The following is a 576716-nucleotide window of genomic DNA, read 5'->3' as shown; positions in this document are numbered from 1 at the left end:
GCCTCCGAGGAGCCAGAGCGCAGAGACCGGGTACCGGGAGCCCGAGGCTGTGGGGAGCTGCAAGCCCCATAGCAGAACCGGAGGGCACAGAACTACATGTGTATTGCCCAAATTAAGCCTGTGGTACAGCAGCATTCTGGAGCCTGTAGTTACCGTGCAGAGACCCCAGAAGGAACGACTCAAGCTGCCTATCATACAGGTACCTGTCCCAGGACAGGGGAAAGAACAAAGACCTTGTTAAGACACTTCAGGCAGCTAGGGACTTATAGCGAGCGCAAAGTGGAAGGCTCCCAACCTGACTTGCTAAGGGCATTTCTCTTGTTTCTGGGCTGCCTGGACTCCTTATGCACCTGTTGCCGGTACCCTGGACTGAGGCCTATTACATCTTCAGTAAACCAGGTAAAGACTGCTGTGCTGTGTCCATTACTCATTGACCGGTATACACCATAATCGCCATACACCTTAGGAGCCCTGGGAACCCCGCTTCACCTGTGGGAAGCGTCACCATCATTGCTGCAACAACATCCCCCAGAGGACCCCTTTAGAGCAGTGTCGGTCCCCACTGACCAAACACCACAGGTGGCGTCATGACAAACTTTATAGAAAAACCCTTTAAAGACCGTTCCCCTTTTACAGTGAGTCCCAGGGCCACGGACTGGGTCGCAGCCACCATGACATCCCCTTTAATAGCTACTGGACCCAATGCCGAGTACCCCGCTGCCCTGGTGAGCGACTCATATCTATTCCCCGTCCTGTAATAACATCCCCAATCCTGTTACAATGCCCCCATCTCTGCCTCTTCCTGTAATAATATCCTTCATCTGGACCCCATCCCGTAGTAATATTCTCAATGCTTTAATAATGTCCTCCATCTTTGCCCCTATCCTGTAATAATTTCCCACATCTTAGTCCCTTCCAGTAATATTATCCCCGATCTTGGCCCCTTCCTATAATAATGTCCTCTGTCATGACCATCATACTATAATAATGACCTCCATCCTGGCCCCTTCCTGCACTAATGTCCCTTTTCCTGGCCCTGATTCTGTAAAAATCCCCCCTGTTCTGTGATTTCAGAAATCCTGAAATAATGTCCACCATTTTGTGATAATGTTCCCTATCCTGTAATAATGTCTCTCATCCTGGCACACTTCTTCAACATATTACACAAAAAAATATCATCTGTCCTCACTCACACTGCGTGCAACGTCCTCTTGTAGCACCCAGGAGTCCAGTTGCCACAATGGCATTGCCTTCCTCACAGGGGGGTGATGTCATGCCTGGAAGTAAGGAAGGATCCCCTTAGCAGGTAACACAAACATACAAGACCTTCCTGACTCCAGACTAGAAGAGAGAGCTCTAAATCCGGTTTCAGGGGAACTTCCCTATAAGTTGTGGTCTGGAGACGGGTTTAGGGAGTTGAGTGTGAGACAGTAAAAGGAGAGGAAGCATGTGAGGAGAGAGACTGGGAGTTGAGCTGTGACTGAGCTCTCCCCAGGATTAAGCGCAAACTAAATCAGACACCGGAGTACGTGGTTGCACGGGTACTAAAGGCCCAGCAACTAGAATCGGAGGGCAGGAGATTGCAGGTCTCCTGGCCCATCTGACACCTGGAGGCACCACAGCAGGTCAGGAGCCTGGGGCTGACAGTGAGAAGACTGTGCCCATGAAAGGTTCATGCTGTCATCCATACGGATTAGGAGTAAGAGACACTGAGAGGAACTTGTGTAAAGCTTCAGGCAGCAAGAGACAGAGAATACAGCGAAAAAGGAAGGCCTCCGATCCCACCTGGCTAGGTGGATCCCAAGTTACTCCCAGGCTGCTCGGACCTCATCAACACCTGTAATCTGTGCCCCAGTCTGCAACTGCAATTCACCAGTAAAAGGTAAAGGAAACTGCAACCACAATTATTTCCTGTACCCTCAGTCCTGCACCCCACTGTCTATCATCCCTTACCAACTGCCCTAGGGCCCCGCTCCACCTTTGGGGAGCAGAACCATCTTTGCTGCGTTACCATCTGCCCCAGTGGTCCCTTTAAGCAGCGTCGGCCATCCTGGCTGAACACCACAGGTGGCTTCAAGAATTATCCTCTATAGACTTTATATTCAACTTCCCTTCATTATTTTTGTTGGACACCCAGGGCCACAAACCGGGTCAAGTACCGCCGGACCTGGCCCGAGTACCCCACCGCCCTAGTGGGTGCGCCACTCTTCCTTCTCATTAGCTGGTGCATGGGGGAAAGTGAAGACGGGACAGTGCATGGCAGTGACATGCCGATGTCAGCTCCTGACCTTGAAGGCACATTCAGCTGAAAACAGCACTGTCATTGGCAGGCCCTCTGACTCCACAAGCGTGGTTGGGGTGGTACCCTGTGCATCGGCAATTGCTATGGTACTGATTGTGCTTTTCACATCAATGGTAATCAAGTTTGTGAAGTTGTAGCATAAAGACAGATGTATCGTACAATGCAGAGACAGTCATGTTTCCTGCCAATCCTCAATGTTCCATGGTTGCTCTTAGATCTTCCGCTCTGAAATATTTATAGCCCAGAGGATCACTATGTTAATGAGATAGAAAATGTCTTAGAGGACACTTGGCATTAAACAACTACACAGAATCTCTTGGAGTTTAGTTAAAGGAATTTTTTTAGTGAGGAATAACCTCATTTTTCTGGATGACAGATAATTTAAGTACCGACAAACTGTTAATAGTAATTTATGATTCAATTTCTCTGCTTCCTCTTCTGTCGTCTTATTGGAAAGAAGCTTTAGAGAAAATGTGTAATTAGTAAATTACCTATTGACTAAATTAGAATTTTTTTTGTTACGTATAATTTTTTTTTTTTAAAGTTTTGTCAGTTTTTTTTCATATCACGATCTTTATTCAAAAACAAAATAAATAATGTTGCAATTTTCATACTGGCCACTAGGATTTATTTGTACTGTTCTTCCAGGAAGTTTTTTCAGAAGTTTCATGACCTTGGTATAGTCAAAGGCGCTCTCTGGGAATACTAATACCCCTTAATCCAACTAATTGTTGATACCCCTATTTAACAAAAACCCACCGTTCACCCGCCCCCCATTACCAATTAATGACAGAGACATAATTTTGTTGGAATAGTATAGGCCACAGCAGCCTCTTTTATTAAACATCAAACATTAACAATAAATGTAAAAAGCATTAACATTCTTTAAAACTAGGAGAAGTCCTTGGAGCCCCCAAGAATCTGGTGATTTAATAACCCATAACGTGAACAACAACTTAACCAATGTTTTACTCCCAGCCGTTGTAACCCTGGCTCGGGAGCACCAAAAACCCACAAGAGGGTTCACTGTTCACGGTACTAATCTGGAGATCCGACCACCCCTGCCGGAACTCCCCACCACCATTCACCAGATCCGAAACCAATTAATTCCAAACGGGGGGAGCCATATGCCAATGGACCCCCCAAACCAATTTTCACCAACTCCAAGGACTCCCCCCAGCCGCCAAGGCCACAATGACCCAAACTTAAAATAACATGAAATATTCCTATAACTACCCGCTCACCAAGCGATGTAACTCCCAGAGAGACAAAAAATTAGGGCGGGAGGGATGCTTCTGCTAAGGTGAGCGGGAACTGACCAGCCCCCGCCCCCTACCCCTTACAATATCCCCTGCCACTAGCCCACCCCCACCCTTCTAATTAGCCTAAAGACGCCCACCCCCTCCTCTCCTAACCCCTGTCATGTAGGCCTTCACTTAGCCGCGGGGGGGGAGGGGGCGGCTCGCTCCGGCCTGTCCTTGACCTTGGTATAGTCGAAGGCGCTCTCTGGGAATACTAATACCCCTTAATCCAACTAATTGTTGATACCCCTATTTAACAAAAACCCACCGTTCACCCGCCCCCCATTACCAATTAATGACAGAGACATCATTTTGTTGGAATAGTATAGGCCACAGCAGCCTCTTTTATTAAACATCAAACATTAACAATAAATGTAAAAAGCATTAACATTCTTTAAAACTAGGAGAAGTCCTTGGAGCCCCCAAGAATCTGGTGATTTAATAACCCATAACGTGAACAACAACTTAACCAATGTTTTACTCCCAGCCGTTGTAACCCTGGCTCGGGAGCACCAAAAACCCACAAAAGGGTTCACTGTTCACGGTACTAATCTGGAGATCCGACCACCCCTGCCGGAACTCCCCACCACCATTCACCAGTTCCGAAACCAATTAATTCCAAATGGGGGGAGCCATATGCCAATGGACCCCCCAAACCAATTTTCACCAACTCCAAGGACTCCCCCAAGCCGCCACAACGAAAGGCCTTTGACCACCTTAAAGGCCCGAGACCCCACCAAAACGAAAAGCTATGGCCCTTTCAATACCCTCCTGAAGACCCAGAGTCCAAAAATCCATGCCCACGGCATTCAAATGAACACCGTCAGCCAACCAATATTCCCCTTCACTTTTTTCCAATTCGAAGTGCCTCACCGCCACGCCCCCATTCCGAGACATGAAGGCGGACACTGCCCTATTCACTTTTATCCTGGCCTTGTCGATTTTTTCTAGAGATCTCATATGCTTCCACCGTTTGCGTGGAACAATGTCAGACCAAACAATGGTCAAACCAGGGTACAATACCCATAACCTCAAGCAATCCTGCTTTATGTCCTTTACCAACTCACGAAAAGGCCGGGCCCCCAAATCGTTACCCCCAACATGTAAAACCAACACATCCGGGGCTCTGTCCAAACTCACGCCGTTGTGAATTTCGCGCAACACTCGGTTCCATGTCATACCCCGAAAACCGAGCTACCGGATCACTGCCACGCCTCGATCAAAACCGAGCTGTCTGCCCTCCGTCCGCACATCGGCCCGCAGCGCTCCCCAATGGACATAAGAGTGACCGAAAATCCACACCAGTAATGACTGGTGACCTGGAAAACAAAAACACAAAACTCAAAATAAAACCCACACCATAGCAGAACCTTCAACAACACTCTTACATGTCCCCATCAACCAACCCCTGTGGGTGTACATAACTGCGAAACCTGCTTGATCGCCACCTGCCTATCCGCCGAATGGCGGGACCCCCGAGACCCCCAAGTGCAGCCTCAGTCGCGGCCCCTATCCGAAAAGAATGGGGGGCAAAACAGGCCCCATCTAGACCCAATAACGCAATTGCTCTTTTAAAAACCGCTGTGAATTGGTAACGAGACAAACAAGAACCATCCTGATGGCACAATAATGATCGATCCCGCCTAAGCTGAAGGCCCCAGTACCGGCGCAGACAAGCAACAGGACACATAGCCAAACCCTCAACTGAACCCAACAAGATCCTGCTACCCCGGCCCTCTTGATCCGATTTTGATCGCCGTAACCACAGTTCCACGTGACCGTCAGACAAAAACACATCCCTGGCTAAAATTCCCCCCGACACCTGTGTACTAGGCGACACTAACTCGCCCACTCGAAAAGCCCCGAAAAAGGCTAAGGAAAAAGCCAGCCGAAATAAACAAAGCTCCAAAACCGAAAAACATAAAGATGACAACACCTCGCCCAACTTCTCTAAAACCTTAAAGGAAACTGGCCGCCTAGAATCCTTTTTTTCCGGCCTCCGCCTGAAACCCTTCACTGCTCTCTGCACCAGAAAAGACTTGGTACTATCGCAGAGGCCCCGCAATTTAAAACCAAAGGCCAAAGCCGCCAAGACTCTTGACACTTTAGAAGATGACCATCCAACCGATGCCCCGCGACTCAACCATGACAGCAGGACCCCCACCTGATCTTCCTGACTTGACCCACTATGTGCGGCCAAAAACAAGTCCTCCCACTCCCTCCAAATCACCTGATAAGCCTCCCAAGTTCTGGGAGCCAACGACGCCTTAATCAACGCCTCAGCGTCCCGGATACCACTAGCCAAAGTTCCGCAGGGCACTCCAACCCGACCGCTTGAGCCTCCGGAGCCAAAGACCGAAAACGATCGAACTGTAAACGAGAAAGAGAGTCAGCGATGGAATTACAAACTCCCGGCACATGCGACGCCGTTACGTGTGCATTCAGAGACAAACACAACAACACCAATTGCCTTAACACACGCACCACCGGGGGCGATGACGCGGACAAGCTGTTAATCGCACAAACCACCCCCAAGTTATCACAGTGAAAACGAACTCGCCTATTTCGAAAAATCCCCTGCCACAAATGTACCGCTACCAAAATAGGAAAAATTTCCAACAACACAATGTTACGAACCAGACCGGAGGAAATCCAACTCGCTGGCCATTTTGACGCACACCATTGACCTTGAAAGTAGGCTCCGAAACCAGACCCACCGGCTGCATCGGTAAATAACTCCAACGGCTCATTGTCAATCACGCTCTCGATAAACAAGGACCTGCCATTATACGTCTTCAAAAACTCACTCCAAACCGCCAAATCCTCCTTGTGTTCAGACGACAACCGTATGAAATGGTGAGGAGCCTTAACTCCCGCAGTCGCACTAGCCAATCTCCTGGAAAAAACTCTGCCCATCGGCATGACACGACAAGCGAAATTGAGTTTTCCTAGCAATGATTGCAACTCTCGCAAAGGCAGCTTGCGCAGGCGACCAACCCGCCACACCTCATCACGAAGGCCTGTCACTTTGTCTTCCGGCAACCGAAACTCCCACTGAACTGTATCAATGACGATACCTAAAAAACACAAACACGTGCTCGGGCCCTCCGTCTTACCTGGGGCCAGCGGAACGCCAAAACGGAAAGCCACCCATTCTATTGCACTCAAAATCCTAGAACAACAGTCAGACCCGGCCGGGCCAACACATAAAAAATCGTCTAAGTAGTGCAAAATCGAATCACAACCAGAAACTTCTCGAACTACCCATTCCAAAAAGGAACTAAAAGCCTCAAACAGGGCACAAGATAACGAACAACCCATGGGTAAACACCTATTGACAAAAAATTGATCCTCCCAAAAACAACCAAGAAGTCTAACGCTAGACGGATGAACTGGCAACAGGCGAAAAGCGGATTCTATGTCCGTCTTGGCAAGCAGAGCACCTTTTCCGCATTTTTGTACCCAAACAGCCGCCTCATCAAACGATGCATACACCACCGAACACAGCTCTGGATCAATGCCGTCATTCACCGATCTCCCCTTGGGGTACGACAAGTGCTGAATCAGGCGAAATTTTCCCTTCTCTTTTTTAGGGACTACACCCAAGGGGGAGACGACTAAATCTTCAAATGGAGCCTGTGCAAACGGGCCCGCCATGCGACCCAGCGCCACCTCCTTACGTAATTTTTCAGAAACCACATCAGCATGCAACAAGGCTGAACGCAAATTTTTTCTAACCAAGGGGACCGCAAAGGAAGGAGCCGGAATAACAAAACCTTCCGTAAAGCCTGACAACAATAAGGCCGCCTTTTCCCTATCCGGGTATCTATTTAGATAAGGGGCCATCCTTTCCACCTTCACCGGTGTCTCCCCCATAAGAATTAACTGAACCTGACTTTGCCTTGCCTTTTTTAAAACATTTTGCGGCTCCGTGGGAGGTACCACTGCAGTGGGAACACAAGTGCTTAAATTTACAATTGACTCCAAATTTGCACTGTCCCTCATTAAATTGCCAGCAGACGCCCAATTTCTGTCCGCCTGCCTGTCCCGCATTACCTGAGGTACTCGCAGCGCCTGGCTGTGAACCATGAAAGGGGGTACCGAACTTGTACTGCGCCATTACGCGCAACCAAAGACCAATATCTTTTTGGTCCCATCTGATGGCTGGCCGAACAGCTTTCCTCTGTCTGAACTGCTCGTCATACCTAAGCCAAGCCTGACCGCCATACACCCTGTGAGACTCACTAATGGAATCCATATAACAAAATAAACCCGAGCAATTCTCGGGCGCCGTCTCACCAATAACACTGGCCAGGATAGCGAAAGCCTGAAGCCAATTGGCGAAAGTCTGAGGAATTAAACGCCACCGCCGTTTTTCCTCCTCCTCTTTTTTCGAATCATCCTTCTTCCCCTTATCAATGTTAAATTTTTCCAGCGGGAGCAGTGAAAAAATTTCCACATATTCATCTTTGCTTATCTTTTCTCTAACCTCTTTTTTCAGATGCGCCCCCAACGGGCCCTCAAAACACACATACACCTCTAATGGATCCTACACTCCTTCTCTTTCTCCGTCTGCACTGAGATGGAAACCGGTTCCGAGACCTCGACCTGCACCGCCGCTGCATTAACCGGGCCCGCCTGCTGACCAGACCACGCCCCCAAAAACCCCTGCGGACCTACGCCGCCATCCAATCTCGCCAACAATGTCTGCACGCCAGCTAAAAGCTCCCGGACCCCCGCCGCTTCGCCGCCGCCTGCCAAACCCGCCGCAGCTAAACTGCTAAGCGCTCCCTGACCACCACCAACTGCAGGCAAACTCGCATCAGAATGACACAAACGAGACACAGACGAATACTCACCGGGCTGCAAGGGGTCTGTGGTCCCTCCAGCCGGAGTGCTGGTATCCTGACGTCCGCGAACCACCCAGTCCGCCAACGAACCGTCCACCGGTGAACCTTGATGCTGGCTATCCGAACCGCTGCTCTGGAACGTCGTCGGTACCTGCGGCACCAGATCCGGGCCCCAGCTGGCAGAGGCCGTCCGCGCTGGTGAATAAGGGGCCCGCTGTCCGCTGCCCGCCACGCTCCTTGCTGCCACAGGAGACTGCCCAGGCCTCAGCCCTGGAGCAGGGAGACCCCCTGCCGCCGCTGCAGGGGCCGGCCCGGCGCCGTCCAGCCTCGGGCCGCCCGCTCCTCCGGCCACTACCGCTCCTCCAGACCCGGTCGCTGTTGCTGAGGCAGGCCGCGCGGCAGGCACATCACCGCCGCGGCCTCCCGAAGCCCTAGGCCCCATGCGTTGTCCGGCGCGTCTAGGCCCCGCCCCCACCACGCCACGAGGTGAGGGCCTAGCCACCGCCGCTGTGCCCCGTCCGGCTGTCGGATTCCTCCCAGGCCGGGGCCTGCTCGCCGCTGCTCTTACCGGTGCCCGGCCTGGAGGGTCCCGGGAGGGGCTCCTGCGCCTGCGGGGGGCACGTGGTCCAGAATCCGGCGACAGCCGCTCGGGGGGCCGTGTCTGCCGAGCTCGCCGTTCCAAAGGGGGGACCGCAGATGAAGATCCACCTCCGCCGCCATCCATGAAGTGAGCCACCTGCGCTTCCAGCCAACCCGGAGGGCGAGAAGCTGCAGCCGCCCTCAGGCTCTCCAGAACGGCGTCCACGCTGGCCATGCTTCTGCTAAGGTGAGCGGGAACTGACCAGCCCCCGCCCCCTACCCCTTACAATATCCCCTGCCACTAGCCCACCCCCACCCTTCTAATTAGCCTAAAGACGCCCACCCCCTCCTCTCCTAACCCCTGTCATGTAGGCCTTCACTTAGCCGCGGGGGGGTGAGGGGGCGGCTCGCTCCGGCCTGTCCTTTATCATCACAGGCAGGATTACATTAGCAGCTAACACCCATATACACAGCTGATAATACAGGCTGTGACAGTGATCGCAGCCCCTGCCACCTGCTCTGATGATTCTCAAACAAAATGCCACCCCATATGATGTAGAGGAAAAAAGTACAAGAGCTGATAGCTAGTGTAGTTAGGGAATGGTGGGGAATTTTTAATGCAAGCATATTAGAAATTATTTTCGATTACAGCATCAAATAGATAGGGGTTAAGATTAAAAGTTCTTTAACCTGTGGACCACTCCTTTAAGGCCTCATTCAGATGTCCATTTTCCTATACGTATTCTAATAATGTTCTTCACAGAACACAAATTTATTATATTCTTTGGGGCTGTTAACATATTTTTTTTGCAGACCGCGCATCTGCACTACAAAATAATTACGACTCTAAGTCAATTTTTGATCATATGAATAGCAGTGATAATAAGTTAAAAGCATAAACGCCCAGACTGGATCCACCATAGCAATAAATGCATTGTAAAAATATTTTCTTTACCCAAGAAAAGATGTTGGTGATATCCACGCTCAGGGTCGGACTGGGGTGCCTGGGGCCCACCAGGGGAATGGACTCTAGTGGCCCACCCTACAGCTATATGCAAATATCTGGCATCAGCGGTAAAACACCGGCGGTTGCTGCACATCTACCGTGTGCCCCAATAACTGAGATGTATAATTACGGTAGTTTACATTAATGGAGTTCTTTGGTTAAAACAAGTTATCACCCATCCATGGGCTCCACAAGATAGGTGATCGCTTAGGTCCGACCATTAGAAATTGCACCGATCGGAAGAATGGGGAAGTTTTATCCCTTACAGGACACTTTTATTCCTATTTTAAAATGCAGCAGCAGGTGGGATATCGGACAGCAGCTCCATTCATTCTCTTTGGGGCTTCCAGAAAAAAAACAAGATCAGCCACAGAGTGAATGAATGGATCAGTGATCTAGTCGGACATGTCACTCCAGTCTAATGGGGACAAAACGTTCCACATTTTGCTGAATATGTCCAAGCAGTCAGATCCCCACCAATCAATACGTTATCACTTATCCTGTGGAGAGGTGATTACTTTTTTCCACAGGATACCCCCTCTTAGTGCATCTCCGCCGCTGTGTACAAAGCATTAAAACTCTAATGGAAATAAAGAATATTCTCCTAATTATTATCAGAGAAAACAAATGACCTCCATGCACAACACAATCCACTATACCAAGACCAATAATACCACATACAGGAAGAAATACCACCACACCATGACCAGACCACATAGTGACCGAATAATACTACATACAAGGGACAAAAACTGCCACACCATGACCAGATCACATATTACCATCACATAGTGACCACCAAATAATATGATAAATTAGGGCAGCACGGTTCAGAGATTAGCACTGCAACCTTGCAGCCCTGGGGTCCTGGGTTCAAATCCCACCAAGGACAACATCTGCAAGGAGTTTGTATTTTCTCCCCGTGTTTGCGTGGGTTTCCTCCAGGTACTCTGGTTTCCTCCCACATTTACAAAGACATACTGCTAGGGAATCTATATTTTGAGCCCCATCGGGGACAGTGGCAATAATGTCTGTAAAGCACTGTGAAATTAATAGCGCTATATAAATGAGTAAAACTAAATAAAAATAAATATTACCAGCATATAGGAACCAAATGATACCACATACAAGAAGAAATACTGCCACGCCGTGACCAGACCACAAATTACCAACACATAGTGCCCAAATACTACAATATTGATTATGAATACAAACCACAATATTAACAACACTGTTATTACAACCAGTGACAATATACACAGTACCTCTGTATATAGTGTCAGTGTACAGGTAATACAGTGATCACGGGTAACATTATACACAGGAGATCTGTATATAGTGTCAGTGTACAGGTATTACAGTGACCACCAGTGACATTATACACAGAAACTCTGTATATAGTGTATAGTGTACATGTAATACAGTGATCACCAGTGACATTATACACAGGAGCTCTGTATATAGTGTCAGTGTACAGGTAATACAGTGACCACCAATTACATTATCCACAGGAGCTCTATATATAGTGTCAGTGTACAGGTAATACAGTGATCACTGGTGACATTATACACAGGGGCTCTGTATAAAGTGTCAGTGTACAGGTAATACAGTGATCACCAGTGTCATTATACACAGGAGCTCTGTATATAGTGTCAGTGTAAAGGTAATACATTGATTACCAGTGACATTATACACAGGAGCTCTGTATATGGTATATAGTGTACAGGTAATACAGTGATTACCAGTGACATTATACACAGGAGCTCTGTATATAGTGTCAATGTACAGGTAATACAGTGATCACCAATGACATTATACACAGGGGCTCTGTATATAGTGTATAGTGTACAGGTAATACAGGGATCACCAGTGACATTATTCACAAGAGCTCTGTAAATAGTGTCAGTATACACATAATACAGTGATCATCAGTGACATTATATAAAGGAGCTCTGTTCACAGTATACAGTACAGTATATAGTATAAGTGTACAAGCAACACACTGACTCACCGGTGACATCTGTAGTTGAAGTCTTTTTTCTTCATCCAATGACCGCCATTGCTTCTTCCAGCAAAGACTCGTCTCTGCAGAAAATAACACAGTTAGCTATAGCTGATCACTTCCAGAGCACATTCCCCACTATTTTCCTCGACTTCTATAATATGTCAGATGAAGAAAAAAAAGACATAGTGCCACCCTGCACAGTAGCAGGACCCCCTTTTGTTCTCCCCACGGAAGACAGTAACCTCAAAAGTAAATTACAGCAGTAATAATGTCCCCTGATTGGCCCTTACAGTAATTATGTCACCATTTGCCACCATAAACCAATAATGTATGTTCCTCATCCTGACCTCAATACAGTAATTATGTCATCCCTTTATTTAATATGGTGCCAGATCCTTGACCCCTTTATTTAATGTCTTCATCTTGGACCCCAATGTCCACCTTAATAAGGTCCCTATCCTGGGCCCCTTCCAGTAATAATGTCCTCATCCTGGGCACCTTTATTTAATGTACCCTCCCTGGGCCCCTATGTCCGTCCCTATGGCCACTACCTTGCCCAACTACAGAGGGGGGATTCTTCTCACCTTCTTGCGATCCCCAGCATCCTGTTGTGGCTTCATATTCGACGTGGTCGTTACAATGGCTGCCGACTGCAGCTGTGACAGGGCGCTCTGCTCTGTGACAGGTCGCGCGCTGATTTCACATAGCAGTAACATTGAAAGGCCGCCGGCCTATCAAAGGCTGCAGGAGTCATTTAAAGGGAACCTGTCACCCCGTTTTTTCAAAATGATATAAAAATAGCGCTAAATAGGGGCAGAGCTGTGCTTTAAATTAGTGTATTTTTTGAGCCTTTATTCCCAACCTATGCTGCCGAAATACCTTTGTAAAGTCGCCGTTTTGGGCTGTCACTCACGCTGGTCTGGTCATATGGGCGTGGTGACAGCGCTGTTTCTCCTCCAGATCTCCGTTGGTGGCGTAGTGGTGTGCATCACGGCGGCCATTTTCCTGAAGCCGAGTTCGCATCTCGGCTTCAGGAAAATGGCCGCCGCGATCTCGATCTGCGCACGCGCGGCTTCCTGCGGCCATTTTCCTGAAGCCTCGGGAAGCCGAGAAGTACCATCTGCGCACGCGCGGCCTCACAAAGATGGCCGCGCCCACCAATAAACCGCGGAATAGCGCAGATCACGCTTTTTTCCTTCACCTGCGCACTGGGCAAGCGCACACCACTACGCCACCAACGGAGATCTGGGGGAGAAACAGCGCTGTCACCACGACCATATGACCTGACCAGCGTGAGTGACAGCTCAAAACGGCGACTTTACAAAGGTATTTCGGCAGCATAGGTGGGGAATAAAGGCTCCAAAATACACTAATTTAAAGCACAGCTCTGCCCCTATTTAGCGCTATTTTTATATCATCTTGAAAAAACGGGGTGACAGGTTCCCTTTAACAAAACTGCTATGTGACTTCAACACATGGCCTGTCACCGAGCAGAGTGCCCTGTCACAGCTGCAGCCGGCATTCATCTTGATGTGCGTTGTCGCCAGGGTCAGCTCCAGGTTTTCTTGGGCCTCGGGCGAAAGAGTATCAGTGGGCCCCTAACACATGCCACGATTCCTGATGCACAGATAAAAAAACAGATATAGTACAATATATAGGCACCACATAGTGCGCCATACAGTATTATGGTCAACACATAGTGCTCCATACAGTATTACGGGCACCTCATAGTATCAGAAAAAACACAAGAAAAAAGATATGCACAAACTGGGATCAACCATAAACAATCAATTTTATTTTAACATATCATTACAAAAGAAGGCAATAAACAGGACACACAATTTAAAAACATTTAAAAACCAAACGGACCAACCCTCATCCCCCAGGACTTAATAATGAGGATCAATGTACACAAAATATGCAGATGGCACACAGGACATGAAATCGAATTGCAGGTTCACATAATCACAAATAGTCACAGTAAAAATCCTCAATGCCCCGTGCTGCCACCCGGCTAGACCCCTACTATTACAGATCCAAAATACGATCCGCAATCCCCAATGAAGGAGCAGGCATGAGATAAATGTGCATAAATATCACCACAATCAATAGAATACTGCACCACATATAAACACACCTGCTACACACCTTAATACTGACAACCCATATGATACATCACCCAGTATAGGGTCGGATCCTAATCACTGCAGAGCCAATCCCTTAATAGCCAGGGTATCTAAATACACTCTGAAGGTTTGCCAGAAAAGCAAGCACACAAATGCGTGTACCCCTTAGAAGGGCTGGAATATGTGAGGGGATAGCCGAAAAAAGAAGGTCCAAGAGGGGGATGATGGCCCCACGCGTATCGGCGCTACTAAGGCGTCTTCGTCAGGGGAAGGTTGTAGAAACTGTGTCCCACATATGCCCTTTAAATATACAGCATAGCAAAACAAGATAAATTTCACCTGTGAGGCTGTAGTGGCGTTCTAGTAGATTACTGGCATGTGGCAAACAGGCTGGCTTCCGGTCATGCGCATACGAGTTTAACCAGTGAGCAACGATGCTCACATCGCTTAGTGGTGAGACACCGCGCAGGCGCTATGTTCTCCAGGGGAACACTACGTTGTCTTTGAAAAAATGTGTAGATAAGAGTGAATGCGCAAGCGCCGAAGTAGTAACCGCAGAGGCACCTCAGGCATGCGCAATCCAACTCAAAGGCGTATACACTGGTATGGATCATCAACTCTGTTCCACCCCACATGCGCTGTGCTGCTAGAAAAGATAAACACCACAAGGTCCATGATGTGAAACAAGGATTTGTGCGCAAGCGCCAGAGTAGTCAAGGAAATGACGCTCAAAATGTGCACACTGACTATTCCAATTATACACAGTGATACAGGTAGTCAAAAGGCAAAACTAGGACACACTCTGTTGTCTATAGGGCACCTCATAGTCCTTCATACAGTATTATTGCCCCCATATAATGCTCCTCCATACAGTACAGCAACCACATAGTCCGCCATACAGTATTATGGGCAACCACATAGTCCGCCATACAGTATTATGGGCAACCACATAATCCGCCATACAGTATTATGGGCAACCACATAGTCCGCCATACAGTATTATTGGCTCCATATAATGCTCCTCCATACAGTATTATTGGGCCCATATAATGCTCCTCCATACAGTATTTTTGGCCCCATATAATGCTCCTCCATACAGTATTATTGGCCCCATATAATGCTCCTCCATGCAGTATTATGGGCACCTCATAGTCCTCCATACAGTATTATGGGCAACCACATAGTGCTCCATACAGTATTATGGGCACCACATAGTCCGCCATACAGTATTATGGGCAACCACATAGTCCGCCAGACCGCCATACAGTATTATTGGCCCCATATAATGCTCCTCCATACAGTATTTTTGGCCCCACATAATGCTCCTCCATAGAGTATTATTGGCCCCATATAATGCTCCTCCACACAGTATTATGGGCACCTCATAGTCCTCCATACAGTATTATGGCCAAACTCATAGTCCTCCATAAAGTATTATGGGCCCCATATAATGCTCCTCCATACAGCACATCATGGGCCCCCTGCTCCTACATTCAGTATTGTGGGCCCCATGCTCCTCCATACAGTATTATGGGCCCCCTGCTCATTCACACAGTATTATGCCCCCCTGCTCCTCCATACAGTATCATGGGAGCCCACTCCTCCACACAGTATTATGGGACCCCAGTGCTCCTCCACACAGTATTATGGGACCCCGCTCCTCCATACAGTTTCATGGGAGCCCACTCCTCCACACAGTATCATGGGCCCCCTGCTCCTCCACACAGTATTATGGGACCCCAGTGCTCCTCCACACAATATTATGCCACCCCGCTCCTCCACATAGTATTATGCCACCCCGCTCCTCCATACAGTATTATGGGCCCCCCGCTCTAGGCCGTGCCTCTGACCACATCTATTTCACAGCTAGTCACACCCATATCCACACCCCAACCACACCCATTTAGTACTGCTGATCACACTGTTTCATAAACAATAATTATAAACAAAAAAATATGGCCACACAGTGCTCCATACTGTATAACGACCCCACATGATGCTCAATACTGTATAATGGCCACACGTGATGCTGCGTACAGTATAATGGCCACACAGTGCTCTATACTGTATAATGGCCACAGTGCTCCATACTGTATAATGGCCCCACATGATGCTTAATACTGTATAATGGCCACACAGTGCTCTATACTGTAAAATGGCCACCCATGATGCTCCATACTGTATAATGGCCACACATGATGCTACATACTGTATAATGGCCACACATGATGCTCAATACTGTATAATGGCCACACATGATGCTCAATACTGTATAATGGCCACACAGTGCATCATACTGTATAATGACCACACAGTGCTCCATACTGTATAATGACCACACAGTGCTCTATACTGTATAATGGCCACACATGATGCTCCATACTGTATAATGACTACACAGTGCTCTATACTGCATAATGGCCACACATGATGCTCAATACTGTATAATGGTCACACATGATGCTCAATACTGTATAATGGCTACACAGTGCTCAATATTGTATAATGGGCACACATGATGCTCAATACTGTATAATGACCCCACATGATGCTTAATACTGTATAATGACCACACATGATGATCTATACTGTATGATGACCCCACATGATGCTCAATACTGTATAATGACCCCACATGATGTTCCATACTGTATAATGGTCACACATGATGCTCCATACTGTATAATGCCCCCCTCTCATCTTGTTTGCATGGCTCATCTCCCCCCTCCCATCTTGTATTAATGGCTCATCCCCCCTCCTGTATGCATGGCTCATCTCCCCTCTCCCATCCTGTGTGCATGGCTCATCTCACCCCCCATCCTGTATGCATGGTTCATCTCCCCCTCCCATCCTGTGTGAGTGGCTCATCTCACCCCCCCCTCCCATCCTGTGTGAGTGGCTCATCTCACCCCCCTCCCATCTTGTAAGCATGGCTCACCTCCCCCCTCCCATCCTGTATGCATGGCTCATCTCCCCCCTCCCATCCTGTATGCATGGCTCATCTCAACCCCCATTCTGTGTGCATGGATCATCTCACCACCCATCCTGTGTGCATGGCTCATCTCCCCCTCCCTGTATGCATGGGTGGCTCATCTTCCCCCCTTCCTGTATGCGTAGCTCATCTCCCTCCCTGTATGCATGGGTGGCTCTGACTCATCTCCCCCTTCCCTGTATGCATGGCTCATCGGCTCCCATCTTGCATGGCTCATCTCCTCCCCCCTGCCCCCCTCCATGCATGGTTTATTGGCTCCCCGCCGCTCCCACTTTGTATGGCTCATCTCTCCTCTCCCCCTGGCCCCCTCCATGCATGGCTCTTCGGCTCGGCTCCCCACCGCTCCTATCTTGCATCATGGCTCATCTCTCCCCCCTGGCCCCCTCCATGCATGGCTCATCGGCTCCCCGCCACTCCCATCTTGTATGGCTCGGCTCCCCATCCTCCTTCATCCTCATCCTCCCTCCGTCCTCCCTGGCTGGCTGTCATACCCACCTTTTCTACACCGCGCAGAAAAGAATCCTCCAGCTCCACCTCTGTCCCGACTCCCGGCGCAGCACCTTCTGCCTGCATGACTGGTCACGTGGTACCGCTCATTAAGGTCATGAATATGCATCCATATTCAACACCTTAATGAGCGGTACCACGTGACCGCTTACACAGGATGAGCTGCAGTCGCTGAGACCAGACCAGGCATCGCTGGAGTAGGTGAGTATGAATCATACTGTATGATGTCTTCAAGGAGGCAAGCAAGCAGGCGGGCGCACGGGAGGGGGGTTTAAGGTGACCCCGGCCGGACTTTGAAAAAAAAAAAACTTGCTCAGGTGCCGCCTTCCCCCCGCCCCCCCCCGGATCCTGCCACCCTAGGCACGTGCCCTCACGTGCCTAGTGGCAAATATGGCCCTGACCTTCAGTGGAAGTAAACAACAGCACAGAACCTGACATCTTTGAATTCTGTGTTTTAACCTATACCTCATGCTGTGCTGAGATTACATAGCAAAAACTTGCTGACAGATTCCCTTTAACTAGAGCACCCATTATACTACAGTATGTTGCACTTGAAGATTTAGAAAAATCAAGTACTAAACAGTAAAATCGATAAGATAGATAGAAAATATAAAAAACAGTGGCACAACTTTTTGCTTTCTTTGAATTTTGGAGTGCTGCCGATTTTTTTTCTATTTTATTGGCACGTGGACTTGAATGAAGTCCTTGGATCTGCACATTTCTCTAATATGAGGACGAGGCGGCTACAGTTTTTCATTTTTTAGATAAGATAGATTGACAGTCCGATCAATATGTTCACTAAAGACCTCATATTTGTAAATATAGTATTGCAGTAATGCAAATTTCCATGCAAATAATGTTTCTGCATATTTTAGCACTTGAGCACTAAAGCTGGGTAGACAGATACAAGTGATTCTCACTAAATTAGAATATCAACAAAAAGTTAATTTATTTCAGTTCTTCGATGCAAAAGTGAAACTCATGTATTATATAGAGTTATTACAAACAGAATGATCTTTTTCAAGTGTTTATTTCTGTTAATGTTGATGATTATGGCTTACAGCCAATGAGAACCCAAAAGTCGTTATCTCAGTATATTAGAATACCTTATAACACCAGCTTGAAAAAATGATTTTAAAATCTGAAATGTTGGCCTACTGAAATGTTCAGTAAATGCACTCAATACTTGGTCAGGGCTCCTTTTGCATCAATTACTGCATCAATGTGGCATGGCATGGAGGAGATCAGCCGGTGGCACCGCTGAGGTGTTATGAAAGCCCAGGTTACTTTGATAGCAGCCTTCAGCTCGTCTGCATTGTTGGGTCTGGTGTCTCTCATCTTCCTCTTGACAAAACCCTATGGGGTTAAGGTCAGGTGAGTTTGCTGCCAATGAAGCACAGTGATACTGTTGTTTATAAACCAGGTATTGGTACTTTTGGCAGTGTGGACAGGTGCCAAGTCCTGCTGGAGAATGAAATGTCCATCTCCAAAAAGCTTGCCTGCAGAGGGAAGCATGAAGTGCTCTAACATTTCCTGATAGATTTCGCGCTGATTTTGGTCTTGATAAAACACAGTGGACCTATAGCACTACGTGACATGGCTCCCCAAACCATCACTGATTGTGGAAACTTCACACTAGACCTCAAGCAGCTTGGATTGTGGCCTCTCCACTCTTCCTCCAGACTCTGGGACCTTGATTTCCAAATGAAATGCAAAATTTACTTTAATCTGGAAACACCTTGGACCACTGAGCAACAGTCCAGTTTTATTTCGTCTTGACCCAGGTAAGATGCTTCTGGCGTTGTCTATTGGTCATGAGTGGCTTGACACAAGGAACGTGACTCTTGTAGCCCATGTACTACATATGTCTGTGTGTGGTGGCTCTTGAAGCATTGACTCCAGCAGCAGTCCACTCCTTGTGAATCTCACCCAAATTTTTGAATGGCCTTTTTTTAACAATCCATTCAAGGCTGCGGTTATCCCGGTTGCTTGTGCACCTTTTTCTACCACACCTTTTCCTTCCACTCAACTTTCCATTAATATGCTTGGATACAGCACTCTGTGAACAGCCAGCTTCTTTAACAATGATCTTTTGAGGCTTACCCTCCTTGTGGAGTGTGTCAATGACAATGACTGCCTTCTGGACATCTGTCAAGTCAGCAGTCTTCCCCGTGATTGTGGAGCTTCTGAAACTGACTAAGGGACCTTTTCAAACTTTTAGAAAGCCTTTGCAGGTATTTTTTGTTAAAGGGACACTGTCACCTGAATTTGGAGGGAACAATCTTCAGCCATAGATGTGGGGTTTTTGGGTGTTTGATTCACCCTTTCCTTACCCGCTGGCTGCAATATTGGATTGAAGTTCATTCTCTGTCCTCCATAGTACACACCTGTGCAAGTCAAGATTTCCTTGTGCAGGCATGTACTACGGAGGACAGAGAATGAACTTCAATCCAATATTGCAGCCAGCATGCAGCCAGCGGGTAAGGAAAGGGTGAATCAAACACCCAAAAACCCCGCCTCCATGGCTGAAGATTGTTCCCTCCAAATTCAGGTGACAGAGTCCCTTTAATTATTCTATTTTACTGAGATAATGACTTTTGAGTTGTCATTGGCCATAAGCCATGATCATCAACATTAACAGAAATAAACACATGAAATACATCACTCTGTTTGTAACGACTCTATATGATATATGAGTTTCACTTTTTGTATTGAAGAACTGAAATAAATTAACTTTTTGATGATATTCTAAATTAGTGAGAAGCACTTGTAGATAGACAGGCAAACATAAGAACAGATAAGAACAGGGAGATGAGAACAGGTTACTCCTGTGGTAGATTGTGAGAAAAACAGAGCCTTATGGAAAAAGTGTTTCTAATTATAAGGGTGCCACTGTTTTTGTGCTTATTTCTCACGTGTTTTTGTATTATTACAACCTATTGTGAAAACCCCTCTATCACATCTCCAAAAGTGGCAAAGTGAAGACGTTTTCTCACATCTGCAGATATTCCTAATGCACCCAAAATGTCTCACAGGTGTGCAGGCGTCCTGTTCTTCCCTGCAGTGTCTCATTGTGTGGGAGTTTTTCCTGTAGATCTATAGCAATATCCATTTAAGGTAGCAGTATGCACTGAAAGTAAACTACTTCTTTCCTATGTATCCTTGTTGGACTGTATTTTTGCCTTTTATTGGATAAAAATATTTCTATTCCAAGAATAAATTTTTCGGGTGTTTTAATTTCTCTGGGAATTTAGGGTATGTTCACACGTTCAGGATTTCCATCCTTTTTTTTTCCTGACTGTTTTTTAAAAAACTGCAGCTCTTGGCAGAAAACGCAGGTCCTTTTTTTGGTCCTTTTTTGGTCCGTTTTTGATGCGTTTTTTGATGCGTTTTTTGATGCGTTTTTTTGATGCAGTTTTCTAGCCAGAGTCTGTGTGTTTTCTAGGAATTTTTTTAGGGTTAAAATGGCTGAAAATACCCTAACCCTACCCCTAACCCTAACCCTACCCCTAACCCTAACCCTACCCCTAACCCTACCCCTACCCCTATTCTAACCTTAGTGAAAAAAAAAAAAAAAAAAAATTCTTTATTTTTTTTATTGTCCCTACCTATGGGGGTGACAAAGGGGGGGGGGTGTCATTTACTATTTTTTTATTTTGATCACTGAGATAGGTTATATCTCAGTGATCAAAATGCACTTTGGAACGAATCTGCCGGCCGGCAGATTCGGCGGGCGCACTGCGCATGCGCCCGCCATATCTGCCGGCCGGCAGATTCGGCGGGCGCACTGCGCATGCGCCCGCCATTTTGCAAGATGGCGGCGCCCAGGGAGAAGACGGCCGGACGGACACCGGGACGCCGGGTGAGTATAAGGGGGGGAGATTAGGGCACGGGGGGGGCATCAGAGCACTGGGGGGGGGCATCGGAGCACTGGGGGGGGGCATCGGAGCACGGGGGGGCGGGATCGGAGCACGGGGGGGGCAGCCACACTCCGCCCACGCACTTCCGCCCGCTCCCCGCACTTCCTGCTGCAGCGGTTCTGCACATCAAACCGCAGTAAAACCCGCAGATATATTTTTGATCTGCGGGTTTTACTGCGGTTTGGACCTCACAATGGAGGTCTATGGGTGCAGAACCGCTGCGGCTCCGGAAAGAGAATTGACATGCTCCTTCTTTTTTCCGGGAGCTATTCAGCGCGTCTTTTTTTTTACAATTTCCGGACCATGTGCACAGTGTGTCCTGTTTTCCATAGGGTACAGTGTACTGTACCCTGCATGGAAAACAGCCGCGGAACCGCAGCGGCAAAACCGCCGCGGTTCCGCGGTAAAAAACGCACTGTGTGAACATGGCCTTAGAGTGTGTGAGACCGAATTGAACTTGCTGTGCTAGTTGCTGATTTTTGTAAATGAATAGAAAAATATTTAGAATTGAGAGTCCTCAGTGGTTGATACCTTTTAATGGCTAACTGAAAAGATGGTAACAAATTGCAAGCTTTCGAGACTACTCAGGTCTCTTCATCAGGCACAGACTAAAGCAAATTCTGAAGAATCACATATTTATACATAAAACACAGCACAGAACTGTCATTATGGGAGAGTGATAAGTGATAAACAGTTGTGTCCATAAATATTGGAAAGTTCCTAGATTAGGAGTGAATGTTTTGTTGTCCTCTGATTGGGGTCTGGTTCTGTTGTGATGACCCCACATAGTCTGAAGTGCCAATTCCATAATTGATGTAAAAAGACATAAATCCATGCAACACATTCATTCATGCACTAAATGTGTCAAAGATCGTCATAAGTACTCCTAGATTCTCCTGTCTCTCTGAGATTTGAAGCTACCTTTTAATACAAGTAATTTCAGGTCCATGGTGCTATGATCAGGCATACAAAAATGTTTGGCCACAGGTAGATCCATTCTTTTATCTTTTATTGTATGGCGGTGAGAATTTATCCTTGTTCTCAGTTTTTGCCCTGTCTCCCCAACATACAGACCCCCAGTTGGACATTTAGTACAAATAATTAAGTACACCACATTAGATGTGATGCAGCTGAAGGTACCTGGGATCTTGTAGTCCTGATGTGAATCGGGGATCTTTATCTTTTCCGTGCTCATTATAAATGGACAGGATTTACATTTTTTCTGGTTGCAAGGAAAGGTACCTGCAGCTGTTGGAGAGGACAGTGAGCTTCTGACAATGATGCTTCTTAGATTTTGGGGCTGCCTAAAACACAGTAGTGGGGGGTCTGGAAAAATGGATTGCAAGCGGCATCTTTTTGTAGTAAAGGTTGTAATTTCCGTGCAGCTCCCCTTAGCACCTCCAGATTTGGATTGTAGGTGAGTACTAGAGGCACCCGGTTATTTTCTTCTTTAGCTTTGTAATGTAGCAGGTGATTCCTTGATATTCTGGTGGCTCTTGTGATCTGGTTTTCAATTGTTCTTGGATGGTAGCCCTGATTAAAAAAGGTCTTTCTGAGGTGATCAAGATTTTCATCCCTATCCATGGGGTTGGAACATATACGACTGTATCTGATGACTTGGCTGTAGACAATAGAGTTTATGTGTTTTTTTAATAGAAACTGTCCCATTTAAGGTATGTTGCACGGTCGATTGGCTTCTGATACAGGGATGTCTCTATTTTTCTATTATTGTTCTGCAGCTTAATGATGGTGTCCAAAAAGATAATTTAAGTACAGGAGTAGTTGAGTGTCAAGTTGATGGTAGGATGAAATTGATTAAACTGTTCATGGAACGTCTTTAGCTGTGGCTCAGACTCCGTCCAGATGATTAAAATGTCATCAATGTAGCGGTAGTACGCCAGAGGCCTGATGGGACATGAGGACAAAAAGTTGCTTTCAAACTTGGCCATGAAAAGATTTGTATATTGTGGGGCCATTTTACTTCCCATTGCTGTGCCAGTCTCCTGTAGATAGAACTTGTTGTCAAATTCAAAGTAATTGTGGGTGAGGATGAATTTTACAAGTTTCACCACAGAATCCGCATCAGTCCTTGTGTTTTCCAGGAAGACTTTGCAGGCATGTAATCCATCCTGGTGTGGGATATTAGAGAACAAAGATTCCACATCCATGGTGGCCAGGATGGTTCCTTCTGGTAGAGGACCTATTGTTTATTAATTGCTCCTAATCTAGGAACGTTCCAATATTTATGGACACAACTGTTTATCACTTATCACTCTCCCATAATGACAGTTCTGTGCTGTGTTGTGCATAAATATGTGATTCTTCAGAATTTGCTTAAGGGTACCGTCACACAGTGCAATTTTGATCGCTACGACGGCACGATTCGTGACGTTCGAGCGATATAGTTACGATATCGCAGTGTCTGACACGCTACTGCGATCAGGGACCCCGCTGAGAATCGTACGTCGTAGCAGATCGTTTGAAACTTTCTTTCGTCGTCTAGTGTCCCGCTGTGGCGGCATGATCGCATGGTGTAACATATATCGTATACGATGTGCGCATAGTAACCAACGGCTTCTACATCGCACATATGTCATGAAATTATCGCTCCAGCGTCGTAGATTGCAAAGTGTGACAGCAGTCTACGACGCTGGAGCGATATTGTTACGATGCTGGAGCGTCACGGATCGTACCGTTGTAGCGATGAAAATTGCACTGTGTGACGGTACCCTTAGTCTGTGCCTGATGAAGAGACCTGAGTAGTCTCGAAAGCTTGCAATTTGTTACCATCTTTTCAGTTAGCCATTAAAAGGTATCAACCACTGAGGACTCTCAATTCTTAATATTTTTCTGTCTACTGGCTAACACGGTACCAAGATATTTATCTTTCCTGTATGTAAATGAACAGATATTCCAAATGCTCCATAGACATCTCTATTGGTGCACAGGTCAGCCAAACACTCATGATGTGTGTCCAGTGTCCACAAATACCAGATACTTTCTGAAATAGAGACAGACCGCAGAAGGAAAACATCACTTCTTCAGTGCGGTCTAACAGTGGCATCCCGATTTATGAGTGTGGAGTCATCCACAACCCCCTGCCCTTATGGAAACATTGTGGGATGTGTGGAAATCTGTTTGCTGAACACTTTGTGGTTTTTCTTTAACCCAGCTAAGCAGATTTGGTGAGTTTTAGAAATGAAATGAGTGTAAATATGTTCTATTCTTTCCATGCAAAACAAGTTATTACAGAAGATGAGAAACACAATCAGTGACAACAACATCCCAACACCATCCTTTATTAGGATTAGAAGATCTTCATCTTCCACCTTCTATACCTATCTAAAGAAAAGGTCATTGGGACCATTAAGGTAGTTCACTCTTTTTGATATTTGGATCTTTTCGACAAATCTCAAAATATATTCATGAACTTCATAAGAACAAAGGACTTGCAGAACTGGTATCTTTTTCCTTAACAAATTGTTTTGCAGCCTCAAAATTCAAACATTGATGCTTCTGGGCTTCAATACAAAATCTGAAGAAACCCCTAATCTATCATGTGTCATTTATATTATTGATACCTTTTTATATGGTGGAGGGTCCTCTCTGCACCCTCTATAATCACTCCTTTTTAGTTTGTTCTATATATGTTCTTTAAACAGTTGGTCATGCAGAAGAAAAGCTTATGGAAAAATGGCCCTAGGATCTAAACTTTGAAGAGACCCAAGTAAACGAGATAGACAAAAGACACAAATGCATGTTTAGACTTGGTTATGTTATAACGATCTTCAACCCCTATAATTATTTGGCCACAGTCATATACTCAATTACTAGAGAGGAAATAGGGAATGTGTTGGTGCATTACTAGGCAAATTTTCCCATGAGATCCCCTAGAATGATTGAGTAGTCCTTTCAGTTGTAGTGATGGCTGCAGCATTGGTTGTTGTCACCTATTTTTCCCTATATAATACAGTATATAACTATGAAATAACAGAATAAAATGTCAAATACAGGATGACTCTTGGACACATTTTTAGTGTTTTGTTTTCGGAAGGAAATGAAAGTGAGAAAAGACAGAAAAAAAAAGAGAATAAGACTTTTCGTGTTTTGGAGCCGTGTTCTAGAACTGAACGGTTGACCTGTTCAGCTGTTTATGATTCATGATCCAAAACCTCTTGCGACCCTTGTACTTTTTTTGCACAGTCCTCTGGAGTTTCATAAAAGAGGTTATTTACAACCCCCCTCTACACTTCTGCTTCATGCAGCTGTGCTCCGTGATTTGCTTTCCTGTTTTCATTATTAAGTCATAGATGTAACGCTTGCAAAATGAGAATCTTTGTTGCTATTCTGATACTTGATTTTATTAACATATGTTTATTAGGGTGAGTATCATGTGTCTGTCGGGAGCATTTCACACATCACCTAAACAGTCCATTGCTCAAGACAGTGGTGAGATCATAGAGGCGTAAATCTGTTCACGGGTCCAAGTCAAGGGTCACATTCATCAAACTGTTAATATGATTTTGGAAAAAGAAGAAGCAAGAATTAAGATTTTTCTAAGATTGGACAACTCCTTTAACCCCTTTTCGACATCGGGCATAATAGTATGCCCACATCGGACTCCCTCCCCTGTATCATGTGCCTGGAAAGGTATGGGCTCAACGCTGGACTCCTCGCCTTTCCGAGCGCATGGCAGCTGATCTATACAGCTGACATGTGCCCGCAACAGCCGCGGGTGGAATCGCGATCCACTTGCGACTGTTAACTAGTTAAATGCTGCTGTCAATCTCTGACAGCAGTATTTAACTCATGCTTAAAAGGTAGCGCATCATAAATCCTGCCCATCGGTGACCCCATCACATGATTGCGGGTCAACAATGGGTCGGCATGATAACCAGAGGTCTGAAGCTGACCTCTATGGTTGTCTTTGCCAGATTGCTATGGCTCACAAAAAATAAGCCCTCACCCAAACCCAGATCATGAAAAATGGAGATGCTACGGGTCTCAGAAAATGATGTATTTTTTTAAACAAACTTTGACATTTCTTTGGAAAGAACCTAGACATGTTTAGTGTCTATGAACTCGTAATGACCTGGAGAATCATAATGGCAGGTCAGTTTTATCATTTAGTGAACATGATAAAAAAAGCTACTGTGGAATTGCACATTTTGTGCAATTTCACCACACCTGGAGGATTTATTTTCCCATTATCCAGGACAAGATATGTTAAAACCAATGGTGTTGTTCAAAAGTACAACTTGTCCATCAAAAAACAAGCCCTCACATGGCCATATTGACTGAAAAATAAAAAAGTTATGGCTCTGGGAAGAAGGGGAGCAAAAAACGAAAATGAAAAACCTGAAATACCCCTGGTCGCTAAGGGGTAAAGAAAGAGGGTAGCTGAGATATATGCAAAACAGGGAGATGGGTAGTTGCACTGAACTGCTCAGTCATGTCAATGGCTGCCCAGATTCCCTGTGCTTGGTTTGAAGAGTTATTTTGTGGTGACACGATTCCCTTTAAGTATAGAAAGACTTAACAGAACTATGTGAATATCGACTGATGGTTAAGAGTGTAATCACAGTCACAGACCGCTCTTTCCGACAATTCTGTGGTTTCCTGTGATGTCAGGTCAACAGATTTCTGGACTTCTCTGATGTCTGGTTGTGACTGCCGATGTCATGCTGATTGACAGCTCCCCACTGCCTAACTGTGGGAAGTTGGCTGTCAATCAGCATGATGTCTGCAGTCACGCTAAATCGACAGTGCAGAGTGGAAGAGGAAGAGCTGCTCTATTGATGTGAAGAGGTAGCGGTCTCTAATCACTCTGATCCAGTACCAGGCAGAACAGGAAGGAAATTAGCAACTATTTGCCCGTTACTTCTCAGCCCCCATGAAAAAAAATAGTTCCACATAAACCCTTTAATTTTTTTAAATCACCTGAATTCAGTTAGTACCTCATCCAATGTCTTTATATAGCTTATTTGAGTGTTTCATGCTGTGTAGTGCTCTTGCCTCTACAAACAAGAGGGTTATTGTACAGATACAATGCAGCCCTGTTGTACTGCTGTATTGTAGCTTACTTTTCTTTAAATACTACTATTTCTTATTATTTCTTATAAAATTTTGTATTTAATCCCAAACGATAGGCAGTATTTATAAAATATGCAATAGATTTTACAAATGGAACGAACAACACAGCATATACAGATACATAAAATAAAATGGATAAAACCAAAGAAACTTACCACACGGATCATAGTTATGATTCGGCCTAGTGAAGGAGTGCACTTCATTTGAAGAACGTCCAGTGGACGGAAATAATGCATACATCGAAGTGTGTCTTTCTTCAAGAGCATAGATCATAATGCGCCTTGATATTTTATCAGCACCTGAGTTGCACCCACACAGCCCCCTTGATGACCTCATGAGGCCCGGGTTCTGAGATGTCCTCAACCCCTCTGAATTTTATGTACTGTAATTCCCAACTTAAGTGATAATGATAACGTCACTCCTGATGATCGCAGAAATTCAAAATTGTCACCATATTTTTTATCGGGATTTGACCTTGCCCAGAGATCAAACATGACATGGCTGTTGTCTGTTATCTGGCCACTGTGGATTTGGGGCTTATAATCAGGTGTTATGGTTATGAAAAAACATGCATCTTCTTCCCTGATTAGCCCTGAAGCTGAAAATTTATGTCCCTATTGGATCTATACGGACTCCCATATTTCTAAAGTTCTTTTGGAGACATACATCTAGGTCAATATATGGTATTTACCTCTCAGGAAACAGCAGTGCCACCTGAATTCAAGATGCATTTCCTGTGGATAATGCCCCTTCCATTTTGCTATCTATGTGTAAACTCAAGTACCTTTGTTCCAACTCTCTGAAAAGACCTTTTCCTGTCTTAAGTATTTGTTCAATCTATAACTATTTGTCCATGCACAATAAACATCCTCATTCAGTCACCTGTGCACTACTAGGGTCTTTCACTTCAAAAAGGGTCTGCCTGCATTTTAATTAAGATTGTCACTTCAAACTATACCCAACTTCCTACTCCTTTATGTTAATTGTGCTAGTCTGAGCCTAGGGAGGGCAGCACGATGGCCCAGTGGATAGCACTGCAGCCTTGCAGCGCTGGAGTCCTAGGTTTAAATCCCACCAAGGACAACTCTGCAAGGAGTTTGTATGTTCTCCCCGTGTTTGCGTGGGTTTCCTCCGGGTACTCCGGTTTCCTCCCACATCCAAAATCAGCTTTTGAATGGATACGTAAATGAGACTGAAGATCTGAAACCTCTGTCACTCCAATTCTGTTCAACGGCCCAGCATCACATCCTCCTCCTTTACCGTGTGACTTCAAGCAAAGAAACTATTAATCAAGCAAAAGGAGGTAGAGTGAGGGGGGTCTATTGCAGGAGTGACCGGGGCTTGGGAAGAGCTTCAGAGAGCACTTTAGCCTCATTTACATATCCATTCAAACACTGATTTCTTAGTTATGGCAGATCAGACTGGCCATGTAAAGGTATTACTGGATTTGTCTTTAAAACAGTGACATGCACAAATAAATAGTTTGGGAGGCTGAAATCCTGCTGACAGATTCTCTTGAAAGCGTTTTTCACAGGCCTGTCCAGTTTATACTCGCCATAAAATGCAAAACATAATTACATAGAACGTAAGATGGAAACCATTCTGCACAGCCTCGTTATTTCTGCTTGTTAATTTGCACTTTCTGGCCCGCGAGTGCTTGATCTGTCATTGAATACAAGTCACAATTCAGTCGCATGATCCTGTTAATATTAAGTATGCAAAGCGCTGAACTGCTCTGCTTGTTAACTTGACCCCACTTAATGGCTGACAGCTGGAGAGCATGTTCGCATCAGAAAATATGTTTCTAGGAAATCCATTAAAAGACAAGTGAGACGTATTAAAAACACTTATAGGTCATAAGCTGCTTTTCTTAAGTGCGAGTATCTATGGAGGCGCACACTCTCACAGACAAGGTATAGAGTCAAACACAAGTATGAAAATAGTATTTTATTGGCACTGTATTCACTCATGGAAGCAGAGAACTAGCAGCCCCCAAGTACCTCGTACCATTTATGATACTGATGTCCACTTATCTTATGGAGGTACCTATGGGCCCCCTCAGGCCCAAATGCCTAGGTGTGACTGGTACCTCCTCCATCCATATAGCTACTCCTCTGATGTAAAATGCTTTGAAAAGTCCGAAAACTTTTGCACTAAAATGTTGTGACTTTTCAAAGCATTTTACACCAGTTTAGAGCAGAGCTTGGCAAATTCAGCAAAAGTGTTGCTGTTTGATATGCCACATATACTAATCCATTCATTGACTGGAGAACTGGAAAAATCATTAAAGAAGCCCTCTGATCAAAGTTTTTATCCTATTAATATATTGCAATAATCATATTATATAGCACTGTGTACTAACAATTGCTCATTTTGTCTTTCTACCCAGTTAATTCTTCTCTTTTCCATTAGGTCTATGACATCAAGTGATTAAAGGGCCACTGTCACCCCCACCAGCTGTTATAAACTAAAAGAGCCACCTTGTGCAGCAGTAATGCTGCATTCTAACAAGGTGGCTCTTTTAGTTTTTGGTGCATGTATTCCCAAAATAAAGCGTTTTATAACTTCTCCAAAATACCTGTCTCTCGCCAGGGAGGCAGGTCCTCACCCCCCTGCTTGAACCGCCACATTGCCGTCACTCAAATCTTCAGGGGCTCCGTGCGCCGCCCCCTCCGCTCTGTTTTCGCATGAAATCCGGCGCCTGCGCTGTGTAGTACTGTCTCGTGCATGCGCAGTAAGCTCTGGCCATCTGACGTCCCAGCAAGGCTTGCAGACTGCGCCTGTGCGGCCAACCACCTGGGTAATCCCAGCTTCGCAGTGTGTTAAGCATTATGCACAGTGCGGGGCTGGGATTCCTGGGCATGCGCACTGCGTGTGTCAGCCACTCACCCAGGTCCCCCGCTGACACACGCAGTGCGCATGCCCAGGAATCCCAGCCCCGCACTCTGCATAATGCATAACACACTGCGGGGCAGGGATTACCAAGGTGGGTGGCCGCACTGGCCACACAGGCGCAGTCTGCAAGCCTGGCTGGGATGTCAGATGGCCAGAGCTGACTGCGCCTGCACGAGACAGTACTACACAGCGCAGGTGCCGGATTTCATGTGAAAACAGCACGGAGGGGGTGGTGCCCGGAGCCCCTGAAGATTTGAGTGACGGCAATGTGGCGGTTCAAGCAGGGGGGTGAGGACCTGCCTCCCTGGCGAAAGACAGGTATTTTGGAGAAGTAATAAAACGCTTTATTTTGGGAATACATGCACCAAAAACTAAAAGCGCCACCTTGTTAGAATGCAGCATTACTGCTGCACAAGGTGGTTCTTTTAGTTTATAACGGCTGGAGGGGGTAACATAGTAACATAGTTAGTAAGGCCGAAAAAAGACATTTGTCCATCCAGTTCAGCCTATATTCCATCATAATAAATACCCAGATCTACGTCCTTCTACAGAACCTAATAATTGTATGATACAATATTGTTCTGCTCCAGGAAGACATCCAGGCCTCTCTTGAACCCCTCGACTGAGTTCGCCATCACCACCTCCTCAGGCAAGCAATTCCAGATTCTCACTGCCCTAACAGTAAAGAATCCTCTTCTATGTTGGTGGAAAAACCTTCTCTCCTCCAGACGCAAAGAATGCCCCCTTGTGCCCGTCACCTTCCTTGGTATAAACAGATCCTCAGCGAGATATTTGTATTGTCCCCTTATATACTTATACATGGTTATTAGATCGCCCCTCAGTCGTCTTTTTTCTAGACTAAATAATCCTAATTTCGCTAATCTATCTGGGTATTGTAGTTCTCCCATCCCCTTTATTAATTTTGTTGCCCTCCTTTGTACTCTCTCTAGTTCCATTATATCCTTCCTGAGCACCGGTGCCCAAAACTGGACACAGTACTCCATGTGCGGTCTAACTAGGGATTTGTACAGAGGCAGTATAATGCTCTCATCATGTGTATCCAGACCTCTTTTAATGCACCCCATGATCCTGTTTGCCTTGGCAGCTGCTGCCTGGCACTGGCTGCTCCAGGTAAGTTTATCATTAACTAGGATCCCCAAGTCCTTCTCCCTGTCAGATTTACCCAGTGGTTTCCCGTTCAGTGTGTAATGGTGATATTGGCCCTTTAGAAACAGGCTAGTTGAATCCTTCTAAGCTCTATGTAGAAACAGGAAGGCTACTTCCTTGCATGAGTCATCATTTAAAAACTGCAATTCTACCTCACTGTAAAGTCCTTGGCAGCCCAGCTCTACCACCTCTTAAACTTCTTACCCAGTTTCTCTGGTCCTCCCCCTGCCAGAAACTTTGAAATGATGGTAGAATTGTAGTTCTAATGATGACTTATGAAGGGAAAAGAGACTTTCTGTTTCTACAAAGAGGTTAGAAGGATTCAGTTAGTCTGTTTTAATCACATAATGTCATAGACCTAATGGAAAAGAGAAGCATTAACTGGGCAAGAGGGAAAATGAGCAATTGTAAGTACACAGTGCCATATATGATGACTACAATATATAAAAGGGATAAACGTTTTGATGGGGGGTGTTTCTTTAAAAAAAATTGGTGCATCATACTCTTGCAAGCCCTTCACGAGGACAGGCATGCCCAGCTACAGTCTCAATGAATCGGCCCCTGAATGCTTTCATATAGAATCAGAGACAGAGGGAAGAACGATATGTACCTATAGAATTCTATAGGCGCTGTATAGTGTGTCAGTATCACACAGATCTGACATGTGCATGAGCCCTACAAGGAGTAGTGCTATTATTACATTCATATAAAAAAACAAGTTTACTTTCTCAATTATTGACTTTACAGCCATGAATCAATAACCTTCTTTTCTACATTTATACTTCTTTTTAAACAAAATGCCTGCCATCTTCATCATCTCAAGCCTTTGTTTCACAATGTGCTTTAATGGAATTTTTTATTAAATTAACTTTGCAAAATACAGAATGGACTTTTAATGTGCTTGAGTGCGTAAACAAAAAATAATCTTATCTAGATGGGAAATGGCTTCTGCACATGCACCTGTGCAATCATGGACTGTGTGACAAGCACTTATTATTCGTAGGGCTTTTAGAAGCTAAATTGATGCTCGACAGGTATACAGCAGCTGGCGTTCTTCTTTTCTGTATTTCTTTTTTAGGTTTGGGAAAATAAAAAAAGAACAGATAAGTGATGGTAGAACCTGAAGTGAATTTTTAGGTCTATCTTAATACAATTTAAAGGGAACCTGTCACCCTCAAAATCGATGGTGAGGTAAGCTCACCATCATCAGAGGCTTATCTACAGCATTCTGTAATGCTGTAGATAAGCCCCCAATGTAACCTGAAAGAGGAGAAAAAGACGTTAGATTATACTCTCCCAGGGGCGGTCCCGCTGCGGTCTGGTCAAATGGGTGTCTCAGGTCCGGAACAGCACCTCCCATCTTCATTCCATGACGTCCTCTTCTGATCTTCACGCCGTGGCTCTGCCGCAGGCGTACTTTGTCTGCCCTGTTGAGGGCAGAGCATAGTACTGCAGTGCGCAGGTGCCGGAAAGGTCAAAGAGGCTCGGCGCCTGCGCACTGCAGTACTTTGCTCTGTCCTCAACAGGGCAGACAAAGTACGCCTGCGCCGGAGCTGCGGCGTGAAGACCAGAAGAGGACGTCATGAAATGAAGATGGGAGGCGCTGTTCCGGACCTGAGACACCCATCGGAGCAGGACCGCCCCTGGGTGAGTATAATCTAACCTCTTTTTCTCCTCTTTCAGGATACATCGGCGGCTTATCTACAGCATTACGGAATGCTGTAGATAAGCCCCTGATGACGGTGACCTTACCTCACCATCGATTTTGGGGTGACAGGTTCCCTTTAAACATTGGGGTAAAAAAAAAAAGCTGCAGTGTCACAAGTTGACCGCTAGAGGTGCTGTAGAGAAAAGGCCAAACAAATGAATTATTTTGTTTTTCCTTCCATGTCTTGTGTTTTGTTTAATATTTTAATACTCTCTTGCTGATGTTCCATTTATCTTCTCCATCAGGCGAAACTCTTTCCCCTAAGCCGAATAAATAAGACCCCACAGACCTGACATATTAAGGAGTCACCTTTTTTAACTGTATTGAATATTATTTACTCTGATTAGTGTGTTACTCCACTTAATAAACAGTCACCTTCCTGTATTAAAGGTTTTAGTAATAGGAGTCTATGAGCAATATATAGGGTGAAGAGCCGGACTGGGACTAAAATTCAGCCCTGGCATTTGAAGGTACACACCCACTTGTCACATGGTGACTGTATAGTATCTTTGTACACTTGTAGGTTACAAGAAGTGAGGGGAGTGTAACACGACTATATAACATATAATCCCAGCTGTATCCAGCATTACAGCTCAGTCCTATTTTTGGCTTTTAGTTGCAATACCAAGAAAAGCTGCTACTTTACCTACATAACTGGATCTCATAGATAATGAAGGGATGAGACGACCAAAGGCTATGGAACCTCATTCTGATGCTCCATAAACTTTGCCTACAGCCACTTTTGGTTCCGCTGCGCAGCACGAGACCCGGTGACTCTGAAGAGCGGTGACATCAGTAACATCACCGCTCTTCAGATATTCCGGGTCTTGCGCTGAGCTCTGTGACTGTGAAGAGCAGTATAGTTACTACCGTCACCGCTCTTCAGAGTCGCTGGGTCTCGCCAGGTCTGGTCTAGTAGTGGAGGTGTCTGATAGACTCCTTTCCATTACTTACACCAGGGATTGATAGCAGCTGACATTACGCAGCTGACATCAACCCTAAAAATCATTACAGATACCAGAATTAAATGCTCTGGCGGCTGGGAAAGCAGTAGAGTTAGCGCTATTCCCAGGCACCGGTTGCTAACTACAGCTGTCATCTTTCTTGCCTCATCTCCCTGCGAAGCATTTCTGCTGTATTTACATGCGCTGATCTCAGGCCGCTAAACGAGTGTGATCGACAATACTGAAGTCGTTCGCTTGTTTCCCGGCCTCTTTATACCAACTGAGAAAGAATGAAGGGAGCAGAACCATCACAATTAGATCAATCTGTCCCCATACAGTATCATGTTATCAGCAGCACATCTACAGTTTAGACCGGTGATGTGCTGCTGAGAACAAGGATTTCTGTTCCCGCATAAACAATCCAATCACTCGATGAATAGGTAGCATTTTGCTTGTCAGTATAATACACCCCATAGTCCTCCATATATTATAATGTGCACCTCAGTCCTCCATATAGTATAATACACTCCCCATAGTCCTCCATATAGTATAATACAGCACCCCATAGAATGTAATACAGCCCTCCATAGAATATAATACAACCCACCTCCCCATAGAATATAATACAGCCCTCATAGAATATAATGTAGCCCCAGAGAATGTAATACAGCCCCCCATAGATTTTAATACAGCCCCCTATAGAATGTAATACAGCCCTCTCACATAGAATGTAATACAGCCCTCCCCCATAGAATGTAATGCAAACCCCCATAGAATGTAATGCAGCCAGGCCCCATAGAATGTAATGCAGCCAGTCCGGCCCTGATAGGGTGGCACATAGACTGGCCTATATTTGAGAATGGCAAAAATGTTGTATGTTGCTAGAAATTTATGGTAAAAAGATCCAACTTTTTTGGGGAAAAATGTTTGGTTGCCCCCTTATCTGCTTTTTAAGTTTCTCTGCTAGCATATTTCTTTAAATGCTCTGTGTATTTTAACCCCGCTTGTAGGGGCTGTCTCATAAAAGACATTTATGACATATCTCATCTGCTAAAAAAGATGACATCACTATTATAAATACTATTAAGGACTAGGACCTTCAATTTAGGGTCTTTTCACACTGCATTCAGGCACACCCATTCAGTGGCTCTCTCGAGGCATACATCCGAAATCCCAGCAAAACTGGATTTGGATGCGGCCATATACTATAATGGTTCCAACAGAAAGTATGTGCGCTCTGTCATGCATCATTTTCAGGTGTGCATGCCTACTGCAGAAGGACACCCAGAAGAAGTCAACTATGTCTTGAGTGTCCGCCTCCAGTAGGCTATCATGCACTAAGTGCAACACAAAGGGATAAGGGGGAGGGGGGCCCAACACTAGGGAAACAAGGAGTGGAGACCCCCTAGGCAGATCTAACTTCACCCTGTCTTCCCTAAGAGACCCTAATAGGTTCCGCCCCTATCGCCAAGCAGGATACCTAGTCCCCTGTCAGACCCTAGCGGTAAGCCCTGCTTAGGGAAGGAAGGGGTGAACGCTGGTCGAACCCCACTAACACTTACACAGCTAGGATACACAAAACAAGGTGAACACTTAGTTTGAGTAGCCTCAGAGAGAAACACGGTCATCCTTTAAACTCCAAAGAGGACGCTAACCGACTGCTGCAGCTCCAAGCCTCAATAGGGAAGAGCAAATGGAAAATAACACTGTACTGTAAACACCCAGATCCAGGTGGCACCATTAAGGCCAGGTGAGCTGGCCATTAGTCTGCAGGGCCAACTGCTGAGACCTTCTTCAGCCACATGCAGTGCGACTGTCTGCAGCTTCTGACACACCTGTGGCAGTGGCATACACGCCTGAAAATGATGCACGACAGGGTGCATGCTCAATCTGTCGGCACCATTAGAGTACATGGCCCCATAGGCACATCGCCCGAAACCCATTTTGCATGGCGTTCGGACATAAGCCCCGACAGAGCCACTGAATGAAGTGTGAAAGCATCCTTTTGTCTCTGGTTGCCACTTCTCGCACTTTTCCTTGCACCTAGTATAGGGCTTTACACAGCAGGGGGTGATAATGTGGTAAGGAGAAATTTTCTTCAAGGGTAGGAAGAATATGCACGACATATTACTAAACATACACAAAGTATTGACATTGCTGAACATTTTAGGCAATATTGTTACCATCTACTCAGGACTCTTATTTTCATTTTGAAGCACATTGTAAATGATCACAATTCAAATGAATGAGCCCCATGTAATACATTTAATAATATCAGCTCAATACGGATTCCAACTTTAGATCTGCACCCATCTCCCATTCCGGCTGGTGTCCAATCACCGGAGATCGAAAAGAAGTTGGCGCAAGCAGGCTTGGATTTTCCCACAGGAGAATAGGTGAATCTCCCGGTAGGCAGGAGTGTAATATTTGTATACAGCTGAATATTGGGTTCCCAGACTCAGTGTTACTGGTGGGCACTTGGCACCGCAGTCCAACGATAGGTGCACGGGACAGCGCTCTCCATTCATTATGATGGGAGTTCCGAACAGACAAAAGTATTTGCTGAGCTTTCCCATTGGCTGAAAATGCATATCTGCTGGGCTACACTGCCTTCACTGTGTCTTAAATAACATATCTGCCCAGTTAACTTCCTATCAAAGCCTAGTGGTATCCCAGCCATGCAACAGTCCAAAATGGCAAAATTTTCAGATTAAGTTTAAAAAATGTCGATCTCAAGAAATTGACTTTTTTATTTCAATTTTTTGCTTTCTAGGTGGCAGGACAAGAAGGAACCTTGCTTGCCCAGGAAAAGGATCATGACAAGGCTCTAAATTATTTAACCCTAGCTATCCTAGCCAGCAATAATAACCCCAAATACCTCCGCCGGCGTGCTTCCTGCCTTCTTCATTTAGGAGACTACCACAATGCAGTCACAGACATGGACAAGGCCATCCAGAGGCACGGAGCTAATGACCTGAGGACACAAGTGGAGGACTTCTGCTGTAAGGGACACCTACTGTTACTGCAGGGGGAGGATGAAGATACCTGTAGGCAGTACATGAAGGCTCTGAGCCTGGACAGTTCATTCGCATTGTCGGCCATTAGCATTTCCCCAGGGAAGCCTCGGCTTGCAGAAATATTTTGTCGCGTATCACATAAATATCATGAGCAGAAGATTTTGGAGGAGTCGTGGAAAGTGACTGAATGTGGATTGTTAATAGATGAAACCAATCAGGAGATGAGGAAACTCAAAGCCAAAATTAAAAGAGACGCGTCAGGATGTATTGTTCATTAGTGAAAAAGTATAACAATTACAACTCAAGATGAATAGAGAAATTATCTAATGAATATTGTCTATAGGGGCAGTAGTGTGCAATGGTGTAACAAATATGTTCAACGTGGTTGGTAAGGGCAATATAACCTATAATTTGGTTTGATAACCAACTTACTCCTCCAAAAAACATGAGTGGTCACCAGCTATAGAAATGTAGAGGTAGCGGTTATACCCAGGTCCTGGTAGTAAGGGGAACTCAAAGGCTCCTCTAATAACAAAAGATGACCTCACCATTGTAAATGCAAACAAGGCCCCATGGCTTTAAGGCCTGCCTCTTGTTGTAATTTCTGAAACTTCTCAGCAGGGGGCAATGATGAGCAAAGGAGAAATATTCCATGGTGGGTAGAATATGCAAAACATGTAACTATGCATATGGTAAGTCAATAAATATCTCAATGATTCATTTTGGAGCAAGTCATAAATGGTCACAATTCAAATAAATGAGTCCCATATAATACATTTGATCATATCAGATTATTACCAGGGTGGCTTCCAATTGAGACAACCCTAATAAAGCAGATCTGGCAGCAAAATATATAATATTAACTTCATGCTTAACTAAAAAGACATATTTCACCTCATGAGACTGGTAAACTTACTTTTAAAATCCATATTGGGAATGGCTGTAAATCATAATATTGAAAAGCCTTGCAGTAGAGTAAGAGAGCTCAAGTGTATTCAGTCTTGACTCAGCCTGACTGACAGCTGCAGCTTTTACTGGGCAGAGTGAGATTTCAGCAGGGAGGAGGGACAGTGAGAAGCTGTCAGTCGTTGACTTTTTAACTTTTTTAAAGGATTATATGGCCATTCTGAAATATATTTTCAAAGCAAGTACAGAAGCCTAATGGAGTCCAAGAGATGTGTTATATATTGTTGTAATTTCTGGCAACAGCTGCTTTAACTTTCTCAGATGTTCACTGTTCCTAATAAAACGTTCAAGTAAAAGACACAAAGTTTGTTGAGACTCCTACTAACAGCTGAGCTAAGATGACTTAATGCCGGACAGTTAGGGTTCATTGGGGTTAATCTGTATATGGCTTCCCACCATGGTTTCCTGACATGTCACTGACAGAAGATTATTTTTTAAATGCCTGGTCCATAAATCTGAGGCCCTATTTCCCATTTTAAACAATGAGAGACAGTTTTTAAGCTGTTTTCACATGGAAATCCAAGTGAGAAGAATTAATTGTAAATATACACTTACGTTTCCTAAATCAAGTACCGTATATCTACAGTTGAAACCAGAAGTTTCCATACACTATATAAAAAGACACATCTGCATGTTTTTCTCAACATCTGACATGAAATCAGAATAAACTTTTCCCATTTTAGGTCAATTAGGATTACCATAATTATTAATATTTGCCAAATGCCAGAATATGGAGAGAGAAAGAATGTTTTAAGGCATTTTCATTACTTACTGCAAAATCAAAAGTTTACATACACTATGATTACTATGTCTTTAAAGGGAACCTGTCACCCCGTTTTTTCAGTAGGAGATAAAAATACCGTTAAATAGGGCCTGAGCTGTGCTTTACAATAGGGTATTTTTTGTCCCCTGATTCCCTACCTATGCTGCCGAAATACCTTACAAAAGTGGCCGAACTCGGCTTCAGGAAAATGGCCGCCGCGATGTCCATCTGCGCACGCGCGGCATCCCGCGGCCATTTTCCTGAAGCCCCGGGAAGCAGGAGACTCCATCTGCGCACGCGCGGCCTCAGGAAGATGGCCGCGCCCACCGAGAAACCGCTGAATAGCGGTGAGCGCGCTCTTTTTCTACAGCTGCGCAGTGCATTCGGCACTTGCGCATGCGAGAAGCACTACGCCACCAACGGGAACATAAGCAAGATGTGGGGGAGAAACAGCGCTGTGTCCATGCCCATCTGACCTGACCAACCTGATTGACAGGCGAAAAAGGTCACTTTTGTAAGGTATTTCGGCAGCATAGGTAGGGAATCAGGGGACAAAAAATACCCTATTGTAAAGCACAGCTCAGGCCCTATTTAACAGTATTTTTATCTCCTACTGAAAAAACGGGGTGACAGGTTTCCTTTAAACATTTGTGGACCGCCCATATGATGATGTCATGTGTTTGGAAGCTTCTGATAGTTTTTTTTTTTGTAACATCTGAGTTAATTGGAGGCATACCTGTGGATGTATTTTAATGCACACCTGAAACACTCTGCTTCTTTGTGTAACATCATGGGAAAGTCTCAAGAAATCAGCCAAGGTATCAGGAAGAGAAGCATCATGTTGTGGGGTTGTTTTGCTGCAGGAGGGACTGGTGCACTTCACAAAATAGATGACATCATGAGAAAAGAAGATTATGCGGCAATACTGAAGCAACATCTCAGGACATCAGGCTGGAATTTAAAGCTTGGGCAGAAATGAGTCTTCCAAATAGACAATGACCCCAAGCATACTACCAAAAGAGTAACAAAGTGGCTTAAGGATAATAAAATCAATAATTTGGAGCGGCCATCACAAAGCCCTGATCTCAATCCTATTGAAAATTTATGGGCAAAGCTGAAAAGGCCGGTGCGAGCAAGGTGACCTACAAACCTGAATCAGTTACACCAGTTTTGTCAGGAGGAATGGGCCCAAATTCTGAACAACTATTCTGAGAAGCTTGTGGAAGGATATTCCAAACGTCTGACCCAAGTCATTCAGTTTATGGTCAGTGGTACCAAATGCTAATGAAATGTATGAAAACATTGCAGTAAGTAATAAAAATTCCTTAAACCATTTTCTCTCTCTCTTTCATTATTCTGGCATTTGGCGAATATTAACCCCTTAAGCCCCAAGGGTGGTTTGCACGTTAATGAATGGGCCAATTTTTACAATTCTGACCACTGTCAGACTAAAAGATGCTTTTTATTGCAAAAAATAGTTTTTCATCTCCACATTTTGAGAGCAATAATTTTGCCATATTTTGGTCCACAGAGTCTTCTGAGGTCTTGACATTTTTATTGGCAACATTTTTGGGCACGTGACATTTTTTGATCGCTTTTTATTCCGATTTTTGTGAGGCAGAATGACCAAAAAACAGCTATTCATGAATTTCTTTTTGGGGGGGCGTTTATACCGTTCCACGTTTGGTAAAACTGATAAAGCAGTTTTATTCTTCGGGTCAGTACGATTACAGCGATACCTCATTTATATTTTTTTATGTTTTGGCGCTTTTATACGATAGAAACTATTTTATAGAAAAAATAATTATTTTTGCATCGTTTTATTCTGAGGACTATAACTTTTTTATTTTTTTGCTGATGATGCTGTATGGCAGCTCTTTTTTGCGGGATAAGACGATGTTTTCAGCGGTACCATGGTTATTTATATCCATCTATTTGATCATGTGTTATACCACTTTTTGTTCGGCTGTATGATAATAAAGCGTTGTTTTTTGCCTCGTTTTTTTTTTACCGTGTTCACTGAAGGGGTTAACTAGCGGGACAGTTTTATAGGTGCGGTCATTACGGACGCAGCAATGCTAAATATGTGTACTTTTATTGTTTTTTTAATTAGATAAAGAAATGTATTTATGGGAACAATATATATTTTTTTCTTTATGAATTGTTTTTTTTTTTACACATCTGAATATTTTTTTTTTACTTTACATCATTGCCCCGGGGATGAAGGGGGGCATCATGTTATAGGGTCAGATCGCTGATCTGACACTTTGCACAGCACTGTGTCAGATCAGTGATCTGACATGCAGTGCTGCAGGCTTACCAGAGCTTCCTCTGAGCAGGCGCTGGTAAGCCACCTCCCTGCAGGACCCAGATGCAGCCTCGTGGCCATTTTGGATCTGGGGCCTGCAGGGAAAAGAAGGTAGGAGACCCTCAGAGCAACGCGATCTCATGGCGTTGCTCCGAGGGTCTCAGGGAATCCCGCAGGGAGCCCCCTCCCTGTGCGATGCTTCCCTATGCTGCCGGAACACTGCGATCATGTTTGATCGCAGTGTGCCGGGGGTTAATGTAACAGGGGCGGTCCGTGACCACTCCTGGCACATAGTGCCGTATGTCCGCTGCGATAGTCAGCTGACACCCGAACACGATCGGCCACGCTTGCCCCGTGAGCATGGCCAATCGCATATGACGTACTATCCCATCACTGGGAATTAAGTCCCAGGTCACCTCGACGGGATAGTACGTCATATGGGATTAAGGGGTTAATTATGGTAATCCTAATTGACCTAAAATGGGAAAGGTTTATTGTGATTTCAAGTCACATGTTGAGAAAAACACGCATGTGTCTTTTTATATAGTGTATGGAAACTTCTAGTTTCTAATGCAATAGCACGTTCCCAAAGTAAACTCTCCGAAGACTTTGAAAAAAAAAATAGGAGATGTTGAGAAATTTCAATAGAATAGTGAGTGAAGTAAAATACAGGCTAGATAGCTCAGGATCAGTATAATATAAGCAATATATTTACAAGGTAACTCAAGTTTTATACATTTATTTATCTAGTCCATATGTTAACTGTGAAATTGTATCCAATGATAAACAAACCCTTTAATTTCATATACTTCTTTAAAGTGGTGGTCTGGGAATAATTTTGTTGATGGGCTGCAGAAGTGACGTAATGGTTACAGCACAGTGTAGACTGGACAAGTTTCTGACCCCATTGATTGGCTACAGTTGTCATGTGCTATGTAGTAATTGTTAAGGCTCCCGGGTGTAACTACTGCTGGGAGGCTACTCGCCGCAGTAAGGGAGCCCAGAGCAGAACGGCAGAGAACTCACCAGGTGGCAAACAGGACCTGAGCCATGTGACAGAGGGGGAGTGGCCAGGGGCAGAGCCAGGCACCAGGGTGCAAAGGAGACAAACGGCGCCAGAGTGAAGTCAAATGTGCCAATGTCAATAACCAGGGGACAAGCGAGGTATTGGAGGGTGAGACAGAAGGATAGTCAGGTGGAAGCCGAAGGTCAGAAATCTGAGTAGATCAAACAGACTTGATCAAGCACGGAGAGCAAACAAACAACAAAGTATCCACACACACCAGGGGTCAGGCACACAGACATAACGAAAGTATAACTGACAGAGAATCCTAGTCCAGCATGGGTATAAATATCCCTCCCAGATCCAAAAGGAGGCCACAACAATTAACCTTGAGAGGGCAGGGCATTAACCCTGTCAAAACCATGACGTAATGATGTCACCACTGCAACCTGTCGACTAAGGCCAGAGCTGCAGCAGAGAGGCATCGCTGGACATTGGGAGTTGAGCATTGGTGTTTTTGTTATTTATTACATCTGCAAACATATAATAAAAAATACATATATTTCCGCACAACCCCTTTAGAATTTCCCCCAGGTTATTAATCGTAATCAATGTTTAGCTAAATGTGTAGTATATATTCTGAGGGTTATGGACTTGTTTCAAGCCATAATTTTCTGCAATCACATAGCATAGGTGCAGTCTTGGGTCTTTTTGGAGAAAATTGTATTTAATGGTGAGTCCATAGTAACCTTAGTAGTTCACCGGGGCACCAACAATTAATTAATTACCCCTATTCTCTTTTACATGACAGGAAATTGTTAAAACTGGTCATTTAAATCTGTAGCACCCCTTTAACACCGAATGTGTTAGAGTTTATAAGAATGTACCATATTGGATGTAATATATACATGTACACAAAACTGTGGCAGATTACAACCTGCAGAGTAAAATGTAAAAAAAATAAAATATGAATATGCATTAATTTAAACTGTAATCTGTGTTAATAATTAGAAAGGCATTTTCCAATAATCAGGTGAATCTTGGAAAATCTTTTTAAGGTGCTCCCTTTAGGAAGACTGTTCACCCTTGTGGCCTGAATATTCCCCCTGAAACTTGTCATGTGACCATTGCAGGAACTCAGGGCATCATAGGGGCTAGTCCTGGCATGATTCTGTAGACCCAACATCACGAGACAATGCTATGATTGACTACGGTAGTCATGTGACATAAAAAATCTCTAAGAACATAATACTCTTACCCAGCTTTCAACACTGAGGGCCGGTCCATGGGGGCAACAGACAGCTGTGATAGTGGTGGTTTAGCAGCAGAGAGAGCATTGAGCTGTAATGTTAAAAATAGTCTTTATTGATTTGAAAAAAAGGTATTCTTCCAACAAGGAGGGTTTTTTATTTTCAAATTTTACCTTGATTTTGTAAAACTCATTTAGTTTGTGCATTCCAGTTCAGTAATTCTCTACCTTGGGAGAGGAAAAGTAGATCTAGCACCAAAGTTTGTGATGAAACATTCTTCCACAAATTCAGGATTCAAAGCAGCCACAGTGACAAACTCACAAGACGATTATATGAAGGACGGAGAACATGCTCTAGTCAACGGATAACGAGCCTTAATCATGGTCCTAAAGTCCCTGCCATGTCTCAAAATATAATTGACAACTGTTCAGTGAAGATTTCTTGTGTTCAGAAGCTCAGCTGTCCTTGTTGGCCACTTCTTACATAATGGAAAGATGTTATTAAGAAAGAAAATCATGTATCGTTGGTAAGGGTGTGTGGCGCCTCAGGGTCCTGGTCGTCACAGTAATGTCGCTTTCCTCACGGGGCGAGTGATGCTACGTTTGGAGGCAAGAAAGGATAACTGTAACCAGGTACTACAAACATGGAACACATTCACACTCCAGGGGGAGTTTTGATCCTACTTACTAGGTGACTCCCCATATAAATATAACTGGTAGTCTGCAGAGAGAGTTAGTGAGTTCCAGACAGCAGTCTGAGGAGGACAGAGGGTTTACGGAGCTGTGCCACAGTGCTACAGCTCCTGGAAAGAGACATTTAGAAAGCAGAATTGATTGCAGTGAGCATGCAGGAGAGGAAGCACAGGAGAGGATACCAGAGGGAGACCAGCAAGCTTGCTTGCGTTTCAGGCATGCGCACGCGCTGATTTCACATTGTCACGTGATCGGATGCGATTACTATTTATACCGGACTGAGATCTTGATTAAGTCACGCCCCCTGAGGAAGCGGTAATAATTGAACGCGAAACGCGTGTTGGGGTACGTGATCAGGATCCAGACGGGACCTTCACTACATATGGGTAATTAACCTTCCCCCTTATTTTATCTGTTGCACTTTTTTGTACACAGGTTTTTGGCGACTTTATTAGCACTACCTATGTGCTTATACTATTGAGCTGTGCCGCCATATATCGGCAGATACCAATATTCAGATGTTGGCAGCATATTCACGTTATATTTATCTAAATTGGTAATGCCTGTTACTGTCCCGGACTGGGTTTTTGGGTCATTTTCCGTATCTATGGATGTAGTCACAATCTATTAAATATCTACTATATGGTTTTATTGTTATGCTATATGTGAAAACTACAATTTTTCAATAAACTATATGATTTTGTTTACTTTTTGGACATTTTTGACTCATGGTTCTCTTGCTTGGTAGAATCACAAATAACTTGTGGAAAGGTGTGACAATGTTTTTGTTATAGAGATAACAGGGTAGAGTGGACTTTCTATATGCCCAGCTGAATTTGACACAATTAAAAAGATCTCAGGTTTCAGAGTCCATCTGATGCCTTCCACAGGACGACCACAATATTTTTGGTATGAAGCAGTGAGTGTTTATGGGCTCCTTCATGTTCCCCTGTGTAAATATGACAGCAATCAGCCAACAAAGGTAAAAAATAATTTGTTGTCCACTAATCAGATTGTTTATGTGGCCTAAAGGTCAATGTTGTCGGCAGCAAATCTTTTGGTATAAATACAAATGTGCTGCCAGCAATATACAAACTGTATGATGTTGAAGGATCTAAAATGAGCTCTAATTGATTTGTTATCGACAAGTAGTACTAGATTTGCGCACAGATCGGGCTGTAAATCCACTTTATAGTATCAATTTTTAAATATTGGCACACTCATTTTAACTCCTTATCTATATCAGGCCTACATTTAAGCCGATGTCTGACTCCCTCCCTCCCCAACGACATTTAAATCATGCTTCCGGCAATTGGGCTGGAAATACGCACACTGGTGACCCCTGTCACGTGATCGTGGGTCGCCAGTGTGTCAGCATGACAACCTGAGGTCTCCAAGAGACCTCTATGGTTGTCTGTGCTGACTTGCTGTGAGCGCCACCCAGTGGCTCCCTCCGCCTCCGCTGCACTGTTGATGATGCATACGCGATGACATCATCATCATATGCACTAGCATGTACATGCCTCACTTGCCAAGAGGACAGCAGAAATGGAGCTACGCCTGCAGGGGGATCGTCTGAGAGGTAAGTATGAAAAACTTTTTTATTTATATTTTTTAATGAAATTAATTAAATGAGTATAGGGAGGGGGAAGCAAATGAGGATGAATTTATATTGGAGGATTAGGTACAGTAAATGATGATGAATTGAGACTGGGGTGGTGGTGACAGAAAATAATGATTAATTGGGCCTGGGGGATAGCAAATGATTATGAATTGAGACTGGGGGATAAGGTATAGCAAATAATGATTAACTGAAACTGGATGGGTGGGCGACAGCAAATGATTATGAATTGAGATTGGAGGATAGGGTACAGCAAATAATGATTAATTGAGACTGGGGGTGGGGTACACTAAATAATGAATTGAGACAGGAAAATAAGGTACAGAAAATGATGAATTGAGACTGGGAGATGGGGTACAGCAAATAAATATGAATTAAGACTGGTTGATGAGGGAATAGCAAATGGTGATGATTTGAGGGTGGGGAAAAGCAAACGATGAATTGAGGGAGAGGGAGAGCAAATTATGAATTTAAGTGAGTCCTATTACTGTACTTAGCAGCACTATGTCGCTTTTTCCCAACTCTAGCGTAATGTAGAAGTTGGGGGAAAAGTGGGTAATATGCGCTGGGTGTGGTGGTCTAGATAGCTGTGTGTTATTTTCTGCAGAAATGAGTCCTGGCCAGATGAAGTGATGGTGGTCTGCTTTGGATGAAGAAAACCAAAGATGAAGGACTTCAAGTAGAGACGTTACTGGGAAGTCAGTGTGTTACCTGTAGGGCCCGGCCACAAAAGTCTATCTTGTTTTGGTGGCTTAAATTTTGGGGGGCTAATTCAAAAGCTGATGGCTATGTATGTGATATGGCGTTCGATGAGAACTGTTGATGTGTGATTGGTGAGGATGTGCTGCTGAAGTGGTGTTTTTCCAAGAGTGGGTTGTGGGACAGTGAAAAATTTGAGAGGTGGAGGCGGAGCTGGGGTGGATCCTTGGAGGATTCTCAAGGGGGCCTGAAAGTTATAGGGCCCTGAAATTCCTCATGGCAGCCCTGACTATTTGTCAATTGTCATATGTTGGTAAGGTGTTAAGGGGTATAGCTGGGACTTTGAAGAAAAATATTTTTTTCGCCAGCACAGAGTGGTCACAGACCACTCCTCTCAGCGATTCAGCTGCGTCTGATGACATCACATCAACAGAGCGACGGCTTTGTTTCTAGGTTGCTCTGTCAAAAGGACGTGACTTCTGACGTCATGCTGATTAACAACTTTCTCCCCCTCTTAACAAATTGGGAGCCATCTACCAATCAGCATAACATTGGCAGAAGACCCACCCTGTCAACAGAGAAGAGTGGAAAAGAAACCCCTACTCTGTTGAAGTAACATCAGCAGATGCAGCTGAATTACCGGCAGGAGCAGTCTGTGACCGCTCTGTGCAGGTGAAGGACGAAGCCAGACACAGCAGGGAGGTAGTTAGAAACTATCTGCTTGTTCACGCTTAGGCAACTTGTTTTTTACACAGTCCCAGATATCCCCTTTCATAAAGGCTATGGTATTTTGCACTGTGTACAGGAGCCCTGTCGTGTCCCAAGGGTCTTCAGCATGTCAACCCAACGAGGGGGGCCCGGGGTGCATGGGACAGCATAATTACCACTTCTTACACTTTCAATGCCACAGTCAAAAATTGACAATGACATTTAAGGGATTATTAGCATCATTAAATATTGGGTCAAAAGTAACAAAAATGTATCGGTTTACCTATTTGACCCTGCTCCATTTCCCTGTTGTCTATCTCGTGTTGCTCTTTTTGATCTAACCCAATCGTTCCCCACAGGGATGATGTCACCCTAAATGAAGGTAATGTAATTATTTTTAGAAATGTGATTGAAATATGCAATTCCCAAAGCAGCGTACAATCCCTTTCATCTCTGTCCTTGAAATTACAACAATATTCAGTTCACCTCATCTCGCTATTTCGTATCCAGGGTGTCCATGCAGAATTTAAAAAAAAATTCTATTCTGGGACTGGTAATAAATTGTGCTTTATCTCTGTGTATGAGGGTGAATGGTTTTAACTGATCTCAACTGGTGATACTTGGAATTACCCATGAGGAGGCTTGGAGGGACTGATTAGCATTAGGCAATTTCAAGGCTCTGTAGAGACACTGTCCTTGCGTACACAAGGTCACTTTTAATAAATTGCAATTGGCATAACCATCTGTCTCATTAGATACTTGTTCTGTTATCATAGTGCTTCGTGCAGTCTTAGAGAGAAGTCTACTGGTATCTGCATTCAAAAATGACATTTCGGTTCTCCAGTCGACTTCCAAAATATGCCAAAGTTTTGACACAATGAGTCACGAGGCTTTGCTTTTTTCATCTTCCCTTTTGTTCTTTGGATCATTATAGTAATATTATTAAACATTATTGAGACATTACAAATAATATAGAGGATTCGAATCGTGACTGTTCTTTGTTATCAATTATATAAGACAAAACCAGTGAAGCAAAGTCACCTTATGATTAACGCTCTTACAATGTGCAATGCCTCAGAGTTTTCCAATAAAATACTATTTTTCTAAATTAAAGATTGCAGGTTTGGTGTTTTGAAGCTGGCCGTGGTCTCCATTTCTTTGACTTCACGAAGCGGACAATTTCTGATTTTGCGTTTTTTTTTCTTCATCTTATTCCCTAATCTAGAGCAACACTTTTTTATTTTTCTGTCCACATACACATATGCAGGGCCGTTTTTTGCAAGACGAGTTGTACTTTTGCCACATATCGTACAAGTGTGGGATAAATTGTGAAAAAAAAATCACAATTCTGACATTTGTTTTTTTGGAATTGCTTTCATGTTGTACATAGTGTGTGGAAAAAAAGACCTCATAGTATCATTCTGATTACAGTAATACCTAATATTTCTAGTTTTTTAAAATTAATTTAGTGGTAAAAAAAAAAATCAGAAGAGTGAAAAAAAAATGTTAAGGTTGCGTCGCCATTTTCATTTTTCGGTCAATCAACCTATGTTTCAGCGTCTGACGACGACAGACGCCAAAACGCGCATCGGGGCAGGGAGCATCCCCGGGACTCTGGACATACAGACACAAGGTAATTTACTGGGTGGCCATCAAATGTATTTACTTTACTCTAGTGATGGATGCATACATATGCTTTGAGACAATTGGTCCCATTCCAGCCCCCTTGTATGATTATTTTTGTGCATCTCACATTAACTCCTAAAGTGCCTGCACACATCTCTATACTTACTTTCTTTTTGATTAGCTCTTATGATACTTGCATTTCTGTGGCATAATGACCATTTGATTGGATTTTCTTGACAACTATACTATGATATGATGTTTTTGCCACATTGTATGGAGTTCAAATAATCATTGTCCCCTATGTTGCCCTTTCTTTGGTATTTTCTCACCCCTCCTTGTGGTATATGTATCCTTGAATACATATTTTTCTTTATTTTTCTTTATTTGAATATTGGATATGTGTTCGGGTTCTTTTTCACAGTTAGTTTGTTCTATTTCCGAGTTGTCCATTCGCATTGTCTATTGGTGCACTTAGTACATTATTTGGTATTTTGGATTTTTCTATTTATTTATTTAATTATTTTTTTTCTTATGTGCACTTTGCCTTGGAATTTTGTATTCAGCTTATAGTTGCAGGGCAAGACCATGTTTTTATTGTTACTTTACACTGTACTTAGTCCCTTTAGGAGACTATAACCTGTGATCATCTGATTTCTTATGCTATATCCAGCAATACCACAGTATTGCTGTATATTGTACATTTTATGGTCGCCTTTGAAGCCAAGCCACAGGCTGAATTTCAAGGGATCATGGTAATGACAATCACAGAAGTCTTCAATAGATCCCCTGCTATCACGAACGCATTGATGGGCGCATGCAGGGGTGAACCTAGCCTCTCTGCTGCCTGAGGCGAACTGCAAAATGGGGCCCCCCCTCCCCCCCGTCGTAAAATCAGCACAAATAAATCTGGTTTACTCTTTACTAGCATTACCTGCCGCACATGTACAATACATACACTTTTAAATAGGAATATATTTAGGAAATAGGAAAGATTTTTAACCCCTTTATCCCATATGACGTACTATCCCGTCGAGGTGCCCTGGGACTTAATTCCCAGTGACGGGATAGTACGTCATATGCGATCGGCCGCGCTCACGGGGGGAGCGCGGCCGATCGCGGCCGGGTGTCAGCTGCCTATCGCAGCTGACATCCGGCACTATGTGCCAGGAGCGGTCACGGACCGCCCCTGGCACATTAACCCCCGGCACACCGCGATCAAAGATGATCGCGATGTGCCGGCGGTGCAGGGAAGCACCGCGCAGGGAGGGGGCTCCCTGCGGGCTTCCCTGAGACCCCCGCAGCAACGCAATGTGATCGCGTTGCTGCGAGGGTCTTACCTCCCTCCCTGCATCTTCCAGGCCCGGATCCAAGATGGCCGCGGATCCGGGTCCTGCAGGGACGGAGGTGGCTTCACAGAAGCCTGCTCAGAGCAGGCACTGTGAAGCAGCCTGCACTTCTATCAGATCGGTGATCTGACAGAGTGCTGTGCACACTGTCAGATCACTGATCTGTGATGTCCCCCCCGGGGCAAAGTAAAAAAGTTAAAAAATTTCCAAATGTGTAAAAAAAAATAAAAAAAAATATTCCAAAATAATGAAAAAAAAAAAATATTATTCCCATAAATACATTTCTTTATCTAAATAAAAAAAAAAAAAAAACAATAAAAGTCCTAAAAGACCTATAAAACTGGCCCACTAGTTAACCCCTTCAGTAAACACCGTAAGAAAAAAAAAAAAAAACGAGGCAAAAAACAACGCTTTATTATCATACCACCGAACAAAAAGTGGAATAACACGTGATCAAAAAGACAGATATAAATAACCATGGTACCGCTGAAAGCGTCATCTTGTCCCGCAAAAAACGAGCTGCCATACATCATGATCAGCAAAAAAATAAAAAAGTTATAGTCCTCAGAATAAAGCGATGCAAAAATAATTATTTTTTCTATAAAATAGTTTTTATCGTATAAAAGCGCCAAAACGTAAAAAGATAATATAAATGAGCTATCGCTGTAATCGTACTGACCCAAAGAATAAAACTGCTTTATCAATTTTACCAAACGTGGAACGGTATAAACGCCTCCCTCAAAAGAAATTCATGAATAGCTGGTTTTTGGTCATTCTGCCTCACAAAAATCGGAATAAAAAGCGATCAAAAAATGTGCCATGCCCAAAAATGTTACCAATAAAAACGTCAACTCGTCCCGCAAAAAACAAGACCTCACATGACTCTGTGGACCAAAATATGGAAAATTTATAGCTCTCAAAATGTGGTAACGCAAAAAATATTTTTTGCAATAAAAAGCGTCTTTCAGTGTGTGACGGCTGCCAATCATAAAAATCCGCTAAAAAACCCGCTATAAAAGTAAATCAAACCCCCCTTATCACCCCCTTCGTTAGGGAAAAATTGAAAAAAAAATGTATTTATTTCCATTTTCCCATTAGGGCTAGGGTTAGGGCTAGGTCTAGGGTTAGGGTTGAGGCTAGGGTTAGGGTTAGGGTTAGGGCTAGGGTTAGGGTTGGGGCTAGGGTTAGGGTTAGGTCTAGGGTTAGGGCTAGAGTTAGGGTTGGGGCTAGGGTTAGGGTTAGGGCTAGGGTTAGGGCTAGGCTTAGGGCTAGGGTTGGGGCTAGGGTTAAGGCTACCGTTAGGGTAGGGGCTAAAGTTAGGGTTAGGGTTAGGGCTAAAGTTACGATTAGGGTTTAGATTACATTTACAGTTGGGAATAGGGTTGGGATTGGGGTTAGGGGTGTGTCAGGGTTAGAGGTGTGGTTAGGGTTACTGTTGGGATTAGGGTTAGGGGTGTTTTTGGTTTAGGGTTTCAGTTATAATTGGGAGGTTTCCACTGTTTAGGCACATCAGGGGCTCTCCAAACGCGACATGGCGTCCGATCTCAATTCCAGCCAATTCTGCGTTGAAAAAGTAAAACAGTGCTCCTTCCCTTCCGAGCTCTCCCGTGTGCCCAAACAGGGGTTTACTCCAGCATATGGGGTATCAGCGTACTCAGGACAAATAGGACAACAACCTTTGGGGTCCAATTTCTCCTGTTACCCTTGGGAAAATACAAAACTGGGGGCTAAAAAATAATTTTTGTGGGAAAAAAAAAGATTTTTTATTTTCATGGCTCTGCGTTATAAACTGTAGTGAAACACTTGGGGGTTCAAAGTTCTTACAACACATCTAGATAAGTTCCTTGGGGGGTCTAGTTTCCAAAATGGGGTCACTTGTGGGGGGCTTCTACTGTTTAGGTACATTAGGTGCTCTGCAAACGCAATGTGACGCCTGCAGACCATTCCATCTAAGTCTGCATTCCAAATGGCGCTCCTTCCCTTCCGAGCCCTTCCATGCGTCCAAACGGTGGTTCCCCCCCACATATGGGGTATCAGCGCACTCAGGACAAATTGGAAAACAACTTTTGGGGTCCAATTTCTCCTGCTACCCTCGGGAAAATACAAAACTGGGGGCTAAAAAAATAATTTTTGTCGGAAAAAATTTTTGTTTTATTTTTATGGCTCTGCATTATGAACTTCTGTGAAGCCCTTGGTGGGTCAAAGCGCTCAAAACACATCTAGATAAGTTCCTTAGGGGGTCTACTTTCCAAAATGGTGTCACTTGTGGGGGGTTTCAATGTTTAGGCACATCAGTGGCTCTCCAAACGCAACATGGGGTCCTATCTCAATTCCTGTCAATTTTGCATTGAAAAGTCAAACGGCGCTACTTCCCTTCCGAGCTCTCCCATGCGCCCAAACAGTGGTTTACCCCCACATATGGGGTATCAGCGTACTTAGGACAAATTGTACAACAACTTTTGGGGTCCAATTTCTTGTCTTACCCTTGGGAAAATAAAAAATTGGGGGTGAAAATATAATTTTTGTGAAAAAATATGATTTTTTATTTTTACGGATCTGCATTATAAACTTCTGTGAAGCACTTGGTGGGTCAAAGTGCTCACCACACCTCTAGATAAGTTCCTTAGGGGGTCTACTTTCCAAAATGGTGTCACTTGTGGGGGGTTTCAATGTTTAGGCACATCAGTGGCTCTCCAAACGCAACATGGCGTCCCATCTCAATTCCTGTCAATTTTGCATTGAAAAGTCAAATGGCGCTCCTTCCCTTCCGAGGTCTCCCATGCGCCCAATCAGTGGTTTATCCCCACATATGGGGTATCAGCGTACTCCGGACAAATTGTACAACAACTTTTCGGGTCCATTTACTCCAGTTACCCTTGGTAAAATAAAACAAATTGGAGCTGAAGTAAATTTTTTGTGAAAAAAAGTTAAATGTTCATTTTTATTTAAACATTCCAAAAATTCCTGTGAAGCACCAGAAGGGTTAATAAACTTCTTGAATATGGTTTTGAGCACCTTGAGGGGTGCAGTTTTTAGAATGGTGTCACACTTGGGTATTTTCTATCATATAGACCCCTCAAAATGACTTCAAATGAGATGTGGTCGCTAAAAAAAAATGGTGTTGTAAAAATGAGAAATTGCTGGTCAACTTTTAACCCTTATAACTCCCTAACAAAAAAAAATGTTGGTTCCAAAATTGTGCTGATGTAAAGTAGACATGTGGGAAATGTTACTTATTAAGTATTTTGTGTGACATATCTCTTTGATTTAATTGCATAAAAATTCAAAGTTGGAAAATTGCGAAATTTTCAAAATTTTCACCAAATTTCCGTTTTTTTCACAAATAAACGCAGGTAATATCAAATAAATTTTACCACTTTCATGAAGTACAATATGTCCCGAGAAAACAATGTCAGAATCACTGGGATCCGTTGAAGCATTCCAGAGTTATAACCTCATAAAGTGACAGTGGTCAGAATTGTAAAAATTGGCCCGGTCATTAACGTGCAAACCACCCTTGGGGCTTAAGGGGTTAAGCCTCCACCACGATAAGGAAACTCTTTTGGCCCAGCTCTACTCTACTCTAACATATTAAACATTTGTTAAAATATCCAATACAATTTAGGTATATTTTTATTTTTCAATTTTTAAAATGATCAATAATATCACATACAGGGGACAAATATCACCGCACCCTGACCAAACCATATATTACCACCACATAGGGACCTATAATACCACATACAAAGGAACAACTCCACCATACCATGTCCAGACAACATATTAACACCACATAGAGAACTATAAAACCATATACAAGGAACAAATACCACCACATCATATCCAGACACGATATTACCACCTTAGTGACCGAATAATACCACATACAAGGAACAAATACCACCACACCAGGACCAGATCACATTTTACCACCACATGGTGACCGAATAATACCACATACAAGGGACAACTACCACCACACCATAAACAGACCACATATTACCACCACATACAAGGAACAAATAACGCCACACCATAGCCGGAAAACATATTACAACCACATAGTGACTGAATACTATAATACTGATCATTAACAAAAAAAACACAATACTAATATCACCTTAAGTGCCATTATACACAGGAGATCTGTACTTAGTATGCAATGTCTGTGTACAGGTAATATAGTGATCACCAGTGATGTTATACACAGGAGCTCTGTATACAGTGTCAGTGTACAAGTTATATAGTGATCACCGGTGACATTATACACAGGAGCTATGTATATAGTGTATAGTGTACAGGTAATACAGTGATCACCAGTGACATTATACACAGGAGCTCTGCATACAATGTCAGTGTGCAGGTAATACAGTGATCACCGGTGACATTATACACAGGAGCTCTGTATATAGTGTATAGTGTACAGGTAATACAGTGATCACCAGTGACATACACAGGAGCTCTGTATATAGTGTCAGTGTACAGGTAATATAGTGATCACCAGTGACATTATTCACAGGAGCTCTGCATACAATGTCAGTGTGCAGGTAATACAGTGATCACCGGTGACATTATACACAGGAGTTCTGTATATAGTGTCAATGTACAGGTAATACAGTGATCACCAGTGACATTATACACAGGAGCTATGTATACAGTGTCAGTGTACAGGTAATACTGTGATCACTGGTGACATTATACACAGGAGCTCTGTATATAATATATAGGTAATACAGTGATCACCGATGACATTATACACCAGACTGCTGTATATAATATGCAGTGTATAGTGTGCGTGTATATGTAATACACTAACTCACCAGTGACATCTCTAGGTGAAGTCCTCCATCTTCGCTTTTAATCTTCATCCAGCACAGACCGCCATCACGTCTTCCAGCCAGGGCTCATCTCTGCAGGAAATAACAAAAGTTCTCTAGAGCACCGCTTCCAAAACACATTACTTAATTTTATCCCAAATTCTAAACTACACCAGATGAAGAAAAAATGTGACAGTGTTGCTCTGCACATTAACAGGACCGCCTTCTCCATTTAAAACAGTACCCTCAAAAAAAGGTGCATATTAAAACTTATCCTTTATTACGTAAAATTGTAAAAAGCGAAATTAAACAAAAACAAAGGGGTACCACAGTGAAGGAAGTGCTCTATAACCAATGAATAGAAAAAGGGGGGGGGTTGTTAAAAAGGTACCACTGGCATCTCAGATCCCCAATATTAATCTAACCTGATAGCAAAATGACTATAGTTGTTATAGGGACAGGAAGAACAGAGAGAAAGAAAGAAAGGAGAGAGAAAGTAAGAACAGAGAGAGAGAGAAAGAAAGAGGGGAAATAAAGAAAGGACAGAGAGAGAAAGAAAGAACAGAGAGAGAGAAAGGAAGAACAGAGAGAAAGAAAGAGGGGAAAGAAAAAAACAGAGAGAGAGAAAGGGGAAAGAAAGTACAGAGAGAGAGAAAGAAAGAACAGAGAGAGAAAGAAAGAACAGAGAGGGAAAGAAAGAACAGAGAGAGAAAGAAACAGAGAGAAAGAAAGATTCTATAAAGATACTACAGCAGCCCAGCTCCCATTGTAATGCTCACCTGAGCCTCCAAATGCAGGACATATCATGATCCACTCACATGGCCGGCATCCCCGCTGTCCGCGCTGTCGGAGGACACGGTAATGGATCTGAAGCATTCCCTGAAGTGCCTCCATGGTTTCGTCACAATCTCCTCCCAAAATTACTCATTTCCGGTCAGCTTCCAGCACGTCACTTCTGGTGGAACGTCACGTGCGAGTTTTAAAGTGCTCCTCGGGGCTCCTGTGTGCACGGGAAAAGCAAGTTCCCGGCCGGGACAGTGGGGCAGACTCTCAAAATCGGGACTGTCCCGCTCTATCCAGGACAGTTGGGAGGTATGAAATTTGCTCATCACCATTCACCAACTTCGTACATGCATAGCTCCACACACCTCATACACACATTTCCGCTTTGTATGCCTCGTACATACACAGCTCCGCTCTGTACACCTCGTGCACACACACGGCTCCACTCAGTACACATACGGCTCTGCTCCGTACACCTTGTACACACGCGACTCCGCTTTGTACACACGTGTCTCCGCTCTGTACACCTCATACACACGCGGCTCCACTCCGTACACCTCGTACACACACGGCTCCGCTCCGTACAGACACGGCTCTGCTCTGTACACCTCGTAGACACACGGCTCTGCTCTGTACATCTCGTACACACATGGCTCCGCTCCGTACACCTCGTACACGTGGCTCCGCTCCATACACACGCGGCTCTGCTCCGTACACCTCATACACATGCGGCTCCACTTCGTACATCTCGTACACACGCGGCTCCGCTCCATACACCTTGTGCACACACGGCTCTGCTCCATACACCTTGTACACACACAGCTCCGCTCCGTACACCTCATACACACACGGCTCCGCTCCATATACCTCGTAGACACATGGCTCCGCTCCATACACATGCGGCTTCGCTCTGCACAGCTTGGACACACACGGCTCTGCTACATCCATGCTGTAAACCCCTCCTGACCCCAAACTTCACCTCATCCAGCCCCAAGACAACCAGCACAGCAGAGTCCTGCATACACGGAGGCACCTGATCATGTGACCGCTGACTCCTCCCCTCCTGTGACCTCATCACAGGTCCTGTGTGCACAGTACAGCCTTTTATGAGCAGCCCAAACAGATGCAGGAGAGGAGCAACTTCTGCTTCAGGACCTGTGATGATGTCACGACCTGTGATGATGTCACGATCACGTGACCGGTCACCTGAAACTGAATCTGCCGCTCCCTCTCTCCATTGAAGGCAGTGCCGCTTGAGGCAAAGCACTCAACTTGCCACATGGTAGCAACGCCCCTAGGTGCATGGAATGATGCACCACCATGCTGAAATCTGTCAAGTGCCGCTGTCAAACAGGTTATCAATTGCATGTGGCGCAACCACAATTATTAGAGGCAGGTCCTGGCTGTAACACGCAACCTTCATCTGCCATTTAGAAAAAGTTATAATGAGGTAAAATACCCTGATTAGTAAGCAAGCTTGCAAATTTAATGAAAACAATTTTACATGATCTCAAATTGCAATGGATGGAGAAACAGGCTAACCCAAGGAATTGTTCAAAAAATATATTTAAGCACATATAAGGTGAAATATATACAACAATTAAGGATAAGGTGCAAGTGCATTATGCTTATATTGACTCGTAAATTGAGTATCAAATCTACCAAAGTGCCATAAATAAACCCAATAGTAGCATAAAATATATAGCCTAAAGTAGCTACAAACCATCCTGGAGACAAAGATAAATATCAAAAAGATGCACAGAACAAGAGTATAGACTCCAAAAAGAGCTGCATGATGAATTAAGTTAGAGAGGGGAAAAGTAACTCCACGCGTATCGCTGCAAAAAGATGCAGCTTCCTCAGGGGCAATAATATCATACGGTATCATGATCTCTGTGAGAGCAGGAGACAATGATGACGGCTAACTTTAACAGCCGGCCGGATCAAGGGAACAGCGCAAACTGTACCGCTTGTTCCCAGGCGCTGGTACGTGTCACGCTGATGACACACAGATGCCATCAGTGTGTCATCAGTATGCGGCACGTATTTTGTCCATGCTGCGCAAAAAAAACTGTCATGCCTGAAGATTTTTCACTCGGACACACAGTCACTGTGAAAAACCTGACATATGTGCTCCAGCATTGAATACAATAGGTGTGCGTATGTCCGTATTTGCGGTCCTTAAAACACGGACCGCATATGACCATACAAAATGGACATGTGAAGAAGGCGTAGGAGTTAAAGTGTGAAGGCATGGGTCCTCCTCGGACCTGATAGGTGACATAGCTAAGGTAAAGCCTGCACATGGGAGCCCTTTTAAGTCCTTTCAGGTTTTCACTATCAGTGCGCCATTATAGGAATACTCAAGCAACACAGTATAGAGATTGTGAATCAATTTCACCTGTTTTGGTGCAAATTAAAGTGGTTAAAAGTGTGCTGGAGAGGCAACAGCAAGACAACACTCAAAAATGTAATAGTTTTGCAGGTGGTGATGGTGGCCACAGACCTGTCCCCTTTCTTTACCCTTCCTGACTGATTCTTCTCCACTTTTACATTTTACAAATGTCCTTCTCATTACTGGTAGTATGAATCGATACCTGCAGCCTTTTCAGATTGCACGGGTAGTTCAGCTCCTCTGCGATGGTAGAGCAATATGATTGGGGCAGCACAGTGGCTCAGTGGATAGCATTGCAGCGCTGGGGTCCTGGGTTCAAATCCCACCAGGGACAACATCTGCAATGAGTTTGTATGTTCTCCCCATGTTTGCGTGGGTTTCCTCCCACATTCCAAAGATATACTGATAGGGAATTTAACCCCTTTCTGCCATTGGACGTAATATTCCGTCCATGTGGGATGGGCCTTAATTCCCAAGGACGGAATATTACGTCCAGCGCGATCGGCCGCGCTCACGGGGGGAGCGCGGCCGATCGTGGCTGGGTGTCAGCTGCTTATCGCAGCTGACATCCGGCACTATGTGCCAGGAGCGGTCACGGACCGCCCCCGACACATTAACCCCGGCACACCGCGATCAAAGATGATCGCGGTGTGCCGGCGGTGCAGGGAAGCATCGCGCAGGGAGGGGGCTCCCTGCGGGCTTCCCTGAGACCCCCGCAGCAACGCGATGTGATCGCGTTGCTCCGGGGGTCTTCTACCTTCCTCCCTGCAGCAAGTCCCGGATCCAAGATGGCCGCGTATCCGGGTCCTGCAGGGAGGGAGGTGGCTTACCAAGTGCCTGCTCAGAGCAGGCACTTGGTAACGCTGCAGCACTCTGAGACAGATCGGTGATCTGTCAGAGTGCTGTGCTAACTGACAGATCACCGATCTGTATTGTCCCCCCCTGGGACAAAGTAAAAAAAGTTTAAAAAAAATTTTTCCAAGTGTGTAAAAAAAAAAAAAAAAAATCCTAAATAATGAAAAAAAAAATATTATTCCCATAAATACATTTCTTTATCTAAATAAAATTAAAAAAAACAATAAAAGTACACATATTTAGTATTGACGCGTCCGTAACAACCCGACCTATAAAGCTGTCCCACTAGTTAACCCCTTCAGTAAACACCGTAAGAAAAAAAAGAAAAAACGAGGCAAAAAATAACGCTTTATTATCATACTGCCGAACAAAAAGTGGAATAACACGCGATCAAAAAGACGGATATAAATAACATGGTACCTCTGAAAGCGTCATCTTGTCCCGCAAAAAACGAGCCGCCATACAGCAACATCAGCAAAAAAATAAAAAAGTTATAGTCCTCATAATAAAGCGATGCAAAAAAAATTATTTTTTTTATAAAATAGTTTTTATCGTATAAAAGCGCCAAAACATAAAAAAATGATATAAATGAGGTGTCGCTGTAATCGTACTGACCCGAAGAATAAAACTGCTTCATCAATTTTACCAAACGCGGAACGGTATAAACGCCTCCCCCAAAAGAAATTCATGAATAGCTGGTTTTTAGTCATTCTGCCTCACAAAAATCGGAATAAAAAGCGATCAAAAAATGACACGTGCCCGATAATGTTACCAATAAAAACGTCAACTCGTCCCGCAAAAAACAAGACCTCACATGACTCTGTGGACTCAAATATGGAATAATTATAGCTCTCAAAATGTGGTAACGCAAAAAATATTTTTTGCAATAAAAATCGTCTTTCATTGTGTGACGGCTGCCAATCATAAAAATCCGCTAAAAAACCCGCTATAAAAGTAAATCAAACCCCCCTTCATCACCCCCTTAGTTAGGGAAAAATTTAAAAAATGTATTTATTTCCATTTTCCCATTAGGGCTAGGGTTAGGGTTAGGGCTAGGGTTAGGGCTAGGGTTAGGGCTAGGGTTAGGGTTAGGGCTAGGATTAGGGTTAGGGCTAGGGTTAGGGCTAGGGTTAGGGTTAGGGTTAGGGTTAGGGCTAGGGTTAGGGCTAGGGTTAGGGTTAGGGTTAGGGTTAGGGCTAGGGTTAGAGTTGGGGCTAGGTTTAGGGTTAGGGCTAGAGTTAGGGTTGGGGCTAGGGTTGGGGCTAGGGTTGGGGCTAGGGTTAGGGTTAAGGCTACAGTTAGGGTTGGGGCTAAAGTTAGGGTTAGGGTTTGGATTACATTTGCGGTTGGGATTAGGATTAGGGGTGTGTCTGGGTTAGAGGTGTGGTTAGGGTTACCATTGGGATTAGGGTTAGGGGTGTGTTTGGATTAGGGTTTCAGTTATAATTGGGGGGTTTCCACTGTTTAGACATATCAGGGGCTCTCCTAACGCGACATGGCGACCGATCTCAATTCCATCCAATTCTGCATTGAAAAAGTAAAACAGTGCTCCTTCCCTTCCGAGCTCTCCCGTGTGCCCAAACAGGAGTTTACACCAACATATGGGGTATCAGCGTACTCAGGACAAATTGGACAACAACTTTTGGGGTCCAATTTCTCCTGTTACCCTTGGAAAAATACAAAACTGGGGGCTAAAAAATAATTTTTGTGGGAAAAAAGAGATTTTTTTATTTTCACGGCTCTGCGTTATAAACTATAGTGAAACACTTGGGAGCTCAAAGTTCTCACAACACATCTAGATAAGTTCGTGGGGGGTCTAGTTTCCAATATGGGGTCACTTGTGGGGGGTTTCTACTGTTTAGGTATATTAGGGGCTCTGCAAACGCAATGTGACGCCTGCAGACCATTCCATCTAAGTCTGCATTCCAAATGGCGCTCCTTCCCTTCCGAGCCCTCCCATGCGCCCAAACGCTGGTTCCCCCCCACATATGGGGTATCAACGCACTCAGGACAAATTGGACAACAACTTTTGGGGTCCAATTTCTCCTTTTACCCTCGAGAAAATACAAAACTGGGGGCTAAAAAATTATTTTGAGGGGAAATTTTTTTTTTTATTTTCACGGCTCTGCGTTATAAACTGTAGTGAAATACTTGGGGGCTCAAAGTTCTCACAACACATCTAGATAAGTTCCTTGGGGGGTCTAGTTTCCAATATGGGGTCACTTGTGAGGGGTTTCTACTGTTTAGGTACATTAGGGGCTCTGCAAACACAATGTGACGCCTGCAGACCATTCCATCTAAGTCTGTATTCCAAATGGCGCTCCTTCCCTTCCGAGCCCTCCACTGCGCCCAAACGCTGGTTCTCCCCCACATATAGGGTATCAGCGCACTCAGGACAAATTGCACAACAACTTTTGGGGTCCAATTTCTCCTGTTACCCTCGGGAAAATACAAAACTGGGGGCTAAAAAATTATTTTTTGGGAAAAATTTTTTGTTTTATTTTTACGGCTCTGCATTATAAACTTCTGTGAAGCTCTTATTGGGTCAAAGTGCTCACCACACATCTAGATAAGTTCCTTAGGGGGTCTGCTTTTCAAAATTGTGTCACTTGTGGGGGGTTTCAATGTTTAGGCACATCAGTGGCTCTCCAAACGCAACATGGCGTCCCATCTCAATTCCTGTCAATTTTGCATTGAAAGGTGAAACGGCGCTCCTTCCCTTCCGAGCTCTGCCATGCGCCCAAACAATGGTTTACCCCCACATATGGGGTATCAGCGTACTCAGGACAAATTGTGCCACAACTTTTGTGGTCCAATTTCTTCTCTTACCATTGGGAAAATAAAAAATTGGGGGCGAAAATATAATTTTTGTGAAAACAAATGATTTTTTATTTTTACGGTTCTGCATTATAAACTTCTGTGAAGCACTTGGTGGGTCAAAGTGCTCACCACACCTCTAGATAAGTTCCTTAGGGGGTCTACTTTCCAAAATGGTGTCACTTGTGGGGGGTTTCAATGTTTAGGCACATCAGTGGCTCTCCAAACGCAACATGGCGTCCCATCTCAATTCCTGTCAATTTTGCATTGAAAGGTCAAACGGCGCTCCTTCCCTTCCGAGCTCTCCCATGCGCCCAAACAGTGGTTTACCCCAACATATGTGGTATCAGAGTACTCAGGACAAACTGTGCAACAACTTTTGTGGTCCAATTTCTTCTCTTACCATTGGGAAAATAAAAAATTGGGGGCGAAAAGATAATTTTTGTGAAAAAAAAAGATTTTTTATTTTTACGGTTCTGCATTATAAACTTCTGTGAAGCACTTGGTTGGTCAAAGTGCTCTAGATAAGTTATTTAGGGGGTCTACTTTCCAAAATGGTGTCACTTGTGGGGGGTTTCAATGTTTAGGCAATCAGGGGCTCTCCAAACGCAACATGGCGTCCCATCTCAGTTCCAGTCAATTTTGCATTGAAAAGTCAAATGGCGCTCCTTCTCTTCCGAGCTCTGCCATGCGCCCAAACTGTGGGTAACCCCCAAATATGGAGTATCAGCGTACTCAGGACAAATTGTACAACAACGTTTGGGGTCCATTTTCTCCTGTAACCCTTGGTAAAATAAAAGAAATTGGAGCTGAAGTAAATTTTTTGTGAAAACAAGTTAAATGTTAATTTTTATTTAAACATTCCAAAAATTCCTGTGAAGCACCTGAAGGGTTAATAAACTTCTTGAATGTGGTTTTGAGAACCTGGAGGGGTGCAGTTTTTAGAATGGTGTCACACTTGGGTATTTTCTATCATATAGACCCCTCAAAATGACTTCAAATGAGACGTGGTCCCTAAAATAAAATGGTGTTGTAAAAATGAGAAATTGCTGGTCAACTTTTAACCCTTATAACTCCCTAACAAAAAAAAATTTGGTTCCAAAATTGTGCTGATGTAAAGTAGACACGTGTGAAATGTTACTTATTAAGTATTTTGTGTGACATATCTCTGTGATTTAATTGCATAAAAATTCAAAGTTGGAAAATTGTGAAATTTTCAAAATTTTCGCCAAATTTTCGCTTTTTTCACAAATAAACGCAGGTAATATCAAAGAAATGTTACCACTATCATGAAGTACAATACGTCACGAGAAAACAATGTCAGAATCACCGGGATCCATTGAAGCATTCCAGAGTTATAACCTCATAAAGGGACAGTGGTCAGAATTGTAAAAATTGGCCCGGTCCATAACGTGCAAACCACCCTTGGGGGTAAAGGGGTTAAAGTCCAAATAGAAAACAGAAGCAAATGCCAAAAGGTAAAATACAACAATTTTATTATCACAAAAGACTAAAATAGTACACAACCAAGTAAAAGATGGATGCAATACAAATAAGACTTCCCAATCACATAGTACACTCACAGGTAATAATATATCAAAATGAGCAGCTTATTCCTCAGATACTCTCTACACATCCAATCATGGCCTTTTTATGATAACTAGATTAAGCTACATTTCAAGCTGAAATTATATCTAGTGATATATATGTATTTATGCTAAAAGGATAATCAATATGTAGTACACATAAAGTGCTAGATCATCTAATTGCCCATAATAGACTAATGTCAGTATATTACATCTCAATTCCACATGGATAACAGCCTAATCAGGTCGTACACCACTATTTTCATTTATATGTATATGTCATCTCATGGATACCTATGGTATTTAGCACATTGGTGCGCTAGAGGCGTTTACCCTTAGGGCATTGGGATAGCACAAGTAGGTGGTATACCACTATCTCCATATATATACATGCCCCTTTATACTGACACCTAAGGGCGTTCAAGGTGCCTAAGTACATTGTTACACTCATGACTCATGTCAATGTGGCATTTTCTTTATATGATGGGACCTATGTATTGTATATCTAAAGCACTATGCACTTTACTTGGATTTGATTAATTGGGATTTACATTGAGTAAACAGCGGTGAACATCAGTAAAGTTATCCATGTGGAATTGAGATGTAATATACTGACATTAGTCTATTATGGGCAATTAGATGACCTAGCACTTTATGTGTACTACATATTGATTGTCCTTTTGGCAGTTTCAAGGGGTCAAAAAAAAATTGCCAGTATGGGGCCCTGAAATTCTTAGTGACAGCACTGCATAGTCAGGAGTGTCCTTCCCATTCACTGAGAAACGTATTTAACGGCACAGTTTCTCTCATTCTGCCTGACCCAAATCTATCTGATTGTTTCAGGGCAGCTACCAGCAAATCACTAAAGCTGCACATATGCTAAGGCTCCTTACTATCTGAAAGACCTTTTAGGTGATGCGATCAGTCACAGACCTGGAAGGAAGCTCAAAATGTGGTAGTGTAAATACACTTTGTGTGTGTGTATATTGATGTAGCTCAACTTTGTGTGTTGATGTAGCTGAGCTGTGTGCAAGCTGATGTAACTGAGCTTTGTGCGTATTTATCCAATGTCACGCTGCAGCAATGCAGGTATGTGCAGACTTCACTAGGGGGAGTGGGTGAGAGAAAAAGAGGTTGCAGCTCAAGGTGGCGACAGAGCATGGTCAAAACGAGCCAAGACAGTAACTGTCAGTAAGCATAGAGTTTAAAGGGGAAAACAGAACTCATAGTCAAATACAAGCCGAGGGTTAGAACCAGCCAGGAGCAAAGATACCGGAGACGTGAGACAGAGAATGGAGTCAGAGTATGCCAGTAGGTCAAAAGCTGGAAAGACGTGTGGTAGCAAAGACGGGAGACAGGAGACAAAGTCAGAGTTCAAGCCGAGTCAAACATGGAGGGGATACACACCAGAGTCACACTGGGTCAGGTACAGGAGACAGATCAGACACTGGTAAGGATTAGGAAGGTCAGAGTCAAAATGAACACTCGGGTTTAGCAGTCTCAGCAAGCCCAAAATTATCTCTTGCACGAGCTGCCAGCAAGAACACCAAGAAATAGCCACTCCCAAATCAAAGAGAGGCATAAATAATTAACCACACAATGACCAGGCCGGAGTAGGAGCAACAGAAATCAAACTCCAACCCGGATTATGACAGTACCCTCCTCTCAAGGGGGGCCACCAGACCCCCAAGTTTCCTAGGATAGTGGGTGTGAAAGGCCCGGACCAATTCATCTGCATGGACTGACCACGCCGGAACTCAGGACCGGTCCTCAGGATGGTAACCCTTCAAATGAATAAGATACTGTATTGAACAACGGACCATGGGGGAGTCTACAATCTGTTCCACCTCAAATTCATTCTGGCCTTCCACCGACACCGGTGGTGGAGGAGAAGGAGACCACCCGAGAAAGAACCCAACGGTTTCACATGTGGGGAATCCGGAAAGACGGAGGAAGACGTAAATGAAAGGATACCATGTTGACCACCTCCATAATCTCGTAAGGGCCAATGAACTTAAGCCCCAACTTAGCTGAAGGAATTTTGAGCTTTACATTCCGGGTAGACAACCATACCTTATCCCCAACTCAGAATACAAGCCCTACAGATTGTTTTTTGTCAGCAAAGAATTTATATTTACCCTGAGCCCCGACAATATTCTTCTGAACTTCCTGCCACATCTCCCCCAACCGTTGAACTGCAAAATCAGCCCCAGGAAATCCCTAATCCAGTCAGGAAAATTCTCCAAAATGAGGGTGAAAGCCATAGTTACAAAAAAAGGGGAGGTACTTGTGGACTGATTAAACTATTAAAAGGAGGAAGATTGCTGATAAAATCCATGGACAGATGGGCCCATGGTCTATAAGGAATTGGCAATGGCACCAATTCCCCGGCTGGCCAATTATGCGAGTTCTTTGCACAGACCCATACACAACAGGAGGACACAAATCTAACCACATATGAGGCCAATGAGGACCACCAAAACAACCCAGCAATCGCTCTACAGGTGGCCGCAATCCCAGGGTGCCCACTCAAAACCGAATCATGAAACTCCCGGAGAACCCTGAGATGAAGTTGAACATCTACGAAGAGCTTACCCACAGGCATAGACAGAGGAGCCAGAGACTGGGCCTCATGAATCTCTTGCTCCAACACCGAGGAAACCCCAGCTACCACCACACCGTGCTGAAGAATGGAGGAAAGAGTCTCAGGAGGTGACATCAGGTCCAGACTACGAGACAAGGCATCAGCCTTAATGTTTTTAAAACATGTCCGAAAGGTGATAGAGAACTGAAACCAAGAGAAAAAAAAGTGACGATCTTGCCTGTCTCAGAGTCAGTCTTTTAGCCAACTCAATATAAGCCAGATTCTTATGGTCCATAATTACAGTGATTTTATGCACAGCCCCCTCTAATAAATGCCGCTCCATTCTTCAAAAGCCAATTTAGTGGCCAACAATTCTCGATTTCAAAAATCATAATTCCTTTCTGTGGGAGAGAATTTCCTAGAGAAGAAAGCACAGGGTTTTAAGTTGGTTAGAGGGGCAGGCCCCTGGGACAACACAGCCCCCACCCCCACCTCAGAGGTGTGCACCTCTACAAAAAATGGTACTGATGGATCTGGTTGAATCAAACCATGGGCGGACATGAAACATTTTTTTAATACCGAAAAGGCCGCTATAGCAGGAGCCGGCCAATTCTTAACATCAGACCCTTCCTGAGTTAAATCTGTGAGGGGTTTGACAATCTGCGAAAACCCCTTTATAAATTTTTGATCATAATTTGCAAATCCTAAGAAACGCTGGAGACCCTTAAGATCTTTAGGTTGCACCCAATCAACAATGGCCTGAACCTTTCTAGGGTCCCTACAAAGCCCCTCAGCAGACAAGATAAACCCCAGAAAGGACAATTCCTGAACAACAAATAAACATTTCTCAGGTTTAGCAAAAAGATAGTTCTCCCAGAGCCTCTGAAAAACCGCATGAAGAAGACCTATGTGATCCTGCTTATCCACTGAGTACACCAGAATATTATCGAGATAGACTACCATAAAGCACCCAATGAAGTCAGAGAAGACATGATTGATAAAATTTTGGAAAACTGTTTGCGCATTATTCAGACCAAAAGGATAACCAAATTCTCAAACGGTCCCTCTGAGGTGAGAAAAGCAATTTTCCACTCATCCCCCTCACATATACGGATAAGATTGTATGCCCCCCGGAGGTCTAATTTAGAAAACCACTTGGCCCAAGAGAGTTGGTTATACAAATCAGGGATAAGCGGTAGAGGATAAGTGTTCCTCACAGTAATCTTATTTAGCTCTCGGAAATTGAGGCATGGGTGCAGACCACCATCTTTTTGTTAACAAAAAATAACACAGCTGCCACAGGTGATACAGAGAGGCGAATGTGCCCTTTACGAAGACTCTCGGTCTCGGAGATGTATTCTTTCATGGCAGATCTCTCAGGACCAGATAGATTGTATAAACGGACCTTGGGCAATTTAGCATTAGAAACTAGGTCTATAGTACAATCAAATGGGTGGTGTGGTGGTAAAGCCTCAGCGTCCTTCTCCGAGAACATATCCTAAAAGTCTCTCTTGTACTCCGGAATACCCTTGAGACTGACTGATGACACAGACACAGAAATAAGGCAACATTTAGAACAATTAGGTCCCCACTTTACAATATCCTGGGACCCCAGTCAATAACTGGCTTATATAGTTGCAACCATGGAAAACCTAACACCAGTCCGACCGGGAGATTGTCCAGGACAAAGCATGACATACGCTCCTGGTGTAAGGCTCCCTCCTTGAGGGTAAACTCCTAAGAGATGAAATTAACCCCATACTTTGAGAGAGGTGAAGAGTCGATAGCCACAAGTTTAATGGGAGTCTCCAACCAAACTGTCCCTAACTTACAGGTGGCAACCAGTTTGGAGTCAATCAGGTTCATGGAGGACCCTCAGTCCACAAAAGCCGAGGTAGCAAAAACACAGTCCATAACTGTAAGTTCCACTTTCAACAATATCTTTGAAAATGAAGAAAACAGTACCTGGAATCTATTCACAGACACTCTTTCAGGGGCGGTCGGAGGACAGATAGGTACATGGTCTATCAGGAATTGGCCCACGACTGCGGACCTTCCCTAAGTAAAGATATAACTATCCCCACCCACTGATTCTCATCCCCTGAAGATCAAGGTCTAAGGGAAAATAATAGTTTGCAACTCTCCTTGAACATGTGGAATTTTTCCTTCTCACCAGAGAAGGTGTCAGGTAGTTTAACAGAGGGCTCAGTAGAGTGCAGAGAAACATCAGTCATCTCACCTGACTTACTGACAGAGGAAGAGGAAACACTCCAGACTATCTTAAATGTCTCTGCAAGCTCTCTCTGCACCTGCTGCTGAGAGGTAGTCAAGGTCCTGTGCTCCATGGATAATGTCTGCATTATCTGTGTCAGGTTCGTTATTTGATCCACCAAGGTATGCAGCGGATCCATGACCAGAGAAAAAAAAGTGCAAAATCTCGCTCAAATGTTTTTGGTCAGTGGTATTGTCACACTGCAGCAATGCAGGTATGTGCAGACTCCACTAGGGGAAGTGGGTGAGAGAAAAAGAAGTCACACTTGCCGCACCGCAGCACAGTGCACGCTGCATCGCTCCACCAGATGGCGACAGAAAGTGGTCAAAACTAGCCAAGTCAGTAACGTCAGTAAGCATAGAGTTTAAAGGGGAAAACAGAACTCATGGTCAAATACAAGCTGAGGGTCAGAACCAGCCAGGAGCAAAGATACCGGAGACGTGAGACAGAGAACGGAGTCATAGTAAGCCAGTAGGTCAAAAGCCGGACAGACGTGTGGTAGCAAAGACGGGAGACAGGAGATAAAATTAGAGTTCAAAGCAAGTCAAACAAGGAGGGGATACACACCAGAGTCACACTAGGTCAGTTACAGGAGACAGGTCAGACATTGGTAAGGAAGGGCAGAGGCAAAAGGATCACTGGGGTTTAATAGGTTAGCAGCCCCAGCAAGCCCAAAACTGTCACTGACACAAGCTGCCAGCATTAAGCACCAAGAAATAGCCACTCCCAAATCAAAGAGAGGCAGAAATAGCTAACCCCACCATGACCGGGCTGGATTAGGAGAAACAGAAACAAACTCTGACCCAGGTCATGACATCTGAGTTGTGGCTTTATGTAGCAGAGCTGTGTGTGTAAGTAGCGGAGCTATTTGTGTGTGTATGTAACAGAGATGAGTATGCATGTATCAACGCTGTTGTCACATTGGTGGGTGTGGACCCACTGCACCACGAAAAGGGGAGAACCTAGAAGGGTGTAACTAAGTAACCACCTGGTTCTTCACTAGAGCCCCTGATTGTATCGTTAGACTTGAGCCGCAGGTGGTCTCCAAGTACCACCCCAGGACAGACCTCAGAATCGCAGCATCTGACCCTAAGGGGATGGGAATGAAGGTCTGGACTTGGAGTAGCTGGTAGGGCAGGTACAGAATCACGGCTGAACAGTTTGGAGCTAGTTCAGATGGAGACTAGCTCCGATGACTATCGGACAGACTTAGGGTCCAAGCAGGACTGGATGGCAGATTCAGACAGGATTGACTCGGAGTTTTGGTACTGATTTTTTAGACGCGACAGGTTCAGAGATAGGTTTCAGATACAAACAGGATGGGTTCAGGAACAGGGACCTGACAGCAGATTTAGCAGCTTGAAAACTTAATAAGCACTAATGTTGCCCAGGCACCTCCCTACATGGGAAGGTACATTAAATACTTAGTGCTTCCCAGCTACTGGCTAGGGACACATCAGGAGTGCGCATGCTACCCTTTTAAGACCTGGGGAGCGTGTGCTGCCTGGAAACCTGCATGGCATGAGTAGTCCCTAGGACACAAGAGGTGCAGAGAGAGCTGGAGGGGAGGAGGCAGCTGGACGGCCGAGGTGGTATGTCTGCATCCCTGTTAGGGGGGCGGGGAAAACAATGTGCAAGGATGCTTGAAACTCAGTGTGAGGGCTACCACATACAATTACGGCTCCCAAACAAAATGAAAGCCCTCACAGCCCCCCCCACTCAGAATGAGGGCCCACACATCACCTCACACAGTCTGGGAGCCCTCATAGCCCACCATTCAGTATGGGAGCCTCCACATCAACCCTCTCAGTATGGGAGCCCACACAGCCCCCCACACAGTATGATTGCCCACACAGCTCATTACACTGTATAAAGGCCCCCACAGTCCGTCATACAATATAATGGTCCTCACATCTCCCCACTCAGTATAATGGTCCCCACAGCCCACCACTTAAATTCTCCTTCAGCCCCTCACACATATGAGGGCCATCAGAGCCCCCTACACAGAATGGCAAATCTCAACTGTTCCCAACTCAATATGGGGAACCTCACATTCCCCCACAGCCATACACTCTGTATAATTGGCCCCTGTGATATTCGAGGAGTCCGGTTGACACAGTGGTATTGCCTCCCTCACAGGGGATGATGTCATGCCTGGAAGCAAGGAGGGATTCCCTTACCAGGTAACATCAGCATACAACACAGTTTCCTACTCCAGACCAGAAGGGGGAGCTTTAACACCTGATTTCAGGGGAGCTTCCCTATAAGTTCTGGCCTGGAGGCGGAGTTAGTCTAGTTGGAGTCTGAGAGAGGAGAAGAAAAAGCAAGGAGAACTTGGTGAGTGGAGCTGCAACCAAGCTCATCCCAGAATTGAGAGCCAGAAACTGGACTCCGGAGTCCGTTGCACGGGTACTAAAGTCCTGGCAGCTAAATCCGGAGGGCAGGAGACTGCCGGTCTCCTGGCCCCATCTAACACCCAGAGACACAGCAGCATACCAGAGCCCGGAGTCGCCACGAGGGAGTGACACCTTTAACACCCTTAAGCTCCCTGCCATGTGGGTAATGTTCCATTTAATCAACAGACGGTGAGATGGACTTGAGGAGAGCATAAAGCAACAAGGACCCAGAGAACAGTGCAGTAGTAAGGCCTCCAATGCCACCTGTCTAGGTGGATTCTGAATTGCTTCCAGGTTGCCCGGATCTCCATTACCACCTATTACCTGTGCCCTGGACTTCACCTTCAACCAGGGATTAAAGGTAAAGAAAGCTGCAGCCCTTGTGTCCTCTATTCATTTCCCGCACCCTCATTCTTGCACCCCAACATCCACGATCCCTTACAAACTATTCCGGTAGCCCTAGGGCCCTGCTTCACCTGTGGGGAGCAGAACCATCTCAGCTGCGACACCATCAGCCCCCAGCGGTCTCCTTAAGCAGCGTTGGCCACCCATTGCTGAACACCACAGATGGCGTCACGTTAAATACCCTACAAACTTTCCCTCATAATTTTTATTGCGCACCCAGGGCCACGGACCAGGTCACTGGTGCCGTGACCACCCCCTTAAGAACCGTCCAACCAGGTTCCAAGTTCCCCATGCAGAGGCGTAGCTAGAGCTTTTGCCGCCTGGGGCTGTTCCCGAGTTTGGGCCCCCCCCCCGGCTCAATACACACAAAGGTTACCAAAAATGGTTTTCCTGTTTTGTAGAACTTAAACTGGGCCTAATGGTGTCACCCCCACATGCCACACCTGTGACTTAATACCACCACACCATGACCAGGCCACATAGTGACCGAATAATACTACATACAAGGGACAAATACCACCGCACCATTTCCAGACCACATATTACCACCACATAGTGACTGAATACTACAATACTGATCAGTAATAAAAAAAAAACCACAATACTATCACCATAAGTGCCAGTATTCACAGGAGATCTGTACTTAGTATGCAGTGTCTGTGTAGAGGTAATACAGAGATCACTGGTGACATTGTACATAGGACCTCTATATAGTATACAGTGTATAGTGTCAGTGTATAGGTAACACTGACTCACCAGTGACGTCTCTAGGTGAAGTCCTTCATCTTTCATCCAGCACAGACCGCCATCACTTCTTCCAGCCAGGACTCGTTTCTGCAGGAAATAACAGTTATCTCGAGCTCCGCTTGCAGAACACATTACTTAATTTTTCACAACTTCTACATTACATCACATGAAGAAAAAAAGGTGATATAGTGTCACTCTGCACAGTAACAGGCCTGCCCCCCATTTAAAACAGTATACTCAAAAAATAAAATAAATACATCACTGCAGTAATAATATCCCTTAATTATCCCCTATGGTAACACTATTCCCCACCCTGGCCCCGTTTATCTCATTCCTGGCTCCAGCCATATGTTCTCGCATCCTGCCCTCATGAGTATCCATTCTACCCCATATGATCTCCCCATCCTGCCCCACCAGCCTCCATCGTATCCGTCCTGCCCCATGATCCAATCCTGCCCCGTGTCTCCAATCATGCCCCGTATCTACATTCTGCACATGCCTCAAGTCCTGCCCCCAGTGTGTCCAGCATATTACCCCCATGTTGTCCAGCAATCTGCCCCAGTGTGTCCAGCATATTACCCCCATGTTGTCCAGCAATCTGCCCCAGTGTGTCCAGCATATTACCCCCAGTGTGTCCAGCAATCTGCCCCAGTATGTCCAGCACTGCCCCCAGTGTGTCCAGCAATCTCCCCCAGTGTCCAGCCTTTCCCCAGTGTGTCCAGCAGTCTGCCCCAGTGTGTCCAGCATATTACCCCCAGTGTCCAGCATTGCCCCAGTGTGTCCAGCATATTACCCCCAGTGTGTCCAGCAATCTGCCCCAGTGTCCAGCATTGCCCCAGTGTGTCCAGAAGTCTGCCCCAGGGTCTCCAGCATTGCCTCAATGTGTCCAGAAATCTGCCCCAGGGTCTCCAGTATTGCCCCAGTGTGTCCAGCAATCTGCCCCATGGTCTCCTGTATTGCTCCAGTGTGTCCAGCATTCTGCCCCATGGTCTCCAGTATTGCCCTGGTGTGTCCAGCAATCTGCCCCATGGTCTCCTGCATTGCCCCAGTGTGTCCAGCATTCTGCCCCATGGTCTCCAGTAATCTGCCCCATGGTCTCCAGCATTGCCCCGGTGTGTCCAGCAATCTGCCCCATGGTCTCAAGTATTGCCCCAGTATGTCCAGAAGTCTGCCCCAGGGTCTCCAGCATTGCCTCAATGTGTCCTGAAATCTGCCCCATGGTCTCCAGTATTCAGTGTGTCCAGCAATCTGCCCCATAGTCTCCTGTATTGCCCCAGTGTGTCCAGCATTCTGCCCCATGGTCTCCAGTATTGCCCCAGTGTGTCCAGCATTCTGCCCCATGGTCTCCAGTATTGCCCCAGTGTGTCCAGCAATCTGCCCCATGGTCTCCAGTATTGCCCCAGTATGTCCAGAAGTCTGCCCCAGGGTCTCCAGCATTGCCTCAATGTGTCCTGAAATCTGCCCCATGGTCTCCAGTATTCAGTGTGTCCAGCAATCTGCCCCATAGTCTCCTGTACTGCCCCAGTGTGTCCAGCATTCTGCCAAATGGTCTCCAGTATTGCCCCAGTGTGTCCAGCATTCTGCCCCATGGTCTCCAGTATTGCCCCAGTGTGTCCAGCAATCTGCCCCATAGTCTCCTGTATTGCCCCAGTGTGTCCAGCAATCTGCCCCATAGTCTCCTGTATTGCCCCAGTGTGTCCAGCAATCTGCCCCATGGTCTCCTGTATTGCCCCAGTGTGTCCAGCAATCTGCCCCATAGTCTCCTGTACTGCCCCAGTGTGTCCAGCATTCTGCCCCATGGTCTCCAGTATTGCCCCAGTGTGTCCAGCATTCTGCCCCATGGTCTCCAGTATTGCCCCAGTGTGTCCAGCATTCTGCCCCATGGTCTCCAGTATTGCCCCAGTGTGTCCAGCATTCTGCCCCATGGTCTCCTGTATTGCCCCAGTGTGTCCAGCAATCTGCCCCATAGTCTCCTGTACTGCCCCAGTGTGTCCAGCATTCTGCCCCATGGTCTCCAGTATTGCCCCAGTGTGTCCAGCATTCTGCCCCATGGTCTCCAGTATTGCCCCAGTGTGTCCAGCAATCTGCCCCATAGTCTCCTGTACTGCCCCAGTGTGTCCAGCATTCTGCCCCATGGTCTCCAGTACTGCCCCAGTGTGTCCAGCAATCTGCCCCATGGTCTCCTGTACTGCCCCAGTGTGTCCAGCATTCTGCCCCATGGTCTCCAGTATTGCCCCAGTGTGTCCAGCAATCTGCCCCATGGTCTCCTGTACTGCCCCAGTGTGTCCAGCAATCTGCCCCATGGTCTCCTGTACTGCCCCAGTGTGTCCAGCAATCTGCCCCATAGTCTCCTGTACTGCCCCAGTGTGTCCAGCATTCTGCCCCATGGTCTCCAGTACTGCCCCAGTGTGTCCAGCAATCTGCCCCATGGTCTCCAGTATTGCCCCAGTGTGTCCAGCATTGCCCCAGCCCCAGACAGTCAGACATAAAGAAAAAAAAAAAAAAGTAAAATCCTCACCTCTCCCGTTCCTAGCGCAGGTCCGGTGCAGTCAGCGTCTCTCCGGCTCTGCGACGCTCAGGACAGAGAGGCAGAGCGGCGCGCACAGTAGTGACGTCATCGCACCCTCTGCTCTGAGACATCGCAGAGTCAGAGGACGCTGTAGCTGCCGGCGCCGCAGGAACCAGGAGAGGTGAGTATTAGAGCGGGGGGCGGGGGCGGGGGCGGGGCCCGGTGGTGGGGGGAGCTGGCCCTGGTCGTGGCGGCGGACGGCGCCGCCCGAAGATTTAAAGGGGCGTCTTTTTTTTTTTTTTTTTCTCCTGCAGCGCCGGCCGCCCCCCGCATTGTGCCGCCCGGGGCGGACCGCCCCCCCCGCACCCCCCTTCCTACGCCACTGTCCCCATGACCCTAGCGGGCATCGCACCCCCACTAGAACCCCACTCAGTAATGGCTCTCACCAGCCCCCTGCTCAGTGTAAGAGACCACTTAGTATGAGGGCCCCCTGCACACCTCCACTTAGTATAAGGGCTCGCGCAGCTTCCAACACAGTATGATGGCCCCTGCAACCCCTCACTTAGTAAGATGCCCCATAAGTACTCACATTAAAAAAACAACAACAAACACTACTTACTGTACCTCACCTTGCTCCCCCTGTGCCCTGCTGGAGTCTGCAATATAGAGGCGCAATGTAGTGACATTGTTGCACTTGCAGTGCACAGTCTAAGAGCCTTTGGCTGCCTGATCCACAATTCTATTCAATGCTATCTGTGTCCTGACGATTAACTTTAGTCCCATACTGTCTTGTGACTTTGCGAGAGCTGACTTTTTTATAACTTGGTGGCATCGACATTGGATATTTGCATTAGAGCTTGAGTTTAATTTTTTTTGTGAATAATTGCTTAGTATCCTTGGTGATAATGAAAAAGAATGTGCCATGAGCTGGATGTTATGGTGCAGGGAGAGGATGTGTGCAGAGACAGAAGTGTTTTAGGTCATATGGAAAGAAGAAAGTGCATCCGATTGCAATCTAGATCCAATCTCTCAGTCTTCTACAATCCAGCGCATGAGGATTGTTGCGAGGGTCAGTTCACATAATATTTCTTTTCAGGCGAGCAAAACTGATGAGTAGCGTTGAGCGACTTTTACTTTTTTAGGGTCGAGTCGAGTTTTGCGAAACCCGACTATCTCTAAAGTCAAGTCGAGTGAAATCGGCCGATTATGGCGAAAAGTCGGGGATCGACCGAAACACGAAACCCAATGCAAAGTCAATGGGAATTTTTAAATTTTGTTTTATTTTTATTTTTTTCTCTTTCTCTCTCTCTCTCTTTCTCTCTCTCTCTCTCTCTCTCCCCTCCCCTCCGTCCCTGAACAGAAAAGCTGGTGTTACACATTGCAAATCGCTACAGCGCACAAGCGACAAGATGACGATGGACGCCCCTAAGACCTATGTCATCACTCTGCCCACGCTCCTTCATTGGCTGAAAAAATGTCGCCAAGCGCGTCATACGAAACGTGACTTTGGCGCGAAAGTCGCGTACTGCATGACCGACCCCACACAGGGATCGGGTCGGGTTTCATGAAACCCGACTTTGCCAAAAGTCGGCGACTTTTGAAAATGAACGATCCGTTTCGCTCAACCCTACTGATGAGGCTTTCGGAGTAAAGCGCTTCAGGAAAAGCTGGCTTTTTTAAAAACTCATGAAGCATTTTTTTGCTTGTTTTTAAGCATTCAGTGATGCAGTGTGTAAGCGGTTTTTGTTGGTGTTTATGTAAGAATTTTGCAGGAGATTTCTTTTAAATGTTTTGGAGTGAGTTGTGGGCTTTTTTTAAGGCCATTAAGCAATGAGTAAAACGTAAGTATTTTTTTAGGTGAAAATGCTCACAAAACGCTCCAAACGTCGTCCGGGCATCTTCTGTGAGTTTATTACTTCTATTGTAAGCTATGAAGATCTTCCAAGCAGAAATTGCTTGAAGAATGGACTTACTTCTTTAATCCACTTGGTGTTTTTGGAAATCTGAAGCGGTTAAAAAAGCGCATAAAACCCTGAACTTATGAACAGCTAGACGTTTTACATATACAAGTGCTTCTCACTAAATTAGAATCTCATCAAAATATTAATTTATTTCAGTTCTTCAATACAAAAAGTGAAACTCATATATTATATAGAGTCATTACAAACAGAGTGATCTATTTCAAGTGTTCATTTCTGTTAATGTTGATGATTATGGCTTACAGCCATTTAAAACCCAATGCACTCAATACTTGGTCGGGGCTCCTTTTGCATGGAAGCCTAGGTTGCTTTGATAGCAGCCTTCAGCTTGTCTGCATTGTTGGGTCTGGAGCCTACTGAAACAGACTAAAGGACCTTTTTAATGTTGATGACTATGGCTTAAAGCCAATAAAAACCCAAACGTCATTATCTCAGTAAATTAAAATAATTAACAAAAAACCCATGCAAATGCTTCCTGCGCGTTTGAAAAGGTCCCCTAGTCTGTTTCAGTAGGCTCCACAATCATGGGGAAGACTGCTGACTTGACAGATATCAAGAAGGCAGTCATTGACACACTCAACAAGGAGGGTGAGCCACAAAAGGTCATTGCTAAAGAAGCTGGCTGTTCACAGAGTGCTGTATCCAAGCATATTAATGGAAAGTTGAGTGGAAGGAAAAAGTGTGGTAGAAAAAGGTGCACAAGATACCGGGATAACCACAGCCTTTAAAGGATTGATAAGAAAAATGTCATTCAATAATTTGGAGTAGATTCAGTGGACTGCTGCTGAAGTCATTTCTTCAAGAGCCACCACACATAAACATATCCAGGACATGGGCTTCAAGTGTCGCATTCCTTGTGTCAAGCCACTCATGACCAATAGACAATGCCAGAAGAATCTTACTTGGGCCAAGGAGAAAAAAGAACTGGACTGTTGCTCAGTGGTCCAAGGTATTGTTTTCAGATGAAAGTAAATTTTGCATTTCATTTGGCAATCAAGGTACCTGAGTCTGGAGGAAGAGTGGAGAGGCCACAATCCAAGCTGCTTGAGGTCTAGTGTGAAGGTTCCACAATCAGTGATGGTTTGGGGAGCCATGTCATCTGCTGCTGTAGGTCCACTGTGTTTTATCAAGATCAAAGTCAGCGCAGCCATCTACCAGGAAATTTTAGAGCCCTTCATGCTTCCCTCTGCAGACAAGCTTTCTGGAGATGGGAATGCCATTCTCCAGCAGGACTTGGCACCTGTCCACACTGCCAAAAGTACCAATACTTGGTTTAAAAACAACAGTTTCACTGTGTTTCATTAGCCAGCAAACTTGCCTAACCTTAACCCCATAGAGAATCTATGGGGCATTGTCAAGAGGCAGATGAGAGACACCAGACCCAACAATGCAGATGAGCTGAAGGCTGCTTTCAAAGCAACCTGGGCTTCCATAACAGCTCAGCAGTGCCACAGGCTGATCACCTCCATGCCAAGTCGCATTGATGCAGTAATTGATGCAAAAGAATCCCTGAGCAAGTACTGAGTGAATTTACTGAACATACATTTCAGTAGGACAACATTTTGGATTTTAAAATCATTTTTCAAGCTGGTGTTTTAAAGTATTCTAATTTATTGAGATAATGACTTTTGGGTTTTCATTTGCTTTAAGCGAGTGTACCCCAAGTCCGTTCCTCAAGAGCCACCAACAGGTCATGTTTTGAGGATCTCCTTAGTATTGCACAGGTGATAATTGCATCACCTGGACAAGCAATCATTCAATGACCTGTGCAATACTAAGGAAATCCTCAAAACATGACCTGTTGGTGGCTCTTGAGGAACGGAGTTGGGGAACACTGCTGTAAGCCATAATTATCAACATTAACAGAAATAAACGCTTAAAATAGATCACTCTGTTTGTAATGACCCTATATAACATGTGTTTCACTTTTTGTATTGAAGAACTGAAATAAACTTTCTTTTTGATGATATTCTAATTTAGTGAGAAGCACTTGTAAATGAATAGGGAAATTCTTTAGAGCATTTTCCGAGTGCTTTTTGGGTGGTTTTCAGAGCAGACCCCTTCCAAACTTGTTGGAAAGAAAACATTGTGTGAACATACCCTGAAGTATGAATGAAGACGCAGTGACACTTTGCTCATAACATAACATTATTAATGCATGGAAAAAGTCCTGTACAACCAAAATATCAACATTTCTTCAACCAAAATATCAACATTTCTGGATATCAATATTGGTGGCCTGAACCTCAGGGATGGCTGTAAGGGGATCACAGTTGGTGGATCATACTGTCATACTGTGTTGGGATCACCATACATTGATGGAGGAGTAGAGTTGTGCATATGGACAAATTCATGGTGGAGCTAACATGCACTGTTTGTGTGGCACTTTTGTTGGCATTGTATTTTATGAGTGCAATAAAATGGGAATCTCGGGCCACAGTAGGAGGAAAAGTACCTTTTAAGTGCTGGAAAATTGTAAGATATGCTCTCCTATGACCCCTTTTGAATATTATTATTTTTTTATTGTTGTTGGAGAGGGGGAGCAATTCCAATTACTATTGGACCCCATGATTTCTATGTAAGCCTTTGGGTGCAGGGTTCTGTTTTAGATTTTGCACTTGGGGCCAGGAAGCTTCATCCCTACCTATTTCTACCTCCTGTGATATCATCACATAATATCTGTATAGACCGCATCGACAAATAATTGATTAATATAGTGACTTGGCATGATTAATTAACTAAAGAATGAGTCTGATATGACAGCCCTTATATTTTTATTTTTTTTCATATTTCTAGTGCAGTAATGCAGTTCAAATTTTGTTTTTCAAGTTTGTATGTTCTAGCGCTGCAGTGTGCTGCCTTATTTACTTAACTATATACGAGTTGGCGACTCTGGGTTCAGCACCTGTTCACACTGTGTCTATGTTTGGATGTGCCGGTCAGGTTTTTGAAATGTATTCTCTAGCCTTCTGATCGTGCACTCCGCCTCCTAGCTTCAGGTGTTTTAATTACAGCAGGTCCAATACCCCTCCACAGAGAGAGAATTTTAGTCTAGTAAGAGGTTTTCACATGTACCCATTCAGATGGAGACGTTTATTCTCAGCGAGGTAAGGCAAGTTTAGGACCTGGTATAAGAGAGATGCCTCCACGGGGCTACCAGGTACACATAAAATTGGCCATTTTTATGCGCTAAAAGCTCTCATTTTTCATATTTCTAGTGCAGTAATGCAGTTCAAATTTCGTTTTTCAAGTTTGTATGTTCTAGCGCTACAGTGTGCTGCCTTATTTACTTAACTATATACGAGTTGGCGACTCTAGGTTCAGCACCTGTTCACACTGAGTCTATATTTGGATGTGCCGGTCAGGTTTTTGAAATGTATTCTCTAGCCTTCTGATCGTGCACTCCGCCTCCTAGCTTCAGGTGTTTTAATTACAGCAGGTCCAATACCCCTCCACAGAGAGAGAGAATTTTAGTCTAAGAAGAGGTTTCACATGTACCCATTCAGATGGAGACGTTTATTCTCAGCGAGGTAGGTCAAGCGTAGGACCTGGTATAGGAGAGATGCCGTTAAGAGGCTACCAGGTACACATAAAATTGGCCATTTTTATGCGCTAAAAGCTCTCATTTTTCATATTTCTAGTGTAGTAATGCAGTTCAAGTTTCGTGTTTTCAAGTTTGCATGTTTTAGCGCTGCAGTGTGCTGCCCTATTTACTTAACTATATACGAGTTGGCGACTCTGGGTTCAGCACCTGTTCACACTTAGTCTATGTTTGGATGTGCAGGTCAGGTTTTTGAAATGTATTTTAATTACAGCAGGTCCAATACCCCTCCACAGAGAGAGAGAATTTTAGTCTAGTAAGAGGTTTTCACATGTACCCATTCAGATGGAGACGTTTATTCTCAGTGAGATAAGGCAAGTTTAGGACCTGGTATAAGAGAGATGCCTCCACAGGGCTACCAGGTACACATAAAATTGGCCATTTTTATGCGCTAAAAGCTCTTATTTTTCATATTTCTAGTGCAGTAATGCAGTTCAAATTTCATTTTTCAAGTTTATATGTTCTAGCGCTGCAGCGTGCTGCCTTATTTACTTAACTATATACGAGTTGGCGACTCTAGGTTCAGCACCTGTTCACACTGAGTCTATGTTTGGATGTGCCTGTCAGGTTTTTGAAATGTATTCTCTAGCCTTCTGATCGTGCACTCCGCCTCCTAGCTTCAGGTGTTTTAATTACAGCAGGTCCAATACCCCTCCACAGATAGAGAATTTTAGTCTAGTGAGAGGTTTTCACATGTACCCATTCAGATGGAGACGTTTATTCTCAGCGAGGTAAGGCAAGTTTAGGACCTGGTATAAGAGAGATGCCGTAACGGGGCTACCAGGTACACATAAAATTGGCCATTTTTATGCGCTAAAAGCTCTCATTTTTCATATTTCTAGTGCAGTAATGCAGTTCAAATTTCGTTTTTCAAGTTTGTATGTTCTAGCGCTGCAGTGTGCTGCCTTATTTACTTAACTATATACGAGTTGGCGACTCTGGGTTCAGCACCTGTTCACACTGAGTCTATGTTTGGATGTGCCGGTCAGGTTTTTGAAATGTATTCTCTAGCCTTCTGATCGTGCACTCCGCCTCCTAGCTTCAGGTGTTTTAATTACAGCAAGTCCAATAACCCTCCACAGAGAGAGAATTTTAGTCTAGTAAGAGATTTTCACATGTACCCATTCAGATGGAGACGTTTATTCTCAGCGAGGTAAGGCAAGTTTAGGACCTGGTATAAGAGAGATGCCTCCACGGGGCTACCAGGTACACATAAAATTGGCCATTTTTATGCGCTAAAAGCTCTCATTTTTCATATTTCTAGTGCAGTAATGCAGTTCAAATTTCGTTTTCAAGTTTGTATGTTTTAGCGCTGCAGTGTGCTGCCTTATTTACTTAACTATATACGAGTTGGCGACTCTAGGTTCAGTACCTGTTCACACTGAGTCTATGTTTGGATGTGCCGGTCAGGTTTTTGAAATGTATTCTCTAGCCTTCTGATCGTGCACTCCGCCTCCTAGCTTCAGGTGTTTTAATTACACCAGGTCCAATACCCCTCCACAGAGAGAGAATTTTAGTCTAGTAAGAGGTTTTCACATGTACCCATTCAGATGGAGACGTTTATTCTCAGCGAGGTAAGGCAAGTTTAGGACCTGGTATAAGAGAGATGCCGTAACGGGGCTACCAGGTACACATAAAATTGGCCATTATTATGCGCTAAAAGCTCTCTTTTTTCATATTTCTAGTGCAGTAATGCAGTTCAAATTTCATTTTTCAAGTTTGTATGTTCTAGCGCTGCAGTGTGCTGCCTTATTTACTTAACTATATACAATATGGCGACTCTAAGTTCACCACCTGTTCACACTGAGTCTATGTTTGGATGTGCAGGTCAGGCTTTTGAAATGTATTCTCTAGCCTTCTGATCGCGCCCTCCGCCTCTGTTATGACCTGGTGGCTAAAACGCAACATGGAACGAGCTCTGTGAAGGTGGTATCTCTACTGACCGCAGTCCCTAATCCTAACAACACAACTAGAAATAGCCGTGGGATGTTCCTGACACTCCCTAGACACCTCGTCACAGCCTAAGATATAACTACCCCTAAAGAAGGAAATGGAAAGCTATCTTGCCTCAGAGAAACCCCCAAAAGGAAAGACAGCCCCCCACAAATATTGACTGTGAAAGGAGAGGGAAATGACGAACACAGAAATGAAATTAGAATTCAGCAAAGGGAGGCCAATACTAAACTAAATAGACAGAGAGCAAAGGATACTGTGCGGTCAGTATTAAAAACTACAAAATCCACGCAGAGTTTACAAAAATGAACTCCACACCGACTCACGGTGTGGAGGGGCAAATCTGCTTTCCCAGAGCTTCCAGCTAGCCTGAATAAGACATAATGACAAGCTGGACAAAAAGAGACAAAATGCAAAGCAATAGAGTCCAAACAAATAGACAAACAAAACTAGCAAAACTTATCTTTTGCAGACAAGGACTGGCCATATGAGAAATCCAAGGGAAGAATCAAATCCAACCAAGAACATTGACAGCAGGCATGGACCAAAGCCCAGAGCAGGTCAAAATAACAAACCCAGGCAAGGCGATTAGTGAAGGCAGCTGTTACAGCTACCTAACAGAGCAGCAGTTCCACTCGAAACCACCAGAGGGAGCCCAAGGGCAGAACCTGCATAAACACCATTAGCGACCACAGGAGGGAGCTCCAGAACGGAACTCACAACAGTACCCCCCCCCTTGAGGAGGGGTCACCGAACCCTCAGGGCTCCCAGGCCGATCAGGACGAGCCAAATAGTAAGCATGAACCAAATCGGGAGCATGAACATCGGAGGCAACAACCCAAGAATTATCCTCCTGGCCATAACCCTTCCACTTGACCAGATACTGAAGCTTCCGCCTCGAAAAACGAGAATCCAAAATCTTCTCTACCACATATTCCAATTCCCCCTCAACCAACACCAAAGCAGGAGGATCAACGGAGGGAACCATAGGTACCACATATCTCCGCAACAAGGATCTATGGAACACATTATGAATGGAAAAGGAAGCTGGAAGGGCCAAACGAAAAGACACTGGATTGATAATTTCAGAAATCTTATAAGGCCCAATAAAGCGAGGCTTGAACTTAGGGGAAGAAACCTTCATAGGAACATGACGAGAAGACAACCAGACCAAATCCCCAACACGAAGCCGGGGACCAACACACCGACGACGGTTAGCCAAACGCTGAGCCTTCTCCTGAGACAACGTCAAATTGTCCACCACATGAGTCCAAATTTGCTGCAACCTGTCCACCACGGAATCCACACCAGGACAGTCAGAAGGCTCAAGCTGCCCTGAAGAAAAATGACGATGAAACCAAGGTTACAAAAAAAAGGCGAAACCAAGGTAGCCGAACTAGCCCGATTATTAAGGGCAAACTCGGCCAACGGCAAAAAGGTCACCCAATCATCCTGATCAGCAGACACGAAGCATCTCAAATAGGTTTCCAAGGTCTGATTGGTTCGCTCCCTTTGGCCATTTGTCTGAGGATGGAATGCAGAAGAAAAAGACAAATCAATGCCCATTCTAGCACAAAAGGACCGCCAAAACCTAGAAACGAACTGGGAACCTCTGTCAGACACAATATTCTCCGGAATACCATGCAAACGAACCACATGCTGAAAAAATAATGGAACCAAATCAGAAGAGGAAGGCAACTTAGGCAACGGCACCAAATGGACCATCTTAGAAAACCGATCACAAACCACCCAGATGACAGACATCTTCTGAGAAACAGGAAGATCAGAAATAAAATCCATGGAAATATGCGTCCAGGGCCTCTCAGGAATAGGCAAAGGCAAAAGCAACCCGCTGGCACGGGAACAGCAAGGCTTAGCCCGAGCACAGGTCCCACAGGACTGCACAAACGAACGCACATCCCGCGACAAGGAAGGCCACCAAACGGACCTAGCCACCAAATCTCTGGTACCGAAAATCCCAGGGTGACCAGCCAACACGAACAATGAACCTCAGAAATTACCCTACTAGTCCATCTATCAGGAACAAACAATTTCCCCACAGGACAGCGGTCAGGCTTATCAGCCTGAAACTCCTGAAGTACCCGCCGTAAATCAGGGGAGATGGCAGAAAGAATCACCCCCTCCTTGAGGATCCCAGCCAGCTCAAGAACTCCCGGAGAATCAGGCAAAAAACTCCTAGAAAGGGCATCAGCCTTCACATTCTTAGATCCAGGAATATACGAGACCACAAAATCAAAATGTGAGAAAAACAAAGACCACCGAGCCTGTCTAGGATTCAACCGCTTAGCAGACTCGAGGTAAATCAGATTCTTGTGATCAGTCAAGACCACCATGCGATGCTTGGCTCCCTCAAGCCAATGTCGCCACTCCTCAAATGCCCACTTCATAGCCAACAACTCCCGATTGCCGACATCATAATTACGCTCAGAAGGAGAAAACTTTCTGGAGAAGAAGGCACATGGTTTCATCAAAGAGCCATCAGAATTTCTCTGAGACAAAACGGCCCCTGCCCCAATCTCAGAAGCATCAACCTCAACCTGAAAAGGAGAGAAACATCTGGCTGACGCAACACAGGGGCAGAAGTAAAACGACGTTTAAGCTCCTGAAAGGCCTCAACAGCCGCAGAGGACCAATTCACCACATCAGCGCCCTTACTCGTCAAATCGGTCAGAGGCTTCACCACACTAGAAAAATTAGCAATAAAGCGACGATAAAAATTGGCAAAGCCCAAAAATTTCTAAAGGCTCTTTACAGATGTAGGTTGAGTCCAATCATGAATGGCCTGGACTTTAACAGGGTCCATTTCAATAGCCGAGGGAGAAAAAATGAAACCCAAAAAAGAAACTCTCTGAACTCCAAAGAGGCACTTAGACCCCTTCACAAACAACGCATTAGCACGAAGGACCTGAAACACCATCCTAACCTGCTTCACATGAGACTCCCAATAATCGGAGAAAACCAAAATATCATCCAAATACACAATCATAAATTTATCCAGATAATTCCGGAAGATATCATGCATAAAGGACTGAAATACCGATGGAGCATTAGAGAGCCCGAATGGCATCACAAGATATTCAAAATGGCCTTCAGGCGTATTAAATGCTGTTTTCCATTCATCACCTTGTTTAATACGCACAAGATTATACGCCCCTCGAAGGCCGATTTTAGTAAACCAACTAGCACCCTTAATCCGAGCAAACAAATCAGAAAGCAAAGGTAAAGGATACTGGAATTTGACAGTGATCTTATTGAGAAGGCGATAATCTATACAGGGTCTCAAGGAGCCATCCTTCTTGGCAACAAAAAAAAATCCCGCTCCCAACGGTGACGAAGACGGGCGAATATGCCCTTTCTCCAAGGACTCCTTTACATAACTTCGCATAGCGGCATGCTCTGGCACAGACAGATTGAAAAGTCGGCCCTTAGGGAACTTACAGCCAGGAATCAAATTAATGGCACAATCGCAGTCCCTATGAGGAGGCAGGGAACTGGACTTGGGCTCATCAAATACATCCTGGAAATCCGACAAAAACTCAGGAACTTCAGAAGAAGGGGACGAGGAAATGGACATCAAAGGAATATCAATATGTATCCCCTGACAACCCCAACCAGTCACAGACATAGATTCCAATCCAGCACCGGATAATGTACCTGTAACCATGGAAAACACAGCACAACAACATCATGCAAATTATGCAACACCAAAAAACGAATATTTTCCTGATGTGCTGGAACCATGCACATGGTTAACTGTGTCCAGTACTGAGGTCTATTCTTGGCCAATGGAGTAGCATCAACCCCCCTTAAGGGAATAGGACTCTGCAAAGGTTCCAAGGAAAAACCACAGCGCCTGGCAAACTCTAATTCCATTAAGTTCAGGGCAGCTCCAGAATCCACAAATGCCATAACAGAGAAGGACGACAATGAGCAAATCAGGGTAACAGACAAGAGAAATTTAGGCTGCACAGTACTAATGGTAACAGACCCAGGGACCCTCCTAGTACGCTTATGGCAATCAGAAATAGCATGAGCTGAATCACCACAGTAAAAACACAGGCCATTCTGACATCTGAATTTCTGCCTTTCTGCTCTAGTCAAAATCCTATCACATTGCATAGGCTCAGAACTTCGCTCAGAGGACACTGCCATATGGTGCACCGCCTTGCGCTCACGCAAGCGCCGATCAATCTGAATGGCTAGAGACATAGATTCGCTCAAACCGGTAGGCGTAGGAAAGCCCACCATAACATCTTTAAGGGTTTCAGAAAGACCTTTTCTGAAAATAGCAGCCAGAGCCTCTTCATTCCATTTAGTGAGCACAGACCATTTTCTAAATTTCTGGCAGTATAACTCTGCCGCTTCCTGACCCTGACACAGGGCCAACAGTGTTTTCTCAGCATGCTCTACAAAATGTATCTACATTCAATAATGCCGGATTCCCTGTTTCAAGAGCAAATGCCCAGTCTTGAGGATCATCACGCAGTAAGGATATGATGATTTTCACTTGCTGAATGGGATCACCAGAAGAACGGGGTTTCAAAGCAAAAAACAATTTGCAGCTATTTTTATAGTTCAAAAACTTGGATCTGTCCCCAAAAAACAAATCAGGAGTAGGAATTCTAGGCTCTAGAGCCGGAGTCTGAACAATATAATCTTAGATACTCTGGACTCTTGCAGCAAGTTGATCCACACGAGAAAACAAACCCTGAACCTCCATACCAGAGCCTACATCCAGCACCACCCAGATATCAAGAGGGAAAAAAAGACAGAACAGAGCACAGAAAAAAAAATGGTTCAGAACTCTTTTTTTTTTCCTTCTTTTGAGATGCATTCAATTCATTCTGGGCCTGCTGTACTGGTATGACCTGGTGGTTAAGAGGCCACAGTGAAATGACCTGGTGGCTAAAACGCAACATGGAACGAGCTCTTAGAAGGTGGTATCTCTACTGACTGCAGTCCCTAATCCTAACAACACAACTAGAAATACCCGTGGGATGTTCCTGACACTCCCTAGACACCTCGTCACAGCCTAAGATATAACTACCCCTAAAGAAGGAAATAGAAAGCTATCTTGCCTCAGAGAAAACCCCCAAAAGGAAAGATAGCCCCCCACAAATATTGACTGTGAAAGGAGAGGGAAATGACAAACACAGAAATGAAATTAGAATTCAGCAAAGGGAGGCCAATACTAAACTAGATAGACAGAGAGCAAAGGATACTGTGCGGTCAGTATTAAAAACTACAAAATCCACGCAGAGTTTACAAAAATGAACTCCACACCGACTCACAGTGTGGAGGGGCAAATCTGCTTTCCCAGAGCTTCCAGCTAGCCTGAATAAGACATAATGACAAGCTGGACAAAAAGAGACAAAATGCAAAGCAATAGAGTCCAAACAAATGGACAAACAAAACTAGCAAAACTTATCTTTTGCAGACAAGGACTGGCCATATGAGAAATCCAAGGGAAGAATCAAATCCAACCAAGAACATTGACAGCAGTCATGGACCAAAGCCCAGAGCAGGTCAAAATAACAAACCCAGGCAAGGCGATTAGTGAAGGCAGCTGTTACAGCTACCTAACAGAGCAGCAGTTCCACTCGAAACCACCAGAGGGAGCCCAAGGGCAGAACCCGCAAAAACACCATTAGCAACCACAGGAGGGAGCTCAAGGACGGAACTCACAACACGCTTCCTAGCTTCAGGTGTTTTAATTACAGCAGGTCCAATACCCCTCCACAGAGAGAGAATTTTAGTCTAGTAAGAGGTTTTCACATGTACCCATTCAGATGGAGACGTTTATTCTCAGCGAGGTAAGGCAAGTTTAGGACCTGGTATAAGAGAGATGCCGTAACGGGGCTACCAGGTACACATAAAATTGGCCATTTTTATGCGCTAAAAGCTCTCATTTTTCATATTTCTAGTGCAGTAATGCAGTTCAAATTTCGTTTTTCAAGTTTGTATGTTCTAGCGCTGCAGTGTGCTGCCTTATTTACTTAACTATATACGAGTTGGCGACTCTAGGTTCAGCACCTGTTCACACTGAGTCTATGTTTGGATGTGCCGGTCAGGTTTTTGAAATGTATTCTCTAACCTTCTGATCGTGCACTCCGCCTCCTAGCTTCAGGTGTTTTAATTACAGCAGGTCCAATACCCCTCCACAGAGAGAGAATTTTAGTCTAGTAAGAGGTTTTCACATGTACCCATTCAGATGGAGACGTTCATTCTCAGCGAGGTAAGGCAAGTTTAGGACCTGGTATAAGAGAGATGCCGTAACGGGGCTACCAGGTACACATAAAATTGGCCATTTTTATGCGTTAAAAGCTCTCATTTTTCATATTTCTAGTGCAGTAATGCAGTTCAAATTTCATTTTTCAAGTTTATATGTTCTAGCGCTGCAGTGTGCTGCCTTATTTACTTAACTATATACGAGTTGGCGACTCTAGGTTCAGCACCTGTTCACACTGAGTCTATGTTTGGATGTGCCTGTCAGGTTTTTGAAATGTATTCTCTAGCCTTCTGATCGTGCACTCCGCCTCCTAGCTTCAGGTGTTTTAATTACAGCAGGTCCAATACCCCTCCACAGAGAGAGAATTTTAGTCTAGTAAGAGGTTTTCACATGTACCCATTCAGATGGAGACGTTTATTCTCAGCGAGGTAAGGCAAGTTTAGGACCTGGTATAAGAGAGATGCTGTAACGGGGCTACCAGGTACACATAAAATTGGCCATTTTTATGCGCTAAAAGCTCTCATTTTTCATATTTCTAGTGCAGTAATGCAGTTCAAATTTCGTTTTTCAAGTTTGTATGTTCTAGCGCTGCAGCGTGCTGCCTTATTTACTTAACTATATACGAGTTGGCGACTCTAGGTTCAGCACCTGTTCACACTGAGTCTATGTTTGGATGTGCCGGTCAGGTTTTTGAAATATATTCTCTAGCCTTCTGATCGTGCACTCCGCCTCCTAGCTTCAGGTGTTTTAATTACAGCAGGTCCAATACCCCTCCACAGAGAGAGAATTTTAGTCTAGTAAGAGGTTTTCACATGTACCCATTCAGATGGAGACGTTTATTCTCAGCGAGGTAAGGCAAGTTTAGGACCTGGTATAAGAGAGATGCCATAACGGGGCTACCAGGTACACATAAAATTGGCCATTTTTATGCGCTAAAAGCTCTTATTTTTCATATTTCTAGTGCAGTAATGCAGTTCAAATTTCATTTTTCAAGTTTGTATGCTCTAGCGCTGCAGTGTGCTGCCTTATTTACTTAGCCCTTATTTTTATGGCCATCTTATGTAACTATGTGGCTAAGGCTACGCTCATATTTGCGTTGTTGGGCGCAGTGTCGTCAACGGATACCGACGCATGCGTCATGCGCCCCTATCTTAAACATTGGGGGAGCATGGACATGCGCTGGTATGCGTTGTAATACGTTTTACGACGCATGCGTCATATTGACGCACAGACATGGCGCAGATGACGCTACTTGTAGCGTTTTCCCTGCGCCAAAATTCCAGAACTTTACTATTTTATGACAACGCATGCGTCACAAAACGCTGCGTTGTGTATATGCGTTGTGGGTTGCGTCGACGACGCTGCGTCCAACAACACAAATGTGAACGTAGTCTAAGACAGTCTCCGCAGCCCTTTTTGTCCTGAATAAAGGCAACTAGGTTAGATTTGAGAATATGTGTCAAGTGGTTGTGACTTCTCCTCTTGGAGTGGGGGCAAGAAGCACAGGAGAACTCTCCTTTAAGGGTAGAGTGAGTATGTGCCCCATCGGGCCGCATGACGGGAAAGATGTTAATTAATAATCCATAGAGCAGATCCTACCGTGTTAGTAACAGCAGAGCTGCTGTGGATCTGATGCAGCATAGGTATATAACGGCAGGCAACGAAGAGAGCTGTATTGGATCAGCGGGAGTTAATGTAACGATAACCTTGGTAGTGTATTACCAGTGCCGACAATTCATTGGGTAATCTCAGACACCTGAGTGTGCTGAGATTGCAAGACCAAGAGCCGACAAAAAAATGTAGAGAGTGAAAAGGAAGGTTTATAGTCTGAGCACTTTGTGGAAAAGCATCTTGCCGGGTAAAGCAATTTCTCGTAAGCTGCTGTACACATCAGCCATTGGTTCCAGCAGAACATGTAAATAGCACAGGTGAATTTTTGTTCCTCGGCTCCGTACTTGCCGGCGACTGCAGAGAAATTCTTCATATTATACAGGTGAGAGGACATTATATGGTACTCGGAATAATTAGAAAATGATGCTGTGATTGTATATTCAAAAGGGCTTTAGGTATTTTTCCTTTTTATTTTACTTAAAAATTTATGCATATATTTTTCATTTATTTTCAATTTTATTGTAAAAAAAAAAATATGTATATATTTTTTATTTTATTTTCATTTTTATTATTTAAAAAAAATAAACATTTTACAGTTTTGGTTTGAATTCCTTTTCAATATTAAAATGGAATCAATTTGCCTATATTTAAAATTTATATTTTAAATTAATATTTTTAATTACTGTCACTTTTACTGTTCTGAATACAAAAAAAAATACCCCCCTTCATTTCTTTATCTAAATGCTTTGTATTTGGCATCGTCTTTGCGACCCTTTTTAAGTTTTCATGATCCTATTAAAAATGTATGTATTCAACCATTTGATTAAATTTTAATACACGTCTCTATCAGAAGTTGCAGTCAGACAAGCATATTGTGGCAAGCAAGCTTTTATCATAATTTTGCACATTTTTATTAATAGTACACATTAATTTTCTGTTTAATTAACGCATATATTTTCGACAGACATCTTATTTTATGTAGCTACAGTCTATGCAGATATGTCTGAACGGGAATATTTGTGCTATGATCAATCTCTCCTTTGGCTATGATAAAGCAAGGTTTATTTTTATCTATGATTTGTCTGGCATTTTATGTTAACATGACCAGAAATTTTTTTTTGCAATATGTTAGTTAAAAAGGCAGCAAAACAAAATCACAAATACATTGATAGTAACGTTTCTTTCTACTTCTCTGAAAAGTGGATAGGGCTTAACGAGTAAGTGTCGTTTAAGTGTTTATCTCATGAATAGTGTTGAGCATTCCGATACCGCAAGTATCGGGTATCGGCCGATATTTGCGGTATCGGAATTCCGATACCGAGTTCCGATATTTTTGCAATATCGGGAATCGGTATCGGGAAGAGGAATAATGTGTAAAATAAAGAATAAAAATAAAAAATATTGATATACTCACCCTCAGACGCGCCCTGGTTGTAACCGCTGCAACCGCCATGCTTCCCTTCCTAAGAATGAGCGCGTGAAGGACCTGCGATGACGTCGTGGCTTGTGATTGGTCGCGTGAGCGGTCACATGAGCGGTCATGCGACCAATCACAAGCCGCGACGTCATCGAAGGTCCTTCACGCGCTCATTCTTAGGAAGGGAAGCATGGCAGTTGCAGCGGTTACAACCAGGGCGCATCCGAGGGTGAATATATCAATATTTTTTATTTTTATTCTTTATTTTACACATAAATATGGATCCCAGGGCCTGAAGGAGAGTTTCCTCTCCTTCAGACCCTGGGAACCATTACAGGATACATTCCGATATTTGTGTCCCATTGACTTGTATTGGTATTGGATATCGGTATCAGCGATATCCGATATTTTTCGGATATCGGCCGATACAATCCGATACCGATACTTTCAAATATCGGAAGGTATCGCTCAACACTACTCATGAATCAATAAAACACGTGAGAATAAGAAACTTTGTGATATATCGTATCAGAGAAATCTGCTTCTTTCTCCTCCTGGACTGATCATTAATTTTCAAAATACTCAATTCACAGGTAAAATTTGTTTTCAGTGAATACAGATTACTACATTACTGACATAGGAAATGGCAGTTGGTGCAAATAAGATTCTATGTAGGCAGAAGTAGGGAGAGGGAGGAGTTATGTCTCTAGCTCCTCCCTCCTCCTCTCCTCTGCCCCTCTAGAAAGAACTTAAGGAAACACTCCTCCCATCAAAGTTTTTATGCTCTAAATATATTGCAGTTATATTCTTTAGCACAGTATACTTACTATTGCTAATTTTTCCTTTCTACCAGTTAATTCTTCTCTTTTATCTACTCTTTGTAGAAATAGGGAGTCTCTTGTCCTTCCATAAATCATTCTCCTATTCAACTCTTGTCCCAGCTGTTCTGCTCCTTCCCCTGCCAGGGACTTTTGCAGTGACTCATAACTTGTGCAGAGAAAATTGACCTTCTTTTATACATAGAGCTTAGAAGTATTCAGCTAGTCAGTTTTTAATCACATGATGTCATAGATCTAATTGAAAAGAGAAGAATTAATGGTAGAAGGACAGAATGAGCAATTGTAAGTACACAGTGATGTATAATATGATGATTGCAATATATTAATAGGAAACACATTTTGAAAGCTTCAGCTGTCACCGCTTGCAGTCAGATCTGTACACAATACATGATAGAAAAAGAGAAGCTGAGCTGAAAGATATATGGGTTTGTGGGAAAAGATTTAATATAACTTGTATTTTTTCATTGAAATCCTTGGGTGTATGAGTCCAGTGGGTGGTCCTACTAGTGACTGACAGCTATCTCTACATCCATAGTTTAGTCACCTGTCAGGGCAGTGGGGTACTCGGCACCGGATCCGGTCACACTTAAAGGGAATGTTACGGTGGCTGCGACCCGGTCCGTGGCCCTGGGCACCCAATTAAAAAAGGAAAGGTCTTTTAAGGGGAATTGTAAAGTTTGTGTTCATGATGCCACCTGTGGTTCTCGGTCAGAGGGGACCAACGCTGCTGAAAGGGGTCCTCTGGGGTAATGTTGTTGCAGCAATATGGTGATGCTTCCCACAGGTTAAGCAGGGTCCCCATGGCCCTCAAGGTGTATGGGCAAGGATGGTGTATGCCGGCAAATAAGTGGATGACACAAAGTTGTAAAGTCTTTACCTAGTTTACTGACAGTAGCAGTCCACAGTCCAGGACACCAGGAACAGGTGATGGTTTGGCTCGGCCGGCCTGGAGGTAATCATGAATCCCTCTCCCAGGTGAGGTTCATAAGCCTTCCTAATCGTGCTAGTGAGCGAAGTCCCTGCTCCATGTAGCTGCTGGCAAAGTCCTCTCTCTCCTGTCCTGGGACAGTTACCTATATGATGGGCAACTTGAGCCATTTTATAGGGTCTCTGTCATGATTTGGGCTCTTCAGGTGCTGCTTCACCTTCAGGTGTTGGGTGGGCAAATCACATACAGTTCTATGCCCTCTGGTTCTGCTGTGTGTCTAGGAGTACACCACAGCCTCGGGCTCCCGGTGCCCAGTTCCTGCGTTTCAGTTCTGAGGGTGCCCAGTCAAAGTTCCCCTCCGAGCCCCTTTGCTTCTCCACTGTGCTCCTATCCTCAGTAGCTCCACCTCTACCAACCCCTTGGGTTCACTTCCTTCCCTGGAGCTGCAGCTCAGAGCTGACTGCACAGTTCCGCTGTCTGCTCTCCTTGGTCTCCCTGGACCAACTGCCTAACTCCTCCTCCAGACCAGAACACTTAAAGGTTGGGAAACTCCCCTGAATCCAGGTTCAGAGCTCCCCTTTCTGGCCTGGATTTGGAATGTGTTGAATGTGGGTGTATTACCAGGTAAAGAGAATCCTTCTTGCCTCCAAGCATGATATCACCCTCACTGAACAGAAGGCAACATCACTGTAACAACCAGTTACCTGTGGTGTTACACTCCCCCCGTTAACTCCAGTACTCCCGTAATGGGAAAAGAAAAGCAACAGTATAGGTTAAAGACATAAAATGATTTTAGACATGCATGTCAACAGGTTAACTGGTAAAAACTTAAGCATCCCTTTATGGGAGGAATGCTTTTTTGAATGTTGCATAACATGAACTTTACATAAGTGCACACAGGTATAAAGTGCAAAATTGAAATACCAAGGCATATTGACTAGTCCTGGTCTCCGCTACACCATGCTGTTTCGCTTCGGGTCTGTAAAAACAAGCAAAACCAAACAGGGTCCTACTCATGCTGCCAGCATGTGGTAAAACCAATAAAGGGCACCTGAACAGGTGCCAACTATTTACAAGTAGGTTCTCAGGTAATTATTGTTCATTACCCTATTGTCCTTTGACTGGAAAGAAAACATCAACACAGCATAATCAAACATAATAAACATTTTCAAGCAGGTAAATGTCTCTCTACTTGTCCTTCCAGGGGAGGTCCTGGTGCACACAGCTTCTTGACTGGGGAAGTCCTTTGGTGTTTGTCACAACTGGTGACTCCATAGAAAACTGTCCATCATCAGAGGTCTGTGTTGCCTGGGTTTGCGTTCCGTTTTCAGTGGCTACACGGGTATGAATATGCTGTCCTAGGCACCTTTTTACATGTAGGGCGTAGTATCTCCTCTCTCCATGGTCCCGGGTAAAGGTCACTTTGTCTCCTGGGTGCAAGTCACGGTCAGGGTGTCCTCTTAGGAGATGTGACTCAACGTCTGTTTACAAACAGCGGTTTACAAACAGTTCAATATGTGCTCCATGTTCTTTAATAAATCCCCATCCTCTGTCCAAATTAAAGGTTACAACAGTTCCTGTTCTTATTGGTCTTCTACCCACTGGGTTACAGTTAAAGGATCTGGCTTTAACTAGCACATTGCATTCCTCCCCATCTAGTTCTGCATTGTCTCTCCTCTGTGAACAGTTTTAATACCTGTTGTCTGCAATACTCTTCCTTTTCTGTTATCCTTACACTATTAGCTGCTGTCTGAGCCTCTATTGGGAATCCCATCAGATCAGTTTCAGGGTGCCTCCATTGTATAGTCTCTTTTGGCCTGCAATCCTTCAGGGGCAATGGTTCAGGTACCATTGGGTCAGTTAAATCATTTCTCAAGTCTGTCATGTGGTCCCTGGTTACTGTAACGGTGACTATCTAGCCAGGTGTTAAGGTTGGTGAAGGTTCTAGGGCTCCCACCAGGGTGTCTTCAGCTACCAGGGCAGTTTGCGTACCTTGCCAGTGCCAGTGTCCTTCTCTGCCTCATCTGGGGTCAGGATCGCTGGCTGAAGGGCCTGGTGCTGCGGTATTGTTGTCTCCTCCAGCAGCGTCTCGCTTTCCGGCTCCACTGGGGTCAAGGGCTCAGGCTCCGGGTCTGTCATCGGCGCCGCCATCTTTTTCAGCAGTGCCACCCTTTCTGGCTCTGCTGGAGTTGTGAGCACTGGTGGTGAGGTCTGAGGCTGTGCATTCGTCATCCTCCGGATCAGGGACTCCTTCCATGCGGCCACCGTTGTCATTTGGGTGCGCAGGAGTCGTTCGGCCAGCTCCTCCATCTCCGTGCCAAGGAGCTCCGATCTAAGGTAATCTTCTGGTCTGGGGTTTCTTGTTGCTGTGGACCGGGGACATCTCTCCTGGTGTCAGCAGGTCATAGCGGCCCTCCACTCCTGTCTGCCATTGCTTCTTCTGGGTAGCGTGCAGCTATGCTGCGGCCACGCTTTCCCGCGTCTTGCTCTTTTCTCCTTCGTGGGTGGTCTCTTCCCCATTTTCCCACTGGCCATCTCCGGGGGCGAATCCTCCTGGTGATGAACATGTTTTGGTGGCATTAAAGTCTCTGTAGGGGGTGGATCCAGCTTTCGCACCGGTTCTTGAACTCCACCCATGGCAACACATCTTCCTCCTTTATCAGCCTCGTGGTGCAACAATGGCAGCCATCAAACAGTTTCACACAGTCCATTATAGTCCATGGCGCACAGGACCCATTTCAATGGGTCGGTCCATCCTGTTTGTGACTCCAGAAATTGAGTTGCCCGTCAGGGCAGTGGGGTACTTAAGTGCGGTCGCACTTAAAGGGGATGTCACAGTGGCTGCAACCCGGTCCGTGGCCCTGGGCGCCCAATTAAAAGGGAAAAGGTCTCTGTCATGACCCGGGCTCTTCAGGTGCTGCTTCACCTTCAGGTGTGGTGTGGGCAAATCACATACTGTTCTATGCCCTCTGGTTCTGCCATGTGTCCTGGAGTACGCCACAGCATCGGGCTCCCGATGCCTGATTCCTGTGCTTCGGCTCTGAGGGTGCCCGGTCACAGTTCCCCTCCAAGCCCCTTTCCTTCTCAACTGTGCTCCCCTCCTCAGTAGCTCCATCACTTCCAACCCCTCACGTTCACTTCCTTCCCTGGAGCTGCAGCTCAGACCTGGCTGCACGACTCCGCTGTCTGCTCTCCTTGGTCTTCCTGGACCAACTGCCTAACTCCTCCTCCAGACCAGAACACTTAAAGCTCAGGAAGCACCCCTGAATTCGGGTTCAGAGCTCCACCTTCTAGCCTGGATTCGGAATGTGTTGAATGTGGGTGCGTTACCTGGTAAAGAGAATCCTTCTTGCCTCCAAGCATGATATCGCCCTCCCCGAAAGGAAAGCAACATCACAGTAACAACTGGTTACCTGGGGTGTTACATTTTCATACAGGAAAATCTGTCAATCACTGAGTAGGAGCGCCCCCTCTACTCATATACTATAAATACCAGAGATTTCACTGAATAAAAGAATAAAAATTAATAATAAATTTCCTAAAACCGATCCCACGAACATATATATCAATCTCATCAGCTCCTCTTGCTCTATAATATCCTGTCTACAGGTCAGATACAATTTTAACAGCAGGTTCCTTTTAATATATAGGAGATAGCTACCATGAATGCTTTGTTGTATTGTGTTTGTACTAGTTAGTTTTTAGAATGTTATTTTCTCCATTAACATATTGTGTGACCAGTTTTACAGCAGTGGTTTGGTTCTGCTCTGTTCTAGAGATCCATTAACCCCATGCACTATGACAGCTGCAGCATGGCTGATGCACAGCACCCCTGGCAAATCTATAGCTTTAAATCTAATCCTTCATCTAAATAGGAATGACAGAAATCTCCATAAACCAATATAAAATTGGAATAATTAAGTGGAAAAGTAATAGTTGGAGTTAAATGAAAATGAGAAAAGACAATATATTTCTTCTTCAGAAATTCATAATACATTTTAATATAATCTAAATAAGGCAAGCCTATTATTAGCTTAAGGCTTTCAGCCATTAACCTGCCATGAAATAGGATGAATGTGAAAGGTGTGATTTATGTAATTCACACGACTATTATTTTTCCATGGGTGTGATCACTGAGATGGCAAGAAATGGCAAGGTCACATATCACAGATTTCTAAAATGTATAGAATATGTAGTATAAGGGAAAATAAAGAAATGGTATACCTATATAAAATACACTCATGGTTTAAGAGTATATGCACACATTATCTTTTTGAGGTGGGACCGCTTCGAAACCCAACTGAAGAAGTGCCCTAAAAATGTTCAAAATAATGAAAAAATGCATCTCTATGTAAAAACAACTGTCCATAGGCAAAGCAAGGGGTTCAGGTCATGGGGGTGAAATATCGATTTGGCCCCTAATCAGTAGCCCTGATTACAACTATGGTGGGGAAAATATGGTGACATGTAATGGTAGATAGCAGTCTTATAGACCATAAATGTTATGGCTGGCAATCAGGCAACACAGCGTGCAGTAATCAGCGCACATACAGAGATCTGGCAATAACCAAAAACAATAGGACAAGCTCTGAGACGTGGAATCTCTGTAGACTGCAGTACCTGATCCATCCTCACACAACTATAAGCAGCAGTGGATTGCGCCTATAACTACCTATGCAACTCGGCACTGCCTGAGGAGCTGACTAGCCTGAAGATAGAAATACAAGCCTGACCTACCTCAGAGAAACACCCCAAAGGAATAGGCAGCCCCCCACATACAATGACCGTTAGCAAGATGAAAAGACAAACGCAGGAATGAAATAGATTCAGCAAAGTGAGGCCCGATATTCTAGACAGAGCGAGGATAGCAAAGAGAACTATGCAGTCTACAAAAAACCCCAAAACGAAAACCACGCAAAGGGGCAAAAAGACCCACCGTGCCGAACTAACAGCACGGCGGTGCACCCCTTTGCTTCTCAGAGCTTCCAGCAAAAGTTAAATAGCAAGCTGGACAGAAAAAACAGAAAACAAACTAGAAGCACTTATCTAGCAGAGCAGCAGGCCCAAGGAAAGATGCAGTAGCTCAGATCCAACACTGGAACATTGACAAGGAGCAAGGAAGACAGACTCAGGTGGAGCTAAATAGCAAGGCAGCCAACGAGCTCACCAAAACACCTGAGGGAGGAAGCCCAGAGACTGCAATACCACTTGTGACCACAGAAGTGAACTCAGCCACAGAATTCACAACAGTACCCCCCCTTGAGGAGGGGTCACCGAACCCTCACCAGAACCCCCAGGCCGACCAGGATGAGCCACATGAAAGGCACGAACAAGATCTGGGGCATGGACATCAGAGGCAAAAACCCAGGAATTATCTTCCTGAGCATAACCCTTCCATTTGACCAGATACTGGAGTTTCCGTCTAGAGACACGAGAATCCAAAATCTTCTCCACAATATACTCCAATTCCCCCTCCACCAAAACAGGGGCAGGAGGCTCCACAGATGGAACCATAGGTGCCACGTATCTCCTCAACAACGACCTATGGAATACATTATGTATGGAAAAGGAGTCTGGGAGGGTCAGACGAAAAGACACCGGATTGAGAATCTCAGAAATCCTATACGGACCAATAAAACGAGGTTTAAATTTATGAGAGGAAACCTTCATAGGAATATGACGAGAAGATAACCAAACCAGATCCCCAACACGAAGTCGGGGTCCCACACGGCGTCTGCGATTAGCGAAAAGCTGAGCCTTCTCCTGGGACAAGGTCAAATTGTCCACCACCTGAGTCCAGATCTGCTGCAACCTGTCCACCACAGAATCCACACCAGGACAGTCCGAAGACTCAACCTGTCCTGAAGAGAAACGAGGATGGAACCCAGAATTGCAGAAAAATGGAGAGACCAAGGTAGCCGAGCTGGCCCGATTATTAAGGGCGAACTCAGCCAACGGCAAAAATGACACCCAATCATCCTGGTCAGCGGAAACAAAACATCTCAGATATGTTTCCAAGGTCTGATTGGTTCGTTCGGTCTGGCCATTAGTCTGAGGATGGAAGGCCGAGGAGAAAGATAGGTCAATGCCCATCCTACCACAAAAGGCTCGCCAGAACCTCGAGACAAACTGGGAACCTCTGTCAGAAACAATATTCTCAGGAATGCCATGTAAACGAACCACATGCTGGAAGAACAAAGGCACCAAATCAGAGGAGGAAGGCAATTTAACCAAGGGCACCAGATGGACCATTTTAGAAAAGCGATCACAGACCACCCAAATGACCGACATTTTTTGAGAAACGGGAAGGTCAGAAATGAAATCCATCGAAATATGTGTCCAAGGCCTCTTCGGGACCGGCAAGGGCAAAAGCAACCCACTGGCACGTGAACAGCAGGGCTTAGCCCTAGCACAAATTCCACAGGACTGCACAAAAGCACGCACATCCCGTGACAGAGATGGCCACCAGAAGGATCTAGCAACCAACTCCCTGGTACCAAAGATTCCTGGATGACCGGCCAGCACCGAACAATGAAGTTCAGAGATAACTTTACTAGTCCACCTATCAGGGACGAACAGTTTCTCGGCCGGACAACGATCAGGTTTATTAGCCTGAAATTTCTGCAACACTCTCCGCAAATCAGGGGAGATGGCAGACACAATGACTCCTTCCTTGAGGATACTCGCCGGCTCAGATAACCCCGGAGAGTCGGGCACAAAACTCCTAGACAGAGCATCCGCCTTCACATTTTTAGAGCCCGGAAGGTATGAAACCACAAAATCAAAACGAGCAAAAAATAACGACCAACGGGCCTGTCTAGGATTCAAGCGCTTGGCAGACTCAAGATAAGTAAGGTTCTTATGATCAGTCAAAACCACCACGCGATGCTTAGCACCCTCAAGCCAATGACGCCACTCCTCGAATGCCCACTTCATGGCCAGCAACTCTCGGTTGCCCACATCATAATTACGCTCAGCAGCAGAAAATTTCCTGGAAAAGAAAGCACATGGTTTGAACACTGAGCAACCAGAACCTCTCTGTGACAAAACCGCCCCTGCACCAATCTCAGAAGCATCAACCTCGACCTGGAACGGAAGAGAAACATCAGGTTGACACAACACAGGGGCACAGCAAAAACGACGCTTCAACTCCTGAAAAGCTTCCACGGCAGCAGAAGACCAATTAACCAAATCAGCACCCTTCTTGGTCAAATCGGTCAATGGTCTGGCAATGCTAGAAAAATTACAGATGAAGCGACGATAAAAATTAGCAAAGCCCAGGAATTTCTGCAGACTTTTTAGAGATGTCGGCTGAGTCCAATCCTGGATGGCCTGAACCTTAACCGGATCCATCTCGATAGTAGAAGGGGAAAAGATGAACCCCAAAAATGAAACTTTCTGCACACCGAAGAGACACTTTGATCCCTTCACGAACAAGGAATTAGCACGCAGTACCTGGAAAACCATTCTGACTTGCTTCACATGAGACTCCCAATCATCAGAGAAGATCAAAATGTCATCCAAGTAAACAATCAAGAATTTATCCAGATACTCACGGAAAATGTCATGCATAAAAGACTGAAAAACAGATGGAGCATTGGCAAGTCCAAACGGCATCACCAGATACTCAAAATGACCCTCGGGCGTATTAAATGCCGTTTTCCATTCATCTCCTTGCCTGATTCTCACCAGATTATACGCACCACGAAGATCTATCTTGGTGAACCAACTAGCCCCCTTAATCCGAGCAAACAAGTCAGAAATCAATGGCAAGGGATACTGAAACTTAACAGTGATCTTATTAAGAAGGCGGTAATCAATACACGGTCTTAGCGAACCATCCTTCTTGGCTACAAAAAAGAACCCTGCTCCCAATGGTGACGACGATGGGCGAATATGTCCCTTCTCCAGGGACTCCTTCACATAACTGCGCATAGCGGTGTGTTCAGGTACGGACAAATTAAATAAACGACCCTTAGGGAATTTACTACCAGGAATCAAATCGATAGCACAATCACAATTCCTATGCGGAGGTAGGGCATCAGACTTGGACTCTTCAAATACATCCTGAAAGTCCGACAAGAACTCTGGGATGTCAGAAGGAATGGATGACGAAATAGACAAAAATGGAACATCACCATGTACTCCCTGACAACCCCAGCTGGTTACCGACATAGAGTTCCAATCCAATACTGGATTATGGGTTTGTAGCCATGGCAACCCCAACACGACCACATCATGCAAATTATGCAGTACCAGAAAGCGAATAACTTCCTGATGTGCAGGAGCCATGCACATGGTCAGCTGGGCCCAGTACTGAGGCTTATTCTTGGCCAAAGGTGTAGCATCAATTCCTCTCAACGGAATAGGACACCGCAAAGGCTCCAAGAAAAATCCACAACGTTTAGCATAATCCAAATCCATCAGATTCAGGGCAGCGCCTGAATCCACAAACGCCATGACAGAATACGATGACAAAGAGCACATTAAGGTAATGGACAAAAGGAATTTGGACTGTACAGTACCAATAACGGCAGAGCTATCGAACCGCCTAGTGCGTTTAGGACAATTAGAAATAGCATGAGTAGAATCACCACAATAGAAACACAGTCTGTTCAGACGTCTGTGTTCTTGCCGTTCTACTTTAGTCATAGTCCTGTCGCACTGCATAGGCTCAGGTTTACTCTCAGACAATACCGCCAGATGGTGCACAGATTTACGCTCGCGCAAGCGACGACCGATCTGAATGGCCAAGGACATGGACTCATTCAAACCAGCAGGCATAGGAAATCCCACCATTACATCCTTAAGAGCTTCAGAGAGACCCTTTCTGAACAAAGCCGCTAGTGCAGATTCATTCCACAGAGTGAGTACTGACCACTTTCTAAATTTCTGACAATATACTTCTATATCATCCTGACCCTGGCATAAAGCCAGCAGATTTTTCTCAGCCTGATCCACTGAATTAGGCTCATCGTAAAGCAATCCGAGCGCCAGGAAAAACGCATCGACACTACTCAATGCAGGGTCTCCTGGCGCAAGAGAAAACGCCCAGTCCTGTGGGTCGCCGCGCAAAAAAGAAATAATAATCAAAACCTGTTGAATAGGATTACCAGAAGAATGAGGTTTCAAGGCCAAAAATAGCTTACAATTATTTCTGAAGCTCAGGAACTTAGTTCTGTCACCAAAAAACAAATCAGGAATCGGAATTCTTGGTTCTAGCATCGATTTCTGATCAATAGTATCTTGAATCTTTTGTACATTTACAACGAGATTATCCATTGAGGAGCACAGAGCCTGAATATCCATGTCCACAGCTGTGTCCTGAAGCACTCTAATGTCTAGGGGAAAAAAAAGACTGAAGACAGAGCTAAGAAAAAAAAATGATGTCAGGATTTCTTTTTTCCCTCTATTGGGAATCATTGGTGTGACTCCTTGTACTGTTATGGCTGGCAATCAGGCAACACAGCGTGCAGTAATCAGCGCACATACAGAGATCTGGCAATAACCAAAAACAATAGGACAAGCTCTGAGACGTGGAATCTCTGTAGACTGCAGTACCTGATCCATCCTCACACAACTATAAGCAGCAGTGGATTGCGCCTATAACTACATATGCAACTCGGCACTGCCTGAGGAGCTGACTAGCCTGAAGATAGAAATACAAGCCTGACCTACCTCAGAGAAACACCCCAAAGGAATAGGCAGCCCCCCACATACAATGACCGTTAGCAAGATGAAAAGACAAACGCAGGAATGAAATAGATTCAGCAAAGTGAGGCCCGATATTCTAGACAGAGCGAGGATAGCAAAGAGAACTATGCAGTCTACAAAAAACCCCAAAACGAAAACCACGCAAAGGGGCAAAAAGACCCACCGTGCCGAACTAACAGCACGGCGGTGCACCCCTTTGCTTCTCAGAGCTTCCAGCAAAAGTTAAATAGCAAGCTGGACAGAAAAAACAGAAAACAAACTAGAAGCACTTATCTAGCAGAGCAGCAGGCCCAAGGAAAGATGCAGTAGCTCAGATCCAACACTGGAACATTGACAAGGAGCAAGGAAGACAGACTCAGGTGGAGCTAAATAGCAAGGCAGCCAACGAGCTCACCAAAACACCTGAGGGAGGAAGCCCAGAGACTGCAATACCACTTGTGACCACAGAAGTGAACTCAGCCACAGAATTCACAACACATAAAACAGTTATAGATGGTGACTTACAGCTGATGTTCTTTCTGATGGGGTCGTTCACTTTTCCCGTCTTTTCCATCTGGCCCAGACCAACATGACAACTTCTCCATCCAGGACTTATCTACAGAAATTACAACAAATAGACATTTGACTTTTCACATCTCCAGCACTGTCCCCATCTATTCCCAACCTGCACAAACTCCCCATCCTACTGATAACACAATACTGAGCTTCGTTTGCCGTTTGTGTCCCTATTACTGCACCTACTGTTTGGTACTATAACAGCACTCCTCTTAGTGCCCCACATAATAATGCCCACTTCTGGGCCCTCACATAATGATACCGACTACTGTGCCCCTTGGATAGAGGTAATGCCTGTAAGACTATAAGAATGGAGCATAGTTATCTATTCTGTACTGCAAGCTAAATTGGATGTCGCATAAGATACCTAAGGCGGCCACTTAGTCTTCAGAAAGCATCAGAAAGTGGTTGCATGACTGTGCGTTGACCCACATGTCCATCTGCAGGTGATCCATTATAGCAACATAGCATGAGCCACATAGCAAAAGTTTTAATTGGGCCCATCACCTGAAAAAAGTATATATATATATATTTGGTAGGCGCTCCCAAATTTTATAAACCAGGAGAAGGACATACATCGTGGCCGTTACACAGTGATTATTTTTCTATTGAAACCTCTTAGCGTTCTCACCAGTGATACCCCTTTTATGATCATTATAAATTATGATGCTCCATAAATGCTCTCACCCACACACACACACTGAGTATAGTGTGACCACAGGGACCTGCTCACAGTTTCACCCTACACATGCAGTATAGAGCATGATTACTCCACCAACACGGTATAATTCTCCAACAGCATGATCCACCTAAAGAGCCCCCCCCCATAGTTTAGACTATAACTCCCCCCCATACACAGTACAAAGTATGATGACCTGTTAGTATGATTCCCACAAAGCTCCCTAGTCAGTATGAAGCCCCCCATAGCCTCCTACGAAGTATGAAGAACCTTACAGCTCCCTACACAGAATGAGGGCACCCACAGTCCACAACTCATTATGGGGCCACCACACATCCCCAACTTAATATGAGAGCTTTCTCAATTTCCAACTCAATATGGGGTCTCTCACAGTCCTCCACAGCCTGTATTATGGACCTCACCATTTCATCACTCAGTATAATGCTTCCGCCAGCAACCCACTCAGTTTAATGCTCCCCCTGCTCCTCACTTAGTATTATGGCCCTCAGCAGTCCCACACCTGGTATAATTGCCCCCACCAGCTTCACATGCAGCAAGTTTGGCCCCCACCAGCCCCACATTCAGTATGATGGCCACCTTAAATACTGATGTTAAAGGTTAAAAAAAAAACATTACTCACCTCGACGCATTCCCCCAGTGCGCTGCTTTGGTCTGTGCAGTGTGAGAACTGAGGCTTCAGCACAGCATGTGCGATATAGTGGTATCATCGTGCCTGCAGTGCACGGACTATCAGACTCACAGGTGCAGGCTGAACAGTGGATCATGATCATGAGTCTGACTGAAACCAGGAAAGATCTTTGAACAAATTAACATGTATGAAACAACATGTATGCAAGTACCTGGATAAGAATGAAGTGATTAACCAAAGTCAGCATGGGTTTGTAACTAATAAGTCATGTCAGACTAACCTAATTTCCTTCTATGACAGAGAACACCTAATAAATCCCTTAGGGGGCCATGAAGTAATACATATACAAAACAAAAAAAAACAACTTCACACAAGGCAAATGTCACGACTCACGAATAAATATATATCTTTATTTGAAAACTATAATATAAAAATTCACAGCAGATACCACAAGTACAAGAAAAACGGTGGGATGCCACCGAAACAACTCCCCTAATTCCTACTTAATGGAGCAGCTAGATAACTGCAGGACAGAAAAAGCCCTAGATGTGAAAAACAGGGCCAATTAGTGCAAATATGCATTCATATAAATAATAAATATACTCAAGTGAAAAACATAATATAGTAGAGACCCTGTATACGCACAGCAAGGTTGAAAAATAATACTGTCAGCGGCTTATATATACAACATAATTATTAGAACATAAGGCGTAGTTACCATAGGGGAGTGTACAGAGGACCCACCACACCCGACGCGCGTTTTGCAAGAAATGCTTCGTCCAGGGGTGGTTGGGCACTGGCCAGTTGAAGTATATATATAAATAGCAACCAATGATAGAGACCATAGCTAATAGAACCCTCCCTGTCTCCTGTAAGAACAATCAACGATTGGATATCAGGCGTTATGATAGCGAGAGCCGCGTTAGTTACAGACATCCAGTGTCAGTGAAGCCGGAAGAAGATGATCCATTTCCGGGTAAGTAAACCCACACATGTGCACATACCTATTTGTGTTCATAAGGCCAAAACGCCTATTGTGTATACACAGAAGCGCGGCCGATGACATAGTGTCACCGTGACGTATGGAGCGCCGCCCACTATGCACACCCACCGCTTAGCAAACGAAGACGTACAGCACAAAAAGTAAATATGATGTCAGCGGTTGTTGTTGGCAATAATTTTTTAAAACTCCAAGTAAAAAAAACAAAAAGAAAGAATTTTTTTTTTAAAAAAACGGAACATAACCGAAACACAAGACAATCCCAAGAATATATGTAAAAATACTGTCCTATTGAAAGGAAGTGAAAAATAGGGGGTTGATTACACAAGTAGACCTAAAACAATTGTATAATAATATGCGTATGTGTATGGAAATACATGCACAGACGCATATATATCTATATATATATACTAGCTATTGAACCCGTTCTACGCCCGGGTGGCGAGCATTTATGTATAAGGTATATGGTCTCCATCATGTGCTGCTGCCATCCTGCGCCCGTTCTGTCATGTGCTGCTGCCATCCTGCGCCCGTTCTGTCATGTGCTGCTGCCATCCTGCGCCCGTTCTGTCATGAGCTGCTGCCATCCTGCGCCCGTTCTGTCATGCGCTGCTGCCATCCTGCGCCCGTTCTGTCATGCGCTGCTGCCATCCTGCGCCCGTTCTGTCATGCGCTGCTACCATCCTGCGCCCGTTCTGTCATGCGCTGCTGCCATCCTGCGCCTGTTCTGTCACGTGCTGCTCCCATCCTGCGCCCGTTCTGTCATGTGCTGCTCCCATCCTGCGCCCCCGTTCTGTCATGTGCTGCTGCCATCCTGCGCCCGTTCTGTCATGTGCTGCTCCCATCCTGCTGCCATCCTGCGCCCGTTATGTCATGTGTTATGTTTGCTAATGACAGGTGTTATGAAGGCAATCCAGAAACACAGTGTGCTTAGCGATCAGAGCGCACACAGTGATCTGACAAATACCCAAAAATACAAGAACGAGCTCTGAGACGTGGAAACTCTGTAGACTGCACACCTGATCCTATCCTAAACACAACTAAAAGCGGCTGTGGATTGCGCCTAACAACTACCTAGGCAACTCGGCACAGCCTAAGAAACTAGCTAGCCTGAAGATAGAAAAATAGGCCTGACTTGCCCCAGAGAAATTCCCCAAAGGAAAAGGCAGCCCCCCACATATAATGACTGTGAGTAAGATGAAAAGACAAAACGTAGGGATGAAATAGATTCAGCAAAGTGGGGCCCGATATTCTAGGACAGAGCGAGGACAGTAAAGCGAACTTTGCAGTCTACAAAAAACCCTAAAGCAAAACCACGCAAAGGGGGCAAAAAAAACCCACCGTGCCGAACTAACGGCACGGCGGTACACCCTTTGCGTCTCAGAGCTTCCAGCAAAACAAAAGACAAGCTGGACAGAAAAAAAGCAACAAAAAAAAGCAAAAAGCACATAGCTATACAGAGCAGCAGGTCACAGGAACAATCAGGAGAAGCTCAGATCCAACACTGAAACATTGACAAGGAGCAAGGATAGCAGCATCAGGCGGAGTTAAGTAATGAAGCAGTTAACGAGCTCACCAGAACACCTGAGGGAGGAAGCTCAGAAGCTGCAGTACCACTTGTGACCACAGGAGTGAATTCAGCCACAGAATTCACAACAGTACCCCCCCCTTGAGGAGGGGTCACCGAACCCTCACCAGAGCCCCCAGGCCGACCAGGATGAGCCGCATGAAAGGCACGAACAATATCGGAAGCATGAACATCAGAGGCAAAAACCCAGGAATTATCTTCCTGAGCATAACCCTTCCATTTAACCAGATACTGGAGTTTCTGTCTAGAAACACGAGAATCCAAAATCTTCTCCACAATATACTCCAATTCCCCCTCCACCAAAACCGGGGCAGGAGGCTCAACAGATGGAACCATAGGTGCCACGTATCTCCGCAACAACGACCTATGGAATACATTATGTATGGAAAAGGAGTCTGGGAGGGTCAAACGAAAAGACACAGGATTGAGAACCTCAGAAATCCTATACAGACCAATAAAACGAGGTTTAAATTTAGGAGAGGAAACCTTCATAGGAATATGACGAGAAGATAACCAAACCATATCCCCAACACGAAGTCGGGGACCCACACGGCGTCTACGATTAGCGAAAAGTTGAGCTTTCTCCTGGGACAAGATCAAATTGTCCACTACCTGAGTCCAGATCTGCTGCAACCTATCCACCACAGAATCCACACCAGGACAGTCCGAAGACTCAACCTGTCCTGAAGAGAAACGAGGATGGAACCCAGAATTGCAAAAAAATGGAGAAACCAAGGTAGCCGAGCTGGCCCGATTATTAAGGGCGAACTCAGCCAACGGCAAAAAGGACACCCAATCATCCTGGTCTGCAGAAACAAAACATCTCAGATATGTTTCCAAGGTCTGATTGGTTCGTTCGGTCTGGCCATTAGTCTGAGGATGGAAAGCCGAGGAAAAGGATAGGTCAATGCCCATCCTACCACAAAAGGCTCGCCAAAACCTTGAAACAAACTGGGAACCTCTGTCAGAAACAATATTCTCAGGAATGCCATGCAACCGAACCACATGCTGAAAGAACAAAGGTACCAAATCAGAGGAGGAAGGCAATTTAGCCAAGGGCACCAGATGGACCATTTTAGAAAAGCGATCAAAGACCACCCAAATGACTGACATCTTTTGAGAAACGGGAAGGTCAGAAATGAAATCCATCGAAATATGTGTCCAAGGCCTCTTTGGGACCGGCAAGGGCAAAAGCAACCCACTGGCACGAGAACAGCAGGGCTTAGCCCTAGCACAAATCCCACAGGACTGCACAAAAGTACGTACATCCCGTGACAGAGATGGCCACCAGAAGGATCTAGCCACTAACTCTCTGGTACCAAAGATTCCAGGATGACCAGCCAACACCGAACAATGAAGTTCAGAGATAAGTTTATTAGTCCACCTATCAGGGACGAACAGTTTCTCTGCTGGACAACGATCAGGTTTATTCGCCTGAAATTTTTGCAGCACCCGCCGCAAATCAGGGGAGATGGCAGACACAATGACTCCTTCCTTGAGGATAACCGCTGGCTCAGATAAACCCGGAGAGTCGGGCACAAAACTCCTAGACAGAGCATCCGCCTTCACATTTTTAGAGCCCGGAAGGTACGAAATCACAAAGTCGAAGCGGGCAAAAAATAACGACCAACGGGCCTGTCTAGGATTCAAGCGCTTGGCAGACTCGAGATAAGTCAAGTTCTTATGATCAGTCAATACCACCACGCGATGCTTAGCTCCTTCAAGCCAATGACGCCACTCCTCGAATGCCCACTTCATGGCCAGCAACTCTCGATTGCCCACATCATAATTACGCTCAGCGGGCGAAAACTTCCTGGAAAAGAAAGCACATGGTTTCATCACTGAGCAATCAGAACCTCTCTGTGACAAAACCGCCCCTGCTCCAATCTCAGAAGCATCAACCTCGACCTGGAACGGAAGAGAAACATCTGGCTGACACAACACAGGGGCAGAACAAAAACGACGCTTCAACTCCTGAAAAGCTTCCACAGCAGCAGAAGACCAATTAACCAAATCAGCACCCTTCTTGGTCAAATCGGTCAATGGTTTGGCAATGCTAGAAAAATTACAGATGAAGCGATGATAAAAATTAGCAAAGCCCAGGAACTTTTGCAGACTTTTCAGAGATGTCGGCTGAATCCAATCCTGGATGGCTTGGACCTTAACTGGATCCATCTCGATAGTAGAAGGGGTAAAGATGAAACCCAAAAATGAAACTTTCTGCACACCGAAGAGACACTTTGATCCCTTCACAAACAAAGAGTTAGCACGCAGGACCTGAAAAACCATTCTGACCTGCTTCACATGAGACTCCCAATCATCTGAGAAGATCAAAATGTCATCCAAGTAAACAATCAGGAATTTATCCAGATACTCACGGAAGATGTCATGCATAAAAGACTGAAACACAGATGGAGCATTGGCAAGTCCGAACGGCATCACTAGATACTCAAAATGACCCTCGGGCGTATTGAATGCAGTTTTCCATTCATCTCCTTGCCTGATTCTCACCAGATTATACGCACCACGAAGATCTATCTTAGTGAACCAACTAGCCCCCTTAATCCGAGCAAACAAGTCAGATAACAATGGCAAGGGATACTGAAATTTAACAGTGATCTTATTAAGAAGGCGGTAATCAATACACGGTCTCAGCGAACCATCCTTCTTGGCTACAAAGAAGAACCCTGCTCCCAGTGGTGATGACGATGGGCGAATATGTCCCTTCTCCAGGGATTCCTTCACATAACTGCGCATAGCGGCGTGTTCGGGCACGGATAAATTAAATAATCGACCTTTAGGGAATTTACTACCAGGAATCAAATTGATAGCACAATCACAATCCCTATGCGGAGGTAGAGCATCGGACTTGGGCTCTTCAAATACATCCTGATAATCAGACAAGAACTCTGGGACCTCAGAAGGGGTGGATGACGAAATCGACAAAAATGGAACATCACCATGTACCCCTGACAACCCCAGCTGGATACCGACATGGAATTCCAATCCAATACTGGATTATGGGTTTGTAGCCATGGCAACCCCAACACGACCACATCATGCAGATTATGCAACACCAGAAAGCGAATAACTTCCTGATGTGCAGGAGCCATGCACATGGTCAGCTGGGCCCAGTATTGAGGTTTATTCTTGGCCAAAGGTGTAGCATCAATTCCTCTCAATGGAATAGGACACCGCAAAGGCTCCAAGAAAAACCCACAACGTTTAGCATAATCCAAATCCATCAGATTCAGGGCAGCGCCCGAATCCACAAACGCCATGACAGAAAACAACGACAAAGAGCATATCAAGGTAATGGACAGAAGGAATTTGGACTGTACAGTACCAATGACGGCAGACCTAGCGGACCGCTTAGTGCGCTTAGGACAATCAGAAATAGCATGAGTGGAATCACCACAGTAGAAACACAGACCATTCAGACGTCTGTATTCCTGCCGTTCAACTCTAGTCATAGTCCTATCGCACTGCATAGGCTCAGGTTTAACCTCAGGCAGTACCGCCAAATGGTGCACAGATTTACGCTTGCGCAAGCGTCGACCGATCTGAATGGCCAAAGACAAAGACTCATTCAAACCAGCAGGCATAGGAAATCCCACCATGACATCCTTAAGAGCCTCAGAGAGACCCTTTCTGAACAAAGCTGCCAGCGCAGATTCATTCCACTGAGTGAGTACTGACCATTTCCTAAATTTCTGACAATATACTTCTATATCATCCTGACCCTGGCACAAAGCCAGCAAATTTTTCTCAGCCTGATCCACTGAATTAGGCTCATCGTACAGCAATCCGAGCGCCAGGAAAAACGCATCGACACTACTCAATGCAGGGTCTCCTGGCGCAAGAGAAAATGCCCAGTCTTGAGGGTCGCCGCGCAAAAAAGAAATAATAATCAAAACCTGTTGAATAGGATTACCAGAAGAATGAGGTTTCAAGGCCAGAAATAGCTTACAATTATTTTTGAAACTTAGAAACTTAGTTCTATCTCCAAAAAACAAATCAGGAATAGGAATTCTTGGTTCTAACATAGATTTCTGATCAATAGTATCTTGAATTTTTTGTACATTTATAACGAGATTATCCATTGAAGAGCACAGACCCTGAATATCCATGTCCACACCTGTGTCCAGAATCACCCAAATGTCTAGGGGAAAAAAAAAAAAGTGAACACAGAGCAGAGAAAAAAAAAATGATGTCAGAACTTTTTCTTTCCCTCTATTGAGAATCATTAGTTTGGCTCCTTGTACTGTTATGTTTGCTAATGACAGGTGTTATGAAGGCAATCCAGAAACACAGTGTGCTTAGCGATCAGAGCGCACACAGTGATCTGACAAATACCCAAAAATACAAGAACGAGCTCTGAGATGTGGAAACTCTGTAGACTGCACACCTGATCCTATCCTAAACACAACTAAAAGCGGCTGTGGATTGCGCCTAACAACTACCTAGGCAACTCGGCACAGCCTAAGAAACTAGCTAGCCTGAAGATAGAAAAATAGGCCTGACTTGCCCCAGAGAAATTCCCCAAAGGAAAAGGCAGCCCCCCACATATAATGACTGTGAGTAAGATGAAAAGACAAAACGTAGGGATGAAATAGATTCAGCAAAGTGGGGCCCGATATTCTAGGACAGAGCGAGGACAGTAAAGCGAACTTTGCAGTCTACAAAAAACCCTAAAGCAAAACCACGCAAAGGGGGCAAAAAAAACCCACCGTGCCGAACTAACGGCACGGCGGTACACCCTTTGCGTCTCAGAGCTTCCAGCAAAACAAAAGACAAGCTGGACAGAAAAAAAGCAACAAAAAAAAGCAAAAAGCACATAGCTATACAGAGCAGCAGGTCACAGGAACAATCAGGAGAAGCTCAGATCCAACACTGAAAAATTGACAAGGAGCAAGGATAGCAGCATCAGGCGGAGTTAAGTAATGAAGCAGTTAACGAGCTCACCAGAACACCTGAGGGAGGAAGCTCAGAAGCTGCAGTACCACTTGTGACCACAGGAGTGAATTCAGCCACAGAATTCACAACAGTCATGCGCTGCTGCCATCCTGCGCCCGTTCTGTCATGTGCTGCTGCCATCCTGCGCCCGTTCTGTCATGTGCTGCTGCCATCCTGCGCCCGTTCTGTCATGCGCTGCTGCCATCCTGCACCCGTTCTGTCATGTGCTGCTCCTATCCTGCTGCCATCCTGCGCCCGTTCTGTCATGTGCTGCTGCCATCCTGCGCCCGTTCTGTCATGTGCTGCTGCCATCCTGCGCCCGTTCTGTCATGCGCTGCTGCCATCCTGCGCCCGTTTTGTCATGTGCTGCTGCCATCCTGCGCCCGTTCTGTCATGTGCTGCTCCCATCCTGCGCCCCCGTTCTGTCATGCGCAGCTGCCATCCTGCGCCCGTTCTGTCATGTGCTGCTCCCATCCTGCGCCCGTTATGTCATGCGCTGCTGCCATCCTGCGCCCGTTCTGTCATGTGCTGCTGCCATCCTGCGCCCGTTCTGTCATGTGCTGCTGCCATCCTGCGCCACTATTGTATTATATGCCCCCGTATGCTGCTGCCATATAAAAAAAAAAAAATACCATACTCACCTATCATCCGGCTCCACTGCAGGTGTGTCTTCAATAAAATGGCGCCGGAAAGCGTGGACTGCGCAGGCGCCGATTCCGGCAGCAGGAATCGGTGCCTGCGCAGTACGCGCTTTCCGGCGCCATTTTATTGAAGACACTGCCGGAAAGCGCGTACTGCGCAGGCGCCGATTCCGGCACCAGAAGGAGAAAGAGAATGGCGGCGGAAATGCCGTAAGTAACAAATGGCTGTGGCATGAAGTGCCACAGCCTCATGGCACAGCAATTTGTTACTTACGCCAGTTCCGGCGCCATTGTCTTGCTTCTCCTGGTGCCGGAATCGGCGCCTGCGCAGTACGCGCTTTCCGGCGCCATTTTATTGAAGACACTGCCGGAAAGCGCGTACTGCGCAGGCGCCGATTCCAGCACCAGGAGGAGAAAGAGAATGGCGGCGGAAATGCCGTAAGTAACAAATGGCTGTGGCATGAAGTGCCACAGCCTCATGGCATAGCAATTTGTTACTAACGCCAGTTCCGGCGCCATTGTCTTGCTTCTCCTGGTGCCGGAATCGGCGCCTGCGCAGTACGCGCTTTCCGGCGCCATTTTATTGAAGACACTGCAGTGTGTCTTCAATAAAATGGCGCCGGAAAGCGCGTACTGCGCAGGCGCCGATTCCAGCACCAGGAGGAGAAAGACAATGGCGCCGGAACTGGCGTAAGTAAAAACTTTCTGTGCCGGGCGCACATACGGCGCCCCCGTGCTCCCGACCCCCTGCTCTCGGCGGCATCTCCCCGTACTCCCGACCCCCTGGTCTCGGCGGCATCTACCCGTACTCCCGACCCCCTGCTCTCGGCGGCATCTATAATGTAACGCTGGGAGCGTCGCGCCTGCGCAGTCTATTAAGGCTTCGGACAGAGTGACGCTCCCAGCGTTATATTATAGATATATATATAGTGGAAAAGTGCCTATGCTGTACAAAGTGGATGCTTTCCTGAAATGGAAAGTACTTGCAAGCAGCATAATACAAAGAATAGCAGGTTTACCCAGAATCCTTTGCAGTAGGCGGAGCTATGCAAATCATCTCTTTCCACCCCAGTCTAATCCACAGCGCTTGGAATCGCCAAGCGTGCAATGCTGCGGATTAGTTTCTAAATTTACACAGCCAACCAATTCCTACCTGTGGACACATGTTTCGGGCTTTAGGCCCTCATCAGCACATGGCTGGAATTGGTTGGCTGTATGGAGTGGGGCTCGGTGAGCAAGCGATACATACATGCTAGCCACCTTAGGGAGAGACCCAAGTTGGGCTAAATGTAGCGGGATGAAAGAGACCGAAAAGCCCTCTACTTAAAGGAAATACATAGTGGATGCTTTCCTGAAACGAAAAATACTTGCAAGCAGCATAATACAAAGAATAGCAGGTTTACCCAGAATCCTTTGCAGTAGGCGGAGCTATGCAAATCATCTCTTTCCACCCCAGTCTAATCCACAGTGCTTGGAATCGCCAAGCGTGCAATGCTGCGGATTAGTTTCTAAATTTACACAGCCAACCAATTCCTACCTGTGGACACGTGTTTTGGGCTTTAGGCCCTCATCAGATAGCATAATACAAAGAATAGCAGGTTTACCCAGAATCCTTTGAAGTAGGCGGAGCTATGCAAATCATCTCTTTCCACCCCAGTCTAATCCACAGCGCTTGGAATCGCCTAAAGGGCCTAAAGCTCAAAACACGTGTCCACAGGTAGGAATTGGTTGGCTGTGTAAATTTAGAAACTAATCCGCAGCATTGCACGCTTGGCGATTCCAAGCGCTGTGGATTAGACTGGGGTGGAAAGAGATGATTTGCATAGCTCCGCCTACTGCAAAGGATTCTGGGTAAACCTGCTATTCTTTGTATTATGCTGCTTGCAAGTACTTTCCGTTTCAGGAAAGCATCCACTATGTATTTCCTTTAAGTAGAGGGCTTTTCGGTCTCTTTCGTCCCGCTACATTTAGCCCAACTTGGGTCTCTCCCTAAGGTGGCTAGCATGTATGTATGCTGTATAAAGACAGCAACAATAAATAAATTGCAAAAAGTGTAAAATATGTATAAATGCTAATACTAGCATAATATGGTGATAATTTAGTTACAAGCTAAACTAGAAAGAGGATAATAAAAATTCTGCTTGCATAATACAGGTCCTTCTCAAAAAATTAGCATATAGTGTTAAATTTCATTATTTACCATAATGTAATGATTACAATTAAACTTTCATATATTATAGATTCATTATCCACCAACTGAAATTTGTCAGGTCTTTTATTGTTTTAATACTGATGATTTTGGCATACAACTCCTGATAACCCAAAAAACCTGTCTCAATAAATTAGCATATCAAGAAAAGGTTCTCTAAACGACCTATTACCCTAATCTTCTGAGTCAACTAATTAACTCTAAACACATGCAAAAGATACCTGAGGCTTTTATAAACTCCCTGCCTGGTTCATTACTCAAAACCCCCATCATGGGTAAGACTAGCGACCTGACAGATGTCAAGAAGGCCATCATTGACACCCTCAAGCAAGAGGGTAAGACCCAGAAAGAAATTTCTCAACAAATAGGCTGTTCCCAGAGTGCTGTATCAAGGCACCTCAATGGTAAGTCTGTTGGAAGGAAACAATGTGGCAGAAAACGCTGTACAACGAGAAGAGGAGACCGGACCCTGAGGAAGATTGTGGAGAAGGACCGATTCCAGACCTTGGGGAACCTGAGGAAGCAGTGGACTGAGTCTGGTGTGGAAACATCCAGAGCCACCGTGCACAGGCGTGTGCAGGAAATGGGCTACAGGTGCCGCATTCCCCAGGTAAAGCCACTTTTGAGCTACAGAGAAGCAGCACTGGACTGTTGCTAAGTGGTCCCAAGTACTTTTTTCTGATGAAAGCAAATTTTGCATGTCATTCGGAAATCAAGGTGCCAGAGTCTGGAGGAAGACTGGGGAGAAGGAAATGCCAAAATGCCTGAAGTCCAGTGTCAAGTACCCACAGTCAGTGATGGTGTGGGTTGCCATGTCAGCTGCTGGTGTTGGTCCACTGTGTTTCATCAAGGGCAGGGTCAATGCAGCTAGCTATCAGGAGATTTTGGAGCACTTCATGCTTCCATCGGCTGAAATGCTTTATGGAGATGAAGATTTCATTTTTTAGCACGACCTGGCACCTGCTCACAGTGCCAAAACCACTGGTAAATGGTTTACTGACCATGGTATTACTGTGCTCAATTGGCCTGCCAACTCTCCTGACCTGAACCCCATAGAGAATCTGTGGGATATTGTGAAGAGAAAGTTGAGAGACGCAAGACCCAACACTCTGGATGAGCTTAAGGCCGCTATTGAAGCATCCTGGGCCTCCATAACATCTCAGCAGTGTCACAGGCTGATTGCCTCCATGCCACGCCGCATTGAAGCAGTCATTTCTGCCAAAGGATTCCCGACCAAGTATTGAGTGCATAACTGAACATTATTATTTGTTGTTTTTTTTGTTTGTTATTAAAAAAACACTTTTATTTGATTGGATGGGTGAAATATGCTAATTTATTGAGACAGGTTTTTTGGGTTATCAGGAGTTGTATGCCAAAATCATCAGTATTAAAACAATAAAAGACCTGACAGATTTCAGTTGGTGGATAATGAATCTATAATATATGAAAGTTTAATTGTAATCATTACATTATGGTAAATAATGAAATTTAACACTATATGCTAATTTTTTGAGAAGGACCTGTATAGACTAAATATGCCGTAGAAAAGATTATCCAAATAACCCACAAAAATATATCAAAACACATATCAGAACATGTATATAGTGAATAGGGTGAAAAACTGTATGGAGAAAGTCGCATAACAGTATTACAAATTCAAAAGGATACATATATCATTTATATTAAAAAGAAACAATACCCGTATATCCATTCATAAAAAAACAACTATATCATAAATTGGCATATACATAAAAATTAACATGTAATGTATGTGAAATATCACGGCATCCAATACAGATAAAAAATCTTCATAAGTAGATGTTCCTATATTCAGACGTCCTTTCCTTAGTAGTTATGTATCCAGCCAGTGATGCAAAAGTGGGAACAAGAGTAAAGTCCATAACAAATAGGCTCTATCAAAAAATACATATAAATAAAAAATCTATAAGAAATAAAAGACCAAATATAAAAAACCAACATACAGTGACAGAAAAACAGTGTTGAAATAAAATAAAAAATAGATAAAAAAAATTGAGAAAAAAATACATATATATGCATATAGATGATATATAGACATGTATCTAAATCAAGTATAAAGTAGTCACAATTTGTATGGAGAACCCAATCATGTCATTAGAAAGGAGACAAAGTTGTTATGGTCATTAAGGCCAAAGGATGTAATGGTATCTAGTCTATAAATCCATTTTGCCTCCCTTTGTGCTAGCAGCCTCTTCCAGTTACCCCCTCTTGTACCCATGAAAACTCTGTCAATATCCTTCTATGACAGAATCAATGACTGGGTGGATCAGGGAAATGCTGTAGATATAGCTTATTTTGGCTTCAGCAAAGCATTTGACAAAGTATCTCACACCATTCTTATTGAAAAAATGACTTGAAAAAGTTTGGAATGGAAAAGGCAAATGTTAGGTGGATTCATAACTGGCTTAGTGATCGGACCCAAAGAGTGGTCGTAAATTGCTGCACATCCAGTTGGAAGAATGTCTCAAGGGGAGTACCACAGGGTTCAGTCCTGGGCCCTGTATTGTTCAACATCTTTATCAGTGATTTAGATGAAGGAATTGAGGGTACACTGATTAAACTTGCTGATGACACAAAGCTAGGAGGGATAGTTAATACTAGAGAAGAGAGAGAGAGAATTCAAAAAGATATAAATAAACTGGAGCAGTGGGCAGAAACTAACAGGATGGTTTTTAACAAGGAAAAATGCAAAGTACTACATCTGGGCAATGAAAATGAAAAAGGCATATAAAGAATGAGAGGAATAGAGCTAAGCAACAAGACATGTGAAAAAGACTTGGATATACTAATAGATCACAGACTGAACATGAGTCAACAGTGTGATGCAGCAGCAAAAAAGGCAAATGCAATTCTGGGATGCATTAACAGAAGCATACAGTCTAGATCACGCAAAGTCATTATTGCCCTCTACTCCTCTTTGGTCAGACCTCAGCTGGAATACTGTGTCCAGTTTTGGGCACCACATTTTAAAAAAGACATCAACAAACTGGAGCAAGTTCAGAGAAGAACGTCCAGAATGGTGACTGGTCTGCAAACCATGTCCTATAAGGAACGGTTGCAGGATTTGGGAATGTTTAGCTTGCAAAAAAGAAGACTTAGAGGTAGAGTTGAGCGACCTTGACCTTTTTAGAGTCGAGCCGGGTTTTGCGAAACCCGACTATGTCCAAAGTCGGGTCGAGTGAAATCGGCCGATTATGACGTAAAGTCGGGATCGACCGAAACACGAAACCCAATGCAAGTCAATGGGGCAGCATAGTCGGCAGTGAGTGGGGGCCAGGAAAACACCTAGAGTGCCCATTTTAATGTCAAAACCATCCATTCTTCTTAATGAAGCTTGTCAAGCGTAATTTACCTTAAAATAATTGGAAGGCATTTGAAATTGGGGGTGATTTGGCTAAAGTTGTGGGGGGTAGGGCTGGTTCAAGTAATTAGTGGGCCCAGTAAATCTGGACCACGTCACGGCAGTGGAGCAGGGAGAGGTAAGTATTTCAACTTTGCAAGTGCTGTGATCCTGAGCAAGCAGGGGGGGGCCCACTCGTTGGCATTGGCACTGGCACAGGGCCCCTCAAAGTACAGCGGTGTGTTTGCACGGCGGGGGCGCCTCCCACCGGCAGCAACACTTTTGCGTACTATGAGAGGCCCTGTGCCAGTGACGTCGCCAACTAGTATTCCTCCCCCCACCTGATGAAGGAACCTGCACTTTCATCTGCACCTTCCTCTTTGTCCCCGTGTAAGGTGGTATGGTATGCGGGAAGAGCAACCTGACTTTCAGCAGGGTCACAATGTTGTTGTGTAGCGTGCACGGGGAATGTTGCGTTATGGGTCAATGTACCAGCAGACTCATCTATCACTGGCTGGGCAATGGGCACGATGAAGTGGAAACACAGATATAGGCCCAAAGAAGAAAGTGGGCTAAATGCAGTTCAAAATTGGTAACACAGGAATAACCAGGGGGCATTGCAGTGGAGGACAACTGGAATGAGAGGCTGACACAGAGAGTAGGGCCAAATCAGTAAGTAGTCGAAATGCAGTTCAAAATTGGCAACCGTAGTAAACAGGCGGCACAGCTTTGTTCAGTGGAGGAGAACAGCAAGGAGTGGCAGACACCGATAGTAGGCCCCAACCCAACTAGTAGGCCAAATGCAGTCTAACATTAACAACTACTTAACGAGAGGCTGAAAATGGAATTTCAGGACAGGAAACCAGGAGAACAGCAAGGAGTGGCAGACACCGATAGTAGGCCCCAAACCAACTAGTACGCCAAATGCAGTTGTTCCATTTAACCACAATTTAATGAGAGCCTGAAGATAGAAGCTCAGGAAAGGCAACCTGGGGAACACCTTGGAGTGTAACACACCATCTCTCTCCACCCCATACCCATTTTGTAGGCCTAATGCTGTGTACTTTTCTACAACTACTAAACGAGAGTCGGAAGACCGAAGCAATGGCAAGGAAACCTGGGGAACACCTTGGAGTGTAACACACCATCTCTCTCCACCCCATACCCAATTTGTAGGCCTAATGCAGCCTACTTTCCGACACCTACTAAACGAGAGCATGAAGATCGAAGCTCAGGAAAGGCAACCTGGGGAACACCTTGGAGTGTAACACACCATCTCTCTCCACCCCATACCCATTTTTTAGGCCTAATGCAGTGTACTTTTCTACAACTACTAAACGAGAGTCGGAAGACCGAAGCAATGGCAAGGAAACCTGGGGAACACCTTGGAGTGTAACACACCATCTCTCTCCACCCCATTCCCCATTTTTTAGGCCTAATGCAGCCTACTTTCCGACACCTACTAAACGAGAGCATGAAGATCGAAGCTCAGGAAAGGCAACCTGGGGAACACCTTGGAGTGTAACACACCATCTCTCTCCACCCCATACCCATTTTGTAGGCCTAATGCTGTGTACTTTTCTACAACTACTAAACGAGAGTCGGAAGACCGAAGCAATGGCAAGGAAACCTGGGGAACACCTTGGAGTGTAACACACCATCTCTCTCCACCCCATACCCAATTTGTAGGCCTAATGCAGCCTACTTTCCGACACCTACTAAACGAGAGCATGAAGATCGAAGCTCAGGAAAGGCAACCTGGTGAAAACCTTGGAGTGTAACACAACCTGTCTCTACACCCCATACACAATTAGTAGGCCTAATGCAGCGTAGTTTCCAACAGCTACTAAACGAGAGCCGGAAGATCGAAGCTCAGGAAAGGCAACCTGGGGAACACCTTGGAGTGTAACACAACCTCTCTCTACACCACGGAAGGGCTGATTCTTAGGAAGGAAGGCTGTTGTAAATAAGCATTGCGCGTCCGAGGGTGATTATATTCTTATTCGGTATCTACTCACCCTCGGACGCGCCATGCTTCTTGATTTGTAATTAATGTTTATTTGCAATGTGCTTTTGACTTACTCAATTATTTTTTTAATTATTGATTTTATTAAATTAATAGTTTAACATCTTATTGGAAATAATTTAAAGGAGACGCGACAGGACAACACTCGGTGGATGCCATATCTGTGTTAACAACTCCAAAAAACTTTCAGTTAACTTCTTGCAGGAGAAAGAAATTGTAGCTGTTGGACCTTTGTAGTACAGTTCCAGATATTTGTTGTGTGTTTGTTTTGATTGTTAAAATGTCTGCATTTGAGATCTCAACACGATCTTATTTTTTATAATCAAATTAATTTTTTAAATATTTTATTAGGTTGGTTCAAGGGGTACACGGGCCGCAGTAGACAGGTCAGTGGAGGCCTAGTGGAAGGAGGGACCACAGACAGGCATCGAAGGCCTAAAATAATAACACATGGCTGTAGGCAATTTTAAATTGGTTCCAGGGGTACACGGGCAGCAGTGCCCTGGTCAGTGTAGTAGTAGTTGAAAGAATGGACCGCAGACAGGCATCGAAGGCCTAAAATAAAAAAATTGGGCTGGCTGTAGGCAATTTTAAATTGGTTCCAGGGGTACACGGGCAGCAGTGGTGTGGTCAGTGGAGGCCTAGTGGAAGGAGTGACCGCAGACAGGCATCGAAGGCCTAAAATATTAACACATGGCTGTAGTCAATTTTAAATTGGTTCCAGGGGTACTTGGGCAGCAGTGCCCTGGTCAGTGTAGTAGTAGTTGAACGAATGGACCGCAGACAGGCATCGAAGGCCTAAAATAAAAAAATTGGGCTGGCTGTAGGCAATTTTAAATTGGTTCCAGGGGTACACGGGCAGCAGTGGTGTGGTCAGTGGAGGCCTAGTGGAAGGAGTGACCGCAGACAGGCATCGAAGGCCTAAAATAATCACACATGGCTGTAGGCAATTTTAAATTGGTTCCAGGGGTACACGGGCAGCAGTGGTGTGGTCAGTGGAGGCCTAGTGGAAGGAGTGACCGCAGACAGGCATCGAAGGCCTAAAATAATAACACATGGCTGTAGGCAATTTTAAATTGGTTCCAGGGGTACACGGGCAGCAGTGGTGTGGTCAGTGGAGGCCTAGTGGAAGGAGTGACCGCAGACAGGCATCGAAGGCCTAAAATAATAACACATGGCTGTAGGCAATTTTAAATTGGTTCCAGGGGTACACGGGCAGCAGTGCCCTGGTCAGTGTAATAGTAGTTGAAAGAATGGACCGCAGACAGGCATCGAAGGCCTAAAATAAAAAAATTGGGCTGGCTGTAGGCAATTTTAAATTGGTTCCAGGGGTACACGGGCAGCAGTGATGTGGTCAGTGGAGGCCTAGTGGAAGGAGTGACCGCAGACAGGCATCGAAGGCCTAAAATAATAACACATGGCTGTAGGCAATTTTAAATTGGTTCCAGGGTTACACGGGCAGCAGTGGTGTGGTCAGTGGAGGCCTAGTGGAAGGAGTGACCGCAGACAGGCATCGAAGGCCTAAAATAATCACACATGGCTGTAGGCAATTTTAAATTGGTTCCAGGGGTACACGGGCAGCAGTGGTGTGGTCAGTGGAGGCCTAGTGGAAGGAGTGACCACAGACAGGCATCGAAGGCCTAAAATATTAACACATGGCTGTAGTCAATTTTAAATTGGTTCCAGGGGTACTTGGGCAGCAGTGCCCTGGTCAGTGTAGTAGTAGTTGAAAGAATGGACCGCAGACAGGCATCGAAGGCCTAAAATAAAAAAATTGGGCTGGCTGTAGGCAATTTTAAATTGGTTCCATGGGTACACGGGCAGCAGTGGTGTGGTCAGTGGAGGCCTAGTGGAAGGAGTGACCGCAGACAGGCATCGAAGGCCTAAAATAATAACACATGGCTGTAGGCAATTTTAAATTGGTTCCAGGGGTACTTGGGCAGCAGTGCCCTGGTCAGTGTAGTAGTAGTTGAAAGAATGGACCGCAGACAGGCATCGAAGGCCTAAAATAAAAAAATTGGGCTGGCTGTAGGCAATTTTGAATTGGTTCCAGGGGTACACGGGCAGCAGTGGTGTGGTCAGTGGAGGCCTAGTGGAAGGAGTGACCGCAGACAGGCATCGAAGGCCTAAAATAATCACACATGGCTGTAGGCAATTTTAAATTGGTTCCAGGGGTACACGGGCAGCAGTGGTGTGGTCAGTGGAGGCCTAGTGGAAGGAGTGACCACAGACAGGCATCGAAGGCCTAAAATATTAACACATGGCTGTAGGCAATTTTAAATTGGTTCCAGGGGTACACGGGCAGCAGTGGTGTGGTCAGTGGAGGCCTAGTGGAAGGAGTGACCACAGACAGGCATCGAAGGCCTAAAATATTAACACATGGCTGTAGTCAATTTTAAATTGGTTCCAGGGGTACTTGGGCAGCAGTGCCCTGGTCAGTGTAGTAGTAGTTGAAAGAATGGACCGCAGACAGGCATCGAAGGCCTAAAATAAAAAAATTGGGCTGGCTGTAGGCAATTTTAAATTGGTTCCAGGGGTACACGGGCAGCAGTGGTGTGGTCAGTGGAGGCCTAGTGGAAGGAGTGACCGCAGACAGGCATCGAAGGCCTAAAATAATAACACATGGCTGTAGGCAATTTTAAATTGGTTCCAGGGGTACTTGGGCAGCAGTGCCCTGGTCAGTGTAGTAGTAGTTGAAAGAATGGACCGCAGACAGGCATCGAAGGCCTAAAATAAAAAAATTGGGCTGGCTGTAGGCAATTTTAAATTGGTTCCAGGGGTACACGGGCAGCAGTGGTGTGGTCAGTGGAGGACTAGTGGAAGGAGTGACCGCAGACAGGCATCGAAGGCCTAAAATAATAAAACATGGCTGTAGGCAATTTTAAATTGGTTCCAGGGGTACACGGGCAGCAGTGGTCTGGTCAGTGGAAGTCTAGTGGAAGGAGTGACCGCAGACAGGCTTCGAAGGCCTAACATAACAAACTTGGGCTGGCTGTAGGCACTTTTAAATTGGTTCCAGGGGTACATGGGCAGCAGTGTATGGTCAGTGGAAGTCTAGTGGAAGGAGTGACCGCAGACAGGCTTCGAAGGCCTAACATAACAAACTTGGGCTGGCTGTAGGCACTTTTAAATTGGTTCCAGGGGTACACGGGCAGCAGTGGTCTGGTCAGTGGAAGTCTAGTGGAAGGAGTGACCGCAGACAGGCTTCCAAGGCCTAACATAACAAACTTGGGCTGGCTGTAGGCACTTTTAAATTGGTTCCAGGGGTACACGGGCAGCAGTGGTCTGGTCAGTGGAAGTCTAGTGGAAGGAGTGACCGCAGACAGGCTTCGAAGGCCTAACATAACAAACTTGGGCTGGCTGTAGGCACTTTTAAATTGGTTCCAGGGGTACACGGGCAGCAGTGGTCTGGTCAGTGGAAGTCTAGTGGAAGGAGTGACCGCAGACAGGCTTCCAAGGCCTAACATAACAAACTTGGGCTGGCTGTAGGCACTTTTAAATTGGTTCCAGGGGTACACGGGCAGCAGTGGTCTGGTCAGTGGAAGTCTAGTGGAAGGAGTGACGGCAGACAGTCTTCGAAGGCCTAACATAACAAAATTGGGCTGACTATAGGCACTTTTAAATTGGTTCCAGGGTAACACGGCCAGCAGTGGCCTGGTCAGTGTAGTAGTTGTAGAAAGAAGGGACCGCAGACAGGCTTCGAAGGCCTAACATAACAAAAATGTCAAAACAATGGTATTGTCAGTGCCAGGCATTGAAGGATGTCAGCGCCTAGACTACACATTGGTGAAGCTGTGAGAGATAATTTTGCTAGTGGTAGAGCACTGTTTGAGCTGGGGGGGGAACTGGCTTGTGGCCGGCGGTACAGGCACAGGGCCCCTCATATTACAACGGTGTGTCTGACGTTGGGTGCGCACCACCACCGCCAGAGACACTTTATTGTACTATGAGGGACCCAGTGGCAGTGCCGTCGACCAAAAGCGGCCACACCCACCTCTTCAGACAAACAGCACTCTCAAGGGTCCAAGCGCAAAGTGGCGATAGCACGGCCCCGTGTGGGGAGTTTGGCCATTTCGTGAGGTGGAAACAGGTCGTATGCTGGACAATCAGGTGAAGAAAATTACGAGATTGGAAAAGTCATTCAGAATAGTCCACAGGCAAGACCTTTTCATAGGAAAGCTAGGTGTCAGCCGGGCAGGGTGGGGCAAAAGATTTTGAAATCCAGTTGTGGTTCATTTTAATGAAGGTTAGATCATCTACATTTTGGGTAGCCAGACGAGTCCTTTTTTCTGTTAGTATTGAACCTGCAGCACTGAATACTCTTTCTGATAGGACACTAGCTGCCGGGCAAGCAAGCTCCTGCAATGCATATTCTGCCAATTCTGGCCAGGTGTCTAATTTGGATGCCCAGTAATCAAATGGGAATGACGGTTGAGGGAGAACGTCGATAAGGGATGAAAAATAGTTTGTAACCATACTGGACAAATGTTGTCTCCTGTCACTTTGAATTGATGCTGCAGTACCTGTCCTGTCTGCGGTCATAGAAAAATCACTCCACAACCTGGTCAGAAAACCCCTCTGGCCAACGCCACCTCTGATTTCTGCCCCTCTAACACCTCTGGTCTGCTGGCCCCTGGAGCTCGTGTGAGAACGATCACGGGCGCTGTGTGCAGGGAATGCCAGAAGCAAACGGTCAACAAGAGTTGATTGTTTTGTTGCTAATATTAGTTCCAAGTTCTCATGTGGCATAATATTTTGCAATTTGCCTTTATAGCGAGGATCAAGGAGGCAGGCCAACCAGTAATCGTCATCGTTCATCATTTTTGTAATGCGTGTGTCCCTTTTGAGGATACGCAAGGCATAATCCGCCATGTGGGCCAAAGTTCCCGTTGTCAAATCTGCGGTTGTGCTTGGTTGAGGGGCAGTTGCAGGCAAATCTACGTCACTTGTGTCCCTCAAAAAACCAGAACCCGGCCTTGCCACGCCACCAATTTCCCGTGCCCCCGGGAAAGCTTCCTCATTAAAAATATACTCATCCCCATCATCCTCCTCATCCTCCACCTCCTCTTCGCCCGGTACCTCGTCATGTACACTGCCCTGACCAGACAATCGCTGACTGTCATCAAGGCTTTCCTCTTCCTCTGGTGCAGACGCCTGATCCTTTATGTGCGTCAAACTTTGCATCAGCAGACGCATTAGGGGGATGCTCATGCTTATTATGGCGTTGTCTGCACTAACCAGCCGTGTGCATTCCTCAAAACACTGAAGGACTTGACACATGTCTTGAATCTTCGACCACTGCACACCTGACAACTCCATGTCTGCCATCCTACTGCCTGCCCGTGTATGTGTATCCTCCCACAAAAACATAACAGCCCGCCTCTGTTCGCACAGTCTCTGAAGCATGTGCAGTGTTGAGTTCCACCTTGTTGCAACGTCTATGATTAGGCGATGCTGGGGAAGGTTCAAAGAACGCTGATAGGTCTGCATACGGCTGGAGTGTACAGGCGAACGGCGGATATGTGCGCAAAGTCCACGCACTTTGAGGAGCAGGTCGGATAACCCCGGATAACTTTTCAGGAAGCACTGCACCACCAGGTTTAAGGTGTGAGCCAGGCAAGGAATGTGTTTCAGTTGGGAAAGGGAGATGGCAGCCATGAAATTCCTTCCGTTATCACTCACTACCTTGCCTGCCTCAAGATCTACAGTGCCCAGCCACGACTGCGTTTCTTGCTGCAAGAACTCGGACAGAACTTCCGCGGTGTGTCTATTGTCGCCCAAACACTTCATAGCCAATACAGCCTGCTGACGTATGCCAGTAGCTGCCCCATAATGGGAGACCTGGTGTGCAACTGTGGCAGGTGCGGATGGAGTGTTTGTGCGACTGCGGTCTGTGGACGAGCTCTTGCTTCTGCAGGAGGACGAGGAGGAGGAGGAGGAGGAGGGGGTGCGAACGGCTACAGACAACTGTTTACTAGACCGTGGGCTAGGCAGAACTGTCCCAAACTTGCTGTCCCCTGTGGACCCTGAATCCACCACATTTACCCAGTGTGCCGTGATGGACACGTAACGTCCCTGGCCATGCCTACTGGTCCATGCATCTGTTGTCAGGTGCACCTTTGTGCTCACAGATTGCCTGAGTGCATGGACGATGCGCTCTTTAACATGCTGGTGGAGGGCTGGGATGGCTTTTCTGGAAAAAAAGTGTCGACTGGGTAGCTCGTAGCGTGGTACAGCGTAGTCCATCAGGTCTTTGAAAGCTTCGCTTTCAACTAACCGGTAGGGCATCATCTCTAACGAGATTAGTCTAGCTATGTGGGCGTTCAAACCCTGTGTACGCGGATGCGAGGCTAAGTACTTCCTTTTTCTAACCATAGTCTCATGTAGGGTGAGCTGGACTGGAGAGATGGAGATCGTGGAACTAGCGGGGGTGCCGGTGGACATGGCAGACTGAGAGACGGTGGGAGATGGTATTGTTGCCGCCGGTGCCCTAGATGCAGTGTTTCCTACTACGAAACTGGTGATTCCCTGACCCTGACTGCTTTGGCCTGGCAAAGATACCTGCACAGATACAGCAGGTGGTGCGCTAAATGGTGGTCCTACACTGCCGGAAGGGATGTTGCGTTGATGACTAGCTTCATTGGCCGAGGGTGCAACAACCTTAAGGGACGTTTGGTAGTTAGTCCAAGCTTTCAAATGCATGGTGGTTAAATGTCTATGCATGCAACTAGTATTGAGACTTTTCAGATTCTGACCTCTGCTTAAGGAAGTAGAACATTTTTGACAGATGACTTTGCGCTGATCAATTGGATGTTGTTTAAAAAAATGCCAGACTGCACTCTTTCTAGCATCGGATACCTTTTCAGGCATTGCAGACTGAGCTTTAACCGGATGGCCACGCTGTCCTCCACCAGGTTTTGGCTTTGCCACGCGTTTTGGGCAAGATACGGGCCCGGCAGATGGAACCTGTGGCGATGTTGATGCCTGCTGCGGCCCCTCCTCCTCCTCTGCTTCAGAACTGCTGCCGCCTGCACCCTGTTCCCCCAATGGCTGCCAATCGGGGTCAAGAACTGGGTCATCTAATAACTCTTCTTGTACCTCCTGCGCAACTTCGTCTGTGTCACCGTGTCGTTCGGTGGTATAGCGTTCGTGATGGGGCAACATAGTCTCATCAGGGTCTGATTCTTGATCAGCACCCTGCGAGGGCAATGTTGTGGTCTGAGTCAAAGGACCAGCATAGTAGTCTGGCTGTGGCTGTGCGTCAGTGCACTCCATGTCAGATTCAATTTGTAATGGGCATGGACTGTTAACTGCTTCACTTTCTAAGCCAGGGACGGTATGTGTAAAGAGCTCCATGGAGTAACCCGTTGTGTCGCCTGCTGCATTCTTCTCTGTTGTTGTTTTTGCTGAAGAGGACAAGGAAGTGACTTGTCCCTGACCGTGAACATCCACTAACGACGCGCTGCTTTTACTTTTACCAGTTTCACGAGAGGAGGCAAAAGAGCTAGAGGCTGAGTCAGCAAGATAAGCCAAAACTTGCTCTTGCTGCTCCGGCTTTAAAAGCGGTTTTCCTAATCCCAGAAAAGGGAGCGTTCGAGGCCTTGTGTAGCCGGACGACGAACCTGGCTTCACAGCTCCAGACTTAGGTGCAATATTTTTTTCCCCACGACCACCTGATGCTCCACCACTACCACTACCCTCATTACCAGCTGACAATGAACGCCCCCGGCCACGACCTCTTCCACTAGACTTCCTCATTGTTTTAAAAACGTAACCAAACTAACGTTATTTGTTGCAGTCACACAACTTACACGGTGAGCTATAACTTCAGTATGATTTAGCTACCCCTTTACAGGTTGGTGAGACCACAGCGAAAATCAGGCCCAATGTTACACACTCTTTTTTTGGTGGCTGCAAATTAGAGAGATGCCCCACACGCAGGACTGTCACTGAAGCACAAATGTTAATATTAATGTCACACTATTATTTTTTTTTTTTTTTTTTTTTTTTCAGGAACACTTTAGAAACCCCCCCCAAAAAAAAACATTGATTTTTGCAGGGAGAATTTAGAAAACAAATGTAACAAACTATATGCTTTCTATGGGCCACTGAGTGAGAGATGACGCACACAGGAATCAGGAGTGGCACACAAGCCCAGAGGCCAATATTTTTCTACCAATGATTGATGGAGTTATTTTCTCTGGTAGATTTTGGAACACAAATCAAGGAAAAAAAATATAGGCTTTCTATGGACCACAATTGGAGAGAGAGAGAGAGAGAGAGAGATGGCACACCCAGGAGTCAAGACTGGCACACAAGCAGAAAGGCCAATATTAATCTCCCACTGTTTTTTTTTTTTTTTTTTTTTTTTTTCAGGGAGACTTTAGAAAAAAAAATAATAAAAAAAATATGATTTTATCAGGAAGAATTTAGAAACCAAATAAAATAAAATGATTTTTTCAGGGAGAATTTATAAAACAAATAAAACCAAAAATAGGCGTTCTATGGCCCACTGACTGAGAGATGACGCACCCAGGAGTCAAGACTGGCACACAAGCAGAAAGGCCAATATTAATCTCCCACTGTTTTTTTTTTTTTTTTTTTTTTTTTCAGGGAGACTTTAGAAAAAAAAAAAATAAAAAAAATATGATTTTATCAGGAAGAATTTAGAAACCAAATAAAATAAAATGATTTTTTCAGGGAGAATTTATAAAACAAATAAAACCAAAAATAGGCGTTCTATGGCCCACTGACTGAGAGATGACGCACACAGGAATCAGGAGTGGCACACAAGCCCAGAGGCCAATATTTTTCTACCAATGATTGATGGAGTTATTTTCTCTGGTAGATTTTGGAACCCAAATCAAGGAAAAAAAATATAGGCTTTCTATGGACCACAATTGGAGAGAGAGAGAGAGAGAGAGAGAGAGAGAGATGGCACACCCAGGAGTCAAGACTGGCACACAAGCAGAAAGGCCAATATTAATCTCCCACTGTTTTTTTTGGTTGATTTTTTTTTTTTTTTTTTCAGGGAGACTTTAGAAAAAAAAATAATAAAAAAAATATGATTTTATCAGGAAGAATTTAGAAACCAAATAAAATAAAATGATTTTTTCAGGGAGAATTTATAAAACAAATAAAACCAAAAATAGGCGTTCTATGGCCCACTGACTGAGAGATGACGCACACAGGAATCAGGAGTGGCACACAAGCCCAGAGGCCAATATTTTTCTACCAATGATTGATGGAGTTATTTTCTCTGGTAGATTTTGGAACCCAAATCAAGGAAAAAAAATATAGGCTTTCTATGGACCACAATTGGAGAGAGAGAGAGAGAGAGAGAGAGAGAGAGAGAGAGAGAGATGGCACACCCAGGAGTCAAGACTGGCACACAAGCAGAAAGGCCAATATTAATCTCCCACTGTTTTTTTTGGTTGTTTTTTTTTTTTTTTTTTCAGGGAGACTTTAGAAAAAAAAATAATAAAAAAAATATGATTTTATCAGGAAGAATTTAGAAACCAAATAAAATAAAATGATTTTTTCAGGGAGAATTTATAAAACAAATAAAACCAAAAATAGGCGTTCTATGGCCCACTGACTGAGAGATGACGCACACAGGAATCAGGAGTGGCACACAAGCCCAGAGGCCAATATTTTTCTACCAATGATTGATGGAGTTATTTTCTCTGGTAGATTTTGGAACCCAAATCAAGGAAAAAAAATATAGGCTTTCTATGGACCACAATTGGAGAGAGAGAGAGAGAGAGAGAGAGAGAGATGGCACACCCAGGAGTCAAGACTGGCACACAAGCAGAAAGGCCAATATTAATCTCCCACTGTTTTTTTTGGTTGTTTTTTTTTTTTTTTTTTCAGGGAGACTTTAGAAAAAAAAATAATAAAAAAAATATGATTTTATCAGGAAGAATTTAGAAACCAAATAAAATAAAATGATTTTTTCAGGGAGAATTTATAAAACAAATAAAACCAAAAATAGGCGTTCTATGGCCCACTGACTGAGAGATGACGCACCCAGGAGTCAAGACTGGCACACAAGCAGAAAGGCCAATATTAATCTCCCACTGTTTTTTTTTTTTTTTTCAGGGAGACTTTAGAAAAAAAAATAATAAAAAAAATATGATTTTGTCAGGAAGAATTTAGAAACCAAATAAAATAAAATGATTTTTTCAGGGAGAATTTAGAAAACAAATAAAACCAAAAATAGGCGTTCTATGGCCCACTGACTAAGAGAGAGAGAGAGAGATGGAACGCTTAGTACTGGCACACAAGCCCAAAGGGCAATATTAATCTCCCTTTTTTTTTCCAGGGAGAATTTCTAAAACCCCCCAAAAAAAAAAAATAGGCTTTCTATGGCCCACTATTTGTGAGAGAGATGGGACGCTCAGGACTGGCACAGATGGCACGCTCAGGACTGGCACAGAAGCCCAGAGGCCAATATTAATCTCCCTTTTTTTCTGGGAGAATTTATAAAACCAAAAAAATATTTAAATAGGCTTTCTATGGCCCACTATTTGTGAGAGAGATGGCACGCTCAGGACTGGCACAGATGGCACGCTCACAACTGGCACACAAGCCCAGAGGCCAATATTAATCTCCCTTTTTTCAGGGAAAATTTATAAAACCAAAAAAAAAATTAAATAGGCTTTCTATGGCCCACTATTTGTGAGAGAGATGGCACGCTCAGGACTGGCACAGATGGCACGCTCACAACTGGCACACAAGCCCAGAGGCCAATATTAATCTCCCTTTTTTCAGGGAAAATTTATAAAACAAAAAAAAAAAATTAAATAGGCTTTCTATGGCCCACTATTTGTGAGAGAGATGGCACGCTCAGGACTGGCACAGATGGCACGCTCACAACTGGCACACAAGCCCAGAGGCCAATATTAATCTCCCTTTTTTCAGGGAAAATTTATAAAACCAAAAAAAAAATTAAATAGGCTTTCTATGGCCCACTATTTGTGAGAGAGATGGCACGCTCAGGACTGGCACAGATGGCACGCTCACAACTGGCACACAAGCCCAGAGGCCAATATTAATCTCCCTTTTTTCAGGGAAAATTTATAAAACAAAAAAAAAAAATTAAATAGGCTTTCTATGGCCCACTATTTGTGAGAGAGATGGCACGCTCACAACTGGCACACAAGCCCAGAGGCCAATATTAATCTCCCTTTTTTCAGGGAGAATTTATAAAACCAAAAAAAAAATTAAATAGGCTTTCTATGGCCCACTATTTGTGAGAGAGATGGCACGCTCAGGGCTGGCACAGATGGCACGCTCAGGACTGGCACACAAGCCCAGAGGCCAATATTAATCTCCCTTTTTTTCAGGGAGAATTTATAAAACCCCAAAAAAAATAAAATAGGCTTTCTATGGCCCACTATTTGTGAGAGAGATGGCACACTCAGGACTGGCACACAAGCCCAAAGGCCAATATTAATCTCCCACTGTATTTTTATCAGGGAGAATTTATACACCCCACAAAAAAAAATACAGAAAAATGAAAAGGCTTTCTATGGCCCACTATGTGAGAGAGATGGCACACACAGGGATGGCACTCTAGCAGAAATGCCAAATTGCCAATCTTAATCTCCCACCAAAAAAAAAAAAAAAAAAAACACAGGGAATGTCCTACAATTACTATCTCCCTGCCTGCAGTAATCTCAGCCAGGTATGGCAGGCAGCTACTATCTCCCTGCCTGCAGTAATCTCAGCCAGGTATGGCAGGCAGCAATAAGGAGTGGACTGATGCACAAATGAAATAAAAAGTGTGGACAAACAAAAAAGATAGCTGTGCAGAAAGGAAGGAACAAGAGGATTTGTGCTTTGAAAAAAGCAGTTGGTTTGCACAGCGGCGTACACACAGCAATGCAGCTATCAGGGAGCCTTCTAGGGCAGCCCAATGAGCTACAGCGCTGAGGGGAAAAAAAAAAAAAAAAAACTTCCACTGTCCCTGCACACCGAGGGTGGTGTTGGACAGTGCAAATCGCTGCAGCACAAGCGGTTTTGTGGTTAATGGACCCTGCCTAACGCTATCCCTGCTTCTGACGAAGCGGCAGCAACCTCTCCCTAAGCTCAGATCAGCAGCAGTAAGATGGCGGTCGGCGGGAACGCCTCTTTATAGCCCCTGTGACGTCGCAGACAGCAAGCCAATCACTGCAATGCCCTTCTCTAAGATGGTGGGGACCAGGACCTATGTCATCACGCTGCCCACACTCTGCGTTTACCTTCATTGGCTGAGAAATGGCGCTTTTCGCGTCATTGAAACGCGACTTTGGCGCGAAAGTCGCGTACCGCATGGCCGACCCCGCACAGGGGTCGGATCGGGTTTCATGAAACCCCGACTTAGCCAAAAGTCGGCGACTTTTGAAAATGTTCGACCCGTTTCGCTCAACCCTACTTAGAGGAGACTTAATAGCGGTCTACAAATATCTCAAGGGCTGTCACATTGTAGAAGGATCATCTTTATTCTCACTTGCACAAGGAAAGACAAGAAGCAATTGGGTGAAACTGAATGGGAGGAGACACAGATTAGATATTAGAAAAAACTTTTTGACAGTTAGGGTAATCAATGAGTGGAACAGGCTGCCACAAGAGGTGGTGAGTTCTCCTTCTATCGAAGTTTTCAAACAGAGGCTGAACAGACACCTGTCTGGGATGATTTAGTGAATCTTGCTTTGAGCAGAGGGTTGGACCAGATGACCCAGGAGGTCCCTTCCAACTCTAACATTCTATGATTCTATGAAATAGCAAAAACTTGCTGACAGATTCCCTTTAAATGTGCAGGAAAGTACATTTGTAAACCTGCTAAATCTTAACATTGCACCTGCTAGCAGGGTAGCCAAATATCATAATGAGCCAATTTATTAAACAGGTTTTGCAGAATTGTAACATAAAACTGTTTGAAATGATGCAAAATGTTTTCATAACTCATAGATGTGAAAAATGTTGTGAATTTTGGCAGCACTTGCCAACTCCAACATCCATTTATAAGTAGGTGGAGCTTCAAGGAGGGGCGGGGGGAGATTGCCCGAACATAGCCGCAAAATTCAGTATAATTTATAAAAAAAAGTGCATAAATTTTAATGGTACAGGACGGAAGCTGAAAGATGCACAAAATTCAGTGGCGCACGCCTCTTAGTAAATTTGGTAAATCTTAATCAAGCTCTGCTTTCATCCAGACCGACATACAAACAAAAGGTTTGATAAATCAGGGCTTAAGCTTTAAAAATCTTCGAGATGCCAGCAGAGCTGCATCTTCGCTGGCATCTTTGTGATCATTTTTATGGCACCAGTGTCTTAGCTGTATACTTTCCAGTATATAGAGCGAGGATTTCCAAATGGAGAGTGAACATGCTACTTCTTTTAATCGCTTCAAAGTTCCTCGACCTTTGAAGTTCTGATCTCTTTGCAAAAACTGCATCAGGACCCCCTGCTGGTTATATATCATACCAATACCTCCATCATCTTTTAATGAAAAGTTTCTGAAAATTAGCTGTTGTTTATTTTTTATGTTAAAAGTTTTTTTTTCCATATCACAATCTACTATATAAAGCTAAATGTGTGTATGTGTGTGTGTGTGTGTATGTCCGGGATTGGCATCTGCACCGTAGCAGCTACAGCCACAAAATTTTGCACAGTCACACGTCTGGACCCTTAGAGCGTCATAGGCTACGTTGTGAGGTGAAATTTTAACCCCGCGCTTTCCAATTCACTAAACAATTTTTCCCCTATCTACATAATGGGGAAAAAGTGAAAGGAAAAGTGTTGGAGGCGTCGCAGCTACAGCCACAAAATTTTGCACAGTCACACGTCTGGACCCCGAGAGCGTCATAGACTATGTTGTGAGGTAAAATTTTAACCCTGCGCTTTCCAATTCACCAAACAATTTTGCCCCTATCTACATAATGGGGAAAAGTGAAAGGAAAAGTGTTGGAGGCAAATTGACAGCTGCCAGATGTGAACAAGGGGGACTTAAAGAATGAGAGCGATGGCGCAAAAGAGTATATACCGTACAGTTGCTAAGGTGGGGCCCCGACATGAGATACTCACCACACACGGGGATATGAACACACACACAAAATGCGTCACACACTACCACGTGCTTGAACACATATACCACCCTCAGCACACATTTCACCACACATACACCAACCTCGCCACATAAAAGTCGAAACACAAAAGTCGCCGCTCAAAACTCGCCACGCGCAAAACTCGCCACATGCAAAAACTAGGCTCACACACTCGCCACAAGTGCAAAACTCACCTCATGGAAAACTCGCCACATGCAAAACTTGCACTCGTGGAGAAATTGCCACATGCACAAAAGTTGCAACACATGCAAAAGTTGCCTCATACTAAACTTGCACATACTCAAAAGGCACCACACATAAAACTCGCCACGCGCAAAACTCATCATGCGCAAAACTTGGTGCACACAACTTGCTACACTAACCTGTCACATGCAACTCGACACATAAAAAGTTGCTACACGCATGTTGCTACACAAAACTCATCTCACAAAAGTCGCTACATGCATGTCGCCACACGCAACTCAACACACACAACTTGACAAACGAAACTCGCCCTAAAACACACACAAGTTTGGTATTATCCTTCAAAAATCAAAATCTGATTAACAAGCAGACAAACTACAAGAGCAACAAATGTACCATATAGGAAATACGGCAGCTGTCAGTCACATGACCTGTCTATTATGTGTATGTGTGAGCTAATATATACTGCCAGGGAGAGGGCTTCCTGTTGGCTGGGGATTTATCAGGCTGCCAATTTAGCTTACAAATACTGAGGTAAAATACTGAGCAAATAGCATGTGAACGAGGTCTAATACAGGAGGAGATGACACACAGGTATGTATTATATACAGGGGAGATGACACACAGATATATACTATATACAGGACAGATGACGCACAGGTATATACTATATAGAGGAGGAGATGACATACAGGTACATACTATATACAGGAGGAGATGACATACAGGTATATACTATATACAGAAGGAGATGACACACAGGTATATACTATACACAGGAGCAGATGACCTACAGGTATATACTATATACAGGAGAAGATGACATACAGGTATATGCTATATATAGAAGATGACATACAGGGGAGATGACACAGGTATATCCTATATACAGGAGGAGATGACATACAGGTATATACTATATATAGGAGGAGATGACATACAGGTATATACTATATACAGGGGAGATGACACACAGCAGGTATATACTATATACAGGGGAGATGACATACAGGTATATACTATATACAGGAGATGACATACAGGTGTATACTATATATAAGGGAGATGACAAACATGTATATACTGAGGTGAAAATGAGAGGTGTGAGGTGAAAATGAAAAGGTGTGAGTGCAAAATGAGAGGAGTGAGGGAAAATAGTGGAGTGATCGGAAAATGACAGATGTGAGGTCGAAATGACAAGTGTTAGGGGGGAATGAGAGGAGTGAGGGAGAAAATGAGAGATGTGAGGGGGAAAATGAAAGATGTGATTGGGAAAATGAGAGGCGTGATGGGAAAATAAGAGAAGTGAGGTGCTATAACTAATCATAGATATTTACTATGCCCAGGCAACGCCGGGCTCTTCAGCTAGTCTTCAATAAAAATAAAACTTACCGTATTTACTCGTGAATAAGCCAAGTTTTTCAGCACTTTTTTTGTGCTGAAAATTCCCCCTTGGCTTATACACAAGTCATTGTCCCAGAAAGACGGAGGGGGAGGGGGAGCAGTGGAACAGCGGGTCACAAGGCAGGAGTCGGTGGCTGTGGCTAAAGCCTGTGCCTGCTGTTAAAGAGAAATTAATATCCATTGCGCTGGCAGTGAATATTCATTTCTTTTATAGCGCACACAGTTACTGCCGCAGCCACCGGCTTCTAGCACACATCCTACTTACCTTCCCTGCGCACCCTCGCTGCATCTCGTTTGTTGCGGCACCAGCAGTTCTTTCAGCCGAGCGATCACGTGGCTCTGCTAATTAAGGTTATGAATATTCACGCCTCTCCACTCCCATAGGCGTGGAGTGAATATTCAATGCCTTAATGAACTGGGCCACGTGATCGCCCGACTGGAGAGGTAAGTACGATGTGTTTTTTTTGCAGGAACCATGCATACAAGGATAGGGGATAACTAACCATGTATACAAGGATAGGTGATAAGGAGCCATGCATACAAGGACAGGGATGTGGAGCCATGCATACAAGGACAGGAATGGGGAGCCATGCATACAAGGACAGGGGACAATGCATACCTGGCTTATACTCGAGTCAATACGTTTTTCCTGTTTTTCGTAGCAAAATTAGGTGCCTCGGCTTATACTCGGGTCAACTTATAATTGAGTATATAAGGTAAATCTTGCAATTTTGTGGCTTTTTAGACTCTTTACTTCCTGTTGTTTCAGGAAAAACATATGTAAATTTATCACAATGGTCAAAGCCTGAGATTATCTTTTTGTATTGAAGATTCTTATGAGCCTGTGGAAAGTTCATTGTTAAGGTAGGAGGAAAGGAGTCGACTATTGTGATTGGTGGGTCCTCTGTTATCTGCTGTGTATAGAGGTGTTACCTATCATTGTTATCCTGCCTCTGCTGATATGGAGCCTGTTGAAAACTCTTCTTGAAAGGACAGAAAATATGGATCCAGAAAAGCCCCAATGTCCAGCATGAAAATTGCAAGTTTCCTAATTTCTTCTTTTTAAATAAAGAACATCTTACAAAAAAATGTAACCAATAGGTCATTTTCTAATGACCGCTCCCCTTTAAATCACATTGTAGAAGAGTCGGATGGTATAAAGCTGTGCTGAATCTTTCGGGCATGCATATCTGTACAGAACATGTTACAGGAAAGAAATATATATTGGCACCGTGTTAGCCAGTGGATAGAAAAAATATTTAGAATTGAGAGTCCTCAGTGGTTGATACCTTTTAATGGCTAACTGAAAAGATGGTAACAAATTGCAAGCTTTCGAGACTACACAGGTCTCTTCATCAGGCAAAGACTAAAACAAATTCTGAAGAATCACATATTTATGCACAACATAGTATAGGAAAAAAAAAAAAAGGGGGAAAAAAACCATGGATAAGCCAGGTGACATGAAGCAGAATTACCATGGGTGATAAACAGTTACGTCCATAAATATTGGGCCAATTCTTAGATAAGGATTGTTTTATTGTCCTGTGATTAGGGTCTCTGTTGTAATGACCCTTCATGGTCTGAGGGGCAAGTTCCTTAGTTGATGTAAAAAGACATAAATCCATGTGACACATTCATTCCATCAGTGAGCGTGTCAAAGGTCGTCATCAGTTTATATTCCCAGACTCTCCTGTCTCCCCCACATACAGACCCCCAGTTGGACATTTAGTACATATAATTAGGTACACCACATTTGGAGTGACGCAGCTGAAAGTACCTGGGATCTTGTAGTCCTGATGTGAGTTGGGAATCTTTATCTTGTCCGTGGTCATAATAAATGGACAGGTTTTACATTTTTTCTGATTGCAAGGAAAGGTTCCTGCAGCTGTTGGAGAGGACAGGGAGCTCTTGACAATGATGCTTCTTAGATTTGGGGGCTGCCTAAAACACAGTAGTGGGGGGTCTGGAAAAATGGATTGTAAGCGGGCATCTTTTTGCAGTAAAGGTTGCAATTTCCGTGCAGCTCCCCTTAGCACCTCCAGATTTGGATTGTAGGTAACCACTAGAGGTACCCGGTAATTTTCTTCTTTAGCTTTGTAATGTAGCAGGTGATTCCTTGATATTCTGGTGGCTCTTGTGATCTGATTTTCAATTGTTCTTGGATGGTAGCCCTGATTCAAAAAGATCTTTCTGAGGCGACCAAGGTGTTCATCCCTATCCATGGAGTTGGAACAAATACGATTATTGTCTACAGCCAAGCCATCAGATACAGAGTTTTTTATGTCTTTTGGATGGAAACTGTCCCATTTAAGGTATGTTGGGCGGTCGATTGGCTTCTGATACAGGGATGTCTCTATTTTATTGTTCTGCAGCTTAATGATGGTGTCCAAAAAGTTAATTTCAGTGCAGAAGTAGTTGAGTGTCAAGTTGATGGTAGGATGAAATTGATTAAACTGTTCATGGCTCAGACTCCGTCCAGATGATTAAAATGTCATCAATGTAGCGGTAGTACGCCAGAGGCCTGATGGGGCATGAGGACAAAAAGTCGCTTTCAAGCTTGGCCATGAAAAGATTTGCATACTGTGGGGCCATTTTACTTCCCATTGCTGTGCCAGTCTCCTGTAGATAGATCTTCTTGTCAAACTCAAAGTAATTGTGGGTGAGGATGAATTTTATAGGTTTCACCACAGAATTTGCATCAGTCCCTGCGTTTTCCAGGAAGAATTTGCAGGCATTTAATCCATCCTGGTGTGGGATATTGGAGTACAAAGATTCCACATTCATGGTGGCCAGGATGGCTCCTTCTGGTAGAGGACCTATTGCTGATAGTTTATTTAATAGGTCAGTTGTGTCCTGAATGAAGCTGGGTGTATCTTTTACCAGGGGTTTAAGAATACCCTCTACCCATCCAGATACCTGCTCAGTAAGGGTGCCCACACACGAAATTATTGGTCTTCCTGGGTTTCCAGATTTGTGGATTTTGGGAAGCATGTAGAATGTCCCTGTTCTTGGACTTTCTGGTATCAGGTCATTGGTTCTTATGGATTCGTCGGGCAGACAAGATACCAACTTGTTTAGTTCCTTGTAATAATCCTGTGTAGGATCCGACTCCAATTTTTTGTAGTAGCGTGTGTCCATAAGTTGTCTGTTTGCTTCCCTCATATAGTCTGATGTGTTCATCATGACTATTGCACCGCCCTTGTCAGCAGGTTTGATGATGATTTCTTTGCTGGTTTTCAGAGACTGTATGGCCTTTCTCTCCTGGGCACTGATGTTGGATGCTTGTCTCCTGTTAGTATCTATGATGGTGGATTTTATCAAATATCTGAAGGAGTCTATATAGTTATCCAAATGAGGATTGCGTCCAGGTGGAGGTGTCCACTCTGACCTCTTCTTTGTTGTTAGGATCCCTTTTCCTTCCGTCCAGGTGGGTCCTGAATCTTCTGCATCACTGAAATATTCCCTCAGGCGCAGTCTCCTGAAAAAATGTTCCATATCACTGCAGAGTTCAGTTTTATCCAGGGCCTTAGTGGGACAAAATGAGAGTCCTCTGGAAAGCATGGCCAGCTCCACTTTGTTGGGTTTATAATCTGAGAGATTAATGACACAGTTCCAGTGTGCCTGGAATGGAGTGGTTGTCCAAGTTGTCAGATTTTGGCTTTTTGTATCTGTTTGCATAGAGTCCTGAATTGAGGCGCAATCTGTGCAGTTTCTTTTCCTTGTTATGAATTAGATGGGTCCATAGTTTGTTGTAATATTGTTGTAATTTTTGCTCTGCGTCTTCTGTAAGTGTTTTCCTCAGAGTTTCAAATTGCCCTTGGACTTTACTCTTTATGCTGTAGCAGACATGCAAAAGATGATTCCTTAATCTCTCAGAAGTCCTGTGACACAGGTTCTGTGCATAATGGATATTGTAGGTATGAAGAATTGGGTTTGTAATCCAGAGTCCTTTAGGAATCAGATTCTCCTTTTTGCATTTAGATAGGAAAAAAATGTCGCTGTCCATTTGTGCACGTTTCTTCAGAAGTGGTTTTAGTTCCATAAGGATGCGGTACATTCTGGTATCCTCCATTTTGATACAGGATCACAAGAGCCACCAGAATATCAAGGAATCACCTGCTACATTACAAAGCTAAAGAAGAAAATTACCGGGTACCTCTAGTGGTTACCTACAATCCAAATCTGGAGGTGCTAAGGGGAGCTGCACGGAAATTGCAACCTTTACTGCAAAAAGATGCCCGCTTACAATCCATTTTTCCAGACCCCCCACTACTGTTTTAGGCAGCTACCAAATCTAAGAAGCATCATTGTCAAGAGCTTCCTGTCCTCTCCAACAGCTGCAGGAACCTTTCCTTGCAACCAGAAAAAATGTAAAACCTGTCCATTTATAATGACCACGGACAAGATAAAGATCCCCAATTCACATCAGGACTACAAGATCCCAGGTACTTTCAGCTGCGTCACTCCAAATGTGGTGTACCTAATTATATGTACTAAATGTCCAACTGGGGGTCTGTATGTGGGGGAGACAGGGCAGAAGCTTAGAACAAGAATGAACTCCCATCGCCATACAATAAGAGAAAAAAGAATGGATCTACCTGTGGCAATACATTTCTGTCTCCCAAATCATAACATTATGGACATGAAATTACTTGTATTGAAAGGAAACTTCAAATCGCAGAAAGACAGGAGAGTCTGGGAATATAAACTGATGACGACCTTTGACACGCTCACTGATGGAATGAATGTGTCACATGGATTTATGTCTTTTTACATCAACTAAGGAACTTGCCCCTCAGACTATGAGGGGTCATCACAACAGAGACCCTAATCACAGGACAATAAAACAATCCTTATCTAAGAATTGGCCCAATATTTATGGACGTAACTGTTTATCACCCATGGTAATTCTGTTTCATGTCACCTGGCTTATCCATGGTTTTTTTCCCCCCCTTTTTTTTTTTCCCTATACTATGTTGTGCATAAATATGTGATTCTTCAGAATTTGTTTTAGTCTTTGCCTGATGAAGAGACCTGTGTAGTCTCGAAAGCTTGCAATTTGTTACCATCTTTTCATTTAGCCATTAAAAGGTATCAACCACTGAGGACTCTCAATTCTAAATATTTTTCAGAACATGTTAACATCTCTGGCAGTAAAAATAGCCCTTTAATAGTATTGTCCTACAACATTAAACTCATTACAGAAAGAGCAATCGGTATAAAACTGTTTTCATCTAAACTGCTCGAATAACCACTTAATAATACAATAAAAATAATAACACAAGATCTATGAATGCAGTCTCAATCTCTATCACAAGAGCCATGGATACATAAAAGGGAGACGTCTGCCCACTGCATTTTGTATCTGTCAGTACGGTTACCTGTCTGTCTGTTCTAAGAATAAGCAGAGATGGACGATGAAAAGAGCTTTGTGTCCGTACACAATGGTGTAATTCTGTGCTGCTACATATGATACACTAGCTGAAAAATATTCCAGGAAACACACCAAAATGAGTTCTGCCCTGCAGAACACACCAGTTCATGCTGCCCTTACGTGTCTGAAAACATTTTCACTTACCTTAGCCTGAAATCTTGCTTTTCGTCATTGCATTAGAAGCAGGGGCCGGTTGGCAAGTTTCAGTCTGGGGGGCAAGCACACATCACTGGTCCATGCATAGTGACCCATCAGTACCCAGTTTACCGCTAGCTTCCTTATAAAATTAGAAAAGGTAACTGTTTTCAAAAGACGAGACTGTACATATTGTTTTCATGTAGAGATTATTGTATTTTTTGGCTGCAGAAATCATGAATCTGCATGTGCAGACACCGTTTTTTTTCTGGCAGATTGCGCCTGGCACTAGGAATGAGCAGATCCATGGATGTTCGGGTTCAACCAAATTTTTGCCCAGAGTTCAGTTCAGCTACCAAACCCTACCCAAACTTGAACTCAAACCCCCATAGAAGTCAATGGTGACTTGAACTTTGGTGCTGTAAAATAAATGTAGGACAAGGGGGTCTCTCTCTCTTTCTACCAGAACTCCGAAAACTAAAAGGGAGTTTTGGGAGAAGTCTGTGGGCCCAGTTCCATTCCAGGGTCTTGCAAAGGGACATTTTAAAGAATGAGATCTCCTTAACCGGGTGCCTGGAAGGTATAATGACTCTATCCCTATAAAGGGTGCAATCCCTCCGGTGTTGCTGGATGATCAAATCTGTCTGGGGGGTTCCCTGGGTTCATAAAGTTACTCGGATTGTTACCACAGATGCAAGCCCCAGGGGGTGGGGTGCTCATCTAGAGTGGGATTTAGTCCAGTTAATTCTGGCTATGAGTGAAAGAACACGTTCATCAAATGCAAAAGAACTATTAAGGTACCGTTACATTTAAAAATTTACCAACGATCACGACCAGCGATACGACCTGGCCGTGATCGTTGGTAAGTTGTTGTGTGGTCGCTGGAGAGCTGTCACACAGACAGCTCTCCAGCGACCAACGATGCCGAAGTCCCCGGGTGACCAGAGTAAACATTGGGTTACTAAGCGCAGGGCCGCGCTTAGTAACCCGATATTTACCATAGTTACCATTGTAAAAGTAAAAAAAAAAAAACACTACATACTTACATTCCTGTCGCGTCCCCCAGCGTCAGCATCCCTGAAAGCACTGGTCGGAAAGCAGAGCGGTTACGTCACCGCTGTGCTCTGCTTTACGGCCGGCCGCCGCTGACACTGGGGGACGCAGGGAAGCTGATGCTGAAGGACGTGACAGGAATGTAAGTATGTAGTGTTTTTTTTTTTACTTTTGCAATGGTAACCAGGGTAAACATCGGGTTACTAAGCGCGGCCCTGAGCTTAGTAACCCGATGTTTACCCTGGTTACCAGTGAAGACATCGCTGAATCGGCGTCACACACGCCGATTCAGCGATGTCAGCGGGAAGTCCAGCGACGAAATAAAGTCCTGATCATTCCCCAGCGACCAACGATCTCCCAGCAGGGGCCTGATCATTGGTCTCTGTCACGCATAACGATTTTGTTAACGATATCGTTGCTACGTCACAAAAAGCAACGATATCGTTAACGATATCGTTATGTGTGATGGTACCTTTAGTGGTTGAGCGAGAAGTAAGTAAATTCCTTGTCTCCTTACAGAGTCAACATGTCAGGATCCTCTCCGACAATCAAGTGTAAGTGGCTTACATAAATTGACAGTGGGTAACTCGGTACAAACGATCACTTGTTCCAGCTAGCAGAGGGTCATCTCCAAGTGGTTGATGCTTTCCTGGTGTAAGGAGGAGAGCCAGCCTCGGCATGCCTTGTCCGTGACGAGTCCGGAACTATGAGTGCTGTCACCCAAGTTGCAGGGGGGAGAGTTTAGTGTCCCAGACAGACCTTTGAACTTGAGATCAGGGGACGTGAAAGGTATAAGAGGGGGACAGTGCACGGGAACGAGAGCTCGGTTGGCGGGAAACTGTAGTGTGTGGAGGCAGAGTGAGAGCCTTCCCGTACTGTTCAGTCAGGACAGAGTAGGCTCAAGCCAGAGAGGCCTACGGAGACTTACCGGGGACTCTAGGAAGATACTTCTCCTGAGATCCCTGACATCCACTCCCGCAGTGTCACTGAATGTGAGTGAGCCCTCCCCATGACCAGACCTCAGGGGGTGCAGTTCAAGTCTCTACATCCTGGCCGTGAACCGAGTGTGACCATTGAACGTATGCGCTCCTGCTTGCATTAATGTTGTGCCAACACTTAAAAAGAAAGGACTGTCATCTCTCCAGCATGACCCATCTTGGAACCAGGACCCGCGAAAGGACATCCCAGGACCCCCGACGACACCGGAACCCATGACCCATCTCAGACCACTACGACGCCAGATTCTTCAAGCGTTTAGGCCGGAATGCCACCTCTATCTTCACCGAGACTGATCCTCATCCACGCCGGAATGATAAGTTTGATATCTTTGAACTTTCCTCAATCCGTCATTGCCCCTGCTATACCTACGTCCACCAGACACAGTTTTATTATCTTTTTCCCCCTCATTTACTCTCTCCCTGTGTGGATGTAACGCTGTTTCATTAAATTCCTCTGTTAACCATTGTTCTGCCTCTGACCATTACTGTATCCTGATACCTGCTCACACTGGTTCCATGGGATTTCAGCCTGTCATATGCCTTTCCTTCAGTAGCCCTGGTTGCACAAGTTATAGGAAAGATCAGGGATGACAGGGCAAGGATTGAGTTAATTGCTCAATTTGGTCCAGAAGACCATGATTCTCATGGCTAAGAATGTTTGTGTCCAATCCATGGGTTTTTCCAGAGATCCTGAATCTCCTTTCTCAAGGGCCAGTGTACCATCCACAAGCAGCCAACCTCCACTTGACGGTGTGGAATTTGATTGGCCGCTGCTAAAGGAAAGAGGGTTTTCTCCTATTCTCATGTCCACCCTGCTTCAGAGTAAGCAGGCTATCACAATCAGAATATATGTGTAACAACTCTGCTGGCATCACGGCATGGCCTCACATCTCTCACACAATTTTACCCACTGCTCCAGGCCATGATGTGGTTTCTGTTTCATGCCAGCTCCATGTTCTGTGTCTCTGCTCTCTGCATGCCTCATGGCTATGTGTATAGGGGGCCGGCGCCTGAACTCTCTGGTTCTTATAGGAATCAGGTGCATCTGTCTAATCAGTTCCTGACCAATTACCAAGAGGCCTCCTGTATATAGTGCAGCTCCACCCAGTGGTCTGGGCCTGTGCAATGTGTTAGCTCAGTTTGTTTCTTGCTTCTGAGTTTGCCAGGTCTTGCTCTGAGTTACTCCCTCTCTGGAGGCTTTTCTCTGTGCTATTGCCTTGATCTTGTAGTCCGCCCTCCAGGAGGCAGTATATCCTGGTCCCTGAGTCTTTGTCCCTGTGTCTTGTTCCATTGCCTTGTCTGTACTTTGTCTTTTCTCGGTCTCCTTGTCTTTGGCTTCCTTCCCTGCTTTGTCTTTCCTTGTGTTCTCAGTCTGCTTACACTCCGCACTCTTGCGGCTCTGCACTCAGACCTTGCTTCGCACTCTCTGGCTTTGTCCTGTGTTTCTGCTCTTGGCTCCGCCTCCAGCGTCTTGCTTTTGGCTCCGCCTCCAGCGTCTCCGCTCTTGGCTCCGCCTCCAGCGTCTCTGCTCTTGGCTCCGCCTCCAGCATCTCCGCTCTTGGCTCTGCCTCCAGCGTCTCCGCCCTTGGCTCCGCCTCTAGCGGCTCCGCCCTTGGCTCTGCCTTCTCCTTCTCTTCTCTTTGCTCCACCTTCTACTCGTACTCAGCCTCCTGCGTTTCTGTTCTTGGTTCTAGCTCTTGTGCTTTCGCTCTGCATCCGCTCTTGCGGTCTTTCTCTACTTGTTACTTAGTCCTCCTGTCTGAACAGGTTCCAACCTGTTTCACATACCTGCTTGCAGACCGGTCCCTACCGGTTCTTCCTATGTTCCAGCCGTACCCGCCTGCCTACCAGAGAGCCAGCCGTGTCCGCCTGCCCGCCAGTGTCTCTGTTGTACTCGTCTGCCTGCCTGTGTCCCAGCCGTGCCCGCCTGTCAGCCAGAGTGCCAGCCATGCCCGCTCCGTTCCTTAGTGGGATCAGCAGCCACAGCCAGACATCACCCTGGAGTGGCACCTGGTAGCTTCCTATTGCACAAGTCTGACCTCACCATCAGAGGCTCCAGCGAACACCTAGGAAGCTACTTAGTTACGCCCCTTCCAGGGAAGTTTGGTCTGTGGTCCAGTGGGGCCACACCCCCGTATGCTCGCGCCAACCAGTCTGGGTGCGAGCGTGACAATATGAGAGAAAGTATAGAACACACCATTGAAATCATGCTCTTGTGTTCCCTATGTGTTACAAAGTGTTTTTTTTAGATTCTGTTTTTTTTTTTTTTTTTATCCTCTTTAGGATCTAGGGTCGAGGATGAGGTGCCAATGGGAAGTATCTTGGATTTTTTTTTAAAAGGGTCTCGATTTAGATCTATCCGTCAGTAACCGAAAAGTCCAGGTAGCGGCACTCAAGGCTATGTACAGTTGTGGTTTGGCTAGTAATTATTGGGTCTCACGGTTTAATAAAGCATCATCAAGATCTAGGCCCATGTTTAAGGAAAAATTAGCCCCATGGGATTTGAATTTGGTCCTAGTAGTCTTATCAGATGTACCATTTGAGCCCTTAGAATCTGCACCCCTTAAGACTCTTTCACTTAAGATAGCCCCATTGGTAGCATTAACATCTGCCAGAAGGTTCAATGATATTCTAGTTCTTTCTATAGCTCCACCTTTTTCTCAAAGTATAGATGACAGAGTAATATTTAAGCTAGATCCATAAGACCTTCCTAAAGTAGCATCTCAATTTCATAGACTGCAAGAGGTAGTCCTTGATTCCTTTCTTCTTTTTGTTCTAATCTAGATAACCAGAAGGAGCAAAAATTTCATACTTTGGATGTTAGATGTGTAGTCAGATACCTGTCCGCTATGGAAAACTGGAGAAAGGATAGTTCATTGTTCATGTCCTTCCAGGGGTCTGGAAAAGTACTTAAAGCATAAAAACTCACAATTGCCAGGTGGAGTAGAGATGGGACGACACCTGGATGTTCGGGTCCGCCAGGTTTGGCCAAACAGTTACACTTCAATGGAGGGCCCAAACATCCAGTGTTAGCCATGCTGTCATGTGCATGACAGCGCGGCAAACACTGCTTCTGATCGATGATAAAATCATCACCATCGGTCAGATACCCATGCATCCCGTCTGTCAAAAAACAGAGTGAGCGCGCAGCTGTGATCAGAGGTATGAACTCTACTTAGCAGTGAGAGGAGGATTGGCTGATGGGAGAATTCATCAGCTGGTGCCTGCGCTGTAAATAGCTAAAAAAAACAACAATGTGGGTTCCCCTGTATTATTGATAACTAGACAGTTAAAACTCACAGCTGGGGTTGCAACCTTCAACTTTCAACCTGAATGACGGAGAGGTTAGGGATATTGTTGTTTTTTTATTTTTGTTTTATTACAGAAGACAAGGGATTCAGTGAAATTAGATGTTATGCGAGTATAACTGTGTTTGTTATTTTTAAATAAAAAAGTAAAAGTGTGTTTTGTTTTATTTCAGATAAAATATTTTATTCTAACTGTGTCATTATTTTTAATATGCAGTGTATATTATAGTCAGCCACCAATTTTGCAAGTTCTCTCACTTAAAAAGATGAGAGAGGCCTGTAATTGACATCACAGGTAGACCACAACTATGAGAGTCAAAATTGAGAAAACAAATCCAGAAAATCACCTTGTCTGATTTGTCAAGATTTTTTTGGCAAATTATGGTAGAAAATAAGTATTTGGTCATTAACAAAAGTTCATCACAATATTTTGTTATATATCCTTTTTTGGCAATGACAGAGGTCAAACATTTTCTGTAAGTCTTCACAAGGTTGGCACACACTGTTGGAGATATGTTGGCCCATTCCCCCATTCAGACCTCCTCTAGAGCAGCGATGTTTTGGGCCTGTCGCTGGGCAATACAGACTTTCAATTCCCTCCAAAGGTTTTCTATGAGGTTGAGATCTGGAGACTGGCTAAGCCACTTCAGGACCTTCATATGCTTCTTGCGAAGCGACTCCTTCGTTGCCCTGGCACTGTGCTTGGAATCATTATCATGCTGAAAGACCCATCCATGTTTCATCTTCAGTGCCCTTGCTGATGGAAAGAGGTTTGCACTCAAAATCTCACAATACATGGCCCCATTCATTTTTTCATGTACATGGATTAGTAATCCTGTTCCCTTTACAGGTAAGCAGCCCCAAAGCATGATGTTGCTACCCCAGTGCTTCACAGTAGGTATGGTGTTTTTTGGATGCAACTCTGCATTTTGTCTCCTCCAAACACGACAAGTTTTGTTTCTACCAAACTGTTCTGCTTTGGTTTCATCAACCATATGACATTCTCCCAATACTCTTCTGGATAATTCAAATGCTCTCTAGCAAACTTCAGACAGGCCCAGACATGTACTGGTTTAAGCAGGGGGACACGTTGGGAACTGCAGGATCTGAGTCCCTGGCGGCATAGTGTGTTACTGATGGTAGCCTTTGTTACGGTGGTCCCAGCTCAATGCAGGTCATTCGCTTGGTCCCCCCGTGTGGTTCTGGGATTTTTGCTCACTGTTCTTGTGATGCTGTTCTTTGCTCACTGTTCTTGTGTTCTTTTGACCCCACGGGGTTAATCTTGCCTGGAGCCCCAGATTGAGGGAGATTATCAGTGGTCTTATATGTCTTCCATTTTCTTATTATTGCTCCCACAGTTGATTTCATCACACCAAGCTGCTTGCCTATTGCAGATTAAGTCTTCCCAGCCTGGTGCGGGGCTACAATTTTGTTCCTGGTGTCCTTCGACAGCTCTTTGGTCTTCACCAAAGTGGATTTTGGAGTGTGACTGTTTGAGGTTGTGGACAGGTGTCTTTTATAGTGATAACAAGTTCAAACAGGTGCCATTACTTCAGGTAATGAGTGGAGGACAGAGGAGTCTCTTAAAGAAAAAGTTACAGGTCTGTGAGAGCCAGAAATCTTGCATGTTTTTAGGTGATCAAATACTTATTTTCTACAATAATTTACAAAAAAAATTGCCAAATCAGACAAGGCGATTTTCTTGATCAATTTTGACTCTCATAGTTGTGGTCTACCTATGATGTCAATTACGGACCTCTCTCATCTTTTTAAGTGAGAGAACTTGCACAATTGGTGGCTGACAAAATACTTTTTTCCCCACTGTAACTATAAGATTAGTAATGGATGGGTGTCTTATAGACGCCTCTTCATTAGTAATCTGTGGGGTTAATGTCACCTGACAACACAAAAGTGACATCAACCCCACAAATATGAACTCCACTTGCCACCAGTACAGGGCAAGTGGGAAGACACGGGCAAAAAGCCAGAACTGGCACATCTAATAGATGCACCTTGTCTGGACAGCTGCAGGCTTCTATTTTTTGGCTGGGGGCAATATCTGTAGCCCCTTGCAAGCCTGAGAATGCCAGCCCTCAGCTGTTTGCTTTACCTTGGCTGGTTATCAGAACTGGGGGGGTTCCACGCCATATTTTTTTAATTATTTATTTAAATAATTAACAAATATGGTGTGGAGACCCCTTTATTTTTCATATCCAGCCTTGCTGAAGCTGACAGCTGAGGGTTGCAACCCGCAGCTGTCAGTTTTGCCTTGCTGGCTATCAAAAATATGCTGTATTTTTTTGCAATTATTTATTTACAGCACAAGTGACGGCTGGTGAATGCTCCCAACACCCACCGCCTGCTCTCACTGCTATTAGCAGCAGCAGGCATCGGCTGATGGGAGCAGTAGTCCCATCAGTCGACTGTCTCTGGCCTCTCCTTGGATAACCTGGCTGTGTCTGACAACCAGCTCCTCGCTCCTTCAGCTGCATGATCTTAAGCAATTGCTATACTATGCAGTGATGTGTTTTTGAACATCACTGCAGAGTATAATATGGGTTGCCCAGTCGTTTACAGTCTATGAACAGTCCAGAAGTAGCTAATGCACATAAAAGCATCAGTAAGGTAGCACAATATTTTTTGCTAAATAAATCTGACATCAATATCAGTTAGAAATGGTGTCCTTGCTAGTCATAAGAGACTCTTCTGAGTTTTTAAATTTGCTGTGCAATCTTTTTTATGAATGGGGACTATGTTTTATTTTAATTAAAACATAAATTTACACCAACTTCAGATATTTAGCTGTACCTGTATCTCTCAAATGTGTGTGCCACAAGTCAATTTTTCTTTTACATCAGTGCCTGGTTTGTTTTTGGATGTGTACATACCTAGCATTGTTTATCGCATCAATTTTTTAATCAGGGGTTTGAATTTTGACTAGAATCACAACACAGTGGTTGGACTGAACATTGGCTCTCCCAAACCAAGCATGACAGCTAAATAGAAGTAAATGCCATGACACTTGGATCGGGAGAGTCGAAGGCCAGTCTGAGCATTGCGTTGGGATCCTTGTCTGAGTTATATGACAGCTTGACTGTTCCCTAAGAGGGATCATTTTTTTAACTGTTTTTAAATAAAAATGTAATTGTGCTGTTATTAAATGGGCTGTTAGTTACAACCCGTAACCATCTGTCTCTGTGGTAAGGTCATTTTGACATTACTACAAGTGTTTTTGTGTTAAATAGCTTGAAATGAGTTGGAAAAAGTCCTAGGAGACCTCACAGCACTTCACATGTCTCTTTAGGGCAATTGGAGGCTTTGCAGTTGTTAAGTCGCTCTGTCAGTGGTCACCTAGTAGTTCTAAAAATTTGTACCACAGACATACTTAGCACAAACTAATCTGTTTACTAGATACCATGGTTTTCTTCTACCCTCAATCCCCTGTACATGGATTTGGATTTACACAAGTAGCCCGGGGTTGGAGCCATGGAGTCAGCTACTGTCCGATAGTGTATGCTTGCAGTCAAGTAGCTGAGTCAAAACAAGGATGGCGCTCTAGGTAAAAAATGAAAAGACAAAGGAATAGTCAGAAAACAGGTTACAGTCAGAGAAACAGAAAAATCAGCAAGCTAAGCAGGAGCTGAGGGCACAGGACTGAACCAGAGAAATTGAACTTTTAACTGGTAATGGGAGTCAGAGATTCACAAGTTTAAATAGAAGACAGTCTCATCCAGATCTGACAGAAAGGAGCAATCTAAACAGCCAGGAGACAGAGGGAGTGTCACGCTCCCGCCCAGACTGGTTGGCGCGGGCGTGCGGGGGTGTGGCCCCACTGGACTACAGACCAAACTTTCCGGGAAGGGGCGTAACTAAGTAGCTTCCTAGGTGTTCGCTGGAGAATCTGATGATGAGGTCAGACTTGTGCAATAGGAAGCTACCCGGTACCATTCCAGGGTGGTGTCTGGCTGTGGCTGCTGATCCCACCGGGGAACGGAACATAGACAGGCAAGCGGGCACAGCTGGGACACAGGCAGACAGACGGTACAACAGACACTGGCAGGCAGGCGGGCATGGCTGGGACACAGGCAGACAGACGGTACAACAGAGACACTGGCAGGCAGGCGGGCACGGCTGGCTCTCTGGTAGGCAGGCAGGTACGGCTGGCTCTCTGGCAGACAGACGGGCACAGCTGGGACACAGGCAGACAGACGGTACAACAGAGACACTGGCAGGCAGGCGGGCACGGCTGGGACACAGGCAGACAGACAGTACAACAGAGACACTGGCAGGCAGGCGGGCACGGCTGGCTCTCTGGTAGGCAGGCAGGTACGGCTGGCTCTCTAGCAGCACAGGCGGACAAGGCTGGTACACTGGAAGAACCGGTAGGAATCGGTCTGCAGACAGGTATGTAAAACAGGTAAGAACCTGTTCAGACAGGAGGACTTAAGAAAAGGTAGAGGAAAACCGCAAGCGCAGATGCAGAGCGAAAGCACAGGAGTTAGAGCCAATAACAGAGATGCTGGAGGCGGAGCCAAAAGCAGGAGGCAGAGCCAAGTGCAGAAACGCAGGAGGCTGTGCCAAGAGCTGGAGGCGGAGGCAAGTGCAGAAATGCAGGAGGTGGAGCCAAGAGCTGGAGGTGGAGCCAAGTGCAGAAACGCAGGAGGCGGAGCCAAGAGCTGGAGGCAGAACCAAGTGCAGAAACGCAGGATGCGGAGCCAAGAGCACGAGAAGTAGAGTGGAGCCAGGTAGAACCGCAAGGAGCGGAGCCACAGAGCGAAGCCACAGAGTGCAGAGCAAGGTCAGAGCGAAGCCACAGAGTGCAGAGCCACGTAAGAGTGCAGAGCAAAGTTACTGAGACCAGAGCTAGAGCTAAGCCACAGAGTGCAGAGCTGAGTGCAGAGCAAGATACAGAGTGCAGAGCTGAGTGCAGAGCAACATACAGAGTGCAGAGCTGAGAGCAAATCCACAGAGTGCAGAGCAAGGTAACAGAATGTAGAGCAAGGAGCAAAGCAAGGTCGCAGAGAGCGGAGCCGAAAGCGGAGCAAAGCAAGACACAGAGAACTCACAGCAGGGGAAGGAAATCAAGACAGGGATATAAACAAACACAGAAACAGGACTAGACAAAGACAGAGTCAGGAACGAGACAAGGCACAGAGACATGGACACAAGCCAGGGTACGACGCCCCTCTGGGTGGAGGACATAGGCCAGGGTACGACGCCCCTCTGGGTGGAGGACATAGGCCAGGGTACGAAGCCCCGCTGGGTGGCTACACAAGGACATAGGCCAGGGTACTAAGCCCCACTGGGTGGCTACACAGGACACAGACAAGGGTACAATGCCCCCCTGGGTGGTGGAACACAAGAGTCACAGAGACATGGCCTGGCACTTCAGCAGCTAAGACCTGACTGAAGGAGTAAGTTCCACAGGCCCCACCAATGGGTGGGGATGTCATAAATACAGGAAGCCTCATGGCGATTGGCCAGGGACACCTTAGCAAGGTGCACACAGTCTCTATAAGAAACAGGAGTTGCTGGCGCCGCCCCCTATGCACACAGACAGAGCATGCACAGAGCAAACAGCAGACATGAGGCACACAGCATGGAGCTGGCAGCAGAGAGAAGTCACTACAAGGCCCAGAGAAGTAAGTGAGTTTGAGTGTAAAGCAGGTGGGGGATGTGAGGCCATGCAGTGATGCCAGCAGGGTTGTTACAGGGAGCAGGTACTGGCCTGGATGTTACAGCAGTATTGTGAATACATTTGCTGTAAATTAAATTTTTGGGAAACATTACTTGATAATCTTAGCAAATTAAAATTTCAAAATATTAGTTAATCTCCAGGAGTAACCCCACCTCAATGACTCGCAGTGCCCTTCTCTCCTAAAAGGAATAGGAAGTGGAAAAGAGTACAAGGACTGGAGCCTCTCATCATCTTATAGGGGATGCTGTGATGGGAATCATTGACTTTAATTTTCTATGAGATTGACTCACACATGTATAAAAATCCCAAAGGACTACATTCTTGAAGAATATTTTAGCATTAAAATATCACTGCCAACATTGTGTTTGGACTTTTTTAAACACTCAACTACAATACTTAATGGTCTTAAAGTCTCTGGTTGCGTCTACCATCTACTTTACTCCAAGGCGTTCTCACTCTCATATTGCTATGGTGTGGCTTTTGTAAATCACCTGTTTGAACTTCTGTTAAGGCTAATGACTTTGGAATGGTTCTTTATTTTTTGGGTGCAGCACAAAAGACATGATGTCTCATTAATCAGTCACCCTTATACTCAATTTGTGCAAAATTATTCCTAAGCTTAGATTCAGTACAATATTTAATTTTAAATTGTCAATGGGGATTGAAAAGCCGACAATTCAGCGAAACAAAATACGTACGGTAATATGTCTACCAATTTTGTAAGGATCTTTGAAGAACTTTTGAGGAGCTAAGAAAACTTTTCAGTTGACAAAAACACAAACCGATAAAAATATTAAGTTAGGCAATAATCTAAAATGTATTTGTGGATACATGTAGACACATACAGAGGACTGGGAGGTTGAAAGGGTATATTTTCCAGATTTCTAACCAGTATTTTTAGAAATGCCAAAAGTCCAAACTCAATGGTAAGACAAAGTTGCCAACCAATTCTTTCCTTTTTTTGCCTCTTAAAAACTAATTAAAAAATATAGTACAGCCAACAATTTTATTAGAGAAATATTCAAAACCATGATGAATCAGAAGTATCATATGTCATATACCGTATGGCTAAAGCTCAGCATCTATAATATAACGCTGGGAGCGTCACTCTGTCCAAAGCCTTTATAGACTGCGCAAGCGCAAGCGCCGGCGCAGTCTGGCCCCCACAGAGTGACACTCCCAGGAGATCGCGGTATGCGTAAACACTGAACGCACACCGCAGTCTCCAACAGAGAAGCAGGGACCGCCAAGAGGGTAAGTATCGGCTATATTCACCTGGCCCTGTTCCACCGCTGCGCGCCGCCATCTTCCGGGTCCTCTGCCTGTGATGTACAGTTCAGAGAGGGCGATGACGCGCTTAATGCGTGCTGCCCTCTGACTGACCAGTCACAGCCAGAGGAGCCGGAAGATGGCGGCGCGCAGCGGTGGAACGGGGCCAGGTGAATATAGCAAGTGCTGGGGGGCCTGAACTAGCGGCGATACTGGCACCTGACCCCCACAGCGCGCCGGTGTCCCCACCTGCTCAGCCCCCCAGCACTTGGCACGCAGCGACGATAGGGGAGTATGGTATTTTTTTTTTCATATAATGCAGCAGCATACAGGGCATATACCATGGAGCATCTTATGGGGCCATAAACCATAATGGAGCAGTGTACAGGGGCATATAATATGGAGCATCTTATGGGGGTCATCAACCATAATGGAGCAGTGTACGGGGCATATACAATGGAGCATCTTATGGGGCCATAAACCATAATGGAGCAGTGTACGGGGGCATACACTATGGAGCATCTTATGGGGCCCATAAACCATAATGGAGCAGTGTACAGGGGCATACACACTGGAGCGTCTTATGGGGGCCATCAACCATAAATGAGCAGTGTACGGGGGCATACACTATGGAGCATCTTATGGGGGCCATAAACCATAATGGAGCAGTGTATGGGGGCATACACACTGGAGCATCTTATGGGGCCATAAACCATAATGGAGCAGTGTACGGGGCATATACAATGGAGCATCTTATGGGGCCATTATCCATAATGGAGCAGTGTACTGGGGCATATACCATGGAGCATCTTATGGGGCCATAAACCATAATGGAGCAGTGTACGGGGGCATATACCATGGAGCATCTTATGGGGGCCATAAACCATAATGGAGCAGTGTACGGGGGCATATACCATGGAGCATCTTATGGGGGCCATAAACCTTTATGGAACAGTGTATGGGGACATATACTGTGGAGCATCTTATGGGGGCCATGAACCTTTATGGAGCAGTGTGCGGGGCATATACTATGGAGCATCTTATGGGGGCCATAAACCTTCATGGAGCAGCCTATGGGGCATATGGATGGGAGCAGCAAATTAAAGAACGGTGGCGCAGGATGGGAGCAGCACATGTCAGAATGGAGGCGCAGGATGGGTGCAGCACATGTCAGAATGGAGGCGCAGGATGGGAGCAGCACATGACAGGATGGGGACGCAGGATGGGTGCAGCACATGACAGGATAGGGGCGCAGGATGGGAGCAGCACATGACAGGATAGGGGCGCAGGATGGGTGCAGCACATGACAGGATGGGGGCGGAGGATGGGTGCAGCACATGACAGAATGGGGGTGCAGGATGGGAGCAGCACATGACAGGATGGGGACGCAGGATGAAGAAGCACATGACAGGATGGGGGCGCAGGATGGAGCAGCACATGACAGGATGGGGGCGCAGGATGGAGCAGCACATGACAGGATGGGGGCGCAGGATGGGTGCAGCACATGACAGGATGGGGGCGCAGGATGGGTGCAGCACATGACAGAATGGGGGCGCAGGATGGAGCAGCACATACCAGGATGGAGACCATATACCAATATAAATGCTCGCCACCTGGGCGTAGAACGGGTTCAATAGCTAGTAGTGATATAACGACATCAGCAGCATTAGCGACATGTAACATGATCATAGTAAAAGCCAAGATACCTGCACCACATTCTGCAGCTCTCAAAAATTTAACAAATCAAAATAATTTATTTTTACAAACACAGGAAAAAATTATGTTTTTAGTGATTGTCCAGAAATGTTCAGATCTTGCTGTGTCAATATTTGCTAGCCATAAGACTTTATCCTTTTAAATGCCATCTTTACATTTGAACAAATTTATGATAGCTAAAAACAGACCAAACATCTCCACTCTTAGTGGCTCTGAGTGGCTTACGTAACGCTTTCATAGGTCAAGTATATATACCTTGGTTTTGTACTCTTCAGTTTCTATAGAGAGAGTTTGCACAACTATTTTTTTAAGCACACTTCTAATTGTGAGTCTGAAATTTTATCTGCTGTGCACTTTTGGGCTTGTTTGCTAGGTGTTGACTAAAGCATGAAGAAACTTGTTCAGTTTCATTGTAAGACATAATCTTCTCGTTTCATAAGTCAACAGAAGGACAATAAACATAAAAAGAATACAGTCACAAGTTTACTGAAGGATATGAAGCTTTGTCTTAGAAACGATATCATATTTATCATTATGAAGAATCTTACGTCAGAGAGATAAGGTCTTTGTTTTTGAGAGTCATCAGTTTGGCTGTAGAGGACAACTGTTGGGTTGCATTCAAGATATTCTTTATTGTGTAGAGTATCCATATCTGCCTACACAAAAATGGAGGAAGCAAAAGCAATCAGTCAAGTTGTTAAGCCACCAAACACTTTAGCAAGGTGTTGGCCAAGGACGGGTTTGACTGATAGTTCAAACACAGGACTCTACTAAGTTATCATGTGCTCTCTATGAGAGAGCTGCTGCTAGACATGTCTGATGGTGGCTTATCTCACGGAGAACAAAAGAAATGTCAGTCCGGAATCAGACATGCTGGGTCCCTAAATCGCTGAAAATCATCTGTCAGGACTAGATTAGACTATTGGTTGAAACAGTCAATATCACATTTACTACAAGTGGTTATATGCTTCTTCATAGCAGGCAATATTAGTAGTTGTATTCTTTTACACAGAAGCAGTATTATTGTACATAGGAGCAATATTATAGTAGTTATATTTTTGTATGTAAGGGGCAGTATTATAGTAGTTATATTCTTGTACATATGGAGCAGAATTATAGTAATTATATTCTTGTTCATAGGGAGCAGTATTATAGTAGTTATTTTCTTGTACATAGGGGCAGTATTATAGTAGTTATATTCTTGTACATAGGAGCAGTATTATAGTAGTTATATTCTTGTACATTGGGAGCAGTATTATAGTAGTTATGTTCTTGTACACACGGGCAGTATTATAGTAGTTATATTCTTGAACATAGCGGCAGTATTATAGTAGTTATGTTTTAGTACATAAGGGGGCAGCATTATAGTAGTTATATTCTTGTACATAGGAGCAGTAATATAATAGTTATATTCTTGTACATAGGGGCAGTATTATAGTACCGCACATACTCGAGTATAAGCTGACCCGTGTATAAGCCGACCCCCCTAATTTTGACACAAAAAACTGGCAAAGCTTATTGACTCGAGTATAAGCCTAGGGTGGAAAATGCAGCAGCTACCGGTAAATGTCAAAAATAAAAATACATACCAATAAAAGTAAAATTAATTGAGACATCAGTAGGTTAAGTGTTTTTGAATATCCATATTGACTCAGGAGCCCCATATAATGCTCCATACAGTTCATGATGGGCCCCATAAGATGCTCCATTCAAAATACGCCCCATATAATGCTCCATATTAAAATATGCCCCATATAATGCTGCACAAAGGTTAATAATGGCCCCAGAAGATACTCCATAGAAACATTTGCCCCATACAATGCTGCATAAAGGTTGATGGCCCCATAAGATGCTCCACACATTATGGCCCCATAAAATGCTCCACACATTATGCCCCATGAGATACTCCACACATTATGCCCCATAAGATGCTCCACACATTATGGCCCCATAAGATGCTCCACACATTATGCCCCATAAGATGCTCCATACATTATGGCCCCATAAGATGCTCCATACATTATGCCCCATAATATGCTCCACACATTATGGCCCCATAAGATGCTCCACACATTATGGCCCCATAAGATGCTCACCACATTATACCCCATAAGATGCTACACACATTATGCCCCATAAGATGCTCCACACATTATGGCCCCATAAGATGCTCCATACATTATGCCCCATAATATTCTCCACACATTATGGCCCCATAAGATGCTCCACAGATTATGCCCCATTAGATGCTCCTCACATTATGCCCCATAAGATGCTCCACACATTATGCCCCATGAAATGCTCCATACATTATGGCCCCATAAGATGCTCCACACATTATGCCCCATAAAATGCTCCACACATTATGCCCCATGAGATACTCCACACATTATGCCCCATAAGATGCTCCACACATTATGGCCCCATAAGATGCTCCACACATTATGCCCCATAAGATGCTCCATACATTATGGCCCCATAAGATGCTCCATACATTATGCCCCATAATATACTCCACACATTATGGCCCCATAAGATGCTCCACACATTATGGCCCCATAAGATGCTCACCACATTATACCCCATAGGATGCTACACACATTATGCCCCATAAGATGCTCCACACATTATGTCCCCATAAGATGCTCCATACATTATGCCCCATAATATGCTCCACACATTATGGCCCCATAAGACGCTCCACAGATTATGCCCCATTAGATGCTCCTCACATTATGCCCCATAAGATGCTCCACACATTATGCCCCATGAAATGCTCCATACATTATGGCCCCATAAGATGCTCCACACATTATGCCCCATAAGATGCTCTGCACATTATGCCCCATGAGATACTCCACACATTATGCCCCATAAGATGCTCCACACTTTATGGCCCCATAAGATGCTCTACACATTATGCCCCATAAGATGCTCCATACATTATTGCCCCATAAGATGCTCCATACATTATGCCCCATAATATGCTCCACACATTATGGCCCCATAAGATGCTCCACACATTATGCCCCATAAGATGCTCCTCACATTATGGCCCCATAAGATGCTCCACACATTATGGCCCCATGAGATGCTCCATACATTATGGCCCCGTGAGATGCTCCATACATTATGGCCCCATGAGATGCTTCATACATTATGGCCCCATAAGATGCTCCACACATTATGGCCCCATAAGATGCTCCACACATTATGGCCCCATAAGATGCTCCACACATTGTGGCCCCATATCATGCTCCATACATTGTGGCCCCGTGAGATGCTCCATACATTGTGGCCCCATACGATGCTCCATACATTGTAACCCCATAAGATGTTCCATACATTGTGACCCCATAAGATGCTCCACACATTTGCCCCATATGCTGTTGCTGCGATTAAAATAAAAAAAATCACATACTCACCTCTCTTCGCTCAGGCCCCCGGCACTTGCGATAGTCACCTTCCTCGTTCCACCATTGCACGCTGCTCTGTCTTCCATCCTCTGCACTGACTGTTCAGGCAGAGGGTGGCGCGCACACTAATCGCGTTATCGTGCCTTTTGACCTGAACAGTAAGTGCAGAGGATGGAAGACAGAGCAGCACGCAACGGTGGAACGAGGAAGGTGACTATCGCGCAATGCTCACCTCCCCCGATATACTCACCTGCTCCCGGAACATTCCTTGGCAGCGTCTCACTGTCAGATGGTCTCCGGGAGCCGGTGTAATCTTCCTGTGTTCTGCGGTCACGTACCGCTCATTACAGTAATGAATATGCATACATATTCATTACTTTAATGAGCGGTACCACGTGACTGCTGAACACAGGAAGAGCTGCCCGGAGACCATCGGACATGCAGGGACAGCGCCAGGAGCAGGTGAGTATGTCACCGCACCGCACCCTGTTGTGAATTCTGTTGTCGGGCTCCCTCCTGTGGTCATGAATGGTACTTCGGCTGGTTCTGTCCGTGGACTTCCTCTGGTGGGTGTTTCTGAGTTTCCTTCCTCAGGTGACGAGGTTAATTCGTTAGCTGGCTGCTCTATTTAACTCCACTTAGATCTTTGCTCCATGCCACCTGTCAATGTTCCAGTATTGGTCTAGTTCACTCCTGGATCGTTCTTGTGACCTGTCTTCCCAGCAGAAGCTAAGTTCCAGTTTGTATTTCTTTGGTTTGCTATTTTTCTGTCCAGCTCGCTATTTGTATTGTTGTTTTGCTTGCTGGAAGCTCTGGGACGCAGAGGGAGCGCCTCCGCACCGTGAGTCGGTGCGGAGGGTCTTTTTTGCGCCCTCTGCGTGGTCTTTTTGTAGGTTTTTGTGCTGACCGCAAAGTAACCTTTCCTATCCTCGGTCTGTTCAGTAAGTCGGGCCTCACTTTGCTAAATCTATTTCATCTCTGTGTTTGTATTTTCATCTATACTCACAGTCATTATATGTGGGGGGCTGCCTTTTCCTTTGGGGAATTTCTCTGAGGCAAGGTAGGCTTTATTTTTCTATCTTCAGGGCTAGCTAGTTCCTTAGGCTGTGCCGAGTTGCAAAGGGAGCGTTAGGCGCAATCCACGGCTATTTCTAGTGTGTTTGATAGGATTAGGGATTGCGGTCAGCAGAGTTCCCACGTCCCAGAGCTCGTCCTTTATTGTCAGAAGCTATCAGGTCGTTCCGTGTGCTCTTGACCACCAGGTCCATTGTTGTCCTGACCACCAGGTCATAACAGTACAGGTGGACCAAAGTACTAATGCATCTCAATAGAGGGATAAGAGAAGTTCTGAGACCATTTTTTTTTCTTTGCAGTGTGTTTTGTCTCTCTCTTCCCCTTTACCTCTGGGTGGTTCAGGACACTGGTGTAAACATGGACATTCAAGGTCTGTCCTCTTGGATGGATAATCTCACTACAAGGGTACAAAACATTGAAGATTTTGTGGTTCAGAATCCAATGTCAGAGCCTAGGATTCCAATTCCTGATTTGTTTTTTGGTGATAGATCTAAGTTCTTGAATTTCAAAAATAATTGTAAATTGTTTCTTGCCTTGAAACCTCGCTCCTCAGGTGACCCTGTTCAACAAGTAAAGATCATTATTTCTTTGTTACGTGGTGACCCTCAAGACTGGGCATTTTCCCTTGCGCCAGGAGATCCGGCGTTGCGTGATGTTGATGCGTTTTTCCTGGCGCTTGGATTGCTTTATGACGAACCTAATTCAGTGGATCAGGCAGAGAAAATCTTGCTGGCTCTGTGTCAGGGTCAGGATGAAGCGGAGATATATTGTCAGAAGTTTAGAAAGTGGTCTGTGCTCACTCAGTGGAATGAATGTGCCCTGGCAGCAATCTTCAGAAAGGGTCTCTCTGAAGCCCTTAAGGATGTCATGGTGGGGTTTCCCATGTCTGCTGGTCTGAATGAGTCTATGTCCTTGGCCATTCAGATCGATCGACGCTTGCGTGAGCGTAAAGCTGTGCACCATTTGGCGGTACTATCTGAGCATGGGCCTGAGCCTATGCAATGTGATAGGACTTTGACCAGAGCTGAACGGCAAGAACACAGACGTCGGAATGGGCTATGTTTTTACTGTGGTGATTCCACTCATGCTATCTCCGATTGTCCTAAGCGCACTAAGCGGTTCGCTAGGTCTGCCACCATTGGTATGGTACAGTCTAAATTTCTATTGTCTGTTACTCTGATTTGCTCTTTGTCATCCTATTCTGTTATGGCATTTGTGGATTCAGGCGCTGCCCTGAATTTGATGGACTTGGAGTATGCTAGGCGCTGTGGTTTTTTCTTGGAGCCCTTGCAGTATCCTATTCCATTGAGAGGAATTGATGCTACACCTTTGGCCAAGAATAAGCCTCAGTACTGGACCCAATTGACCATGTGCATGGCTCCTGCACATCAGGAGGATATCCGCTTTCTGGTGTTGCATAATCTGCATGATGTGGTCGTTTTGGGGTTGCCATGGCTACAGGTTCATAATCCAGTATTGGACTGGAAATCTATGTCTTTGTCCAGCTGGGGTTGCCAGGGGGTACATGGTGATTTTCCATTTTTGTCTATTTCGTCTTCCACTCCTTCTGAAGTTCCAGAGTTTTTGTTGGATTATCGGGATGTATTTGATGAGCCCAAAGCCAGTGCCCTACCTCCTCATAGGGATTGCAATTGTGCAATTAATTTGATTCCTGGTAGTAAGTTTTCTAAGGGCCGATTGTTCAATTTATCTGTGCCAGAACACGCCGCTATGCGGAGTTATATAAAGGAATCCTTGGAGAAAGGCCATATTCGCCCGTCGTCATCACCGTTAGGAGCAGGGTTCTTTTTTGTGGCCAAGAAGGATGGTTCTTTGAGACCTTGTATTGATTACCGCCTTCTTAATAAAATTACAGTCAAATTTCAGTATCCTTTGCCGTTGCTGTCTGATTTGTTTGCTCGTATTAAAGGGGCTAGTTGGTTCACCAAGATAGATCTTCGAGGGGCGTATAATCTTGTGCGTATTAAACAAGGCGATGAACGGAAAACAGCATTTAATACGCCCGAGGGCCATTTTGAGTACCTGGTTACCATTCGGGCTTTCCAATGCTCCATCAGTATTTCAGTCCTTTATGCATGATATCTTCCGAGAGTACCTGGATAACTTCCTGATTGTGTATTTGGATGATATTTTGGTCTTTTCGGATGATTGGGAGTCTCATGTGAAGCAGGTCAGAATGGTGTTCCAGGTCCTTCGTGCGAATTCCTTGTTTGTGAAGGGGTCAAAGTGTCTCTTTGGAGTTCAGAAGGTTTCATTTTTGGGGTTCATTTTTTCCCCTTCTACTATCGAGATGGACCCTGTTAAAGTCCAGGCCATTTACGATTCGACTCAGCCGACATCTGTGAAGAGCCTGCAAAAGTTCCTGGGCTTTGCTAATTTTTATCGGCGCTTCATCGCTAATTTTTCTACTGTTGCTAAACCGTTGACTGATTTGACCAAGAAGGGTGCTGATGTGGTCAATTGGTCTTCTGCAGCTGTAGAGGCTTTTCAGGAGTTGAAGCGTCGTTTTTCTTCTGCCCCTGTGTTGTGCCAGCCAGATGTTTCGCTTCCGTTTCAGGTTGAGGTTGATGCTTCTGAGATTGGAGCAGGGGCTGTTTTGTCGCAAAAAAGTTCTGATGGCTCGGTGATAAAGCCATGTGCTTCCTTTTCTAGAAAGTTTTCACCTGCTGAGCGTAACTATGATGTTGGTAATCGTGAGTTGTTGGCCATGAAGTGGGCATTCGAGGAGTGGCGTCATTGGCTGGAAGGAGCCAAGCATCGCGTGGTGGTCTTGACAGATCACAAGAATTTGACTTATCTTGAGTCTGCCAAACGGTTGAATCCGAGACAGGCTCGATGGTCGTTATTTTTCTCCCGTTTTGATTTTGTGGCTTCGTACCTTCCGGGCTCTAAGAATGTGAAGGCTGATGCCCTGTCAAGGAGTTTTGTGCCTGACTCTCCGGGTGTTCCTGAGCCGGCGGGTATTCTCAAAGAGGGGGTAATTTTGTCTGCCATCTCCCCTGATTTGCGGCGGGTGCTGCAAAAATTTCAGGCTGATAGACCTGACCGTTGCCCAGCGGAGAAACTGTTTGTCCCTGATAGATGGACTAGTAGAGTTATCTCTGAGATTCATTGTTCAGTGTTGGCTGGGCATCCTGGAATCTTTGGTACCAGAGATTTGGTGGCTAGATCCTTCTGGTGGCCGTCTTTGTCACGGGATGTGCGTTCTTTTGTGCAGTCCTGTGGGACTTGTGCTCGGGCTAAGCCCTGCTGTTCTCGTGCCAGTGGGTTGCTTTTGCCCTTGCCGGTCCCGAAGAGGCCCTGGACTCATATTTCTATGGATTTTATTTCGGATCTCCCCGTCTCTCAAAAGATGTCGGTCATTTGGGTGGTTTGTGATCGCTTTTCTAAGATGGTCCATTTGGTACCTTTGTCTAAATTGCCTTCCTCCTCTGATTTGGTGCCATTATTTTTCCAGCATGTGGTTCGTTTACATGGTATCCCGGAGAACATCGTTTCTGACAGAAGTTCCCAGTTTGTTTCGAGGTTTTGGTGATCCTTTTGTGCTAGGATGGGCATTGATTTGTCTTTCTCCTCGGCTTTCCATCCTCAGACAAATGGCCAAACCGAACGAACTAATCAAACTTTGGAAACATATCTGAGATGCTTTGTTTCTGCTGATCAGGATGATTGGGTGTCCTTTTTGCCGTTGGCTGAGTTCGCCCTTAATAATCGGGCCAGCTCGGCTACTTTGGTTTCGCCGTTTTTCTGCATTTCTGGTTTCCATCCTCGTTTCTCTTCAGGGCAGGTTGAGTCTTCGGACTGTCCTGGTGTAGATACTGTGGTGGATAGGTTGCAGCAGATTTGGACTCATGTAGTGGACAATTTGACATTGTCCCAGGAGAAGCCTCAACGTTTCGCTAACCGCCGGCACTGTGTGGGTCCCCGACTTCGTGTTGGGGATTTGGTTTGGTTGTCGTCTCGTTATGTTCCTCTCCTAAGTTTAAGCCTCGTTTCATTGGTCCGTATAAGATTTCTGAGGTTATCAATCCTGTGTCATTTCGTTTGGCCCTTCCTGCTTCTTTTGCCATCCATAATGTGTTCCATAGGTCGTTATTGCGGAGATACGTGGCGCCTGTGGTTCCATCCGTTGATCCTCCTGCCCCGGTGTTGGTTGAGGGGGAGTTGGAGTATGTGGTGGAGAAGATTTTAGATTCTCGTGTTTCGAGACAGAAACTCCAGTACCTGGTCAAGTGGAAGGGGTATGGTCAGGAAGATAATTCCTGGGTTTTTGCCTCTGATGTTCATGCTGCCGATCTGGTTCGTGACTTTCATTTGGCTCATCCTGGTCAGCCTGGGGGCTCTGGTGACGGTTCGGTGACCCCTCCTCAAGGGGGGGTACTGTTGTGAATTCTGTTGTCGGGCTCCCTCCTGTGGTCATGAATGGTACTTCGGCTGGTTCTGTCCATGGACTTCCTCTGTTGGGTGTTTCTGAGTTTCCTTCCTCAGGTGACGAGGTTAATTCGTTAGCTGGCTGCTCTATTTAACTCCACTTAGATCTTTGCTCCATGCCACCTGTCAATGTTCCAGTATTGGTCTAGTTCACTCCTGGATCGTTCTTGTGACCTGTCTTCCCAGCAGAAGCTAAGTTCCAGCTTGCATTTCTTTGGTTTGCTATTTTTCTCTCCAGCTCGCTATTTGTATTGTTGTTTTGCTTGCTGGAAGCTCTGGGACGCAGAGGGAGCACCTCCGCACCTTGAGTCGGTGCGGAGGGTCTTTTTTGCGCCCTCTGCGTGGTCTTTTTGTAGGTTTTTGTGCTGACCGCAAAGTAACCTTTCCTATCCTCGGTCTGTTCAGTAAGTCGGGCCTCACTTTGCTAAATCTATTTCATCTCTGTGTTTGTATTTTCATCTATACTCACAGTCATTATATGTGGGGGGCTGCCTTTTCCTTTGGGGAATTTCTCTGAGGCAAGGTAGGCTTTATTTTTCTATCTTCAGGGCTAGCTAGTTCCTTAGGCTGTGCCGAGTTGCATAGGGAGCGTTAGGCGCAATCCACGGCTATATCTAGTGTGTTTGATAGGATTAGGGATTGCGGTCAGCAGAGTTCCCACGTCCCAGAGCTCGTCCTTTATTGTCAGAAACTATCAGGTCGTTCCGTGTGCTCTTGACCACCAGGTCCATTGTTGTCCTGACCACCAGGTCATAACAGCTCCCCCACTGGCCCCCTCACTGACAATGACTCGATTATAATCTGAGAGGGTCACTTTCAGCCTAAAAAAGTGGGCTGAAAATCTCGGCTTATACTCGAGTATATACGGTAGTTATATTCTTGTACTTAGGGAACAGTATTATAGTATTTATTTTCTTGTACACAAGGGCAATATTATAGTAGTTATATTTTTGTACATAGGTTCAGTATTAAATAGTTATATTCTTGTACATAGTAGCAATAATATATTAGTTATGTTCTTGTACATATGGACAGTATTATAGTAGTTATATTCTTGCACATAGGAGGTAGTATTATAGTAGTTATATTCTTGTACATAGGGGCAGTATTATACTACATTCTTGTACATAGGAGCACTATTAGGGTAGTTATATTCTTGTACATAGGGGCAGTTTTAGAGTAGTTATATTCTTGTACATAGGAGCAATATTATAGTAGTTATATTCTTGTACATAGGAGGCAGTATTATAGTAGTTATATTCTTGTACATATTGAGCAGTATTACAGTAGTTATATTCTTGTACATGGGGCAGTTTTATAGTAGTTATATTCTTGTACATAGGAGCAATATTATAGCAGTTATACTCTTGTACACAGGAGGCAGTATTATAGTAGTTATATTCTTGTACATATGGAGCAGTATTACAGTAGTTATATTCTTGTACATAGGAGGCAGTATTATATTAGTTATTTCTTGTGCATAGGGGCAGTATTATAGTAGTTATATTCTTGTACATATGGGGCAGTATAATATTAGTTATATTCTTGTACATGTCGACAGTATTATAGTAGTTATATTCTTGTACATATGGAGCAGTATTACAGTAGTTATATTCTTGTACATAGGAGGCAATATTATAGTAGTTATATTCTTGTACACAGGAGGCAGTATTATAGTAGTTATGTTCTTGTACATATTGAGCAGTATTACAGTAGTTATATTCTTGTACATAGGAGGCAGTATTATATTAGTTATTTCTTGTGCATAGGGGCAGTATTATAGTAGTTATATTCTTGTACATATGGGGCAGTATAATATTAGTTATATTCTTGTACATATCGACAGTATTATAGTAGTTATATTCTTGTACATAGGTGCAGTATTATAGTAGTTATATTCTTGTACATAGGAGGCAGTAGTATAGTAGTTATATTCTTGTACATAGGGGCAGTATTATAGTATATTCTTGTACATATCAGCACTATTATAGTAGTTACATTGTTGTACATAGGGGCAATATTATATCAGTTATATTCTTGTACACAGGATGCAGTATTATAGTAGTTATATTCTTGTACATACGGGGCAGTATTATAGTAGTTATATTCTTGTACATAGGAGCAATATTATAGTAGTTATATTCTTGTACATAGGAGCAATATTACAGCAGTTATATTCTTGTACACAGGATGCAGTATTATAGTAGTTATATTCTTGTACATACGGGGCAGTATTATAGTAGTTATATTCTTGTACATAGGAGCAGTATTATAGTAGTTATATCCTTGTACATAGGAGCAATATTACAGCAGTTATATTCTTGTACACAGGAGGCAGTATTATAGTAGCTATATTCTTGCACATACAGGGCAGTATTATAGTAGTTATATTCTTGTTCATAGGGGTAGAATTATAGTAGTTATAATCTTGTACATACGGGGCAATATTATAGTAGTTATATTCTTGTACATACGGGGCAATATTATAGCAGTTATATTCTTGTACATAGGGGCAGTATTATAGTATATTCTTGTACATATCAGCACTATTATAGTAGTTACATTGTTGTACATAGGGGCAATATTATATCAGTTATATTCTTGTACACAGGATGCAGTATTATAGTAGTTATATTCTTTTACATACGGGGCAGTATTATAGTAGTTATATTCTTGTACATAGGAGCAGTATTATAGTAGTTATATCCTTGTACATAGGAGCAATATTACAGCAGTTATATTCTTGTACACAGGAGGCAGTATTATAGTAGCTATATTCTTGCACATACAGGGCAGTATTATAGTAGTTATATTCTTGTTCATAGGGGTAGAATTATAGTAGTTATATTCTTGTACATACGGGGCAATATTATAGTAGTTATATTCTTGTACATACGGGGCAATATTATAGCAGTTATATTCTTGTACATAGGGGCAGTATTATAGTAGTTATATTCTTGTACATACAGGGCAGTATTATAGTAGTTATATTCTTGTACATTGAGGTAGTATTATAGTAGTTATATTCTTGTACAAAGGAGCAGTATTATAGTAGTTATAATCTTGTACATACGGGCAATATTATAGTAGTTATATTCTTGTGCATAGGGGGAGTATTATAGTAGTTATATTCTTGTACATGGGGCAGTATTATAGTAGTTATATTCTTGTACATACGGGGCAATATTATAGTAGTTATATTCTTCTACATAGGGGCAGTATTATAGTAGTTATATTCTTGTACACAGGATGCAGTATTATAGTAGTTATATTCTTGTACATACGGGGCAGTATTATAGTAGTTATATTCTTGTACATAGGAGCAATATTATAGTAGTTATATCCTTGTACATAGAAGCATTAATAATAACAACAGATAATAAAGGGGACTGATTAGAAACTCTGTAGCAAGTTTTCCTGCACTCAGAGACAATGGGTGGACTGACAATTTAGTCATCAGGGTAGGTGTAGGAGGGCTATAGTTAGAGGGGGCATGCATTTATTTTTGAACCTTAGATAAGTCTAATGTGGGTAAAGGCCCGGGTAAGTTATCACAAACTTTGCATTGAGCTTCATAACATAAAAGCAAAAAAATATAAATCCGTTTCCATTGCAAAGGAAATAACTGAGAAAGAATTAGCTGAGCAGAATCTTTCCGGGTAGGGGGTTAATTTTTCTATTAATTTGAGCAATAAGTTTGTAAAAATCATAACTGTTAAGTGACATAACGAAATCTCCATCTCCATCAGTGAACCACTTAATGTATACATCTGGTAATTGGCAGTAATTGCTGCAGATGTCTAGGGAAAATCACACAAGATAAGCAGCTAAAGCTCAGTGAAAGCATAAAGAGGAGGGAGACGTTTCTCTTCTGATAAACAGCTTGAGAGGCAGGGGAACAGCACAGTGCCAGAACTGAGAAAGCACAAGGTCGTGCTAAACAGCAATTCTTCCAATGAAAAGCAGAAAATTGACTAAAGACAAATCTTCTCGGCTGGAGAACTGTCTAAATGACAAATTATCCTATTTCCCTTGACCATATGAATGTTGCATAGGAACTAAAGGATTGATGGCTCCTGATGATTGGTACCTGAATTACTGCATAGCTATAGAATATAGAAAATGTACACCGCAGAAAATAAGGTCTTAAATACGACCGCCGTGGACGATAAGCAAAGTTATTATGAAGAGATAGTCTTTTAAAGGGAAACCATATTTCTTTGAAGTCAGCCATGTTGGAGGTCCTTCACGCTATTGTCTATATGGATGGCAGTTGCAATGAATTGGTCTAACACGTGAAAGTTTTCAGCTACCATAAACTAAACTATAGCAGTGAGTGGTCACCACCATCTTCCTAACGCTAGTACCCATGGTGGATTTCTGTCTATCATGTCTCCTGCAGCACTGTTGTTCTATCATTACACAGTTGGGGAGCAGATCCTGCACATACTGTTTGTCAGAAATGTGATCATTGATTAGCCATTCTGATAGTAAAGGAGTTTAGTGAGCACTGCTGCCCTCTCACTTTTTCCAGATGCATGTGATTTGTCCGAAGGTGGGGAGAGTAATGTCAGTGCTCATTGGCCGCAGGGATAGCGTGACATAACAAAGTCACATGATCCCCGGATGAATCAGTACAGATAACTCGGATATGGCGACGCCACCGGAGGGAAGTATAAATGTAATTATTTTACGGTGACCCAAAGAACACTATCCCCACTGTCAAGCATGGAAGTGGAAACATTATGTTTTGGGGGTGTTTGTCTGCGAAGGCCACAGGACTACTTCAAAGCATCAATGGGAGAATGGATGGAGCCATGTACCGTAAAATCCTGAGTGACAACCTCCTTCCCTCCACCAGGAATTAAAAATGGGTCGTGGCTGGGTCTTCCAGCAAGACAATGACCCAAAAATTACAGCCAAGGCAAGAAAGGAATGGCTCAAAAAGAAGCACATTAAGATCATGGTTTGGCCTCGCCAGTCTCCAGACCTTAATCCCATAGAAAACTTATGGAGGGAGATGAATCTCAGAGTTGCCAAGCGACAGCCTAAAAATCTTAATGATTTAGAGACGATCTGCAAAGAGGAGTGGACCAAAATTCTTCCTGAAATGTGCGCGAACCTCATCATCAACTACAAAAAAAGTCTGACTGCTGTGCTTGACAACAAGGGTTTTGCCACCAAGTATTAAGTCTTGTTTGCCAGAGGGATCAAATACTTATTTCTCACTGCAAAATGCTAATACATTTATATAATTTATACAATGTGATTTTCTGGAGTTTATTTTTGATATTCTATCTCTCACTGTTAAAATTAACCTACCCTTAAAATTATAGACTGTTCATGTATTTGTCAGTGGGCAAACGTACAAAATCAGTAAGGGAGCAAATACTTATTTCCCCCACTGTAAATGAATGAGTAGCAAAATATACCAAATAATGTAAAATTCAACACAAAAGTCACCTAGGATCAAAGTCTTGATAGTGGAAAGGGTAAAGGACCATGAATGTGGATACATGATTTACAAGTATTGTACATCCTGTACATCTCATTTGCATTTCTTGCTGATATATTTATTTTACACATAACTTTATATCCATTTCTCTTATTGAGTTTAGTTTTATGTATTCTATACCTTATTTTTTGAAGGTTGTCACTTCTTGTGGGTTACTCCATTTTGTTAGACAAGTAATTCAGACCATATACTATGTAGTTCACAATATTAGTATGTGAATGGCAGGGGATAGTGTGATAGTGTGGTTTTATGTACTTTTTAAATCTTTTTTGTGGGAGTCTGTTTTTTTATATATATTTTGATTCTTTGTATTACTGTCATGATCCAGTCCTGAGTTTGTTTTCTGCTATTCTCTCTCTCAACTGGTCATGCAGGGGTTAACCCCTCTGCCTCGTTTTGGAGCTGGCTGGGCTTTTTCAGTCCTCTGCCGTCTTCTGGCCTGCGTCAGTGATAGTTCATGGTTCCAGGCTAAAGCAGCTGACCCGTATACCCTGGTGATCCTTCTACCTCTGACTTCCCGTATTTGTGTGAGACCCGTTCCCTATCCCTGACTTAGTGTTCGTCTGGTGGTTTTTCTTACAGTGTATGACTCGGCCTGATCTCTGAACCCTGCCTCTTGCTTTCCGTCTCTCATACCTCACTCACCGACTGGCTTTGACTTCTGGCTTACTCCGACTTTGTCTTATATCTCACATTTTCGATACCATGCTCCCGTTTGGCTCTGACTTCTCTTCTGGCTTGCCTCTGACTTCATACATTGTTGTGACCTCTGGTACTTCTGCTCCTGACAGTTTCTGACTCTGCTCATCTGACCACTCTTTTGTTACCTGTGACACCTGTGTGGCTGCTCAGTGTTGCTACGCTGTGAGTGTGCAACCTCTCTTCCCTCACCAGCACACCCTGGTGGAGTTTGCGCTAAACTGCACTGCAGCCACATCACAATTACTTTACTTTTTGGGCATGCCATTTTTTAAATTATTTTTTTCCTATGCCTTGCTATTAATGCTCATGGTCAATTATTGAGGCTGTGCACCCATGATTTTCATAAGTATTAATGAAATATGCACTGGAGCAACATGCACCAATTCATTAAAATGCAAACTTTTCAGTTTCCATTCACCAGCCTGAGAAATTAATTCCGTTTAGAGACTGATGAACATTTGTATTTCTGTGATTTACGTGACTTTTATAATATATATGTGATGACACAGCATTTAATCTTAATTATCCAGATGTGAATTCAGTAGGCCAGGAGATATACGTGATTATCTTTATATTGACTTTTGAATTTATGTGTCTTTCTTTGGTTGGTCAAGAACCACAAACTATTGTTCGAAATAGCTAGAATGTGACTGGATTTGCTGTTTGCTGCAAGCTGATTGTCTGCTATCTTTGAGGGATAGGAACAAAAAGTAATGGAACAATAGATGTTTTCCAATATGTTGATTATCCATTGAATAAGTCAAGCTAGTTTGTTGACCTGCAAAGCAGAGAAGGATGAACTATGCAATACTCCCCTTTTCGTTATATATCGCTGCTCTGGTCTCCTCAGCTGGTCTTCTGAAGCATCGCACATCTCAGCATAGAGGATGTCATGTAGTGACTTCATTGCGCTGACTCTCTCTCCTTCATTATTGCTTTCAACTGCATTAGCAAATGCTGATACAGTTGAACTTGTGGGGAGAGGAGTCCAACGCTGGCACTGGGCCTTCCGGCTCAGGGGTTCCATAGCGGCAGTGCAGGCAGATCGTGTCTCCTTACTCTTCCGCAGAGTTTAACTGTATACGCTGATACAATTAAAAGTAGTATAGGTCCAGATCGACCCCTCAAAGTGCAGGGCCTAAGGTGGCCACACCTTCTGCCTCCCAGTAGCTATGCTACTGCCTCCCCGGTAATAGCATACTTGTGCCACATGGTGAGTGGCACTAAAATTATAACTAAAATGTCATATTTTTCATGAGGAAAAACAAGATTTGCTGTTTTTCTCCATACTCCTTCAGAGATGAAAAAATAAATAAAAGTTAATCCAAAATCTACATGTGTCATAAAACTGTGCAAATTACCATGTTATTCGCCAAAGTTAAATGAATGGTGTAGGGGTCTTAACACAGATTTTTCTAGTGGTGCTCACGACGAGTCATACCTACTGTGTTTGGACCAATCAGGTCTAAAACATGTTGCAGTGGATATTTTTTTTATGCCTTTTTTATTTTTCCACTGTTGTGTTCAACTATTGTTGTACCTTTTATTATTATTATTATTATTATTATTTATTATTTATTATTATAGCGCCATTTATTCTATGGCACTTTACATGTGAGGAGGGGTATATATAGTAAAAAACAAGTACAGTAATCTTAACAATACAAGTCACGACTGGTACAGGAGGAGAGAGGACCCTGCCCGCGAAGGCTCACAATCGGCATTTTATACTACTGGATCAATAAAGCAATTCTTTTAAGATGTGTCGGCTATCGGTTGGACTGTACCTACTAGTGCACTGGTTTTCAAAGTATAGAAACTAGTCAATTTTTTTAGATCGCATCCCTTTAAGTATCCCGTTATGTCCCGAATTTACCTTGCAAACATGTTATATAACCCCCATAAACCAACAGCATAATAAATACGGCTTGTACTCTGAAATTTCAGAACCTGGCGCTGTACCTAAAAATTGCCTGTGTTTCAGCTCTGAGTATAATTTCCCCAGCTGGAGCCATTGCAGAGCTCTAAGTCTTTCTACTGGCAGAAATTACTACTTCTAGCGTTCAGTACAGTACAAGATGTGGCTTAACATTGGCAACATTTGTCAGGAAGAAAGAATCTTTGAACTTGAGAAATTACAATATTAAAGAATTACATTGGAGAAACAGTATGAGAAGTTGATGGTTTTTCTAAAAATATTTATTACTGTGATTTCTGGGACAGTTATAATTTGTGGGACAGTAGGAATAACCGCTGATCGAGGCATTTAATGAAATTCTGGAGATATATAGAATTTTCAAAAGAGTTTCACCTTTAACATAAAATAGTATCTGTCAAATAAATGTAGGTTACTCAGTGCATAGTATTCATTTATAGGCACCTGTGGAAAATGGTATTGTAAAATAGATGTTCCTTGTATCAGAAAAAGATATATCCATAGGAAAATAATTCTGAAATATATTGCAGTTTTTACATTGGTCCTAGGAGCACACACATTAGGCTGATATGTCCTGTTTTATGTCAGGTCAGCTTTCAGCATAATGTTGTGTACACACAGAAGCAACAGTTAATTTTATTATCATTATTGGGTAGGGTCAGCAGAGTCATCTGATATCATGATTGGGCAAGGTCACCGGAGTTATCTCAAAATCATTAAAGTACAGAGTCAGCATTGTCATCTTATTATCATTAGTGGGAATAATCAGCAGAGTCATCTCATCATTAGTGGGCATAGTCAGCAGAGTCATCTCATCATCATTAGTGGGCATAGTGAGCAGAGTCATCTCATCATCATTAGTGGGCATAGTCAGCAGAGTAATCTCATCATTAATGGGCATGGTCAGCAGAGTCATCTCATCATTAGTGGACAGGGTTACCAGAGTCATCTCATCATTAGTGGGTGTAGTCAGTAGAATTGTCTCATTTGAGTAATTTCATTAATTGAGTCATTTCTTTATCGTTAGTGGGTAGGGTCAGCAGAGTGATTAATTCTTCGTTATTGGGCATATTATAATATTGCAGGAAAATGCGAGCATTGTGATATGATTATCATTATTGTGCAGTGTCAGTGGAATCATTGCATTATCATTCATGGGCAGGGTTAGTAGTCATCTCATTTGTTAAAGAGCAGATTCGGTAGAGTCATCTCAATGTAATTATGTAACAGGGTCAGTAGAGTCTTCTCATTACCATTAGACAGTGGTGTCAGTAGAGTCATCTCATTATTATAAGTTACCAGGATCAGCAGAGTCATCTCGCTATCATTAGTGGGCTGGGTCAGCAGAGTCATCTCATAATTATTATTGGGCAGAGATTTATGAGAAATGGCAGCATTATTCAAGGCCTAGATAAGACAGAATGATAGAAATGTATACTATATAAATATATATGGCACTGTATACAGCTGCCTGCCACTCTTTATTTTATCTCTTACTTTTTAATCACAGTACTAATGTAATTTGCTGCTTCTGTATGTGGTATTAATGGTTACGGCATATTTCCCAACTGTCTTGAATTTTCAGAATCTATCCTGGCAAATTTGTGGGGTCCCTAACCAAAATGGGGCAAGGTTTAAGTAAGCCGTATCCAAAATTTTGTAGTTCTGGAGTGGAGTTTGAGCGTTTTGGCCATTGAAATCACCTTCTCTCTCAGATAATGCTGATTCCTCACTTTTGGGTATAAAGAACACTCCCCAGATAACATTGTCTCTCCAATGATATCACCAATCAGCTTCTGACAACTCAGTCATCATGCGTTCTGGTTGCTGTCAACGCTCCTCATTTTGTATCTTCAGTCGTCTCATCCGTTCTTATCCCCTGAAGTGATTCGATATCACAGTAGATAGTAAAACAAGCTGCTTTTTTTAACCAGCCTGTGGTGTAACATATTTGGCCACTAGATGTCAGAACATTTCAAAAATGACATCCTTCATAATTAGCTTCTATATCTATAATGATGGCAAAATAAAAAATAAAACAAATGGACAAAAATTATGAAAACACATTCTAACAAACAGTATTTAAAATATTGAGGGCTATGTCCCTTTTTAGGAAGAAGTTACAGGAAATATTTCCAGAATTGTTTCTGTGGAAAACCACAGACTCGTGATTGCGTTATTACACATCCTTTAAGGCTATGAGACTTTTTTACTGAATTGAATGAGTAAATAAAAGAAAACAAAGGGGAAGTTTGCAATCTTACAATTCATTTAGCTACAATGCAACACTGGGCTGCTGCAGAGGCTTAGCAAAAAGGTTAAAACATGTTTGTCAAGGAGAACACCGGAGAGATCACACAGATCTCATCGCTGCCACCAGTTTGCCAGGGAAAGTAACTGCTGCCTGCAATTTACTGACAACTGATGGACAAGGCCACGACTGCTACTAGGCCGTTTATTGGGGAGCTCACAGTGAGAGTATAGTATATACATCTTCAAATCCAATGTATGGAATGTGTATATACACTGCTCAAAAAAATAGGGAACAATTAAACAACAGAATATAACACCAAGTAAATCAAACTTCTGTGAAATCAAACTGTCCACTTAGGAAGCAACACTGACAATCAATTTCACATGCTGTTGTGCAAATGGAATAGACAACAGATGTAAATTATTGGCAATTATCAAGACACACTCAATAAAGGAGTGATTCTGCAGGTGGGGACCACAGACCACATCTCAGTACCGATGCTTTCTGGCTGATGTTTTGGTCAATTTTGAATGTTGGTTGTGCTTTCACACTCGTGGTAGCATGAGACGGACTCTACAACCCACACAAGTGGCTCAGGTAGTGTAGCTCATCCAGAAAGGCACATCAATGTGAGCTGTGGCAAGAATGTTTGCTGTGTCTGTCAGCATAGTGTCCAGAGGCTGGAGGCGCTACCAGGAGATAGGCCAGTACACCAGGAGATGTGGAGGGGGCCATAGGAGGGCAACAACCCAGCAGCAGGAGCACTACCTCAGCCTTTGTGCAAGGAGGAACAGGAGAAGCACTGCCAGAGCCCTGCAAACTGACCTCCAGCAGGCCACAAATGTACAAGTGTCTGCACAAACGGTTAGAAACTGACTCCATGAGGATGGTCTGAGTGCCCTACGTCCACAGAAGGGGTTGTGCTCACAGCCCAACCCCATGCAGGACACTTGGCATTTGCCACAGAACACCTCGATTGGCAAATTCACCACTGGCGCCCTGTGCTTTTCACAGATGAAAGCAGGTTCACACTGAGCACATGTTACAGACATGACAGAGTCTGGAGACACCATGGAGAGTGATCTGCTGCCTGTAACATCCTTCAGCATGACCAGTTTGGCAGTGGGTCAGTAATGGTGTGGGGTGGCACAGGGGCAGAAGAAAAACGACGCTTTAACTCTTGAAAAGCTTCCACAGCAGTAGAAGACCAATTGACCACATCAGCACCCTTCTTGGTCAAATCGGTCAATGGTTTAGCAATACTAGAAAAATTACAGATGAAGCGACGATAAAAATTAGCAAAGCCAAGGAACTTTTGCAGACTCTTCAGAGATGTCGGCTGAGTCCAATCATAAATGGCCTGGACCTTAACAGGGTCCATCTCGATGGTAGAAGGGGAAAAATGAACCCCAAAAATGAAACCTTCTGAACACCAAAGAGACACTTTGATCCCTTCACAAACAAAGAATTAGCACGCAGGACCTGGAACACCATTCTGACCTGCTTCACATGAGACTCACAATCATCCGAGAAGACCAAAATATCATCCAAGTATACAATCAAGAATTTATCCAGGTACTCTCGGAAGATGTCATGCATAAAGGACTGAAATACTGATGGAGCATTGGCAAGTCCGAATGGCATAACCAGGTACTCAAAATAGCCCTCGGGCATATTAAATGCAGTTTTCCATTCATCGCCGCGTTTAATACGCACAAGAGTATATGCACCACGAAGATCTATCTTGGTGAACCAACTAGCCCCCTTAATCCGAGCAAACAAATCAGATAACAGCGGCAAGGGGTACTGAAATTTGACCGTGATTTTATTTAGAAGGCGGTAATCAATACAAGGTCTCAGCGAACCATCCTTCTTGGCCACAAAAAAGAACCCTGCTCCCAATGGCGATGACGACGGTCGAATATGACCCTTCTCCAAGGATTCTTTTACGTAACTCCGCATAGCAGCGTGCTCAGGTACAGATAAATTAAACAGTCGACCCTTAGGAAACTTACTACCAGGAATCAACTCGATAGCACAATCACAATCCCTATGCGGAGGTAGGGCATTGGACTTGGGCTCATCGAATACATCCCGGTAATCAGACAAGAACTCTGGGACCTCAGAAGGGGTGGATGACGAGATAGACAGAAATGGAACATCACCATGTACCCCCTGACAACCCTAGCTGGACACAGACATTGATTTCCAATCTAATACTGGGTTATGGACTTGTAGCCATGGCAACCCCAACACGACCACATCATGCAGATTCTGCAACACCAGAAAGCGAATATCCTCCTGGTGCGCAGGAGCCCTGCACATGGTCAGCTGGGTCCAATACTGAGGCTTATTCTTGGCCAAAGGCGTAGCATCAATTCCTCTCAATGGAATAAGACACTGCAAGGGCTCCAAGACAAACCCACAGCGCCTAGCAAATTCCAAGTCCATCAAATTCATGGCAGCGCCTGAATCCACAAATGCCATGACAGAATAGGAAGACAAAGAGCAGATCAAAGTAACGGACAAAAGAAATTTAGACTGTACCGTACCAATGGTGGCAGACTTAGCGAACCGCTTAGTGCGCTTAGGACAATCGGAGATAGCATGAGTGGAATCACCACAGTAGAAACACAGCCCATTCTGTCGCGGGATGTGCGTTCTTTTGTGCAGTCCTGTGGGATTTGTGCTCGGGCTAAGCCCTGCTGTTCTCGTGCCAGTGGGTTGCTTTTGCCCTTGCCGATCCCGAAGAGGCCTTGGACACATATCTCTATGGATTTTATTTCGGATCTCCCCGTCTCTCAAAAAATGTCGGTCATTTGGGTAGTTTGTGATCGCTTCTCTAAGATGATCCATTTGGTACCCTTGTCTAAATTACCTTCCTCCTCTGATTTGGTGCCATTGTTCTTCCAGCATGTGGTTCGTTTACATGGCATTCCAGAGAACATCGTTTCTGACAGAGGTTCCCAGTTTGTTTCGAGGTTTTGGCGAGCCTTTTGTGCTAGGATGGGCATTGATTTGTCATTTTCCTCGGCTTTCCATCCTCAGACTAATGGCCAGACTGAACGAACCAATCAGACCTTGGAAACATATCTGAGATGTTTTGTTTCTGCTGATCAGGATAATTGGGTGTCCTTTTTGCCGTTGGCTGAGTTCGCTCTTAATAATCGGGCCAGCTCAGCTACCTTGGTTTCACCGTTTTTCTGCAATTCTGGGTTCCATCCTCGTTTCTCTTCAGGGCAGGTTGAGTCTTCGGACTGTCCTGGTGTGGATACTGTGGTGGACAGGTTGCAGCGGATTTGGACTCATGTAGTGGACAATTTGACCTTGTCCCAGGAGAAGGCTCAACGTTTCGCTAATCGCAGACGCTGTGTGGGTCCCCGACTTCGTGTTGGGGATTTGGTTTGGTTGTCATCTCGTTATATTCCTATGAAGGTTTCCTCTCCTAAGTTTAAGCCTCGTTTCATTGGTCCGTATAGGATTTCTGAGGTTCTTAATCCTGTGTCTTTTCGTTTGACCCTTCCAGATTCTTTTTCCATCCATAACGTATTCCATAAATCATTGTTGCGGAGATACGTGGCGCCTGTGGTTCCATCTGTTGATCCTCCTGCCCCGCTTTTGGTGGAGGGGGAGTTTGTTGTGAATTCTGTGGCAGAGCTCCCTCCTGTGGTCAAAAGTGGTACTTCGGCTGATTCTCTCTGTGAGCTTCCGTTGGTGGAGGAAAGTGGTACTGCGGCTTCTGAGTTTCCTTCCTCAGGTGATGTGGTGAAGTCGTTAGGTGCTGCTCTATTTAACTCCACCTAGTGCTTTGATCCTGGCCTCCACTCAATGTTCTAATATTGGACCTGTTTCCTCCTGGATCGTTCCTGTGGCCTGCTGCTCTGCATAGCTAAGTTCCGCTTTGCTATTTTGTTTGCTGTTTTTTCTGTCCAGCTTGTCTATTTGTTTTTTCCTGCTTGCTGGAAGCTCTGGGACGCAGAGGGTGTACCTCCGTGCCGTTAGTTCGGTACGGAGGGTCTTTTTGCCCCCTTTGCGTGGTTTTTGTAGGGTTTTGTGTTGACCGCAAAGTTACCTTTCCTATCCTCGCTCTGTTCAGAAAGTCGGGCCTCACTTTGCTAAATCTATTTCATCTCTACGTTTGTCTTTTCATCTTAACTCACAGTCATTATATGTGGGGGCTGCCTTTTCCTTTGGGGTATTTCTCTGAGGTAAGGTAGGCTTATTTTCTATCTTCAGGCTAGCTAGTTTCTCAGGCTGTGCCGAGTTGCATAGGGAGCGTTAGGCGCAATCCACGGCTGCCTCTAGTATGGTTGGAGAGGATTAGGGATTGCGGTCAGCAGAGTTCCCACGTCTCAGAGCTCGTTCTATGTTTTTGGGTTATTGTCAGGTCACTGTATGTGCTCTGACCTCTATGTCCATTGTGGTACTGAATTACCTTATCATAACAGGAGTTGGAGTATATAGTGGAGAAGATTTGGGATTCTCGTGTTTCGAGACGGAAACTCCAGTATCTGGTTAAGTGGAAGGGTTATGATCAGGAAGATAATTCCTGGGTCTTTGCCTCTGATGTCCATGCTGCCGATCTTGTTCGTGCCTTTCATATGGCTCATCCTGGTCGGCCTGGGGGCTCTGGTGAGGGTTCGGTGACCCCTCACCAAGGGGGGGGGTACTGTTGTGAATTCTGTGATCAAGTTCCCTCCTGTGGTCACGAGTGGTACTGCGGCTTCTGAGTTTCCTTCCTCAGGTGATGAGGTTAAGTCGTTAGGTGCTGCTCTATTTAACTCCACCTGGTGTTTTGATCCTGGCCTCCAGTCAATGTTCTAGTATTGGTCTTGCTTCCTCCTGGATCGTTCCTGTGGCCTGTCTGCTCAGCATAAGCTAAGTTCTGCTTGTGTTACTTTTGTTGCTATATTTCTGTCCAGCTTGCTTTTTTGGTTTTGCTTGCTTGCTGGAAGCTCTGAGACGCAGAGGGAGCACCTCCGTACCGTTAGTCGGTGCGGAGGGTCTTTTTGCCCCTCTGCGTGGTTGTTTGTAGGTTTTTGTGTTGACCGCAAAGCTATCTTTCCTATCCTCGGTCTATTCAGTAAGTCGGGCCTCACTTTGCTAAATCTATTTCATCTCTGTGTTTGTATTTTCATCTTAACTCACAGTCATTATATGTGGGGGGCTGCCTTTTCCTTTGGGGAATTTCTCTGAGGCAAGGTAGGCTTATTTTTCTATCTTCAGGACTAGCTAGTTTCTCAGGCTGTGCCGAGTTGCATAGGGAGCGTTAGGCGCAATCCACGGCTACCTCTAGTGTGGTTTGATAGGTTTAGGAATTGCGGTCAGCAGAGTTTCCACGTCTCAGAGCTCGTCCTATGTTTTGTGGTTTTTGTCAGGTCACTTGTGTGCTCTGAACTTCAAGGTCCATTGTGGTTCTGAATTACCTATTCATAACAGGTTCTGTGTCTGTATGGAGCTGTATCTCTTGACTTTCATTTTTTTTGATTTTCATCAATTTCCACTTCTTTTTTATCAGATGTTCCTGCAGTTACATCACTGTTGTTTCTCTCATTTTTCGTTTCCAGTGATGTCATTATGACATCATTTAGATCTTCAATGAATAGTACACTGTTGCTTACTGTGATTCTGTCTGTCTTGGGATCTAGGATTCTGCATCCTTTGCAATTGTCACTATATCCGACAAATATTCCTTCAGTGGCTCTGTTTTGAAGTTAGTTTGGATGGAGCATTTTTCTTCTGGAATAAACACAAAACTTTTCAACTAAAAACTCTTAAAGGATTCACACATGCTTTCTTACCTTGCCACAGTTCATATGGGGATTTTTTGTTTTCTTGAAAAAAGTCTGTTTTGCAGATGAGTAGCTGTCATTGCTGCTTCACCCCAGTATTTCTCTGGTAGTTTGGAGTCTGTTAGCATACATCTTATCATTTAATTCAGAGTTCTGTTCTGTTCAGGTGCATATGGAACAGTCTTTTGATGCTCTATTTCATTCTGCCTTAAGTAGTTTCCTATTTGGTGTCCTGTAAATTCACCTTAATTATCACTTCTGATGATGATTGGCTTCCTCTGAAACTTGTTATTTGACTTAGTCACATAGTCTTCTAAGTTTTCAAAAACTTCACTTTTGTTCTTTATCAAGTACATGACTGTGTATGTTGAGTAGTCATCTATGAAGGTCACCATGTATACATTACCTCCTGATGTGGTCACTTTCATGGGTCCACATACATCAGTGTGTACCAAGTCAAGTGGTCTTGTGCTTTTTGTCTCAGTCTCTTTAGGTATAGATACTATTGTAGTTTTAGATTTTATACAGCATTCACATTTTACGGTAATTGAGCAATTAGATATCAATAGGTCTTTTGTCAAATTCTTCTTTTGTAACACCATTATACTCTTAGGATATCTATGTCCTAGACGTCTATGCCACATATGAACACAATTCTTGTGATCATGTGTACATAACTTCATATGTTCCTTTAATGTGTCAAGATGACATAATTGTTCACCTGCTTTGACATAAGGTAATAATTAATCTCCCACTAGGATTGTACAATTATCATCTTTGAATTTTACAGTAAGTCCTTTAGTTGTCAGATGCTTTACGGATAATAATCCTCCTTCTAGTCCTGGAACACATAACACATCCTTTACTTATGCCCAAATCTATCAGGACAGATTAGCATTCCTAGTCCAATACCTTCTACGGTTATTTTACTCCCATTTGCAAGATAAATTGCTTCCTTCTAATCTTCATCAAGTTCAGTAAAGAAGCTTTTATCCCTAGTCATGTGACTTGTTGCTCCTGAGTCAATAAACCAGCCTGACTATGACTCTTTATCAGTTACTTTAAATGTACCATTCCAGTTATCTGCATGTGGGTTAGAAATTGTGCTTTTTACTTTCTGTTTATTCTCCTTTTGGTGTAATTTCTGTTGTTCTGCTTTTCATATAGTACAGTCTTTCTTTAAATGTCCCTTTTTCTTCCATCTGAAACATTCTCTTTTCTCTGTATTATGGGGCTTCTTGTCTGTCGCTTTAAAAGAATTTATATGGCTCTCCTTAACCCCTTTCTGACATTAGACATACTATCCCGTTGAGGTGGGGTGGGCCCATATGCCCACCGACGGGATAGTACGTCATATGCGATCGCCCATGCTCACGGGGGGAGCGTGGCCGATTGCGGCCGGGTGTCAGCTGACTATTGCAGCTGACATCTGGCACTATGTGCTAAGAGCAGTCATGGACCGCCCCGGCACATTAACCCCCGGCACACTGCGATCAAACATGATCGCAGTGTTCTGGCGGTATAGGGAAGCATCGCACAGGGAGGGGGCTCCCTGCGTGCTTCCCTGAGACCCCCGGAGCAACACGTTGTGATTGCATTGCTGCAAGGGTATCTTACCACCTCCCTGCAGCAGGCATGGTTCCAAAATGGCCGCAGGGCTGCATCCGGGTCCTGCAGGGAGGTGGCTTACCAGCGCCAGCTCAGAGCAAGCGCTGGTAAGCCTGCAGGAGTGCATGTCAGATCGCTGATCTGACACAGTGCACAGTAAAGTGTCAGATCAGCGATCTTACACTATAACATGATGTCCCCCCTCGGGCAATGTTACAGTGTAAAAAAAAATATTCACATGTGTAAAAAAATTTAAAAAAAAATCCCTAAAAAAAATATATATATTGTTCCTATAAATACATTTCTTTATCTAAATAAAAAAAACAATAAAAGTACACATATTTAGTATCGTCGCGTCCGTAACGACCCGACCTATAAAACTGTCCCACTAGTTAACCCCTTCAGTGAACATCGTAAAAAAAAACGAGGCAAAAAATAATGCTTTATTATCATACTGCCAAACAAAAAGTGAATATATATCACAGTGCACCCGTACAATAAAAAATATATTTATCACAGTCTAACTGCTGCACATTTCTATTATGGGTGCCGTAATGTGTTAAAATCGTGTGTCTTCATATAACTGCACTTCCACACTTCATTTGTTATACAATCTAATCGTTGCCATACATTGGCATATCACCATATTGTGTTGTCGGTGGTAGCTCTACGGAGGCACTGTTTGGATGTTGTGTGATATAGACATCCATTATCAGCTATATGCTGTCTTTTCAATAATTTTTTATTATATATATATATATAAGCATTTACACGGTTGTGCAACAGCATTATACAGAAAAAAAGTTTTTTTCTTTTTATTTTTGCACTTGGTCACTTTAATTGCAGTATTGCACATGGTTGTCTTTTTGTGTAAAGTGATTTTTGTTTTTTTTGCACTCTTTTAGTTATAGTATTTTTTTGTGCAGCCCACTTTGAATATAATCCTGGTAATTTTTTTGGGGGTGCCATTGCTGTAAAGAGAGATATATACAGCCTTTTATATCCTGTCACTACGCGTCATTATTTATTATTGGATTAGTGTTGTTTTTAAAATACATATATATTTATTTCCTTGATTGTTGTGTAATCATAGGCATTTCATGAATAAAGCCATATTTTTCCTACGCCTTTGTATAATTTCTCGGTACAGTGGTCTGTGTGGCATTGCGTTTGCTTTTTAGCAAACAAAAAGTGGAATAACACGCGATTAAAAAGATGGATATAAATAAACATGGTACCGCTGAAAGCATCATCTTGTCCCGCAAAAAATGAGCTGCCAAACAGCGTCATCAAAGAAAAAAGAAAAAAGTTATGGTCCTCAGAATAAAGCGATGCAAAAATAATTATTTTTTCTACAAAATATTTTTTATCGTATAAAAGCGCCAAAACATAAAATATGATATAAATGAGGTATCGCTGTAATCATACTGACCCGAAGAATAAAACTTCTTTATCCATTTTACCAAATGCGGAACGGTATAAACGCCCCCCCCAAAAGAAATTCATGAATAGCTGGTTTTTGGTCATTCTGCCGCACAAAAATCAGAAAAAAAGCGATAAAAAAAGTCACGTGCCCGATCATGTTACCAATAAAAACGTCATCTCATCCCGCAAAAAACAAGACCTCACATGACTCTGTGTACCCAAATCTAGAAAAATTATAGCTCTCAAAATGTGGTAACGCAAAAAATATTTTTTGCAATAAAAGCATCTTTTAGTGTGTGACAGCTGCCAATCATAAAAATCTGCTAAAAAAACCCGCTATAAAAGTAAATCAACCCCCCCTTCATCACCCCCTTAGTCAGGGAAAAATTAAACAATTAAAAAATGTATTAGGGTTAGTGTTAGTTTAGGGCTAGGGTTAGGGTTACAGTTAGGGTTAGGGTTGGGGCTAGGGTTAAGGCTACAGTTAGAGTTGGGGCTAAAGTTAGTGTTAGGGTTTGGATTACATTTACGGTTGGGAATAGGATTGGTATTAGAGCTAGGGGTATGTCAGGTTTAAGGGTGTGGTTAGGGTTACCATTGGGATTAGTGTTAGGGGTGTGTTTGGATTAGGGTTTCAGTTATAATTGGGGGGTTTCCACTGTTTAGGCACATCAGGGGCTCTCCAAATGGGACATGGCATCTGATCTCAATTCCAGCCAATTCTGCGTTGAAAAGTAAAATAGTGCTCCTTCCCTTCCGAGCTCTCCCGTGCTCCCAAACAGGGGTTTACCCCAACATATGGGGTATCAGCGTACTCAGGACACATTGGACAACCACTTTTGGGGTCAAATTTCTCCTGTTACCCTTGGGAAAATACAAAACTGGGGGGCTAAAATATAATATTTTGTGGAAAAAAAGATTTTTTATTTTCACGGCTCTGCATTACAAACTGTAGTGAAACACTTGGGGGTTCAAAGTTCTCACAACACATCTAGATAAATTCCTTGCTGGGTCTAGTTTCCAATATGGGGACACTTGTGGGGGGTTTCTACTGTTTAGGTACATTAGGGGCTCTGCAAACGCAATGTGACGCCTGCAGACCAATCCATCTAAGTCTGCATTCCAAATGACGCTCCTTCCCTTCCGAGCTGTGCCATGCGCTCAAACGGTGGTTCTCCCCCACATATGGGGTTTCAGCATATTCAGGACAAATTGGACAACACCTTTTGGGGTCCAATTTCAACTGATACCCTTGGAAAAATACAAAACTGGGGGCTAAAAAATAATTTTTGTTGGAAAAAAAAGAATTTTTATTTTCACGGCTCTGCGTTATAAACTGTATTGAAACACTTAGGGGTTCATAGCTCTCACAACACATCTAGATAAGTTCCTTGGGGGGTCTACTTTCCAAAATGGTCTCACTTGTGGGGGGTTTCAATGTTTAGGCACATCAGTTGCTCTCTAAACGCAACATGGCGTCCCTTATCAATTCCAGTCAATTTTGCATTGAAAAGTTAAATGGCGCTCCTTCCCTTCCGAGCTCTCCCATGCGCCCAAACAGTGGTTTACCCACACATATGGGGTACAAGCGTACTTAGAACAAATTGTACAACAACTTTTGAGGTCCAATTTCTTGTCTTACACTTGGAAAAATAAAAAATTGAAGGCAAAAAATCATTTTTCTGAAAAAACATGATTTTTTATTTTTACGGCTCTGCATTATAAACTTCTGTGAAGCACTTGGTGGGTCAAAGTGCTCACCACACATCTAGATAAGTTCCTTAGGGGGTCTACTTTACAAAATCGTGTTACTTGTTGGGGGTTTCGATGTTTAGGCACATCAGTGGCTCTCCAAACGCAACATGGCGTCCCATCTCAATTCCTGTCAATTTTGCATTGAAACGTCAAATGGCGCTCCTTCCTTTCCGAGCTCTCCCATGCGCCCAAACAGTGGTTTACCCACACATATAGGGTATCAGTGTACTCAAGACAAATTGTACAACAACTTTTGGGGTCCAATTTCTTCTGTTACCCTTGGGAAATTAAAAAATTGGGGGCGAAAATATCATTTTTGTTAAAAAATATGGTTTTTTATTTTTACGGCTCTGCATTATAAACTTCTGTGAATCGCTTAATGGGTCAAAGTGCTCACCACACATCTAGATAAGTTCCTTAGCGGGTCTACTTTCCAAAATGGTGTCAGTTGTGGGGGGTTTCAATGATTAGGCACATCAGGGGCTTTCCAAACGCAACATGGCGTCCCATCTCAATTCCAGTCAATTTTGCATTGAAAAGTCAAATGGCACTCCTTCGCTTCCGAGCTCTGTCATGCGCCCAAACAGTGGTTTACCCCCACATATGGGGCATCGGCGTACTCAGGACAAATTGTACAACAACTTTTGGGGTCCATTTTCTCCTGTTACCCTTGGTAAAATAAAACAAATTGGAGCTGAAGTAAATTTTTTGTGAAAAAAAGTTAAATGTTCGTTTTTATTTAAACATTCCAAAAATTCCTGTGAAGCACCAGAAGGGTTAATAAACTTCTTGAATATGGTTTTGAGCACCTTGAGGGGTGCAGTTTTTAGAATGGTGTCACACTTGGGTATTTTCTATCATGTAGACCCCTCAAAATGACTTCAAATGAGATGTAGTCCCTAAAAAAAAATGGTGTTGTGAAAATGAGAAATTGCTGGTCAACTTTTAACCCTTATAACTCCCTAACAAAAAAAAATTTTGGTTCCAAAATTGTGCTGATGTAAAGTAGACATGTGGGAAATGTTACTTATTAAGTATTTTGTGTGACATATCTCTGTGATTTAATTGCATAAAAATTCAAAGTTGGAAAGTTGCGAAATTTTCACCAAATTTCCGTTTTTTTCACAAATAAACGCAGGTACTATCAAAGAATTTTTACCACTATCATGAAGTACAGTATGTCACGAGAAAACAATGTCATAATACCAGGATCCATTGAAGCATTCAAGAGTTATAACCTCATAAAGGGACAGTGGTCAGAATTGTAAAAATTGGCCCGGTCATTAACGTGCAAACCACCCTTGGGGGTAAAGGGGTTAATGTCTTCACCGACTGATCTCAGCTGTATTACTACCTCCATCATCCAGTTTATATGCTCCTGCATGTCTTTCTTTGCACTTAATCTCATCTTGTAAAGTTTTCTTAGCAGGAATAGTTTGTGATTTAAGCTGGATCTTTCATGTAGCTTTCTCAATGCTTCCCAGATTGCCTTTTCTGTATTCTCATTGCTTATGTGGATTAACTGATCATCCTCCACTAATAAGCTGATAGTAGCTCTTGCTTTTCTGTTTTTCTTATCCCATGTCTGATTATTATCATTGCATCTGTCTGCAGTGATTACCTCCCATAAATCATCTTTAGACAATAACATCTCCATTTTGAACTTCCATAACTGATAGTTCTCATTGTTCGGCTTAGCTACTGTGAGTCTCACCTCTGAACTGCTGTTCTCAGCCTTTCACTCAGCAAACTCTCAATCGACCTGGGCTTTCCGCTCTGCAAAATTCACGCTCTGCTTTTTATTCTATTAAAACAAAATCCATCTGCACTCGACCATCACATGCTCCCATTTGCTGCAGAATGAGTGGCAATCAAGCGACCATTCCACTGTGGGTGCTATGGTTGCTGACGGCCCCCTCTGAGTTGGAACTGGATGCACAACTGGGCACCCTGGTGGTTCACCAGTTCTGTGAACTGGTGCCACATTACATTGGTGCCACATTGCATTGGTGCTTGATATCATTCTCCACCAAGGCACAGATCAACATCTCTTTAGTTTTGTCTGACTCATCGAGACCTCGATCCTTACACAAAGGCATTAGCACAGTTTTCTTGTACTTCTTATAAGCAGCTGCCATCTTAGCAGTTACTCGCCAAGTAAAAGATATAACAAAAAATAAGAGAGGGGTATGGGTGTAACTGAAAAAGGTGCAGTATTGTTGAAGGTATAAATAAACACCGAGTCTGATCCTGACAACTCTGCACAGAATCCTCGGAGTGACCATGCATGTTTTTAGTGACAGGGATGATTGTGCAAACCAGGTCACTAATGCTCTGTGATCCCATCGCCACCACCAGTTTGTCAAGGAGAGCAGTGGAGAGATCCCATAGATCCCACTTTTGCCATCAGTTTCTCAAGGGATACAACTCCGCTGCTTCCAATCATCAGGACAATTATGCAATTCTTTGACGAGTGGCGAATGAGGCTGCAGCTGTTTCCACTACTATGTTGGCTACTGGGAAACTCAAAGTGAGCATGTTGTAATTCTAATGCATTAAATATATATTTATAAATACCCAATGCAATCATTGCCAACTTTACAATAACAAAAGGGACTACTGGCTGCCACCACCAATCATTTATACAGGCTGATTGGACACCCGTTACAGGTAGCATATGACTTTATGGGTGCGGTTTAAAGAGCAAGGGAAAAAGAGCTATTAGAGTGTATATTTTTAATCCGGAAACATAAGCAGTATTTATTAAAAAAGATACAAGTATGTTACAAAATGGGTACTGGGAAAAAACTTATTGACTCGAGTATAAGCTGGGTATGCATTGTCTCCTCATCGCTATCCTGGTATACATAGCTCCCTGTCCCTGTCATTGTATGCATGACTCTCCATCCTTGTATGCATGGCTCCCCGTCACCATCCTTGTATGCATGACTCCCTGTCCCCGTCCTTGTCCCCGTCCTTGTATGCATGGCTCCCTGTCCCATCCTTGGGTCAAAAGAACGTATCTGCACCGAAATGCTATCATTAAAAACGTCATCTTGGCACGCAAAAAATAAGCCCTCAACCGACCCCAGATCATGAAAAATGGATACGCTACGAGTATCGGAAAATGGCGCAATTTTTATTTTTTTTTAGCAAAGTTTGGAATTTTTTTTCACCACTTAGATAAAAAATAACCTAGTCATGTTAGGTGTCTATTAACTCGTAATGACCTGGAGAATCATAATGGCAGGTCATTTTTAGCATTTAGTGAACCTAGCAAAAAAGCCAAACAAAAAACCAATGTGGGATTGCACTTTTTTTGCAATTTCACCGCACTTGGAATTTTTTTCCCATTTTCTAGTACACGACATGCTAAAACCAATGATGTCATTCAAAATTACAACTCATCCCTCAAAAAATAAGCCCTCACATGCATGACTCCCCGTCCCTGTATGCATGGCTCCTTATCCCTGTCCGTATATGCATGGCTCCTCATCCCTGTCCTTGTATGCATGGCTCCTATAAAAAAAACACATCCAACTTACCTCCCCTGTACACCCTTGCTGCATCTCGTTACGGTGCCAGCAGCTCTTCCTTCCGAGCGATCACGTGTCCCCGCTCATTAAGGTAATGAATACTCACTCCACGCCTAAGGGAGTGGAGAGAGGTAAATTTTCATTACCGTAATGAGCGAGGACACGTGATCGCTTTGAAGGAAGAGCTGCTGGCACCGGAACGAGATGCAGCGAGGGCATGCAAGGAAGGTAAGTGGGGTGTGTGCTGGAAGCCGGCAGCTGTAGCTGTAACTGTGCGCGCTAAAATAGAAATGAATATTCACTGCCAGTGCAGAGAATATTCATTTCTCTTTAGCAGCAGGCAAAGGCTTTAGCTGCAGCCGCAGCCTCCTACCTCTGTGACCCGCTGCTCCGCAACTCCTCCTCCCCTGCCTTCTTTCTGGGACAATGACTCATGTATAAGCCAAGGTGGGGGCATTTTCAGCACACAAAAAAGTGCTGGAAAAATTCAGCTTATTCACATGTATATACACAAGTGTATACGGTACTAAACCGGTGTCACAAAAAGGTTTAGAGCTTAGAGGAGGGAGGTACTCTAAATCCGCAAGCAACTTCTGTCAGAGCCACTTCTAAGGGGCCCAGATACTGTTCTTGGGACCCTCTCCAGTCTGTGTCAGCCCCTGGGCTGATTAAGCAAATTACACTGGTCAGACTGATCAGATTTTGATCAGAGTGTGATTCTTGTGTGCTCCATTTCTCTTGGATGAGGAGAAGTCTGTGAAAATCAGAATACACTCAGATGTTGTTCAAGTGCAGTCCACGGACTCAATGACTTGCATGGTCGAGTGTGATCCGATATCAGATCCATCTCGGGCATGCTGTGATCTTTCCCTTGGAGTGGCTCGGTCCAAGGAAAGAATCAGACACTGTCCCAAAGAATAAAATTGGTCTGAGTGCGATCCCATGTTTTGTCGGATCACACTTGGACCGAAAATGCGGTCATGTGCAAATTTAATATCTGCCAAAAAAAGTGGATTATTGCAAGAAATGTAAACCATTTCATATCACAGATATTCAAAGAAAAAAGTAGGTTTGTGTATCTCCACACCTATCACTTACAGCAAGCAGGAATCTTGAAAATTTGGTATACCAAGTATATTAGGAAGCTGCATAATTTGGAAAAATTAAATAGTCAGCTTGGTTCCAATAATCTCCGGCTGTCCTGACGCTCATGGCATGATTGCCTCATGGCAGGAGGCCAGTGAGGATTTTTGCAATCAAACAATAAGAGCAGACAATGGTCTGTCTGTAAACACTATAATAATGATACGGCTCCGGCGCAACCGTACAATCAGATTGTGAGGGTGTCTGAGCAGAAACCCTGACTGCGCTCATGGTTCTCAGAAAACATTGCTAAAACTTACAGAAAGCAATCACACACCCGTCGTGTTTATATTAAAGAAATCATGATCGCAAAGCCGATAAAATACACAAATTATTACTCACAAAAAACAAATTCAAGTCAAATGCGTCCTCCCCTGCCACGGGGAAAAATCCTTCGGCCAAGTAGTCAAAAACCTTATTCAGATTAAATTTCTAGAAAAGCTGTGTGACAACCAAAATGCTGTCTTTATTGCTACCATATGGATGTCCCCTGCTATTGTAGCCACACCTCGATCCTGCACCCCCTGGAAAAGCTGGATGATAACTCTTCAGATTGTCGTAACATAAGCTATATCGATATTTACTGGGGCATACATACCCCATAAAATTATTATTGACCCCCCGGGAAAAAGAAAAAAATAATAATATTCGACAGAATCATGGAAGAGCATATCCCACAACTCTGCAGCCCTTATAAAATAATTTTGCCCCTAATCAAGCCCCTTAGCATTCCCACATACTAAGATACCACTTTCATGGCCCCATAAAGTATGATACCAACAAATGTGCTCCCAAACATAGTAAGATATCCCACAGTAAATTCTTAATAATAATAATTTTATTTATATAGCGCCAACATATTCAGCGCTTTACATTATAGAGGGGATTTGTACAGACAATAGACATTACAGCATAACAATAAACACAGATCAAAACAGATACCAGGAGGAATGAGGGCCCTGCTCGCAAGCTTACAGACTATGAGGAAAAGGGGGAGACACGAGAGGTGGATGGTAACAATTGCTTTCATTGTTCGGACCGGCCATAGTGTAAGAATCAGGTGTTCATGTAAAGCTGCATGAACTAGTTAACAGCCTAAATATGTAACTGTACAGACATAGAGGGCTATTAACTGCATAAAATGTATGAGAACATGATGCGAGGAACCTGATTATGGTTTAAGTTTTTTGAATGGGCCACACAGGGATAGTTAGGTTAATGCGTTGAGGCGGTAGGCCAATCTGAACATGCATTTTTAGGGCACGCTTAAAGCTGTAAGGATTGGGGATTAATCGTATTAACCTGGGTAGTGCAATCCAAAGTATTGGCGTGGCATGTGAAAGTCTTGGAGATGGGAGTGGGAGGTTCTGATTATTGAGGATGTTAACCTCAGGTCATTAGCAGAACGGAGCACGGGTAGGGTGGTAGACTGATACCAGGGAGGAGATGTAGGGTGGTGCTGAGCCATGGAGTGCTTTGTGGATGAGGGTAATAGTTTTGTACTGGATTCTGGAGCAGATGGGTAACCAGTGTAATGACTGGCACAAGGTAGGGGCATCGGTATAACAATTGGTGAGGAATATGATCCTGGCAGCAGCATTCAGGACAGATAAGAGAGGGGAGAGTTTGGTAAGAGGGAGACCGATTAGTAGAGAGTTACAATAGTCCAGACGAGAATGAATAAGTGAAACAGTAAGAGTTTTTGCAGAGTCAAAAGTAAGAAAAGGTCGAATTCTAGAAATGTTTTTGAGATGCAGATAACAAGAGCGAGCCAGTGATTGCATGTGGGGGGTGAATGAAAGCTTGGAATCAAGTATGACCCCAAGGCAGCGGGCATGTTACTTGGGAGTAATGGTGGAAACACACACGGAAATGGCATTGTCGAGCAAAAGCAGGTTAGTAGAAGGAGAGAACACGAGGAGTTCAGTTTTTGACAGGTTTAGTTTCAGATAGAGGGAGGACATGATGTTAGAGACAGCGGTAAGACAATCATTGGTGTTTTCTAGAAAGGCAAGTGTATAATGGGGTGTCATCAGCATAGAGATGGTGCTGGAAACCGAATCTACTGATTGTTTGTCCAATAGGGGCAGTATACAAAGAGAAGAGGAGGGGGCCTAGAACTGATCCTTGAGGAACCCCAACAGTAAGGGAGTCTCATGGAGATGCAGTAGGTGCGATCAGATGCAAAATAATAATTGGAATGGTCTCACCTCGGAATTTCTTTTTGATGTGGGTAAGACCTCTCGTAATCACAGCATCCAGAACGGGGGGCCTATAATTCTGGCCACACTTCTACCCATCCACGCTGTTTAAGCTGATATTTTAATCCCCAAAAAGCAATAATTGGGAAATATGTTTTGTTTTTTGGGGTTTAAAATATCAGCTTAAACAGCGCACCTACTGCATCTCCATGTGACAGGTGGGGGCAGGTAACATGCGATATGTAACATATATGTGAGATATGTGATATATGTATGTTCTCAAATACTCCCTTATAGGAGTGTATATTGTGCTCCGGCTTTTTCCCTTTAGAGACTGACACATTCATGTGAACCAATAGATCTCGGGGATTGGATTATTGTGTTATTCCCTTTGGATGGGAATTTTTTCCTTGTTGAGTCTTCTGTGTTCTTATATAGTTGGTTATACCAACTTTTTAGCGTATATTGATTAAAAGTTATTTTTTATTATTATTGGTCACACCCTGCTTAAAAATGAATAAGGGCTGAATTAGTCCAGACTTCTCAACACCACTGGATGAAAGCATCGGAACATAGATTCAAATCTAATGTATTTTTTGTTTTTTTTCCTGGACTATTCCCATGCACACATTCCCGCCCAAACATGGGTGTATGCTTCAGGATTTCATCTTTTTGTGTCATCCTTTTCCTTCAACACTATATTAAGAGAGTTATCATGCTACCCTTGCTATAAATTTTTTAAGTGTGTTTATGATGTCCGCATTAAGAAGTTTGAGATTCCTACCTCAAACATTCTTTGATACATATGTATACCCCCCCAAGGGTAAATGATTTTCCACCCATGTACTTAATACATGAGCATTACCTATCTAGGATAACTACTCCATAATAATAGGGAAAAAATGTTTTCTGAGGCCCTCCACTATGTCTCTTCAAAGGTCTATTGGAATGCCTGCATATGCTTTACCACTGTAGGAGAGCCACTCTTTAGTAATGGGAAAAAATGCTATTCTGAGGCTCCACCTTCTAGTTGAGAGAACATTTTTGGAAACCAAAAGAGCTGGTGGGTTCTATTTGTAATATATGATCCAGTACCTTGTTGTGGGCTGTCAGGTAGTTGTCACACAGGGAGTTCTCACACTGCATACATGTTTTTACAGCCGCAGCAGGGGACTTTGAACAGTAAGTACAGAAGATCCTGGACTCCTCTATACCAGGCTGAGTAGTTGCGAAACGCTTCACTATATTACAAAGCAGGGTTGATGAAATAACAGTCCTTGATGGTGCTACGTTAAACTAATCTCTTTTTTCAGAGCTAATTTAAATAGAATATAATCTCTAATAATACCGCTCTTACGTGCAATTCATCTAGGGTGAGGTGTGGCAGTAGGGATAGTGTATTACAGGCATCTAGTTAGGGATTTTTGCCTTTTAATTTATTATCCTTGCTGCTGCTTTTTTCCGTACACCCATTGACAGATTCAGGTTTATTACAGTGATCTGTATTTAGGAACTCATCAAAGCTGGCAGTGTTGCTTGAGTTCCTCCAGAGTTTGCTACTGTCACATACAAGAATCTATCTTTTCAGTGTCGGGTCAAATCCCTTCCATACTCTACAATAATACCGCTGTAATCTGCAGTTCATCTAGGCTGAAGTGTGGCAGCAAAAATAACGTATGACAGGCATTTAGTCAGGGATTATTGCCTTATAAATTATAATCCTTTCTGCTGCTTTCTTCCATACATTCACTGACAGATTTGTGCTTTTTTCAGGTGATCTGAACTCTGAAATTCTTTAAAGCAGGCAGAATTAACTGATTTAATGTGTCAATTCGCAGTTTCACTGTGGCAGCTGTATGGAAGAGTATGTGATGGGAAACTTTACGCTACTGGAGCTAGAATTACTACTTCTGAACTATCCAGTGCTTCTGCTTCCATCCATTTCTAGGGGGCTTCTTGAAGTATGTTTGCTGTCATTGTCCCACTGGAAGGCCCATGAACTAGGATGCAAACCCAGCTTTCTGACACTGGACACTACATTGCGACCCAAATCCTTTGGAAATCTTCACATTTCATTATACCTTGCAACCAGTCAAAGCACCCAATACCAGAGACTGAAAAAGTACCGCAAAATATCTTTGAACCTCCACCTTATTTGACTGTAACTACTGTCTGTTTTGATTTGCAGGCCTCATTCAATTTACAGTAAACAATAGGATGATGTGCTTTACTAAAAGTTCTGTCTTGGCAGGGGCGTAACTACCACGGTCGCAGCAGTCGCCATTGCGACCGGGCCCGGGGTAGTCAGGGGCCCCGGCAGATCAGATGCACACCGACACCAGCAAAAAGTTAAAAACTGTTGCCGTGCAGGTGATTCCTCCCTCACGGCAACAGACAGACCGGCCCTCCACCTGACCTGCCGGGCGCACACATCAGATCAGCAGCCGACGCCTGATCTGAAAGGAAGAGCTGAAGATCCTGTGGTGACGTCATCACTATCATAGGTCTTTCACCATTTATCAGCTCCGCCTCCTGATCACATGACAATGACGTCACCACAGGTCCTTCAGCTCTCAGCAGCTCAGTCCTGGTTGTGTGCAGCTCGTGTTCTCTGGTATCAACCAGCAGCAGATTTCCGGTTCCTGCTGTTCTGGTGAGATATGGAGATGGGCAGAATGTGGAGATGGATGGGGCAAAATGTGGAGATGGATGGGGCAGAATGTGGAGATGGATGGGGCAAAATGTGGAGATGGATGGGGCAGAATGTGGAGATGGATGGGGCAGAATGTGGAGACGGATGGGGCAGAATGTGGAGACGGATGGGGCAGAATGTGGAGATGGATGGGGCAGAATGTGGAGATGGATGGGGCAGAATGCGGAGACGGATGGGGCAGAATGCGGAGACGGATGGGGCAGAATGCGGAGACGGATGGGGCAGAATGCGGAGACGGATGGGGCAGAATGCGGAGACGGATGGGGCAGAATGCGGAGACGGATGGGGCAGAATGTGGAGATGGATGGGGCAGAATGCGGAGATGGATGGGGCAGAATGCGGAGATGGATGGGGCAGAATGTGGAGAAGGATGGGGCAGAATGCGGAGTCGAATGGGGCAGAATGCGGAGAGGGATGGGGCAGAATGCGGAGACGGATGGGGCAGAATGCGGAGACGGATGGGGCAGAATGCGGAGACGGATGGGGCAGAATGCGGAGACGGATGGGGCAGAATGTGGAGACGGATGGGGCAGAATGTGGAGATGGATGGGGCAGAATGTGGAGATGGATGGGGCAGAATGCGGAGACGGATGGGGCAGAATGCGGAGACGGATGGGGCAGAATGTGGAGACGGATGGGGCAGAATGTGGAGACGGATGGGGCAGAATGTGGAGACGGATGGGGCAGAATGTGGAGACGGATGGGGCAGAATGTGGAGATGGATGGGGCAGAATGTGGAGATGGATGGGACAGAATGTGGAGACGGATGGGGCAGAATGCGGAGACGGATGGGGCAGAGTGCGGAGACGGATGGGGCAGAATGCGGAGACGGATGGGGCAGAATGCGGAGACGGATGGGGCAGAATGCGGAGACGGATGGGGCAGAATGTGGAGACGGATGGGGCAGAATGTGGAGATGGATGGGGCAGAATGAGGAGATGGATGGGGCAGAATGTGGAGACGGATGGGGCAGAATGCGGAGACGGATGGGGCAGAGTGCGGAGACGGATGGGGCAGAATGCGGAGACGGATGGGGCAGAATGCGGAGACGGATGGGGCAGAATGCGGAGACGGATGGGGCAGAATGTGGAGACGGATGGGGCAGGAGCATGGGCAGGATGTGGATTTGGGTGGAAAATGTTTTGGAGGGGGGGCCCCATTTGAAAGTTCGCACCGGGGCCCATAACTTTGTAGTTACGCCACTGTGTCTTGGACTAATTTGTCCACAAGATGCCTGCTGGCCCTCTAAAAATTGAGACCGCCTCTGGCCTTTTATAAATTATGAAGGCTGCCTTCTGGCCCCAGAAGTTTCAAACTTTAGAGTATAAATATGAAAAAGAAAATTTGCCCACCTCAGATGGATAACTTATATTGCAGTAGTAGTATACGGCTATGTAAAGCCGGATATTGGCCCTTCAAAAATGCTTTCTGAGGGCTAGCTGCTGGACCTCTAAAATTAGAGTGAGCAATGCCAGATAGCCCTCTGACAATAGTGAGGGCCACCTGCTGGTCTTCTAACAATAGTGAGAGCCAACTGCTTGCCCTTTAACAATAATAATGGCCGCCTGATGGCCTTCTACAAATAGTGAAGGCTGCCTGATGGCCTTGACAAGAAAAGATTTGTGACTTTCAGAGTCCCTCCTTCATAAATTAAATAGGATGCGTCTGATCATGTCTCACACACCACATGGCCAGATAAGGTAATAAAATGTTAAAATTATTTTATCTGATGAATGTTTTTTTACACCATTGAAAAATGCAGCAAGAACACTACGAGTGAAGATAGCCCAAATTGAGGAGGAACATTTTTTCTTCTGTTATTTATTTTGCCTTATATACAAGTCCTTATCCTGGAAAGAATGTTTCTTAACATTTTTTCCAGTAAAAACAATTGTATCTTCAGTTTTACATGTTTTATTATCAGTCCATAAAAGTGGCGTAATACTCTGGAAATATTTTTCCCAGCAGCAACATGTGATTCAGAGTTCCTATTGGGGATCTTTCCCATGCCGTTCCCATGATATTTCAGTGCTGTTTCCATCAATTTCTGCAATTTTTAGACCACTACAGACATCAGGGTGTCGCAAGAAAAAGGCTCGCGTTTCCCATTGACTTACATTATTCTTGTTACTCGGGTTGAGCACCTGAGCAATATTATTTACTCGACTCAAGTAACACGTACCCAAGCATTTTAGTGCTTGCTCTTCGCTAGTCGTAAGTCAAATAAAATACTTCCCTCTGGAAATCCATATCTCAGATGGACAGACCAGAGGACCTCATGTTCACGTGGAACACTTCTGAAAGAAAGACTGGGCAAAGATTGACATTTCGAGATTTGCCATGATGATAGACTCCTACCCAAAAGACTAAATATTGCCAGAAAGTCAAAGTGTACTTCAACAAAATATTAGTTTAAAGGGAACCTGTCACCCCAAAAATCGTGGGTGAGGTAAGCCCACCGGCATCACGGGCTTATCTACAGCATTCTGTAATGCTGTAGATAAGCCCCCGATGTTACCTGAAAGAGGAGAAAAAGACATTATATTATACTCACCCAGGGGCGGTCCCGCTGCTGGTTCGGTCGGATGGGTGTCTCTGGTCCGCTGCGGCGCCTCCCATCTTCATTGCAAAGTACTGCAGTGCGCAGGCACCGGGCCTCTCTGACTTTTCCGGCGCCTGCGCACTGCAGTACTTTGTTCTGCCCTCAACAGGGCAGGCAAAGTACGCCTGCGCCGGAGCCGTGGCTGAAGATCTGAAGAGGACGTCTTGGAATGAAAATGGGAGGCGCCGCAGCGGACCAGAGACACCCATCTGACCGGACAAGCAGCGGGACCGCCCCTCGGTGAGTATAATATAATGTCTTTTTCTCCTCTTTCAGGTAACATCGGGGGCTTATCTACAGCATTACAGAATGCTGTAGATAAGCCCCTGATGCCAGTGGGCTTACCTCACCCGCGATTTTCGGGGTGACAGGTTCCCTTTAAAGGTGTGCATATTTATGCAACCACATTATTTTAGGTATGTAGAAGAAGATATTAAGTCTCTCTTTCTCCTCTTCTGTTGGCTCCTAGTTTAAACTCCAGTCACTGCCTACTATCCATATATATATATATATATATATATATATATATATATATATATATATATTTCATAATAGGAGAATTCTGAGGAAGTCACAATAACTGGCCTTACCTTGACACCACAGCTGGGTATACATGTTTTTCTTGCATGTCCTCATGGCCCCTCGGCTCCTCCACATGTGTTAGGCTCTTCTCTAACAGAATCAGCCTTTTAGCTTTCTCCAACTTGGGACAAGATGACATCAGAAAAGGGACGAGGGCAAAGGTTTAACAGGTGAGACCTTTTATCCTCAAAGGATTCATCTAGATGGCCAATATCCCCACACAATTCACTTTTCTGTGCATTAAAAAAGTGTGTGGAGATTTGGAAGAGTGCCCCATTTGTAAAGAGAAAATAAAGGTGTACTCCAGGCACCAGACATCCCAAATAGCAAAATAAATACAATGATAACTAGTGAAATAATGTACAAAAAGAGCTTTAGTGATACCACACCCAAACACTAGTAAGAGTATATAAAACCATTTAAAAAAACAAAAGAATGTGAAGCATTATTCCCTTATAATAAGGCATTTGTTTATCGTGGGTTTAAAGCAAAATACTAACCTCCTCAACTGATGATATAGGTTGTGTAGTATGGAGAAAAGTCCAACATACTGTATATGAAATATCATAAATCAGTATATGATGGTGATTTCTATGCCAATACTATGAATGTAGATGAATGGCATATTGAAGCAAGAGACTAATAATGCCAGCATAGGCTAAATTAAATACTAGAAAGTGCCTATTATAACACTAATCAAAATATATCTAAGAAAACACTGATTATGGCGACATGTTTATAGAAGCCATAGGGATGTAGCATAACGTGTAGGGTCTGCTACTGTCCTCCCTCCACAGGTCTACATTGTGGACTATATACTGGTGGTTTGTATGGATACTCTATTATCTATAACTATAATCATATTCTCTAGCTATCATTGTATTTATTTCACTATTTGGTAGTACGTCTGGTGCCTGAAGTACATCTTCTTTTTCTCTTTGCAATTACTCCTTTTTTGGTGTATGGCACAACATCAGTTTATATTGACCTTCTGGTGCCGGTTCATGCTAGTCTCTAGACTCCACGCTTCCTGACGAAGACATGGCAAAACGTGCGTAGGGGCAGCAGGTTGGGGTTTATTCATCATATAACTATGTAAGTTATAGCCTAACACATGCCTATTTCTACTTTGCTTTTCTTTGCACATCAAGCACTTTGGCACTTTTAGCAGCACTGCCTCAAATACATCCATCTTAAATCTCCATTTCACATGAGTAAAGTACCCTTTATGGAGGACACTTGGAGAAAATGCTGGATTTCACTAGTACTTTTGGTGTTCATCTCACACCCTTTTGTTGCTGCTTTGCCGCTGCACAATTTTTTAACTCCAATGAACTGTGTTCTGATATACACACATGGTCAAAATTGTTGGTACCACTCGTTTAATGACAGAAAAAACCCCAATGGTCACAGAAATAACTTGAATCTGACAAAAGTAATAATAAATAAAAGATCTATGAAAATGAACAAATGAAAGTCAGACATTGCTTTTCAACTATGCTTCCACAGAATTAAAAAAAAAATAAAGCTCATGAAATAGGCCTGGACAGAAATGATGGTACCCCTGAAAATAATGTGACAAAAGGGACATGTTAAAGCGAACCTGGGTGTCGCATGTCCGGGTTTGGTGCCTCCCATCTTCTTGCGATGCCACCCTTCTGTTGCTTCATGGGCCTCTCTGACCTTTCTGGTCGCCTGCGCACTTCAGTACTTTGGTCTGCCCTCAACAGGGCAGATAAGTATGCCTGCGCAGGAGCGCAATTTCGGGGAGCGATGAAGCAAAAGGAGGGCAGCATCGCAAGAAGATGGGAGGTGCAAGACCCAGACCTGCTCCACCCATCGGGCCGGACCGCACCAGACAGGCTCCCGGGTGAGTATAATAAAACTTATTTTTGTTATCTTTCAGGTCGGGCCGGGGGCTTATCTAAAGCATTCTAGAATGCTGTAGATAAGCCCTGAAAGGCGGTGGCCATATCTTATATCAGCCAAACCTGGTGACAGGTTCCTTGAAATCAAGGTGTGTCCACTAACTAGTATCACAGGTGTCTACAATCTTGGATTCAGTGAGTAGTCCTGTATATAGGGCTACATATATGCACTGTGCTGTTTGCTGATATGGTGTGTATCACACTCAACATGGACCAGAGGAAGCAAAGGAAAGAGTTGTTTCAGGATATTAGAAAGAAAATTATAGTCAAACATGTTAAAGGTAAAGGTTTTAAGACCATCTCCAAGCAGCTCGATGTTCCTGTGACTACAGTTGCACATATTATTCAGAAATTTAAGATCCATGGGACTGTAGCCAACCTTCCTGCACGTGGCTGCAGGAGGAAAATTGATGACAAATCAAAGAGATGGATAATATGAATGATAACAAAAGAGCCCAGAAAAACTTCTAAACAGATGAAAGGTGAACTTCAAGCTCAAGGAATATCAGCGTCAAATCGCAACATCCGTCATTGTATGAGCCAAATTGGACTTCATGGGAGATGACCAAGAAGGACACCGTTGTTGAAAAAAATCATAAAAAAGCCAGACTGGAATTTGCCAAACTACATGTTGACAAGCTAGAAAGCTTCTGGGAGAATGTCATATGGACAGATAAGACAACAAATTGAACTTTTTGGCAAGACACATCAGCTCTATGTTCACAGACGGAAAAATGAACCATATCAAGAAAAGAACACTGTTCCTACTGTGAAACATGGAGGAAGCTCTGTTATGTTCTGGAGCTGCGTGGCTGCATCTGGCACAGGGTGTCTAGAATCTGTACAGGGTACAATGAAATATCAAGACTATCAAGGGATTCTAGAGAGAAATGTGCTGCCCAGTGTCAGAAAGCTTGGTCTCAGTCACAGGTCATGGGTCTTGCAGCAGGATAATGACCCCAAACACACAGCTAAAACAGACAAGAGTGGCTAAGAGGAAAACATTGGACTATTCTGAAGTGACCTTCTATGAGCCTTGACTTAAATCTTATTGAACATCTTTGGAAAGAGCTGAAACATGCCATCTGGAAAAGGCAACCTTCAAACACCAGACAACTGGAGCAGTTTGCTCTTGAGGAGCGGCCAAAATACCTGTCAAGTGGTGCAGAAGTCTCATTGACAGTTACAGGAATCGTTTGATTGCCATGATTGCCTCAAAAGATTGTGCAACATAATATTATGTTAAGTGAACCATTTCTTTATTTTTAAATAATTCTGTGGAAGCATGGTTGAAAAGCAATGTCTAACTTTCATTTGTTCATTTTCATAGATTTTTTAATTATTATTACTTTTGTCAAATTCAAGTTATTTCTGTGACCATTGTGGGTTTTTCTGTCATTAAAAGGGGGATACCAACAATCTTGACCACGTGTGTACATCAATTCTATTTGTGCTCTCTTAGTTATACTTACTATTACTATCCCCATACATTTTTTGCTGCTTTGATAGGGATACTCTTTTTTGGACTTCTTTTTATTGTTTAATTATTTAATAAAATTGATTTTATGTTTAAATACACTCTCGCACCTTCTGTTGCTTCAATTATGCTTATTGGGGCTTGTTGTGTTTATATGACGTTTTGAGTTTAAACCTGCTAAATACTATCTTGGTACCTGTTTCGGGAAATCCTTTTGCTTAGTCTCAAGAGTCGAAACATTTGTGACTGAGCTTCAGATACAGTAGGTGGAGACCATCCTTACTCAGGGTGGCATTTCACGGAATATCAGGCAATTGTAGAACTTAAATGTTTAAGTTTTGCCACAGAGATCCAGGCCACTGACCAGATATCAAACTCCATGTAGGATCGCTACTTCCAACAGGTGGCGCTATAGAATTTATGTCCTCTTTTTCTCAGAAGAGGCAATTTGCACAGATATCAAACTGGCATTTCCAAAACCTCAGCATAGAATTTTAGCCATGTCATGATATCATAACAACAAAGTACTCATTGTAAGTTCTGCCAATTTCTTGACTTCACTTTTGCAAGGCACTGCCTAAAGACCAAAATCTCATTAGCAGGGCTTTATCTCTGCCAGTTCATAATTCAACCAGAAGGGCTTACGCTCCTCCATTGAAGCACAACTGACATCAAACTCAGGCATGCGATTATCAAAGCATAGATGTCAACTGCCTTCAATCCCATCCTCATCAGGAGCCCAACAACCTTAGGCCATGGATGGCACCAAAGAGCGATCACAGTCTAACCGGCCTGGCCCTACTCTACTCTAACCTATGAAACATTTCTACAAATATCCAATACTCTTCTTTGGTATATTTTTCTTTATTTTTCGTTAAGGGAATGTGTCACATGATTGCGTTAGTCCTGATGAAGAAGCTGTATGCTTTGAAACGCATTGACTAGTAAACAACTTACTATTGGATTGGCATCCTCCATTATTTCACAGTAGTGCAGAACAACCTATTTTCTCCTTCTTTTATGCATTCATCTCCTAATGGGTCTGCAGCAGCCTTAAGCGCTATAAGTGGTTGCGTGCACACAACCAAATCAAGTGTGCACATTTTGTGCATTTCTATTTAATTTGCATTTTGTCTTTTCCAGTGTTTTTCCTTTTTATACTTCTGCAATTAGTGCCCTTTTCTGGTTGGTGTTGTTGTTAGTATTTCGCCTCAAACCAGCAGAACTGTGACTGGATGATAATGTCCCTGGTCCTGCAGGGAGCTCACTACACATAGCCTGCGGGTGTTTTTGCTGTTTTTGCAGACTGTGGAATGGCAGTCTTTCTGCTCATTGTCATGCAGCACCATCAAACTCTGTTCACGTTTACCAGTCATCTGCATGAATAGGACCTCATTAAGAAACTTTTCTTTAAAAGCATCAATCTTCTCCTGGATGAACCCTTTATGGCCAACCATTATCCCGATGCCTCTACCTTGTGCCAGTCATTACACTGGTGATCCATCCACTCCAGAATCTAGTACAAACTTATTACCCTTTTTCACTAAGCGCTCCATGGCTCAGCACCACCCTACATCTCCTCCCTGGTCTCAGCCTACCACCCTTCCCGTGCTGTCCGCTCCGCTAATGACCTCAGGTTAGCATCCTCAATAATCAGAACCTCCCACTCCCGTCTCCAAGACTTTTCACGTGCTGCGCCAATTCTTTGGAATGCACTACCCAAGTTAATATGATTAATCCCCAATCCCCACAGTTTTAAATGTTCCCTTAAAAAACGCATTTGTTCAGACTGGCCTACCGCCTCAACACATTAACCTAACTATCCCTGTGTGGCCCATTCAAAAAACTTAAACCATAATCAGGTTCCTCGCATCATGTTCTCATACACTTTATGCAGTTATTAGCCCTCTGTGTCTGTACTGTTACATATTTAGGCTGTTAACTAGTTCCTGCAGCTTTACATGAACACCTGATTCTTACACTATGGCTGGTCCGAACAATGAAAGCAATTGTTACCATCCACCTCTCGTGTCTCCCTTTTTCCTCATAGTTTGTAGCTTGTGAGCAGGGCCCTCACTCCTCCTGGTATCTGTTTTGATCTGTGTTTGTTGTTATGCTGTAATGTCTATTGTCTGTACAAGTCCCCTCTATAATGTAAAGTGCTGCGGAATATGTTGGCGCTATAGAAATAAAAAAAATATTATTATTATTAATCAAATGTTTTATCCTCTTTATTTGAACATCAAAGTGTGGTTACCTCTGCTTTGGGGATCCGACAGCCCTGGAACAAGCACATCACAGCTCCTCCCTAAGGTGCATGACAGACTTACAGGTGTGTACGAGACAACTTCATACTCATGGAGGTGTCTCATGATCCAAGTGTCATAGACTCTTAGGGAATTTGCAGTCCCCCCTACAGACCTTCACTCACAAATCTGCTGGTGGAACCACAGAATAACTAGAGTACATTACAATGATTTACCTCTAATGGGTCGTGTGAGATTATAATAGGGTTTATTTTTTTAGAAATATCTTTTACTGTTTTTTATGTGTACATTTATCACAGAAACTTTTGTAGCACTGCTTTTAGAAAAAAAGAACATGTTTTTTACCTTATACCTTATACAACTCTTGGAAGCAAGCATAGGGACATTATTATTATTTGTATAGGGACATTTGTGCAAAATGAATTGTTTTACTTCAACGAACAAAAAACATAAAAACAGTAGATGGCATTAACAGATAATTGGATGTTATTTTCCATAATAATTTTTCCATCGTAATAATGTGATTTTAAATTATGTTCTTGTCAGTGTCATCAATAGAAGATGTGAATCTGTGAAAACAAATTGTCCTCCTAGTAATAGCGGTAAATCACTTATGTCTGTTGCTTTTCTACAGACTTTTTTTTTACTTTTAGTTATCAATTTCCTACCTATCCACATTGCTTTTTAATTCAACTCTGGATATTTTTATTAAGTTTCTGTATCTTTCAATATTTATTAAACATACTATAGATTATTAGGAAATTACAACCCCAATTGCAAAAAAAAAATTAGGATGATGTGTAAAATATAAAGAAAACAAGAATTCAATGATTCCAACATCTATTCTTGCCATATCTTATTCACAACAGAACATAGAACACAGATCATATGCTGAAAGTTTGACATTTTTCCATTCAATTTTTAAAAAATTACCTATTTAGAAATTCATGTCAGCAACACATCTCAAAACGGTTGAGACAGGGCTAACAACAGACTGGAAAAGTAAGTGTTAATAATGATAGTCATCTAGAGCGTCAATTTTCTACTAAGTCAAATGACTTACCATATATTCTCAAGTATAAGCTGAGATTTTCAGCCCATTTTTTAGGCTGAAAGTGCCCCTCTTGCCTTATACTCAATTCATTGTCCCAGTGGGTCGACGAGGGAGGGGGAGCGGCAGGAGTCGGCGGCTGTCACATCATACTCACCTCCCCCGGCGCAGTCTCTGCACGTCCCTGCTTCTCAGATGGTCTCGGCGTCGGCAGCTCTTCCTGTGTTTAGCTGTCACATGGTACTGCTCATGAAAGTAATGAATATGGACGCGACTCCACTCCTATAGGCGTGGAGCGCATATTCATTACTTTAATGAGCAGTACCATGTGACCGCTGAGAACCGGAACAAGCTGGCGGCGCATGCCGGAGACCATCGGAAAATCATGGAAGTGGAGAGACCGCACTAGGAGGGTGAGTATAACGGGGGAGGGTGAGCCATGCGATATTCAACTGTCCCGTTCCACCGCCAGGCTCTGTCTTCCACGTCCTCTGGCTGTGATGTTCATGCAGAGGGCGCGATGACATGTTAGTGCGCTCCCTCTGCCTGAACAGTCACAGCCAGAGGACCCGGAAGACACAGCGGCACGTGGCAGTGGAATGGGAACAAATGAATAACGCAAGTGCCGGAGGCCTGAGCCAGCGGCGACACCGGAACCTGGCCTCCATAGCACGCCGGTGTCCCCGCCTGCTCAGGACACCGCCACCTGGCGCCCAGCATCGAGAGGTGAATATGTAATTTTTTCTTATTAATCGCAGCAGCATATGGGGATAGTATTCTTTGGAGCATCTTATGGGGCCATCAACCTTTATGAAGAAGCATATGGGGCATATTATTCTATGGAGCATCTTATGGGGCCATCAACCTTTATGAAGAAGCATATGGGGCATATTATTCTATGGAGCATCTTATGGTGCCATTATTAACCTTTATGGAGCATTATATGGGGCATATTTTGTATGGAGCATCTTATGGGGCCCATCATGAACTGTATGGAACATTATATGGGGCTCCTGATTCAATATGGATATTCAAAAACACTTAACCTACTGATGTCTCAATTAATTTTACTTTTATTGCTATCTATTTTTATTTTTGAAATTTACCGGTAGCTGCTGCATTTCCCACTCTAGGCTTATAATAGAGTCATTAAGTTTTCCCAGTTTTTTGGGCAAAATTAGGGGTCTCGGCTTATACTCGGGTCGGCTTATACTCGAGTATATACGGTATATAACAAAATGTCTGCTAGTGGCACCATTGCCACACCAGACAAGAAGAGATTCCACCAAGAATAAAGTTAATAAAATCAATTTTTATTAATTAACAAATTAAAAATAAATGGATATAAAATAGACAGGGCTAAAACCTCCATACAGAGGGAGAGACACAGTGAAAATCCTAGGGCCAGGGTATAAAGGGGTGTCAGCCCAAAAACTCCTACAAAAATCAATATGACACTGGGCAAGCAACTGCAATATGTCACTGAAGGAATGTGAGTGTCAATTAGTTATCACATATAGGGTACAATAATCAAAATACAAAGCATTGCAACAAAAAATATGCTGATTATATTATACATTTTAGATCATTTCCTTACAAAAAGTCTTCCATGTTGTGTTTGGTTAGATAATTGCAGCCTGCGCTTTGCTGGCAGATCATACACAGTTGGGTTATGTTATTTTTACCTCCCTGACAATGAGGAAATATAATAAAATTACAGGAATAAGTGACCGCACCCGCAATCCTAATCACATATAATAGATCTGACAACACTCATCTCAGTTTTGCAACAGGATACCTTGGCAATACCTAAGCCGTTTGCTTTAACATTGTGAAGGCATGTTTGAAGGACCAGAAGGCTTTATTTACTCAGAAGTAAGTATAACTTTTAGTGGTCACAGCTCATACAAGGTGCAAAGGGTAGTGGTCTCATAGCAGCTGGGTGGCCTTCGTCAACAGCTCCTATTCATTCCCACTGCTTTCTTGAGTAATCCATATATATATATATATATATATATATATATTTTTTTAATCTACCATAAGGGTTCCAGAGATATGGGTCTTTTTAGTTGGGGCTAATTGTTACGGTCTTTACTAAGGGGGTGTGGCTCACAAATTAATAATGCAGAACAGCCCAACATCACGTCCCCAGGCAACCTGCGAGCCAAGCCCTCTTGGAAAGACCATGAAAAATCAGCACAAAACAAAAAATATCTATGTCTCTGGAACCATATGATGAATTTTAAAAATCCAAAAACCAAATTATTCAATTGTGCAGTGAGAATAAAATAAAAGCAAAACTGGCTATTTTTAACTCAGCCATAAATTCTCTTTAAAGTCTCCTAAAATCATTAGTTCATGTAGGAAAATCTGTTGTGCATTGGAAAATTGTCTCCCCTCTAGGGAGCTGGAGTGTTTCTTCATTGAAGGTGGTCTTACTGTTTTGTAAACACTAAAAAGTTCTTTATTGAGAAAACTTCATAAACTCTCTAATAAGCTACGCATTTCAATTAATCTTAGCATTCAATATCTCTGCTTGTGTTATGCTGTGACTATACATGTTTAGGGAAAGGGGCCCTGAGCTGTCCCTAGAATTGGGACCCTGTCACTTTTCCCAAATTTACCTCTAGAGGTGAGGTGGTTTGGGCCACCAGCCTTACTGTTCTCCGGTTAGTCTCTAGAAATAAACTAGGAGGAAAAAGACAGCGAAATAGAGTTTTATCCAAGGGAGATAACGCTGTTGAAATAAGGTTATACTAACCTGATTTAGTTGTGTATGCACAACATTTCAATCACTTATACATCCAGCTGCTGCAGGTCGAACGGGTCTTCAGACCGGGAAAATACAGATAAGCAGGATTTGTGGATAATCTGCGCAGCTGGTATCCCATATAATAAATCCAATTCCAGACAGAAAATGCATACGGTTATTCATTATTTAGTCTACACCTTTCGGAGTACTTCAAACTTCTTCACCAGGACAAGAAAGGCCTTGAGCTTCATATGAACATTTGAATGTTTCTCCACTCACAAATGGTTGAATGAATGCAGACCTACATAGACAGTTCAGGAATAACTTTACTCACATAGAGTGGTGGTTGTAGAGTCTCTTTTAAAGGCAACTTGCTTGCTGGTTACAAATATTTTAATAAAGGCAACAACTGAATAGGGGTAAAAGATTGTTCTAAACACCAATCCTGTGCTTTACACAACCTGGTGGCAAATTCCTCGGTAGCATCTTGTCTTCTCTTACACAGTCTCCGTGTCGGTCTGGTTACTGGGGTCTAAGGGGTATCGTTTCTCCTTATGGAGAAGGACATACCATCTCTGGCTTGTCAAGGTAAGGAGGCTTATTCACCGTGCAATGCTCCTCTGGGAAATATAATATGCAAATTGCCTCTTCTGAGAAAAAGAGGACTTAAACTCTATAGCGCCACCTGTTGGAAGTAGCGATCCTACAAGTCACAATCAACCCTTTAACGAGTCATGCAATATGACTTAGGATAAAAGCCAAATTAGTATCTCAATTCGCAGACACTGTGTTTCGGGCTGTTGGCCCTCGTTATTGTTAAAGAGTTGATTGTGACTTGTAGGATCGCTACTTCCAACAGGTGGCGCTATAGAGTTTAAGTCCTCTTTTTCTCAGAAGAGGCAATTTGCATATTATATTTCCAAGAGGAGCATTGCACGGCGAGTAAGCCTCCTTACCTTGACAAGCCAGAGATGGTATGTCACTCTCCATAAGGAGAAACAATACCTCTTAGACCCCAGTCCAGAGCCTCTCACCTAGCCAAATTAGTTCTCATCCTTCGCACTGACGAGGGCCAACAGCCCGAAACACCGTGTCTGCGAATTGAGATACTAATTTGGCTTTTATCCTAAGTCATATTGCACGACTCGTTAAAAAGTTGATTGTGAATTGTAGGATCGTTACTTCCAACAGGTGGCGCTATAGAGTTTAAGTCCTCTTTTTCTCAGAAGAGGCAATTTGCATAGTCTAGTTACTGTCAGTGCTTAGTTGAGTTCTTTACAGCAATGCACTTCAATAGCACGAAAGGCATTCTTGCACACTGGCTGCACATTGACATAGTAACTGCATATCAGTCCTTCACATAAACGGACTGATTATTCATATCAGACTTTGATTAGATTTGATCATCAGAGTTTGATCAGAGTGTGGTTTAAGCGTCATCCGTTTTTCTTGTACTTGGAGAAATGAAAAAATAAATACTCCACCTTCTCCATTTTGACAGTCAATGAAAATCAACCTGGACTCTGATGTCATCCAAGTAGAGTCCGATTTTTTTCACTGACCTATTGACTTACATTACCTATCCTCAGATCAAAATCGGAAAAATGTCTCTGAGAAATGACGGACAGTAGGATGGCCCTGTAGACTATCACAGGTATGAGTGTTATCTGTGAAAAACATGCATAGCACTCAAAAGTGAAAATCAGATGTATGAATGAGTCCTAAGGGTTCAATGATTTTTTTTTATAGCGAATGCAATCTAAGTTTCAGCAGAATTTCATCAGTTTTTCTCCTAAGAAAAAAAACGAATGGAGATTTCTCAAAATGTCAGTGAAAAATTGACCACACACAGATGGCATCTAAATGCAGTCCGATGTTTTGTGTCATGATCCCAATGGCAGGGGATCACTAAAGGACAAGCACAGATACAAACAAGCTCTAGGGCGATGGAACCTGATCTGACCGCGACCCTGAACCTAACACACAAATAAAAGTAGCCGGGGAACGTGCCTACGATGATCCTAGACGTCTCGCTCCAGCCGAAGATCTAACTTCCCCTATTAGAAGAAACACAGACCTCTCTTGCCTCCAGAGAAATACCCCACAGAAATAGCAGCCCCCCACATATAATGACGGTGAAATGAGAGGAAAGCACATACGCAGTATGAAAACAGTTTCAGCAAAATGAGGCCCGCTAAAGCTAGATAGCAGAGGATACAAAAGTGAACTGCGCGGTCAGCGAAAAACCCTTCAAAAAACCATCCTGAAATTACTTGAACTCATGTGCCAACTCATGGTACATGAGGAGCAATTTCAGCCCACTAGAGCAACCAGCAGCAATAATCACATATCTGCAGGCTGGACTAAAAACCAAATAAAGCAAAACACCAAAACAGGAAAATCCAAACTTAGCTTGACCAGAAGATTCTAGGAGCAGGGAGCAGAGGTAACAAGACACACTGGATACATTGATAACCGGCGAGGAAATGCCAGCAAAGCCAGGTTAAATAGGAAACTCCCATATCCTGATGGAACAGGTGGAACCCAGAGACCCAGGAAAGACAAGTCACCCAGTACCATCAGTAACCACCAGAGGGAGCCCAAAAACAGAACTCACAACAGTTTTGCATGCACCCACAGACTTGTATCGGTGCGCATGATCTGATTTATGAGGACATTCATAGCATACTGCAATTTTTTTACACAGACCAATTTGCATAGCACTCTTCCAAGTTATATGCTTCTGCAAGTGAGCCATAATATTTACACCACTAGCCCACCATTTGCTCCTCCTTAATTACACTACTAGCCCACCATTTGCTCCTCCTTATTTACACCACTAGCCCACCATTTGCTCCTCCTTATTTACACCACTAGCCCACCATTTGCTCCTCCTTATTTACACCACTAACCCACCATTTGCTCCTCCTTATTTACACCACTAGCCCACCATTTGCTCCTCCTTATTTACACCACTAGCCCACCATTTGCTTCTCCTTATTTACACCACTAGCCCACCATTTGCTCCTCCTTATTTACACCACTAACCCACCATTTGCTCCTCCTTATTTACACCACTAGCCCACCATTTGCTCCTCCTTATTTACACCACTAACCCACCATTTGCTCCTCCTTATTTACACCACTAGCCCACCATTTGCTCCTCCCTATTTACACCACTAGCCCACCATTTGCTCCTCCTTATTTACACCACTAGCCTGTTGTGAATTCTGTGGCTGAATTCACTCCTGTGGTCACAAGTGGTACTGCAGCTTCTGAGCTTCCTCCCTCAGGTGTTCTGGTGAGCTCGTTAACTGCTTCATTACTTAACTCAGCCTGATGCTGCTATCCTTGCTCCTTGTCAATGTTTCAGTGTTGGATCTGAGCTTCTCCTGATTGTTCCTGTGACCTGCTGCTCTGTATAGCTAAGTGCTTTTTGCTTTTTTTGTTGCTTTTTTTTCTGTCCAGCTTGTCTTTTGTTTTGCTGGAAGCTCTGAGAGGCAAAGGGTGTACCGCCGTGCCGTTAGTTCGGCACGGTGGGTTTTTTTTGCCCCTTTGCGTGGTTTTGCTTTAGGGTTTTTTGTAGACTGCAAAGTTCGCTTTACTGTCCTCGCTCTGTCCTAGAATATCGGGCCCCACTTTGCTGAATCTATTTCATCCCTACGTTTTGTCTTTTCATCTTACTCACAGTCATTATATGTGGGGGCTGCCTTTTCCTTTGGGGAATTTCTCTGGGGCAAGTCAGGCCTATTTTTCTATCTTCAGGCTAGCTAGTTTCTTAGGCTGTGCCGAGTTGCCTAGGTAGTTGTTAGGCGCAATCCACAGCCGCTTTTAGTTGTGTTTAGGATAGGATCAGGTGTGCAGTCTACAGAGTTTCCACGTCTCAGAGCTCGTTCTTGTATTTTTGGGTATTTGTCAGATCACTGTGTGCGCTCTGATCGCTAAGCACACTGTGTTTCTGGATTGCCTTCATAACACCTGTCATTAGCAAACATAACAGTACAAGGAGCCTAACTAATGATTCTCAATAGAGGGAAAGAAAAAGTTCTGACATCATTTTTTTTTTTTTTCTGCTCTGTGTTAATTTTTTTTTTTTCCCCTAGACATTTGGGTGATTCTGGACACAGGTGTGGACATGGATATTCAGGGTCTGTGCTCTTCAATGGATAATCTCGTTATAAATGTACAAAAAATTCAAGATACTATTGATCAGAAATCTATGTTAGAACCAAGAATTCCTATTCCTGATTTGTTTTTTGGAGATAGAACTAAGTTTCTAAGTTTCAAAAATAATTGTAAGCTATTTCTGGCCTTGAAACCTCATTCTTCTGGTAATCCTATTCAACAGGTTTTGATTATTATTTCTTTTTTGCGCGGCGACCGTCAAGACTGGGCATTTTCTCTTGCGCCAGGAGACCCTGCATTGAGTAGTGTCGATGCGTTTTTCCTGGCGCTCGGATTGCTGTACGATGAGCCTAATTCAGTGGATCAGGCTGAGAAAAATTTGCTGGCTTTGTGCCAGGGTCAGGATGATATAGAAGTATATTGTCAGAAATTTAGGAAATGGTCAGTACTCACTCAGTGGAATGAATCTGCGCTGGCAGCTTTGTTCAGAAAGGGTCTCTCTGAGGCTCTTAAGGATGTCATGGTGGGATTTCCTATGCCTGCTGGTTTGAATGAGTCTTTGTCTTTGGCCATTCAGATCGGTCGACGCTTGCGCGAGCGTAAATCTGTGCACCATTTGGCGGTACTGCCTGAGGTTAAACCTGAGCCTATGCAGTGCGATAGGACTATGACTAGAGTTGAACGGCAGGAATACAGACGTCTGAATGGTCTGTGTTTCTACTGTGGTGATTCCACTCATGCTATTTCTGATTGTCCTAAGCGCACTAAGCGGTCCGCTAGGTCTGCCGTCATTGGTACTGTACAGTCCAAATTCCTTCTGTCCATTACCTTGATATGCTCTTTGTCGTCGTTTTCTGTCATGGCATTTGTGGATTCGGGCGCTGCCCTGAATCTGATGGATTTGGATTATGCTAAACGTTGTGGGTTTTTCTTGGAGCCTTTGCGGTGTCCTATTCCATTGAGAGGAATTGATGCTACACCTTTGGCCAAGAATAAACCTCAATACTGGGCCCAGCTGACCATGTGCATGGCTCCTGCACATCAGGAAGTTATTCGCTTTCTGGTGTTGCATAATCTGCATGATGTGGTCGTGTTGGGGTTGCCATGGCTACAAACCCATAATCCAGTATTGGATTGGAATTCCATGTCGGTATCCAGCTGGGGTTGTCAGGGGGTACATGGTGATGTTCCATTTTTGTCGATTTCATCATCCACCCCTTCTGAGGTCCCAGAGTTCTTGTCTGATTATCAGGACGTATTTGAAGAGCTCAAGTCCGATGCTCTACCTCCGCATAGGGATTGTGATTGTGCTATCAATTTGATTCCTGGTAGTAAATTCCCTAAAGGTCGATTATTTAATTTATCCGTGCCCGAACACGCCGCTATGCGCAGTTATGTGAAGGAATCCCTGGAGAAGGGACATATTCGCCCATCGTCATCACCACTGGGAGCAGGGTTCTTCTTTGTAGCCAAGAAGGATGGTTCGCTGAGACCGTGTATTGATTACCGCCTTCTTAATAAGATCACTGTTAAATTTCAGTATCCCTTGCCATTGTTATCTGACTTGTTTGCTCGGATTAAGGGGGCTAGTTGGTTCACTAAGATAGATCTTCGTGGTGCGTATAATCTGGTGAGAATCAGGCAAGGAGATGAATGGAAAACTGCATTCAATACGCCCGAGGGTCATTTTGAGTATCTAGTGATGCCGTTCGGACTTGCCAATGCTCCATCTGTGTTTCAGTCTTTTATGCATGACATCTTCCGTGAGTATCTGGATAAATTCCTGATTGTTTACTTGGATGACATTTTGATCTTCTCAGATGATTGGGAGTCTCATGTGAAGCAGGTCAGAATGGTTTTTCAGGTCCTGCGTGCTAACTCTTTGTTTGTGAAGGGATCAAAGTGTCTCTTCGGTGTGCAGAAAGTTTCATTTTTGGGGTTCATCTTTACCCCTTCTACTATCGAGATGGATCCAGTTAAGGTCCAAGCCATCCAGGATTGGATTCAGCCGACATCTCTGAAAAGTCTGCAAAAGTTCCTGGGCTTTGCTAATTTTTATCGTCGCTTCATCTGTAATTTTTCTAGCATTGCCAAACCATTGACCGATTTGACCAAGAAGGGTGCTGATTTGGTTAATTGGTCTTCTGCTGCTGTGGAAGCTTTTCAGGAGTTGAAGCGTCGTTTTTGTTCTGCCCCTGTGTTGTGTCAGCCAGATGTTTCTCTTCCGTTCCAGATCGAGGTTGATGCTTCTGAGATTGGAGCAGGGTCGGTTTTGTCACAGAGAGGTTCTGATTGCTCAGTGATGAAACCATGTGCTTTCTTTTCCAGGAAGTTTTTGCCCGCTGAGCGTAATTATGATGTGGGCAATCGAGAGTTGCTGGCCATGAAGTGGGCATTCGAGGAGTGGCGTCATTGGCTTGAAGGAGCTAAGCATCGCGTGGTGGTATTGACTGATCATAAGAACTTGACTTATCTCGAGTCTGCCAAGCGCTTGAATCCTAGACAGGCCCGTTGGTCGTTATTTTTTGCCCGCTTCGACTTTGTGATTTCGTACCTTCCGGGCTCTAAAAATGTGAAGGCGGATGCTCTGTCTAGGAGTTTTGTGCCCGACTCTCCGGGTTTATCTGAGCCAGCGGGTATCCTCAAGGAAGGAGTCATTGTGTCTGCCATCTCCCCTGATTTGCGGCGGGTGCTGCAAAAATTTCAGGCGAATAAACCTGATCGTTGTCCAGCAGAGAAACTGTTCATCCCTGATAGGTGGACTAATAAACTTATCTCTGAACTTCATTGTTCGGTGTTGGCTGGTCATCCTGGAATCTTTGGTACCAGAGAGTTAGTGGCTAGATCCTTCTGGTGGCCATCTCTGTCACGGGATGTACGTACTTTTGTGCAGTCCTGTGGGATTTGTGCTAGGGCTAAGCCCTGCTGTTCTCGTGCCAGTGGGTTGCTTTTGCCCTTGCCGGTCCCAAAGAGGCCTTGGACACATATTTCGATGGATTTCATTTCTGACCTTCCCGTTTCTCAAAAGATGTCAGTCATTTGGGTGGTCTGTGATCGCTTTTCTAAAATGGTCCATCTGGTGCCCTTGGCTAAATTGCCTTCCTCCTCTGATTTGGTACCTTTGTTCTTTCAGCATGTGGTTCGTTTGCATGGCATTCCTGAGAATATTGTTTCTGACAGAGGTTCCCAGTTTGTTTCAAGGTTTTGGCGAGCCTTTTGTGGTAGGATGGGCATTGACCTATCCTTTTCCTCGGCTTTCCATCCTCAGACTAATGGCCAGACCGAACGAACCAATCAGACCTTGGAAACATATCTGAGATGTTTTGTTTCTGCAGACCAGGATGATTGGGTGTCCTTTTTGCCGTTGGCTGAGTTCGCCCTTAATAATCGGGCCAGCTCGGCTACCTTGGTTTCTCCATTTTTTTGCAATTCTGGGTTCCATCCTCGTTTCTCTTCAGGACAGGTTGAGTCTTCGGACTGTCCTGGTGTGGATTCTGTGGTGGATAGGTTGCAGCAGATCTGGACTCAGGTAGTGGACAATTTGATCTTGTCCCAGGAGAAAGCTCAACTTTTCGCTAATCGCAGACGCCGTGTGGGTCCCCGACTTCGTGTTGGGGATCTGGTTTGGTTATCTTCTCGTCATATTCCTATGAAGGTTTCCTCTCCTAAATTTAAACCTCGTTTTATTGGTCCGTATAGGATTTCTGAGGTTCTCAATCCTGTGTCTTTTCGTTTGACCCTCCCAGACTCCTTTTCCATACATAATGTATTCCATAGGTCGTTGTTGCGGAGATACGTGGCACCTATGGTTCCATCTGTTGAGCCTCCTGCCCCGGTTTTGGTGGAGGGGGAATTGGAGTATATTGTGGAGAAGATTTTGGATTCTCGTGTTTCTAGACGGAAACTCCAGTATCTGGTTAAATGGAAGGGTTATGCTCAGGAAGATAATTCCTGGGTTTTTGCCTCTGATGTTCATGCTTCCGATCTTGTTCGTGCCTTTCATGCGGCTCATCCTGGTCGGCCTGGGGGCTCTGGTGAGGGTTCGGTGACCCCTCCTCAAGGGGGGGGTACTGTTGTGAATTCTGTGGCTGAATTCACTCCTGTGGTCACAAGTGGTACTGCAGCTTCTGAGCTTCCTCCCTCAGGTGTTCTGGTGAGCTCGTTAACTGCTTCATTACTTAACTCAGCCTGATGCTGCTATCCTTGCTCCTTGTCAATGTTTCAGTGTTGGATCTGAGCTTCTCCTGATTGTTCCTGTGACCTGCTGCTCTGTATAGCTAAGTGCTTTTTGCTTTTTTTGTTGCTTTTTTTTCTGTCCAGCTTGTCTTTTGTTTTGCTGGAAGCTCTGAGACGCAAAGGGTGTACCGCCGTGCCGTTAGTTCGGCACGGTGGGTTTTTTTTGCCCCTTTGCGTGGTTTTGCTTTAGGGTTTTTTGTAGACTGCAAAGTTCGCTTTACTGTCCTCGCTCTGTCCTAGAATATCGGGCCCCACTTTGCTGAATCTATTTCATCCCTACGTTTTGTCTTTTCATCTTACTCACAGTCATTATATGTGGGGGCTGCCTTTTCCTTTGGGGAATTTCTCTGGGGCAAGTCAGGCCTATTTTTCTATCTTCAGGCTAGCTAGTTTCTTAGGCTGTGCCGAGTTGCCTAGGTAGTTGTTAGGCGCAATCCACAGCCGCTTTTAGTTGTGTTTAGGATAGGATCAGGTGTGCAGTCTACAGAGTTTCCACGTCTCAGAGCTCGTTCTTGTATTTTTGGGTATTTGTCAGATCACTGTGTGCGCTCTGATCGCTAAGCACACTGTGTTTCTGGATTGCCTTCATAACACCTGTCATTAGCAAACATAACACTAGCCCACCATTTGCTCCTCCTTATTTACACCACTAGCCCACCATTTGCTCCTCCTTATTTACACCACTAGCCCACCATTTGCTCCTCCTTATTTACACCACTAACCCACCATTTGCTCCTCCTTATTTACACCACTAGCCCACCATTTGCTCCTCCTTATTTACACCACTAGCCCACCATTTGCTCCTCCTTATTTACACCACTAGCCCACCATTTGCTCCTCCTTATTTACACCACTAGCCCACCATTTGCTCCTCCTTATTTACACCACTAGCCCACCATTTGCTCCTCCTTATTTACACCACTAGCCCACCATTTGCTCCTCCTTATTTACACCACTAGCCCACCATTTGCTCCTCCTTATTTACACCACTAACCCACCATTTGCTCCTCCTTATTTACACCACTAGCCCACCATTTGTTCCTCCTTATTTACACCACTAGCCCACCATTTGCTCCTCCTTATTTACACCACTAGCCCACCATTTGCTCCTCCTTATTTACACCACTAACCCACCATTTGCTCCTCCTTATTTACACCACTAGCCCACCATTTGCTCCTCCTTATTTACACCACTAACCCACCATTTGCTCCTCCTTATTTACACCACTAGCCCACCATTTGCTCCTCCTTATTTACACCACTAGCCCACCGTTTGCTCCTCCTTTTTTTCACCACTAGCCCCCCATTTGCTCCTCCTTATTTACACCACTAGCCCACCATTTGCTCCTCCTTATTTACACCACTAGCCCACCGTTTGCTTTTCCTTATACCATGGTATTTGTTACCTGGATTGGGTGGTAAATTGTAATTAGATCACAGGCATGAATTTACTGGCAGGATCACTGTGACGATGAAATTTCTCTAATGGGTTCAGACAATTTGTTGGGAAATTGAATTTCTTTTTTTAGGTTCTGCTTTTTGTCAAAGCAAGACACCCGAGATCAGATCACTGGAGAGAGGAATTTGTATTTTATTTTTAAATCTTATTAGAATTGTAAATTTTAGAGACAGAGCCGTAATTATGGGGAACTTATTTTTCATGTGGCTATCACTTCCTGTGTAATATATTCCCTAGAATAAGGTCCTCATCAGCAAAGACATACAATGGCATCCATTCATCTGTGCGGATATGCAGTACAGGATCATAGCCATTTATGCATGTTGCTATTCTGCAGGGCAATGCAAAAAAAGGTGAAACGCTGCAGTGTTTAAAAAATAGTTTAATGAAAATAAAAGAAAGAAAGAAAAGCCTCATCAAAAACATTTTTTAAATATTCTTTTAGTATGCGTGTTAGAGACATACATTATCTTAAAATATCGGACAAACATCCTAATTAATGATGAACGAATATACTCGTTACTCGAGATTTCCCGAGCACGCTCGGGGGTCCTTCTAGTATTTTTTAGTGCTCGGAGATTTAGCTTTCATCTCCCCAGCTGAATGATTTACAGCTACTGGCCAGGCTGAGTACATGTGGGGGTTGCCTGGTTGCTAGGGAATCCCCACATGTAATCAAGCTGGCTAATAGCTGTAAATCATTCAGCTGCTTCAAGGAAAACTAAATCCCCGAGTACTTACAAATACTTGGAGGTCACCTGAGCATGCTCGGGAAATCTCGAGTAACGAGTATACACGCTCATCACTAATCCTAATCATTGAATTTGGTTTTGTCATTCAGTCCCATTGCCCCGGTTTATAACATCTGGTCCTCTGGTCCCACACCCTAGGTATAAACATCCAGCCCCCTCGCCCCCCAGTGTATAAGATCCGGATCCTGGCCCACCAGTGTATATTATCTGGCACTTCACCCTGGTGTATAAGATATGGCCCCTCACCCCTCGGTGTGTAACGTCTGGCCCCTCAGTGTATAAGATCCTGCCCCTCGCCTCCCAGTGTATGACATCCCGCCCCTTGCTTCTGGTGTATAACATCCAGCCCCTCGCTATGCCGTCTGCCTTTACTAACATGTCAAATAATAAATCAAAAAGAAGTGCTGCCTAGACCAACAACAAAGCTTCCAAAATCAAAATACCATCAAGTAATAGAATGGAGATGCACCAAAGCCATAAAATAACAGTTTTATTAGATTAAAATATTAAACAAATGTACATTAAAAGATTATAAATATGTTTTCAGTACCTAGTGGGGATGATACTATGCAAATGAAAACAACCATATAAAGGCAAAGTAATGCTGATGGGAGAAATTTGGGAACATAGCATACATTAAAGAAAATGTTGGGCAGCACGGTGGCGCAGTGGTTAGCACTGCAGCCTTGCAGCGCTGGGGTCCTGGGTTCTAATCCCACCCAGGACACCATCTGCAAAGACTTTGTATGTTCTCTCTGTGTTTGCGTGGGTTTCCTCCGGGCACTCCGGTTTCTTCCCACATTCCGAAGACATACTGATAGGGAATTTAGATTGTGAGCCCCATTGGGGACAGTGATGATAATGTGTGTAAAGCGCTGCGGAATATGTTAGCGCTATATAAAAAAATTAAGATTATTAAAATAATAACAGGGTCTATAGATGCACAAAGAGTAGCGGGAGCCAAAATGCTAGGCTTCCCAACAGTGTTTAGAACCCCAAAGAAACTAACATCTAACATATAGGCTTCCAAGATTTGAGAAGTTTTTTAATGGTACGGTAACCAAGTATCGTAAATGTAGATGTAATATTTTAAGGAAACATAAACAGACAGAACCTTTAAGTGGTGGCAGCAGAGGAAACCAGAGGATGAATGAACAAAGGCAGAATCACCGCGCGTACAAAAGGGGACAGCGCTTTGGACGGAGCAGGTATCTACTGCGTCCAAAGCGCTGCCTTTACGGAACGTGGAAGCATACCCTAATTGTCACAAAAGGAGGCTCTACAAAGTACTGACATTTGGGGGTGAATAGTTTTGCACACTGAAGCGTTCAGGAATTTTGTCCTGAAAATCTGTTGTTTGCTTCACAATAAAAAGAAAACTAAAGGTTCACAGTTGTAGGCATGATATTTACATGAACTGATTCAAACTGAAAAAAAAACCTGAAATTCCAGGTAGTGTGGTAGGAAAAGAAGAAAAATGCCAAGGGGTAAATACTTTCTCTGTAGGCTGAAAATAAATACAAAGTAAAAAATAAGCTGCATAAAAAAATATTAAGGTATGTGCACAGATTCAGTTTTTTCAGAAGATACTGAAGTGTTGGCAGTAAAAACACACATTTTTGCAGTTTTTGATGTGTCTTTTGATGCTTTTTCCCTATTCATTGGAATGGTTGAATAACTGCAAAAACGCTGGTAGAGTTCGCATGCTGCAGATTTGAAAAATCACATTTAAAAAAATGCAACGTGTGAGCATAATCTTACACAGTTTTAGCAGCAGAGGTCCAGGCGAATGCTTAGGGTTTACATTTCATTTAACAAATCTCGGCTTTGATATGAGTTGAGAGGAAAATCTTTAAGTCAGATTTTCAGGCTGACCACACTGACTAGTACAAAGTCCAGAAAGTCCTATGATTCTACCATTGGTAAGTAACTTTGTAAACACTTTTTCTTGTTCTTCTAATGATTTATAGTGGCGTGATGTTTTTTTTCTCCATTGACATGCAAAGCTAAACATTGCAGCTCCGACGACAGACTAAAAACTTGGATGTTCAGTCACATGTCTAACAAGTCTGAGGTGGAGATAAACCCTGGTTTATTTTCAAGGGGAAACAGTAATTTTTTTTAAACTGACATAGATCTAAATGGAAAGAGAGACATAAAAAATATTTAAAGGGAACTTGTCAAGAAAAAGGAACTTTATTCCTCCTGGGAGCCGCCGGCTTTCAGTCATAGAGGCGTCAACGGAGCTGCTAGAGTCATTGCTCAGTATACAGTGATCAGAGGCTGTACACATGCCCGGTCACTAAGATTGACAGCTTGGGGTGCAGCACCTCTTTTCAGAGCCTCTGTGCAGAGCAAGCTATCAATAAAAGTGCTTACAGCCAATATAGTATAGTGAGAAATGATGGTAGCTGCTGTGCGTACTCCTATACTGTATGACTGAAAGCTGGCTGCTCCCGGGAGGAATAAAGTTTATTTTCTGCCTGTACCAGCGCTGTTAGTGGAATGGCCGGAGTGCATTGTAAGGACTTGCTCCCACTGGCGATTAAATCGCACAAATGCATTCCGATTAACAATGTGTCCATCTCTTCCGCAGCTGAGCTCCGATCATGTCATGAGAGAAGATCAGAGCACAGAGCACTGACACTTGGCTTATGCTCACAGCAGAGCAGGAGCTGAGTGTCATTAGCATATTGCGTCTAATGCTCTTGCATCGGTTGCTATACACTAGTGTGACCTCGGCCTAATGCTATTAATATGCAGATTTACCCTATATATGCAGTTAAAGGAATCTCAAGGCACGGTGCACAAAACAAATATATATAGAGGAAATAATATATCCACCAATGTGCACCAATGGAAAATGTAATGGACAGATCGGGAAACCACATAGAAACACGAAGGAAGAACCGAAACAAAAGTCCAAAATAAGGTATAAATAACAATATTTATTAAAATATATAATCTAATGGAACGGTGGGAACAAATACCATAAAAAGCACACCACCAGGGACATATAAATGGCACCAAAATAAATTAATGATATAACCACAGTGTAAGAACAGCAAAAATATACAAATCTGTGTCAATAAGCCATATATAGGTATGAAACGCAGGTATACCTACTGAATGTTATAAAGTGCATGTGCAAACTGATATTACTGGGTGGCAAAAGGAGACCAAATAAAGTGCTGACATACATGTTAGTGCAAGCAACTGGCGCTAAGTCAAATTGACATGGTACATTTTGGGCATAATGACCAATAAGGTATAAAGTGCCAAAGCCAAATAGGGTGAAAGTAATGGAGGTCAAAAAAAGGGGGCCACCAGGTATTACCTGCTATGTGGAGTGAAGATCCCTGGGATGTGCCGAACCCCCAAGTGCAATAGTTTGGGGAAATTACCAGATTATGTTGCATGAAAATTTTACATTTGTAGAGTCAATATAACCTATAGGAAGGCCAACACCCACAACCAATGTGAAATAACACAGATGGGTAGAGCAGGTTCAGTGCCAAAATGTATGAAAATCATATAGAAGCAAGCACCAAAAAAGAAAGTAATACAAAATAGAAACTTTATTGATAACAATAATTAAAATCATAAACCTAGTAATGCATATGGATGTGACAGCGGTAAGCCAAGAAAGGGGTGGAACCACAAGCAGAACAGGTGGCCAAAAGGTATATAAGAAATTAACACTTTAGCTCAAACATTTCACATACATAATAACACTAAGGCATATCTACTGATAGTCTGGGAAATCATTAACCAGACTGTAAAGTGCGAGTAGTATCCAAGAGGGCTGTAAACCACATCTCGTGAAAGAGGTGCCGAGCAAAGGGAGAAATTGTAAAGAAATAATAATTACCTTAAGGGTACCTGACACTCTGTGGTGCCACCCTCCCCAATGTATGTTTTGGCAATGTGCCTTCTTCTGAGGGAGTGGCATCCATACAATAGCACAGCCTTGGGTATACGAGGAAAGTGTAACACCCCAGGTTCCTGGTTATTACAGTGGTATTGCCTTCCTCATGGGGAGGGTGATGCCATGCTTGGAAGTGAGGAAGAATCCCTTTAACAGGTATCACAAACATGCAACATGTTCTTACTCCAGGCCAGAAGGGGGAGCTCTGATCCAGTTTGTAGGTGGCTCCCCTATATATATTCAGGCTGGGGGGAAAGTAGGAGAGTCTGTCAGAGACAGGGACTGAGTGCAGTCAGGAAGAGAGTAGGGGCCGTGCAGACGTGAGGAGCTGCAGCTCCTGTGAGGAAAGCAGGGGCCATGCAGACCCGTGTTCTGCAGCTCCTGGAAAGGATAGAAAGGAATGGAACAGTTTGTACAGAGCGTGAAGGAGGAAGGAACAAACGTGAAGTAAAGAGCTGGAGAGAAGCTGCGACTGACTCCACGCTGAAACGCATGAAACCGGTGGCCGGAAGACTGAGGTTATGGGGGTAACTTTATGCCCCACAGTAGAAACCGGCAGACAGCAGATTGCAAGTCTCCTGTCCACCATGGTAAAGTAACAGATAGAGCCCAGAGTCTTCTGAGAGACTCCTGTAAAAAGGCTTGAGTTACTTGTCATGCTGGTAGTGTCCTACCAAAAGGGGGACAGAGAGAACGTGAGGACCTTGTGTGAGACCTAAGGCAGCAAGAGACTACAACACAGTGCAGAAAGGAAGGCTTCCAACCCCACCTCACTAGGGGTATTCCTGAATCACTTCCAAGCTGGTTGGACCACACCAGCACCTGAGATTCGTATCCTGGACAGTGGCTGCCTTACACCAGTAAAAAGGTAAAGAGACTGCAACTTTGTGTCCTCTGATTCTTTCTACACCATATACCATCTTTATCTGTACACCAGGAGCCCTGGGGACCCAGCTTCACCTGGGGACCCAGCTTCACCTGTCAGCTTCCCTGACCAAATACCACAGGTGGCTTCACAAACACTTTCATAAACTTTATTCCCCTTGCATTGGATGCCCAGAGCCGTGGACCGGGTCACTGCCACCGTGACACATACCTTTAAGAACCGACCCGGTACCGAGTATCCCTAGGCCCTGGCTGGCGCTCCAAAAGCCTATCAGAGAATCTGTTGCATATGATTTATGCTGCATATGTGTGGGAGTGCTGGCATTACATGCGCCGCTCATATGCAGTGTAAATCGTATGTAACAGATACTCTTATAGGCTTTCCCTGTATACTTAAGGCTGTGCTACTCCATGGATGCCACTCCCCTGTTATGACCCCAATGGCGAGGGTCTCAGAGGAACGTGGAAGTCTGCAAGATACAAAAATCCAGCTCATAGGGCAGTGGTAACTGGGTTGACCATATATCTACTCCTAACGCCAACACTAGAAGTAGCCGGGGGTCATACCTACGTTGATCCTAGATGACTCGCGCCAGCCGGAGAATCTAAATACCCCTAGTAGAGGAAAACAAAGACCTCTCTTGCCTCCAGAGAAAGGGACCCCAAAGCAGGATAGAAGCCCCCCACAAATAATAACGGTGAGGTAAGAGGAAATGACAAACACAGAAATGAACCAGGTTTAGCACAGAGAGGCCCGCTAACTAATAGCAGAATATAGAAAGGTAACTTATATGGTCAACAAACAACCCTATCAAAAATCCACACTGGAAATTCAAGAACCCCCGAACCGTCTAACGGTCCGGGGGGAGAACACCAGCGCCCTAGAGCTTCCAGCAAAAGTCAGGATACAGATTAGGAACAAGCTGGACAAAAATACAAAACCAAAAACAAATAGCAAAAAGCAAAGTAAATGACTTAGCTGAAAAACCGGACCAGGATCAGTAGACAAGAGCACAGCAGATTAACTCTGATAACTACGTTGCCAGGCATAGAACTGAGTGTCCAGGGAGCTTATAAAGCAACGCCCCTAACTAACGACCCAGGTGCGGATAAAAGGAAAGACAGAAAAACCAGAGTCAAAAAACTAGTAACCACTAGAGGGAGCCAAAAAGCAAATTCACAACAGTACCCCCCCCTTAGTGAGGGGTCACCGAACCCTCACCACGACCACCAGGGCGATCAGGATGAGCGGCATGAAAGGCACGAACTAAATCGGCCGCATGAACATCAGAGGCGACCACCCAGGAATTATCCTCCTGACCATAGCCCTTCCACTTGACCAGGTACTGAAGTCTTCGCCTGGAGAGGCGAGAATCCAAGATCTTCTCCACCACGTACTCCAACTCGCCCTCAACCAACACCGGAGCAGGAGGCTCAGCAGAAGGAACTACAGGCACAACGTACCGCCGCAACAAGGACCTATGAAATACATTGTGAATAGCAAACGACACAGGAAGATCCAGACGAAAAGATACAGGATTAAGGATTTCCAATATCTTGTAAGGACCAATAAAACGAGGTTTAAATTTGGGAGAGGAGACCTTCATAGGAACAAAGCGGGAAGAAAGCCACACCAAATCCCCAACGCGTAGTCGGGGACCCACACCGCGGCGGCGGTTGGCAAAGCGCTGAGCCCTCTCCTGTGACAACTTCAAGTTGTCCACCACATGATTCCAGATCCGCTGCAACCTATCCACCACAGAATCCACCCCAGGACAGTCAGAAGACTCCACATGACCTGAAGAAAAGCGAGGATGGAAACCAGTGTTGCAGAAAAAAGGCGAAACCAAGGTGGCGGAACTAGCCCGATTATTAAGGGCAAACTCAGCCAACGGCAAGAATGTCACCCAATCGTCCTGATCAGCAGAGACAAAACACCTCAAATAAGCCTCCAAAGTCTGATTGGTTCGCTCCGTCTGTCCATTAGTCTGAGGATGGAAAGCAGAGGAAAACGACAAATCAATGCCCATCCTACTACAAAAGGATCGCCAGAACCTGGAAACGAACTGGGATCCTCTATCTGACACAATATTCTCAGGGATGCCGTGCAAACGAACCACGTTCTGGAAAAACACAGGAACCAGATCGGAAGAGGAAGGCAGCTTAGGCAAAGGAACCAAATGGACCATCTTGGAGAAGCGATCACATATCACCCAGATAACAGACATGCCCTGAGATAGCGGAAGATCAGAAATGAAATCCATGGAGATATGTGTCCAAGGTCTCTTCGGGACAGGCAAGGGCAAGAGCAACCCGCTGGCACGAGAACAGCAAGGCTTAGCTCTAGCACAAGTCCCACAGGACTGCACAAATGACCGCACATCCCTTGACAAAGAAGGCCACCAAAAGGACCTGGCCACCAGATCTCTGGTGCCAAAAATTCCCGGGTGACCTGCCAACACCGAGGAATGAACCTCGGAAATGACTCTGCTGGTCCACTTATCCGGAACAAACAGTCTGTCAGGTGGACAAGACTCAGGCCTATCAGCTTGAAATCTCTGCAACACACGTCGCAGATCCGGAGAAATAGCTGATAAGATAACTCCATCCTTAAGAATACCAACAGGATCAGCGACTCCAGGAGCATCAGGCACAAAGCTCCTAGAAAGAGCATCGGCCTTCACATTCTTTGAACCTGGTAAATACGAGACAACAAAATCAAAGCGGGAGAAAAACAATGACCAGCGGGCCTGTCTCGGATTAAGGCGTTTAGCAGACTCGAGATACATCAGATTTTTGTGATCAGTCAAGACCACCACACGATGCTTAGCACCCTCGAGCCAATGACGCCACTCCTCAAATGCCCACTTCATGGCCAACAACTCCCGATTGCCCACATCATAATTTCGCTCGGCAGGCGAAAACTTCCTAGAGAAAAAGGCACAAGGTTTCATAACAGAGCAACCAGGGCCTCTCTGCGACAAAACGGCCCCTGCTCCAATCTCCGAAGCATCCACCTCAACCTGAAAGGGAAGTGAGACATCGGGCTGGCACAAAACAGGCGCCGAAGTAAACCGGCGTTTCAACTCCTGGAAAGCCTCCACGGCAGCAGGAGCCCAGTTAGCTACATCGGAGCCCTTCTTGGTCATATCCGTCAAAGGTTTCACAACGCTAGAAAAATTAGCGATAAAACGACGGTAGAAGTTAGCGAAACCCAAGAACTTCTGAAGACTCTTAACTGACGAGGGCTGAGTCCAATCAAGAATAGCTCGGACCTTGACCGGGTCCATCTCCACAGCAGAAGGGGAAAAAATAAACCCCAAAAAGGGAACCTTCTGTACACCAAAGAGACACTTTGAGCCTTTGACAAACAAAGAATTTTCACGCAAAATTTTAAAGACCAACCTGACCTGCTCCACATGCGAGTCCCAATCATCAGAAAAAACCAAAATATCATCCAGATAAACGATCAAAAATTTATCCAGATACTTCCGGAAAATGTCATGCATAAAGGACTGAAAAACTGAAGGCGCATTGGAGAGCCCAAAAGGCATCACCAAGTACTCAAAATGACCTTCGGGCGTATTGAATGCGGTTTTCCATTCATCACCTTGCTTAATGCGCACAAGGTTGTACGCACCACGAAGGTCTATCTTGGTGAACCACTTGGCACCTTTAATTCGGGCAAACAAGTCAGACAACAGCGGCAGAGGATACTGAAATTTGACAGTGATCTTATTTAAAAGCCGATAATCAATACAAGGCCTCAAAGATCCGTCCTTTTTAGCCACAAAAAAGAATCCTGCACCAAGAGGGGAAGAAGACGGACGAATATGTCCTTTCTCCAAAGACTCCTTGATATACGAACGCATAGCGGTATGTTCAGGTACCGACAGATTAAAGAGTCTTCCCTTAGGAAATTTACTGCCTGGAATCAAATCTATAGCACAGTCACAGTCCCTATGAGGAGGCAATGCACTGGACCTGGACTCGCTAAAGACATCCTGATAATCAGACAAATACTCCGGAACTTCCGAAGGCGTAGAAGAAGCAATAGACACAGGCAGGATATCCCCATGAATACCACGACAGCCCCAACTACAAACTGACATAGCCTTCCAGTCCAGGACGGGATTATGGGTCTGTAACCATGGCAGCCCTAAAACAACCAAATCATGCATTTTATGTAAAACAAGAAAACGTATCACCTCGCGGTGTTCAGGAGTCATGCACATGGTAACCTGTGTCCAATACTGCGGTTTATTTGCTGCCAATGGCGTAGCATCAATACCCCTAAGAGGAATAGGATTTTCTAATGGTTCAAGAGTAAAACCACAGCGCTTAGCAAATGACAGATCCATAAGACTCAGGGCAGCACCTGAATCTACAAACGCCATGACAGGATAAGACGACAGTGAGCAAATCAAAGTTACAGACAGAATAAATTTAGGTTGCAAATTTCCAGCGGTGACCGGACCAACAACCTTAGCTATACGTTTAGAGCATGCTGAGATAACATGTGTAGAATCACCACAGTAGTAGCACAAGCCATTCCGGCGTCTATGAATTTTCCGCTCATTTCTGGTCAGGATTCTATCACATTGCATTAAATCAGGTGTCTGTTCAGACAACACCATGAGGGAATTTGCGGTTTTTCTATCACATTGCACCGAATTAGGTGTCTGTTCAGACAACACCATGAGGGAATTTGCGGTCTTGCGCTCCCGCAATCGCCGGTCAATTTGAATAGCCAGTGCCATAGCATCATTCAGACCTGTGGGAATGGGAAAACCCACCATAACATCTTTAATGGCATCAGAAAGACCATTTCTAAAATTAGCGGCCAGTGCACAGTCGTTCCAATGTGTCAGCACGGACCATTTCCGAAATTTTTGGCAATACACTTCAGCCTCGTCCTGCCCCTGAGACATAGCCAGCAGGGCCTTTTCTGCCTGAATCTCAAGATTGGGTTCCTCATAAAGTAAACCGAGCGCCAGAAAAAACGCATCAATATCAGCCAATGCCGGATCTCCTGGCGCCAGCGAAAAAGCCCAATCTTGAGGGTCACCCCGTAAGAACGAAATAACAATTTTTACTTGCTGAGCGGAGTCTCCAGATGAACAGGGTCTCAGGGACAAAAACAATTTACAATTATTCTTGAAATTCCTAAACTTAAACCTGTCTCCGGAAAACAGTTCAGGAATCGGTATCTTAGGTTCTGACCCAGGACTTCTGATAACATAATCTTGTAAGCCCTGCACACGAGTAGCCAGCTGGTCCACACTTGTAATCAAGGTCTGGACATTCATGTCTGCAGCAAGCATAAGCCACTCTGAGGTAAAGGGGATGAAGAAAAAAAAAAAAAAAAATGAGAGAGGAGAAAAAAAAAAACTCAGAATCTTCTTTCTTATAATCCCTCTTTTGCAATGCATTAAACATTTAATATAGGCCTGGCAAACTGTTATGACCCCAATGGCGAGGGTCTCAGAGGAACGTGGAAGTCTGCAAGATACAAAAATCCAGCTCATAGGGCAGTGGTAACTGGGTTGACCATATATCTACTCCTAACGCCAACACTAGAAGTAGCCGGGGGTCATACCTACGTTGATCCTAGATGACTCGCGCCAGCCGGAGAATCTAAATACCCCTAGTAGAGGAAAACAAAGACCTCTCTTGCCTCCAGAGAAAGGGACCCCAAAGCAGGATAGAAGCCCCCCACAAATAATAACGGTGAGGTAAGAGGAAATGACAAACACAGAAATGAACCAGGTTTAGCACAGAGAGGCCCGCTAACTAATAGCAGAATATAGAAAGGTAACTTATATGGTCAACAAACAACCCTATCAAAAATCCACACTGGAAATTCAAGAACCCCCGAACCGTCTAACGGTCCGGGGGGAGAACACCAGCGCCCTAGAGCTTCCAGCAAAAGTCAGGATACAGATTAGGAACAAGCTGGACAAAAATACAAAACCAAAAACAAATAGCAAAAAGCAAAGTAAATGACTTAGCTGAAAAACCGGACCAGGATCAGTAGACAAGAGCACAGCAGATTAACTCTGATAACTACGTTGCCAGGCATAGAACTGAGTGTCCAGGGAGCTTATAAAGCAACGCCCCTAACTAACGACCCAGGTGCGGATAAAAGGAAAGACAGAAAAACCAGAGTCAAAAAACTAGTAACCACTAGAGGGAGCCAAAAAGCAAATTCACAACACTCCCCCGGAAGAAGGCACATCGCTGAAACGTACGTTCGGGCGGGTGGCACCACAGAGTGTCAGGTACCCTTAAAGTAATTATTTCACCTCTTTCCCGAGATGTGGTTTACAGCCCACTTGGATACTACTCGCATTTTACGGTCTGGTTAATGATTTCCCAGGCTATCAGTAGATATGCCTTATTGTTATTATGTGTGTGCAATGTTTGAGCTAAAGTGTTAATTTCTTATATACAGTTAGGGCCAGAAATATTTGGACAGTGACACAAGTTTTGTTATTTTAGCTGTTTACAAAAACATGTTCAGAAATACAATTATATATATAATATGGGCTGAAAGTGCACACTCCCAGCTGCAATATGATAGTTTCCACATCCAAATTGGAGAAAGGGTTTAGGAATCATAGCTCTGTAATGCATAGCGTCCTCTTTTTCAAGGGACCAAAAGTAATTGGACAATGGACTCTAAGGGCTGCAATTAACTCTGAAGGTGTCTCCCTCGTTAACCTGTAATCAATGAAGTAGTTAAAAGGTCAGGGGTGGATTCCAGGTGTGTGGTTTTGCATTTGGAAGCTGTTGCTGTGAGCAGACAACATGCGGTCAAAGGAACTCTCAATTGAGGTGAAGCAGAACATCCTGAGGCTGAAAAAAAAGAAAAAATCCATCAGAGAGATAGCAGACATGCTTGGAGTAGCAAAATCAACAGTTGGGTACATTCTGAGAAAAAAGGAATTGACTGGTGAGCTTGGGAACTCAAAAAGGCCTGGGCGTCCACGGATGACAACCGTGGTGGATGATCGCCGCATACTTAATTTGGTGAAGAAGAACCCGTTCACAACATCAACTGAAGTCCAGAACACTCTCAGTGAAGTAGGTGTATCTGTCTCTAAGTCAACAGTAAAGAGAAGACTCCATGACAGTAAATACAAAGGGTTCACATCTAGATGCAAACCATTCATCAATACCAAAAATAGACAGGCCAGAGTTAAATTTGCAGAAAAACACCTCAAGAAGCCAGCTCAGTTCTGGAAAAGTATTCTATGGACAGATGAGACAAAGATCAACCTGTACCAGAATGATGGGAAGAAAAAAGTTTGGAGAAGAAAGGGAACGGCACATGATCCAAGGCACACCACATCCTCTGTAAAACATGGTGGAGGCAACGTGATGGCATGGGCATGCATGGCTTTCAATGGCACTGGTCACTTGTGTTTATTGATGACATAAGAGCAGACAAGAGTAGCTGGATGAATTCTGAAGTGTACCGGGATATACTTTCAGCCCAGATTCAGCCAAATGCTGCAAAGTTGATTGGACGGCGCTTCATAGTACAGATGGACAATGACCCCAAGCATACAGCCAAAGCTACCCAGGAGTTCATGAGTGCCAAAAAGTGGAACATTCTGCAATGGCCAAGTCAATCTCCAGATCTAAACCCAATTGAGCATGCATTTCACTTGCTCAAATCCAGACTTAAGACGGAAAGACCAACAAACAAGCAAGACCTGAAGGCTGCGGCTGTAAAGGCCTGGCAAAGCATTAAGAAGGAGGAAACCCAGCGTTTGGTGATGTCCATGGGTTCCAGACTTAAGGCAGTGATTGCCTCCAAAGGATTTGCAACAAAATATTGAAAATAAAAATATTTTGTTTGGGTTATGTTTATTTGTCCAATTACTTTTTACCTCCTAAAATGTGGAGTGTTTGTAAAGAAATGTGTACAATTCCTACATTTTCTATCAGATATTTTTGTTCAACCCTTCAAATTAAACGTTACAATCTGCACTTGAATTCTGTTGTAGAGGTTTCATTTCAAATCCAATGTGGTGGCATGCAGAGCCCAACTCGCGAAAATTGTGTCACTGTCCAAATATTTCTGGTCCTAACTGTACCTTTTGGCCACCTGTTCTTCTTGTGGTTCACCCGTTTCTTGGCTTACCGCTTTCACACCCCTATACATTACTAGTTTTATGATTCTAATTATTGTTATCATTAAAGTTTCTATTTTTTTCATTACTTGGTTCTTTTTGGTGCTTGTTTCTATATGATTTTCATTTGTAGAGTCAAGTAGACAAGATGCAACTCTCTGCCTGCAAAATGTTGACTGATTCCAAGAAACAGACAGCTGAATTCTGAATGCAGCCCTGGATCTGAATGAAGTGTAGTAAAAGTATAGTAATTACAAATTGGCTTAACCTCTTCCTGACCTTGAACGTACTGTGCGCCGGGTGATCAGCTGACATCACAGCTGGTACAGCTGACACTTAGTGCCAGGAGTGGTGCCCGCATCGCTTTCGGCAGTTTAACCCTCTAAATGCTGTGATCGCAGCTGTTAGAAGGCAGACAGAGGGAGGGGACTCCCTTTGCCCTCCGATCGGCGCCCCGTGCGACGTTATCATGGGGCACGATCATTTCCATGGTGACCTGATGTCGTCATGACGACATCCGGGTTACCAGGCCATGGCAAGCTCCTCCTATGCAGAGCATGGTTTAAGGGTCTATGTTCAGTGCAGCATTTACAGTTAAAAGCCATTAAAATTATACACGTTATAAGCCAAAAAAGTACACGCTTGGTATCGGCATGATCGGGACGACCCAACCCATAAAACCGCCGCACTAGTTAATCCCTTCAATGAACACCATAAAAATAATGGGCAAAAAACAATGCTTTTTCATCATATTGCCGAATAAAAAGTGGAATAAAATGAGATCAAAAAGACAAATGTAGATGAAAATGGTATCCCATACAGCTACATCAGTGAAAAAATTAAAAAGTTATAGCTCTCAGAATAAAGCAATGCAAAAATAATTATTTTTTCTATAAAATAGTTTGTCAATGTGATATTGCTAGAATCATACTGACCCGAAGAATAAAGCTGCCCTATCAATTTTACAACACACAGAAATGCATTAAAAAAAACAATTCCTGCTGATTTTTGTTCATTCTGCCTAAATAGAAAAAAAACTGAAATAGAAAGCGATCAAAAAATGGTTTGTGACCGAAAATGATACCAATAAAAATGTCAAAATTGGAAAAATTGTAGCTTTCAAAATATGGTGATGCAAAAACTTGATTTTGCAATAAAAAGCCATTTTTAATGTGTGACAGCAGCCAAACATAACAAAACAATATAAATCTTTTATCTGCGTAATCGCACCAAACCAAAGAATAAAGTCTCCTAATCCCTTGTACTGCACAAGGAATTCCGTAACAAAATAAATAAAACCAATTCTTTACCTGCTGTTAATTTTTTCATTCTGCCTCCCAAAGATCGCAGTAAGGCTTGGCACATATTTATCCTGCGCTCTGCGCTGAGCACTTACACTGGGGTTTCTGTGTAAGTCTCTGAAATACCTGATTCAGACTGAATCTCTGGCAGAAGATTACCTATAATGAGGCAGATGGAGTCACTGTGAACACTGTCTGGCGTGTGATCCAAAGGTATCCATCTTTTTAGGCATGCATAACAGTGAGGTCCGCCATAGTTTTGTGAAATTCTGGTAAGAAGGAAACCCCTGACCAGAGGCCAGACGGAGTTCAGAGTAACTCTGCTGCCTCATATGGTGAATGGATCCATTGGGGTTTTATCTGAATTATGACATTTCAAAAACCTGACCGCCACATCCAAACATAGACTCAGTGTGAACAGGTGCTGAACCTAAAGTCACCATCTCGTATATAGCTAAGTAAATAAGGCAGCACACTGCAGCGCTAAAACATGTAAACTTGAAACACGAAATTTGAACTGCATTACTGCACTAGAAATATGAAAAATGAGAGCGTTTAGTGCATAAAAATGGCCAATTTTATGTGTACCTGGTAGCCCCTTTACGGCATCTCTCTTATACCAGGTCCTAAACTTGCCTTACCTCGCTGAGAATAAACGTCTGGATCTGAATGGGTACATGTGAAACCTCTTCCTAGACTAAAATTCTCTCTCTCTGTGGAGGGGTATTGGACCTGCTGTAATTAAAACACCTGTGGCTAGGAGGTGGAGTGCACGATCAGAAGGCTAAAGAATACATTTCAAAAACCTGACCGGCACATCCAGACATAGACTAAGTGTGAACAGGTGCTGAACCTAGAGTCGCCAACTCGTATATAGTTAAGTAAATAAGGCAGCACACTGCAGCGCTAAAACATGTAAACTTGAAACACGAAATTTGAACTGCATTACTGCACTAGAAATATGAAAAATGAGAGCGTTTAGCACATAAAAATGGCCAATTTTATGTGTACCTGGTAGCCCCTTTACGGCATCTCTCTTATACCAGGTCCTAAACTTGCCTTACCTCGCTGAGAATAAACATCTCCATCTGAATGGGTACATGTGTAACCTCTTCCTAGACTAAAATTCTCTCTCTCTGTGGAGGGGTATTGGACCTGATGTAATCTGAAGTATCTGAATTATGTCACCTCAAAATAAGTGATCAGCATAGAGTGCAGGATAAATGTGATCCCAAACGTTAGGTAAAATGTTCCCAATAAAAGCTTCAACTCACTCCACAAAAAAGTCCCCACTCAGGTCTTTCATCTGTTAACGGAAATATAGGGGGCTTCCACATTACCGATGGTACAAAGGCTGTGAAAAAGCACTAAAGCTCTTCGCCCACTAAAAGAAATTCAACAAATTCTGCACTCCCATATCCAAATGACCCCTCCGTTTTGAGCCCCACAGTGTGCCTAAACCAAATTTTGCATCGGTAGTGATGACGGCTAGGGTTGAGCGACTTTTACTTTTATAGGATCGGGTCGGGTTTCATGAAACCCGACTTTTTCAAATGTCGGGTCGAGTGAAATCGGCCGATCCTATAAAAAAGTCGGGGTCGGGGTTGGCCGAAACCCGAAACCCAATGCAGTGCATTGGGTTTCCAATGGTTCCCAGGGTCTGAAGGAGAGGAAACTCTCCTTCAGACCCTGGGATCCATATTTAAGTGTAAAATAAATAATTAAAATAAAAAATATTGCTATACTCACCCTCTGACGCGCCCTGGTACTAACCGGCAGCCTTCCTTCCTTAGAATCAGCGCTTGAAGGACCTTCGGTGACGTCGCAGCTTGTGATTGGTCGCGCGAGCGGTCACATGGGCAGTCGCGCGACCAATAACAAGCCGCGATGTCATCTAAGGCCCTTAACGCGCTGATTCTAAGGAAGGAAGGCTGCCGGTTAGTACCAGGGCGCGTCAGAGGGTGAGTATAGCAATATTTTTTATTTTAATTCTTTATTTTACACCTAAATATGGATTCCGATACCGATTTCCGATATTGCAAACATATCGGAACTCGGTATCGGAATTCCGATACCAGATTCAGAAGATCGCCGACCTCATGGCCGACCCCACACAGGGGTCGGGTTTCATGAAACCCGACTTTGCCAAAAGTCGGCGACTTCTGAAAATGGCCGACCCGTTTCGCTCAACCCTAATGACGGCCTGCCTAATTTACAGATGCATGTCTCCAGAAGCACAAGCTGGACATAACGTACTGGTCACTACAGCGTACTAGTCACTACAATTGAGAATAACTGTTTAACTCCATATCAGCATGGGTTTATGAGAAATCGCTCCTGTCAAACCAATCTAATCAGTTTTTATGAAGAGGTAAGCTATAGGCTGGACCACGGTGAGTCATTGGACGTGGTATATCTCGATTTTTCCAAAGCGTTTGATACCGTGCCGCACAAGAGGTTGGTACACAAAATGAGAATGCTTGGTCTGGGGGAAATTGTGTGTAAATGGGTTAGTAACTGGCTTAGTGATAGAAAGCAGAGGGTGGTTATAAATGGTATAGTCTCTAACTGGGTCGCTGTGACCAGTGGGGTACCGCAGGGGTCAGTATTGGGACCTGTTCTCTTCAACATATTCATTAATGATCTGGTAGAAGGTTTACACAGTAAAATATCGATATTTGCAGATGATACAAAACTATGTAAAGCAGTTAATACAAGAGAAGATAGTATTCTGCTACAGATGGATCTGGATAAGTTGGAAACTTGGGCTGAAAGGTGGCAGATGAGGTTTAACAATGATAAATGTAAGGTTATACACATGGGAAGAAGGAATCAATGTCACCATTACACACTGAATGGGAAACCACTGGGTAAATCTGACAGGGAGAAGGACTTGGGGATCCTAGTTAATGATAAACTTACCTGGAGCAGCCAGTGCCAGGCAGCAGCTGCCAAGGCAAACAGGATCATGGGGTGCATTAAAAGAGGTCTGGATACACATGATGAGAGCATTATACTGCCTCTGTACAAATCCCTAGTTAGACCGCACATGGAGTACTGTGTCCAGTTTTGGGCACCGGTGCTCAGGAAGGATATAATGGAACTAGAGAGAGTACAAAGGAGGGCAACAAAATTAATAAAGGGGATGGGAGAACTACAATACCCGGATAGATTAGCGAAATTAGGATTATTTAGTCTAGAAAAAAGACGACTGAGGGGCGATCTAATAACCATGTATAAGTATATAAGGGGACAATACAAATATCTCGCTGAGGATCTGTTTATACCAAGGAAGGTGACGGGCATAAGGGGGCATTCTTTGCGTCTGGAGGAGAGAAGGTTTTTCCACCAACATAGAAGAGGATTCTTTACTGTTAGGGCAGTGAGAATCTGGAATTGCTTGCCTGAGGAGGTGGTGATGGCGAACTCAGTCGAGGGGTTCAAGAGAGGCCTGGATGTCTTCCTGGAGCAGAACAATATTGTATCATACAATTAGGTTCTGTAGAAGGACGTAGATCTGGGGATTTATTATGATGGAATATAGGCTGAACTGGATGGACAAATGTCTTTTTTCGGCCTTACTAACTATGTTACTATGTTACAATTGCAGTTTCCAAGTTACTTAGTAACATACACTGCTGCTTGTTTCTGGAAAACACACATGGAGTCAAAATCATCACTACACCTGTAGATAAATCCCCAAAAGAGTATAATTTCCAAAATGGGGTCACTTGAAGGGGGATTCTGCTTTTCTAGCACTTAGGGGCTCTGTATATGAAATTTGTAAACTATCCCAGGAAAATCTGTGTTCCAGGAGAAAAATAGTACTTTGTCTCTCCCGAGTCTCGCCGAATGGCTCAGCAGTACTCTACAGCCACATGTGAGGTATTTCTAGATTTAGCAGAAATTGTGGAACAAATTTTAGTGGACTTTTTACCCATTTCTTCTTGTAACATTGTAAAAGCCGGAGCTAAAACTAAATTTTTGTATTAAAAATATAATTATTTTTCTTCACTGGTATAAAATTCTGACACACCTGTGGTGTCAATATGATCACTGCAACCCTAGATTAATGCATCAAGAGTAGTGTTGAGCATTCCGATACCGCAAGTATCGGGTATCGGCCGATACTTGCGGTATCGGAATTCCGATACCGAGATCCGATACTTTTGTGGTATCGGATATCAGTATCGGATACACATTAACGTGTAAAATAAAGAATTAAAATAAAAAATATTGATATATTCACCTCTCCGGCGGCCCCTGGACATCACCGCTGGTAACCGGCAGGCTTCTTTGTTTAAAATGAGCGCGTAGTACCTGAGGAATGACGTTGCGGCTTCTGATTGGTCGCGTGCCGCCCATGTGACCGCGACGCGACCAATCAGAAGCCGCGACGTCATTCCTCAGGTCTTAAATTCCTAGAATGAGCGCGTCATTCTCAGGCACTAAACTCCTCATTCTAGGAATTTAGGACCTGAGGAATGACGTCGCGGCTTCTGATTGGTCGCGTCGCGGTCACATGGGCGGCACGCAACCAATCAGAAGCCGTGACGTCATTCCTCAGGTACTACGCGCTCATTTTAAACAAAGAAGCCTGCCGGTTACCCGCGATGATGTCCAGGGGCCGCCGGAGAGGTGAATATATCAATATTTTTTATTTTAATTCTTTATTTTACACATTAATATGGATCCCAGGGCCTGAAGGAGAGTTTCCTCTCCTTCAGACCCTGGGAACCATCAGGATACCTTCCGATACTTGGTGTCCCATTGACTTGTATTGGTATCGGATATCGGTATCGGCGATATCCGATACTTTTCGGGTATCGGCCGATACTATCCGATACCGATACTTTCAAGTATCGGACGGTATCGCTCAACACTAATCAAGAGGTGTAGTTAGTAAAATGGGGTCAATTATGAGGAGATCTGCTGTTCTGGCAACTTAGGGGCTCTCCCAGTGGGTCATGGCACCAGCAAACCATATTAGTAGTGTTGAGCGATACCGTCCGATACTTGAAAGTATCGGTATCGGATAGTATCGGCCGATACCCGAAAAATATCGGATATCGCCGATACCGATATCCGATACCAATACAAGTCAATGGGACATCAAGTATCGGAAGGTATTCTCATGGTTCCCAGGGTCTGAAGGAGAGGAAACTCTCCTTCAGGCCCTGGGATCCATAGGGAGGTGTAAAATAAAGAATAAAAATAAAAAATATTGATATATTTACCTCTCCGGCGGCCCCTGAACTCAGCGCGGGTAACCGGCAGGCTTCTTTGTTCAAAATCAGCGCTTTTAGGACCTGAGAAACACGTCCCGGCTTCTGATTGGTCGCGGGCCGCCCATGTGACCGCCATGCGACCAATCACAAGCCGCGACGTCACTGCAAGCTATTAGCGCGCTCATTTTTAAAAATGAGCGCGTTAATGGCTTTCAAAGACGTAGCGGGTTGTGATTGGTCGCGGCCGCGACCAATCACAAGCCGCGACGTCACCGCAAGCTATTGACGCGCTCATTTTTAAAAATGAGCGCGTTAATGGCTTTGAAAGACATAGCGGCTTGTGATTGGTCGCGTGGTCGCGACCAATCACAAGCCGCGACGTCACCGCAAGCTATTGACGCGCTCATTTTTAAAAATGAGCGCGTTAATGGCTTTGAAAGACATAGCGGCTTGTGATTGGTCGCGTGGCCGCGACCAATCACAAGCCGCGACGTCACCGCAAGCTATTAGCGCGCTCATTTTTGAAAAATGAGCGCGTTAATGACTTTCAAAGACGTAGCGGCTTGTGATTGGTCGCGGCCACGCGACCAATCACAAGCCGCTATGTCTTTCAAAGCCATTAACGCGCTCATTTTTAAAAATGAGCGCGTCAATAGCTTGCGGTGACGTCGCGGCTTGTGATTGGTCGCGGCCGCGACCAATCACAACCCGCTACGTCTTTGAAAGCCATTAACGCGCTCATTTTTAAAAATGAGCGCGTTAATAGCTTGCGGTGACGTCGCGGCTTGTGATTGGTCGCGGCCGCGACCAATCACAACCCGCTATGTCTTTGAAAGTCATTAACGTGCTCATTTTTCAAAAATGAGCGCGCTAATAGCTTGCGGTGACGTCGCGGCTTGTGATTGGTCGCGTGGCCGCGACCAATCACAAGCCGCAACGTCTTTGAAAGTCATTAACGCGCTCATTTTTCAAAAATGAGCGCGCTAATAGCTTGCGGTGACGTCGCGGCTTGTGATTGGTCGCGTGGCGGTCACATGGGCGGCCCGCGACCAATCAGAAGCCGGGACGTGTTTCTCAGGTCCTAAAAGCGCTGATTTTGAACAACGAAGCCTGCTGGTTACCCGCGGACTCACCAGGGGCCGCCGGAGAGGTAAATATATCAATATTTTTTATTTTAATTCTTTATTTTACACATCTCTATGTATCCGATACCGATACCCGATACCACAAAAGTATCGGATCTCGGTATCGGAATTCCGATACCGCAAGTATCGGCCGATACCCGATACTTGCGGTATCGGAATGCTCAACACTACATATTAGTAAAATCTGCAATATAATATGGCACTCCTTCCCTTCTGAGCTTTGCACTGTGCCTAAAAAGTATTTTCCATTTACTTGTAGGGTATTGGCATACTTAGGATACATTTTTACAATAAACTGAGGTCCAGTTTTTACTATTAGTCCTTAGAAAGATTAACAACTTTGGGTTTAAACCCCCAGGTGCTTCACAGAAATTTATAACATTGAACTGTAAGAACAAAAATCACATTTTTCCCCAAAAATGTTCTTTTTGCCTCAATTTTTTTATTTTCACAAGAGTAATAAGCGAAACTGGACCCCAAATATTGTTGAGCAATGTTTCCTGATTACGCTGATATCCTATATGTGGGGGGCAAAGTAATGTTTGGGCACACAGCAGGGCTCAGAAAGGAACGAGCAGCATTTGACCTTTTGAACAGAAAATTGGCTGGAATCATTAGCGGTCACTATGTCTAATTTGGAGTACACTTGATGTGCCTAAACAGTTATTTTAGTGCCATTTTTTATTTTCACAAAGATAACAGGAGAAATTGCACCATACCATTTGTTGTGTAATTTCTCCTGAGTACTTTGATACTTCATATGGGAGGAAACTACTGTTTGGGCGCATGGCAAGGCTCAGAAGGGAAGGAGCACTGTTTGACTTTTTGAATGCAAAATTGGCTGTAAAGCCTGTAATCATTAGCAGATGCCATTTCATGTTCGGAGAGCCCCTGATGTGCCTAAACAGTGGAAGCCTCAAACAAATTTCCCCGTTTTAGAAACTAGACCCCTCAGGGAATCTATCTAGATCTGTGGTGAGCACCTTGTACCCCAGGTGCTTTACAGAAGTTAATAACATTGAGCTGTTAAATAAAAAATCAAATTTATCACAACAAAAAGTTATTTTATTCCCATTGTTTTATTTTCACAAAGGTAACAGGAGAAATTACTCCATGTAAATTGTTGTGCAATTTCTCCTGAGTACACCGATACTCAATATGTGGTAGAAAAATACTGTTTGGGTACATGGTAGAGCTCAGAAATGAAGGAGTGACATTTTGGAATGTAGACTTTGATGGAATTGTATGCAGGTGCCATATCATGTTTGGAGAGCCCCTGGTGTGCCTAAAAAGTGGAAAAAAAAAACAAATTGACCTCATTTTGGAAACTAGACCCCTCGAGGAATTTATTTAAACATTTTGTGAGCACAGAATTTTTAACCGCTGATCTGTGAAAATGAAAAAAAATAAAAATTCTCCCAAAACTGTTGCGTTAGCCCCAATTTTTTAATTTTCGCATGGTTAGCAGGAGAAAATAGACCCCAAAATTTGTTGTGCAATTTCTACCAAGTGCACTAATGCCCTGTTAAGGACTGGCGGAACGCACCAAGTATAGATGGTAAGAAACTAGGTGCGTTCGCAGTCCGAGGTCCACCGTGCAGGTAAAAGACCCTGCAGCTAGCAAGACGGACAATATGGCGGTACACTAAAGGATACACGCGTGGGTTAAACCTCACCCAGCGTGAAGAAAGCGATCCTGTTAATTCACAGGACCGCAGTACCGCACTAGTGCGCGAGCAAGTGGTCAGCGGACTTAACCCCAGAAGGGATTGGAGCCCGATTAGACCCTTGCTGGCGTAACACCGCAACTGGGTGTGTAGAGAACCTAAAGAAATATAAGTGCACAAGAGTGCGAGCGATGCCGCACTAACGGACGCCACTAACCACCCAGACTCGGGTATGGAAAGCGCAAGGCAGGCGCACGGCGCCGTACTGGCTGGCACAGCTACAGGACGCTGAGATGTGTGTTTAGTGCTGTAGGCTAAGTCGGGCGCTAGATAGCAGCCATACACCTTCCGCGAACAGACATTCAATAGGGTAGGGGTTTCCAAGGACGACTTGCACTCACAACATACACACATTAGCAATTGTTTGACAATACTAGCGCATGGCCGTGCGGTCATGCGCAGTTTATATAGCAGCAGCACAGGAAGTGGCCACAGCACTTTTGCCCTTCTAGGACCTGCCAAGAGGACCAATGGAATGTGCTGCAGAGCCTGAGCACATGACCCTCGATCTCCAACGGGAGACCTTACGCTGGGCATGCTCAGTACATGCAGACAAGGACTTAGTCCCAGAGAAGTCCGCTCGCTGCTGACCAGCACTGACTTTAATGGCAGAGACTGGAGAAGCAGCACTAACTCTCAGAACAGAGTGAGAACGAGCAAGACGCTGGGACCGACGTCCTTGCTGAGCAGGCTCCACTGCGGCTGGACAAGAATGGGAGACCGCAGCGGAAGTGGCCCGAGATTCCCCCCGTGCAGAAGCGGGAACTCGACCCCTAACATTACCCCCCTCCTAGGGCCCCCCCCTCCCTGGGCCTTGCTACGTTCGAAGGCAGCAATGAGCTGCGGAGCCCGAATGTGCTCCACAGGCTCCCAGGTTCTATCCTCTGGACCATGACCCTTCCAATCCACCAAATAAAATTTTTTGCCACGTACCACCTTGCTTCCCACAATAGCATTCACCTCAAACTCATCCGTGGATGAACCCGATGTCCCAGCAGATAACTCAGAAAACCGAGACAAACGAACAGGCTTTAAGAGGGAAACGTAAAAGGTATCGGTGATACCAAGGCGTGGAGGAATGGCCAAACGGTAAACCACAGGGTTGACCTGTTCCAGAACCTTAAATGGGCCAATGTAGCGAGGAGCAAACTTAGTGGACTCAACTCGCAGCCTGATGTTACGGGCGGAGAGCCACACTAAGTCGCCGGGAGCAAAGACCGGAGCGGGACGCCGGTGTGTATCAGCCGAAACCCTCATTCTCTCCTTGGAGGCCCGAATGGCATCCTGTGTGCGGTCCCAGATGTCCCGTGCCTCCACCGCCCAGTCTGCCACCCTAGAATCGGTGGATGACACGGGCATGGGCACAGGAACACGCGGATGCTGGCCGTAATTAAGGAGAAAAGGAGTTTGGCCAGTGGAATCGGCTACGGCGTTGTTCAAGGCAAATTCCGCCCAAGGTAGCAAAGATGCCCAGTCATCCTGCCTAGCGGAGACGAAATGTCGCAAATATGTCACCAGAGTCTGGTTGGTTCTCTCCACCAACCCATTCGTCTCGGGATGATATGCAGAGGAGAGGTTTAACTCTATGCTGAGCAAACGGCAGAGCTCTCTCCAAAACCGAGACGCGAACTGGGGACCCCGATCGCTGACAATCTTATCAGGCATACCATGCAATCGGAAAACATGCTTCATAAACAACACCGCCAAGGCTCGTGCTGAGGGTAACCGAGGAAGCGGTACCAAATGTACCATCTTAGAGAAATGGTCGGTGACAACCCAAATAATGGAGCAGCCACGCGACTTGGGTAAGCCCACCACAAAGTCCATTCCGACCATCTCCCAGGGCCTGTCTGCCACCGGTAGAGGGTAAAGCAACCCAGCAGGCCGTTGCCGAGGAGACCGATTCTGGGCGCAAGAAACGCACGCCTGAATATAGTCCTTGACATCTCGGACCATATGCGGCCACCAATATGTTCTCGCCAAAAGCTCAGATGTCCTCTTGGTCCCAAAATGCCCACCCACTCTGGAGGAGTGAGCCCAAGAGAGAACCTCCGGTCGCAAGTTAGCTGGCACGAAAGTCTTGCCCGGGGGCACAGACTCCAGCGAAACCGGAGCTACAGTTCTCAGGCTCTCAGGCGGGACAATAAGCCGAGGCTCCTCCTCCTCCTCCTCAGATGACACTACGGAGCGGGAGAGAGCGTCGGCACGAACGTTCTTCTCCCCGGAGAGAAAATGGAGGGTAAAATGGAACCGGGAGAAAAACAGGGACCATCTAGCCTGGCGAGAATTTAGCCGCTGGGCCGTCTGTATAAACACCAAGTTCTTGTGGTCAGTGAAGACTTGGAAGGGAAAGCGAGCTCCCTCCAAGAGGTGTCTCCACTCTGAAAAAGCCAACTTCATGGCTAGCAACTCCCTGTCCCCGATGGAATAATTCCTCTCCGCTGGTGTGAAAGTTTTGGAGAAGAAGAAGCAAGGATGCTTCCGACCTTGAGCATCCTTTTGGAAAAGGACTGCTCCAGCACCAACGGATGAGGCATCCACCTCCAAGATGAATGGTTTATCTACATCGGGGCGATGTAGGATGGGAGCGCTAGCGAAGTGTGACTTAATCGAGAGAAAGGCCTTGGAGACCTCCTCTGACCACAACTTGGGATTTGCTCCCTTCTTGGTGAGGGCGACCAAGGGAGCTACCAAAGTTGAGAAGTGTGGAATGAACTGGCGATAGTAATTAATGAACCCCATAAAGCGCTGCACCGCTTTAAGAGAATGGGGTTCCTGCCAGTCCATTACCGCCTGTAGCTTGGCAGGATCCATAGCCAAACCCTGGGCAGAAATGATATAACCAAGGAAAGGCAAGGACTCCTGCTCAAACACACACTTCTCCAACTTAGCGTAGAGGGAGTTTGCCCGTAAGAGGTCGAAGACTTTGCGAACATCTCTCCGATGGGAGTCTATATCTGGAGAGTAGATGAGAATGTCATCCAGATAGACTATGACCGAGGTGGTGAGCATATCCCGAAAGATGTCGTTCACAAAGTCTTGGAAAACGGCTGGGGCATTACAGAGCCCAAAGGGCATCACTAGATATTCATAGTGTCCATCCCTGGTGTTAAAAGCCGTCTTCCATTCATCCCCCTCACGGATGCGAATCAGGTTGTAAGCACCCCGCAGATCTAACTTTGTAAATACCTTTGCTCCCCGTAGCCTATCAAAGAGCTCAGATATCAGGGGTAATGGGTACTTGTTCTTAACGGTAATGGCGTTAAGACCCCTGTAGTCTATGCATGGACGTAAGTCTCCAGTCTTCTTCTGTACGAAGAAGAACCCAGCCCCTGCCGGTGACACTGACTTCCTAATGAATCCTCTTGCCAGATTCTCCTGAATATACTGGGACATTGCCTCCGTCTCCGGGAGAGATAACGGGTAGACTCGACCCCGGGGAGGCTCAGCACCAGGCAAGAGGTCAATAGGACAGTCATAGGGGCGGTGAGGCGGAAGAGTCTCCGCAGCTCTTTTGGAGAACACGTCTGCATGGGACCAATAGTGCTTGGGGAGAGAGGAAAGATCTGCGGGTACCTGTGTAGTAGCAACCTGAACGCACTCCCTCTGACATCTACCCTCACAGGATTTACTCCATGCCAAAATTCTCCCAGAGGACCACTCAATATGAGGAGAATGGTAGCGAAGCCATGGCATCCCCAACAGGACCTCATCAATTCCCTCAGGAATGACTAATAGGGAGATTATCTCCTGATGTGATGGAGACACAGATAGCGTGAAAGGAATGGTTTGGTGGGTAATCTGTGAAGGTAGTGTTGACCCATTTACCACTCGAACGGTCACTGGCTGGGCGAGCATCACCAAGGGTATTGCGTGACGCTGGGCAAAGGCGGAGGACATAAAGTTACCCTCTGCCCCAGAATCCAAGCATAGCTCGACCGTAAGAGTGGATGGGCCTATGGTAATTGTCCCCTTGAAGGACAACTTTGAGGCAAACGTCGCCGTGTCTAGTGTACCTCCTCCAACTGCCACTAGACGCTGACGTTTCCCCGACCGCTGAGGACTCTTGGAGGCAAGACGTCCTGACTGCTGGCAAACATGACGGACCTTATGTGCACGAGCGGACTGAGACTTGGATCCCGCTCGTGTCACCTCCAAGGTCTCATGTGACTCAGATGCCTGGACTGGAGATTCCAAAGGTTTGGCGAAGGTAGGAGCCAGCCGAAACCTCTGCCTACACTGGGCTCGTTCCAACCTCCGCTCGTTAAAACGGAGGTCTATACGAGTAGAAATAGATATTAACTCCTCCAGTGTGGCAGGAATCTCCCTAGTGGCCAGAGCGTCCTTAACATGGTCAGCCAAGCCCCTCCAGAATATGGGGATAAGGGCTTTATCCGACCACTCCAGCTCGGAAGCTAAAGTACGGAATCGGACGGAAAAATGGCTGACCAAGGACTCACCCTGAGTTAATGCCAGTAGTTGGAGCGCTGTATCATGGGTGAATTGAGGTCCTAGAAAGACCTTTATCAGCGTGCCCAGAAACAAAGGAGCACTCTGCACCACATGATCATCACGCTCCCACAGCGGCGTAGCCCACTCCAACGCCCTGTCCGACAACAGCGAGACAATAAATCCCACCTTAGCCCGCTCTGTAGGAAAACGTGCAGCCAGGAGCTCGAGGTGGATAGAGCACTGACTCACGAATCCCCTACAAGTTTTGCAATCTCCAGAAAATTTTTCTGGCAACGGGAGGCGGGATAATGTCGGAACAGGGGTGGCAGTGGACAAGGTTGCTGCCGCCACGCCAGCAGCCTTTACAGCAACTGCGGTAACATCCACAGCTGAGGTTGAGTCCTCGAGAACCTTCAACCTACCCTCCAACTGCTGGATATACCGCAAAGATTGCTGAATGTCCGCCATACTAGCCAGACCTTGGCGCTAGTATTATGTTAAGGACTGGCGGAACGCACCAAGTATAGATGGTAAGAAACTAGGTGCGTTCGCAGTCCGAGGTCCACCGTGCAGGTAAAAGACCCTGCAGCTAGCAAGACGGACAATATGGCGGTACACTAAAGGATACACGCGTGGGTTAAACCTCACCCAGCGTGAAGAAAGCGATCCTGTTAATTCACAGGACCGCAGTACCGCACTAGTGCGCGAGCAAGTGGTCAGCGGACTTAACCCCAGAAGGGATTGGAGCCCGATTAGACCCTTGCTGGCGTAACACCGCAACTGGGTGTGTAGAGAACCTAAAGAAATATAAGTGCACAAGAGTGCGAGCGATGCCGCACTAACGGACGCCACTAACCACCCAGACTCGGGTATGGAAAGCGCAAGGCAGGCGCACGGCGCCGTACTGGCTGGCACAGCTACAGGACGCTGAGATGTGTGTTTAGTGCTGTAGGCTAAGTCGGGCGCTAGATAGCAGCCATACACCTTCCGCGAACAGACATTCAATAGGGTAGGGGTTTCCAAGGACGACTTGCACTCACAACATACACACATTAGCAATTGTTTGACAATACTAGCGCATGGCCGTGCGGTCATGCGCAGTTTATATAGCAGCAGCACAGGAAGTGGCCACAGCACTTTTGCCCTTCTAGGACCTGCCAAGAGGACCAATGGAATGTGCTGCAGAGCCTGAGCACATGACCCTCGATCTCCAACGGGAGACCTTACGCTGGGCATGCTCAGTACATGCAGACAAGGACTTAGTCCCAGAGAAATCCGCTCGCTGCTGACCAGCACTGACTTTAATGGCAGAGACTGGAGAAGCAGCACTAACTCTCAGAACAGAGTGAGAACGAGCAAGACGCTGGGACCGACGTCCTTGCTGAGCAGGCTCCACTGCGGCTGGACAAGAATGGGAGACCGCAGCGGAAGTGGCCCGAGATTCCCCCCGTGCAGAAGTGGGAACTCGACCCCTAACATGCCCTATATGTGGTTAAAAACTACTTTTGAAGAAGCAATAATTTCATTTTTACCACTAAAATGTTGTTTTAAGATGCTCACCACACATCTAGATAAGTTCCCTGAGGGGTTTAGTTTCCAAATTGAGGTCACATCCTTCTCCTTCTGAGCCCTGCCGTGCACCCTAACAGTACTTTTCCCCCACATATGGGATATCTGCATGCTCAGGAGAATTTTCACAACAAATTGTGTGTCCGCTTTCTCCTGTTTCCCTTGTGAAAATAGAGTTATTTGGTCTGAATTACCTTTTTTGTGAAAAAAAAGTTAAATATTCAATTTTTTCCTTCCTGTAAAGCACCTGAAGGGTTAATAAACTTCTTGAATGTTGTTTTGAGCCTCTCGAGGGGTGCCGTTTTTAGAATGGTGTCACTTTTAAGTATTTTCTGTCATATAAACCCCTTAAAAATCACTTCAAATATAATATGGTCCCGTGAAAAAAATGGTTTTGAAAATTATGTTGAAAAAATTTGAAATCGTTGGTCAACTTTTAAACCTTCTAACTTCTTAACAAAAAAAACAAATTATGTTTCAGAAATTATGCTAATCTAAAGCAGACATGTGGGAAATGTTATATTTTATCTATTTTGTGTGACATTACTCTCTAATTTAAGGGCCTAATTAAAAGTTTGAAAATTACAAAAATGTTTAAATTTTTGCCAAAGTTATGATTTTATTTCACAAATAAAGTCATATCAAATACATTTTACCACTATGATGATGTACAATATGTCATGAAAAAACAGTCTCAGAATTAGTGGAATCCATTGAAGAGTTATAACCTCATAAAATTAAAGTGGTCAGAATTGTCAAATTTCACCTGGACATGAAGGTGTAAACTGTCTTGGAGTGTGAAAACCCATGCAAACATGAGGAGAACATACAAACAACTTCAAAGCAACAGTGCTAACCACTGAGCCACTGTGCTGCCCTGTAAATTGTCAAATATTGGCAGGACAACCTGGACTCTTGCATTACTTCATTAGTATAGATAGATATTCTTTGTAATGACAGAAGAGACAATCTGCTATTATTACTAAGAACACATAATCTAAATTTTAGTATCTGCCTGAATCTGCAGAAAATAAAATGTGAAAAGAAATAGCTCTGGGGGCACAGAACCGATGTCATATGACTTGGTATTATTTACGACTGTGGAACTTGAAATATTCACACAATGCCAGTATCAGCAAACTGTGTAGTTTTCCCCAGCTGCCAGACCCCGCCTGACAAGGCTGCATTTTTTGTCATCAGCAGTAAATCCCACAATTCTTTTTGACTTTTATGACAAATGCAAGCTTGCATGAAACCTCCGCCTGCTGAGTTTATGTGATTTTTTATTGGTGCAGACTATGAATCTGATCAAATGCTGTGTCAGGATTAAAGGCCCTTATACACACTAGTCTAAGACTAGGTGTACAAAAGTGAATTTGCTGTACTAGTGCAATCTGCCAAAACATCGGATCGCATAGGGACAAAAATTATTCTATGGGGCAGTGCACATATTCAATATTCGGATCATATTCAAGTTAAAGTGAACCTGTTACCAGGTTTGGCTGATAAGAGATACGGCCATCACCTTTCAGGGCTGATATTCAGCATTCTACAATGCTGTATATTGGTCCCCAACCCAACCTGGAAGAGAAGAAAAATAACTTTTATTATACTCACCTGCGGGGTAGTCCGGTCTGATGGGCGTCGCTGGTCTTGGGCCGACGCCACCCTTCTTTTTGCGATGCCGCCCTCCTGCTTGTTTTGTGTGGATGACGCATCTCCTCTGCACCGCGCTCCTGCAGGAGGGCGGCATCGCAAAAAGAAGGGAGGCGGCATCGCAAAAAGAAGGGAGGCGTCGGTCCAAGACCAGCGACGCCCATCAGACCGGACTGCCCCACAGGTGAGTATAATAAAAGTTATTTTTCTTCTCTTACAGGTTGGATTGGGGGCAGATATACTGTATAGCATTATAGAATGCTGCATATCAGCCCTGAAAGGTGATGGTCATATCTCTTATCAGCCAAAACTGGTGACAGGTTCCAATTAATTAGTCCGGAAGAAACATTGGACTTCACTTGGATGACATCTGCGTGTAGTCCAATTTCCACGGACTGACAGATTAGAGAAGATGGAGACATTTTATCTTCATCTTCTCATCCAAGAGAACTGGAACACGTTATGCTCTCATCAGAGTTTGTTCAGAGTGTCATTTGCGTAACCGACCTGATGACAAAAAAATAAGCTTGTCTGCACATAGCTGAAAGGTATTTCAAATGAAATGATAAAGACTTAAGGTACCGTCACACTAAGCGACGCTGCAGCGATACCGACAACGATCCGGATCGCTGCAGCGTCGCTGTTTGGTCGCTGGAGAGCTGTCACACAGACAGCTCTCCAGCGACCAACGATCCCGAGGTCCCCGGTAACCAGGATAAACATCGGGTAACTAAGCGCAGGGCCGCGCTTAGTAACCCGATGTTTACCCTGGTTACCATCGTTAAAGTAAAAAAAACAAACGCTACATACTTACCTACCGCTGTCTGTCCCCGGCGCTGTGCTTCTCTGCTCTGTCTGTGAGCGCCGGGCAGCCGGAAAGCAGAGCGGTGACGTCACCGCTCTGCTTTCCGGCCGCTGTGCTCACAGCCAGAGCAGAGAAGCAGAGCACCGGGGACAGACAGCGGTAGGTAAGTATGTAGCGTTTGTTTTTTTTACTTTAACGATGGTAACCAGGGTAAACATCGGGTTACTAAGCGCGGCCCTGCGCTTAGTTACCCGATGTTTACCCTGGTTACCAGCGAAGACATCGCTGAATCGTGTCACACACGCCGATTCAGCGATGTCTGCGGGGAGTCCAGCGACGAAATAAAGTTCTGGACTTTCTTCCCCGACCAGCGACAGCACAGCAGGGGCCTGATCGCTGCTGCCTGTCACACTGGACGATATCGCTAGCGAGGACGCTGCAACGTCACGGATCGCTAGCGATATCGTCTAGTGTGACGGTACCTTTAAGAACGGACAATCATTTTAACCATGCAATCACTGATAGTCATCTTGTTAAACGAAGTCAACCATTGTTTGATTTGTCCAGCTGAAAGCCAGACAAAAGAATATTCCCAGAATGACCGTTCATTGTTCTCTCAGTGTCGCTGAACATCTACGGCCTGGTAGAATGACTAAGTGAATGAAAGCCCTCCATTCGATTTATATAGCTGTTGCCCCAACAATACTTCGGCAGATCATATAGCGAACAGCTATCCCTCCCAACTACTCCATACATAGGAGAACTCTCGGTGCGCTCCAGTGGTCTCCATCAGCGAGCCGCTGCCAGACTTCTCTTATGGTAGCTCATCTCTAGAGAACAAGAAGATCAGCAGTCCGAAATTAGACAGCCTTTACACCCATTAGACAAGATCATTCATATCCCTGCATTCGGCCAACACTGGTCTATTGTGAAGGGGGGCCTTAAGACTGGCAATATATGGACAAAAATGTGAATGGCTGTGTCAGCTCTAAAGTAATTCATTATGCTATCGATCATCCGGCAGCAGCATACTTTCATTTAATTTGTACAGCAACCTTAAGACTTTGATGGGAGGTGGGAGAGGTTAACCTGTTTGGAATGCCCCTCTAAAAGGGAGCTTGCTTTTATATTTTGCACGTTTTTATATTTTGAAGTAGTGGCATGGCTATACAGGAGCTTATCCTCCAATAAGAATGATTCATTTATGTATAGATCTGATGTGGCAGTCATGAGAAATCTAACATAAAAGCCATATGCAAATGAGGGGTCTGTCAGTACACTTGGAAGAAACAGTCCAGTGCACCTCGAACCTGATTTGCATATGACTTTAGCGCTAGATTTCTCATGACTGCCATATCAGATTTCTAGATAAATGGATGATTCTTATTGGGGAACATAAGCCTATTCAGCTATACCACTACTTCCACGTATATAAATGTGTGATAGGTTCCCTTTAAGCTTTTAGACCACTCTAATCATTGGCTCTTCTTTTCTTAGCCACCACTGTTAATTATTATTTTAAATAGTAAAATAAAAAAAATAATTAAATACACCTCCATATGGATCCAGACTTGTATCTGGGCTCTGATGTCTGAAGGAGCCCAAGTGCCCACTTATTACATAGGAAGACCACAGCACTTTATCTGATACATATTACGTGGGCTCCTATTTTGCCTCTATGGAGATTTATTGATGGCATCTCTCATCTTCCATGGCACACTAATCTTCCATGGTGAAGCTGAAAATAAGGCACATGAATCTCTAATGGTGTCCATTAGGCTTGAGCGAAACGGATCGGACAAATTCAAAAGTCGCCGACTTTCGGCAAAGTCGGGTTTCATGAAACCCGACCCGATCCTAGTGTGGGACCAGCCATGCGGTCGGCGATCTTGGCGCCAAAGTCGCGTTTCGTATGACGCGTTTAGCGCCATTTTTTCAGCCAATGAAGGAGCGTGGGCAGAGTGATGACATAGGTCTCAGGGGCGTGCACATCTATCGCCATTTTTTTTGCTTGTGTGCTCAATGTGTAAAACCAGCTTTTCTGTGTAGGGACGGAGGAGAGAGAGAGAAAAAAAAAATTTCCCGCTGACTTTGCATTGGGTTTCGTGTTTCGGTCGATCCCCGTCTTTTTGCGATAATCGGCCGATTCCGCTTGACTCAACTTTTGAGATAGTCGGGTTTCGCGAAACCCGACTCGACCCTAAAAAAGTAAAAGTCGCTCAACCCTAGTGTCCATAGGACCAATATTGTTTGTCACTCAACCCACTGGGTTATAATAGTTCACACATCTGCGTCTGTGCCTCCGATATAAATCCCACTTTACTGCATATCGCTCTTGCCATCAAAACAATGGGCACTTTGGCTGAACCCAGAGGACCCTATTACAAACAAGATATGGTCCGTTAAACACAGTTGGTGTTCATCAGATGTGAGATGTTACTCAGTAGTCAGGCGTCCGTTATGATCAGATGCCACAAAGTCAATAGGAACAGAATCTAAGGATCAGGCAAAATATTTTGTCACCAACTACACAGAAATAGATATCTCATAGGTTTATGGTTATTGTATGGCCTCATGCCTTAAAGATGGCTTGCAATAGGCTTAAGACATCTGATACCTGCATTTTTGCTGTGGATTTTCAGCGTGTTTCAGTATGTCATGAATCGGGGGTATTTCGTTGCCCCAGTTCTTTCTTCAGGTATTTATTTATAACCCACTTCTCAGTTCGGGCTTGGAACTTGCAGCTCTCTGACACTCCCTTACCCTCAGGTCAGTCAGGGAACTGCACCTAGAATAATTAATCACCAGAAAGGCTGCCTTGCTACAGTACAGACCAAAAGTTTGGACACACCTCCTCATTTAAAGATTTTTCTGTATTTTCATGACTATGAAAATTGTACATTCACACTGAAGGCATCAAAACTATGAATTAACACACGTGGAATTATATACTTAACAAAAAAGTGTGAAACAACTGAAATTATGTCTTATATTCTAGGTTCTTCAAAGTAGCCACCTTTTGCTTTGATGACTGCTTTGCAGACTCTTGGCATTCTCTTGATGAGCTTCAAGAGGTAGTCACGGGGAATGGTTTTCACTTCACAGGTGTGCCCTGTTAGGTTTAATAAGTGGGATTTCTTGCCTTATAAATGGTGTTGGGACAATCAGTTGTGTTGTGCAGAAGTCTGGTGGATACACAGATGATAGTCCTACTGAATAGACTGTTAGAATTTGTATTATGGCAAAAAAAAGCAGCTAAGTAAAGAAAAACGAGTGGCCATCATTACTCTAAGAAATGAAGGTCAGTCAGTCCGAAAAATTGGGAAAATTTTGAAAGTGTCCCCAAGTGCAGTGGCAAAAACCATCAAGCGCTACAAAGAAACTGGCTCACATGAGGACCACCCCAGGAAAGGAAGACCAAGAGTCACCTCTGCTTCTGAGGATAAGTTTATCCGAATCACCAGACTCAGAAATCGCAGGTTAACAGCAGCTCAGATTAGAGATCAGGTCAATGCCACACAGAGTTCTAGCAGCAGACACATCGCTACAACAACTGTTAAGAGGAGACTTTGTGCAGCAGGCCTTCATGGTAAAATAGCTGCTAGGAAACCACTGCTAAGGACAGGCAACAAGCAGAGAGACTTGTTTGGGCTAAAGAGCACAAGGAATGGACATTAGACCAGTGGAAATCTGTGCTTTGGTCTGATGAGTCCAAATTTGAGATCTTTGGTTCCAACCACCGTGTCTTTGTGCGATGCAGAAAAGGTGAACGGATGGACTCTACATGCCTGGTTCCCACCGTGAAGCATGGAGGAGGTGGTGTGATGGTGTGGGGGGTGCTTTGCTGGTGACACTGTTGTTGATTTATTCAAAATTGAAGGCATACTGAACCAGCATGGCTACCATAGCATCTTGCAGTACTGTATGTACTGGCTATTGGGCACACACTGCAGTGAAGGTGACATAACTATTCCCAGCTGCAGCCAGGCAATACACTTATAAACCCCTTTCCATCACTGCCAGTTTCCCCAAAAGTGCAGGACACTTCACTGCCACCAGCTCCTACTAATAGGATTCATAGCAGGTCAGAAGCCAACCACATCAATAGTGTAATTTACTTCAGAGTATGTTGGAGGTACGTTTTAGAGCAAGGAAAACAAAGCTAGTAAATATTATAACTTTTACTCCAAAAATATTAGGCAGTGTTTACAAAAGTATAAAAAACAATATTACAAGATGAAACAATTATAGTATGTACAAGGCAATTACAAATAAAAAGGGATTAAAAGAAGAAAAAGTACTTACGGTCATTTCAGATCATGACAAACCATGTGGTGGGGGGAGGGGCGGCATCAAAATGCATCAGAGCCACTTGCAGAGCTGCTGTTAGCTCTGTTCCTGGGCAAAGACTAAAAAAAATGGCAGGGTCCTCTCTCCTCCTATACCAGTCGTGACTTGTATTGATTAAGATTATGGTACCTTTTTTATTATGTATACCCCTCCTAACATGTAAATTGCCATGGAATAAATAGCAATGTAATAATAATAAATAATAATAATAATAAATGAGTGAAAAATACTGAAAAACAGTAAAAACATTAAAGAAGCGACATGCTCTATTGTGAAAAAAAATATGCAAAGCACAAAATACTGATGACAAAAAACCATGCTGCGTACATGAGATTTCTGAAATCTCGTTGACTTTGCTGGTACTGTACAACACAGTTGAAAATTTGAATAAAAAAATGAATTAAAAAAACTCTGAAAAAGTGCCTACTGTGAACTTACCCTTGGAGCCGTATCATATCTTCTGGACTCCTTGTTCTCCTTTACACTGAGGTCAGTGGCTAGCACTCCCACACTCTAAAGACATACTGATCTGTAGATTGTGAGCCCCAGATACTTATCCATCATGTAATACCATCAGGGAGGCGTCTGATTGGCTCCAAATGTATTCTTCAGCTGGACAACTACCCCAAACATACAGCCAATGTCATTCGGAACTATCTTCAGCCCAACGAAGATCAAGAAGTCCTGAAAATGATGACATGGTCCCACAGGGGCCTTGATCTCAACATCATCGATTCTGTCTGGGTTTACATGAAGAGACAGAAGGATTTGCACAAGCGACATCCACAGAAGATCTGCGGTTAGCCCTCCAAGATGTTTGGAACAACCTCCCTGACGAATTCCTTCAAAACCTGGGTTCAATTATATCGAGGAGAATAGATGCTTTGATATTGGAGTGAATGCAAAGGGCGGTCATCAAGTATTGATTTGATTTTGATTTCCCTTTTGTTCATACTGTTTGCATTTTGTTAATTGATATAATAAACTATTAACGCTTTTATTTTTTTAAAGCTTTCTTACTTTACAGCCTTTTTCATACCTGATTAAAACTTTTGCATCGTGCTGTATATAAATGTGACACGCAGAATTTGTGGTTAGCTGTGCCCTCCCTCTTGCATTTTTTTTTCCTGTGTTTTTTTTAAACCTCCCTTCCCACCCACAGTAGATGATATAGTAACTCCGAGCTGTGAAGCCGCTCATTGGAACACAGAAGTTTTTCTAAGGAGTTAGCAGGGAGTGACGAGGGGGGGACACTTGGCTGTAGCAGTAGCACCAGGGAGACACCATAAGATCCTATTGTGGCCGAAGACCTTCTGGAGCGGTCAGCATGGATCCTGAGTGAAGGGAGCAGAATGGCAATGACGTTATCATTTCCAACCCACTAAGCAGATCCTATGGCTGTTATCATCCTAGGGGTCAATAGATCCCCCCTGCAGATTCAATGAGGTCTCACGAGGAAGCTCGATCTCTTTTTTGCATGGATCTAATCTGCGAGCTGCGCCAAGAGCTCCAGCTATAGTGTCCAATCCCTGGACTTCGCAATACAAACCAAAGGATTAAAAAGAAAGAAAACTAAACAAAAAAAAAACAACAAAATTTCTAAAATTTTCCATAGGTTTTGGGGAAATGGAAAATGAAGCAGCCAAAACCGTGGACAATCAGATGGAGAAATACATGTAATTATGGGATGATTGGCAGGATGCCGTCGGCGTTCTTATACATCCACATTGTTAACCCTTTCCCCTCGATGTGCATTGTTCTCTGCTTGCTGTCATTTGGTCGCATCCCCTGCCTCTAGTGTTAATATCTCTGCAGTTCCCTCTGCCTCTCGCTGTTTCTTCATTCCCTCTTTCCCGTGAGCTGCTCAGGCTGTAAACACCAGATCAGAAGCTCCGCCACTTTAATATCTGTTTATTTTATTCTTGCTTTTTGATTTTTTTTCTTTTTTGTCTTTTTTTTTTGAAGTGTTACCATTATGGGGAAATCCGAGAGTCAAATGGATATAGTAGAAAAATCCAATAAATCTGTGAAAAAGTCTTGGAGTGCGGTAGAAATTGGCCTCTCCGTGCTGCTCTTCTTGATGACCAGTGGTCTGATTGCTCTCCTGGTGGTATACACAACTAATAGAGGTAAGAAGAATCTACTCTCCTGGGCATGTTCATGCTATGTGATCACTGGCACCACAATGGTTAATGGATGGATGTATTATGTAGCAGAGCCGAGCTAGAGCGCTCTGAGTTTAGCGGTTTGCCTATCATCGTATGGAAAATCACATCATGGTATCACAATGGCACATTCACTGTATACACATATATATCACTCATGCATGACACTATGTATTACAATATTGTAGCCAGTTTATCTGCAGTCCTATGTAAAATCCACAGAGCCAGCACGATGAATCTGCAAACTCAGCTCTATACAGGTATGTCTGTAGTACTAGCAGTGGCACTACTACCATGACTAATGTATAATATAGCAGCGTTTAGATGGTTTTATAACTCTGTGGATTTGTATTTTTTATGCATGATGATAATTCACCAGTTAGAATGAAGTCAGTCTCTTTAAATTGTGCCAAGTGCAGCAATATTTAGCAACCATATCACTGATACATCTACAATCTCACTTCTGCTACATCTGGAATCAGCTTCATTACATCTGCAGTCTCATCTCTGCTACATCTGCAATCTCAGCTCTACTAGTTAAGCTTTTTCAGCTCTACTACATCTGCAACCTCAATTCTGCTACATCTGCAGTCTCATTTCTATAACATCTGCAAGCTCAGCACTGCTACATCAGCAATCTCAGCTCTGCTACATCAGCAATCTCAGTTCTGCTACATCTGGAATCTCAGCTTTGCTACATCTGCAGTCCCAACTCTGCTGCATCTGCAATCTCAGCTCTACTATATCTACTATCTCAGCTTTGCTACTTCTCCAATCTCAGCTATGTTACATCTGCAATCTCACTCTGCTACATCTCCAATCTCAGCTCTACTACATCTGGAATCTCACTCTGCTACATCTTCAAACTCAGCTCTACTACACCTGCAATCTCAGCTCTACTACACCTGCAATCTCAGCTCTACTACATCCACAATCTCAGCTCTGCTACATCTACAAGCTCAACTCTGCTACATCTTCAATCTCAGCTCTACTACACCTGCAATCTCAGCTCTACTACAGCTACAATCTCAGCTCTGCTACATCTGCAATTTCAGCTCTGCTACATCTTCAATCTCTCCTCTACTACACCTGCAGTCTCAGCTCTACTACATCTACAATCTCAGCTCTGCTACATCTGCAATCTCAGCTCTGCTACATCTTCAATCTCACCTCTACTACACCTGCAATCTCAGCTCTGCTACACCTGCAATCTCAGCTCTGCTACATCTGCAATCTCAGCTCTGCTACATCTTCAATCTCACCTCTACTACACCTGCAATCTCAGCTCTGCTACACCTGCAATCTCAGCTCTGCTACATCTGCAATCTCAGCTCTGCTACATCTTCAATCTCACCTCTACTACACCTGCAATCTCACCTCTACTACACCTGCAATCTCAGCTCTACTACATCTCCAATTTCAGCTCTGCTACATCTGGCTTTCACAGCACAAAGAGAAAGCTAAAAAATGAGAAACTCAGCTGTCAGGATATCAACATGTTCAAAGCAATTTGGTTGGGATCTGTACTGAGATCTACAGCTACTAATCCCAGCACAACTACCTGAGATTTGGGAAACTGAAATCTGCTGCATCTGTTATAGCTAGCAATTTCAGCTCTAGAACCCTTGGCACTTTCAGCTCCGCTATATTTAGCAGCCTTGACCCTCTTAAATGTAGCATTCTTAGCTCTGCTACACTTGACAAACTCGGCCCTGCTATATTTGATGTTCTCAGCTCTGCTACATTTATGTATATATGTATGTATATATAGGTGAAGTTATTTGCCCGGCCATGACACACATTTCCAGTCCCAGCATCGAAAACCTGCTGCAATTATCGTCAATTCATTAAATCGATAAAGTCGGGTTATTGTTCTGAAGCGGTGGGACACTTTCTTAGGAAGAAAAACTGCAGAAGCAAAGGGTTAACGGCAGCCAGTCATGCATGATTACCCCGTTAAGAGAGGAGACAGATTGCTCTATATACAAATCTATAAACCCTGGAATATTTCTTTGCACTGTGTGAGCAGCGGCCACGGCGGCGGTATTGATTTCTGAGCGCTCGGGGATCGGCCATAATAGAAGTGATTATTACTGTTAAACCAGCGCAGGTCACTGGCAAGACTCCTTCCTTCTATATACAGATGTAGCAGAGCTTAGATGTCGTGAAATGTACTGTAACATTTCAGTGAACTCATTCAGCTCTGCAGTGAGTTTGTCATATGGCACATGGTGGTGTTACGATAAAAGAATCTGTTGTTTCCCACTGGAAGAGTCACCATATTAGCTCAGCTTAGTAAATTGTCGTAGTTTTGACAAAGCACCATTACACCATTGAAATCCCCCATAGTCGGCTCTGCTACATCTGGATATTCAGTAAATTCATAGTCAATTTGTATTTGTGGAAATGTGAACTCGCTGGTGAATAATTATCTGCGGGAGCTTCTTATTTAGTACAATATCTTTTGCAAAGGATACCGGATAATTCTGGTTCGAATAGCGTAGAAAAGTAGCAGGGACATGAAAGTCCCCATGACTGCTCTGCCTGGCACTATTTATTGCACTTGTGAGTAAAGGAAGGGCAGTGATGGATATAATGCCAGCCTGCCTACTTGTACCAATACATTTATTGCCATCTTCTTCGATGAGAAAAAATGGAAGATATTTGTAAAAACAAGCAACTTTCCAATTTACTTCTTGTAAATATTAATCAGCATTCAGTCGAGTAATTTTTCTTGAATTTAGTATTTTCCAGTGCTTACAAGCTCTTTTCTATTATTGAGCTTGTAAGCACTGCACTATGGCTGGTTGGGATCGCTGGAGCGCACTGTTAGCTCTTGATCCTGGCCAGTTTCAGTGCTACTACCCCCGTCCTATGCTGCCGAGACAAAGCTTCCTCATAGTAGCATCGGAGAGTGCACACTTCTGACCGGTGGTGCAATGATGATGCTGGTCTGAACCGTGAATCAAGCAGAAACACAATGCCCCCCAAGAAGCAAGCTGGAGGCTGTGAGGCAGGGGAGCCGTGCTGTCCTGTAAGGAGAACGTTAACAGAGTACAGGCTGAATTAGCCAGCATCGGTGTCCTGATGACAGGGCAATCTGGATAAACGTAAAGGGTCTACCTGACAAGTTAGGACTAACCTTTTTACATAATCTCCTGATGACTGGATGCTGGTTGTGGGAAATAGAGGATTACATGGGCCCTGAATTATAATTTTTTTGTACATGAAACTTATAGGGTTGTCCACATTAGATACATTCTCTTGATTTGCTAAAGGGACCATTTTCAGAAGGAATAGTTCATTAAAAGCCCATTTCCATGCTGCCCTCAAACTGTGCTAGAAATATTTCACAAAATTGCAGATTATAATATGACTTAGCCAGAGGCATTACAAAAAGCTGGGGGTCCCCAATGTAACGAACCAATTATTATTGACCCTTATATCTATGTCATTCGTTTAAACATAGTGTAACTTTCATTTCAGGAGAACTTGCAGCAGAATGTCTGTGGCTGCCTCTAGCCTCTCCCCCTCATTTCAGGAGCACTTGCAGCAGAATGTCTGTGGCTGCCTCTAGCCTCTCCCCCTCATTTCAGGAGGACTTGCAGCAGAATGTCTGTGGCTGCCTCTAGCCCCTCCCCCTCATTTCAGGAGAACTTGCAGCAGAATGTCTGTGGCTGCCTCTAGCCCCTCCCCCTCATTTCAGGAGAACTTGCAGCAGAATGTCTGTGGCTGCCTCTAGCCCCTCCCCCTTATTTCAGGAGAACTTGCAGCAGAATGTCTGTGGCTGCCTCTAGCCTCTCCCCCTCATTTCAGGAGCACTTGCAGCAGAATGTCTGTGGCTGCCTCTAGCCCCTCCCCCTCATTTCAGGAGAACTTGCAGCAGAATGTCTGTGGCTGCCTCTAGCCCCTCCCCCTCATTTCAGGAGAACTTGCAGCAGAATGTCTGTGGCTGCCTCTAGCCCCTCCCCCTCATTTCAGGAGAACTTGCAGCAGAATGTCTGTGGCTGCCTCTAGCCCCTCCCCCTCATTTCAGGAGAACTTGCAGCAGAATGTCTGTGGCTGCCTCTAGCCTCTCCCCCTCATTTCAGGAGCACTTGCAGCAGAATGTCTGTGGCTGCCTCTAGCCCCTCCCCCTCATTTCAGGAGAACTTGCAGCAGAATGTCTGTGGCTGCCTCTAGCCCCTCCCCCTCATTTCAGGAGAACTTGCAGCAGAATGTCTGTGGCTGCCTCTAGCCCCTCCCCCTCATTTCAGGAGCACTTGCAGCAGAATGTCTGTGGCTGCCTCCAGCCCCTCCCCCTTATTTCAGGAGAACTTGCAGCAGGATTTCTGTGGCTGCCTCTAGCCCCTCCCCCTCATTTCAGGAGAACTTGCAGCAGAATGTCTGTGGCTGCCTCTAGCCCCTCCCCCTCATTTCAGGAGCACTTGCAGCAGAATGTCTGTGGCTGCCTCTAGCCCCTCCCCCTTATTTCAGGAGGACTTGCAGCAGGATGTCTGTGGCTGCCTCTAGCCCCTCCCCCTCATTTCAGGAGAACTTGCAGCAGGATATCTGTGGCTGCCTCTAGCTCCTCCCCCTCATTTCAGGAGCACTTGCAGCAGAATGTCTGTGGCTGCCTCTAGCCCCTCCCCCTCATTTCAGGAGGACTTGCAGCAGGATGTCTGTGGCTGCCTCTAGCCCCTCCCCCTCATTTCAGGAGAACTTGCAGCAGGATATCTGTGGCTGCCTCTAGCCCCTCCCCCTCATTTCAGGAGCACTTGCAGCAGAATGTCTGTGGCTGCCTCTAGCCCCTGCCCCTTATTTCAGGAGAACTTGCAGCAGGATTTCTGTGGCTGCCTCTAGCCCCTCCCCCTCATTTCAGGAGAACTTGCAGCAGAATGTCTGTGGCTGCCTCTAGCCCCTCCCCTCATTTCAGGAGAACTTGCATCAGAATGTATGTGGCTGCCTCTAGCCCCTCCCCCTCATTTCAGGAGAACTTGCAGCAGAATGTCTGTGGCTGCCTCTAGCCCCTCCCCCTCATTTCAGGAGAACTTGCAGCAGGATATCTGTGGCTACCACTAGTTCCTTTAATTCATTTCAGGAGAACTTGCAGCAGAATGTCTGTGGCTGCCTCTCGATCCTCCTATTCATTTCAGGAGAACTTGCAGCAGAATGTCTGTGGTTGCCTCTAGCCCCTCCCCCTCATTTCAGGAGAACTTGCAGCAGGATGTCTGTGGCTGCCTCTAGTTCCTTTAATTCATTTCAGGAGACCTTGCAGCAGAATGTATGTGGCTGCCTCTAGCCCCTCCCCCTCATTTCAGGAGAACTTGCAGCAGGATATCTGTGGCTACCTCTAGCTCCTTTAATTCATTTCAGGAGAACTTGCAGCAGAATGTCTGTGGCTGCCTCTAGCCCCTCCCCCTCATTTCAGGAGAACTTGCAGCAGGATATCTGTGGCTACCACTAATTCCTTTAATTCATTTCAGGAGAACTTGCAGCAGAATGTCTGTGGTTGCCTCTAGCCCCTCCCCCTCATTTCAGGAGAACTTGCAGCAGGATGTCTGTGGCTGCCTCTAGTTCCTTTAATTCATTTCAGGAGAACTTGCAGCAGAATGTATGTGGCTGCCTCTAGCCCCTCCCCCTCATTTCAGGAGAACTTGCAGCAGGATGTCTATGGTTACCCTCGCTCCTCCTATTCATTTCAGGAAAATTTGCAGCAGAATGTTTGTGGCTACTAGGGTTGCTCGATCCGATCATGTAAAATCGGAATTATACCGATTTTCACTATGATCAGAATTCCGAATCCTGATTCCAATCTTTGAATGTGATCGGAAATCGGAAGTGCGTTTTTTTTTTTTTGCACAATGCTTGTGATTGACACATGAACCACCCAATGAAGAGCCTGTGAAGTGTGGGCACATCCTGAAATGCAAGTAGGCATTTTAACTACTGGCATGACTGTGATTGGCTGTGATCAGGCACTATAAGGCCATGTTCACACGTTGCGGTTTTTACCGTGGATCTGAGGCGCATTTGACGCTGTGGATCTGCAGCAGTTTTCCGGGGATCTGTGCGGGCTGCTGGGGGTCTGTGCGGGCCTGTCGGGGGTCTGTGCGGGCTTTCTGGGGGTCTGTGTGGGCCTGTCGGGGGTCTGTGTGGGCTTTCCGAGGGTCTGTGCAGGCCTGTCGGGGGTCTGTGTGGGCAGCCGGGGGGTCTGTGTGGGCCTTTCGGGGGTCTGTGCAGGCCTGTCGGGGGTCTGTGCGGGCCTGTCGGGGGTCTGTGTGGGCCTGCCGAGGGTCTGTGCGGGCCTATTGGGGGTCTGTGCGGGCTGCCATGGGGTCTGTGCGGGCCTGTCCGGGGTTGTGCGGGCCTGTCGGGGGTCTATGCGGGCCTGTTGGGGGGTCTGTGCAGGCTGCCAGGGGGTCTGTGCGGGCCTGTCAGGGGTCTGTGCGTGCCTGTCGGGGGTCTGTGCGGGCCTCTCGGGGGTCTGTGCGGGCCTGTTGGGGTCTGTGCAGGCCTCTCTGGGGTCTTTGTGTGTGCAGGCATCGTCCGATGGAACTACAAGTCCCATCGGGCTATGCCTGCTACAATGACAGTGATTGGATACCAGTATATATAGCCAACTAGCATGGTAACACTAATAAGAATCAGAAGTCTGTACCACTAGTCACAACAGGACCTAAACGGCCTATCATCAAAAACATAGCAACAACAAAGAAAAAAGATGATAAACGGCCAAACAAGTATCATCGAAAAATATATAAACTTTATTCATTTTAAAATACAGCAAGTGTATGGAAAGTGACACAAAACATGGCGCCACAGGACTGGACGCTGCAGCAAAAACAGCAGGAGGCACGTGCACAGGAATATCAGTCCACAGAGTATAATAATCACATATTGCCAGACATAATTTCAGAAGAAATAAACAGAATGATGGAAATTAACCTAAAAACTAAGCATACACAAATAAATACGGCTATACGTGACAAAAACCCATTGGAGTGGGGGCACCCTGACGAAGGTGCTTTCACCGGGGGCGGAGGCGCGTTCCCAGGATCTTCAGTCCACATTGCGGCGGGTACCATTCGGTGGTGATTTCTGTCGTATAGCTGTATCATAGTATTTACTATTTATTGTGCAGATCGGCAGTCCTAGGTGTACTACCACTTTTACCCTTCACTGCCAATTTATTAGTACTCCTGGGACTGTAGTCTGCGGGGAATTATTTTGATCACCGTAGACGTTCTTGCTTCCCACTCCAATGGGTTTTTGTCACGTATAGCCGTATTTATTTGTGTATGCTTAGTTTTTAGGTTAATTTCCATCATTCTGTTTATTTCTTCTGAAATTATGTCTGGCAATATGTGATTATTATACTCTGTGGACTGATATTCCTGTGCACGTGCCTCCTGCTGTTTTTGCTGCAGCGTCCAGTCCTGTGGCGCCATGTTTTGTGTCACTTTCCATACACTTGCTGTATTTTAAAATGAATAAAGTTTATATATTTTTCGATGATACTTGTTTGGCCGTTTATCATCTTTTTTCTTTGTTGTTGCAATGACAGTGATTGACATATTAGCCAATGATGGGACAGTAGTTGTTCCATCATCCGGCTAATGTGTTGAATGTAAAAAAAAACCACAAACTTACATAGTACATACTACGTACAACACAATACATACATACAACATATATACTACATACATACATACATACAACATACATACTACATACTATGTGCATACATACTACATACATACATACTACATACATACAACATACATACTACATACATACAACATACTACATACATACTACAAACATACAAGATAGTACATACATACAACATACTACATACATACATACTACATACATACAACATTCTACATATATACTACATGCATACAGCATACATACATACAACATACATACCACATACATACATACAGTACATACTACATACATACAACATACATTCTACATACATGCTACATACATACAACATACATACACACAACATACTACATACATACTACATACATACAACATACTACATGCATACTGCATACATACATACAAACAACATACATACAAAATACTACATACATACTACATACATGTAACATACATACATACAACATACTACATACATACTACATACATACTACATACATACTACATACAATACATTCATACATTACATACAATACATACATATAACATACAGTGCATATAACATAGAGTACATACTCACCATCACTTGTCATTTTGATCCCCAAAGCCAGTGTCACCTGTAAAAATTTTAAGAATAACAAACAAACATTATACTCACTGATCCGCAGAAATCCACGAATGTCCCACGATGATCTCCTGTGGAGAGCAGCAGCATCAGCTGATGTGACTGCTCTCTAGGGGCACAGGAATACAATGACGGGAGGGAGGTATCCTTCCACACTGTATTCCTCCGCCACTGTAAAAAATAGTCCCTAGTCTCACTTTTGGCACTGCTGTGTGAGAAAGTTCCCCCGCGACAATGGCATAAAGTGAGACCAGTGAACTACAGTAACCTCTCAGTGATGCACTGCAGGAGCCATTGTCTTCTGTCAGTGTGTCTCTGGAGGTCCTATAGAGCAGTGTCATCACCCGATGTCACTGTTCTATAGGGGAGATCGTTGTGGCACACTCATTTTTAATTGGACTGTGTCGGAGAGGGAGTATACGTTTTATTATTTTACATTTTTTGCAGGCGCTGAAGTATGGTAAGTATGACTAATTTAAGAATAATAAAATACTTTTTTCTGGCTGTGTCTTTATTTTGTTTTTAACTCTTTCACTACTCTAGGATTAATAATGGATAGGCGTCTTATTGACGCCTCTCCATTATTAACCAGGCTTAATGTCACCTTACAATAGCAAGGTGACATTAACCCCTTATTACCCCATATCCCACCGCTATTCGGGAGTGGGAAGAGAGGGGCTAAGTGCCGGAATTGGCGCATCTTACAGAAGCGCCATTTCTGGGGAAGCTGTGGACTGGTATTTGTAGCCGAGGGGGCCAATATCCATGGCCCCTCTCTAGGCTATGAATATCAGCCCGCAATTGTCTGTGTAGCCTTTATGGCTATAAAATATAGGGGGACCCCACATCATTATTTTGGGGGGTCCCCCTATTTTAATAGACAGTAAAGGCTACACAGACAGCTGGGGACTTATATTAATAGCCTGGGAGGGGCCATGGGTGTTACCCCCTTTCCAGACTACAAATATTGGCCCCCAGCCGTCGGCGGCTTTCCATCTCTGGCGCAGAAAATTGCGCAGGAGCCCACGCCATTTTTTTCCGTTTTTTTTTTTATTAAATGCTCATTAAGAAACATCGGCCTTTTTATTATTTATCTATGGATATATCTTTATTATAAAGTGCTGCGGAATATGTTGGTGCTATATAAATAAAAATTATTATTATTATTATTATTATCGATCTATAGAAATATTTATAGATAGATATATCTATAGATACATAGATGTATCTATCCATATATCTGGCCGCTTTCACACATCAGGTTTTTGCCGACAGGCATAATCCTGCGAGTTCCGCCGGAACCATTTTTTTCTCATAGAGTTGTATTAGCGCCGGATTACGCCTAATGGCCACACGTTTGATCTATTTTTTGCCGGATAATTCAGAAAAGCTTTTTCCGGCGGACGGAGAAAACGTACAGAAGAACGGTTTCTCTGTCCTGCGAAAAAACGAACAGCGACAGATCCGGCAAAAAATGTATGAAACTGAGATCTGAAATGATGAATCCGGCCTCCGTATCCAGTTTTTCATGCATTTTTTCCATTGAAATCATGCACATCTTTCATTCTCTCTATCTAAAAAAAAATGATCAGTTGCATAAGTTTTTCACTATTTGCAACGGATCCGTTTTTTTGAAAAATTCGCCAGATCCTGCCTGATGGATAGATGTAGATGGATATATGGATAGTTAGACTACTTTCACACATCAGTTTCTTTCCGTCAGGCAGGATCCGGTGAATTTGTGGAAAAACAGATCTTTTGCAAATAGTAAAAAACTGATGCAACTGATCTGTTTTTTAGAGAGAGAACGGAAAATGTGCATGATTTCAATGGAAAAAATTCAAAAAAATTCGGAGTGGACAAGTCACATAAAAAATCTTGTCCAACCTGCAACCAATCACAAGCCGCGACGTCACCGCAAGGTCCTGCAAGAGCTGATTCAAAGGAAGAAAGGCTGCCGGTTAGTACCAGGGCGCGTCAGAGGGTAAGTATAGCGATATTTTTTATTTTAATTCTTTATTTTACACTTAAATATGGATTCCGATACCGATTTCCGATATTGCAAACATATCGCAACTCGGGATCAGAATTCCGATACCAGATTCAGAAGATCGCCGACTTCATGGCCGACCCCACACAGGTGTCGGGTCGGGTTTCATGAAACCCGACATTGCCAAAAGTCGGCGACTTCTGAAAATGGCCGACCCGTTTCGCTCAACCCTAATGACTACCAGTGTGTGGTGTACCATCCTCCTCTGGCCATACTACTTCCTCCTCCAATTCTTCCTCCTCCTCTTCATCAAAAAGTGTCCCCTGTCTGGACCTTTGTGAGTTGCTGTGTTGCCTGGCTAACAACCCATCCGTAGAGCTGACGCGGGCTCATGAAGGAAGGCTAGGGGAAAACCCCTCCCCCTCCTCCAGAACCCCGCCCCCAACCCACCGCACCCACAAACAAGGTAATTATACCTGATAGGTGAGTTTAAAAGGAACCGGGGGTTAACCCGGAACATTAACACCATAGCTCCCAATTAAAAACAAACGATATAATATAAGACCCCAAACGGCCAAACAGGCATGAAGACAAAATGTAACAATACACATACCATCCTCCCACTAAAATACAGTGAGTCATCCGTATGGTCTCAAACATGTATATAACCGATGGGACAATTCCGTTACCCCACCACAAAAAGACAATACATGTGACATATACACGTAGATCTGAGCGCGTGCAGGTATCATGCGCAGCGGAACATAACAAGTCCGGATACATGAGGGACTACAACTCCTTACAAAAAGACAGCCATATGAATTCTATCATTTAGGCCTGCCGGACCAACCGCACGCGTACGCATGATCCACTGCGCCTCTTTCCTAAGTAGAAGTTAATGCACATTGCCACCCTGTGCTGGAGCAACCACCCTCTCAATGCCTGCGAACGTAAGGACGTCGGGTCCCCTCGATGGGCATCCCTGGTATGCTCAAATAACCTTGGTGCGCCTATGCCAGTTCGAATTGACCTGTAATGCTCTCTAAACCGAGTACATAAATGCCTGATAGTTTTGCCGATGTAAAATCTCCTGCAGGGACAAAACACCACATAAACCACGTAATCGGTCTTGCATGATATAAACTGCTGGACAGTGTGTCTCACGGGCCCTATGTCCAAAGATCGTCCGGTTACATGCTGTTTACACGAAAGACAATGACCACAACGGAAATTACCTCTTGGAATGCACTGTTCTAACCAATTAGACCTAGGGTTAGAAACACGATTCCGCACCAGTACATCCCTGATCCGTGTGCTACGTCTATTGGATATGAGCGGCCCTTTCGCCACTTTGTCCGCCAGATCTCTATCTCCTGCCAGCACATGCCAATGTCTCCTAATCGAAGCCCGGATTTCACGGTCCATTGGACCAAACCGAAAACAAAAGGAAAACCGCTGACCCCCGGAGAGTCCATCACTGCCCGTCCCCGACCGTCCGTGTCCAGCCACCCGCTCCACTGCCCTCTGTAACACACTATCCGGGTAACCCCTCGCCCGGAGTCTATCACATAACTCCCCAGACTGCCTCTCAAATCCTGCCTGTGTGTTATTAATCCTTCTCGTATGGAGGAGTTGACTGTAAGGTAATGAGCGTCTGGTGTGTGCGGGGTGGAAACTACCAAAGTGTAAGACAGAGTTGGTGGCAGTGGGTTTTCGATGAACTGACGTGCAAATATCCCTGTCTTGAATCCTCACTGCTACGTCCAGGAACTCCAGACTCTCTCCCCCAAAAACGGAGGTAAAAGACATCCCCATAGTATTCAAATTCAAATAATCTACGAATGAATGGAAGCTATCCTCTGTCCCGTCCCATATCAGGAATACATCATCCACGAATCGAATGAAAACTTTGATGTGTTTGAGGAATGGATTATTGGCGGAATACACGTAAGTATCCTCAAAAGCTGCCAAAAACAAATTGGCGAAAGTACATGCAGCCGGGGTCCCCATGGCAGTCCCAGTGGGCTGTACATACCAGGTATCCAAAAACGTGAAGGCATTATGGGTGAGAATGAACCCAATGACTCCTACATGAGTGATTTTATGCTGCAGTGCCTTTGAAACAACCGACATATCGCTCGCATTCTCAACACTGATGTTTACTGGGTGGCCAGCCTCCTGGATCCTTGCTACCGGGACAACCTACAAACCCTGATAACACCATTGAACTGGGATCGTAAAATGCAAGAGTTCCAAGACACACTGGTACTTACAGTGATGTCCTCATATCCACCTGAGACAACTGCTTTGAGTGTTTCATATGGCAGCTCAGTGCCTCCAGGACGGGAAGGAAGCCGTCCACAGAGCAGGAGCAGCACCTCTGCAGAAGGCCAGTTCAGTCTTGCCAAAATGTGTCAAAGTTTTGTGTGCCCGCAACCACGTCATGCACCATCCCATACGGTTCCATTCAGCAGGACGCAGCATTACCGTCAGATGGTGGCAGACTACATGTCCAGCCATGTCAGTGTGTCCCAGGATGGTTCTGCCCCCTTTAAGTTTTAGGTCTCCAAGCTTGATATATGGCCAGAGCTTAGCCAGTATGCCTTGGAGGTGCTGGCCTGCCCTGCTGCCAGTGTGTTATCGGAGCGTGTCTTTTGCACCGCTGGTGGAGTCCTAACAGTCCAACGCATGTGCCTATCCAATGATAACGTTGATCACCTAACTTCTATAAAGATGAACCAGGCCTGGATCTCGCCAGACTTTGCAAGCCCTGCACCAGATGAGACTGAATAAGCACATGTCTGGCAACAGTCTCCAGGTCCACACTTGGCCCTCTGGCACCACTAGATTGATCAGCCCACCTGGGCTTCAGCACCGTCAGCTGTTGCTCGGAAGAGTCAGTCGCACAGTGAACAACCGCTGCTTTGTTTACAGGATTTAGCACCACAAGCTTTACTCTGGCTGTGCCACTGGGAAATCAGATACTCCAGTCCACCTACAAATACTCCAGTCCACCTACAAATACTCCAGTCCACCTGGGCTTCAGCACCTTCAGCTGTTGCTCGGAAGTAGCACAGTGAACACCCGCAGCCGTGTTGTCGGGGTTCAGCAACGCAAGCTGGACTCTGGCTGTGCGGCTGGCAATTCAAATTCTCCTGTCCACCTACAATGAATCCTGTCTGCCTGGGCCTCAGCACCGCTAGCTGTTGCCCTGCACTGTTTCTTCTGTTAGCTGGTTCTCAAGAGTGCTGGCAGGACAGTTGCCTCCTAGCTAGGCTCCGGGTTTCGGTAACATAGACTGGTTATCAGGGAGATGCACAACTTGATCTGCTTCTGCTCCGTGCCCCAGTAGAGTTAGCTGGGTCTCCAGAGTGCAGGTAGTCCAGGCGGCTCCTGATGTGGCTCTGGGTTCCAGTAACAGAAGCTGTCCTTTATTTTGGGGGTTAGTAACACATGTTAACCCTGCAGTCCAATAGGAGTTCCAGAACCGCCAGATGGTTCTCGATAGTGCCAATGGCACTTATACCTTCTGCTTAATAACAGAGCCCCAGCACCACCAGCTGGTTCTCAATAATGTCTTTGCCACAGGTTCCTTCTACACTGGTACTTCTTGGTGTTCCTCCGTGCACCTGAACTACATGCTTCACAAATTACAATTATAAATACAAGTACCAAAAGAAGAAGAACAAGAAGAACTAGAAGAAGAAGAACCAGACGAAGAACAACCGGAAGAAGAAGAACCGGAACCAGAGGAAGAAGAACCAGAGGAAGAACAAGAACCGGAACCAGAGGAAGAAGAACAACTGGAAGAAGAAGAACCGGAACAAGAGGAAGAAGAACCAGAGGAAGAAGAAGAACCGGAACCAGAGGAAGAAGAACAACTGGAAGAAGAAGAACCGGAACAAGAGGAAGAAAAACCAGAGGAAGAAGAACAACCAGAAGAAGAAGAACCGGAACAAGAGGAAGAAGAAGAACCAGAACCAGAGGAAGAAGAAGCGGAAGAAGAACCGCTACAAGAGAAAGAAGACCCAGAAAAAGAAGAAGAACCAGAGGAAGAAGAAGATGAAGCAAAGGTTTAGGACATTAAAGAATCAGAAGCACCAGTACCCAAAGCACCAGAACCAGAAGAACCAGATACCATAAGACCAGGAAAAAAAAAAATAAGCAGAATAAGAATAAGCAGAATGATAAAATGCAGAAGAAGGAAAAAATAAGACTAAGCAGAAGAAGATAAAACAGTGTCCATTCCTCCTCGTGGTACCCCTGGAGGCTCCCTGCTGATCCGGGGCAAGCTGAATGCGAACCCCTCCCGGTGAGAGTCCTCTGAGAAAGGCCTCCCGGAAGGTGTATTTTTCAAATGTCGCTAAACCATGCAAAGTTCTTATATTTAAACCTACTCCAACACAACACAGGAATAGGGCAAGCAAAATTAATTTATTTGCTTTTTTTTAACAATAATCACATTTTCTTAAAAAAAGCTATCAGAATGAGCTATTTAAAATAGAAGGAAGAATGGTAACAAAAAAAATGAAATTAATAGTGGGTAGAACTTGGTACTATTTATTGTACCCAGGCCAAGGAACAGCAAACATGGCATCAATGCTGCTGCCGCGGAATGATGTGCAGACAAAAATGTAGGCAGGACTCTTGCTACAGCACACTCTACTTTCGATTGTAGTGCGCAGCTTTAGATCTCTTCAACATTTTTATTGACTGTGGCGACTGGGCGTTAGCTGTAGACTAGAGCCTTCCAGCATCTTGTCATGTGCGACGTGAGTCAGAAAGATGTTGGTGTGATTTCGGGCCATCAGTATCTATAGTGAATTTTGTGGTTTTCCCTGCTGGTTCCAGTGTATGGCCTCCCTGCATCTCAGGCGTAGATTGCAGCGGAAGCGACAGACAATCATTTAAGAACCGTTTTTGCCCTTGATCTTAGCGGAAAAAAGAGCGAAGCCGGCACCTCGGCCTGGGAGATCCACAGGTGTGATAATGGTATCTACAACGCTGTGCCCACCGTTGAAGAATAAAATAAAATGAATGAAGAAAAAGTAAATTCCAAAGAATTTGCCAAGCATTATGTTATTATTTTGACCCGTAGACCAAATGTTCCCCATTATAACCGCTATTCATACTAAAAACAGTACTTGTGCCCATTATTATTTGATTTCTCTTGCTCCACTGCCTCCGATTACCAATTTTACATGATATTTTGGCGTTTTTAGTCATTTAGAAAACACCACAATGTTAAATAGGTGTTTTAGGAATTCCGATTTTTTTTATCCCCATTAACTTCAATGAGGATCGGAAATCAGAATTCCCGATCGCCGATTTTCAAGTGTTAAAGGACCGATCCTTTCCGATCCGATTTTTAAGGTGATCGATAAACCCTAGTGGCTACGTCTAGCTCCTCCACCTCATTTCTGGAGAACTTGCAGCAGAATGTCAGTGTCTACCTTTAGCTCTAATCCCCTAGTTTCTGGAGAACTTGCAGCAGGATGTCTGTGTCTGCCTCTAGCTCCTCCAGCTCATTTATGGAGAACTTGCAACAAGATGTCGATGTTTTCCTCTTGCTCATCCACCTCATTTCTAGAGAACTTGCAGTAGAATGTTTGAGTTGGCCTCTAATTCCTCCATTTTCCTCCCCTTTCCTCTCTACATAGAATCTTATGACCACCAAGTGTCATCTCTTTTCTCAGTAGTGAGAAAACCTGTCTTCACTGAATACAGACTGTCCATATATTATTCATGATGTGAGGGTGATAAATCAATCCAAGAGGAGAAAGGAGCAAATTTCTCTAAATTAAAATGTTTCCTATTTCCATGTGCGCTATTGATTTATGAATTACAAATTAAGACCATGGTTATACTTTGATTCATGGTGTAAGGGTGGGCCAGGGCAGTAGTCATGGCTGAGGACTTCTGCTCCATCACACCCTGGCCTCCCCTCACAAAAACATAGTGTCCATTAGTAAGTGTACCTTTGTCTTCAGGTCCAACTCCTTCAGAGTCTCCTCTCTTCTGTAGGGGACTCTCTCTAGAAGATTTCATACAAACTGAGGCACAGTCCATTGCAACTTTTGAATGAACGACTTTACTAGTTTCTTTACACAGCACATCCTTGTACTCCACAGCTTTTGTCACAGGTTGCATAATACACTTTTCTTCATCTTTCCCTACGCTTCTCTCATGGCTGCACAGCACGTACCCGGGTCGGACCGTCCCAGTCGGTCTCTCAGCATCCTACCTGTTTGCCTATGCCACAGTTAGACACTCTGTCTGTTTCGCCCCAGACATCAGATCATCTGTACCCGAAGTCTGTTGCCACATGGTGAGTGACCTGCCCTTCTACTCTGCCATAGCTTCTCCTGTGGTACTTCTTATTGCCTCCTGTAACTTACGGGGACCTACCGCCTTTAACGGTAACGCAGCATCCTCTCTGCTTACACAAACTGCGGTTGGGGACTCCCTCAGCCGTCTCGTCCCGGATGTGAGAGCATCAGCCCATGCGACAGGTTGCAACATCATGGAGTCTCCTACGTCCCTGTACTCTCCTGGCCTTTCCTTCAACTTCTGCACCAGGCTGCTGTATCCCACTGTAGCTCTATCTTGCTGCTTTCCTGGCCTGTTGCTGTCCAGACCTATGGCTATGGATACCTGGGCTCCTGTCTTAAAATGTTTCGGGGCTAACTGCCCTGTCAGAGCGCTCCCGCCCGACTGATTCAAATTCCAGATATTTTCCAGCTTAATGGCCATTAGCTCCTCCCACTTAACCATTTACAAGTTGAGTATCATTCCACCCCCATCTATTGGGCCAACTAGGGTACTACACTCTCCCCAATAAATATTAGAAACAATACAATATTCAAAAGCATAAATAAGCATTAAATATCCATAACATATTTCATGGCTTTAGTCAACCACCTTACAGTGGTATAATCCATAAGGAGTATTTGTCACCATGGGTGTCCTATGTATTTGGTCTGTAGGTGTCTGTAGGTGTCAGTAGTGAGATTTGCAAGATTTCTTCATGCTCTGAAAAGTATATTGAATATATGTGTTATTGCAATGTTTTCAAATTAATCAAGTTTTTTATAAAACTTGATTTTTGCCATAAATATGTAATGTTTGAGCTAAATGCCACTGTTCTTCTAAATCTGAAGTTCTTCTTTTTTTGTTCTTGCTCTTCTCTGTTCCTAAAATGCGTCGGCCTCTTACTTGTATGTGAATCTAGTTTTGTTGGCCATGTGAGTTATCCAATATGTTTCCCTCTGAGTGTATTCTTGAACATCATTCCCCATTGGCTAATAAAACTAGATTTATATACAAAGAGGAGAAGGTTATTGTTGTGAATTCTGTTTTCGAATTCCCTCCTGTGGTCATGAATGGTACTTCGGCGAGTTCTGTCCATGGACTCCCTCTGGTGGCTGTGAGTGGAGCTGCTGCTTCTGAGGTTCCTTCCACAGGTGACATAGTTTATTCTTTGGCTGCCTGTTCTATTTAACTCCACTCAGATCGTTACTCCATGCCACCTGTCAATGTTCTTGTACTGGTTCAGTTCGCTCTTGGATCTTTCTGGTGACCTGTCTACTCCAGCAGAAGCTAAGTCCCTGCTAGCTAATTATTTGTTCATTGTTTCCTTGTCCAGTTGGCTATCATGATTTTGTCTTGCTAGCTGGAAGCTCTGGGATGCAGAGTGGCACCAGCGCACTGTGAGTCGGTGCGGAGGTCTTTTTGCACACTGCTTGGTTTTTTGTAGTTTTTTTGTGCTGACCGCAAAGATACCTTTTCTATCCTCAGTCTGTTTAGTAAGTCGGGCCTCCCTTTGCTGAAACCTGTTTCATATCTGTGTTTGTGACTTTCATCTTGGCTCACAGTCAATATATGTGGGGGGCTGCCTTTTCCTTTGGGGAATTTCTCTGAGGCAAGGTAGGCTTTATTTTCTATCTTTAGGGCCAGTTAGCTCTTAGGCTGTGAAGAGGCGTCTAGGTCGTGTTAGGTACGCTCCACGGCTATTGCTAGTTGTGTGATAGGATTAGGGGTAGCGGTCAGCAGAGTTCCCACTTCCCAGAGCTTGTCCTGTGTGAGTTTAACCATCAGGTCGTTCCGGGTGCTCTTAACCACCAGGTCCATAACAGGTTGTATATCAGGGGCAGAGAGGCAGAGGATCAAAAAAAATGTCAGATTCTGGAGATCAGCAGCATTTGCATCACATAAAACAATTACAGATAAATGGCAAGTCAACGGCCCTCTTTAACCCCTTCCCGATATGACATGTAACGGCATTAACCCCTTTCTGACCTCGGACAGAATACTATGTCCGAGGTGAGAGCCCCCGCTTTGATGCGGGCTCCGGCAGTGATCCCGCGTCAAAGCTGGGACATGTCAGTTGTTTTGTGCCTGCAATAGCGGTGGGTGGAATTGCGATCCACCCGCTGCTATTATCTAGTTAAATGCCGCTGTTAAACGCGCTTCCGGCCATCGGGCCAGAAATGAGTGCATTGTTGACCCCGTCACGTGATCGGGGGTTAGCGATGCATTGGCATGACAACCAGAGGTCTATTGAAGACCTCTATGGTTGTTGATGCCGTCTTGCTGTGAGTGCCACCTTTTGGTCGGTGCTCATAGCAATCCTGTAATTCAGTTACATAGGAGAAATCTATGCATTGCTCCTATGTAGCAGAGCTGATCAAGTTGTGCCAGCTTCTAGCATCCCATGGAGGCTATTGAAGTATGGCAAACGTTAAAAAAAAATATGAAAAAATAAATAAATAAAAGTTGAAATCACCCTACAATCAAACCTACACATATTTGGTATCGCCACGTTCAGAATCTCCAGATCTAGAAATAAAAAAAGGACTTACCTGATCACTAAACAGCGTAGCAAGAGAAAAATTCGAAATGCCAGAATAAAATTTTTTGGGTCGCCGCAACATTGCATTAAAATGCAATAACGGGCGATCAAAAGAACATATCTGCACTAAAATGGTATCATTAAAAACATCAGCTCGGCACGCAAAAAATAAGCCCTCACCCAACCCCAGATCACAAAAAATGTAGACGCTACGGGTATCGGAAAATTGTGCAATTTATTTTTATCAAAGTTTGGAATTCTTTTTACCACTTAGATAAAAAATAACCTAGACATATTTGGTGTCTGTGAACTCGTAGTCACCTGGAGAATCAAAATGTCAGGTCAAATTTAGCATTTAGTGAACCTAGCAAAAAAAAAAAACAATTGTGGGATTGCACCTTTTTTGCAATTTCACCGCACTTGGATTTTTTTTCCCGTTTACTAGTACAAGACATGCTAAAACCAATGATGTCATTCAAAAGTACAACTTGTTTCTCAAAAAATAATCCCTCATATGGCCATATTGACAAAAAAGTAAAAGAGTTATGGCTTTGGGAAGGAGGGGGAGCGAAAAACGAAAACGCAAAAGCGAAAAAAGCTGGGGTCATGAAGGAGTTAAAAAAAATAAACAAAAAACCTATTCAAAAATTGCTGTTTTTGTTCATTCTGCCTCCAAAAAATCGGAATAGAAAGCGATCAAAAAATGTCATGTGCCCGAAAATGGTACCACTAAAAATATCAACTTGTCCCGCAAAAACAATCTCTCACAAGACTCTGTCAGCCAAAATATAAAAAAATTATAGCTAGCAAAATATGTCAATGCAATTTTGCAATGAAAAGTGTTTTTTAGTGTTTGACAGCAGCTAAACATAAAAAAGATATAAATCTGATATTGCTGTAATTGCCCCGACTGGAATAATAAAGTTGTCTAATCACTTATACCACATAAGGAAAGGCGTAAAAAATAAAATAAACCAAATTTTACAACTGCTGCTGATTGGTTAATTCTGTCTCCCAAAGATCGCAGTAAGGCTCGGCTCACATTTATCCTGCGCTCTGTGCTGAGCACTTACACCGAGGTTTCTGTGTAAATCTCAGAAATAAGAAGATTAAGAAGGAACTCTCGGCAGAAGATTCCCTATAATGAGGTAGGGGAGGCGCTGTGGACTCTGTCTGGCCTACGATCCGGCGGTGTTCGTCTTTCTAGGTGTGCATAAAAGTGCCACAGTTTTGTGCACCTCTGAAAAGAATGACAATGCTGAACAGAGTCCAGACATAGTCTAGAGTAACTCTGCTGCCTCATTATAGTGAATAGATTCCCTTGGAGGTTTCATCTGAATCACATTACTCAAAGGTTTAGATGGACACCTCAAAGTAAATGCTCAGCGTAGAGCGACGGATAAATGTGATCCCAAATGTTATGTAAAATATTCCCAACAAAAGTTTCAACTCAATCCACAAAAAAGCAAGTCCCTGCTCAGCTCGGTCATCTACTAATAGAAAAATAGGGACTTCCGTGTTACTGGTAGTACAAAGACTCTGGAAAAATGCTATAACTTTTCGTCGCCAAAAGAAGTTCAGAAAATTTTGCACTCCCAAATACAAATGTCCCCCTACCTCCTGAGCCCCAGTGTGCCTAAACCATATGTAATGTCCATATGTTTGGCATTCATGTAGCGATGACAGCCCACCTAATTTACAGGTGATTGTCTCCAGCAGCATGAACTGGTCATAGCATACAGGGTCACTACAATGAACTGGCCACTACAATCTACTGGTGACTACAATATACTGGTGACTAGGGTTGAGCAAAACGGAATATACTCACCCTCGGACGCGCCCTGCTTCTTTCCGCGCCCTGCTTCTTTCTTTTCATAGCAATCCTGTAATTCATCTACATAGGAGCAATCTATGCATTGCTCCTATGTAGCAGAGCTGATCAAGTTGTGCCAGCTTCTAGCATCCCATGGAGGCTATTGAAGTATGGCAAACGTTAAAAAAAAAATATGAAAAAATAAATAAATAAAAGTTGAAATCACCCTACAATCAAACCTACACATATTTACAAACCTACACCCTACAATCAAACCTACACCTACAAACTATTCTAGCAGGGTACGTCCGAGGGTGAGTATATACCTAATAGGAATATACTCACCCTCGGACACGCCCTGCTTCTTTCCGACAGCCTTCCTTCCTAAGAATCAGTGCTTGCAGGACCTTGCGGTGATGTCGCAGCTTGTGATTGGTCGCGCGAGCGGTCACATGGACGGTCGCGCGACCAATCACAAGCAGCGACGTCACCGCAAGGTCCTGCAAGCGTTGATTCGAAGGAAGGAAGGTTCCCGGTTAGTACCAGGGCACGTCCAAGGGTGAGTATAGCGATATTTTTTATTTTAATTCTTTATTTTACACTTAAATATGGATCGCAGGGCCTGAAGGAGAGTTTCCTCTCCTTCAGACCCTGGGAACCATTGGAAACCCAATGCACTGCATTGGGTTTCGAGTTTCGGCCGACCCCGACCCCGACTTTTTTATAGGATTGGCCGATTTCACTCGACCCGACTTTTGAAAAAGTTGGGTTTCGTGAAACCCGACCCGATCCTATAAAAGTAAAAGTCGCTCAACCCTACTGGTGACTACAATGTACTGGGCACTTCAATAGCAGTTTGCAATATTCACTCAGCAAGATCCACTGCTGCTGCTTTTTTATAGACAACATTCATCAAGTCAAAATCATCACTACACCTGTAGATAAGTTACCAATGGGGTATAATTTCAAAAATGGGGTCACTTGAGGGGGGATTCTGCTCTTCAAGCAATTGGGGGCTCTGTATATGGAGTCCACAAACTATTCTAGTGAAATCTACGCTCCAGGAGCATAATAGCCTTCTGTCCCTACCGAGTCTCGCCGTGTAGCTAATCAGTACTGTACAGCCACTTATGGGGTGTTTCTCCATTCAGAAGAAATTATGTGACAAATTTCAGTGACATTTTTACCCATTTCCCAGTGTGATAATGTAAAATCTGGGGCTAAAATAAAATTTTGGTGGTAAAAATGTAATTATTTTTTCTTCATTGCCCAGTGATACAAAATTCTGCGACGAACCTGTTGTGTCAATATGATCACTGCACCCATAGATCAATTCATTGAGTGGTGTAGTTTGTAATATGGGGTCACTTATGGGAGGTTCAGCTGTTCTGACACCTCAGGGGCTCTACTAATATGACATGGCACCCTCAAAGCAGTCCAGCAAAATCTGAACTTCAGTATGGCGCTTCTTTCCTTCTGAGCTTTGCACTGTGCCTCAAAAGTAGCTTTTGACAACATATGAAGTATTGTTGTACTAAAGACAAATTGCATAACAAATTTTGAAGGAAATTTTCCCCTGTTAATTTTGTGGAAATAAAAAAAAAAATGGGGCTAAAAGAACATTTTTGTGGGAATTTTTTTTTTAAATTTTCATGGCTAAAAATTATGAACTTCTGGGAAGCAGCCAGGGATTCAAAGTACTCGTCACCACACATCTAGATATATTTCTTAAGTGGTCTAGTTTCCAAAATGGGGTCACTTGTTGGGGTTTCCACTGTTTAGACATATCAGGCGCTCTCAAAACACTTCACGACACCACAGAACATTCCATCAAAAACTTGTTTTCCAAAACGTCACTACGTCCTTTCTGAGATCTGCCGTGCACCCAGTTTCCCCCCACATATGGGGTATCTGTGTACTCAGGAGAAATTGCACAACTAATTTTCGGGTCCATTTTCTCCTGTTACCCTTGTAAAAATAAAAAAAATTGGGGGCTAAAAAACATTTTTTTGAGGGAAAAATTAGATTTTTTTTATTTTCACAGTTCAATGTTATTAACTTCTGTGACACACCCTGGGGTTTAAGGTTCTCACCACACATCAAAATAAGTTCCCTGAGGGGATCTAGTTTCTAAAAATGATGTCACTTGTGAACAGTTTCCACTGTGTAGGCATATCAGGGGCTCTCCAAATGTGACATGGTATCCGCTAATTATTCCAGCAAATTTTACATTCAAAAAGTCAAATGGCGCTTCTTCCCATCTAAGCCTTGCCATGTGCCAAAACTGTAATTTTCCCACACATATGGGGTATTGCCGTACTCAGGAGAAATTGAACAACACATTTTGAGGTCATTTTTTTCTGTTTCGCTAGGAAAATTAAAACAATTTGAGTCTAAATAAAATTTTTGTGGAAAAAAATTAAATGATCATTTTTTCCTTCCAAATTCCATTCATTCCTGTGAAACACCTAAAGGGTTAATAAACTTCTAAGAATGTGGTTTTGAACACCTTGAGGGGTGCAGTTTTTAGAATGTTGTCACTATTGGATTTTTTTTGTCATTTAGGCCTCTCAAAGTTAGTTCAAATGTGATGCGGTCCCTAAACAAAACAAAATTTGTCAATTTTGTTGGAAAAATGAAAAAAATGCTGGTCAGCTTTTAACCGTTACAACTTCCTAATGAAAAAAAAAATGATGTTTCAAAAATTCTGCTGATGTAAAGTAGGCATGTAGGAAATGTTATTTCTTAACTATTTTGTCTGACATAACTCTCTGGTTTAAGGGCATAAAAAATAAAAGTTTGTAAATTTTGAAAAATTTTCCAAATTTTTGCCAAAGTTCCAATATTTTCACAAATAAATGCAAGTCATATCGAACAAATTTTACTACTGTCTTTAAGTACAAAATGTCATGAGAAACCAATCTAATAATTGGTGGATCTGATCAGAATTATAACATTTAGCCTGGTTAGGAAGGTGAAAAAAGGCTTGAGGATGAAGGGGTTTAAAGTTTACCTCTGAATGGAGTTTAAGGATTTTTCTATGATATATATTTTTACTCTGGTAAAGTAGAGGGATGATTTTACACTGGATGATTGTTCAGAATGAGGGTTCTATTGAACACTTGTCCCAATAGTCTGTCAAAAAACTGCCAATTATCCAACAAAACATTTGTTTGCCAAGTGAAGTTATTTTTAAACTTGCTTAAAAAATTATTGTTCTCAGAAGCATATAATCCTATGTACAAGCAGCATGTTCAAAAGAGAATATTGAAACTATAGCGGTAAAATGAGCATTGAACAAGTCATCAAATTTCAAGTAAATATAATTCTAAAGGTGCTATATTGATCTGAAATAAATTCTAACCAGATGTCAGTAACAACCCATGCAATCCACACAGGCAAAGAAATCAAACCATATATGTCCATAAATTAAATTATGTGTAATAATGAGAAATGACACAGGGGAAAAAAATATTGAACACATGATGAAAGCAAGGTGCAAAAACCAATGGAAAGTCATGACACCTGACACCAGCTAAAATATATCAGTAATGAGAGAGCAATCCTTCCTCTTGGAGAAAAATAATATCAGTTGGTTCAACTGATGGCCTATAAATCATCTCATGATTGTCAAAACCTGTGAGCTGTCTCAAGACCTTCACATCCTTATTGCTGCAAAACATACTGATGGCATTGGTTACAGAAGAATTTCCAGACTGCTGAAGGCTCCGGTGAGCACTTTGGGGCATTAATCCAGAAATGGATAGAACATAATTTCACCATAAACTGGCTATGACCAGGTGTTCTCTGCAAGGTTTTAGACAGAGGAGAGAAAATAATTATCAGAAGAGTTGTCCAAGAGCCAAGAACCAAGTATTTTGTGTTTTTAAAGTTTGCACAGCAACATTTAGACAAGCATGTGAAATGCTGGGAGAATATAGTCTGGTCAGATGAGATCAAAATTGGAACTCTTTGAAAGCCATAACGCACACCATGTTTGGAGGCCAAGGAACTGCATATCACCCCAAAAACAGCATACCAACTTTGACATTTGGAGGTGGGAACATCATGTGTGGGGCTGTTTTTCAGCATATGGCACTGGCAAATGAAAGTACTGTCAGCCTGTCTAAGAAAGCAATTAAACTTCCACATGCTGACAGTTTGCATCTCGGCTTTGGGAAAATGGCCGCCGCGATCTCTTCTGCGCACGCGCGGCATCCCGCGGCCATTTTCCTGAAGCCCCGTGCAGCAGAGCACTACATCTGCGCACGCGCGGCCCCAGGAAGATGGCCGCCCGCACCGATGAAAGGAATGACAGCGCAGATCGCGCGCTGTGTCTTCACGTGGGCACAGGGAATCCGGACCTTGGACATGCGCACACCACTACGCCACCAACGGAAACCTGGGGAAGAAAAGAACGCTGTGAACACGCCCACCTGACCAGACCAGCCTGATTGACAGGCGAAAACGCCGACTTTGGTAATGTATTTCTCGGCATACATGGGGAATCAGGGTACACTACATACACCATAGTAACGCACAGCGCAGGCCCTATTTAACAGTATTTATATCTCAATCTCAAAAAACGGGGTGACAGGTTCCCTTTAATGTCTATGATAATATAAATGCACCCTTTAGGATATGTGCCTATGATCGGAAACTAGCAGCGCTTTGGACGCAGTGTATGTTCGCTGTGTCCAATGCGCTGCCTTCTATTGAACGCAGGTAAATCCTTAAGAGTTCACAGAACCATTCAGGTTTACTGCATTCAATACATTTCAATTGATTACATTTCTGTTGCGGACACTATTGTCTCCTTAATTGAAATTGACATGCTGCAGTCTTGAAATACGTACCACATATCAGTGTCCGTGGGTGATCCGAAGGCGCACATGCACATGTAAGGAGGTGGCAGTGACCCTCGTGTGCTTCCTCACTCCTGAACACTGAGCACATGTGTCACGTGCGGCACCCTGACAGTTATTCATGTTCACTAATGCTAATGTAATGTGCGGTTCCCTAATGTTCATCAATGTGTGTCATGTATTGTAATGTGATGCATTTGGGTATATACTGTGTGTAAGCTTAGGGACAGTGTAGGACCATAGGGGGATTAGAATTGAAGGGGCACATGAGAGATAGAAAATAGGATTGATAAGAGTATTATTATAGGCACAGGCAGCAAGGAGTTAAGTAGATGGGAGGGGCACAGAACAGAGCAGCACAGAGAAGGAAGATATAGGACAGACATTTCCTGGTTCTGTCAGACACCTGGGCAGTCTGCTCAAGGGGCAGAACTCATACAGTGAGACAGTTACAGGCTGTAGGGGATAAATCTGCAAATGGCAGTAAGGGGCCCCTGGCTGAAGAATAGTGCAATCGGGCACCAGATCAACAGGACTATCCCCAAGAAGGATCCCGGGTCTAAGACTGGGGCAGGAGCAGCTGAGATGGCGTTCCCGGCACCTTTCCCTATTGGAACCGGACAAGGGGCTGACAGGGAGCTGGTAATGCCGAAGGTACAGATGGTACACGAACTGCCCAAAGATGCTGCCCAGATGGCAGAGGAAAGGAAAGTGCAGACAGGACTGAGTCTGGCTAGAGGTACAGCCGTGAACGTTGAGAGTAAAGAGAGATCAATGACAGAGATACTAGAATCTGCCAATATGGCAGAGGAAGGGAAAGTACAGGGAATATTGCACTGTGTGAACTGTGCAGCTGATGTGAAAAATGCAGATAAAAAGATGTTTATATGTTTGAACTGTTCTGTCTGTGAGATGAATACGCTGCTGTCTAGTAAAGTTAAGCTCTTGGAAAAAGACCTAGGGTTCTGAAAAGATTTGCGGAGCTCATGAATGCAGAGCCAGCATGACAGGAGCTAAGGGGAATCTGACAGAGCCTTTGAGTGTGCTGTGGTGCATGCTGTACATGCAACGCAGGGGACTTTATTTATATTTACATGTTAAAGATTTTGTGGATCTCATTGACTGTTGCTTAGTAAACTCACTCATGACTACCACCCCATGCCACCCTGTTACATTTAGAATAGTCATTAGCATTGAATCCAGAAGCCCTGAAGCTACAGGACTAGTGGGGAAGACACCTGGGACTGGTGACTGAGTTGCAGTCCAAGATGGTGACGAACAAGACAAAAAGATGGTGTTCAGTGGCATGAAAGATGAGAGCAGTGCTACCCACTGTGGGCATCCTAAGAAGAAAAGGGTGTGAAGAAGGAAGAAGCCATGGCCTGAGCCGAGGCCACATCCAACTGTGACTGGTGCCCGCTCAAGATGGACTCGGCAGAAGAAGAAGCCCAGACCCTTGCAGCTGAATCTGAAGGAACGGGTGGGGCATCTGGATGTAACTCCACCCATGAACGGGTGGAGTCCAGAAGAGCAAGATGGCGTGCCGGAAGAAAAATGCCATTGCCAAGTGAGATACCTGTCCAAATGTGGTGGTGGAGTATGTCGTTCGGCAGAGGAATCGGCCAGCCAGAAGAAGTGATCGAGAAACCAAAAGTCGTGGAGAGAGGGACCATCACATCTGGCTGCAGTTGCGGTGAGTGTGACACCGACCCTCACCCCAGTCCATGCATCTCCCCACAATGGCTACCTAGATGAGTCCTGGGCCATGATAGCTAAAGAGTCTTGGTGGGTGAAGGAACTTAGAAAGAAAAGAAATGGCCAGAGCATCAAATTTTAAAGGAGCTGTAGCAGCCAGAAGGAGGAAGCATGTCCAGCCAGATGACGTGCGGCCCCTACAGAAAGCCGGAAGAGTGATGAGTCGTCTTCCAGTGGGTCTTTGGGCCACAGTGCGGCCCACTTTTCAGGCCGCAAGGAGTGAGGGCGGCCCCTTTAAGAAGAAAGTGTTGTGCAGGTTGCACCAAAATATGTGAGACTGTTCTGCATCTCTGAGAGGGCCGGAAGCCCTAGACAACATCTGGATTGAGTGTCATGGGTGACCCGAATGATCACGGATACAGGACTGTTGGTTTTATTTTCCCTCTTCCTCATCCAAGTTTCATTTGCGCAAGTTTGCGCATCTCCTGCTGGATTATGGGACTGGAGCCCTGAAAGGGTTTATCACCATGGACTGAGTGTGCGGTTGCTTTAACGACTGTGTTGTTTTAACTCTACATCTTACCTGCATTTGTCACAAATTTAACCTGTCTTAACCTTGAACTGTTCCCTGATAAAGCTGCCCACTTGTGTTTGGGGCCCATAATCCACTAAAAGGAGGGAGGGGGGAGAACTTGTGCAGGAGGACCCAATGAGCGAGCCGCGTCAGGACTGAATGGACTGCTGAGTTGGCCAACAGGCCATGTGTTTTAAGAGACTTCACATGTTTGACTACCCAGAGCGTGAAAAGACTGGTCCATTTGCCCAAATGATTGTTGTGCGACAAAGTATGTGTCTGAGTCCCAAGTGCAAGGGGACTGGGGTCAGTCAGACCCAAGTTAAAAGAGACTTGAACTTTCTGTTCCAGGGCTCCAACCGAGTGGAGCTGGAGTCATGGTTGACCCACAAGATAAGGATTGTTCTAATTGTATATGTGTTTTTTTTTTTTTAAATAATCTAATAGTATTACATTTACAGGTGCGGCCATGGTGGGGGACAACCATATTTTAGGAGGGAGGAGTGTAAGGAGGTGGCAGTGACCATCGCGTGCTTCCTCTCTCATGAACAATGAGCACATGTGTCACGTGCGGTACCCTGACAGTTATTCATGTTCACTAATGTAATGTAATGTGCGGTTCCCTAATGTTCATTAATGTGTGTCATGTATTGTAATGTGATGCATTTGTTATATAGTGTGTGTAAGTTTAGGGACAGTATAGGACCATAGGAGGATTAGAATAGAGAGGGCACATTAGAGATAGAAAATAGGATAGATAAGAGTATTAGTTTAGGCACAGGCAGCAAGACGTTAAGTAGATGGGAGGGGCACAGAGCAGAGCAGCACAAAGCAGGGAGATATAGGACAGACATTTCCTGGTTCCGTCCGACACCTGTGCAGCCTGCCCAAGGGATAGAACGCATACAATGAGACAGTTGGAGGCTGTGGTGGATAAGTCTGCAGATGGCAGTAACGGGCCATCCGGCTGAAGAATAGTGCAGTCAGGCATCAGCTCAACAGGACCATTCCCAAGAAAGATCCAGGGTCCAAGACTGGGGCGGGAGCAGTTAAGATGGCGTTCCTGCCACCTTTCCTTATTGGGACCGGACAAGGGGTTGACAGAGAGCTGGTGATGCCGAAGGTACAGATGGGACACGAACTGTCCAAAAATGCTGCCCGGATGGCAGAGGAAAGGAAAGTGCAGACAGGACATAGTCTGGTTTGCCGTGATGTGGCAGTCGGCTTCATACAGTCTGATCAAAATGCTAAACTAAGAACCTCATGTTCAGTTATATATATTTTTACCTAGCGCCATTAGATCAATGTATGATTTTTGGAGGTGTTGTCCATTGTCTTTTTTAGCAAAAAACAAGAATCTTCACTTTATTTAGTCTATGGTGTTCAGTACTGAACTGGTGTCCACACATTGTTAAGATGTTCTATCCTTACTTTATCTCTACACTCCACACTTTCGAAAAGGATTGTGCCCAGTTCCACTAACATGCGCCATTACTATATTTGCCCCACATCTCAACAGACCACTTTTTTTTTATTTTGTCTTTTAGATTCAAAGTTCCAATTTCATTTTGTCTAAACTTTTTATTCCAACTATTATTCACGGTATATATTTTTAAAAATTTTGTTTCATTCTTATTCATTTTCTGCTCCTTTTTTTTTTGTTTATTTGCCTATACTTTCTTACTGTATATATATAGAGAGAGAGAGAGAGAGAGAAAAAAACAAAAACAAATCAGCACCCCCAATGTGAACACGTGCAAGCTGCAAACTGCAACACACAGATAAAAAAGACCACAGCAGCACATGTACATGAATCGGCCATGTGAAAACACAGACAAATATACATTTCACAAAAAATATTTTTTCATAAAAATTTTCTCAAAAATTTTTTTTTCATAAATCTTACAGTTAAAATGGAGATTCTTAGCGCGTAAATTGGCCAATTCATGTGTGCCCATCAACCACGGCAAGGTGATCTCCCCCTGATGGGTTCTACTCTACTGTACATGCCACTCTTGGGCCACCAGCCTACAACTTCGGACAAACATGTCACTCTGGGCTAAACCTACAATTTATGGGCAGGTAGAGTTGATTACTGCCACCTGCAAGGTCAATGGGGGGAGTGCAAGATAAGTCTGGATGTTGCCACATCCATACAAATATAGGAAAAAAAACAAATCAGCACTCCCAATGTGAACACGTGCAAGCTGCAAACTGCAACACACAGATAAAAAAGACCACAGCAGCACATGTACATGAATCGGCCATGTGAAAACACAGACAAATATACATTTCACAAAAATATTTTTTCATAAAAATTTTCTCAAAAATTTTTTTTTCATAAAACTTACAGTTAAAATGGAGATTCTTAGCGCATAAATTGGCCAATTCATGTGTGCCCATCAACCACGGCAATGTGATCTCCCCCTGATGGGTCCTACTCTCTCTCTCTCTCTCTCTCTCTCTCTATATATATATTTGCACAAATTCCAACCTGTGCATTATTAGCTATGGTTAATCCAAGGCTGCACAGCATTTGTATAATTTTAGTATGTTGGAGGGATCATTGGCTCAGCTCCAGCTCCACAGTCATTGCCAGTGACTAGACCCCCTGCATAATAAATAAATGCTGCCAGTCTCTGTTTGTATTACAGAACATCTTTTAGTGAATTATTAACACCCCAAGGCCAGACTGTTTAGAAAATTATTTTAATTCATTTTTAGAAAAGCTAAACTTCTAACTAGTAAAATAAAAAAGTCATGAAAAATGAATAACCTTGTAGGAGAAGTCGTCTCTCCCGGCGTGTAACACAACTTAATTATTTATCGTTGCTCTCATAAATATATTATTGGATATTTATATCACAGGACCTTATAACTGATGCATATTTTAAGCAGACATGTGTCTTAAAGGGACTGCCCAGGATGAGAGTTGAGGGTCTGTTGTTTTTACAGTTACAAGTGTTCTTCTTATTCATGGTATTTTATGGTTGTTTTTATTATTATTATTATTATTATTATTATTATTATTATTATTATTATTTATTATTATAGTACCATTTATACCTTGGCACTTTAAATGTGAAAAGGGGTATGCATAATAAAAAACAAGTAGAGTAAACAAGTACAGTAATCTTAACCCCTTCTAGACCCAGCCTATTTTGACCTTAAAGACCTTGCCGTTTTTTGCAATTCTGACCAGTGTCCCTTTATGAGGTAATAACTCAGGAACGCTTCAATGGATCCTAGCGGTTCTGAGATTGTTTTTTCATGACATATTGGGCTTCATGTTAGTGGTAAATTTAGGTCAATAAATTCTGTGTTTATTTGTGATAAAAACGGAAATTTGCCGAAAATTTTGAAAATTTCGCAATTTTCACATTTTGAATTTTTATTCTGTTAAACCAGAGAGATATGTGACACAAAATAGTTAATAAATAACATTTCCCACATGTCTACTTTACATCAGCACAATTTTGGAAACAAAATTTTTTTTTGCTAGGAAGTTATAAGGGTTAAAATTTGACCAGCGATTTCTCATTTTTACAACGAAATTTACAAAACCATTTTTTTTAGGGACCACCTCACATTTGAAGTCAGTTTGAGGGGTCTATATGGCTGAAAATACCCAAAGGTGACACCATTCTAAAAGCTGCACCCCTAAAGGTGCACAAAACCACATTCAAGAAGCTTATTAACCCTTCAGGTGCTTCACAGCAGCAGAAGCAAAATGGAAGGAAAACATTAACATTTAACTTTTTAGTCACAAAAATGATTTTTCAGCAACAATTTTTTTATTTTCCCAATGGTAAAAGGAGAAACTGAACCACGAAAGTTGTTGTCCAATTTGTCCTGAGTACGCTGATACCTCAAATGTGGGGGTAAACCACTGTTTGGGCGCACGGCAGGGCTTGGAAGGGAAGGAGCGCCATTTGACTTTTTGAATGAAAAATTGGCTGCACTCTTTAGCGGACACCATGTCACGTTTGGAGAGCCCCCGTGTGCCTAAAAATTGGAGCTCCCCCACAAGTGACCCCATTTTGGAAACTAGACGCCCCAAGGAACTTATCTACATGCATAGTGAGCCCTTTAAACCCCCAGGTGCTTCACAAATTGATCCGTAAAAATGAAAAAGTACTTTTTTTTCACAAAAAAATTCTTTTACCCTCAATTTTTTCATTTTCACATGGACAACAGGATAAAATGGATCCTAAAATTTGTTGGGCAATTTCTCCTGAGTACACTGATACCTCACATGTGGAGGTAAACCACTGTTTGGGCACATGGTAAGGCTCGGAAGGGAAGGAGCGCCATTTGACTTTTTGAATGAAAAATTATCTCCATCGTTAGCGGACACCATGTCGCATTTGGAGAGACCCTGTGTGCCTAAACATTAGAGCTCCCCCACAAGTGACCCCATTTTGGAAACTGGACCCCCCAAGGAACTTATCTAGATGCCTAGTGAGCACTTTAAACCCTCAGGTGCTTCACAAATTGATCCGTAAAAATGAAAAAGTACTTTTTTTTCACAAAAAATTTATTTTCGCCTCAATTTTTTCATTTTCACATGGGCAATAGGATAAAATGGATCCTAAAATTTGTTGAGCAATTTCTCCCGAGTACGCCGATACCTCATATGTGGGGGTAAATCACTGTTTGGGCACACGGCAGGGCTCGGAAGGGAAGGCGCGCCTTTTGACTTTTTGAATGGAAAATTAGCTCCAATTGTTAGCGGACACCATGTCGCGTTTGGAGAGCCCCTGTGTGCCTATGCATTGGAGCTCCCCCACAAGTGACCCCATTTTGGAAACTAGACCCCCCAAGGAACTTATCTAGATGCATACTGAGCAATTTAAACCCCCAGGTGCTTCACAGAAGTTTATAATGCAGAGCCATGAAAATAAAAAATAATTTTTCTTTTCTCAAAAATGATTTTTTAGCCTGGAATTTCCTATTTTGCCAATGGTAATAGGAGAAATTGGACCACAAATGTTGTTGTACAGTTTGTCCTGAGTACGCAGATACCCCATATGTGGGGGTAAACCACTGTTTGGGCGCACGGCAGGGCTCAGAAGGGAAGGCACGCCATTTGGCTTTTTAAATGGAAAATTAGCTCCAATCATTAGCGGACACCATGTCGCGTTTGGAGAGCCCCTGTGTGCCTAAACATTGGAGATCCCCCACAAATGACCCCATTTTGGAAACTAGACCCCCAAAGGAACTAATCTAGATGTGTGGTGAGCACTTTGAACCCTCATGTACTTCACAGAAGTTTATAACGCAGAGCCATGAAAATTGAAAAAAAAAATTCTTTTCTCAAAAATGATTTTTTAGCCCACTATTTTTTATTTTCCCAAGGGTAACGGGAGAAATTTGACCCCAAAAGTTGTTGTCCAGTTTCTCCTGAGTACGCTGATACCCCATATGTGGGGGTAAACCACTGTTTAGGCACATGCTGGGGCTTGGAAGTGAAGTAGTGACGTTTTGAAATGCAGACTTTGATGGAATGCTCTGCGGGCGTCACGTTGCGTTTGCAGAGCCCCTGATGTGGCTAAACAGTAGAAACCCCCCACAAGTGACCCCATTTTGGAAACTAGACCCCGAAAGGAACTTATCTAGATGTGAGGTGAGCACTTTGAACCCCCAAGTGCTTCACAGAAGTTCATAACACAGAGCAGTGAAAATAATAAATACGTTTTCTTTCCTCAAAAATAATTTTTTAGCCCAGAATTTTTTAATTTCCCAAGGGTTACAGGAGAAATTGGACCACAAAAGTTGTTGTCCAGTTTGTCCTGAGTACGCTGATACCCCATGTGTGGGAGTAAACCACTGTTTGGGCACACGTCGGGGCTCCGAAGGGAAGTAGTGACTTTTGAAATGCAGACTTTGATGGAATGGTCTGCGGGCGTCACGTTGCGTTTGCAGAGCCCCTGGTGTGCCTAAACAGTAGAAACCCCCCACAAATGACCCCATTTTGGAAACTAGACCCCCAAAGGAACTTATCTAGATGTGTGGTGAGCACTTTCAACCCCCAAGTGCTTTACAGAAGTTTATAACACAGAGCCGTGAAAATAATAAATACGTTTTCTTTCCTCATAAATAATTTTTTAGCCCAGAATTTTTTATTTTCCCAAGGGTTACAGGATAAATTGGACGACAAAAGTTGTTGTCCAGTTTGTCCTGAGTACGCTGATACCCCATGTGTGGAGGTAAACCACTGTTTGGGCACACGTCGGGGCTCCGAAGGGAAGTAGTGACTTTTGAAATGCAGACTTTGATGGAATGGTCTGCGGGCGTCACGTTGCGTTTGCAGAGCCCCTGGTGTGCCTAAACAGTAGAAACCCCCCACAAGTGACCCCATTTTAGAAACTAGACCCCACAAGGAACTTATCTAGATATGTGGTGAGCACTTTGAACTCCCAAGTGTTTCACAGACGTTTACAACGCAGAGCCGTGAAAATAAAAAATAATTTTTCTTTCCTCAAAAATTATGTTTTAGCAAGCATTTTTTTATTTTCACAAGGGTAACAGGAGAAATTGGACCCCAGTAATTGTTGCGCAGTTTGTCCTGAGTATGCTGGTACCCCATATGTGGGGGTAAACCACTGTTTGGGCGCACGTCGGGGCTCGGAATTGAGGGAGCATCATTTGACTTTATGAATACAAGATTGGCTGGAATCAATGGTGGCGCCATGTTGCGTTTGGAGAACCCTGATGTGCCTAAACAGTGGAAACCCCTCAATTCTAACTCCAACACTAACCCCAACACACCCCGAACCCTAATCCCAACTGTAGCCATAACCCTAATCACACCCCTAACCACAACCCTAATTCCAACCCTAACCCTAAGGCTATGTGCCCACGTTGCGGATTCGTGTGAGATTTTTCAGCATCATTTTTGAAAAATCCGCGGGTAAAGGGCACTGCGTTTTACCTGCGGATTTACCGTGGATTTCCAGTGTTTTTTGTGCGGATTTCACCTGTGGATTCCTATTGAGGAACAGGTGTAAAACGCTGCGGAATCCGCACAAAGAATTGACATGCTGCGGAAAATACAACGCAGCATTTCCGCGTGGTATTTTCCGCACCATGGGCACAGCGGATTTGGTTTTCCATATGTTTACATGGAACTGCAAACCTGATGGAACACTGCTGCGAATCCGCAGCGGCCAATCCGCTGCAGATCCGCAGCAAAATCCGCACCGTGTGCACATAGCCTAATTCTAAATGTATGTGCACACGCTGCGGAAAACGCTGCAGATCCGCAGCAGTTTCCCATGAGTTTACAGTTCAATGTAAACCTATGGGAAACAAAAATCGCTGTACACATGCTGCGGAAAAACTGCACGGAAACGCAGCGGTTTACATTCCACAGCATGTCACTTCTTTCTGCGGAGTCTGCAGCGGTTTTACAACTGCTCCAATAGAAAATCGCAGTTGTAAAACCGCAGTGAAATGCGCAGAAAAACCGCGGTAAATCCGCGATAAATCCACAGCGGTTTAGCACTGCGGATTTATCAAATCCGCAGCGGAAAAATCCGCAGAGGAACAGAATACGTGTGCACATACCGAAACCCTAACCCTAACCCTACCCCTACCCCTACCCCTAACCCTACCCCTAACCCTAACCCTAGCCCTACCCCTAACCCTAACCCTACCCCTAACCCTACCCCTAACCCTACCCCTAACCCTAACCCTACCCCTAACCCTAACCCTCCCCCTAACCCTACCCCTAACCCTAACCCTATTCTAACCTTAGTGTAAAAAAAAATATATATATATTTTTTTATTGTCCCTACCTATGGGGGTGACAAAGGGGGGGGGGGGTCATTTACTATTTTTTTTTATTTTGAGCACTGAGATAGGTTATATCTCAGTGATCAAAACTCACTTTTTGAATGGCACCATTGAAGCTCTAAAAAACTATAGGGAGAAAAATACTTTATCTAAAAAACTAATTAAAGCTGCCAAAAAGGAAACAGAGAAGCACATTGCTAAGGAGAGTAAAACTAATCCCAAACTGTTCTTCAACTATATCAATAGTAAAAGAATAAAAACTGAAAATGTAGGCCCCTTAAAAAATAGTGAGGAAAGAATGGTTGTAGATGACGAGGAAAAAGCTAACATGTTAAACACCTTCTTCTCCACGGTATTCACGGTGGAAAATGAAATGCTAGGTGAAATCCCAAGAAACAATGAAAACCCTATATTAAGGGTCACCAATCTAACCCAAGAAGAGGTGCGAAACCGGCTAAATAAGATTAAAATAGATAACTCTCCGGGTCCGGATGGCATACACCCACGAGTACTAAGAGAACTAAGTAATGTAATAGATAAACCATTATTTCTTATTTTTAGGGACTCTATAGCGACAGGGTCTGTTCCGCAGGATTGGCGCATAGCAAATGTGGTGCCAATATTCAAAAAGGGCTCTAAAAGTGAACCTGGAAATTATAGGCCAGTAAGTCTAACCTCTATTGTTGGTAAAATATTTGAAGGGTTTCTGAGGGATGTTATTCTGGATTATCTCAATGAGAATAACTGTTTAACTCCATATCAGCATGGGTTTATGAGAAATCGCTCCTGTCAAACCAATCTAATCAGTTTTTATGAAGAGGTAAGCTATAGGCTGGACCATGGTGAGTCATTGGACGTGGTATATCTCGATTTTTCCAAAGCGTTTGATACCGTGCCGCACAAGAGGTTGGTACACAAAATGAGAATGCTTGGTCTGGGGGAAAATGTGTGTAAATGGGTTAGTAACTGGCTTAGTGATAGAAAGCAGAGGGTGGTTATAAATGGTATAGTCTCTAACTGGGTCGCTGTGACCAGTGGGGTACCGCAGGGGTCAGTATTGGGACCTGTTCTCTTCAACATATTCATTAATGATCTGGTAGAAGGTTTACACAGTAAAATATCGATATTTGCAGATGATACAAAACTATGTAAAGCAGTTAATACAAGAGAAGATAGTATTCTGCTACAGATGGATCTGGATAAGTTGGAAACTTGGGCTGAAAGGTGGCAGATGAGGTTTAACAATGATAAATGTAAGGTTATACACATGGGAAGAAGGAATCAATATCACCATTACACACTGAACGGGAAACCACTGGGTAAATCTGACAGGGAGAAGGACTTGGGGATCCTAGTTAATGATAAACTTACCTGGAGCAGCCAGTGCCAGGCAGCAGCTGCCAAGGCAAACAGGATCATGGGGTGCATTAAAAGAGGTCTGGATACACATGATGAGAGCATTATACTGCCTCTGTACAAATCCCTAGTTAGACCGCACATGGAGTACTGTGTCCAGTTTTGGGCACCGGTGCTCAGGAAGGATATAATGGAACTAGAGAGAGTACAAAGGAGGGCAACAAAATTAATAAAGGGGATGGGAGAACTACAATACCCAGATAGATTAGCGAAATTAGGATTATTTAGTCTAGAAAAAAGACGACTGAGGGGCGATCTAATAACCATGTATAAGTATATAAGGGGACAATACAAATATCTCGCTGAGGATCTGTTTATACCAAGGAAGGTGACGGGCACAAGGGGGCATTCTTTGCGTCTGGAGGAGAGAAGGTTTTTCCACCAACATAGAAGAGGATTCTTTACTGTTAGGGCAGTGAGAATCTGGAATTGCTTGCCTGAGGAGGTGGTGATGGCGAACTCAGTCGAGGGGTTCAAGAGAGGCCTGGATGTCTTCCTGGAGCAGAACAATATTGTATCATACAATTAGGTTCTGTAGAAGGACGTAGATCTGGGGATTTATTATGATGGAATATAGGCTGAACTGGATGGACAAATGTCTTTTATCGGCCTTACTAACTATGTTACTATGTTACTTTGGAACGAATCTGCCGGCCGGCAGATTCGGCGGGCGCACTGCACATGCGCCCGCCATTTTGGAAGATGGCGGCGCCCAGGAAAGAAGACGGACGGATCCCGGGAGGTAAGTATAAGGGGGGGGAGATCAGGGCACGGGGGGAGCGTCGGAGCACGGGGGGGGGGGTGGATCGGAGCATGGGGGGTGGATCGGAACACGGTGGGGGTGGATTGGAGCACGGGGTGGGGGATCGCTGTGCAGGGGGGTGGATCGGAGCACGGGGGGAATCGGAGCACGGGGGGGGATCGCTGTGCGGGGGGGTGATCGGAGTGCGGGGGGGTTTGATTGGAGCACGGGGGGTGTGATTGGAGCACGGGGGGAGCGGACAGGAGGACGGGGGAGCGGAGCACAGGACGGAGGGGAGCGGACCACAGATCGGGGGGCGGGGGGGCGATGGGTGGGGTGGGGTGGGGGCACATCAGTGTTTCCAGCCATGGCCGATGATATTGCAGCATCGGCCATGGCTGGATTGTAATATTTCACCAGTTTTTTAGGTGAAATATTACAAATCGCTCTGATTGGCAGTTTCACTTTCAACAGCCAATCAGAGCGATCGTAGCCCCCTGGGCTAAACTACCACTCCCCCTGTCCCTGCAGGCCGGGTGAAATTGGAGTTAACCGTTTCACCCGGCCTGCAGGGACGCGATCTTTCTGTGACACAGCATATGCGTCACAGGTCGGATTGGCACCGACTTTCATGATGCATACGCTGTGTCACAGGTCGGGAAAGGGTTAAACAGTAAAAGTCATGACTGGTACAGGAGGAGGAGGAACCTGCCCGCGAGAGATCACGATCTATAAGAGATGGGTGAGGATACAGTAGGTGAGGGCAGAGTTGGTCGTGCAGCGGTTTGGTGGATCAGTGGTTACTGCAGGCTGTAGGTTTGTCGGAAGAGGTAGGTCTTCAGGTTCTTTTTGAAGGTTTCGATGGCAGGCGAGAGTCTGATATGTTGGGGTAGAGAGTTCCAGAGTAGGGGGGATACACGGGAGAAATCTTGTATGCGATTGTGGGAAGAGGAGATAATAGGGGAGTAGAGAAGGAGATCTTGTGAGGATCGGAGGTTGCGTGCAGGAAAGTACCGGGAGATGAGGTCACAGATGTATGGAGGAGACAAGTTGTGGATGGCTTTGTATGCCATGATTAAGGTTTTGAACTGGAGTCTCTGGGTAATGGTGAGCCATTAGAGAGGAGAGGCCGGGGAATATCGGGGACATAGGTGGATTACTCAGGCAGCAGAGTTTAGAATAGATTGGAGGGGCACGAGAGTGTTAGAAGCGAGGCCACAAAATTATTATGCCATATATCTGGCACTGCATGATAGGCTCAATTGTCCAGAAGGCTCATGATGCGCTATGACGGCGGCACTTGTTCAACAATCATCTTGTTGGCTCCACTTGGCGTTGGCGATATCACAATCTGATAGGTCATGGACCTCACAGTGCACAAGCTGCACGTCAGCCCTCCTTGTTCGCCGCTACCCACTGCCTGCCGGAGAAGAGCTGGCTGCTATCTTGTGAACATGTTGCTGCCATTACCGAGGGGGGTGATTACAGTCTATCTGCAAGATGGGGAGAATGGGAAATAATTCATATTTATGGGTAGGAGATGGAGATTATTGCAATGTGCACATCATATATCATGATAGCACCATTTCAATATTTGCCTCAAGCAGCAGAAAATGTGGAATTGGCCCGCACACCTGACAACACTTTGGGACTGGGACACAGGGCCGCCATCAGGGCATTACAGCCGTGACTGGCGTATGGGGCCTGGTGAGCAGAGGGGGCCCGCATCGGGCCCCCTCTTACCTGCTCACCGGGCCCCTACCGGCAGCCGCAGGCTGAACCGGGCCCTTAGTGGCGGCCGGCGCTACAGCTGTTTAACGCTATTGACGTGCGGGCCCGCGCCCGCACATCAATAGTTAACAGCCGCCAGCCGCAGCGTGCAGGTCGCCGGCGTCTGACGTCATTGTCAGTCGCCGGCGAGTGCACGCTGCAGCTGCGTGGAGAGAGCAGGAGCGCGGCAGGTAAGCAGAACTTTTTTTTTTTTTTTATTGAGAGCGGCGATCCGGGGGGGGGGGGGGGGGGAGGGGGGCAGAGTGCTGGACACAGATGGGGCAGAGTGCTGGACACAGATGGGGCAGAGTGCTGGACACAGATGAGGCAGGATTGGAAACAGATGGGGCAGAGTGCTGGACACAGATGGGGCAGGATTGGACACAGACGGGGCAGAGTGCTGGACACAGATGGGGCAGAGTGCTGGACACAGATGGGGCAGAGTGCTGGACACAGATGGGGCAGAGTGCTGGACACAGATGGGGCAGGATTGGACACAGATGGGGCAGAGTGCTGGACACAGATGGGGCAGGATTGGACACAGATGGGGCAGAGTGCTGGACACAGGTGGGGCAGGATTGGACACAGATGGGGCAGAGTGCTGGACACAGATGGGGCAGAGTGCTGAACACAGATGGGTCAGAGTGTTGGACACAGATGGGGCAGAGTGCTGGACACAGATGGGGCAGAGTGCTGGACACAGATGGGGCAGAGTGCTGGACACAGATGGGGCAGAGTGCTGGACACAGATGGGGCAGAGTGCTGGACACAGATGAGGCAGGATTGGAAACAGATGGGGCAGAGTGCTGGACACAGATGGGGCAGGATTGGACACAGATGGGGCAGAGTGCTGGACACAGATGGGGCAGAGTGCTGGACACAGATGGGGCAGAGTGCTGGACACAGATGGGGCAGAGTGCTGGGCACAGATGGGACAGGATTGGACACAGATGGGGCAGAGTGCTGGACACAGATGGGGCAGGATTGGACACAGATGGGGCAGAGTGCTGGACACAGATGGGGCAGAGTGCTGAACACAGATGGGGCAGAGTGTTGGACACAAATGGGGCAGAGTGCTGGACACAGATGGGGCAGAGTGCTGGACACAGATGGGGCAGAGTGCTTGACACAGATGGGGCAGGAATGGACACAGATGGGGCAGAGTGCTGGACACAGATGGGGCAGGTTTGGACACAGATGGGGCAGAGTGCTGGACACAGATGGGGCAGAGTGCTGAACACAGATGGGGCAGAGTGCTGGACACAGATGGGGCAGAGTGCTGGACACAGATGGGGCAGAGTGCTGGACACAGATGGGGCAGAGTGCTGAACACAGATGGGGCAGAGTGTTGGACACAGATGGGGCAGAGTGCTGGACACAGATGGGGCAGAGTGCTGGACACAGATGGGGCAGGAATGGAAACAGATGGGGCAGAGTGGTGGACACAGATGGGGCAGGTTTGGACACAGATGGGGCAGAGTGCTGAACACAGATGGGGCAGAGTGCTGAAAACAGATGGGGCAGAGTGCTGGACACAGATGGGGCAGGATTGGAAACAGATGGGGCAGAATGGAGACAGATGGGGCAAGATTGGAGACAGATGTGGCAGGATGGATACGATGGAGACAGATGGGGCAGGATGGGGATATCATATGGGGCAGAATGGATACTCATGAGGGCAGGATGGGAGAACATATGGCTGGAGCCTGGAATGAGACACACGGGGGCTAGGATGGTGAATATTACCATAGGGGCTAATTAAGGGATATTATTATTGCAGTGATGTATTTATTTTATTTTTTGAGTATACTGTTTTAAATGGGGGGGCGGTCCTGTTACTGTGCAGAGTGATACTATGTTGCCTTCTTCATGTGGTGTAATGTAGAAGTTGGGAAAATTAAGTAATGTGTTCTACAAGCGCAACTCGAGATAACTGTTTTATTTCCTGCAGAGACGAGTCCTGGCTGAATGAAGTGATGGCGGTCTGTGCTGGATGAAAGATGAAGGACTTCACCTAGAGACGTCACTGGTGAGTCAGGGTTACCTATACACTGACACTATACACTGTATACTATATACAGAGGTCCTGTGTACAATGTCACCAGTGATCACTGTATTACCTATACATTATATACAGAGCTCCTGTGTGTAATGTCACCGGTGATCACTGTATTACATGTACACAGACACTGCTTACTAATTACAGATCTCCTGTGCATAATGATACTGATGGTGATAGTATTGTGGTTTTTTTTTATTACTGAACAGTATTGTAGTATTCAGTCATTGGTGGTAATATGCGGTCTGGTCATGGTGTATCGGTATTTGTTCCTTGTATTTTATATTATTCGATCACTGTGGTGGTAATATGTCATCTGGTCATAGTGCTGTGGTATTTGTTCCTTGTATGTAGTATTATAGGTCATTTTAAAAATTGAAAAATAAAAAAATATATACCTAAATTGTATTGCATATTTTAACAAATATTTAATAGGTTACAGCAGAGTAGGGCCCGGCCAAAAGTGGCTACCGTGTTATGGTGGCGGCTTAAAAAGTATTTTGGCCAAAACAAAGCTGCCGGCTATATGTGCGATCTGGTGATGGGAACTGTCAATGTGTGATAGGTGAGAAGTGGAGATTTTCCAAGAGATAGCGGTGGGACTGTGGACAGTTCGTGGGGTGGAGCCTGGAGGCGGGACTGGGGTGGAGCCTGGGTGGAGTTTCAAGGGGGCCCTGAAAATTTTGCCAGCATGGGGCCCCAAAATTTCTAGTGGCAGCCCTGCTGGGACATGATTTTCCTGTAAAGTACCAGGGCATTATGGAGCTGCAGCTCCACCACGGCTACTGCACTGAGTTACTTTACAGCTAGATAGATCAACTGATCAAAAATGGATGCCGTACACTGCTGTAAAAATTCGAAATGTAGTAGACTTTTAATAGCTCATAATAATGAGATTTGGGTCAATATGTGGACCTTTCTCAAACTTGAGCCTTCAAAAAATTGCCATTATAGGCTATTAAAAGTGTACTTTATTTGTAATTTTTTTCATTTGTGTGCCGCCTCCATTATTTTCACATATTTGGAGGATTATTTTTTGCCTAGGAGGCTTGGCATCCTTCATGTTTTCTGGTGCTACAAGTATGTTTTTTTAGTCAAACTACACGCTTAGATAGATAGATTCAACAGATGTCATAAGTATTAAAAAGTCAGCAATTTTCTAATTAAATATATTTCTAAAGATGCTATTGACCATGTATGTGCATAAATTAAGTTAGCGTATATACTCGAGTATAAGCCGACCTGAGTATAAGCCGAGGCACCTAATTTTGCCCCCAAAACAGGTGTGATGCAGTGACCCCTGTAACAGGTAGGGGCGCTGCATGGTCTCCCCAGTATATGCATGGAGGCGTATTGAGGCTGTGAGAGTGCATGGCAGTTGCATGCATGGATGTGATTATGTGACAAAGTCCGGCATTGTGGTGAATGGCCGATACGTGTGTCGCAGAGGAGGAGACTCTGCGCTGCCAGCCTGAAGCGATGTGGTGTTGTGGGACTATAGGTCTCAGAAGTATTTTGTATGTTTATCATGGGAGGCTGGCTGGGCTAGTTATGTGAGATGGGCGGGACAAACTAGCCGCACACACCCACACTCCCACCCAGGGGAGTGGTTAAGGATGTATAATGTGACCAGGGTGTGGGTCACATGTCGCTGTGAGTTTCCTGTTTGAAGCCTGTGTTGGAAGACCTGGGAGGAGGCTTCCTGAAGAGCACATGGTAGGGCTTCAGACCTGGTGGCCTGGGGTGTTGGACTACCATCTTGAATAGCACCCGGACAGATCACACGCCTGTGGTGTTGGACGGAGTCCTGAATAGCACCTGGACAGGTCACATGCTGGTGTGTTGGGAGGTCCTGGGAGTAGGAATAGATCCCTGAAAGTGCACAGTGAAACTGTTGGGGAAGCTACCGTCCTTCGGTGGGTCTGGACTGACTAAGATATGCCGCACAGGCAAGTTGGTGATTCCCATGAGGCAGCTTTCCCAGAGGACTGACAAGGAGTCAGCAGGTGGAGCAGGAGCTCCCGTAAGGTACAATAGACTGTTGGTGCTTGTGTTGTGATATGAACTCTGTGGTAACCCACGGCAACTGGTCAGAGGAGGACCAGTGTGATTAGTTGCTGCAACCTGTTAATGTGAAGATAATGAGTTAACCATATCTTGCTGTGTTAGGGAATGGACTACATGTAAGTCAGTGATATGCAACTTAGCTTACGATGCGGTTTATGCTGTATATAATAAACCGTATGGACTGTTTTTGTGTTCAAAAACCGTGCCCGTGTGCTTGAATCCCATGCCAAGCGAGTAATCCCTTACCCATTAGTGAGTGCAATCTCACAGAGGGAAAACTTATTGACTTGAGTATAAGCCTAGGGTGGGAAATGCAACAGCTACTGGTAAATTTCAAAAATAAAAATAAATACCTATAAAAGTAAAATTAATTGAGAAATCCGTAGGTTAAGTGTTTTTGAGTATCCATATTGAATCAGGAGCCCATATAATGCTCCATACAGTTCATGATGGACCCCATAAGATGCTCCATACAAAATATGCCTCATATAATGCTCCATAAAGTTCATGATGGGCCCCATAAAATGTTCCATATTAAAATATGCCACATATAATGCTGCATAAAAGGTTAATGATGGCCCATAAAATGCTTCAAAGAATAATATGTGCCATATAATGCTTCCTAAAAGTTGATGGCCCCTAAAGGTGCTCCATAGAATAATGTGGCCCATATGCTGCTCCATAAAGGTTGATGGATCCATAAAATGCTCCATAGAATAATATGCCCCTTATGTTGCTCCATAAAGGTTGATGATCCCATAAGATGCTCCATAGAATAATATGCCTCATATGCTGCTCTATAAAAGTTGTAAAAGTTGATGGCCCCATAAGATGCTCCACAGAATAATATAACCCCATATGCTGCACCATAAAAGTTGATGGGCCCATAAGATGCTCCATAGAATAAGGCTACGTTCACATTTGCGTTGTGCGGTGCTGCGTCGGCGATGCAACGCACAACGCAAACCAAAACGCATGCAAAACGCATTGTTTTGTGACGCATGCGTCCTTTTTTGGCATGATTTTGGACGCAAAAAAATGCAACTTGCTGCGTCCTCTGCACCCTGACGCGTGTGCCAAAAAAACCGCATGCTTCACAAAACGCAATGCAACGCATGTCCATGCGCCCCCATGTTAAATATAGGGGCGCATGATGCATGCGTCGCCGCGGCTGCGCCCGACGCAGCCCGGCAGAATGCAAATGTGAACGTAGCCTAATATAACCCCATATGCTGCTGCTGCGATTAAAAATGACATATGTCTCGTCGCTGGGAGCCAGGTGCTGGTGTCGCCGCTGGCTCAGGTCCCCAGCACTTGCAATTTTCACCTGTCCCCATTCCACCGCCGCACGCCGCTATCTCTTCCTGGTCTCTGCAGTGACTGCTCAGGCAGAGTGCGCACACTAACCATGTCATCGCGCCTTCTGACTTGAACATCACAGCCAGAGGATGCGGAAGAAGGAGCTCAGCGGTGGAACAGGGACAGGTGAATATTGCATGGCTCACCCTCCCTGGCACACTCACCCTCCCGGCGCAGTCTCTGCAAGTCCCTGCTTCTCTGATGGTCACCGATGCGCACTGGCAGCTTGTTCCTGTGCTCAGCAGTCACATGGTACCGCTCATCAAAGTGATAAATATGCGCTCCACGCCTATGGGAGTGGAGTCGCGTCCATATTCATTACTTTAATGAGCAGTACCATGTGACCGCTGAACACAGAAACAAGCTGCCGGCGCCAAGACCATGTGAGAAGCAGGGACGTTCAGCGACCTTGCCGGGAATGTGAGCATGATGTGACAGCCGCCACTCCTACTTCTCCCCTGCCGACCTCCTGGGACAATCACTCAAGTATAAGCAGAGAGGGGCACTTTCAGCCTAAAAAATGGGCTGAAAATCTCGGCTTATACTCTAGTATATAAGGTATGTGTAATAATGAGAAATGACACATGGAAAGCGTGTTGAACACATGAAGACATGCAAAATGCAATGCAAAATCATGACACCAGCTAAAATATAATTAGAAAGCAATGTTGCCACTCAGTGAAAAATAATATCCAATATCAGTTGGTTCAACTGATAGCCTATATAAAGTTGTCTCATTACCAAGGTGTCACACAAGAAAAATCTCATGATGGTTAAAACTAGTGAGCTGTCTCAAGACCTTTGCAACCTTATTGTTGCAAAACATATTGATGACATTGGTTACAGAAGAATTTCTAACAATGGAAAGGTTCTTATAAGCACTCTTGGGGCCATAACTGGGAAGTAGAATGAACATAATGTCACCATAAACTGTCCACGACCAGGTGTTCCTTGGAAGATTTCAGACAGAGGAGTAAAAAGAATTATCAGAAGAGTTGTCCAAGAACCACCTGTGGAGAGCTATAGAAAGACCTTGGAATCAGCAGGTACAATTGCTTAAAAGAAAATAATAAGTAATGCATTCAACCTTCATGGCCTGTATGCGCGCTCACCACACAAGACACAATTGCTGAAAAGTATATTCAAGTGCAGGGCCGGCTTCAGGTTTTTGAGGACCCTGGGTGAAAGAGCCTCAGTGGGCCCTCTTTTAACACATTTTAACACATATTTAACACATGCATGATGGCCCCATAGATTACCTGCATATAGTATAATGTGCCAGATAGTCCTCAATAGGGTTGAGCGACTTTTATTTTTATAAGGTCGAGTCGGGTTTCACGAAACCCGACTTTCTCAAAAGTCGGGTCAAGTGAAATCGGCCGATCCTATAGAAAAGTCGGGGTCAGGGTCGGCCGAAACACGAAACCCAATGCAGTGCAATGGGATACTAATGGTTCCCAGGGTCTGAAGGAGAGGAAACTCTCCTTCAGGCCCTGGGATCCATATTAATGTGTAAAATAAAGAATAAAAATAAAAAATAGGGATATACTCACCCTCGGACGCGCCCTGGTTCTAGCCGGCAGCCTTCCTTCCTAAGAATGAGCAAGTGAAGGACCTTCGATGACGTCGCAGCTTGTGATTGGTCGCGTGACCGCTCATGTGACCACTCACGCGACCAATCACAAGCCGTGACGTCACCGCAGGTCCTTCACTCGCTCATTCTTAGGAGGGGAGACTGCCGGTTAGAACCAGGGAGCGTCCGAGGGTGAGTATATCAATATTTTTTATTTTAATTCTTTAAAATAGGGATATACTCACCCTCGGACGTGCCCTGGTTCTAACTGGCAGCCTTCCTTCCTAAGAATTAGCTAGTGAAGGACCTTTGATGACGTCGCGGCTTGTGATTGGTCGCGTGACCGCTCATGTGACCACTCACGTGACCAATCACAAGCCGCGACGTCACCGCAGGTCCTTCACTCGCTCATTCTTAGGAGGGGAAACTGCCGGCTAGAACCAGGGCGCGTCCGAGGGTGAGTATATCAATATTTTTTATTTTTAGTCTTTATTTTACACATAAATATGGATCCCGATACCGATTCCCGATATCGCAAAAATATCGGAACTCGGTATCGGAATTCCGATACCCGATAAGAAGATCGCCGACCTCATGGCCGACCCCACACAGGGATTGGGTCGGGTTTCATGAAACCCGACTTTGCCAAAAGTCGGCGACTTCTGAAAATGACCGATCCGTTTCGCTCAACCCTAGTCCTCAATATAGCACAAGGAAGCACCCCCATAGGCAGACCCTGTAGTATAAGGCAGCACCCTTATAGGCAGACCCTGTAGTATAAGACAGTACCCCTATAGGCAGACCATGTAGTATAAGGCAGCACCCCATAGGCAGACCCTGTAGTATAAGACAGTAGTAAAAATAGAAAAGGGCTCCAGCTCCAGAATAAAATGAAAAAACTTTTATTTAAACATGTTAAAAAGCTGCTAGAAGATGACCGACATGGTCACAGGAAGAGAACAACCAACACCCACTACAGCCAATACTTCCGTCTCCACCATGATGATGACTTTTCATCTTCTCTCCCTCTTCCTTTCTCTCCTCCTCCTAAATCACATCTTCAACTTATCCATGTAGAAGAGACCGGACAAAGGTTGTATGGTTACTAGCCTGTGTTGCTCTAGTCACCAGCATCTTTTCCTCCTCTTCCTCCTCCTCAGCACCCACCTCCTCACTTTTACCAAAACCACACCGTGCAGATGCGATGAGGCTGGGCTGGCTACAATCTCTCTGTGAAAAAGAAGCCACACGGCACTCGTACTAATAATCAGTATAGGTGCTCAAGTAGGGTATCCAGCCCAGGAATCCAAAATCAGAAAAAACTTGGCACTCAAGAAGAATTTTGGTGTAAAGAAGAAGATCCTTTAATGTGCATCCACAAAGATATAAGTTTGAATGTTTTCGGTCCACATCCGGACCTTCATCAGAACAACTTTACTGGTATAGTAGGTAAAGCATGAATGGGGTCAGTGTGGGTTCCAACTGGATTATTCAACTGGCCTGGATGCAATGGGAGATCCTGTGGATGTCAGCGCACGTGGAATGCGACTTCTGCCGCATTCCATGTGCACTGACATGTGCCTGATCATACTGGTTGTGGTTAGATTCTTAGATGTCAGGCATCTGCTGATCGTGATATGGCACAAGCTGCAAATGGACATTTTGTTTGTTTCAGAACTCGCTTTAAAAAAGTCCCAGACTGAGTAACACCTAACTCTTTAACAGAGAAATTCTAGTGTGCTGGTGCCCTACGGAACAGTTGCTCGCCTTATCCCTCTGGACACACCACTGCCTCTTCCTGTCTATTTCGGTGCTGCCGATCTCTCCCCCTCAGGGCTGCTGGACGCACTCTGCATGCCAGATTCCCAGCTAGGTTCGGCAATTTCACTGTCCACCACCTCATCTTTCACCCACGCACCTGGGTCCTCCTGACTTCGTGACTTATCAACAAGACTTAGTGGCACCTGTATCTCATCAAAATCATACTCCTTTGCCAAAATTTGCCATTCTCCACAGTTATCTTGTTGCAACTGTGGCTGCTCTAAGTTTTTTGCATCACTAAACAGCGTGTACTCCTTTCCTTTTTGGAGAATGCGGGTTGAGAGGCCACAATCATGAAATGTTGTTGTAAAGTGCACTTCAGAGTCTCCTAATGTGGGATCACTAATCTTCTGGGACTCAACATGGTGGGAGGAAGGAGGATCAGGATGAGGATTAAGTGTTCCAAACTGAAGGCTGGTGAGACTGGACCACGTGGAAGACTGGGTAGTGCTGCCAAGCCTCCTGGAAGCACTATCTGCTATCCGACCGACCACCTGTTCGCACAGTTCTGGATTCAGAAGTGTTGTACTGTGCTTCCCTGTTGATAATGTATCACGGAACATGTGAAACTGTATGGCTGAGAAATTTAAGATTGCAATATTTTTGAACCCTTTCTTTCTGTTTTATGCATCACAGGAAATGTCCCACAGACCACGGAGTGGTGTAAAGATGAGAATTGTAATTCAGCCAATATTTTTTTAATGTCTTTTTGTAGTGTTAGATAATTATAATTATTATTATTATTATTATTATTTATTGTTATAGCGCCATTTATTCCATGGCGCTTTACATGTAAGGAAGGGTATACATAATAAAAACAAGTACAATAATCTTAAACAGTACAAGTCATAACTGCTACAGGAGGAGAGAGGACCCTGCCCGCGAAGGCTCACAATCTACAAGGGATGGGTGAGAACACAGTAGGTGAGGGTAGAGCTGGTCATGCAGCGGTTTGGTGGATCGGTAGTTACTGCAGGTTATAGGCTTGTCGGAAGAGGTAGGTCTTCAGGTTCTTTTTGAAGGTTTCGATGGTAGGTGAGAGTCTGATATGTTAGGCTAGAGGGTTCCAGAGTAGGGGTGATAAGCGAGAGAAATCTTGTATACGATTGTGGGAAGAGGAGATAAGAGGGGAGTAGAGAAGGAGGTCTTGTGAGGATCCGAGATTGCGTGTAGGTAAGTACAGGGAGACGAGGTCACAGATGTATGGAGGAGACAGGTTGTGGATGGCTTTGTATGTCATGGTTAGGGTTTTGTACTGGAGTCTCTGGGCAATGGGGAGCCAGTGAAGGGATTGACAGAGGGGAGAAGCTGGGGAATAGCGGGGGGATAGGTTTATTAGTCAGGCAGCTGAGTTTAGAATAGATTGGAGGGGTGCGAGAGTGTTAGAGGGGAGGACACAGAGCAGGAGGTTGCAGTAGTCAAGGCGAGAGATGATGAGGACATGGACTAGGGTTTTTGCAGATTCTTGGTTGAGGAATGAACGGATTCGTGAAATATTTTTGAGTTGAAGTCGGCAGGAAGTGGAAAGGGCTTGGATATGTGGTTTGAAGGAGAGATCAGCATCAAGGATTACCCCGAGGCAGCGAGCTTGTGGGACTGGGGAGAGAGGGCAGCCATTTACTGTGATGGATAGATTAGTGGGGGGGTCACGTGAGATGGGGGAAAGATGATGAATTCTGTTTTGTCCATGTTAAGTTTCAGAAATCTAGCGGTGAAGAAGGATGAAATAGTGGACAGACATTGAGGGATTCTGGTTAGTAGGGAGGTGATATCTGGTCCAGAGATGTAGATCTGCGTGTCGTCAGCATAGAGATGATACTGAAAGCCATGAGATTCTATGAGCTGTCCCAGGCCAAAGGTGTAAATGGAGAAGAGCAGGGGCCCTAGGACTGAACCTTGTGGGACTCCGACAAATTGGGGGCGAGGTGAGGAGGTGGTGTGTGAATGGGAGACGCTGAATGTCCGTTCTGTTAGGTATGATGAGATCCAGGATAGGGCCAATTCTGTGATGCCAAGGGATGAGAGGGTCTGTAATAATAGGGAATGGTCCATTGTGTCAAAGGCAGCCGAGAGGTCCAGTAGGAGGAGGACAGAGTAGTGTTGCTTGCTCTTGGCAGTTAAGAGGTCATTGGTGACCTTAGTTAGGGCAGTTTCAGTGGAGTGGTGTGACCGGAAGCCTGATTGTAAGTGGTTAAAGAGGGAGCAAGACGAGAGATGAGAGGACAGTTCAAGGTAGACGTGTTGTTCCAGTAGCTTGGAGGCATAGGGGATAACTGATATAGGGTGATAGCTAGATACAGAGGATAGGTCAAGAGAAGGCTTTTTGAGGATAGCATGGAGGCATGTTTAAAGCTTGAGGGGAAAACACCAGTTGTTAGTGATAGGTTGAAGAGATGGGTTAGGGTTGGGATGAAGACTGTGGTGAGGTTTGGGATGAAGTGGGATGGGATCGGGTCAAGTGCACAGGTGGTGGGATGTGAGATGAGATATAACAGAAATGTATCCCAGACCATAGTGTATGGGTGAGAAATATAAACCAACTAATTTTTACATTTTTTTATAGCATTAGATATCACAGAAATATACCACAGAGCACGTGAAACCGTATAAAAGTTAAGCCTGCGACATTTTTTAAAGCTTTTTTTAGTTTTATAGATCTCAGGAAATGTACCCCAGAACATGTAATATTGTATGGGTGACAAATTTAAGCGTGAAAAAAAAATTAAATACTTTTTGAAGTGTTATGTATATAAAAAAATAAGACAGAATACAGAATAGTGTATGAGTAAGAAATTTAACCCAAGGACATTTTTAATGATTTTTTGGAGTGTTGTAGAACACAAAAAAGCAACACAAATCATGTAATACTCAATGGATCAAAATATATTCAATGTTTTCACTCCATCCAAAAAAGCTGCAGCTATTATGTTTGCCAACGGACTGCACAGACCTAATCTCTGTTTATAGACTGGATTCTGTAACTCTCCCTGCGAGTCTCTCTCCTTCAGTAGGCTAAATGCACATTGTATGTACAAACAGCAAAGCAAACAATTAGCCCTTACTAGGGCTGTTAGTTTGATGGCTCATCTTCATCACTAGTATCAGCACTACAGGACTCTTGTTCGTTATACTTTGCATGTATAAACTTAGAAAAGCACTTACTGCTTCCAAAACGAAGTGTCACAGAACTGTGCAATGGCCTCAGTGTGCCGAGCCAGGCAGCGCTTGGTCTTTTATAAATCCTGATGATGCCATCCAATCACAGTAATGCTACAACCAAGACGGCTATGGCATTGCAGTGACGTGCAGGCATTCCCTGCATGCTTACTGGGCTGGGATTCGAGTTTAACATGGAGCAGTGCTCATTATTCACCAAGTAACAAGTACATTCAAACATTGTGATACTTGAGTGATAACCGAGTATCACCAAACGTGTTTGCACATATCTAAGTAATCAAACCAAGGCATCTCGGAGAACAAACCTACAAGTCTAGGATTCATATAGTCAGAGACGAAGAAGTGCATTTCCAAGGAAAGAACTTCCTCTGTTTAAAAGGCTTGTCTCAGACACTCTGAAGCCAGTGTTTAGTGATGAATATCCGATATTTATGGGAGATATATTTTTGGTATTATAGTGAAGGGACGAACAGAACGCATTCACTCACATCACCGTAAGGCTGGCTGAAAACCTCCAACTCAGTATCGCTCAGATGGATGATGCTCTCCATGCCATGTTTCATCCCTTAGAAAGGTATAGTCGCAAAAGGAAACTTGACAACAAAATCTCCCGCTTGGGATCTCCAGGGGAAAAGATATCCTGAAAGTTGGATATCACATACATTTCTCAAAGACCTAGCATATCCCATAACCAGGGCCCCATATGAGCTCACTGAGGGAAGTCATGTGGTCATAACCTTGATTTAAGACAAAACAGTGTTTGGTTTTCTGTCATTTGTCAATCCTGGAAGGTACAGCTTGCTGTGGTTCTGTCCATTGCTCTAAGGTGTTTTCCTTAAAGGAGTACCTCCCTCCACTAAGCTCTGAGCCATTTCCAAGACACAGGTTTATTACTTTTTCTTTTATTATCCCTTTATAGTAGGTGATTGTATATACTGTATTGTTTTGTTCCCAGCTAGCAGTTTTGTTTAGTTGTTGTGTAGATGGAAGTGATTGTGTTGGGGTATGTACAGTGGCTTGCAAAAGTATTCACCCCCTCCTTTGCAATTTTCGTGTTTTGCTACCTCACAACCTGGAATTTCACTTTTTTTTGAGGGTTTGCATCAGTTCATCTAAAGAACATGCCTACAACTGTGAACATTTGGTTTTCTTTTTATTGGGAAGCAAACAACAGGTAGGACAACATAACTAAAATCTTCAGTGTGCATAACTATTACCTACTAAAGTCATTACTTTGTAGAACCACCTTTTGGGGCAATTACAGCTGAATGTCGCTTTGCATAAGTCTCTATCAGCTTTCCACAGCTTGTCATTGGGATTTTTGCACATACCTCAAGTCATGATGCTGCCACCACCATGTTTTATTGTTGGGATGGTGTTCTTGGGGTGATGAGCTGGGTTGGTTTGGCGCCTCAAATAGCATTTACATTGATGGCCAAAAAGTTCAATTTTCAGGAGGCAGATCAAGGGTTAACAGGTTTTAATTAACAAGGTCTTACTCCAAGCAGAGAGAAAGGGAAAACGTTAGGTAAAATATAAGCAGAATAGGTGATACAGGGGTTTTGTTGGGGAAAAAATCAACGCAGATAAAACAAAGAAATTAATTCACAAAAAGTCACTTATCCATCAGGTGTCTTCCTGACAGGAATGGTTCCGGAGTAGATAATGGCACCAACAACCATCGACGCAACATGGATCCCGTGTGGTCCTGAAGAAGGCGATGATACGTTCCCAGCTGGCAACATTAAGTCTTTGAAATGTCCCATGGAGTCTGCAGTAAGGAGACTCAGGTGACCGGCAATGTGTATGCCACAGTCCTGTCAAAGTTAAGCGAAGCTCGACGAATATGCATCGGGGAGTCAGGAAGCAGCATACCCGGTCACAGTCACAGTCTCTGTCAGGCAGCACATGAGCAGCACTGACCATTACTGAGCGATTTGCACCTCGATGTCTGGGTGCCTTCATGCACATGACGGTCTTCTCGCCAGAGTCCCTGCGGATGTCTTTCTCACAGCCAGGCGCGAGTCCTGAGGAGTCAGCCCCCACAGTCCCGGACCCAGCACAGGAAAGGCACCCCAAGCCTGGTTTCTCTTCTTACATGTAGACGTGGTATCTAACTACTATATGCTTATTGTATGTCAGTATTATTTGTAATTTAGGTGTTTGTAAACAGCATGCATTTGGTGCCTGATTGACAAACTAAACGTATTTTTCCCCTAAGTGTCTAAGTATTCCTGTATCAGACTATTATTTAACTACTTGTGCTCTGGATGGAAATGGGTCTGGCCAAGCAAAACAAAATTTACTCATGTATGCACTTTGAGCTGCAATTTTTCTAGCATGTATGGAGATAATATTTTTTGTGGGCTGATAGGGTTTGTGTGCCAGAGCTGCTTCTCAGTCTTAGTCCGGTCCTGATCATAATCCTCTTAAAAATATTGATATTATTTTGGTAAGTATGATTATATTATTTAAGTGACTGTGGAGCAGCCGCTGGGACCGTGGAGTACTCGGGCAGGGTCCGGTGATCCTTAAAGGGGGTGGTCACAGTGGCAGGGACCCCGTCCGTGGTCCTGGATGTCCAAGTTAAAGGGAATGTCTCAAAGGGGATGGTTAGTAAGAAAATAAAGAATGTTCATGACGCCACCTGTGGTATTTGGTCAGGGATGACTGACGCTGCTAAAGGGGTAAACTGGGGATGATGGTACTGCAGCAGGGATTTTATGGCTTCCCACAGGTGAAGTTTAGTCCCCAGGGCTTCCTGTGTAGTGGGTAAAGATGATAAATGGTGTAGTGGCAGAAAGAATTGGAAGACACAAGTTTGAAGTCTCTTTACCTTTCACTGATGAAGTTCAGGTACACCGATTACAAGCGGTCTTTGGAATCCGGCGAGCCTGGAAGAGATTTGGAATCCCCTTAGCCAGGTGGGGTTGGAAGCCTTCCATACTGTGCTGTAGTGTGTGTCCCTTGCTGCCTGAGACTTCACACAAGGTCCTCTCTCTCTGTCCTATATGTAGGACAGTACCTGCATGGCAGGCAACACAAGCCTTTTTGCAGGTGTCCCTACTTGGGTAGACTCCGGGCTCTATATGCTGCTGTGCTTTCGGGTGTAGTTGTGGACATGAAACTTTAAATCGCCTGCCCTTCAGTTTCTGCTGTGGGGCATACAGTTCTACACAGTCTCGGACTCCCGGTGTCCGGTTCCTGCGCTTCAGCATGGAGAGAGCTCAGTTGCAGCTCCCCTCCAGCTCCTCACCTCTCTGTTGCTCCTTCTCCCCTCACACTCTCCTACAGACTAACCTAACTCCTCCCCCAAAGCCAGAACATATATAGTGAAGCTACCCTGAAACCAGGTCTAAAGCTCCCCTTCGGGCCTGGAGTCAGAAAGTGTTGAATGTATGTGTAACCTGTTAAAGGGATCCTCCTCGCTTCCAGGCATGGCATCACCCTCCCCATGAGGAAGGCAATGCCACTGTGACAACTGGGTTCCTGGGGTGCCACAACTGCTTAGTACTTTATCTCAGGATGTTTATTAAATTTTCACCAAAAGATGTTTCTAAAGATGGTCATCATTAGGGTTGAGCGACTTTTGTTTTTATAGGATCGGGTCGGATTTCACGAAACCCGACTTTTTCAAAAGTCGGGTCGAGTGAAATCGGCCGATCCTATAGAAAAGTCGGGGTTGGGGTTGGCCGAAACACGAAACCCAATGCAGTGCATTGGGTTTCTAATGGTTCCCAGGGTCTGAAGGAGAGGAAACTCTCCTTCAGGCCCTGCGATCCATATTAATGTGTAAAATAAAGAATAAAAATAAAAAATATTGCTATACTCACCCTCGGACGCGCCCTGGTTGTAACCGGGAGCCTTCCTTCCTAAGAATCAGCGCTTGTAGGACCTTTCGATGACGTAGTGGCGTGTGATTGGTCGTGTGAGCGGTCACATGGGCGTCACGCGACCAATCAGAAGCCGTGACGTCATCAAAAGGTCCTTCAAGCGCTGATTCTTAGGAAGGAAGGCTGCGGGTTACAACCAGGGAGCGTCCAAGGGTGAGTATATACCTATTAGAACTCACAGAAAAAATCCCAAGAATTAAAAGTTAACCTTTATTGATAATTCTTAAAAACACTAAATATACCAATACGTGCATAACTACACCATCACCAAAACAACAACATACCATAGGAAAGGCCAAGATGGTGCCAATCCCTAAAATCACTAATAACACCCTACCTACCAGCGGAGGTTGGCACCCTATAACACCTGCGCAATGGCGCCCCCGCTCGTCGTCGACTCTCCCTACTAACCCTGATATGCCGTATTGGAACAGGGAATGAAAAAATGACAAACACTCAGTGCCCCTACAATGAAGATAGTGAGTCAGTGGCAATGACCCGGTATAACTATCTCGCTAGCTGCACTAGTACTTCCTATCAGCGGGGGTCGGCACCCTAGAATGCATACAAATGGTGCCCCCGCTCAACGACGACTAACCTAGTCTGACTCTAAAGTCTAAGGGTAGGCAGGATGTTACCTAAACACATTAGAACACGTAAACATTCAAGAGGATAAACCCGATTTTAGTAATAGAGTGTCGTCTTCCTATATACAAATACCCATAGAATGTGCTGATCGTTCATACTCCACACAGCTTATAGTTATTATATTCACATATACATAAGAAGAAAATCCTCAGATATTATGCGGGTAAGATAATCTCCCAGATTTAGACCAAGTTGATCAGAGCATAAACATATACCAAGAGGACACACTCCTCCCGAAGCAAAAACCGTTTAGTTATCGCGGCATAACATTCAAATACATCAGGTGCCCCCTTCTCCAAACTCAACGCGTTTCCCCTCCACACATTACAGGAGGTTCATCAGGAGTTTATCAGATACAAAAAAGGGTTACTTAGCTTCCTTCATGGATGGTGCAGATAAATCAAATGGTCTGTAACACCGTCGGGTTGATACCTCGTGGATATGGTGCTCCCAGACACATGCCACAGTGTGTGCGTTTTAAAGGCAGGTAGATTGGCTTAAACACAAACAGCTGTTCTCCGGCGTGTGTATACAAAGCACTTCCGGTATCACAGTGCAGCGGAGGTCATGCATAGTGTAGCGTCTACGCATTTTACGCAGGCCCAAAATACATATACGCCCCTTATTCTCAAGCGAAGGTTCGTAATTACCCATACCTATTACTGCGCACGCTCCAGAAGCTCCAGCGTCTCCTACGTATGTGGCGCCGGTGACAAACATACACGCCCCTTTATCCTCAAGCAAGGGATCGTACTTAATCGTCAGTGTCACTGCGCACGCGCCAGTTCTGTAGCGTCTCCTGTGCGTACTACGCCTGCGCCAAAACATACCCATCCCTTGTTCTCAGACGAGTGTTCGTAGTTGTACATACATACCACTGCGCACGCGCCAGACATGACGCAGACAGCACCCAGACGGATAGCCCACATCATTATCTGCACGGAGTGCCACTTTGCAGCTGAATCGCCGGCGTGAAGACAAGTACGCATGCTCAATAGTCATATTACAAAAGAGTGCTACATAATTGTATTATCGCAGATATAAATTGAGCGCACACGCGCAGGGTACACATGTATAATAGTAACCATAAAAATGAAAATACCATGATCACATTTACAAATGAACAAAAAGCCAGCGCTATAGACAGCTACGTCCAGTACACAAGTCCTTCCATTTTAGCAAGCTGTAAGGATACTGATGGTTTGTTATGCCTGCGAAAAAATTGCAAAGTGCAAAAAGGAAAGCCTGCTTCAAAATATGTACATATATAAATGTCTCGCCAGAGCAGTACCCCATTATGACACCCCGTGAGTGCCAAACATGGGCATATAACAGTTGAGCATTAAGCAGATCCCTGATATGGACTTATCCAAAAATGCAGATACATAAATCCAAATATATCAATACAATCATTGTTTATGTCATAGATTGGCCAGTACACTTACATTTATGAAAATGAAAAATCAGGGAACATACATTTAAAGTGACCAAGCTGAAAAAACGCACACACTAACAAATTACTCCCGTGGACAAGATATTGTTCACAGGTACTAACAGATGTCTATTCCAAGAAATCAGGACAGATATTATAAACTAAACTTGACCCATTTGGGTCGATAAAACAGATTTTCTCATCGCCAAAAAATTGAATCAACCGATAAAAGAGTCATAGATAGCAGCCAAAGTTCATTTGTTCGTTCAACCCTTTTGGGAAGACCGTATCCAGTCTATGGATCCATTTGAACACAAAACTGCGGTATTTATATCGATAAAATTCTGAGGGATTTTGTGACGGCCTTACCATCGTATATACGTGATACTTCGGACCTATTGGTGAGAATAGAGGATATTACTGTGGATACAGATACCCTTTTGGCATCAATCGATGTAGAGGCGTTGTATAGTAGTATACCTCACGAAATAGGTCTGCAGGCCGTGGATTTCTTTTTGAGATCGAGAGGGGTTCAGTTCACCGAACACAGTCGTTTTGTCAATCGACTCTTACACTTTATATTGACGCACAATTATTTCCTCTTTGAGGGGAGGTTCTACCACCAGCTCAGGGGCACAGCTATGGGCAGTCCATGTGCCCCTACCTATGCGAATTTGCTCCTGGGCTGGTGGGAGGACACGGTCGTCTTTGGTGAAGAGAATCTGTCTAGATGGGGCCCCCAGATACTTTTCTGGGGGCGTTATATCGATGACGTTTTGATTTTGTGGTCAGGAGATGTGGCATCCTTTAATATCTTTGTCAAAAGTTTAAACAATAACAGCATGGGTCTCAGTTTCACCTCCGAGATTAATGATGACAGGATCAACTTTTTGGATGTCACAATCAGTAAGGAGGAGGATGGGCATCTAGCCACCTCCATCTACAGAAAACCCACCTCTACAAACAATTTATTGAATTGGAACAGTCATCATCCATATGGGCTCAGGAGGGGGATACCCAAAGGACAGTACACGAGAGCAAGAAGAAATTGTTCATCTGATGCTTCGTTTTATACTGAGACACGGGATCTAAAAAATAGATTTCTTGAGAGAGGTTACCCTATGAAGGTACTGCGTGAGGCCTTTAAACAGGTTGAAACAGTCCCTAGAACCAGCTTACTACATCCCGCAAATAAGGTTGATGAGGACCCTCCTCTGAGACTCATTGGTATGTTTGATGACTGTTCCCATGAGGTGAGAGATATCATCAAAAAATATTGGGCCATATTACTGGCAGATACAGACATAAAGGACTGTATACCTGAGACACCTATGATCACCTACAGAAAGGGGAGATCTCTTAAGGATCAACTTGTGCACAGTGTTTTCTCTCCTCCTAAAAAGAGTGGTACATGGTTGGATAAGAGGCAATTTGGAACTTTTCGTTGCGGTACCTGCTCCTTCTGTGGATATCTGGACACCGGAAATGGTTTTTCCAGTGCTAGTACAGGACAGGTTTTTGAGAGCAGACATTTCGCAAATTGTAAAACGAGTGGAGTCATATACTTGTTTAAATGCACTTGCCCATTTAAACTATGTGGGGAAAACAAGGAGGGAACTGAGAAGAAGGATAGGGGACCACCTGGGTGACATTAGACATGCCAGGGATACTCCAATATCTAGGCATATTCGGATGGTGCATCAGGGTGATCTCGCGTCCTTCACTTTTTGTGCCGTTGAAGTGGTAGCCCCTTCCATCAGGGGCGGTGATTGGGATCGGAAGATCTTACAAAAGGAATTAAAATGGATCCATAGACTGGATACGGTCTTCCCAAAAGGGTTGAACGAACAAATGAACTTTGGCTGCTATCTATGACTCTTTTATCGGTTGATTCAATTTTTTGGCGATGAGAAAATCTGTTTTATCGACCCAAATGGGTCAAGTTTAGTTTATAATATCTGTCCTGATTTCTTGGAATAGACATCTGTTAGTACCTGTGAACAATATCTTGTCCACGGGAGTAATTTGTTAGTGTGTGCGTTTTTTCAGCTTGGTCACTTTAAATGTATGTTCCCTGATTTTTCATTTTCATAAATGTAAGTGTACTGGCCAATCTATGACATAAACAATGATTGTATTGATATATTTGGATTTATGTATCTGCATTTTTGGATAAGTCCATATCAGGGATCTGCTTAATGCTCAACTGTTATATGCCCATGTTTGGCACTCACGGGGTGTCATAATGGGGTACTGCTCTGGCGAGACATTTATATATGTACATATTTTGAAGCAGGCTTTCCTTTTTGCACTTTGCAATTTTTTCGCAGGCATAACAAACCATCAGTATCCTTACAGCTTGCTAAAATGGAAGGACTTGTGTACTGGACGTAGCTGTCTATAGCGCCGGCTTTTTGTTCATTTGTAAATGTGATCATGGTATTTTCATTTTTATGGTTACTATTATACATGTGTACCCTGCGCGTGTGCGCTCAATTTATATCTGCGATAATACAATTATGTAGCACTCTTTTGTAATATGACTATTGAGCATGCGTACTTGTCTTCACGCCGGCGATTCAGCTGCAAAGTGGCACTCCGTGCAGATAATGATGTGGGCTATCCGTCTGGGTGCTGTCTGCGTCATGTCTGGCGCGTGCGCAGTGGTATGTATGTACAACTACGAACACTCGTCTGAGAACAAGGGATGGGTATGTTTTGGCGCAGGCGTAGTACGCACAGGAGACGCTACAGAACTGGCGCGTGCGCAGTGACACTGACGATTAAGTACGATCCCTTGCTTGAGGATAAAGGGGCGTGTATGTTTGTCACCGGCGCCACATACGTAGGAGACGCTGGAGCTTCTGGAGCGTGCGCAGTAATAGGTATGGGTAATTACGAACCTTCGCTTGAGAATAAGGGGCGTATATGTATTTTGGGCCTGCGTAAAATGCGTAGACGCTACACTATGCATGACCTCCGCTGCACTGTGATACCGGAAGTGCTTTGTATACACACGCCGGAGAACAGCTGTTTGTGTTTAAGCCAATCTACCTGCCTTTAAAACGCACACACTGTGGCATGTGTCTGGGAGCACCATATCCACGAGGTATCAACCCGACGGTGTTACTTTTATGTTTGCTAATGACAGGTGTTATGAAGGCAATCCAGAAACACAGTGTGCATAGCGATCAGAGCGCACACAGTGATCTGACAAATACCCAAAAATACAAGAACGAGCTCTGAGACGTGGAAACTCTGTAGACTGCACACCTGATCCTATCCTAATCACAACTAAAAGCGGCTGTGGATTGCGCCTAACAACTACCTAGGCAACTCGGCACAGCCTAAGAAACTAGCTAGCCTGAAGATAGAAAAATAGGCCTGACTTGCCCCAGAGAAATTCCCCAAAGGAAAAGGCAGCCCCCACATATAATGACTGTGAGTAAGATGAAAAGACAAAACGTAGGGATGAAATAGATTCAGCAAAGTGGGGCCCGATATTCTAGGACAGAGCGAGGACAGTAAAGCGAACTTTGCAGTCTACAAAAAACCCTAAAGCAAAACCACGCAAAGGGGGCAAAAAAACCCCACCGTGCCGAACTAACGGCACGGCGGTACACCCTTTGCGTCTCAGAGCTTCCAGCAAAACAAAAGACAAGCTGGACAGAAAAAAAGCAACAAAAAAGCAAAAAGCACTTAGCTATACAGAGCAGCAGGTCACAGGAACAATCAGGAGAAGCTCAGATCCAACACTGAAACATTGACAAGGAGCAAGGATAGCAGCATCAGGCGGAGTTAAGTAATGAAGCAGTTAACGAGCTCACCAGAACACCTGAGGGAGGAAGCTCAGAAGCTGCAGTACCACTTGTGACCACAGGAGTGAATTCAGCCACAGAATTCACAACAGTACCCCCCCCTTGAGGAGGGGTCACCGAACCCTCACCAGAGCCCCCAGGCCGACCAGGATGAGCCGCATGAAAGGCACGAACAAGATCGGAAGCATGAACATCAGAGGCAAAAACCCAGGAATTATCTTCCTGAGCATAACCCTTCCATTTAACCAGATACTGGAGTTTCCGTCTAGAAACACGAGAATCCAAAATCTTCTCCACAATATACTCCAATTCCCCCTCCACCAAAACCGGGGCAGGAGGCTCAACAGATGGAACCATAGGTGCCACGTATCTCCGCAACAACGACCTATGGAATACATTATGTATGGAAAAGGAGTCTGGGAGGGTCAAACGAAAAGACACAGGATTGAGAACCTCAGAAATCCTATACGGACCAATAAAACGAGGTTTAAATTTAGGAGAGGAAACCTTCATAGGAATATGACGAGAAGATAACCAAACCAGATCCCCAACACGAAGTCGGGGACCCACACGGCGTCTGCGATTAGCGAAAAGTTGAGCTTTCTCCTGGGACAAGATCAAATTGTCCACTACCTGAGTCCAGATCTGCTGCAACCTATCCACCACAGAATCCACACCAGGACAGTCCGAAGACTCAACCTGTCCTGAAGAGAAACGAGGATGGAACCCAGAATTGCAAAAAAATGGAGAAACCAAGGTAGCCGAGCTGGCCCGATTATTAAGGGCGAACTCAGCCAACGGCAAAAAGGACACCCAATCATCCTGGTCTGCAGAAACAAAACATCTCAGATATGTTTCCAAGGTCTGATTGGTTCGTTCGGTCTGGCCATTAGTCTGAGGATGGAAAGCCGAGGAAAAGGATAGGTCAATGCCCATCCTACCACAAAAGGCTCGCCAAAACCTTGAGACAAACTGGGAACCTCTGTCAGAAACAATATTCTCAGGAATGCCATGCAACCGAACCACATGCTGAAAGAACAAAGGTACCAAATCAGAGGAGGAAGGCAATTTAGCCAAGGGCACCAGATGGACCATTTTAGAAAAGCGATCACAGACCACCCAAATGACTGACATCTTTTGAGAAACGGGAAGGTCAGAAATGAAATCCATCGAAATATGTGTCCAAGGCCTCTTTGGGACCGGCAAGGGCAAAAGCAACCCACTGGCACGAGAACAGCAGGGCTTAGCCCTAGCACAAATACCACAGGACTGCACAAAAGTACGTACATCCCGTGACAGAGATGGCCACCAGAAGGATCTAGCCACTAACTCTCTGGTACCAAAGATTCCAGGATGACCAGCCAACACCGAACAATGAAGTTCAGAGATAAGTTTATTAGTCCACCTATCAGGGACGAACAGTTTCTCTGCTGGACAACGATCAGGTTTATTCGCCTGAAATTTTTGCAGCACCCGCCGCAAATCAGGGGAGATGGCAGACACAATGACTCCTTCCTTGAGGATACCCGCTGGCTCAGATAAACCCGGAGAGTCGGGCACAAAACTCCTAGACAGAGCATCCGCCTTCACATTTTTAGAGCCCGGAAGGTACGAAATCACAAAGTCGAAGCGGGCAAAAAATAACGACCAACGGGCCTGTCTAGGATTCAAGCGCTTGGCAGACTCGAGATAAGTCAAGTTCTTATGATCAGTCAATACCACCACGCGATGCTTAGCTCCTTCAAGCCAATGACGCCACTCCTCGAATGCCCACTTCATGGCCAGCAACTCTCGATTGCCCACATCATAATTACGCTCAGCGGGCGAAAACTTCCTGGAAAAGAAAGCACATGGTTTCATCACTGAGCAATCAGAACCTCTCTGTGACAAAACCGCCCCTGCTCCAATCTCAGAAGCATCAACCTCGACCTGGAATGGAAGAGAAACATCTGGCTGACACAACACAGGGGCAGAACAAAAACGACGCTTCAACTCCTGAAAAGCTTCCACAGCAGCAGAAGACCAATTAACCAAATCAGCACCCTTCTTGGTCAAATCGGTCAATGGTTTGGCAATGCTAGAAAAATTACAGATGAAGCGACGATAAAAATTAGCAAAGCCCAGGAACTTTTGCAGACTTTTCAGAGATGTCGGCTGAATCCAATCCTGGATGGCTTGGACCTTAACTGGATCCATCTCGATAGTAGAAGGGGTAAAGATGAACCCCAAAAATGAAACTTTCTGCACACCGAAGAGACACTTTGATCCCTTCACAAACAAAGAGTTAGCACGCAGGACCTGAAAAACCATTCTGACCTGCTTCACATGAGACTCCCAATCATCTGAGAAGATCAAAATGTCATCCAAGTAAAGAATCAGGAATTTATCCAGATACTCACGGAAGATGTCATGCATAAAAGACTGAAACACAGATGGAGCATTGGCAAGTCCGAACGGCATCACTAGATACTCAAAATGACCCTCGGGCGTATTGAATGCAGTTTTCCATTCATCTCCTTGCCTGATTCTCACCAGATTATACGCACCACGAAGATCTATCTTAGTGAACCAACTAGCCCCCTTAATCCGAGCAAACAAGTCAGATAACAATGGCAAGGGATACTGAAATTTAACAGTGATCTTATTAAGAAGGCGGTAATCAATACACGGTCTCAGCGAACCATCCTTCTTGGCTACAAAGAAGAACCCTGCTCCCAGTGGTGATGACGATGGGCGAATATGTCCCTTCTCCAGGGATTCCTTCACATAACTGCGCATAGCGGCGTGTTCGGGCACGGATAAATTAAATAATCGACCTTTAGGGAATTTACTACCAGGAATCAAATTGATAGCACAATCACAATCCCTATGCGGAGGTAGAGCATCGGACTTGGGCTCTTCAAATACATCCTGATAATCAGACAAGAACTCTGGGACCTCAGAAGGGGTGGATGACGAAATCGACAAAAATGGAACATCACCATGTACCCCCTGACAACCCCAGCTGGATACCGACATGGAATTCCAATCCAATACTGGATTATGGGTTTGTAGCCATGGCAACCCCAACACGACCACATCATACAGATTATGCAACACCAGAAAGCGAATAACTTCCTGATGTGCAGGAGCCATGCACATGGTCAGCTGGGCCCAGTATTGAGGTTTATTCTTGGCCAAAGGTGTAGCATCAATTCCTCTCAATGGAATAGGACACCGCAAAGGCTCCAAGAAAAACCCACAACGTTTAACATAATCCAAATCCATCAGATTCAGGGCAGCGCCCGAATCCACAAACGCCATGACAGAAAACGACGACACAGAGCATATCAAGGTAATGGACAGAAGGAATTTGGACTGTACAGTACCAATGACGGCAGACCTAGCGGACCGCTTAGTGCGCTTAGGACAATCAGAAATAGCATGAGTGGAATCACCACAGTAGAAACACAGACCATTCAGACGTCTGTATTCCTGCCGTTCAACTCTAGTCATAGTCCTATCGCACTGCATAGGCTCAGGTTTAACCTCAGGCAGTACCGCCAAATGGTGCACAGATTTACGCTCGCGCAAGCGTCGACCGATCTGAATGGCCAAAGACAAAGACTCATTCAAACCAGCAGGCATAGGAAATCCCACCATGACATCCTTAAGAGCCTCAGAGAGACCCTTTCTGAACAAAGCTGCCAGCGCAGATTCATTCCACTGAGTGAGTACTGACCATTTCCTAAATTTCTGACAATATACTTCTATATCATCCTGACCCTGGCACAAAGCCAGCAAAATTTTCTCAGCCTGATCCACTGAATTAGGCTCATCGTACAGCAATCCGAGCGCCAGGAAAAACGCATCGACACTACTCAATGCAGGGTCTCCTGGCGCAAGAGAAAATGCCCAGTCTTGAGGGTCGCCGCGCAAAAAAGAAATAATAATCAAAACCTGTTGAATAGGATTACCAGAAGAATGAGGTTTCAAGGCCAGAAATAGCTTACAATTATTTTTGAAACTTAGAAACTTAGTTCTATCTCCAAAAAACAAATCAGGAATAGGAATTCTTGGTTCTAACATAGATTTCTGATCAATAGTATCTTGAATTTTTTGTACATTTATAACGAGATTATCCACTGAAGAGCACAGACCCTGAATATCCATGTCCACACCTGTGTCCAGAATCACCCAAATGTCTAGGGGAAAAAAAAAAAAAAGTGAACACAGAGCAGAAAAAAAAAAAAAAATGATGTCAGAACTTTTTCTTTCCCTCTATTGAGAATCATTAGTTAGGCTCCTTGTACTGTTATGTTTGCTAATGACAGGTGTTATGAAGGCAATCCAGAAACACAGTGTGCATAGCGATCAGAGCGCACACAGTGATCTGACAAATACCCAAAAATACAAGAACGAGCTCTGAGACGTGGAAACTCTGTAGACTGCACACCTGATCCTATCCTAAACACAACTAAAAGCGGCTGTGGATTGTGCCTAACAACTACCTAGGCAACTCGGCACAGCCTAAGAAACTAGCTAGCCTGAAGATAGAAAAATAGGCCTGACTTGCCCCAGAGAAATTCCCCAAAGGAAAAGGCAGCCCCCCACATATAATGACTGTGAGTAAGATGAAAAGACAAAACGTAGGGATGAAATAGATTCAGCAAAGTGGGGCCCGATATTCTAGGACAGAGCGAGGACAGTAAAGCGAACTTTGCAGTCTACAAAAAACCCTAAAGCAAAACCACGCAAAGGGGGCAAAAAAAACCCACCGTGCCGAACTAACGGCACGGCGGTACACCCTTTGCGTCTCAGAGCTTCCAGCAAAACAAAAGACAAGCTGGACAGAAAAAAAGCAACAAAAAAGCAAAAAGCACTTAGCTATACAGAGCAGCAGGTCACAGGAACAATCAGGAGAAGCTCAGATCCAACACTGAAACATTGACAAGGAGCAAGGATAGCAGCATCAGGCGGAGTTAAGTAATGAAGCAGTTAACGAGCTCACCAGAACACCTGAGGGAGGAAGCTCAGAAGCTGCAGTACCACTTGTGACCACAGGAGTGAATTCAGCCACAGAATTCACAACAGTTACAGACCATTTGATTTATCTGCACCATCCATGAAGGAAGCTAAGTAACCCTTTTTTGTATCAGATAAACTCCTGATGAACCTCCTGTAATGTGTGGAGGGGAAACGCGTTGAGTTTGGAGAAGGGGGCACCTGATGTATTTGAATGTTATGCCGCGATAACTAAACGGTTTTTGCTTTGGGAGGAGTGTGTCCTCTTGGTATATGTTTATGCTCTGATCAACTTGGTGTAAATCTGGGAGATTATCTTACCCGCATAATATCTGAGGATTTTCTTCTTGTGTATATGTGAATATAATAACTATAAGCTGTGTGGAGTATGAACGATCAGCACATTCTATGGGTATTTGTATATAGGAAGAGGACACTCTATTACTAAAATCGGGTTTATCCTCTTGAATGTTTACGTGTTCTAATGTGTTTAGGTAACATCCTGCCTACCCTTAGACTTTAGGGTCAGACTAGGTTAGTCGTCGTTGAGCGGGGGCACCATTTGTATGCATTCTAGGGTGCCGACCCCCGCTGATAGGAAGTACTAGTGCAGCTAGCGAGATAGTTATACCGGGTCATTGCCACTGACTCACTATCTTCATTGTAGGGGCACTGAGTGTTTGTCATTTTTTCATTCCCTGTTCCAATACGGCATATCAGGGTTAGTAGGGAGAGTCGACGACGAGCGGGGGCTCCATTGCGCAGGTGTTATAGGGTGCCAACCTCCGCTGGTAGGTAGGGTGTTATTAGTGATTTTAGGGATTGGCACCATCTTGGCCTTTCCTATGGTATGTTGTTGTTTTGGTGATGGTGTAGTTATGCACGTATTGGTATATTTAGTGTTTTTAAGAATTATCAATAAAGGTTAACTTTTAATTCTTGGGATTTTTTCTGTGAGTTCTAAAATATTTATACCCAAGGTTGTACATTTTTTCTTTCTGTAAAATGTTATATACCTATTAGGAATATACTCACCCTCGTATTTCCGATATGTTTAAGATATCGGGAATTGGTATCGGAATTCAGATTTAAGTGTAAAATAAAGAATAAAAATAAAAAATATTGCTATACTCACCCTCAGACGCGCCCTGGTTGTAACCGGGAGCCTTCCTTCCTAAGAATCAGTGCTTGAAGGACCTTTCGATGACGTCACGGCTTCTGATTGGTCGCGTGAGCGGTCACATGGGCGTCACGCGACCAATCAGAAGCCGTGATGTCATCGAAAGGTCCTTCAAGCGCTGATTCTTAGGAAGGAAGGCTCCTGGTTACAACCAGGGCGCGTCCGAGGGTGAGTATAGCAATATTTTTTATTTTTATTCTTTATTTTACACTTAAATCTGAATTCCGATACCAATTCCCGATATCTTAAACATATCGGAAATCGGTATCGGAATTCCGATTCCAGATTCAGAAGATCGCCGACTTCATGGCCGACCCCACACAGGGTCGGGTCGGGTTTCATGAAACCCGACTTTGCCAAAAGTCGGCGACTTCTGAAAATGGCCGACCCGTTTCGCTCAACCCTAGTCATCATCAATGGATTTTTCTTTGTTTATCTTAATAATTCCATTTCTTTTGGGCACAACTGTCCTCAGAAAGAAAATATGATAGGTTGGAGTTTCTTTGGCCAGATCCTCTAAAAAAGTGGCATAATATATGGCAGCCGCTTATGATTCTTGAAAGATTAATCAAATACAACTCAACCAAGAGAAATAAAAGTCGGGAAGTCCTTGGAGGTGAATGCATAGTGCCATGATATTATCTTTAAATGGTTGACTAGTGCTAAAGTTTTATGTGAATTTTAAAACTCTTAAATTAAGTTTAAGTCTATTTACATGGAACCTATGTTCTTTATGGATTTTACTCTCTTTATGAACGTGGTGGAGTCTAACACTTACTGAATTCTTCTGAAGAATACCATCTTCCTAAAGCCATTAACCTTCAATAAACCAAAATAAACAGTTGAAATAGAGCATGCTGTTCATCTGACCTTCACCGTAGTCATTCACATATTGGTGTCTTTCCTCCCAGACCACACACTTGTCTTCTCAACAGGTTTCAGTGTCCTCTTACATATAGCTTAGTTATTTGGTATTTCCTTCAAGTGTCCATACATCTGTGTCTGTAGAGCCCTGGCAGTGTGATGACACTATAACTAATTTCCCTCCATAAATAAAACTGTCCTGGACAAGAGCAAATTTCAAGGAATTTGTAAGACACTTGTTTTTACAGATGTATATGTAAGGGTGGGATTGAGCACAGTCTATCATGCATCATGGAAGATGCAGATTACAGTCTTATTATAATTAACTTTAAAGCTCCATTAATTGAAGGGTCCTGTACACATAAAAAAAGGTTTCAGCTCACAAGATACAGCATCATGCACATGGAAAAATGACTGACAGACTGATACAAAGAGAAATCAGGTAAAGGTCAACGAGACAGAAATTAAGGGTAAAGCCTGCTCTTATGGTAAAAATTTGTTCTAAGGTCGTTATAGGCTTTTCTGAAGAGGTCATTTTTTAGGTTTCTATTGAAGGTTTTAGAGACTGAGGAGCCAAGATAATGAGTTTAGGGTATAAATAAATGCACAGGATAAATTCTGGATACAGTTGCGTGAGGAGCAAAGAATGAGCTCTTGTAATGACTGGAGACAGAAATTATGCGTGACTAGGTCACAGATGTATGAAGCAGATAATTTTTAGACAGCTTTGTAAGTCATTGTTGGATGGGTTTTCTAGGAACTATGTTTCCATCCCTTCCATTTTCTTCTAGGTTAAAATACTTCATAACAATGACAGGTGTTACTCACCCTCTCCAAATCCAGCGCTACCATGCTGCCTCTGCTTTGGTCTTTATTAACAGGCTGCGACAATGATTTCACTACTACAGTGCACGAGACCAGTGCAGCTAATCATTGGGTTCAGGGGCTAGTGCTATCCCAAACTAAGACAAATGTCACATTGTATGTATGAGAAATGGAAGCATACAACATTTTTAAAAGCTTTTGTTCACTTTTAGAACGCACAGAAATATTCCCAGACAAAGTTACACTGTATGACTGAGAAATGGAGGCCTACAAATTTTTTCAACGTTTTTTAACAGTTTGACAGGTCACAGAAATGTTCACAGACCACGTACCACTGTATGTCTGAGAAATGGTGGTGTACAAAATTTTGAAAAACTTTTGTTCATTTTTAAACCACACAGAAATATTCCTTTTAGCAGCTGGAGACATCGCAGAAATGTTCATAGACCACGTAACACTGTGTGTCTGAGAAATACTGGCCTACAAAATTTTAACAATCTTTTTAGCAGGTTTACAGATAGCAAATGTTCACAGACCACGTAACACTGATTGTCTGAGAACTGGGTGTCTACAAATTTTTTTAAAAGCTTTTTAGCAGTTTTAGAAATCACATAAATTTACAGCACACTGTGGAGTAGTGTATGGCTGAGAAATGTAGCCCAGGAAAATGTTTCAATGATTTTTGGATGTGTTATATAACACAAAAAGACCTCAAAGCACATGATACTTTATGGATCAAAATATATTCAATTTTTTGAGCCGCCACAAAAATTGCAGCTATAAATTTGTCAATAGACCACACAGGCCTAACCCTTGTCTACAGACTGGATTCTGTCACTCATTCTGCACCGTGATACTCTAGTGATAACCGAGTATCACCAAGCATGTTCGCTCATCCCTAATAAAGAAACCTTTTCTATTTAGCTGCCGCAATCGCCTTTCTTTCACCTGTAATGAGTGCCCCCTGATCCTTAGTATTGTCTTTGGAAGGACTAAGTCATGCGCCAGTCCTTTGTACTGACCACACATATATTTATACTTATATATGAGATCTCCACTGAGACATCTTTTTTCTAAGCTAAACAAGCCCAACTTTTCCAACCTCTCCTCATAATAATAATAATAATAATCTTTATTTATATAGCGCCAACATATTCCGCAGCGCTTTACAGTTTAACAGCTTCAAACAACAGTAATAGGTAACAATGTTAACAATACAGTAATAAAGCAAAATAAGACAAAATAAGACGACCCTGCTCGTGAGAGCTTACAATCTACAATCCTCATATGAGAGGCCTTCCATCCTTTGTAATAATCTAGTTGCCGCCTTTGATCTGATTCTTACTTCTGAATATCCTTTTTTAAATGTGAAGCCCAAAACTGAATCCAATATTCTAGATGTGGCCTCACCAGTGATTTATAAAGGGGTAATAATACGTTAGGATCATGGGATTTCATCTCTTTTTATACACCCTAAAATCTTGTTTGCTTTTGTGGCTGCTGCATGACATTGAGTACTGCTGCTCAGCTTACTTGTAACCAGAATAATAACGGGAACTCATGCACGATTGCAGCATATTAGGAATATGAATATGGGTGTATACTATGAACAGGGGTATAACTTCTGTAACCATGTGTATTCTGACATACCACCAAAGTAGGCCAGATATGGTTATGGTGGTGGATCTAGAAAAGATCCACATCACCATTAGGTAAACATAACTGTAAAAAAAAATTTCAGTAGGCTTTTATTAACTAATGCGTTTGTAGACCCGTTTCCTCCAATGTTTCGACTTCGCTTTAATCTGTACAATTTGCTTCTACACATTTAATTTATTCTAGTGTTTGATGAAGAAGAGACATTAATTACATTTTCTTTAATGACACATTAGAATGATGGACCTCTTTGATTTGATTTAATGCAGGGCTGGCCTAAACAGGAATTCTAAACAAGGTTAGTTGCTGAAGATTTTGAAACTTTGAGGTGTTTACACCAGAATTTTGCAAGGTATGTCATTTTCACACAAGACCCAGCCAGTTTCACCAAAATGGTCAGAGCTAGGGTGGGGTGGGGTGTGGCTATAGCCGCACATCCGTTTCAAGAAAATTTTGTTCTTTTTAGAGGACTAACTTACGGTATATCAGAAATTTTCCCAACTGGAGTATATTTCTGACAAAGTCACACGGCTCTTGTAAGATGTGCCTAACTCATTAAGTGAAGTGTGCCTATTATTAATGAGGCACATCCAACTCCTTTATGTCCCATCAATAAGACTGGAATATACAACACTAGTCTTAAAGGGAATCTGTCAGTAGGACCAATCGTCTTAAGCTATCTGTATGGGCATGTAGGTTATAGGAAGCTGAATCAAATGATAAAAATTCTCAAAAGCCAAAAGGAATTTATAAAGTCTTCAAAAAAATATGGGAGAAACAAAAAAGTTCCAAGTTGTCATTTTACTATTTTAATAGATATGTAACCTTAACCCCTCTCTGACCTTAGACGTACTATCTCTTCGAGGTTCCCCTTGGCCTATCTGACCCTCGACGGGATAGTATGTCATAGCGATCGGCCGCAGTCACGGGGGGAGCGTGGCCGATCGCGGCCGGGTGTCAGCTGCCTATCGCAGCTGACATCCGGCACAATGTGCCAGGAGCGGTCACGGACCGCCCCCGGCACATTAACCCCCGGCACACCGTGATCAAACATGATTGCGGTGTGCCGGCGGTATAGGGAAGCATCGCGCAGGGAGGGGGCTCCCTGCGGGCTTCCCTGAGACCCCCGCAGCAACGCGATATGATCGCGTTGCTGCGAGGGTCTCCCTACCTCCCTACCTGCTCCAGGCCCGGATCCAAGATGGCCGCGGCATCCGGGTCCTGCAGGGAGGGAGGTGGCTTCACAGAACCTGCTCAGAGCAGGCACTGTGAAGCCTGCAATGCTCTGAGACAGATCGGTGATCTGACAGAGTGCTGTGCAAACTGTAAGATCACCGATCTGTGATGTTCCCCCCTGGGACAAATTAAAAAAGTAAAAAAAAAAAATTTCCAAATGTGTAAAAAAATAAATAAATAAATAAATTCCTAAATAATGAAAAAAATAAATAAATATTATTCCCATAAACACATTTCTTTATCTAAATAAAAAAACAAACAATAAAAGTACACATATTTAGTATCGTTGCGTCCGTAACGACCCAATCTATAAAACTGTCCCACTAGTTAACCCCTTCAGTAAACACCGTAAGAAAAAAAAAAACGAGGCAAAAAACAACGCTTTATTATCATTCCGCCGAACAAAAAGTGGAATAACACACCATCAAAAAGACAGATATAAATAATCATGGTACCGCTGAAAATGTCATCTTGTCCTGCAAAAAACGAGCTGCAATACAGCATGATCAGCAAAAAAATAAAAAAGTTATAGTCCTCAGAATAAAGCGATGCCAAAATAATTATTTTTTCTATAAAATAGTTTTTATCGTATAAAAGCGCCAAAACATAAAAAATAATATAAATGAGGTATCGCTGTAATCGTACTGACCCGAAGAATAAAACTGCTTTATCAATTTTACCAAACGCGGAACGGTATAAACGCCTCCCCCAAAAGAAATTCATGAATAGCTGGTTTTCGGTCATTCTGCCTCACAAAAATCGGAATAAAAAGCGATCAAAAAATGTCACATGTCCAAAAATGTTACCAATAAAAACGTCAACTTGTCCCGCAAAAAACAAGACCTCACATGACTCTGTGGACTCAAATATGGACAAATTATAGCCCTCAAAATGTGGTAACGCAAAAAATATTTTTTGCAATAAAAAGCATCTTTCAGTATGTGACGGCTGCCAATCATAAAAATCCGCTAAAAAGCCCGCTATAAAAGTAAATCAAACCCCCCTTCATCACCCCCTTAGTTAGGGAAAAATAAAAAAATGTATTTCCATTTTCCCATTAGGGCTAGGGTTAGGGTTAGGGCTAGGGTTAGGGCTAGGGTTAGGGTTAGGGTTAGGGTTAGGGCTAGGGTTAGGGCTAGGGTTAGAGCTAGGGTTAAGGCTAGGGTTAGGGTTAGGGCTAGGGCTAGGTTTAGGGTTAGGGCTAGGGTTAGGGTTAGGGCTAGGGTTAAGGCTACAGTTAGGGTTGGGGCTAAAGTTAGGGTTAGGGTTGGGGCTAAAGTTACAGTTAGGGTTTGGATTACATTTACGGTTGGGAATAGGGTTGGGATTAGGGTTAGGGGTGTGTCTGGGTTAGAGGTGTGGTTAGGGTTACCGTTGGGATTAGGGTTAGGGGTGTGTTTGCATTAGGGTTTCAGTTATAATTGGGGGTTTCCACTGTTTAGGCACATCAAGGGCTCTCGAAATGCGACATGCGTCCGATCTCAATTCCAGCCAATTCTGCGTTGAAAAAGTAAAACAGTGCTCCTTGCCTTCTGAGCTCTCTCGTGTGCCCAAACAGGGGTTTACCCCAACATATCGGGTATCAGCGTACTCACGACAAATTGGACAACACATTTTGGGGTCCAATGTCTCCTGTTACCCTTGGGAAAATACAAAACTGGGGGCTAAAAAATAATTTTTGTGGGAAAAAAAAGGATTTTTTATTTTCACGGCTCTGCGGGGTCTAGTTTCCAATATGGGGTCACTTGTGGGGGGTTTCTACTGTTTAGGTTCATTAGGGGCTCTGCAAACGCAATGTGACGCCTGCAGACCAATCCATCTAAGTCTGCATTCCAAATGATGCTCCTTCCCTTCCAAGCCCTCCCATGCGCCCAAACGGTGGTTCCCCCCACATATCAGGTATCAGCGTACTCAGGACAAAATGGACAACAACATTTAGGGTCCAATTTCTCCTGTTACCCTTGGAAAAATACAAAACTGGGGGCTAAAATATAATTTTTGTGGAAAAAAAATATTTTTTATTTGCACGGCTCTGCGTTATAAACTGCAGTGAAATATTTGGGGGTTCAAAGCTCTCACAACACATCTAGATGAGTTCCTTAGGGGGTCTACTTTCCAAAATGGTGTCACTTGTGGGGGGTTTCTACTGTTTAGGTACATTAGGGGCTCTGCAAACGCAATGTGACGACTGCAGACCATTCCATCTAAGTCTGCATTCCAAATGGCGCTCCGTCCCTTCCGAGCCCTCCCATGCGCCCAAACAGTGGTTCCCCACCCCACATATGGGGTATCAACATACTCAGGACAAATTGGACAACAACTATTGGGGTCCAATTTCTCCTGTTACCCTCGGGAAAATACAAAACTGGGGGCTAAAAAATAATTTTTGTGGGAAAAAATTTTTGTTTTATTTTTATGGCTCTGCATTATAAACTTCTGTGAAGCCCTTGGTGGGTCAAAGTGCTCACCACACATCCAGATCAGTTCCTTAGGGGGTCTACTTTCCAAAATGGTGTCACTTATGGGGGGTTTCAATGCTTAGGCACATCAGTGGCTCTCTAAATGCAACATGGCGTCGCATCTCAATTCCTGTCAAATTTGCATTGAAAAGTCAAACGGCGCTCCTTCCCTTCCGAGCTCTCCCATGCGCCCAAACAGTGGTTTACCGCCATATATGGGGTATCAGCGTACTCAGGACAAATTGTACAACAACTTTTGGGGTCTAATTTCTTCTCTTACACTTGGAAAAATAAAAACTTGGAGGTGAAAATATAATTTTTGTGAAAAAATATGATTCTTTATTTTTACAGTTCTGCATTATAAACATCTGTGAAGCACTTGGTGGGTCAAAGTGCTCACCACACCTCTAGATAAGTTCCTTAGGGGGTCTAGTTTCCAAAATGGTGTCAGTTGTGGGGGGTTTCAATATTTAGACACATCAGTGGCTCTCCAAACGCAACATGGCGTCCCATCTCAATTCCAGTCAATTTTGCATTGAAAAGTCAAATTGCCCTTCTTCGCTTCCGAGCTCTGTCATGCGCCCAAACAGTGGTTTACCCCCACATATGGGGTATTGGCGTACTCAGGACAAATTGTACAAAAACTTTTGGGGTCCATTTTCTCCTGTTACCCTTGGTAAAATAAAACAAATTGGAGCTGAAGTAAATTTTTTGTGAAAAAAGTTAAAGGGCACCTGTCACCCCGAAAATCGCGGGTGAGGTAAGCCCACCGGCATCAGGGGCTTATCTACAGCATTCTGTAATGCTGTAGATAAGCTCCCGATGTTACCTGAAAAAGGAGAAAAAGAGTTTAGATTATACACACCCAGGGGCGGTCCCACTGCTGGTCAGGTCGGATGGGCGTCTCTGGTCCGCTGCGGCGCCTCCTATCTTCTTTCCATGACGTCCTCTTCTGATCTTCAGCCACGGCTCCGGCGTACTTTGCTCTGCCCTGTTGAGGGCAGACAAAGTACTGCAGTGCGCAGGCGCCGGGCCTCTGACCTTTCCGGCGCCTGCGCACTGCAGTACTATCCTCTGCCCTCAAGAGGGAAGAGCAAAGTATGCCTGCGCCGGAGCCGTGGCTGAAGATCAGAAGAGGACGTCATGGAAAGATGATAGGAGGCGCCGCAGCGGACCGGAGACGCCCAGCTGACCTGACCAGCTGCGGGACCGCCCCTGGGTAAGTATAATATAACCTCTTTTTCTCCTTTTTCAGGTAACATCGGGGGCTTATCTACAGCATTACAGAATGCTGTAGATAAGCCCCTGATGCCGGTGGGCTTACCTCACCCGCGATTTTCGGGGTGACAGGTTCCCTTTAAATGTTTATTTTTATTTATGCAAATTGCCTCTTCTGAGAAAAAGAGGACTTAAACTCTATAGCGCCACCTATTGGAAGTAGCAATCCTACAAGTCACAATCAACTCTTTAACGAGTCGTGCAATATGACTTAGGATTAAAGCAAAATCAGTATCTCAATTCGCAGACACGGTGTTTCGGGCTTTTGGCCCTCGTCAGTGCGAAGCATGAGAACTGATTTGGCTAGGTGAGAGGCTCTGGACTGGGGTCTAAGGGGTATCGTTTCTCCTTGTGGAGAGTGACATACCATCTCTGGCTTGTCAAGGTAAGGAGGCTTATTCGCCATGCAACGCTCCTCTGGGAAATTAAATATGCAAATTGCCTCTTCTGAGAAAAAGAGGACTTAAACTCTATAGCGCCACCTATTAGAAGTCGCAATCCTACAAGTCACAATCAACTCTTTAACGAGTCGTGCAATATGACTTAGGATTAAAGCCAAATCAGTATCTCAATTTGCAGACACGGTGTTTCGGGCTGTTGGCCCTCGTCAGTGCGAAGCATGAGAACTGATTTGGCTAGGTGAGAGGCTCTGGACTGGGATCTAAGGGGTATCCAAAAATTCCTGTGAAACACCTGAAGGGTTAATAAACTTCTTGAATGTGGTTTTGAGCACCTTGAGGGGTGCAGTTTTTAGAATGGTGTCACACTTGGGTATTTTCTATAATATAGACCCCTCAAAATGACTTCAAATGAGATGTGGTCCCTAAAATAAAATGGTGTTGGAAAAATGAGAAGTTGCTGGTCAACTTTTAACCCTTATAACTCCCTAACAAAAAAAAAGTAGACATGTGGGAAATGTTACTTATTAAGTATATTGTGTGACATATCTCTGTGATTTAATTGCATAAAAATTCAAATTTGGAAAATTGCGAAATTTTCAAAATTTTCGCCAAATTTCCATTTTTTTTCACAAATAAACGCAGGTATTATCAAAGAAATTTTACCACTATCATGAAGTACAATATGTCACGAGAAAACCATGTCAGAATCACCAGGATCCGTTGAAGCGTTCCAGAGTTATAACCTCATAAAGGGACAGTGGTCAGAATTCTAAAAATTGACCTGGTTATTGACGTGCAAACCACTCTTGGGGGTAAAGAGGATAAAGAGGTTGTCCAGCATTAAGAAAACAAAATCTGCTTTTTAAATATGTCTCTATATCTATACTATTGCTATTAAAAAGAGACATAAGGAGTCTCCAAATGCATCTAGAAGAAAAACAGTGTCCCCAGTTTTAACATATTTTAATATCATAATTCTCTTAGCAGCAATAGAGCCAGTGCATGAACCATATCTTTCAAGCATGGGACAAACAAAAGTGGAGCTCGAGCAATACAATTGATTCCTGTGGAGGATAGGGTGCTTTCACATTGTGTTTAGGCACCCGTTTATGTCTCGACGCCCCTGCATAATGGGATTTAGATGTATGCGCCGAGGGGCCATAGATTATAATGGTGCTGACAGAGTGAAAGTGCACTCTGCTGTGCATCACTTTCACGTGTATACGCCTTCTGGAGGCGGACACCCAGATGCAGTCTACTATGTTTGAGTGTCCGCCTTTGGTAGGCGTACACACCCAAAAATAATGCATGGCAGAGTGCACATTCACTCTGTCAGCACCATTATAATCTATGGACCCCGATGGCGCATATGTCCAAATCAGGTTTTGTGGAGGGTTAGAATGTAAGCCCCATTGTGAGCCACTGAACGGGTGTCTAAACGCAATGTGAAAGCATCCTAGCATCAAGCGTTAATTAGGAATAGTGCTGCTTGTGCTGGAAAAGCAGGAGATCACAACAGCGTGTTAGCACATTGAACAACTGGAAAGACCAATAATGGTGATGACTGTTAAGCACTACAGTGTATGCTGGAAGGTATCAAAGCAAGAGACGTATGACACAAGCAAATAAATCAAAGCATACATGTCCATACATAAGTTATGTATAATAATGAGAAACTGCACAGGGAAAAAGTATTGAACATGCTTACTAATATTTATATAATACTTCGTATAAAAGCCTTTGTTGGTGATGACAGCTTCAAGACGCGTCCTGTCTGGAGAAGCTAGTCGCATGCATTGTGATTTTGTCCCTTTCTTCCACTTAAATGTTCTTCAAATCCTCAAGGTCCCAATGGCTCCTTCTTTGATCTCTGAGCTTTAGTTCCATAGATAAATTTTCTATTAGATTCAGGTCAGGCGATTGGCTACGACCATTCTATCAGCTTTATTTTCTTTCTTTGAAACCAATTAAAAGTTTCCTTTGCTGTGTGCTTGGGATCACTGTCATGTTGAAATGTCCATCCTCATTTCATCTTCAACATCCTGGTAGATTGCACCAGATTTTGCCTGTACACATGTACACATATTAAAATGGAAAACAAGAATCTATGTAACCATGAAAAACATGAAAACATGTGAATGAGGCATGGAGATAGACGAGGAGGGGAAACAGGCACAGGACCAACCATCACAAGAGTAAAAAGATACAGTGCAAGATATGCATCAAGTAATGAACCAGTCATGAAGGAGTCCTGTCCACTTACCCATAGTAGGTCTCAGCAACTGTCACCTTCCCCACAGCCCTTGACGTGCATTTTGCATACCAGATTTGTTGCAATGTATCTTTTTACTCTTATGATGATTGGACCTGTGCCACAGTGTTTTCTTTGATCCGCTTTATTGGTCCTATTTTCGCACTGTTGCTTGTTTCTTCTCCCCGCCTATCTCCATGCCTCCTGCACACTTTTCATGTTTTTCATGTTTACATGGATTCATGTTTTCCATTTTATTATGTGTGTTTTTCATGTGTATTAATAAAAGCCTTTAAGACTGTATAAATATATCAACTACATTTTCAAAATATATACATTCTAAATTTGTTTTATGGATTCATTGAGTCATCCTTACAGTTATCATGGTTATTATTGCATCACAGTGGTATTTAAAACTCACAAAAGTGTTGAAAAATATTCCTGTATTAGATTACTCATTCATATATTATTATGTGCTTTCTGTCACATTTTGGTAGAAGATAACAGTACAAAAAAAACTTAAAAAACTTGGCTTAATTAAATTTCTTAGCCATACAATATTCTGTGGTTTTGGTTACATGTCTTTGATACATAACACTCCGAAAAAGCATTTAACGCTAGGACTACTGGACTCGTGACCCCGCCTAGAACTACTGAAAGGAGTCATTTTGACTCCTTGCTTGTTTTCGTTTATTTTTAGAGTTTCATTTGTGGTTATTTATTAATAATTATATTTTTTGTAATGTATTATTATTGTGAGATCCAACAGTAATGCTTTTGATTGTTTTTTTTCTGCTTTTCTTATTTTTCTACAGAAAATAACAATAATTATAATAGACGTTTTTCAAACATTTTTTTTTATTCAAGTGCACACATATAAACAACAACTGAAGAACAAAAAGCAGAGAAAATGTAGGTGGAGGAGCATAAAAATGAAAATATGGCGCAGAATTCACCTTCTAAACATTTGGTGTTTCGCATTTTAGGCATTGCCTTTGATTTATGGCAGTACATTGCCCACACAAAGACTTACCACAAGTCTTACAATTGCTGACAGATCTATTTTTCTTGCACTTTTCTTTGATCTGGCAAAATTTTGTTTGAACCATCACTTCTGAACATGTAGAAACTTGGGACGTGGAACCCTTTTCCCTATCTGTGACATAAGGGCCACTCAACTCTCTCACAAGCGTTTGCAAAAATGCCTTGTGTGACATTTTTTGGTGGGTAATCTCCTTGAATATTATACATGCATTTATACCCGCAAAGTCTAAGGCATTTTCAAATGCATGAACAGGCCATCTCCTTGTGGATGTTCGTGTGGTATATTTTCGTGCCATCTGATCCACTACATCTACTCCATATTTTGTTTCATTGTAAAACTTTACCGTTTATGGAGTTTTTTTTAGCGGAATCAGACGCAACAACAACATCTGGATGGACGGAACTCAAAATGACAACATTTTTGTTGGGCTTTCTTTGATATACTGTAAGTGTAAAATTGTCTTCATTTCTAAACACTTTAGTGTTGTACAATTCCTCTTTCATGGATTTTATTTCTTTAGGCACTTCTCGCCTTATCTTATTCAGTGTTCCCACGATGGTTGTTCCTTTGCTTTTTAGCTGTTTAGCTAATTTTACTGAAGTAAAATAATTATCGGTTGTAACATTGCGACCTTTTTTCAAAAACGGGTCCAATAACTTCATTACCACACGGTCAGCTAAACGGTCCTCAGCACGGCGTGTGTCATCTTTGCCTAGATAAGGGAAGCCATTTGCCAGATATTTGCTCTCCTTATCAACAGCTAGCCAATATTTGTGGCCATATTTATCTGGTTTGGAAGGCATGTACTGCGTGAATGGACACCTAGTTTTGCTTGGGAAAAGTTGCTCATCCACCGTTATGTATGGGCCAGGTTTGTAACACGCAATACAATTTTCAATAAACCTGTCCCACACAGTAGAAAATAGAAGACACAAAAGAGAATAGTAAAACCAAAAACACTCAGTTTGAAAAAATGTTGCAGTAATCCGCAAGTGCTAGTAAAAGATGTAAAAAACAGGGTATTTGGTTGATACGTTTTTTGCAAAAAATGTATACTAAGCTGCTCTACCAATCTTCACGGTATACCCTTATCAGAGCAGTCCTAACTAATGTATGCAATCCCTATCTGATGTATTTAAAAACCTGATCATCTGTATATAACCTGTGTGAACAGGGTTCAGAGAGGAAAAATCCATGTGTGCATACAGGGTAGAACAGCTTTTGTGCAGATAGCCCAAGAGGAGTGGTGGAACTCCCCAGTCTTGTAGACACAAGAGAACAATCATGGAAACAGGAACACATGGGCTACTTGCACAGTGAACAAGTCTGTATGATCATGTTCACACACCACCAAGAAACCTGAAGACACAAAAGAGAATAGTAAAACCAAAAACACTCAGTTTGAAAAAATGTTGCAGTAATCCGCAAGTGCTAGTAAAAGATGTAAAAAACAGGGTATTTGGTTGATACGTTTTTTGCAAAAAATGTATACTAAGCTGCTCTACCAATCTTCACAGTATACCCTTATCAGAGCAGTCCTAACTAATGTATGCAATCCCTATCTGATGTATTTAAAAACCTGATCATCTGTATATAACCTGTGTGAACAGGGTTCAGAGAGGAAAAATCCATGTGTGCATACAGGGTAGAACAGCTTTTGTGCAGATAGCCCAAGAGGAGTGGTGGAACTCCCCAGTCTTGTAGACACAAGAGAACAATTATGGAAACAGGAACACATGGGCTACTTGCACAGTGAACAAGTCTGTATGATCATGTTCACACACCACCAAGAAACCTGAAGACACAAAAGAGAATAGTAAAGCCAAAAACACTCAGTTTGAAAAAATGTTGCAGTAATCCGCAAGTGCTAGTAAAAGATGTAAAAAACAGGGTATTTGGTTGATACGTTTTTTGCAAAAAAGTATACTAAGCTGCTCTACCAATCTTCACGGTATACCCTTATCAGAGCAGTCCTAACTAATGTATGCAATCCCTATCTGATGTATTTAAAAACCTGACTTGCGGATTACTGCAACATTTTTTCAAACTGAGTGTTTTTGGTTTTACTATTCTCTTTTGTGTCTTCAGGTTTCTTGGTGGTGTGTGAACATGATCATACAGACTTGTTCACTGTGCAAGTAGCCCATGTGTTCCTGTTTCCACAGTAGAAAATAGAGCAAACTTGTCCATTTGCAGTCTCTCCGATCGAGTAGATTTCTCATCAAATCTGAGAAACCTCATAATTTCAACAAAGCGGTCCCTAGACATTGTCGCTTTGCAAAACGGTATTCCCCAGTCATTACACCAAATACTGCTAATCGAGTGACGGTTCGTGCCAGATATTCCACGAGCATAGAATATCGCAATGAATGCATCTAGCTCCTCATCAGATAGAGTAAACTGTAAATTATTGTACCTGCATGCTTCTGCAAGCGTACAGTTCTTTATATGTGTCAATATATATGAATCAAAAAATAAACGCCATGCGCTCAAAGGACTATCGATAATGATATTTCTTCTGTCTTGCATTGAGGAGAGGCTTCCGTCAGGCCACTCTGCCATAAAAGCCCGACTGGTGCAGGGCTGCAGTGAAAGTTGACTTTGTGGAACTTTCTCTCATCTCCCTACTGCATCTCTGGAGCTCAGCCATAGTGATCTTGGGGTTCTTCTTTACCTCTCTCACCAAGGCTCTTTTCCCACCATTGCTCAGTTTGGCTGGATGGCCAGGTCTAGGAAGATTTCTGGTGGTCCCAAACTTCTTCCATTTAAGAATTATGGAGGTCACTGTGCTCTTAGGAACCTTGAGTACAGCAGAAATTCTGTTGTAACCTTGACCAGATCTGTGCCTTGCCACAATTCCGTCTCTGATCTCCTTTTCCAGTTCCTTTGACCTCATGATTCTCATTTGGTCTGACATACACTGTGAGCTGTGAGGTCTTACATAGACAGGTGTGTGCCTTTCCAAATCAAGTCTTATCTGTTTAATTGAACACAGCTGGACTCCAATGAAGGAGTAGAACATCTCAAGGAGGACCACAAGGAAATAAACAACACATAACTTAAATATGAGTGTCTGAGCAAAGGGTCTGAATACTTATGACCATGTGATATTTCAGCTTTTCTTTTTTATTAAATTTCCCCAAATTTCTACATTTCTGTTTTTTTTCAGTCAAGATGGGGTGCAGAGTGTACATTAATATGAAAAAATGAACTTTTTAGAATTTACCAAATGGCTGCAATGAAACAAAGAGTGAACATTTTAAAGAGGTCTGAATACTTTCCATACCCACTGTAACTATAAAAAGAGGATACATGTGCCTATGTAACAGATACCTACATATACAGAGATTCAGCCAAGACATCCAGATATCCAAACATCCAAAGAACCAGATACTCTTTACAAGACAGCAGCCAAGACATCATGGCTCCATCACAAGGGACAAGCCAGGAATGGGACCCACAGGTAACCTAGCTCCATGGAGATGTTCAGAGAAGCCAGGATGTGACCCTCCTGTCACCTGGGCTTGAACCTCAATGGATGGTCAGCTTCCAAAACTTGTTGTTGCCTCCTCTCTGTGTGTTCCACAGGTGGAGTAGACGACTCTGGATGCTCTGAAGTCACAGCTGCTCTTATTCTGGTGAGTCAGCAGAAGGGTGAGACTCTGTAGCCTTACATTGATCCTGGGTGGACTATTTATAGCCTTTTCTAGAGTTTTCCTTCAGCTTCTATGTCCCTGGAGTTTAGGCCACACCCTCCAGCAGTCAGGTGATTCCGGTCTGGTCAGGCCTGAAGCAATCTCTCTTCAGTCCCGCTTTCCCTGCGTTTCTGGCAGTCTGTGGCTATCTCCAGGTCCTGTCTTCCCAGGAGATAGCATCGGTGAGTGTCACTTATAACTCCCTTCGTGATAATAGAGTCATTACAAACAGAGTGATCTATTTCAAGTGTTTATTTCTGTTAATGTTGATTATTATGGCTTACAGCCAATGAAAAAACAAAATTCGTTATCTCAGTACAGTAAGCCCCACCTATATATCACTTGAAGCCCATCCCCTAAAGGTGGTTATAAGAGAAACAATACAAAAACATTTCCTTATAAGCTTATATGAAGCTGTAATCAGTATCTGCTCTTTGGCTAAGATGGGCCCCTTACTATGCTGCCAGCTCCAGCCCGTATTCCTTGTGACCCCTCTTAGTTCCGCTACACCTCTTTATTTGTCCTTTCTGCTCCATCCTCCTATCTCTTGTTATATGACTGTCTCTGCTCTCTAATTCCTTCTTTGCTTTCTTACTGTATTTCTCTCCTACTGTACTGCTTTCTTTCTTCTTTCCTTCCTTTGTTCCTGCAGGGCTGAGGATCCTATTCTTGAGATGCTTCCTACGCTGGCACTCCCGAGACCTAGACATTGGAAACCCTCCTACTCTACGTTCCCCAGCTCCCCATAGTGCTTTCACTGCTATCTGATAGCAATATGATCAACAGAGGGCGGCAGAAGTAATGTTGTGCTCCACAAATACTATGACAGGCAGAATAGCCTATGTTGCATTGGCCGACCAGAAATCTGATTATCATACGGCACTCAGATAGCCAAAGTGCACACATAAACATTCCTTCATAGCACACAAGTAGAAATTCCACAAATATTATGCCATACAAGAGCTATATAATACCTCAAATTTTCAATAAATGGGATAAAGAGATTTAGGCCCCATTCAACATAGATTTTACTGCAGACTTCTGGCGTTAAAAGTTTTGAAAAGTCACAAAATTGTTTTCCAATGAGAAAAATACACGTTGCGACTTTTTCGAAGTTTAACATCATTTTCGGACAGCTCCAACAAATTAGGCAAAGCCGTGGCATCAAATTCATGAAGAACAGTGGCATATTTTATGCCACATATGTTATTCCATTCCATACACTGGGGTAAGATTTGTGCCGAGGTGAACTTGGAGGCTCATGCCACTTTGCTATGACCAATAGAAGAGAAAGGACGGCACTAGAGCAAATACAAAATCCGACAGACAGGACTGATGGCGGACAAATGAAAATCAGGCTTCACGAGTGCTTACGGGCTATGGTGCTCTGCATATAAAAGTAGAACTAAAAGTCTAAAATAGCCAAAACGGAGAAAATATGTGGCACTCACCCCAATATAGCAGTGGGAATCGTGAATTTTATTGGAGAAAATGAAAGAAATGCATCCGTCAGGACATCAGGTACACAGGAGGGTACGGTGTTGGAGTGTGGACGACGGCTGTTTCGCACACAAAGTGCTTCGAAGGGTCCAGGTGGACCCGTCGAAGCACTTTGTGTGCGAAACAGCCGTCGTCCACACTCCAACACCGCACCCTCCTGTGTACCTGATGTCCTAAAAATGTCACCTTTTGTTTGCAATCACGTGAGACTCTGCAACCCTTTTCTGCCAAAAAACACAGCAAGGAAACTGTAGTTTCCTTGCAGGACGTCTGGTCCGGGCAGCAGAGCAGGAGGTCATCCACGTACTGTAATAGTACAATCTGTGGATGAGGTGGTTGCCACTGCTCAAGAATCCCTGCCATCGCTGTTGAATAGATGGTTGGGGAGTTCTTTCCCCCTTTGTGGGAGGACCGTCCAACAGTATTGTTTACCTTCGTGAGTGAAAGAAAAAAAAGATACTGACAGTCAGAGTGCAGTGGTACAGAGAAGAATGCACAATTCACGATTCCCACTGCTATATTGGGGTGAGTGCCGCATATTTTCTCCGTCATGCCACTTTGCACCTCTCCTGATTCAATAAAAAACATTAATCTCCTAGGGATCAGGCACCTTGCACTCCACCATGTCTCATCATCAAGACCAGCATGAAATAATTTTGCCTTGATAAATCGTGACCTTAGAGTTTGCAGTGCATTATTAGGGCAGAGAAGTTGAGATTCTTCAATAATAGTAGCCTTGCTTACCCTTTTTGCCTATACTAGAGGAACCATTCCACAACACATTACTTCAACGTTTGCATTTTCTCGTAAAGCTGAATCATGAACACAAAAAAACATCTAAAGAGGCACCTCTTCCACCTGCCAAACGTCAGATCATGTTATTGTTTGCCTCGTCCCAAAACATCTGAAGGACGATGGGCGAAGCAAGGGAGTGGCTTCAGAGCATGACCTCCTATGTGATGAAAGAGCCGGCATCTGTGTATCAGCATGAGGTAGACTCTCAAATCCATACACACTCCACAACTTGGAAAAGCACGCTGTAATACAGTTGCAACAATACAACCATCCAATTTCCTCTAAAAATAAGAAAATAAAATACTCAGTAAACACTTGAGTAGTCCTTTTCTGTCACTTTCCTAGGTACATGTGTGTCGTAGATAGAATCTTTAAAGGTCACAATACAACTTCCTAAAGGTTGTCTTCTAGCTTTCTCTGAGCCCAGAAGGACAAATGTACCTTACTATGTAGGGAAAAAAACAGGGTATAAAGACCCTCTGAAAAATTATCTTGAAAAATAAAAAGAAGGTGTACTTAAAAAAAGTCGTCTAGTTAAAAAAAATAAAAACAGCTGCCAATGCTGCAACGTTCGTCCTGGTCTTTGTTTACAAGTGTCCACATGTGACGGTGCGGCCTTTGGTACAAACTGGAACATCACATTGTGAAATTACAGCCTCATGCTAGCGTATACCATTACTTTTGATGGGATCTTCTATAGAACCAATTTGCAACAATGTAACAAGATTTATCAACTTTTTTTACTTAGACTGGAAGAAACTTTTCGAGTTAGACATGGACAACATTAGCATATATCCATCCGTCACCTTCATCTGTAGACATTTCATCATCATGTGCGGTATTTACAGAACGAAAGATTTTCCTCTCTCCTTAAGCTTTCAAAAATATTTTTTAAGCTTATTCATCATTGAAAGAATTAATTATTTCATGAATCTGGCTATTGGAAAAATTACTTAATAATGGGAATGGAAAAAAACAGGTTGAGCCAAAGAATATCAGCAATGTTAACGGAGCAGCATTTTTGGCAAACAATTTCCATTTCACTTGACTTTTTAAGATTGGCATTAACAGTGGCATAAAGAAATTGGATTAGGGAAGAAAAGAAGTCAAAATTCACCAAATATTACATTGATGTGAGTGGACCAAAGCAGGAATATTGGGCAAGTAGATGGGATTATGACTTCAGTAACTACAGATTATTTTGTCGTTTGTAACCATGGAAGTGCCAGAAGCTGTGTGTTTAAAAGTAATCCGTCAGCAGGTTTTTGCTATGTAATCTGAGGACAGCATGAGGTAGGGGTTAAAACACAGAATTCAATGATGTGTTACATGTCCAGCTAGGTGCTGTTGTTTTAACTAAGAAAGATTAATCATCTGTATTTATCAATGCTGTGACAAGTTCTCATGTGCTTCAAAGTCCACTTTTCCCCCTCCTGTGATAAGTAGCTCACTGTCTATAGATAATAGATAATATACATATACAGCGCCTGTTGTGGGCAGGGGCAGCTTTCTCCAATCTGCTGCATTTATAAAGCTAAAAACTCTGATTTTGTCAGAACGGCAGCCCAAAGTAAACTGATACAGTTCAGTGGATTCAGGGTCTCTTTTTTTCAACATCATGCTGCTCTCAGATGAGGTGGCAAAAACTTGTTGACAGATTCCCTATACAATGGTGAAAGATTTTATGAGCAAAATTATTTACAAGTTACATAGGTTGAAAAAAGTCCACAGTCCATCAAGTTCAACCTATCTCCACCAACTGTATATTTTGTCATTAAATTAACTGTAAGCCACAATGTTATGTGTACTGAGGAAATTATAGTTATTATTTAGATTAATGAATTTGAGTAATAAAAGAACAAAAACTGTTGCACCCTTTAATACATCAGAAAGTGCAAAAAGTTACAGTACTGATTAGTGTTGAGCATTCCGATACCGCAAGTATCGGGTATCGGCCGATATTTGCGGTATCGGAATTCCGATACCGAATTCCGATACTTCCCGCGTATCGGATACCGGAATCGGAAGTTCCCTGAATTCAAACAGAACGCAGCAGCCAATGAGGAATGATTGGAAGTGTGGGCACATCCTGTTTAGCATGGTGGGCATGTAAGTACTGGCAAGGCTGTGATTGGCTGCTGAAATGATGTCACTCTGCACTATAAAAAACGCTGCCGCCATTTTGCGCTCACTCTGCTGTGATTTCAGTTAGGGACAGGACGCTGTGTTCTAACTGAGGGCCAGTTGAGCTAGCTAATTGCTTTATTTTGCTTTTCCAAGGCTAATTTAGCAAACGCTGTGTTCACTGTTCAGTTCACCTTGCTCTTGCCTTGCAGCGCTGTTTTAACAGCGTTCTGCAAGGTCTCTGTGTGTGTGTGTGTGTGCAGCTCACTCTGTAGTCTGTGTGCAGCCATATACCCGGTTGTATTCAGCTCAGGGGGGAGTTCACACTGCCTCACACAGTTGTCCTTTTTTGCTCATAGTGCAGCCTGCTGCACATTTTTTCTCAAATTTCCTATTAGTGTTTTTCCACCCGTCTCCAGCTAAATTGTGGAAAAACACTACATAGGATAACCTAGAGGGGGGTTTTTGGGCCTTGCAGCGCCGTTTACGGCTGTCTGCACGGTCTCCGTGTGAGCCCAGCTCGCCCTGTAGTCTGTGTGCAGCCATAGCTGGTTGGATTCAGCTCAGGGTTCGTTACTGGCTCATACCTTGAGAAAAATTTTCCTTTTTTTCAAATAGTTCAGCCTGTTTAAAAATTTAAACAAAAAATTCCCTATTAGTGTTTTTCCACCCGTCTCCAGCTAAATTGTGGAAAAACACTACATAGGATAACCTAGAGGGGGGTTTTTGGGCCTTGCAGCGCCATTTACGGCTGTCTGCACGGTCTCCGTGTGAGCCCAGCTCGCCCTGTAGTCTGTGTGCAGCCATAGCCGGTTGGATTCAGCTCAGGGTTCGTTACTGGCTCATACCTTGAGAAAAATTTTCCTTTTTTTCAAATAGTGCAGCCTGTTTAAAAATTTAAACAAAAAATTCCCTATTAGTGTTTTTCCACCCGTCTCCAGCTAAATTGTGGAAAAACACTACATAGGATAACCTAGAGGGGTTTTTTTGGGCCTTGCAGCGCCATTTACGGCTGTCTGCACGGTCTCCGTGTGAGCCCAGCTCGCCCTGTAGTCTGTGTGCAGCCATAGCCGGTTGGATTCAGCTCAGGGTTCGTTACTGGCTCATACCTTGAGAAAAATTTTCCTTTTTTTCAAATAGTGCAGCCTGTTTAAAAATTTAAACAAAAAATTCCCTATTAGTGTTTTTCCACCCGTCTCCAGCTAAATTGTGGAAAAACACTACATAGGATAACCTAGAGGGGGGTTTTTGGGCCTTGCAGCGCCGTTTACGGCTGTCTGCACGGTCTCCGTGTGAGCCCAGCTCGCCCTGTAGTCTGTGTGCAGCCATAGCTGGTTGGATTCAGCTCAGGGTTCGTTACTGGCTCATACCTTGAGAAAAATTTTCCTTTTTTTCAAATAGTGCAGCCTGTTTAAAATTAAAAAAAAAAAATTCCTATTAGTGTTTTTCCACCCGTCTCCAGCTAAATAGTGGAAAAACACTACATAGGATAACCTAGAGGGGGTTTATTGGGCCTTGCAGCGCCGTTTACGGCTGTCTGCACGGTCTCTGTGTGAGCGCAGCTCGCCCTGTAGTCTGTGTGCAGCTATAGCCGGTTAGATTCAGCTCAGGGTGCGTTACTGCCTCATACCTTGAAAAACAATTTCCTTTTTTTCAAATAGTGCAGCCTGTTTAAAATTTAAAAAAAAAAATTCCTATTAGTGTCTTTCCACCCGTCTCCAGCTAAATAGTGAAAAACACTACATAGGATAACCTAGAGGAGGGTTTTTTGGCCTTGCAGCGCCGTTTACGGCTGTCTGCACGGTCTCCGTGTGATTTAAACTAGCTCTGTAGCCCGATCTGCACAAAAAAAAAAGTAAAGTTCACCAAACACAACTTAACACTTGTGTAGGCCACATTTGAAAAATAATAAAGTTTAGTCCACACTTTACAACATTAGTGTTTCTTACACCTGTTAGGAGGAGCATTTCAGGAATAAGCACACTAAGGCCTTAGTACTTTTCTGCTTATCTTTATCTGTCAACCAAGATGAAGAGGGCAGGGAGTAAGGCACGTGGGCGTGGGCGCGGAGCAGGGAGAGGAGCAGGGAGAGGACGTGGTGATTCTGTGCCTGCTGCGGGCGCCGGTGACTCGTCGTCACTCAGTTTCAGCAGGGAGCAGTCCTTCATGCGCAGCTTTGTCGGAGAGCGCCGTGCACCGCTGCTGCGTGAAGACCAAATTGAAGCCGTTGTCGGGTGGATGGCAGCTAACGCCTCGGCATCGACTTCAGTTAGTGCCACATCCTCTCAGGCACAGAGCACTGGAGAGCAGCCATCTGTCTCTTCACCACCTGCCAAATTGGCCAGGCAGTCAGAGAGCGCAGGACAGGAGCCGTCTCTACTTCTGTTCTCTGAATCTCTTGGCTTGGAAACAGGGGGCCAGCCAAGCAGCATTGGAGAAATGGAAGAAGAGGCAGTGTGCAGTGATGCCCAACAGCTTTTTCTCTCTGACTCTGAAGAGGCAGGTGGGCCAGTGCCTCCGGTGACCACAGCGCAGTACGCATCTGATGATGAAACTCAGGTGCCGCTTTCTGATGCGTACTGTGCTGCCGAGACTACCCAGGAGGAGCCGTTGGTGGCAGAGGGTAGTGGAGATGATGAGGTCCTTGACCCATCGTGGCGTGAGGAACAGGAAGGTGGTGGGAGCAGCTCTGAGGAAGAGATTCCCCTTACGGGCCAAAGAGGGAGAGGGAGGGGGAAGACTGCGTAACCTGTAGCCTCCACTTTGGCACCCGTTAGGAGCCTGTCTCTTTCCAAAGCCAAAAAGGGCGCTCCCAAGACTTGCAGTGCCTGGTCCTTTTTTGACACAGTTGCAGATGACATTTGTTTTGTCAAATGCAAGCTGTGTCATCAGAAAGTAAAAAGAGGGAAAAATGTCAGCAACCTCAATACCACAAATATGTGGAAACATATGCGGACCAGGCACGCGGTGGAGTTACAGAAACAGACTGAAGATGTAGGCCAACCAACAGCGGCAGCTACCACCTCTTCAGCTCGTGTTGCCTCTACCTCCAGCTCACGCACAGCTGGTTTGGCTTCCTACCAGGATCGCCATGGAAGAACCTCTGGCACTGTTGTCCAGAGACCTTGTGTAATTTCACCCACAGCACCACCTTCCCAGTCATTCTCACACTCCCAGTCTACTCTACAGCCATCGGTAGTACAGGCATGGGAGAAAAGGTGGGCATTCTCGGCCAACCACCCCCGAGCACAGGCTCTGAATGCAGGCATTGCCAAACTGTTGTCCCTGGAAATGCTCTCGTTCAGGCTGGTGGAGACTGACAGCTTCCGTGACTTGATGGCATTGGCAGTCCCACAGTACAAGGTGCCCAGCCGCTTTTACTTCAGCAGGCAGGCTGTCCCTGCCCTGCACAGGCATGTTGAGGCAAACATAAAACATGCGCTACTGAATGCCGTCAGTAGCAAGGTCCACCTCACCACCGATGCGTGGACCAGTCAGCATGGACAGGGGCGATATGTTTCCCTCACTGCCCATTGGGTTAATGTTGTTGAGCCAGGTACAGATCGTGCGAGTGGCGCAGGACGTGTCCTGCCCACTCCAAGGATTGCAGGAATCCAGTCTGTACGCATCGACTCCTCCTCTTACACCAGTTCCTCAGATTCCTCTCTGCAGGATCCGTCACAGTCCACCTCCACATGGACCCGTGAACGTTTACCTATGACCGACATGAGCACAGCCGTGGCCAAACGTCAGCAGGCCATCTTGAAACTAGTTTCATTGGGGCATCGAAGCCACACAGCGCAGGAGCTCTGGAATGCCATCAAGCAGGAGAGCGATGTGTGGTTACTGCCAGCGAATCTCCAGCCAGGCATGGTAGTGTGTGACAATGGCCGAAATCTGGTGGCAGCTTTGGCCCTTGGCAACCTCACTCACATCCCATGTCTGGCACATGTGCTCAATTTGGTTGTGCAGAGTTTTCTGAGGGACTATCCGGATCTTGATGCCCTGCTGCACAAGGTCCGCCTAGAGTGTGCTCACTTGCGGCGTTCCAGCTTGGCCAGATCCCGCATTGCTGCTCTGCAGCGCCGATTCCGCCTTCCGGAACACCGCATCATATGTGACCTACCTACCCGGTGGAATTCCATGTTACATATGTTGGAGCGGCTGTGTGAGCAGCAGCAAGCAGTTATGGAGTACCAGCTGCATCAGGCGCAAAGAAGTCGCAGTCAGCGCTGATCAGACTTCACAACCACAGAGTGGGCCACTATGAAGGACGTCTGCCAGGTTTTGCGTCCTTTTGATTATTCCACGCGGATGGCAAGTGCAGATGATGCACTAGTCAGCATGACTGTCCCCCTTATCTGCCTGCTTCAGCAAACTTTGCAAGGGTTAAGGGATGATGTTGTGGAAGAGGTGGAGGATGAGGAGTCACCTTTTCCATCAGCTTCTGGAGAGTCAGCGCCACGTGGTTCCTCACAAAGGGGTACGCAGGGGCCAATTTGTGAGGAGGATGAGGAGGAGTCAATGGAGGAGGAAGAGCTCCGTCCAGAGGAGGGAGCGACACAATTGTCCAGTGGTCAGTGTGTACAGCGAGGGTGGGGTGATGACGAGCGGGCAGAGATCATGTCTCACGCAGGGGACAGCGTTTCTGGGCCAGTTGGCACTCTGCAGCACATGGTGGATTTCATGCTGCAGTGCCTGAGAAACGACCGCCGCATCGACCACATTCTCAACATGCCTGATTATTGGGTGTTCACCCTCCTAGATCCTCGCTACCGGGACAACGTCCAAAACCTCATCCCTGCGTTGACCCGGGAGCGTAAATTGCGGGAGTACCACGACACACTGGTGAATTCCATCATCTTCTCCTGTCCAACTGAGAGGAGTGCTGCTAGTGCTTTACAAAGCAGCTCAGTGCGTCGAGGCAGTGGGGGAGGCTCTGCCCAAAGAGGGAGCAGAAGCAGTGCCTCTGCCCAAGGCAAGCCCAGTATGGCACAACTCTGGCACACTTTTGTGTGCCCGCCCCAAATGTCTACACCATCACCGGCGGCTCCAGTCAGCAGGAGGCAACGGTTCCGTCAGATGGTGACAGACTACATGGCTTGCCCTCTTACTGTACTCCCAGACGGCTCTTCCCCGTTCAAGTTTTGGGTCTCTAAGCTGGATACATGGCCAGAGCTAAGCCAGTATGCATTGGAGGTGCTGGCTTGCCCTGCGGCTAGTGTCTTATCGGAACGTGTCTTTAGTGCCGCAGGTGGTGTACTAACAGACCGTCGCATGCGACTATCCTCCGATAACGTTGACCGGCTTACTTTCCTGAAAATGAACCAGGCCTGGATCTCGCAGGAATTTGCCACTCCTCTGCCTGATTAAGTAATTGGGTGTCATCCAGGTCTCCTGCTGTGTTCATCTTTCTACCACCTGAACTGCTATTCCTGGGCTCCAACACCGCCAGTTGCGGCTCAGAAGTGCAGGCTGCACAGTAAAAACATACGACCCAGTGTTATTGGGTTTCAGTAACGTCAGCTGATCCCCAGCTGTGTAGCCGGCAATGTGTCCTGCGACCGCCACGCTGGCACGACAACCTAAATGTAAGGGAACCTGTCCCCCCCCCGTCGTTTGTTACTGAAAGAGCCATCTTGTGCAGCAGTAATGCTGCACAAGGAAAAGGTAGCTCTTTTTTTTTAGCTCCTTGCACACGCAGAACTTAACACTTATAAAATGTGTTCACTGATACCGTTATACTGTCCCGGAGCTGGGACTTTCCTTCGTAATGTGACGCAGCACAGCCGTCATTCCTACCCCCTTGGTGCCATGCGCTGCCTCCTCAGCGTTGTTTTAAGCTGTCACGGAGCCTGCGCTGTTCTGTTATCCCTTGGCCATGCCCTATTTGCGCTGCCTGTCTTCTGACATAATTTGGTGTCAGGCTGGCTGCGCCTGTGCGGCCGCGCTGCCCGAGATCCCGCCTCGCAGTGTCTTCTGATTGAGTCACACTGCGGGCCTGGGATCCATGGGCAAGCGCAGTGCATATCTTCCCCTCGGGCTCTCGCTCATTTCCCTCCGCCTTCTTTAGACTGTGCGCCGTCAGCTGATCCCTAATAGCATGCCACGGCCGTGACACCGCACAGTCTGAAGAAGAGGGAAGGAGGGGAGTGAGAGTCGAGGATATGCACTGTGCATGCCCATGGTTCCAAGGCCCGCAGTGGGATTACGTTAGACGAGACTGCGAGGTGGGATCTGGAGCAGCGTGGACGCACAGGCACTGACAGCCTGACACCAAATTATGTCAGAAGACAGGCAGCGCTAATTGGGCATGGCCAAGGGCTAACAGAACAGCGCAGGCTCCATGACAGCTTAAAACAACGCTGAGGAGGCAGCGCACGGCACCAAGGGGATAGGAATGACAGCTGTGCTGTGTCCCATTACGAAGGAAATTCGCACCTCCGGGACGGTTTAACGGTATAAGGGGACACATTTTTAGTGTTTACTTCAGTGTTTGCAAGGAGCATAATTAAAAGAACCACCTTTTCCTTTTGCATCCTTAGTGCTGCACAAGATGGCTCTTTCAGCTACAAACGTCTTGGGGGGGGGTTAAAGGTTCCCTTTCAACTTGCTCCAATCAGGCTTCGGCCTACACTCTGTTCCTCTGCTCCTCCTGTTGTCCCTGGGCTCTAACACCGCCAGTTGGTGCCTGGAAGTGCTGTGTGCACAGTCAACAGTCGCTCCGCTGTTATTGGGGTTCAGTAACGTCAGCTGATCCCCAGCTGTGTGTGCGGCAATACCTCCAATCTGCTCCTCCTGCTGTCCCTGGGCTCTAACACCGCCAGTTGGTGCCTGGAAGTGCTGTGTGCACAGTCAACAGTCGCTCCTCTGTTATTGGGGTTCAGTAACGTCAGCTGATCCCCAGCTGTGTGTGCGGCAATACCTCCAATCTGCTCCTCCTGCTGTCCCTGGGCTCTAACACCGCCAGTTGGTGCCTGGAAGTGCTGTGTGCACAGTCAACAGTCGCTTCTCTGTTATTGGGGTTCAGTAACGTCAGCTGATCCCCAGCTGTGTGTGCGGCAATACCTCCAATCTGCTCCTCCTGCTGTCCCTGGGCTCTAACACCGCCAGTTGGTGCCTGGAAGTGCTGTGTGCACAGTCAACAGTCGCTCCTCTGTTATTGGGGTTCAGTAACGTCAGCTGATCCCCAGCTGTGTGTGCGGCAATACCTCCAATCTGCTCCTCCTGCTGTCCCTGGGCTCTAACACCGCCAGTTGGTGCCTGGAAGTGCTGTGTGCACAGTCAACAGTCGCTCCTCTGTTATTGGGGTTCAGTAACGTCAGCTGATCCCCAGCTGTGTGTGCGGCAATACCTCCAATCTGCTCCTCCTGCTGTCCCTGGGCTCTAACACCGCCAGTTGGTGCCTGGAAGTGCTGTGTGCACAGTCAACAGTCGCTCCTCTGTTATTGGGGTTCAGTAACGTCAGCTGATCCCCAGCTGTGTATCCGGCAACGTGTCATGCGACCGCCACGCTGGCACAACTAAAATGTAAGGGGACCTGTCCCCCCCCTAGGCGTTTGTTACTGAAAGATCCACCATGTGCAGCACTAATACTGCACAAGGGAAAGGTCGCTCTTGAAATTATGCTCCTTGCAAACGCTGAACTACACACTCATGTAATGTGTCCCCTCACACCGTCCAACTGTCCCGGAGGTGGGACTTTCCTTTGTAATGTGACGCAGCACAGCCGTCATTGCTACCCCCTTGGCACCGTGCGCTGCCTCCTTAGCATTGTTTGATTCCGTCATGGACCCTGCGCTGTTATGTTATCCCTTGGCCATGCACAGTTTGCGCTGCCCGTCCTCTGACATCATTTGTTGTCATCCTGGCTGCGCCTGTGCGTCCACGCTGCCCGAAATCACACCTCGCAGTGTCGTCTAATGTGATCCCACAGTGGGCCTGGTATCCATGGCCATGCGCAGTGCATATACTAGCCTCTCACTCCCCTTCTTCACGCTTCTTCAGACTAGGCGGCGTCAGCTGATCCCTAATAGCATGCCACGGCCGTGACGCCGCACAGTCTGAAGAAGCAGGAAGGAGGTGAGTGAGAGGCGATGATATGCACTGCGCATGCCCATGGATCCCTGGCCCGCAGTGGGACTACATTAGATTACACTGCAAGGTTGGATCTCGGGCAGCTTGGACGCACAGGCACTGCCAGCCTGACACCTACATGATGTCAGAAGACGGGCACCGCTAACTGTGCATGGCCAAGGGATAACATTACAGCGCGGGCTCCGTGACAGAACCAAACAATGTTGAGGAGGTGGCGCACGGCACCAAGGGGGTTGGAATGACGGCTGTGCTGTGTCACATTACAAAGGAAAGTCCTACTTCCGGGATGGTTTGACGGTGTGAGGGGACACATTATATGAGTGTGTACTTCAGCGTTTGCAAGGAGCATAATTTTCGGAGCCACCATTTTCCATGTGCAGTATTACTGCTGTACAAGATGGCTCTTTCAGCAACAAATGCCTGGGGGGGGGGTTAAAGGTTCCCTTTCAACTTGCTCTACTGCAGGCTTCGGCCTACACTCTGCTCCTCTTTGATTCCCTGGGTTTCAACACTGTCAGTTGCCACCTGGAAGTGTTGTCTACACAGAAAAAACACTAGGTGATGTGTCAGTGGGGTTCAGCACCGTCAGCTGTTCCCCTGCTGTGTAGTCGGCAACGTGTCCAGCACAAGCCACGCTGGCACAACAGAACAAAAGCTGCCACCAGTGCAGGCTTCGGCCTACACTCTGCTCCTCTCCTCCTCCTGCTGACCCTGGGCTCAAACACCGCTAGTTTTTGCCCGGAAGTGCTAGCTGCACAGAGAAAAACACCAGCCAATGTGTTAGTGGGGTTCAGCAACGCCAGCTGTTCCCCTGCTGTGTAGCCGGCAACGTGACCTGCAAACGCCACGCAGGCACATGAACTGAAATTAAAGGGAACCTGGCCCCACCCCCCCAGGTGTTTCTATGTATAACAGCCACCTAGTACAGCAGTACTGCTGCATTTGTACAAGGTGGCTGTTTTTTTATCCTTGCCCACGTAGAATTAAACACGTAAAATATGTGTCTCATTACAGACCATTACAATGTCCCTGAGGTGTGACTTTCCTTTTTAATGACACGCACCACCCCCCTTGGTAGCGCTGCCCGTCTTCTGACATCATTGGTTGGCTGCCTGTGCCTGTGCGTCCGCCCTGCCCGACACAACCCCCCTCGTTTCATATATTTTGGCTGCGAGGGTGTGATTGATGGGCATGTGCAGTGCATATGTTCGCCTGTCTTAACTCATCTCCTTCCGCCTTCTTCAGACTATGCGGCCTCCTGGCCGTGGTAGGCGATAAGGGATCAGCTGAGGCCGCCCAGTCTGAAGCAGGTGTAAGGACATGTGTGAGCGGCAAACATATTTACTGCACAAGGCCACGAATCCCAGCCACGCAGTGTGATTTTTTTAAAACACACTGTGGGCCTGGGATTCATATCCATTGCTAACCGCAACGGCCAACATGAAATGAGTTGAGAAGACAGGCATCGCTCACAGCGCATGGCCAAGGGATAACAAGAGCGCAGACTCCTGTACAGCTAATACAACGCTCAGGAATCTGCGCCCACCACCTAGGTGTAAATTTTGACACCTGTGCTGCGTCTCCTTAAAAAGACAAGTCACGCCTCCACTACTGTTTGACAGTATAATGGGCTAAATAGTGTACGTGTTTTATTCAGCGTGTGCAAGGAGCAAACTAAATAGAGCAACCTTTTACTTGTGCAGCATTAATGCTGCACAAGGTGTGGCTCTTGTACCTTGCAACACCTGAGGGGGGGTTAAAGGTTACCTTTGAAATTGGTTCAACTAGGCTTCGGCCTACACTCTGCTCCTCTCCTCCTCCTGCTGACCCTGGGCTCTAACACCGCTAGTTTTTGCCCGGAAATGCGAGCTTCACAGAGAAAAACAACAGCCAATGTGTTAGTGGGGTTCAGCACCGCCAGCTGTTCCCCTGCTGTGTAGCCGGCATCGTGTCCAGCACAAGCCACGCAGGCACAACCGACCAAAAGCTGCCACCAGTGCAGGCTTCGGCCTACACTTTGCTCCTCTCCTCCTCCTGCTGACCCTGGGCTCTAACACCGCCAGTTTTTGCCCGGACATGCGAGCTGCACAGAGAAAAACACCAGTCAATGTGTTAGTGGGGTACAGCAACGCCAGCTGCTCCCCTGCTATGTAGCCGGCATCGTGTCCAGCACAAGCCACGCTGGCACAACCGACCAAAAGCTGCCACCAGTGCAGGCTTCGGCCTACACTTTGCTCCTCTCCTCCTCCTGCTGACCCTGGGCTCTAACACCGCCAGTTTTTGCCCGGACATGCGAGCTGCACAGAGAAAAACACCAGTCAATGTGTCAGTGGGGTTCAGCAACGCCATCTGTTCCCCTGCTGTGTAGCTGGCAACATGTCCTGCAAACGCCACGCAGGCACATGAACTGAAATTGAAGGAAGCCTGCCCCCCACCCCCAGGTGTTTCTATGTATAACAGCCACCTTGTACAGCAGTACTGCTGCATTTGTACAAGGTGGCAGACTTTTTCTCTTTGCCCACGTTTAATTAAACACGTACTAAATGTGTCTCATTGAGACCATTCCACTGTCCCTGAGGTGTGACTTTCCTTTCTAATGATACGCAGCACCACCCTTGTTAGCGCTGCCCGTCTTTTGGCATCATTGGTTAGCTGGCTGCGCCTGTGCGTCTGCCCTGCTCGAAACAACGCCCCTCGGTGTCTTATTTTTTTGGACAACGAGGATGTGATTGATGGGCATGTGCAGTGCATATGTTTGCCTGTGTTCACTCATCTCCTTCCGCCTTCTTCAGACTGGGTGGCCTCATGACCGCGGCATGCGATAAGGGATCAGATGAGGCCGCCCAGTCTGAAGCAGGTGTAAGGACATGTGTGAGCGGCAAACATATTTACTGCACAAGGCCACGAATCCCAGCCACGCAGTGTGATTTTTTGAAAACACACTGTGGGTCTGGGATTCATGTCCATCGCTAACCGCAACGGCCGACATGAAATGAGGTCAGAAGACAGGAAGCGCTCACAGCGCATGGCCAAGGGATAACAAGAGCGCAGACTCCTGTACAGCAAATAACAACGCTCAGGAAGCTGCGCCCATGCACCAAGGTGTTATTTTCGACACCTGTGCTGCTTTTCTTTAAAAAGACAAGTCACGCCTCCACTACTGTTCTACAGTAGAATGGACTAAATAGTGTACGTGTTTTATTCAGCGTGTGCAAGGAGCAAAATTAAGAGAGCAACCTTTTACTTGTGCAGCATTAATGATGCACAAGGTGTGGCTCTTGTACCTTGCAACACCTGAGGGAGGGTTAAATGTTACCTTTGAAATTGGTTCAACTAGGCTTCGGCCTACACTCTGCTCCTCTCCTCCTCCTGCTGACCCTGGGCTATAACACCGCCAGTTGTAGCCTGGAAGTGCTAGCTGCACAGAGAAAAACACCCGCCAATGTGATAGTGGGGTTCAGCACCGCCAGCTGTTCCCCTGCTGTGTAGCCGGCATCGTGTCCAGCACAAGCCACGCTGGCACAACTGACCAAAAGCTGCCACCAGTGATGGCTTCGGCCTACACTCTGCTCCTCTCCTCCTCCTGCTGACCCTGGGCTCTAACAACGCTAGTTTTTGCCCGGAATTGCTAGCTGCACAGAGAAAAACACCAGCCAATGTGTTAGTGGGGTTCAGCACCGCCAGCTGTTCCCCTGCTGTGTAGCCGGCAACGTGACCTGCAAACGCCACGCAGGCACATGAACTGAAATTGAAGTGAGCCTGCCCCCCACCCCCAGGTGTTTCTATGTATAACAGCCACCTTGTACAGCAGTACTGCTGCATTTGTACAAGGTGGCTGACTTTTTCTCCTTGCCCACGTGGAACTCAACACGTACAAAATGTGTCTCATTTGAGACCATTACAATATCCCTGAGGTGTGACTTTCCTTTTTAATGACACGCAGCACCCCCATTGTTAGCGCTGCCCGTCTTCAGACATCATTGGTTGGCTGGCTGTGCCTGTGCGTCCGCCCTGCCCGACACAACGTCCCTCGTTGTCTCATATATTTTGACTGCGAGGGTGTGATTGATGGGCACGAGCAGTGCATATGTTCGCCTGTCTTCACTCCCCTCCTTCCGCCTTCTTCAGACTGTGCGGCCTCATGGCCGTGGCAGGCAATAAGGGATCAGCTGAGGCCGCCCAGTCTGAAGCAGGTGTAAGGACATGTGTGAGCGGCGAACATATTTACTGCACAAGGCCACGAATCCCAGCACCGCAGTGTGACTTTATGGAAAGGCACTGTGGGTCTGGGATTTATGGCCATCGTTAACCGCACCGGCCAACATGAAATGAGGTCATGAGACGGCCTGCACTAACAGGGTATTGCCAAGGGATAACACAAGAGCGCACTCTCCTGTACTGCAAATAACAACGGTAAGGAGTCTGCGCCCAGCACCTAGGTGTAAATTTTGACACCTGTGCTGCGTCTTCTTCAAAAGAAAAGTCACGCCTCCACTACTGTTTGACAGTATAATGGGCTAAATAGTGTATGTGTTTTATTCAGCGTGTGCAAGGAGCAACATGAAGAGAGCAACCTTAGACTTGTGCAGCATTAATGCTGTTCAAGGTGTTGCTCTTGTACCTTGAAACACCTGAGGGGGGGTTAAAGGTTTCCTTTGAAATTGGTTCAACTAGGCTTCGGCCTACACTCTGCTCCTCTCCTCCTCCTGCTGACCCTGGGCTCTAACACCGCCAGTTTTTGCCCGGACGTGCTAGCTGCACAGAGAAAAACACCAGCCAATGTGTTAGTGGGGTTCAGCACCGCCAGCTGTTCCCCTGCTGTGTAGCCGGCATCGTGTCCAGCACAAGCCACGCTGGCACAACCGACCAAAAGCTGCCACCAGTGCAGGCTTCGGCCTACACTTTGCTCCTCTCCTCCTCCTGCTGACCCTGGGATCTAACACCGCTAGTTTTTGCCCGGAAATGCGAGCTTCACAGAGAAAAACAACAGCCAATGTGTTAGTGGGGTTCAGCACCGCCAGCTGTTCCCCTGCTGTGTAGCTGGCAACGTGTCCTGCAAACGCCACGCAGGCACATGAACTGAAATTGAAGTGAGCCTGCCCCCCACCCCCAGGTGTTTCTATGTATAACAGCCACCTTGTACAGCAGTACTGCTGCATTTGTACAAGGTGGCTGACTTTTTCTCCTTGCCCACGTGGAACTCAACACGTACAAAATGTGTCTCTTTGAGACCATTCAACTGTCCCTGAGGTGTGACTTTCCTTTCTAATGATACGCAGCACCACCCTTGGTAGCGCTGCCCGTCTTCTGACATCATTGATTGGCTGCCTGTGCCTGTGCGTCCGCCCTGCCCAACACAACGCCCCTCGTTGTCTCATATATTTTGGCAGCGAGGGTGTTATTGATGGGCATGTGCAGTGCATATGTTCGCCTGTCTTAACTCATCTCCTTCCGCCTTCTTCAGACTGTGCGGCCTCATGGCCGCGGCATGCGATAAGGGATCAGATGAGGCCGCCCAGTCTGAAGTAGGTGTAAGGACATGTGTGAGCGGCAAACATATTAACTGCACGAGGGCACGAATCCCAGCCACGCAGTGTGATTTTTTCCAAACACACTGTGGGTCTGGGATTCATGTCCACCGCTAACCGCATCGGCCAACATGAAATGAGGTCAGAAGACAGGAAGCGCTCACAGCGCATGGCCAAGGGATAACAAGAGTGCAGACTCCTGTACAGCAAATAACAACGCTCAGGAAGCTGCGCCCATGCACCAAGGTGTTATTTTCGACACCTGTGCTGCTTTTCTTTAAAAAGACAAGTCACGCCTCCACTACTGTTTTACAGTAGAATGGGCTAAATAGTGTACGTGTTTTATTCAGCGTGTGCAAGGAGCAAAATTAAGAGAGCAACCTTTTACTTGTGCAGCATTAATGCTGCACGAGGTGTGGCTCTTGTACCTTGCAACACCTGAGGGGGGTTAAAGGTTACCTTTGAAATTGGTTCAACTAGGCTTCGGCCTACACTCTGCTCCTCTCCTCCTCCTGCTGACCCTGGGCTCTAACACCGCCAGTTTTTGCCCGGACGTGCTAGCTGCACAGAGAAAAACACCAGCCAATGTGTTAGTGGGGTTCAGCACCGCCAGCTGTTCCCCAGCTGTGTAGCTGGCAACGTGACCTGCAAACGCCACGCAGGCACAACAGAACAAAAGCTGCCACCAGTGCAGGCTTCGGCCTACACTCTGCTCCTCTCCTCCTCCTGCTGACCCTGGGCTCTAACACCGCCAGTTTTTGCCCGGACGTGCTAGCTGCACAGAGAAAAACACCAGCCAAGTGTTAGTGGGGTTCAGCACCGCCAGCTGTTCCCCTGCTGTGTAGCCGGCAACGTGACCTGCAAATGCCACGCAGGCACATGAACTGAAATTAAAGGGACCCTGCCACCCACCCCAAGGTGTTTCTATGTATAACAGCCACCTTGTTCAGCAGTACTGCTGCATTTGTACAAGGTGGCTGACTTTGTCTACTTGCCCACGTTTAATTAAACACGGAAAAAATGTGTCTCATTACAGACCATTACAATGTCCCTGAGGTGTTACTTTCCTTTTTAATGACACGCAGCACCCCCCTTGTTAGCGCTGCCCGTCTTCTGACATCTTTGGTTGGCTGGCTGCGGCTGTGCGTCCGCCCTGCCTGAAACCACGCTCCTCGTTGTCTTGCTTATTTTGACTGCGAGGGTGTGATTGATGGGCACGAGCAGTGGATATCTTCGCCTGTCTTTACTCATCTCCTTCCGCCTTCTTCAGAATGTGCGGCCTCATGGCCGCGGCATGCGAGAAGGGATCAGATGAGGCCGCCCAGTCTGATGCAGGTGTAAGGACATGAGGGACAGGCAACAAAATTTACTGCGCAAGGTCACGAATCCCAGCTCTGCAGTGTGACTTTATTAAAAGACACTGCGGGTCTGGGTTTCATGGCCATCGCTAACCGCACCGGCCAACATGAAATGAGGTGAGAAGACAGGCATCGCTCACAAAGCATGGCCAAGGGATAACAAGAGCGCAGACTCCTGTACAGCAAATAACTAAGCTCAGGAATCTTCGCCCAGCACCTAGGTGTAAATTTTGACACCTGTGCTGCATCTCCTTAAAAAGAAAAGTCACGCCTCCACTACTGTTTGACAGTATAATGGGCTAAATAGTGTACGTGTTTTATTCAGCGTGTGCAAGGAGCAAAATGAAGAGAGCAACCTTAGACTTGTGCAGCATTAATGCTATTCAAGGTGTTGCTCTTGTACCTTGAAACACCTGAGGGGGGGTTAAAGGTTTCCTTTGAAATTGGTTCAACTAGGCTTCGGCCTACACTCTGCTCCTCTCCTCCTCCTGCTGACCCTGGGCTCTAACACCGCCAGTTTGTGCCCAGGCGTGCTAGCTGCACAGAGAAAAACACCAGCCAATGTGTTAGTGGGGTTCAGCACCGCCAGCTGTTCCCCAGCTGTGTAGCCGGCAACGTGACCTGCAAACGCCACGCAGGCACAACAGAACAAAAGCTGCCACCAGTGCAGGCTTCGGCCTACACTCTGCTCCTCTCCTCCTCCTGCTGACCCTGGGCTCATAACACCGCCAGTTTTAGCCTGGAAGTGCTAGCTGCACAGAGAAAAACACCAGCCAATGTGTTAGTGGGGTTCAGCACCGCCTGCTGTTCCCCCACTGTGTAGCCGGCAAAGTGTCCTGCAAACGCAACGCAGACACAAAGCTGACTCCAGTGCAGGCTTCGGCCTACACTCTGCTCCCCCTGCTTACCCTTTGCTCCAACACCGCTAGTTGGGGCTGTAGGAAGACAATGTTTGATAGGCAAAGCATCCGGGTTCCAGCACCGCCAGCTGTTTCTCGGCAGTGTTTTTGTCACAGGTACTCCCTCGTGCCAAACCTGGTTTCAGCACCGTCAGCTGTTTCCGGGTTATGTCAAACTCGCTGAGACGCCTATGCTTGCCCCGTCGTGTTGCGGTCGGGTTAGCCAACTCCAGGGTGCCTCCAGTTTAGGAGCTTCATATGTGGGCTGCGTGAACTGGTAGTCAAGGCTGGTTCTGTAGTGCCAGTAGGCCCAGCTCCCCCTGTAGGACTGTTGGGGTTCGGTAACTGCGGCTGCCTCGCGGCCTAGCTGTTCTCTCCTCTCCTGTGGGCCTTGGGGTCCACCACCTGGTTCAAGCACCGTCAGCTGGTTCCGGGCCGAGCCTTTGGCTTAGGTGCCTCCTCCTGGGTATCCGAGTTCCGCCAACGTCAGGCGGTCCTTGGTAGTGCTTTTAAGCGCGGGCACCTACAGCTTAGTAACCGGGTTCCAGCACCGTCAGCTGGTCCTCGGTGCCATTGGCTCTTGCACACTGGGGCAACGCATCCGGGTTCCAGCACCGCCAGCTGGTTCTCGGCAGTGTTCTTGTCACAGGTACTCCCTCGTGCCAAGCCTGGTTTCAGCACCGTCAGCTGTTTCCGGGTTGTGTCAAGCTCACTGAGACGCCTATGCTTGCCCCGTCGTGGTGCGGTCGGGTTAGCCAACTCCAGGGTGCCTCCAGTTTAGGAGCTTCCTATGTGGGCTGCGTGAACTGGTAGTCAAGGCTGGTTCTGTAGTGCCAGTAGTCCCAGCTCCCCCTGTAGGACTGTTGGGATTCGGTAACTGCGGCTGCCTCGTGGCCTAGCTGTTCTCTCCTCTCCTGTGGGCCTTGGGGTCCACCACCTGGTTCCAGCACCGTCAGCTGGTTCCGGGCCGAGCCTTTGGCTTAGGTGCCTCCTCCTGGGTATCCGAGTTCCACCAACGTCAGGCGGTCCTTGGTAGTGCTTTTAAGCGTGGGCACCTACAGCTTAGTAACCGGGATCCAGCACCGTCAGCTGGTCCTCGGTGCCATTGGCTCTTGCACACTGGGGCAACGCATCCGGGTTCCAGCACCGCCAGCTGGTTCTCGGCAGTGTTCTTGTCACAGGTACTCCCTCGTGCCAAGCCTGGTTTCAGCACCGTCAGCTGTTTCCGGGTTGTGTCAAGCTCACTGAGACGCCTATGCTTGCCCCGTCGTGGTGCGGTCGGGTTAGCCAACTCCAGGGTGCCTCCAGTTTTGGAGCTTCCTATGTGGGCTGCGTGAACTGGTAATCAAGGCTGGTTCTGTAGTGCCAGTAGGCCCAGCTCCCCCTGTAGGACTGTTGGGGTTCGGTAACTGCGGCTGCCTCGCGGCCTAGCTGTTCTCTCCTCTCCTGTGGGCCTTGGGGTCCACCACCTGGTTCCAGCACCGTCAGTTGGTTCCGGGCCGAGCCTTTGGCTTAGGTGCCTCCTCCTGGGTATCCGAGTTCCGCCAACGTCAGGCGGTCCTTGGTAGTGCTTTTAAGCGCGGGCACCTACAGCTTAGTAACCAGGTTCCAGCACCGTCAGCTGGTCCTCGGTCGTGCCATTGGCTCTTGCACACTGGGGCAACGCATCTGGGTTCCAGGACCGCCAGCTGGTTCTCGGCAGTGTTTTTGTCACAGGTACTCCCTCGTGCCAAACCTGGTTTCAGCACCGTCAGCTGTTTCCGGGTTGTGTCAAGCTCACTGAGACGCCTATGCTTGCCCCGTCGTGGTGCGGTCGGGTTAGCCAACTCCAGGGTGCCTCCAGTTTAGGAGCTTCCTATGTGGGCTGCGTGAACTGGTAGTCAAGGCTGGTTCTGTAGTGCCAGTAGGCCCAGCTCCCCCTGTAGGACTGTTGGGGTTCGGTAACTGCGGCTGCCTCGCGGCCTAGCTGTTCTCTCCTCTCCTGTGGACCTTCGGGTCCACCACCTGGTTCCAGCACCGTCAGCTGGTTCCAGGCCGAGCCTTTGGCTTAGGTGCCTCCTCCTGGGTATCCGAGTTCCGCCAACGTCAGGCGGTCCTTGGTAGTGCTTTTAAGCGCGGGCACCTACAGCTTAGTAACCGGGTTCCAGCACCGCCAGCTGGTCCTCGGTGCCATTGGCTCTTGCACACTGGGGCAACGCATCTGGGTTCCAGCACCGCCAGCTGGTTCTCGGCAGTGTTCTTGTCACAGGTACTCCCTCGTGCCAAGCCTGGTTTCAGCACCGTCAGCTGTTTCCGGGTTGTGTCAAGCTCACTGAGACGCCTATGCTTGCCCCGTCGTGGTGCTGTCGGGATAGCCAACTCCAGGGTGCCTCCAGTTTTGGAGCTTCCTATGTGGGCTGCGTGAACTGGTAGTCAAGGCTGGTTCTGTAGTGCCAGTAGGCCCAGCTCCCCCTGTAGGACTGTTGGGGTTCGGTAACTGCGGCTGCCTCGCGGCCTAGCTGTTCTCTCCTCTCCTGTGGACCTTCGGGTCCACCACCTGGTTCCAGCACCGTCAGCTGGTTCCAGGCCGAGCCTTTGGCTTAGGTGCCTCCTCCTGGGTATCCGAGTTCCGCCAACGTCAGGCGGTCCTTGGTAGTGCTTTTAAGCGCGGGCACCTACAGCTTAGTAACCGGGTTCCAGCACCGCCAGCTGGTCCTCGGTGCCATTGGCTCTTGCACACTGGGGCAACGCATCTGGGTTCCAGCACCGCCAGCTGGTTCTCGGCAGTGTTCTTGTCACAGGTACTCCCTCGTGCCAAGCCTGGTTTCAGCACCGTCAGCTGTTTCCGGGTTGTGTCAAGTTCACTGAGACGCCTATGCTTGCCCCGTCGTGTTGCGGTCGGGTTAGCCAACTCCAGGGTGCCTCCAGTTTTGGAGCTTCCTATGTGGGCTGCGTGAACTGGTAGTCAAGGCTGGTTCTGTAGTGCCAGTAGGCCCAGCTCCCCCTGTAGGACTGTTGGGGTTCGGTAACTGCGGCTGCCTCGCGGCCTAGCTGTTCTCTCCTCTCCTGTGGACCTTCGGGTCCACCACCTGGTTCCAGCACCGTCAGCTGGTTCCGGGCCGAGCCTTTGGCTTAGGTGCCTCCTCCTGGGTATCCGAGTTCCGCCAACGTCAGGCGGTCCTTGGTAGTGCTTTTAAGCGCGGGCACCTACAGCTTAGTAACCAGGTTCCAGCACCGTCAGCTGGTCCTCGGTCGTGCCATTGGCTCTTGCACACTGGGGCAACGCATCTGGGTTCCAGCACCGCCAGCTGGTTCTCGGCAGTGTTTTTGTCACAGGTACTCCCTCGTGCCAAACCTGGTTTCAGCACCGTCAGCTGTTTCCGGGTTGTGTCAAGCTCACTGAGACGCCTATGCTTGCCCCGTCGTGGTGCGGTCGGGTTAGCCAACTCCAGGGTGCCTCCAGTTTAGGAGCTTCCTATGTGGGCTGCGTGAACTGGTAGTCAAGGCTGGTTCTGTAGTGCCAGTAGGCCCAGCTCCCCCTGTAGGACTGTTGGGGTTCGGTAACTGTGGCTGCCTCGCGGCCTAGCTGTTCTCTCCTCTCCTGTGGACCTTCGGGTCCACCACCTGGTTCCAGCACCGTCAGCTGGTTCCAGGCCGAGCCTTTGGCTTAGGTGCCTCCTCCTGGGTATCCGAGTTCCGCCAACGCCAGGCGGTCCTTGGTAGTGCTTTTAAGCGCGGGCACCTACAGCTTAGTAACCAGGTTCCAGCACCGTCAGCTGGTCCTCGGTCGTGCCATTGGCTCTTGCACACTGGGGCAACGCATCTGGGTTCCAGCACCGCCAGCTGGTTCTCGGCAGTGTTTTTGTCACAGGTACTCCCTCGTGCCAAGCCTGGTTTCAGCACCGTCAGCTGTTTCCGGGTTGTGTCAAGCTCACTGAGACGCCTATGCTTGCCCCGTCGTGGTGCGGTCGGGTTAGCCAACTCCAGGGTGCCTCCAGTTTAGGAGCTTCCTATGTGGGCTGCGTGAACTGGTAGTCAAGGCTGGTTCTGTAGTGCCAGTAGGCCCAGCTCCCCCTGTAGGACTGTTGGGGTTCGGTAACTGCGGCTGCCTCGCGGCCTAGCTGTTCTCTCCTCTCCTGTGGACCTTCGGGTCCACCACCTGGTTCCAGCACCGTCAGCTGGTTCCAGGCCGAGCCTTTGGCTTAGGTGCCTCCTCCTGGGTATCCGAGTTCCGCCAACGTCAGGCGGTCCTTGGTAGTGCTTTTAAGCGCGGGCACCTACAGCTTAGTGACCGGGTTCCAGCACCGCCAGCTGGTCCTCGGTGCCATTGGCTCTTGCACACTGGGGCAACGCATCTGCGTTCCAGCACCGCCAGCTGGTTCTCGGCAGTGTTTTTGTCACAGGTACTCCCTCGTGCCAAACCTGGTTTCAGCACCGTCAGCTGTTTCCGGGTTGTGTCAAGCTCACTGAGACGCCTATGCTTGCCCCGTCGTGGTGCTGTCGGGTTAGCCAACTCCAGGGTGCCTCCAGTTTTGGAGCTTCCTATGTGGGCTGCGTGAACTGGTAGTCAAGGCTGGTTCTGTAGTGCCAGTAGGCCCAGCTCCCCCTGTAGGACTGTTGGGGTTCGGTAACTGCGGCTGCCTCGCGGCCTAGCTGTTCTCTCCTCTCCTGTGGACCTTCGGGTCCACCACCTGGTTCCAGCACCGTCAGCTGGTTCCGGGCCGAGCCTTTGGCTTAGGTGCCTCCTCCTGGGTATCCGAGTTCCGCCAACGCCAGGCGGTCCTTGGTAGTGCTTTTAAGCGCGGGCACCTACAGCTTAGTAACCAGGTTCCAGCACCGTCAGCTGGTCCTCGATCGTGCCATTGGCTCTTGCACACTGGGGCAACGCATCTGGGTTCCAGCACCGCCAGCTGGTTCTCGGCAGTGTTTTTGTCACAGGTACTCCCTCGTGCCAAGCCTGGTTTCAGCACCGTCAGCTGTTTCCGGGTTGTGTCAAGCTCACTGAGACGCCTATGCTTGCCCCGTCGTGGTGCGGTCGGGTTAGCCAACTCCAGGGTGCCTCCAGTTTAGGAGCTTCCTATGTGGGCTGCGTGAACTGGTAGTCAAGGCTGGTTCTGTAGTGCCAGTAGGCCCAGCTCCCCCTGTAGGACTGTTGGGGTTCGGTAACTGCGGCTGCCTCGCGGCCTAGCTGTCTCTCCTCTCCTGTGGGCCTTCGGGTCCACCACCTGGTTCCAGCACCGTCAGCTGGTTCTCGGCAGTGTCTTTTGCTCTTGTACCTTCTGCTCCCCATCCTGGTTCCAGTACCGTCAGCTGGTTCCGGGCAGAGCCTTTGGCTTAGGTGCCTCCTTCTGGGTATCCAAGTTCCACCAACGTCAGGTGGTCCTTGGTAGTGCTTTCAGGCACGGGTACCTCCTGCTTAGTAACCGGGTTCCAGTAACGTCAGCTGGTCCTCGGTAGTTCCATTGGCTCTTGGACCTTCGGCTACCCATCCGGGTTCCAGTACCGTCAGCTGGTTCTTGGCAGTGTCTTTTGCTCTTGTACCTTCTGCTCCCCATCCTGGTTCCAGTAACGTCAGCTGGTTCCGGGCAGAGCCTTTGGCTTAGGTGCCTCCTTCTGGGTATCCGAGTTCCGCCATCGTCAGGCGGTCCTTGGTAGTGCTTTTTAGCACGGGTACCTCCTGCTTAGTAACCGGGTTCCAGTAACGTCAGCTGGTCCTCGGTAGTTCCATAGGCTCTTGAACCTTCGGGTAGCCATCCGAGTTCCAGTTCCATCAGCTGGTTCTTGGCATTTTCTCAGCCTTCTTGTACCTTCTGCTACATTTCCAAGTTGAAGACCCTAAAGTCGACGACCCGGAAGACCACCCCGATGACGACGACGACGACCCGGAAGACCATCCCGATGACGACGACGACGACGGCGGAGACGACGACGGCGGAGACGACGACGGCGGAGACGACGACGGCGGAGACGACGATGGCTGAGACGACGACGGCGGAGATGACGACACTGGAGACGACGACCCTGGAGACGACGACATGAAAGACCGAGAAGCAGAAGAACAAGAGGCTGCAGAACAAAGAGCAGAAGAACATTAAGCATAAGACTTAATATCAGAGCAAAAGATATTATCTAAATTATATGCAGAAGAAGACTAAGAAGTGTATGGGGGTGAGTCCGTTCCTCCTCGTGGTGCCCCTGGATAAAGCCTGATGCTGCAGGCCAAACTGAACGCGGACAAATGTAACTTTTGTGATTTGCAGAACGGAAGGTGTAATCTTCAAACTTTTATAGATAACAACTACGGGAATGCCTGTCACAAATGAGAATATGATGAAGAAGTAGAATAGGAAGAATAATAACAGTGGAATAAAAAGAATATGTAGAATAGGAGAGTAATAATAGTTGAATAAAATGAATATGAAGAATGTAATTAAAAAAAAAAAAAAGGTAAAGGATGAAGAAGAAGATGAATAAGGTGAAGAAGAAGTTGATGTCAAAGATGCTGATGATGATGATGAAGATGAAAGTGTGGGAAAAGTAAAAAAAAAAAAAAGAAAAAAAAAGAAGGGGAAGGGCGTGGAATAGTGAAACATCAATATCTGACAAAATAAAAAAAAAATTTACATAGTCAATATCTTTGTCACTCCGAACGTCTTAAAAAAAAACAAAAAACATGCTATTCTATTTGATTGGGATAAACATCTATGCCTTTAATGTCTCCGCCACCTCCCCAAATACATCCGGCATTATTCTTAGTTGTTTTCCTTCATGTAGAATGAACCTACAAGGCAAGAAAGGGTTTATTTTAATTCCGATATTTTGGTCCCATTGACTTGCATTGGGATCGGGTATCGGTATCGGCGATATCCGATATTTTTTGAATATCGGCCGATCCTATCCGATACCGATACTTTCCGATATCGGAAGGTATCGCTCAACACTAGTACTGATCCCTTCATCCTCTTGATCATCTGTTAATGGATCATTTTGACTTTGACTGTTACTATACAATGTACATAGAAAGCTGGCAATCAATGGTGTGGGCAGAGTTAACTTTCAGAGCACTGGTACATCTATAGCTCTCCGATGAGGTAGCAAACACCAGAGTCTCTTTAAAAGGTTGATATTGACTTGTAGGATTGGTACATCCAATAGGTGACACTAGAGTTCAAGTCCTCTTCTTCTGTGAAGAGGCAATTGCATATTTAATTTCCCAGAGGAGCATTGTATGGCCTGTAAGCCACCTTACACTGGCATGTCACTCTACAGGGAGAGACGTCACCCCTTAGACCCAGGTGCAAAAACTTGTAATTTTACAACCAAACTTTAATAATGTACATATGCCCTTTTTTCTTAAAGCAAACCTTTCAGCAGGATTTTGCTCAGTAAACTACAGGCATTGTCATGGTGCCCATGTTACACTGGTTAAAATGATATCTGGGTGAAGAAATCTGTCTTGTGGTTCTTGTGTAATCAGTGTTAGCATTTTTCAGTTAATGAGATGCCAGTGCTCCATGTTGGGACTGTAGGCAGAGTCTTATTTTCGAGCTCTAAGATAGAGAAACCAAGGAAAGACCTGCTCACAGGCCGCCCTGAAGCACGAACAGTCTGTTTCTATGATGAGGAACATGTTTGTGCTTCAGGGAGGCCTGTGGGCAGATGTTTCCTTGGTTTCTATGACCTAGAGCAGGAAGGTACGACTCTGAACACAGTTCCGCTCCAGAGCACAAGCATATCATTAACTGAAAACTTCTAACACTGATTACACAAGAACCACAAGACAGATTTCTTCACCCTATGTATCATTTTAATCAATATAAGAGCACCAACCTGACAATGTCTATAGATTACTTAGTAAAATCCTGCTCACAGGTTCGCTTTAAACTGGAAAGCCCCAATATCTGTGTTGCTTTGTAATAATTACAAATTGGACACAGTCAGAAAAATTGTTAGATCTGAGAAAAAGTGAACATGTATGGCATTTGTCCCTATTCCTTCTGTGATAGGCAGCACATTTTTGGAGTGTCTCATTTGACTAGCTGTGAGTTCAGTCAATTCATCTTGGGCATTCTTGTACTAACAAAACCTTGCAATTTAAAGTAACTCTGTCACCATTTTTTACAATATAAACTTTTCATTATTAAATAGATCTCTGTGCTCCTAATTAGGCTGGTGTACTTACTATGAAAATCCACGTCAGAATGGCGGTGTAATTCTCATACTAAATGAACATTTTATGAATATAGTAAGATATAGAGAGTCCAAATGTATTCAAACTCTTCCCACCAAGACTGACTGACAGTTGCAGCTTGTATTATTATTATTATTATTATTTATTTATTTAGCACCATTAGTTCCATGGTGCTGTACATGAGAAAAGGGTTATGTACAGGCCTATAGATATTGTTTACAGTAAACAAATTTACAATGACAGACTGGTACAAAGGGGAGAGGACCCTATCCTTGCGGACTTACATTCTATGGGATAATGGGGAAGAGACAGAAGGTCAGGGGTGTGGTAGCTCTGGTGGTGGTGAAGTGACAGCTCTGGCCGTGGTGCGGTGGCAGCTCTGGCAGTGGTGATGCAGCAGCTCTGGTGGTGGTGACGCGGCAGCTCTGGTGGTGGTGACGCGGCAACTCGGGTGGTTGGTGAGGCGGCAGCTCGGGTGGTTGGTGAGGCGGCAGCTCGGGTGGTTGGTGAGGTGGCAGCTCTGGCCGTGGTGAGGTGGCAGCTCTGGCGGTGGTGATGCAGCAGCTCTGGTGGTGGTGACGCGGCAGCTCTGGCGGTGGTGACATGGCAACTTGGGTGGTTGGTGAGGTGGCAGCTCGGATGGTTGGTGAGACAGCAGCTCGGGTGGTGGTGAGGCAGCAGAATGGTTATTGTAGGCTGTAGGCTTTCCTGAAGAGATGGGTTTTCAGGTTCCGTCTGAAGGATCCGAGTATGGTGGATAATCGGAAGTGTTGAGGCTTGGAATTCCAGAGGAAAGGGGATATTCAGAGGAAATCTTGGAGGCATTTGTGTGAGGAATGAATAAGTTTGGAGGAGAGTAGGAGGTCTTGGGAGGATCGAAGATTACGTGAGGGAAGATAGTGGGAGATTAGTTCAGAGATATAGGGAGGAGACAGGTTGTGGATGGCTTTGTAGATCAGTGTTAGTAGTTTGAACTTGATTTGTTGGGCAATTGGGAGCCAGTGGAGGGATTTGCAGAGGGGAGAAAGAGGGGAGTAGTGTGGAGAGAGGTGGATTAGCTGGGCAGCAGAGTTGAGGACAGACTGGAGTGGTGGAAGAGAGTTAGCGGGGAGGCCACAGATGAGGGTGTTGCAGTAATCGAGGCGGGAAATAATGAGGGCATGTACAAGAGTTTTAGTAGATTGTGGGCTGAGGAAGGGACAGATTCTGGCAATATTTTTGAGTTGGAGGTGACAGGAGTTGGCAAAAGTTTGGACGTGCGGTTTGATGGACAGGGCAGAGTCGAGAGTTACCTTGAGGCAGCGGATTTCAGGTGCGGGAGAGAGCGTGATGCCGTTTACCATGATAAATAGATCAGGTAGGGGGGATACGCAAGATGGGGGAAAGATGATGAGTTCAGTTTTATCTACATTGAGTTTTAGGAAGCAAGTGTTGAAGAAGGAGGATATGGTTGATAGACACTCTGGGATTCTTGAGAGCAGAGAGCTGACATCTGGGCCAGAGAGGTAGATCTGAGTGTCGTCCTCATACAGGTGGTACTGGAAGAAATGGAACTTTATGAGTTGTCTTAGGCCAAGGGTATAGATGGAAAAAAGTAGTGGCCCTAGGACAGACCCTTGAGGGACTCCAACAAAGAGAGGGCGGGATGAAGAGGTAGTGTGGGAGTGGGAAACCCTAATTGTGCGATCAGACAGGTATGAGGCAATCCAGAACAGGGCAAGGCCTTTGATGACAAAGGAAGAAAGAATCTGTAGCAGTAGACAGTGGTCGACTGTGTCGAAAGCAAAGGACAGGTCGAGAAGGAGGAGGATGGAGAACTGTTTGTTAGCTTTGGGTGTGAATAAGTCATTGGTAATTTTGGTCAGAACAGTTTCGGTGGAGAGGTGGGGCAGAAGCCAGATTGGCAGTTGTCAAGGTTAGATTAAAGGTGGGAGGAAAGTTGAGAATGGACATGCTGCTCAAGGAGATTGGAATCAAACGGGAGCAGTGATATAAGGCTGGGCATAGCAGTTGGTCAAGGTTAGCTTTTCTGAGGACGGGTGTGATGGTGGCATGTTTGAAGGCAGAGGGGAAGGTACTAGAAGATAGCGATAGGTTGAAGAGATGTGTTAGAGCTGGAATGAGCATGGTAGTGAGGTTGGGGAGCAGGTGGGAAGGGATGGGGTCAAGTGCACAGGTGGTGAGGTGTGATTTGGAAAGGAGGTGAGTAAGTTCTCCTTCAGTGATATTGGAGGGGGAGGTTATTAGGGAAGGGCAGAGGTCTGGTATATGGAGTGTTTGGGGTGGTGGAACAGTAAAGGTTTGCCTTGTTTGGTCAATCTTGTTTTTGAAGTAGGTGGCGAAGTCCTCAGAAGAGATGAGGGGAGTTGGAGGTAGAAGTGGTGGGCGAAGGAGAGAGCTAAATGTGGTTAGGTTAGGCTATGGGTTGAACTAGATGGACTTAAAGTCTTTCTTCAACCTTAATAACTATGTTACTATGAACAGTTGTTTTGGGTTGTATGATAATGAAGATACGAGGTTAGTGAAATAGGTCTGTTTAGCAGAAGTGAGGACTAATTTCAAGGCAAGTGTAGCTTGTTTGAAAGCAGTGAAGTTGTCTGGTAGGCGTGTTTTTTCCAATACTGCTCCACGACCCTTGATGCTTGCCGGAGTTTTTATGGTGAGGTTGTTATGCCAGGGTTGCCTATTGATTTGTCGCACTTTGCCATGCATGAAAGGGGCAACTGAGTCTATTTCTGATGTGAAGATGGAGTTATAGAAAGAGGTGGTGCTGTCCGTGTCGTGGAGTGAAGATATGGAGGACAGGGGTAGAAGAGAGTCTGAGAGTCGGTGAATGTCTAGGTGTGCAAGGTTTCTGCGAGGATGTGGTAGTGGCTGGACATGGGGGGTGGGTGAGGAGGACAAGGATGAGAAGGTGAGTAGATGGTGGTCAGATAGGGGGATGGGAGAGGTTGTGAGATTAGATAAGGAACAGAGGCGGGTGTATGTCTGTCTGCGTGGGTGGCTGAGTAGGACCACTGAGTAAGTCCAAAGGATGAGGAAAGGGCCAGTAGCCTGAAGGCTGCAGGATGGTGGGTGTCAATAGGGATATTAAAGTCACCCTTTATGATGGTGGGGATGTCAGCAGAGAGAAAGTGAAGAAGCCAGGTGGAGCTTGTACTAAGCAGTGTAAGATTTTCAGCATCAGCAGTGAGGAGATACATTGAGGAGCTGTCAATCATGCAATAAGGGTGGAGATTGAGATGAAACTTTTTAAAAGTTAAGTTTTTAAAAGTTTTTTTCTCCTTACTCTCAAAAGCTTTAACTTTTTTTCTGCCAACACATCTTGTTTTTTTTTTTCATTTGAAAACACACCATTCATTTTACCATATAATATACTGAAAAAGAAATTCAAGTGGTTTGTAATTGAAAAATAAAGCAATTCCTCTGTTTGTTGAGCTTTGCTTTGCGATATTCACTTTGCTCTAAACATGTGTGAAAGAAAGAGACATCCCCGTTTCCAATCGCTTAATTGCCTTTGTCACAATATCAAAGTTGACATCATCTTTAGGGTTTTAACTGAGATGAGAGCCAGATAGTATAACACAGGGGCGAACATACATTTTTATTGGTGCAACCTATGCACCCATGAGTTAAGAGCGCCCATTTCTACCTCCAGGTGGAATTGTGCATTAAAATGAGCAATTAAAATATACAGTAAAGGACCCCTATCCTGTTCATGCACAAGGGGCCCTCTTCTGTCTGTCTCCGCCAGTGGTGTAACACCCGTGTATAGCATATTTATTTCCTACAGCTGCAAGATTGTTTTGTGCAACATTTTGGTTCTGGCTTTGGGAGGGACCTAAAACAAGTCTGTGTAGCATGGAGAAGAAGTCAGTTGTATAGCATAAGGAACTTCCCGGAAAGAAATAGGCATTGATCCTGCACAGCTATATAGTCGTGTGTGTATATATAGCTACTAATTGCAGTTTGGGGTTGATATGGCGGGTTTGGAATAGTAAATACAGCTATAGAGTAGTTTATACTCCGACATTGTTCTGCATATTTACAACTCTCTTTTTTGTATATGCCAAAGTCGGACTCCTGGAGCAGAAATGATGATGTCACCAGTGTAAAAGAAAACAATTTGTTAAATCCACAGAAATCTTTACTTGCAAATTAATGTTGTTTGGCACAAATGTCACAGTTGTAACATCATCACATTGCAGAATTTATGTTGTTTTAATTGCAACAATGTTTAATCCGTAATCCTTGGAAACATAGTTTAAATAAACGCTCCAGTGAATAATCTTCTGCTATTTCAGGTGCCCTCGTCTATCTAACTAAAGTTTCCTTGTATTTTTATGTGGTGGTCCCATAGCTACACCAATTAGCCACCGATGCCATCTTGGCTCCTTCCTATTTGCTTCACTGCTTGAAATTATTATCTGTCCATGCCCATACAGACGTGCACTATACAATAAAACTACAAATCCCATAATGCATCTGTATGTAGCAGAAATACTCACTTGCTATGAGCGCTGACCACCGCTAATCCAGATCCTGCTTTTGCTAGCAAATAACTGCACCATGTGTGTCATGTTATGTTAGTAAGCATGGACTTGAGTGTTAAATTGATGAAACATGTTCTAAGTAAGTAATGGGGACAGAAGGGGCAGATTGAGAGTCTTTTTAGAAATACAGAGTATTTTAGATAAATTCTGTGGACGGAAGTCATCTGTGTATTCTAGCCACGTCACTAATGGTAAAAGCCAAACCAGACACTATCTGCTGACACATGTTTCAGAGCATTTGGCCCTCATCGGTGCAAAGTAAGAGATCTTATTGGGCTAGATGAAAGGCCTCTGACAAGGGTCTAGGGGATATCATCTCCTTGTAGAGAGTGCTAAGGAGACTTATAGGCCAAGCATGCTCCTCTGGCATATTAAATAGGCAAATTAACTCTTCAGAGAGGAAGAGGACTGGAACTAGTCTAGTATCACCTATTTAAAGTGACCATTTATGGAGCCTTGCCAGATGACTTAAGATAAAAGCCAAACCGGATACAGAGATGTGATTATCGTAAATCATGATCTAAGGAGGCATTGGAGCTAGAAGAGCCTCTCGCACATTTAAAGACAACCTGTCATCTGATTCATGCTGCTGAATTCGCAGACAGCATGAATTTTAGCTTAGCTGCGTGATTGGAAGCGAATATAGGTATATTTCTCTGAAGCATTCTGGTGGTTCGGAAAAAAATATACTTGGAAGATTCAACGGGAAGCCAAGACTATTCCAACTCTGTCCGTGGGTAACTTCTCTCGTAATTGCTAGGGGTGATTGGCAGTTTCTTACAATGGGAGGAGAGACCTACAGCTCCAGCTACATCTATACCTGGTGCAATCACTAGCTAGGCTCCGACTCATGACTGTAAGTTGGTGGGGACAGGGCTGCATTTGACACATACCAGACTCTGCTGGTAGTTCACAGACATATAATGGAAGGATGACTTTCAGCATTACTAATTCCATATATTTTGCATCCAACTTGTCATTTACTTACACCATCCTACTCCAACAGATGCGATTGTTCTGAGCGAATATATTATCCCCTTGTGAATGTAATGTATTAATCCACTCTAAAGGTGGAATCTCAGCGGTGCATCCACTGAACCCGCTAGTCCATTTCTCTCCTGTTATCTTTCATATCCACCTTGTCTAACAATTCTTCCAATATTGGTGATCACAAAGACAAGGCCCCCACCACCCCCCCCCCCATTATTATCCCCAAAGGGCCAAAAGAGAGGCTGTGGAAAGAAAAAGTTACATTTCAAAGACTTTCTGCCTCATTTGCTGCATTTGTCTTTGTCAAAGAAAGAAATAATTAGTTTCTTTCATGGCAGACTGAATGTTTAATTAGATAAAGATTATGCAAATGAGCGCGTTTAGTGAGTGTTTTCAATTTAAAGGGGCTAACTGATTCCACTGAATACAACTACAAATTAAAAGTGCTTCAGCTGGGAGACCAGCAGGCACTGTCCATACAATGGGGGTCTGTCTGTGCACAGGTAATGCTGGCTCTGATGACCTTGTCCTTAAGGATTGCAAAGTTCTCATCAAGGGGTAAAAAAAGAGGACAAAAGAGAACAATAGAAAAAAGGAGAAGTTTCTAGCTCTACCGTGAAACCATCTGAAGAAAAATTCTGACATTAAAGGGGGTCTTCGGTATGGAAAGCTTCATTGTAAAATAGTTGGGTCACTAGCTGATAAACTAATTATGAGAAATCGTGAAAAAAATCCATAGATAAAAAACAGATGTGTTTCCTTTTATGCGGTAATCAAAGCAAAGGTGGCCAACTGTGACTTTTTTGGTCCCTTATTTTCTCCCTAGAAGCAAGAACTCACCTTTATCATCCCACACCACTCTACTACTCCAGTCAGATATTAAACCCTTAACCTCATTGAATACTCCAATTTTTGATATCTCCATTAACTCCTTCACTATTCTAATCAATTAAGGAGGTCAAAATTCACAATATAAAGGGGTGTCAACGTTGGATTTTAATATTCCATAGGTTTGCCTAGTTTAAAACCGATAATAATTAACTTTACTTATTGTTGCTGCTGCTTCCTGTTTTCGGGTCATATGTACAACATATGACCACTGCAGGCAATCAGTAGGATCAGAGGATTTGTGCCATCTACCTCGATGTTTACGCTGAGCCCAGTGATTGGCTGCAGCTGTCACATGTAGACAGGATGACATCACCTCTGCAGATGTGAGAAGAGACCGGGGCAGCAGTAGGCTGGCAGCACTGATTAGAGGATGGTGAGTAAAGCTAATAAGTAGAGATGAGCGAACTTGTTTGAAAAACATTTGCAAATCTCAAATTTGGCACAAACATAACACATTCGGATTTGTGTTCTCTTTCACAAGCATTTTTACTCAAAGCCGGCTAATGTCAGTCACAGTTTGGTAAATCATCGCATTTCCACTAATGCTTTTCTATTACTTTGGCAACAATAGTGCTGCTGTATGATGAGCGGAGGGACGGGGTCACGTGTTTGATAAGGGGAGGTAGTGTGGAGACGTTAGTGGAGCGTCTGAAGAGTTAACAGGAACGGAGCACTTTTTTTTCCCCTTAACTTTATGCGTGTTTATTCCGGCAACCAATCAGGGCACAGAAACCATCCACAACATCATGACACATGGTCTTCTGTGATTGGATGCCGAATTCACATGTCCCTGGACATATAAAAAGCAGACATCTTGTTTTGCTGGTGCCATTGTCTCAGTGTCACAGTGCAGACAAGTCGCTCGTGCACTAGTGCAGGTGCTGAAAGTGAACTTGTCAGTGAAATAGATAGGATCCTCTCCTGTGTGAAATCAATCTTTCAGCATCAAAGTTTACGTGGGTTAGGTGTTAATGTGAATGAATGGTCAATCGAACAAACATGGTCACTTCCTAGCCAAAGACCACTGCCAACATCTGTTACTGGCTGGCCTACTCTACTCCCTTTCTTTAGCACCCGCACAGCAGTATGCCTTGTAGATGAGGCTCAGAAAGAGCATGTGCCCCACTGGATGGCAAGCGCTGCATCAAGTGGCCTCTCCTCCTCTTCCTCCACCTTAGCATCACACACAGTACAATCTTCATAGATGGCACCCCATTCACCCTTGTCTCCACCCACGTCAAAAATTTTCATATGTCCAACTGACTGTGGGGAATCACAGGTGGGCCATTCTGCAGAGCTGTTCATGCATTCTATTCCATGGGCATCAGAGGTCTGCTCCGAAGAATCACAGAAGCCAGAGGAGGAAATCATTTGCACCGATGCCCAAAATATTTTCATGTTGGTCCAGGGCCGGACCAAGTAGAGTCCAACCAGAATCCAGACCCTCGTCACCAGACATTAACAAGCAAGGGAGGAGGTGAATCTAATGAGATTCGGATACCAGAGGCGCTTACGGAATTCTACTGCCGCTGCTTACACACTTCTACTGGTACTGTTTAAGGAATTCTAGTGGCGTTGGTCACAGACTTCTACTGGTACTGAGCACGGATATTCCTAACATCTGAGGCCTTCTCCGGCACCTGGTTGCTTTCAGACCCTTCTATGGCAATGGTGGCTGTAACTAGTAACTGTGACACAAGGTTCAGCTGACATGGTGTCGACTTTTAAAAACTCTTCCTCTGGGAACATAGACTCCCGCTAATAGGTTCCTACTACTGTAATTCATTCTTTACTTTCACTTTCGCCTTTGACCAGCACATGGCCGTGTTTGCTCGTAATTACTCAGCTAGGCATCAACTTTAACTGTATTCTTCTCCCTTGTCCACTTTCTTACACATGAATTAAAATTATAATTAAAAAAATGGCAGGCACAAAACCTCCTTTACTTTCTTTTGCACAAGATCCACATTTTCTACAAAATGAGCTAAGATCGAACCTTGCTGTCCTTTACCCTTAACCCCCTCACAGTACTGGAAACTTTCACAGGTACAGTTCCAATGGCTATTGGGTGAGCTACAGAAGATAACTAAGGGTTAACACTAGAAAAACTCAGACATACACAACAGCAGTAATAAAAAAGGAGGCTATGGTTATAGGGGTATTCCCATCTCCAAGATTCAATCACAATATGTAGCTGGACATTACCTTTATTTAGCTTCCTATTTGCTATGTGTCCATGTTCAGGACCCATTCCTGCTTGGTCATTATTCACATTGACATCACTTTGATACATGGTACGGTTTTGATACTAGAGGTTAGGACCATCCCGATTTGGGTACACCTTGATGCTGGTGGGATGGCTTTTATGCTTTTCTGTTCAAAAACGGTGTTTGCAAGGCATGCTTTATTATTTCTATGCTCTATTGGTTTTACTTATTTACTTCCAGCAAGATATATGTTCATTTCATTTCTGTCTTAGGTTTGCTCTGTTTAACGGCCTGTATGAACATGCTCCTATTCTGCATGCATATCAACTGATACTCCAGTTCATTTTTTCTGTTGATAATAATATTAGCAAATACCTAGAATTAGAAATGTAGTATAGTTCTTTTGATTCCCTACGTCGCTTACCCCTGATATAGAAGGGTTAATGGTTTTTCCTCCTTGTTTTAGAATCCGTTTTCATATTACCCAACCTTATAGTCTCATATTGAAGGATTTTAGACTTCTTATCTCATATGCAATGTTTTTAAGATTCTGCAAAAACAGGAAAAACAATAAATAATAACGTCATCATGACCTGGACAACAGGGGGGTGGGCTACATGATTTGCATTGAGTTAGATTGCAGTAAATAGTATAAGACACAGCATTCTTGTATGAATAAACAGAAAAGTGACTTACTGACAAGTGTGCATCCTTTTTACCTAGCGCTCGTACTTGATGTCCTTATCTCTTAATTGGGCCTCACTGATGATTCGGCATATCTGACTTTGGGTCAAAGAAAAAACAGCTATAACACCCCATATGCAGGGTATTGCAGTAGATTACGTATCCATGGTTAATACCGGGAGTACATCCACAAGAGTCCCAAGCATGAAGAAGTCAGAATGTAGCACATTCATAACCAGTAGTGATGAGTGAGTATGCTCATTGTTCGGGTTTTCCTGAGCACGCTTGGGTGGTCTCCAAGTATTTGTGTGTGCTTGGAGATTTAGTTTTTGTTGACGCAGCTGCATGATTTACAGCTGCTAGCCAGCCTGCATACATGTGGGGGTTGCCTGGTTGCTAGGGAATCCCCACATGTATTCAAGCTGTCTAGCAGGTGTAAATCATTCAGCTGCAGCGACGAAAACTAAATCTCCGAACACTCACAAATACTCGGAAACCACCGGAGCGTGCTCGGGAAAACCCAAGCAACGAGTATACTCGCTCATCACTAATAACCAGGATTAGGATGATACACAACAATACTGCATGCTATGCTATTCTGAGGATCAGGAATGATCTCTATAATGATAGTGCTTTAAAGACTTTGACATTGTACATGTTGTCCGATCTGTGAACAATGTGGTCTAGAGAAGGAGAAGCAGAGAAAAATTACATACAGGTTTTTAGAAAAATTCCATATAATTTGTATTTTATTCAGTGAAATCCCTTGTGTTTGTATGAATGAGTCCAGTGGGCAGTCCTACTAGTGATTGACAGCTGTCTCTGCATGTACAGAATAAGTCTGCCCACCAGACTCATATCCATATAACACAAGGGATTCCACTAAATAGAATGCAAGTTTTATTGAATCTTTTCACACAAAAATGTCTATCAATCTGATCAGATCCCCCTGCTCTATAACATCCTGCCTGCAGATCAGATATCATTTTCAGTATGAAAGGTTCCCTTTAAATATGCCACATGCAGCACGAACTCGTCTATGGACAAAGTCAAAGAGGTCACTGAACAGCTGAAGATCAGCATATTTGTGTTCTGCTGCTGTCAATGTTCCAGTTATTTATCTCAAATTTATTTTTGTGGTTGAATGTATTATATTACAGATGAGAAAAATGGGTTAACCACTACTAAATAAGTTTAGAGACCCAAAGGTAATGTAAGGAAAAAATATATATATGTGCCTACCAGAAGTGGCTTAAATTTGACACAATAGTGAAATTGCCTAGAACTGGACATTGCTTAAAAATTGATGAAATGACAAGAAGAAAAACAGTCTGGGAGGCCGCCAAGAGGTCTACAGCAACATTAAAGGAGCTGCAGGAATTTCTGGCAAGCACTAGTTATGTACAGCATGTAAGAACAATCTCCTGTACATGCCTGACCAGTGGGGTAGTTTTTCAAGATGTAAACCTTATTTCACAAAGAAAAAAATTAATTACCTCCCTATGTTTTTTCCAAAACTGCATCAAATCTGGCAAAAGCATGTGGAAAACGTATTATCGTCTTCTGAGACCAATGTTCAACTTTTGGGCATAATTTCAAAAGGCTTGTTTGGCACAAAGCCAACACTGTGCATCACCAAAAGAACATCATGCCGACAGTGAAGCATGGTGGAGGCAACATTATACTTTGGAGCTGTTTTTCTGCAACTGGAGCCTGGTCTGTATTTAAGATGGAGGGAATTATGAACAGTTCCAAATATCAGTCAATTTTGCATCAAAGCCTTCAGGCCTCTGCTAAAAAGATGAAGATTTATTTATTTTTATTTATTTATTTTACTCACTTATATGGCATCATTAATTCCAAACATTATTGACACTGTCCCCATTGGGTCTCACAATCTAAAACCCCTATCAGTATCTCCTTGGAATGTGGGAGGAAACTGGAAAACCCGGAGGAAACCCACACAAACACAGGGGTGAAGAGCAATTTCACCTTTCAGCATGACAATGACTCTAAGCATACCTACAAAACAAGAAGGGAATGGCTTCACCAGAAGGAGATCAACATTTTGGAATGATGCAGGCATTTACAATTGAAAATCTGTTGGTTGATCTGAAGACGGCGCTGTACACACAAGATGCCCTCAAAATTTAACAGATTTCAAGCGCTACTGCAAGGAAAAGAGGGCAAATATTGCCAATTCTAGATATGTCATGCTGATAAACTCCTGCCCCAAAATACTGAACGCTGTCATAGATTCAAAGGATACTTCAACAAAGTATTAGTATAACGGTGTGGATATTTATGAAACTTCAAAACTTTAGTTCTTTGTTTCTCTTTTCCCCTTCAATTTTGTTTTTCGATTGAATTGTGCAGATTTTCGGTGACATTAAAGGTGGAAAAAGTTATGAAATGATTCTTCTTGGTATGATTATTGTACGTGAGAAAAACCTGACATTTTAACAGGCGTGCATAGACTTTTTATATCTACTAAACCTCTAGAAGTGATATGGAAGTGAGTGAAGACAGATTATCCCTTATAGGTTGTCGCAATCTGTAGTTTTAGGAAGGGAAAACATAGGAGCGTTGAACACAAGCAACAAAACCCCAGAAACTTTGTAACCTTTTACTTGTTTAAAATATCTGGCGGTGTCAGTGCCACCAAGATTCCTGGCATCAGACGATGGTGCTTTATAGTATCAAAAAGAAACATTTAAAATCTGCTCTGAACCAATTGTCTTTTTAATGACTTTCAAAGACATTCCATTAAAACGAGAGCAGTGGAGCAGGTTTGTTCAAGAGATAGGATAATAGAATCCTGTTCTTATTCAGAGGTTTTCGAGGCAATTACAGGGCCTTAACCACATGTTTCTGAGCTTCCGATTCTGCTCCTGAATATATTAACAAAAACGCCTGCCGTATAATTGCATTATTATTGTACAGAGATTTCACTAGCACCAGGACGAGTAAAAAAAAATCTACTAATTACTTCATGAAAAAGAATCCTGATAATGGAGGGTAATGATATTAACATCACCATCCTGATTCCTAAACAATGGGGCATGTTCATCAATAAGGTTAGCAACACTTGCACAGTCAGAAGGCACACTACTTTATCGTCTACTTGTTCTACTTATTCTGCTGACAGTTCTTCCAACCATCTCCTATATAAATCTGTATGGCGGACTCAGCTGAACATGGGTGACTTAATTTGGATCAGTCACCAGATTTCACAGTACTAACTGCATGTACCACTGAATCAGGGCCGGCTCCAGGTTTTCGAGGGCCCCGGGCGAAAGTCTCAGTGGGCCCCCCCTTTAACACATACCCCGATTTATGATGCACAGATACGGCAGAGAAATGTATATTACAATGCCAGATTTCACTTCTTACATGAGTGACAGCTATTGTAAATTCTGCAGTGTATATATACAGGACAGGAGGAGTGGTACTGTGCAGTGTATATATACAGGAGGAGCAGTACTGTGCAGTGTATATATACAGGAGGAAAGGTACTGTGCAGTGTATATATACAGGAGGAAAGGTACTTTGCAGTGTATATATACAGGGGGAGAGGTGCTGTGCATTGTATATATACAGGGGGAGAGGTGCTGTGCAGTGTATATATACAGTGGGAGAGGTGCTGTGCAGTGTATATATACAGGGGGAGAAGTGCTGTGCAGTGTATATATACAGGGGGAGAGGTGCTGTGCAGTGTCGTGAGCAGGGTGTTGTTGTATCAGAAAATCTTTTCTGTTTTGAGTTTTTCTATGAAACAAAGACTTTTCTACATAAACAACTTTGTTTGGTTTTGCGGCCCCAACAGATCTGTGCTACAAAGTAACAGGTGGCTCGGGCATTAATGAGGGACCTGATGCTGAATCCTTTCCACAAACCCTAATGACCCAATTAGTGCCCCATCATTAGAACCTCATTAAACACCTCCCTGTCCTGAGTAGTCATGTACAGTATGGGGGGATCCTGCAGCCCACCCCCTGACTGCTCCATACCATACACTGCCCTCTGTCGCGCTCACTATTATCCTGTGCATTTCTCCTTCATTGTTACCCCATGTTACACTTGTCACCCCCCACTACAGAGTAGCAGGGCAGCCAATGTCACCCCGTCCCGGATCCTAATGGCAGCAAGAAATGTCTGCTCCTCTATTGGGTTGGAACCTGATTTAATCAAGGAATAATGTGGATTTGTTGCCGGTGGCTGCAGGGGAAGGGTTAAGTGATGCCATGTCCTTGGTGGGACGTGCTTGCTGGGAGCAGTGGCAGCTCCTGGGACCTGGACAGACACAACCAATGTTGCTGTGACTGCACAGTGTTAGGGCTTGTTTCCATTTGGGAGAAACACGTCCGTGTCTCGCATGTGGAAACGAAGCTCTGGTGCCGGCACTCCGGAGCGGAGCGTGCGGCTCCATGTGTTGCTATGTGGCTGCACGCTCCGCTCCACAGTGCCGGCGCCAGAGCTTCGTTTCCACATGCGAGACACGGACATGTTCCTCGCAAGTGAAAACAAGCTCTTACCTGGAGGAGAGAAGCTGAGACTCTGGAGCAGAAATCACCCACATGCCAGCACTGGGCAGAGTCCCTCCAGTCACCAGCCTGGGGCCTTGGGGCCCCAACGTACAGCCCACAGCTCAGTTTTATCCATGGCAGCAGCTCCCTTTCCTCCTGGCATCTGGGTAACCCCATTTATGCGGGTCGGATTGTTATCTTTAAGGTTCAGCAATAACCTTCATACAGATGGGAAAGGGTTAAGCTTCTTCCTACCCCACTGGTGCAGGTTTGGTGCAGCATGCATGTATTATGGGAGAGCTGGGTGGCTGCAGGTTGCAGGCTGCACCCCACCAGCTGCTCCTCCAGACATCACCCACATTTTGAGGCAGCGGAGACAGACAGCAGCAGACTGAGCCACAAGTCCATCTGCAACCACTGCTCTGCTGGATACCTTTGCACTCACTCAGTCACTGGTAGGAGCTCCGGAATCTGCCTGATAAGTTCAGCTCAGCACTGCAGCCAGGGAATGTGCTCTCTCCGCCCACAAACAATGTCACACTGGCTGCCTTCTCTTAACCCCTATGTGTGCCTGCCTGGCTGCACTGACTGAGTGAGAAGATGCTTGTGTCAGAGCTGGCACATAGGGGTTAAGAGAACACTGCCAGCAGTGACTTTGTGGGTGGAGAAAGCATGTTCTCCTGCTCTGCTCTCCCAGTTGTATCTATGACAGTGTGAGTGGGCCCCCCTCTCTCCCCAGGGCCCCGGCATTTGCCCAGGTGCGCCGGGTGCTGACGCCGGCCCTGCACTGAATACATGTCTTAGACTTGCTGAAGCTGGTGAATTTATTTTCAGTATCCATGTTAAAGGGAATCTGTCACTATATTTTATTTATCTACACTATTATTATGCGCATACAGGCTACAGAATGCTGAAAAACGTCCTACTTGTGTCTCATATCAGATGTGTCGTTGCTGAGAAATTATCTTTTATTACTTTACCTAAATGGCTTCTTCTAGGTTTTGGGGAGGATGGTGCCTAGAAGATATCTCTGCCTCCAGAGCTTATTTTACAAGAAGGAGGAGTTACCAGTGTGATGTGTGATGGCCGCTCTGCTCTCCTGATCTCACGGCAGAGCTGTGTGTGATTATAACTGACACATCTGTAGGTTCCTCTCAGCTTCGGCTTCCATCTCACAGGCAGAAACGATTGCAATATTGTTGCAAAACAGCAGGGCTGAGAGAGAAGTGGAACGCCCACCAGGGCCGTGGGGTACTCGGTACTGGGTCCGATTGTAATTAAAGGGGTGGTCATAGTGGCAGCGACCCAGAAATCTTCATGTTTTTAGGTGACCGAATATTTATTTACCACCATAATTAGCAAAATAAATCTTGCCAAAATAGACAAGGTGATTTTCTGGATTTGTTTTCTCATTTTGACTCTCATAGTTGTGGTCTACCTATGATGTCAATTACAGGCCTCTCTAGTCTTTTTAAGTGGGAGAACTTGTACAATTGGTGGTTGACTAAATACTTTTTTCCCCACTGTATGTAAGATCTATAGCCCAAACACTAGATTTGTGGTGTTAGCAGAAACATCACAAATTGGTATTTCTTGTATTTAAAGAGAGGTACTGATTAAAAATACCTACCGTATTTTTCAGACTATAAGAAGCACTTATTCCCTAAAAAATTTGGGAGGAAAATAGGGGGTGCGTCTTATAGTGTGAACACAGGTTTACCAGGGGGTTGCGGCAGTGGTAGCAGCGGAACCGGTGGCAGAGTTGTGGTGATGGCGGTGGGTGGTGCGGAGTGCACCTGAGCAGGGTCCCTTCCTCAGGACATCGGCTACAGAAATGTGGCGATGCCACAGCCCAGTGTCCACGGCGAGTAGAACCAAGTGCATCACCGGTTTCCATGCAGCCATGTGCCTGAAGCCGTGGGCCACCAAAGGCTTCAGGAAAATGGCCGCTGGATGCCGCGCGTGCGCAGATTGAAATCTCGGTGGCCGTTTTTCTGAAGCTGAGTGGGGGAGCTTCATGTGGTGCTCTGATTAGGTATTCATAATAAAGAATGCTCATAGGTCACTGATCCCTCAGTGACCTGCCCCCTAGTTTGCATAATGAATATCTGTACATACTGAAGAAAAAAAAAACTTCTGCAGGCAGGTGTCAGCTGTGGCACCTGTGCTTCAACATAATCGCATGTGTAATGTGTAGTTGCTACATGTGGCTGATCTTTTCCTGAGGAGTGTAACAAAAAAATCTCAATTTTAAAATGGCACCCGCCCACGTGCGCAGTAGCAGCTATTGGTGTACATAACTGTGATCTGATAGCTGCTATTGCGCATGTGCGGGTGGTGCCATCTTGCTAGAGATGAACAAAAAATTCCCTCCTCCAAGATGGTGCCGCTCATTCCTGCACAGTAGCAGCTCTCAGTTGGCGCCTGCCCGCAGAAGGTTTTTTTTCTTCAGTATGGACAGATCTCTAGTGGGCAGGTCACTGAGGGATCAATGACCTGTCAGCAGTCTGCATTATGAATACCTAATCACAGTACCACATAAAGACCCCCTCAGGCCGCCCCGGGGCTTGAGCATATCATTAACACAAAACTGTAAATAAAGATTAAAAAACAACCACAAGACGGATTTGATCAATCAAGGTATCATTTTAATCAGTATAACGGCGCTGACCTGACACTGTCTGTAGGTTACTGTGCACAATCCTCCTGACAGGTTCCCTTTAAAGATGGTTATGGTGGAGTAGGACCAGGAGTTGCAGGAAAGGAACAAGAATGGCATATAAACATTTATGGCTCTAAAGTGGTGTGCAGTAAAGAGAAAAAGCATTTTTCTGATCAAGTCTAAAACCTATAAGGCCAGTGTCACACGTCCAGATAATTCCGGTACCGGAAAAATCGGTACCGGAATTATCCGTGTCCGTGAGCTCATGTAGGCCATCCGTGTGGCACACGTGCGGCACACGTGTGCCGCCCATGTGCCGATTGGGTACCACACGGAGCGTGCAGGAGACAGTGCTAGAGATAAGCGCTGTCCCCTGCATCTGGTGCTGAAGCCGCCATTCATATCTTCTCTCCAGCAGCGTTGCTGGAGAGAAGATATGAAAACTCCTTTTTTTTTTTTTCGTGTTTAAAATAAAGATCCCTGTCCCCACCCCTCTCCCACCCCCTGTGCGCCTCCCTGCTGTTATTAAAATACTCAACCAGCTCCCTCGCAGTGTCCTGTCCTCGCCGCACCTTCTCCTGTATGAGCGGTCACGTGGTGCCGCCCATTACAGTCATGAATATGCGGCTCCACCCCTATGGGATGAGAAGATATGAATGGCGGCTTCAGCACCACGTGGGGGGGGACAGCGCTTACTGTAGCGCTGTCTCCTGCACGGCACACAGACTGCACATGGACAGCGTCTATGTGCGGTACGTGTATTACACGGACCCAATGACTTTAATGGGTCCGTGTAATCCGTGCGCTCCCACGAACACTGACATGTCTCCGTGTTTTGCACACGGACACATGGTCCGTGAAAACACGCTGACATGTGCAGAGACACATTGATTTCAATGTGTCTACGTGAGTCAGTGTCTCCGGTACGTGAGGAAACTGTCACCTCACGTACCGTAGCCACTGACGTGTGAAACCGGCCTAAGAGGGGTTGGAAATTGGAGTGAAGGAGGAATGGCAGAAGACTCCACTCCGTTGGGGATAGTCCAGGGCTTAGAATGCCTGATAAGCATCTTTAGACACCACTGCGTGAGCTTCTTTGCTAATCTATCATCTGTGTACTCATCATTCCCATGTGGAATGGTATTGACAATATGGGGCCGATACATCAAAGCAATTTCACCAGAATTCTGGCATAAATCGATTTGAAAAGCTGCAAAATGTTGGTACTCTCTCAGTTGTGCAAAAATGTTGCCATTCATTGGCCGCTCTAGACTGATGAAGATGCATACACCTCTTCGTGAATCTTGATCTCGTGATGCCACAATGCCGACTCATCAAGACCAGTGATAAAATTGTCAGTTTTGAAGAATTGGGGCCTTGGAATATTTGTATAACTTTTGAGTTGAGCAAAATTTGGTATCTTCATGCCAGTTTCAAGCAGCTCTGCCAAAATGGCTGGATCGGGGGAGTAACCGGGGCGGAACAAGATGTGGTTACATTTTCTCGTTAGATTAAGCAAAAGTGTCAGTAGTTATTATGCTAAAAATGTTACTCCAGTCTCTAAATGGAGTAACATTTCGGCAAGGAGCACAAAGATTCACAGCATTGATAAGATTCGCCAAATTCATTAATTATTAATTAATTTGGCACACCTTTTTCTGCATGCTACTCATTAGACTGGAATATAAAACTCTAGTCTTAATGAATCGGAGACTATGAGTTTTGTTTGAGGTGCTGGGCACAATAATCAAATTCTTTGTAAGCAAGGGATGCTGTGGTGCATCGTTAGTGGCCAGACGGCCTAGGATTTCTTTTGTACTATGGACGTACTTGTATTTCTGTATATAAAAAGAAAAAAACAGTTGAGGGAGGGTCAGTTTTTTAATTAAAAGAAAAAACATTGTCATGGTGAGAAAGACTTTTGTGTATAACCATTTTTCCAAGAAGTTAAAAATCCCGAGTCTGTTGACACCCAAGTAGTTACAATGTAGCCATAACTAAATTAAGTTTTCTTCTCTCTTCTCCTTCCATTTGAAGTTGTGTTTTGACATTTATTCTCAGCCCATATCTCAGGGAAATGCTTCTTTTTCCACTGCCCACATCCTGGTTGCATGAAATATGTCATTAATATACTAGGCCAACAGCTGCACAGTCGCAGGCCTTTTTCCAAATCCTGGAATTTTTTTTTTTTTGGGGGGGTACACAAGTTTTCCTAAACCTGGTATAGCTGCTGTACTGAGACATAAAGATAATAGTTGAACCTTTGATTGTCTCTTGAGTCCGATTAATCCATTAATTTATATTGTTTTTTTACTGGTAGATAAATCTGTGTTCCCATGCAATGTAATGTGTGAGTGCTGAGCAGCCATAAGCTACTCCTGGCTCTTGTGTCACAAGGACAAATGTGGAATTTTAAAGATAAACAATTATAGTCCCGTACCTAATTAAAACGGCGCCTGTCAAAATCTTGTTAGGAATTCATTCTGAGGTCTTAAGTTTAATTTCACACTGTCATGCATGTGTCAGGATAATTTAGAAATTTATCAGAAATTCTGGAAGATTTGGCAATGTTTTGCTCCTATCACATAGCTCATTTTTTATTTGGCAGTCAGAGCGATGTTTCTCAATGTCTATATCTGTAGCCTGGCTGGTGGCTTGCTTATTATGTATATGGAAAATGTTATTAAAGGATAAGGACATATTTGACATGGAAAAAGTATGTTTCAGTCTGCAATCCTCATTCCTTCATTCATTTTCAGACCCTCTGATGTGCAGGCTGCGACATGATCCAAATGTCAGATTTTTCTCTTGTGGGAATGTCTCTCTGCAATATTGGCTGGATACGAGCTCTGTGTGCTGCAGTCTTCACTCGCTATACATAAGTGAGGAAACCTAACAGATACCCACCCCTTAATCTAAAGGACGCATATTCAAAAAATCTAGAAAGAAGTACAGCGTCCACTAGTGTTGAGCATTCCGATACCGCAAGTATCGGGTATCGGCCGATATTTGCGGTATCGGAATTCCGATACCGAGTTCCGATATTTTTGTGATATCGGGAATCGGTATCGGGATTAAGATTAATGTGTAAAATAAAGAATAAAAATAAAAATATTGATATACTTACCCTCTGACGCCCTGGTCGTCACCGCTGCAACCGCCTTGCTTTCGTTCCGAAGAATGAGCGCGTAAAGGGCCTTCGATGACGTCGCGGCTTGCGATCGGTCGCTGAGCGGTCATGTGACTGCTCACGCGACCAATCACAAGCCGCGATGTCATTGAATGTCATTAACGCGCTCATTCCTAAGAATGTCAGAGGGTAAGTATATCAATATTTTTTATTTGTATTCTTTATTTTACACATGAATATGGATCCCAGGGCCTGAAGGAGAGTTTCCTCTCCTTCAGACCCTGGGATCCATTACAGGATACCTTCCTATATTTGTGTCCCATTGACTTGTATTGGTATCGGATATCGGTATTGGCGATATCCGATATTTTTCGGATATCGGCCGATACCATCCGATACCGATACTTTCAAATATCGGACGGTATCGCTCAACACTAGCGTCCACATAAATAAGTAGTCAGCACATGTTCTACGCTACATGTATGGAAAACATATACGAAAGATGCGTATATCGAACAAATCTTTATTAGAATAAAAAAATTGTACTTAAACATTGAAACATACAGAATTTAAAATCTGGTAGCCAAAAAAATGCTCGGTATATGAGCCAAACAAATATACGTGGCACCACTACTGAGCAAACAGCATTACAAAAAGATGGTAATATCAACATCAATATATTGCTAAAACTAGCATAATTCTAGGTGGGAGACAGAGAGCGATACCTCAAATCACCAATAGGAAACATCAAGCCATAGTGGCATAACCGGTTCCCACTACCCAGTAGTACTCATAATAGCAAAGCAATATATACCAAAGTACTCACATTGATAAATAGATCCTTGCTGATGCTCAGGAGATGGTGCCACAGCCCCTACGCGCGTTTCGGCAGCGTGCCTTCGTCAGGGTAAGTGGCATCATACTCCCAGAATGCTCCTTTTAAGCTGGGTTTGACCAATAGCAGCAATGTCCCGCCCAATATAACACACCACGTGATCTTGAATAGGTACAATGCCGGTACATGTGACATAGACATGTGATCTAACCGAATGGCATGTCGGTATTTGTAGTTTTAGATTGCGAGCATCAACAACATCCAATAATGGCGCACACGGCATCAGTGATCCCGCTATACATAAGTATAGCTTCTATCTTGCACTTTGTCTCCGAGTGCTTTCCTCCAACTTGCACCTGCTTCCATGTTTGTTACTTCTCTTTCTGCTTCTGTTTCCATGTCACACGTTTGGGGTGTTATTTTGGGACTAGTGACACCATCTAGACTAAGGGTGGGGAATATTTTTTTTGCCAAGGGCCATTTGAATATTTTTACCATCCTTTGGGGGCCGTACAAACTCCGCCCACAAAGTACATCCTGACTCTGGCACTGGTTTCAGGATGTAATCTTTCATTGCATGCCCTTCATTGTTCAGTAGTGAACACTGCATGTGTGCTAACAGAGCAAGAAGAAATTAATGAGCTGGTTGTAATCAAAATACAGCTCCATGCCCAAGAATGCAGTCCCTTAGAATCTGCTCGGGGACTGATAAAACGTCATCGAGGGCCGTAAATGGCCCTGGGGCCTGAGGTTCCCCACCCCTGATCTAGACTGTTAACTTGTGGGTTAACTCCCAATTGTGTTATCTAATATTCTCCTTTCTGTGAGCACTAACCGAGGCATAAACTATTTAAGCCCCTGTCCTTCTACCATTAGTTGATTGTTATAAGCTCTACTAGACCTGCCTGGCTTCATTTGATCTACAGTTTATCCTTCTTAGTTTATTCCTGTTCTTTGACCTTGGCCTGTGTTTTGACAGTCCTTTTGCCTGACATTTCTGCTACTGTTCCAGATGTGATGATTATGCAGTTTCCATACCATTTTCCTCCAGGTAGCTCCTCAAGCCACTTTTCTGTCCATGGAAGCTTTTCTAAGAAATGCCAGGCTTGCATGCTCAAAGCCGTCAAGACAATATAATTGGCCCAAAAACTAATGGCTCAAATCCAACCTTTGAGCGATACAATGCAAGGCCTAACCCAGTTGATTCAAGATCTTGCTGTGCTGATCCAACATCACGTAACCTCCCAGGTCCAAGCACCAACTACTACTGAATGAAAAATTAATTTGCCAAACCTTTTTTCTTGCGAGCATATATTTTTTACCTTTATGGAAAATTGTCAGCTGTACTTCAGACTACACCCACAATCATCCAGTACTGAGAGCCAGAGTGTGGGACACATTTTACCTTCTTAAGATGACCACCAGGCATGGGCATTATCCTTCCTCTCTAACACATCTAAGAGATGCTCCATTTCTGAGTGTCTGCAGGATGCTCTTTTTAGGCTGGGCTGGCCAATATCTATGGCCCCTTACCAGCCTGAGAATATCAGCCCTCAGCTGTACGTTTTAGCTTGGCTGGTTGTCAAAAAAGGGAGGTACACAATGCAGTACTGAAAAATAATTATTTAAATAAATAAAAAATATAATGTGGAGACCTGTTATGTTTGCTAATGACAGGTGTTATGAAGGCAATCCAGAAACACAGTGTGCTTAGCGATCAGAGCGCACACAGTGATCTGACAAATACCCAAAAATACAAGAACGAGCTCTGAGACGTAGAAACTCTGTAGACTGCACACCTGATCCTATCCTAAACACAACTAAAAGCGGCTGTGGATTGCGCCTAACAACTACCTAGGCAACTCGGCACAGCCTAAGAAACTAGCTAGCCTGAAGATAGAAAAATAGGCCTGACTTGCCCCAGAGAAATTCCCCAAAGGAAAAGGCAGCCCCCCACATATAATGACTGTGAGTAAGATGAAAAGACAAAATGTAGGGATGAAATAGATTCAGCAAAGTGGGGCCCGATATTCTAGGACAGAGCGAGGACAGTAAAGCGAACTTTGCAGTCTACAAAAAACCCTAAAGCAAAACCACGCAAAGGGGGCAAAAAAAAACCACCGTGCCGAACTAACGGCACGGCGGTACACCCTTTGCGTCTCAGAGCTTCCAGCAAAACAAAAGACAAGCTGGACAGAAAAAAAGCAACAAAAAAGCAAAAAGCACTTAGCTATACAGAGCAGCAGGTCACAGGAACAATCAGGAGAAGCTCAGATCCAACACTGAAACATTGACAAGGAGCAAGGATAGCAGCATCAGGCGGAGTTAAGTAATGAAGCAGTTAACGAGCTCACCAGAACACCTGAGGGAGGAAGCTCAGAAGCTGCAGTACCACTTGTGACCACAGGAGTGAATTCAGCCAAAGAATTCACAACAGTACCCCCCCTTGAGGAGGGGTCACCGAACCCTCACCAGAGCCCCCAGGCCGACCAGGATGAGCCGCATGAAAGGCACGAACAAGATCGGAAGCATGAACATCAGAGGCAAAAACCCAGGAATTATCTTCCTGAGCATAACCCTTCCATTTAACCAGATACTGGAGTTTCCGTCTAGAAACACGAGAATCCAAAATCTTCTCCACAATATACTCCAATTCCCCCTCCACCAAAACCGGGGCAGGAGGCTCAACAGATGGAACCATAGGTGCCACGTATCTCCGCAACAACGACCTATGGAATACATTATGTATGGAAAAGGAGTCTGGGAGGGTCAAACGAAAAGACACAGGATTGAGAACCTCAGAAATCCTATACGGACCAATAAAACGAGGTTTAAATTTAGGAGAGGAAACCTTCATAGGAATATGACGAGAAGATAACCAAACCAGATCCCCAACACGAAGTCGGGGACCCACACGGCGTCTGCGATTAGCGAAAAGTTGAGCTTTCTCCTGGGACAAGATCAAATTGTCCACTACCTGAGTCCAGATCTGCTGCAACCTATCCACCACAGAATCCACACCAGGACAGTCCGAAGACTCAACCTGTCCTGAAGAGAAACGAGGATGGAACCCAGAATTGCAAAAAAATGGAGAAACCAAGGTAGCCGAGCTGGCCCGATTATTAAGGGCGAACTCAGCCAACGGCAAAAAGGACACCCAATCATCCTGGTCTGCAGAAACAAAACATCTCAGATATGTTTCCAAGGTCTGATTGGTTCGTTCGGTCTGGCCATTAGTCTGAGGATGGAAAGCCGAGGAAAAGGATAGGTCAATGCCCATCCTACCACAAAAGGCTCGCCAAAACCTTGAAACAAACTGGGAACCTCTGTCAGAAACAATATTCTCAGGAATGCCATGCAACCGAACCACATGCTGAAAGAACAAAGGTACCAAATCAGAGGAGGAAGGCAATTTAGCCAAGGGCACCAGATGGACCATTTTAGAAAAGCGATCACAGACCACCCAAATGACTGACATCTTTTGAGAAACGGGAAGGTCAGAAATGAAATCCATCGAAATATGTGTCCAAGGCCTCTTTGGGACCGGCAAGGGCAAAAGCAACCCACTGGCACGAGAACAGCAGGGCTTAGCCCTAGCACAAATCCCACAGGACTGCACAAAAGTACGTACATCCCGTGACAGAGATGGCCACCAGAAGGATCTAGCCACTAACTCTCTGGTACCAAAGATTCCAGGATGACCAGCCAACACCGAACAATGAAGTTCAGAGATAAGTTTATTAGTCCACCTATCAGGGACGAACAGTTTCTCTGCTGGACAACGATCAGGTTTATTCGCCTGAAATTTTTGCAGCACCCGCCGCAAATCAGGGGAGATGGCAGACACAATGACTCCTTCCTTGAGGATACCCGCTGGCTCAGATAAACCCGGAGAGTCGGGCACAAAACTCCTAGACAGAGCATCCGCCTTCACATTTTTAGAGCCCGGAAGGTACGAAATCACAAAGTCGAAGCGGGCAAAAAATAACGACCAACGGGCCTGTCTAGGATTCAAGCGCTTGGCAGACTCGAGATAAGTCAAGTTCTTATGATCAGTCAATACCACCACGCGATGCTTAGCTCCTTCAAGCCAATGACGCCACTCCTCGAATGCCCACTTCATGGCCAGCAACTCTCGATTGCCCACATCATAATTACGCTCAGCGGGCGAAAACTTCCTGGAAAAGAAAGCACATGGTTTCATCACTGAGCAATCAGAACCTCTCTGTGACAAAACCGCCCCTGCTCCAATCTCAGAAGCATCAACCTCGACCTGGAACGGAAGAGAAACATCTGGCTGACACAACACAGGGGCAGAACAAAAACGACGCTTCAACTCCTGAAAAGCTTCCACAGCAGCAGAAGACCAATTAACCAAATCAGCACCCTTCTTGGTCAAATCGGTCAATGGTTTGGCAATGCTAGAAAAATTACAGATGAAGCGACGATAAAAATTAGCAAAGCCCAGGAACTTTTGCAGACTTTTCAGAGATGTCGGCTGAATCCAATCCTGGATGGCTTGGACCTTAACTGGATCCATCTCGATAGTAGAAGGGGTAAAGATGAACCCCAAAAATGAAACTTTCTGCACACCGAAGAGACACTTTGATCCCTTCACAAACAAAGAGTTAGCACGCAGGACCTGAAAAACCATTCTGACCTGCTTCACATGAGACTCCCAATCATCTGAGAAGATCAAAATGTCATCCAAGTAAACAATCAGGAATTTATCCAGATACTCACGGAAGATGTCATGCATAAAAGACTGAAACACAGATGGAGCATTGGCAAGTCCGAACGGCATCACTAGATACTCAAAATGACCCTCGGGCGTATTGAATGCAGTTTTCCATTCATCTCCTTGCCTGATTCTCACCAGATTATACGCACCACGAAGATCTATCTTAGTGAACCAACTAGCCCCCTTAATCCGAGCAAACAAGTCAGATAACAATGGCAAGGGATACTGAAATTTAACAGTGATCTTATTAAGAAGGCGGTAATCAATACACGGTCTCAGCGAACCATCCTTCTTGGCTACAAAGAAGAACCCTGCTCCCAGTGGTGATGACGATGGGCGAATATGTCCCTTCTCCAGGGATTCCTTCACATAACTGCGCATAGCGGCGTGTTCGGGCACGGATAAATTAAATAATCGACCTTTAGGGAATTTACTACCAGGAATCAAATTGATAGCACAATCACAATCCTTATGCGGAGGTAGAGCATCGGACTTGGGCTCTTCAAATACATCGTGATAATCAGACAAGAACTCTGGGACCTCAGAAGGGGTGGATGACGAAATCGACAAAAATGGAACATCACCATGTACCCCCTGACAACCCCAGCTGGATACCAACATGGAATTCAAATCCAATACTGGATTATGGGTTTGTAGCCAAGGCAACCCCAACACGACCACATCATGCAGATTATGCAACACCAGAAAGTGAATAACTTCCTGATGTGCAGGAGCCATGCACATGGTCAGCTGGGCCCAGTATTGAGGTTTATTCTTGGCCAAAGGTGTAGCATCAATTCCTCTCAATGGAATAGGACACCGCAAAGGCTCCAAGAAAAACCCACAACGTTTAGCATAATCCAAATCCATCAGATTCAGGGCAGCGCCCGAATCCACAAACGCCATGACAGAAAACGACGACAAAGAGCATATCAAGGTAATGGACAGAAGGAATTTGGACTGTACGGTACCAATGACGGCAGACCTAGCGGACCGCTTAGTGCGCTTAGGACAATCAGAAATAGCATGAGTGGAATCACCACAGTAGAAACACAGACCATTCAGACGTCTGTATTCCTGCCGTTCAACTCTAGTCATAGTCCTATCGCACTGCATAGGCTCAGGTTTAACCTCAGGCAGTACCGCCAAATGGTGCACAGATTTACGCTCGCGCAAGCGTCGACCGATCTGAATGGCCAAAGACAAAGACTCATTCAAACCAGCAGGCATAGGAAATCCCACCATGACATCCTTAAGAGCCTCAGAGAGACCCTTTCTGAACAAAGCTGCCAGCGCAGATTCATTCCACTGAGTGAGTACTGACCATTTCCTAAATTTCTGACAATATACTTCTATATCATCCTGACCCTGGCACAAAGCCAGCAAATTTTTCTCAGCCTGATCCACTGAATTAGGCTCATCGTATAGCAATCCGAGCGCCAGGAAAAACGCATCGACACTACTCAATGCAGGGTCTCCTGGCGCAAGAGAAAATGCCCAGTCTTGAGGGTCGCCGCGCAAAAAAGAAATAATAATCAAAACCTGTTGAATAGGATTACCAGAAGAATGAGGTTTCAAGGCCAGAAATAGCTTACAATTATTTTTGAAACTTAGAAACTTAGTTCTATCTCCAAAAAACAAATCAGGAGTAGGAATTCTTGGTTCTAACATAGATTTCTGATCAATAGTATCTTGAATTTTTTGTACATTTATAACGAGATGATCCATTGAAGAGCACAGACCCTGAATATCCATGTCCACACCTGTGTCCAGAATCACCCAAATGTCTAGGGGAAAAAAAAAAGTGAACACAGAGCAGAAAAAAAAAAAAAAAAAAAAAAAAAATGATGTCAGAACTTTTTCTTTCCCTCTATTGAGAATCATTAGTTTGGGCTCCTTGTACTGTTATGTTTGCTAATGACAGGTGTTATGAAGGCAATCCAGAAACACAGTGTGCTTAGCGATCAGAGCGCACACAGTGATCTGACAAATACCCAAAAATACAAGAACGAGCTCTGAGACGTAGAAACTCTGTAGACTGCACACCTGATCCTATCCTAAACACAACTAAAAGCGGCTGTGGATTGCGCCTAACAACTACCTAGGCAACTCGGCACAGCCTAAGAAACTAGCTAGCCTGAAGATAGAAAAATAGGCCTGACTTGCCCCAGAGAAATTCCCCAAAGGAAAAGGCAGCCCCCCACATATCATGACTGTGAGTAAGATGAAAAGACAAAACGTAGGGATGAAATAGATTCAGCAAAGTGGGGCCCGATATTCTAGGACAGAGCGAGGACAGTAAAGCGAACTTTGCAGTCTACAAAAAACCCTAAAGCAAAACCACGCAAAGGGGGCAAAAAAAACCCACCGTGCCGAACTAACGGCACGGCGGTACACCCTTTGCGTCTCAGAGCTTCCAGCAAAACAAAAGACAAGCTGGACAGAAAAAAAGCAACAAAAAAGCAAAAAGCACTTAGCTATACAGAGCAGCAGGTCACAGGAACAATCAGGAGAAGCTCAGATCCAACACTGAAACATTGACAAGGAGCAAGGATAGCAGCATCAGGCGGAGTTAAGTAATGAAGCAGTTAACGAGCTCACCAGAACACCTGAGGGAGGAAGCTCAGAGGCTGCAGTACCACTTGTGACCACAGGAGTGAATTCAGCCACAGAATTCACAACAGAGACCCCTCTATTCTTGATGACCAGCCTTGCTGAAGCTGACAGCTGTCAGTTTTGCCTGGCTGGTTATCAAAAATACAGAGTAACGCCACGTCATTTTTTGGAAGTCTCCCATTTTAATAACCAGGATAGGCTAAAAATTCAGCTGTGAGCTTATATTAATAGCCTGGGAACATTTATGAATATTGTCTCTTTCCCAGAATCTACTATTTAATTGTCTAAGGGTCACTTCTGTCTTTCTGTCTGTCATGTCTGTCTGTCTGTCATGGAAATCCCAAGTCGCTGATTTCTCGCGGCAAAATGGCCACGACCAATCAGCGACGGGCACAGTCCGGTGGCAAAATGGCCGCTCCTTACTCCCCGCAGTCTCGCGAGACCGCTACATGATCATCTCACGAGACCGTAATGCACTCTTGGGACTGGAGCGTCCCAAGGACCATCGGTAAATGCCTCGGCTGGATCCGGGGGGCCGATGGAGGGTGAGTATATATCTATTTTTTATTTTAATTCTTTTTTAACAGGGATATGGTGCCCACAATGCTATATACTACGTGGGCTGTGTTAGATACTGTGTGGGCTGTGTTATATACTACATCTCTATGCTATATACTATGTGGGCTGTGCTATATACTACATGGCTGTGGTAAATATTACGTGGCTGGGCAATATACCACATCGCTATGCTCTATACTACGTGGCCTGTGTTATACATGACATTGGCAGTGTTATATACTACGTCTCTGTGCTACATACTATGTGGCTGTGCTATATACTACATGGCTATGCTACATACTATGTGGCTGTGCTATATACTACATCGCTGTGCTCTATACTATGTGGCCTGTGTTATATACTGCATGGGCAGTGTTATATACTACGTCTCTGTGCTATATACTACGTGGCTGTGCTATATACTATGTGGCTGTGCAATATACTACGTGGCTGCAATATATTACGTGTCTGTGTTATATACTACGTGTCTGTGCTATATACTATTTGGCTAGGCAATATACTACGTGTCTGGGAAATATACTGCGTAGCTGGGGAATATACTAGGTGTCTGTGCTATATACTACGTGTCTGTGCTATATACTATGTGTCTGTGCTATATACTACGTGGCTGGGCAATATACTACGTGTCTGTGCTATATACTACATGTCTGTGCTATATATTATGTGGCTGGGCAATATACTATGTGTCTGTGCTATATACTACGTGTCTGTGCTATATACTACGTGTCTGTGCTATATACTACATGGCTGGGCAATATACTACGTGCCTGGGCAATATAATACATGGCTGGGCAATATAGTACGTGGCTGGGCAATATAGTACGTGTCTGTGCAATATACTGCGTGGCAGGGCAATGTACTACGTGGCTGGGCAATATACTATGTGGCTGGGCAATATACTACGTGGCTGGGCAATATACTACGTGTCTTTGCAATATACTACGTGGCTTGGCAATATACTACGTGGGCTGTGTTATATACTACGTGGGCTGTGTTATACACTACTTTGCTGTGCTATATTTCTCTGCTGTATCTGTGCATCATGAATCGTGGTATGTGTTAAAGAGGGGGGCCCACTGAGACTTCTTTCGCCCGGGGCCCTCAAAAACCTGGAGCCGGCCCTGGCTTCACTGATTGGTCACACCCGGCCGCAAACAATCAGCGACAGGCGCAGCCGCCCACGAACTGGCGCGGAATTTGAACCACGCTTCACTAATTGGTCGCGGACGGCCGAATCCTGTGTATGATTTGCATTATTCTGAAAACGTCATGAATAAACTACATACATATTCTAGAATACCTGATGCATTAGAATCGGGCCACCATCTCATATTAAAGGGAACCTGTCACCCCGTTTTTTCAGTAGGAGATAAAAATACCGTTAAATAGGGACTGAGCTGTGCATTACAATAGGGTATTTTTTGTCCCCCGATTCCCTACCTATGCTGCCGAAATACCTTACAAAAGTGGCCTTTTTCGCCTGTCAATCAGGCTGGTCAGGTCGGATGGGCGTGGTCACAGCGCTGTTTCTCGAATGCGCAAGTGCCGAATGCACTGCGCAGCTGTACAAAAACAGCGCCCATCTGCACACGAGTGGCACCCCGTGGCCATTTTCCTGAAGCCCCAGGAAGCAGGAGACTCCATCTGTGCACGCGCGGCCTCAGGAAGATGGCCGCGCCCACCGAGAAACCGCTGAATAGCGGCGAGCGCGCTCTTTTTGTACAGCTGCACAGTGCATTCGGCACTTGCGCATGCGAGAAGCACTACGCCACCAACGGGAACATAAGCAAGATGTGGGGGAAGAAACAGCGCTGTGACCACGCCCATCCGACCTGACCAGCCTGATTGACAGGCGAAAAAGGCCACTTTTGTAAGGTATTTCGGCAGCATAGGTAGGGAATCGGGGGACAAAAAATACCCTATTGTAATGCACAGCTCAGGCCCTATTTAACGGTATTTTTATCTCCTACTGAAAAAACGGGGTGACAGGTTCCCTTTAACATAAGCCCACAGCCGTCAGTTTTCCCTCAGCTGTTTATAAAAATTACATTAAAATTTTTCTTTATTTATTAACAAGTACAGAAAATACCCCAAGATAACCTTAGTTCAGCCTTCAGGTGTTCCAGCAGCTGGAACTAGAAGGTTTCATAATACCTATAACTACCATTAGGGGTCATTTTGACCCCCATTCAAAAGTACTGACTCTGGAGTAAAAATAACTTTTTTGTTGCCAACAAATTAAAGAACATTTATTTTAACTTAATAGAAACAGTGTTAAGATCAAGTACAGCACGCATTTTCCTTTTACATGGTCATAGCATGAAGCTTAAGAATGATCTCCCGTTTGCTAATGTTACTCGCAGCTGCTGTTTTATAGAGTATAGTTGCGTGTATAGCTGCTAAATCAAGTACATTACAAAACACCTGAACAGGCCATCGGCGGCTTCCAGATTTTGTGGTGTACTTTCGAGCCATCTGGTCTACTGTGTCCACTCCAACCTTTGTTTTATTGTAAAATTGTACTGTTTCCGTTTTTTTTTCTTGTCGTTTCCAAATGCTACATCTGGGTGAAGACTACTGAGCAAAATGACATTCTTATTTGGCTTACCTTGGTAAACTGTAAGAGTGATGTCACCATTCTTCATCAGAGCAGTCTCATATGTATTTGTTATTAGGAGATTTGCCTACTACTACTTTTATGTATGGGGTCAAATTGATCCCTACAGTACTTATAGGTATGAATTGTAAAATCCGGGCTCCTGAAAAAGTTTCAATTCATTTTTGTGTCCAAAAATATACAATACCATGAATAAATAAAAGTCACAAAAACTCAGAACTCATTTGTTAAAATTTTAGAAATTATAGGAAAAAGAAATAGCAAAAGGGTCAAAATGACCCCTCCGGTAGTTCTAGTGTTAATTAAACCTTAACCCCTTACCGGCATCGGATGTACTATACCGTCCGATGCCAGCTCCCCTTGCTTTGATGCAGGGCTCCTCGGTGGGCCCGCATCAAAGCCGGGACATGTCAGCTGTTTTGAACAGCTGACATGTGCCCGTAATAGGCGCGGGCAGAATCGCGATCTGCCCGCACCTATTAACTAGTTAAATGCCGCTGTCAAACGCAGACAGCGGCATTTAACTACCGCTTCCGGCTGAAAGGCCGGAAATGACGTCATCGCCGACCCCCGTCACATGATCGGGGGTCGGCGATGCTTGTATATTGTAACCATAGAGGTCCTTGAGACCTCTATGGTTACTGATGACCGGTGGCTGTGAGCGCCACCCTGTGGTCGGCGCTCACAGCACACCTCCATTTCTGCTACATAGCAGCGATCAGCAGATCGCTGCTATGTAGCAGGGCCGATCGCGTTGTGGCTGCTTCTAGCCTCCCATAGAGGCTATTGAAGCATGGCAAAAGTTTTAAAAAAAAGTTTAAAAAAATGTGAAAAAAATAAAAAAAACATAAAAGTTTAAATCACCCCCCTTTCACCCCAATCAAAATAAATCAATAAAAAAAATATCAAATCTACGCATATTTGGTATCGTCGCGCTCAGAATCGCCCGATCTATCAATTAAAAAAAAGTATTAACCTGATCGCTAAACAGCGTAGCGGGAAAAAAATTTGAAGCGCCAGAATTACGTTTTTTTGGTCGCCGCGACATTGCATTAAAATGCAATAACGGGCGATCAAAAGAACGTATCTGCACCGAAATGCTATCATTAAAAACGTCATCTCGGCACGCAAAAAATAAGCCCTCAACCGACCCCAGATCATGAAAAATGGAGACGCTACGAGTATCGGAAAATGGCGCAATTTCTTTTTTTTTTTTAGCAAAGTTTGAAATTTTTTTTCACCACTTAGATAAAAAATAACCTAGTCATGTTAGGTGTCTATGAACTCGTACTGACCTGGAGAATCATAATGGCAGGTCATTTTTAGCATTTAGTGAACCTAGCAAAAAAGCCAAACAAAAAACCAATGTGGGATTGCACTTTTTTTGCAATTTCACTGCACTTGGAATTTTTTTCCCATTTTCTAGTGCACGACATGCTAAAACCAATGATGTCTTTCAAAAGTACAACTCGTCCCGCAAAAAATAAGCCCTCACTTGGCCAAATTGACGGAAAAATAAAAAAGTTATGGCTCTGGGAAGGAGGGGAGCGAAAAACGAACACGGAAAAACGAAAAATCCCCCGGTCATGAAGGGGTTAAAATGTCCCTTAAAGTTTAATATGAGGTTTTGGGGCCTTGCAGCTGCCAGGAGTCCCAATGGCATTGAACTCTGGTAACTGAAAGGTTAGCTGATTCAAGCCACCAGGTCTCATGGTAGGTCCAGTGTCGGACTGTTGAATGCCAAAATGCAGAGTGCTGGAATCGTCAATGTTCATCAGTCCAACACTGGCACTTGCAAAGCAAGAGAAACAGCTGCTATGATCCCAGGTGACCTTACTGTTCTTGTTAACAATTCAAAAAGTAATTGAAAAAAATGCATGGGGGTCTCCCTTAATTTTCATAATCAGCAGAGGGAAAGCCAATGACTGTGCGTTGATATTAATAGCTAGAGCTAAATTCTAAGCTAAGCTCTACAATCACCAATAAATCTTATAAAATAAAAATAACGATAAATTGCAACACCACACATGTAGTATATACAATAATTTGTTTAACTTGAAGATCCAATATGTGGGATGCACTACTAATCAATTAAAAGTTAGAATTAGACGACATTTATCTGAAGCAGCTAACAATAAGATGTTTAAATGCTCGGTGGCTTCATGGCATTTCTCATCCTGTCATAATGGGAATACTACAAGGTGTACGGTTATTGGAATGGAAAGAGTTTCTAAACCTTTTAGAGGAGGTGACCATCACAGGAAACTTTTAAATAGGGAATCTTGGTGGATTTATTTGCTGCAAACAAGAGCCCCTTTGGGGATGAATATCAAACATGATTTGACTTATCATCTACTATATAATTGTCTAAGGGTCACTTCCATCTTTCTGTCCTTCTGTCTGTCTGTCACGGATATTCATTGGTTGCGGCCTCTGTCTGTCATGGAATCCAAGTCGCTGATTGGTTTCGCCAGCTGCCTGTCATGGCTGCCGCGACCAATCAGCGACGGGCACAGTCCGTCAGAAAAATGGCCGCTCCTTCCTCCCCACAGTCAGTGCCCACTCTGTACTCCTCTCCAGTCAGCGCTCACACAGGGTTAATGGCAGCGTTGACCGCGGTGTAACGCACTCGATTAACTCTGCTATTAATCCTGTGTGACCAACTTTTTACTATTCATGCTGCTGCTGCCTATGCAGCATGAATAGTAAAAAGATCTACTGTTAAAAATAATAAAAAAAAATAAAAAATAGTTACATACTCACCTTCCGGAGCCCCCGGATCGAAGCGGCCGGTTACCGATGCTCCTCGCGACGCCCCGGTGACCACTCCATGCATTGCTGTCTCGCGAAATGATGATGTGCGGTCTCGCGAGACCGCTGCGCCATCATCTCGTGAGACCGCAATGCACTCATCAGACCGGAGCGCGTGATGAGCATCGGTAACCGGCCGCTTCGATCCGCTTTGAAAGGTAAGTATGTAACTATTTTTTATTTTAATTCTTTTTTTTAACAGGGATATGGTGCATGCTACGTGACTGGACAATATACTACGTGTCTGGGCAATATACTACGTGGCTCTGTGCTGTATACTATGTGACTGGCCAATATACTACGTGACTGGGCAATATACTACATGGCTCTGTGCTGTATACTACGTGACTGGGCAATATACTACGTGGCTCTGTGCTGTATACTACGTGACTGGGCAATATACTACATGGCTCTGTGCTGTATACTTCGTGACTGGGCAATATACTACGTGACTGGGCAATATACTATGTGGCTGGGCAATATACTATGTGGCTGGGCAATATACTATGTAGCTGGGCAATATACTATGTGGCTGGGCAATATACTACGTGACTGGGCAATATACTATGTCGCTGGGCAATATACTACGTGTCTGTGCTGTATACTACGTGGCTCTGTGCTGTATACTACGTGACTGGGCAATATACTATGTGGCTGGGCAATATACTATGTGGCTGGGCAATATACTACGTGGCTGGGCAATATACTACGTAACTGGGCAATATACTACGTGGCTGGGCAATATACTCCGTGACTGGGCAATATACTACGTGACTGAGCAATATACTACGTGACTGGGCAATATACTATGTGGCTGGGCAATATACTACGTGACTGGGCAATATACTATGTGGCTGGGCAATATACTACGTCGCTGGGCAATATACTACGTGTCTGTGCTGTATACCAAGTGGCTCTGTGCTGTATACTACGTGACTGGGCAATATACTACGTGACTGGGCAATATACTACATGGCTGGGCAATATACTACGTGGCTGGGCAATATACTACGTGGCTGGGCATTATACTATGTGGCTGGGCAATATACTACGTGGCTGGGCAATATACTATCTGGGCTGTGCAATATACTACGTGGACATGCATATTCTAGAATACCCGATGCGTTAGAATCAGGCCACCATCTAGTTATGTATAAATTTGTTAGAACTGTGTATTGTATTGTAAGTTTATCTCTTTGTGATTTGTCAAGTACTTAGTTTATATGTCTTTGTGTGTTTCTTATTCATTACTATGTTTTTATTGTAAGGTATTGGAACAACTGATAATTTTTAACAGGTGAAGAACGCTATAGGTGATTGTGCAGAGACAATCACATGACTGGGACAGGATGTAGTATATAAGGTCGAGGTCTTTTCATAATCACATGCAAAGACTAAGAACCATAATGTTCGAAATGCGTCTGCCCAAATAATTCTTCCCACTTTGGGGGTTGTGATTTACACGCTGGAAGAATTAATTTTAAAGAATTTTTCAATAAACTAAAAAATACTTTTGAGACAGGTTGAGCTGGATTAACTTCTTGTTTGATTGCTTTTCCTGCTTTACTGCAGCTTCCGTGCTCCGAGTCCTGGATATCTTAAAGGGTGCGCTGACTTTTTTGTACTTTCTTATGATTTTTTATTCATAGTGTAGAGCTGCCGCCTGCTCTTGCTGTTAACAGTTGTCCCATGCTAGTGCTGATTGCAGAGCGATCAGGAAACAGTGATGTGAGCTGCCTTCTTCAGCACATGGTGCCGGGGAACAGCGCAAACAGTACCGCTAATTCCCAGGTGCTGGTGCGTGTCACACTGATGACACAAGGATATCATCTGTGTTTAATCAAAGTGCACGTGTCTGGCACTTTTTGTAGCCTGTGCTGCTACCGGAAACATGGACGTCTGAATATTCCATTAGTGAATTTGGCCATTTACCAAACTTTGGCCGACTTTTGCCGATTTTTAGGAAAAAAGTTTGGGAATCCAAACACGAATTAGAGTATGCAACATTGGTGCTGAATTTGAGATTGGCAAATGTTTTCTGAACAAGTTTGCTCAAGTCTAGTGATAATGTCCTGCTGATAAAACAGTGATTTTTATCAAAACTACAGCAGGTAGCCTAGAAAGTGACTCATTAGGAATCAACGTTTCTGTATCTACACTATGCTGCTCTCAGATTAGTTGGCAAAAACTTGTTAGGCTACGTTCACATTAGCATTGCATCGGGCGCAGCCGCAGCAACACATGCTCAATGCGCCCCTATATTTAACATGGGGGGCGCATGTACATGCGTTGCTCTTGCGTTTTGTGGCGCATGCGTCACTGTGGTGCAAGCGTCAGGGCGCAGAGGACGCTGCATGATGCATTTTTTTCTGCGCCAAAAATCATGCAAAAATGAACGCATGCGTCACAAAAAGCTGCGTTTTGCATGCGTTTTTGCATGCGTTGTGCGTTGCGTCGCCGACGCAGCACCGCACAACGCAAATGTGAACTTAGCCTTACAGATTCACTTAAAACTCCTTGTTCAAAATGCAAGATCTGATACAGGACACTTCCTTTCATAAATAACATCTGATTGGTTAATAATAATAATAATTTTTATTTATATAGCGCCAACATATTCCGCAGCGCTTTACAAATTATAGAGGGGACTTGCACAGACAATAGACATTACAGCATAACAGGAATACAGTTCAAAACAGATACCAGGAGGAGTGAGGGCCCTGCTCGCAAGCTTACAAACTATGAGGAAAAGGGGAGACACGAGAGGTGGATGGTAACAAATGCTATAGTTATTCGGACCAGCCATAGTGTAAGGTTCGGGTGTTCATGTAAAGCTGCATGAACCAGTTAACTGCCTAAGTATGTAACAGTACAGACACAGAGGGCTATTAACTGCATAAAGTGAATGAGAACAATTTTTTTTTTTTTAAATAGGCCACACAGGGATCCTTACATTAATGCATTGAGGCGGTAGGCCAGTCTGAACAAATGAGTTTTTAGGGCACGCTTAAAACTGTGGGGATTGGGGATTAATCGCATTAACCTAGGTAGTGCATTCCAAAGAATCGGCGCAGCACGTGTAAAGTCTTGGAGACGGGAGTGGGAGGTTCTGATTATTGAGGATGCTAACCTGAGGTCATTAGCGGAGCGGAGGGCATGGGTAGGGTGGTAGACTGAGACCAGAGAGGAGATGTAGGGTGGTGCAGAGCCATGGAGTGCTTTGTGGATGAGGGTGGTAGTTTTGTACTGGATTCTGGAGTGGATGGGTAACCAGTGTAATGACTGGCACAAGGTAGAGGCATCGGTGTACCGATTGGTGAGGAATATGATCCTGGCAGCAGCATTCAGGACAGATTGGAGCGGGGAAAGTTTGGTAAGAGGGAGGCCGATTAGTAGAGAGTTACAATAGTCCAGACGAGAATGAATAAGTGAAACAGTCAGAGTTTTTGCAGAGTTGAAAGTAAGAAAAGGGCGAATTCTAGAAATGTTTTTGAGATGCAGATAAGAAGAGCGAGCCAGTGATCGGATGTGGGGGGTGAATGAAAGGTCAGAATCAAGGATGACCCCAAGGCAGCGGGCATGTTGCTTTGGAGTAATGGTGATGGCAATGTCAGGCAAAGGTAGGTTAGTAGAGGGAGAGAACACGAGGAGTTCAGTTTTTGACAGGTTTAGTTTCAGATAGAGGGAGGACATGATGTTAGAGACAGCGGTAAGACAATCACTGGTGTTTTCTAATAAGGCAGGCGAGATATCAGTTTTTTTTCCTCCGCAAGACAACATACTCGGCACTCTATAATTGCAACCCTGAATAGACATTAAAAACGTAATCCAATTATAATGGGTTTAATGTGATTATGTTCTTGATGAGGCAGGGACTAATGGGCTATAGAACTTTTTATTGCAAGGGTCATATTTCATCGCCTCTGTAACAAAGCCCGAAAAGTGAACATAAAGATAAATGTTCCACCTGAATTCTAAGTGCAAAAATAAAGGATTTAACGTGTTTAAACTTAGTTCTACTAAATAAAAGTTCATGAAGTAGCAAAGAAATTGGCAACGACCACCAACATAGTTAAGGAATGCTGCATAGTATCTTACACTATTTGTGTTGGACAGGAGCAGCATGTCTCTAAAGCTGAAGGACTCACGTTACTGGTGAAAAAAAAGATGTTATTGTCTGAGCGGTTTGTGCTTTGGATGTAGACAAAGAACGTGCCGATTTTACTTTGGCCTTTGAAGGACGGAAAATGTCTGGAAAGTAATTGCAGCTATGATATTACAAAGGATTTCTATAAAGGTCATTTGTGGTTATGTGAATCCTCCATGTCCATCGACATCGATATTGAAATATAAAGATAAAAACTAATATATTGTAGAATATGTATCAGAAACCAGATGTGGCATGGTTATAACTAGTGATGAGCGAATATACTCATTACTCGAGATTTCTCGAGCACGCTCGGGTGTCCGCCGAGTATTTTTTAGTGCTTAGAAATTTAGTTTTTCTTGCCGCAGTTGAATGATTTACAGCTACTAGCCAGCATAAGTACATGTGGGGGTTGCCTGGTTGCTAGGGAATCCCCACATGTACTTATGCTGGCTAACAGATGTAAATCATTCAGCTGCAGCAAGAAAGACTAAATCTCCGAGCACTAAAACATACTCGGCGGACACCCGAGCGTGCTTGGGAAATCTCGAGTAACGAGTATATTCGCTCATCACTAGTTATAACTGACTGGAGGACTATACCATATTTGTGGTCAGGCTTAAAGGGCAGCTCCATTCAATACTAATAGTAGCATCAATGGTACATGGACATATCCTAAGCTAAAGATAAGCCAATATGGAGATTGTTTTTAGAATTAAGAATATTAATTTCATCAACATTGCTCAGAATAATGGCCTACAGGAAAATTGAGGAAAAGAAAGTGAACGTTTTAGAATTTTGTCTTTTTAGTATAATTCATTCAAAATTATCATCTTAAAGGGAACCTGTGCTGTAAATGCAGAAATAATCTGTTTTGTAATTTGTCCGAAATACCTGTCTTCAGTCCTGGAGGCAGGCCTTTCCCCCCTGCTGCAGACGCCTCACAGCCGTCACTCAAGTCTTCTTGGCGCCGGGCGCCGCCTCCTCAGCGCTGTTTGCTTTGAAATCTGTCTGCGCCTGCGCTCTTTTGTCTTGCCTGGGGCAGGCGCAGTGAGCGCTGCCCGTCTGTCCTCATATGGAGTCTCGCTGACTGCGCCTGTGTGGCCGCCCTGCTTGTGAATCCCAGCACCTCAGAGTCTTATGATTTATTCACACTGCGGGGCTGTGATTCCTGGGCATGCACACTGTGACCTGGGTGAGTGGCTTAGACTTAGGGACCTACTAAAATCTCTGAAGAGGTGAGTGAGAGGAAGGAGCAAAAGAGTGAGAGATAGAGGCAGAAAATCACACATAGACATAGCTGTATTTTTTTTTAGTGTTTGTTTCACTTCAGTGATGGATTCAAAGCTACACTGCTCAGTACAGCTATGTAATGTCCTCCATGCTGCTTTTACCTCGGAATATGTGCTACATATACAAAGAAGAGCAAGAAGCTCTCATATCTCCGTATCCAGATTAACACATACATCCCAGCAGCCAGTCTCAACCTACTAGCTCGGAGAAAACTGAAATTTGCAGGATGTAAGCCATTTAATAAACAAAAATAGTGTTATTTCTTATAGAGAATCTGCCAGCAAGTTTTTGCTACCCTTAGGCTACTTTCACACTAGCGTCGTTTTCAATACGTCGCAATGCGTCGTTTAGGGGAAAAAAAGCATCCTGCAAAGTTGTCTGCAGGATGCCTTTTTTCCCCATAGACTAACATTAGCAACGCATTGCGATGCATTGACACACGTCGCAACCGTCGTGCGACTGTTGCACCGTGTTGTGGCGGACCGCCGGCAGCAAAAAACGTTACATGTAACGTTTTTTGCTGCGCTGTGTCTGCCATTTCCGACCGCGCATGCAGGCCGGAACTCCGCCCCTGCCTCCCCGCACCTAACAATGGGGCAGCGGATGCGCTGGAAAAATGCATCCGCTGCCCCCGTTGTGCGGCGCTTTCACTGCTTGCGTCGGTGCGAAAGTAGCCTAACTGAGAGCAGCCTTATTTAGGAGCAGAGACTCTGATTCCAGAGATGTGTCACCTACTGGACTCCTTGATGCCTGTTTGATAAAATCATTGTTTTATCCGCTGCGGATTTACCAGTCCTCTGAATGCTGAGCCCTGTATAACCCCACCCACACCAGTGTTATTTAAAGTGCATGATTTTGGGGGCGCACCTCCTTCAGAACAGGATCACGGGGTGCCAATAGGTTATCTTTACTGCCTTCAACCTTTTGAAAGTCCCCATGGCTTCAATCTTGACACTCTAGTGGTATTGCAGTATATAGAAGATACAATCAAATGATTGTTTGTTCGAGGACCCTAAGGTAGTAAACAAAAAAAAAGGTTCAAAAATATGAAAAAGTTTTTCCTTACCTTAAAAGTGTACTCTTTTTTTTCTGTTTCTTTACAAATTTCAATTATTTTTAACCATTGGCATAAAAAATAATTCTACATTGTCAAGTTCATAATGACCAGGAGAATAAAGATACCTTCACACTAAACGACGCTGCAGCGATCCAGACAACGATCCGGATCGCTGCAGCGTCGCTGTTTGGTCGCTGGAAAGCTGTCACACAGACAGCTCTCCAGCGACCAACGATGCCGGTAACCAGGGTAAACATCGGGTTACTAAGCGCAGGGCCGCACTTAGTAACCCAATGTTTACCCTGGTTACCATCGTTAAAGTAAAAAAACAAACGCTTCATACTTATGTGACGCCCAGGAGACCGGGGTACCCAGCACCGGACCAATGGGGTCTGTCTCTTGAGGGAGATGTCACGGGTGGCTTGACCCGGTGCTGTGGCCTCAGGCAATGCACAGTGTAAGGGGTATCATGAGGGAACAGGCACTTACTTGATCAGCAGCAGGTTCTCCCAGCGGTGATGATCCCGATCCTGGATATTGGCTATTGTCCAAATGAAAGTCTGAGGCACTGAAACGTTTAACCAGTTTACTTCAACATAAAGGGATTTACAACCAGTCCTGTCACCGGAGTCTGTATGGGAACTTTGAGTTACTTTGACCCTGCCGGGGTCTTCGCCTCTTATTGTACGCAGTTTCTGTGTGGCCCTGCTGCTGTATGTGAACTGGCTGCCGGCCCAATCTGTCCCCTCCGGGTCCTGGTTCGACGGGCAACCCGAGTCCTTTTATCGGCTTAGCCCTTCCAGGAGTACCGCTGAACTCTGTGTCTGTTGCTGCGTCCGGCCCTAATGAAGCTGATATCACCTCACGTTTTTCCGGATGCTGTATTATATATAATGAATACAGCCACGGATCCGGTATCCGTCTTTGCGCCTGTTCTGGGTAGTGATTAATGCTACCCGGTTCTCACAATGTCCTTTTTCTCTGTCCCTTTTCTCCTCAGGCCGGTGATTTGGGCCTGGAAACCGTCATAGGGCTGTTAGAAATTCAGCTGTATGACCTCTCACTTTCAGCTCCTTAGCCCAACTGCCAGTTCTTCTCTCAGACCAGAATGGATCAAGGGTAGTCTCTGGAGCTCCCCCTTCTGGCCGGAGGTGGTAGTGCAGTCTTGCTATTTTAGTATTTGTATTTAGCGTCAGTAACTGTTTTTGTGGCAAATACCCCTAGGGGTGCCACATTCCCCCTTAGTTAAGAACAGTACTCCGGGACTGTGGGACGATAACATTTTGAAATAACAATTAATATGTACAGAGTCAAAAGTTACAAAAACCACTCAAGGAAACAAAAATAGAGTTCTGTAGATAGTCACTTCAAATAGCGTCCACTAATACAGTTCTATCCTTGAAGGTACTAGGAAAGGCACTGCGCTTTGTGTCCAAGAATTTAGTTCCATTTTTCCAACGGAGTTACCAATATAAAGTCTAACGAAAGTTCAAAAAGAGCAAAAAGCAAAGTTCAAAAAGCAGTCTTTCCGGAGCTTTGATTTAGTGCCTCCGGGCTGATAAAAAGTTCAAGAATATGCAATAAGTTCATACAGACAAGTCTCTGTAGGTACTGGGCTTAAACGTTGCAGAATGATAACAATGACTATAGTTTTATAGTTGGTAATCCGTATACCTGGCCGGTAATTGACCCTGGGTACTACGCTGTGATCTACGTAATAGCGGTGTCTCTTCATGTGGTGTACTACTGTCTACTGCGGATGTAGTATCTGCCCGCTCTGCTAAAGATAATTCCACGACTATGGAGTTGGCAAGTCCACCGTGAATGGGATTACTCTGATCAGGAATCTGTTCTTCCTGGCCTGGAACCTCCCGTAGTACGGGGTCAGCCTCTTCCTGTCTTGGGACTTCTGGTATTGGGTTCGGTATTGGGTAAAAGGCCACCATGGGAACCACTACTGCACCATGGTATGTTAGTAGGGTTTTGGGAAAGTCTCCTATACAGGTGTGATACATTTCCTCTTCTTTTTCCTTTACTGGTTGGACCTGCATGGGTTGAATAACTTCTGGTTCTGGCTGGACAACTTCTGGCTCTTTCAATGCTTCCGGACATAATTTAAGATTGTCTCTTGACACTAGTACAGATGTTAAGCCTCCGTTTTTGCTAATGAGACACATTTTAGGATTATCCATTCTTGTTGGTAAAACTGTGTAGGGTACGGCTTCCCACTGATTGTCTAGTTTATTGGTTCGACGATTTCTCTTGAGCACTTAGTCACCCGGTCTTAATGGGGTCGCTAGAGCATTCTGGTTGAAAGTTCGCTCTTGTCTTTCTCTATTTTGATGAAGGCTTCTTTCCACACTCTCTTGCACTTCGCGATACTGCTTTTGCCGTATGATATCCCAATTGGAGTCTTGAACTTCTGCGTCTGATTTCAGAATTCCCATTTCTAGATCGATTGGTAATTGGCCGGGTCTTGCACGCATAAGGTAAGCTGGGGTGCAGTTGGTGAAGCTCACCGGGACATGATTATACAGATCCACCAAGTCAGGCAATTTCTCTGGCCATTGATTCCTTTCTGTCTCAGGTAAAGTCTTTAGTAGGTCTATTACAATATGGTTCATCTTCTCGCATAAGCCGTTTGTTTGTGGATGATATGCCGTCGTCCGGATCTTTTTGCAACCATACATATTACAGAATTCTCTGAAGATCTCTGATTCAAAGGCTGTACCTTGATCGGTGAGAACCTGTTCCGGATATCCATGGGGTCTACAAAAGTACGTTTGGAACGCTTTGGCTGCTGTTTTTGCTGTCAGATCTTTTACGGGTACTACTACCAAGAAGCGTGAATAATGGTCCACGATGGTCAAGGCATAGACATAGCCGGACCGGCTCGGTGTCAACTTCACGTGGTCTATGGCTACAAGTTCAAGTGGTTGTTTGGTGATAATGGGCTGCAGTGGTGCTCTTTGGTTCTTTTGATCGTTTCTTCTGAGGTTGCACGGGCCACAGTTTCTGCACCACTGTTCGATTGATTTTCTCATCCCGACCCAATAAAATCTTTCTCTTAGAAGTACTTCTAACTTTTTCCAACCGAAGTGACCAGCACCATTATGGTAAGCTTCGAGGACCATCTTCACATCTTGTTTAGGCACGATAATCTGCCAAACCAATTCATGTGTTTTCGGATTGGTGTACCTTCTACAGAGCTTCCCTTGATACAGGAACATTTTGCCTCTCTCTTTCCAGAGTTGATGCGTCTCTTCTGGGGCATCCTCATCGGGATATGCACTTTGCTCAGTCAGCAGTTCCTTCACCAACTTCACAGCCGGATTGCTGTCTTGGGTGTCAGCCCATCTATGGTGTGCTAACGGATTAAAATTCACCTCTTGTTGTTTCTGATAGGTACTTGACTGATGATGTTTTGCCTTGGGATGATGGAAGGCTGGTAGTTCAATTTCTTCAAGCTCCCCCGTTTCTTCTTCTACATCTCTCAAGTGTGGCATCCGGGATAGGGCATCGGCATTTCCATTCTTGCGACCTGCTCGATACTTGATTATGAAGTTGTAATTAGATAACCGGGCTATCCATCGCTGTTCTAACGCACCTAATTTGGTTGTGTCCAGGTGGGTCAACGGATTGTTGTCAGTATAGACAATAAATTCTGCAGCGGCCAGATAGTGTTTGAAACGTTCAGTCACAGCCCAAACTACTGCCAGTAGTTCCAATTTGAAGGAGCTGTAATTTTCTGAATTTCTTTCAGTAGGCCGGAGCTTTCTACTTGCAAAGGCGATGACTTTCTCCCGACCTTCTTGCTTTTGTGACAGCACCGCTCCTAGTCCCACATTACTGGCATCGGTGTAGAGGATGAAAGGTTGATGGTAATCTGGGTATGCCAGAACCTCTTCTCCGGTTAGTGCCTTCTTTAGTTGTTCAAAGGAGTCTTCCCTTTCATCGTTCCACTGAAAAGGAGGGTTTCGGTTTGAAGGTTTCTTCGTCTGCCCTACCAAGGCGTCTTGCAAGGGTGCTGCCAACATGGTAAATTCTTTTATAAATCTGCGATAGTAACCCACCAATCCCAGGAATTGCCTCACTTCTTTTGCGTTGGTAGGTCTTGGCCAATCCCTTATGGCGCTTATTTTCTCAGGATCCGGTGCTACTCCCTCCGAACTCACGATGTGTCCCAGGTACTGTACCTTTGGCTTGAGAAGGTGACATTTGGATGGCTTGATTTTCACGCCATACCTGGATAAGGCTTCGAACACTTCTGCCAGGTCTTTTAAGTGTTGTTCGTAAGTCTTTGAGTAGACGATCACATCATCTAGGTACAGGAGGATGGTCTCGAAGTTCTTGTGTCCGAGGCAGCATTCCATCAGCCGCTGGAAGGTACCGGATGCGTTGCAGAGTCCGAATGGCATGCGATTAAATTCACATAGACCCATTGGTGTGGTGAATGCCGTCTTTTCCTTATCTCTCTCAGCCACAGGGACTTGCCAATACCCGCTTGTTAAGTCTAAGGTGGAAAAATAATTAGCAGATTTCAAAGCAGTCAAGGACTCTTCTATCCTAGGCAAGGGGTAGGCGTCTTTATGGGTGATGTTATTAATCCGCCGGTAGTCTACGCACATTCTCATGGTTCCGTCCTTTTTTTTGACAATCACTAGAGGGGCCGCCCAGGGGCTACAGCTGTCTCTTATTACCCCGGCCTGTTTCATCTCCCTCAGCATATCTTTTGCACATTGATAGTGAGCGGGCGGTATGGGTCTATATCTTTCTTTTATTGGGGGATGGTCACTGGTGGGGATTGTGTGTTCTACCCCTTCTATCCGTCCGAAGTCCAATGGGTGTTTACTGAAGACTTGTTCATATTCCGTCACTAGCCTATACACCCCTTGTTTTTGATGGGTAGGTGTTGAACTTATGCCCACGTGTAGCTGTTGGCACCAATCCTCCAATTCTCCGTCTGAGCCGTTGCCTTCCACCTGACAGGTTGGTTCTAAGGGCTCAATGGTTGTGATGGCATTGTTGTCAACAGTATATAGCTTTGCCACTGTAGCATACCTTGGCAAAGTGACCTCTTCCTCTCCACAGTTCAAAAGTCGTACCGGCACTCATCCCCGGTGTACCTCGACTACCCCTCGTGCTGTGAGTATAGTGGGCCTGCTGTCGGTGTACACTGGTTCTATTAAGGCTTGATAATCTCGTCCCTTAGTACCAATGGCTGCTCTACACCATACCAGCATTTCTGTTTTTGGTGGGATTACAATAGACGTTGGATCACTTACCCTCACAATGCCGATTTCTCCACCTGCAACTTCTACCTGTTGCCTTAACATCAATACTTTTATTTCCCTTTGGAGAACTCTCTGCTGGCAGGATTGGGCAGTTTCAGCAATTTGCTGCAAGACAGAAATAACTTCGGAAAAGCAGTTCTCTAACACATTCATTCCTATCAATACAGTTGGTTCACAGTTCCGCCGGTCAACATCAACAACAATTATACCATGTTTCTTCAATTATACTTTACCAATCTTTATGGTCATCTCCCTGAATCCTAGTTTCGGTACCAACTTACCATTACTGGCCCATATATCTAGTTCAACATCAGAGGGCCCTTTATCAATATCTGCATCAGCCCAGTACCTCTTATAAAGGATATACGGTATAGATGAAATCTGGGAACCTGTGTCCAGCAAAGCGTTGAGGGGAATTCCGTCCAGCACGATAGGGATAATGGGTCGTCCTCCGATGTACCTGTCGTGCCAGGGTGTTGGGCCTTGAAAGTTCATTCCTGCGAAGCGGCCCGCATTCCCAGGGGATTCCCGTTTAAATCACAATCTCGTGCAAAGTGGCCTGGCTGCTGGCAACGGCGGCAAATGGGCTGTCCATCCGGTTGGTAGCGGTCGCGGGGTCATCCTCTCCATGTCGGGTATCTCCGGGGTCTCATCCATGGAACATCCTCTCTACGGTTTGCCAACTCCATCTTGGGTCCTCTCATCTCCTGCATGGTTTTAGCCATTGAAGCAACAACATCAGTTAAAGAGTCAAGCTTTTGTTGAAGAGCCTCATTAGTACTGGGCCCCAGGGGCTTAGCAATGGCCCCGGACATAGCTGATGTCACTTGCACTCCCTGTTGTTGAGGTGCCTCTGCCATGGGTTGCGCAGGATCCTGATCCCGAGGTGCCTCTGCCAGCTGGAGACGTATAGCGCTCTCCTTTAATTGGGCAAATGTCAATTCAGGGTTCTTAAAAACAAGCATGCTCACATGCCCCCGGTGAGAAGGGGTGTAGAGTCCCTCAATAAATTGATCTCTTAGCAGTTTATCCGCTCCGGTGTTAAAAATGGGTTCAGCCAGTGTAAGTGATTTAAGGGCTTCCTGCAGGTTTAAGGCAAAGTCTCTCACGCCCTCATTAGCTTTTTGTTTGCAATTAAAGAATCGTACTTTAGCTTTGCTGCCGGCAGTGGTTTCAAATGTAGCTTTTAATCCAGCAAATATGCGTTCAACAGTGCCTTTTAGATCAGCTGCCCATGCTGTGACTTCTCGCTTAGCATGGCCACTTAACTGCATCATCAGGAGACTAACACGCTGAACTTCACCCACGGGGAACATGTCAATATGGGCCAGCATCTTTTCTCTGAAATCGTCAAGGGTATTAGGTATTAGGCTCACCTTCATACATTGGAAGCCACGGGCCACCCGTGGTATATGGCATCAGCACCGGCATGATGGGCGCCACTCCTTGCACCGCTGCGCTGCTGGACTCTCTATTGACACTCTGTCTTTCAGCTGCATCAGCGTTGCCGGGTGCTGCGACGTCTCCGTGCTACGACATACTGTGCCCCCTTAGTTAATCCGGACCCTTCTGGTCCTCCGCTTCCGTCGGGATAGTGTAGATTCGTTCCGCTGTGCAGCAGGATTGGTTTCCCCTTGCTCTGACGTCAGAGCGCTCAGCGTGGTGCCACCCACAATGACACGCCCCCTGCTGCTCCCGCCCGCCGCGCGCTTCGTAATGGCGGATTCTGAAGTTTTTCAGTCAGACTGGGGCTCAGGTAATGGCGTAGCCCAATTAACAGTCTCGTGCCTAACGGTTATGAGGTGATTACCTCAGGGGATGGCGGCCATCTTTACTCCATTATAACCAATGGGGAAAAGTCACTTTCAATAGTTTTCAATGGGGAACGGAATTTTCTTTAATAAAATCAATTTTCACTATTTTTCATCCAAGTTTTCAAAGTTTTGGGCTCCAATCACGGCACACAATACCCGGTATACGGGCTGGCTCGATCCTGTTCGTGACGCCAATTGTGATGCCCAGGAGACCGGGGTACCCAGCACCGGACCAATGGGGTCTGTCTCTTGAGGGAGATGTCACGGGTGGCTTGACCCGGTGCTGTGGCCTCAGGCAATGCACAGTGTATCATGAGGGAACAGGCACTTACTTGATCAGCAGCAGGTTCTCTCAGCGGTGATGATCCTGATCCTGGATAGATAGCTATTGTCCAAATGAAAGTCTGAGGCACTGAAACGTTTAACCAGTTTACTTCAACATAAAGGGATTTACAACCAGTCCTGTCACCGGAGTCTGTATGGGAACTCTGAGTTACTTTGACCCTGCCGGGGTCTTCCGCTGAACTCTGGAGTACCGCTGAACTCTGTGTCTGTTGCTGCGTCCGGCCCTAATGAAGCTGATATCACCTCACGTTTTTCCGGTTGCTGTATTATATATAATGAATACAGCCACGGATCCGGTATCCGTCTTTGCGCCTGTTCTGGGTAGTGATTAATGCTACCCGGTTCTCACAATGTCCTTTTTCTCTGTCCCTTTTCTCCTCAGGCCGGTGATTTGGGCCTGGAAACCGTCATAGGGCTGTTAGAAATTCAGCTGTATGACCTCTCACTTTCAGCTCCTTAGCCCAACTGCCAGTTTTTATCTCAGACCAGAATGGATCAAGGGGAGTCTCTGGAGCTCCCCCTTCTGGCCGGAGGTGGTAGTGCAGTCTTGCTATTTTAGTATTTGTATTTAGTGTCAGTAACTGTTTTTGTGGCAAATACCCCTAGAGGTGCCACATTTACCTTCCGCTGTCTGTCCCCGGTGCTCTGCTTCTCTGTACTGGCTGTGAGCACAGCGGCCGGAAAGCAGAGCGGTGACGTCACCGCTGTGCTTTCCGGCCGCTGTGCTCACCGTGAGTGCAGGAAAGCAGAGCGCCGGGGACAGACAGCGGAAGGTAAGTATGTAGTGTTTGTTTTTTTTACTTTTAGGATGGTAACCAGGGTAAACATCGGGTTACTAAGCGCGGCCCTGTGCTTAGTAACCCGATATTTACCCTGGTTACCAGCGAAGACATCACTGAATCGGCATCACACACGCCGATTCAGCGATGTCAGCGGGAGAGCCAGCGACCAAATAAAGTTCTGGCCTTCTAGCCCCGACCAACGACATCACAGCAGGATTCTGATCGCTGCTGTGTGTCAAACTGAACGATATCGCTAGCCAGGACGCTGCAACATCACAGATCGCTAGCGATATCATTTAGTGTGAAGGTACCTTTACCGTATATCACCTGCTCATTTTTATCACATAATAAATGCTATAAAAAGAAAATCACCTAAAAATATCAAAATTGTGGGGTTTTTTTGCTTATTCATCAAATTTGGATTTTTTTCCTCCCCATTTCCATTTATATGATAAAATGAATTGTGTCATTCAAAACGGCAACTCATCTTGCATAAAATAGCTCTAATATGGCTCTGTGAACAGAAAAATAAAAAGTTATGGCTCTGGGAAAAAGGGGAGTAAAAACCATAGGCTCAAAAATAGAAATTGGCCACAACAGTAAGGGGATGATCTTTAGAGATCTCTAGGAATTCGAAGTCTGACATAACCAAGGATTTGAGCTTCCTTGATTATGAAATCAGGGGTTGTCCGAGGTAACAGATTTGACAATTTCTATAAGTGTACAAAAGGCAAATGTGTTTCGAGACTGCACTGGAATCTATAAAAAAATTATAAAATAAATTGACTTCAAACAGGGCTTTCCCTTAAAATGTTTCCAATTTTTTATTTGGAATGAAGCTTATCTCTAATGTCTGTAAAGAAATACAACCAGAAGGTCACTTTAAATTCCCATCGCGCCTCAATGTGCTTTGTTAAGCTGATTTGTTTTATTTTTCTGCTTATGAAACAACCCGTTAAATGTCTGACATGACCCATTGTGTAATTGGAAGATTCAATTTAATTACGCGCATGGAGAAATGATGCTTCCCTGGCGGTTTTGGCCGAACTTTGATAACTTGTATCGCAAACGTCCTCTGGGAAAGTCGTCAAGGTTATTGTATCAGAAACAACATGTTAAGGTTTTTGGTATCTCTTAAAAAACTTTTTGCCTACATCTGACGTGAGGTACGCTGATAACATTGTATATGTGGCTGGGGGGAGGAGGAGGGCTGGGAACAGTCATTGGAGCTTGGTAGCCATGTTCTGTATCTCTCTTGGTGAGTTTGGAGTTTAGAATTCCTCCCGTCCAAGATTTGGGTTCATATTTGTCTATGTGCTATGTCATCAGAGAACTATATAGAAGACAAGGGCCATATTATAGGACAGAAGTGCATTTGTTTTTCTCATTCCATGACCATTAGCACAATTTCTCACCCATTATTTACTATCAATGCCGTTATTTTGGAGAGCGGAGAACTGTCCCAAGTTTTTACACCCAGTCACAAAAGGACCAAAAAGCATTGGGCGCCTTTGCTCCAAAACAACCTCCTTGCCTATCTCTATGATATGCGTGCCCCTGTATGTTGGAACTAAATCACTAAAGGGTCTCTCTGGTATGAATGAATTTAAGGAAGGTAGAGCCATTTGCTCCAATGCCGATCTTTGCATTCAGTTAACATTCAATTTTATTACAGGCTTCAGAAATATTACTGACCTTGATTAAAGCTATTCTAAGATGAAATGTCTATAGCTGGAAATATATTAAAATGCTTCAAAGGGAATGTAGCTACCCAACTGAGATCATCATGATGTAGATTCAGAAACCCTGATTCCAGTGATTCATCACTTATTGGGCTACTTGCTGCAGTTTTGATAAAGCCGCAGCAGACAATGCAGTGATTTTATCAGTTCTCAGAATACTGATCTCTGTAGAACCCCGCCCCCCCACCACTGATGGGCAGTTTTCTGTGTACACTGCGCATAGGCATAAAGCCAGAAAGCTGGCAATCAGTGGTGGGGGTGGGGTTTTACAAAGCTGATGAATATGGAGGACTACCAAGCAACAGGTTTACTAGTCCTCTAGTTATAATCTGCTGATAAAACTGTGATTTTATCAAAACTACAGCAAGCATCCTAGTAAGTGACACGTCACTGGAATCAGGGTGTCTCTAGTATGCTAGTCTTAGATTAGGTGGCAAAAATTTGGTGATGGACTTCCTTCAAATGCATGCAGAGAGATTATCAGCACCAGAGAAGGCAACTTTTCCACTTTTCTCTGAAGTCCTAGAAAATTATATATATACTAGACTGTGGCCCGATTCTAACGCATCGGGTATTCTAGAATATGCATGTCCCCGTAATATATGGACAATAATGATTCCAGAATTCGCGGCAGACTGCGCCCGTCGCTGATTGGTCGAGGCAACCTTTATGACATCATCGTCGCCATGGCAACCATTATGACATCTACTTCGATACTGTGCCCGTTGCTGATTGGTCCAGGCCTGGCGGTCTCGACCAATCAGACGCGGGATGTCTACGTCCTTTATGACATCATCGTCGCTGTGCCCGTCGCTGATTGGTCGAGGCCTGGCGGCCTCGACCAATCAGAGAGGCGGGATTTCCAGGACAGACAGACAGACAGACAGACAGACGGAAAAACCCTTAGGCAATTATATGTATAGACTAGATTGTTGCCCGATTCTAACGCATCGGGTATTCATATGCATGTCCCCGTAGTATATGGACAATGATGATTCCAGAATTCGCGGCAGACTGTGCCCGTCGCTGATTGGTCGAGGCAACCTTTATGACATCATCGTCGCCATGGCAACCATTATGACATCTATGTTGATACTGTGCCCGTCGCTGATTGGTCGAGGCCTGGCGGCCTCGACCAATCAGAGACGCAGGATTTCCAGGACAGACAGACAGAAAGACAGACCGACAGACAGACAGACGGAAAAACCCTTAGACAATTATATATATAGATAGATACATATATGTGCATGTATAACACATCAGCTACTGTGCTATGTCAGTATTTTTACCATAGGAATTTTCAGTGGTACAGTAGGTTGTCGTTGTTACGAGGTCCAGTGTCCTAGTGATCCTAATGATAGAGTATTGAGCTTCCAGACCAGAGAAGATGTTTTCCCACAGGACGTCTGGGACACAGCACAATAATGAGACTCTACTTTAGATCTGATCTTTTCATTGAAAGGGTTGCTGACATTTACAGTTCTTTTTTTATCAGCATCTTATTGTTCTTTGTACTACCTGTTCAGTGTAATTGGACCAGGAACCACGCGGTTGCTATTCTTACATGGTCAACTTTTCTCATTGTGAATTTTTGGTCTACGAGATTTTTTTTTTTCAAAATTGAATTGAACTGTTTTGCTTGTTCTTTCATTCAGAGACCGTTTGCACAACGACAGGATGTGTTACCGCAGGTATGTTGAAAGATTTCACAATTAACCCTTTCATTATGTAATGAATTCTTTAATTACTTTCACCATTTGATAATTATGTTGGAATACAAAGCTATTTAATTAAGTTGCGATACAACCTAGATCTTCCTTGTTCTTTGTACCTCGTAAACACCTGAGGGCTGAAGGCTTTATTCATTGAAAAGGTTTCGATGAAATGTATTACTTTTTTGTTTTTGCTTTTTTTTTTTTTAAAGCTGCAAGAATTATCCAGAATATGGACCCATCTATAGAACCTTGCACTGATTTCTACCAATATGCCTGCGGTGGTTGGTTAAATAAGCATGTAATACCAGAGACCAGCTCCCGCTATAGCATCTTCGATATTCTTCGAGATGAAATGGAGATTATATTGAAGGGTAAGAAAATCAAATGCATGCATCTTTGGGTTGGGAAAATGGCACATGGTCCTTTACACAAGTTTTGTACTATGAAGTTGTGTAGTACTGGTTAAATTGTATGCCAATAAGAGAAACATTGCTCTGGAATAGGGTTGAGCGACTTTTACTTTTTTAGAGTCGAGTCGGGTTTCGCGAAACCCGACTATCTCAAAAGTCGAGTCGAGTGAAATCGACCGACTATGGCGAAAAGTCGGGGATCGACCGAAACACGAATCCCAATGCAAAGTCAAAGGGAATTTTTTTTTTTTCTCTCTCTCTCTCTCTCTCCTCCGCTCCTCCGTCCCTGAACAGAAAAGCTGGTGCTACACATTGCAAATCGCTACAGTGAGAAGATGGCGATAAGAATCCACGCCACTAAGACCAATGTCATCACTCTGCCCACGCTCCTTCATTGGCTGAAAAAATGGCGCCAAACGCATCATATGAAACGCGACTTTGGCGCGAAGATCGACGACCGCATGGCTGATCACACGCTAGGATCGGGTTGGGTTTCATGAAACCCGACTTTGCCAAAAGTCGGCGACTTTTGAATTTGTCCGATCCGTTTCGCTCAAGCCTACTCTGGAATACCTTAATAAATTTGTGGCATATAAGGGCACCACATGGAAGCCCATGAAGTGACCATTGCTCTGTAGGTTAGAACCATGGGGACACTGAGTGGTGACGCACAGGCTCTGGCAGGTGTATATTACAAATGAAGGTCAGACTTACAATCACTGAAACGGCTGACCTATTGTACTAATGCCTGAAACTCATCAACAGGGATGAGCAACTAATTTCCTCAAGGTACCACATGTTAAACTGGGACTGTTGTGGAGGCTGAGCTATTGGTGGTGTCACGCTGCAGTTATGCAGGTAGCTCCACCAAATGGCAATAGAGTGGAAGTAGGACAGCACGTCTGCAAAAGCAGACCTGCAGTGCTGCAGTGAGGATACAACCAGGTGACAGCAGAATAGTCAAACAAACTGAGTCAAAACCTAGAACGTCACGCAGTACAAAGGGAAAAAACAAGCACAGAGTCAGAGGAGCGCCAGACGGTTAAAACCAGTCCAAAGCAGCAGTAACAGAACCAAGAGGCAAAGTCAGGTCAAAGCCAAGGCCAAGTCAAACACCAGGAAATCGAAAAACAAGGTTAAACTCTCAGACAGGACAGGCAGGGAGGAAGGAACAGACATGGGCTAAGTCAGAAAGCGCAGCAGGACAAATCAGGGTACTACCAGAGTCAGATACTCACGCCGTAGGTAGAAAATATAACTGACATCACCTGCAGGACACAGCAGGAAGAAAGAGCAGACCTGAACCTAAAACGAGGCCATGCAAAGTTAACTCTTGACATGATCAGACCTGGAAAGGGCAGACAGGACTCAAAACCTGGACTAGATCACGACAGGTGGTAATCATGTCACCGGTGCAGCTGGTAAGGCGTAGCTACAGTAGGGCACAGTGAGTAACTACTTAATTTATTATTTTCATGCAGCACAATCTGTTGGAAAGAAAAAAAATATTAATCAAAAACCCATTACTGGCCAACTGAAACATTAATATTTTGCGGTTCTAGATCTCTGGCTTTTAGTCATCTGCACTATGTAAAAATCCTAAAATCAGATGTTACTTACTCTCCCTGACTCCAGTGCTTCCTCTCCGCTGCTGCTTCGGTCTCTGTTTAGTGGCTGCAGCTGTAGCATCATGATGACTACAGTGGGCATCACCCCTGCAGCCAATCACTGAGTTAGGCAGCTTATGCGGTCTGCATCAGCAGCAGAGTCACTGAGCTCAGTGAATGGCGGCAGCGGTGATGTGTGCTGTAGTCTTGACATCACTAGAGCAGCCAGTAAACAGAGATCATAGCAGTGACAGAGAGGCAGCGCTGTAACCGAGGAGGATGAGTGATATACCATTTCAATATGGTCACCAGAAAGCATCCTTAAATATATTTTAAAAGTATCATTACCTTCTCCACCGGCGCTGCTTGGCTACTTATAGTTCTGGGCCACATGATATATGACCGCTGGCAACGTCAGGAGATACAGGGCTCAGAGTAGCTGAATGGTGGTGCAGGAGGCAAGTACAGTGTGCATATTATTTCATTTAATGTAGTGGTCTGGTAATTACAGATCATGGTGATGTACTTGTAATGCATGTGTATTACTCAAATTATAATAAACGATATTTGGGCCTCATACACATGTGACATATATTCATTCCACAGGTATGGACCCACATGTGACATGTGCGTTAGGCCCAAATGTCTTTTCACCAGGCCTGAAGTGTGGTTCTGGAAGAGAATGAGGCTCACTTTTATCCAGAATCACACTTTGGGCCGGCCGAAAAGATATTTGAAATATTCGATATTCAGCATTTTTAAATGCATGCATACCAGGATCTACCCCACAGTCTTTATAGATTGTTGGCTGCATGGCAAGGATTTTATATCTACTGCCCAAGAAGAGTGTTAATGCAAGAAGCAGGTGGCATATTGTAACCACCACAAGAGTCATGCGCCCTCACATTGAGGAGCGCCTCAACAGTCAAGCGCACACTGCGTGCGACATACAGTGTGCCCCTGACCTGCATATCTGCGCGTCTACGCAGGTTCAATTGCACACTTCTATAGCTCACCAGCAGAACCCGCCATAACTGCCAGAGCATATCAGAAACTACACTTTGGCTGTCGTGGTCCTCAAGGAGATCGGGAATCTCCTTGAGGACCACGACTGGGTTTGACCTGAATGCCACACTTTGCCCAGGTTTGTTCTACAAGTTTGTGTCCATAATCCCCAACAATACTTTGTATTTTTTCTGTTAAGGTCTACTGGAAGATTCTGACCAAGATGACCGTGATGCCTTTAAAAAAGCCAAAATTTTGTATAAATCCTGCATGAATGAAAGTAAGTAATATACAATTATAATGTATCTTACAAATCAGTGCACTTGGGGGTTTTCTGGGACAACACATAATTTATCGGTGACTGGAAATGGATTCATTATGCAGATGGTAATATTTACACTTCACAAATACTTGTTACTTTGCGTTGGTATATCACATACAATCCAATGAAATACATTTAAGTTTGTGAGTGTAACTTGAAAAAATGTGGAAAAGTTCACATGGTATGAATACTTTTTCAATGCACCACATATACAATATCTTCAGCATTAAAGTTTATGCGACCTGTTACCAGGATCCGGTCTATCAGCCATGTCAATAATTTTTAGCGGCTGCACAGGAGCCCTAAGACTCGCCTCTTATTTGACTCCATCAACGCCTCATCATCATTGTTGTGGCATGACGCAGATGTGACGTTGCACCAGGCCAGCTAATAAAAACAAGAACAGCATTTTCCAGGAGAAAAGAAGCGATCCTTATAGCTCCCTTGTAGCAACCTCACATAACTAATGTGGTCAATAGACAGGGCTCTGAGAGTCAATCCACTCCAGTGCTAGTCAGTATCTATGTTTTATTAATACCCATTGTACAGAGTAATTCATTTTCTTCATAAACATCTTATTCTTTTCATTCATTAACCATTCTATTCTATCCTAATTTGCTCTCCGTTATCCGTTTTCTTCAAGTCCTATGACCATTCACAGTCATCCTTTCCTTATGTATTCCAGAAATACTCATGATACAACTTTTCCAAACAGAAAATGTTTTTATCATCACAGTTCAATTGCAGCTGGTTACTTTAAAGCTGGCAAAGTTCCAGTGGATTGAGTGCCATTCCATCCTCTGTAGATTATAACACTACACAGATGGCCCAGTGGGGTCCACTATACAGGTGCAGTCATTATTGAATTATAAGCATGGAGAAAACATCCAGCCTCTCAATCGCATAAGGGCAGAATATTTTGAGCTAAACAAAATGTTGACCCATATGTTCCCTATTTTACAGTCTATATGTAGAATAAATCTAAACAACATTGAGTAACTTTGAACAAACACTTTTTCTTTATTAAACTCTTAAGCTGAACTTGCTATTCTGATGGTGGAGTCACTGTGTGATCATATTACAATTAGTGTTGAGCATTCCGATACTGCAAGTATCGGGTATCGGCCGATATTTGCTGTATCGGAATTCCGATACCGGGTTCCGGTATTTTTGCAATATCAGAAATCAGAATCGGCGTGTGCGGTGCGTATGGTTCCAAGGGTCTGGAAGAGAGGAAACTCTCCTTCAGGCCCTGGGATCCATATTAATGTAAAAAAATTAAGAATAAAAATAAAAAATATGGATATACTCACCCCTCCGGCGAACCCTGGCTGTCACCGCTGTGAGCGTCTGCCTACGTTGCTGAGAATGCAGAGAGTGAAAGACCTTCGATGACGTCGCGGTCACCTTGACCGCGACGTCATCGAAGGTCCTTCACTCTCTGCATTCTTATGAACAGAGGCAGACGCTTGCAGCGGTGACAGCCAGGGTCCTTCGGAGGGGTGAGTATATCCATATTTTTATTCTTTATTTTTTACATTAATATAGATCCCAGGGCCTGAAGGAGAGTTTCCTCTCCTTCAGACCCTGGGAACCATCCAGGATACATTCCGATATTTGTGTCCCATTGACTTGCATTGGTATCGGGTATCGGTATCGGCGATATCCGATATTTTTTGGATATCGGCCGATACCATCCGATACCGATACTCTCAAATATCGGAAGGTATCGCTCAACACTAATTACAATACTTATCTTGCATGATCCTAATTTGCATCCTGTATTATACTCCAGAGGTACACTCACTATACTGCTGGTGGAGTCACTGTGTACATACATTACATTATTTATACTGTTCTGATCCTGAGTTACATCCTGTATTATAATACAGAACTCTTGAATTCAGAAAATGTAAACCCACCCCAAGATCCCGACTTAGGCAGTCCCAGAGCACCAGAGGTGTCTGAAAACGGGTCAACAGAACCCTTTTGTCAAGGAGTTTCCTTGACAGAGTCCTGATCTCCCACATTCACAGATCCCACAGGCAAAATACCTTCACAACCAAGGTAGTGTAAGCCGGAAGATGTCCATGCGGTGTGCAAAGATCAATCACTTGCCCTCCTGCCTCCCACTCCTGGAAGAAAGGCTGAAATCAGCCCCTAAAGTAGAATACCCATGATGGAGCCCTCTCTTTCCAGAGGTTTGCAATATTGATCTTAATGAAGGTATCCAAAAGGAATACCACAGGGTTGACCATAACCAACCCTCCTAGTCACTAGTATTGTAAGTAACCTCCCTCATGACCAGGTTCAGTCTGTTCCCCCATAACAGTTGAAAGAACAAACTGTAGACTCGAGACTCGAGTCCAGAGAGTCCCCAGCAAGATGCACACACTGCCCATATAAATCAGTGAAGGGAGCAGGTAAGCTTTTATCAGGTATATGCTTTCCCTTAGAGTCAAAAACCAACCCATCCATTGGTTCACCTTCTGAGTAGCGATCTCTAGACAGCTGTCCCAATTTTGTTTGTGATAATCCCCCAGGTCAAATTCGATGCCAAGGACTTTTGCAGAGACTTTGGGTCCTGGAATGATGTCTGGGAGATTAAAACCAATATCTCCTTCTCCCAGCCAGAGACTCACGCAATTATCCCTGTTGAACTTGGGCACGGATGACTCATGTAGTGTTCTACCTCTGATATCACACACTCTGCCTCCTCATAAGATGAAGCAAAAACTGTGACATCATCAGCATATGCCACCACCCCCAGAATGGCTTCCAGAGCTACCTGGTCCTTCCTAAGAAGTGGGTCAATAGCAAACACGTACAGCAGCAGGCTCAATAGACAACACCAGACCCAACTGCAAAAGAGCTGCCAATCCAACCATTCACAAGCGAGAAACTCTCTGCCCCAGCGTACAAAGTCTTAAGCCAATCAACAAACCTCCCAGGCAGACCATACTTCAGAAGAGCAGACTAGAGGTACTCATGATTAACCCGATCAAATGGTTTTGCCCGGTCCATTGACAGTGTATACCTTTTCCAGTGGCCAGCCCTGCACTGCATCTCGGAAACAGGAAACACAGGACAGCACTAAATGTACTGCGGCCTGGAACACAGCAATTCTGGGACCCTGAAAATAGTCAGGTTGAAAATTTAATGAGCTGTTTAAACAGCACCTTTGACGAAACCTTCCTGTCTGTATTGAGAAGCACTATCGGTCTCAAATTCTAAATGGGAGATGGGGCATTACCCTTTAACAAGATGATCAGGGCAGACCTCCTCATTGACTTTGGCAGAGAGCCCAAGGAAAGACATTAATTGAATACCTCAGTCAAGAGGGGAACCAAGGTGTTCTTGAAGGTCTTACAGAATTCAGATGTTAAGCCATCTGGACAAGATGATTTTTTTAAGCCCTTCAATTGCCAACTTAACTTCCTCTTACCTGATCATGTCTGTCAAAATGTCAAGAGAGGGGTTTACCTCTGGTTCAGGGATGGCTTCAGTCAGGAAAGCCGACATCTCATCCCAATCAAGATCACTCTTCCCCAAAAGGTGTGAGTAGAAGGAAATGACGACCTCCAGGATCCCAGTTGAGACAAGATGCTTGAGTTTACTCATCAGACCCTGATACAGTCTGTACCTCTTCAGACTCCTGAGGCTCGAGAGCTGGTGGAAGAATCTCACCACCTTTTCCTTGAACAGCTCACACCCCTCTGACTTACTACTAAAGGTACAAATAAGGGTACCTGCCACAGAAGAAAATTCTTAAGGGACTGTTTTATCTTCACTTCTTCCAAAAAAGATGAATTGAGCCTCCAAAAGCCTCTACTCATCTGGGGGGTCTCTGTAACATTCAGATAAAACAAAATTAAACAGTAGTCGAAGAACTCCGTCATGACAACAGGCTCTGCTGAAGAGACGGCTTCTTCCTTTAAATAAAACTTGTCTATTCTAGACATAGAGTTACCTCTATGATAGGTAAATCTCTCGTCATCTGGGGTGTGCCGGATGTGGACATCCACCTGGCGAGCCTCACTAGCTATACTATTAAGGATGATGCTATCATAAGTCAGCTTGCCTATGAAACCTCCTCTATATCAGGGTCTTGTGACAGTCTAAAGATGACCTTCTGACTCGTAAGGAGGTAGGGCTTGATCCGCATAAAGAGAAATTTCCGGTCCCACTTAGATTAAGGACCATAGCTGTTAATAAGCCAGAGTTCTTGAACCTTCATAAGGACATCTAAGATCAGGCACACCCAATTTCTAACTTAATAACCCATAGGTATTCTACTTGTGCGGTAAAAAGGACCGCCACTCCACTATACGGCTTGGCTGCAAGAGACGAATAAGAGAGCCTGAGTCTCCAATCCCTCTTTGCTTTAAAGAGGTCTGACACGTTTGGCAGCCTTGCAAAAGAAAATGTCAGCTTCCACCCGGCTGAAAAAAATCAAAGGCCACACATCTGAACATATTTGACTTTATGCTGGTGACAATAATGGACTTCAGCATCAACACATTGGGAAGCGCCATAATTGGTGATTGAGTTATATGGCTTTTTTCATCCCAATTCACTTATCCTCTGCCTCAGAGGAGGAATCTTTCCCTTCTTTATTGACACAGAGGTATCCATTTACACATTTTTCATATTCTATTGTCCTTGTCTCTGGGCCATTCGCTTCCCCCAAGGACCTTGCATCCACAGATGAAGGAGACTCAGAACTCCCTGTAAGCCCCGCCAAGGCCGGAACCACACCCTCAGCTTCATCCTTAGAGGATGAGATGTTCTCTAGGGCTTAGAACTGGTTAGAAAGACCAACCAGAGGGGAGTCAGTTTTACCTTCATTAGGTACCTTTGGAGTGGGAGAAGATAATTTAAATCCCTTCTTTTTCTTCTTTTTGGTGCAGAGCTTACGCTTGTCCTCTTGCCACTGCATACTAGCCTCATCCATACTTTCATGATGGGAGGATTCTGTGGAAGTGGTGCTTACCTCCCTTTGGATTCTCCCAATCTACTGATCCAACTCATCATGCCTCGGGGCCTCAGCAGCAAGACTGTCATCCAGGAAGGGACCACCCCATTAGCGCACGGTTCACCCAGTTCCTTCTCCTGTCTGAGCCTGTCCAGATGCCTCAGCTGGGCAGTCATCTTTTTCTTGCTTTTCCTCCATAGCCACTTAGCTCCTTCACCTTTGCTAGTCAGTTCCCCAGCAGAACCAGCCCCATGGCTTTCTCCCACCAGGGTCACAACCATATTAGCAAGGGACCGAGTATAACAGCTGAATGAGTGATCTAACTCACCATGCAGGTGGCACCTAATCTCCACACAAGATGCAGCAAGATAGCCAACATCCCCACAAAATGCACATTTCTGCATAGTGCAGTTTGCACTGAAGTGTATGGGGTCGCCGCACTTGTGACAGAGCTTTGGCTGCCCCTGGTAAAAGATCAAGATACGATCCCTACCCAAGTAGGCGGATGATGGAATGTGGGCAATCTTACCATCTGAATGCTTAAATTGTACCATAAACGTCCAGGTCCATGACCAGATACCAAACAAACTTGTTGCATTTTTTTAATTAGCATCTACACCAACTCGCCACACCTACTAATCCACGTCATGATGTTATAACACAAAAGTGACTCATTAGAAGTCATCACGGTCACCTTCTTGACTTGGTTGTGGTGAGACACTGCCTGAAAGGCAAAGTCTTGCCATCCATGTTAATTTTTTGCCAACTCATAATTCGACCAGAAGAGCTCAAACCCCTCCAGCCAAGCAAAGCTGACATCAAACACAGGCGTGGAATAGGGATGTGTCACGGCATAGATGCCAATTGCCTTGAAGCCCATCCTCAGCAGGAGCTCCACATCCTTAGACCTTGGAGAACACGCATCACTGCCCCTTTACCAAAGACGGACCACATTCCTATGCATGCTGACTGGCTGGGCTGTTAGAAGCGACCAAACTGTATCCCCTTTTTTGCTTTCAGAAGGCCTGAAATCATGTCTCTCTATTCAGAAGGATAGATCAACTTCTCAACCCTATACCATTAGTGATCTCTTCCCCTTCTTTAGAACCTAGAGGAGACATAGCTGCAACATGTCATCCCCAGAGCCTCGGGATGAGGAGGACGCCCTATTTCTTCCAGAGGTTACATTGGCATAAGTCCTGATGGACTCTGCCAGTGCTGTGGGGGCAACCGGACCAGTGAGTACATCAACCCCAATAGCATTACTATTACCCACCTCCATCACCATCTCACCCTCCATCAAACTAGCAACCACACAACTAGACAATACACTTGCCTCATACACACCCACCACCATATTCACTCCTACTGGACCACTAACAACAGTGGGTGACATTTTGACCACAGCAACATCAGGCACAAAGGGCTCAGCCACTTCCATAGAACTGGAGGCAACCTCACCCCTGGCGTTACGTGTGCCCTCCGCTTCACCAGTTTGTAATTTCCCCTGCTTGATATTTGGAATAAAGCATCGCTGATCTTTAGCTGCTGTGAGGGGCCGCTGATCCTTAGCATCATCATCTTGTGGACGAGTATTGACCGGAACAGAATAGCACTATGGTGGGAGGACCAGTATTCTCAGCCCCGGCAGCCTCCTCACACTGCTGTAGTTTCTCAATTAAGTGATCAGTGGCAACAGCACTCAGAAGCATCATGGCTACCAGAGCTGCCCCCAACACTGGAATGCTCCCCCTGCCACTAAGGAACACAGCACAGTATCATGGCCTGACCAAATGCCTACCACTGGATCACCCTCACTGTCCAGCCACTTGGCTGATGCCTTTCCTGCTACAACCTCTCTACATAATACTAGGCGACTTACTACCAGGCTTTGTAATCTCCTTGTGCATTTGCAACAGATTCACAGCAGAACACGGGCTGGGTTGGGCAACGGGGTTTATACAGAGAGCTGACGATGCAGCTGACTCACAGTGTACAGGGAAGGGGGCATATACATAGCTTACCACTTCCTGCAGCTTTTGGTCTGGTCTTCTTAGCCTGTTTCTTCTGGTCCCCAGGTGCCTCCTCAGGGAGATCATCACCAGGATATAAGTTCTGAAGGCACACTGGGGACTACAGGAGCTTTATCTCTGCCTTTAGTGCACGTGGCCTACAGGTGACTTTGCAGGTTGCCAGGTAGGGTTTTCAGTTGGTCATTATAATCCTCATCATCCACCTGGCTTTCAGGCTGCAGCCCCATCTGCCTTTGATTTCTGTTATCAGTCGTATCTCTGAATTTGTCTTCATTCATAAGTTTTTCTTTTAACAGTCTACTCTTTTCTCTGATAAAAGCTTTCCTCACTTCCAGCTTATTAATATCAAGCTTCGGTCTTTCTACCTCTGCCTGGAGTTCTTTCTTCCTCTGTTTGGAGACCCCTGCAGCTTTGATGCTTGTGCAGCACAGTTCCACCCAGAGCCTCCTGATGGTATTACTCTCCTCTTCATACTCACAGAGGTGGCCGATGACCCAGGAACCATAGGTGGAAAAAACTCCTGGGGTCTCTGCAACCCCCAGCCTTCCTCAGTGAGGTCAGCCTCACCTCCATGAGCACTCAGCTTTGCTCCGGAAGGACCGCCATCACGCATGCTTGTAGGCTTATCCTCCATGTTGAATGCCTTGTAGCTTCTCTTGATCTCCACAGACCTGGGGAGAGTAGGAGCACATTGCTGCGACTCCTGGTGGATCACCTCACCTCCGAGTCCTCGGATGTGCAGACTGTTTGCTGGCTGCTCCTGCCCCTGCCGGCCTGGTTCTGGGAACAGAAGCCTAGGTCTTGGCTCCACCACTCATCTCTGAGTAGGAGAGAGAGTAGGCCCCCAGGTGGAGAGGTGTTGGTCCTCTTTAGCTCAGGAACACACAGCAGGATCAGTAACAACCACACCCGCAATCACTGCAGTGAGCAACAGCAGATCAGAGTTGCACTCACTATTCTGCTGGTAGAGTCACTGTGTATATATATTACTTATTCTGTAGTGACCCTGACTTATATCCTGTATTATACTTCAGAGCTGCACTCACCATTCTGCTGATGCCGTCACTGTGTACATACATTACATTACTTATCATGCACTGATTCTGAGTTACATGCTGTATTATAAAATAAGCAGCACTCATCATTCTGCTCATCATTCTGCTGGTGCAGTCACCATGTACATAACACTACAATACTTATCCAGTACTGATCCTGAGATATAATATTTATTATATTCCACAGCTGCTCTCACTATTCTGCTGGTGAAGTCACTGCTTAAATACATCACTTATCCTGTACTGATCCTGAGTTACATCCTGTTTTATACTCCAGAGCTGTACTCGCTATTCTACTGCTGGAGTCACTGTGTACTTACATTAAATTACCTGTCCAGTACTCATTTTGAGTTATAGTCCGAATTATACAGAGCTTAACCTCTTCACCCCCCCCCCCTCCCCCCCCAAGCCTGTTTTCTCTTTCATGACCAGGCCAAATTTTGCAATTGTGACCAGTTTCAATTTATGTGGTAATAACTCGGGAACGCTTCCAATGGATTTCACTGATTCTGAGACTATTTTTCCATGATATATTGTACTTCATGGTATTGATAAAATTTGTTCAATATGACTTGTGTTTAGTTGTAAAAAAAATCAGAAATTTAGCGAAAATTTAGAAAATTTTGCAATTTTCACATTTTTATTTTTATGCCCTTAAACCAGAGTTATGTCACATAACATAGGTAATAATAACATTTCCCACATGTCTACTTTATATCAGCACAATTTTTTAAACAGAATTTTTTTCTTGCTAGGAAATTAGAAGGGTTAACAGTTGACCAGCGATTTCTCATCTTTCCTACAAAATTTGAAAAACTATTTAATGGACCACATCCCATTTGAAGTGACTTTCAGAGGCCTATATAACAGAAAATAAACAAAAGTGACACCATTCTATTTTTACAGAATGGACTAAATGAGAATGATGAGAGCCATCTTCAGCACCCAGCGCCGGGGAACAGCGCTTACTGTATCGCTTCTTCCCTGGTGCCCGCCCATGTGGTACTGATGCTGCACATGGGCAGCACATGGTTGCAACACATGTGCTGCAAGTATTACACATACGGACACTAACATCATTGTTACGGTTTATTTCCAGTACTGGAAACATCAGGACAAGTGAAATCATCTTAAGGAACTTTCACTTTTTGCAGTCTGATCTCTTTATAAAGCATAGCAATACACAAGCAATGCAATGCTTTGTAAACTGTCAGTCCTGCACTGACACAAGCATGTTAGACCATGCACTGTGCATGATCTAGCAAGCTTGCTAGCCTTGGTGACCCCGAAGTCATCATGATGACTTTGAGTCACCATGGCAACGATCGGCCCCTCATGATGATGTTGTGGAGGGAGCTCCCTCTCTCTGTATTGTAAATGCTGCAATCAATTACGGCATTTAGAGGGTTAAACTTCCAGGAGCAATGCAGCCACTGCTCTTGGCAGTGAAATCCAGGTGTCAGCTCTCAGATTTGCTGAACACCCACCTGGCATATGGATAAGTCTAAAGTCGTAAAGGGGTTAAGTCACTATTCTGCTAGCAGCGTAACTGAGAACATACATCATTTTACTTTTACTGTACTGATCCTAAGTTACATCCTCTATTATACTCCAGAGCTGCACACATAATTCTACTGGTAGAGTAACTGTGTACATACATTACATGACTTATTCTGTACTGATCCTGTGTTACAGCCTATGTTATACTCCAGAGCTGTAATCATTATTCTGCTGGTGCAGTCACTGTGTACATACATTACATTACTTATCCTGTGCTGATCTTGAGTTAAATTTTGTATTAAATTCCAGAATTGCACTCTCCATTCTACTGGTGGAGTCACACTGTACATAACCTGTACTGATCCTGAGTAACAGTCTGTATTATACTCCAGAGCTGCACTCACTATTCTGCTGGTGCAGTCACTGTGTACATACATTACATTACTGATCCTGTACTGATCCTGAGTTACAGCCTGTATTATACTCCAGAGCAGCACTCACTATTCTGCTGGTGCAGTCACTGTGTACATACATTACATTACTGATCCTGTACTGATCCTGAGTTACAGCCTGTATTAGGCTAGTTACACGTTTGTGTTAGAATCCACGCTGTTTAATCTGCTACCGCAAATGCCGGAAAAAACGCATTGAAACACATACGTTTAAAAAACACGGCGTTTTCACGCTTTTCCATGCTTTTTGCATGCGTTTGCGTTTTTTGTACACATGGTGAAAAATTTAACAGGAACAAAATCTAGATAAACAGACACCGCCAATGGGACTACAGTGGGCGTGTATTACGGGATATCTATAGACCCTTGGACTGCTGAAATCTTCACAGTTTGCTACTGTATCCTGTGTCATGATGGATCTTCACATGGAGAGCTTTTATTTCAACCTGAATTTAAGCATCAAGCTGTTTCTAGCCTGTGAATTTGCTTGGGAGCAACAAAGAAATAGAAAACGACAAAGAAGGACACGGCATTGGTGTTTTTGGAGACACCCCATTATTGAACTCCGGGAGAGCCATGGAGCCTATCACATGCTATATGGCGAGCTTAATGCCAACCCGGACAAATTTCCGGAATATACCAGGATGGATGTCTCAAGACTCTTTCCGGGAATTGCTTGGTCGTGTCCAAGGAGCCAACCAGAGACAGGACACCCAGCTCCGTAGAGCGATTACAGCAGAGGAATATCTCCTGGTCACACTAAGGTACGTAATAATTCTAAACAAATGCCAGTCATAATTATTGTTGGTCTGCCATGTATTATTTGTATTTTCCTTTATGTCTTTAGCTAAACCCCACCATAAATGGAATTAATTAAAATATATTTTTATATTTATTTCAGATTTCTGGCAACCGGAGAGAGCTTATCATCCCTCCACTTTCAGTACCGGCTTGGAATTTCCACCCTGTCTGGAATAGTTGCAGACACCTGCCGGGCTTTGTGAAATGTTCTTCGGGATGAGTTTATACCCCTACCCATGGAGTACATGTGGATTGAAATTGCAGAAAAATTCTGGAGTGTGTGTGATTTCCCTGACTTTTTGGGAGCAGTGGATGGAAAGCACATAAGCATTATCAAACCCGCCAGAACTGGATCGGAGTACTTCAACTACAAAAAATATTTTTCAGTTGTGCTCATGGCAATATCAGATGTGGACTGTCGCTTCATCGCTGTGAACATTGGAGCTTTTGGCCGTGTCAACGACTCACAGACTTTCAAGAACTCTGATATGGGCTGACGTGTGTATGGAAGAAATTTTAATTTTACACTGCCACGACCTCTCCCCAACAAGGCCCACCGATGCCATTTGTTATGGTTGGGGATGAGGCCTTTCAGATGTGTGAAAACCTACTGAAGCCATATTCCAGTCAGGACTTGAATCACACTTAAAGGATTTATAACTACAGACTGACCAGGGCCCGAAGAACAGTAGAGTGTACCTTTGGGATTCTAGTCTCAAAATGGCGCATTCTTGCGACAGCCATTAATCTAAAAATGGAGACAATCGATGAGGTGGTCAAAGCCTGTGTGGTTCTCCACAATTACATAATAAAGAGAGGAGAACAAAGCTCCCAACATAGAGACCCGAACCAATGAGAACGTGACAGGGAATATTGGTAGTATAAAAAAATCAATTTTTATTTATTTAATAGCAATAGTGACAAACATTTAAAAAAATTAAAAAATTAATATATAGATAAATTCCAAGAAAAATGTGCACAATTCAAGCCGCAAAATAACAGGGCAAGCCAAATCCTCATAATATACCACAGGATAAGATGTGTGGCATGGCAAGACAACATTGTGTAAAATTTCCTGTTGGGTTTGGGCCTGTACCAAATATGTTTAAAATGTTAATAATATTTTCTGTTAATAAAATTCGTGTTTTGATATCTTGACCAAGTCTCCTATGTATTTCCTCTAAAACCCACTTGTTGCTGTTAGTGGAAAGGTAGTTGACGTCATTACGTCCTGATTCTGTTTTGCAGTATTTATTGGACGATGACTGAAGATACGATGGAGGTATAATACAAAGCAGATCTACACTCAAGTCAGGTGTCATAAATAATGAATTTATGATGCACAAATAATAGCCTCATGAATTCACTATTTCTGGCACCTGTCCAGGTGAGTATAGATATGCCTTGTATGATCTCCATTGTCTCTTCAGTTTGTGTGAAATAGATTACGTACACTGAAGAAAAAATGGAGGTTATACAAGGCAGTTCTCTACTCACCAGGTAAGGTGTAATAAATATTTTTTTGAAACATGACCTGTTGAGTATAGTTCTGCTTTGTCCAAACAAAAAGAATTGCAAATGCACTCACCAACTGCAGTAGAAAGTGTTTCTTTATTCAAACACAAGGCGGTACATCTTCACGGCATGGGGGAGTGAAGGGTAGCCAGAGAGAGTGTGCGGCAGACGAGACGACGGCCGTTTCGCGCTGAACAAGAGCGCTTCTACGGGAGTGAAGGGTAGCCAGAGAGAGTGTGCGGCAGACGAGACGACGGCCGTTTCGCGCTGAACAAGAGCGCTTCTACGGATGTAGACCCGTAGAAGCGCTCTTGTTCAGCGCGAAATGGCCGTCGTCTCGTCTGCCGCACACTCTCTCTGGCTACCCTTCACTCCCCCGTGCCGTGAAGATGTACCGCCTTGTGTTTGAATAAAGAAACACTTTCTACTGCAGTTGGTGAGTGCATCTGCAATTCTTTTTGTTTGGATTTCGTATGGACTATATTCATGCAAATAGCACCTCCTTCTCTTTTTCGGACTGCTATATATTTCCCATGTGTCCATTGATTATCTCTGCTTGGTGAAGCTGTGCTGCTCCTTTCCTCTTTTGTTGCTTTATAGTTCTGCTTTGTATTACCGCCATTTTCTCTTCAGTCTGCGACACAGATTAATCAGACTGAAGAGATTATGGAGAAAATACAAGTAATTTTGTTTTTTTTGGCCACCTCATAGCTTTATACCAAACACACAAAGGTGCAGTGTTCTACTTAATAACTACTGGAGTTATTTCTTGGCCAAAAAATAAAGGGTGCAGTGCAGTGTTTTATTCGGCGCACGGTGTGTGTTGCTGGCGGCAAAATACACAATTAACCAAATATTATTGGGGGCAAAAAAAATTATTATTTATTTTTTAACAAACAAATTAATTTAACTACGCCTGATTGGGGTAGAGTGACATAAATTGGGTGTGTGTAGCTGTGAGGCCTGGCTTAATGTGGACGACGCAGGGGTGGCAGGAGAAGGGGCAATTAAAGTAGTGGGGTTTGGGAGTTCGGGGATGGGGCTTGGTGCACGAGAGGGCAGAGACACACTGGAAGAGTGAGACAAATCTGACATTACAGACACATTGGGAGGTGAGGGGGGAGGAATTGAGATCATCTTTTGTTTTTTATTTTGTTTCCCTTTTTGGGATCGGTGCTGTGGTCTGGGGAGCCTCGGTGGGCTCATTTATTGCGGCCTGGTCGTGATGGCCGACCTGTCAGGGTTCATGTGCCGCTGCACGGTTGTGGTGGTGGGGAAGGCCATGCCAGGGTCCAGGTGCTGCTGCTGCATCCTGGTGGTGGTGAAAGCCATTCCAGGGTCCAGGTTCTGCTGCTGCATGCTGGGACTGAAAAGCATGTCAGGATCCGGGTGCTGCTGCTGCAGCTGGGACCTGGTGATGGTCGCCGACCTGTCCTGATCCGGGTGCTGCTGCTGCATGGTGGTGGCACTGGAGGAGGTCCAAGCAGGAGCAGCAATTATCATGGTGGTGGCGGTGGGCTGTCCAACAGCACTTGGCATGGTGGTGGTGCTTTAGTGGTGTCCGGCAGTGCTTGGAATGGAGGTGGCCGTGCAGTGGTATGCAGCAGAGCTCGGCATTGAGGTTAAGCATGACAGTGTTAGCACAGGTGGATATGCCGCCACTGTCTGCTGAATATACCGACTCTGCTGCATAGCCTGCACGTAAGCAGCATTGCAGGCCTGCATGACACCATAATTTCCCACGGGATCCATAATTTCCCACGGGATCAATAAATTGTATCGTATCGTACTAAGCTGGAGATCAGGAGTAAGGTGTTCCCTGTTCAATTTGATAAAAAAATTATGTGCTGGCCTCTGGAGGTCGGCATTCACTTGGTCAAGGCTTTTGGTGACCTCCTGGGTAAGTGTATTCAAATGGCTAATGGCAGTATCCAGTCGGTCACCCATCGCCTTGAGTTCATCATGAAAGACCGAGCTCAAGTGCAAAAACTTGGGCATCAGTGACCTGTCCGAGGCCCTCTGCCGCTGCCAGGAAGAGCCCCCCAAAAAAGAGGCAGAGGCAGAGGACAGGGGAACACCTGATGGACCAGCTTCCTGGTCTCCAGTCTGTGTGGCAGGCCCACTTGCTGCAGCGCTGCTGGAAGGCTGGGATGGATCCGTGGCTGTTTGATGAAGCACCACTCCAGAACCAGGGTCAAAAGTGCTGCTCCACGTGCTGTGAAAATAGAAGAAAAAAACACATTACTACCAAACATTTACAATAGTAAAGCACCAACTCCTGTGGAATAGAAAAATACAGATTAGGCAATCCAACACAACCCATTACACCACAAAAAATACTTATATTCTCTGGGCAAGGACCGGTCTCAAAAATGCAAGGATGCAGTGATACTTGTATTTTGCGGATCCTTGCTCCAGAACCACTAGAAAGTCAACTCTCTTGACGAAGGTCCTTGTTGAAGCAATCCTTCATCGAACGCCAACGTGTTTTGACTTTGAGCACTGTTGAAAAATATAAATAATGGTTAGACAATGCACTTTTGACCATGATAACACACCTGTGTGTGATGAGAGAAACTCTCAGGAGTTTCTCTCATCACACACAGTTGTGTGATCCCTTCCAAGGTCACTGCTGCAGCACACCGCATTGCATTACTTACAAAATGCATTTCGGACACGAGTCGGGGCATTGTCCCAGCCATCCCAAATTGCTTTGGCCACCTCATTCCATAGCCGTCGGATCATTACGTTGTCCGAATGCTGCGGAACCCGGATGTCCCACAACAGGACTCGCTTATGGACAAGGGAGATGAGGAGGTCATTTTAAATGAGGTCCTCATCCCGTTCTGGAACCTTAAAAATAAATAAAGACATTAATGTAGGAGACATTAACATAAGGAAAAGAAAGAAAACAGAGACAGAAAACTGGCATGGATATTGAAAGTCAAGAAAAACAGGAGTCAAGAAGAAAAAGGTAAAGAAAGAGGAAAGTAAAGAAATGAACATTCAAGAATAGTAAAGTGAGGATACAATAAACAGTCGGCCACGTATACGTACACGCTGCCGCCTAGCCACCCGACCGTGAACCCGCTGCTCCTGCTCAGCCTCTGCCGCAGTGGAAGAAGTGCTCTAAAAAAAGGAGAAAAAAAAATTGTCATATGTGTAGATGTGACAGTGAATACTTACTAATCTGAGGAGGTGAGTACTCACTTCACTGACATGTTCGGCTTGTGCAGGCCCAGGACGTTGCGCCTCCTCATAAGAAGATGACATTCTGATGCATACAGAAAGAAAACATGCCAGAAATTAGGACATGTAGAGACAGAAAATAGAAAATAAAAACATTGGCTAGGATATACTCACATTGTTCAGTGTCTTGTTTCCTCCAAGGTTCTTGCCTGCGTCTGCTCTGCTTCTCTGTCTGCTGAGTAGTGATCTGCAAATGCCCACTCCCTCCTTTTATCAGTTTGTATGTGGGGGGTGGCTAATCAGTGTCTAGACATGTTTTCCTGTGGTGCAACGCATGCGTTCACAAACGCAAGCAAACGCATGTGCTTGCGAACGCATGCGTTCACATAGACCGTAATGTGTTTTTTTGCCGCATTCTTTCCACTAACAACCACATACATTTCTAGGTGGCAAATTGACGCAGACTGCAGACGACGAAACGATGCATGCGTCGTCTAACACGGCAAAACGCAACCGTTCGCAGACACATGCGTCCCTAATGTTAAAGATAGGAATACACAACGCATGCGGATAATTGCGACACAAGCACTGCGGACACAACCGCAAATGTGAAACCGGCCTTATACTCCAGAGCTGCAATCACAATTCTGTTGGTGCATCAGTGTGTACTTACATGACTTATCCTGTAACATAGTAACATAGTAACATAGTTAGTAAGGCCGAAAAAAGACATTTGTCCATCCAGTTCAGCCTATATTCCATCATAATAAATCCCCAGATCAACGTCCTTCTACAGAACCTAATAATTGTATGACTGATCCTGAGTTACAGACTGTTCTATTCCAGAGCTGCACTCACTATTCTTTTGATGGAGTCACTATATTCCAATACAGAATAAGGCCGGCGTCACACTAGAGAGTTTTACGGATGTATGAGAGGCGCAAAAACTACGCATTGCACACGGACCATCGCAGCATGCTGTGTTTGTCAGCGTATTGCCAAAAAAATCCAGCAATAAAAGTCTATGGGGGCGAGAAAAATACGGATTACACACGATCCATCAGTGTGACTTGCGAGAAATACGCACCGGTGTTCTAGGGAAAAGCCGGTATTTCAGTGCGGTTTACAGTAAAATCACACTGACAGGTTAGAATAGAATAGCTAAAATAAATGTCTACACATAGCATAGGTATATATATATATTTCATACAGCGCTAGATAGCAGAAAAGCCGGTTATTCAATTGCTTTTGCTATCTCCTTCCCAAACCTGACATGATATGAGACATGGTTTACCTACAGTAAACCATTTCATATCCCTTTTTTTTGCATATCCCTCACTAATAATGTTAGAAGTGTCTGTGGGCAAAATTTGGTGGCTCTAGCTGTTAAAATAAAGGGTTAAATCGCGGGAAAAATCTGGCGTGGGCTCCCGCGCAATTATCTCCTCCAGAGTGGGAAAGCCAGTGACTGAGGGCAGATATTAATAGCCTAGAGAGGGACCATGGTTATTGGCCCCCCCCTGGCTAAAAACATCTGCCCCCAGCCACCCCAGAAAAGGCACATCTGGAAGATGCGCCTATTCTGGAACTTGGCCTCTCTCTTCCCAGTCCCGAGTAGCGGTGGGATATGGGGTAATAAAGGGTTAATGCCACCTTGCTATTGTAGCTGGTTAATAATGGAGAGGTGTCAATAAGACACCTATCGATTATTAATCCTATGTTTATAAAGGGTTAAAAAAAATACACACACATTAGGAAAAAAGTATTTTATTGAACTAAAGACACAGGGTGTTGTAATAGTTTATTATACACTCAATCCAAATGACCACCATCGTTCTGTAAAAAAGGAAAAATAAAAAACAAATTTTGCCCACAGACACTTCTAACATTAGTAGTGTGGGATATGGAAAAAAAAAAGGGATATGAGATGGTTTACTGTATGTAAACCAGGTCTCATATCCTGTCGGGTTTGGGACGGAGATAGCAAAGGCCGGCAATTGAATTACCGGCTTTTCTGCTATCTAGCGCTGTATGAAATATATATATATATATACTGTATATATGTGTGTCTCACTGACATATCTATATATATATATAAATATATATAGACTGTATATATGTTTTCACGAATATTTGAGCCCATAGATCCATTATATGTCCATTTTGAAAGCCGGCGAGAAAATCTCGCCGTACGAATGCCATACGGATTACATATGGAGGTTTGCATTCGCAAAATACGCAGCCACACCCTGCCTACGGATGACATACGGATCACTGTTTTGGGATAATTTGGGTGTATTACGCCTGTAAAATACGGACCGTATTTTCCTACGCTGAGTGTGACGCCGGCCTACTAGTTCAAGGGCTCCAAAAATATAAAATACATCCTCTATTATGTCCTGTATCAAACAACTCCAGAGCTGCACTCACTATTCTGCTGGTGGCGTCATTGTGTGCATACATTACATCAGTTATCATATACTGTGCCTGGATTATAGACTATATTCAACCCCAGAGCTGCACTCACTATTCTGCTGGTGCAGTCACTGTGTACATACATTACGTTACTGATCCTGTAGTGATCCTGAGTTACAATCCGTATTATACCCCAGAGCTGCACTCACTATTCTGCTGGTGCGGTCACTGTGTGCATACATTACATTACTGATCCTGTACTGATCCTTGGTTACATCCTGTATTATACCCCTGAGCTGCGCTCACTATTCTGCTGGTGCAGTCACTGCGTACATACATTACATTACTGATCCTGAGTTACATCAGTGTAATACTCTAAGCCATGGGTAGGCAGTTACAGGCCACATTGGAGTCCATAACTGTTGCACAGGAGGGAATCAATACGCTTAAATTAAATATGTTCAGTATAACATTTACATATTATTTTATATTAATATTAATTGTATTATTTAATATTGAGCAGAATAAAACCATAACATTTACTGCTTTTTATTAAATATATAAAAGCAGTAAATCATACAGCTCCTGTTATTCAGCCCTTGTACTCTGATCAATAGCTGTATTAGCCTCCAACAATGTATGGACACAATATGATGGCACCCACATCTCCCCCATTTACTATGATAAACCTCACAATATGATTCCCCACAGTCCCCCGGCACAGTGCAATGGCTCCCACCTTTCCTAACACAGTATGATTGCTCAGAGCGATCACTGCAGCTAGGCACGGGAGCGCCGCTACCTCCTTCCTCTACCCAGATTAAAAGTTGTCCCAACATTGCGCAGATACGCCTGGGCATTACGCAAACATAGCATCACCGGGATGCTTATCCCTACTCTCCCTATACGCTCTAAAACTCTCTAAACAAGCGAGTATGATGAAGGCTCTGGTGGAGCCGAAACGTCTCTTATCGCTTGTTTGAAATATTCTGTTATGCTCCCTGAACACATTGAATAAATTTGTTAATATTTTGGCATCAAATTCCCTGTGAGAGTGCGGTGAAATTTATATTTAGCTATCTACGAGACCATTTGGTCCGTTACACCTGCACCCCAATTCTCTGACAGAGTGCACGCTATATCCGTTACTAAATGGTATGATGACCCCAACAAAACCAAAAAACTTTGACCCCACATACAGAATGATAACCCTTTCACAGTTTAATCCCCCACAAGCCCCAAACACAGGATGACATTAGAGAAAACGAGGAAGCAAAAACAGTGCAATAGGGTCTTATCCAGGAGAAATAAAAACATTTAGAAAGGTTATGCTAAAGCTGGAGTCACACATAACGATATCGTTAACGATATCGTTGCAATGTCATGCTTTTGGTGACGTAGCAACGATCCCGCTAGATCTCGTTATGTGTGACAGCGACCACCGATCAGGCCCCTGCTGGGAGATCGTTGGTCGTTGGGGAATGATCAGGACCATTTTTTGGTCGCTAATCACCCGCTGTCTTCGCTGGATCAGCGTGTGTGACGCCGATTCAGCGATGTGTTTACTTGTAACCAGGGTAAATATCGGGTTACTAAGTGCAGGGCCGTGCTTAGTAACCCGATATTTACCCTGGTTACCATTGTAAAAGTAAAAAAAAAAACAGTACATACTTACATTCAGATGTCTGTCACGTCCCCCGGCGTCCACAGGGTTAAAACTGCTTTCGGCAGGAGCGCTGCCAGCGCCGGCCGTAAAGCAGAGGACAGCGGTGACGTCACCGCTGTTACTGCCGGCGCTGACACAGTGCAGGGAAGCTCTCGGCAGCAGCGCGTGCATTAGCAGCGCTCTTGCCGAAAGCAGTTTTAACCCTGTGGATGCCGGTGGGGGACGTGACAGACATCAGAATGTGAGTATGTAGTGTTTTTTTTTTTAACTTTTACAATGGTAACCAGGGTAAATATCGGGTTACTAAGAGCGGCCCTGCACTTAGTAACCCGATGTTTACCCTGATTACCCGGGTGCTGCAGGGGGACTTCAGCATCGTTGAAGACAATTTCAATGATGCCGAAGTCGTTCCCCTGATCATTGGTCGCTGGAGAGAGCTGTCGGTGTGACAGCTCCCCAGCGACCACACAACGACTTACCAACGATTACGGCCAGGTCGTATCGCTGGTTGTGATCGTTGGTAAGTCGTTTAGTGTGACTAAAGCTTTACCTGATATAGTTGTGTTTACACAACATTTCCATGACAATTGAATCCAGCTGCTGCAGGTCTAATGGGTCATCAGACAGAAGAACCACAGAAAAGGATATTTGTGGATGATCTGTGCTGCTGATCCACAAATCTTCCTTTTCTGTGTAAACACAGGATGATGACATCTTCAGTATAATCCCAGTATTGTCACCTCACAGCCCCAAACAGTGCACCCTCATCACAGTATGATGGCCCTCATGCTCAAAGCTATTTGAGCATGAGAAGGCGAGTCTCTATATAGTTTGGGATTCCTTCATCTTTTCTGGCCAGCACTGATAGTCTTTCGTACTTTTGGCCATCCGTTGCTTTTTTTAAACTCTGATCTGCGGTATCTTACAAAATATTGTAGTGACGTAGGTGTATAATATTTCCATGCTGATTGATTTATCTTTGTATCCAGGTCTGATTGAACAGAGAGACTCATTACCTCTTTTAGAACTTTTAACTCTCGTTGGAGAGTGGCCAGTGGCTTATACGGATTGGAACCTCACCAAAGGTAACACTTAGCACATTGCTTGTTCCAAACAGCAAAAATCTCATGCAAATGCTATTTATCATGAACTAAATGGGTTGATCCAAGTTAAAGTACGGGTCTTCAGAGACCAGATCATAACAGCCTTGAACCTCATAAAATTAAGAAAACAACTTTACTACCCTATTTTGCTGCTGGATCGCATTTTGTTATTTGCTGTGAATCACCAAATGTTAAGTAACATGTCGTTTGGTTGTGATTTTCACTAATGAATTGATTCGCTAATAGTTATTGCAGGACTGTGTTAATGTTTTGATTTTTTCCTTTCTTATTGTTTTTGTATTTTGCTTTTTTATTGTTTTTGTCTTTCTTCATTTATATATATTTTTTAATTAACCTTAACATTCTTTTGGCAGAGTCCAGTTGGAGTTTAGAAGAGAAATTGTCTCTTTTGAACCAGAGATTCAACAAAAGAGTTCTCATTGACCTGTTTGTATGGAATGATGACCGGGAGTCAAGCAAGCACATCATTTATGTATGGAAATGAGTTTTGATGTTGTATTGCTACCATTTCCTTTGCTAAAATAGTTTCCCCAAAACTTATCAAACAATGGCTCCAAAATATTTCTATGTTGCAATTATATTTTTGGAGGTTTCTTTATGCCCTTATGCCATCATACATTTGTGTAGACTTGTCTGTTGTATGAAAAAAAGGTACCTTGTATTGTTGTATATAAATGCATAAAAGACTGATTATAAGGGTAAAATTCTTCCCTTAGCTATTGGCAAGATTGGTTTCCAAGCAAGGAAAACTTAAAACTAAATCTATACTGTACTAAATGAAACGTAAACCTTACCACAGAAACCTATACAGTACTCAACATGAGCAAAGTAATGATTTATTACCATTATTTCATAGGGCCACATACAAGAACATGAGACTTAAGTGTTGGTAGCCATGAGTGAGTAGCCAGTTATCTGTAAAGTTTCTTGTTGATTTTTAATTATTATTAGTTATCATCCAGAAAACCCAAGAATAATAAAAAAAAGCTCACCTTTATTATGAAAAATTGTTATTATCTATCAGATAGAGGGGGAAGCAAAAATTAAAAATACATGTCTGGTGATGATTCTCAAACTCATAAGGGTACAAAAACCTGTCTTATTGCCAAGTATTAGGCAACTGCTTACATGCTGTGGGAGTGGTCAAATGGAATGAAAAAAGAACAATTATGTAAATACATCAAATTATATTATAACCTACTGTACCAGTCAAAGGTTTGAACACACCTGGTTGTTTTCTTTGTTTTTATTAAATGGGTATATAGTAAATTGAGATTGGAGGCAGCAAAACCATGATTGAACAAATAGGGAACAAGGAAGAAAGAAACATTTGTGTAAAAAAACAGAATATGTGTTAAACATTATATTACTCTAAGCACCCCCCTTTTACTCTGATAACTTCTTTGCATCTCCTTGAGAATCTCACAAGCACCTTGAACCTGAAATGCTTCCAATGAATAAATAAGTCTAGTCAAGAGTTTATTGGTGGAATCACCAGTCTTTAAAAAGAACTTGAGGACATCAGATGTGTTTTGCAAAAGCAATGTTAGTGCACAGTTTTATATAGTGTTTAGCCTTATTCCACAAATGTTCTAAGTTAGAATATCACTAGAACCACTGAACTAAGTAAAGAGAAATGACAGTCCATCATTGCATTAAGAGATGACAGTCAGTTAACCAAGAAAATTGCTAGAACTTTGAAGGTTTCCTCAAGTAAAGTCATGCAATCCATTAATAGCTGTGAATAAATTCGTTCTCAAGATGGCTAACCTAGAACAGGTAGACCAAGAATTGATTTTGTTGCTAAGGATAAGTTAATCAGAGTAACCAGTCTCAGGAACTGCAAAATAGCAGCAATCCAGATAACAGCCCTCATAAATAATGCACAGATATCAAGTATGAGACACATGTTAACATCAACTGCCCAGTGGTGACTGGAAGAAGCTGGCCTTCATGGTCAAATTGCTGCAAAACAGACTTAGGACTGCAAACAAGGAGAAAAAAACTCTTTGGGCCAAGCAACACAAGAACTGGACATTAGATTGATGAAAATCTGTACTGTGGTCTAATGAGTCACAATTTCAGTTTTTGGTGCCATGTTTTTGTGAGAAGTAGAAAAGGTGAGCAGATGGTTTGTACATCTAGTGCCCTACATGAAGCATGGTGAGGTAGGTGTGATGATGTGGGGGGTTTTGCTGATAACACTGTTGGTGATTTATTCCCAATTCATGGACAACTTACCCAACATGACTACCACAGGTTTTTTTTCAAACAAGATGCCACCTGGTTTGCGTTTAGTGGGATAAAAAGTTGTGTTGCAACAGTACAATGAATTAAAACTGACCTCCAGACTATTTAAAGACTATCTGACCAAGAAGGAAAGGGATGCAGTGCTGAATCAGATGACATGGCCACCTCAATCACCTGACCTTAACCCAATAAAGATGGTTTGGGATGAGTTAGACCACAGAGTGAAGTGCAGCACCCCAGAGACCTGGTTGTTGCAGTAGTATCGCTCTGCCACTAAGGGGAGTGATGGTACGTCTGATGGCACTAAAGGAGTTCATCTGACCAGGTATCACCAGCACACATTACACTTCACATTCCGGCCACTAGGGGGAGCAAAAGGTTTTATTTATTAGGCCCGTCCTCACACTGGTAAAACTAGGGGTTGGATAGGAAGTTAGACAGAAGCTGACTGGGTTTTGTCCAGGCAACATCCCATGGCAGGGGGTGTTGCGGGGGAAGATTCAGGGGGGTCCCTGTCAGGCGTGGGAACCTGGCAGGTACCTAGCGACAAGAACAGAATGAAACGGAACCGCACCTGCACTACCTTGCGGTGGTATCCTTAGAAAGGACATGAAGCGAAGGATATTGTGAACAGTAAGAAACGAGATCAAGCACAAAGGAGAGCCAGTAGGAGTCGTGCCCAGAGAACGGCAACATCCTACTGAGGCACGTAGCCGGTGCCCGGAACACCGAGGAAGTAACTGACTTTATGCGTTACTTCAAATACTGCAGGACAGTTAATTAAAGGTTGTCTGTCTACCTTACATCACCTAAGCAGATATAGGGGCAACGTGTGGAGAGGGGCATCTCTAGGGTCCCTGAAGAGCTACGAGCCTTCCCGTCAAACGGGTGTGTCCTAGCCATAACAAACCTGGGGGACGGAGAATAGAAAGAACGAGAAAGAACTAGAAAGAACGAGAACAGAAGTTGTGAGGACTATCCCGAATGCTCAACAGGGAAGCACTACAACACACAGGCGCTAATGGTAGGCACTGATTTCCACCTGCAAAGGGAACTCTGGATGTGCCTTCGGACCGGCCGGTCTCTGATAGCCCTGTTGACAGTGCTCTGCATTGTGGATCCTGAAGCCTTCAGTAAAGAGGTAAAGAGACTGCAACCCTGTGTCCTCGTTATTGACTGCACCTCACACCATTGCCATCTACATTATCGGGAAGCCCTGGGGACACACTTCACCTGTGGGAAGGTATACCATCTAGCTGCCATCACATCACCCCAGTGGACCCCAAGCAGCGTAGGTCTCCCTGGCCGAATACCACAGGTGGCGTCACGAAGCCTTAGCTGACTTTCATCATCCCTTTTATTGGACGCCCCTTAGCAGGGCGATTATTTGGAAGCTAAGTAGATCAGGGTTAATACCCTCCTCTGGCTTCCTTGTATATTATCCATACTAACATGCAGAGACTGTACATTGCTGATAATGGTGATTTACTTGCAGCTTAGTGCCTGGTGATAAGTCTTTTTACCTGACGTTAATACTATCTGTTACATGGTCTGAGATAGATTACATGTTGTATCACTTACTATCCATCTCTGTACTACTGGCACATGCTGCTTGAGGTTGTTTAAAGAATTTTTGCCATAAACAGTCTGTTGTTATATTGAACCAGATTATTTTAGGTTATTTTACCTACCCCTGCTACCAATGTTACTTTGCTTTAGTTTGCAACTTGTTGCAGTGCCGGCTGCATCTGTATATCTAGTGGCCTCTAGCCATCACGCTACAAGTTGAGCAATTGTATGTTGGGACTGGTATTTGTATGCAGTACACATACTAAGCTTTGTTGCAAGTTTCTGTACATGGGGGTTTATTTTTGATATTAGTTGTGCACCTTAGCCTATTACCTTACACCTTCCTTCATTCCTTTTATTAGCTCATTGTTTTCCCACCTATAGTTTGTTAGGTGTTTAACAGGGTGAGCTGGGGTCAGCCGCCGCCGAGTGGGGGCGCCAAATCGTTCTGTCAGGGTGCCAACCTCCACTGTTAGGAAGGGATAGCAGCTAAGTGTTGGGCTATTTGTCAGGACAGGTGCACAAATAGATATTTTTCTCATATATATGTTTTTTGTGTTTCACTGGGATTTGGTATTTTTTATAATATTTATAATAAGGCTATTGTTTTAAGGGATTACATGTGACACAGACGCCCCTTAGCAGGGTCACGGACCAGGTCCAGCCACCGTGACAACCCCAGAACGGAGACAGAGAGGACCGGTACCGAGTAACCTGTGGCCCTGTGTCTGGGGGCGCTCCAGAAGTAGCCAACAATTGCTTGTTACATCTGGGATTTCCTTCAAGACTGTTGGAAGCCATACCAGCTGACACCTTGTGAAGCTGCTTGAGAAAATGCCAATAGTGTGTAAAGCTGTCATCAGAGTAAAATGGGGAACTTTGACAAATCTAAGGTGTAACACATATTCTGATTAGTTTCACGTGTTTCTTTAGTCTTTGTTTCAAAATGTGATCCTTTATGGTTTTGCTTCCTCCAGTCTGAATCTACAATGTGCACATTCCAATAAGAACAAGAAAAACTATAGCAGTGAGTGAGTCCAAACTTTTGCCTACTACTGTATATAACTGGTAAAACTTAAATCGAGAATACATTTTTAAGTTGAAACAGAACACAGGTTGTCTATATTTTGAATTGCAAAAAACAAATAATGCATACAATAGGAAGCAATACTAGAAAGCCTCCAATCATTATCAGAGTTATCCAGATATTTCTTGGAAAAATGTTTTAGAGTTTTATCCAATTTTTAAGTAATAGGGATGGAAATAGTTAATAGGCTAAATACTGTAGAGATATGTTTGGTGGTGCACTTTACCAATCAGAGAAGCAGGTTGGATTTTTTACATGGACTCACGTGCACCAGCACATTTACACTTCAGAACTGATCTAATGTATCCCTATTGAATGGTTATTGTTAGATATTATCATGTCATGAAATGTTTAAAATATTAATTCAGCACATGTATTAGAATTCTTCTCTTGCTTTGTATTTTCAATTCCCTTTAACAATTCACCCCTTTCCTCTTTGGTCATGAATGGTATAAAAACAGTTTGCTACTATTCGGCATTATGCTATGATTAAGAACCTCAGAGGTTCGAAACGCATCACCAGACATGTATTATTAATCTTGTTTTCCCCCGTTTTTTGCACTATGATTGTTTTTTCACTGTGGATTGTAACTATTTTTCATAATAAAGATGTTCTTTATTAACCATTTCTGGTTTAGTGAAATAACAATTCATCAACAATACATTACTGACCTGGAAACCAGCTGGGATTTATTAGGCTAGGTTCACATTGCGTTAACAGCAGCCCGTTCAACACATGCATTAATGGGCTGCTGTTAACGCAAGTGCCGACTTGAGATCGTGCTAGCGCAGATAAAGCTAGCAGATGCTCTATCTGCGCTAGCAGTGACGGACCCGGAAATGCTGCAGCCCGAATCCCAGGGTCCATCACTCAATGACGGCACATCGCTAGCGCACACCCATTGTGGGCATGCGCTAGCAATGCATCTGACATTGGACTCAATGGTGGCATTAACGGACTCCGCTACACTGCGTTATGCCGCGGTGTAACGTAGTCCGTCTAACGGACGTCTAAAATGCAGTATGAACCCAGCCTTATCCATGCAGCTCTCTGGATCCACTGGATCCACGAACCAAGGACACCTTAGTTAAGCTAATAAGTTGGTCATACTTTTTATATTGTTAGCCAGTCATCTATGCTTCTTCTCCATGCACTTGTTTTAGAAATGTATTTAAAAAATGCACTTTATGAAAGTTTAAGAAATATGCAACTTTTTTAATGTTATATTTTCCAACAAATTTTCCATCATTAAAACAATTCACTCAGTAAAAACCTCATGGAAGCATTTTCATAATACAGAAAAAATCCTTTGAAGATTTTTAATGACCCTAGAAAATATGAGTTTATCTGTCTCATCATATTTTCTAAGCAGAGACGCACCTTCTCCTAAATGACTTGTGCAGTTGACAGGTTTGTAGCTGTGGTTCCATGATACAGAACTTATCCCAAACAAGTTAATGTGCAGCTACCCAGCCTTTGCACGTATAACTGCATCAGGTCATGTGAATAGTGGAACGGGGCTTATAGATTATCTAATACTTTCCTGCTGCAGCAAACATCACTAGAACTTTTTAAGCATTGCCATATGCAGAGAGAAATAACCGTGTTTATGACAATGTACAAAGTCTGGAAAAAACACAAGACACAACAGGAATTCTGGTAATAGAGAGAGTCTAGCATCACCGGTTGCCAAAGTAAAACAAATAATCCATTTATTTCTTAAGTGCAAGGCACTTAAAAAAAATTCTCGACAAGTCTCCCAAAGACAACGTGTTTCGAACAGGTCTACAGAAAGAACATTTGTTCTAAATGTGTTGCCTTTGAGACACACATGGAGGTGTTTTTACCTGTGTCCCACTTATGAATTAGTTAGTTGCTACCGTTCACCCATAGAAAGTGCAGTTATGGTGAGCTGGTCTTTTCTTCTATTTTTCACATCATGGATTCTGGAATGTCCAAGAACATAATTTTCACACAAAAATTCTTCTAAATTTTGATTTGTTAAATTACAAAAATAAGAGGCGTATGGCCAATGTACAGAGACGCATAAAATGTACTTAGGGATTACTATAATAACTCATCATGGGGCCTTTTTACCAATGATCGACATCACCAACTTGTTCCAAAAAAATGTTATGAACATTGCAGCCTTTATTGTGCCCCTTGTGACTTCTTTCTATCAGCCATCTGTGGGTACTTTTTAAAATATGGAGGGGGCATTTAATTGGTAGTCAACTTATCTGGATATTCCCAGTGGGAGAATGCAGCCTAATGTATCCATTCATAGGATTATATCACAACAAGGATTTTCCTGTTACAATTTCTAGACAACAATATCATTGTGAATGTGACCAAAAAGTGGGAGGTTGAATCTTGAAAACTGAGGCGCTGAGGCACAAAATCAGCCTTTAAAACAAGTTCATTTCAAATCAAGCCGTATATTCAAGGAGTGGGACAAATAATTCAGTTTTGGAGTTTTCAAAAAGCAGACTCTAGAGCAGTGTTTCTTAACTCCAGTTCTCAAGACCCAAAAACAGGTCATGTTTTCTGGATTTCCTTAGCATAGGTGGTTAACATAAGTACTTAGCATAGGTGCTGGAATTACTGCTTGAGCAGGTGATGAAATTATCACCTGTGCAATACTAAGGATATCCTGAAAACTTGACCTGTTGGGTCTTGAGAACTGGAGTTGGAAAACACTGCTCTGGAGGCTCATTTTTATATCTGCGTCTAGAACTAGTAGAGGATCCTCTGATGCTTTGGTGGTCTAGTCTAACTCTGGAAGATAATATAAAGATTGTTTTCTAAAAATTCAAGAAAATTTGGTTTATTCTTAACCAGGGGTGTACAACCTGCTGCCCATGGCCCACGTGCAGCCAGTCAGGCCATTTTGTGCAGCGCCAAACCTTAGTTTTTTCATGTCATAGGGGAGAAATATAGAACACTGCTTCGGAGCACGGATGGGTAGCGGGAATACAGCAGCCAGATCTGGGTAACCCGTATAGCAGGAGATTGGATTTCCTTCACCCATTTTGCACTCTAGACAGGCACACGTGAGTTGCAGTGGTGGCTGCTGATGTCTCCAGTTCACACTTTTCTATACAATTCCCATAGACTTCATTAGAAAGGTTACATGTGTGCTAGGTCTCCTCCACTCTAGAGTAATGATTGTGGGAGAAGAGCACCCCATTCTGCAGCTATGTGAGAGTTCTTGTAGTGTATTCTGCATCACAGACATTATGGCACTATACCATTGATTTGCCTTAAACTTCTCAAAAGGAAAGAGTTCTTTACATTTTGCTAAATCCCTTTGAAGTAGTTTAATCTGATAGTGTGGCCTTTGGACCAGAAAATGTTGCTCACCGTTGCTCTAAACTCATTAGTAAAGAGAGGATGAATATGGCTTTTAGGTACAATCTAGATTTTCATATTTTCTACAATGACCCATATACTAATAACATATTTGTTTGCTTTAGATCGACCAGCCCAGTCTAGGAATGCCTTCCAGAGATTACTATTTTAACAGTGGAAATTATCAGCGGGTGAGTGGAATATTTTATTTTATAAAAACTATTATATTCTTTGTATTGCTAGAATGATTATCTTTAGAACTTAATGGAGTTGTCTAGTAAATAAAAAAAAACATAAATTAACTTAAAGAAGTCTCCGGTTGCAGTTTTATTTAAAAATCAAACAACACTATGCCTACACCCTTCCATGGTCCGATGCTGAGTCTCCACTACTGCTCCCTATGTGTGGTGTAGTCAGCAGCGCTGATGTCTTATCAACAGCACTGCAGGCAATCAATGAGGTAAGTGGCTTGTGTCGTCAACTCTGGCAAAGTCGCTGTCAGTTGTTGGCTGCAGTGCTGTGGACATGGTGTCTTCTTTGCCGACAATAGCATACACAGCTGGACTCTGCACTTAATCTTCTCTTTCAGCCCAGTTATTCCCCGCCTTTTCAACTACTTCCAGTCATTAACTGACAGGTCACTGATTTTTTTAGTGATCTGCCTCCTGTGGCAAATATCTCACACTGGCGCTATCCTTCTCATGGGTGGTACATGTCGATATCTTGGCTGAAATACATCATGTGGAAGTTATTGCGCAATGCCTCCAACAGCAATGATGGCACCGGTGTGAGATTTTGGCCATAGGAGGCAGTGACTTGTCAGATAAAGACTGGAGGCAGGCGGAATGGCTGATGAATACTCAGACTGGCAAGAGAAGACCAAGTGCAGCCTCCGGTGCCACTGCTCTTGCACCTCACTAGCATGTAACTTCAACAGGTGATCACTGAAGAACGAAAATATGGATGCCTTCAAAAAAGGTATCAATGTAATCAGTATAAAAGCTACATTATAGCCATGTATTTACCATCCAAAATCTTGCTGACAGGCCCTCTTTAAAGAGTTTTCCATCCATAATATGGCATATATCTAGGGTTGGATAATACTTAATGACTAGTAGGAGTCTACACTATGCACCCCCTACAGTGATGGGTCCATTGATCTTGGAAAGCACAGTTCCTCATTTATTAATTGTAGAATTCAACTCCTGGAGGCCATATGAATACTTTTTTGAGTACATACAGTATAGACCAAAAGTTTGGACACACCTTCTCATTTAAAGATTTTTCTGTATTTTCATGACTATGAAAATTGTACATTCACACTGAAGGCATCAAAACTATGAATTAACACATGTGGAATTATATACTTAGCAAAAAAGTGTGAAACAACTGAAATTATGTCTTATATTCTAGGTTCTAAAAAGTAGCCACCTTTTGCTTTGATGGCTGCTTTGCACACTCTTGGCATTCTCTTGATGAGCTTCAAGAGGTAGTCATCGGGAATGGTCTTCCAACAATCTTGAAGGAGTTCCCAGAGATGCTTAGCACTTGTTGGCCCTTTTGCTTTCACTTTACAGTCCAGCTCACCCCAAACCATCTCGATTGGGTTCAGGTCTGGTGACTGTGGAGGCCAGGTCATCTGGAGTAGCACCCAATCACTCTCCTACTTAGCCAAATAGCCCTTACACAGCCTGGAGGTGTTTTGGGGGTCATTGTCCTGTTGAAAAATAAATGATGGTCCAACTAAACGCAAACCGGATGGAATAGCATGCCGCTGCAAGATGCTGTGGCAGTCATGCTGGTTCAGTATGCCTTCAATTTTGAATAAATCCCCAACAGTGTCACCAGCAAAGCACCCCCACACTATCACACCTCCTCCTCCATGCTTCATGGTGGGAACCAGGCTTGTAGAGTCCATCCGTTCAACTTTTCTGAGTCGCACAAAGACACGGTGGTTGGAAACAAAGATCTCAAGTTTGGACTCATCAGACCAAAGCACTGATTTCCACTGGTCTAATGTCCATTCCTTGTGTTCTTTAGCCCAAACAAGTCTATCCTGCTTGTTGCCTGTCCTTAGCAGTGGTTTCCTAGCAGCTGTTTTACCATGAAGGCCTGCTGCACAAAGTTTCCTCTTAACAGTTGTTGTAGAGAGGTGTCTGCATCTGCTGCTAGAACTCTGTGTTGCATTTACCTGGTCTGTAATCTGAGCTGCTGTTAACCTGCGATTTCTGAGGCTGGTGACTTGGATAAACTTATCCTCAGAAGCAGAGGTGACTCTTGGTCTTCCTTTCCTGGGGCGGTCCTCATGTGAGCCAGTTTCTTTGTAGTGCTTGATAGTTTTTGCCACTGCACTTGGGGACACTTTCAAAGTTTTCCCAATTTTTCGGGCTGACTGACCTTCATTTCTCATTTCTTAAAGTAATGATGGCCACTCATTTTTCTTTACTTAGCTGCTTTTTTCTTGCCATAATACAAATTCTAACAGTTTATTCAGTAGGACTATCAGCTGTGTATCCACCAGACTTCTGCACAACACAACTGATGGTCCCAACCCTATTTATAAGGCAAGAAATCCCACTTATTAAACCTGACAGGGCACACCTGTGAAGTGAAAACCATTTCCGGTGACTACCTCTTGAAGCTCATCAAGAGAATGCCAAGAGTGTAAAAAGCAGTCATCAAAGCAAAAGGTGGCTACTTTGAAGAACCTAGAATATAAGACATATTTTCAGTTGTTTCACACTTTTTTGTTAAGTATATAATTCCACATGTGTTAATTCATAGTTTTGATGCCTTCAGTGTGAATGTACCATTATCATAGTCATGAAAATACAGAAAAATCCTTAAATTAGAAGGTGTGTCCAAACTTTTGGTCTGTACTGTATAATTTACCGGTTCAGCTCCTTATTCAGTGGAGCTTACATTTTAATCTTCCTTTCTTCATAGACGGACAATTACACTCACTAAATTATCCTCATAAGGAGCCAATAAGTGATTACCGATATCAAATCCACATGCTCCTCACAAGACATACTGTCCATTGTAACAAAGGTTAGGAATTCCATCCTTGTCCCGCTTTAATCTTGGACTCTTGTAAATGGGTTGGCCTTTTCTTGTAGTAGCTCATTTTCGTGCTGCAGTTCAGTCTGTTTGTAGGTAAAAAATAGTGAGAATCACAGAATCCTGTGGATAATAACATCTTTCCGCAGTGGGGCTTCCTGTCTGGTGCTATAAAACACTTAATGAGTGGAGCAGGCTCTTGATAAAAGCCATATGCAGCATACTGCAGGGAAACTGATCCTCTCAAATTGCATGCAAAATACAACTGAATTTCCTATAATGTGTTATATTGTTATATTTATGTAACATGAAGAATTGCATTGTAGGACGATCAAGCTGAAACACGTATTTATCTTCATTCCATTAAAAGTTTATCTTATGTGTTTCAAATAGAGATGCCTGTGGATATGTATTTTTACTTAATTATAATTGATCTTTTGTGCCAAAGAAAAGTGTTACATATGACCCTTCTATGGTAGGAAGCTGAACTTTTGAGAAGACTTCTTAGATTTTGGCCATACTGATATTAACTGATGAACAATGTCTCCAGAGTTTTGCTGCTATTAGCTCCTATCAAGACAGGGTGGCTAAATTAATGTCCAGTAGACAATATGACATCCATGTCAGCTGATAAGAGGTTCTAAACAGCAAGATATTTTCAATCGGCAAAATTAGGGTGAGAACCATGGATCTGAGAAATGGATGCCCATACATCACATGTCCTTCTATTTGTGTGCTCAAGAATACTTTTCATAGTCTTTACTCAATACTGGTACCATCAATGGGATGACACATTGGGATGTTCTTGACATGTGTCCTCAGTTCTGATATTTGCTTTCTTTAGAGAGAGAATGTAGGCGCCTCTTTCACACATCTCTGAAATTACATTGACATTAGAGACCAGTTGCACATATAGCTTGAATATGTCCTGTTCATAGAGTGCCATTTCATTAAGTAATAGGGTCCTCCAAGCCAAATTATTAAATATTAAGATTCACTGAAACTTTGCTTTCAATTAAATATGACCTCTCTTTATCCACAGATTAGAGAAGCCTACCTCCAGTTTATGGTCACCATTGCTAAAATGGTTCGAGAAGATAAGAACCTCACAAAAGATGACAATTACGTGCATGAAGAAATGGCTCGTGTGATGGATTTAGAGTCTGATATCGCAAAGGTGAAGATTGTTCCGCACCATTCATTGCCTTAAAATTTCTTCATACAGATTGAAGGAAATATCACAAATCTTTGTGTCTTTTAGGCAACGGCACCATCTGAGGAACGGAACGATGTCACATTATTATATAACAAAATGACGCTCACCGAGTTCCAGCAGAAGTTCTCAACAGACGTAAATTTCAGTTCATGACAATACATGTAGTTTCCTATGGTCAAAGTGTCTTCATTCTGACCATTGTGATGTAGTCTTCTCCTGTTAGCATGCTCATACAGCAAAATGTTTACTCCATAGGGCAGGAGTAGTTTATAAGCTGGCGGACATGTTAAGGAGAGCAATGGGAATTGTACAAGTAAAGTCCAATGTCTCTGATCAAACTTTACACATCTTAAGCCAATGGATAATGGTTCCAATGACAAGCTGTGTCTGGTATTGCTTCAGTCAAGTGAAAAGAGCTCAGCATATAAACAGCAGTGGTGTTATTTCTGGGGGGTGATTTCTTTCTTAGACAGAAGTTTTTCCTCAAATAATACAAACTCATCAGATGGGTCAATGGGTTTACCTCAATATGTGATTATTGAGAGACAAACTAAGTGATGGCACGCAGTCACCATCTATGGAGCAGAGATATGTATGTTCGGGGCCTCTACTCCATTTATTGTCAGTGTAAAAAGCCAAGTACACCTTTCTTGGCTTTCTCCGTCACATCCATAAACAAAGAGTGTAGGTCCAGCACGTCCCCAGAATTGGAAAGATTGGTTGAGCTCACCACGTTTCTTGATGTTCAGTGCTGAGAAAAACTCTAGCTGGTGGGTGTCAATTCCACTAGTGAGCACAGCACTCAATGTCAAAAGATTGGAAAGTTTAAGACACAACCATATGGTAATTAAAGCAAAAATATTTATTGGAAAATGTTTAAAGATCAAGGGGATCAATCAATAAAATCTGACTCGTTTCTGGCAGTAAATGCCCTTAATCATAGTATGAAATAGAATAACATGAGCCTCCTTTTAAATACATAGGAACCAATCATGTTTAGGCAGAAACATTATGCTTAGCACTTCCTGAAGGAAAAAAACAAACATCACGTGTATATCTGATTAATTCAATAAATATAAAAAAAGATCATTCTTAAGATTCATGACTTTTGGAACTTTAGTCTCAAGCGTTAAATCCAAAATACATCACATGAGTAATCTCTGCCAACATCTCCCCTGTTTGAGGAAATGCCACCTTCTGTATGTCCAAAAATTTTAAAGCCGAAAAGTTCTGCAATATGGTTATTGACAAACTGTTGTACTGCACCTGTGAACTATTCTTGTTAGGGATAGTACATCCTATTTAATGCTAATTTGGGATTGATAAAAACTCAGCACAAGAATATTGCCCAAGAACTTTTCTTCCCATCCAAGACATACACAAAATCGCTAAAGAAGGTGGAAATTTAGAGATGTTTGCAGATAAAATTTGGAATCGAGCATAAAATAGTTGTAATTCAATAGATATTCTAATAACATAAGAATAAATTGTTTTAATTCCATTAAAAAAATATATATAGTTATCTAAGTGAAATTGCATACCTTGTTTGGCTAAATGGTGGAAAATGGTGAAATAAAGATTGACTACATCACAAGTGAAAAAGGAAAAATGTTTTTCTCAAGGAAATTTATCAAAGTTGTTAAGAAACATGGAACTGTCCTTTAAGTAGGCAGGAATTCTGGTCACTAATGGTCGAAAGTGTGCATCCAGCCACCCAATGAGTCCCTCATTGAGTGAGCAAATGCCAGAGATGATAGGTGCAGGGGTGGTGGGACATTTAGGTAAACCATGAGAAAAGAGGAAAACTTGGATCCTCCGTTAACACATTTTTGTTTCATTATTAATTACTCCCAAAGCCTCACGAATGTACAAGTATTTTGATAATATGTCTTTAAATATCAGAGTTGGATCAGATGTTAAAATCCTAAAATTGGTTCTGTTGTTTAGAATGGACAAAACCTGCTTGCGGTATAGGGCCCCATCTATAATAATGACACATCCGACTGACGGCTAACTAGGTTGTGCCTTTGTTTAAGCTCTTTTATGGCTTGGAATAAATCCCCATTCAAATTTTTCCTCCTAAAGGGCAACAACTTAGTTTGTTCATATATAGGGTTTTAGCTCACATTCAACTAAGGTCTGGAATAGATCAAGGGCTGGTACCTTAGATTCCAGAGGATAATAAGATGGATTATTCAGTTGGAAATAGATATCCTAATCAGATATCTGAAACACTTTTTCATTCTCAGTTTGCAATTGATGCAACAACTTTAAGGGTATGTGCATATGCAGATTTGCCTGCAGAATTTTCTGCACAGATTCTGCATCTCTTGCCAGAAAGCGCGTGGAAAAATCTGCGCCGATTTGATGTGTTTTTTATGCAGCTTTGATGGGGATTTTCATGCAGATTTGTATGCGTTTTTGAAAGCTAAATAAAGATCTATTATTGAACAGAAAAAAAAAATTGTGATGTCAATTCTTGTCCAACCTCTTCATTTACATACTACATTGAAGAATAATGTTTACACACAGAAAGATAGATAGATAGATAGATAGATAGAGATGGATAGATAATAGATAGATCTAAAGATAATAGATAGATTGATAGAGAATAGATAGATCTACCTATAGATCTCTCTCTCTCTCTCTCTCTATATATATATATATATATCCATCTATCGATATATCTATTTATCTATAGATATATCTATCTATATATAGATATATTTATAGATAGATAGATATATTGATAGATGTATCTATAGATAGCTATATCGATAGATGGATAGATAGATAGATAATTAGATAGATATATCTGTAGATAGTAAACAAAAAGAGAAACAGCACAAAAAGAGGTAAAAAAATGACTTTAATGCCCTGTGGAGTGGCAACATTTCAGATAAAACAATCCTTTCTCAAGCCATTTTTTGTTTTATCCGAAACGTTGCCACGCCACAGGGCATTAAAGTCTTTTTTTACATCTTTTTGTGCTGTTTCTCTTTTTGTTTAATGTCTGGAAGGCCATTGGAATGCTGGTCAGGAAAGGTATTTTTTCTGGTGGTGTTCCTCTTTTTCTACCTATCTATAGATAGATAGATAATAGATAGATAGATAGATAGATAAATAATACCAAGCCCGATGTTTAGTAATAAACATAAAATGGTACATAAAGAGTTAAATAAAGACACACACACAATTTGTGTTAGGCCAGGGTCACACTTGCGAGAAATTTGCACGAGTCTCTCACCTCAATACTCGGCACTGCCACCGGCGCTCGAGACTGTAGCGTTCAGCTGCATAGAAATACATGCAGCCATGCATTCCGGTCCGAGTGCCGGCGGCAGTGCCGGTTATTGAGATGTGAGACTCGTGTGAGTTTTCTGCACCAGAGAGGGAAAGTCAGCGACTAATGGCCGATGTTTATAGCCTTGGAAGGGGTTAATACCCATGGATCTTCCCAGGCTATGAATATCAGCTCGCAGCTGTTTATTTAGCCTATGCTGGCTATTAAAATAGGGAGACCCCCCCAGAAAAGCGATGTGGGGTCCCCCTATAATTAATATCCAGAAAAGGCTACGCAGACAGCTGCTGGCTGATATTCATAGCCTAGGAAGGGACCATGGATATTACTTCCCCCCCTGGCTACAAACACCACCACTCAGCCACCTCAGAAATGGCACATCTGTAAGATGCGCCAATTCCTGCACTAAGCCTCTCTCTTCCCACTGCCCTGTAGTAGTGGCAAATGGGGTAATAGGGGGTTAATGTCAACTTTGAATTGTAAGGTGACATCAAGCCGGCTTAGTAATGGAGAGGCATCAATAAGATACCTACCATTACTAATCCTGTAGTTGTTAATAGGATAAATAAATACACACATACAGAATAAAGTATTTTAATTAAATAAAACCACACAGTTTTGCCATCTTTATTTCTCTGCCAATCCATGCGACGCCCTTGATCTCCTGGAAAAAAAGAAAAATAATAAACCAACACAAATACTCCCTGTCCAACGCAGTTCATTTAATAATGGGAGTCCCATGGCATTCTCCCCAATAGAGCTGTCACATCAGGAGATGTGACTACTCTATAGGCCTCCAGTGACACACTGACAGGAGACAATGGCTCAGCAGTGTTATCACTGAGGGTTCAATGGCCTCTAACATTCCGGCACTGCTGCATGAGAACTTTCCCACACAGCGGTGCTGCAAGTGACAGTATGAACTGTGCACTCACAGCGGCGGAGGGATAAATTACAGAAGGATCATTGTATGCCAGAGCCTCTGTGTTGTGAATTCTGTGGCTGAATTCACTCCTGTGGTCACAAGTGGTACTGCAGCTTCTGAGCTTCCTCCCTCAGGTGTTCTGGTGAGCTCGTTAACTGCTTCATTACTTAACTCCGCCTGATGCTGCTATCCTTGCTCCTTGTCAATGTTTCAGTGTTGGATCTGAGCTTCTCCTGATTGTTCCTGTGACCTGCTGCTCTGTATAGCTAAGTGCTTTTTGCTTTTTTGTTGCTTTTTTTCTGTCCAGCTTGTCTTTTGTTTTGCTGGAAGCTCTGAGACGCAAAGGGTGTACCGCCGTGCCGTTAGTTCGGCACGGTGGGGGTTTTTTGCCCCCTTTGCGTGGTTTGTTTAGGGTTTTTTGTAGACTGCAAAGTTCGCTTTACTGTCCTCGCTCTGTCCTAGAATATCGGGCCCCACTTTGCTGAATCTATTTCATCCCTACGTTTTGTCTTTTCATCTTACTCACAGTCATTATATGTGGGGGGCTGCCTTTTCCTTTGGGGAATTTCTCTGGGGCAAGTCAGGCCTATTTTTCTATCTTCAGGCTAGCTAGTTTCTTAGGCTGTGCCGAGTTGCCTAGGTAGTTGTTAGGCGCAATCCACAGCCGCTTTTAGTTGTGTTTAGGATAGGATCAGGTGTGCAGTCTACAGAGTTTCCACGTCTCAGAGCTCGTTCTTGTATTTTTGGGTATTTGTCAGATCACTGTGTGCGCTCTGATCGCTAAGCACACTGTGTTTCTGGATTGCCTTCATAACACCTGTCATTAGCAAACATAACAGTACAAGGAGCCTAACTAATGATTCTCAATAGAGGGAAAGAAAAAGTTCTGACATCATTTTTTTTTTTTTCTGCTCTGTGTTCACTTTTTTTTTTTCCCCTAGACATTTGGGTGATTCTGGACACAGGTGTGGACATGGATATTCAGGGTCTGTGCTCTTCAATGGATAATCTCGTTATAAATGTACAAAAAATTCAAGATACTATTGATCAGAAATCTATGTTAGAACCAAGAATTCCTATTCCTGATTTGTTTTTTGGAGATAGAACTAAGTTTCTAAGTTTCAAAAATAATTGTAAGCTATTTCTGGCCTTGAAACCTCATTCTTCTGGTAATCCTATTCAACAGGTTTTGATTATTATTTCTTTTTTGCGCGGCGACCCTCAAGACTGGGCATTTTCTCTTGCGCCAGGAGACCCTGCATTGAGTAGTGTCGATGCGTTTTTCCTGGCGCTCGGATTGCTGTACGATGAGCCTAATTCAGTGGATCAGGCTGAGAAAAATTTGCTGGCTTTGTGCCAGGGTCAGGATGATATAGAAGTATATTGTCAGAAATTTAGGAAATGGTCAGTACTCACTCAGTGGAATGAATCTGCGCTGGCAGCTTTGTTCAGAAAGGGTCTCTCTGAGGCTCTTAAGGATGTCATGGTGGGATTTCCTATGCCTGCTGGTTTGAATGAGTCTTTGTCTTTGGCCATTCAGATCGGTCGACGCTTGCGCGAGCGTAAATCTGTTCACCATTTGGCGGTACTGCCTGAGGTTAAACCTGAGCCTATGCAGTGCGATAGGACTATGACTAGAGTTGAACGGCAGGAATACAGACGTCTGAATGGTCTGTGTTTCTACTGTGGTGATTCCACTCATGCTATTTCTGATTGTCCTAAGCGCACTAAGCGGTCCGCTAGGTCTGCCGTCATTGGTACTGTACAGTCCAAATTCCTTCTGTCCATTACCTTGATATGCTCTTTGTCGTCGTTTTCTGTCATGGCGTTTGTGGATTCGGGCGCTGCCCTGAATCTGATGGATTTGGATTATGCTAAACGTTGTGGGTTTTTCTTGGAGCCTTTGCGGTGTCCTATTCCATTGAGAGGAATTGATGCTACACCTTTGGCCAAGAATAAACCTCAATACTGGGCCCAGCTGACCATGTGCATGGCTCCTGCACATCAGGAAGTTATTCGCTTTCTGGTGTTGCATAATCTGCATGATGTGGTCGTGTTGGGGTTGCCATGGCTACAAACCCATAATCCAGTATTGGATTGGAATTCCATGTCGGTATCCAGCTGGGGTTGTCAGGGGGTACATGGTGATGTTCCATTTTTGTCGATTTCGTCATCCACCCCTTCTGAGGTCCCAGAGTTCTTGTCTGATTATCAGGATGTATTTGAAGAGCCCAAGTCCGATGCTCTACCTCCGCATTGGGATTGTGATTGTGCTATCAATTTGATTCCTGGTAGTAAATTCCCTAAAGGTCGATTATTTAATTTATCCGTGCCCGAACACGCCGCTATGCGCAGTTATGTGAAGGAATCCCTGGAGAAGGGACATATTCGCCCATCGTCATCACCACTGGGAGCAGGGTTCTTCTTTGTAGCCAAGAAGGATGGTTCGCTGAGACCGTGTATTGATTACCGCCTTCTTAATAAGATCACTGTTAAATTTCAGTATCCCTTGCCATTGTTATCTGACTTGTTTGCTCGGATTAAGGGGGCTAGTTGGTTCACTAAGATAGATCTTCGTGGTGCGTATAATCTTGTGAGAATCAGGCAAGGAGATGAATGGAAAACTGCATTCAATACGCCCGAGGGTCATTTTGAGTATCTAGTGATGCCGTTCGGACTTGCCAATGCTCCATCTGTGTTTCAGTCTTTTATGCATGACATCTTCCGTGAGTATCTGGATAAATTCCTGATTGTTTACTTGGATGACATTTTGATCTTCTCAGATGATTGGGAGTCTCATGTGAAGCAGGTCAGAATGGTTTTTCAGGTCCTGCGTGCTAACTCTTTGTTTGTGAAGGGATCAAAGTGTCTCTTCGGTGTGCAGAAAGTTTCATTTTTGGGGTTCATCTTTACCCCTTCTACTATCGAGATGGATCCAGTTAAGGTCCAAGCCATCCAGGATTGGATTCAGCCGACATCTCTGAAAAGTCTGCAAAAGTTCCTGGGCTTTGCTAATTTTTATCGTCGCTTCATCTGTAATTTTTCTAGCATTGCCAAACCATTGACCGATTTGACCAAGAAGGGTGCTGATTTGGTTAATTGGTCTTCTGCTGCTGTGGAAGCTTTTCAGGAGTTGAAGCGTCGTTTTTGTTCTGCCCCTGTGTTGTGTCAGCCAGATGTTTCTCTTCCGTTCCAGGTCGAGGTTGATGCTTCTGAGATTGGAGCAGGGGCGGTTTTGTCACAGAGAGGTTCTGATTGCTCAGTGATGAAACCATGTGCTTTCTTTTCCAGGAAGTTTTCGCCTGCTGAGCGTAATTATGATGTGGGCAACCGAGAGTTGCTGGCCATGAAGTGGGCTTTCGAGGAGTGGCGTCATTGGCTTGAAGGAGCTAAGCATCGCGTGGTGGTATTGACTGATCATAAGAACTTGACTTATCTCGAGTCTACCAAGCGCTTGAATCCTAGACAGGCCCGTTGGTCGTTATTTTTTGCCCGCTTCGACTTTGTGATTTCGTACCTTCCGGGCTCTAAAAATGTGAAGGCGGATGCTCTGTCTAGGAGTTTTGTGCCCGACTCTCCGGGTTTATCTGAGCCAGCGGGTATCCTCAAGGAAGGAGTCATTGTGTCTGCCATCTCCCCTGATTTGCGGCGGGTGCTGCAAAAATTTCAGGCGAATAAACCTGATCGTTGTCCAGCAGAGAAACTGTTCGTCCCTGATAGGTGGACTAATAAACTTATCTCTGAACTTCATTGTTCGGTGTTGGCTGGTCATCCTGGAATCTTTGGTACCAGAGAGTTAGTGGCTAGATCCTTCTGGTGGCCATCTCTGTCACGGGATGTACGTACTTTTGTGCAGTCCTGTGGGATTTGTGCTAGGGCTAAGCCCTGCTGTTCTCGTGCCAGTGGGTTGCTTTTGCCCTTGCCGGTCCCAAAGAGGCCTTGGACACATATTTCGATGGATTTCATTTCTGACCTTCCCGTTTCTCAAAAGATGTCAGTCATTTGGGTGGTCTGTGATCGCTTTTCTAAAATGGTCCATCTGGTGCCCTTGGCTAAATTGCCTTCCTCCTCTGATTTGGTACCTTTGTTCTTTCAGCATGTGGTTCGGTTGCATGGCATTCCTGAGAATATTGTTTCTGACAGAGGTTCCCAGTTTGTTTCAAGGTTTTGGCGAGCCTTTTGTGGTAGGATGGGCATTGACCTATCCTTTTCCTCGGCTTTCCATCCTCAGACTAATGGCCAGACCGAACGAACCAATCAGACCTTGGAAACATATCTGAGATGTTTTGTTTCTGCAGACCAGGATGATTGGGTGTCCTTTTTGCCGTTGGCTGAGTTCGCCCTTAATAATCGGGCCAGCTCGGCTACCTTGGTTTCTCCATTTTTTTGCAATTCTGGGTTCCATCCTCGTTTCTCTTCAGGACAGGTTGAGTCTTCGGACTGTCCTGGTGTGGATTCTGTGGTGGATAGGTTGCAGCAGATCTGGACTCAGGTAGTGGACAATTTGATCTTGTCCCAGGAGAAAGCTCAACTTTTCGCTAATCGCAGACGCCGTGTGGGTCCCCGACTTCGTGTTGGGGATCTGGTTTGGTTATCTTCTCGTCATATTCCTATGAAGGTTTCCTCTCCTAAATTTAAACCTCGTTTTATTGGTCCGTATAGGATTTCTGAGGTTCTCAATCCTGTGTCTTTTCGTTTGACCCTCCCAGACTCCTTTTCCATACATAATGTATTCCATAGGTCGTTGTTGCGGAGATACGTGGCACCTATGGTTCCATCTGTTGAGCCTCCTGCCCCGGTTTTGGTGGAGGGGGAATTGGAGTATATTGTGGAGAAGATTTTGGATTCTCGTGTTTCTAGACGGAAACTCCAGTATCTGGTTAAATGGAAGGGTTATGCTCAGGAAGATAATTCCTGGGTTTTTGCCTCTGATGTTCATGCTTCCGATCTTGTTCGTGCCTTTCATGCGGCTCATCCTGGTCGGCCTGGGGGCTCTGGTGAGGGTTCGGTGACCCCTCCTCAAGGGGGGGGTACTGTTGTGAATTCTGTGGCTGAATTCACTCCTGTGGTCACAAGTGGTACTGCAGCTTCTGAGCTTCCTCCCTCAGGTGTTCTGGTGAGCTCGTTAACTGCTTCATTACTTAACTCCGCCTGATGCTGCTATCCTTGCTCCTTGTCAATGTTTCAGTGTTGGATCTGAGCTTCTCCTGATTGTTCCTGTGACCTGCTGCTCTGTATAGCTAAGTGCTTTTTGCTTTTTTGTTGCTTTTTTTCTGTCCAGCTTGTCTTTTGTTTTGCTGGAAGCTCTGAGACGCAAAGGGTGTACCGCCGTGCCGTTAGTTCGGCACGGTGGGGTTTTTTTTGCCCCCTTTGCGTGGTTTGCTTTAGGGTTTTTTGTAGACTGCAAAGTTCGCTTTACTGTCCTCGCTCTGTCCTAGAATATCGGGCCCCACTTTGCTGAATCTATTTCATCCCTACGTTTTGTCTTTTCATCTTACTCACAGTCATTATATGTGGGGGGCTGCCTTTTCCTTTGGGGAATTTCTCTGGGGCAAGTCAGGCCTATTTTTCTATCTTCAGGCTAGCTAGTTTCTTAGGCTGTGCCGAGTTGCCTAGGTAGTTGTTAGGCGCAATCCACAGCCGCTTTTAGTTGTGTTTAGGATAGGATCAGGTGTGCAGTCTACAGAGTTTCCACGTCTCAGAGCTCGTTCTTGTATTTTTGGGTATTTGTCAGATCACTGTGTGCGCTCTGATCGCTAAGCACACTGTGTTTCTGGATTGCCTTCATAACACCTGTCATTAGCAAACATAACACCTCTGGAGAGCAGTCGCATCTGCTGATGTGACAGCTGTCCATGGGAGGTCGTCGTGGGACACTCGTTATTACATGGATTACATCAGATCAGGGAGTATACTGTTGGTTTATTATTTTTATTTTTTTTCAGGTGATCAAGGACTTCGGGGACTAGGTGATTGGTGAGTATATACTGTATGTTGTATGTACTGTATGTCTGTATGTGTTTTGTTTTTTTTACACTTGAACACAGTAGCCTGATGAAGGGACTACTACTGTCCCATCATATGACTACCTGTCATTGTAGCAGGCATAGCCGGATGGGACAAGTAGTCTCATTGGACGATGCCTACCTACACACAGCCCCGCACGCACACAGTCACGCACACACACATACAACCCCGCACACCCACGCACACCCACACAGACACACACAGCCCCACAGACCTACGTAGACCCCCGCACACACACACAAACACCCGCACACAGACACACACAACTTCTCCACTCACACTCAGTCTCTGCCCACACACACACACACACAGTCTCCGCCCACACACTCTTCCTTCTCCCGATCTGCAGCATTTCTCTCAGGCACATCCGCAGCAAATCCACAGATTTTTTTTAAACGTGTGGTTTAGCTGCAGAATGGCCTGATACAATGGAAGTCAATGGGTGCAGAAATGCTGCAGATCCGCAAAAAGAATGGACATGCTGCGGAAAAAAAAAACGCTGCGATTCAGAGCGTTTTTTTCTGCAGCATGTGAACACCAAATGTCAATTTCTCATAGACTAACATTGCTTGTGCACTACACTGCAGATTTGATGCAATTCTGCGCGCCCAGAAACGCTTCGGATCTGCATCAAAATCTGCAATGTGTGCACATACCCTAATACATTTTGTTCTTTAAACAACAACTGTGAGAATTCATTTTTTTAATCCCCTCATCCGAGTTTGAAATAGATATTTCAGGTGTTAAATCAAAGGAAAAATGTCTTTCCACTGTTAAAAATGTGCAAAGTTATTTACATTTCATAGTGTATTAAAACAAATCGAAGTTCTGACTGGGAACAATATTTAGCCCATTGGCCTGATCCTCAATCTGCACAATAGGCAAGATAATGTTTGTTAATATTAATATACTTTCAAGGTTCAAGTCTATTGATGGTAGAGTCTTTTCTTTTCACTCATGGGGTACCTCCTGTTGATAACCGTTCGCCGACCTCCTTCCACCCATCCTCATTCTCTTGTGTTTTTTTGCCAGTAGGCAGGAAAGTCTGAAGTCCCGATAAATGCTGGAGTTAGAAATATCTGACCCAAAATCATTTGACTCCGGAATCATTTTACCACATAATCCATCCCACGTGTTTGTGCTCCAATAGGACTGTGATATTTAAGAATGGATCTGGTTTTAATTGAGTTTTGATTCTCATTCTTTCAAGTTCTTGTTTTTATAGTCCTTTGAATCCCTGTAGAATTTGGACTTTTTTGTCTTAATTATGGAATTTTCCAATGATCCTAGATTCTCCATCATTTTTTTTGTAAGACTTTAAATTTCACAGAGTCAATATATTCAGTCAAAAAAAGTTTTAATTTCTTCTATGTCCTCTTTAAATTTGCTTAAAGTACCGTCACACATAACGATATCGTTAACGATATCGTTGCTTTTTGTAACGTAGCAACGATATCGTTAAGGAAATCGTTATGTGTGACAGCGACCAACGATCAGGCCCCTGCTGGGAGATCGTTGGTCACTGAGGAAAGTCCAGAACTTTATTTCATCGCTGGATCTCCCGCTGACATCGCTGGATCGGCGTGTGTGACACCGATCCAGCGATGTCTTCACTGGTAACCAGGGTAAACATCGGGTTACTAAGCGCAGGGCTGCGCTTAGTAACCCGATGTTTACCCTGGTTACCAGCATAAACGTTAAAAAAACAAACACTACATACTTACCTTCAGCTGTCTGTCCCCGGCGCTGTGCTTCTCTGCACTCCTCCTGCATCCTGTGTCAGCGCCGGTCAGCCGGAAAGCACAGCGGTGACGTCACCGCTCTGCTTTCCGGCTGACCGGCGCTGACAGTGCAGAGGAAAGCAGAGCACCGGAGGACAGACAGCTGAAGGTAAGTATGTAGTGTTTGTTTTTTTAACATTTACGCTGGTAACCATGGTAAACATCGGGTTACTAAGCACGGCCCTGCACTTAGTAACCCGATGTTTACCATGGTTACCGGGGACCTCGGGATCGTTGGTCGCCGGAGAGCTGTCTGTGTGATCGGCATCGTTGTCGGTATCGCTGCAGCGTCGCTGAGTGTGAAGGTAACTTTATTAACCTTCCTTCTTCATTGGGGATAATCAAATTCATAAGTTCAAATGAACATTTGTTTAGAACGTCATTCCCTTGCAACATAAAAGCATCCGAAAAAATATATGTAAGAGTCTTTTTCAAATAAAGTCCTCATAGAATTATTTGTCTGTCCACATTGTTTTTAACATAGTAACATAGTTAGTAAGGCCGAAAAAAGACATTTGTCCATCCAGTTCAGCCTATATTCCATCATAATAAATCCCCAGATCTACGTCCTTCTACAGAACCTAATTGTATGATACAATATTGTTCTGCTCCAGGAAGACATCCAGGCCTCCCTTGAACCCCTCGACTGAGTTCGCCATCACCACCTCCTCAGGCAAGCAATTCCAGATTCTCACTGCCCTAACAGTAAAGAATCCTCTTCTATGTTGGTGGAAAAACCTTCTCTCCTCCAGACGCAAAGAATGCCCCCTTGTGCCCGTCACCTTCCTTGGTATAAACAGATCCTCAGCGAGATATTTGTATTGTCCCCTTATATACTTATACATGGTTATTAGATCGCCCCTCAGTCGTCTTTTTTCTAGACTAAATAATCCTAATTTCGCTAATCTATCTGGGTATTGTAGTTCTCCCATCCCCTTTATTAATTTTGTTGCCCTCCTTTGTACTCTCTCTAGTTCCATTATATCCTTCCTGAGCACCGGTGCCCAAAACTGGACACAGTACTCCATGTGCGGTCTAACTAGGGATTTGTACAGAGGCAGTATAATGCTCTCATCATGTGTATCCAGACCTCTTTTAATGCACCCCATGATCCTGTTTGCCTTGGCAGCTGCTGCCTGGCACTGGCTGCTCCAGGTAAGTTTATCATTAACTAGGATCCCCAAGTCCTTCTCCCTGTCAGATTTACCCAGTGGTTTCCCATTCAGTGTGTAATGGTGACATTGATTCCTTCTTCCCATGTGTATAACCTTACATTTATCATTGTTAAACCTCATCTGCCACCTTTCAGCCCATGTTTCCAACTTATCCAGATCCATCTGTAGCAGAATACTATCTTCTCTTGTATTAACTGCTTTACATAGTTTTGTATCATCTGCAAATATCGATATTTTACTGTGTAAACCTTCTACCAGATCATTAATGAATATGTTGAAGAGAACAGGTCCCAATACTGACCCCTGCGGTACCCCACTGGTCACAGCGACCCAGTTAGAGACTATACCATTTATAACCACCCTCTGCTTTCTATCACTAAGCCAGTTACTAACCCATTTACACACAATTTCCCCCAGACCAAGCATTCTCATTTTGTGTACCAACCTCTTGTGCGGCACGGTATCAAACGCTTTGGAAAAATCGAGATATACCACGTCCAATGACTCACCGTGGTCCAGCCTATAGCTTACCTCTTCATAAAAACTGATTAGATTGGTTTGACAGGAGCGATTTCTCATAAACCCATGCTGATATGGAGTTAAACAGTTATTCTCATTGAGATAATCCAGAATAACATCCCTCAGAAACCCTTCAAATATTTTACCAACAATAGAGGTTAGACTTACTGGCCTATAATTTCCAGGTTCACTTTTAGAGCCCTTTTTGAATATTGGCACCACATTTGCTATGCGCCAATCCTGCGGAACAGACCCTGTCGCTATAGAGTCCCTAAAAATAAGAAATAATGGTTTATCTATTACATTACTTAGTTCTATTAGTACTCGTGGGTGTATGCCATCCGGACCCGGAGATTTATCTATTTTAATCTTATTTAGCCAGTTTCGCACCTCTTCTTGGGTTAGATTGGTGACCCTTAATATAGGGTTTTCATTGTTTCTTGGGATTTCACCTAGCATTTCATTTTCCACCGTGAATACCGTGGAGAAGGTGTTTAATATGTTAGCTTTTTCCTCGTCATCTACAACCATTCTTTCCTCACTATTTTTTAAGGGGCCTACATTTTCAGTTTTTATTCTTTTACTATTGATGTAGTTGAAGAACAGTTTGGGATTAGTTTTACTCTCCTTAGCAATGTGCTTCTCTGTTTCCTTTTTGGCAGCTTTAATTAGTTTTTTAGATAAAGTATTTTTCTCCCTATAGTTTTTTAGAGCTTCAATGGTGCCATCCTGCTTTAGTAGTGCAAATGCTTTCTTTTTACTGTTAATTGCCTGTCTTACTTCTTTGTTTAGCCACATTGGGTTTTTCCTATTTCTAGTCCTTTTATTCCCACAAGTTTATCGTGATTCTACCAGGTTCTCAGCTCTTGACTGAAAACGTTCTCTAGTTGGTTCATTAATCCCCTTAAATCACAGGGGTCAAATTTTGGATAATCAGAATCCTCAAACACCTGTGCCTCTTTAGACATTGGTTGTGCATTTCATTTAGGATGGGGCTATTGAGCTTCATTCTGAAAGTTCCTTAACCTCAGATCTCCAGCAATCCGCAAGTTGTCCCTTATCTCCTATCTTGATTTTTTGGGGAATAATCCTTAAAAGAGGTTGTCCACCACATGGACAACAGCTTCTCAATTACTATATATCCAAATGTAAAATAACAACAACCTGTAATGTTGGTGCCATTCCAGCAACATCTGCACTGGGTCTGCCAGGAGTCATGTCACCTTATGTCACGTGAGCGCTGCAGACAATCAGAAGCTGCTCATGGGCTTCTTCATGCTCACTTCTTTCAGACATAACTGACATCTGGATGTGAGAGATGCAACTGCTCTCTGGCATCCACCGAATGTCAGTAATATCACGTGACCCCCGGTAGACCAAGTGCCGATGGAATGGCACCAACAGTGCAGGCTGTTTTAATTTTACATGGGGGGAAATATTTATTGAGAAGTGGTTGAATGAATAGTGGAAAACCCCTATAAGTAACACTTGGAGTGGCAATAAAAATGAACAATCTCCTCACTTCCAACTATGGGACGCTTAGGAAACTTTTGTGATAACCTTTGTGGTACCCATAATGAGGTCCATATTGTTGTTACTCAGCTGTTCTAGAAAATTCTGAAAATAATTTAAACACCTTGCTTAAAGAAAATGAGTGGACTCATTTAGATAAGTTTGAAGGAGGGTGTACTTTATTATACTCCTATAATAATACAAATACTTACTGTTACATGATGTACATTCTTCATTCTAGGAGTTTAACTGGACAATTTTCATCCAAGAAGTAATGACGTCTGTGAGCATTAAGCTTCATCCTGAAGAGGAAGTTGTGGTTTACGGTGTCCCTTATCTACAACAGCTTAAATTGATTCTCTCCAATTATTCGGCGAGGTAATTCCTCTTAGAATATTTAGTTTAACAGTATTTATGTTGAGAGACAATGTTTAGCTTAGTAGGTCTCATAATATTTTATGGAGACTTATCATAATCAATAGGTAGCTTCTACTGACCAAGCAATGTTCTTTGAAGCATTTGATGGTTGACTGCAAAACCATGTATAGTATATACTGTAAATCTGTATTTGCATGAAATGTGAATGTTTTGTAACAATTTGTTTCCGTTGTGTGCTTGAATTAAGCACATATACTTACTTACAGATGATAGGGCGTCCCCATTCTTAAACATAAGTCTGACATAGGAATTTGCAAAGAAGCTCAATTAGTCGAAGTAAATAATAAGTTTGAGGCTAGAATTTTTGTGATGCTTCAAACATGAGAAATGAAGCAACTTTTTTAGTTAAACATCTTCAGACATTTTGTGTACACAGCTTCTATACAAATGTATGTGTCTATAGATGCTGTAGAATATACAAGCCAATCTATGTAGTCACCTCCTGCAGTTACTTCTTGCTGTCGATCATTAACATTTGATTTAGCTGAAGGAAGAGACTAATATAACTGAAGGATCTGACTACACACAGGTTTTGTTTGTAGTCTGTAATCATGGAAACCATATGATTTTTTTTAAAACAAGACTGTTTTCTAAAGTTTACATGCTCTGAGGCAGTAAACAATAATTAGTCACAATGGTATCTACATCCTAAGTTTACCAATGTTGAATCACAAGTCTGACTATTGATTTGACAACTCCATTGATATTCTTTGGTTAACTAAATTTATACTGTATATGAGAGTTTTAGATTGATATTTGCCAACCTGTGACTGTCCAGTAGTGATGGGTGAACCCCCTGATGATCGGGAACAGCGGGTTCGCCCGAGTTTTTTTGTAAAGTTCGATCTCAGGGCCGGAAATGATGTGAACTTGCGTTCGAACCCCGAGCTTGGATTTTACAGATATGGGATGGGGCGCGGGGGAGTATAAAACAAAGCATAAAATGAATAATAAACATTGCAATTATACTTACCGGTTCAGCAACGCGTCCTCCCGTCTCGCTGTTTCCCCTCTGCATCTACTTCCAAGGCCGCCATTAACTTCCGGGTTATTCACTCCACTGCTCGGTGCTCAACAATTCTCCGAAAATGCCAAAGACAGCCAAGTGCAGTGAATACCGCCGGAAGTTAATGAGCGGCCCGAGAAGCAGATGAGGCCGGGAGACAGCGGGACGGGAGGATGCATCGCTGGACAGGTAAGTATAATTAAAATGTTTATTATCCATTTTATGCTTTGTTCACAGCCCCCCGCCCCATCCTATATCTGTAAAGTCCAAGCTGGGGGTTCGGACGCAAGTTCACATCATCTCCGGCCCCGAGCTTGAACTTTACAAAAAAACTCAGGCGAACCCACTGACCCCAATCATCGGGGGGTTCGCCAATCACTTTATCATTAATTCTATGCTTTTACAGGCCCTGGACCTAAACTATAACACAAGTTTCCCATGGAAACCCATGTTTGGGACCATGTGACTGAACACTATGTGTTGGGTACGGGTGCAGAACTTTACAGTTTGGGTTTGTCCATCCCTACTCTCCAGCCCTTCAAAAATTAAAACTCTCTTTGTGCCCCAAAAGTCAACAAGAGAGTCATTGGAGATCTCTGCTCTTAATATCATCAGGGAAATAACTTGGACCCCAATTAAATTAAAATGTGTAGTACTTACCATATGCATTAAAGGGAATATATGTCAGCAGGTTTTTGCTATTGAGTCTGAGAGCAGTATGATGTGGAGGCTGAGAGGCAGATTGCAGTATTGTTTCACTTACTGGCTTATTTGGTACATTTTTGATAGAATCCCTGTTTTTTTCTCTTGCAAATATAGCAGTGCTCAAATGCTGAGCCTTGTATAAAGGTACCATCACACATAACGATATTGTTAACGATATTGTTGCTTTTTGTGACGTAGCAACGATATCGTTAACGAAATCATTATGCGTCACAGCGACCAACGATCAGGCCCCTGCTGGGAGATCGTTGGTCGCTGGGGAAAGTCCAGAACTTTATTTTGTCGCTGGATCTGCTGCAGACATCACTGAATCAGCGTGTGTGACACCGATTCAGCGATGTCTTCACTGGTAACCAGGGTAAACATCGGGTTACTAAGCGCAGGGCCGTGCTTATTAACCCGATGTTTACCCTGGTTACCATTGTAAATGTAAAAAAAAAAACACTACATACTCACATTCCAGTGTCTGTCCCCCGGCCTCAGCTTCCCGCACTGACTGTGAGCGCCAGCCGGCCGTAAAGCATAGCGGTGACGTCACCGCTCTGCTTAATGGCCGTCCGGCGCTGACACAGTGCAGGGAAGCTGACGCCGGGGGACGTGACAGACACCGGAATGTGAGTATGTAGTGTTTTTTTTTTTTTTACATTTACAATGGTAACCAGGGTAAACATCGGGTTACTAAGCGCGGCCCTGCGCTTAGTAACCCGATGTTTACCCTGGTTACCAGGGGACTTCGGCATCGTTGGTCGCTGGAGAGCTGTCTGTGTGACAGCTATCCAGCGACCACACAGCGACAAAACAGCGATGCTGCAGCGATCGGCATCGTTGCCTATATCGCTGCAGCGTTGCTTAATGTGACGGTACCTTAACTCCGCTAACACCCCTGATTGGCAGCATGCTGATAATCTAAAGTGACTGCTTCGCATTTGATACCTAGTCCTGCAGTGATAATCTTCTGCTGATAAGACACTGATTGTATCAACTAAAACACGATGAAGAGCAAGTGATACATTCCTGGAATCTGGCTCACTTGCACTCTATTATGTTACACTCAGAATAAATAGTAAAAACCTGCTGGCATATTCTGAATAATAATGTTAATGTATTCCTTGCTAAAAGTCATTTGGGTTCTCTTAAGGATCACTTGTAATTTTTTATTCTACCTTGGTATAATATACTGTACATTAAATATCTTACAAATCCTTCAAATGTCCAAATAGATGAAAAAGCCTCCGGCGTTCATAGTGGAAATTGCCATTTGTGATCTTTATTGGTTGTTTATGTCTAAATGTCACACAGGCAGTTGAAACCTGACTAAATTGATTGTCCTGCCCAACTTAATTTCTAACTATGGCCATCCAGATTGATTTGCATTTCACGCTCTCCAAGGAGTAACTCAATGTTAACACTATGTGTTTTACTGACCTGAAATTATAGCATTTTCCTAGTATTAGACGTTTGGGGATAATCCACGGTTCATATACAGTTTCCAGTGGCAATTTATTATTTTTGATCCCCATGTGGGTCGTGATTTTATTTTTCTCTTCTGCAGTCAATTATCGTCCAATAACTTTTCTTCCCTTCTAATCTTCTGTTCTGTCAGCACTTGGTGCCTAATGGATTATTCACTTATATATTATAACATAGGGCCCCCTTGTAACTAAACCCTCTACCAGGGGGCCTCACATCCTTAGAGACATGAAGAGTATTGTATAGTTCCTAAGTACATATTGAAAACATATTCTAAAATCACATTTTGTTAATCTTGTTAATAAAGCAACTTTTATGGAAAAAAAACATGTTTATTATCGAATAAAAGAATATTTTAGTGGAATTCATTAAATACTAGATCATAAAAATTGCACATAGTGGAACAGAAGCAAAAGGCGGGTCCGTCATCAGCAAGACCCTAATATTCAGGTTTTGCCACATATGAAATGAAACCTTGCACATTTGTTATTTACAGCTATGGTAACGTACAGATGATGCAGCATTTATCCCTCATTTTACAAAAATTGTCACGTTGTAACATAACTAATATGGCAGTAAAACCAATTATATTTTATTAATCAAAGAACAATAAAATCCTTCAGAACAATATGTCAATCAATGGGAATACGTATGCAGACTATGCTGTCTGCACTAGAAATACACCACCATATGCTTTTAGACAATCAAGTGATCCAAAATACATATACGGAAAAGTTTACAAAGACTGAAGTCTTAGAAATAGAGACAAGTTGCTATAAAACACCTCACAGTCACCAGCATTAATGAAAAAATCAAACACCCAAAAAAAAACCAGAAAAAAAAATATAAACTAATTCATAGCCACCGTGTTAAAAGTATATATACAGGGCATAAAGGAATCAAGCCAAGGTGGCAAATGAATATTATATGCTCCTATATAAAAAATAATGGGTGCTATGAACATATATACTGCATGCTATTAGACTGGACATATGCAAAATGCAAAAAAGATACGCCCAAATGGACAAATGGGTGTTATATACACCTGTATGGAGCAGTAGCTGTTATAAAACTGAAAGGACATATAAATAAGTATGTGCAAAGTGCAGAAGATATGGCGTCTCTAGTCCTTACAATATAAACATAGGGGTGTATATTTGGCAATATGGCTCAATGGAGAAACCCAACATATGTGCAAAGTACAGCAAAAAAAGTGTCTCTAGTGCATAGTATAAGGCATAGTAAAAGGCATTGGTGTATTACCTATAAGTGCAGAGCAGTATAAGGCCCCGACGCGCGTTTCGCGTGATGCTTCGTCCTGGGGGATAGTCGCTTGCATATGTCCAGTCTAATAGCATACATATGTTCATTGCACTCATTATTTTTTATATAGGAGCATATAATGTTCATTTGCCCACTTGGCTTGATTCCTTTATGCCCTGTATATATACTTTTAACACGGTGGCTATGAATTAGTTTATATATTTTTTTCTGGTTTTTTTGGGGGTGTTTGATTTTTTCATTAATACTGGTGAGGTGTTTTATAGCAACTTGTCTCTATTTCTAAGACTTCGGTCTTTGTAAACTTTTTCCGTATATGTATTTTGGATCACTTGATTGTCTAAAGGTATATGGTGGTGTATTTCTAGCGCAGACAGCATAGTCTGCATACGTATTCCCATTGATTGACATATTGTTCTGAAGGTTTTTATTGTTCTTTGATTAACAAAATATAATTGGTTTTATTGGCATAAGCTTCCTTGTTTCTTTATGATAGATTGTGCATTTATGGAATTGCTTTAAATTAGGCTTGTAATAGGTGAAAATAATATGGCAGTAATGTGATTTTAGATGCTGAGAGTCCAGGCACATCAAAGCGGAGAATTAAGAACCAATTAATCAAAGCTTTTATGCCAGAAAACTGGCATAAAAGCTCTGTAAAGTCACAACATTTTTTGCATAACGGGGAGATGCACAACAGTTTTGTGAGTTTTGGCATTTTCAAGCCATTTTGAATCAGCTCTCCTGTAATCCTTGCCTTCTACTCCATCAAAATTGGCAAAGTGTGAGCGTGCGCTACTCCAGTCCTCAAGAATCTGCCCCTGAATGTATAATTAATTATATCTATATCACTGCATCACTGTTCTTCATGCTCCTCTTACACCTGATGGTCAAAAGCATTTGGGCACCGACACATTACACCAATAAGAGTTTTTAGGACATCCCAGTTTAAATCCTTAGGAATTAATATGTACTACCCATTCCTCTTTGCTACTAATTTTTTTTACTCTTCTATAGAAGGTTTCTTACAAGATTTTTTAGTGTCTCTGAGAATTTTTTCACATTCATCCAAAAGAGCATTTGTGAGTTCAGACCCTTATCTTAGAGATGACCTAGTCCACAATTTCAATTCTAGATCATCCCAAAGGTGTTAGATGAGGCTAAGCTCAAAGCTCTGTGCGGCCAGTCATCTTCTTCCATACAAAACTTACCCAACAGATCTTTATGGACCTTGCTTTGGGCAATGGAGCAGATTCTTCCATCAGACACCAGACGGTGAAACGTGACTTATCATATCACGGAACATGTTTCCATTGCTTTAGTGTCCACAGATGGCAGTGTTACACTTCTACATCAAATGCTTGGCATTGTGCTTGGTGATGGGAGGCTAGCATGGAGCTAGATGACCATGGAAACCAACGCCATGTATGTTTTGATGCACAATTTTTGTGCTGATGTTAATTCTAGGGGAGGTTTTGGACTTTTATGCATTATCACTTTGTGGCAGAGTTGATGCAGTTCCTTCCACATTTCCATACTTCAACTTACAGTTGATGGAAACATTTGGAGGTAAAAATAAGTCAAAGACTGGCTTTTTTCATCTGTGATTTCCTAGTACACCACAACGCTGGTATCAAAGAGTTCTTTACCACGACCCTTTTTCACAAATGTTAGTAAAGACAGACAACATGACGAGGAGCTGGATTTTATACATTGATGACTGTGATGCTAAATGAAAAAGCTAACATTTTGTGATTAAGAAGTACACTCCCTGACAGAAGTTATGTTGCTTATCCATGTTATGTAAATTAAAGCTTATAACCTGACGTGAAATTCATCCATTGGTTGTATAAATTATATAAATTATTCTTTGGAAAGCTGAAACCTTCCAAAATGTGGTTTAGGTTAAGAAAATAAATTAGCATCAATGCAGAAATATTGATCAGTTAATTGGCACAGAATGGTCAGAATTTGGCAAGACAAAAGTTTGTCGCCCACTGAAAGTAATGTGATATTCAAACAAATAATTAACTTAAAATACAATTATATGTTGCATAACATTGGTGAATGAAGCTGTGGTGCTATTAGAGTCATATTTAATATTTTGTGTGACTTCCATGAGCTTGAAGGACTGCATCCATGCGGTTCAACAATGATTCATACAATTTATTATTGAAGTCATTAGGAATAGCAAAGAATGCAGTCTTACATGCCTCCAAGAGTTCATCTAGATTCTTTGGTTTTATCTTCCAAGCTTCCTCTTTCATCCTACCCCAAACATGCTCAATGATGTCATGATGTCTGGTGACTGGGCTGGCCAGTCCTTGAGCACCTTGATCTTTTTTGCCTGGAGGAACTTTGTTGTAGAGATGGATGCATGAGATGGAGCACCATCCTGCTGCAGAATTTGCCCCCTTTTATGATTTGGAATATAAGAGGTAGCTTATACGTCTTGATATTTTAGGCTATTGATATTGCCTTCCAGCTTGCAAATGTTTCACACACCCCCATACTGAATGTAACCCCAGACCATGATCTTTCCCCCAACAAATTTAACTGTTTTCTGGGTGTATTTTGGATCCATACGGGTTCCAGTAGGTCTCCTGCAGTATTTGCGGCGGCTGTGGAGTAATTCTACTGAAGATTCATCAGAGAAATCCACTTTCTGCCACTTTTCCAGTGTCCATCTGTTTAGCAGGCTGTGGGACTTTGCAAATGCCACACGGTTTTTTATTTGCCTTTTGTTTAGTGCTGGCTTCTGGGCACTGATTCGACCATGGAGGCCATTTTGAGACAGAATGCAACAAACTGTTCTAGTTGATACAGGAACTTGAGGTGACCAGGTCTGTTGGAGCTCTGCTGCAGTGGAAGAGGGGCTTGCTTTGGATTTTCTAACCAACAGACATTCCTCCTGAGCAGTTGTCTTGCGGGGTCTGTCGGACCTGGGCTTGTCAAACACATCTCAAGTCTCTTCAAATTTTTCTTAATTCTTTGTACTTGATGCTGAGTCACATTAAAGGTGCCAGCCACCTCTGCAGTGGATCTGGTCTTCAACCTCTTGATAATCCAGGATTTGGTCACGAGGTGGATTTTTGGCATGTTGTCAGAGCTCAAGTTGCAGTTCAAGTGAAGGTCTGGGGTGCTGGGTTTCTTTTCATACACAAACTAATTAACCGAACACTTACTGAGCACAGGTGAGGATGTAAACTAGGATTGGGTGCATTATATGACCAGGCGACAAAACTTTTGTCTTGCCAAAATCAGACCATTCTGTGTCCATTAACTGATCAATATTTCTGCATTGATGCCAATTTATTTTCTTAACCTAAACCACATTTCGGAGGGTTTCAGCTTTCAAAAGAATAATTTATACAACCAATGGATGAATTTAACGTCAGGTTATAAGCTTTTATTTACATAACATGGATAAGCGACATAACTTCTGACAGGGAGTGTATGTCCCAATACATTTGACTATAAAGTGTATATGTACCATAGTTACCAAGAAGTTCTGGAGAAAAAGCTATAAGACTAGGGCAATGAAACAGAGTGGATAATAACCATGGGGTAAATTTCCATTGTAAAGGGATTACTTTAACTAATATTCAGTTTCTTTCATTCCCTACAGCACATTGCAAAACTACATAGTTTGGCGACTAGTAATTGATCGAGTTAGCAGTTTGAGTCGACGTTACAAAGATGCAAGAGCCAACTACAGAAAGGTAAATTACAATATTCTTTTGAAGTACAACTCCAAAAAGCCAAGAAAATTATATTGGAAGTGTAAGTTAGTTCAACAATAGGGTGTATGTACTAATTAGTCTTTTTAATCTTTGGGGTTCAAAAAGAATACTTTATGTAAAACAGACTACAAGTTTCACGACCCACTGACCTGATCATCATATCATCTATAAGGATCAGGGTGACCCTCAATGTGTAGTTTTTTTTTTGAGTAAATTTTTCTACCATCAACATTTTCCCTACTTGGTCCTTTCATGTGGCATTAAGTCTTAGTTTATCAGGGCACTTAAGGATCTTCACATAAAAATTTAGTTCAAGTATTCCATCTCAATAGCTTAGGTTAATCCACGACCTTTTCATTTTGATTCAAACAAGTTAGAGAGAAAAATCATCATACACAGAGAAACCCATGACGAATTCAAAATGATACTGTCACGCTGCTGTAATGCAGGTAGGTGCAGGCTCCACTAGATGGCAGTAGAGTGGAAGCAGGACTGCACCTATACAGAGCTGACTTGCAGTGCAGCAGTGAGGCAACCATGAGAGGCAGCAGAATAGTAAAACAAGCAAGGTCAGATTCTAGACTGTAGCACAGTACCAAAGGAATAAGCAAACTCATGGTCAGAGACAAGCCAGGGGATCAGTAAAGGTCAGGAGCGGATAAGCCAGAAAACAAAAGACAGAAGCAGGTCAGGATACAAGCCAAGTCAAAACCAGGGAGTCAGCACACTAAAGGGAAACATTGAGTCAAGACGGTAATAGGGGGAAAACAGAGACACGGGTTTAGACAGCAAGCACAGCAGGACAAATCAGAGTCAGCTACAGCAGCCCTAGGCAAAAACTATAACTGACATCACCTGCAGGAAGCACCAGCGATAAATAGCCAACCTGAACCCAGACTGCAGCTGGGAAAGGTTAGCTCTTGACATGACCATACCGGGAAAAAGGGAATGCAGGACTCAAAACCCGGTCTGGATCATGACAGATACTATGGTTAATTGGATTGGAAACCTAGTATATTTTTTAGAGAGAAACCCAAAACACCTCAAAGAACCCTTGTGAACATTGAAAGGATCTGAAACATCATGTAGATATTACCATGGTCAAATACCAAGCAGTGCCCAGTGTTACAATTAGTCTTGACTGTACAAAAAAAATTAATTCTGAAGGTTACATGTAGGCCAAACTGATCTTGATTTCTTTCTAGGCTCTCTATGGTACAACATTAGAAGAGGCTCGATGGAGGGAGTGTGTCAGTTATGTCAACAGCAACATGGAAAACTCTGTTGGAGCCATGTATGTTAAAGAAACATTTGCTGGTGAGAGCAAAAGGATGGTATGTAATGTTCACACTACCATGCTATCCATCAATAACCAGCATACTCCACAAAAAATGTAATTCATTGTATGAGAAGAATAATAGTGTTCCATCACCATTTTTGGGAAATGTGCAGAGATTGTTGAGTTTGTAGACCAAAAAGGGAAAAAATAGAATGGTACCAAGAAACAGTCTACTTATTGGTGGAGTAGGTGGGCTCTGAGTAAGTGACACTTTGCTGGGTGAAATCATGGTGATGCAGGTGCTTGCCTGGAAAAACACACATATAGCAATCCAACATAGAAAAAAAGGCAGCAACACTCCGTTTACCGTGTCATGAAAACATAAGTCCTTTATTTAAGAAAGCTTTTCATGGACAAGGTTTTTGAGGGCTGGACAAATGTAGGTATGCAGGAAAAATAACAGGACTATGGCCGCTTCGCCTTTACCGCACTTCCACGGGTCCAGATGGAATAAATGGAAATGTGCTATAGTTACATTCTCAGGATTTTTTAATTGATCCAAAGTAATACAACAAAAAACATTGTTTTTCAACTTACATGTTGCAATTTCAAAGAATAAACAGAATAAACAACAATAAAGGCACCCATAATTAATACTTGGTTGCACACCTTTTGGCATTGATGGCAGCCTCCAAACATTTTTTGTAGCCATCTATGAGCTTCTTGCACTTCTCAGCTGGTATCTTCTCCCACTCTTCCTTTGCAGTTTATTCAAGCTCCTGATTATTTGCAGTGTTTGCAGTGTTTTTTTCCCATTGGTAGATTTCAGCTCACCACAAAGATTTTGAATGTGATTGAGGTCAGGACTCAATGACAATTTTAAAACAGTACATTTGAGCCATTGTCTTGCTGGAGGTCCCATTATCTTCGACTCGAACCAAGTTTTCTTACACTGGGTAGGACATTTTGCTTTAATTCTCTGATTTCATGATTGTTGTGATATGATCAAGACCTCCAGTACCACATGCAGCAAATCAACCCCACAGCATTTTAGATCCTCCAACATGCTTAACTGTTGGTAGGGTGTTCCTTTGCTTATAAGCTTCATTTTGCCATCTGTAAACAAACTGTTGCTTTGCATTGCCAAAAAGATGTATTTTTATTTCATCTGTCCACAGAATATTTTTCCAGAAGGCTTGTAGTGTCTCATGATACTCTTTAGCAAGATCAGCCCTTCCTTTTTATGTCTTTTCTTCAGCAATAGTTTCTTCCTTGGCCTTCGCCCATAAAGCTCTGCTCGGTGTGCAGGGTATGGTACGTGTTGAAACCATGACCCCAGGTTGGCCTTCAGGCCTTTGGATATTTGACCAGGATTTTTTTTCACCATACGCACCAACCTTCCAAGACATGTCTTGTCAATTTTCCTCTTTTCCCCACGTCCAGGGAGCTTCTTTATGATTCCATGCTTGGCAAACTCCTTAATAATACTGTGATGGCCTTGTACCCTTTGGAAGTCTTGTGTTTGCTAATAATAGCAGTTCTTATGTCCTCACACAGCTCCTTTGTTTTCACCATTGTGACAATGAACATGGCCTAACATGTGGCTTTTTAAAATACTGAAGTCATCATTCATTGGCTAATTCATGTCACATGGGAACCACCAATTAATCACATGTATTTCTCATATGTGACTTACGACTGGCGAGTCAAAATGTGTTTCTATACTAACTAATGTAAAGGATGCCAGTGTCACAGCAAGCTTTAGGTTTTTCTATGTTACCATCCCTTTTTTTGTTTTAAATTATTGTCTATCATTTGCTCTTTTTTATTTAACAGGAGTGCTCTATACAAAAAAACTGTTCCACTTGATTCATTTTTTTCCGGAGATATTCACATTATGTACTTAAACTTCCTGGGTGCCAATAACGATGAGCAGGACTGTGCACTCACATTTTTGTAAACATTTTATCATATCTTTTCATGTGGCAACACTGGATATATATATATATATTTATATATATATATATATATATATATATATATATATATATATATATATATATATATAATGAGATTGTTAGCTCACCTCCTCCTCTGGTTAATATGTCCTCCAGGCTGCACGGATCCACTGAGTGAAGGTTGATATGCATCAAATAGTTGACCTCCAGCGCCTCTTTGGGCAAATGATCCCAGGAAATCCAGGGTTTCTTAAAACATCTATTTGTTTCTTAATATTAAAATCAGGTAACAAAAAAGGTCAGTCAGTTTGGATACACTCATGATTTAAAAAAGGAATAGAAATCTCTTTCTATGCCTTTTTTTAAATCATGTGTATATCCAAACTGCCTGATCTTTTTTGTTACCTGTTTTTAATATGAAGAAATAAATAGAGGTTTTGAGAAACCTTGGATTTCCTGGGATCATTCGTCCAAAGAGGCGCTGGATGTCAACTATTTGAAACACTGAAGATATGACACTTTGATACAATGTAAAGTAGTCAGTGTACAGCTTGTATAACAATGTAAATTTGGTGTGCTCTTTAAATAACTCAACACGCAGCCATTAATGTCTAAACCATTGGAAACAAAAGTGAGTACACCCCTAAGTGAAAATGGCCAAATTTTGCCCAATAAGCCATTTTCCCTTCCTGGTTACTCATCAGTGTTACAAGGTCTCAGGTGTGAATGGGGAGCAGGTGTGTAAAATTTGGTGTTATCGCTCTCACTCTCTCATACTGGTTACTGGAAGGTTAACATGTTACCTCATGGCAAAGAACTGTCTGGGGATCTGAACAAGTATTGTGGGTCCTCATCCCGGACTTCCTCCATCTGCTTTGGCTGCTGCTGCTGCTGCCTGGGATCTGCACACGGCTTGCAGATCCCCAGGCACTGTGTTTAGGTGCGCGCACTTCCACCCTCTTCCGCAAGAAATTTCATTCAACTTGCCGTTATGGAGTGGTTTCAGATCCTGATCCAATGTCTACAGAATCCATTGGTGGTATCATAAGTGGATGAAAAACCTCGTTCCGAGGTCGATCGTTTTGTTTCCAAGCCTGTGGAACTTTAGGTCAGAATGTTGCACTCTGAGTGAGTCTCTCTTTATGGACTGTCTAGTCTGTCCCATCGCATGCTCCTGAGCCTACCATGGTTACAAAAACATGACCTTGTCTTAGATTGGAAATCCAGAGAAGTACTCCGTTGGGGCCAGGCCTGTTACGAGAGGTGCCTAGTTTCAATTCGTTTTGACAAACCTCTGCCTGCTCCATCAAATTAACTTGGCCTGCCTCCTGCTTATTGGATTTATGTGTTTATCTTTGATAAAAAGGAGGCGGAGACACTACCACCACACAGGTCATACAATTGCCCTATAGACCTCCTTCCTGGCTCTTTTCCTCTACGAGGCCGTATCTATCATCTGCTCCAGGGTGAAACCTAAGCCGTGTCCGAATATATGGAGAACCTAGCCAGGGAATTCCTCCCCAGCTGGAGCAGGATTCTTCTTTGTAAAGAAAAAGGACGGCTCACTGTATAAACTGTAGGGATTTCAATTTGATAAAGGTCAAAAATAAATATCCTCTAACTCTCATATCAGAGCTGTTGATCATCTCAAAGGTTCCAGAGTCTTTGTCAAACTTGACTTGCGGTGGGCATGTAATGTGATGCGAAAACACCACCCCTAGAAAGTATCCACTGTTCTGAAATGGCCCCGGTCTGAAGGCAATCCAGCGGTTCCTCATATTTGCTAATTACTATTGTCAGTTTATGCTGCATTTCTCCTCTCGGACTGCTCCAATCTCTGCCGTGACCCACAAGGAGACCCTCCCCATGATGTGGACCCCAGATGCTGAAAGCTCCTTTGTCTCCTTAACACAGGCGTTTGTCTTTGCTCCAGTTCTGCACCATCCTTACAACAATAAGCAATTATTTTTGGAAATGGATGCCTCCTCCTCCAGTGCCAGAGCTGTGCTCACCCAGAAGTCTCTTTTCGGCCATATGTGGAGCTGCGGCTTATTTTCTAAGGCCTTATCAGCCCCAGAACACAACTACTTGATAGGCAATGGAGAATTCTTGGTGAAAAAACTGGCTCTAGAGGAGTTGAGCTTTCTACTTGAAGGAGCAGTTCATCGTGTAATTATCTACAAGGGCAATAAGAACTTGACCTACTTGCAGTCCGCAGAGCCTAAATATGCGTCAAGCCAGGTGGTCTTTGCTTTTCATTCTACAAAAACATAAAAGCAGACATGCTTTTCAGGTCTTTTCTGTCTTCAGACAAGGAGGAGGAGTCTTAGAGCATCATTGAACCCTCCATAATGCTTATTGTTGCTCCACTGGACATGTCTTGGGTTGCACTTTGAAAAACCTCTGCCTCCAAACCGCACAGGAAATGGGTGCTTCACTGGGATCACTTGTCCAAACTGACTGGTCATGCTGGATAGAAGAAAACACCCCTTCTCATTTTACGGTACTATTGGCGACCATCACTGTGCAAGGATATTGCAGATTTCACCTCGGCCTGTCCCTTCTGTGCCCAGAATAAGACTCTGAAACAGCTTCTGAGCAGCTGGTCACTTCTGTTACCAGTACCATCTTCTCCCTGGCAGCATATAGAAATGGACTTCTGACCCATTATACTCCGCTATATAGCCTCCATCCGCACTTCAATAGCCAGGTAGAGTGGGTTAACTAGATTCTGACCAACTACCTGTGGCATTTTTTCAATGCTCACCACCATGATTGGGCTGAACTCCTGCCTTGGGCCAAATTTTCATACAGCAACCATGTGAGCGAATCCACAGCTAAATCCCTGTTTTTCATGGTGTATGGTCAACACTCCAATATTCCATTTCCTGTGTCTGCTACCACAGACATTTCTGCCACTGAAACTCTCCTAAAGGGCTTCTCTAAGATCTGGGAGGACACCAAGACCTGTTTAATGAAATCTTCCGAATAGATGAAGAGACACACAGACAAGAGAGGTCTGGACCCGCCTCTCTTGTGCCGTGGGAAAAAGGTTTGGCTTTCGTCAAAATATGTCCATCTCAAGTAGAGATGGGCTGACACCTGGATGTTCAGGTCAGGCAAGTTCAGCCAAACAGTTACAAATGTTCAGATTTGGGTACCAGAACAGTACCCGAACCTGAAACCAAACCCCATTCACTTGAATGGGGGCCCAAGCATCCAGTGTTTGCCACACTGTCATGTGCATGACAGCGTGGCAAACTCCGCTTCTGATCGATAGTGAAATCATGCCCGATTGTCAGAAAGCTGCGGTTTCCATGCTGTTAAAAGACATCCTGAGTGCTCAGCTGTGATTTGAGGTATAAAGTTCACCTCCGGTCACTGGGATCAGCTGATGGGACTACTGCTCCTATCAGCCATCCACCTGCTGCCACTAATAACAGCGAGAGCAGTAGCAGATGATGGGAGTATTCATAAGCTGGATCCTGTGCTGTAAATAAATAATTAAAAAAAAATGTTGTGGGTCTGCTGTATTTTTTATAACAAGCCAGGCAAAACTTACAGCTGAGGGCTGCAGCCCTCAGCTGTCAGCCTCTGCAAGACTGGTTATCAAGAACAGAGGGGTCCCCACGCCGTATTTTTTATGTTTTTAAATAGCTAATTTTAAAAAACAGTATGTGGTCCCCCCATTTTTGACAACCAGCCTTGCTAAAGCGGACAGCTGGGGGCTGGTATGCTCAGGTTGGTACAGGGCCATGGATATTGCCCCCATCATAAAAATAGCAGCCAGCAGCCGCCCAGAAAAAATTTATCTATTAGATGCGACAATTCTGGCTCTTTGCCTGGCTTTTCCCACTTGCCTTGTAGAAGTAGCAAGTGGGGTTCATATTTGTGGGTTTGATGTCACCTTTGTATTCTCCGATGACATCAAGCCCACGTTTACTAGTGAAGAGGCATCTATAAAACACCTATCCATTACTAATGCTATAGTTGTATGGTAAGTATATTATTTGCAATAAAGCAAAACACAAGTCACTAACAGGGATCTCACCGAGGTCATAGCAGTTCAGCCTGGCTGGGGACGCTGCCTCAGTGACCGGCGGTAACCTCGAAGATGTAACGGCTGGTCTTTGAGGCTGCACTCGCAGCAGTTCAGTCACCAGTGGTTCTTAGCCTGGACGGTCACATCTTGGCACTGTCCAGGCTGAAAACTCTTTATCGCCCTGACATCGATTACAGTGTGGGACAGAACGACTGATAGGTGAGGGATATTGTTGCTTTTTTTTTCCTTACAGGCGATGAGGGATTCAGTGGAATTACACGTTAGGTGAGTATAACTGTGTTTGTTATTTTTAAATTAAAAAGTAAAAGTTTGTTTAGTTTTTTTTGCAAGTATTTTGGATGTGTGTTTATTTACCATTCAACTATAGGATTAGTAAATGATAGGTGTCTTATAGACCCCTCTCCATTACTAATCCATGGGCTTGATGTCACCAAATAATACAAAGGTGACATCAACCCCACAAATATTAACCCCACTTCCCACTGCTACTGGGCAAGTTGGAAGAGCTGGGCAAAGCACCAGCAAAGCACCTATCTGACAGACCGAACATTCAGTGTCTCCCTCCCCCACACCACCTCCTCACTTCGCCCCTTGTCAGTCGGTGTTCCTCAAGGCTCTGTTCTAGGTCCCCTACTCTTCTCCATCTACACTTTCGGCCTGGGACAGCTCATAGAATCCCACGGTTTGCAGTACCATCTCTACGCTGATGACACGCAGATCTACCTCTCCGGACCTGACCTCTCCTCCTTGCTTACCAAAATCCCGCACTGTCTGTCTGCCATTTCAGCCTTCTTTCTGCTCGCTTTCTACAACTGAACATGGACAAAACAGAATTCATCATCTTTCCCCCATCTCACTCTACCCCTCCACCAGACCTATCCATCAATGTCAATGGCTGCTCACTATCCCCAGTCCCACACGCCCGGTGCCTCGGGGTGATCCTCGACTCTGCACTCTCTTTCAAGCCACATATCCAAGCCCTTGCCTCCTCCTGTCGTCTCAAACTCAAAAATATTTCCCGGATCCATGCTTTCCTTGACCGCAACACTGCAAAAACGCTAGTGCATGCCCTTATCATCTCCCGCCTCGACTACTGCAACCTCCTACTCTCTGGACTCCCCTCTAGCACTCTGGCACCGCTCCAATCCATCCTACACTCTGCTGCCCGACTAATCTACCTGTCACCCCGCTATTCCCCAGCCTCTCCCCTGTGTCAAGCCCTTCACTGGCTTCCTATCGCCCAGAGACTCCAGTTCAAAACCCTCACACTGACATACAAAGCCATCCACAACCTGTCTCCTCCATACATCTGTGACATGGTCTCCCGGTACCTACCTACACGCAACCTCCGATCCTCCCAAGACCTCCTTCTCTACTCCCCTCTCATCTCTTCTTCCCATAACCGCATCCAAGACTTCTCCCGTGCTTCCCCCATACTCTGGAACTCTCTACCCCAACACATCAGACTCGCGCCTACCATAGAAACCTTCAAAAAGAACCTGAAGACTCATCTCTTCCGACAAGCCTACAGCCTGCAGTGATCCTCAACCTACTGAACAGCCGCACAGCCAGCTCTTCCCTCTCCTAGTGTATCCTCACCCACCCCCTGCAGACTGTGAGCCCTCGCGGGCAGGGTCCTCCCTCCTTATGTACTCGTGTGCCTGGTTATCTGCTCATGTTTAATGTATTTGTCTATATTTGCCCCGTATTCACATGTAAAGCGCCATGGAATAAATGGCGCTATAAAAATGTATAATAATAATAATAATTGTCACATCTAATAGATGCATCTTTTCTGGGCTGCTGTGGGCTGCTATTTTTAGGCTGAGGGGGCAACGTCCTTGGCTCTTTACCAGTCTGAGACTATCAGACCCCAGCTGTCAGCTTTAGCAAGGCTGGTTGTCAAAAATGGGGGGACCCCATGCTATTTTTTAAAAATTATTTATTTAAATAATTTAAAAAAAAACGGCATGGGCATCTCTCTATTCTTGATAACCAGCCTTGCTGACAGCTGAGGGTTGCAGCCCCCAGCTGTCAGTTGCCTGACTGGTTATCTAAAATACAGGAGATCCATGCCATTTTTTAAAAAAAATATTTATTTACAGTGCAGTAGCCGGTTGATGAATACTCCCATCAGCCACTCCTCCACTCACAGTTATTAGCGGTAGCAGACATCGGCTGATGGGAGCAATAGTCTCATTAGCTGACACCAGTGACCATAGGTGAATTTTAAACCTCCAATCACAGCTCAGCACACATGCTGTCTTTTGACAGTGTAGGAACTGTGGCTCTCTGACCAGCGGGGATGATTTCACCACCAATCAGAAGTTGTGTTTGCTGCACTGTCATGCACATGATAACGTGAAAAACACTTGGTGTTCAGGCAGCCGAACCCGATCAGTAACACAGACTTCCTGGTAAAGTCTGTATTTGATGCCCATACCCGAACAGTAGGTGTTCGTTATGGACGTCGAACTTTACTGTTCAGGTTCGCCCATCTCTAATCTCAAGCTACCCTCGTATAAATTGGGTCCTCACTTCATCGGTCAGATTCGATGTTCTCAAACAAATTAATGCTGTAGTTTACAAACTCAAACCCCCGGCCTCTCTATATTTCTCCAATCATTTCATTGTCTTCAGTCAAGTCAAGGACCCAGGTACAACTCCTGTTCCTGTCAGCACTGAAGATGTTTTTGAGGTACAGGATGTTCTAGCCACCAAGATGGCAAGAGAAAAACCTTTTTTCTTGTTGATTGGAAGGGGTTAAGTCCTGATGAAATGCCGTGGGAGCATAGGGAGAACATCCCTGCCCCTCTCCTCCTGGAGAGATTTCTTGCAGGCCTGAGGAAGCGAGTGTGTAAAGGAGGGGTACTATAGCTCTTGCATCCCCTGCATGCTTACTACCTCCCCAGGCAGGGATGCCAACTTAATCACTGCTGCTGCCCCCCATCACACACCTCCTCCCTCTCCTCTTGCTGCTGCTGCCACCAAGGGTCTGTGCATAGCTCGCAGATCCCCGAGCAATATCCTTAGGAAGTGCATGCTCTCACCTTCTTAAGGGTGCAGCGTGCAATATACTAAAATGTCTCAAACCAATGGCTGTGAGACCTTTATTATTTAATGCACCTCCACCTGTTGGTGAATTAGCAAAGTTGAGATGTCCAAAATATGTGTTTTTAGTCTTCTTAATCTTCTTTTTTGCCACTGATACACTCATTACCATAGAGTAAATAATCCATATTCTAAGATAAGATATTATAAGATAACATAATTGTTGGTAGGGTAAGAATGAGAATTTTTTAAGTCTTAAAAAATCTTTATGAGGAAAAGTATAAGAATAAGCTTCACAAACCCGAACCTATAAAATCCTTTATGCTTAAGCCAGGAGTGTTTTTTTCTTTGTAGATATAAAAAGACTAGGAAACAACATGTTGGCTGATATGGGAGTTCTTCTAGATACAACTTTTCATCCATTATTCAAGACTTGAATCTTCAAACAAGATGGACATATTTCTCTGTAACATATGTTCCATGAAGGGGAACTAAGGGCTACATTGTAACACTAAAATTGGTTTAGACTCCGTCTTGATCCTAAGCCAGTTAGCAAATCTTTTGCAGTTTTTAGATTAAACCACACTCTTGGCTTATTCCAAGATTCATTACGGATGCCCAGTACAAATCCAATTTGATTCCTGTGAGATACCATCAGGGTTACTGTTATTTTTTTTGGCTGTGTTGAGCTCACCAACAGAAATAGACTTAAAGGGTTATTCCCACAAACACATTATTTTTCACAAAGCACAGTAAATGCATACTTATTGTTAATAAACAGGTTAAACTCAATATAACATTTCTTTATTGTACCTTTGTGTCTTTGTTAATCTCTGTCTCGCCATCTGTACATTCAGCTGTTCATAGCTGTATGGGTGGTTCTATTCTTACACTTACATTTCTCAGCAGCACCCTGCTTCTCCTTACTGCTGCAGACCCCTCACCTCTTTTCTTTACTCCTAGCTCTTTGAGTTATCATCAAGCTATTCTAAGTGTAGAATTTTCCTTCTGCTTCTATTCGCTCAATTCTCTTGTGCAATACACTGCCTGACCAATTGTATCTTCTGTCATCTAAATAAATATAGCTGCATAAAGTCTTTGCATCATAAATTCAACTAATCTGCAGCTGACGGATCAGTGTTGTCAAATTGCAAAATGCTACTCCATGGATGCATATAGCATAAGTCAATCATCTGGCATATGCATCAACAGAGCGGAATTATTAATATTAGACCACATTGTGATTTGGGGAATAACCCTGTAGTCATGTGTCAAAGGTGAGTGCTGAATATATGCAGTATAGTGTTACCAGCTGTCAGCTTCCGAAATGTGGCTGTTGTGGTTATCCTACCCGGTTTGCCCTTCAGATTTAAAATCTAAGATGAAAATGGACATTTAGTGTGAAAATGATCAAACCTGAAATTAAATATGCAGCGCCCCAGAGACCTGGTCGTTGCAGTATGGCACTCTGCCGCTAAGGGGAGTAGCGGTACGTCTGATGGCACTAAGGAGTTCTCCTGACCAGGTATCACCAGAACACATTACACTTCACACTCCGGCCACTAGGGGGAGAAAAAGGCTTTATTTATTGGGCCACTCCTCACACTGGTAAAACTAGGGGTTGGGGGGGAAGTTAGTCAGAAGCTGACTGGGTTGGAACCAGGCAACATCCCGTAGCAGGGGGTGTTGCAGGGAGAAGGCACAGGGGGGCCCCTGTCGGGCGTGGGAACCTGGCAGGTGCCTAGCGAACAGAGCAGAACGTAACGGAACCGAGCCTGCACACCCTGCGGCGGTATCCTAAGAAAGAGACACGAAGGGAAGGATATTGTGGAACCGTGTAAACGAGATCAAGCACAAAGGAGAGCCAGTAAGAGTCGTGCCGAGAGAGAGAGAGGCAACATCTTACTGAGGCGCGTAGTCGGTGGCCGGAACACCGTAGGAGTAACTGACTCCAGGCCTTACTTCAAACTCCGCTGGACAGCTAGTCATAGGTTGGTTGTCTACCTTACTACACCTACGAAGACATAGGGGGCAACATTGGGAGAGGGGCGTCTCTAGGGTCCCGGAAGACCTCCAAGCCTTCCCGTCATACGGGTGGCGTCCTAGCCATAACATACCTGGGGGACATTAGAAACTAGTAACATCTGGAACCAAAGAACGAGAGAGAGCTGTAGAGAACGAACGAACGAGAACAGCAGTTGTGAGGACTATTCCGAATGCTCATCAGGATAGGACTACAACACACAGGCGCTATTGGTAGGCAACGATTTCCATCTGTGAAGGAAACTCTGGATGTGCCCATCGGACCGGCCGGTCTCTGAGAGCCCTGTTAAATGTACTCTGGATAGAGGATCCTGAGGCCTTCAGTAAAGAGGTAAAGAGACTGCAACCTTGTGTCCTCATTATTGACTGCACCTCACACCATCGCCACCTACACCACTGGGAAGCCCTGGGGACATACTTCACCTGTGGGAAGTTATACCATCCGGCTGCCATTCCATCACCCCAGTGGACCCCATAGCAGCGTCGGTCACACTGACCGAACACCACAGGTGGCGTCACGAACCCCTAACAGACTGTTCCACTACTTTTATTGGACGGCCCTTAGCAGGGTCGCGGACTGGGCCTAGCCACCGTGACAGCCTCAGAACCGAACCAGAGGGGCCCGGTACCGAAACGCGTGGCCCTGTGTCTGGGGGCGATCCAACTACATTTGCTGTTGAAGTAGTGAACAAACAGTAGTATAGCCAATGCAGGAGCTTCCAAAATCAGTCACAGATCATCTACAATCTGTTTCTACCACCACTTCTAACAAGGGTTGTAGGGTTCCTCTCTACAAGACATGCTCTTACTCCAGACATGTCTAATTCTGCTAGACTTCATTTAGACTATGTGACTGGTTTGACACTAAGTTACAGCATAAGCATCATATGCTGAACATGAGTTTGGACACACATTCTCATTTAAAGATTTTTCTGTATTTTCATGACCATGAAAATTGTACATTCACACTGAAGGCATCAAAACTATGAATTAACACATGTGGAATTATATACTTAACAAAAAAGTGTGAAACAACTGAAAATATGTCTTATATTCTAGGTTCTTCAAAGTAGCCACCTTATGCTTTGATGACTGCTTTGCACACTCTTGGCATTCTCTTGATGAGCTTCAAGAGGTAGTCACCGGGAATAGTTTTCACTTTACAGGTGCGCCCTGTCATGTTTAATAAGTGGGATTTATTGCCTTATAAATGGGGTTGGGACCATCAGTTGTGTTGTGCAGAAGTCTGATGGATACACAGCTGATGGTCCCAACCCCATTTAGCCACAGTGCCATGGGCTACTTCTTGATGACACTGCGCACAGTAGACACAGGAACATTCAGGTCTTTGGAGATGGACTTGTAGCCTTGAGAATTGCTCATGCTTCCTCACAATTTGGTTTCTCAAGTCCTCAGACAGTTCTTTGGCCTTCTTTCTTTTCTCCATGCTCAATGTAGTACACACAAGGACACAGGACAGAGGTTGAGTCAACTTTAATCCATGTCAACTGGCTGCAAGTGTGATTTAGTTATTGCCAACACCTGTTAGGTGCCACAGGTAAGTTACAGGTGCTGTTAATTACACAAATTAGAGAAGCATCACATGATTTTTCGAACAGTGCCAATACTTTTGTCCACCCTTGTTTTATGTTTGGTGTGGAATTATATCCAATTTGGCTTTAGGAAAATTATTTTTGTGTTTTTTCATTTAAGACAAATTAAATGAAGATAATAATAACAAAGAATTTTGTGTTTGCATTCATTTTCAGGAAGAAACTGAGTATTATCTGACAGAATTGCAGGGGTGTCAATACTTTTGGCCACAACTGTATGAATGATAACACCACTCATGGTTAGTGGCTAGAAGAAGCCATTTATTGTCAAACAACTGTGTTTTCTCTTTTTAAATCATAATGACAACCCAAAACGTCCAAATGACCCTGATCAAAAGTTTACATACCCTGGTGATTTTGGCCTGATAACATGCACAGAAGTTGACACAAATGGGTTTGAATGGCTACTAAAGGTAACATCCTCACCTGTGACCTGTTTGCTTGTCAGTGTGTGCATAAAAGCTGAGTGAGTTTCTGGGATCCAGACATACTCTTGCATCTTTCATCTAGCCACTGACGTTTCTGGATTGTGAGTCATGGGGAAAGCAAAAGAATTGTCAACGGATCAAAGGGAAAAAGTAGTTGAACTGTATAAATCAGGAAAGGGATAAAAAAGATATCCAAGGAATTGATAATGCCAGGTCAGCAGTGTTCAAACAGTGATTAACAAAAGGAAAATCAGGGGTTCTGTAAAAACAAAACCACGGTCAGGTAGACTAACAAAAATTTCGTCCACAACTGAAAGGAAAATTTTTCGGGATGCAAAGAAAAACCCACAAATAACAGCTGAAATACTAGACTCTCTGAAAACTAGCGGTGTGACTGTTTAAAAATGCACAATAACGAGGCACTTGAAGAAAAATAGGCTGCATGGTCGAGTCGCCAGAAGAAAGCCATTACTGCTCAAATGCCACAAAGTATCTCACCTACAATACGCAAAACAGCACAGAGACCATTCTCAAAACTTCTGGAACAAGGTAATTTGGAGCGATGAAACCAAAATCTAACTTTTTGGCCACAACCATAAACGTTACACTTGGAGAGTGGTCAATAAGGCCTATGATGAAAGGAAGATCATTACTACTGTAAAGCACGGAGGAGGATCGCTGATGTTTTGGGGATGTGTGAGCTGCAAAGGCCCAGGAACTATGGTCAAAGTTGAAGGAAAGATTAATGCAGAATGTTATCAGCAAATACTGGAGGCAAATTTGCAATCATCAGCCCGGAAGCTGCGCATAGGACGCACTTGGATGTTCCGACATGACATCACTCCAAAACACAAGGCCAATTCGACCTGTCATTGCCTACAGCAGAACAAAGTGAAGGTTCTGGAGTGATCATCTCAGTCTCCTGACCTCAATATGATTGAGCCAGTCTGGAGAGACCTCAATTGCGCAGTTCATGCTGGACAGCTCAAGAATTTAAAGGAACTGGAGGCTTTTTGCCAAGAAGAGTGAGTAGCTTTACCATCTGAGAAAATAAAGAATCTCATCCACAACTACAACAAAAGACTTCAAGCTGTCATTGATGTTAGAGGGTGCAATTCACGGTATTAAGAAATGGGGCATGTGAACTTTTGATCAGGGTTATTTGGATGTTTTGGGTTGTCATTAGGGTTGAGCGAAACGGGTCGGCCATTTTCAGAAGTCGCCGACTTTTGGCAAAGTCGGGTTTCATGAAACCCGACCCGACCCCTGTGTGGGGTTGGCCATGAGGTTGTCGATCTTCTGAATCTGGTATCGGAATTCCGATCCCGAGTTCCAATATGTTTGCAATATCGGAAATCGGTATCGGAATCCATATTTAAGTGTAAAATAAAGAATTAAAATAAAAAATATTGCTATACTCACCCTCTGACGCGCCCTGGTACTAACCGGCAGCCTTCCTTCCTTAGAATCAGCGCGTGAAGGGCCTTAGATGATGTCGGGGCTTGTGATTGGTCGCGCAACCGCCCATGTGACCGCTTGCACGACCAATCACAAGCCGCGACGTCACCGAAGGTCCTTCAAGCGCTGATTCTTAGGAAGGAAGGCTGCCGGAAAGAAGCAGGGCGCGTCCGAGGGTGAGTATATACCTAATAGGAATATATTCACCCTCGGACGCGCCCGAGGGTGAGTATATACCTAATAGGAATATACTCACCCTCGGACACGCCTGAGGGTGAGTATATACCTAATAGGAATATACTCACCCTCGGACGCGCCCTGCTTCTTTCCGGCAGCCTTCCTTCCTAGGAATCAGCGCTTGAAGGACCTTCGGTGACGTCGTGGCTTGTGATTGGTTGCGCGAGCGGTCACATGGGCGGTCGCGCGACCAATCACAAGCCGCGACGTCATCTAAGGCCCTTCACGCGCTGATTCTAAGGAAGGAAGGCTGCCGGTTAGTACCAGGGCGCGTCCGAGGGTGAGTATAGCAATATTTTTTATTTTAATTCTTTATTTTACACTTAAATATGGATCCCAGGGCCTGAAGGAGAGTTTCCTCTCCTTCAGACCCTGGGAACCATTGGAAACCCAATGCACTGCATTGGGTTTCGTGTTTCGGCCGACCCCGACCCCGACTTTTTTATAGGATCGGCCGATTTCACTCGACCCGACTTTTGAAAAAGTCGGGTTTCGTGAAACCCGACCCGATCCTATAAAAGTAAAAGTCGCTCAACCCTAGTTTTCATTATGATTTAAAAAGAGAAAACACAGTAGTTTACAATAAATGGCTTCAACCAACTACTAACCATGAGTAGAGAAAAAGTTTTGGTGTGATCATTCATATTCTCTGAAAAAAGGCCAAGAAAGCGAAAATACTGCAAGAGTATGTAAACTTTTGAGCACAACTGTATGTTTCATTATTGATTAAAAAATAACTGTACAAGATAATAAGGATTTCTGCTGAAGTTACAAAGCTCCTGGGAAGGTTAGGAAACTCCTGAGAAAGTTAAGAAACTCTGGAATGGAGTAAGAATCTCCTAGGTAGGGTTAGATATCCTAAGCATGTGGTTATTTAAAGGTATCTTACAGAACTACTAAATTGATAGTTGGCCTACAATGTTAGGCCAGCTATATCCAATGAGTGGAAGTAGGCTTGTAGTACACCTGCAGATCCACTGTTCAAAGGAGCCACTCAGAATGGTGCTGAGCTGCATTAGCAGGTACAGAGATGACTAAAAGTACAGTGCTGAGTTTTGTGTGCATTTTTGCAGCTGTTGTTCCATGCGAAAATGAACCAAAAACGCTAGGGAAACCTTAAGCCAGCTAATTCACTGAGAATCCCTAAGTGCTGTGCATATGATCAGTACTTTTCCTATGAGTATTTGCAATGCATTTTTTTCTGCAGCATGTAAATTCTTTGTGTGGATTTTTAGTGTTTTTCACCCATTAACTTAAATTGAGTAAGTCAAATCCAAAGCAAACATGCAGGAATAAAAATGTTTGCACATTTGCTGAGTTTTTACGAACTTCCTATGTAGTTTCCCAAGCTGTCATCTTTGTGACAGCACGATAAACACCGGCAGTTCTGATTGGCGGTAACGTTACTGCCAGTAAGGTTGTTACTGTCGGTCAGAGCGCTGCGGGGTCATGCTGTCAGATGTCAGCGGGGCCCCCCAGAGATACTGTGACCTGCGGTCATAAGGTTACCACAGGTCAGCAGATGTCAGCTGATGAGAGAGTACTACTTCCATGAGGCTATGTCTTCTGTTACTGATAACGGTGAAAGCAGGTGCCGCTGTTTGGAGATGTAGTCTCTCATCATCCGGCATCTGGGCTCAAACTTAAAAAAAAATGCGACTGCTCTAACCGGCCTCTGGCTACACACTGACAGGATTTCCATTGTTCAATCAGTGTTTCATTCTGAGCTGCCGTCAGAGAGGTCACACGAGTTCATCAGCAGATGAGCTCCAGTGATCTCACGTACGGCACCACCACTGCGTGAGAACATTCTCATGCAGCGGTGGTGCCGTACGTGAGATCACCAGGGCTGATTCTCTCAGGTGAACATTAAAAAAACTGTAGCTTAACACTATACACTGCAGGAGTGGTTACCTCCTGTGTTATTGTGTAGCCGACTGTCCTTGAGAGCAGTCACATCATTGACTGCTCTCAAAGTCATCAGGATTGTCATGGGACATTATGTATTACTCTCAGTGGACAGGTGAGGAATATTGTGATTTATTATTTTAATTCTGTCACAGAAGACAATGGCTTCAGTGAATTGGGCGATGACATAAGTATAGTTTAATTTGGATTCAATAAAAGAGTCTTTGTCTTTATTTCAAATAAAGGACTTTCGTCTGAGTGTGTTTTTTTCTATAATATCACTACGGGGTTAGTATTGGGAGTGTCTTATAGACGCTTCTCCATTACTAACCTCTGGGCTTGAGGCTTGATGTCACCTGTCAATATAATGGTGACATCAACTCCCCCTCCCAAACATCACCCCACTTGCCACCGCACCAGGGCAAATGGGAAAAGAGATATTAAGTGCAAGAGTTGGTAAATCTTATGGATGCGGCATTTCTGGGGCAGCGGAGAGCTGAAGTTTTTAGTCTGGGAGGGGGACAATATCTATAGCCCCTTCCGAGGCTATTAATATCAGCCCACAGCTATCTGCCTAGCCTTTACTGGTTATATTTTACAGAGAGACCCTACGTCAATTTATTTCTGGGGTCCCCCTGTAAACTACCAGTAAAGGATAAGCAAACAGCTGTGAGCTGATACTGTATTAATAGTCTGGAAACCTTTATGACAATTGGCTCCTTCCTAGAATATTAACATCAGCCCCCAGCCATTGGCTTTCCCTCTGCTGGTTATGAAAATGACGTGAGAGCCTACACAATGTTTTATTTCTATTTATTTTTAAAAAATTAACAGGTATCGCTGTGCACGCTGATTTCTGCCAGTTGCTGTTTGGGTACAGCCTATGTAGGTTAATTCTGTTAACGCTCCTACAAAGGCTGGTTACAATGTGTGCGTGTATTTATTTAACTCTGGCTCACAGATCTTCATTACTAAACGTAGGGCTTGGTGTCAGCGACAGCTGCTGACACCAATCCCTAATCCCGTCACCCTGATGCCACTTCATCATAATGAAAAAGGAGGTGTTGAACCAGGAAATTACATCATAAAACATTTTCTTTTGTTTTAAAAATATCTTTAGCTCAAAAAAAGCATTCATTGCTGTATAAAAACGCAGGCAAAAAACACATACAAAAATGAGGCAAAAACGCAGCAAAAACTTGCGCATTGTTGCTGCCAAGAGATGCAGAAACTTTGCAAAAATTTCTGTAAGCAAATACTTAACATACACGCATACCCTTATATTAATGGTCTGTCCTAAAGATAGATCATTATAGATCATTACTTTAGTAGTTCCAGAAAACCCCACTTAAACATTCAAGTGTGTTTAGAGTACTGCTGGTGGGATTGGGTAACTTCTGACTAATACAAAGATTAGGAAACTCTGAGGTGGGGTAAAATCATCGTTATCTTGTTCTGATTGTTTGTGAAATTTAAAAAGGAAGGTAGATTTATATATTAATTTATACAGACCGATGTGGATATACATTCATTCATATTGTTTCTTCTCATAATGTTCTAGATTAGCGACCTCATAAATAAAGTCCGTGAAGTTTTTATTGAGACTTTGGATGAATTACAGTGGATGGATGGGACATCAAAAGAAAAGGCAAGAGATAAGGTCAGTCAGTATCTTCTAAATGATCACGTGTACAGTATCACAGAAAGCTTCAATCAACCTTTAATAACTAGGTCTACATGATCATTTTCACGAGCACAGTAGCTTTAGTCTTCTAAGTCACTGTTCTCACTTTTTTTTCTCCTATTGTCCTTTGATGTTTTGTTGTATCTCGTGATAGACCATTACGTCAGCAAAAGTTATGAAAAAATCAAAATGGATCCATAAATCAAAAGATAAATGGTTTATGAAAGAGCATAATGGATCTGATATTCAGTGTATATCATTAGGCCTGTAAATAAAGGTGCCAATAATGGCAGTTTGACACATCAGCAGGATGTTAAAAAAAAATAGAGCAATGGCCTACTAGATTGATCTTTGTCAAACTGTCTACATAGGCCATCCATGATAGGCGTAATATAGAAGACCTAGTTTAACCCCTTCACGACCTAGGGATTTTACGTTTTTGTGTTTTTTTTGCTTATTGCTCCCCTTCTTCCCAGAGCAATAATTGTTTTACTTTTCTGTCAATATGGCCGTGTGAGGGCTTGTTTTTTGCAGGATGAGTTGTACTTTTAAATGACACTATTGATGTTACCATATAGTTTACTGAAAAACAGGAAATAAAATTCCAAGTGTGGTGAAATTGCAAAAAAAGTGCAATTCCACAATAGTTTTTTTTTTTTTTATTATTTACCATGCTCACTAATTGCTAAAACTTACCTGCCATTATGATTCTCCAACAGGTAATTATGAGTTTGCAGATACCAAACATGTATAGGTTCTCTGTTATCTAAGTGGTGAAAGAAAATTCCATAGTTTGTAGGAAAAGAAATGGCGCCATTTTCCGAGACCCGTAGCATCTACATTTTTCAGGATCTGGGGCTGAATAAGAGCTTAATTTTGGTGTGCCAAGCTGTTTTTATTAATACTACTTTTGGGTAGATACAATGTTTTGTACTGTTATTGCATTTTATTGTACCATTGCATTGTATTGAGTTTTATTATACCAAATATGTGTTTGTTTTTTTTAATTATTGTTTTTTTAATTGGTCAAAACCCCCTTTTGATTGATTTGAATATTTTTTTTTTTAAATATTTGTAATGTTTTTTAAAACTTTTTTTTACTTTTACTGGCATTAATAGTCCCCTTAACCCCTTTATCCCATATGACGTACTATCCCGTCGAGGTGCCCTGGGACTTAATTCCCAGTGACGGGATAGTACGTCATATGTGATCGGCCGCGCTCACGGGGGGAGCGCGGCCGATCGCGGCCGGGTGTCAGCTGCCTATCGCAGCTGACATCCGGCACTATGTGCCAGGAGCGGTCACGGACCGCTCCTGGCACATTAACCCCCGGCACACCGCGATCAAACATGATCGCGATGTGCCGGCGGTATAGGGAAGCTTCCCGCAGGGAGGGGGCTCCCTGCGGGGCTTCCCTGAGCCCCCCGCAGCAACGCGATGTGATCGCGTTGCTGCGAGGGTCTTACCTCCCTCCCTGTTCCTTCCAGGCCCGGATCCAAGATGGCCGCGGATCCGGGTCCTGCAGGGAGGGAGGTGTCTTCACAGAAGCCTGCTTAGAGCAGTCACTTTGAAGGCTGCAGCGCTGCATGTCAGATCAGTGATCTGACAGAGTGCTGTGCAAACTGTCAGATCACTGATCTGTGATGTCCCCACCTGGGACAATGTAAAAAAGTTAAAAAAAAAATTTCAAATGTGTAAAAAAAAATAAAAAAAAATATTCCAAAATAATGAAAAAAAATATATATATTATTCCCATAAATACATTTCTTTATCTAAATAGAAAAAAAAACAATAAAAGTACACATATTTAGTATCGCCGTGTCCGTAACGACCCGACCTATAAAACTGGCCCACTAGTTAACCCCTTCAGTAAACACCGTAAGAAAAAACAAAACAAAAAAAAACGCTTTATTATCATACCGCCGAACAAAAAGTGGAACAACACGCGATCAAAAAGACAGATATAAATAAACATGATACCGCTGAAAGCGTCATCTTGTCCCGCAAAAAACGAGCCGCCATACAGCATCATCAGCAAAAAAATAAAAAAGTTATAGTCCTGAGAATAAAGCGATGCAAAAATTTTTCTATAAAATAGTTTTTATCGTATAAAAGCGCCAAAACATAAAAAAATGATATAAATGAGGTGTCGCTGTAATCGTACTGACCCGAAGAATAAAACTGCTTTATCAATTTTACCAAACGCGGAACGGTATAAACGCCTCCCCCAAAAGAAATTCATGAATAGCTGATTTTTGGTCATTCTGCCTCACAAAAATCGGAATAAAAAGCGATCAAAAAATGTAACGTGCCCGAAAATGTTACCAATAAAAACGTCAACTCGTCCCGCAAAAAACAAGACCTCACATGACTCTGTGAACCAAAATATGGAAAAATTATAGCTCTCAAAATGTGGTAACGCAAAAAATATTTTTTGCAATAAAAAGCGTCTTTCAGTGTGTGACAGCTGCCAATCATAAAAATCCGCTAAAAAACCCGCTATAAAAGTAAATTAAATCCCCCTTCATCACCCCCTTAGTTAGGGAAAAATTAAAAAAATGTATTTATTTCCATTTTTCCATTAGGTTAGGGCTAGGGTTAAGGTTAGGGCTAGGGTTAGGGTTAGGGCTAGGGTTAGGGCTAGGGTTAGGGCTAGGGTTAGGGCTAGGGTTAGGGCTAGGGCTAGGGTTAGGGCTAGGGTTAGGGCTAGGGTTAGGGCTAGGGTTAAGGCTACAGTTAGGGTTGGGGCTAAAGTTACGGTTAGGGTTTAGATTACATTTACAGTTGGGAATAGGGTTGGGATTAGGGTTAGGGGTGTGTCAGGGTTAGAGGTGTGGTTAGGGTTACTGTTGGGATTAGGGTTAGGGGTGTGTTTGGATTAGGGTTTCAGTTATAATTGGGGGGTTTCCACTGTTTAGGCACATCAGGGGTTCTCCAAACGCGACATGGCGTCTGATCTCAATTCCAGCCAATTCTGCGTTGAAAAAGTAAAACAGTGCTTCTTCCCTTCCGAGCTCTCCCGTGTGCCCAAACAGGGGTTTACCCCAACATATGGGGTATCAGTGTACTCAGGACAAATAGGACAACAACTTTTGGGGTCAAATTTCTCCTGTTACCCTTGGGAAAATACAAAACTGGGGGCTAAAAAATAATTTTTGTGGGAAAAAAAAAAGATTTTTTATTTTCACAGCTCTGCGTTATAAACTGTAGTGAAACACTTGGGGGTTCAAAGTTCTCACAACACATCTAGATAAGTTCCATGGGGAGTCTAGTTTCCAATATGGGGTCACTTGTGGGGGATTTCTACTGTTTAGGTACATTAGGGGTTCTGCAAACGCAATGTGACGCCTGCAGACCATTCCATCTAAGTCTGCATTCCAAATGGCACTCCTTCCCTTCCGAGCCCTCCCATGCGCCCAAACGGTGGTTCCCCCCACATATGGGGTATCAGCGTACTCAGGACAAATTGGACAACAACTTTTGGGGTCAAATTTCTCCTCTTACCCTCGGGAAAATACAAAACTGGGGGCTAAAAAATAATTTTGGGGGGAAAGATTTTTTTTTTAATTTTCACGGCTCTGCGTTACAAACTGTAGTGAAACACTTGGGGGTTCAAAGCGCTCACGACACATGTAGATAAGTTCCTTAGGGGGTCTAGTTTCCAAAATGGTGTCACTTGTGGGGGGTTTCTACTGTTTAGGTACATTAGGGGCTCTGCAAACGCAATGTGACACCTGCAGACCATTCCATCTAAGTCTGCATTCAAATGGCACTCCTTCCCTTCCGAACCCTCCCATGCGCCAAAACAGTGGTTCCCCCCACATATAGTGTATCATCGCACTCAGGACAAATTGGGCAACAAATTTTGGGGTCCACTTTCTCCTGTTACCCTCGGGAAAATACAAAACTGGGGGCTAAAAAAATAATTTTTGTGGGAAAAATTTTTTGTTTTATTTTTACGGCTCTGCATTATAAACTTCTGTGAAGCACTTGGTGGGTCAAAATGCTCACCACACCTCTAGATAAGTTCCTTAGGGGGTCTACTTTCCAAAATGGTGTCACTTGTGGGGGGTTCCAATGTTTAGGCACATCAGTGGCTCTCCAAACGCAACATGGCGTCCAATCTCAATTCATGTCAATTTTGCATTGAAAAGTCAAACGGCGCTCCTTCCCTTCCGAGCTCTCCCATTCGCCCAAACAGTGGTTTTCCCGCACATAAGGGGTATCAGCGTACTCAGGACAAATTGTACAACAACTTTTGGGGTCCAATTTCTTCTCTTACCCTTGGGAAAATAAAAAATTGGGGGCGAAAAGATAATTTTTGTGAAAAAATATGATTTTTTATTTTTACGGTTCTACATTATAAACTTCTGTGAAGCACTTGGTGGGTCAAAGTGCTCACCACACCTCTAGATAAGTTCCTTAGGGGGTCTACTTTCCAAAATGGTGTCACTTGTGGGGGTTTCAATGTTTAGGCACATCAGGGGCTCTCCAAACGCAACATGGCGTCCCATCTCAATTCCAGTCAATTTTGCATTGAAAAGTCAAATGGCGCTCCTTCGCTTCCGAGCTCTGCCATGCGCCCAAACAGTGGTTTACCCCCACATGTGGGGTATTGGCGTACTCAAGACAAATTGTACAACAATGTTTGGGGTCCATTTTCTCCTGTTACCCTTGGTAAAATAAAACAAATTGGAGCTGAATTAAATTTTTTGTGAAAAAAAGTTAAATGTTCATTTTTATTTAAACATTCAAAAAATTCCTGTGAAGCACCAGAAGGGTTAATAAACTTCTTGAATATGGTTTTGAGCACCTTTAGGGGTGTAGTTTTTAGAATGGTATCACACTTGGGTATTTTCTATCATATAGACCCCTCAAAATTACTTCAAATGAGATGTGGTCCCTAAAAAAAAATGGTGTTGTAGAAATGAGAAATTGCTGGTCAACTTTTAACCCTTATAACTCCCTAACAAAAAAAAATTGTGCTGATGTAAAGTAGACATGTGGGAAATGTTACTTATTAAGTATTTTGTGTGACATATCTCTGTGATTTAATTGCATAAAAATTCAAAGTTGGAAAATTGCGAAATTTTCCTAATTTTCACCAAATTTCCGTTTTTTTCACAAATAAACGCAAGTTATATCGAATAAATTTTACCACTACCATGAAGTACAATATGTCACGAGAAAACATTGTCAGAATCGCCAAGATCCGTTAAAGCGTTCCAGAGTTATAACCTCATAAAGGGACAGTGGTCAGAATTGTAAAAATTGGCCCGGTCATTAACGTGCAAACCACCCTTGGGGCTTAAGGGGTTAAGAGATGTGAAGCTGCGATTGGAAGATTGCTTGTACTACACATAGCAGGGATGAAGCCATGCTATGTGCAGCAAAAATCATCATCTCATATGAATGTTGGCCATGGCCCAGCATTTATAGGATATCTGCAATGATAAGCATGGAGGTATTCTGCAAACCTCAGGCTGTCATACCAACCCATCGGCACCCTGCAAGTATGTGAGAGGGGCGCCGATGGGTGGGATTTGTGAGGCGCTTCTGGCGCACTCATGATAGTGATTGACCGCGGCATTTAATATGTTAGCAGCCGTGGGTGGATCTCGATTCCACCATCGGCTGTTAGGTGCACATGACAGCTGATTAAATTAGCTGTCATGTTCCGGGAAAGATGTGGGATAACGCCATAACCCACATCAAAAATAGTGACACTACCTATACATCGTAAGTCATGAAGGGTTTAAAGGGAATCTGTCACCAAGTTTTTGCTATGTAATCTGAGAGCAGCATGTTGTAGGGGCAAAGATAATATATCACTTGCTGGTCTGCCTGGTGTTGTATTGATAAAATTACTGTTTTCTCTGCTGCAGAACTAGCAGTACTTTGAATGTTAAGCTATGTATAACTCTACCCACACCACTTATTGGTGTACTGTGAACACTCTGAATTGACCGAAAGCACCTAGTTCAGTGGTGGAGGCAGAGTTACATTGCAGTTGACCCAGAGGCACAAGACACCTAGTCCTGTTGTGATAATCTCCTGCTCATAAACCACTGATTTTATTGGAACACTACACAGCCTAATAAGTAAACATAACTGTCCAAAAAAATAACTTAAGTAATGGGAGGGTAACCCTTCAAAAAGCATAAATACATAATGACCATTGATAAGAAGAGTTCAGATCAAAAAGTGTGCAAACAAAGAGAATAATAAAGGTGTAAGTTTATTAATCACATTGAAAGCAGAAAAAAATAGATACATTGAGATTCCCCTTACCAAAAATGGATGCAGAATGATGCAAGAATCAATTAATTCATAAATATAATTTGTTATGAAACAAGCATAATTTTAACCTTTATAATACCAGTATACTGTATAAGTATCGACTAAGGTAATAAAGTGGGGTTCATAAACATTAGTGATAAATGAATGCCATGTGTAGTCAACAAGCATAAACAAAGGTTTGAAATGATTTGTTTTTACCATAGAATGGCATCCACATAAGAGTCCTGAATCCCTTAACCCCGACGCGCGTTTCAGTCTTAGCTTCTTTAGGGGCGCACGCTTATTGATAGGCTGCAAAGGTGATGTCACAGACAAAATTCAAGAATAAAAATAAAAGGAGCATATACTCTGATGTAGGTAAAGAGTAGTAGTAGTACATACTGTAAAAAATAATAAAGGTTTCTTAGTTAACATTATTTTGATTAAAAAAATGTAAAAACCATCCCACCATGACAAGTTGTACTCCAATTGGGATGGTACTATCTCTAATATTGAAACCTCATGTAGTGCCAGCCGATCTCAATATAGATAAGGGCAGAGCAGGACCCAGTCCAACCTGTTCAGACACCTGCCTGTCACGTCGCTGCTGCCGCCACCACTCTCCGTGTCCTCTCATACTTACCTGTCCTCGGCGTCCCGGTGCGGCTCCTCCTCTGCAGCGTCTTCCTTTCGGCGTCCGCTCCCACCCCCTGCGTGCACGCCAGGATCAGCTTCCCTCCTGCGCTTCCTGCTCTGTCCTCTCTATCATCCTGGAGGACTCTGACCGGGAGGTAATGCGCAGCGCTGCTATATATACCCACCTCTTCCTCTCTCCTGTGCCTATGGTCGTTTGTGTACTCTATTTCCCTAGGCTGCCCATGGTCTCTGTGCATTTTTTGTGCTCTCTGACTTTTGGTTTCTTTCTCCGTTTCTCCAGCGCTCCGTCCGTTCCTGTGTTCCTGCCTTGTTCCTGCCAGTCTCTCCGTCTCTCATGTAACCCATCCATTCCTGCCTTGTTCCTGCCAGTCTCTCTGTCTCTCCTGTACCCCATCCGTTCCTGTCTTGTTCCTGCCAGTCTCTCCGTCTCTCCTGTAACCCATCCGTTCCTGCCTTGTTCCTGCCAGTCTCTCCATCTCTCCTGTACCCCGTCCGCTCCTGTGTTCCTGCCTTGTTCCTGCCAGTCTCTCCGTCTCTCCTATACCCCATCCGTTCCTGTGCTCCTGCCTTGTTCCTGCTTCCGCAGTATCCCACTGAGTCCTGAATCCCTGTGGTGTGCCTGTCAGCTCCTGTGTCTCTGTGGTACTCCTGCCAGTCTCTGTGTCCTTGCATCTCCTGTGTTTCCTATTGGGTCATAGCCACTGTCACTCCCGTCAGCCTAGTATTCCTTCTTTTCTGTCCTGGCCCCCCAGCTCCCGTGGCGATAGTCCCTCACAGGCCTGCCCCTAACTCTCCCTGTATAGGGGGTGGTTCATCTGGTCAGCTCGTCCGTGAGGGGTTTGTTGCCACTGTCCAGAGGGTCCACTTATTCCACGCTTTAGCGTCACACTGCCTATGGTAAGCTATATCGATGAAAAGAGGGAGCCACACCCCTGTTTGTACAAAGTACAAAAAACTACAGCAAAACCCAAGAAGTTAGGCAAATCATAAGTTGGTGTACGTGCAATGTGTTGGAGCACATTCACACTGTGGCCATTTCACAAGAGTCAAGTCACGTCAGCAGGTTTGTTATTTTATGTCTTCAACCCTATGGAAAAAAACATTTTAAAATGGACAGCCCCTTTAAAAAACAAGCTTTTAAGTCATGACTAGAGGATTGATTAAATCTCATATCAAGAATTCCAATGTTTAATTACTGAGACAATGATGGGTGAGCACATTCTGCATCTCCTGCTGTGTGGTCTCCTCCTGGCTTGCACTGCTTTAGCTTCACAACAGGTCTTGCTTTGGAAATTCTCATAAACTGACAATATCAAAACAAGAAAAGAAAACAGCTCCTCCTTTACAACATTTACATTCCTGAAATAATGATGAATCTTGGGGAATGCAAATAATTACTGATTATCTCCTCTAAATCACACTTAAAGTGAATCTCAACCTTTTACCTCCATGTCGTCTTTAGGTCCAACATTCTGCACGGATTTATTTCTTCACACATCTCTATAGCCTGTTTTTTTTCTAATATAGAGGTACACACACACTGGAATTAAAGTTTCATAGTTTTCAGGTTGAAAGAAGACACAAGTACATTGAGTTCAACCTGTAACCTAACATGTTAATCCAGAGGAAGTTAAAATCCATATGGGCAGATGTTAATGGCCCCTTATTATGGGGAAAATTCCTTCCCAACTCCACATCTGACAATCAGACTAGTTCCCTGGATCAACATCATATCACAGTACTCATAGCCTTTAATATTAAATGTATCAGGAAAGGCATTTGGAATGCTCAATCAGGGCCATGGGGGACTCTGTGTCGGATCCGGTCTTAAAGGGGATGTCATGGTGGCTGCGACCCGGTCCGTGGCCCTGGGCGCCCAATTAACCCCTCTGTGACCTTAGACGTACTATCCCGTCGAGGTGCCCTGGGCTTATCTGACCCTGGACGGGATAGTACGTCATAGCCGATCGGCCGCGCTCACGGGGGGAGCGCGGCCGATCGCGGCCGGGTGTCAGCTGCTTATCGCAGCTGACATCCGGCACTATGTGCCAGGAGCGGTCACGGACCGCCCCCGGCACATTAACCCCTGGCACACCGCGATCAAAGATGATCGCGATGTGCCGGCGGTGCAGGGAAGCACCGCGCAGGGAGGGGGCTCCCTGCGGGCTTCCCTGAGCCCCCCGCAGCAACGCGATGTGATCGCGTTGCTGCGAGGGTCTCCTCACCTCCCTCCCTGCTCGAGCCCCGGATCCAAGATGGCCGCGGATCCGGGTCCTGCAGGGAGGGAGGTGGCTTCACAGAGCCTGCTCAGAGCAGGCACTGTGAAGGCTGCAGCGCTGCATGTCAGATCAGTGATCTGACAGAGTGCTGTGCAAACTGTCAGATCACTGATCTGTGATGTCCCCCCCTGGGACAAAGTAAAAAAGTAAAAAAAAAAATTTCCAAATGTGTAAAAAAAATAAAAAAAAATATTCCAAAATAATGAAAAAAAAAAAATAAATATTATTCCCATAAATACATTTCTTCATCTAAATAAAAAAAAAAAAACAATAAAAGTACACATATTTAGTATCGCCGCGTCCATAACGACCCGACCTATAAAACTGTCCCACTAGTTAACCCCTTCAGTAAACACCGTAAGAAAAAAAAAAAAAAAACGAGGCAAAAAACAACGCTTTATTATCATACCGCCGAACAAAAAGTGGAATAACACGCGATCAAAAGGACAGATATAAATAACCATGGTACCGCTGAAAGCGTCATATTGTCGCGCAATAAACGAGCCGCCATACAGCATCATCAGCAAAAAAATAAAAAAGTTATAGTCCTGAGAATAAAGCGATGCAAAAATAATTATTTTTTCTGTAAAATAGTTTTTATCGTATAAAAGCACCAAACCATAAAAAATGATATAAATGAGGTATCGCTGTAATCGTACTGACCCGAAGAATAAAACTGATTTATCAATTTTACCAAACGCGGAACGGTATAAACGCCTCCCCCAATAGAAATTCATGAATAGCTGGCTTTTGGTCATTCTTCCTCACAAAAATCGGAATAAAAAGCGATAAAAAAATGTCACGTGCCCAAAAATGTTTTCAATAAAAACGTCAACTCGTCCCGCAAAAAACAAGACCTCACATGACTCTGTGGACCAAAATATGGAAAAATTATAGCTCTCAAAATGTGGTATTGCAAAAAATATTTTTTGCAATAAAAAGGGTCTTTCAGTGTGTGACGGCTGCCAATCATAAAAATCCGCTAAAAAACTCGCTATAAAAGTAAATCAAACCCCCCTTCATCACCCCCTTAGTTAGGGAAAAATAAAAAAAAATGTATTTATTTCCATTTTCCCATTAGGGCTAGGGTTAGGGCTAGGGTTAGGGCTAGGGCTAGGGTTAGGGCTAGGGTTAGGGCTAGGGCTAGGGTTAGGGCTAGGGTTAGGGCTAGGGCTAGGGTTAGGGTTAGGGCTAGGGTTAGGGCTAGGGTTAGGGCTAGGGTTAGGGCTAGGGTTAGGGCTAGGGTTAGGGCTAGGGCTAGGGTTAGGGCTAGGGCTAGGGCTAGGGTTAGGGCTAGGGTTAGGGCTAGGGTTAGGGTTAGGGTTGGGGCTACAGTTAGGGTTGGGGCTAAAGTTAGGGTTAGGGTTTAGATTACATTTACAGTTGGGAATAGGGTTGGGATTAGGGTTAGGGGTGTGTCAGGGTTAGAGGTGTGGTTAGGGTTACCGTTGGAATTAGGGTTAGGGGTGTGTTTACATTAGGGTTTCAGTTATAATTGGGGGGTTTCCACTGTTTCGGCACATCAGGGGCTCTCCAAACACGACATGGCGTCCGATCTCAATTCCAGCCAATTCTGCGTTGAAAAAGTAAAACAGTGCTCCTTCCCTTCCGAGCTCTCCTGTGTGCCCAAACAGGGGTTTACCCCAACATATGGGGTATCAGCGTACTCAGGACAAATTGGACAACAACTTTTGTGGACCAATTTCTCCTGTTACCCTTGGGAAAATACAAAACTGGGGGCTAAAAAATAATTTTTGTGGGAAAACAAAAAGATTTTTTATTTTCACGGCTCTGCGTTATAAACTGTAGTGAAACACTTGGGGGTTCAAAGTTCTCACAACACATCTAGATAAGTTCATTGAGGGGTCTAGTTTCCAATATGGGGTCACTTGTGGGGGATTTCTACTGTTTAGGTACATTAGGGGCTCTGCAAATGCAATGTGACGCCTGCAGACCAATCCATCTAAGTCTGCATTCCAAATGATGCTCCTTCCCTTCCGAGCCCTCCCATGCGCCCAAACGGTGGTTCCCCCCCACATATCGGGTATCAGCATACTCAGGACAAATTGGACAACAACATTTAGGGTCCAATTTCTCCTGCTAACCTTGGAAAAATACAAAACTGGGGGCTAAAATATAATTTTTGTGGAAAAAAAAATATTTTTTATTTGCATGGCTCTGCGTTATAAACTGTAGTGAAATACTTGGGGGTTCAAAGCTCTCACAACACATCAAGATGAGTTCCTTAGGGGGTCTACTTTCCAAAATGGTGTCACTTGTGGGGGGTTTCTACTGTTTAGGTACATTAGGGGTTCTGCAAACGCAATGTGACGCCTGCAGACCATTCCATCTAAGTCTGCATTCCAAATGGCGCTCCTTCCCTTCCGAACCCTCCCATGCGCCCAAACGGTGGTTCCCCCCCACATATGGGGTATCAGCGTACTCAGGACAAATTGGACAACAACTTTTGTGGTCCAATTTCTCCTGTTACCCTAGGGAAAATACAAAACTGGGGGCTAAAAAATAATTTTTGTGGTAAAAAAATTTTGTTTTATTTTTATTGCTCTGCATTATAAACTTCTGTGAAGCCCTTGGTGGGTCAAAGTGCTCACCACACATCCAGATAAGTTCCTTAGGGGGTCTACTTTCCAAAATGGTGTCACTTGTGGGGGGTTTCAATGTTTAGGCACATCAGTGGCTCTCCAAACGCAACATGGCGTCCCATCTCAATTCCTGTCAATTTTGCATTGAAAAGTCAAACGGCGCTCCTTCCCTTCCGAGCTCTCCCATGCGCCCAAACAGTGGTTTATTGCCACATATGGGGTATCAGCGTACTCGGGACAAATTGGACAACAACTTTTGAGGTCCAATTTCTTCTCTTACCCTTGGAAAAATAAAAAATTGGGGCAAAAATATAATTTTTGTGAAAAAATATGATTTTTTATTTTTACGGTTCTGCATTATAAACTTCTGTGAAGCACTTGGTGGGTCAAAGTGCTCACCACACCTCTAGATAAGTTCCTTAGGGGGTCTACTTTCAAAAATGGTGTCACTTGTGGGGGGTTTCAATGTTTAGGCACATCAGTGGCTCTCCAAACGCAACATGGCGTCCCATCTCAATTTCTGTCAATTTTGCATTGAAAAGTCAAACTGCGCTCCTTCCCTTCCGAGCTCTCCCATACGCCCAAACAGTGGTTTACTGCCACATATGGGGTATCAGCGTACTCAGGACAAATTGGACAACAACTTTTGAGGTCCAATTTCTTCTCTTACCCTTGGAAAAATAAAAAATTGGGGGCAAAAATATAATTTTTGTGAAAAAATATGATTTTTTATTTTTACGGTTCTGCATTATAAACTTCTGTGAAGCACTTGGTGGGTCAAAGTGCTCACCACACATCCAGATAAGTTCCTTAGGGGGTCTACTTTCCAAAATGGTGTCACTTGTGGGGGGTTTCAATGTTTAGGCACATCAGTGGCTCTCCAAACGCAACATGGCGTCCCATCTCAATTCCTGTCAATTTTGCATTGAAAAGTCAAATAGCGCTCCTTCCCTTCCGAGCTCTCCCATGCGCCCAAACAGTGGTTTACTGCCACATATGGGGTATCAGCGTACTCAGGACAAATTGGACAACAACTTTTTGGGTCCAATTTCTCCTGTTACCCTTGGTAAAATAAAACAAATTGGAGCTGAAGTAAATTTTTTGTGTAAAAAAGTTAAATGTTCATTTTTATTTAAACATTCCAAAAATTCCTATTAAACACCTGAAGGGTTAATAAACTTCTTGAATGTGGTTTTGAGCACCTTGAGGGGTGCAGTTTTTAGAATGGTGTCACACTTGGGCATTTTCTATCATATAGACCCCTCAAAATGACTTCAAATGAGACGTGGTCCCTAAAAAAAAATGGTGTTGTAAAAATGAGAAATTGCTGGTCAACTTTTAACCCTTATAACTCCCTAACAAAAAAAAAAATTGGTTCCAAAATTATGCTGATGTAAAGGAGACATGTGGGAAATGTTACTTATTAAGTATTTTGTGTGACATATCTCTGTGATTTAATTGCATAAAAATTCAAAGTTTGAAAATTGCGAAATTTTCAAAATTTTCGCCAAATTTCCGTTTTTTTCACAAATAAACGCAGGTACTATCAAATAAATTTTACCACTATCATGAAGTACAATATGTCACGAGAAAACAATGTCAGAATCACCAGGATCCGTTGAAGCGTTTCGGAGTTATAACCTCATAAAGGGACAGTGGTCAGAATTGTAAAAATTGGCCTGGTCATTAACGTGCAAACCACCCTTGGGGGTAAAGGGGTTAAAGGGGAATGGTCTTTTAAGGGGTATTGTGAATAAAGCCTATTTTCATGATGCCACCTGTGGTTCTCGGTCAGTAGGGACCGACGCTGCTTAAAGGGGTCCTCTTGGGTGATGGTATGGCGGCTGGATGGTGATGCTTTCCACAGGTGAAGCGGGGTCCCCAGGGCTCCCAAGGTGTGTGGCAAGGGTGTTGTATGCCGACGAATAAGTGGAGGACGCAAGTTGGAAAGTCTTTACCTGGTTTACTGGTGGTAGTAGTCCACAGTCCAGGGTACCAGGCACGGATGGTGATGTGGTCCGGCCAGCTGGGAGGCAAAAGTGATCCCTCTCCCAGGTGAGGTCCGTAAGCCTTTCCTACTTGTGCTAAGATGACAAGGTCCCTGCTGCTTGTAGCTTGCTGGCAAGGAATCCTCTCTCTCTCCTGTCCTGGGACAGTTGCCTGCACAGTAGGCAGTTTGAGCCTTTTTATAGGGTCTCTACCATGACCCGGGCTCTTAGAGTACTGCTGTACCTAAGGCTTGGTGCGGGCAGTTAATGTGTAGTCTAGTGCCCTCTGGTTCTGCTATGTGTCTTAAAGTCCCACAAAAGGCTCAGGCTCCCGGTACCTGGTTTCTGCACTTTGGCTCAGAGGGTGCCTGGTCACAGTTCCCCTCTGAGCCCTGTTCCTCTCCTGTGCTCTTTTCCTCAATTCTCCACTGCATGCAGCAACATTTCAGGTTCTTCTCTTCCCAGGAGCTGCAGCACAGTCCTGGCTGCACGGCTCCACTGTCTGCTCTCTCAGACTTCCTTCTCCTAGGTTTCCCTGGAACAACTGTCTTGCTTGGTCTCCCTGGACCAACTAACTCCTCCTCCAGACCAGGACACTGGGAAAGCTGGGAAAGCTCACCTGGATCAAGGTCCTGAGCTCCCCCTCATGGCCTGGATTAAGAAGGTGTTGCATGTGTGTGCTTACCTGGTAAAGAAAATCCTTCTTGCCTCCACACATGATATCGCCCTCCCCAAAAGGAAGGAAACATCTCTGTAACAACTGTTTACCTGGGGTGTTACACATTCATGCCCTGCTTGTACTTTTATAGTGAATTAACTATTACAACATTGGCAGAAAGTTCCATAGTCTCACTGCTTTTACAGTAAAGATCCATAATCTTGCTACTGGTGCCATAAAGAGGTTACCACAAGATGTTTTTGTAGCTAAATATTTGATCTATTTTATATATATTTTAGCCCCAGTTTAGTAGTATTGATCAGTGGGTCTAGAGATCTAACAATTGCTCAAACTAATCTGAAGAATTGCTTTGCATATCCTTGGGCAAAGCCGTTTACAGACCTGTAGCCTTTCCCATGAGGCTGTACATCACTCTGTTTGCACTAAAAGGGTAATCTGAGTAGTTTTTCACATTCGATCGAGTTTATAAGTTTAGTTACCCTTCAAATTCAATGTATGAAAGGTAGATAATAATCTCCACCTAGACGTGGCTGCAAAAATAATTCTATTATTTGTTTGGTCTATGCCATGTTTTTAGAGCTCTGTATCAGACGCATAAGGTGAATAGTGGCCCCGTTATACCTTTGCTGCACTGATGCTGAAACTATCTACAATAACTACTTTATCTCAAATCTTACTGAGATTAATAATAATTCCTCTAAAAAAAAGGCTTTATTAGAGTTCGTACACATGACCAAATTTTTGTTTCGAATGCTCACTGTGAAAAAAACGGACAGCAGTTGGTCACATATGATTGATGAGCTATTTTCTGCACTGAACAAATCTATGAAAAATATTACAGCATGCACTAGCTTCCTCAGTGAATTGGATGAGACTCAGCCGTTTAAGTCTATGGGTGCATAAAAAAATTTGGATTTCATATGGACCCACAGTATAGCATCCGCATCACACATTGCAATTCTGTAAGATAGGAAACTGTAAATGGTCTGATAAATGATTAATAGCTGCCACTGTAAAAATACGGACTGCATATGGATGACGAGTGAGTAAAAAATGGTCACATTTTTCTGGATGAAACTCTAACGTACAGTCGGACTTCTCCATATGATATTTGCAATGGGTAGCTTATTGAGCAGTAGGAACCGATGGGTTCAGAACTTCTGCAATTATGAATGGTATCCTCACATTGTTCTTGCACTTGATATTTTACAGGCGCTGTCAATTAAGGAGCAAATTGGTTATCCAGACTATATTCTGGAAGATCAAAATGATAAATTGGACCAGGAATCAGCTTCAGTAAGTGCAGACATAACAATGATGCTAAACCACAAGACTGAGCAGTGGGTGGGAAATAGCGCCGGCAAACGTGGTCTGCAGGACTGTCCAACTGGCAAAGGACAGCCTCTCTGGTTTTCTGCAACTGTGCATTCTCAGAATTGGAATGAGAATTTTGCATATGGTAGTACTTGCTTATATGCTGGATAGCAGTGATTGTGAGATCACAAGCCACCAGGGAAAATAAACCACAAACCATTGGATTGTAGGTTCACGATTGCAAAACCATTGGACACCGGGTCTAGGAACTCAAACTATGAAGATTGGTTTTGCAAAACATGCTTGGGATATTATCGTTCTTTTTCCTTAATATGAAAGTCACACAAATATTAAAGATATCGGAGATGACTTGGTGTGTTGGGGTCACAGCTGGGCCCCTAACGCGATTTGTACCGCTGTTCTTGTGCCGCTACATGTTAAATTGGCAGTCCTCTGTAGATAATGACAGCTTTAGTTCTGTGTCTGCTTGTTAGTATGTTCTCCCCATTTTCTGTTTTCTTTAGCAGATACATTTAAGGGTTGAAATGAGTTGTAATTGTGACATAACGACTCGGGAAAGAAAGGCAGCTCTTCACTGTCGCACATTTTAAAATAGCTCTAAGTGTCATTGGTTTTGACTCCCACAGTTCAAGTCATCTTCTTCAGGTCACAGACATCTGGCAGGAGTTCCTTTGATTTGCAGTAACTTGAACAGTACTTGTGACAGCTCTGAGCGCTTTCATAAAATGCTTATACAGGAGATGGAAGGTCAGCATAATTGCAATGCTTTCACAAGTTGAATAGTATTGAAAGTCAGCCTGACAAATATAATGGCTTCATAAAATACACAGATCAAGAGGGATACATCTAATGCATGAAACAGATTTTTTTCTCTCTCTTTTCACAGTTGAACTTTAGTGAAGAGAAATACTTTGAGAACATACTCGAAATTTTAAAAGCAACAGCACAGAAGAGTCTAAAAAAGCTAAGAGAGCCGGTCGACCCTGATGCGTATGTATTAACTCCTAAAATGATTTGATACAATTAAAAAGAAATCAACAACCAGTGTGGAATGTCTCATTACAGTGGTATCATGTTCCCTCATAAATTACAAGGGGGTCCTGGTATTGGGCTCCTGTAACAAATTGGACAAACCAATCTTGGAAAAAGCTCATAATATTATGCCCACTTTTAGGACACCTGTTATCTCTTGAAGGTTATTAAAGAACTTAAATGCAAGCATTTAAAGGGGTTTTACCACTATTGAACAACCCCAGCTTAATCAATTAGGACCCCAATTAAGACAAACAGCAAATACTCACTGTGAAGGATGGCACCAGAGAGATTATGCAGAATCCCACTGCTAAATCAGCTTTAGTGGTTTGATTGTCCACTAATGAATTACCCTCGTGGTATCAATACAATATAACTAATTAAAGATAAAATATAACCTTTATTGATAACCATTAAAATTAAATCTGGACCATCCATGTTAGTGAAACAAATAACCAAAGATTAAAGTGCGCATGCTTAACAGTGCTCAGTAAAAAAAAATGGTTTGGTCTCACCAAATCTCGTTGTCCCATATCGAATCCATCATGAACAGGAGCAAAATGTGAAAAAAAAAACACAAAAAAAACCACCAGTACACAGGCAAAAGTAAAAGGTACTTTACCTGTCACGGCCACTGACCAATTGCACTATCAAGGTGCAGCGGACCCAAGTTCAGATGGCAATATAACAGGTGCATTAATACCGATGAGGCAGCCAGCCTACAATCAGGGATTGGCCGCTTGGTACACCAGTGAAAAAAGATAATCTGAATGTGGTATGTTCACACAGAAAATGCAGAGCATATGGCTCAAAGCCTATTAATGACGCCATATGGCGGGCTAACCAGTGCTGACTAATGCATCCTGTGTGAACAGAGGCCACAGTTTACAGAGCCATCTAGGGCCCAACTGCACCCCGAAAAATATAGAGTGCACAAAAACATAACAATATATGCAAGGTATTGGTTGATATTATGGCCACAATACTTAAGCTGGAAACCCACGTCAAGGGTCCTTACAACTTGCCAGTCCTAATCTAAAAAAAAACAGGAAAAACCTCCACTAACTATAGACAAAAAAAACACCAGTACACAGGCAAAAGGTACTTTACAATAGGGCCAGTGATGCAAACGGTCATGCCTAGATAGGTAGATAAGGGGATATCTACCACTGCAGGCCTCCCGTTTTTATAGCTTTCATATTGAAAAATTATTTATTGAACTCCCACTTTTTGATATTTACCATGAGATTCCAGTGATTAATCCCCATCATTGGGGAAGAAACGCGTAGGAAATATATACATCTTTCTGAGTGGTGATGGGTACCCCATATTAGCATATACCTGGGGACTGTCCTTGTCAGGACGGGAGCAATGCAGGGACACGACAAGGAAGAATAGATATCCTCCTCCCCTCCATCATTAAATACAAATAGGTACATATTTTGCTCCTGTTCATGATGGATTTGATATGGGGCAACAAGATTTGGTGAGATCAAACCATTTTTTGACTGAGCACTGTAAAGCACGCGTACTTTATGTTTTGGTTATTTGTGTCACTAATGTGGATGGTCCAGATTTAATTTTAATGGTTATCAATAAAGGTTATATTTTATCTTTAATTAGATAGGACCTTCATAGAATCCCACTGCTGCCATCACATGTGATAAACCCGCACTTCGCCACTCCTCCTGATGTCACTATTAAGTCAGACAGGTCATGTAATGTGGTCTCCACACTTTTACCAACGTTACATTCTGCACCACTCAGGGACACGTAAGGTCTGCTAGGTCAATTTTACATGGACACCAAATTTCCACACGGGCCCAGAGAGGCACGGGGAGTGAGTGGATGTGGCCCACGCAGTCACTGACGTGGAACCACACTCTCTCCAACCCTGACAAGCTGAGAGGCCCCTTTCACTAGCACCAGTAAAACAGAGCGTTGCCAGCCCCGTAGGACTGCCACCAGTTTCTCGTTAGATATAAGCTCGGTACGTTAACAGGATTATATCCGGCCAGAAACCAGCCCTGGTAGCATTCAAAATTAAAATGAGAGATGCACATGTGGATTCTTGGATCAAGATAGAAAAGCAGCCCAAGGTTAAATTATATGTTTACTTGCCTTAAAGGCACACTAGACCATATACTACATACAATGGTTACACATATACAATGGTCAGATATGCAAATACATATAGTAGTAGGACAAAAGATATAAGCAGAATATATGGGTCAGTTACCAGTAGATGAAAAGCCTGGCTTTCAGGGAAGGGGCTGCCACATGGAAGGCTCTTGATCCCCTCTGTTACTTGACTTCTCCCAACATGATATGTTGTTGCCACCTCCCCAGAGAAAAAGCAATAGACCATGCTTTACACAAGCATTTAAATCCTTTGGGTTACTCCCCTCCCGCCATCTGAGCTTATTCCAAATCCCCTCTTCTTGCCTCTGGGAGGTAAAAACTCCAAAACCTAAGATGAGTCATAACTCTTTATTGGACAGTCATAGAATGGGTCGAGACCCAGGTGGGCGTTCGCCATGTTCTGGGGATCTCAGAAATATACATGATGTATGGTTAGGACTTCTAGTATCTCCATAACTCATGTAATTATGTTTCTAAAATGGTCTTTGGCAGCTGCAGCATGACTCTGTATTGCAAGCCAGCCATTGTACTGCTCTTAGCTGACTCATGTTGTGAGATCTGTCACTCTCAGCCTTTGGAGGGTTGGCCCACCTTCTGAGGTAGCTGCAAGAGGGTCTAGGTGTTCTGTTGTGTTGGAGCTACTGGGCATTTATATGGTAACTTATTGTTACATTTTTGTATTTACAGTGTTTTGAGGGAATCTTGTTAGGTATCCTTATATGTAAATTTCAATTGTTTACCTTTTTGCATTTCCATTGCTATAAACTGATTTACATGGACTACTGAGCTATCTCTCTACCACTCTATGTTATTTGAATTTATACCATATCATTATTAAGACCCATTTTCTATATGTTTTCCCCATGATTTTCCTGTGCTATTTTTATCCCCCTTACATATTTATCTACTACTTACAAACAATTGTTTTTAATATTTAGTGTTAGTAAAAATTGATATTTTTTTATCATTCCAGTGTTTTTTTACTTCTTTTGTCATTCTTAATTGATTCTGGTGAATTTTCACTGAGACTATATTCCCATAGTGGATGATATATCAATTGTTGTCTAACACCTTCTCAGGTAGCTGCAAGAGGGTCTAGGTGTTCTGTTACAGCTGCCCACTGAAGGGAGTTTCATAATCCCAAGCCACAAAGGATACAAATGATTGGCATGAAATTATATTTCCAATATTCTTCACACTCACCTCCCACAGTGGCGCTGTTCCAGAAATGCAAGCGCCACTGCTCCTTGAGAGTGAGGTAACATTTTGTTTCACATGCTGACTGCAGCCAATGAGAATCCCTATCTTTGGCTGTAGTTCCTTGAGATTTCATCATGGCAGAAGTCCTCTGTGATGAAATAATAAAGGCTGCCACTGATAAGTGGCCACTCATTTGCTGTATCCGGCACTTAACGCAAATCATTTCACTCTCTGGGTGTGAGTATAGTGTAGATTGTTTTTTATTTTAATCGGGGTCCTGAAATGATTAGGCTGGGGTCCAGTAGCAGGCAACCTCTTTACCCTAATTGCAGCTTCTGCACAAGGAAAATGTAAAGATTTACAAGTTGGCCCAATTGACATCAATGGGCTGCCTTTGCATTGAACAGATTGTAATGGGTCTTCAAGAACTCTTTTAAAGGTACTGTTTTCTTTGGCAAATAGATGACAATGCTTAAAAATGAATCCCCTAAAATAACTGGAAATGTCCTAAAAGAGTATTCTGAAAATTAGAAAAATCCTGTAATATTACTCTGAGTTGATGGATGTCCACCTTTTTAAGCAGGCAAACACAAAACGGATCAAGAGAATAAAGTTATATCAAAACTCATTAGGAACATTGAAAAACATAATCAAAATCAGCAAGGTCAACCACAGCCAACAGTGCATAAACATCAAGGCCAACTACCACCAAGGGTGTATAAACATCAAGGCCAACTACCACCAAGGGTATAAAAACATTTAAGCCAACAACCACCAAGGGTATTAAAACATCTAAGCCAAATACCACCAAAGGCATAAAAACATCAAGGCCAACTACTACCACCAAGGGTATGTAAATATCAAGGCCAACTACCACCAAGGTTGTATAAACATCAAGGCCAACTACCACCAAAGGTTTTAAAACAACTAAGCCAAAATACCACCAAAGGCATAAAAACATCAAGGCCAGCTACCACCACCAAGGTTGTATAAACATCAAGGCCAACTACCACCAAGGTTATAAAAACAACTAAGCCAAATACCACCAAAGTCATAAAAAAACATCAAGGCCAACTACTAGCACCAAGAATGTGTAAACATCAAGGACAACTACCACCAAGGGCATAAAAACATTCAAGGCTCACTACCACCAAGGGCATAAAAACATCAATGCCAACTACTACCAAGGGCGTATCTACAGACATGTCAAACATTAACTTCTCTGGGTATATGTACAGTGGGGCAAAAAAGTATTTAGTCAGTCAGCAATAGTGCAAGTTCCACTACTTAAAAAGATGAGAGGCGTCTGTAATTTACATCATAGGTAGACCTCAACTATGGGAGACAAACTGAGAAAAAAAAATCCAGAAAATCACATTGTCTGTTTTTTTAACATTTTATTTGCATATTATGGTGGAAAATAAGTATTTGGTCAGAAACAAAATTTCATCTCAATACTTTGTAATATATCCTTTGTTGGCAATGACAGAGGTCAAACGTTTTCTGTAAGTCTTCACAAGGTTGCCACACACTGTTGTTGGTATGTTGGCCCATTCCTCCATGCAGATCTCCTCTAGAGCAGTGATGTTTTTGGCTTTTCGCTTGGCAACACGGACTTTCAACTCCCTTCAAAGGTTTTCTATAGGGTTGAGATCTGGAGACTGGCTAGGCCACTCCAGGACCTTGAAATGCTTCTTACGAAGCCACTCCTTCTTTGCCCTGGCAGTGTGCTTTGGATCATTGTCATGTTGAAAGACCCAGCCACTTTTCATCTTCAATGCCCTTGCTGATGGAAGGAGGTTTGCTTGCACTCAAAATCTCACGATACATGGCCCCATTCATTCTTTCATGTATCCGGATCAGTCGTCCTGGCCCCTTTGCAGAGAAACAGCCCCAAAGCATGATGTTTCCACCACCATGCTTTACAGTAGGTATGGTGTTTGATGGATGCAACTCAGTATTCTTTTTCCTCCAAACACGACAAGTTGTGTTTCTACCAAACAGTTCCAGTTTGGTTTCAGCAGACCATAGGACATTCTCCCAAAACTCCTCTGGATCATCTAAATGCTTTCTAGCAAACTTCAGACCGGCCCAGACATGTACTGGCTTAAGCAGTGGGACACATCTGGCACTGCAGGATCTGAGTCCATGGTGGCGTAGTGTGTTACTTATGGTAGGCCTTGTTACATTGGTCCCAGCTCTCTGCAGTTCATTCACTAGGTCCCCCCGCGTGGTTCTGGGATTTTTGCTCACCGTTCTTGTGATCATTCTGACCCCACGGGGTGGGATTTTGCGTGGAGCCCCAGATCAAGGGAGATTATCAGTGGTCTTGTATGTCTTCCATTTTCTAATTATTGCTCCCACTGTTGATTTCTTCACTCCAAGCTGGTTGGCTATTGCAGATTCAGTCTTCCCAGCCTGGTGCAGGGCTACAATTTTGTTTCTGGTGTCCTTTGACAGCTCTTTGGTCTTCACCATAGTGGAGTTTGGAGTCAGACTGTTTGAGGGTGTGCACAGGTGTCTTTTTATACTGATAACAAGTTTAAACAGGTGCCATTACTACAGGTAATGAGTGGAGGAAAGAGGAGACTCTTAAAGAAGAAGTTACAGGTCTGTGAGAGCCAGAAATCTTGATTGTTTGTTTCTGACCAAATACTTATTTTCCACCATAATATGCAAATAAAATGTTAAAAAAACAGACAATGTGATTTTCTGGATTTTTTTTCTCAGTTTGTCTCCCATAGTTGCGGTCTACCTATTATGTAAATTACAGACGCCTCTCATCTTTTTAAGTGGTGGAACTTGCACTATTGCTGACTGACTAAATACTTTTTTGCCCCACTGTATCTTTATGGTTGCAATTGCTCATCTTTTACACCAAAAACACAAATACCGTATTATGAATGACACATTAGGTTGAGGGAGCTGTAACAAAATTTGCAATTGATTGACCCAAAATATGATATTTACTTTACACCATGTTCCACCTGAATGTACAGACAAAAAATTACCTCCAGATTACTGGGGGTGCTGTAATAATTGCCTCTGTGTTACTCTGTTTTAGTTGGATAATTGGTGCAGCAGTGGCTGATGCCTTCTATTCCCCTAATCGGAATCAGATTGGTGAGTTACTCAGAAAAAAGGTTCAAATTGGTGATGAATTATATTTTTGATTAGGTTACCATAGTGTAAACTATGCCTAACCCAATGTTAAGGTCCCAATCATCTCTTGTCTATAATATTAGATCTAAAACAACTAGTGATAATAACTAGAATATTCTATGTTTTACAGTATTTCCTGCTGGGATCCTGCAGCCTCCATTTTTCAGCAAACAACAGCCACAAGCATTGAACTTTGGTGGAATCGGTATGGTCATTGGTCACGAAATCACTCACGGATTTGATGACAATGGTAAGGATGAAAAGTAACTTATGCTTCAACAGCTAACATAGAAAAAATAAAAAAACACATCATGAAAAGCAGACTCAACAAAACCTTGTCAAATGACAAATGCATTAGCAGGGTGCAGCAGGCCCACACTGATAAAGGCTGGAGAAGCACAGGCGCAAGCAACTGATGAGAACAACCACCCACTCACCTAAATAATAGAAGGGTTGGCTGCCTAGTAGCAAAAATGCACACAGGTACGGCTTGCATAAGACACTATTCACACAGATAGGTGTGGTGCACAGTGTCTGGACAACCTATTGATCACGCCCATAGTATTAGCTGGCGGGCCGTCCAGCACTATATATAAATGCACCACACAAAAACCAAGCCAACATAAAGGGGCCCTGCTGCACCCTGCAAATAATGATGAAAAGTGCAATAAAAAGATGAAAAAATGAATGCATGTAATACATTAAATGAGGTATTGGTTACTGCTTTGGCCAAAATGGATAAGCTTGCAACCCAACACCAAGGGTCCTCATTAACTTGCGAGTCCTACGCTAATATCAAAAACAGCTAACTTGTGCTTTACTACTAAGTCATTGACGTAGCTGGGGGGCATTTATAGAGTAAACAAAAAACGGTGCTGCATGTTGGACCAACCAAGCATTTACGTCAGTTTTTCAAGTACGACTTCTATCTGTGCTTTTCATGGATAAAACCTGTACTTGTTATAATCTATGGAGCTAGTCACATGTCCAGGCATTTTTGAGGAGTGAGTGGACTGCACAAAAAAAAAACAATTTTATTTTGATCTGAGTCATGAATCTAGCTAGTCAATACAAGTCTATAGTTCAAAGAAAAAATGGACAATACTTGGATGCCATTCATTGAGAAGCTTCTATAAAACATTAAAATATTGATGAAACTGAGAGCAGAAATTGACACGCTGAACAAACACTGATCAAAATCATTGATGAAACTTGTACTTTTTTGGCATACAAGAAAAATCTCTGAGCTCTGAATGAGCTCTAACAATTAAAGTCAGTAAAGCTCAACATAATGTGTACGGATTAGCTCAGTGATGGTTGTTATTCAACAGGAAGGAATTTTGACAAGGACGGAAATATGTTTGACTGGTGGAGTAACTTCTCTGCGATGCATTTCAAAGATCAATCCCGATGCATGGTCTATCAGTATGGCAATTACACCTGGGACTTGGCCGGGGGCCAAAATGTGAGTATGTTTTCTGTTTTTCTAAATATGCCATCAGAAATAAATCTCCCAGTTGGCTAAAAAAAAACAAACAATGAGATGGATGAGATGAACAGACTGACTGGGTAAGATAACTGCAAAGGCAAAGACTTGGTGGATGAGGTTTAATGTTGATGAATGTAGAGTAATGTACTGTGGCCAAAGTAATGCCATTGCTGCATAAACATTAAATAAGAACAATTAACAGGACTACAGAACAGGAGAAGGGCTTGGATAGTCTGTTTACAAGTAAGCTGAGCAGCAGCACTCAATGTCAAGCAGCAGCCGCAAAAGCAAACAAGATTTTAGGGTACAGTAGTGTTCAAAATAATAGCAGTCCAATATGACTAAGCAGATTAATCACTGTTTTTGGTATAAATGATATTACCACTAGGGTTGAGCGAAACGGGTCGAACATTTTCAAAAGTCGCCGACTTTTGGCTAAGTCGGGGTTTCATGAAACCCGATCCGACCCCTGTGCGGGGTCGGCCATGCGGTACGCGACTTTCGCGCCAAAGTCGCGTTTCAATGACGCGAAAAGCGCCATTTCTCAGCCAATGAAGGTAAACGCAGAGTGTGGGCAGCGTGATGACATAGGTCCTGGTCCCCACCATCTTAGAGAAGGGCATTGCAGTGATTGGCTTGCTGTCTGCAACGTCACAGGGGCTATAAAGAGGCGTTCCCGCCGACCGCCATCTTATTGCTGCTGATCTGAGCTTAGGGAGAGGTTGCTGCCGCTTTGTCAGAAGCAGGGATAGCGTTAGGCAGGGTCCATTAACCACAAAACCGCTTGTGCTGCAGCGATTTGCACTGTCCAACACCACCCTCGGTGTGCAGGGACAGTGGAAGTTTTTTTTTTTTTTTTTTCCCCTCAGCGCTGTAGCTCATTGGGCTGCCCTAGAAGGCTCCCTGATAGCTGCATTGCTGTGTGTACGCCGCTGTGCAAACCAACTGCTTTTTTCAAAGCACAAATCCTCTTGTTCCTTCCTTTCTGCACAGCTATCTTTTTTGTTTGTCCACACTTTTTATTTCATTTGTGCATCAGTCCACTCCTTATTGCTGCCTGCCATACCTGGCTGAGATTACTGCAGGCAGGGAGATAGTAGCTGCCTGCCATACCTGGCTGAGATTACTGCAGGCAGGGAGATAGTAATTGTAGGACATTCCCTGTTTTTTTTTTTTTGTTTTTTTTTGGTGGGAGATTAAGATTGGCAATTTGGCATTTCTGCTAGAGTGCCATCCCTGTGTGTGCCATCTCTCTCACATAGTGGGCCATAGAAAGCCTTTTCATTTTTCTGTATTTTTTTTTGTGGGGTGTATAAATTCTCCCTGATAAAAATACAGTGGGAGATTAATATTGGCCTTTGGGCTTGTGTGCCAGTCCTGAGTGTGCCATCTCTCTCACAAATAGTGGGCCATAGAAAGCCTATTTTATTTTTTTTTGGGTTTTATAAATTCTCCCTGAAAAAAAGGGAGATTAATATTGGCCTCTGGGCTTCTGTGCCAGTCCTGAGCGTGCCATCTGTGCCAGTCCTGAGCGTCCCATCTCTCTCACAAATAGTGGGCCATAGAAAGCCTATTTAATTTTTTTTTTGGTTTTATAAATTTTCCCTGAAAAAAGGGAGATTAATATTGGCCTCTGGGCTTGTGTGCCAGTTGTGAGCGTGCCATCTGTGCCAGTCCTGAGCGTGCCATCTCTCTCACAAATAGTGGGCCATAGAAAGCCTATTTAATTTTTTTTTTGGTTTTATAAATTTTCCCTGAAAAAAGGGAGATTAATATTGGCCTCTGGGCTTGTATGCCAGTTGTGAGCGTGCCATCTGTGCCAGTCCTGAGCGTGCCATCTCTCTCACAAATAGTGGGCCATAGAAAGCCTATTTAATTTTTTTTTTGGTTTTATAAATTTTCCCTGAAAAAAGGGAGATTAATATTGGCCTCTGGGCTTGTGTGCCAGTTGTGAGCGTGCCATCTGTGCCAGTCCTGAGCGTGCCATCTCTCTCACAAATAGTGGGCCATAGAAAGCCTATTTAAATATTTTTTTGGTTTTATAAATTCTCCCAGAAAAAAAGGGAGATTAATATTGGCCTCTGGGCTTGTGTGCCAGTTGTGAGCGTGCCATCTGTGCCAGTCCTGAGCGTGCCATCTCTCTCACAAATAGTGGGCCATAGAAAGCCTATTTAATTTTTTTTTTGGTTTTATAAATTTTCCCTGAAAAAAGGGAGATTAATATTGGCCTCTGGGCTTGTGTGCCAGTTGTGAGCGTGCCATCTGTGCCAGTCCTGAGCGTGCCATCTCTCTCACAAATAGTGGGCCATAGAAAGCCTATTTAAATATTTTTTTGGTTTTATAAATTCTCCCAGAAAAAAAGGGAGATTAATATTGGCCTCTGGGCTTCTGTGCCAGTCCTGAGCGTGCCATCTGTGCCAGTCCTGAGCGTCCCATCTCTCTCACAAATAGTGGGCCATAGAAAGCCTATTTAATTTTTTTTTTGGTTTTATAAATTTTCCCTGAAAAAAGGGAGATTAATATTGGCCTCTGGGCTTGTGTGCCAGTTGTGAGCGTGCCATCTGTGCCAGTCCTGAGCGTGCCATCTCTCTCACAAATAGTGGGCCATAGAAAGCCTATTTAATTTTTTTTTTGGTTTTATAAATTTTCCCTGAAAAAAGGGAGATTAATATTGGCCTCTGGGCTTGTGTGCCAGTTGTGAGCGTGCCATCTGTGCCAGTCCTGAGCGTGCCATCTCTCTCACAAATAGTGGGCCATAGAAAGCCTATTTAAATATTTTTTTGGTTTTATAAATTCTCCCAGAAAAAAAGGGAGATTAATATTGGCCTCTGGGCTTCTGTGCCAGTCCTGAGCGTGCCATCTGTGCCAGTCCTGAGCGTCCCATCTCTCTCACAAATAGTGGGCCATAGAAAGCCTATTTTTTTTTGGGGGGGGGTTTTAGAAATTCTCCCTGGAAAAAAAAAGGGAGATTAATATTGCCCTTTGGGCTTGTGTGCCAGTACTAAGCGTTCCATCTCTCTCTCTCTCTCTTAGTCAGTGGGCCATAGAACGCCTATTTTTGGTTTTATTTGTTTTCTAAATTCTCCCTGAAAAAATCATTTTATTTTATTTGGTTTCTAAATTCTTCCTGATAAAATCATATTTTTTTTATTATTTTTTTTTCTAAAGTCTCCCTGAAAAAAAAAAAAAAAAAAAAAAAACAGTGGGAGATTAATATTGGCCTTTCTGCTTGTGTGCCAGTCTTGACTCCTGGGTGTGCCATCTCTCTCTCTCTCTCTCTCTCTCTCCAATTGTGGTCCATAGAAAGCCTATATTTTTTTTCCTTGATTTGGGTTCCAAAATCTACCAGAGAAAATAACTCCATCAATCATTGGTAGAAAAATATTGGCCTCTGGGCTTGTGTGCCACTCCTGATTCCTGTGTGCGTCATCTCTCAGTCAGTGGGCCATAGAACGCCTATTTTTGGTTTTATTTGTTTTCTAAATTCTCCCTGAAAAAATCATTTTATTTTATTTGGTTTCTAAATTCTTCCTGATAAAATCATATTTTTTTTATTTTTTTTTTTTCTAAAGTCTCCCTGAAAAAAAAAAAAAAAAAAAAAAAACAGTGGGAGATTAATATTGGCCTTTCTGCTTGTGTGCCAGTCTTGACTCCTGGGTGTGCCATCTCTCTCTCTCTCTCTCTCTCTCTCTCTCCAATTGTGGTCCATAGAAAGCCTATATTTTTTTTCCTTGATTTGGGTTCCAAAATCTACCAGAGAAAATAACTCCATCAATCATTGGTAGAAAAATATTGGCCTCTGGGCTTGTGTGCCACTCCTGATTCCTGTGTGCGTCATCTCTCAGTCAGTGGGCCATAGAACGCCTATTTTTGGTTTTATTTGTTTTCTAAATTCTCCCTGAAAAAATCATTTTATTTTATTTGGTTTCTAAATTCTTCCTGATAAAATCATATTTTTTTTATTTTTTTTTTTCTAAAGTCTCCCTGAAAAAAAAAAACAAAAAAAAAAAACAGTGGGAGATTAATATTGGCCTTTCTGCTTGTGTGCCAGTCTTGACTCCTGGGTGTGCCATCTCTCTCTCTCTCTCTCTCTCTCTCTCTCTCTCTCTCTCCAATTGTGGTCCATAGAAAGCCTATATTTTTTTTCCTTGATTTGGGTTCCAAAATCTACCAGAGAAAATAACTCCATCAATCATTGGTAGAAAAATATTGGCCTCTGGGCTTGTGTGCCACTCCTGATTCCTGTGTGCGTCATCTCTCACTCAGTGGCCCATAGAAAGCATATAGTTTGTTACATTTGTTTTCTAAATTCTCCCTGCAAAAATCAATTTTTTTTTTGGGGGGGGGTTTCTAAAGTGTTCCTGAAAAAAATAAAAATAAAAAACAAATAATAGTGTGACATTAATATTAACATTTGTGCTTCAGTGACAGTCCTGCGTGTGGGGCATCTCTCTAATTTGCAGCCACCAAAAAAAGAGTGTGTAACATTGTGCCTGATTTTCGCGGTGGTCTCACCAACCTGTAAAGGGGTAGCTAAATCATACTGAAGTTATAGCTCACCGTGTAAGTTGTGTGACTGCAACAAATAACGTTAGTTTGGTTACGTTTTTAAAACAATGAGGAAGTCTAGTGGAAGAGGTCGTGGCCGGGGGCGTTCATTGTCAGCTGGTAATGAGGGTAGTGGTAGTGGTGGAGCATCAGGTGGTCGTGGGGAAAAAAATATTGCACCTAAGTCTGGAGCTGTGGAGCCAGGTTCGTCGTCCGGCTACACAAGGCCTCGAACGCTCCCTTTTCTGGGATTAGGAAAACCGCTTTTAAAGCCGGAGCAGCAAGAGCAAGTTTTGGCTTATCTTGCTGACTCAGCCTCTAGCTCTTTTGCCTCCTCTCGTGAAACTGGTAAAAGTAAAAGCAGCGCGTCGTTAGTGGATGTTCACGGTCAGGGACAAGTCACTTCCTTGTCCTCTTCAGCAAAAACAACAACAGAGAAGAATGCAGCAGGCGACACAACGGGTTACTCCATGGAGCTCTTTACACATACCGTCCCTGGCTTAGAAAGTGAAGCAGTTAACAGTCCATGCCCATTACAAATTGAATCTGACATGGAGTGCACTGACGCACAGCCACAGCCAGACTACTATGCTGGTCCTTTGACTCAGACCACAACATTGCCCTCGCAGGGTGCTGATCAAGAATCAGACCCTGATGAGACTATGTTGCCCCATCACGAACGCTATACCACCGAACGACACGGTGACACAGACGAAGTTGCGCAGGAGGTACAAGAAGAGTTATTAGATGACCCAGTTCTTGACCCCGATTGGCAGCCATTGGGGGAACAGGGTGCAGGCGGCAGCAGTTCTGAAGCAGAGGAGGAGGAGGGGCCGCAGCAGGCATCAACATCGCCACAGGTTCCATCTGCCGGGCCCGTATCTTGCCCAAAACGCGTGGCAAAGCCAAAACCTGGTGGAGGACAGCGTGGCCATCCGGTTAAAGCTCAGTCTGCAATGCCTGAAAAGGTATCCGATGCTAGAAAGAGTGCAGTCTGGCATTTTTTTAAACAACATCCAATTGATCAGCGCAAAGTCATCTGTCAAAAATGTTCTACTTCCTTAAGCAGAGGTCAGAATCTGAAAAGTCTCAATACTAGTTGCATGCATAGACATTTAACCACCATGCATTTGAAAGCTTGGACTAACTACCAAACGTCCCTTAAGGTTGTTGCACCCTCGGCCAATGAAGCTAGTCATCAACGCAACATCCCTTCCGGCAGTGTAGGACCACCATTTAGCGCACCACCTGCTGTATCTGTGCAGGTATCTTTGCCAGGCCAAAGCAGTCAGGGTCAGGGAATCACCAGTTTCGTAGTAGGAAACACTGCATCTAGGGCACCGGCGGCAACAATACCATCTCCCACCGTCTCTCAGTCTGCCATGTCCACCGGCACCCCCGCTAGTTCCACGATCTCCATCTCTCCAGTCCAGCTCACCCTACATGAGACTATGGTTAGAAAAAGGAAGTACTTAGCCTCGCATCCGCGTACACAGGGTTTGAACGCCCACATAGCTAGACTAATCTCGTTAGAGATGATGCCCTACCGGTTAGTTGAAAGCGAAGCTTTCAAAGACCTGATGGACTACGCTGTACCACGCTACGAGCTACCCAGTCGACACTTTTTTTCCAGAAAAGCCATCCCAGCCCTCCACCAGCATGTTAAAGAGCGCATCGTCCATGCACTCAGGCAATCTGTGAGCACAAAGGTGCACCTGACAACAGATGCATGGACCAGTAGGCATGGCCAGGGACGTTACGTGTCCATCACGGCACACTGGGTAAATGTGGTGGATTCAGGGTCCACAGGGGACAGCAAGTTTGGGACAGTTCTGCCTAGCCCACGGTCTAGTAAACAGTTGTCTGTAGCCGTTCGCACCCCCTCCTCCTCCTCCTCCTCCTCGTCCTCCTGCAGAAGCAAGAGCTCGTCCACAGACCGCAGTCGCACAAACACTCCATCCGCACCTGCCACTGTTGCACACCAGGTCTCCCATTATGGGGCAGCTACTGGCATACGTCAGCAGGCTGTATTGGCTATGAAGTGTTTGGGCGACAATAGACACACCGCGGAAGTTCTGTCCGAGTTCTTGCAGCAAGAAACGCAGTCGTGGCTGGGCACTGTAGATCTTGAGGCAGGCAAGGTAGTGAGTGATAACGGAAGGAATTTCATGGCTGCCATCTCCCTTTCCCAACTGAAACACATTCCTTGCCTGGCTCACACCTTAAACCTGGTGGTGCAGTGCTTCCTGAAAAGTTATCCGGAGTTATCCGACCTGCTCCTCAAAGTGCGTGGACTTTGCGCACATATCCGCCGTTCGCCTGTACACTCCAGCCGTATGCAGACCTATCAGCGTTCTTTGAACCTTCCCCAGCATCGCCTAATCATAGACGTTGCAACAAGGTGGAACTCAACACTGCACATGCTTCAGAGACTGTGCGAACAGAGGCGGGCTGTTATGTTTTTGTGGGAGGATACACATACACGGGCAGGCAGTAGGATGGCAGACATGGAGTTGTCAGGTGTGCAGTGGTCGAAGATTCAAGACATGTGTCAAGTCCTTCAGTGTTTTGAGGAATGCACACGGCTGGTTAGTGCAGACAACGCCATAATAAGCATGAGCATCCCCCTAATGCGTCTGCTGATGCAAAGTTTGACGCACATAAAGGATCAGGCGTCTGCACCAGAGGAAGAGGAAAGCCTTGATGACAGTCAGCGATTGTCTGGTCAGGGCAGTGTACATGACGAGGTACCGGGCGAAGAGGAGGTGGAGGATGAGGAGGATGATGGGGATGAGTATATTTTTAATGAGGAAGCTTTCCCGGGGGCACGGGAAATTGGTGGCGTGGCAAGGCCGGGTTCTGGTTTTTTGAGGGACACAAGTGACGTAGATTTGCCTGCAACTGCCCCTCAACCAAGCACAACCGCAGATTTGACAATGGGAACTTTGGCCCACATGGCGGATTATGCCTTGCGTATCCTCAAAAGGGACACACGCATTACAAAAATGATGAACGATGACGATTACTGGTTGGCCTGCCTCCTTGATCCTCGCTATAAAGGCAAATTGCAAAATATTATGCCACATGAGAACTTGGAACTAATATTAGCAACAAAACAATCAACTCTTGTTGACCGTTTGCTTCTGGCATTCCCTGCACACAGCGCCCGTGATCGTTCTCACACGAGCTCCAGGGGCCAGCAGACCAGAGGTGTTAGAGGGGCAGAAATCAGAAGTGGCGTTGGCCAGAGGGGTTTTCTGACCAGGTTGTGGAGTGATTTTTCTATGACCGCAGACAGGACAGGTACTGCAGCATCAATTCAAAGTGACAGGAGACAACATTTGTCCAGTATGGTTACAAACTATTTTTCATCCCTTATCGACGTTCTCCCTCAACCGTCATTCCCATTTGATTACTGGGCATCCAAATTAGACACCTGGCCAGAATTGGCAGAATATGCATTGCAGGAGCTTGCTTGCCCGGCAGCTAGTGTCCTATCAGAAAGAGTATTCAGTGCTGCAGGTTCAATACTAACAGAAAAAAGGACTCGTCTGGCTACCCAAAATGTAGATGATCTAACCTTCATTAAAATGAACCACAACTGGATTTCAAAATCTTTTGCCCCACCCTGCCCGGCTGACACCTAGCTTTCCTATGAAAAGGTCTTGCCTGTGGACTATTCTGAATGACTTTTCCAATCTCGTAATTTTCTTCACCTGATTGTCCAGCATACGACATGTTTCCACCTCACGAAATGGCCAAACTCCCCACACGGGGTCGTGCTATCGCCACTTTGCGCTTGGACCCTTGAGAGTGCTGTTTGTCTGAAGAGGTGGGTGTGGCCGCTTTTGGTCGACGGCACTGCCACTGGGTCCCTCATAGTACAATAAAGTGTCTCTGGCGGTGGTGGTGCGCACCCAACGTCAGACTCACCGTTGTAATATGAGGGGCCCTGTGCCTGTACCGCCGGCCACAAGCCAGTTCCCCCCCCCCCAGCTCAAACAGTGCTCTACCACTAGCAAAATTATCTCTCACAGCTTCACCAATGTGTAGTCTAGGCGCTGACATCCTTCAATGCCTGGCACTGACAATACCATTGTTTTGACATTTTTGTTATGTTAGGCCTTCGAAGCCTGTCTGCGGTCACTCCTTCCACTAGACTTCCACTGACCAGACCACTGCTGCCCGTGTACCCCTGGAACCAATTTAAAATTGCCTACAGCCATGTGTTAATATTTTAGGCCTTCGATGCCTGTCTGTGGTCACTCCTTCCACTAGGCCTCCACTGACCACACCACTGCTGCCCGTGTACCCCTGGAACCAATTTAAAATTGCCTACAGCCATGTGTTAATATTTTAGGCCTTCGATGCCTGTCTGTGGTCACTCCTTCCACTAGGCCTCCACTGACCACACCACTGCTGCCCGTGTACCCCTGGAACCAATTTAAAATTGCCTACAGCCATGTGTTATTATTTTAGGCCTTCGATGCCTGTCTGCGGTCACTCCTTCCACTAGGCCTCCACTGACCACACCACTGCTGCCCGTGTACCCCTGGAACCAATTTAAAATTGCCTACAGCCAGCCCAATTTTTTTATTTTAGGCCTTCGATGCCTGTCTGCGGTCCATTCTTTCAACTACTACTACACTGACCAGGGCACTGCTGCCCAAGTACCCCTGGAACCAATTTAAAATTGCCTACAGCCATGTGTTAATATTTTAGGCCTTCGATGCCTGTCTGTGGTCACTCCTTCCACTAGGCCTCCACTGACCACACCACTGCTGCCCGTGTACCCCTGGAACCAATTTAAAATTGCCTACAGCCATGTGTGATTATTTTAGGCCTTCGATGCCTGTCTGCGGTCACTCCTTCCACTAGGCCTCCACTGACCACACCACTGCTGCCCGTGTAACCCTGGAACCAATTTAAAATTGCCTACAGCCATGTGTTATTATTTTAGGCCTTCGATGCCTGTCTGCGGTCACTCCTTCCACTAGGCCTCCACTGACCACACCACTGCTGCCCGTGTACCCCTGGAACCAATTTAAAATTGCCTACAGCCAGCCCAATTTTTTTATTTTAGGCCTTCGATGCCTGTCTGCGGTCCATTCTTTCAACTACTACTACACTGACCAGGGCACTGCTGCCCAAGTACCCCTGGAACCAATTTAAAATTGCCTACAGCCATGTGTTAATATTTTAGGCCTTCGATGCCTGTCTGTGGTCACTCCTTCCACTAGGCCTCCACTGACCACACCACTGCTGCCCGTGTACCCCTGGAACCAATTTAAAATTGCCTACAGCCATGTGTGATTATTTTAGGCCTTCGATGCCTGTCTGCGGTCACTCCTTCCACTAGGCCTCCACTGACCTGTCTACTGCGGCCCGTGTACCCCTTGAACCAACCTAATAAAATATTTAAAAAATTAATTTGATTATAAAAAATAAGATCGTGTTGAGATCTCAAATGCAGACATTTTAACAATCAAAACAAACACACAACAAATATCTGGAACTGTACTACAAAGGTCCAACAGCTACAATTTCTTTCTCCTGCAAGAAGTTAACTGAAAGTTTTTTGGAGTTGTTAACACAGATATGGCATCCACCGAGTGTTGTCCTGTCGCGTCTCCTTTAAATTATTTCCAATAAGATGTTAAACTATTAATTTAATAAAATCAATAATTAAAAAAATAATTGAGTAAGTCAAAAGCACATTGCAAATAAACATTAATTACAAATCAAGAAGCATGGCGCGTCCGAGGGTGAGTAGATACCGAATAAGAATATAATCACCCTCGGACGCGCAATGCTTATTTACAACAGCCTTCCTTCCTAAGAATCAGCCCTTCCGTGGTGTAGAGAGAGGTTGTTGTTACACTCCAAGGTGTTCCCCAGGTTGCCTTTCCTGAGCTTCGATCTTCATGCTCTCGTTTAGTAGGTGTCGGAAAGTAGGCTGCATTAGGCCTAAAAAATGGGGAATGGGGTGGAGAGAGATGGTGTGTTACACTCCAAGGTGTTCTCCAGGTTTCCTCGCCATTGCTTCGATCTTCCGACTCTCGTTTAGTAGTTGTAGAAAACTACACTGCATTAGGCCTACAAAATGGGTATCGGGTGGAGAGAGATGGTGTGTTACACTCCAAGGTGTTCCCCAGGTTTCCTTGCCATTGCTTCGGTCTTCCGACTCTCGTTTAGTAGTTGTAGAAAAGTACACAGCATTAGGCCTACAAAATGGGTATGGGGTGGAGAGAGATGGTGTGTTACACTCCAAGGTGTTCCCCAGGTTGCCTTTCCTGAGCTTCTATCTTCAGGCTCTCATTAAATTGTGGTTAAATGGAACAACTGCATTTGGCGTACTAGTTGGTTTGGGGCCTACTATCGGTGTCTGCCACTCCTTGCTGTTCTCCTGGTTTCCTGTCCTGAAATTCCATTTTCAGCCTCTCGTTAAGTAGTTGTTAATGTTAGACTGCATTTGGCCTACTAGTTGGGTTGGGGCCTACTATCGGTGTCTGCCACTCCTTGCTGTTCTCCTCCACTGAACAAAGCTGTGCCGCCTGTTTACTACGGTTGCCAATTTTGAACTGCATTTCGACTACTTACTGATTTGGCCCTACTCTCTGTGTCAGCCTCTCATTCCAGTTGTCCTCCACTGCAATGCCCCCTGGTTATTCCTGTGTTACCAATTTTGAACTGCATTTAGCCCACTTTATTCTTTGGGCCTATATCTGTGTTTCCACTTCATCGTGCCCATTGCCCAGCCAGTGATAGATGAGTCTGCTGGTACATTGACCCATAACGCAACATTCCCCGTGCACGCTACACAACAACATTGTGACCCTGCTGAAAGTCAGGTTGCTCTTCCCGCATACCATACCACCTTACACGGGGACAAAGAGGAAGGTGCAGATGAAAGTGCAGGTTCCTTCATCAGGTGGGGGGAGGAATACTAGTTGGCGACGTCACTGGCACAGGGCCTCTCATAGTACGCAAAAGTGTTGCTGCCGGTGGGAGGCGCCCCCGCCGTGCAAACACACCGCTGTACTTTGAGGGGCCCTGTGCCAGTGCCAATGCCAACGAGTGGGCCCCCCCTGCTTGCTCAGGATCACAGCACTTGCAAAGTTGAAATACTTACCTCTCCCTGCTCCACTGCCGTGACGTGGTCCAGATTTACTGGGCCCACTAATTACTTGAACCAGCCCTACCCCCCACAACTTTAGCCAAATGACCCCCAATTTCAAATGCCTTCCAATTATTTTAAGGTAAATTACGCTTGACAAGCTTCATTAAGAAGAATGGATGGTTTTGACATTAAAATGGGCACTCTAGGTGTTTTCCTGGCCCCCACTCACTGCCGACTATGCTGCCCCATTGACTTGCATTGGGTTTCGTGTTTCGGTCGATCCCGACTTTACGTCATAATCGGCCGATTTCACTCGACCCGACTTTGGACATAGTCGGGTTTCGCAAAACCCGGCTCGACTCTAAAAAGGTCAAGGTCGCTCAACTCTAATTACCACCAGTCAAAAAATTACCAGTTGGTGCAGTAGATTCTAAAAAACCAACAGACAGCGCACTCATGATCTGCATGTTTTTGAGTCTGTGTATTAGAATAATTAATTGAAAACCGGCTGTGTTCAAAATAATAGAAGTGTGGACTTCAATTAGTGAGATCAATCATGATGATTGAGATGTGGAAGAAAATGGAAGACCACCAGAATGGCAAAGGCTCAGCCAATGATCATCTCTAGGATGATCAAAGACAGTCTCAAGTTACCTGTGAGTTCTATGACAGTTAGAAGACGCCTGTGTGAAGCTAATCTCTTAGTAAGAAGTCCCTGCAAAGTCCCTCTGTTAAGAAAAAAAGACATGTACTGAAGCTGATACAATTTGCCAAAGAACACATCAACTGGCTTAAAGAGAAATGGAGAAATATTTTGTGGACTGATGAAAGTAAAATTGTTCTTTTTGGGTCCCAATGCCACAGACAGTTCGTCAGACGACCCCCAAACTCTGCATTCAAGCCACAGTACACTCTGAAGACAGTGAAGCCTGGTGGTGCAAGCATCATGATATGGGCAGGCTTCTCTTACTATGGTGCTGGACCTATTTACCGCGTACCAGGGGTCATCGACCAGTTTGTATATATTAAAATACTTGCAGAGGTCATGTTGCCTTACACTGAAGAGGCTATGCCCTTGAAATGGTGTTTCAACACAACAACGACCCTAAATACATCAGTAAATGAGCAGAATTTTGGTTCCAGTCCAATAAAAATGAGGATATGGAGTGGTCAGCCCAATCCCCGAATCTTAATCCGATAGAAAATTTGTGGGGTGACACCAAAAATGCCATTTCTGAGGCAAAGCCAACAAATGTCCAAAAATTGTGTGATGAAGTCCAAGCATCCTGGGCTGGAATAACAGGGGACAGGAGCCAGAAGTTGGTTGACTCTATGCGACATAGATGTGAAGCTGTTCTAATAAACTGTGGGTGTTCAACTAAATATTAGGTCAATGATTCACAGGAATGTTAAATCGTCATAAAAAAATAGTACACATTGTGAGTTTGCAAAGACAAATGCAGACACTGCTATTTTTGTTTTAAAGGGAACCTGTCACCCCGTTTTTTCAGATTGAGCTATAAATACTGTTAAATAGGGCCTGCGCTGTGCGTTACTATAGTGTATGTAGTGTACCCTGATTCCCCACCTATGCTGAGAAATACATTACCAAAGTCGCCATTTTCGCCTGTCAATCAGGCTGGTCAGGTCGGGCGGGCGTGTTCACAGTGCTCTTTTCTTCCCCAGCTTTACGTTGGTGGCGTAGTGGTGTGCGCATGTCCAAGTTCCGAATTCCCTGCGCCCACGTGAAGACACAGCGCGCGATCTGCGCTGTCATCCCTTTCATCGGTGGGGGCGGCCATCTTCCTGGGGCCGCGCGTGCGCAGATGGAGTGCTCTGCTGCACGGGGCTTCAGGAAAATGGCCGCGGGATGCCGCGCGTGCGCACAAGAGATCGCGGCGGCCATTTTCCCAAAGCCGAGTTTGCATCTATTTAACAGTATTTATAGCTCAATCTGAAAAAACGGGGTGACAGGTTCCCTTTAACAGCCCAATGTTACTGTTTTGTTATTTTCTGTAAAGTAGTTAAAAATTATATATATTTCTCTTCATGTTTTGAATGAGAAAACAGTGTGCAATGTCCCAGTGCTGGAAATAACAACTAGTATAAAGATTTTGTGATTAACTCGTGTTTTGAACACTCTGCTATTATTTTGAATACTACTGTATACAGAAAGAGATAAAATCCTCTATAAATCACTTTTGAGGCCACATCTTGAATATGGGATCCAGTTTTGGGCTACACATTTTAAAAGGATATTCAGAAGTTTGAGTCAGTTGAAAGGCTGCAACTAGATTATTACGAGACATGGAGGCCTCTCATATGAGGAGAGGTTGGAAAAGGTGGGCTTCTTTAGCTTAGAAAAAACCGCCTCAGAGGAAATCTCAATTACATGTATAATCAGTACAGAGCACTGGCACATGACTTATTCCTTCTTAGGACACTACTAAGGACCAGGGGGCACTCATTAGAGGTGGAAGAAAAGTGATCCCGGCAGCTACACAGGAAAGGGTTCTTTACAGTTAGAGCAGACTGTGGAATGCTGACCACAAGCGGTAGTAATGGCAGACACTATAACAGCTTTAAAAAAGGTCTGGATGCTTTCCCCACAACAAATAACATTGTGGGCTGTAAATAATCTAGTGATAGAGAATGTATAACTGGTTGAGAAAGGTTGAACTCGATAGACCTTAGCATTTTTTCAACCTATGTAACCTTGTAACTATACGATTTGTTACTTTGCAATATAATACTAAATCAATAGTGCAAGGTGGTTGGGTACTTTTCTATAGTATTTATTGACAAAGTTATCCCACTGGAGCATGTGCTATAAGTAGAGAATATGAAGGTGATTAAATGGGTTAAAATTTAAATAAAATACTATTTTTAATCATATTTCTTTAAAAAAAAAATATATATATATATATTAGTGTGGTTTATTCCTTAGTCATGTATGAAACTAATCCAGAGCAACAAAACCAAGAGTTGGGGTAGTGAAAGGGAAAGTCTTGCTTTGCTTTGCCTGTTTACCGATCCGTCGACCAGAAACCTTTTATTAGAGCATCAATATAATGTGTGATTTTAGAAAGATGACAAGTCTTTTTAGAAGACATAAATGATATAAATTCATGATTTCTCATTTTTTAGGTAAGCGGTGTCATTACCCTAGGAGAAAATATTGCAGATAATGGCGGAGTCCGACAGGCTTACAAGGTAAACCATGATGAGGTGTTTTTTTTTTTTTTCTTCAACCCTGTTATTGCCGGTGGAAATGGATGGAGGATTACAAAGTTCTGACATTGAAAGGTCACAATAATTAATGTTCTTCATGGTTTTTATGAAGCGACTCACTATTTAATGTGGTCAAATCTGCAATCTTTCATGACGAGTTAGTTACAGCGTCAGCCTAATCATGCAGCTGGCGAGTTCGGGTCTCTGTATATTGGTCATTTTTATTTTTTATTTACTTTTGATCGCCAGCAAGAGTTTCCTTTGTATATTAAGGACGTAAGTCTATAGGGTGGAGGTATTACTTGAAGCTCCTGGGCCCCAATACAAACTAAAACTTAGGTCCATTGCACTCCCGAGAATTACTGCTCTAAATATTACTCTAAATACAAGACAACTACTCACCAAAAGCATAAACATTTACTGATGGGTTGGCCATAGATGACCCCGGTTATAGAGTCTTTAGATTTGATGACAATGGTGTAGATGATTACATCTTCATGGTTGACTTATAGGCATATCTGAAATGGGTGGAGAGACACGGCAAAGAACCCAGGCTCCCCGGACTGGACCTGACGCACAAGCAGCTCTTTTTCCTGAACTTTGCACAGGTGATCTTTTAAACTTTTTGCAGTACTGTTCATATAACATAGGCTATAGATATTATCATTTAGTAAAATAGTACTGGTTAGAAATACTTATTTCATATTACTAGAAAGTGCTGTTAGTATAACATGGGGTATTGATGCCTATTCCATATCACCAGGCAGTACTGTTACTATAATATGGATGATACCTTGTTATTCCATATTGCTGGGCAGTAGTATTGGTCTAAAATGGGTTTTAGATACTTTTTTTCCATTTTATAAATGAAAGCTATTAGTACAATTTCAGATATTGTTACTTTTTTCATGTTGTGTATTGTTGGATAAATGTAGGTAATTGTTATATATACAGTGAGGAAAATAAGTATTTGATGCACTGCCGTTTTTGCAACTTTTCCCACCCAAGAATGGAGAGGTCTGTAATTTTTATCATACATACACTTCACTTGTGAGAGACAGAATCTAAAAATAAAAAAAGAGAAAATCACATTTTATAATTTTGAATTAATTAAATTGGATTTTATTGCATGAAACAATTATTTGATCGCCTACCAACCATCAAGAATTCTATCTTTCACAGACCTGTTCGTTTTTCTTTAAGAAGCCCTCATACTCTGCACTCATTACCTGTATTAATTGCACCTGTTTGAACACATTACCCATATAAAAAACACCTGTCCACGCACTTAATCAACCTCTCCACCATGGCCAAGACCAAAGAGTTGTCTAAGGACACCATGGACAAAATTCTATACCTATACAAGGCTGGCAGGTGCTACAGGACAATAGGCAAGCAGCTTGGTGAGAAGGCAACAACTGTTGGCACAATTATTAAAAAATAAAAGAAACAGAAGATGACTATCAATCTTCCTTGGTCTGGGGCTCCATGTAAGATCTCGCCTGATGGGCTTAAGATGATTTTGAGAAAGGTCAGGTATCAGCCCAGAACTACACGGGAGGACCTGGTCAATGATCTGAAGAGAGCTGGAACTACAGTCTCACACATTATCATTGGTAACATACTACTCTGTCATGGATTAAAATCCTGTAGGGCACGCGAGGTTCCCATGCTCAAGCCAGTACAGGATGATCCAGAGGAGGCATGGGAGAAGCTAATGTGGTCAGATGGGACCAAAACTGAACTTTTTGGTATCAACTCCATTTTCCGTGTTTGGAGGAAGAAGAAGGATGAGTACAAACCCAAGAACACTGTCTCAATCATGAAACAAGGTGGGGGAAACATCATACTTTGGAGGTGCTGTTCTGCAAAGGGGACGGGACAAATGCAACATATTGGAGGTAGGATGAATGAAGTCATACATATATTGTGAGATTTGGGCCAACAACCTCCTTCCCTCACTAAGAGCATTGAAGATGGGTCGTGGCTGTTTTTTTTTTAGCATATCAGTGACCCAAAACACACAGATAGGGCAACTAAAGAGTGGCTCTATAAGAAGCAATTAACAGTCATAGAGTGCCTGAGCCCATCTCCAGGCCTGAAGACAATAGAAAATCTTTGGACGGAGCTGAAACTCAATGTTGCCCAACAGCCCTGAAATATGGAAATGATCTGTATGGAGGAATTGGACAAAATCTCTGCTGCAGTGTGTGTGGAACACCCATCAGGACCATGGGGTACTCGGTACCGGGTCCGGTCTTTAAAGGGATGTGTCACAGCTGCAGTGACCCGGTCCATGGCGTTGGGCACCCATGTTAAAGGGATGGTCTTTAAAGAGGTTAGTTGAATAATAAAAGTTTGTGACACCACCTGTGGTATTCGGTTAGGGGTGACCGACACTGCTTAAAAGGGTCCACTGGGGTGATGTTATGGCAGCAGGGATGGTATGGCTTCCCACAGGTGAAGCTGGGTCACCAGGGCTCCTGGTGTAATAGGTGAAGATGGAGGTAGGTGGTGTAGTAAGAAACGGAGGGCACAGGGTTGCAGTCTCTACCTCTTTACTGTATGATTCAGACAGCCACAGTCCAGGGTACCGGATCACATGTGCTGGTGGTAGTCTGGCTGCAACAGGTAACTCGAGCCTTTTTACAGGATGTCTATCACGACCCAGGGTCTATCTGTTACTGTGTCCTTGGGTGTTAATGGTGGACAGGTAACTTGAAATCTAGCTGTCCGCCTGTTTCTGCCATGGATTTCAAAAACCTGACCTGCACATCCAAACATAGACTGAGTGTGAACAGGTGCTGAACCCAGAGTCGCCAACTCGTATATAGTTAAGTAAAAAGGGCAGCACACTGCAGCGCCAAAACATGCAAACTTGAAAACACGAAATTTGAACTGCATTACTGCACTAGAAATATGAAAAATGAGAGCTTTTAGCGCATAAAAATGGCCATATTTATGTGTACCTCGTAGCCACTTTACGGCATCTCTCTTATACGAGGTCCTACGCTTGACCTACCTCATTGAGAATAAACGTCTCCATCTGAACGGGTACATGTGAAACCTCTTCTTGGACTCAAATTCTCACTCTCTGTGGAGGGGTATTAGACCTACTATAATTAAAACACCTGTGGCTAGGAGGCGGGAGTGCACGATCAGAAGGCTGGAGAATACATTTCAAAAACCTGACCTGCACATCCAAACATAGACTGAGTGTGAACAGGTGCTGAACCCAGAGTCGCCAACTCGTATATAGTTAAGTAAAAAGGGCAGCACACTGCAGCGCCAAAACATGCAAACTTGAAAACACGAAATTTGAACTGCATTACTGCACTAGAAATATGAAAAATGAGAGCTTTTAGCGCATAAAAATGGCCATATTTATGTGTACCTCGTAGCCACTTTACGGCATCTCTCTTATACGAGGTCCTACGCTTGACCTACCTCATTGAGAATAAACGTCTCCATCTGAACGGGTACATGTGAAACCTCTTCTTGGACTCAAATTCTCACTCTCTGTGGAGGGGTATTAGACCTACTATAATTAAAACACCTGTGGCTAGGAGGCGGGAGTGCACGATCAGAAGGCTGGAGAATACATTTCAAAAACCTGACCTGCACATCCAAACATAGACTGAGTGTGAACAGGTGCTGAACCCAGAGTCGCCAACTCGTATATAGTTAAGTAAAAAGGGCAGCACACTGCAGCGCCAAAACATGCAAACTTGAAAACACGAAATTTGAACTGCATTACTGCACTAGAAATATGAAAAATGAGAGCTTTTAGCGCATAAAAATGGCCATATTTATGTGTACCTCGTAGCCACTTTACGGCATCTCTCTTATACGAGGTCCTACGCTTGACCTACCTCATTGAGAATAAACGTCTCCATCTGAACAGGTACATGTGAAACCTCTTCTTGGACTCAAATTCTCACTCTCTGTGGAGGGGTATTAGACCTACTATAATTAAAACACCTGTGGCTAGGAGGCGGGAGTGCACGATCAGAAGGCTGGAGAATACATTTCAAAAACCTGACCTGCACATCCAAACATAGACTGAGTGTGAACAGGTGCTGAACCCAGAGTCGCCAACTCGTATATAGTTAAGTAAAAAGGGCAGCACACTGCAGCGCCAAAACATGCAAACTTGAAAACACGAAATTTGAACTGCATTACTGCACTAGAAATATGAAAAATGAGAGCTTTTAGCGCATAAAAATGGCCATATTTATGTGTACCTCGTAGCCACTTTACGGCATCTCTCTTATACGAGGTCCTACGCTTGACCTACCTCATTGAGAATAAACGTCTCCATCTGAACGGGTACATGTGAAACCTCTTCTTGGACTCAAATTCTCACTCTCTGTGGAGGGGTATTAGACCTACTATAATTAAAACACCTGTGGCTAGGAGGCGGGAGTGCACGATCAGAAGGCTGGAGAATACATTTCAAAAACCTGACCTGCACATCCAAACATAGACTGAGTGTGAACAGGTGCTGAACCCAGAGTCGCCAACTCGTATATAGTTAAGTAAAAAGGGCAGCACACTGCAGCGCCAAAACATGCAAACTTGAAAACACGAAATTTGAACTGCATTACTGCACTAGAAATATGAAAAATGAGAGCTTTTAGCGCATAAAAATGGCCATATTTATGTGTACCTCGTAGCCACTTTACGGCATCTCTCTTATACGAGGTCCTACGCTTGACCTACCTCATTGAGAATAAACGTCTCCATCTGAACGGGTACATGTGAAACCTCTTCTTGGACTCAAATTCTCACTCTCTGTGGAGGGGTATTAGACCTACTATAATTAAAACACCTGTGGCTAGGAGGCGGGAGTGCACGATCAGAAGGCTGGAGAATACATTTCAAAAACCTGACCTGCACATCCAAACATAGACTGAGTGTGAACAGGTGCTGAACCCAGAGTCGCCAACTCGTATATAGTTAAGTAAAAAGGGCAGCACACTGCAGCGCCAAAACATGCAAACTTGAAAACACGAAATTTGAACTGCATTACTGCACTAGAAATATGAAAAATGAGAGCTTTTAGCGCATAAAAATGGCCATATTTATGTGTACCTCGTAGCCACTTTACGGCATCTCTCTTATACGAGGTCCTACGCTTGACCTACCTCATTGAGAATAAACGTCTCCATCTGAACGGGTACATGTGAAACCTCTTCTTGGACTCAAATTCTCACTCTCTGTGGAGGGGTATTAGACCTACTATAATTAAAACACCTGTGGCTAGGAGGCGGGAGTGCACGATCAGAAGGCTGGAGAATACATTTCAAAAACCTGACCTGCACATCCAAACATAGACTGAGTGTGAACAGGTGCTGAACCCAGAGTCGCCAACTCGTATATAGTTAAGTAAAAAGGGCAGCACACTGCAGCGCCAAAACATGCAAACTTGAAAACACGAAATTTGAACTGCATTACTGCACTAGAAATATGAAAAATGAGAGCTTTTAGCGCATAAAAATGGCCATATTTATGTGTACCTCGTAGCCACTTTACGGCATCTCTCTTATACGAGGTCCTACGCTTGACCTACCTCATTGAGAATAAACGTCTCCATCTGAACGGGTACATGTGAAACCTCTTCTTGGACTCAAATTCTCACTCTCTGTGGAGGGGTATTAGACCTACTATAATTAAAACACCTGTGGCTAGGAGGCGGGAGTGCACGATCAGAAGGCTGGAGAATACATTTCAAAAACCTGACCTGCACATCCAAAGATAGACTGAGTGTGAACAGGTGCTGAACCCAGAGTCGCCAACTCGTATATAGTTAAGTAAAAAGGGCAGCACACTGCAGCGCCAAAACATGCAAACTTGAAAACACGAAATTTGAACTGCATTACTGCACTAGAAATATGAAAAATGAGAGCTTTTAGCGCATAAAAATGGCCATATTTATGTGTACCTCGTAGCCACTTTACGGCATCTCTCTTATACGAGGTCCTACGCTTGACCTACCTCATTGAGAATAAACGTCTCCATCTGAACAGGTACATGTGAAACCTCTTCTTGGACTCAAATTCTCACTCTCTGTGGAGGGGTATTAGACCTACTATAATTAAAACACCTGTGGCTAGGAGGCGGGAGTGCACAATCAGAAGGCTGGAGAATACATTTCAAAAACCTGACCTGCACATCCAAACATAGACTGAGTGTGAACAGGTGCTGAACCCAGAGTCGCCAACTCGTATATAGTTAAGTAAAAAGGGCAGCACACTGCAGCGCCAAAACATGCAAACTTGAAAACACGAAATTTGAACTGCATTACTGCACTAGAAATATGAAAAATGAGAGCTTTTAGCGCATAAAAATGGCCATATTTATGTGTACCTCGTAGCCACTTTACGGCATCTCTCTTATACGAGGTCCTACGCTTGACCTACCTCATTGAGAATAAACGTCTCCATCTGAACGGGTACATGTGAAACCTCTTCTTGGACTCAAATTCTCACTCTCTGTGGAGGGGTATTAGACCTACTATAATTAAAACACCTGTGGCTAGGAGGCGGGAGTGCACGATCAGAAGGCTGGAGAATACATTTCAAAAACCTGACCTGCACATCCAAACATAGACTGAGTGTGAACAGGTGCTGAACCCAGAGTCACCAACTCGTACATAGTTAAGTAAAAAGGGCAGCACACTGCAGCGCCAAAACATGCAAACTTGAAAACACGAAATTTGAACTGCATTACTGCACTAGAAATATGAAAAATGAGAGCTTTTAGCGCATAAAAATGGCCATATTTATGTGTACCTCGTAGCCACTTTACGGCATCTCTCTTATACGAGGTCCTACGCTTGACCTACCTCATTGAGAATAAACGTCTCCATCTGAACGGGTACATGTGAAACCTCTTCTTGGACTCAAATTCTCACTCTCTGTGGAGGGGTATTAGACCTACTATAATTAAAACACCTGTGGCTAGGAGGCGGGAGTGCACGATCAGAAGGCTGGAGAATACATTTCAAAAACCTGACCTGCACATCCAAACATAGACTGAGTGTGAACAGGTGCTGAACCCAGAGTCGCCAACTCGTATATAGTTAAGTAAAAAGGGCAGCACACTGCAGCGCCAAAACGTGCAAACTTGAAAACACGAAATTTGAACTGCATTACTGCACTAGAAATATGAAAAATGAGAGCTTTTAGCGCATAAAAATGGCCATATTTATGTGTACCTCGTAGCCACTTTACGGCATCTCTCTTATACGAGGTCCTACGCTTGACCTACCTCATTGAGAATAAACGTCTCCATCTGAACGGGTACATGTGAAACCTCTTCTTGGACTCAAATTCTCACTCTCTGTGGAGGGGTATTAGACCTACTATAATTAAAACACCTGTGGCTAGGAGGCGGGAGTGCACGATCAGAAGGCTGGAGAATACATTTCAAAAACCTGACCTGCACATCCAAACATAGACTGAGTGTGAACAGGTGCTGAACCCAGAGTCGCCAACCCGTTCAGATGGAGACGTTTATTCTCAATGAGGTAGGTCAAGCGTAGGACCTCGTATAAGAGAGATGCCGTAAAGTGGCTACGAGGTACACATAAATATGGCCATTTTTATGCGCTAAAAGCTCTCATTTTTCATATTTCTAGTGCAGTAATGCAGTTCAAATTTCGTGTTTTCAAGTTTGCATGTTTTGGCGCTGCAGTGTGCTGCCCTTTTTACTTAACTATATACGAGTTGGCGACTCTGGGTTCAGCACCTGTTCACACTCAGTCTATGTTTGGATGTGCAGGTCAGGTTTTTGAAATGTATTCTCCAGCCTTCTGATCGTGCACTCCCGCCTCCTAGCCACAGGTGTTTTAATTATAGTAGGTCTAATACCCCTCCACAGAGAGTGAGAATTTGAGTCCAAGAAGAGGTTTCACATGTACCCGTTCAGATGGAGACGTTTATTCTCAATGAGGTAGGTCAAGCGTAGGACCTCGTATAAGAGAGATGCCGTAAAATGGCTACGAGGTACACATAAATATGGCCATTTTTATGCGCTAAAAGCTCTCATTTTTCATATTTCTAGTGCAGTAATGCAGTTCAAATTTCGTGTTTTCAAGTTTGCATGTTTTGGCGCTGCAGTGTGCTGCCCTTTTTACTTAACTATATACGAGTTGGCGACTCTGGGTTCAGCACCTGTTCACACTCAGTCTATGTTTGGATGTGCAGGTCAGGTTTTTGAAATGTATTCTCCAGCCTTCTGATCGTGCACTCCCGCCTCCTAGCCACAGGTGTTTTAATTATAGTAGGTCTAATACCCCTCCACAGAGAGTGAGAATTTGAGTCCAAGAAGAGGTTTCACATGTACTCGTTCAGATGGAGACGTTTATTCTCAATGAGGTAGGTCAAGCGTAGGACCTCGTATAAGAGAGATGCCGTAAAGTGGCTACGAGGTACACATAAATATGGCCATTTTTATGCGCTAAAAGCTCTCATTTTTCATATTTCTAGTGCAGTAATGCAGTTCAAATTTCGTGTTTTCAAGTTTGCATGTTTTGGCGCTGCAGTGTGCTGCCCTTTTTACTTAACTATATACGAGTTGGCGACTCTGGGTTCAGCACCTGTTCACACTCAGTCTATGTTTGGATGTGCAGGTCAGGTTTTTGAAATGTATTCTCCAGCCTTCTGATCGTGCACTCCCGCCTCCTAGCCACAGGTGTTTTAATTATAGTAGGTCTAATACCCCTCCACAGAGAGTGAGAATTTGAGTCCAAGAAGAGGTTTCACATGTACCCGTTCAGATGGAGACGTTTATTCTCAATGAGGTAGGTCAAGCGTAGGACCTCGTATAAGAGAGATGCCGTAAAGTGGCTACGAGGTACACATAAATATGGCCATTTTTATGCGCTAAAAGCTCTCATTTTTCATATTTCTAGTGCAGTAATGCAGTTCAAATTTCGTGTTTTCAAGTTTGCATGTTTTGGCGCTGCAGTGTGCTGCCCTTTTTACTTAACTATATACGAGTTGGCGACTCTGGGTTCAGCACCTGTTCACACTCAGTCTATGTTTGGATGTGCAGGTCAGGTTTTTGAAATGTATTCTCCAGCCTTCTGATCGTGCACTCCCGCCTCCTAGCCACAGGTGTTTTAATTATAGTAGGTCTAATACCCCTCCACAGAGAGTGAGAATTTGAGTCCAAGAAGAGGTTTCACATGTACCCGTTCAGATGGAGATGTTTATTCTCAATGAGGTAGGTCAAGCGTAGGACCTCGTATAAGAGAGATGCCGTAAAGTGGCTACGAGGTACACATAAATATGGCCATTTTTATGCGCTAAAAGCTCTCATTTTTCATATTTCTAGTGCAGTAATGCAGTTCAAATTTCGTGTTTTCAAGTTTGCATGTTTTGGCGCTGCAGTGTGCTGCCCTTTTTACTTAACTATATACGAGTTGGCGACTCTGGGTTCAGCACCTGTTCACACTCAGTCTATGTTTGGATGTGCAGGTCAGGTTTTTGAAATGTATTCTCCAGCCTTCTGATCGTGCACTCCCGCCTCCTAGCCACAGGTGTTTTAATTATAGTAGGTCTAATACCCCTCCACAGAGAGTGAGAATTTGAGTCCAAGAAGAGGTTTCACATGTACCCGTTCAGATGGAGACGTTTATTCTCAATGAGGTAGGTCAAGCGTAGGACCTCGTATAAGAGAGATGCCGTAAAGTGGCTACGAGGTACACATAAATATGGCCATTTTTATGCGCTAAAAGCTCTCATTTTTCATATTTCTAGTGCAGTAATGCAGTTCAAATTTCGTGTTTTCAAGTTTGCATGTTTTGGCGCTGCAGTGTGCTGCCCTTTTTACTTAACTATATACGAGTTGGCGACTCTGGGTTCAGCACCTGTTCACACTCAGTCTATGTTTGGATGTGCAGGTCAGGTTTTTGAAATGTATTCTCCAGCCTTCTGATCGTGCACTCCCGCCTCCTAGCCACAGGTGTTTTAATTATAGTAGGTCTAATACCCCTCCACAGAGAGTGAGAATTTGAGTCCAAGAAGAGGTTTCACATGTACCCGTTCAGATGGAGACGTTTATTCTCAATGAGGTAGGTCAAGCGTAGGACCTCGTATAAGAGAGATGCCGTAAAGTGGCTACGAGGTACACATAAATATGGCCATTTTTATGCGCTAAAAGCTCTCATTTTTCATATTTCTAGTGCAGTAATGCAGTTCAAATTTCGTGTTTTCAAGTTTGCATGTTTTGGCGCTGCAGTGTACTGCCCTTTTTACTTAACTATATACGAGTTGGCGACTCTGGGTTCAGCACCTGTTCACACTCAGTCTATGTTTGGATGTGCAGGTCAGGTTTTTGAAATGTATTCTCCAGCCTTCTGATCGTGCACTCCCGCCTCCTAGCCACAGGTGTTTTAATTATAGTAGGTCTAATACCCCTCCACAGAGAGTGAGAATTTGAGTCCAAGAAGAGGTTTCACATGTACCCGTTCAGATGGAGACGTTTATTCTCAATGAGGTAGGTCAAGCGTAGGACCTCGTATAAGAGAGATGCCGTAAAGTGGCTACGAGGTACACATAAATATGGCCATTTTTATGCGCTAAAAGCTCTCATTTTTCATATTTCTAGTGCAGTAATGCAGTTCAAATTTCGTGTTTTCAAGTTTGCATGTTTTGGCGCTGCAGTGTGCTGCCCTTTTTACTTAACTATATACGAGTTGGCGACTCTGGGTTCAGCACCTGTTCACACTCAGTCTATGTTTGGATGTGCAGGTCAGGTTTTTGAAATGTATTCTCCAGCCTTCTGATCGTGCACTCCCGCCTCCTAGCCACAGGTGTTTTAATTATAGTAGGTCTAATACCCCTCCACAGAGAGTGAGAATTTGAGTCCAAGAAGAGGTTTCACATGTACCCGTTCAGATGGAGACGTTTATTCTCAATGAGGTAGGTCAAGCGTAGGACCTCGTATAAGAGAGATGCCGTAAAGTGGCTACGAGGTACACATAAATATGGCCATTTTTATGCGCTAAAAGCTCTCATTTTTCATATTTCTAGTGCAGTAATGCAGTTCAAATTTCGTGTTTTCAAGTTTGCATGTTTTGGCGCTGCAGTGTGCTGCCCTTTTTACTTAACTATATACGAGTTGGCGACTCTGGGTTCAGCACCTGTTCACACTCAGTCTATGTTTGGATGTGCAGGTCAGGTTTTTGAAATGTATTCTCCAGCCTTCTGATCGTGCACTCTCGCCTCCTAGCCACAGGTGTTTTAATTATAGTAGGTCTAATACCCCTCCACAGAGAGTGAGAATTTGAGTCCAAGAAGAGGTTTCACATGTACCCGTTCAGATGGAGACGTTTATTCTCAATGAGGTAGGTCAAGCGTAGGACCTCGTATAAGAGAGATGCCGTAAAGTGGCTACGAGGTACACATAAATATGGCCATTTTTATGCGCTAAAAGCTCTCATTTTTCATATTTCTAGTGCAGTAATGCAGTTCAAATTTCGTGTTTTCAAGTTTGCATGTTTTGGCGCTGCAGTGTGCTGCCCTTTTTACTTAACTGTTTCTGCCATGGGGCATGAAGTTACCCCTACAACCTCGGTCTTCCGGCTACCGGTATATGCGTATATGCACTCAGCATGGAGGAAGTTCAGTCACAAATTCTCTCTCCAGTTCTTCAATTCGCCTTTCCACCTTCCTCCTTTCAGTCTCTTCTCAGGAGCTGCAGAATCACTCGTCTGCATAGCCCCAGCTTTCCTTCCTCACTCCTCGCTCTCCTCTCACCAACTGACTAACTCTCCTCAACTGCCTAGCAACTGCCTAGCAACTGACTCCTCCTCCCGACCAGAGAGAGCAGCTCCCATGAAGTTGGCTGTAGAGCTCCCCCTTCTGGCCTGGAGTCAGAACGGTGTTGTATGTGCTGAATACCTATTAAAGGGATCCTTCCTCGCTTCCAAGCATGACATCACTCTTCCCGTGAGGAAAGAAATGCCACTGTAACAACCAGATGCTTGGGTTGTTACATGTGCAAACTATGTCAAGAATTACAGCAAACAACCGACCACTGTAATTGCAAAGGTTTTGGGACCAAACATTGTTCTGTTTTTCTATTGTATCAAATACTTATTTCATTCTATGAAATGCATGTTAATTACTGTATGTAAAAATCATACTATCTGATTTTCTGGATTGCTTTAAGATTTTGTCTCTCACAGTTGAAGTGTGCCTACAATAACAATTACAGACCTCTCTATTCTTTGTAGGTGAGAAAACTTGTAAAATCAGCAGTGTATCAAATACTTATTTTCCCCACTATATATTGTAGAAAAGCAGCTCGCAGAATCCTGGATAGAAGATGCTGGGAAGGTTAATAGGACCAATATATGGGTCCAGATTTGTAAAGAATGATTAGCTGAGATGGGCGGAAATAGTCATTCTCACCCTCCAATCCAGGAGGTGCAGCTGGTTTTAAAGGGCAGCTGAGCTGTTAATTCCTTGTCTGGCAGTATAGTTGTAAATACTCAGTATTTGGGTGTAGGTATGCAAGGTGATGGACCTGTGTAAGTTGCTTAGACTCTGCAAGAGGCCAAGTTTTGGGCTTTGAATACTGGAGCTTCTGAACCGCTCTGTTTCTAATACTGCTGTATTGACTCTGAACTCTTTGTTTTGTTAATACTTTCTGCTGGAAGTTTATGGCATTAATAAAACATCCTGTTTGGACTAGAAACTGCATGCCTGTGTGACCGCTACAAATGAGTTGAATCCCTAAATATAAATATATATATTGTATATACACACATTGTATACATGTATATTATACAAATGTTCTATATTACTAGACTGCACTATTATTCTACTATTGATTGCATTTTTTTCAATATCACGAGGGCAGTACTGCTGCTATAATATGGGTTAATGGGTTATGAACACCTAATATTACAACGTAGTACTATAAGTATAGTATAGAGTATTGTATTACTTACTCCATATTACTTGGCAGTACTGATGGCATAATGTACGGTTTTGTTACTTATAGAGTCCTGGCCGAAAGTGTTGGCACGCTTGAAATTGCTACAGAAAATGAAGTACTTCTCACAAAAAATTATTAGAATTAAACATGTTTTGTTTGCAGATGTTTATTTCCTTTGTGTGTTTTGGAACAACACAAAAAAAACTCAAAAAAGGCAAATTGGACATAGCTTCATACAAAACCCCAAAAATGTGCCCGATAAAATTGTTGGCACCCTCAACTTAACTCCTTTATGACCTATAGGTACGTCATAGGTCGCCTCCCAGTTTGATGCGGACTTCGGCACTGAGCTTGCTTGTTTTCTGGAACATGACAGCTGATTTCATCCTCTTCCCCGCATTCCTCTTGCACCTGTTCTCCCATAAACTTTGTCCAAATACCTATCAAGGTTGAATAAAGGTCTTAGTTTTCACAGCATTTACCCAATCAGTAAATGGCATAATGAGAAAAAAAATCAAAACATCAGAATTACATTTTTTTGATCGCCGCAACATTGCAATAAAATGCAATAACAGGTGATCAAAACATTGTATCTACCCCAAAAGAAAAAAATGCCAGCTTGGCATGCAAAAAATAAGCCCTCCCGCAGTTCCAGATTTCAAAAAATGGAGACACTACCGCTCTCGAGAAATGGAACCTTTTTTTTCTCGCAAACTTTGGATTTTTCTTTCACCACTTATGGTAAATAAGAAAGAGCATATACATATCTGGTCTCTTCAAACTCAATGACCTGGAGAATCCTAATGAAAGGTCATTTTTAGCATTTAGTGAACATGATAAAAAAAGCAAAAAATATTTATGGAATTACACTTTTTTTTGCAATTTCACTGCGCTTGGAATTTTTTTAGCATTTTCCAGTATACTATATAGTAAAATCATTGGTGTCAATCAAAAGTACTACTCTTCACGCAAAAAAACAAGCCCTCACATGGCCATTTTGATGGAAAAATAAAGAAAAGTTATGGCTCTGTGAAGAAGGGAAGGAAACAACGAAAATGCAAAAATGGAAAATCCTAAGGTGATGAAGGGGTTAATATTTGGTTGTGTCCCCTATGCAATAAATAACTGCAATCAATTGCTTCCTATAACCATCAACAAGGTACTTACACCTCTCAACTGGAATTCTGAATCATTCTTCATTTGCAAACTGCTCCAGGTCCCTCACATTTGAAGTGTGCCTTCTCCCAACAGCAATTTTAAGATCTCTCTATAGGTGTTAGATGGAATTTAGATCCGGACTCATTGCTGGCCATGTCAGAACTACTCTCCAGTGCTTTGTTTCAACCCATTTTGAGTGCTTCTTGACGTATGCTTGGGGTCATTGTCTTGCTGGAAATCCCATAACCTACCGTGGTCAGCTTTCTGACCCTGGGCAACACATTGCAGCCCAAAATCTTTTGGTAGTCTTCAGATTTCGTGATGTCTTGTACACAGTCAAGGCACCCTGTGCCAGTGGCAATAAAGCAACCCCAAAACATCTTTGAACCTCCACCACATTTGACTGTAGGTACTGTGTTCTTTTCTTTATAGGCCTCATTGTATTTTCAGTAGAATTATGTGCTTTACCAAAAAACTCTATCTTAGTCTCATCTGTCCATCAGACACTTTCCCAAAAGGATTTTGGTTTGCTCATGTACATTTTGGCGAACTGCAGTCTAGTCTTTTTTACGTCTCTGTGTCAGCAGTGGGAATCTCCAGGGTCTCCTTCCATAGCATTTCATTTCTTTCAATCGTCGGCGGATAGTTTGCGCTGACACTGATCCTGAACCTTCAGGACAGCTTGAGTTTCTTTGGAACTTGTTTGGGGCTGCTTTTACACCAGCAAGGCAACTCAGTGTTGCAACCTTTCATCGACTTTTCTCTGCCGTCCACGTTCAGATAGATTTGCTACAGTGCCATGGATTGCAAACTTCTTGATTATGCTGTGCTCCGTGGACAAATGAACATCATATCTCCTTAGATGGACTTACAACTTTGTTGATATTTTTCAGCAATTTGGTTCTCAAGTCCTCAGACAGTTCTATTTTCCTCTTTCCGTTCTCAATGCTTAGTGGGGCACACACAGACACCCAATGCAAAGATTTAGTCAACTTCACCTCTCTTTATCTGGTTTCAGGTGTGATTTTCATATTGTCCACATCTGTTATTTGCTACAGGTGAGTTTGAACGAGCAACAAATAGTTTAAACAAAGTTGTTTATCCACAATTTTGGAAAGGTGCCAATAATTTTGTGAGGGCCATTTTTGGGGTTTTGTGTGAAATTGTGTCCAATTTATTTATTTTTTCTTTTTTTGTGGTCTTCCAATACACACAAGGGAAATAAACATGTATATAAGAAAACGTGTAATTGCAATCATTTTCTGGGAGAAACACATTTTCTGGAACATTTTCAAGTGTGTCAACACTTTCTGCCATGACTGTATTACTTAGAAATATTGTTGGAATTATATGGGGTATTGTCACTTGTTCCATATTACTAGGCAGTACTTTTTCTATAATATGGCGCATAGCTACTTAATTTATATTAATTGGCATTATTTTTTTGCATAATTGGGTTTTATTATTTATTCCATATTACTTTGCAGTGTAGTAATTTAGTAACTCTTTTGTAGTAATTGGATATAACTTGGCCTCCTGTAAAATGTCTTGTGCACACAGGTATGGTGTGGATCTTACCGACCAGAGTACGCCAGGCACTCGATAAAGACAGATGTACACAGTCCATTTAAGTACAGGTGAGTTATTTTCTTACTCTCACTGAATTTAAATTTGTTTGGTAAGTGCCCATGTATATCACAGCTATCTATTTAATTCCTCCATCCTACGATCTGTCTTTTGTTTCTTTTTCCTCTCTGTTTCCTTCTACTTAAAGGTAACCTGTCACCGCCAAAATCGAAGGTAAGCTAAGCCCACCAGCATCAGGGGCTTATCTACAGCATTCTGTAATGCTGTAGATAAGCCCCCGATGTATCCTGAAAGATGAGAAAAAGAGATTATATTATACTCACCCAGGGGCGGTCCCAGTTCGTTTCGGGTCCGATGGGTGTCGCAGTCCGGTCCGGGGCCTCCTATCTTCATCAGATGACGTCCTCTTCTTGTCTTTGCACTGCGGCTCCGGCGCAGGCGTACTTTGTCTGCCCTGTTGAGGGCAGAGAAAAGTACTGCAGTGCGCAGGCATCGGGAAAGGTCAGAGAGGCCCAGCGCCTGTGCACTTCAGTACTTTGCTCTGCCCTCAACAGGGCAGACAAAGTACGCCTGTGCCAGAGCCGTAGCATGAAGACAAGAAGAGGACATCATCTGATGAAGATAGGAGGCCCCAGACCGCGACGCCCATCGGACCCGAAACAAACCAGGACCGCCCCTGGGTGAGTATAATCTAACCTCTTTTTCTCATCTTTCATGATACATCGGGGGCTTATCTACAGCATTACAGAATGCTGCAGATAAGCCCCTGATGCCGGTGGGCTTAGCTCACCTTCGATTTTGGGGGTGACAGGTTCTCTTTAAGATTTTTGTATTGTTCTTTATTTTTGTCCCTTTTCTGGTGGTTTTTCTTTCAGTTCTCTCCTACCTTCTACTTTTTTGTCTTTCTATCTTCTATTTTCCTTTCTTCTTCATATTTCTTTGCCTCATCCTGTTCTGCTGCTTATACTTTTGCTTATTTTTCTTCTCCTTCTTTTACTTTTTCTTCTTTATTTGCATTTAGTCTTCTGATTTGTCTTCTCCATAAAGTCTACTCTTTACCTTTTATCACATGGTTTGCTTTTGTCTTAGGTATATCTTTTTATGTCTGCATTAAATATTATTCTACAGCTTATTATTCTTTTCCTTCAGGTTCCTCTTCTTTTGTTTAATTACTTCTTCTACCCTCTAATTGTTGCTCTTTCTTGAATCTCATTTTCCACTATTTGTTTTCTTCTTGCTTCTATTCCATCTCATCCACTTTTTCTTTACCTTACTTAAGCATTTTCTTCTATTGTTTGTCTACTTCTATTCCCCTATTTACTATCCCTCTCTTTCATCCCCATTTTCTTCTATTATCCCAGTTTAATAGCTTTTTGTTTAGCATCTCCATATATTCTTCTTCTTTCCCAACCTTTCCATTTTTTTTTCCATTTTCTATCCTCTGTTTTTTACATCTCGCCTTCTCTTTTTGACATTAGTCAAGTAGGCTTAAATAATGAACTTTTACTTCCATTACAATTACATTCCTTCTTGTTGGCTCTCATAGCAACATCTTTAGAAGTGAGTCGATAAAATGTTTTAATTAGAAAGATTTGCCCTAAAGGAGTTGTCATCTCTTTTTCCCTTTAAAACCATGCTTCGTATCGTAAAAAATATTATAAAACTTCACTCAAGTACCAATCTCTCACACTTCTCCATAGCTGTGCACTGGCCTCCTTGCTTCCTTATTCTGCAGGACAGATCATGACCTCTGCAATGAGACAGTAATCAACAACCAGACAGTAATCACTCTTGCAGCCACTGAATGGCTGCAGTGGTCATGTGCCACTCCCACCAGAAGCAAAAGTGAGGAGACAACCAAGGGACCTGAGAAGCGCTATGGCGGAGTGAAGGGCGATTGATAGTGAGCACCGATGATCAAATCTGCCAAAATTTGAATATATATATATTACTACTCAGCTGTCCTACCACTCCTGCAGATCACCTTATGGTCCATCCTGTTTCTTCCCTTTCCCTTTCTCCATTGCATGCTCTTGGGCCTATTTTACTCTATGCCGGGGCTTCCGGCACCGATTAGGCCTCTGAGCGCTGTGCCATCGAGGTGCACGTTAAACATCACTACGTGCGTCTCCCATTGCTCTGACTACATCGAGACGCTACAGCATGTCTCCCGATGGCAAGAAGTTCAGTGAAGTCAGTGGTCTAGTCAGTCGCAGAAACCCCAGCAAAGAGTGAAGCAGGTTGTAGATGATGGATGCGATGAGGAAAGGAAAAAAGAGGAGATGCAGAAGACCAGACAGTTGCTTGGCACTTTACAACTCAGTAAAATGGTAGCTACGTGGAGAGAATTTCAAAATTTTGCAAAATAGGATTTTTTTAAACCTTTTAAGAGAAATCATTGGCAGGTGAAAAAATGCACTCATCTGTAGTAGTGAGCACAGTTGTTGGTCTTTTTTTTTCCATTTTTAGACCACGACTCTTAACCATTCACATTTGTAAATTATGTTCTCATTTTAGGGTGATGGGATCCTTACAAAACTTTGAAGCTTTCTCTGAAGAATTTAACTGCAAGAAAGGCACCACAATGCACCCTGTAGAAAGATGCCGAGTTTGGTAGCCTCAAGTTTTGATCTTCGAAAATCAACCTTAAAATGTCTACTGGGCTGGCTTATACATTTTGCCAATGATGTGCCTGGTATTTCCCTCTGATTAGGTCAGAGCCATGGTGTGTGTAGCAAGTCAGGGACAAGGAAGGCGGCAGGCATACTGGTTTAGGGTTTCTATAACACTATCGCAAGTGTAGAGTTTTATGCCATATGTCGCATGGAGAAAGTTATGATAGAAAAGACTGTTTTAATGGCTTGACTGTTATAAAAAAAAAAATCTGCTGTCAGGTTTCAAAGACTAGTTCCAAGAAGATGTATTTTTTTCTCAAGTTATCTTGGCTTTTGATATTATGTTGTATGTCTGTGCTGCTCTCATTTCACATTTTCAAAGACATTTAATACAAAACGTTTGTGGGAAAATTACAAAGGAATTGATCAAATCCCCATGTATGGTTGGCCACTAAAAGAGGACACATACTTTAAAAGTTCCTTCCTAACTTTGTCATCATCCCTCCTGTGGCGTGTTTTATTCTACCACTGCATAGCAGTTTTTCAAAAGAATATTCATAAATATTACTATTTTTTTTATTAGATGCAACGATATATTATGCAGAACCCAATTTTAAAGTTTTTTTTGGAAAGGTCTGCACTTGACACGCCACTGTACAACAGCTTTGCCTGAAATGTTTCTTTAGTCCAATTAATCGGAACGAGAACTAAAAAATGGAGTTTCCCTTGTTCCAATGCTAAGCCTTCAGCGTTGACTCATGGTATACTTTTGTTGTTCAGGCACCTGGAGCACAGTATCGTTATCACCAGACATTTTTGCCCCTCCAAACTATTCGGTAGTGTTCCCAAATAATACAGAAATGCCAATTTTCACTGCAAATTATGATTTAACCCCAGTTATTGCAGAATATTAAGGGGTGTTGGCAAGTATGTTCAATGCAGATTGTGTTTAATGAAGTCAATGAACACATATATGACATGATATAAATATATATATATAAAGACTTAATAATGGCATCTGTTATCGAAAAATCTACGCAAAGCTCATTATTTTTTTACAGAAACTATTGAAATTTCAGAACTTGTCATTTTCACACATCAGATGGTTGCTTGAAAGTGATTCGTTTTAGAGAACTATATATACAAAGGCTATGTAATTTTGTTAAAGAAAAATAAAAGTATATATAAAGATATATAAATTGAAATCTACATAATTGTGCTACGTGTCGTCTCAGGCTTTCTGTAGAAGAGAAATAATTATATTGCAATGTATGTTCTTTTCAGATTGCTATGATGTCATGTTTCGATGGTATATGGTGTCATTATTGTGTGTCGATAATTATTTTTGATTAAAATGACATGTTAATGGCATTCATGGCCTGTCTCATTGTCAGTTTGCTTGTGGCTGTGGCCAGTACAAAATAGAAATTGTTGCTGTGGAATAACTATAAAAAGGCTGCACACATTTTTAAATGCCCTCACTTCAATTGTTTCTTCTTTCATTCGGAAAGTTAAAAGGCGTGGAAAGAAGAGGACCTGTCACCCAGTCAAAAGTTTTCAGTTTTGGTTCTTATTTTATTCCTGCTACATCCTTGAGTATTCTGTGGTTTGTTTGTTTGTTTGTTTGTTTTAAAAATCTGCGATACAAAGATATGGCCCTTTTTCTTTATTGCTAGCTCATATGTTTTTTTCTAAAAGGGTGTGGCTCACATGATCCTCTGGGGAATGTCTTAGCCCTGTGAGAAAATGTATGTAGTGTGTAGATGATGTGCTGTGTAGTGTGTCCTGCCATGAATAATGTGATGCTTAGAGTGATTTGCTGTAGATGCTGTGTCATGTGACATGAAGTAGACTTTGTGCCATGTCATGTGACATAAAAGTAGAATGTCTTCTTTTGTAAGTCACACTATGCAGCACATCACCTGTGTAGTGTGACCTGCGATAGAATACAGGCTGTTTGGTGTAATCTGCTTTAGATAATGTGCTGTATAGAGAAAGCTGCAGTATATGATGTGCTGTATAGCGAAAGCTGCCGTATATGATGTGCTGTGTAGTGACAGCTGCAGTAGATGATGTGTTGTGTGGTGTGATCTGCAGTACATGATGTGCTGTGTAGTATTATTTACAGTAGATGATGTGCTGTGTAGTGACAGCTGCAGTAGATGATGTGCTGTGTGGTGTGATCTGCAGTACATGATGTGCTGTGTAGTATTATTTACAGAAGACACAAAAGAGAATAGTAAAACCAAAAACACTCAGTTTGAAAAAATGTTGCAGTAATCCGCAAGTGCTAGTAAAAGATGTAAAAAACAGGGTATTTGGTTGATACGTTTTTTGCAAAAAATGTATACTAAGCTGCTCTACCAATCTTCACGGTATACCCTTATCAGAGCAGTCCTAACTAATGTATGCTGTGTAGTATTAGCTGCAGCAGATGATGTGCTGTGCAGTGAGAGCTGCAGTAGATGATGTGTTGTGTGGTGTGATCTGCAGTAGATGATGTGCTGTGTAGTATTATTTACAGTGGATGATGTGTTGTGTAGTGGGAGCTGCAGTAGATGATGTGCTGTGTAGGTGTAGCATTAGCTGCAGTAGATGATGTGTGATTAGTGGGAGCTGCAGTAGGTCATGTGCTGTGAAGTGGGAGCTGCAGTAGATGATGTGTTGTGTGGTGTGATCTGCAGTAGATGATGTGCTGTGTAGTATTATTTACAGTGGATGATGTGTTGTGTAGTGGGAGCTGCAGTAGATGATGTGCTGTGTAGGTGTAGCATTAGCTGCAGTAGATGATGTGTGATTAGTGGGAGCTGCAGTAGGTCATGTGCTGTGAAGTGGGAGCTGCAGTAGATGATGTGTTGTGTGGTGTGATCTGCAGTAGATGATGTGCTGTGTAGTATTATTTACAGTGGATGATGTGTTGTGTAGTGGGAGCTGCAGTAGATGATGTGCTGTGTGGTGTGATCTGCAGTAGATGATGTGCTGTGTAGTATTATTTACAGTGGATGATGTGTTGTGTAGTGGGAGCTGCAGTAGATGATGTGCTGTGTAGGTGTAGCATTAGCTGCAGTAGATGATGTGTGATTAGTGGGAGCTGCAGTAGGTCATGTGCTGTGAAGTGGGAGCTGCAGTAGATGATGTGTTGTGTGGTGTGATCTGCAGTACATGATGTGCTGTGTAGTATTATTTACAGTGGATGATGTGCTGTGTAGTGGGAGCTGCAGTAGATGTTGTGCTGTGTGGTGTGAGCTGCAGTAGATGATGTCCTGTGTAGGTGTAGCATTAGCTGCAGTAGATGTTGTGCTGTGTGGTGTGAGCTGCAGTAGATGACGTGCTGTGTAGCATTAGCTGCAGTAGATGATGTGTTGTTTAGTGGGAGCTGCAGTAGGTCATGTGCTGTGAAGTGGGAGCTGCAGTAGATGACGTGCTGTGTGGTGTGAGCTGCAGTAGATGATGTGCTGTGCAGTGGGAGCTGCAGCAGATGATGTGCTGTGTAGTGAGAGCTGTGGTAGATGATGTGCTAGGTGGTGTGAGCTGCAGTAGATGTGCTGTGTAGTATTAGCTGCATTAGATGATGTGCTGGGTAGTGAGAGCTGCAGTAGATGATGTGATGTGTAGTGTTGTGAATTCTGTGGCAGAGCTCCCTCCTGTGGTCACAAGTGGTACTTCGGCTGATTCTCTCTGTGAGCTTCCGTTGGTGGAGGAGAGTGGTACTGCGGCTTCTGAGTTTCCTTCCTCAGGTGATGTGGTGAAGTCGTTAGGTGCTGCTCTATTTAACTCCACCTAGTGCTTTGATCCTGGCCTCCAGTCAATGTTCTAGTATTGGACCTGTTTCCTCCTGGATCGTTCCTGTGGCCTGCTGCTCTGCATAGCTAAGTTCCGCTTTGCTATTTTGTTTGCTGTTTTTTCTGTCCAGCTTGTCTATTTGTTTTTTCTTGCTTGCTGGAAGCTCTGGGACGCAGAGGGTGTACCTCCGTGCCGTTAGTTCGGTACGGAGGGTCTTTTTGCCCCCTTTGCGTGGTTTTTGTAGGGTTTTGTGTTGACCGCAAAGTTACCTTTCCTATCCTCGCTCTGTTCAGAAAGTCGGGCCTCACTTTGCTAAATCTATTTCATCTCTACGTTTGTCTTTTCATCTTAACTCACAATCATTATATGTGGGGGCTGCCTTTTCCTTTGGGGTATTTCTCTGAGGCAAGGTAGGCTTATTTTCTATCTTCAGGCTAGCTAGTTTCTCAGGCTGTGCCGAGTTGCATAGGGAGCGTTCGGCGCAATCCACGGCTGCCTCTAGTGTGGTTGGAGAGGATTAAGGATTGCGGTCAGCAGAGTTCCCACGTCTCAGAGCTCGTTCTATGTTTTTGGGTTATTGTCAGGTCACGGTATGTGCTCTGACCTCTATGTCCATTGTGGTACTGAATTACCTTATCATAACAGTGTAGTGAGAGCTGCAGGTGGTGATGTGCTGTGTAGTGGGAGCTGCATTAGATGATGTGCTGTGTGGTGTGAGCTGAAGTAGAGGTGCTGTGAAGTATTAGTTACAGTAGATGATGTGCTGTGTAGTGGAATCTGCAGTAGATGATGTGCTGTGTAGTGAGAGCTGCAGTAGATGTGCTGTGTAGTGGGAGCTGCATTATATGATGTGCTGTGTGGTGTGAGCTGCAGTTAAATCCAGTACTCCCGGACTGGGAAAAGAAGGATAACAGAATACATTTTAAATAATGCTAACAATTTGACAAACATTTGAACAATAATAAACTTTGGCTTCCTTTTATGGGAGGTGAGGACTCTTGAATGTTGGAAAAACAAGTCTATAAAAGTTCATCTGGTATTATCTTTGGTCAGATTATACAAACAAAGGTTCTACCCACGTGGCACCATGTGCCAAATGGGCAGAACCAGTGTGAACCATGAGGGTGTCAAACTGTTTACAATTGAAAGTTTTTGGGTAAGCACTGTCCATTACCTCAATGTCCATTTTAAACCTGTAACAGATATAAACAAATAATTCAAACAATTACCGTATATACTCGAGTATAAGCCGAAATTTTCAGCCCAAATTTTTGGGCTGAAAGTGCCCCTCTCGGCTTATACTCGAGTCACGGTAGCGGTGGGGTCGGCGGGTGAGGGGGTGAGGGCGCTGAGGTATACTTACCTAGTCCCAGCGATCCTGACGCTCCCCCTGCCGTCCCACGGTGTTCTGTGCTGCAGCTTCTTCCCCTCTTCAGCGGTCACGTGGGACCGCTCATTACAGAAATGAATAGGCGACTCCACCTCCCATAGGGGTGGAGCCGCCTATTCATTTCTCTAATCAGCGGTGCCGGTGACCGCTGACAGGAAGAGGCTGCAGCACAGAAGACGGGGAGGAAGGCAGGGAGCGCCAGGATCGCTAGGACTAGGTAAGTATGGCATATTTACCTGTCCACGTTCCAGCCGCCGGGCGTCGCTCCATCTTCCCGGCGCCTCCATCTTCCCGGCGTCTGCGCTCTGACTGTTCAGGCAGAGGGCGCGATGACGCATATAGTGTGCGCGGCGCCCTCTGCCTGATCAGTCAGAGCAGAGACGCCGGGAAGATGGAGGCGCCGGGACCGGACGCCGGGAGCTGCAATCAAGAGAGGTGAGTATGTGTTTTTTTTTTTATTGCAGCAGCAGCACAGATTTATGTGGAGCATCTATGGCGCAGTATGAACGGTGCAGAGCACTATATGGGGCATCTGTGCAGCATCTATGGGGCAATATGAACGGTGCAGAGCACTGTATGGGGCATCTGTGCAACATCTATGGGGCAATATGAATGGTGCAGAGCACTGTGTGGGGCATCTGTGCAGCATCTATGGGGCAATATGAACGGTGCAGAGCACTGTATGGGGCACAGATATTGGGCAAAAATGAACGGTGCAGAGCATATATGGGGCACAGATATGGGGCAATATGAACGGTGCAGAGCACTATATGGCACAGCTATGGGGAAATAATGATCTATTTTTATTTTTGAAATTCACCGGTAAATGCTGCATTTCCACCCTAGGCTTATACTCGAGTCAATAAGTTTTCCCAGTTTTTTGTGGCAAAATTAGGGGGGTCGGCTTATACTCGGGTCAGCTTATACTCGAGTATATACGGTAACAGTATTTATTGATGTTTTTTAGTTCCTGTAACGAGCTGAAATTTGGCCCTTGGTGCTACTGCTAGACCTACGCAATACGGGGATTGCTAGTGACCTAACGGGGTTCACTGTCCTCGCTACTACTGGTGTAGTGCTCTGTCTTAAGGTTACACTTCTGGTGAGTCTACATAACACTGGTATACTGGACCTTCTGGGACTACTACTTACTGTAGGCATTTCAGATTCAATAACAGAGGGTGGATTTTCTGGTTCCACTGCTGGGCTGATACTGGCTGCTTGAACCTGTTGGTGCGGAGTCTCTTCAGGTTCTGGATGGTTCTGAGTCGCTTCTTTTTGTGTTTCTGGCTAGGGAAATATTAAGACAGGTATCACTATGGCCTGATGCACTTGAGTCCAAGACTGGGGAAAATCTCCAAGAACAGTGCGAATTTTCTTTTCCTCTGTTTCCATAGGTGGAGATGTTCCTGGGTCTGTTTCTCTGTTCCTCAATTTTTCAGGGCATATCTTGACATAGTCTCTGGATACTGCCATCAAAGTTTCTCCTCCATCTTTACTGATAAGGCAGACCTTTGTGTTGTTGAAGTTTGAAGGCAGGATAGTATATGGTTCCACTTCCCATTGGTCATCAAGTTTGTGTAATCTCCTTTTACGCTTGAGCACTTGTTCACCTGGTGACAAGGGACTTGCAGGAGCATGTTGGTTAAAGTCTCTTTCTTGCTTTTGTCTGGCCTGTGCTAAACTTCTCTCTACGCATTCTTGCACTTGGCGGTACTTTTCTTTTCTCTCAGTTTCCCAATCTGTATCTGATATCTTCTGGGGTTAAGACTCCCATGTCTAGATCCACAGATAGTTGACTGGACCTTCCCCTCATTAAGTATGCAGTCGTATGATTGGTGGAATTTACTGGGACATGGTTTTATAAGACTACCAAGTCTGGTAACTTTTCTGGCCATAAGTTCCTTTTGTGTGAAGGCAATGTCTTCAGGAGGTCAGTCACTATCTGATTCATTTTCTCACACATTCCATTTGTTTGTGGGTGATACGGAGTTGTTCTGATTTTTTTTACATCCGTACAAGTGGCAGAATTCCTGGAATACCTCAGTTTCAAAAGCTGGACCTTGGTCAGTGAGCACCTTCTTAGGATATCCATGGGGTCTACAGAAGTACTGTTGGAAGCCTTGGGCTGCTGTCTTCGCTGTCTGATCCTTGACAGGTACAACCAGCAAAATTCTGGAGTAGTGATCCACAATAGTCAAAGCGTAGACATAGCCTGACCGGCTTGGGGTTAGCTTCACATGGTCTAAGGCCACCAATTCAAGTGGCTTTTTGGTGACTATGGGCCACACTCATGGCATCACTTTTTGAGGGTTTTCCTCATGCCAGGTCAGTAGAATCTTCCACATAACAGGACCTCCAATTTCTTCCATCCAAAGTGTCCCACTCCATCGTGGTACGCTTCTAGAACCATGGGCGCATCTCGTCTTGGGACCACTATCTGCCAGACTAGCTCATGTGTGCATGGATCAATGTTCCTTCTGCACAGTTTACCATCGTAGATGAATAGTTTGCCTTTTTCCTTCCAGAGTCGCTGTGATTCTTGTGGATCATCTGGACAAGAGTGCGAGTCTGCCTGTGTCAGCAGTTCTTTCACCAGACGGATTGGGGGGTCGCTATCCTGCGTTTCCGCCCATCCATGGTGGGGCAACGGATTCAGTGTGTTTCCGCGTTTGTTTTTCCGCCTGTTTCTCACGTAATGAGAATACTGAATCGCTCCAAGGTGATGGAACGCTGACAGCTCTACTTCTTCAAGTTCTTCTGGATCCTCTCCCACGTCTGGTAGGTTGGGCATTCTGGACAATGCATCTGCGTTGGCATTCTTGTGCCCTGCACGGTATTTGATGGTGAAGTCGCAATTGGACAACCGAGTCATCCATCGCTGCTCTAAAGCACCGAGTTTTGCAGTCTCTAAGTGGGTCAGCGGGTTGTTATATGTGTAGACTGAAAATTTTGCAGAGGTTAGATAATGTTTGAATCTCTCTGTCACTGCCCAGACGATGGCAAGGAATTCCAGCTTAAAGGAGCTGTAATTTTCAGGGTTCCATTCTGTGGGGCGCAGCTTCCTGCTGGCGTACGCGATTACTCTCTCTTTGCTTTTTTGTACTTGGGACAGTACTGCTCCCAATCCCACGTTGCTGGCATCCGTGTACAGCACAAACGGTTGGTTGTATTCTGGGTAGGCCAGTACGTCTTCCGTGAGAGCCAACTTCAATCGAGTGAAGGATCTCTCCAGCCCATCGTCCCAGTCAAATGGGGTACTCTTACCCTTGGTATTCTTGGATTGGCCCACTAACAGGTCTTGCAGAAGTGCGGCTATCTTAGTGAAGTCTTTCACAAATCTTTGGTAATAACCTACCAACCCGAGGAACTGTCAGACTTCATGGAGGTTACTGGGTTTTGTCCAGTTCTTGATGACGGTGACCTTGTCTGGATTTGGGGCCACTCCTTCTGAGCTCACCACATGGCCCAGGTATTGCACTTTGGATTTCAACAGATGACATTTTGAGGGTTTTACCTTCAAGCCAAAGTTGGACAGGGCTTTAAACACCTCGGCCAGGTGTTTCAGATGATCCTCGTACATCTTGGAGAAGACAGTGACGTCGACCAGGTACAACAAGACAATTTCGAAGTTCTTGTGTCCGAGACAGCATTCCATCATCCTCTGAAAAATTCCTGGGGCGTTGCACAGGCCAAACAGCATGTAATTGAACTCGGAGAGACCCATCGGTGATGTGAAGGCCGTCTTCTCCTTGTCCCCCTCTGCTATGGGAACCTGCCAGTACCCACTGGTGAGATCCAAGGTAGAGAAGTAGTTAGCAGATTTTAAAGCAGCTATGGACTCTTCTATTCTGGGCAATGGGTATGCATCCTTGTGTGTAATGCGATTTATCGGCTTATAATCTACACACATCCTCATGGTGCTGTCCTTTTTTCTGATGAGGACTAATGGAGCTGCCCAGGGACTACAATTATATCTGATTACCCCAGCCTCCTTCATCTCTCGCAACATACTTTTGGCACACTGGTAATGAGCTGGAGGTACAGGCCGGTACCTCTCCTTGATGGGTGGATGACTACCCTTGAGGATGTGACGTTGTACCCCTTTTACCTACCTGAAGTCTAGTGGGTGTTTAACTGAAGACTCGTTCATACTCTTGAACCACCCTGTAATCCCCTTGTTTCTGGTGTGCAGGTGTAGAGTCAGTGCCCACGTGCAATTTTTTACACCAATCTTCTATTCGACCTTCAGAGCCATTGTCCTCCGCCTGGGTGGACGGGACCAAGGGTTCTGCCACCTGGATCACATTATTATCAACAGTAAACAGTTTGGCAACTGTGGCATATCTGGTGAACTTCTTTCTCTCCACAGTTGAGAACACGTACTGGTACTCTCCCTTTGTGGACTTCAACCACCCCTCTGGCTGTCAGGATCGTAGACCTACTATCAGAATACACAGCTTCTACTAGCGCCTGGTAGTCTTTACCTCTGATACCTATTGATGCTTGACACCATATCAACATTTCACTTCTGGGGGGTATAGCAAATGAGATTGGATCACTCACTGTGACTCTGTGAATTTCTTCACCAGACAGTTCTACCTGTTTGCTTTGTACCAGAGCCCTGATTTCTTTCTGTAGGACTCTATAACCAGCTGTTTCGGCCACCTATTGTAACAAGACAATAACCTCTGACAATTTTCAATAACATTAGTACTAATGGTCATCATGGGGTTACATTCACGTCGATTAATATCAACAATCACAATCCTTTGGGACTTTAACTCTACCCGTCCCACTTTAATGGTGACCTCTTCGTATCCCAATTGTGGTAATGGCTGACCGTTACTGGCTACTATAGTAAAATCATCATCAGGGCCACGAATAATGTCTGTGTCAGCCCAATAACGTTTATATAGAATGTAAGGCATAGTTGTCACCTGAGAACCAGTGTCCAACAAAGCGTTCAAGGGGATACCATCGATCACAATGGGGAGAACAGGTCGTCCTCCAATGTATTTGGCTCACCAGTTGTTTGGGCCTGGTTGTCCTAGTCCTGGGGATTGGCCCTCTGCCCCAGGGATTGACCATTTTAAATGACAGTATACCTTGCAATGTGTCCAGCTTTGTCGCAGCGGTGGCAGATGGGCCGTCCATCCTGATAATAGCGAACGTCGTCTCTCCCTCTGGTCGGCGGGCTCCTCTTCTGTCGTTGCGAGGGAACATCCTCCGGTCTGGAATCCAGCTTGATCTTCTCCTTGGGGGCCTCCTGTAGGGACTGAACGGTCCGGGCTAATGCAGCAAAGTTCTGGGTCAGCTCTTGCATCTGGAGGCGTAGTCCTGCGGGAGAATCATCGTGGACCTGGGAATCGGCCTCAGCAGGGACTTGAGGATATGACGCCACCTCCTGGTGGTACGTGAGGGCTGGTCGCTTAGGAGGTACTGCATGGCTGGGTGGAGGTTCGTGCAACACCCAGATGGCGTCCTTAAATTGCGCAAAGTCTAGGTTGGGGTTTTGCAAAGCCAGAATACGTAACTGAGCCATGTGGGTATGAGATAGAAGCCCCTCAATGAACTGCTTTCAAAAGTTTATCTGCGTCATGTATGCTGTTAGGATCTACTTGTTCAACAGCCTAGAGTGCCTCCTGCAAATTAAGTGCATAGTCCATATACTGTCTTGGGCTTTTTACTTACACCCGAAGAACTTTATTTTTATCTCAGCAGCGGTGCGGGTGTCAAAAGTAACTTTGAGCTTAGCAAAGATCTGCTGCACAGTCCCTTTATCCATATATGACCAGGATTTTACCTCCCTCAGCTCAGGGCCACTCCAGACAGTTGGCCAGGTAGGATATGAATCTTCAGATGCTCTGTCAGGGGATACACTTCCAACAGGCTACAGAGTCTTTCTCACGAAAGACAGAGACCACGAAGGTATGTCTCCTCCTCCTCACGCTCCACGCGGCGCGGCAATGGCGGATTTTGGTGGCAACTCACAATACACAGTCTCTGGCACAAAACAGTTAAGGTACCGTCACACTGAACGATATCGCTAGCGATCTGTGATGTTGCAGTGTCCTGGCTAGCGATATCGTTCAGTTTGACACGCAGCAGCGATCAGGATCCTGCTGTGATGTCGTTGGTCGCTGCAGAAAGTCCAGCACTTTATTTCGTCGCTGGACTCCCTGCAGACATCGCTGAATCGGCGTGTGTGACGCCGATTCAGCGATGTCTTCACTGGTAACCAGTGTAAACATCGGGTTACTAAGCGCAGGGCCGCGCTAAGTAACCTGATGTTTACCCTGGTTACCATCGTAAAAGTAAAAAAAAAAAAACACTACATACTTACCTTCCGCTGTCTGTCCCCGGCGCTGTGCTTCTCTGCACTGGCTGTGAGCGCCGGACAGCCGGAAAGCACAGCGGTGACGTCACCGCTCTGCTTTCCGGCCGCTGTGCTCACAGTCAGTGCAGGAAAGCACAGCGCCGGGGACAGACAGCGGAAGGTAAGTATGTGGTGTTTGTTTTTTTACTTTTACGATGGTAACCAGGGTAAGCATTGGGTTACTAAGCACGGCCCTGCGCTTAGTAACCCGATGTTTACCCTGGTTACCGGCATCGTTGGTCGCTGGAGAGCTGTCTGTGTGACAGCTCTCCAGCGATCAAACAGCGATGCTGCAGCGATCGACATCGTTGTCAGTATCGCTGCAGCGTCGCTGAGTGTGAAGGTACCTTTAGCCACAGTCCTTTAGGCGCACATGACCCAATTTTCAGGATCAGTAGATCCTGTTTGTGATGCCAAGATGAGTCGCCTCGTGGGCTATGGGTACTTGGTACTGGGTCCGGTGTTCACAGGGGGATGTCATGGTGGCTGTGACCCGGTCTGTGGTCCTGGGTGCCCATTTAAAAGGGGAAAGGTCTTTAAAGGGATAAGGTTTATGTTCGTGATGCCACCTGTGGTATTCGGTCAGGGTGACCGACGCTGCTTTAAGGGGTCCGCTGGGGTGATGTTATGGCAGCTAGATGGTATACCTTCCCACAGGTGAAGTATATCCCCAGGACTTCCCAGTGTGTAGATGGTGGTATAGTGAGAGGTGCAGAGAAGAACGAGGACACAAAGTTGCAGTCTCCTTACCTTTACTGAAGACCTCAGCATCCACAGTCCAGGGCACTGGACCACAGGGCTGGCAGAGAAGTCTGGGCAGTCCAGAGACAAGCAAGTTCCCCAGTGTAAGTCAGGTGGGAGCCTACCACTCTGCGCTTTCTGTCTCTAAGTCCCTGCTGCCACTAAGTATCTCAACAAGGTCTTTAATCATTCTGCTGTCCTAGGACAGGTACCTGTATGGCAGGCAGCTCGGGCCGTGTGAACTGGGGTCTGTTCTCGGTGACTCCAGGCTCCTAGGTGCTGCTGTGCCACAGGTAATTATGGGCAAAGTCATTGTAGAACAATACCCTCCTGTTCTGCTCTGTGTTTTATAATCCATAAAAGCCTTGGGCTCCCGGTACCCGCATTCTTGCGCTGATACTCATGCGCCTGCTCATGGCCTCCTGGAGCTCTCTTTCCTCTGTGCTCCACTCCTGTCTGTCCTCGCACACAGACTTCTGCTACAAACTGAGCAGTCTCCGCCTCCAAACCAGAATCTTTATTTAGGGAAGCTGCCCTAAAACAGGGCTTGGAGGTCCCCCTCCTGGCCTGGAAGTGGAAGGTGTTGTGTGTGTGTCTGTAAACCTACCAAAGGAAACCTCATTTGTCTCCAGACATTGCACTATCCTCTCCATGAGGAAGACAGCCCTACTGCGGTACCCGAACTACTGGGGTGCCACACAGTACCTGATGTGCTGTGTAGTGAGAGCTACAGTAGATGATGTGCTGTGTAGTATTAGCTGCAGTAGATGTTGTGTTGTGTAGTGGGAGCTGCAGTAGATGTTGTGCTGTGTGGTGTAAGCTGCAGTAGATGACGTGCTGTATAGTATTAGCTGCAGTAGATGATGTGTTGTGTAGTGGAAGCTGCAGTAGGTGATGTGCTGTGAAGTGGGAGCTGCAGTAGATGATGTGCTGTGTGGTGTAAACTGCAGTAGATGACGTTCTGTATAGTATTAGCTGCAGTAGCTGATGTGTTGTGTAGTGGGAGCTGCAGTAGGTGATGTGCTGTATAGTATTAGCTGCAGTAGATGATGTGTTGTGTAGTGGGAGCTGCAGTAGGTGATGTGCTGTGAAGTGGGAGCTGCAGTAGATGATATGCTGTGTGGTGTAAGCTGCAGTAGATGACATTCTGTGTAGTATTAGCTGCAGTAGATGATGTGTTGTGTAGTGGGAGCTGCAGTAGGTGATGTGCTGTGTAGTGAGAGGTGCAGTATATGATGTGCTGTGTAGTATTAGCTGCATTAGATGATGTGCTCTGTAGTGAGCGTTGCAGTAGATGATGTGCTATGTGGTGTCAGCTGCAGTGGATGTGCTGTGCAGTATTAGCTGCATTAGATGATGTGCTATGTGGTGTCAGCTGCAGTGGATGTGCTGTATAGTATTAGCTGCAGTAGATGATGTGTTGTGTAGTGGGAGCTGCAGTAGGTGATGTGCTGTGCAGTATTAGCTGCATTAGATGATGTGCTGTGCAGTGAGAGCTGCAGTAGATGACGTGCTGTGTGGTGAGAGCTGTAGTAGATGTGCTGTGTAGTGAGAGCTGCAGTAGGTGATGATGTACTGTGTAGTTGGAGCTGCAGTAGATGATGTGAGCTACCATTGACGACATGCTCATTAGTGTGATGTACAATAAATGAAGGGCTGTCTAGTGTGACCTGCAGTGGATGAAGGAATGTGTAGTGTGAGCTGCAGTGGTGTTTGACAACTTGTGTAGCATAATCTGCAGTGAATGATAGACTCTGTAGTGTGAACTGCATCCAGAGAAGTAACAGGGAAAGGCTCGGCTCCATAACAAACTTTTCAATGGCCCCTATCCATTATTAACATTACAGGACAAATGCAAGTTCCTGTATGAGGCCTTTGTAAGGTGCACAAGTTCTAAAGTAGCCATAATACCAACTCTCGGGAAACTCAACAGCTGATACATGGTGCTCGATCCACGAGCAGCATGTAAAAGACACTGGCTGTATGATTTCAGCTAGGTATGTTTGAGTCTATTCGCTACTGCATTTCAGAGAGAAATATACTTTGAAAGCCGCCATGGACCAAGCTGTATTGGAGGCTAGTCGGATAGGCCAGTCCCCAGTGGCTTCTTCCAGCCTGCTCCCCATGAGTGATGGCTTTCTGCCTACATACCGGTCATCATTGGCATTGCGAGCATGGAGAAGCCGCTGGAGACTCACTTGTCTGACTAGTCTACCATGCGGCCAGGTACTCAGCAGCTTTAGAATATTTTTTTTCTGGCAGCTCTTAAAGTTTGTTTTTCTGAGTCAAACTTACCTGGCTGAATTAATGAAGCCAGGGTCTGATGCAAAATGGGTCTATCTGTTGTCAGATCCTCTTTAAAGAGTAACCTCTGCTTTAATCACCCCCCAATTAATCTGGACTACACATCAAAATATGAAACTTTGCAATATGTCTAAATAGAGAAATCTGTTTCTTTCTCCTACTGATCTGATCTTATACTATCAATTCATAGGTAAAATCTGTATTTATTGAAGACAGATCGTCCTATTACTGAGATAAGAGATGACAGTTGGTGCTTTTAATTTTCTATGGATAGGAGTGGGGAGGAGGAGAGAGGAGCTAGAGGCAGACACAGAGATTTTGTTGCATGGTCTCCTGAAACACTGCTTCATAGAACTTTGTTAGCACCAACTGTCGTCTTTCATTAATGGGAAAATCTGTGTTAGCTGAATACAGATTTTACTCTAGAATTGAGAAATTTGAGAATGAAGGATCCATCCAGGATAAGATAAGATATATTACAAAGTTTCTTATTTCCATGTTTTAATTTTTATTTAACCCCTTCATGACCTTGGGATTTTTCGTTTTTCCGTGTTCGTTTTTCACTCCCCTCCTTCCCAGAGCCATAACTTTTTTATTTTTCCGTCAATTTGGCCATGTGAGGGCTTATTTTTTGCAGGACGAGTTGTACTTTTGAACGACATCATTGGTTTTAGCATGTCGTGTACTAGAAAACGGGAAAAAAATTCCAAGTGCAGTGAAATTGCAAAAAAAGTGCAATCCCACACTTGTTTTTTGTTTGGCTTTTTTGCTAGGTTCACTAAATGCTAAACTGACCTGCCATTATGATTCTCCAGGTCAGTACGAGTTCATAGACAGCAAACATGACTAGGTTATTTTTTATCTAAGTGGTGAAAAAAAATTCCAAACTTTGCTAAAAAAAAATAAAAAATTGCGCCATTTTCTGATACTCGTAGCGTCTCCATTTTTCGTGATCTGGGGTCGGTTGAGGGCTTATTTTTTGCGTGCCGGGATGCTTTTTTTAGTTGATAGATTGGGTGATTCTGAGCGCGGCGATACCAAATATGTGTAGATTTGAATTTATATTGATTTATTTTGATTGGGGCGAAAGGGGGGTGATTTAAACTTTTATATTTTTTTTATTTTTTTCACATTTTTTTTTACTTTTTTTTTTTTTTACTTTTGCCATGCTTCAATAGCCTCCATGGGAGGCTAGAAGCTGGCACAACTCAATCGCCTCTGCTATGTAGCAGAAATGGAGATGTGCTGTGAGCGCCGACCACAGGGTGGCGCTCACAGCCACCGGTGATCAGTAACCATAGAGGTCTCTAGGACCTCTATGGTTACCATCCTGATGCATTGCCGACCCCCGATCATGTGACGGGGGTCGGCGATGACGTCATTTCCGGCCGCCCGGCCGGAAGCGGTAGTTAAATGCCGCTGTCTGCGTTTGACAGCGGCATTTAACTAGTTAATAGGTGCGGGCAGATCGCGATTCTGCCCGCGCCTATTACGGGCACATGTCAGCTGTTCAAAACAGCTGACATGTCCCGGCTTTGATGCGGGCTCACCGCGGAGCCCTGCATCAAAGCAGGGGATCTGACCTCGGACGTATTATCCCGTCCAAGGTCAGAAAGGGGTTAATAAATCAATTGGACACAACAGTTTTTCTTTACGCATTTAAGAGAAAAAGATACAGAATATTATAGTGTATGGACTAAACAAGCTTAAGAAGGCAGTAATAGCAAAAATGACAGGGAAAATACTATATAATCCAATCCTTTTCATTTAAAAAAAATCTCTGTACTACTGATATCTCCAGGAGTTAACCAAGTGATAATCCTAAATACAAGAAAACGGCTTGTCAAAGGAAAGTATGCATGGCTGTAATCTTACCTATAGCAAATACTTGGAAAAATAAGAAAAAACAAGAAAGCTGGATGTAATTAGTATCAATAAAGGTACTTAGGTTAATGGCATTCACCCAACTATTCTTAGGGAACTGAGCTCAGTTTTGGCCAGACAACATTTTAAATCTTCAAAGACTTTGTTTCCTCAGGTTCAATGTCTCAAAATCAAAATGATATTTGTTGCCAATATTTTATAAATTCCCCTGAAAAATATATTTCTAACTGGCATAGGATTCTACAACATACAGTTGTCCAAAAAACCTAGAATCTCACAACAGTCAGAGGGAATGGCTCATTTGTAATTATATGTCATGTTCAGGTCCAAACATCCTTGATCAATTAACTTTAGAATATATTCCTTTTAAAGTTGGAGCTCTATAGGTCTTATACGGTCTTATATTATTATTATTTATTTATATAGCACCATTAATTCCATGGTGCTGTACAGGTGAAAAGAGGTTACATACAGGGTTATAGATATCCTTAACAGTAAACAATTTTACAATGACAAACTGGTACAGAGGGGAGAGGACCCTGTCCTTGCGGACTTACATTGTTGGGGATAATGGGGAAGAGACAGGAGCTCGGGGTGCTGCACCACTGGTGGTGGTGAGGCGACAGCTCTGGTGGTGGTGAGACGGCAGCTCGGGTGGTTGGTGAGGCGCCAGCTCTGGCAGTGGCGATGTAGCAGCTCGTGTGGTTGGTGAGGCGGCAGCTCGGGTGGTTGGTGAGGCGGCAGCTCGGGTGGTTGGTAAGGCGGCAGCTCGGGTGGTTGGTATAATAATAGATGTAGCTGGAGAATAAAATAAAAAACGACAACCTGCCATACTGAAACCTAGGGCCGACCAGTTTTGAGATGTTACAGATGAGTGACACAAGTTTCTTCACACTATTACACTTGGGTGAACATTGGCATTGCAACTGCATGTAAGATGACCCCAGAAAAGTCTTACTGCAATGTATGTTCACAGAGGTTTTTTTTTACATGGATATTTAACATCTATATCAAAGTGTGTTTCAAGATAATCTGAAACTGTTTTACATGTAGAATTTGAAAAGGAACATAATATTAAAGTGTAGTAGAGTAGATGTGCCAATCGTTTCTATGTCATTTAACTGCTCTATTATTGAGGCTTTTAATTGTCTGTGGATGGTATTAACCCCTTCATGACCTTGGGATTTTTCATTTTTCCGTGTTCGTTTTTCACTTTCCTCCTTCCCAGAGCCATAACTTTTTTATTTTTCCGTCAATTTGGCCATGTGAGGGCTTATTTTTTGCGGGACGAGTTGTACTTTTGAAAGACATCATACATCATTGGTTTTAGCATGTCGTGTACTAGAAAACGAGAAAAAAATTCCAAGTGCTGTGAAATTGCAAAAAAAGTGCAATCCCACACTTGTTTTTTGTTTGGCTTTTTTGCTAGGTTCACTAAATGCTAAAACTGACCTGCCATTATGATTCTCCAGGTCAGTACGAGTTCATAGACACCTAACATGACTATGTTATTTTTTATCTAAGTGGTGAAAAAAAATTCCAAACTTTGCTAAAAAAAAAAAAAAAAAATTGCGCCATTTTCCGATACTCGTAGCGTCTCCATTTTTCGTGATCTGGGGTCGGTTGAGGGCTTATTTTTTGCGTGCCGAGCTGGTGTTTTTAATGATACTATTTTGGTGCAGATACGTTCTTTTGATCGCCCGTTATTGCATTTTAATACAATGTCGCGGCGACCTAAAAAACGTAATTCTGGCATTTCGAATTTTTTTCTCGCTACGCCGTTTAGCGATCAGGTTAATGCTTTTTTTTGATTGATAGATCGGGCGATTCTGAGCGCGGCGATACCAAATATGTGTAGATTTGATTTTTTTTTAATTGATTTATTTTGATTGGGGCGAAAGGGGGGTGATTTAAACTTTTATATTTTTTTTATTTTTTTAACATTTTTTTCATTTTTTTTTTTTT

At 44.2% G+C, this 576716-nt stretch overlaps 2 protein-coding genes across 3 annotated transcripts in view; both read left to right on the top strand.

Moving 5' to 3' along the window:
• Nucleotides 1-38670, top strand: part of TTC34 (tetratricopeptide repeat domain 34) — a 200018-nt gene extending 161348 nt beyond the window's left edge. The window contains exon 7 of the mRNA XM_069741241.1: nucleotides 37169-38670. Within this exon, the coding sequence (XP_069597342.1) occupies nucleotides 37169-37690 (522 nt within the window). The 3' untranslated portion in view covers nucleotides 37691-38670. The remainder of the gene's footprint in view (nucleotides 1-37168) is intronic.
• Nucleotides 38671-89957: 51287 nt separating this feature from the next.
• On the top strand, nucleotides 89958-559644 carry MMEL1 (membrane metalloendopeptidase like 1). 2 transcript variants are annotated; one of them, XM_069742374.1, is made up of 23 exons: nucleotides 89958-90336; nucleotides 255749-255912; nucleotides 419926-419961; nucleotides 420195-420356; nucleotides 423207-423287; nucleotides 443920-444015; nucleotides 444408-444526; nucleotides 452438-452503; nucleotides 456415-456549; nucleotides 456634-456723; nucleotides 472070-472206; nucleotides 480375-480468; nucleotides 481695-481823; nucleotides 500089-500187; nucleotides 515910-515993; nucleotides 516919-517022; nucleotides 523471-523529; nucleotides 523699-523818; nucleotides 524900-525033; nucleotides 539873-539938; nucleotides 540469-540564; nucleotides 555629-555705; nucleotides 558173-559643. In XM_069742374.1, exons 2-23 carry the CDS (start codon nucleotides 255759-255761, stop codon nucleotides 558270-558272), a joined length of 2238 nt encoding a protein of 745 aa, XP_069598475.1. In that variant the 5' UTR covers nucleotides 89958-90336; nucleotides 255749-255758; the 3' UTR covers nucleotides 558273-559643. The 2 variants fall into 2 exon arrangements, with proteins under 2 accessions (XP_069598475.1, XP_069598474.1); XM_069742373.1 differs by lacking the exon at nucleotides 89958-90336 and adding an exon at nucleotides 254982-255459 and having other exon boundaries at nucleotides 558173-559644.
• Nucleotides 559645-576716: the final 17072 nt, after the last annotated feature.

This window comes from Ranitomeya imitator, chromosome 10 (genome assembly GCF_032444005.1).
Source record: "Ranitomeya imitator isolate aRanImi1 chromosome 10, aRanImi1.pri, whole genome shotgun sequence".
NCBI classification, from domain to species: Eukaryota; Metazoa; Chordata; class Amphibia; order Anura; family Dendrobatidae; genus Ranitomeya; species Ranitomeya imitator.
The sequence above is the reverse complement of the archived record's forward strand: the minus strand, read 5'-3'. Positions and strand labels throughout refer to the sequence as shown.

Coding starts and splice junctions, on each gene's coding strand:
- MMEL1 (XM_069742373.1), top strand. CDS start 255,410: ATGGAAAATGAAGCAGCCAAAACCGTGGACAATCAGATGGAGAAATAC. Junction 419,962..420,194: donor GACAGGATGTGTTACCGCAG/GTATGTTGAAAG, acceptor TTTTTTTTAAAG/CTGCAAGAATTATCCAGAAT. Junction 523,819..524,899: donor TCACGGATTTGATGACAATG/GTAAGGATGAAA, acceptor GTTATTCAACAG/GAAGGAATTTTGACAAGGAC.